General features: G+C 40.5%; 1 protein-coding gene and 1 long non-coding RNA gene across 7 annotated transcripts; one reads left to right on the top strand and one right to left on the bottom strand.

The window, feature by feature from the left end:
* Window positions 1–1,523: 1,523 nt before the first annotated feature.
* On the top strand, window positions 1,524–87,055 carry CCDC85A (coiled-coil domain containing 85A). 5 transcript variants are annotated; one of them, XM_064446870.1, is made up of 7 exons: window positions 1,603–1,956; window positions 4,633–5,548; window positions 67,440–67,516; window positions 77,816–77,935; window positions 80,940–81,036; window positions 84,353–84,354; window positions 85,003–87,055. In XM_064446870.1, exons 1-7 carry the CDS (start codon window positions 1,738–1,740, stop codon window positions 85,090–85,092), a joined length of 1,521 nt encoding a protein of 506 aa, XP_064302940.1. In that variant the 5' UTR covers window positions 1,603–1,737; the 3' UTR covers window positions 85,093–87,055. The 5 variants fall into 5 exon arrangements, with proteins under 5 accessions (XP_064302939.1, XP_064302940.1, XP_064302941.1 ...); XM_064446869.1 differs by lacking the exons at window positions 80,940–81,036; window positions 84,353–84,354 and having other exon boundaries at window positions 1,524–1,956; XM_064446871.1 differs by lacking the exons at window positions 77,816–77,935; window positions 84,353–84,354 and having other exon boundaries at window positions 67,440–67,520; window positions 80,950–81,049.
* An 82,405-nt stretch (window positions 87,056–169,460) lies between these two features.
* On the bottom strand, window positions 169,461–428,828 carry LOC135312548 (uncharacterized). Of its 2 annotated transcripts, XR_010372129.1 has the most exons (8): window positions 428,107–428,828; window positions 360,307–360,370; window positions 263,130–263,185; window positions 209,719–209,785; window positions 200,729–200,937; window positions 172,196–172,356; window positions 170,707–171,415; window positions 169,461–169,834 (listed from the first exon to the last, which is right to left on the bottom strand). It is a non-coding gene; the product is annotated as an uncharacterized LOC135312548 (long non-coding RNA). The 2 variants fall into 2 exon arrangements; XR_010372128.1 differs by having other exon boundaries at window positions 170,707–172,356.
* Window positions 428,829–433,776: the final 4,948 nt, after the last annotated feature.

Raw genomic sequence — 433,776 nt, 5'->3', positions numbered from 1 at the left:
ATGGGTCGGCTGAAAGAACATTTCTGAATGGTGTTTGGGAGCGGAAAACATGCAGGCTTTTTTGGCACTGTGAAAATTGAAACACTCTTACAGTGATGAAGTGACAGCTGGTGGTGCAAGGAGAAGATTAGGAATAAGAAAAAAGGAAGAGCGTTTGAGTTAACCATTCTTGTGGCAACTTTTAAATAGGACCAGAGCAGAAAACAGTTCTTGGCTAGTCTGCTCCTGTGGCATCGGCTCGTCTTCCAGCAGGCAGAGAGCTGCCAGAGGCAGCAAAATGCCACAGAGCCAGCTGGGGCAGCGACAGCCAGACGGGCCGGGCATGTGTTCTCCAGCTGCGGCTACCTTCTGCAGAGCCAGCCCCGCTTGGGGGCTACAGCCTCGTGATCTGCCAGTGCTGGTGTTAAGTACTTTAAATTTCCCCCTCAAGAATCAAAGATCTTCTTTGATGCCAAGTAATTATAAAATTGCTAACCAGGAGGTAGTAAGGGCCTAGTAAGTGAGGCACCTCCCCTGCCCACAGGGGATTGTCCAGGGGGAGCTGGGTGATTTAAAAATGGCAGTTCAACCAATATTCACCTAATGGTTTCAGTTCATCCCCTTTTGCCACAGAGATAGATTGTCTCATCTTGCTTTGTAAGCAGTGTGAACGATTTATCAAGTTTCATCCTCAAATAATCTCCAAGGCAGGTTTATGTTGAGGCTTTGGGAAGCAGAAGCCTCTCACAACACCGTGACTGGATCTTCTGAAGGAAGAAATGTGACTATCCCAATCCTAATTCCTGTGGGGAGCTCGTTTTGTTGCACACGACCGTTCAGCTCCCGTGAAGAGTCGCCATGAGGGGCCGTATCTGGTTCTGCCTGGCGACGGCCCCGTGAGGCTGACGCATTCTCGCTGTGAATGAGAGATGAGGTGAAAGCCGGGGTGACGTAACGCGACCCTCACACGCCGCCCCGGTGGAGGGATCCGTGCGGTGACACGAAGGTGTCCGTACCCTCTCTTCGCTCGGGTACCAGCCGGGCTGGCGGGCAGAGCGCTGCAGGTGGCGCCCGCGAGCCGCTCAGAGACACCGTCCCCCCAGTCCATCCCCCTGCCCCCGCCCCGCCGCCCGCGCGGGCCCGCACGTGGCGCGCGCCCCGCTGAAAAGCCGCGAGCCGCCCCGCGCCCGCCACTGGCGGTGGCAGCGTCTGTCCGCTCTGCTCCGCTCCGCTCCGGTCCTCCCGCCGCCATGGAGCGCCGGCTCGGGAGCTGGCACCCTCCCCGCTCGTCGCGCCCGCATCCCTCAGCCGCCGGGAGTCGGTTACCGTGAAAGGCACCCCTCCCAGCGCTGGGCGGCCGCGGCGCGGCGGGGAGGACAAGGCGCACGCTGCTCCCGCTGACCTGTTGAAAGAACCGGCGTGTTGGGGCTTCCTTTGTCTTGTTTTGGTTTTTTTTTCCCTTCCCGACGGGGGAAGTTTGCTCCCCAGACGGTGGCCTGGCTTCCTCCACACCCTTTCCTCCTCCTCTTCCTCCTTTTTCCCAGGATCCGCTGCCTGGAGCCAGAAGCGCTCTCCACCCCACCCCCTCACCCCCCCACCCCAAGCGCCGGCGGCAGCGCTGGAGCTGGGGGTACCCCCGCCGCCTCCCGGCTCGCCCCCGCTTTCCCCCGTGCACAGCGGGGCGGCTGCGGCGGGGCGGCCCCGGGAGGGCTGCGGCCCCTCGGCGGCGGGTTGCCGGCGGGCTGCCGCACCCCCATCATGGCCAAAGTGACGGCGGAAAGTTGCGGGGCGGCGCCGGCCGAGGACTTGTCCAAGGTGTCGGACGAGGAGCTGCTCAAGTGGAGCAAGGAGGAGCTGATCCGCAGCCTCCGCCGCGCCGAGGCCGAGAAGATGAGCGCGATGCTGGACCACAGCAACCTCATCCGGGAGGTGAACCGCCGCCTCCAGCTCCACCTCGGCGAGATCCGCGGCTTGAAGGTAGCGGGATGGGCAGGGTGGGAGCTCTGAAGTTTCCGCCGTGTCTCTGCGTCCCCCACTCGTCCCACCGGGAGCCATCCCATCAGGTGGATGGTCTGGGAGGCGCCGTTACCGAGAATCGCACAAAAAGTGATCAAGGACTGGAGTGCGTAGCGTTTGACCCTGCTTAAAAACCGAGTGTCCAGACAAGAGATGACCAGGCAGGCTGTGGAGCACAGCTGTTGGACGCTCTGCCCCAGTATGCTCTGGGTTGATGAAAACACTTAAGTCTTGACACTTTTCTGTTAGACCTCATCGGTTTTTAGTAAGGTTAAGTGATCCCGTCTGAAGTGCAACGTGAAAGAGCAGTGTACAGAGCTATAGGGGATCAAAAGGTTTTGTGTAGCTTATGCCATTTTCTGTCAGTATTTTAAGATAACTTACTCATCTGTCGGGCAGTCTGGTAGGCTGCTGGAGAGAGCCGGTTGATTCCAGGATGCGCTGAAGTGTATGGTAGGTGATGGCAAACCCTTGGGCTCGGTTTCAGGATGATCAGAACCAATCCCTGGTTTGTTGTCTAAAAAGATGTCTGATAACGCATCTCTGATCAAATAATTTTTGATTGTATACTTCTGCAGACTACAGGGAGAGGCAGACCAAGTCTGTAGTGACTTACCCTTTCTTAATTTAACTTTTTTGTTGGATGAGAGGCATAGTCCCTGTTTCCTTCCCAATTCTGAGGACTGGGAAGATAGTGTGACTACTTACAGATAATTATCCTGCTGTAGCATGTATGCATGTATTATGGACGTAGAACGCTATCTTAAAGTAGGCATAACTACAAAACATCTTCTGTCTAGTTGCTTTGAGAAAGGACATTGTTCTTAGGAAATCCCTTCAGGGAGGTGAGAGGTTAGTGGGAAGGAGAGAGGAGAGACAGATGCAATGTTGGCTTTTGAATTATTACATGAGAGTGCATTAGAAGAGAGTTCTGGACTTGTAGAATGGCTTTAAACAACTAAATTATTGTGACAGTGTCTTTAATGATAGTGTGACATAAAACAAATAGCATGTGGGGGAAGACTGTTCCTGTCCCCAAGTTCTCCTGTTCTTTAAAGTATGAGAGTGTGTGCGTGCCCCCTTCCTCTTTTTGACAATATATGGTGTCTGGAGGTAAAAAAAGACCCATCAATGATAGTACTTTCGTAAAAATAAAGCGTATATTTAAAATGTAAGCTAAATTACAACAATAGTATCTTCTGGTTATGTGCAAAGGTGTTGTGACATTGTGTGGGTTTATGCATCATCCAGATAAGTGATAAAACACCCCAAGATGTGTAGGAAGGAGTGACAAATTCCTCTCTCTTTATTCTGAACTCCTTAAGTGATGGTTAACTTCCACCTTTTGTTCAGATGGCTCAGCTGGAACTTTTAAAAGGAATTTGGGAGGAGTTTTTGAGCCCTGCATTGGTGTCTGGACATTGACCTTCTTTGTCCCATGTGAAACGGCTGGTCCATGAGTAGCAATGAGTAGCTGTGCCTGGTCTTGGTGGATGGGTGCCTCCTGCTTCTGACTGCTGAATTGTGGGCTTCTACTCAAACTTTTTTTGTTCCACCATGGAGTTATTTTAAATGTCTCTCAGCAGCACAGATTTTTAAGGATACCTTGTAGCCTATTGAGATTTCTCCTTTGTCAAATGTGGGTTGAAACTGGTCAAGCTCGAAGCTATTTTGAGGCAAAGATGAGACAAACATGCCTGCATGCATGCACACAAACCCAGTGGAGTTACAAAAGCTTCCTTTTCTTCAGAAACAGTGCTAAAGTGATCTTTCCATAAGGCTAAATTTTTAACAATTGTGGCTACTCTCTACTTCTAATGATACATAAGGAGTGAATATTTCAATGGGAGAAAGATGAACATGGTCGCAAGCCAGTTTAGTAAAACTAGGAGGCTAAAATACTGACAATGTTTTCTTTGACATATTCTGCTATAGTAACAGCTTGAACGGTTTTGCTTCAGACTGTTCCTCACTTAAAGAAGGGTATGGAATCGTGCACTTCATTTTTTAGGAGTGAAAAATCTATTCAAGCAGATTATTTCATTTCAGAGTGGTTGAAGCAATTCTGGTTAAGTGATGACAAGATTCTTGTTTGATTTTGTTTCAGATTTGCATACAAACGCCAAATATTTTAAATATCTTAAAAAGTTCATCTTTATATGTGAATATGCTTTAGGGAACAGAGAGTACAAAAGTTAATTATTCAAGTGAGATTACAATTTCTGATGTACGTTGCAGTTTTATTCAGCAATAACTTGCAGGTCATTATTTCTCAAGGGAGTGAGATCATCATGAGCATGCTTATGATCTTTGCCCAGTTTGGGAGCTAAATTATTCTGATATTTAGCATGAAAACTAATTAAGCACCTGAAACTTTTATGCTGTATCAGAAGTTAATCTTTGAACCCTTGAAGGTTAGCTTCACATTACAGTCACTTTTTACTGGACAGCAGCTTTGTTAGTTTGAAGCACGGTGCTGTTATAACATGCGGGATCTACACACATGATTATTTATGCCTCACCTGAGTGCCCAGATGATGGGTTTGTAGCAGTGCTGTTCACTGGCTTGTGTAATGGTTATGGTATAATGCTAATTCTTTTAGACCCTTCCCTGTCATGATTATCTTTCTTTTAAAGGATATCAACCAGAAGCTGCAAGAAGACAACCAAGAGCTGAGAGACCTTTGCTGTTTTCTGGATGATGACAGGCAGAAAGGCAAGAAGGTGTCCCGTGAGTGGCAGAGACTTGGCAGATACAGTGCTAGTGTTATGCACAAAGAGGTTGCCTTGTACTTACAGAAGCTGAAAGAATTGGAAGTGAGGCAAGAAGAAGTGGTTAAGGAAAACCTAGAGCTGAAAGAATTGTGTGTGTTGCTGGATGAGGAGAAAAGTGGTGGAGCAGGCAGCCGGAGCTCTATTGACAGCCAGATCAGCCTGTGCCAGCTAACCGCAACGAGTACTTACATAAGAGATGTTGGCGATGGGAGTAGTACTTCTAGTACAGGAAGTACAGACAGTCCAGACCATCATAAACATCATCCAAGTACTAGTCCAGAACATCTTCAAAAAAGTCGGGGTGAAGGAAGCCCTGAGCATCAGAAACACAGGAGTATCAGCCCGGAGCACCTCCAGAAGCCCAGGAGTTCTGGCAGTCCTGACCATCACCTGAAAGGACCGAGTCCAGAACATCACAAACCCATTGTCAAAGCACCTGAACAGCAAAAGCAGAGCAGCAGCAGTCCAGAAACTATCCCAAAGCATGTTTTGAGTAGTAGCCCTGAACACTTTCAGAAGCAGAGGCCTGGTAGTAGCCCTGAGCATCAAAAGCACAGCAGTAGCAGCCCAGATCATCTGCAAAAGCACACATCGAGTGGAAGTACAGAACATCTCCACAAAGTGAGGGGTACGAGCCCTGAGCACCTCAAACAACACTACGGAGGGAGCCCAGAGCATCTCAAACATCTCAGTGGAGGCAGCAGAGAAGGTACCCTCAGGAGACAATTAACAGATGACCTGTCATCTCACCACAGAAGTATATACAATGGAATGAATGGTGGGTCAATATATTTAGTGAAAACTCACTTTGAAAATTACTAAAGAAGTTTCAGTGCTATTTCAACTGTTTCTGGAAAAGGAATAATGTTTTATGTGACCTGAAAGGTAACAAGTCTGGCATAAGCGTTATTCCATTAGCAAATGAATTAACCACAATATACCTGTTTGTCCATCCAGCAGGTGCTGGGTGGATTGAAAGAGTAGAGGAAGAGTGCATTTTGAGTGTTGGTGTAAGGTATCAGGAAGCAGCTCTTGGCCTTGATCGTGCTCTGCAGTTGGTAGATGTAAACTGTCTGTCCTTAGGTAGATTTCTGTTTACATCAGAGAGGAATTGTGTGTGTTTATTCTCCTGCCTATATTTGCGTCAGCAGAATGGAGGTGAATGTCCCCAATTTAATTTCCACGTTCCTAACCCACCCTGTCAATAGCTTTAAATATTTTAAAATTTCCTGTTTATTGATGGAAGGCTGCTTATGTCCTTTTCCATAAACTTTATAAAAGACCCCAGATGGAGAGCTAGGCTCAATATAAATGAATCTGATAGCTCCTAAAGCTTTTCAAAGCCTTGAGTTTGCATGTGTTTAATTATAACAAATTAAAAATTAAGGAAGATCTTACGGGTTTTTTGTGTGTTGTTATTGCTGCAATTTAGAAAGATAACCAATAAACATGCCTAGCTTTTAAGAGCCGTGTATCCTCACTGATTGAAATTAATGACTTTTGTTTAAGATAGTCACAATTTAAGTCTTTTGTTATTTGGAAAGACAAGCGGCTACAACAATATCGAAATTAAGGAAATACAGCAAATGAAATTATTAAAACCAAAGTTCCAACATCGCACTGTGGTGTAGAAATAACTTCATATAGACTTCGCAGAATTTCTTGGTCGGCTCCATTTTGATTCTTCTATGTGTTTTGAGATGTTGTCATGAAGCAAATAGTTGAAAACCCATTTCTCAGCCCTTTACGCTTAGATTTGAAGTCACACATGGAAGACAGTGAGGATTTTACTTTAGCAAATTGTCTTGGATGGAGTTTATGTGTTTCCATTTTATAAGCAGCTGTGAGAAGTTGTGTTGACATCGGTGGAAGTGACCACTTGTTGTTGGATCTGCTTGTGAGATGGAGGAGATAGCGAGCTCTGTGCTGAGTGCTGTCCTTGTCATTTATCACATCACGTTCTCACATCGGTCCATTTACCTGTCGTGGTTAACTTACAGAATGCCTTCAGTTAAGATAAGCTGCTCTGTAGGGGTAAATCCAGATTACTTTCAGTGACATGGGTGTACGTGGCAGGGCTGATGAACCCCAAAGTGGTAAGTGTAGACACTTTTCTTTTTAATGGTTTTTTGAATTATTAATAAGGTGAGTGTATAGCAACTGTGTGAAGTTGTGTAATATTTAAGTTATAAAAGTTCGTCTTGCAAAACTTCCATTAAATACTGTATTTCATTCTCCATTCAGTTCTTTCTGTTCAAAATTGATCTGGCTTTAAGTAGCGTGAAGTACAGAACCAGACTTTTTAAAAGTGCCTTCTTACTTGCACTCGTGATGTTTATCAATCCAGTCACTGCCCGTGTAGAAAGGTGATCTAAGGTTTTCAGTATATATTTTTAAAACTCACACACAAAGGTATGGTTTTTCTGCTCCCAGCATGGTGGGCTTTCTGATATTTTTTTTTTTTTTGTCCAGATAGTCTTGTTACAAACTCAGCCATATTATTAACAGTACAGTGAAAGCAGTTGTTACTTTAAGCCTCGGTTGAGTGGATTTCTTTGTGCAGAGTGCTTCAACTATCTACAGTTTGGATTTTGGCCACCAGATGCTGGAAAGGGCAGCTGGTGGTTTGGGAGCCTGGTGACTTTAATCAGAGCTTTGCCTGTCCTACACTTTACATAATCATTTTTGCTGAGGACTTGCCTCACCAGTAAGTTTGCAAACCTCTCTTCCATGTTTATACGATTTGATGCAAGCATGAGGTTTAATTCTGACATTTGTCTGACCTTTGTCAGTGGTAAAACTCTTGCCAGCTTTGCTCTGAGGAAGTGCCCTTAAACATCAGGAAAATACTTGGTCTTCACAGCAAGGGTGAATTGTTTTGGATTCTTTGTGTTTTGATTTTGTCAGCTACTGTAAAGTTGTGGAGAAGAACAGTTAATATGGAAGTGGGAAAAGTGCTGACCGTTATCACTTGTTGCTGTTGTGAAAGTAATGTGTAAATCTTAATTTGCATGTTCTGTGTATACCTATATATGTGAACCTGCCAATCAAGCATAGATGGGGAGCTGTGCATTGAGCTGTAATGAAAATCCTGATCTTTTCCATCCGTTGTAAGGAACAGTGAAATTGTGAAACTGTGAGGTAGAATGTGGCATGGAAACCTCTCCCTAAACTCTGATGAGCGACATAAAAGGATGCTATTTTCAATTCTTATCCCAAAATCATGTAGTAAATATACTATATCTTGTGGGTGGAACCTAGTTAGTTTTAAAAGCTAGAGTATGTCTAGCTGGCAGATGTTGATTGCACATCTGCGTGATTATTTTGCAGGGCACTTCTAATCTTATTGCAGTAGTTGTGGACTGTCATTTGTGCAGCAAGAGTGAAGTGTTTGTGGTCCTAAATGGCGAATGGCAGAGACAAACATCTTTTGACTCCTTTGTAAATTAAGGAGTAAACCAATATATTTTAGCTATGTAATCAGAACTTACCAGACTCAGTACAGGCTTGTCCCATCTTCTTTGATCTTGACTCTGAATCTGGTCTCAGAGAAGAAAGTATTCCTCTGCGTGTCAAACCTCATTCTAAAAGGTACTATACTGTCTACCTGAAATTGTGTTTCCTAATTGGAAAGTGTGTTTGCAAACAGCCTAGCTATTCCCTGAGAGCTTCCATATGCTGCTAACAGCTCCCATTTACCCTCAGTTTGGGTCTTGTCAGCACTTGTGACCACAGGGACACAATGTATTCAGTAGGGTACCGTTATCTATACCAGAACTCTGGCTCTGTGTAAAGACACAGGGAGTGGAGTTAGAGCATTTGCAGGTTTCTGACAAACTCTTAACTCTTAAGCTAAAGTTAAAGCAGTTGCAATGTAATATTGCAATGCTGTGAGAAATATGATGTGTAGCTGTAGTCTGCTTTACAGGATATGGTATATGCATTAATCATTTGGGCTTCATGCATATTTTAAGCTGTCCTGAGGTATGTGGGAAGTTACCGCAGTCTGAAGCTGTCTTTAGTCCATAGGCATAGCTGAAGGAATAAATGATGAAGTGATAACATTTCCTTTTATAATTCTTATTTTCTATGCTCAAGGGTTTGATCTTGGTGTTTTTTTTTCTTGTATGACATGTCAGCTTTCATTTATAAGATTTATAAAGCTTTAAAAAAATTACTTCAGGGTTCTTCTACATATTTTTCTGAAATGGGTGTCCTCAGCCTTTGGAGTGACAGAAAATGGGATGTGAGAACTAAATTTGACTAGATGGCTGTTAATTGAAAACACATATATTTCATTTTAAAGGCTCTAACCAAATTTGACTCTAACCAGATTTGCTGTGATCACACCTAAACATTCTGGGTAATGAATACAGAGGTATTAGGGATAAAAAGATTGCTGAAATTAGAAGAGAAAATACCAGCAGTAAAAATATTTTAAATATTTTAAAGAGAACATCTGTGCAACCTAGAATAATACATGACTGTTGAACTCTGACAGAAATATGTGGGGTTTAAGTGCCTCTATATAAATTAATGTCCTTTCAGCATTTGCAGTCTAAGTGGTGTTTTTTATTCTAAGCGATTTATTGTAAACTTTCTATTTTAAGAAGTCCTTTGTTTTACTCTGGGCTTTGACTTTTGTGTGAAAGGAGAGTATCAGAAGGCTTTCATATGTGCTTTTCACTTCCTGCTGAGGTTATTAATGAAGAGAAGTAAAACTGCTGACTAGCACTACTACGTACTGCTGGAGGTGTGAGAATTTTTATAGAACAAATGCAACAGCACCTCTCCTTGGGCAAAGGTGTTTGTAGGCTACATGGAGACTCAGCATAAATTTTGAACAGTTTCTGCTATAAATATACTTCTTATAAGGAAAATAAAATCAGAAAATACTGCACTGAGTAAAAAGAAGAAACTGCAGTGTGCCTTCAGAGAGAAAAAACTTATAATAATGTTACTGCGCTAACTGATATCCTCAGTTATCCTCAGTGGAAATAGCTCACATCCTGCTGGCCAAACAGTGAAATGACGTCATGTTTTGGTGTAGGTTTGCTTATGTGTTATGTTTCTTAAAGTTGAAATGGAAATAATTTGCCTGCTGCTAATAGCAGCATACAATATTTTGTGTGTGACTTGAGCTTTCCTGATGGCACCTACCACTGTACACCTGCTGTTGGGAGCCTCATACAGCATTTCTTACTCTCGAGAGTAACCTGTCATAGAAATAAAAGCTACAGGATTCATAGAGTTTTTGCTTGCCAGTACGAAATAATCTACTGTGTATTTCAGAAGTTTATTATTTTAAGTGTAAAGCTCTGAAACTTTATGTCAATGTGAGTCTTTCAATTGAATTCCATAAGTTTGGTATCAAACTTGTAAATTGGTTTTAATTATTACAAACTGTAAAAGAACTGGGGCAGGATATGTGAGTGTGCATGTGGCTCAGGTATACCATGCTTATTACCAAACTCAGTTTTGTGGAGTAATTTATCAAGTTGAAAATGTGGCTTGTAATAGCAAAACAATTAACCTACTAGAAACTCATGTGGAATGACTTTTGGGAGAAGTTTACGCTTCAGTGACAAAACCAGTTTTGGTTTGAATGTTTTAGTATAAGGTGGATCATCCTTCCAGCAAAGCTATTGATATGTTAATGGTAAGACTGATGCCTCTTCTCATGAGGAAACTTGCCTAGTTTCAGGCAGTTACATGGATGTTCCAGCAGTCTGGTTACTGAGAAGTTCAGTGGATGACCAAAGTGGCAAACAGACTAGTGCTGACTGCAGAGGTTTGCTTCTATCCCTGTCTGTTTGTCACTAGATAGGCAGTAGCACTACATGTTATGGTGGGAACTAGGGGAAAGATTCAGCCGAACAACCTCTCTTGTTACAGGACTATGAATACACCACAACCACATGTGATACACAGTACTTTCTGTGAAGTTGCTACTTTCGAGTTTTGTACTTGTTCCTTTTTCCCTTAGGTTGCATATCCTTCTACGCAGATGACTTTTTGCAGTAAGGACTTGATGCTAAATCAGTTTTTCTTTGATGAAGCAATGGCACTTTCACTGCAAGAATCAGAGTAGGGAATATAGATATATTACCTTTAAACCATCATGAGTATACCATGTATCTTTTCAACCAAGCTCTGTGTTAGTCTTTGGGGGGTGTGTGTGTTAATAAGGTGGGAGGGAATTGGTGATGACTCTACAGCTTTGCCAGTGAATCAGTTACTCATTTCCCCCAGTTGATGTGGCGTACCACAGTTACCCAGAAGCGCTGATACGGCCCATGCAGTAGCTCTCTCTTGAGACCTGTGCATAGCGCCCTTATCTTCCAAGCATTTAACCAGTGCAAAGCAGAGGTTAGCAGCTATGGTGGCTGGCTGATTAATTTGAGATGTGTGGCCATATCTCTTGTTTTGAGTGTCTGTTGGAACTTTACTGACATTTGACCACAAACCTCCAGAAGTGAAAGGCTGACAATAAATCACAGTGCCATTATTGACTGTGTCTTGACAAACACTCTGCAAGCCAGTGCTTGTGCCCATCTCCTGACTTTACTAGTGTCACACCTAGGATGGATCTGACATACTGATTTTCTTTGTTCCGTTTATTTCAGTGTACGTTTTTAAAAAGAATGTATTTTCTGAGTAGTGAGTGGGAGTTTGTTTCGGTATGTACTGAACACAATAGAAAAGTGTATTTGTTTTTCGTGGTGATGGGGTCAAGGTGCAAGACATTTGCCTTTATCTCCGAGAGCTCATCAGGAGCTTGCACGGCTGTTAGTGTTGTCTGCCTGAAATATGTGGGCATCTTTTTATTTTACTTTTTTAGTGCCAGAATGGAGAGTCCTCACATTAAAGCCTTGTCCGAGTTCTTGCTTGGAGATAATATCTTTAACCTGAGGACAAGACCTGGTGTAACATAATCCTTTGCACAGCTTTCTGAGTTACAGTGTTATGATTTTATAATAGTAAAATATGTTTTTAGAAATATTATAGTGATTAAATTGTCAAATTCCCTGAACTCTGGCAGTTATAATGCAGAGTTAGAATATTATAACAACTCTTGGTAAGTGCTGCTTGCTTCAAAACTTCAGCCTTGTAGGGTATATTATGTGTGTTAATCAAAGGGTGTCCTGTCTTTTCTGTTCTATCTGTAAATGGATTTTTAAAAATTTTTTAAAATTTTATTAAGATGTTAATAATGGAGAGTTGCTGCAGGTTGTGCAGGGATTGGAGATGAATGGGCTAACAATTAGGGAAGAGCATAGCAGTAAGTATTGTGTGGGGTTAAAATTATGTACTCCCATTCACACATAAAGTGCATAGATGTTGATGGGTGTCAAGGACAGCGAGGCATCCAAATTATAGGGTGTTTGATGAGGTATAATAAAGCTTTGTGTACACAAGAAAATGACTCTAACAATGAAAATGCATTGGCTTATGAGCTAGTAGGTCATGTCTTAATTAGTAAACCAAAGCACAGCTTATCTTAGGTCTTATTGTCATATACACAGATATAGAGTTACTGAGAGAGCATTGAGAATTATTTTCAAGTCACGATCTTGATACAAATTTTATCTGCATATGCTTCTTGAATAGTTACAGGGTGGGCTCTGTAAAGAGAACCATCTAGGACTGACACACTGAGCTTTGGATTTTGCTTAACGCAGAAAGAAGTACATCTTAATATACCACATCCATACTCATGAAAAGATTAAAACCAAATTATACAGTGCTTGTGGTATGACTGGTTCTACCACAACTTTATACTTGAGTCTGTCGAAGAGTCCACTGTGTAACAATCAGCGTTCTTGTCTGTCTGAAGATAACTGCAGCATTAAGGCTAAGTAAAGAAAAAGGGAGAGAGCACTACCTTGGAATTTGGAGAAGTATTTTAATAGGCTGCTCAGTTGTAACTAAACTCTTAAGCCACACTAGCAGACTTAGCCAGACCCTCATTGCTGTGAAATGGCACAGAGCCCAACAATGGTTGAAGTCCTGAGAAGTATCATACATTCATTTGGATAATACAAATTAAAAAATAAAATGTGATTCCTTGGTGTTTGAGAGAAGAGATTGGATTCATTTGGTCTGATGTGACCATCAGCTTCTAAGTACAGAAACTGTGGGGGAATTTCACTCTGATGTGTTGTTCCTTCGCAGTTAATGACAAAAAGTTTTTTGTGCCTCTATCTAAAACAGCTGGTCCTGGTCCTTGTTGGGGAGTGGGGGAAAGGGTAGAATACTAATTGCACTGCTCTGATCCAGTGTGGCAATTTCTAATTTCTGTAAGGTGGTTCTTTTGGTTATGTGGGTTCAATTTTTCCATCCACTTGCTCTCCAGCTGTGGCTTGTAATTACCTCAGGGACTTAATGCAGCCTTCATCGTTAGGGCAAACTTGAAGTACTCTGAAGGGTTTCAGTAATGTTCTTTGGTTCCTTTATATACACGGATTAAGAATCTTCTATAATCTTTGGGGCATTCATAGTCAAGAAATCTCAAAGTAAATGAGGAGAAGAATCCACCCTTCTCTCTTTCCCCTCATTGTGCAATTTCTTCTTTTGAAATCTGATCGCTTCTGATGGGATTTTCAGACAGTATCAGAACAGAAGGATTCCAAACAAAATGAGAAAATGGAAGGATTAGCCTGAAGAGGCCTTGGACAGTGAGACTGAAAGACAGTGAGATATACTGGTAATAACAGTATCTGTTCCGGAGGAAATTAATTATACAAGTATAATGGGTTGGGGAAAGGATATCTACTAAAGTATTGTTTAAAAAATAAATGCACTTAATGACACTAGTCTGTGCTCTGGTCTGTTTTTTGTAATTTTTTTTGTTAAGTACTTTTAATTCTGAAGATACACAAAAAGGAGTCAGGATTGTGATTTGAGACCTGTCCATGAGCATTTAGTACAGAAGATGAAAATGTTTGCGAATTTATTGATTGTGAATAGGAAAGCTGCTGTCTTGAGCTAGGCTGTCTTAAAAGATGAACAGTTATGTGAAGGCTGTGAATATCAAATAGTCTTAGTTCAACTTGTCAGTTCTGCTGTAAAACTTCTGGCATGTTTGTGTTGTTTCTGTACGTTCCTGGGGAGAGGAAGGAACCAGCAGTTTTGTACCTGTATAGTTCTGCAAGTACATGTTTCTTCAACCCTTTATTTTTCAGTTGCATGACTTGTGTGGATTTTGTGCTGAATTATTACAAATATTATGTCAGATTACAGAGAGGGAAAAATGGTGGCAAGGTTTGTAATAGTGATTTGTGAAGGTCCATATAATAATTTAAGTGGTTATTTAGACTAATCAAACACAGTACCACAGTTCAAGCACTGTCAAGAGTAAGAGATCTGTTGTAGCTGGAAGAGCACAGTGAGCAATGTGATCATGTCGTGATTTAACCCCAGCCAGCAACAGGGCCCCACACAGCTGCTCACTCACTCCCCCCCAGTGGGATGGGGGAAAGAACCAGAAGGATAAAAGTGAGAACACACGTGAATTGAGATAAAGACAGTTTAACAGGTAAAGCAAAAGCCATGTGTGCAAGCGAAGCAAAACCAGGAATTCATTCACTCCTTCCCATGGGCAGGCAGGTGTGCAGCCATCCCCAGGAAAGCAGGGCTCCATCACACCTAATAGTTACTTGGGAAAACAAACACCATCACTCTCAATGTCCCCCCATTCCTGCTTCTCCCCCTGGCTCTAGCTGCTGAGTGTGATGCCATATGGTGTGGGACATCCCTGGGGTCAGTTGGGGTCAGCTGTCCCAGCCATGTCCCCTCCCAGCTCCTTGTGCCCCCCAGCCCCTTGCTGGTGAGGTGAGGAGCAGAAAGGGCCGTGACTTTTGTGCAAGCCCGGCTCAGCAGGGATGGAAACATCACTGTGTTATCAACACTGTTTCCAGCACAAATCCAAATGTAGCCCCATACTGGCTACTATGAAGAAAATTAACTCTATCCCAGCCAAAACCAGCACAGGTCAGCAACAATATTGAATGTCTTCTAAAGGTGTCCAGTTTGGTACTTCTTCAAAGTCACCCAAATTATTCCGGAGCTTTGTTGCCTGTAAATCACACTTTTCTGATTTGATCAATAGTGAGATACCTCCTTCAAATGTTTGGCCTCAAAACTCACTAGATTTCTTTCACTGCATCTTTTTAACTTCCTGTGAATTGTGAAAATTGCCTTGATCAATGTTTGCTATAGGCTTTTTGTACTTGTAACTTGTCTTCAAAGAAAAAAAAATGCTGCTTACGAAGGTTACAGGGCTGATTTATCACTAGGTAGCTCCTTTATGCAAAGTTCAGATAAGCCTGGAGAAAGGCATTGATTGGTGATCTACATCCCTTGGTTTCTGAGTCTATTTTTGTTTTACAAACAAATCTTAATGAAGTTAAAAATCAATCTTATGATTTTTGTGGTCTGAAAACACTACTGATGACATTAAGATGGGTCTCTAAAAATACTGTTGGATTATGAGAGAGAAAAAACATTTCACTAGAGACAGCTGGATACATCAAGCACAAGCATATGAATGCTATAGGGTAGAATCTGAGTATTGGCTTAGATCCCTCAAAGTAGTTGAGCAGTTCACTCCTCACTGGGCATCTGACTTGCACTCCAGTTGGATGCCCAGACAGAAGCAAGACGCTTAAATATCCATGCTCTTGCAGTGCTTGGATGAAGTCACTTGCCTGTTACTGTCATTCAACTTGCTTGCCTGCGTCTGTTCTAGGATTTTTTTGTAACCTGAGGTTAAATTTTGAATTTCAAGTTTTTGCAATATTATTAGGTCCATAAAGAAAACATGAAAGCAAAGCGTTCCAACAATGTTTTTTCCCTAACCAACTCTCCAACCACCGAGTCCAAAGGCTCTGCAGTCTTAGCTAAACAGCAGAAGATACCAGAACCTGTCTCCCCTCCAGGTACAGGTGCTAAGAAGTTTTTGATTTATTCCTTGTTTTTGGAACTTGACATCTGATCTACGCTCCAGCCAATAATGCTGAATGCTACATTTTTACACTTGGCATGTGCAAATATTTTTGGAGGACTAGTAGGACAAAAAGCATCCTGAGCATATTAAAAGAAACCCTAATTTCAGCATTAAGGCATTGGTATTTGTATATTTTGCCTTCTCTATGAAAGTAATGAAATGGAAAGATTTCTTAGTCTTCTAGAGTGTACTGAAAAGTTGTATTCAGGCTGATAAAAATGAATTGCTGGATTGCCTGACAGCATAGAAGTGGCTGATCAGACTATCTTGGAAGCTTGGATCTGAGTTTTATCCTCTTAAGTCACTCTATCATCCTGGTTTTGTCAAGAATGAGTTGGATAGTGCTAACTCCTGGTATTGATCACACTACTGCAATTACATCCAGTTGTAGACTCATGGAATACTGAAAGATACTAGGGGAAGTCCAAAAAAAGATGTAGCATAAAAGGACTTGCTTGACCCTCTTTCATTATAACTCTACAACAATCCAAATTACACAAAGTGTGTTGTACTTAAATGACAAGTCAAGGCTTATCAACTGCCACCTGGAAATGTGTACTTGAGGCACTGAAGCTGAGTCAGTTTCCTGGGCAACATATTCTGTCCCACCTCTGTTGCTTGATGGTGTTTTTATTTTATTTTATTTTATTTTAACTAACAAAATTGACAGAGTTGATTCTGCTACCAGTTTGGAAAATGGATTTTTGAAGAATTAGTGAAGAATGTTTGAATGAGAAATAATTTCTCTTGCCTGTGAAGAAAAATATCTGTTGTATTTATCAATATGAAAAGATCTATACTTTAAATGTAGCAAACCTTGGCATGCTCTACTTTGTGTTTGGTACAGGTGCACTTAGCTCTGTTAATTGGTTAGATACCAATCCTACATGTCACTTAAACCTGATGGGAGATTTTTGGATATTCATTGTCCTTGTTACAGTAGAAACAGGGTGTTGACTCTGAAGATGCAGTCAAATGACATTTGCTCTCAAATTTAACATTTTTAATAAGCACAAATTTTGTTAGACTTCAATTGATTTGTTCTTGCAATGCTGCTGCGAAATATATCATGATGCATAAGAAGCAAGAGGCTCTCGAAACTCATGGGGAAGGATCTGTAATGGAAGATGAAAGTGATTAGTAGATTTTCACTGCCCAGAGTGAGAAAAATCCAGACAATGTTTGTATTCTGTTTACTAAGAAATGCTGTTTCCCAGGGAAGCAGGAGAATCATCTTAATTCCAAACACTGAGCCTCACTGTGTCTTTGTTTTTACCCATCAGCATGGTATCCAAGTGCCTCAGAAGCGGGAATAGTTGTACTAGTTAGATGATAAATAAACCACCCAGTTGGTTTACTTATCTAGCTAGCATGACTGTTGATATAGTGCTTGCTAAGTACCACATTTGTGTCCCATTAGATCTGGTGGGACACAGTGGAAAATGTTCGAGAGAGAGTTTCTTCACTGCTCCAGAAGTCTGATCAAGACTCTGGAGAGGATAAAACTGAGAATGTTCTCAATTTTAGCCACTCCCAGAGACATTGGTTCCATATGTAAAGAAACATATTTCAACAAACATAGATTTCCATATTTTAATGGTATAAATCTGAGGTAGCTCTTTGACCTACAGATTGCAGGCCCAATTCTCCTCTGTCTGTAAATGCTGTCCCTTTAGCAATCCAAATGTGTTTCTAATTCAGGGCTCAAGCCAGCTGCAACTCTGTGGAGGTCTAGGGATGGATGAGATTGTAGGTCTTGGCTTGGCATGATGCTGACTCAGCTGTCATCTGTGGGCCTGTCTTCAGCTCCGTCAGTGCTTATCCTTCACACCGTGCAAGATGTGGCCTGGTAGCTGCAAAGCAGTGAGCTGGGCTACAGGCTGACTGTGTGGAGGTGTGATATTTTAGTGATAGCTACTCAGATAAGACTTGGTATCAATTTCATTGCACACAAGTTTGCTTATACCTGTTCCCATAGGGTGGGGAGTACTCTCAAAGAGATCTGAGCATGCTCTGCCCTCTTGAAAGCCAAGGTGTGCTCCACATTGCTCAGATGGCTCCCATCACCTTCTGGTATGGCATTGCTGCAGTGGGGTCATCTGATCTTATATCTTATCTTGCTCTGGTTTTGTGAACATTTGTTTTTAATCATGTATTGTGCAGGAAACTCAACCCTCAAAACCACAAAGCAGAACTCTGAAAACCCCAAATCCCAAGTACATATTACATCTGAAAGCCATCAGAATAAATGTTCAGTGATATCTATTTTACATGTGGTATGTTTAAATTTTGCTGAATTCATGAACATCTGCCAGTGGGAAAGACTGAAAATCTCTATCATGTTGATCATCAGACTAATGACTTTTATGAATTATGTGGAAATTGCCATTGCAGACTGTCCATTCTTTTCAGGCCCAATCTGTTGGGCCAAAACCTTTTGGTCTAGTTTGTGCTGCATTCAGCTTGCTTCTGTGTTTCAGTGAGTCCTGTGAGCTTCTGAAAGGTCCAAAGCAAGCCTATGATCTCAGAGATGGGGACTGTGGTACCAGCCAGGGGAGCTGGAGGAGGGAAGGGCATTGCTGTTTTTCTTTGCTCTCTTGGTTGCTGTGAAAAGCCATCAGAAAGTCCTCTCCTTGCCCCAGCTTCTAACTGCAGAGTTTGAGCCTGCAGAAGCTTGTGGACGAGCCTTGCTTGACTGTTAGGAGATAAAGCAGCTCTGACAAGAGAGCCTTCGCATTTCAGCTGGAGACAGATTAACTCATGGCAGTTCTAGCCCTGGAGAGGTCTCATGTGTTGACCGGGATAGCATCAATGTGTGGAATGTGTACATTGATTTACGTGTGTGAATGCAGCCGAGATATCAGTTGCACAAAATAAGAAAAAATGGCTTTGTGAAGTTGAGACCTTGATGTGCATAGTGAGGTTGGATGCGCTGTTAACCTGAGTAAACTCTTACACCTGTTAGTAGTGCCCAGTTATTGCTTAGAACTTTTTATCAGTAGTTCTCAAAACAATTTACCAAGGAAACAAATATTGTGATTGTCATCTGGTGCATGAAGAACAATGGGCTGAACAAATGACAAGACAGGATTAATCAGCCACCAACTAAACCTTAAATCCAGGTTTCCTGAGTCTTAGCTACTGATTATTCCATTGCATCACACCACTTCTCTAACAGCTTTTTTCTTAGATAAGCCTCTTTCAAGTGTGGTGTAGAAATTGGGCCTGAGGTTACTCACATGCCTAGAAAACACCTTTATGAACAATTCACTTGATACAAATATTTTCAATGTGTTTCCTTTCAAAATCAACTTTTAAGGCAATGTTTCCTTCCTTCCTGAATTTCCCGAATTATGCTAACCAAGCCAGTGGGGAACAAAGCTATTTTGGATTATATTTTGTGCGTGCATGCAGCAGGCATATTAGAAGTTGTTAATGTACCTTTTGCATTTACAGGGGTGCTTAGAAGTGTCTTTGCATGTAGAGAAAGTGATTTACAATTAATCCAAACTTTGAGTAAAAATTAAGTGCTGCAATAGCTTTACTAGAGGAAGCTATATTTTTCTGTCTTGTTTTTTGTGGCCCATTTTTTAACATTGCAGTATAGTTGTGTACCTGTAGTTGTCTTCATTTGGGAAATCAAGACAGCAATACAAATTGGAGGCATGGTTGGCTATCAGCTGGGGATTTCACGTTGCTAACTGGTACAGTCAAAAGGAGTATTCATCTTTCATTAGAATAAAATTTGAAAATGAAAGCTCTTATGCTAAAAACAAATGAGAACACGATATTTTGGCCAGATTGCCATTTGGCCCTCAGTATCGATCAAGAGTGTGGCATCTTGTGAATATGCCAGGGAACAGGGGACGTAGTGCTTAGCAGATATAAATCTCTGTGAGTCTCAGTCTGAACATCTGTGTGACTTGGCAGATATGGAAGGTAGGAACTTGGTGAGCTAGTGTATTTTGAGTTTTTTTGGCTAAATGCCAGTAGACTTACTTCTAGCAGGTAGGTGGCTGCTGCTGTTATCTAGTAAGTTCTGCAGTCTGAAAGGTTTACTTGAAGTCGTGGAAGCGGTGACTATGTTTGAGGGAAGACTGGGTAAAGGTTCTCGCTGTCTGCCAAAAGATGGAGGTTTCTTGTACAGAGTAACTGCAGCAGAGAAATGTCTATAAATGTTTATGAATGGCACTGATCAGAATCCAGTCCAGGATTTTAAAGCTTCATATAATGTACACGCAGTGGGGAGTTGGGCTTTGACATTCAAAAACGACAGCCTAAACATTTCCAGTCAGTGATATGTGATGGCAAGACTACAGTAACAATTCTTGTTGTGAGTAGAAAGTTACCTCAATTACAGCAGCTTCCCGCCATGCTAAATAGTGAGTTTTTAATGGCACTTCTTAAGATGAAATGTGGTCTGAGTGCAACTTAATGTTTCAAACCTGTGCAGAGATTAAAAAGATATTGGTACTGTTACTATTTTAGTCTTACTTAGAAACTAGAGCAAACACCAGGTTGTGTGTCCTGAGCATGATTTAGCAACCTGTTAGTCTTTTAATTATCTCCCTATAATTAGATTGGTGTGATTATTTGCACTTGAAATAAGTGGATAGTTTTAAGTTCTCAGGGCAGTAGCTTTTAGAAAGAATTCATTGCTTTTCATTTTGCAGGCATTTTGTCTTTCATGCTCAAGTATGGGAACATATGGTGCTACTTCTGATGTAGCACTAGTCTAAATATCTTTGCTTGTAAAATTTTCTGCAGAGCCATATAATTTTCTCCTGTTAAAACATTCCTAACATATCTAACCATTTTTATAACTACAGCATGGGATTATCATGTTTTTGTGGTTGTAAAATTTTACTGGATGTAGGTCAAGAAATCAAACTGCGAAACCCAAATAAGAAAAATGAACAGTAAGTAGTTAGAATTTCAAAGAGACTAGTAAGAAATATAATAGCGATACTTACATGAAAGTAAAATAGTTTATAAAAATGTTTCCCACATATTTTGAAAGGGTCAAAATAGTAAATTTATTTTTAAGCTGAACTCCTGCGATATCAGACAGTGACACGGAATCCTCTAATACAGCATCCAGAACACCCATGTGGTAACTGTTACATCTCATGTTCTGTGTTCAGTCTAGCAGACACACTTCCCAAGTGATGATGTTTCTTCTGCCTGAGCCATGTGAAGCTTGAGCCATGAAAGTGTATTAAAACTGTAAAATAGCAACATGTTCATCTATATACAGTGAAGGGAGACTGAAAATGTTTCTGAGACTGAAGACCTTGGCATAGCTGGAAAAGTTAGAGGAGTAGAATACTTCCGTACATTGCTAGGCTGTTACCCAGCATGAGAGATGATTAGCAGGAGGCTAACTGGCCTGTTAAATAAACTGATTTAGAAATGAGCAAAAATATTTCTCTCAGGGAATGATGCAGATCTAAAACTACTCTTCTTATGTAGCGGTGGGAAAGCAAGGATTCTGATTAATGTGGTCCTCCTGAGCTAAAGTTGCTAAGATATGGGTATGTGATAAGCATCACCCATATTACCTGCCACTCTAGGAAGTGCTCTAAGGTGTCTGACTGGTGCCAAACTGATGACAGGTTCTTGTGGTGCCCTGTTGCTTCCCAGCGGCTACGTTATCCGGGAGTGCACGTAAGGACTTGGCAGGCTTTGAAAGACAAGCTGCCAGAAAATATCCTAGCACGTCGTCTAGGAATATGGGCAGGTTGTATTAAACCAACACCTGAAGCACCTCTTGCCTGTTTTAATGATCGCTTGCCTGTTTTAGCCTCCTGTGTACTGTGCTATACAAATGCACATGTGTGCGGATATGTATGCTGTAATCTTGCTGCTTCTGAAAACAAAATGACTCGCTGCATTGTCATGTTGGAGCTGCTGATCTAGCTAATGAAATCATTTAGGGTTTGATACTGCTTTTGTTTATGCAGGTGGCTGACTTTATACACTTGTGTGTTCCCACCAAGTTCACAGGCTTTTAGAAGAAGGGTTGTTTTTTTTTTAAAGTGGTGTCATGGAAGTGTGGGGTTTTGAAATTTATTCCAGGGGAAGCAGGCAGCAGTCCCTTTTTGCCCATAATGTTCTGATCTGAAGGAAATCTTGCAACTTTTCTTTCAAGAAGTTCCATTCCTCCACTTTCTGCTTTCAATAAAGTTTGATATTTGACATGGAGACTCTCAGTCCAGGTTTGAAGACAATAAAAAATTTGCTATGGCCTTTCTCTCCCTGGGGTGCTGCCTTCATTGATCATCCCAGGACTGGGCTCCTGCTCTCACTGAAGGTGCGGCAGGAGCTACCTCTGCAGCTTTTATGAGCAGGGGAAGCATGTCAGGCTCCCTCTCTGCTTCACTGGAAACATTGAACGAAGTACAGGGCTCTTCAGTCTCCAGGAAAGGAGGGGGAGAGAGAGCCACTCTACCCAGCTTGGGGAGCTGGAGCACGAAGGCAGAGAGCTGTCTTCCCCAGAGGGGTTACAGATGGAGTAGCAAGTACAGATGGAGTAGCTGGAAGCAGAAAGGAAAGAGAAGGACAAACTGAACAGGATCTCCTTTCTCCTTGCTCCTGAAACTGGGTTCAGAAGCTGATTGCCATCTCTAGGGAAATGTCACTCAGATGTGAAGGTAGCGTTGTAGCTGTAATGGGGGCAGGCTGTGTCTGATCCTGAAGGTTGGAGTTGCACCCTGGTGAGCACAGACGGTAAAGGTGCTCAGAAGAGAATTTTTAGTTTCTGAGGTTTTTTTGAGAAAAAGAAACCAGATGAGGTTAGACAGTTTCAGAGTTTTATTAGGGAGGGCATAGGTTGTAAAATGAAGGACTCTGAAGATAGGAAAATGTCAAAGTGAAGGACTTTGAGAAAGGGAAAATGTCATAATCCAGTTACCCAAAACTGGATTATGGTGATTTTGCACTGTTTTCTAACAGTATCCTTGCTTCCAGAAAACAGAGGTGGATGAGAGCAGGATTAGATTATAGGGGCAATAGGGGCAGGGCCCCAGCATTTCCAAACTTGAAACAGCAGGAAATTATGTAGGTAGTGACCACTTATAGATCACTTTTTTTGTGGGTGATAAATATAATAATTGAAGGTTTTGTTAATGACTATGCAGTTTTTCAGTCAGTTGTAGATAATGTTTGATATCCTTCCCACCTCAATCGGCTGTCAGATGAAAAATAGGACCTTTATGACAGTGTCTGCCTGCCATGGTGTAGCTGCCATCATCGTAGTGCTGATCCTGACTGACTCATGGTGGGCACTTGGGATTTTTACTTCCGTAGCATCTCTGAGCTCCCCATGGCTTTTGGTGTCTTGAGCACTTGAAGGTGCTTGCTTACTGCAAGTCTTCTCTTGTGATTGAGAGTGGAGAAGTATGACTGCAGCTACTTCAGCAATCCTAGCAGTTAATAGTGTAGAAATGTAAATGTCTTTTTATATACTCTCTACTCTCCTAGCAAAGCTTTCTGTAAAGCAGGACTCTTCCCCTGTGTATTAGAAGGCAGAATTCTTTAATTATTAAATATTTAATTTTTCAAACTATTACTGCCATGGCATCAGTGAAAAGTCTGTTAGTTGACAAACTCTGCTACCAAATCTGAGCTTTCCGATTTAAAAAGGAGAAAGCAAAATATGTTTTCTACCCACTTTTTGCTAAATTAGTTTTAACGATTTGTGAAAGTCGTTACTGTGAGGCCTTTGATGATTATTGCTGTTGAAAAAGCAATTACATTGGAAGACCAACGAAAAGTCTAACGAGAGGTTAGAAACTTTACAGTGCTATTTCTCTATCAGTTATAAGGGGCAGAGATGGTCTCTTGCTGCCTTTCATAAAGGCAATTTAGACTATTTGCAGACAAGAACAGAGGTAATCCAATTATTTGGATTCTCAGTTTTTGCTATTAAATGGCTAAGTTCTTTTTTATAATTTGTTGCGGTAACAATGTATATTCTTAAAAAAAAAAATAGGGCAGCCATCTCTCTTCAAAGTGCAAAATCCATTTCACCTGCTTTAAGATGGTGGGATTTGACTGAAGATTCAGAGGCGAAATTGGATGGATTCAGCAATGTGGCAAAAGTGGCAAAAGAGGTTGAGCCCAGCAGTACAGAAGGACCTAATAAAGATTTCCAGTGGAAGATCCCCATGGCTTTCACTACATTGCTCTTTCAGCATTGTAGAGCTGCTTAAAAGCTTGGGGAAGTGCATGTAAGCATAATCAGAATGATCCATCAGGCCAGGGACAATGCACATTACTCTGAAACAAAAAAATAGTTTAGTAGATAGGTTATGTTGCAGTCTTAATGCATTGAAGGTGCAGTTTCAATGGTATAGCCTTGTACCTTTGGCCCTGAACTGTGGTCATTTACAAACAGCTCTAACCTAATGTGCTAAAGTGATGCTATTGTCTTCTGTAAGCTTAACTGTGTGTTCCCCATTTTAAGTACAAAAGCAGCATTTGCTGATTTGAGGGCTTGGTCTTTTAAAGGGCAAAGTATTCTTTGTTAAACTTGGCAGTACAAGAAATCACGTGGTTCAGGGAATCTGATGTACACTTGAAGTTCAGACCATGTTGATAAATAAACTTTAATTAAATCTGGGTTTGGAGACCATGCTTTGGGCACTGCAAAAGAAATGTTACATAGATAGAAGTGATAGATACTGTTGACCAGAAGAATCCTCAGAAAGGAGAATGGTCTTCCCTTGTTTTCTTACACAACACAAACCCAGCTGAGAGTTGGGTGCGAGAGTCCTATATGTCCTTGTAAAACAGTGTCGTCCTCTGCTGCTTTACTGCAGCACTTAATGTTTGCTGTTTCGGTTATATTTTGTTGCCTTTTATACATTGGGTGCAGTAAGAAATAGGCTTAATTTCTTTTCCTTATTGGTAAAAGGTTAGTGCATGTGTTTTCTACCCCTGTATAACACAGCTTGTCAGATAAACTTGGGATCATATCCAGACCTGACATGACTTCTGTAGTTTCAGCTGCACTGTGCCTGTTTCCATGAATGCTGACTTTTACCTCTATCAACGCTGAGATGTATCACTGCAAATCTGCCAGGGACTAAAAAGATGAGTCTCCTCGAAAATGTTTGGTTTTCCTTGATTTATTTTTGATAACAGGTGATGTATTATTCAGAATGAGGCAGGGATGTAGGTATTCTTCCTGGTTCCTCTTGTTAGTCCTTGCCTAGCAGCTATTTAAATGACAGAGTGCTGTCTGATTAATACGGCAGTATGAAGCTCCTATAGGTGCCTGTGCTTCAGCACTTGCAAAAAAATCTCAGATTAACTAAATGGGAAGAATCTGATGATTCATTTACATGGTAGGGTTTATCAATTTAGGGGGACACTCCTCTCATTTTAAATCAAATAGAAATTTTTCACTCAACTGCACAAATAGGACTATCCATCTGTATACCTATTATCTTATGAGATTAATTAAAATAAAAGCAGTGAATCAACTTCAGTTATGAAGGCTGCCATGCATTGCTTGATAATCACTTAATTATACGTTACATAGATATAAGGCACCGTATAACTGACACGTTAAACTACAAATTTTTGGTTGATCATTATGAGGTTTTTTGTTCGTTTGTTTTGCTTTCAAAATTATCAAGAAACTTAGCTAAATAGTCTTACAAAGGTAGTAGATTTGAAAGCTTTCTTGAATAATTTGTAATGCTTAGTTTTAGCCTTATGACTATTTCTAGCTGTAGCCTTAAGTACCTTTAATCTCTATTTGTCTAAATGGCAATTCTGATAAATTTAACCTGGACCAAAGGTACTGTGGGATTGAAAACTTTCCTGGAAGGTCACTGAGAAGAGAAACAGATTTTTTTTTTTAATTGTACAGAGCTAACATGAAATTGCCTTTCAGTTTCAAAAAAGTATAACCCCTGTCTGAGGCAGGGAGAGTGGAGAGTAATGTAGTAAAGGGGACTGCCATCCCACTGCCAGGGTATTTGGTGAAAAGCTAAAACATTTATCAGAGAGGAGTTTTATATTTCCCATTTCATTGTAAGGTAAAACGTTCTTCTCAGGAAAATATATAGATGTGGGCTACAATCACACACACCACACCCCCCTTCCTTCCATGCAGTAAACGTGTTTTTGTACAAATCTCCATGTAGGATGTGAACGTGTTTGTGGGAAATTCTAAATCTGTTTCAAAAGGATAGGTCAAGTGCAAGAAAGTACACAGTGTGGTAATGTACAGGTTATATTTCAGCTATACAAATAAGCTCAATATTCAAATGTACAGGCTGTCTGAGATGCAACAATAAGAGAGGAAGTGGAATTCATACAAGTGTTGCCAATCTATTGCTGTACCGAGGGTGGGAAATTAGACCTGCTCTCTGTAATAAATTAATATTATGAAAGTCTGAGACATCCTTGCTGTGTGCCAGGCTATATCTAATGCTTCAAAAGAAAAACTATATGTGAGTAGCACTCAAGCTGTTATGTAATGAACTGTGATTACATTTCTGGAGATTGGAATAATTTTTTGCCTGTTTCCTTTTGACATTGCCTTGGTGACAGATCAGGGCTGGCAGTGTTTGCTTGCTAAATAGATAATGGTAGACTGATAAGGCAACTGTTCTCCTTGAGGAAATGCAGATTTTAGTCACTCATATATTAAAAGTCACAATTATGGTGAATGTGATTTTGGCGCTGTGGTTTAGAACTTCTTGCTTGTAAGTCAAGGATTTGGATGAAGTATTTTACTGCTTTTCAGGAAAATAGAACTCGACAGGGAAATGTGATGGTGACGGTTGCTGTTGAAGCCTGTGGGGAGAAGTACAGGACTGTGCAGCCTTTAGATGAAGCTCTGCTGTGCTGCAGTTATTCCTGCCATCACTTTAGGTGAGGTTAAAGTCAGCGGAAAGACTCGTGTTGACTCCTCATTCTGAACAGTTGGCCTGTGGCTAGGCATATGAAGAATCATAGAATCACGGAATCATTAAGGTTGGAAAAGACCCTTAAGATTATCGAGTCCAACCGCTAACCTGTCACTGCCAAGTCCACCACTAAACCATAGCCTCAATACCACATCTACCCTTCTTTTAAATACCTCCAGGGATGGAGACTCAACCACTTCCCTGGGCAGCCTGTTCCAATGTTTGACAACCCTTTTGGTGAAGAAGTTTTTTCTAATGTCCAACCTAAAGTTCCCATGGCACAGCTTGAGGCCATTTCCTCTTGTCCTATTGCTTGTTACTAGGGAGAAGAGTCTGACCCCTACCTTGCTACAACCTCCTTTCAGGTAGTTGTAGAGAGCAGTAAGGTCTCCCCTCAGCCTCCTCCTCTCCAGACCAAACACCCCCAGCTCCCTCAGCCGCTCCTCGTAAGGCTTGTTCTCTAGACCCTTCACCAACTTTGTTGCCCTTCTTTGGACATGCTCCAGCACCTTGATGTCCTTCTTGTAGTGAGGGGCCCAAAACTGCACACAGTACTCGAGGTGCGGCCTCACCAGTGCCGTGTACAGGGGCACTATCACCTCCCTGTTCCTGCTGGTCACACTATTCCCGATACAAGCCAGGATGCCGTTGGCCTTCTTGGCTGCCTGAGCACACTGCTGGGTCGTGTTCAGGTGGCTGTCAACCAACACCCCTATGTCCTTTTCCGCCAGGCAGCTCTCCAGCCACTCCTCCCCAAGCCTGTAGCGTTGCATGGGGTTGTTGTGACCGAAGTGCAGGACCCAGCACTTAGCCTTGCTGAATCTCATACCATTAGCTCCGGCCCAACGATCCAGCCTGTCCAGGTCCCTCTGTAGGGCCTTCCTGCCCTCCAGCAGATTGACACTTCCACCCAGCTTGGTGTCATCTGCAAACTTACTGAGGGTGCACTCAATCCCCTCATCCAGATCATCAGTGAAGATATTGAACAGGACTGGCCCCAACACTGAGCCCTGGGGAACACCACTCGTGACCGGGCACCAACTGGATTTGACTCCATTCACCACCACTCTCTGGGCTCGGCCATCCAGCCAGCTTTTAACCCAGAACAGAGTGCGCTTGTCCAAGCCGTGAGCAGCCAGCTTCTCCAGGAGAATGCTGTGGTAGACGTATGAGCAAGACTTACCTAGCAGTGCAGTGTAAAAGGACAGGCAAACAGAAATTTGTGGTGGGTGCAAAGCTTTATAACTCCATATGGATGAAAAAGGTGTTTCTAAATTTATCAGATACTTTTCTTTTGAAAATGTTGTGATTTGTTTTTTTTTTTTAAATCTGAGATATTAAGGAAAAAAAAAACCCAGGAGAGTTGCTTTGGTAGCTTCTGCCTGTCAGTGTGATGAGTGTTTCAGATCCCAGTGCTGTGACCCTGTGTTCACCACAGTAACAGATGTGTTGAAACGATGAGTCCAGATTCTTAAGGGTAAATCAGCAGGACTCTGATTTTGTTGAACCTACCTTAACATTAGGTGTTCTGGTCCTTAAGTATCTTGAATGAACAAAACATAATACACTTATTTCGGTCACCCCTTTGCTAAAGATGTAAAAAAGAAGAGAAATCCATATACAAGTATATCCTATGTTATTTCTTATACATGCACAGGAGAGTAGAAGCAAGAAGATACTGAACCAGGATTGTTGGGCTTGTTTTCTTGCCAAATAGTGGGGTCCTTGAAGCAGGAATAAGAATTATGATTGCCAGGAGCAACAATTGACCTGGCAACACTCAGGGTACTGTAGGTTAGAAGATGACATGGGTAGTTCCAAAGTACTGTTTCCAGCCTGTTCAACCCTGTTTTGATTTTTGAGAAAAATGGAATGTCAGAAAGAGAGGGGGAATTTCTCCTGCTGCAAAGAACTGGTCACACGAGTATTCTCTTTTGATTTTTATTTTCAGGGGAGCATATGTTTCATATTTGATCATCAACTCTTTCCCTAAATCTTCGCTTCCCACAGTAGTTAAAGTATGAAAAATCAATAGGTATATAGTGAAGGAAACAGGTGAGTTTGGAATAAAACCTTGGCACAGTTGGCCACATGTAATACATCCTTTAGAACATAAACAGAGGAGAAAATTTCTTTTCATCCAGAAAAGAATGGCTAGTAAACCATGGGGAGAAGGGACAGAAGGATTTGGAATATCCTTAAATTACTTTAATTTCATTTTTGGTGGGAAGAAGAAATTTGAATGAGAAATTGATCATACACCGTTTGATCCTCTTGTAGAAATATTGCCATTGATCTCTAGAAGAACAGGGTATACTCACATTGTTTGCCTATGATTCTATGCTTTTCTGTTGGCATAGGCTCATTCACTGACACTCAAAAAATACCACAACCCAAACCAAAAATTTAATGAACAAAACCTACTTGATTGCATGGAGACTAATTAACTTTTTAACCTTTAATATGATTGCTATGCCAGAGCTATGGGGGTTGAGGGGTGGTTTTCCTTGAACTTCTAGTCCTCAGACTAACTGCACACTTGCTGAGCAGTTCAGTAGTTGAAATGGTTAAGTCCTTCTCTAAAAACCACGTAGATACATGAAGCTGAGACCTTTTGATTTATTTTAAGCTCTGAGGAATATAATGTGAAAACCTATTCTACTAGCTGGCCAGAGACTGCAGTCAGCTTAATAAGACACAGCTAAATTTACCATGATAAAGTGCTGCTTCATGCATGAAATAGATGCTGTGTCCTGGGCTGGTGACTGGTGATTTATTACCTTTAAAACTGTAGAACCAACATGCAGAATTAATTTTCAGTGGATTATTCATGTTATCACTTGTTTGTACCCCTGGAATCTTACGCGATTGATAAACATCGTTTAAAAAAAACCATGCTCAAAAATAAAATATGAAATATTTTTAAATTGTGCTTTTTCACAACAATACGCCCCTTTTCCTCATGAGGTGTTCTACAAACCTAATCTAACAGCAGCTTATGCTGCAAAAGATGTTTATGGTTCAATTTATTCTGGTTCCTTGTCTAATTACTGGTCTTATTCTTTAAAGCTCTCGGGGGATGGCCTTAAGCTTAAGTTTGTAGATCATCCCTCTCTGCATGGTTCTTTGTCACCTACGGCAGCTTCTGGGCTGATCTTGGCTGACAGGCCTCAGTTTGAAACCCCAGGCAGTGGGAGACCAGCCATTGTGACTTGCCCACAGTAGGGCTTGCTTAACTAGGGGGAATTTTCAGCTCTAAGTTACGTACCTGGAGTGACCCTTTAACTTCTGGGGAGAATAATAACCTTTTTAGGCATGGGATTAACAAAAACTCACAAACGGAGAGGAGAATCCACCCAGCAGAGGATGCAGAGGGGAGAGGTATGTTAGAGGCATCCCCTCTGAAATAAAATTTTCAGTTGCGATATGGATATTAACCCTGTGGAGGGAAAACATCCAATGCCACAGAGTTTAGGGGTTTCTCCTGGTGCAAACGAGACTTGGGTTTGACTCTGGCACCATGGGGATTAGGAAGCAGCATGGGTATTTTCAGAGTGGGTTCCTTAAACTCAGAGCTGCATAAATGTATACAGCTAGGCTGTACTGGAAGTCTCAGTTTGGTAATCTTGAATATATAAAATGATCTGATGATGTGCATTGGATCTTGTAGGTGAACAGTCCGTATTTGAGAGTCTTGCTGGAGTAAAGAGCAGCTCAGCAGCATCAGGCTTCAGGGTTGTACATGTCTGCTGGTGGAAGTGTCAGTGTTGACTGCATTTCATAAATCCGTGGAGTTAGGCAACTTAGGATATATGCTCTGGCAGTCTCAGTAACAGCTAGATGTTGGACTTAGGTGAAATTTTGCAGATGCTTAGTGGTTTTGGTGCTTAACCTACAGAGATCAGGTGAGTTGATGACTTTGTTTTGTTCAGAGGGTATTTCATAATCCTCCTTTATACATAGGCTCTTGTGCAGTTCCAGAGTGGCAAAAGAGCTCAGCAGTGTCTTATCTAACAAAAGCAAAGACTCGGTGTTCTATTTAATTCTTCAATTATTTAAAAGAAAGAAGCTGTACTTTCGCATGCATTTGTAAGCTGAGCAGGGTCAGTCTGGGTCATTACCTGGATTTTTAACCTCTGGAAAGAACACAGGTGTGTTAGACGGGTGGAAAAAACATTATCTTTTGAGTCAGTCATAAATACTGTGAGGGCGAAGGTTGAAAATATTAAGCTGGGATTCTTTCTACTTGTTATTTGAAGTTCCAAAGACCAAGAGCTTTAAAGTTTTTCCAAGGCTTTCTGCAAACATCGGTAGTGGAATGTATTATCATTCGCTTCTTGTCAGAAACTGCAGTACGATGCTGCGATGTGCTTCTAAGCAAACACAGCCCTGTGTGTGCGTCTGCTTCGAGTCCTGAAGCAGATTCACTTTCTCTTCTCTCATTGCAGCACCTATTTATTGTCTTTATCACAACTATCTTTTGTCTTATACCATCTCTTTGCCCCTTGTCCCTGCCACTCTTCAGTGTAATATTTTTGGAAGGTAAAATAGATTTAACTCTAAGCAAATATGTCTTTTGAGGATGGAAATGGTCCAGAACTCTGTCAAGAAGAGATCATCCCCATTGTGGGGAAAAACTCCCTTCTCTGACCTGTTTTCTATCTTGGGAATGCTGTTTCCCTTACGTTTCCATACACATCTTCAGAAAATTCAGTGCTAAAGAATTTTAAAATATCTATACCAGATTTCTGCCTTTCATGGCTGGTAAAGCAAATAACTGTCAGGTGACTCTGCAATCCCACATACTCTGATTACGTGAGAACAACTGCGGTGCCCCCTGACTCAGCTGCTCACAACTGATTGCTGTACATTACAGAACCAAGCCCTGCGGTGCAACAAACCAGTGAATATTCTGTGCGGTAAAAATCAATCATGGTTATTCTTTCTACAGCTCCCTGTTTTGTTATCTGTCATCTTGGATTTATCAGAATGACCAGTGTTTGGACTTCAATACTTATATCTGGCTTGACTGTCTGATGAACAACTGTAGATACGAAAGAGGCAGTTTCCTTAAAGGGCTGTTGGTGTCTTGGTCTTCGCCCTTGGAAAAACTGTAAAAAGTGAATGAATGTTGATGTTGCTGGAGACGTGGGTTTGTTTTCAAGGACTAAGCTTTATGGTCACTGTAGTCATAAAACAGCGATTTCAAATTATTGACCTGTGGAATGTGAAGTCATCAAACTTCTGTTATGGAAAAATCTTTTTATATTAGAGAAATGTATCTTAGGTCAAAAATAGTTTTATTTGTCTTCCACAGCAGCTAAACCTCTGCGGGCTCTTTACTAGCTCTCAGAAATGATCCTAACTTGGCTGTACTGGTACTGTCTGGACATAGAGGAACAAACCTGGCCAAATCTGAGATCTCTTCGCTGTTCCCCAGTATATACTTCCCACATCTCCTATAGGTCTTCTGCTTATCATTCAGGATTCTCACTTTCAGAACCACATAGCCTTGGCTTTGCTCTCAATGGTAGAATAAGGTTTACTGTTTTTCTTTCGCAAATACTACTTCAGTTTCTTTTCTGTCTCCATGGTGTACTCCTCACTTTCTTTACAACATAAGGAGTAATAATAATAATAATAGGTTTTCTTATTTATTATTATGAATAATAGGGGAAATTTTGCATAATTTTGAATCTAATCATAAGTTTAAAATACCTTATGGTTGCTTAGAGAAGAGACACTATCCTTTAGACAGGATCCTATGATCACTCTAGCAAAGTCTAGATGGGTGATGATCAAGCTAGCTCTCTTTTGCAGAAAGTGTTAGATGTGACATATTGAACAGATGGCAGGTTGGGCTTAAATTTTATAGAAGATAAGAAAGATGCTGTGTGTTTCAATGCTGGTAAAAGTGTCCCTTCTTTGGACATTTTAGCAAAACAAAAATGGTTCTGCAGGCCACGTGGGTGGAAAAGGGGTAAAAAAGCATTGGGCCAAGAACAGCATATGCGTCAAAATGTTACTTTTGGGAATATAAATAATGAGTAGAATTAAAACTTCTAAAAAGCAAAAAGTGTTGTCAGGCAGCAAGGAATGAGAGATGATTTTGAAAAAGGGTAAAACTGTGGAGTAGAAAACAATGAATGACCAATAGCCTGATCTTTCGATGCCTGTGAGAGCAGGGAAAGGAGGTTGACAGGAGCCGTGCCTTGGATTATATGAAGTGTTATATTTCCTGAAAGCACAGGCATCATTCCAGCTTCTGGTTCTGGCAATTCAGACAACTTGAGCATTACACTTCTACTTTGTGATCTTGATTAAATCTTGACAAAGTTCTCTCTCTCAGATACTTGCAGAAGCTTTAGGCTTGCATCCCACAGCAGAATTTGGATTTGATGCCTACCTGAGGATATATTGCACTTTGTATCACGTGCCCACTTTATGCTTCAATTTAGCTTTTCCTAGTTGAACAACAAAGGAATGGCAAAAATGTAGTAAAGAAGGAATCAATGGCTGTGTCATACTGGAAATCCAAACCAAATTTGGAACAACTCTGTTAGTGTGCATGAAGTCACACTCCCTCTGCACCCACTGAGGCTGACACGCTGTAGTGGAAGGTTTGGTTCTTAATCTGGAGAGAACAGAAATAGAGCTTCTATACATGAAGCACCCCAAAATATTTGCCTGACTAGCGAGTGAGGCAATTGATTTGATGGCGTTGGGGTTTTTTTCCCTGCATATTCTTTTCCTTAGAGAAACCAAAACAAAATCTTTTCCCAGAGCTGAGGTTTCCCAGGTATGCAGTGTTAGCAGGAATTGTAAAAGCCTCTGAAGGGCAGAAGGATAGTGAAGAAGTGCAAGATATAGTTTATAGGCAGTATTTCTTACACTTAATGCAATGAATAGTTAAAACCATGAAGCAATTTGGTGTCAAGATTTGAAGATACTGTACCAGAACCAAGAAAAGCGGACAATGCTAGGAAGCACTGAGATGTGCTGAGGGTGATTTTTGTCTAGATAGAGGACATAAATAGTAACTGTTTCGAAGGTAAATAGAGGTTGCACAACACCAGCAATTTAATCTGCTGGTTGAAATTCATATCAGTGCGGCTTTGAGTTATGCTGAATGTGCAGGACCTGGAAACACGTCCTGTGTCAGTGTAGAAGATCAGTGTTCTCTTCAAAAGTCAAATTCTCATGCGAGTACCAGTCTGTGGGGATTACTCGGGAAGAGACCTTCAATCACAGGAACTTGGTAATTGCTCCGGTATGCGACGCTGAATGCCACAGTCTGATACTAAGCTATAGTGATGTTCGGATGTCATGTCAGAAGGAATAGATCAGAAGGAAAGTGTCCAGGAATATGTTGTAGTGTGAGTAGTCTTGGTGCTGACGCTATTTTTGGAATCTTTTTCGCTTGCCTAGCAGTATCTTGACGAAATCAAGTAAGACTGAATATGCTTAAGGTTTTGGAGTGGAAAGGGAATAATGATGATGCTTTTCTTGAGGCTAATTCTTATCTCACAGCCATTTCTTCACTTCTCCTTTCTCTGATAAGAGGTGGGTCTGATTTACAGAAGCTAGTTTAATCTAATTCAGTAATAGCTGGAAAACAGGGATTTTCTTGTTTACTTCATTATGCATCTTAATACACCTTGCTGCTTTCACTTTCTTTCTCTTCTCTTCCCGAAAGAGTTTTAACAAATGGAAAGACATTGTAGTGAGGAGGGAAGAAAATTATTCCTGACTGAAGAGCTGCGAAAATAAAATCTCTCATTTCGTTTAGAAGTGGTAAGAGAAGGACCTTGTGAATGTCACTCCATCCAACCAGCCCCTGTAGCTGTAGGGAACAGGTACCAGTTTGTATTGGTGATCTAAATCACCAAATAAAAGTTTAAAATTTTAAGGGATGGGATGCCAAATTCTTAGCTAATGTGAGGTGGCAGAGTGCAACAGACTTCCGATTGATTGAAAATTTTGCTTAGATTTTCAGGTCTTCAAGCCATTTCATACATTATATCAAATAATGACAGCTCTTATGAAAGCTGCAAGGATTTGGATAGTGGCCATCCCAGTGATGCATAACTTTTTCTTTTGCATCTTCCTTCCATGCCCTGACTTACTATTTAATAAAATAAAAAAGTCAATTTTAACTAGTAAGCTCAGCCAGTATATTTTATGTAACTCATGATACTAAAGCTGTGTTATGCACAGTAGATCTGGTTGCAAGGTGAGGCATTATGTTTCTGTAACTCTTCTGTCACTGTAGTCGAAAGCATAACTGCCCTAACCTCCATCTGAAAGCAGACCAGTGCTGAACTTCTTTTCAAGGAATCCCTTGTACATAACATGGATGTTGCTAAATTTAAAAAAATATTTTTTTTAACCACTTCATTCCATTACCATGGCACCTGGTGTGCATAGCTGGCCCCAAGCTCTTGCTTTTCTGCCTCCTCTATAGAAGCCTATGCAAAAAAATACAGTTTTGTGTGTGTTTCAGTAGTTCTGTGGCTTTGAATGTGCTGTCTTTGATGAGCTGACAGCTTAAGCAGGGCCATGTGTGTATTTTATAATCTGATGTACAAGGAAGACATGACAGCAAATCCAAAGGTGATCGAAGCTACAGCAGAACTTTAAAAATAAGATGAATTAAACTGTGGATAGAGTGTTCTGGGTTTGACCATTCTGCTTTGGGGTTCAAGGCTAAGGAAATCAAGCTCTGTACCATACTTCATGGGTTCTTTTATTTATACATGAGTAGCTCAGCTGGGATCTTTTTAGTCTGACTTGGAATTCTAGCTTGATGGTTTTCTGATAAATAGCCTGTCTACTGGCCTTAGGAAGAAATGCAAGCTGCATGTAAAGTTGCAAGAAAAATCAGCTGTATTTAATTTTTAAAGGGATTTTTATGAGCTGCTATTTTTATTGCGCTTATACGTCAACAACATTAATTTTCAGTTTTGTTCCTAAAAGGTTTAAAACTAATGCTTACTAAAAGATGACATTTTTTTAGTATTTCCTGGCAATGATAAAAGAAAAAAATCAGTGCAGAAGCATCAGTACTGGTTAAAATACAATATCCAGCATTGCACAGCTACTAGGCTAGATGTGTTGCTTATATTAGAGCGTTTCTCTCAGCTGCAGCTCGGACTTCACAGGGGTGGATGGGAAGACCAGTTATCTTTTAACTCCAAAACAGGTAAGGGCATGATGCAGATGCCATAATGGGGGTAAACAGCAGGACCCATCTCTTATTTAAAACAGCATCTGTGTTACTCTGCATTTGGTTTTTACCTGGAAGTATGTCTAACAGGTGTGGGTACATGAACTTTTATATACCTTTGCTGGCAGAATGGTCCTTACTCTTATGTTGGAACATGTTAGGTTAAAGAAAAGGAGGCAAATGCCTTCATATGTATATAGATAATCTCCTTTCTTTTAATTTCATCGTTCTACATTTTGCTATCCACTAACATAAGGCTGGTCCATGAACTGCAAGAGCTGGTCTCCCAGCTGGCAACTGTGTGTGTTCCTTGGGGTCACTGACGCTTGCTATACTAGCACAGGAGCAGCCAGGGAAATAAATACCTACAAATTCACACAGAATGCTTTTTGCTGTCGACAAAGTATTGAACTTGCAGGTGAATGGGAGCTTCTGGCATACGTTCCTAGGGATCAGTTGCCTTTTGTGAACTTGACTGTGAAATTATTGCAAGCTCTGGCATTTGAACTGAGGAGAAATACTACTCCTCGCCTGGAACCTGACCGAAGTCTGTCACCTGAAAATCAGGTATTTACAGTGTATTCACCCATGCAGAAAGTGCTGCTGTTGTATTTGGGACACTTAGTACTATATTTAACACTGTTACCTCTAGTGAAAAACGTTACCTTTTGCTTGTTAATTTTTCTTAGCTTGATCTAAGCTCATGGCACGTGTCACTTCTTTCTGCCTCTAGATGACTACTGCCATATGTCTGTAGGTTCTTAAACAAGAAGAATAAAAGGACTTTCAGGCAAGTGATGATATTAAATTGACACAGTATAGGACTGGAACTGAAAATGTCAGGCTACTGCTATGCCTTCAAATGCCTTTTTACCAGCTAAGAAAAACTGCCTTTAAATGAATGGTTGGGACGTAAGAAGAGAGTGACATTTGAAAGAGAACAAAGGGAGCATCTGCAGAATTCACAACGAAGGTGTGAGTGAGTACAGGAAGAAAATACCTGTTAAAGTAGCAATTGAAAAAAGATTTTCCCTAGAGGAGGTCTCAAATATTTGTACTTCGTCACTTTTTTAGAAAAAGATTCAAATATTTTGGGGAGTAAAAACACATTGTGGATAGTGTTTGCCTAATTTGTGAGTCACACCTGGAAAACAAACTTATTCAAGATGCGTTCCATAGCAAAACAAACTTATTCAAGATCAGCTTACTTGAATATTGTAAATTTGCCCAGTACCACTAGAATTTGATGTAAAGTCATTGTATTGTATCAACCTAAATATATATATAAAAAAAAGATATTCTGTCTTGTCATCTGTCTTGCTAGTCTTCCATTTTTATATAATTCTTTCCTTGATGGTGTGAGTCATTTCCTGTTACTTAAAATCATGAGGCTAAAGAGCACACAGGCCACTGTTTGTGGCCGCAATACAACCACTGTACTGCCCAGCTAGGATAACTTTAATAGGGATGTGAAGTAAGGCACTTTACCCAGTGCTAAAATGATGGCATTTTCAGTACTGGTATTGAACCTGAGTGTTAGAGCTGAAAGGAGGTCCTGTGCTGCACGTGCAGTGTTGGTTAGCAAAAGCAAAGGTGGTGCTAGGTTACGTGGGGTTGTGAACGCTACAGAGAACGTGGTATTGCATGTATATATTGCATAAGCTTTATTGTAAATAATAAGTGAAGTGCTGGTCATCTCTATATTGGGGACAAAAAAGAATTAATTTGTGAAGGACAATTGGAAAAGACTTTTTAGTCTCTGGAGGAGCAGAGGAGGAGAAAAAAATTAAAAATACATAAACAATGAGTAACTGCAGAAGACAGACTGAAGCTTTGGTTTACTTCTAGAAAACATAGGAGATACTCTATGAAATACAATAGCAGGAAATGCAAAAGCAATGAAAGAAACAAACATGTTGAAATACATAAATCAAGTTTACAAACAAAAGAGGTGCTTCATACTTAGAAGGTATTTATAACTGAAAAAAGACCGAAATGTGGATATTGGGAACGTTCAGGGTGATCAGAATTGGCTGGAACAAACTGTGTTCCACAATAATTACATTTCAAGGTTCTGTTTATTCCCATCTACTAAAGAACTGGGTGTGTTCCCTACTAAGAGGGACAAATGAACCTGTGTCAGCCTATGGTGGGGGTGTTTGCCTGTTGCTCTGCAGCATCTTGAACTAATCACTGAGAGACTAGTCTGACTTCAGATCAACGTGATAATTCCTGTGTTGCTGAAACAGCAAGCTGATTTGTCCACTTAAAGGCTGTATTTGTCCTTTTATACTGAAATTTCACTTCAGATTTAAGTCCTATTCCATCAATTGTTTGCATTACTTCTTTTTTTAATAGATCATTTCAGTGCACGGAGACGTGCTTGTTTGGTGGGGATCCTTCCGTGAAGAGTCTGCTTGTATTTGCAGTGTAGATACGTCTAGTATGCATCATTTGGCTTATGCTTGAAGTGAGCTCATCCTGAGGATGCTGTGATTTTGAAGTCTGTGAGCATTAAATAGTGTAGCTTATTTTAGTGAGAGTGGATGGTTATAATTAAGGGAGTTTGTAAGTAGAAACTTTGTTTAGGCTATATGTGCAGAAATAACACCATACGGATTGAATTCTAAAGATATACACAAAGTTCTATATGAAAATGTGGTTGAACAGTTAGGAAAGAGGTTGAACAGGCACATGAAACAAGGGGGAAGCCCTCCAACGGTAGCTGCAACTGAGAGAAAAGGCATTACTTATGACATATCAAGCAGGGAAGAAGCCACAGGACCAAAAAGGAAGAGGTGCGCAGTGAAAGAGGCGTTTGGTTTCGGGTTTTACCTGCTCCCTCCCCTCGGTTCTGTACACCAGCAATGTGACGGGAAGCACTCTGTATTGTTGTGTGCCTGGCAGCTCCCCACTATAGCTTGTCTGCAACCCCATCTGTTCTTACAAAAGGCAGGTCTTTTTCTAGGATTCTGCCTGACATCAGGTGGGAGAAGGTCAAAATATCAATAGGGACTATTTTATCACCATTAGGAGTCAAAAGGTGTGATAACTTCAAGTTAAATCTTCTTGATCTGTGCTCTCTTGCTATCCTGGCCCTCTTTTTCTGATGTAGTCATGACGGCTTATTCTGGGTCAAGCCTTAAAAACAGTATCCAAATCTGCTCAAGAACAGAGAAGACTAAGTAAGTTGGTTTGTACTTTCATCTGCCGTTGGTTGCTGCCCTTCAGCTGCTTTCTGTCTTGGCCCTCCCTGCTCTAGCCTTGTATGCTCATGTGGGCTAGATTGGAGCAGCGACCCAAATGTGACAACGCAGAGGAATATTGTCCCTTCCACAAAGACTATATACACTAGAAAAAACAATGAAAGAAAAAAGGGGTGCAGAGAGCACTATACCAGGCAGCTATAATGATTGGTGTGGTGATAAATACATTGATTATTGTTTATATATTTTCATATGTTTTTGTGTACATTCTGCATGCATGACTAAACAGAGTAAATTCCCTTCCTTTTCCCATTAATTCATGCACTCATCTTCCACTCCCTAGCTGCTTACTGGCTTTGCTTTATTTTATTTACCTTAAAGTAAATAAATTTAAATGAAAAATTAAATAAAAAGGGACTAAGTAAATGATTTTGACTTGCAGTTTCCTGTAGGATACAGAATGGGGTCATTTGAAGGAATTTGAATTCTTGAATAGAAACAAGTGAAAGTTTGGTGCTTGCTTTCATTTGTCATTTTGCTAGAAGTGTAATAAACCCTAGGTAGCAAACTAGGATGTTATTGTTCTCAGGTTGATAAAGTCTGCATGGGAAGTACTGTTCAATTCTTTTAAATTACAGAACTGCCAAATTATAAACAAACTCAGTGGAACACAAGAAGTTCTTATGACTTTTATCTCTCTCATTTTATGATGCACAATATCCTGCCCTTTATTAAAACACCTAAGGGATGGACAGTGAGAATCAAGGAGTAGTCTGTTAGTGTTCCCAGGGGCCTCCTCCATCCCTCATTTATCTGCCTTCTCATTTTTAGCAAAACTAGTATCTCTCATCTAGAAATGATGTCATGCTGTCAGGCATACGCACACGCTCACAGAAAACTCATATGGAAGGCACTCTGTGGGGTCAGCTACTCACCTGCTTGCCCAATGCAGAGTCAGCTCCATCTCAGCCATCACTGACAAATGTTTCTCTAACTTTTTCTTCAAATCCCCAGTGACAAACACTTCACAGTCTCCCCAGGCTATTGATACTCTTGCTTCACGGTTACCCTTATGAAGCTCTGGGGAGCGGTAAACTATTCCTGCGCTTGCCTAAATGAGTAAGAAATTGTTTGTTCATTGAAAGGTAAAACCTACCTTTGCCCCAGTGCTGGAAAGTGACTGCAGTGAAGATTTTTTTTAATATAAACTTTACATTATCTCTTTTTTAAATACATATGCATTTTCTATATTTCTCTATTAACACACGCATTTATATACGCACACACGTGTGCACGTGCCATTAGCAAGCTTTATGTCAGGTCATATAACAGTGATTAACGCATGTAGCTTTTCACCAAGGTACACCTGCAGGTAGGTGAGGTGGTAGCTTCTCTGGGGTGACAGTGGGTATGCAGAGTGTGGCCCCTTTGCAGTCTTTCAAGGGGTATGGTGAAAACCATATCTCAGCATAGCATAACAGTTCTTTCCTGTTTTCTGCCTATTAGCGCATGTACGTGAGATAAATCTGATCTGGAGACTTCACTGCAGGAGAGTGCAGGGAGCCCATGAAAAGATGAGCAGTGCTTTGGAATAGATTCTAGGTCACAGGCGTTTTTTTAATTTTATTTTACTTCTTAAGATATAAATTTAGAAACTCATTAAAGCTTTGTCCTTATGGATTAGACATACTTAAAACAACTACAGGATTTTCTCTGAAGGATATGACAGAATTTGTTGACTAGATTAAGGACAGGCGAAGGGTGTCATCCAAAGCCCACAAAAGTCAGTTGAGGAGCTTTGCTGACTGTTAAGGGCTTTAGATCTGGCCTTCAGAATTTTACAGGGTGGGAAGGAGAGCTTATTTTACTTCTTGGATAAGTAATAATTCATTGCTACTTTCCATGGGCATTGATTTCCCACAGATTTATGTGTGGTAGTTTATAAGAATAATTTTTATAAATGGTTTCTGTTTGCAGATGTAAGCAATCTCTTACTGCAGTATCTGTACAACTACCATTAAGCAAATGGTTGCTATTAGCAGGTACCTTTTTTTTAAGCTTAATTTTGTTTAAACTTTTTTTTTGTAAATCCAAAGATCTGTAAAATTGCAAAATGGGAAAAAAATTCATATCTAGTTCAGACGGCTACGAAATCTTTGAGAAAATTGGTTTGGAAAGCATCTTAAAAAGATGGACACAGCTCTACCGTATTGACTATGTAATTCTAAATATAATTCTAAGCCCTATTAATTCAAAATATAATTGCATGAAAAGAAAAGGAAGATCATGGAGAAATATAACTGCATCGAATAAATGGGTCTATTAAATACATATACATTTTGCATTGAACTTACTTGCCCTGAAACCTTATTCTTAATCTTGCCTCAGGTAATAGATCTCTCTTTAGCAGTTTCTTTTTAGAGTAACACCTTAGCCAAGGGAATGTGAAAACTGTAATCCTGAAGTCCTATTTCTGGAGGTTTATAACTCAAACATTGAAACATTTACTCTTAGGTGGAATCTGCTGTGTGAGGTCTCTGGTGTCCTGGCAGGGGAGTTTTGCTGTTCCATTAACTGCTCTTTGGGTTGTATGAGTTCCTCGGAAGTGGCTTTTCTGAATTCACCTTTGTGTGGGACAACAGTAGGGGAGGACGGTTAAATGGCGTACCAGCAATCCTCTTGCTTTTCAGGCTTTTCACCATTAAGATCTCAGCTGAGTATGCAGTTACAGATGGAAAATGCTCTGACTGTTGAGGGATCAGTATTCTGGTCTGAAGAATGATTTCTGAAGCGCAGAGATGTCTGTCCACCGCATGTACTTGAAAGCTGTGGCTGGTTTCCAATGCCATCCCTTCCCCACTATATTTTCTAACATAGCCTGTTGTCATGATTTACAGCAGACCGCAGCTGCTGAGAGCTATTGGAGCCCAATAACTCTGAATGAGCAAGCATTTCACTGCATTTTTAGTGCCCCTCATTTACCTAGAGCCTTTGTAGAACCTCATGCAAGAAGTTATTTTAGCAATAATTATTTATTAGATTCTTATAACTGTTACCTTTGCCTCGAGGGCAAGGAAGTCCTGTTAGTTCTGTGTGAATTGCAGCTGTTGATTTTTGGTCTTTTAAGTGCTGGAAGGGTTCAGGAGCCTGACAGGAGCTGCTCTTCTCGCCAGCACTTCTTTTGGAAATACCTTTTTCATAACCCAGGTGTTATGGGATCTAGCTTCTTGGATGTACCTAAATACCTAGGTACCAAGGATAACATGTGCTAGCAATGCACGGGAGATACTTTTGAAATAAATTGAGATTTCTTGAGGAAATGGGCTTTGTCCTGGGAGCTGTGATATGTGGTTAAACCTTTGTACTCTTAATGCCAACTTTGAACGTATGCATACGATCCAGGTCCTGAGTAAAATGAGCTCAGCATGAGTAAAGGTAGTAGATTTGGTCCTTCTTTATATTTAATAAATAACAGCTACTTTAAGTTGCCCTTAAGAAAACCCTATATTGAAACTCCAGAGATATGGTAGCTACTGCTGTAAATGCATTAGAAACTGATAGACTGTTTTGTGAAAGTAAAAATCATTTTCTGCAAGTGCTTTACTGTTTACTACACTCTCAGTTAAGGGTTTTAAAACATGTATGTGATGCTATTTTCATGAAACTTATTATTTATTTAAGGTGACTATTAATCTCTTCTTAATTATTCATGTCATTTAAATTTTACATGGTAGTGCCACAAGATATAGTTACCTTTTCTGTAAGAAACATTGTACTGTCATGTATTATACTTCAGGGCAAGGTTAAGACTCAGTCATTATGCATTATATCTGGATTTAAGAAACAGAAGACTCATGAATCTCAATTAACACTCTCTCTCTCTTTTGTTTTGGCTTCCACATCTGTTACGGCTTTGATATAAAATACCTGCAAACTGCAAAATTTGGTCTGATGTACATTTAAAGAATTGTTTAAGCAGTATACATTTTTATATACTCGTTTTGTTTCAGTGAGATTTTACATCTCCATATAATTAAGAATTTTAAAAGCCTTGAGTTTTCATCTGACTCTACTGAAATCAAGATTTTTTTCCTAGTGACTTCAATGGGTACAGAGCTGGCACTCGGCTGCCTTTGAAAATCAGACCCATTTGTGATGGATTTACAGTGGATGTCAGCATTTTCAGCGGGTATATACAGCATTTATGCTATAAATATATCCATTAGATTAATCATTACAGAAGTGGAAGAGTTACTGTTAGCTTCAGCTGGGACACTCCTTGGCTGCCAGCCAAGGCCTGGTTCTTCAGTTTTGGCTGGTTGTGGTGGGCTCTTTCTCAGGGAATTCATCTTGATGGCATGCAGTTTGCTCAGCATCCGTGTATCAGACCAGACAGCACAGCAGCCCTGCTGGAATAGCCTGTATGCAAACACATAGTACGATGCACTGAAGTCGTTGCCTCTGAAAGAGGGAAAGAGAGAAATGAAGAAGTCCTGTGGCTTAGAAAGCAAGCCGTGTCTCAGGCTAGGATTAGCACCTGTGTTTCCTGATGCCAGCGGCACTTCAGGGTCTGTTCTTGGGGATGACTCCCCTTCAGTGGGGCTGTGCTTCTCGACACAAGCTAGAGTTCCTCTTATAGTGCCTGGAGCAATTATTAATACAGTAGTTGTATAGGAAAATGCAAATCCATGTACATATTTGTATGGTATCTACATAACTTTAAGTGAAAATCAAATTGTTTTGCTTTTACTGAGCTGAATGCATGTGCCATGATAGTGGAAAGAACCATTGAGAAAAGAAGTGGATGTGCTGCAGCTGGACTACACAAAACGTGCTGCTGTGTAAAACAGTTATTGTTCTGTGCTGGTGGAATTTACTTCTTAGCATTCTGTCTATTCGGGGAGCCCAAGTCAGTGCATTTAAAGAGATGAGTACAGTTTTGTATATAGTAGGCTGAGTTCCACTTAAATCCTGCTATAGGTGTCTAAATCTGTTTTAAATCTGACTTAAGACCATAGGCACGTGTAGGTGGTAGAGGCACCCTGTGGTAGGTGCACGTACATCTCTTACAAAGCATCACTTGGTGCTTCAAGGGCAGATATGTCAGGTCCAGCCCCTCAAGAAGAGCTGCAGCTCCACTGCGTTTCTGTTTGTCGGAGGCTCAGTGGTTGTGGGCAAAGACGTGTTTTCAGATTGTTGACAGCTTTGGTGCAGCTGCAACCAAATCCTTAACTGACAGCATGTCCTCTAGGATGGCTTCATGGACAGTCTGCCATCATTTCATTCACTGACTTCACATCTACTGCAATACAAAGAAGCTTTTATATTTTTTTTTCTAAAAGAGAAGCTGGAAAGCCTTTATGATTTTCTGATACAAAAGCCAGAGAGAGAATAAAGAATACGGAGCTTGTCCTGTATTTTTAGGGAAAATTGCTTCCCTTTACACCTGCTTGCCTTGAATAATTCAAATAAATAAATCGGGACCAAATTTTCACTCAGCCCCTGCACGTTAATCACCTTATCTCTACAGCTTCCCATTGTGGCTTTCTATGATGGAGACATTATTTGTTTGAACTGTTTTATTACAGGAAATATATGTCATGAACATACGTATCATAATGTTCATTACCTTTATGATACTTTCAGAATTAGAAGCCTTTAAAAGAAAATGCCATAAGTACTTTCTTCCCATGGAGGTATGTCAGTGAGTGAATAATCTTTGAAATGAGCAGACAAACTAGACATTTTTTCTCTGGAGGTGGGAAGAGGCTCTGCGGATAAATACAGGCAATTCCTGTTTTGAAAGGAGCATTTAAAAGAGAGGATCTGTTCTAGTCCCTGTGCCTACAGCTCAGCCAAACTACATGATGTGCGTTGGGACAGAGGGACTCGCGGTGGGGCTGGGCAGATCTTAACAACTCCTCAAACCATGGTAAAGGAGGCAGTTCATCACTTACTCTCCTATTCCTCCCACACTAACACCAAGTGCTACAAGTTCTCATAACTCCCATTTGGAAGGGTTATTACTTGCTGCTGTGACAAAAAAGGCATGGGAGGAGCAGATCCATATGAGGACAATCCCTGAAAATACCCCTGCAAAGCTCACAGACATTGGTGTTTCAGCGGTGCATGTGCCTGATGCTCAATGACACAGTTTTCAAGGTAAAACTTCTCAGTTTGGGCAGAACTTCAGTCTCTGAGAAACGACTCTTGGATCCGTGGCTGCCTGCAAAGGGGGATGCAGAGAAACAGTAAAGATGGCAAAAGTACAAGTGACAGGTCAGACAGGTAAAAGAAGTTACAAACCACATTACGGCCCAATACAGGCCCTTCTTACTGTAGTATTAATCTGCTGAAATAGCCGCAAAGTTAAGCCTTCAGAATGAAGAGGCATGCAAAGGTGATCTTTAAATCAATCTTGGCTCAGATTATGTTAGTTTTACTAAAATCATTCATCCACCCCGGAACGTCCTACATTTACAGCTATGTGGCAAGCTCTATGTGCGAGAGAAAACTGTTGGTTGAAAATGGAAGTGCTGTGAAAACATGGGGATGGAAATACTGGTGTGCAGATGGGTGTTACTTATCCATAAGCACTCTCGTCCGTGCTGCCCCTCTTGGTAAACTGTGTATTGTGGGACTGAGGTTGGCATAAAAGAACATCTTGTGCAGATCTTCAGAATACTCTGAAATCTCTGTTTGCATTCAGTGTCAAACATTTCATCCTGCAATACGTTTTGTAAAATGCTGAATTAATTAACGTGAATTGGCAGTAGAGCTATTCTCACAGCAAATACAAGATCTGCAGCATAATAATATTAAATGGTACCTGTTTTTTGGAGGTTCAATATAGCTATATAAGCAATCAGAAAGTTTCTGTGTGTATACTAGTGCTTTGAAAAAGGCCCTAAGTGGTACACTTGAAAATGGAATTTGTTCACTCTTTTGCAACAGGATCTAACTTAATTTGAATGTTATTTTGTTTTTTTTTTTATTATTATTATTATTTAAAACATTTCTTTTGTTTAAATAAATCTTAATCTTAAATCTTCGTTCATATGGCCTTGATCTTGCTGCCTTTTTCAAGGCATATTTGTCTCTACGGGTTCTCCAGCTGCAAAAATATACAATGTGAATATCTGCCCCAGGGTCAAAATGATGCTTCTGAGTGTGAAATTTGTCAATGTGCATATTTATTCAGCTGATAAACATGCCAAGTATAAGAGTTGTGTTTGACAAGAAGATAGGAAGCAAAATTTTGAGGACGTGGAGGCATATGTCCACTTCTACTGCTTTCCATGGGCTTTCAGATATTTTTGTTGGCATTTGTTTAAATGTTCAATAGTTATGTTGACGGATGATATGAAGATGTAAGGAAGTTGCAGTGTAAGGAAAATACTTATTAATTCTCAGTGTTAGAAATTGTCAGGTTATGACAGTAGTGAGAATGGGATAAAATCTGAAGACTTTGTTGTGATCCTTAGTTTCTTCAAGTAAACACAGAGCAAAAACTGAGAAAGGACTAAGGAGTTTGGTAATTATGATTGACTTCATGAAGAGAGAAATCATATTTAAAAATATGCATACATAATTTGTTCTAATGTAATAAGCAAAAACTATATAGAGGTAATTTTACTGGGGGGAAAACAGTAATTAACCTATCATGTTACCATGAAACAGATTTTTTTACTAGAGAGAGTTCTGCTGGGGATAGCAATCTTACCTTTGATTATGTGCTATTACACTATGAAAACTGCAGTTCAGTCAAAGTCGTCTTTCATTCAACAGATTTTCAATTTAATGTGGTATGAGCTTATTGAGCTTAAACTTGGTATGAAGATTGCTAAAGGTGACATTTCAAATAAACATAATTTTTCTGCAGTCTTTTCACAGAGAAGCTAGAACAAATGAATGACAGACATGAAATAGTCTTACAGTTAAGAAATACGCCTCGTAAAATCTGGGTGTTTTGAGTTACAACATCCCTAAATTTTTTTTATGCTTAATTAACTTTTATATTGTGGTTCACAGGGCCAGGAAGACGTGACTGTAGTGTGAAGTGATTCACCATGCTCTGTTAGACTGAGCTCTTGGTAAAAAGTGTTTGAGGTGTCTTAAAGCCTGTAGAAGCAAAAGCAGGAGGTGAAAGCCAGCTCCTGATGAAAATGTAAACTTAACAATTAGCAGGTAAAGACCAGTGTTTGGGAAATGGCCCTCAGCATGATGAAAATGTATACCAATCCAATACTATTGATTCCAGGTTGCTGCTGAAGGAAGGGAGGCTGTCCTGGGAGAGCTGACCCCAGCCCCGCTCTGAGGCTGCAACTTATGTTGTGAAGCTTTTTCTACAACTGGGCAGGGGGTGAGGGGGCATCCAAACTTGCCCTTAATTTTGGTCCCCACTTTGGGTATATAAATCGGCTAATATGTAAATGCTGCAAAGGAAGAGTCATGCCTCCCCTGGGTCTTATGCAGCCCATCAAGTTATGGGCAGCATTGCTGCAGAGGGCAGCGAGAGTGCAGCTGAACTTCTGCGAAGTTGCAGAGAGGGGGTGCAACAGCCTGCCTGAAGCATATGTACTGATATACATAAAAAATTAAAATATAAAAAATATATAAATATACTATTTATTCATGTATCTCTGTCCAGGAGTACGACTAAACTTTGAGTGGATGGCCAAGTTATGCTGTGTTCATCTGGTTGTGTGTTGCAACACAGGCTAGCTCCTTTCTTTCTGCCTTGGCATCAGCCGTGCCCGGCTGAGCAGCAGCCTTGGCCAGGCTCGTGGTTTGTTCCCAGTTACGCTATGTATTAGTTTGTGTCTGCTCCGGTATCAGTCATCTCCAAAGTTATATGACCCGTTTTACTGCGCTCTAAAAATGGAAGCGATTAGTAGCAATACACCCTCCCAGGGGTGGCAAAGGACCGATCACAAAGATACACATCAGCAAGGGGAAGTAGAATTTAAACTCCCTCTTAATTTGTGCTGAGACATTAACTGGGAATTATGAACCAGCACTATTTAATGAAATACGTGCTCTTTAATAGGTTGGAGATATGTGTGCTTAACACGTAGGACAAAGTAAGTGGTGTATCTGATTGGATTAGTGGCAAATTTAATCTAGTGTATGACACTGCTGATTCAAGTCTCTTTTTTTTTCCTTTTTTTTTTTTTTTTTTTTAGGATTGCAGTGACTTTGGCTTGACATGAAATCTGTTCAATGCACTAAGTGAACTGTGGGCTGTATGGGTTTGATCCATTATTTCAACAGGGAAAGGAATTTAATTTGAGAAGAGTTGCAATATATAGCATGGGAAATGATCTTTTTTTATGGTGTGGGAAAGCATTTCTGTAATGTGAAGTTTCTTCAAATATGATCCCCAAGCAGTAAATAATAACTTGCAAAGACATTTCCCCAGAATATCAGCACTTACTACAGAATTTGTGAAAACTTGTGTTTCCATGATATTTTCCAAATCTGAATCCAAAGGACAAATATCCTTTTCCCTGTAAAGACTTATCTGATTCAGCAGATTTGATTGAATGTTCTTACACCATGAAGCTACAAGGCTATGTAAATAGGTTAAGCATGGGCTGAATTTTAGTCTTTGTGGGGAAAAGCATCTTGTGACATCATGGGTATTTTTAAAATTGAAAATCAAATGGCAAGTGTCCTGCGTTAGTCCTATCTCAGTGTTAAACTTTTGAACAGTCATGTGTCTGTGATTAAAGATTAGGAAAGCTGATCTGGATCTTAAAGCAGTATGTGTCTACGATGGATTGTCATAGAATCACGGAATCATTAAGGTTGGAAAAGACCCTTAAGATCATCGAGTCCAACCGCTAACCTGTCACTGCCAAGTCCACCACTAAACCATAGCCTCAATACCACATCTACCCTTCTTTTAAATACCTCCAGGGATGGAGACTCAACCACTTCCCTGGGCAGCCTGTTCCAATGTTTGACAACCCTTTTGGTGAAGAAGTTTTTTCTAATGTCCAACCTAAACTTCCCATGGCACAGCTTGAGGCCATTTCCTCTTGTCCTATCGCTTGTTACTAGGGAGAAGAGTCTGACCCCCACCTTGCTACAACCTCCTTTCAGGTAGTTGTAGAGAGCAGTAAGGTCTCCCCTCAGCCTCCTCCTCTCCAGACCAAACACCCCCAGCTCCCTCAGCCGCTCCTCGTAAGGCTTGTTCTCTAGACCCTTCACCAACTTTGTTGCCCTTCTTTGGACACGCTCCAGCACCTTGATGTCCTTCTTGTAGTGAGGGGCCCAAAACTGCACACAGTACTCGAGGTGCAGCCTCACCAGTGCCGTGTACAGGGGCACTATCACCTCCCTGTTCCTGCTGGTCACACTATTCCCGATACAAGCCAGGATGCCGTTGGCCTTCTTGGCTGCCTGAGCACACTGCTGGGTCGTGTTCAGGTGGCTGTCAACCAACACCCCTATGTCCTTTTCCGCCAGGCAGCTCTCCAGCCACTCCTCCCCAAGCCTGTAGTGTGAGATAGGTATGATCTGATTGGTGATTATGGACTGAGGCACCTCTACAAAATTCATAGAAATGGATATTTCTACATGTCCAAATGTCAGCTCTAGGCACAGTCACTCCAGGTAGCCTTATGGCATGTTCACTTACTGTTACTGTAGTACTACAGAGTTAAGCAAGAGCATTTGCTGATGTGCTTTGGAGAGAAACAGAGCTTGTTTTCATTTAGAACAGTCAGTTCTGCGGGTAGTTTTACTTATATGTGTGAACATTTATATAGAAGTGGGGAAAAATGGTTTGCAGATAAAATTTCTGTATTGAACAAAATGCCAGAGATTAGATCTGGCTAATGCTTACTATAAGCACATTTTGCAGTTGCAGAGTATATACTTTGTTTTTTCAGGTGTCTATGTGTTATCTTGAGAACTCAGTTATGATAGAAGAGTCGCCGACTTCTGTTTTTGACACTGTTGACTAGAGTTGTTAAATATCTTATGTGCTAACACAAATATTTTTAATAAAACAGTAAAATGTCACTTTTGGCAGCACTGCAACTATTGTTGCAGTAAGGATGGTACTTAACAAATGTGCGGTCCTAAGAGCTTTCATCAAAAAACACTTTCAACTTTTTAAAATTTGTTTATTTTCCAGTTCTGAAATGTGCACAGCTGCCAGTTAGGAAAGACACTGGTTAGGTGGCACCAGCAGTGGATATTATTTGGGCTTTGACTAGAGGTAGTGGAGAAAAGTGGGAATTGACATTGCATAGTGGGCGTTTCTGAAACAAAATTGGCTATTGCCAACATTTAACATGTTCAGTGGCAAATGCTTTCATGCTGCTGAAGGGGTTGTAGTCTTTCTTTGGAGGGAATGGATGACTTGAAGAAAACTGCCTAGAAAAAAACCCCACTACTTTTTAAGTTTACAGGGAATTCTTTGCCATAACATAAGCAGCATTGTGTTCATGTTAAGAATAAGGCAGTAAAGATAAGGTGATTTTTTGAAAATAAGTTTAGTGATTATTACTTGCTTCCTCTGATTTTACTTTTCCAAACAGGTCTGCATTCCTCTGACTTCCACAATAAGAGATTTGTCTCACTGTTAGTTCAAATTGAGGTCAAGTTTCCTCTCTCTGACACTGCCTCCCCCTCTTTCTCTTTTCCATTCTGAAAGCTTCAAATCTAAGTGTGAGCCTATCCTGTAATCTTTAATCTTTTTCTAACCAAAAGATCCAGTCCTTTTGAGACCTGACCCTTTAATCTTGTAGTCTTCTAAGACAGAGCAATGGCTTGCATGTTTGTCCTTACACAAGTGTAAGCATTTTCATCAGAATATAGAAAGTCCTCGGTAAGGATGGTAATCAACAAGGAAATCTGGAAGTTGACAGAGGGTCTTTTCGTTACTGGTAATTCTTGAAAGGAAATCATAGAATTAGAATTCATAGAATCATAGAATTATTGTTAAGGTTGGAAAAGACCTCTAGGATCATTAAGTTCAACCATCAGCCCAACACCCCCAGGCCTCCTAAACCATGCCCTGAAGTGCCATGTCTACATGTTTTTGAACACCTCCAGGGATGATGACTGGCCAGACTGACCAGAAATCTGATGTCTGTGCAGTGACCAGTCTGAAATAAAAGGGTAGTGTTTGATCGTTTATTGCCCTGGAGCAGTGTCCTCGTCACAAGTTTGTCACTGTATTTGGTGGCCATGGTTGAAGCTTTTGTGTGAGGTCAAAGCTCAGGGGCAGATTGGTCTGACAGGAAACGGTGTTGCCGCATGTTGTGCCTCTTCTCTGTTCAGCTGAGAGTGGTGCCCTCAACTGCAACAGCACTCAGTCATGTTTAAATGACTTTTCAGTGACACTTTTGGTGTTTAGGTGACAATGATAAACGTTTCATTAAAATGCTGGCCAGGCAGCTTTAGTTCTTTTTTATTTATGGACTCCACCATGGTTACCAAAGTCATATGACTGGGTAAGCCTGGTATAACACTGTTGTTGAATCTTGGGCTTTTCCTTTTTCTCTGATCACAGGAAGCAGCCCTTGGAGTCAGGCTTCCTGGGAGCATGGGTATTACTGAGAAATACAGGCTTTGCCTGTTAGAGCAATTTGAGTTAGTTTATAGAAAAACAAAACTAAAACAGTGGTATCAAGAGCACTCTCTGCCTGTTGTAAGAGCAGGTAACAATTACCTTTGTGGGGAATACAGAAACCAAATCCCTCAGCCCATCTCCAGTATCAAATCCCAGCTTGGTGCTCTGTTTGGTCAAGTTAACCTTTCATAGTGTCCTTGTAATATTTACTAAAGGAAGTACTTAATTCAAACCAGAAAAAGCCCATGGCCTTTTAATAACCCACTTTAGTCTCCGCACGTATTCTGCAGCCATAGCACCTTTTCCTGCTGCCCCATACAGTGTAAATTGTTCCTGCATGCTGCCTGTGGAGCCAGGCCTCTGGTCATGATATAACAGATACTCTCAGCAAAACTCAGCCAACTATGTCAGCTGCCCCTGCAAGCATTCCCTTAATGAAGAGTGAAAATGAAACCTAGCAATATTGTGAGTCACTGAAGTGGAATGACTTTATCCATAGACCTGCTTGAAGCAAGCAGGTGTGGGAAAAGGAGGAGACTGAGCTGGAAAAAGTGTCAACTCGCTACCACTTCCCAGCTTATGAAGTGGTTTAGAGATGTGTTTAAATGCCTTTTTTTCTTCTGCCTGTTTGTAACAGCAGCACATAAAAAAACCCAAACAAACCCCAAAACCCCCCAAAAACAAAAACCCAAACCAAACACCAAACCCAGTAAACAGAGCAAATGAAGCAGGGAGTTCCCATTACTACTCTTGTAGCTCCATTTGCTGCCCAAGTGCTTTGGTCTACCAAATTCTGTTTGTCTGATGAGAGATGATGGAACTTGCCACTCTGCTGGAACAGTCCAGTTCCCGCCAGCATTGGATCCTGAGTGCTCTAGAAAAGGTTATCTCAGCTGTCTGAGAAAATGTCATTTTCCTTGGAAAGTACAGGCTGGCCCGGCTGTGCTGGTGGCTGTCAGCAGAGAGGCATGTAGTGTTCAGCAGCTGCTCTGCCTGATAATTCTGCTGCTGCTGTTGTTGTTGCGGAGCCTCACTGAAATGTGTTTATGCTACAGGAAAGGCAAGCTTATAATTTTCCTGAGCTCCTGGCGTATTTCCAGGAAGAAGTTGTTTTGTGTGTCAACTGTTTCTGGAGTCAGTAAGTCGTAATTGCTGCTATTAGAAGAATGGGAGGAAAGGAGATTCCTTGTACTCTCCAGTCCCATGATTTGAGATTTTTCTTTTCGTCTTCGTTAAGACTGAGAGTTCCTATTGAGTTAGTGAGCAACAATCTTTTGCAAAATCTTGCCTTCACCATAGCCAGTGGCACAAGCCCTGCACAAAGCCTGCCCCTGAACAGTAAGGCTCAGTTTCTGCCAGGATGGAGCTAGGGACAGTTCTCTGGTAAAGTCCGATGGAGGCCAGTTAGTTGTTACCATCTAGGAAATACCAGTGGCTTGCTGGGGATCATATTCTGAGTAAGATTTCTCACTGTATTTGGAGACTTTTGTCATGCTACAGTTAAATGTTACCAATCTTGGTGCTATGGTCCCTATTCCAGGACCGCTGTAGATGCAGGTGGATGGAGGAAGCATCGCAAGATGTCCTCCAGCCGGTGGTTTGCCACCTGGGGTGGACCGGTTTCCTTGTGCACAACATGATGCAAATGAAGTGACGGAGGGTAAACAATGTAGGTTTTCTCCTGCTGTTTCCATAGGTGAACATGAAAGCAGGGTTGTCCAATGACTGGCAGGAAGTAATGCAGACGGATTGGAACTGGTTTTCAGGCTTCACAAAAACCACTGAAATTGAGACTATAACCCTTTGGCAATAATTTATTACAACATATCTTATGGTTATGTCCTAAGTCACATGAAAAATGTTGATCATCAAAATTCTGGTCCAATTGTTTTTCCATTTCTGCCAAAATTCTCTGTAGAGGAAAAAGCCTGCAGACTTCTTTTGACCATATCCACTTCCAGCAGCGAAAAGGAAACCAGGCATTCCTGTAATTATTCTCAAAATTCCTTTGTTTCCGCAGGGCAGGAAGCCAGACTGCATTGTTTCAATGGCATTTTTTCTAGCCTTAAACCTCTGAGGCTGTCTATATTTCTCAATTTTATTCAGAAATTTCAGGATGCTGTCTGCATTTTGTTACAGCAGCTACCCTGACAGCTCATTTATACACGTACTTTACCTTCCTTGCCCTCAGCACGATAGTATCTGAGCTCATCCCTGTGTAATAAAATAGTAGGTAGTCTGGTTTTGTCTTTTTAACATGAATTGCAGTGGTCATATGTATGTAATATAATCTGATTTGTAATTCCCCCCCAACTGTTTTACTTGTAGTTTTCCTCAGTTTGTAGTTATAGTCACATATGTCTCTTATTGCCCAGAACTCTGGGAATAATTACGTCTCTTTGTCTTCATTCTAGAAAGTCTCAGGAGATACAGTCCTAGTCTGCAGCTGCTGTGAGAGTAAAATGTTGGTATTTTTCATTTTTTCTATAATTTATTATATTTCACAACTTTATTATATTTCAGTTTTAGTATTAATCAGATAGATATGATAACTATGACTGTACCATACCACCTGCTCAGGAAATGCTCAGCTAAGGAGCAAAAAAATATCTCTTCTGTCTTTTTACCTGCTGAAGAAAGCAAATTTTTAGTCCTTGTAATGCTATAAAAAAAGTCTTCAGAATGTGGCCAGAATGAAATCCTAATAACTTTAAGGCAGGTAGTGAATAAAAAGACTGTCACCTCACATGCACGTGTACACACAAACATGTGCAGCCTTGATTTTTGAGGTCTGTCTCATTATTTTGTGCACACCAGGCAGTGTAAGAGGGACCTGATGTTGAATGGGGCAAGAAAGGGGCCTCGGGAGGTCGTGCAGCCCCTCTCCTTGTGTGAGAGTAAGAGGACCAGTAACGAATTGCTCTGTGTAAATCTCAGCATGAAAGACATGACAGTTTCCAACAGCCTTTGTAACCAAAAGCCTTTCTCAATTATTTATATGTTTAGGGAAAGGAAATACGCAAATTGCTTTCCCATTAGTGAAGTAACCAGGAAATAAACAGAGGAGACCTTGTTTAAAATATTTGTTTTGTTCCGATGATGTAGATAAGCAGCTGTGAGAGCTCTCAAGTTTGACTGCTCTGTGAATCATTTTAAGCTTTGTCTGGATATCGAAGCCCTTTGTGCAACTGAACAAAGTACTATATGCCTGCAGATGAATGCAGATGATTTAAAAACTTGCAGAATTATTGCAACTGTTTATTTAGCATTTTCTGGTTCTAATGTACTTCCTATATCCGACTGATTCCACCCCTGTTGAATTAAATGGTACTTGAAACATAAAAGGAGAAGGTGCGGGGGCAGCCAACAGCAGCGTGGCATTGTTTCGTGTGTCTAAAAGACAGCTCAGAGCGAGAAGTGCAGATTCAGAAATGGCCTTGCTGGGTGGTTGATGACAATGCCAGCAGCAAAGGTGTGCGAGCAGTTCTGCGGAAGATGTACCGTCCTTTATTTAGGGCTGCTTGGAGATCTATTTGAATCTGTCTCCTAAATGTTTTGGAAGTGAAAGCACTTCATTAACTGCTTCGATTAGGAAGATGATCACATCATATTAAAGCACAAGGATTAGCTTCACTAATACTGGTAAAAAGCCACATCGATGCAGGGGCTGCCAGCAGGACAGGCAGTAGCATCCTAAGGGACCTGCCACATCTGCTGTCCTGGAACCTACTCAACCTATACGGGGATCACTAGAGAAATTGGTGGAATGACTAGGATGTGGGCAGCTGGTTATTGAACATGCTGACTTAGGAAAACTCAGCTGGTTTTGCTACAAAGGCGTTGCAGATACATGGCTACCAGAAAGGGAAAGAGCACAAGGGGCTCAGCCACCATGTGCTGGGTGTGGGACATATATTGTTATACAGTAAAGAAGTTGGTAGCTTTAAAGCAGATGAATGTGTATAGTGCAGCCTATCGGTAATGATACATGCTGTGCTTTGTTATCTGTGTTTGAGATTACTTTGAAATTATTAGTGCCTTAATCAGCATCATGTTAACGTAGTAGCAGCATATTATGATTGCAGTGAAATAACTGTGAAAAGGGACTGAGAAGCCAGAAAACTGTGTTTATGTGGTGCATTTGGTTTCCTCTGAAGCCCTGATAAAACATAGGTTCGCATGTTTTATGCCTCTCACAAATGTTATTATTCTGAATCGCTTAATGATGTGGTTTTGCATCTGTATACTTTTGCAACATAAAATGCAGTCTTTGATCAGTTCTGAGACCCAGAAGCAGTGTGAGATACAGCTGTAGAGATCTTGGGGAAGGCAGGAAAGGCAGAGGGGCAGTCAAAAACGTGGAGACAATCATATGTCTGATTCTGTGAATGGGGAAATGTCTAAAAGGTGCCTAAACCCCGTCCCTGGGAGAACTTGCATGCCTAAAAATGCAATGTGGCGGGGGTTTGGCATGAAGCACCTGAGTCCCCTCTGCCTGGCAGTCACTGCCCTGGCTGTGGTCCTGAAAAAGCAATGGCTGCTGAGAGTCTCACTGGAATAATTGCATAATCTCTGCATCATATCAGGCACGAAGGGATAGTGGGTCAGATCTCCAGAAATTAAGGAGATAAAGAGGTGAAGCTGGGGCAGGATCCTGCATTAGGTGGGTGCCCAGCTGCTCTGGTACAGGCATCTCTGTGCCCCTGAGGTCAGGTTTGTTTGAGGTATCTAGAAAATACAGGAGACATCCACAGAGATTTCCAAAGTGCTGAAATAGTTTAGTAAGGTGATGATTTCAGCTGCAGCTGGATGTTTAGACTGATTCCCGATCCCTGAGATCCCTCTTGGGGCTCTCCCCACCCAGGGCTTTTGTCTGGAGACATAGATGCTCTAGCTGAGGAGGAAGCAGCCCAGGCTCTCCTGTTACATGGCCTGACAGACAGACTATTGGAAATGAGTATCTACAGATGGTGACATACTTGCACTGAGAGATTTTGGCTTAGAAGCCATGTCAATACTTCTTTTTATTACTCCGTTCCACAATCAGCCCAAAAAAGTCTTACAGAAGAGATGGAGGATATACAGACAGCCTTCTCCTCTGCTATCATCTAGCTGCCAGCATGAAGTTAATTTTTTCCTCAGAATTAGGTTGTGTGTTGAGATTGCCGGTGGAGTAATTTTACAAAACAGTCATTTTTCCTGCTTCGAATGGGACCAGGCTCAACAGGGACAGGAAGGTGTTATTATATGATGGCTCTTTAATGGGCTGTGGAAAGCAAGAGGGTAGTTTTAGTCCAGAGGACATACTTAATCTTGCACCATCTTTTACTGCATTTAATAGCCTGTCCTACGTCTTAATCGCTCTGTGTATAGAAATGAATCCTAAAACCCTTTTCGTCTTGGTAATTTTGAATCTTCACTGTGTTTGCCCACATTATCCTGTCTTCCTCTGGCGGTTCCCCAGCTTCTGCTCTGTCAGATTGCGGGAATGCTCCTCATTGCTCATCCATAGAGGTGGATAGTTGTATAAATCTAGCTTCTCTTTCTGAGTCCTGCTGTTTCCATAGTTTTCCCTATTGTGTTTGCCAGTAAATATTCATCCTGCAGTAACACACTCAAGATTTCGGGGAGCACATTCTCCCGCTTCTTTTTGGGTGGGCAGAGTGCTGTGGTGGAGATCTGCTGGTGCTCTCCCTCTGGGAGGAGATGCTGCACTGCTGCCAAGTCCTCACTGCTGCGGGACCAGCTGCTCGGATGCCTGCCCTCGGCCAGAGGATGCCTGCAGCCATGTGGCAACACTGGATGTTTCGATGCCTTTGTTTCTAGAGGTGAGAGGTGTGGGAGTCCCCCTTTGCTCTCTCTTTCCACTTAGCGATGCGGTCCAGCCCTCCCGGCGGCAGACACTGCGTGTAGCTGCAGGCTCCGTGATGCCTTCCCTTCCACTGCTACCTGGCATGTCTCGTGCCTGAGGCAGGGGTGTGTAGCTTGGGGAAGACTGATGGGCAGGTCTGAAATTCAAGATTAGATCTTGTGCTTGTTTGAAAGTATGACTCATTATTCCAGTATGAAATTGTATATTGGCAGAGCTTTTAACACAGCTAGTAAGACATCCTTAGAAGCGTTTACAGCGCTGGCAATAAACCCAAATAATTTTTTCCTTTTTATTTTCCATTCTGTGGTTGAGAATTGAAGTAAGAAATTAAAGCATCACAAAGAAACATCTCTGCAGTTCATCACTATTTATCAAATACATACATCTTATATGTGTATTTGAATAATGATGTCCTTTATCAACTCCTCATAATTCATAAAATACTGGGATATGTTTATTTCATAACCACAATATTGTGAAAAGGCTCTGAGGTCTTCTATTACAAATAAAGTCAAAGCTTTCTATAAATGTATTATATTTCTTCTCTTGTTCATGGCATACAGGCCACGTGCTGACTTGGTTTTCTCAATGAAGGATCATAACGTCTCCTGTGGATATCTGCAAGATATGTGTGTGAGAGAGAAGGATGGATGTAGGAGAATGTCTGTTTTGTTGCTTGAGTAAGGATTGAGATCAAATGGCAGAACCATTTAAAATTTCTCATATTTTTACTTTCACATTTAGTTGGGAAGACAATGTAAGAGGTAAGGACATCTGGAATATTAGTCCCTTAATTTACCTGGCTAATTCACATAGCTGAATGTATTTTGGTGTGTTTATGCAGAAGTGATTGCAACTGTAACTTCCCTTAGTATTTGGGATGTGTTCTTTAATTCTGAGTTTTAGGTTGCGTGAGCTGCAGTGGCGCTCAACGTGAAGGTTCTTTGTCTGCAGATACTTCTGGAGTGGGAATAAGAGCAGATCTAAATTTAGTGTCTTGGCATTTGGCTTGCTTTTTCCTTCTTCCTTCTCCTTTCTGACATTGGTTAAGGAATTGATTTCTTCATTTGGTTGAGACAGTTGTTATCCCTCCTGTGTTTGCTAAATGTAAATGCTACTCTTTTTGTCCAGCATGCTGCATTCTGAAAGGCTTTCTGCCATCTGGATTGCTGTATTGCGGGAATGGTTTAGAGCACTTAGAAGTAAGGGAAACCACAAGAAGTTTGAAAAAATGGCTGTTTCAGGGCTGTATAATGCAGTTAAAAAGTTTTCCAAACTGTGTTTTTAAGTACTTGGTTGCCTTTTTCCTGATTTTGACAAAACAGGTGTCAATTTGCACATCTAAGTTTAAGAGTGAACGTAAAAGACTCCTGACCCTCTCAGCAGCTTTTTCGGTACCCCTGAGGCAGACAGAGTCTCATGGATAACAGTGGTATTAAATCCTACTGTTTTCTTGGGTTATTATTACATGATACTTTTCCCCTGAAGAGTGGGTATGCCGGCATTGTTCTGCACGTGGGAGATGCTGTTGCTGCGCTGGCTCTCAGGCAGGGCTTACGCAAGGCTTTGTGCCGTGATCTGCACACCGCAGTTCACGGCAGGATGCTTCTATTGCAGGAAACAGAGCTGCAGCAGGATCGGAGGTGAGCCAAGGAGCTAGAAACAGAGCCTGAGAGAGTGGCCTTACTGCCCTTCTTGCTTCTGTGGCACTCCCTCCTGCCCAAATACCTCTTGAAGCTGCGATCGGGTGGTTGTCCAGCTTCTCCCAGGTGAGACTACCTCACTGGAGACCTCTCTGAGCAGGGAGAGGTGTAAGGAGTCGGGAAAGGATTCCCTGACACAACTTGCTGTGTGTTGTGGTCTGCGGTCTGTGGTCTGTAGACAGTAGGATGCAGTCTGCTGCCATATACTTGCAGTCCGTGGTGACCAGTTCATTTAACGGCGTAGGCAGCTGTGGGATTCTTTCCAGCCTTATTCTCTCCATCCAAACTTGCCCCACACAAACCTAGAATTTCAACTGTTGGTTTCACTCGAACAAGGAGGTGCCTTACCAAGGAGGAAGAGTGTGGGTTGATTGTTCCTCCACGTATTCATGTGGCTATCGATCTTTATTTTGAGTTTTGGCATCTATGTTGTATTTGCAGCAAGAAAAAGTGTGTGTACTGTTTTTTAGCAGCTTAAATAATGCAAAAGCTTCTATTTCTGCTCTCTCAGGAGCATCATTTGAATTTGGCTTTGAGACACACAAATAGTAAGCCATGAAAAGAGGGTTTACAGGTTGAATAAGTGCCTCCTAATGAGGCAGTAGATGAGCAAAAAATGATTCATAGGCTTGATCTGATTCAGAATTCCTGGAGATGTAGTTTTCAGCTTTGTCCTGCATTGCAGACTTCCAAGTGGAAGTGAATGTAATTATTAACTAAAGCCTGCTATACCAATACTAAAATTCTCGAAGAAACTAACTTTTCTACGTTATGTTTCTTCAATATCTGATGATTTGAGCCTGAAAAATATAATTCTATGTGATAAGAAAGGTGGCCGTGAGTATCTATGGGGAGCTACGGGGTTGCTAAGGGACCTTTAGCGCATGCATTTGGCACCCTGGTCAGTTCGACTGTCTGGTCCTCTGCTTTTTGCCCTAATACTGCTGTTGGTGTGTTTCTGGGAAGCTTCATTTTTTCTTTTTAAGTTCATTGTACCACAGATGGTCATTTACCATGGGCACAGCAGAGCTGGGAGAAGCTGGAGGTGGCTACATGGATGCATGGCGCCATAAAGGCATGTGTGGTTTCACACTGGCCATGCATTTGCAGGGGACCCAGGGCCTTTTCAGCAAGGGACCACTTAACAGATGCAAATCAACATGCTCAGGAGGCACTGGTGTAAGGCCAAAATGTCTTTTTGTAGATTTCTTTCTATGTACCAGTAGTGAAATCCTCTCTTATTTATCTCTCTGAGCCAGTGCCCTCATATGCCTTCCCTAAGCAAAGCTGTTCTCAGGCTTGCCTTTTCCAGCCTTTCATTTGATTTTGCACAGGAGCCTGCTGAACACCCCTCCTCTCCTTCTGCTGTGCTTCAGTCTGGGGGGACATGCCTGCAGTGGGGAGATACTCCTAATGAGCAAATGAAAGTGCGGTGGCATAGGGACACACCCAAGGAGTTAAGTAAGTGGAAGATTTTACCAATCAGGAAACACACAAAAATCAATACCAGAACAAGCTAACAGCCAGTGGGCAAGGTTTTAGCAATAGCATAATGGATTTGATTTTCTCGGCTTTCATCGATAACGTGGCAAATGCATTTGGCGCAGGCTGAATGGAGCTAACAGGATATCAAGTAGGCCAGCAAGAAAAGCTTTGCTGTTGTCACCTCTAGCACCAAAAAAGCCCAAACAAACCAAGGTTAGTGTTACAGTGGCCCATTACTGTGACAGTGTTATTCAGCTGTTAGCAAGAGTGTTATGGATAGCTTCAGAGAAGTAGGAAACAAAAGCTTACTTCGTCTGATATCACTTTTAGGTACTGCTGTAGTTGAATCCTCTTTCTCTGTGACAGTTTTTTAAACTTTTTTTTAAAACTTTTTTCTAGATTAATTCAACCGGAAATTCTGTTGCACCCTAAAGCTAAACATGCAACAAAACCTCCAACAAATGCCAACCTAGATCATTAAAGTTCTTAAGTGGAAGCCAACCCTATATTTCCAGTATGTTGTGTCACAGGCAGGGTTTGGGTGACCTCAGGCGTTCCTTGGGCGACCTCAGCAAGAGTGAAACCCCTGGGTGCTGCCGCAGCAGAGCGATGCCTGCGCCTCACCACAGGGAAACATGTGCGTGGCACCTTTGTCAGCCCCGACCTGCTCGCTACAAATGCATAATCCACAGTGTCGAAGTGGTGCTTAAATCGAGACAAATGCAAACACGTTGTCAGTCTGAGTCAGTCAGCATCGATGAATCATTAAGGGCATGGCTAGGGTTGCCTCAAGACAATGAGAAGGGGTTTTTTTTGTAATAAATAGATAATTTGTGATTAAAAGCTGCTGCAACTGAGAAAACACTATTTTCATATGAAATCTGTGTAAAAATGCATGATTACAGAGAAAACAGTATTAGCACGTGTCTGTGTGTAAAGTGTGCTGAAAAGGGGAAACCTGGCACATGTTGTCTGAGAAATCAAACTGAGGGGCAGGGGGAACATTGCATTCTGGATGTTTGAATTAGCACATGTAAGCTTTTCCCTTTGTTAGGAGTCAGTTTTGAAATACTCAGTCAACTAGCTAAGCTTAGTTAATTGTATTTTTAATTATAGGGGGAAGTCAAGAAGTGCTGGATCCATAATCACAAGAAATCTCAACTCAGGGTGGGAGAATTTCAGACAACAGCAATATTGAGAAATGCAAACCCTATCTTAATGCTATGCTATGGTGTTTGCTGTCCCAAAACTTTCTAGGAATATGTGTCTTAGTGGGAAACAGCTCCTAAACATTCTGATGAGCTTAATAAAATACTGCCTTAGGCAAACATCTTTCTGTCTACATGATGGCACTAATCCTCATGTCACTGCATTACAGGGGAACTCGGCTGCACTTTAATAAGAAGTTCTTCAGCACTTACTCAATAGGAGCATTATGTAAGATGTGCAACCGTAACAGAAAATCATAGAAGACAGGGCTAAAAATGACCTTCAGAGGTCGTCTAATCCTGCCGCTGGGAGGCTGGACGCTGCCAGTGTAAAACACTGAGGAGCTTCACCAATTTAGAGATGCAGGTGGTGTGAATTTGCATAAGTGTAAATCCAACAGTGTGATTTTTTTTTAATTATTTTTTTCTCTTCTATTCAAACAAGGTACGTGAAAGGGGATGGATTGCAGTAATTACATGTTTTAGTCATGAATATTAATGTTGAAGTAATTAAATCAGATGACTGAGAATTAGAGGACAGGGAGATACTTTGCGTGTCATTGAATCTGCTCCCCCGTTAGCATAGAAACCCTTTCATAAATGTATGGAGCTGTCAGTTAATTACAGGAGGGTTTAAAGTAGCCCTTGCACAGCCTTGTTTTTCATCTTCCTTTTATTGAAAGATTATTTAGTTTTCATTGTGGGATGCTGGGTGTGGATTTCAATGACCAAACTCCAATTTGATATACAATTATTATATTCCTGCCAACACAGCGCAGGGAGAACAGCATAACAAATTACTTTCCCCGTTGAAGTTGAATATACCTTAACCAAACCTTCATTACCTTACATCAAAGTATCACTGCACATAACACACTAAATTCTTTGCTGAGATAAATTGTTGGCAGTTCCCTCATTTATACTGTAAGTGTTTAAAATACGCATATTGGGATATGACAGTACTCCAGCTTCTGGTGACCTCCTTTAGGGACGTGAATACCAAATAGAGCTGAGCCAGTGGAAGCAGAAAATGTTGAACATCACAGAACTGAGGTGATGCTTGCATTATGACGAAATCATGTTTTTCCGTTTTCTGGCCGTGAGGATTTAAGTACTGGCTGCAGCTGCTTCAGAGCAGCCTTCTGAACAGCGCAGCAGCATCTCTTTGTGCTGGCCCTAAGTTAATGGCTAGGCATCAAGGCAAACAGCATGACTCTCTTCTCCTCATACCTCCAGCTTCCTCTGTGATGTCTGCTTTGCTCATCCACTGTATTACCAGTTTTCTCCAAAGTTAAAAGATTCTAGATATCCTTTCTTTTTAACTTCCAAGAAGCAAGTTGTATCTTTTGCCTTGATGGTTTTATCCTTTAAAGTTGGTCAAAAGGAGGTCTGTGGAATCCCCGTGCTCAGGTTTTGCAGACAACTATTTTAATTTGTAATCAGTGTTTTTTAAAAATGCAGAGAAGTGGAATTTTAGTCATTAAGTTAAAGCACTACTTCTGCATTACTTTCTGAGTTTATATCAGTACTAGGGGTGTTGCATCTCCTACTCTTTCTTTACCTCAAATACTCCTCTGGTCATTAGATAAAATCCCTTCCACCTGCTGTATTGTGCTTGTTACTCAAGCTCATTTGAACAAGTAGAAGTGTAGGTCAAACCCTTCAGTTTTTGCTTTCTGTGGGGTTCTGATCTATTTGCTTTGCAGGGAGCTAATAGGCAGGTAGAGGATCTCAGTCTTTAAGAAGATCTCCAGTGCAATCCCACAGTTGCCTGTGAGTTGTAACCCTCCAGTCTCTACAAAAAACCAAACACAGAAAGAACAGTATCAGAATTTAATGTGATGTCCTCAACCATTCTAAAATAGCAGAGGGTAATCTAGCTTGAAGAACATTATAAATTACTTGATAGACTGAGATCAGGTGCAGTGAGACAAAAATGGATAAAGCTGAGGCACAAATATGCCTTTGGCAGCAACATAAGCATCTGATAAAGTTTGACATAACCCCAAAATACCTACTAGTTTGAAGAGTGTGGATGTCAAAGGAAAAACAGATCAGCTACATAAATATTGATGTTCTCTAGCAACATGTTAGAGTGACAGATATGGATTGTCCCTGAATTTCCCTAAAAGCAAGATATTACTGTGTCTCTAATAATTTGGAAAAGAATTTTGTTTTCAGACCTTGAATGAAGCATGGATTGTGTTTAGATGTGGGCCCAAATTAATTGTTTGTCTGTTTTTATTTGCATATGTGTTTGATCTCGGCATAGTTAACAGTTTCTAAGCTATTACCCAGAACATAGTAGATGAGCTTTTATGGTGTTAATACAGATGCTGTTTTTCCCTGATTGTGTTCCGGGCAGAGGAAGCTCGGCAGATTTGTGTTTGGAAGTTTAACTGTAAGCTGTCTGCAACTCCAGTTTAAGATTCTGCAAATAAGGGAGGGCTTTTCTGTGTACTTGTAGCTCTGTGAAAATGAGCAATGTTAGATAAATCTGTTTTGGGAAGGATAAACCAAAAAGGTTTTATGACTAATGACATCAGCTGAGGATCATGTTGTTTGCGCAGGTTATGTTTCAGAGCAGTGGTTGCCTGACACACTGTAGCATCTTATTAAATGCTTTATTATAAGGCAACAGTAACGTTATGGAAGTGATGATAAGTTTCTGTACTGCTTTCCCTGTGGGAGACATTTGTTTTCAGCTCAGATACTGAAGCTGAAGCACTACTATTGTAAGTTCATTCTGCTTCAGTTTTGAATTGCTTAACTGTCTTGTGAAAATTTGCCTGGAATGACAATGGGAGTGGTTTTGGTAACCATTTTCTGGGTGGCAATTCTGAGATTTGCTCTTTAGAGCTCTTTACTGGTCTCCAGGCTGATTAAGAATAGATAGATCATATAGTTCTTCTCAAAAATACATTTAAGATGCAACTTTTTTTTTTTTAAGTTTGCTATTGGTGTCCCTGGTGACAGTGTTTCACTTCGTGTATTTTCAATTCCTCCATCTCTTATGTCCTTGACTGACTTTTCTGCTCCTTTTTTCCTCTAAGCTCATAGAATCACAACATAAATTTATTAACAGATACTGAAATATATATGCATCTAGTCTATGTGTCAAGAAGACTCACATAAATAAGGATTTGCTAGATCAAGCCTTTGGTAGATGACCTAATTTTCTGTTTTAATCAGATTACAAAAGGAGATTTAAATAAATGTTTCATGCTTTAGAAGGGTTAACGGGCATGGAGATTTCAGACCGAATCCTCAGCTCGTCTGAGCTGGCATTGGAAAGTTGTGAACTGACAAGAGAGTCATGTGATTTGAAGCAGCAGAGATCTCAGCTCTGGACTCCCAACATACAAGTGAAGAAATAAAACTGAGAGGCAAACTTTGCTGAGACCTATAGACTGCATGAGGAGCTAATAAATGGTAAAACAGAAAATCAGAAGAGACCCAGAGTTGAAGAGAGTCCAGAAGGGAGCTGACATGAAGTGGGCTGGAGGGCACGCTGGGAAGTCAGACTTGAGCATGAAGTGTGAGCCCAGTCTAACATAGCAGTGGACTTAACCAGCGAATTTAGAGACAGCTAGTGCCAAAGGAAGTGCCTACTTCAGTCCATCCAAAAAGACAGCTCTACATAAACCACCCCTCTGTGTACAAAACAACAAAGAGATGAGATGAGGTGTGCTGGGAGCTATTGCCTAAGGTAATGGCCACAACGGTGAGGGAGCTTCTGCAGCTCCTCCCAAAAGTGCTGCTGCTGGGAAGGAAGCTGATTTGATGGGAGGACCCTGTCCTATATAGTTAATTGAATAAGCTGTTCATCTTCTATGTGCTCATTTGAGCTAGGCTTAGCGACTCTCCAGAGATGCACCCATCACTAGCTATGAAAATCCTTATGCAGCAGAGCGCACAGAACCTCAGATTACCTCTTTCTCTTTTATTGTAAAATGCTATTTTAATCCAGTGCCTTGCTGTGTATTAATCATTTTTGACAAATCACTTCATGTTGTGTAAATTCCCATGCACTATCTGTGTGTGCATATTTTAGCTTATTGTAGTCTCATAAGAGCAGTAAGTGACACCTCGTTTCCCATCACCTTTATTTTATGGGCAGGCAGGCATGGTGATTAGGCATCAGAGGAAACTGGTGCACAAATTCATCTGTCAGTTTAAACCAGAGAACAGCTCTGTTGCCAATGCAGCTTTGCAGGGTTACATAAACTGACAGTACTGCCCTGATACCCATGAATTCCATGCTATTAATCATCAGAGAGATAATTTTACTGGTTAGGTGGTAGTATGAGTACAAAAATGTTACTGGAATTGACATATCAGAGAAAGCTGAGTGGATCATTGAGTCAGCAGTGAGTATATGGTGGACTTCCATCTCCATACAAGGAGGTGCAAAAGTCACAGCAGTGTTTCTGGACCAAGAAGGTATCCTTCCTCTTACAGTCAAGTGGTACTTTCTCAGGCATGTATTTCTCTTAGACACAGCACTTTAATAGCAGAAATTCTGTGTGACCCAAGAAATGTGTGGTAAGAAACCTCTCGGATGCTTTTAGGGGTGGATCGTGGACCTACTTTTCTTATATAGAGTTCTCGGGAACAGAGCAGACTAGAGTGACTCATGTTCTCCATAATCAACCAAATTATCTTATGAAGGTCAATGAGGTTACTTGTGAATAGAGTGGGCAGGATTCTGCTCTTCAACCAAGCCCTCATAGCAAAGCAGCACTGTGAGAGCATATCCCAGTACAGTACTGCCCTGGCATCCATGGGGTAAGCAGCACTCGCTGTGAGCAGCCCAGGGCTGTCATGCTATCAGCCAGGCCCTGAACCCTCTCAGGGTCCTGGGGACACACATCTGGTTTTTAGCACAGGCTTAAGCTGTGACAACGTGTCTGACTCCTAGCGGAAGCTGAGGCTTGAGCCTCTATGCTGTCAAGCTGCTGTACTCTCCACAGGCGAGATCATGGCTTGTGGCAGGAGGCCGTGTATGTACCACCAAACCTCCATGGTGGAGGGGCTTCTTTAATTCTGTCCTCCTGAAGAAGACTATCTTATCTTTCTGGGCTTTTCAGTGGTGACTTGCTGGGATAATGCATTACCTTTGTGGAGTATTTCCAAAATACAGTACAAGCTCACAGAGCAGAGTTGGAGGAACTCAAGTCTGTGTTGCCTTTCTGTAAGATACCTTGTGTCTGAGTAGGGACCACCTTAAAGTGCAGAAGTTCAGAATCACAAGCATCAAGGAATTGGATTAATTGAGTATCAGCATTATTTCTCCTTGAGAGGAGCAGAGCTCAATGTTTGATGGTCATTTGAGAGAGGCAATCTGCTGTGAGTACAAGTCAGAATGTGGCACAGGCTCTGACACCAGTGTATACACAAGCAGATCTCTGTGGATAATACGAGTTTTTTTTCTTTTTGATTTTTAGAATCAACCTTGTCCTATGTTAGGCAGCTGGAGGCAAGAGTAAGACAGCTGGAGGAGGAAAATCGCATGCTGCCCCAGGTGGGTGACTTCTGTTGGTGGGAACAGTAGCCGGCAGCTAGACAGCAACGCTCAAGTCTTCACGCTTGAGATAAAATCAGTATTACTTGACATTTGATGTTACTGCATCTGAACACTCAGGCTGATCATTTGGATAATCAAAGGCACTCACATTTGTTTGTTCATCTTGCTCGGGATTGAGTGGGGTATTTATTTAAGACTATGACAATGCTTTCATTAATTTTTCTCCTTTGCAGGTGTTGATATGTTGCTAAGAAAAATTCACTGGAAGCTGCTACTTATAGTTAATTAATTTGAGCATTGAAAATCACGGTGAACTGACCCTTTACATTCTGGTTTTATTCCAAGAGCTTCTTGTTATTAAAATATTAAGTACTTTTTATAGTGAACCAAAATATTTTGTTTTAAAAGTGCAAATGTTTTAAGTAACAGTAATTGGGTTATATTATTTTGACTATTTTGAAGAGTATATTAGGTACATAAATGCAAGATTGAAATTAAATAGAATAAATAAGCAAATATGAAAGTGAAGGCTTTCACAAGATGTTTTTAAGAATTAAGAATTCTGAAGTTCCTTAAGAATGAATCAGAGACACTTGCATTTTTTAGATATATATATGTACAAAACAATGTATATTTCTATTATATTTTGTTAAGTAATCCTTAGGAGAATCCATAGTGTCTCCAAATGAAGTTGCCTGCTGTAAGAAAAAAGAAGCTGCATTTTGTTTAAATCAAACACTACTTTAAATGAAGACATTGGTCTGAAGAAGAGTGCTTTTTATTGAACATAGTACTGTTATTTGAATGTAAAATCCAAGACAGCAGTGAAATGTAGTAAGTTGTAAAATCTGCTGGCTCTGATTTATTCGTTTGTATAAGCCAAGATTAGCTAGAAGATCTCAGCCCCAGCTTAACAATTCCCTTTCATAAGGCAGGTTTTAAGTAAAGTGTGGTGATTTTTTTCCTCACCTATAATATGACAGTTGGAAGGGCCTCTATAGCTCTTGTTTAGCTCTTGATTTCTAGGTGACCATGAGCAGTTTTATGTAACTTCTCTGTACCCTAATTTGTTGATGTGGAAAAGGAGGGCAGCAAGAATGGTTAAATGTCTGTGCATTAACACGTATAGTTTTCAATACGAAAGACAAAGGTTGATCTTCAGTGATAAAGAATATTATTTTCTTGTCAAGAACGGTGTTCAGGGCAAATGCTAACAAATGTGCCTGACAAATACTGTTGTGGTTTGTCTTGGGTCTGGAACAACACTGGGGGATAAATTCTGCAGAACATTATTTGTGAGCAAAATCTTTAGAAGTGTCCATATGTTTTATTTGTCTGAGGTTTGAGGTGCTCAGGTGGAGACCCATGAAATGCATTATCAGACCTTGCCAAAGACTGGAACACCCACATTGTGGGCATTGAGTTGATTGAAAATATCTTAGATGGGGTGCCAAAACCAGAAAATAGTGCTTGTGAAAATAGCACCTAAGTCTGTAGCTGTTACAAAAGTAATTGTAACAAAATACACTGATTGTGGGATTTTGAAGGGGAAGAGCTAAGCGAGCAAGCCTGCAAACTGCTTTTTGTTTTTAAATACACAGGTCAGAGTTTGTCTTATGTTTGGTTTTGTTGGCACAAGGCTCTGTAGTAGAGTTCTGAATAATCTCCTAATATCTTTGGATACTTTATTATAAGAAATAATGACTGACAAGGGTTCACGTTTCCTGGCGTATCTTACTCACCTTTCTTCCTGAAGAAAGTCATTGCTTTGGGGTGAGGAAGGAAATGTAGACGCCAAGTTTATTCCGACTTTGCATTTGATTACCTCGGCATTACATTGCATGAGTTCATTTTGGGGGTTTGTTGTTCCTGTGAGTAGCACCCTGAACGTGCTATCAGCGGTGATCAGGCCCTGTCACAAAGACAAGGATGTGGGATGGAAATGCATAAGCTCCTGGCACTGGTTCGATTCCATTTAATGGGAGGAATGGGAGTTTGTTGGGCGCTAAGCCAAATCGAGTGCTTTTGACAAATCAGCTGAAAATATATGATGAGCTCCACAACTGATGAAGGTTTTTGGCACAGCTCTATCTCAGTTACAGTGTTGTGCCTTAAAATTTCACCAGTGCTTCAGTATGAGAGTGCCTTTTGCTTTTTGCATATCACCTCGTTGATGGCTTACTGGAGCACTGGGAGGGTTTGGGAGTTGTGGGACTGCACTTTGTATGAGAGGTGACAACTCGCACTGGTGAGTGTAACACCTTTGCAAGGTCTTTATCAAAGAGTCCTTGCCTTGCTTTTTGAGGCTTTTTTCTCTCCTCCTGCCACACTTTTCTTCTTCCTCTCTGCTTTCAACATCCTTTCTTTTCCCCCTTTTCTGCTTATGTGTCACTCATGAAAAGGCACCAGCACATTTGCTGACACCCTCCTTTCATCTACCACTTAGGTGTGGTGCTCTTCCAATTTCTTCTGCTTTGCTTGTCTCCCTCCATACATATTTGCTTTCTGTTCAAAAGCCCACAGATCTCTAATGTAAAGGTTTTATTAATATTTAGTGGTGAGAACATTTCCAGAGAAAATGGTTTTAAGTGCTGCCATCACTGTTTAAATGGAATCTGAATTTTAGTTCACTCTGCTGTACTGAAGAGCTGCTTTGTCAGGGGAAATGCAGTACCACCACTGAGTCAATATTTTAGTTTGATCAGTAATAGAAAAGGTATAAAAATGCACATATTCACTTAAGCCTGTTAATGTCTCTTCCTGTGCCGCACAGTTGTTCTGGTGGTGGTTTATAGCGTAGTAGTGGGTCTGAGAGTTACGAGAAGCCATAGATGGGTTGTAGGTTTGCTGTGTTTGTGGGAGCTGTAATTAGCTGTTGGGTTTTTTTTGTGTTGTTGCTGTTTGTTCTTTTTTCCTCCTCTCAGAAAGCACATAACAAAGTATGATCCAGACCCTTTCAGTTTCTGGCCACAAATAGGATTTTTGTGCAAGAAAGCAGATACCTTCTGAGATTTATGGTATGCACCTGGGTCTTCGGTTGAGAACGCCAAACTGTGCTGGCTGCACCCAAGGCAAGGGGTGTGCAGCTTGCGCTGGTGCTTCTCAAATGCTTGTGTAGGTAAGGGTGCATGACAGCAGTGTGTAGAGGCAAAAGGATTTGAGCAAGAACTTTTCTGTTTTGCTGGATGGATTTCAGGCCAGAGGATTTCCCCCGCGGGGCTGGGGCAGGAAAGCTCTCTGCAGCACTTGGGCTCTGGCAGTGCCGCTGCCTCCTGCTGCCTCAAAATGTACATGAAACCATAACATCACTGTGGACCGAGTTTTGCCACTAACATTAAAAAAAAAAAAACAAACACCAAAAACAAAAATACAAACCCCAAACATGATAGTATGGCCAGTGCTCTAGCCAGAACATAGTGTCTGTACATATTGTAATGAAGATACTCAGCAATAATAAAGAAAATATGTAGAGACCAAGCATTGGATTCAGATCCCAGTTATAGCTTCCTGGGCTGTGATGGATCTGTTATGTCAATGAGTAACTTCAGCTAACTGGAAACAGGAATGTCCTCCCAGGCTTGGTGTGGTACGTAACTGCTATCCGTGCCTTATGCAGGGGGGAGTGAGATTGGGATCTGGCATCCACATGTCAGTTAAGTGAAGATATCCCTGGATTTTCATAGGGGTAGTATTTCAGCTGATATGCTCAGCTGAAATGTTGTGGAAATGTGGACATCTGTCATATAATGACAGTGAATGCGTTTGCAAAAGATATACTTGGCAAGCCACCCAATTTAAATTGCTTCAGTTTTTATTTGTTTCATGGGAGAAGGGAGCAAGAGGCAGAGATGGAGAATTGGCAGACATTTCCCCATGATAACTCTTTGAAGGGGAGAGGAAGCATTGCCAGGATGCCGCTTTTGGAGTGAACAAACTGCATGGGTCAGTGGGGCCAGAGGCTGGATGCAGGGACAGGGAGCTGAGCTCCCAATCTCCACAGCATGCAGCACCAAAGCCACGAGGCAGGTGTGGTGAAGGGCTGAACCAGAGCCCTTCTGCCCCCTCTCACGTAGGGTTTTCTGCCTCAGTTTCCTCATTTGGTCCTTTATAAGTCTTTCGGTCCTTTTCCACCTCTTTCTGTTGTTTCTTTTTCAATTTCACTGTTGCTTCAGGCACTTTTTTTGGGCATTGCATCCTTGCTAGTCTTTTCCAGTCCTGGTACATTTAAGTGTGAAATGGCAGGCGTGACCCTTAGGCACACACTAGTTTATTTTTAAGCACTTCTAACACTTTCTATTTCCCTCTTTCTTCCCCTTTCCGTTAGATTATCACATTTTATTTCAACCCATTTCCAAATTCTTTGAAAGGCTTTTTGCTGTTGTATGTGGTTTTTATTTTCCCTCTGCATAGCATGGTTTTAGTTATAAATTTAATTAGAAGATGGGAACTATTTGGTTAGTGGTTTGGGGTTTGGTTTTTTTGTTTTGTTTTTTTTTTTTTAAAAAAAATCTGTGTCGCTTACAGTCCTCCCTTCCATAGCATGTAGGAGAATAGGGAATCCTTCAACGAAAATGTAATTAAAACCAATTCAACAAACTTATGTTACCTGATCATGTCATCAAATATTTGCTGACAGTAAATCAATGGCATCCACCCACCCTGTTCTTTCATGTGCTCTCATCCTCAGCTTAAATTAATAGGTTAATTAATGGAGTGACTTCAGTTTACAACAGCTGTGGTTCTGACCAAAGTCCTTGTCTTAAGGTGTCCTAAGCTTAGCACTGCCATCTTGGTGGGCATGGACAGGCTGAATGGCAAGAGCTTATAGGCTTGATGTTACAAAGATACAAATTTGAGAAAAACCTGGTGTACAAGAAGACTTGCAGAGAGAATGACAGATTATTATTTTTCCAGAGTAATTTTCAAAAGTTTGGAATTACTGTGTACTCATGATTTTCTAGTAGAGTTTCCTGAATCTTCCAGACTTTAAATAATGGTGGTCTTTATATGTGTGGCCTCCAAGATTTGGAGGTGCTACAGCCTAGAGCCTTTTCTCTTACAGGTTCATTAGCAAAAGAGGTTTATGAAGGGCCTGCTGGAAAGGGTTGTTTCTGAAGATGTGTAGCCAGCAATGGTTTTGGCCACTCAGAAATCTGAGTACAGTTCAAATATGCTATGATGATGTGTGGATTTCGGCAGCAATATGCAAAAGTAGAGGTTTCTATTGAGGTCTTTGAGAACAGGAATTATGGTGAATAAATGCAGCATTTTAAAATTGTGTATTTTAATTGACAGGAACGTTCCCTAAAAAAATTGTTGCTGTTTTGTTTAGTGCGTTATTAATCCAGCAGAGCAACATACTGCAGCTTATTGCTTTCTCTTTTTCATTTCTCCTGCCTGTTTGAAACAAGCTGACAAACACAGCCTGTGTTTTCTTTGAGCTAACGGGGAAATTGAGGGCTGGGGAAATAAGAAAAAAGCTTTGAAAATCAGATAGTGATTGAACTGGCATGGCAGCTACCCAGCAGGAAGGATATACTTCCCAGTAAACTGCTTGCCTCTGGGGTAAAAGGCAGCTGGAGAACGAGGTCTTTGGCCCGGTCAGTGCCCGGTGGACAGGAAAATCATGTTCTCTCAGAAGGTTTGGTGAGGTGACTGCAAGTGTCCTTGGGGCAGAGGTGGACTGTGGTTTTGGGGTTTGTTTGTTTGTTTGTTTGTTTGTTTTTTCTCCTCAGCTACCCCTGCATGCTGTGGGGAGGTTGCAAGTCAGGCTGCAAGCGACATGCTTCCTCTGGAGGGGCTGGCAGATAAACTGTCACTGACTTGAGCTATGTAGTGTGCTTTGCACGACAGTGATTTTCATTCATGACTGGTCTTATCAACAGTATGGATTCAAAAAATGATGTTTTCTACTGGCTCAAGTAGAAAGGCTCATGAGTAGTTCTCTCCATCAGAGTTTCCTGTTCCACACAAGGGTCTTTATTCTAACCGTGACCAGAGTATAGTGCAGGGTTTGCCTCTGGCACTATGGGAGAATGGCCTGAGTATCCGTAACATTTTGCAGTCAATGTGAGTGAGATGCTAAATTTCCATTCATCTAATTTTTTTTTAATTATGTAATATTATGGGGTAGAGTCAGGTTTCCTGTGCTTTCTATTGACAAGAGTCACATGTTGGCATTAGATATTTTGTAGATTTACTTGCAACAGAAAATGGATCTGCACGTTTAGTGATTGCAGTTCCCTCTATTACCTTTGTGGCAAAATGTACAGAAGATAATATGTGGTTTTTACCTGCTTCAGACAATGTGCTTTCTGCAGTGGTATGATCTGCACACGGTACACATTAGACTCAGAGGAGGCAACTTGCAAACCATGCACAAGGGCTGGACAGGGGCAATAGGGAAGTTTAGCGGTGTAGGGTAAGCAAAAAACCCCAATTCTTTCTCAGACATTGACACTGTGGAGCACTGTTCATTCAAAATGACTCAAGATCATAGAATCATAGAATGGTTTGGGTTGGAAGGGACCTTAAAGATCACCTAGTTCCAACCCCTCTGCCATGGGCAGGGGCACCGTCTACTAGACCAGGTGGCTCAAAGCCACTTCCAACCTGGCCTTGAACACTTCCAGGGTTGGGGCATCCACAGCTTCTCTGGGCAACCTGTTCCAGTGCCTCACCACACTCAGAGTGAACAATTTCTTACTTAGATCTAATCTAAATCTACCCTCTTTCAGTTTAAAGCCATTACCCCTTGTCCTGTCACAACATGCCCTTGTAAAAATTCCCTCTCCAGCTTTCTTGCAGGCCCCCTTCAGGTACTGGAAGGCTGCTATAAGGTCTCCCTGGAGCCTTCTCTTCAGGCTGAACAACCCCAACTCTCTCAGCCCGTCTTCATAGGAGAGGTGCTCCAGCCCTCTGACCATCTTCGTGGCCCTCCTCTGGACTCGCTCCAACAGGTCAACAGGTCCATGTCCTTCTTCTCTTGGGGGCCCCAGAGCTGGATGCAGGACTGCAGGTGGGGTCTCACGAGAGCAGAGTAGAGGGGGAGAATTACCTCCCTTGACCTGCTGGCCAAGCTGCTTTTGATGCGGCCCAGGATACAGTTGGCTTTCTGGGCTACAAGAGCACATTGCTGAGTCACGTTGAGCTTCTCATCAATGAACACCCCCAAGTCCCTCTCCTCAGGGCAGCTCTCAATCCATTCTCTGCCTAGCCTGTATTTGTGCTTGGGATTGCCCCGACCCATGTGAAAGACCTTGCACTTGGCCTTGTTGAACTTCAGGAGGTTTGCATGGGCCCACCTCTCAAGCCTGAAGATATTTAAAGTCAATACAGATTTCAGCACTATGGAGCCACAACTTCATCCCTCCTGTCTGATTTGGTTCCAATTCCACAACTTTGTTCCTGGATAATAAATGAAAAGATCTGTCCAAAACATGTGGACATGTGGGAAGCCTACTGAATGCAAGTGCTGTGCTGTGTGTGGAGCTAGAGAAGAGGAGGAAGGGATCAGGATTTCTCCTCCTATCCTCAGGATTCTGCTCAGGAGTCAGTTGTAACCTGGGTTGGAGAGTTTCAGAGAAGGGACTCAGTGTAAGGGAACTCAAGTCAAGTTTTGGTGGAAGGTTAAAAACATTGCCATGCTCCCCACTGGCAAGCAGCAGTTGTGATGATAGGTCTGAAAAGCACACTTTTCTAGTCTCCTAAGGCACCTTGTTTTCAGACACTGCCACTTTGGCAAAGTGCCTTTTCCTCTTGTTTTGCTTCTCTGCCTCAGAAACTTGTCATGCAGTCAGTAGTGCTGAAGTGTCTTCAGGCTTACAGGACTTGCCAAGGAACGGGAGATCATGTTCAGGATGGTCACGTCCCCATCATCTGCTGGAATACGCTTCCTCCAAAGAAGGCAGAAGCTGTACTGCCTCTGTGGGGTGGCCTCACCTGAGGTGACAAGACCCTGACCTGGAGGATGGGACTTCAGGGCTGCAAAACCTGCCTTATTTCTTAAGAAAAGCTTGTGTTTCTTGTCAAGGACACAGAGGGGAGGGAGAAGGATGTCCACAGCAGAAATACTAATTTTCAGTCTTCTACCAGCGTGTGTTGAGAACACTGTCTGCATAAAGCAGTGTGGTCACAAGTTTCTTATCCTCATGAAGGGAGACAAAAATGTGCTGCATATGGCACAGAAGAGACTGTGGAGGACAGCTGCCTGGAGGAAGGCCTGAACTCTGACAGGAGCACAATTCGCTGGACTTTTGGATTTTCCCATATTCAGGTGGCTTTAGATGTACAATCTCTACTAATTTTCCCAGCTTTTTAATAGCAATATTTATATTTTACCATTCAAAATTGACCAAAATCTTTGCTGGCTCTCGAGTCAGTAAAGAAACAGAATACTTTGATTTATAAAAAAACCCCAAAGCTGACTGAAGGAATTTATCCTAAACCACAATTGCTGCAATTTGCTTTATTACCCTTTTTCCTTCCTCTTTCATTTCCTTTTCCAAAGTATAGCATTAAGTCTGCCCAGTCACTAACAGATCTATAAAACCTTCTCAAAGAGAAAAAAGTCCTAAACCTCCCTCCGTACATCACAGCAAATTGATAATAGTCATTGCTGTGGAGAATTGTAGGATGATACACTGCATGCTGCCCTAAGTGTGTGCCAGTATTGTCAGCCTAGTTATGAGATCCATTAGTGCCCGCTTCTGCGGTTTACACTACATCCATTGCTTGGTGGGAGGGCGGCACTGGAAGACGAGTTCGTGTACCAAATGGGGTTTCATAATCAGACTCAAGGTATTTTTTCCATGGGCTGAGTATATGTAGCATTCTCTTCTTTTTCTAAATTGTTTTTAGTGGTTTTTTTTAATATACAAGGTTCAGTCCTGCAGACGACTGCTGTGATTGAGCCTAACATGTTCAGTAGTTGCGAGGGTTCTCTCTGTGAAGTGCCCCTTTGGCACTGCTGTGAGCCATGCAGCATTGGTTACAGAGGGCTGGGCATATCCTGACGGAGTCATGCACAGCATATAAACTTGCTTTGGACTGGGGTACTTTTCAATTAAACATTTTCAGGCAGACTGGATCTGTGAAGTTCAGCCTCATGTCATCTCTCTGTGCCCTTTTTCTCCCACACCCACCTTCATCTTTCCTATTGTTTAGGTTACAGACACCCCCAAAAAGACTGCAGTGTGCCATGTGCTTGCTCAGTGGGGCAACTTAATGCACATCGGGGCACTGATTTTGGTCAGAGGCTCTTTCCACTGTCATTATTTTTCCTTCAGAAATGCATTTCCCACACAATCTAGCAGGAATTACTGCTACATTATTTCTTAATGATTCCTACAGTGTTTCTTACTCTGTGAGAAAGGGACTTTTCATCTCTCAATCTTAGAAATGTTTTTCTTCTTTATATTTCTCATTTTTTTAAACAAAATTCTGCATGAAGAATGACAGTGAAAAGCAGGTCAGGTTGAAAGCACCTCAGAAGTGTCTACTCAGGCCGTCTGTGCTGCAGCTATCACATTGCTGTCCATGAATGCAGCAGGGGTATTTTTAGCACTCCTCTGGAGCAGGCTGTTTGCTCATGTTACCTCGGCACTGCAGTCACTCCAGGAAATGCTTTACATCCTGCAAAGTTTGAGGTGACTGAGCTGTAAGAGTTCAGGTAGCTTGCATTTTTTTGGCAGTGTCCTGAAGAACCCTTCCAGCTGTTCAATGGGAGGAAAAAGCCGCTGAGGTTGTCACTGTTGGGTATAAATTGACATCTCGCAGGCAGGCAGGGGGAGATGCCCTTGCACCAGAGCAGCCAGAGGCAGGGAAGGAGTGAGCTGGCAGCCCAGAGCTCCTAGCTCCTTCCCGGGTCAGCTGCAGCTGAGTTTGTGCTGTAAACCTTGCAGCAACTTTGAAAAAATGTGAGTTTTAGTGAAGGAACAACCTCCAGAATTATTGGGATAAATGTAGACAATCTCAAAACCTTCCTCTGGAGTTGAAATATCTCTCAGAACCTCGCAGGATTTTGTGAGGCAATGTACATACATAGGAAATTTTATTACTGTGTCCTGATTTTCCAGATAGACACCCTTGAGAACCAGAGTGTTTGGGTGGCACACAGCAGTAGCACTTGAGCTACCGCACATGGATCTCGGTTACCGTGGCTCAAAAAGAGGGGGACTTTGGAGGGAAACACGCCTTTAGTGCTTCTCAGCTTTTTAAAAAAAAAAAAAAAAGACATCTGTCTTAAGTAGTTACCAACCCTTTTCTTTATTAAATAGTTTTTAATTTTTTGTGAAGGATCGCATTAGGATGCCAGGAGGGGCGGAGGGGAGTTACTGCTCTGCAAACGAGCCAGCTAGCATCAGTGGACATGGCTCAGCCTCTCAGCAGTCTGACTCAGTGGTAAATGCTCTGAAGGTAACGCTCCTCTGGTACAGTCCATGCAAAATGTCATGTCTGTTGCTCAACACGTGTCATATTGTCCTGGCAACATTCCGGTGGACACCACTGGGATGTTACTGTCATGAGCAAGATTGTTTTTCTGTTTGTCACTCATCGCATCTGTGGACTGTGTGTTTGTCGGGGCAGGGATCCGGCCTTTGCAATGGGGGTGCTGCCAGCTGTAGCTGCTCTCCAAATTGCTTACACTTGTACAGATTTTCTTTGAAGCTAAAAGTGGTGTTTTTCTGAATAAGGAAGTCTTTCTACTTCATCTAGGATGCATATTTGTTCTCCAGCAGAATATAATGGATTCCCATAACCCATGTGGAGAGAAATACTTTAATGCAAAGCTAAAGCACATGGTATGTTCATAATAAAATAGCAGAACTTTGGGCTGAAGACCATGCATCATGATGCCAAGGTCAGTGTTGAAACTTCTTTGAGAGCAGATGTGATTTACTCTGAAGTCAAGGTTGGATTGCAAAGACCTGTGTTGCATTGATAAACAGCAATTGACACAAGCAATCAGAGGGGAAAATTAGCAAGGTCTTACCTATGTTGACAGTGAAACTGTTGCAATTCATGAAACTTAGAAAGCTGTTACAAGGTGGAACCGTTTATCAGGTGATCTGAATCAACAAGTGGCCGAGTTCACTGACCCCCTGCAGCATGGGTGTCAGCTGTGTCCACGCTCTTCTGGAGAAGCTTGAAAACTGATGGTGAGCTGAGGAGAGAGCAAGGACTCGGTATTCCTGTCTCCTAACTCTGGCATGATTGTTTTCTGGTGCTTTGTGCAGGTCTTCTCTCCTGTACTTTACTCGTTAGCTACACTGCTTTAATATTGATTTGGTTAAGTGGGTGTTATTCCCCACCTAGACAGATATTGCAGGAAACTGGTTACTTGAAGGGTAACCAGTCCTTCAGGGGACAACTGGAAGGGACTTTTGTAGGCATTTGCTCTGTTCTTGAGCTTCATGGAGATGCACGGTGCGCAGTAAGGGCTCAGTAGTGCTGGTGACTTGCCTGGACATCTGAGTTTATGCACAGGGTGATTATCTTCCACATGGCTGGATGACATTGACTTCTCCTCCATGAAGCCTGAGGAAATAGGTTTATGCAAGTGAACTGTGCACAAATTACTGCAATCAGATCCCTTCCTGTAACATAAAACCCAGGTGCAGGGCTTCACCACAGCCACCTTGCCTGTTTTTTCTGGTTTCTGAATGGGAAGGAAGTGGCAGCAGAGGGCTTGAGCCCTTTGCCACATGCACACAATTGCAGGTTCCCTCTCTAATGGCCACCCTGACCTCATCCCCATCAGGAGCACTCTGCCCATGAGTGTGCTGGTCTTGCCCTCCTACAGGGGAGGTATGATGAACCACCATTCCCAGCTGCAGAGGGGTGCCCAGATCAGCAGTGCTCGAGGTCCTGTGTACACCTTCCAGATATATCACCTGCTGTTGCCTAGAAAATAAAGCTATGCCAAGTAATTTTGTCAAGAGATCATGCATAATTATTGAAAAAAATCCTGCTGTAGTTCTCTTAAAACACCCATTGGTGAAGACGCTTCCCTGATTGGAACATTTAACAACATGCTTTTGACAACATGTAATAGCTGGTTGGTGTAAGTGAAATATTTGAACAATGGCTACCTTGGTTGTTGAAATGGGTTGGTAAGAAAAACACATAAATTAGTTCAATATGATGTGAAAGCTCAGCTTTTAGTTTGCTAGGAGGTATTGCGGCAGGCAGAAAGAGATACAAATGATACTGTTACATTTGAAATGGAAAGTGAGCTGTCAGCTAAACAGACTGCCCAACCTTCCCCGTCCCCAGCCAGGACCTAGACCCTGCTGTTTCTCAAAGTGAAGCATATGGGTTTGATCCTGCCTTTCTGGAGAATGCAGAGTTTGTGCATGCATCACTTAGCAGAATCAGACACAGGAGAAAGAGCAAGCCAAAACAAGGAGCCTGCTTTTCTTGACCAATTTTGAAATCTGGAATTCTTGCAAGAAAAAAGTAATAGTCTTTGTAACAAAACCCCATAGTGCAATCCTCTTCTGCATAGCAAGAAATCTAAAGAATGTATTTTAAAGGGACAGATCCTTAAGAAAACAGAGGGACATCATTGCTAAAAATAGTGCTGTTTTTCCTGAGTAATGAGGAGACTTTTAAAAAAAAAGTTGCCTGTGAATCTCCCACTGGTGGAGACAGTGGTGAAAGAAAGAGAAGAGCTTTGCCGTGCAGCTGATCTGAGAAAGGCTCTTCCATGACCTGATCCGTTATGTAGGGTGGTTGAAGGAAGAAATTGCCATGTGTGTCCCCCATGCTCGGGACCTGGCTATCTTCCTCCCCCTCCCAGTCGTTACGGGATTATTCCCTATGTGCAAGCGGTATCACTAGGGATATACAAAGAGTTATTTTATTTGGCAGGTTGTGTTTATTTTTTTTTGCAAGTTGTATATGACCAAACTGCATGCTTGTGCATGGAGATGTGCATATTCCACAAAGGTTTGCTCTGCAGAACAGGGTTTGTATTTACGGAATGATGATCGCTATCTAGGATGACTGCCTGGATAACCATTGGCACAGGCTTACCTGCAAAACTTGCATCAGGTTTTCCTATTCCAAGTTCAGTGTCACCTACTGGAAGCTCCACTATGCCATCTACAAATTAAAGCGAGGTATGCTTTAATCGAAGACAAGGTCTGAGGCTAAGTGTAAGAGTTGCTGCAGAAAAGTAAGTGTTCCGTGGTACCCAGGAGGTCAGGCAAGAAGATTTAATGATCCCTCCTGCCCTGAAATCCAGAATGCTGTAATCGGTCTAATTACTTTTACATGCACTTGGACAGTTATATATGCATGCCTATACTCAGGAAGGACCCATGAAAGCTTAAATATACCACTGCTGTTATTTGTGACTGCGAAACAAATTTGTAGAGTAAAATTCTGCCCCCACTTTTTTTTTTAATGTACCTTTGTCTTAGAAGCTCGGGAAAATATAAATCAGCAGGCTGTTAAAAATTCTTACCACTACCTTAGTGAGACAGAAAAAGCTGTGGCTGGAGAAATGTGCAGTTCAAGTTTAAGGTGTTTAATTTTATATTCCATATTGAGCCTGGAAACACCTGAAAATGCAAAGTATTTTTTGTTTAAACGCTGACAATATGCCCTTGAAGATTTTATATGGAAATTAAGTCAATTACTGTTTCCGTAATGCAATTACTGTTTTATTAGGAACACTATAATTTTAACATGTTGGTCAGAAAAATCTGTGTGTGATAATATAGCTGGGATAAAGTACTGTATGACTCAGCTGACTTGGATTTATCCTTCGTAAGATTAAATTTGGCAGGTATGATGAAGTCTGGAAGCCTCAGTTTCCCCATGGGTACAAGGGCACCTATGCATTTTCTTGCCTAGACTATTGCTTTGCAATTTATGGGTATCAAAGCAGTTTCTAACTAATAGGTATTTAACAGTAATCCATAAAAGTTGTCATGATGTAAGTAGTGTTACTTCTAAAATGCTAATTACTAAATTTGAAAGTATCAATTCATTTCTGTAAATCCCAAATATATACTTGTATAGTGCCTTGTCTCTTTGATCCCCAGCCATTCAGAGCTCTGCCACTGGCATTGAAATGTTATCTTTTCTTCTGACTGTTAACGATCTATGTCTGATTAAACTATTGATATATTATTATACTTTTAAAATAGTTGGTTATTTCCTTTCTGCTTTTACTTTTCCTTATATTCATATAGTCCATGTTAAAAGTACAGTGGATGTGTGATGAACTAATTATAATGTGTATTTTTTTCTTTTGCATTCTCATTGCAGTTCCTCCGGTTTATAGCTCACTGTTTTGCTGGAGCTTTATGTGCTGTGGGTTTTACATGGAACATTTGCCATGGCATCGTTTTGCCTTTGAAAACAGTAGAATGACAACAAGTGTCATTTTGGGCACTTTAATTTTGATGCATAGTCTTAATTGGTATCGAAATGCAATTTGGATGTATAGCTCGTGTTGTATGAACTTCATGGTGTCGTATGATCAGGTTGATACTTTATCAAGATAACGGATGTGCAGATTTTCTCCTCAGGATGTGCGGATGGTATTGGTACTGCCTCATCAACAACAGATTTGGGAATGTTTTTGCTTTGTATTTATAAACTTGCATTGTCTTAGGAGAATGTAGCAATATGTAGGAGCAGGTTTAGAGATAGTTTATCGTGTATTAGTGAGCATGGAGGTAATTTCAAAGCACAGGAATGTTTGGATTAAGTCTGGAGGTTTGTTTGTCATGATTTTCCTCAGGCTACAGGTAAGTTTTGTTCACAAGGCTGCAGCATGCTCCCTGGGGCTGGGAGCCAAAGGGAGGATGGGATATGCCATATGGGATTGGTGGGGTAGCTGGGCAAGAGGGGTCAGGGAGCCCAGAGATCTCCGTGAGTGCTTCATGCTGTGCATGAAGTACCACAGGCCTTGAATGCTGCCACAGCCAGCAGGTGATGTAGTTGCTGTCATCTGCGGTTAGGGTGCAGGTTTCTGCCTTCCAGGGAGAAGATTCCTCCATCCTTTCACTCTGGTGTGTTAGAAGTAAGCTAGAAACAAATTGCCATGACAGTATCATGAACCTTGTAGGTGTCCTTTATTCAGACAAGGTTTCTACTGAAATTTTGAGTGCAGTTTTTGGTACTGGGCTTTTTATGCTGTCATAACTATTTAAAACACATTCAGGAATGCATAAGTATCACATTTTCTCCTGAGTGCTTGTAAATGCAAAGTAATTCCATTAGTGCTGCTTATGACAAGTTAGTGTTGAACTAGTGAACAGAGAAGAAAACAACCCTATATGCAAATCCAAAAGGCACATACAGTGCAGAGGGCCAAACGCATATGTGCACAGGGCACAGCGATATGTACAGCTGTCATGACTGTGCAAAGAACCGCCAGCATGAAAGGAGAGTTTGGTGATAAATCTGCGTAAATTTAGCCTATATCATCCCACTTTTCTGAAAAGGAGGCAAATAAAATTACCATGATGCCTTTGAGACCCAGGCATCTGTTGCACTATATGCCCGAGCCGAAGTGGTTGCTGATAAAGATTGCTCCATCTCCCATCCATAAAAATGGCATGAGTGTTCCTTTTGACCCCACCTTGTCAGTTCTGCTTAGGGTGTTGGCTTTCCAGGGCTGTCTTGTATGCGTTTGTCCCTTCCTAGCATCAGGGCTCATTTGTTCACCTGGAAATAAAGGACTTTGGAAGCATCACCTTTTAGTTTATTATTGTGTCAACATTAACTGCTTGGTAAATATTGTCTAATGTTTATTGACCAGAAAAATTCTTGAAATTGTAGGTACAAAAGCTATCCAAGAGGTCTTACTTCTGATAATATGAAGTTAGGAATGTTGGAAAGAAACACCTGCATCCTTGCATCTAGCCCTCTGCCATTTCCAATGTCTTAGCCGTAGACAGCTGATTTGGAATGTTTCACTGAAACACCATTTTTCATGCTTTCACCATGGCACAGTGTTTTGCAATACAGCAAACATAGCTAAAAGACATGCATATTTTTATGACGGTAACATGATTCCACCTGTTTTCCTTCTGATTTCAGGCGACAAGATTCTGGTCATATGGAAAGTTTGCAGGGTTTGGGTTACGCCCACCCGTTAGTATTAAAGACAGCTCCCTTTAAAGGACTTTTATTTGTTTGGCCCTGTGTAGTAAGACCATAGTGTTATTGCTTCCAATCGTGTAGTGTTTCTGTTTTTCATGCTTATGCTCAGGTTTTCTTCAGCAAAGACTCAGAGGAACTGGATTATTTTCCCATTGCTTGCACAGAATAACAGTAGGACCTTGGGGTTGTTCTGCCTTTGCTCATCAGCTGTAGGAACTGGGGTTGGCGTTGTCTTTTCAGGGTGTTGACTTCCCAGGATCCAGCTGCTTTGTGTTTATTCAGTTCCAGCTAATGCAATCTCTGTTCACTCCTGGGCTTCAGGCACTGTTAAAATAAAAATAATAAAAAATGACAATGGAAAACAGTTTTTTGTCTTTCTTGACAGTCGTATTGTTATTGCTCCAGAGATTAATGAGTGGTTTAGTAGTAGTTATACTTCAGTTGGTTGCTAGTTGATTATTATTAAACAGAAATAATCTTAAATTGCAACACACAGTGTGGTAGTAGTCACCCCTCTTGTTTCTGATGGTCCTGGAAGAGATGCCTGACGATATGACAGAAGCTACCAATTCTCCTGCTTATAATTGGTCAACGTTTTTATGAATCACTATAAAGTAGTTTCCTAATTTTTTTTTTTTTGGTATAACTTATCTGCATTTTAATTCCGTAATTGTAACATGGATGTTATGCAATCATGAATGGGAGTAGATGTGAGTATGAGGAAGGAAACCTTTATAAACTATAGTCCGCATTAAAAAAAAAATTGCTAACTCCTACTAAATTCTGGGTTTCACTCTCATTCAACAAAGCACACAAGCATGTATAGAATAGTGACTACTTGCACAATTCCTCTGGTTGCAAGGAAGAACAAATGAAATAAACCAAACACTTAATTCCTTGCTTGATTTTAAGAGAAAAAGTAAATTTTTTGAAAAAAGGGGAGAACTGCTCTGTGTTTTTAAAACTAGAAATATTTAGAATCCTCTGGACTGAGCTTCATGCTTCTGAATTGTGTTCTGCAAGAGATGTGGTTTGGGAAATAGTTGACAAAGTTTCAGTTGAGGCCTGTAAATGTTATTAGTCTTGTATCAAAATATTCTGGTGATGCACGTGCTAGTTCATTTGTCTCTGTTTTTAATAATTTTTACCTAGAAGCATGTGCTCTTTGTGTTCAGAAGGAATGTTGTATCCCTTGAGAAATATTCTCTTCTCCTTTTGTGTGTCCCTCCCCTCTGTCCTTACCTGTGCTGTGCATGGTCTGCTTAATGAACGTGTGGCATTTCCAGATGCATGTCTATATGAACACCAGTCCCTCTTAACTGGTTGTAATGAGATCTCTTTCCATCCCTCCCTTTTAGGTTGTGTGGAGGAAACTTGGAGATGCTGCAGGGTCGTGCCCTGGAATTAGACAACATTTGTCAGGAAATCAATATAAAGGACCTATGTAAGAGGCCCTGAGCAAATCCGCTCTCTGAAGAGAAAGTTTAAACTGCCGATAGGAGAAAGAACTGACTGTGTCCACAGTGACTTCCCAGCTGACGACAGGGTCTGTATGCGCTACAAGAGACTTCGCTGGAAACTAGTAAGATTCTGACAGAGGTCTCTGGAGGAGCCGTGTTGTCAGTGTCCCCCAAATACTGCTGTTTTGGTATACTGGCTAGTGAAACGCTGCTGCTGCGTCGTCACTTCAACACACCACATTTAGAAGCATTGAGGTATTTCCATCTTAACTAACAGATAATTGGGATTCTGCAGGAGTTACATGAAATAAGTTGTATTTTGGTTGGTTACAGTGAATCTCTAGTAAGTCTGAATGAATTTTCCACTGGATTTAACAGAGGTTTTTCACGAGACTGGAGAGGCATGGATAAACTGTGCCTTTGGTCTCCACAGTTTTGAGAAAGTCACTTCTTACTAACTCACACATCAGTCTGTAAAATATTGGTTAATGGTGCTTAGGCAATTTCTAGATGATTTTTTTTGTTGTTTTGGTAGAATACCTGCCTTTGGAGGTGCTAAAAGACCATAAAGTCTCCTAACCAGCCAGTAGTGTAGCATAACTACAGAACTTGTAGTGAAACACAATTTCTTTCTAAATGAAAGTAAAGATAGCTTTCCTTTTGATTCTCTTTCATGCACATCTTCTGAAGATGTGTACGATGTTTGCAGCCCTTTAATGACCAGAATACTTAGGTATCACTATTACAGGTCTCAAATCAGAATTTCCATCCGAAATTTGTTTTTTGGGCTTGTTTGTTTTTTTTCCAGAAAGTATTTTCCAATTGTCAGAATGCTAATTTCTACTGTTTAATTTAGAGACATGCTGGTTTATTTAACAAGAGTCTATAAGGATCTAAAAGATTGCACTGCATTATAAAAAAAAAAAAAAGCTTTTCTTGCCACTGTAGTGTTCTCTCAATGAAAAAGGTTTTATTATACTCAGAGCATGTCTTTCATTATTATGAGGCAGAAGGCTCTTGTTCAGATTGCCTAAGATTTGACCAGACGGTGCCCTAGATGTGCTTAGTTTATTTTTATCTATATGTATGATACTAGTTGTGTGTATTGAACTGCAACGATAGGTATTTTGTGTATATCAAAAAGCAATGATAGTTTCATTTATGAATGTGCAACAGGCTTGTGACTGAATGCTGTTGCTTAACTTTTTACCATAGCCAAGTATCAAAAAGACTAATAAAAGTTTCTTAAAAAATAGGAATGCAACAATTCCTGGGTTTCTGGTTTGTTCTTGGTTACTAAGACGTGAGCCAAAGTCAGAACCTCTGTTTTCTCTGAGCTTGCAACGTGCTGTATTCGTGGGCTATTTGCAGTGGAATGTAGCTCAGTCGCTGTACGATCTTTTGTTATATAGGAGTATGATGTAAATCTGCTAACTGTCTTCAGAAGAAGTGTGTTAATTTGCGGTAGTAATTATATTGGTTTCTGTTGTTATTTTTACTTGGTACCATTTGGCATAAGGCCTCTGACCCATCATTGCTTTCTCAGGCAAAACTCCTGTTCGCTCTGTCTCCTTGAGTTGGAAATGCAGAGTCCGGCCTTCCATTTTGAAACACTGCACTCTTGCATATTTTCTTCTATATTACCCAGCTCAAACAGTCGTCTGTTATTGTTACATGTTTTTTTCTCCCATACGTATCGTTTGCATAGTTAAACTTCAATTGTTGTATTCCTATATATCTATATACATGTATGAAAAAAATGTAAAAAATGTACTTGTGCCTGCAGTACGTCGTGCAGGGGCTAATTTGAGGGACACTGGTCTTTTGACACTACACTTCTGTAAATTTTGATACTGTATTAAAACTATTTTTTTACAGTTCTGCATACGATTGGGTATCAAGTATCTGTGTTCATCTTAGCAACGGTAATAAATTATAGAATTGCACCATTGTTTGCTCTCCTTTAATGACCAAATCTGCAAGGTGCTTGGGCTTACATGCAGTTTGCTTTAAAAGAGCCATTTGAAACGTTTCCTGCTTGGTTGAGAAATTACCTGCATGTTGTGGATTTTTGTTCACTGTCTCTCCAGGAGTCTTAAAAAATCCCAGATATATGGAATTGCTTGTATCTTTTATGCTAACTGAGGTAGCTACTGCATGTATTATATATAGACAGCAGGCACTGTGGGGCAGCTCCAGGTTGCCACCAGCTGTATGCCCCAGGTGCAACACATTAAGTCCCTGGCTGTGCTGCAAGAGCAGCCTCAGGGCACCTGTGTGGGGCCCTTCCTCCCCTCTTCTTGCACAGTGTGCCTTTGAGGCCATGACAGGGCAATACAGAGCTGCTGGAGCTGTTTCGCTCAGGTAAGAGACACAGGTGTGCTTGTGGTACGGGGGAGGCTGGTTGTGTCTTACTGCATGTTGTTGGCCTCCTGTGCCTACTGCATCTCTGTCCTGGGACCGGGCTCCCTCGTCTCTCCGTGGGTTGCGGGTTTTGGGAGAAAATGCAGCAAAAAGGCTGCCTATTACTGCCTCTGCCAGTGAGCAGAAAACTTGCACTAAATTTTCTGGAAAAAAATACTTGGTACAATCACTATCTTGAAGCTAATAAGTCCTGTGGGGCCTCCTAAAAATACAGCTTACTAAGAGGAGAAAGTGTGCAGCGTGTGGAGAGGGAGGGTCAGTGCTCTTGAGAGGTCCTGTAGCCTGCTGATATGTCTCTGCGCTAATGAATAAAAATTGCTGTAGTAGTTACGGACCTTCATCTCATCTGTCTTGCTCTCTGCCCACATGCTTAGGCGTTTTTCAGTAAAATGTAATCGTGCCAAGCCTCATGGACTCCTCATTCAGTTGTTTTTAGCATAGGTCTGCTTTGGTCAAAAACTTGCATGTGTTGTTACAGGGCCATTCCCAGCTTCTAAGCTGAGCATGAATGAGCTATAAATTTTAGATAGTGCTCGTGTAGTGGAGGTAGTGAGTGGATTTTACATTCTGGAGTGGAGAAAAGCTGCTTTGCTGAAGGGTTATAAGGTAAAGCATGGCAGTTTATTTTTCAGTAAGTGAAGGGTTTCAGGACAGCCCATCCCCCAAAGGTTGCAGTTGATGGACATGTTTATGAAGGTGGCATAAAGCCAGTGTGCCCTTTTTAATGTTTTGAGCACAGCCAGCCCAAACAGCCTCTGCAGTGTGGAGACGGCACCCGGCTCCATGCTCCTTTGTGCTGCTCGAACCTCTCAAACACCAAATGCCCCACAGGCATTCCACGTTGCTGTCAGTACCTCCCCAACGAATACCAGGGCACTGGTTCATGTTATTCTTTATACATTTTTGAAGTAAGTCTGAGGGTGGTGTGACTTCTTTATACTGATCTCACCAATTTGATACAGAAGAAAGTGGCCCAGCCACTTTCTTCCCTGCTTTCAGGGGCAGAAAATATCCTGATGAGGCTGTCCTTTATTGTGAATTCCTGCAGAACAGAGTAGTAAATGCAGCTGCCAGGTATATAATGCCAGAACCTCCTTATATCTCCACACTTGTGTTTTCCAGGCTCGGGTGAACCATGCACACAGGGACCCCAGCCATAAATGTCCACGAGCCAGCAACTAGCTCTGTGACTCTGGTCATCCAAAAACCTGAAGGTAAGAACAGCTGACTCAATAGCAGCTCTGCCTGGATTTAATAGAGGTTCTGCATTATTTAATCAACCATTGAACGGGCATTTGCTGGGCTCCTTCATGGTGATGGTACTTTCTAGCACATGCAGTCAGGGTCAGGCCCAAAAGTGATTGCCAGAGCTGGCACCTCATGGCTGGTATATGCAGTATTGGGAGTGGGGGGGGAAGGAGAAACTGTGAAAGGAGGGAAGAGCAAATAATCTTGCTAGCAATGACTTTAAAAAAACAAAAACAAAACAAAACAAAACAAACCTCTCTCCTCTCCTCCTTGATGACTCTGGACTCTTCATTGTTGTTGTTTTGGGTTTGTTTTTTTTTAATCCGGAAATAGCATGATGCGGCTGAGACTTTCAGTATGTGGAAGAGAAACTTTAGTTATGAAAAGCCAAATACTGGGGCCACTTCCCAAAAAAGATCAGAGTGGAGGGGAAGGCTTAGTAACTCTGAAGGAGCATGAGACTACATGGGATGCTCCTGAGCGCTCCTGCTGACTTTGAGGGGTCAGAGAACCCAAAAATGGTAGTGTGAATGAAAATAAAGTTTTTAATAGTCTAACATTAAAAAAATATTTTCATGTTTTAAAAACTTAAGTGATAACAGGGACCAGAGACATAAATCTTGCTTGAATCTTTCTTAACTGAGATAGCTCAAACATTGGGAATAATTAGAAAACGGAGAAATATTCATGGGAAATTATGAAAAAATAAATTCAACCATAGCATTTTCTGATATTGATGTGAGGTCTTTGCTGGCTGTGCTAGAGCCAGGTTCTGGGTAGCTCCAGCCCTGTCCAAGCATTTGTGTTTCTTCTCATGATACTGGCTGGTGGGGAACGACCCCAGAGACTTCATTACATGCTTCCATCTGAAACAGCTTCCTAAACACTTGGTTCGCGAAGAAGTGCCAAAATAATAACAATGAATTATTTAATATGTTTGTTAGAACACAGTAATTACTCTCCACTTGAATAAGAATTTGTTATATCTTCAATGCAGTGGCCATGGCCCTGAAGTTCAAAGTTTCTTTGTTGGGCTTTTTCCCACTACAGTGAATAGGTTGAAGTAAATTTTTTAAATAATTTGTTTGTAAGTCTTCAGATGAACAAGTAAGGGAAAGAAATAATACTGTGAACCTGTCTCCAGACTCATGAAGGAATGAGGGGAAGGGGATGGGGACCTGTCCTGCCAGGATCCAGGCTGCAGGTGAATCTTCTATGGTACTTATCTGACTAGTGGTACAGCCCATTTGCTATGCAACTCACCTGTGTGTTTGGCAATCATAAAGGATTTGGAGGAAGGCTGTGTGAGAAATAAGGTGGTTGAATGTTTTCATGTGATTATTTTTATTGTATTGGTCTTGATAAATGCCAGGGGTCAGGGTTGGCCCACGAGCAGTAGTGTTCCCTGGGCCTGAACTCCTCGCCTGGAGAGCAGGAGGATGTTGATGGCATGTTTTTTTTCAAGATGCTTTGAAAGTTGATGGTGACACAAGGACATCATGGCTCGGGTGGGTGCGCTGAGCCCTGCTAAACTGTAGCATCACTTAAGGCTTAAGTGTAAAGGTCAGAGAGTGAAAGGAAAACACTTGAGTTTTGAGGTGGCCTTTCAAAATAGGATCTGATTTGTTGTCAGAGTGGTGGGAATTGGTCTGGACATCAATCTGTGGCACAAGGCTGCTGAGCTGCTGTGTTTTCACAGGCATTAAGACTTTGTAAGAGAGGAAATAGGCAGTCTAAAAATATGTTCTTTTTCTCCCCCTGCTGAAAAGGAAGTGTATGCAGGCTGCTGAGTGTGCCCATTTAGAAAGCCCCAGAGCACCCCAGAGCCCACCCCACACAACCTTGAAAATCCCAGGAAAAGCACACCATGAAACACGGAAATGTTTCCATGGGAACTGTTCCTCTAATCCTGTTAATAAAATGGACCTATAACACAAATGATAACAGGTCCCAATTTCTGCACCAAACTACAAACAGTGAATGCTACAAAGGGAACCCGTAAAGAGCAGAAGAGCAAATCAACAAAACTGTTAAATTAGGTGCATGTGTGCCTCACCACAAAAACCCAGAAGCATATAAACAAAGCCCTAGGGATAAAAAAAGAGAGATCATTTTAATTATAGCACATCCAGCCAACCTAAGCCCCATGGATTGTGTGAAATCAGGTTTGTTCTTCTGATACGCAGCAGGAAACTCTGTAGCAGATCAAATACGTTCAGGGAGGCTGTCTTGCTAATTGCTGCTCCTAGCTGAGCCAAAGCAAACTATTTAGACAAAGGAGAGAATTCACTTTTTATTTAGTATTAATTATGAAATAGCATGTCTGGATGGGCTTCATAATAACACTACATTTCCTGGGGAAAAAAGCTGCAGTTGTAATCCTGTGAAATAATTAGAGAATTAACCCCTTGCTTCAGGCTGGAACCCCAACATGTGCTTACAATTAAGTGCAAGATGACCGATGTCTTGAATAAGGCCTTTCCTTCAATCACAGCAGATTACGAAACTCATTTTAAAGCCTTCTTTACAAGCATTCTTGATGTTCCTGCCTTACACTGATGTTAAAGCAATGCATTCTTTTCTTTCTATCGTGACATTCGTGCTTCCCCTCATCTTTTATTTTTTAAGCCTGTCATTATGGCCATTTTGCAGCATCCCTTTGGCCTCTCACTAAAGATTATGGAGTTTTGCACCAGGTGTTCTGGGGCTTGGACACATCACTTGCGCACCCTCACTTTGTGTTGCCAATAGACTACCAAATGTTGACTGGAGGTTTTATTTTCCTCCTATGCTTTTCTCCTGTGGCATGCAAGCAGTGTCTCAGAGCAGCTAGTTGAACATCAGCATTTGTAGCCATGGGCGAATAAAAACCAAAGTGGCAGGGAAGAAGTTGCGATACTGAATGCCAGAAGTGAGTTGTTCTCAGACTTGGTTAACCATCTTCCATGCTTGAAAGCAGAACCGGAGTCACCAATGTTCTCATGGCCCAATAGAAAAGGGGAGCGATGATGAACTTACAAGCTTATAGGAAGTGGATGAAAACACGGAGTAGGTCTCAGATGGGGTTGAAGGCTGCTTTTTACTGGTGTGTAACAGGTACTAGGGATTGCTCTGGTTTTGCTTTCTTTTACATCAAGCTTTGAATATGTGTAACTGGAAAAACTGCTTTTTGGAAGCCTTCTGGGTGTTGCCATCAAGAAAGACAAATCCTCCGCAGCAGGGGAAGAACTCTTCTCTCTAAGAGAACAAGATGTCACAAATAGTGTGAGGACCTCTAAATCTCAGGCTTTGTGGTTCAGTTTCTGTCTCACTGAACCACGATCCCCTCTGCCCTTGCTTAGCTGCCTCCCAGCACCACCATCCATCAGCTCCCTACAGATGCAGTAGTGGTGCACACAGCGTCACCCTTCTGGACCAGGGCACTGCGCCTCACTGGCAGGACTGCTGGCAGCCTTAAATGGTGTTGCGTTAATAGTAGGAGTCTGAGGAGTGGTTAGGGGGAGACCCTACAGTTGAGTCACAGGTTCAGACAGGACGCCCCTTGCTTTCTAAGCTTCTCAGAGAGGAGTCTAGGTGTGGCTAAGTCCAGTCTTAGTCTCAGACTTGGTCAACGGTTTATTTTCTAAGGACTGTAGAGGTAACCATCCATCAGCAGCCCAGGCTGGTTGTGTTCAATGAGAATGATCACAGCTAGATTAACATATAATATGATTAATTAAAGCAACAGTTACACAGGTTCTTTGGATTACTGGTGATAGAATTGCTGGTTACAAGACACACACAAATACTAAGAGAATTAGTAATACTGCTAGGCTACAAGTGCGTTAAGCAAATATGAATCGACTCTAATGCATTGGAGATTTAAAGTGAAGCTATAGAGAGGTTTCTAAGTTTTCCCCAGGAAACACTTGGTATAACCAAGTGCTTAAATCTTACCGAAAGGTGTCCTAATGGGGGCAAAGAGAGGCTCAGCCCGTCAATTGGTCCCAGAAGTCAGAGTGGTATGCGATGGTATCTTCCATAACACCCTTGTTCTCTTAACCTATTGTATGCTATTTTTTTACCTTTCAGGTGGAGCTTTGGTGACTCTAGTCATACATACCTTTGTTACGATTGGTGTAAAATTTCCTTGCTTTGCCCAGTGAGGGGTGGTTGCACCTTACAGGCAGGTAGCTTTTGGGATGGAGGTGTGTTTTGGTATTATAATGATAAAAAGGACAGAATTTTGTCAAAAGCATGACAGACTGTTGGCTCAGGGTAGCAAATGTGCAGTGTACTAGCTCCATGGTCACAGAGCCTGGCCACAGTGTCTCCACACTGCTCCACCCTCAGGACAAATCTTAGTCAGTCCACCAAGTTCTCCTGGCATTGCCGACATCTAAGGTTACAAGCTTCGGGAACTTCCATGGAATGGAGTTCTTGCTTGTCAGCTGCACCCTACCCTGCAAGCTTCTTCCATGCTGTACCTTTGCTAAAAACATAAGTTTAACTTCTGAGTCACCTCCAGCGATTATTCCACAAATGGCCAACAGGTCTCTAGGGCTGTAAGGAGAGCATATGTTAGGTGCCTTTTAATGCTGGAAAGCACATCATAGACATTGAGCCTTTCATACTGTGTGAATTAAGAGCTGCTACTGAACTTATACACAGTATAGTAAGAAAATAGGATGTATTATTAGTCTCCTAGTTGTCAAGATCAATATGAAGCATGGTACAGCCTCCCTCTTGCTTGGGTGCTCACATGTGCTCTCTGGGTCTGCATGCAGGTATGCGCATGTGCATAGCAGGCTTTATTTCAAGGCCTCTGAAACAAACAGGATTTAGGCTAGCTTGTGGTCTGGTGCGCAGCACAGTTAGAGGGTGTTGCAGATGGGATGTTGCACTCTTCTGAGCAAAGTCTGTTCTCTGCTATAATGCCCAAAAGGCAGCATGTTTCTCCTGGTAAGGCTCCCAGCACAGTTTCTCAGCTTTCAGGGTACTGGTACCAAACAGTTAAAAGGAGAACCCAAAGTAAAATCGAAAGCAAAAAGGTTTGTAGCCAAACTGCTTATTTGTATCTTGGCATTTGGTGGTATCTGAATGAGTGATTTTGAAGTAAAACATGCTCCTTTGGCATGGTCTGCTCCCTGCAGACAAGGTAGAGCACCTCACATCTGGATGAGGTAACCTGTAGCTGAAAGGACTCCAAAGCTTCCTCATTTAATCACAGTAAATAAATTACATGTATGTGTTAAATGAAACAAAAGCTTTTTGCTAGTAACTATAAAAGGGCAGAGAAAAGGTAAAATAATGTTGTGTGAATAAACCTTGTCTCCATAAATCCTATTAAATAACATTCAGGAGAAAATTAAATGGATGTCAAAGGTGGAATACCCTGAGATGGCTTCACTAGAAGAGCAAAGCTACATAATTAGCACATTACTGTTTGTTTCTGTACAGGGAAAATACCTGCTTGTATCCAAAGGTGCCACAGACCATCAAGAAGGGCCAGCAGTCTCCATGCTTCAGGTGCATCCTTCCGGTGTCCCACGGGGACAGCCTGGCCAGCCTGTCCCCAGACTGAGAGCTTGATGTGGCAAAGCTGAGCTGCCACCATCCTTCACCTGCTTGGAAAGGGCTGGTTGGGCTTGATGCACCGCATGTGGTTTGCAGCCATGTGCATAACTGTGGCAGGCAGGGAGAAAGGCAGGAAGGCATCAGTATATTTCTTTAATCATAAATTATGCCGTAGGTTGTTACCTGGAGTTCAGTCTCTAAATTCTGTGTTGACCCCAATTAAGCTGTCTGGCAGAGCAAGTCTGCCCAGTATTTACACATCGGGACCTGACTGTGTGAGACAGTGGAGGAAAGGGGTCAGGCACCTGAGGACCTTGACAAGCCACTTGTGAACAGATGAGCTGTTACCACAGTTTAATCAGGAATTGGAAAACATGCTGAAACAATTCATAACAAACAGGATAAGAGCGGCCTGCAATCTTTTGCAGTGGAAGCTGTTGCTGTTGGCTGTGGCGTGGGCCAGTTGGGAGCTGTGTGGATCAGGTGCTTGGGCCAGACCATACCAGATGTGCAGGGCTCATCCCCCTGCGTTGGTCACTCCTTACCAACCACGACGTTGCTCTGCGTTTGATCCTCATCGTGAAAGTTTTCCTTATATCTGCCCAGAATTTCCTGTGTTCCCGTTCACTCTCGTTACCCTTTCACTGGGCACCTCAGGGGAATGGCACATGCCTTGTGGTCCAGCCCCCAGCCATCCTGATGGCCTCCATGGACTCATTCCATTATGTCCATATCCACCTGGGGAGTCTGAAACTGGACCCAGTGCTCCAGATGTCTCACCACTGTTACAGGGGATGGATCACCTCACTCAGCCCTCTTTTATAAGCCCTATAATACCATGGGGACAAAGGCTATGTTGGTACCCTGACAGAATGGAAACTACAAGGAATATTCAGACATAGCATCCATAATCCATATGTGCTTATGTTGAGCAATAACTTTACAAACAAACAAAATGTTTATGCAAGCGCTAATGGGAAATTGAGATTGATGTAAAGGCAGGTATGTGCCAGAAGTGTGCAATAAGCCTGCTGCTTTAAAATAATTTTGGAGAAATTTTCAGATTAATAAAAGATACAGCAGTTGCCTAAAAAAAAAAAAACACCAAAAAACACCAAAAAAGGGACTACTTCAGACTGAGTAGCTTCCCTTGGCCCTTTGAAGCTCTTCCTTTTCTCAGATGAAAGGTCCATGTGACCATATACTTGACTTTTTTCCTGCTAATATCCCTCCCTTAGCAGGAAGAAGGAACAATAGAGAGAAGACAGCTTTTGATAACATTCAGACAGTGATCTGATCTGCTACAGAGCGGTGCTGAGACTAGTGTAGATAAGGTTTTATCTTTGATCTTGATGAAATAATTGATGCTCAGCATCCTTCGGTGATACTCACGTTGAAAATTTCCTCGTCTGATTTGGTTCTATGCTGTTGACAAAGGGACTGAGGGGTTTGTTCCTGCTGGCATCTCTGTTCCCAGGGAGTCATTAGCAGACCCCAAGGACTTGCACTTCTCAGGGTCAGTGCTGTGGGGTGGGTGGTTTTGTGGGTTTGGGACCAGCTGGTTGTGTTGGGACATCTGCATGGCTGGTAACTGTGTCACCACGGGACATACCCAGATGTGCTGGCTCAGATCTATCTGGCCACGCTTGGATTTCTCTCTTGAACTTTCTATGTCAGAACTGGGAAGGACAGCAAGGCTGGGTAGGTGGGGTCTCATGGGGCTGTTTCTCACATTTTTTTTCCTCACTCCTCTCTGCTGGGTGGTGTTTTACCCATTTTTAAACCTGCTTCCCCTGAGGTGCCTCTGGCACTATTGAGTGGCTGGGCTGTGCCCTGGGCTGGTGTGGATGGAACCAGCCGGAACTGGCTGGAACCAGCTGTGCCTGGCGGGGGCAGCTCCTGCCTCTCCTCACAGCATGGCCGATGCTCAGGCAATCACACCCAATGCAGGTACTCCTCTTACAGATTAAAAAAAATCACATCTGAATTTTCAAACTAAGGGATAGATGGAATCTGCCAACAAGCTCTGCTTTTTCCAGGTGGGCTGAACTACCTCCCCTCCCCTCAAAGGTGGGCACGGAGGACATGGTGCCGGCCCTGCAGCACCCAACCTGTGCTGTGGGCAGAGGCAGCTTCTCCCTCCCCACACTGTCCCCCTTTAAGTATTTCCCCACGGTAAGATTTGGGAAATACTGTAACTCTGTGTGTGCAAGGGCACAACCCCATTCTGCCGCCACCCGAGCTCTGCGAGTCTGAAGGGGGAAAAAATTGGTTTGAGTTTGGAGATCTCCAGCCATTTTGTGTCATAGAGGGAAAATACTATTTCCACAGGCAGAACAGTGTATACATAAGTAATTTGTTCCTCTGCTTACTGCCCACAGTTAACTGCATGCTCAGCAGCTGTCATTATCAAAGACTGAGGAACTTTCTGAACGGACATTATAAAAAAAAAAAAAGTGTTCTAAGTCGTATTTGCTGCATTTTAGTTTTCTGTCATCACAAACTATATAAACAGCAAAATCCATAATCAGGGTGATTGCAAGAGGGAAAGACATTTAGTCTAATTGTCCCATGCTATTTGTTTGGATGGGGAGGAAATATTAGGCAGACTAGTGTTTTGGTTTTTTTTTCCTAGGAGTAATTAAATATGTTCCCTAAAAGATTTCTGACTAAACTGCATATTAACAACATTGGTAATTCCTATTTTACGCATTATTAGGCTGTGAATTCTGGTGGCCTGAACAAGAGGAGCTAAAATCATAGAAATTAAGGGATAGTATTAGAAGAGAGCTGTATAACTGATCCAAAATAACGCTCTGGCTTGGTTGATGTGTCATCTAATTTTTCATTCTTTACCGATAAATAAAGATGACCAAAGGGGAGGAAAAATATGACTGCAATGCTGGAGCCTTAGCTGAACTGTAACTGCACACAAAACCAGGTTTTTATTTTGTTTTCAATTACCTCAGTGATCAGCACAGTATTTAAACCCACCAGGAAAGGTAGTGCTGGTTTAGCTGGGCAGATATTCACTTAAAAGAAATGAGCCCTGCTTAGTGGATGAGGGAAAGGCTGTGGATGTTGTCTACCCAGACTTTAGTAAAGCTTTCCTACATCATTCTCCTGGAGAAAGTGGCTGCTTGTGGTTTGGATGGGTGTACTCTTTGCTGGGTAAAAAACTGGCTGGATGGCCAGGCCCAGAGAGTTGTGGTGAATCGAGTTAAAACCAGTCACTTGCTGGTCACAAGCAGTGTTGCCCTGGCTCAGTGTTGGGGATAGTTGTGTTTAATGTCTCTATCAATGATTTGGATGAGAGGATTGAGTGCACCCTCCGTAAGTTCACAGATAACACCAAGTTGGGCGGGAGTGTTGGTCTGCTTGAGGGTAGGAAGGTTCTGCAGAGGGACCTGGACAGGCTGGATTGATGGGCCAAGGTCAGTTGTATGAGGTTCATAAACTTGGGGTGGTTTAGCCTGGAGAAGAGGAGGCTGAGGGGAGACCTTATCGCTCTCTACAACTACCTGAAAGGAGGTTCTGGCGAGGTGGATGTTGGTCTCTTCTCCCAGGTCACTAGTGATAGGATGAGAGGAAACAGCCTCAATCTGCACCAGCGGAGGTTTAGATTGGATATTAGGGAAAATTTCTTTACTGAAAGTGCTGTCAAGCACTGGAACAGGCTGCCCAGGGCAGTGGTTGAGTCGCCATCAATGGAGGTATTTAAAAGACACAGATGTGGTGTAGATGATTCTATGACCTGATTCCCGTGACATTTCTATTGCTGCTTTATGGACGTAGTCCTGTTAACTGGGATTTCATGGATTACCCCAAACTGATGCATTTTCTATTCTTGTTTTGATGTGTCTTTTGTGATTTCTTGAGGAGTAGGGTAAATTATATGGAAATTGTCAAATTTAGTAATTAAAAAGGTTTAAAATTCAATTTAACCTTGCAAGTCCTTTCTTGTGGTGAAAAGACCTTAAATGGTTTTTATCTTGAGGCAATGGTTAAAACTGGTAGAAAGGACATGTCCATCACTTGTGACTATTGGTAAATCACCATGGTTAGCAGCTGCTGGGAATGGCCTAAAGCCCAGGAAGGGAACCAGGGATTGTAAACCTCTACCTATGGTAAAAGTGATAACGTGTGTTGAAAGGACGTGACAAAGCTATTCCAATAAAAGTTAAATACACAAGGTAAGCTCCTGAACTAATGCCATTTGATATACTTCAGCTGTAAGTGGATTTCCCCCCTCTGTACCTCCTAGGAAAATTTGGTCCCTAAACAATAAAAATCTAATTGTTGTGATCAAAAATGGTTGTACTTTGCAGGCACTCTTACTCTTGTAAATAACTGTCGTAGGGCTCTTGTAGAACAATTAGGTATTTATCAAAAGGACACGGCTATGGAACTTGACAAACTACAATTCCAGTCGAATTATGACAGAATATAGCCATGTTGTAACAAAAAAAAATATCTACTGGGTGAAGTGCAGTGATCTATACTTTGCAATTAAAAATCAGCTTAAAGGAGTTCTGAAAGCTGTTTTCCTCACTTTGAAGCTTAGATTTTCAAAGGGCTTCAGGGGATTTACAGAATCTATCAGATATCTCCCATTCCTGCCTGCTGCCGTGTAACTAATTTATGCAGCTCAGAACAACTTTATGAGGAAGTGGAGATATAGCAGGGATGGTTTGACATGAATAAGGCACCAGCATGGACAAGGTGTTCCTCCGCTCATGAGGACTTAAATTCATTTCATGTTGGTCTGTCATTCACTGCATACTTTGCTAAAGCTTCTTGTTAGAGGAGAATCTGCCAGATGGGATGTGTTAATGCCTTGAAGGATAACTCTGTGAACGTGCTCAGTGACAGCGCTCTGTAAACTGCTGGTAGAGATAGGTGAGCCTGGGGTTTACTCGGGGTTTGTGGAGCCTGGTGCTAAAACACATGCTTAGTTTACTTGGTCTTAGCTTAGTGTCTATCTCGGTGTGTGATGTGCCATCATTTTCTGTGGCACCACTGGGAGATATGTGCAAGTGCCTGGTGGCCTTTCCTTGGGGTCACTGCTCAGAAAGATACTGCTTTTCGAGCTCTTCTCCTGGAGGAAGGTCCCTCCAATTGCTTCTGACTTCATCCCTGTTCCTTCCAAATAATTTTAGAAAAGAAAGGCAGATCCTCAACAGCCTTATTAACACCATTATTATTAACACATTCTTCCTGTATTTTAAAAATTAGAACAAGCACCTGCTGGTTTTTTAAGGCAATGCAAAATATTTATTTACATTTTCTGTTTGAAAGACACGCTTGGTTTGCACATAGTACTGCTGTGCGCAGGAACATTTGCTGCTGAGTAGAGGGGCTGAGTTTGCTCAGTTTGCAAAGCAAAGCACTTGTGCAAACAGATTTCTCCCCTTGGCCTTCTGGTCTCTCTTCCTGACTGGAGTTTTCCAGGTGCAGAATGGTCTTCACTCAGAGAAAAGACCATCTGCGTTTTTGTTGATGCTCAGAGGAATAAAACTCTGCAGATGAGAGCTTCTCCTTTCCTGCCTTGAAGCTGGAGTTGCTTTAATGGCTGTGCCAAGCAAATTGGCAGAGACTGCTGGGCCTTGCAAAACCACGCTGATCTGTGACCAGAGCAGATCTCTACTCCTTTTATCCTGTAGGAGTATCTGTTTATTTTGTCTATGAATTTCAGTCTGTCACAGAAATACCACTTATCCTACAGAGGGTGACAATAAAAATGTTGCATTGCATGATGCTTTAGCTGTAAGTCAAAGGGACCACTTCCCAGGCTCTGCTGTCGGCAGGGCTTCTCTGCTCAAAGCAAAACTGGGGGATGGAGAGAAATAATGCACAAAGGAGGAGAATTTTCAGAAGGCCTTTGCTAATGCCACTTTAGTGGGTGCTGTGAAACTGCTTGTGGTGTAATTGCAGGGGTGGTTTTGATCACCGTGTGCAGCGCAGCTCTCCGAATCTGAACGCATATACATGTGTCCCCCTCCTGGCCATGGAGCTTGTAGCAGCCAAAAGAGGTTTCCCCCAAAATTTAGCAATGCCCATTTGTTGACAAGGGGGAATTAATAACGGCTGAAGTGTAACACCTCAGAAGTGGCATCTGGGGGGTTTTGGTATTGGGCAGCTCACAGCTCAGTAATACGGACTACCAATGTAAACCCAACACTCTTCTGTGGTTTTTTGCAGTATCTAATTACTTGCCTTGTGAATGGGAGAGCTGCTATTTCTGGGCTTACAACCTGGCCTAATTTTCTGACACCCCATTCTGAAACAGGAATGTTTCCTCCGTGGGTCACAGTGCTGCACTGAGAGGAGCAATGCACCTGGGTGTTGTCGTAGCTCTGGTTTGCTGGACTGGCACCTCGGCTCTCAGCACAATGGAAAGGTGAGTAGCAATTTCCAAAACACTTGAGCAGATTTCCATTTGTAAAAGCAGCTCCCAGCTGAGGGGGCAGCAAAGAGGCCCCTTCCTGGGGCTGACTGCCCTGGCGCATCTGCAAGTGGTGGATGGCAAAGTTCCTCAGCAACTGATACGCTTTAAAAATATACTCTTTTTAATTTTATTTTGAAGAATGTTGATTTCTTCTCTGATGGTTTGTGCGATATATCAATTGTTTGCATAAATAGATTTTTACCTTCTCCAAGACTTGCTATTAATTTCATTGTGGCAGAGGGTTTAATAAATTAAGGAAGACAAGAATAAAGAAGAAAGTCCAACCTTTAACTTGAGCACAAAGGAATCATGTTGATGTGGAACTTTTCCCTCTCTGTAATGAATGTACTGTATTTTTCTTCATTATTAGCTGTTGTCTGTGGAAGCTAAAATATAGAGGCTGGCGACCCAAGGCCATAGAAATGAGGAAATCCTAGTACGTAACCATTTGCACTAACACATTAAACTTGTCCAGAAGATAAATAACAGTGTTAGTGACCGTAGGAGAGTGATGGTTTGCTGTAAGTCCTCATACTTTATCCCATGCAGTGTGTTGCCTGTGGACTAAGGGCTTGATAGATGCTCTCAGCCGTCCTGGTGTAGTAGGAGTAGATTAAGATTTTGTGTGTTTCACACAAAATTCTGCCAAAAAGCAGAATTGATTATTAATTTGCTGAATGTGCACATTAATATTGCTGCAAATCCATATGGCTCAGTCCACTTCAGGATTGCGTGGTCTTCAAGGGACAAATGGCACGTGCCGCAACACTTGTGCCTGCCCACTTCAGAGGAGCTGGTATGTTTTTTTAAAATATTTATATTTAAAGTTTGAAGAATTTTAAAGAAAGTGCCTCCTTGGGGTATAATCAGTGTACTTGAGCTTAAAGTGAATATCGCTGAACACGTTACAAACCTTTAAAAGTGAGTTTGCCATATTGGTATTGTTGTAGAGCAAGAAATAAGTAACTAGTAGGTTTGCCTGCAGTCAGTCTTGCACGGCCATTTAGAGCTGATATGCAACCACAGGTTGTTAAACAATTTTGAGCAGACCTGTTCTGAACCTTGTAAAACTAACATTTAATGAAGTGAAACATGGATCAATGGTAAATTTTGTGCAGTGGCTCAGTTGTATTGATTGCAAAGTTCAAAGACTTTCAGTATGGACCTGTTAAACTTCTATAATGTCAGGGTTGAAATGATGCTTGGCAAGTGCTAACAAGGTTGGAAAGGCAGTGTGGGTGTGTTTGCTTCCTGCTTGCAAATAATCTGCTGCTTTTTAGTCAGTAACGAGGGGTGGGAATGGGTTGGTCATACAGGAGATGCTCCTGGATCAGTTTTATTGAGTTGCAAAGAAAGGGAGGGACTTTGGCACTGGTGCAGTGGCAAAGGCACCATGGTGGCAGTTGTGGCTGCTGAGTACGAAGGTTCCAGTGCTCTCACTCCGCACTTGCACTGTGCAACACTTGTCTTTTGCTTCCCGAGGTGATTGTGGCTGTTAAATGTGTGCATGCACTGGTACCAGGGCTAAACTTGTTCTGAGCATGACAGACCGCGAACAGGTTCTCCCTGCTGCAGCACAGCCCCCTCCATGCATGTGGCAGTGCGGATGGCTGCACACGGTGGCCCCAGCCACGGGGCAAGGACCTGCTGGAGACTGCGCATCTGCCACAGTGGCTGTTTGGTAAAGCAGATGAGGGTGTAATTTAGCTGTATTTGGCTTTGGTACACTAAAAGCTGGGTCCTGGCTCCAGTCTGGTCCCCTAGTGAGAGGCCTGTAATTTGTAACCACTCGAGGATGCTGGCGGCTTTTTCTCCACTATGCAGATATGTGCCGTGCTCTGCAGTCTCGGCCGAATCGTGCATCCCCTCCCATCTGGCAGCAGAGTGGAAATGGGAAGATATATGATCAGGCAGACAGTACTGCAAAAATAAAATCAGTGCAGATCAACCAAAGAGTTTTAATTGTCGCTTGTAATAACTATCTGTCCACCCCCCATGAGCATTACAAATGTTGCATCATTGAACACTGCTCCCTTGCAAAACAAAATATTGTGATGCAGTATATTATGTATAAGTATGTATACAGACATCAAAAACGTACCCCTTTCTGTGTGAACAGGTGTCTGCATGCACAGAAACAAACCCAACCAACTTGCATGGCAAGTATAGCAGAGCAGCACCTCAGGTCAGATAAGAGGGTTTGGGTGCTGTGTTTGACCCTGACAGTTCATGCTTCCGTTACTGATCAGATGACAGCCATGCACTTAACACCTGCGTGTAAAGGGTTCTTATTTCATAAAACAGCAGCTACCTCTCCTGCATACAGTCTGATAACAGCAATTAAAAACATAGCAGCACACCAGGGAACTGCTAAATATAGCATGGCCTGAAGTTACAAGCTTGTGTTTCCTGGATTTTTTTGTTGTGATTCCCCTCTCTGGCCCAGATATGGATGGTGCAGGAGAATTTAAAGGTCAGGTGAGCAAACTAGCTCAGGAGCAGGAGGAGGAAGAGGGATCCCTTCTTCTGCCACTGTAGCATAAAGAATAGAAATAAAGAAAGGCCATAAAGAAATAAAGGAACATTAATTCAAAATGAGGTTTTGCTAGCCTACAGTAGATAAAGGTCCTGCCAGTTCAGGGGTAAGGAGGAGAAAGCAATGCTGAACTAAGCAAGCATTGGGGCTTGAGTGCAGCAGGACATTGGCCCCACAGTGGGAACTCAGAGCTGGGTTGTTTCACTGAAGCTGAGCCCCAGCGAGTGCCCTTTGGCTGGGCCCACAGTGCATTGGGACATCGCAGCTCCTGCGCAAGAAATACTGCCTTTAGGAAATGCTTTCCCTTTAGGAAACGCACAAAGAGGGAGAGCTTTAATTCTTGAATGTCAATTCAGGATCACTTGTTGTCACTGCTGCAATAACACAAATATTGCTCGTGCATAATATATTATTTATTTTACAGAGGCTAGATGAAGGAGGGAGCACGCTCTCACTCTGTGGTATGCAAATATTTATGGATGGTTTGGCACTTGGTTTAACAGCTTATGCTTTTAAAGGCTTGACATCTTGTTTGTATTACCTAAATAGATATATACTATTTCTGTGAGCTGTTGCTACTGCTGGGCTTTTATGGCAGTCTTTATACACAGTTTCATTTTTAGTGTGGGAGAGGTCACAGCATTTCACTAACTCAAAATACCTGACACTGAGAAAACAAATTTCATTAAATAAAAAAGGGGTCAGCACTATACAGGCTGATTTATTTATAAATAGTGCCACCAGTCAATATCTGATGGTTTATTGAACTTAATGAAACTCCTGGTAGCCAAATGTGTATTTTAAGAAGGCATTTGACCTTGGGCATCAATCCTGCTGGGGGGATGCCGTCTGCTGCATCAGTGGTTCAAAATCAATAACCTCCAGCACTGTTCTGTTGAGGGCACTTGTATTTAAGGGTGATATTGTAAAATGTGACAATATTCTGCTGACGAATGACTCGATACTGATATCCCTGTGGGGAAGGGTGGGCAGGGTTATGTGGTGACTCTAAAAATGCACTGATAATGAATGAGGAAAAAAATCTGCTGGGGATGCCATTTTATCCATTTAGCGCTCAGGTCCGGTGCCCTTGCATCAACCTTTACCATCACAGTCCGTGGGTGCCTGAGTGAAACCTGTTTGTCTGCTGTATTACACAAGTTTCATAAGATTTTTAGGGCTGTGACATTCATAATCTGTTTTTCACTTGCTCTTAATAATGGTAGCAGAGTGAAGACCCCTGTGTGCGGGAGTGATTCTTGGCTGACTTTACACAAAACTGAAGCTGTAGCCCAAAAATCAGTGCCCAAGTCCCACCTTCAGGGCTGGCTAGGCGTTTTATGCTGTTGTCTATAAATAGGTTAAGGGTGAACACCAGAGAGGAAGAAGAGCAGGAGTAAATGGAGATAAACTAGCAGTGGCTGCATTTATTGTATCAATTGGAAGAGAGGGCTTCAAGCTGGCAAAAGCGTCTTCCTAGAAAGGGTGATGCAAAATGTTGAATTTCTTTTTAAGATTGCTGCTTAGTTCATGTGAGGGGATGTACATCATTAGGCAGATGGATAGGTTCATTGATTTGCAAAGGGATTTTTCTCTGCCTTAAATGTTTAAGGCTCCAGACTAACCGAGATACCACACAGAGAGGAGCTTCAGTGAACATGGATTTTCTGCATTCCTGATTTTGGAACTGGAATGCATATCAAGGTTGAGATGCTGTATCAACTTAGTATAAAGTAGTTTGACAAATGTACTTAAGTCAAACAGCTGCTCTGTAACTTGGGTTTTAAAATTTATAGCCTTTCAGAAGAATAATACTGTTGCTTTCTTGTAAGCATGCCTATAGTGACTCCAAACGTCCCTCTGTGTAAACGAACTCCTATGTCTTTAGCTAGATGCAGACTGACAGTAAGAGAAGCAATAAATGCAAGTGTACAAATAGATGTGTAATTGCAAATTTCCAAAACAACTTTTTTAATAACATCTTTTAAACACTTTACGTACTAAAGAGTTCAGCGGGTCTCTTCATAATCTACAGTGTGATTAATTCAAATGAGAAAAAACAGTCATGCAGACAGGCTTTACAGCTAATGAGTAGGATGCATGAAATATGCTCTGCCTGACTAAGGTATTATTGTCATCTGACATTTTTGCAAACTCCCATAGAATTTATTTTGCGTTAACTTCTGGTAGTGCCGAGGGAGTTGGTGAATTATTGCTTCTTTGTCTTGAGACTTGAACTAATTCTCTGTGTAGATTTTTGGAAGTTTCTTTTGTACAATTGAATTATGCATACGATCAAGAGCATTGAATGTAGGAAAGGTTTTGCACATATCCCAGCAGCATAGGCAGCAGAGTAAATGGCATTCCTACATCACTGTGGGTTAAGTTGTCAATCATAAGCAAAGGCAGCAGACCCCTGGAAAAGTGAATCCCACTTTTTCCACTAATAAGTCTTAGAAGTTTGTCACCTGTTTTAGTCCTTTGTACATTACCTGTGCAATGTGTATTTAAACATAAATCCTAGACTGTGACAAAGGGGGCTGGTTGCCTAACCTGAAGGAACCTCATTGAGGTGCTTTTGGATGGTGAGTGGTAGGGGCTTTCTGATGATCAAGAGACACCTGGTAGAGGCTGGGGTGGAGCCTCTGAAAAGAAGACATCCCAAAACAACACCTGTTTGTAGAAGCCTGGGTGCTTTGATCTTTTGAAGTAAAATCTTCACAGATGAAGAATCAAGTCTTCTTTGCTTTTGTATGTGCTTTAAGTAACCTCTTACTTAAAGCAAACCCATTTTGGTAAGCACATTTTTGGTAACTCTATGAATGGTTCTAGACCTGTCTGTGTATTTCCCAGGACTTGGGTATGTAATTGGAACCAGTGATCCTTCATCTATTTCAGACATTTGATATGAAGTAGTGCATTGCTGTGCCAAAATAATGAACCACACACTATACTTAGCATATGTAAAAACCAGACTGCCTCCCCACTCTGAACAATAAATGTTGCTGGGAAAATATCTTGAAGGGGAAGACCCTTAGTAAAGCCTTTGACATTGTTTGAATACGCATCTCTCTTGTAGCACGTGCAGAGCACCTTCTCGTATTCTCTACCTGAAACTTCAGTAACCTCATTTAGCGGGGAGCAATTCATTTCCCTAGCTCAATCAAAAAGCATTTTTTGCTCTCTAGCTTCTAAAGTCATCCTTTTACAGAAAAGGTTTTCTACCTTGAAAGAAAACAGGCGGAAGAAAACAGAAGAGGAGTTGCTGAGGAGATAAATGACAGACTCAGCCTTAAGCCCTGCACTTGCAATTTATTTGAAGAAAATGTTCAGGGAGTGCAAAGACAGGACATCTGTTTCATGTTATTCCCAAAGCAACCTGCTTATTCAGCTGCAGACATCCCCACCTGCTCCTCTAATGAGCTTGGATCTTACAGTAGTCCCCGTTCACCCCTTTGAACCTGGACAGAGAGATCTGGAGGAGAGGAGGGGGACTGCCTAAAATTTAGCAGAGGGTGAACTGTCTGCACACGTGCTGTTGGAGTCTCTTTTAACTCCCACACTACTTGTGTTGTGGAGATTAAATTAGGCATTACTGTACGTGGTCCTAGTGTAGGATGTTGTGTGTGAAATTAGAGTAGTCTTAGGGATGGCGAGGAGTTTGGGCTCTGGCCTTCAGGGGAGAATTTTTCAGTGTGATCCTTTTCTAATGCACCACTGGTGTTTGACATTTACAATCGACTGCTTACGCAAACTAAGGAATAGCAGAAGGAAACTGATCTTTTTTTCTCCCTGTGCTTTAATTTTGTAAAGTAAATATCACAAAGAAATGCTTTGCAGGTGCTTTTTAGCAGCGTGAGCATAACGCTTGGGGAATGCAGTTGAAATCCTTGGCCAAGGCTGCAGAGTCACTGTGTTTCAAAATTCATATGACTTTAGTGAAAACTCTGGACCAAGTACTCACAGCCTGCAGAGATGCCCGCAGTGGTGGAAAAAGTGCTCCAAAATGGTGCAGTCATCTGCTCGGGCAACCTTGTTTGTACCGTGCAGAGAGAGGAAGGGAACGCCCTTGAAACCTTGCAGAAGCGACAGATCCTGGTCCGAGCCCCCGGGTCTGAAGGTGTCCAAAGCAGCACGGTGCCTGTGCTCCTTCGGAGACTGGTGATTGAAAAATGTGTTCAATTGTATCTGAACACTCTGAGCTGACTTCTCTTGACCTGTACAGCAGCATAGTAAATGGGGCAGCAGGCGAAGCAAAAAATGGTTTTTTGTAGTCTCACAGGGAAAGATTCCTTCTTGGGCAAAAACATTCCTGAGAGCCTTTCAGTGTCCTTCCTTATACCATCATATTTTTTCTCTCTGTACAACCAGATACACGTTCTCGGATGCAGATCCTCTCATTCAAGAAGGAGGATCTTTGGTGTTTTTCTTATGCTAAACACGGCTAGTAATTTGCCGTTTACTTTGTGTGATGGCTTTTGCCTTTTACCAACCACTTTTTCCTGGGCTAGTCTTGACAGGACAGGGCGTATGTCTGATGGATGTCCAGGAGGGCTCAGTGCAGGACGTGAGCAATGACTAAGGAAAATAAGTGCAAAACTGAAATCCTTGTGTTGGCACCTTCCAGTAAACATTCTCAAATAAGAGCAGTGGGCAGCCCCAGTCTGAACCCAGGAGGCTCTGAAGCACATGGCTGGATTCAGGTACTGGGTGATGCAGCAGGCTAGAGTTGATGCAGCTGCTTTGCTGTCTTACGTACAGTGTTGGTAGCATCAATGTGAGTTGTGTAGGAACTTGAGATGGGATAGGTGAATCTAATAGCCCTGAAGGTGGTGTCTGTAGACACAGACTCTGGCAGAGTGAAAATGCTTCTCAGTTTCATCTAAAATATCACCAGCTGCAAAGGAGACAGATTTACTCTCCTGATCAAATAACCTTCCTGGTTTGTCATCCTGAGTAAGCAGAGACTCTTATTCCCTGTTGGTATTTCATTTCCTTTGCCCCTAATTTTTCAGAGGGTCAGGGCAAGTATCAACAGCACCTTTTGGTGCCAACGCAGTCCTGGCTGTGAGACCTAGATGAGCTGCAGTGGTGGTGGCAGGCCATCCTGGGCAATGGCTGGAGGTGCCAGAGCCTCTTAGCAGCTTTGCTTGTGCCTCTGCGTCTCATTAGTGGCCCCCTGCCACGTGCCAAAAGCGAGTTTTAGCGAGACCGTAAGCCGTATGATCAGCTATGATGTGAAATCCGATAGCTCTTGCAGATGATAGATGATTATCAGAAAGCTTTTATATAAACGCTGGGTTGAAGGAGTCTGTGGGATTCTCTATAACAGGCAATTTTCTGTCCGCGTGTTGGACCTGACTAGATGAAACTCAGCAGCGGTAACATTATTAAGGATGTGTGAAAATGTGATCTGCGAAAAGCAACCAGAAATTACATATAATGAAAGGGGATCTGCAGGAAAATGTTTCAATAAAGACCACTGCAAGAATCATCTTTTTTTGTAATGGTAGAAGGCAGATCCTCTCTGCTGCTGTCTCCCAGGAGCAGCAGATCCATATAACAGAGCTATGACCTTCTCTGTTAGAGTGAGCGGGATCAAATAGCCACTTTCTCCACAGGAAGAAAAAATAATTTAAAAAATGGCAGTAATTTGTTCACCTGATGCACAGTACTCAGTGTGGAGCACTCAGATTGTATCTAACTGCAGCATTTCCATTTGTGGGGGAAAAAAAAAAAAAACAAACAAAACCCCCATATATTCTGGTAATTAGTTTTATTAGATCTGGCCAAACACCAAGTAAAAGGCTGGATGCTAAGGCAGATAATACACAGCTATTGGCATGGTGCTCCACAGGCCCAGGTATGTCCCATTTCCAATAGCTTTTGGTATCTTTGGTGACCTGTATTACATAGTCATTGCATGTACTGAGTCAGTGTAGATAGTGTAGTACATAGCTACGTGTCTTTTCCAGTGTCCAGTATTAAAATTTATGGTATTTAAGTTAATATATCTGTAGAATTAAGTATAATGCTTTTCATTTTGTAAATGGGATGGCCAAGAAGGCCAATGGCATCCTGGCTTGTATCGGAAATAGTGTGACCAGCAGGAACAGGGAGGTGATAGTGCCCCTGTACACGGCACTGGTGAGGCCGCACCTCGAGTACTGTGTGCAGTTTTGGGCCCCTCACTACAAGAAGGACATCAAGGTCCTGGAGCGTGTCCAAAGAAGGGCAACGAAGTTGGTGAAGGGTCTAGAGAACAAGCCTTATGAGGAGCGGCTGAGGGAGCTGGGGGTGTTTGGTCTGGAGAGGAGGAGGCTGAGGGGAGACCTTACTGCTCTCTACAACTACCTGAAAGGAGGTTGTAGCAAGGTGGGGGTCAGACTCATCTCCCTAGTAACAAGCGATAGGACAAGAGGAACTGGCCTCAAGCTGTGCCATGGGAAGTTTAGGTTGGACATTAGAAAAAACTTCTTCACCAAAAGGGTTGTCAAACATTGGAACAGGCTGCCCAGGGAAGTGGTTGAGTCTCCATCCCTGGAGGTATTTAAAAGAAGGGTAGATGTGCTATTGAGGCTATGGTTTAGTGGTGGACTTGGCAGTGACAGGTTAGTGGTTGGACTCGATGATCTTAAGGGTCTTTTCCAAACTTAAAAATTCTGTGATTCTATGATTTCTTGTTGTTGGCAGTTAGATTTGTTGGGGCAGAAAAATAAATGAAAACAGGGAATTACAGAAGGTTGTAAGCTCAGTTGATCACCAACTATGTATAATTATACTTAAGAAATGGCAACAATAGCTGGGAACTTTGGCATGGCAGAAAAAATTTGAATCCTTGTGGGAAGAATGTCTTTGCTATCTGCAGCCAATTTCACATGCTTAGTAATTTAGTTATACGTTGGTTTCTCTAAATGATACTTTAGCTCACAACATGGCATTTAGCATGCTGAGTCAAGGAAAGAGGAATACTGGACGAGGGGCTGTTGGACCACACAGGGCAGTCAGGGCTCTGTTCTTGCTTAGGTATTACTGGCAGTGATCTGATAACTCTTTACTAGGACCATGAGAAATGAGAGGCTGTAAGAAAAAAACCTGCACACCATAAAACCCATCCTCTTTCTTAGCAGAAAAGCCTGAAGTACAAACACTTGTCTTGAACCTAGAGACAGTCCCTTCAGCCTGGGACTGAGACATGCTTACAGAGGAGGTTGTTAGGGTGGTATTTCTCACCGCTGTGTGTATTGCACTGCTTGCCTGAATAAGTAGGCATGTTCCAGACCCACTACTGTAGTTTTTACTCCGGTGAGGAAAAAAAGTGATATATACACAGCAGATGCTGAGGCCCATTGGCGCACTGATCCTAGTGGCTGGGAGTACTAAAGATAATTACTGGTGAACTAACAGAGAGTTAGAAATGGCTGAGGTTTTTTTCCTTCCTTCTTAATGACTGGACAGTTGATTCACTCCTAATTCAGAAATAAGGACAAAAAGGGAGCATCTTCAAAAAGATTCAGTTACCATTGAGGTTAACAGTGGCTTAGGATTTTGTTCCCTTGTGTTGCTCACTAACCTTGCCTGCAAATTTGACATTAACCATAGTATGTGGCTGCAGGATCTTGCACGATAATAGCTGCAGGTTCACAGCATATATAACAGGTCAGTACCCTGCACCACAAAGCTAATATCTGTCATGAACAAACCAAGTGTGGAAGATGCAAAAGATCAGTTTATGCCTGTTAACCACAGGACATGCTGTAAAGTAACTTCGTAATCCCACTTAAATTCTGTCCCATGTAATTCACTCTATTACTTTAAGTGAAACAATTCATTAACTGTTGATATCGTTATCATTATCTCTACCAGCCAATACATTTGTCTCAATCTAGTCTTTCTTTAGGGACAAGACAGTTTTTGATACTTCAGCAGATTATTTGCAGGTATCAGTTTTGTTTAAGCTTTGTGATTACTGGCCTTAATGGGCTGATTTCATTCCTGTAATAGTCATGCTAATAACAATAACTTTTGAGAAACCCATTAAAAGTGTGTGATGGTAATTTAAAAGAAAGGTCAGATGCACCATTCCCCATTCAGTTATGATTAAGTTAGTAACTTTTGATGGATACATTAAATGATGCTGTCATCCCTGGGCATATCGCAGAATCAAAATCAGGCTCCCATTTCATTCAGAGTGTAACACCTGCAAAGAAATGGTCTTCTAGCTAAAGCAGGGGTTTGCTGTTTTAGACTGCATTCGGCCAATGCTGCAGGTGTCTGCCAATAGACAGCAACCCATAATCTATATATAAATTAAACAAAAACCCTTCATGACAAGAATATTATTAAAGCTGCAGTGTCAGACACTTGGAGGTGAAGAAATGCCAGCATCAAAGTTTCCTGGGTGACCTCAGTTTGTCCTCTCCTTCTGTCGTGCACATGCATAATGATGCAGCTTATAATTACACAGCCAGAAGTTACTGGGTTTTTATACCATATCCCTGTATTCAGCACCTGAAATGCCCTTGCTCTTGGGGCTATGCAGTGCTGGGGGCTTAACTCTGGATGGTTATTACCTAAACAAATAAGGTGGTTTATGGAGTAACACCAGATTTCTGCTCTGGAGGGAAACATGGTGGGGGTGCTGGGTTTTTGCTTCCGCAGTAACTTAAACACCCTGTTAAAGTCAGACCTGCCACATTGCAGATAAGGACGTGAGAGTGGGGCTCGACAGTGCCATCGGAAATGGGATGTGGGTGTCGCATACAACACTGTGAGCAGAAATAGACTGGTAATCTTTCTGGAGTTTCCCCTGATGTTATGTGGCTTTGCGTCTGTGAGCATATGTGTGTCTGTTGAGCCCTGGTGGGATTTTAGCTCATTTGAAAATAACACTTGTTCTTTATAAGGAAATGTATTTCTTGGGGAATTTGGAGCGTTGTTCTGGCAAGAACAAATAGGACAAGTTTAACCGGTCATCTGCTTCTGCATTTTAAACTTCCTTCTATATGCTTCTGATCCTAGGTGGTAGAAAAGATTTATTATTTTTCGTATTTTAATGCATGTCAGGAGTGTATTGTTATGAATTTTACATAACACAGCAATATTTGCAACTTCCAGAAAAACATTATTGGGGTACGATTTTTTCAAATCTCCTTTAAACAAACTTAGCAGTAATGTGGCTATAGTGACTGATGGTGGTTGCATATCTCACTGGCCACTTCAACAGATCTGTTTTGCCATGGGGGATTTGGATACTGCCATGAGCACTCTCAGCATGGCTGGAGGCAGCTCAGTCTCCACATGTCAGTGTACGTAAGGGGACATCTCCATCACCCCGGGGTACTATGGCTCCCTTTATTATACTCCTAAGTTTTTTGCGCTGTATTAAGCCTCTGCTGCCAGTGGAACCAAAGAAAATGAAATTGGGACTGGTATGTGTATGTCTGCCATGCTCCAGTCAGAGCTTCCAGCAGTGTTGAGGGCATGAGGTCAGCTCTAGATGAAGGCTGTGCTGTGTCCTCATCTTATCTTTTCATTCTAAATCTTCTCATTATTGTTTTGAGTCTCTTTTCTCATTGTTAGTTCTGAAGGTTGACTTTATAATTGTTGTTGTATGGTTTGGGCCAGAGGGTGTCTCAGCATGTCACTCTCATCCAGGACCTGCCTACCTGCCACACAGGGACTTGTGTTTGCAAGTGCTTTTCTGATCTCAGTGAAATAATAATGCAGTCTAGATATATAACCATGAGAGAAGAACTCAGGCCTAGAAAATGAGGAGTAAATCAGCTTTTCAGTATTAACTCTCAGTTGCTATAACTCTAATACATTGTGTGCGCATAGTTCTCTTGAATTTATTCATTGTAAGGACAACAAATGGGGGAAACCCCCCAGCTTTATTCAGCATGATTTTTTGATAGGATTATTAGAGATGATAGATTAAGTTTAAATTTCTGGAACAAATGTGTACATTCACACACAATAAAATTTAATTGTTTTCTTTTTAAAGAGAAGTTTTTGTTTAATACTTGACTTTATTCTTGCTTCAGAAGGCAAAGGAAATCCTGGTAAAGAGCCAGAGATAGGGAGACATAACAGAAGTTAAACTGAAATTAGACATGAAAGGGTTTTTTAATCTTTTGTCTCTGAAGCTTGAGAGACTGCTCCCTCTCCAGTGAAAGCATCACGAAAAGGGAAATTCAACTCACTGAAAAATGTATAATTCCTCTGAGACAGAAAAGAAAGTTTGAGGGGAAATATTTTTTTTTAAAGCGTCAGTTTTTCTTTCTCTGGTTGGACTGTGCAAACCCACCACTTGTAGTTTGATTTGTGGGTTACTCTGCAGTTTTAAGCATCTGGCAACAGATGGCCCAAATATCAGCACAGACTGCATGAAACCCAGGAAAAATCACCCCTTGAAGACACAGGGAAGAATAGAAATTGTATATAACTTTATTCATTGAATAGTCTTCGTGAACATCTAGCAAAGGTCAGATACCTGGCATGAAAAGTCTGCAGAAATGGAGCAAAAATGTTAGGTTCCATTGGATCTCACCAGCAGACAAAGGATTTGTGGGTCAAAGATTGTGGTGCTCAGCTCCTGGGGCAGACTTGGCACAAGAGGGTCTGCTCTCTCTGACGGTTTTCTTTGGCATTCAGTGGCTCTGTGTGAATTATCTTTCAGACTGGTTTCTGGAAGGGAAATATCATTCCCGGAGGCAGGATCAAGCTGCTAAAGTTTGTTCAGAGAAAAAATACCACTGGTTTTATTTACAGAGACAAAACTTAACCTGTGAGGTTTGTAGAGTCAGCCTTGGTTTTCATTCATATGGTAACAGCTGGAACCAGGAGTGTGCAGGTAGAATGAAAATACCCTTGGGCTTGTGTTAGGGAGAACTGTGTGTTCACCATTTCTCTTATTTTCTTTGGTTGCATTTGCTCACGTAGGGCTGTCATCTGGTAAGCCTCTATTTCAGGTAGTAATCTAAAATATGGAAGGACATGCCTAAACTGCATAGATTGGAAAATTCACATGGAGGTTTGCTTCTCCAAAGTAGAATATCATTAAGCTCAGCAGAAAAGCGTTGCAAATGTAGTGTAAGTGAAAGCCACGTCAGACTCATGGTGTAAAGGCTGTGTTTATGAGACAGATGTCTCAAAGACAACAAATATGTGCAAGTCACGCTCTCTGCTAAGGAATGTCCTTATACCCTTGTAGGAAAGTTTATCACCTTCCTAGGCTCATGAAGTTGTTTGGTTTTGGGTTGGTTTTTTTTGTTTGGTTGCTGCCCCCCCACCCGCCCCCAGTTGGGCTGGTGACTGAAGCACACATGCTTGCAGTAGACTAGCTTGCTGTCATCTCGTTGGCATATTGGTTTGCTGCTTGCAGTTAAATCTAAATGTATTTGCATGTATTCCCCAAAAGACAAGAATCTGCTTGCAATGAGCTTCCTGGGTGACAGGAATCCAACTACCCAACTCATTAACTTTCTTTGACTTTTTGAGCATAGAAAGTTACACAATGCACAATCTGCAGGGACCTGGGTGCTGCCTCTTAATTGTGCACCATAATCTGCTGCTTTTTTGCAACCCTCTGCAATGACTTAGCTTTGTCCTCCACCTGAGGACATGATAGGAATTGACTCTGCAGGCAAAAGGCACAGAGGAAGCTGAAGTACTGCTGAAAGCCTCTGCTTCAATGCTGTGGGGCTGACTGGGGTTGTGTGAGCGTAACTTTTTGTAAACTTTGGCTCTGGGCATATACCTCAGCCTGTATTTTATAGTGTATTGATTAGTAAAGGAAGCATAAAATACTGCATAACCCCATATTCTCTTTTGCAGTTTCCATTACCCAAGGAAAAACTGGACCCAGAGGGCTGGGGTCCTAGAAAGCCTTAATTCCCCTATAAAGATATGTGTGACCCTGGATTAATTTGAAGTCAGGAGAGATAGGTACCACTCAGCATTTCACAGGAATTTACAGGCTCATGGAAACGAACCCATGATAAACACCACAATAAGCTTCTGCAGGGGTTAAGCTGGTCGAAGCAGGAGAAACATTCATTGCATCATCCGAGGTGAAGCAACTGCAAAGTTGTTATGCTTTTCCAAAAAAAAAGGAGAGTGAAGGACCTGCACTCTTGCCTTTGTTTTGCTTTGCATTAGTAAAAATCTGTTTATAAACTCTGTAGAGAGATGGGAGTACTCAGAGTTGTGAGAAAGCACATTTCACACAACCCGCGATAAAAGCGGGCTGTTGCAGAAATGAAATGCACTGGGGATGGTCCAAGAGAGAGGTGACTTTGCTTGCTCGAGGTGTCCATGATTCAGGTGCTCCTCTGCCTGGAGAACCAAAAATATAAGCGTAGAAATGGCAAAATAACCACAACGTTGGACCAAAGTGCAATGTGCTCAGAATTCAGTTGAACAAGATATTACATGTTTGTACTCTGTAACCATGAAAATATGCTTTTGGAAAGGCTGAAGCAGGTAAGCTGAGCCCTGAGGCTGCTTCAGCCTCATGGAGGAGACGAGCCTTCTGTGTAGGATGGCTCTTTGGGTCCTTCCTGGAATATTTAACTTCCAGAATTCTTTCTGGAGCTTTAGCCTTTCTCTTCTAAAACAATAATTTCCTGCCTTGATGAAATCTCATGGAATATAATCTGCATAAATGTAATTGCTGCAACCCTGTCTGGATTGAAACATATGCTATTATATCTTAGGACACTAAGAAATGGTTGTGTGTTTTTCTTCAAGGCAAAATTTCTTACATTTACAAAAAGTATGTGCAGTGCAAATCTCTGATGGGGAAGTGGAAGAGTGAAATAAATATGAATTATAGCTTAGTTGTTTTGCTTTTTAAAGGTGAGGTCTTAAATTTCTGAAGTGGCCATCTAGATGCTAAAAGGCATAACTTAAATTTATTACAGCACATTTTATCCTTTATGTCCAATAAAACAATATAGATGTTCTTGACAATACACCTCTGCCATATCATGTAACACATACCTCAAATATATTTGCTCGAACCATAGTACCATGGGGCTGTGTTTGCTTTAGCTTGTTTTACTGGCCCATGTGATGGGCAGTAGTTGAAATGAGCTTTAAAAACTTGATGGATAGTGATGCCGAATCAGCAAAATAGTAAAAAGGTCATGTAATGCATTTCTTCCTATGATGTTTAATTGGACTGAGGTCTAAACCAGATGTGGCTTCTTGTGGGTTGTGCTTGACCAGGAAAATAAATTTATGCTGCAAATGAAGTTTTGTAATTTTTTTCCTTTACTGTGGGGAAAACTGCATCTTGATATTGTGGAAAGAGTGAACCTGAAGAAACACAAGGAGGACAAATGCAAACAAATGCAAAAAAAAAAAGAAAATTCATGTGCAGTTCTCTGCCTGGCAAGAAGAGGAGGGTGAGCTGACAAACCAGACCGAGGAGCCGATTGTTCCTTCTGACACCATGCTAACTCCAAAAACCAGGTTTTAAAGCTGGGGACAATATTGCTTCTAGGAGTAATTTAAGCTGCAGCTAATAGGCACAGGGAAGGAGCTTGGCTGGTTATCCTAGACCTGTTTATTGTGTGCTGCTTACTCCTCGCTGCAGAGCAGATGGTATCTGCATGAGGTACTGACTTCAAAATCAAATATGTTTGCAACCCAGGCAGAGTTTTGCCAGCTGTCAATATGTTTGTTGTACATATGGTGAAAACCAGGCCAAATTATGAGAAGCCTGTATGTCTCCCAGTCAAACCAGGTGTATCACTCAGAATAATTTTAGTACTACTTTTAGTAGTAATTTGTATTTTTAATAATTTGTGGTACTTCTGTACAGCCTTATATTTCAGGGGGTTCAAATAAATCTGACTTAATTGCCTTCAAAGTGCTGCAGTAAATATTTGGTGGTTGGACAGAGCACAGCACAGGCTGCACTGGGTGCCCAGTGGTAGCACAGGGACTTCAGAAATACAGATTTCCAAGCTCAGAGCCTCAGCGCATTGGTTTTAGCCATATGATAAATCAGTAAGTAATTTCTTTACCGACCATAAGCATAAGGGAAAGCAATGGAACTTAGAAAGTACTGGTGTTAGTTGCATTTGCTTACATTTAAACAGATATCTATTATATGTATAGATACCTAACATATGTGGCTATTGAAAAGAAATATATTAAATATAGTGAATATGTAATAAATATAGACAATATAGTAAAATCCATAATAAACCTTTTCTTATGGTAAAATATTTGCTATATTTGGTTCACTACACTTTAGCTTACTAACATGAGTTTTAATTAAGTCTAGTGAAAATGTTATTTGTCTCCTGTAACAGTTCAGTAGAGAAGTAGGGCAAATTCCAGCAATAACTGTATTTAATCTTTTCAGGGAAAAGGGGGGAAAAAAAAATATGATACATTATGTTTTCTAGTGGTGAACATTAAAGTAAACATCTTCTGAGAAGATCTAATGTTGGAATGAAAAATGGACAATTACTTTATTCCTGAATGAAGATTAACTGATCCTGCATGTATGTGTTTAACTTTACATGAGACTGAATTATAGTGAGCTACTCCCATACTTAAAATCAAATATATAGACATTTTCATCGATATTTTGAAGCCTAGTGAAAAATGAGGGTAAAATGTAACAAAAATCAAATGCGTTTGTTGCTCTATCTCCCCTCCCACTGTCTTTTTAGTGTTTGAAGTGCTGATTTGGCCTTAACTAGCAACTAGCTTGTGAAATAAATTCCCTTTCGTAGATTGAAAATGAAGTTCTTCACAACTCTCTGCTTGAATTCCTACTTTGCAACCATCGTGTACATTTGGTACTGTTTCACTGTTGTCTCTCTCATTTGGAAGTATCTCGGTCTAGTCAGATTTAAAAATATGTTCTCCCAAGCCTCAAGACCTTGCTTATATTTACCAGTGCAAGACCAGCCTTTGCTCCTAGCCCCAGGTACGGTCCTAGGTGTACAAGCTGGCTACAGGGTGAACGGGTGGCTACGCTTTGGAGAGAAATACCAGTGAGGATGATGATTTCAACTGCTTGGTAATAAAATCAGGTCATCAAAAATTATGGGAACAACCAAAGGAGCCAGCTTTCATGGTTTTTGCATGGAGATAGTAGGGCTTATTTTTTGTTGGCTGTAATATCCTTGTTAGTAAACGTTAGGTGTGTGTATTTGGAATACTTGTAAAATAAACAACCAATTTATGAGCTGTGCCCTAGACGAGTGAATTACAGAATTATATTGGTTTCTGTTCAAAAGTCCAGGAGTGTATGTGGAAACTCAGGTGATAAAGTACTTGCTGGAGAATGAATTGCTTCATTGAGTAGATGAGGAGCTGATAAAAGAAGTTATTCCAGACTCCAGATGCCCTATTGATGGCATAACTTCCCTAAATGACTGCAATCTCAGTGACGTGTTTTGTGGTCAGTATGGGGTATTTCTAGAGTGTATCTGGGATAAGGTAACTGTATCACAGACACAAAAAGAGCATTTCCTAAATTTCAGGTATTTTTACTGGTGTAAATATTAATAGCTCTGCCAAGAGAGTACAGTAGATGACCCACATCTAAAGCCCTTTCAGTGTAACAGGTATTTTTCCGCTGCTTTTTCTGGCATTTGATTCAGTGTCCTCTTTCTTGGAATTTGGCTGAGAAGCCTCACTAAAGCTGTACAAAATCTGGGGTTAGTCAACTGTTTGTTTCCATTTCTGCTTAAGAAAATCAACATGTCAAGGAGTAGAATGTGCCTCTGGAGAAGATTTGGTGTTAAATTGTTTGGGGTTTTTTTGGCATGTTCAGAGACCACTCCATCCTAGCCTGTGGATTTAGGCCACACGACTTACTTATTGCTTTTGTCTAGAAATGAAGAGTTGGATGGCTATTTCTGTCTTCCTGTTGAAATGGTTTGTGACCAGCCCTGCTTCTGGGTGGTTCAGGTTAGCAGTGAATTCAGACACCCTTCACAACTACCTAGTACCTTTACTTACTAAAACAGTTATACCTTGTCTCGAATGGGATATTCATGTAGCATGAATATGTATAGGAACATATTTGGAAGGCACTGAAGAAAGCATGAAGAAGGCATGTCCATTTTTATTATTACTGCGATCTTTGCAGAAATGCAATGCACAGTCAAATGATGCGTGAGTACTTTTGAAAGGACTCTCTGTGTTCTCACATTTTCTACAAATCCTTTTTCTGTATTAGGTCAGAGCACAAAAGTGAATTATTGGTAAAATAGTGATTTTGCCAAGAAAAGTTCAACAGCAAAATGACAGAACATCTCTCCCATCTGTCTTCTAAGCAGTATGAACTCTGTCTTGAGATATCGTTTGTTGTTTTCATGCTTGGAGAGAATAGAGAGCCTGTGACTCTTTTTCCTAAGAAGGGTAATAGATTTTATTCTTTTAGCCTGGGTACAGACTAATCTGACACTTGGAAACGCTATTGTGGTACTTGCCTCCACTTATCTTCTGTTTCTTATCTCTTCAGCCTGCCAGTAAGTCACTGGAAGGTTTTTTTTGTGTGTGTGTGTGTGTGTTGTGAAGGGATTTTTTTCATTCCTTTCTGTGTTATATGATGTCTTTATCATTTACATTCAGAGGAAGAATGAGGCTCTCTAAGAGTGTAAGGCCATGTTTCTTGGGACTCTCAGCTCTGCACACCTTTGGGCCTTTGATTTGTAGGTAGTGAGTTTTACACCTGTGTTAAAGTGGGTTTTTTGTTGGGGCAGGTGTGTGTGTGTTTGGGTTTGTTTGTTTTTGTTTTGTTTTTTTTACAATAGCATAGAATAGCCCTCACCATGAAACACAACTCTCTTGTGCTAGGTTTTGTAGAAACGTAAACCAAGAATAAATATATTTTACTGCTTGTGGATAGGGCTCTCTTCCAGTTATCCGTGACACACTCTGATCAACTTTTGAAGGCAGCCTGGGTGTGAGTGTAGATGTACTAACACCCTTCCTAAATTATCATGTCCTCACTATTTCTGCAGCTGTCTAAGAGTTTTTGGGTTATGTATTGTGATTGTTTGTGATCTACGATTTTTTTGGTCAGTCACATTGGTGGAAGGTACTATGGTATCTCACTGGGGAAGGATCCAGGACCCTCCCCAACTCCACTGCATTACCTTGCAAAAAGAGATTAATTCCCTCTCCCTGAGCAAAAGGAGAGTTTCAGACAATTTTTGTACGTTAACAAGGCACTTCCAAAACCACAGTAAGGAGCATCCAGGTGGGCAGAAGAAGGACTGGGAGAAAACCTGGCTCACGGCCTGGGCTGACTGCACAGTGAGGACATACCCGAAATGCCCCTCTGTGGCTCTTCTGATGCTCTCCCATGTCTCATTGCGCTGCCAGGACAGCACTGCCTTCGGCTCTTCCCTCTTGCAGAAATCCGCATTGTCCTTTCTTGTCTTTCCCTTCCAACTCTTTATTGCTTTAGTAATACCAAAAGGATCTCCTGCTCAAGATGTAAGAGAGGCAGCTTGTAATAATAGAGGCAAGAAAGCAACACAAAAGATTTACTGGTTTGACTAGAGCTTTGTCTCCAGGAAATCTCCTGAGCCCCAGTGTGAGTGCAGAGAAACCTTGCAGCCTAATTAAAGCATAGAGCTAAACAAGAAATATCAGCCCCAACAGAAGAAAGTAAAAGCATCAGCCAAAGGTCTCCAATAACTATGTAATTTAAGACACCAACTTTTGGGTGATCACCCAGCCTCTTTGCTCTCTGCAAGCCTGTGGCACTGGCCTGTGCTGCCCTTGCTCCCATCTAGTGCGGTGGCCAACTGTGGGATCAGTGTCCCCTGACTTGCACCCTTTGAAAGTTGGTTTGTCATCTGCATTCAGCTGATTATCTGAGTGTGATTGCTGAGTGCGTAGCAGGTGGATCTGTGGATATTGCATTGCGAAGGGAAGCAATTGCATTAGGTGCTTTGGGAGAGGGCTGAAGAGCCTCTTGCATGGCCTTTCCAAACCAGTGTGCTCCAGAGCAGTTCCTGAGCTTATTAGCACTGAGCCCTATTAATTCAAAGAAGCTGCTCTAGGACCACTTGGGAGATAAGGGAAGATTAAATAAAAGAGCATAAGTGCTTGAAGATGAATCTATAATACCCCTGATGAAAGGAGGCCAGATAAAATGGGAGTTGCACCTCTGTCTCTGTTAGCTTCCTTTCAGTGCAGGGATAGCTGATCCTTCTCTCTGGATTCTTCCAGCTGCCACCAGAAATCAGCTGGATCCAGGCTGGAGGGAAGTTCAAGCCATTCTGGCATTAAGCTAGTATCTTTTCTGGAGGTCTACACTTCTTAAAAAAAAAAAAAAAGAGAGAGAGTCCCTTGTAAGGGACTGAGAGGAATTTTGACACTTTCAGGATCTGGTACAAAAGGATTGTTTAAAGGGTGGTATGAGTTTTATAAACCCACAGGCAGTGGTGAAAATGATGAATCAGAGGGAAGCTCTGCTTAAGAACAGTCTTTGTCAAAAGGAGATGCTTTGTAGAGGAAGGTGTATTTCACAGAGTGCTAAAAAATAGCAATAAATTGTGAACAGTAGGCCAAATTCTTCTATTGCATTTTGAAAAATAAGGATAGACCTTGCTGAAATACGTGGGATCCTACAGCTGGCAGGCATGGTGATCCTGTGCTGGGGGAATTCTCTCTCTGGGCTGGACTCCCGGCTTGGATGCAGACTTGTCAGTAGGGATCTCACCTCTCGGAGGCACACTGCAAGGATGGCTGGACACCAGCAGCTACTATAATGCTATGGTGGAGGGCTTATAAGAATGCCAAAAGGATGTTTGGTTTTTTTCCTGTTGGAAAACCCTCACAGAAACAAGAAAATAAATTCACAGGCTGCTCTAGGCTTACATGCCACAGCTTCCCCAGAGCATATAAACGGATACTGGGCGCCCTGGCTGTCCTGGAAGGCAGAAGATAATCTATGTATGAGGGAAGTGCACAGAAATTGTTAAGAGCCTACCATAAGTAAAAACTAATACTGAATAAAGTGGCCTCTTCCCTTCCCCCTTTTCGAGGATATTTGCTACTCGTTAGGTGGGATCTGATTCTGATCTCGCCTGTTTTGCACTACCGCAACTGATGAGTGCTTGAATGTCTGGCCAAAGGCTTCAACTGGCAGGTCTGGCGCTACTGGCAGGTGTGGAGCTTTGCCACTTTTTGCCTGCATTATTCGCAGACTACCTGTTAAGGTTATTAGGGAAGAGATTTGAAAAATGAACTGGCACAGCCCTTTTCAGCAAAATGATTTTGTGTTGGTCCTGGGAAGCTAATTTCTTTGGCTAAGCTTTTGGCAGGAAAGAGGAGCTGCAGCTCACCACTTCTAAGGGGCTGATCTCAATGTATTTATTTCTGGTATCCTTGTTGGAGCTCAAGCACTTTAGGGCAAGCAACATTATTTTTTTTTTTTTTTACTCAGAGGGATTTTACTTCATTCGCTGAGAGCTGTGAGGTTATTGAAACACCCTGAAATCTACCCTCAGCTGTCTCTTTGGGGACTGTTTCAATACATGCTTGTGCCTTAGTTGGAATCACTGCCCAGTCCTTTTGCATTGCCTTCCCCTGCAATCCTCACTGAAGTGCCATTAATAGGAACACTAAGCAGTGTGTTGGCTTTATCTGTGCTGGTTTTCTTGCATTGTGGTACTTTAGGCCTGGCAGCAACCAGTATATTAGCAACCATTGAAAGTCAATATATTCCAAAGAGAAGATGAATAGGTGGGGCACAGCCCACCTGAAGGAGATTAAATGAATTGTGCCACACTCCTAGAAGGTTCCCACAAGTTTTCAAGACCAGTAAGTGCATTAAGATAACACCAGCGGTCTAAACCCATAAAAGCTAGGGATTTTGGACTTCAGGGTGACACTCGGGTTTTTAAAATGCATGTGTGCACCTCGGTAGTGCAGATGCTCCTCCACAGGGAGCTCCCAGGGAAGTTTGAAGTTGCAGCAGATGGGCACAGCCGTATGCTGGGGATGGACTCTGCGCTGTACTGCTGAGTTGTCTTTGATGTCTTTCTGACTTGTGTTGTTATTATGACTACTGTTACTGTCAAGGCAAAATGTGCAGTGAGATGAAGACACTGATCTGAGTGTAATGACAGACTATGAAAACAAACCTTTCAAAGTAGAGTTTTGACAGTTGACTTTTTTTTTTAGTGCATTCTCAAAGCACAGGATATTATCTTTATTTTCTCACTGTTTGAAGCAAAAGGTTACGTGCATTAGGCACACACAGATATGCAAAATTAATACCTTTTAAAAACCTGCTGAGTTTCTAACTCAGAATTGTCTGTGGAAATCATCTTTATGTTGGAAACAAAAAACTCTGGGAGAATACTTTGAGAGAAAAAGGTTTTGACATTTCTGAAAGGCAAAAAAGAAAAACACTGTACAGTGGTTGTTTCCCCACAAACGTTGAATCTGCAGTGCCTGGGCTCCATATTTCTGTCAGCAATTTGCATTCCCCTCTTGTTTTGCAGGTGAATTTTACATGTGAATTCTGTCATTACCTGGGAGGCACAGGAATTGCCTTGTTTTGTCCCAGCCTGAATGTCCTTCTATTAACAGGCACTGGACAGACAGCACTTGTGTTTGGACAACTGCCCTCTATGTTGCCTGTTGAATGATGTATATTGCGAGCAATGCTGCTTGCAGCTTGGGTGCCTCTCCCAAACAAATGGGTGGCCTAAAGGATGGGCTGGTTTCTGAGCCTGGGTGAGAAGAAGGTGCTGCGATCCTGATGGCAGCCACTCTGGGATGCTTCCCACTTGCTCCTCTTCCTCCTCAGATCCCAGACTAGTGCGTCCATCCAGAACCATCCCTACCTAGTGCTTCAGAGAAAGCTCCATAAAAGTTGCCTGTACACACTCATGTTGCAACTCACCAGCGTGAGAAATGCTGACAGTGCAGACAGGTAGCAGCTGCCTGGCTCTGGTGTTTAATCCTTTTCTGTACCTTACATTGCATAATGGGACTGCATAATTCCCAAAAGGCAAAATAGGGCACCAAGCTGGATGTGCCTGTGTGAAACCTGAGGCTAATGCATGGCTTCACAGCAGCCATTTACGTGCATTATTTATCTCCAGGGGAGAAGTGCCATGCTGTAAGGCAGCAGCTTTGGTCCACGTGTGATGCCCCTGTCAGATGAAATGACTTCTTGTTTCTACCAACTGCTGACCTCTGCCATCTTGTGGACTTGATTTTCAGAGGTCAATGAGGTTCTGCAGTGAATGAAAAGTTTTCTTTTGGCTGGTTTGAATTCTCCATGAGTTGGTGTTTCATGCTGGCAAACCTGGATGGAATTTTGATTTGTTCAGTAAACCAGCACCAGGCATATTTGGGTCTGCTGTGGTTGTCAGTGGTGTGGCATTGGCTGGTGGGAGCAGGTCCGGGCTGGCTCCTGCCCTCCTGACAGCAGACACACAGTTATCAGCTTGAACAGCCATGAGATCTCATCCTTCGCTGAGGTGTCAGGTATGGTAAACTGTGCCTTGATTTATGAAGATTATCCCTGGAGTGGCTGTTATCTAACAGAAAATAAAGAACATTTATTTGTATTCATAGTTAATAACCATGAGGCAAACTATACACTGCATCAAATCAAACATGGATTTCCTGTTGGATAGTGTTAAATCAATGGTGATTTATAAATATTTTACCTCCTTCTTTGTATACTATAGGGTGCTTCTTAAGAAGAAGAGCAAAGGAAATTTGTATAGTATTCCACCAAATGGCTAAATAACATTTGCACTGAAGAACAGCAAATGGATGCTTTTAAAATTATGCATGTTCATTTGAATGCAATCATAAAATAGGTCTGTTTGCCTCGATCCCTCCTGTTGTTATGGATTGCTTGCTTGTTAAAATGTCAGGCACATTTTTGCCAATTAGAAGTTGCATTTTTAGAGCAAAGGTACGGTGGGGGGACTGGTTGAATTACACCAAGGTGTTACCTGCACGCCCTGCTTTAGAGAACCCAACATGCACTCAGGGAAGCAGAGATTTTCCCACACGTTTCTGTGGCTTTGCGTCATCTTCCGCTCCTGCTTTCTCACCACTTCCCCTGCTGTGACTCTTGCTGCCATCAGCGCATTTGCAGGATTTGGGCACGGCAAACAGCAGATATCAGGATAATGTATACATAAGGGGGGTCTCTGTACCAGGGTCACACACTGTGCTTGCTTTGCTGTGTCAAGGAAGTAGTCTTCGATGAAAGTGAATATCAACTTTCTGCTTGGGTCTGTGTCTGCAAGGGGCAGTGGGAGAGGGATGCTGCTTATTCCTTACCGGTTGGATTATATCACTCCTATTTCTCAGCAGAAATGTTCTCCCTTTGCAAGTGAAAAGACAATGTCTCAAGGAAATCTATTTGCAGTGCTCTGACCTGCACTGCTAGTGGATTTGGGGCTAGCAGCACACCCAGTTTCCAGCTGTGAGGAGTGCAAATCTGCTTTGCCAAGCTTTCCACATCTCTGCCAATTTTTTCTCACAGTTCAGATGGTCGGCTCTTGTGATTTGTTATAGCACTTCTTTTTTTCAAGGCAAACCAATGCCATCAGCCTTCCATTTAAATGAATGTGTGGGCTCAGGTAGATACAACCAATGTAACAGGAAAATAAAATTACATGTGATTTTGGGATTTTTCCAGTCTTCAGCTGGGGAGGGTCAACTCTCCCACATACAAGTCAGGAGAGTATCGCACCTGGTAAGTGCTTCAGGGTGCTACACACAAAAACCCCACATCTCGTAAATGGGTTTTAACCCTCTGGAGCTGCTGGCAGGCAGTGTGGTGGGTTCTAGGAAGTGATGGGTGCTTGCTTAAGATGTATGGCTTTGAAGTTACACTCTTGGAGGGGACTAGACACTTGCTGCCGTGAGGGAAGGGCGACACCGGGAAGAAAAGAGCATCACCTTTATGGCTGGAATCACTCACTATACCCATTGATACTTGTTCTTCCTGCAGATGATTGTATTTTAGGTGTAAGTGCTTTGCTTTTCCTGCTGCTTTGTCACTCCTGTGATTATGGAAACAGTACTACCAGAGAAGAGCACAGAAAGGTAGTGATTCCCAGGCCAGGGAATAGACCACTGTCTCTGAAAGCTGTGGCTGTTTTCAAGACAGAGATGATCAAATGCACCTGACAATGTAGCCAAATTTTACAGAGCATATCACAAAAACTATTTGATCTGCACACACTTGGCAACACACGTGTTGGAGGCAGCGCTCTGGCTGGATTCAGCCGCAGAGCAGACTCATGCCAGAAAATGCAAACCAGGAGGCTGGAGTGTGATATGAGACCTGCACTGCAGGGCTGTCTTGATGGGAGGAATGCTGGCCAGCTCATCATGTAGGTGACCAGCTCATCACATGGGGCTAGCAGCAGCCACAACCCCCACATGCAATCCCTGCACCTTTGGTTTATAGAAAGCCGCAATGGATCCTACACAAAGGCACTTTTGCAGAATTCAGTTGTGGCTGAATTCCATCTGTGCTGGTTTTTCTTAATGTGCACACCTAGTTTCCCAAAATGGAGACAAACCCATGTACATCCCATCTCTTGTCAAGGTTGTAATCGTGCATTGAAATACACCGGCAGAAACAAACTTGTCCACATCCGCTAACTGCAGGTCTGGCCCATGGATTTATTTTTACCATTGGTACTAAGTATTTTTTCCTTCTCATCCCTCTTGGATGCACTACACTTGTAGTGCCTCTTGCTCTCAGACAGACAAAATTCATGGCACTTTTCTGCTTTTATTAGCAGCCTTTTCTCCAAGGAGAAAGCTTGGAGATGTGGTGGTGTATCAGTAGTATCCAACTTTTTGCTACCATGCCATAGGGAAGCATCTTGTATGTAGCTGAATGGTTACAATGGACTTAGACTGCTCCTACTTTGATCTGGGGATCTGCAGATGACTGGGAACAGTGGCAGCAGTGCACAGGTGAGGGAGGAAGGGTTGGGCTTGGTTTGTCCACCAAGTGATGGTGATGCAGTTTTGTTTATGTGGTTGTGCACCTTGGTAATTGAGCTTAGTCTCAATGTGGTTATCAAGCACCACAAATTCATCTCCCAATGCCTCTTCTCAAAAGGAGAGCTTCTGCAGGCAGCAGACGATGTTACTCTGCACCAACAATCTGCTTGCCTTCATCCTTGTATTTTCAGACTAATTTTTAACAAGCCTTTCTGATGAAGGCTTTTGAAAACAGGGAGGTAAAATAAAAAATCACAAAATTGCAGAGGATGGATTCAGTGGTGCTCTGTGCAAGCTTGTCAGCTCACTGCTGGGGTCTGTCCTGGGCCAGGGAGGAGAACAGGACTTCGAAGTAGTTCAATTCATTCCCACTCTAAAGCCAGTGATGAGTTTCTGGGTGGAGCTGTACCTGTACAGGGCTATTTGCAAGTGCTTCTGCTTGCTGTCTGTCAGAAGCATTATGTCCATCCTTTATGCTGGATTTTTTTCCTTCCGTGATTGAGGAAAAAGATCTTCATTCCTTACCATTCCCAATTACTCCTCTCCCCAGTGTCCACCATGGACAAGAAGGGGAGGGATAAATTTGAAGGGGTAAAGAATCAGCCTGGCTTTTATATGTAAAAGCTGAAAATATGGTGTCTGTATGAAACTGTATTTAATGGGAGCTGATGCACTAAATTACACATAAGCAAAGCACCACCAGCTCTCCCCAGAACTCGTGCAAGGGCAGACCCCAGGCATGGGTCCCTAATCCTCCCCAACCATTGCCAATGCCACTTTTGAGGGACTTGCTGGAGTTGAGGAGCAAGCATGTTACTGAGGTTGATTACACAGAGCACTCTGAACTATCCCTGGCAAGGCAAAATCAGAGGGAGATATTAGAGCTTATATTAAGACATAGAGAGTGAAGGTATGATATTCTTTATCATATTTTAAGTCTGTAAAACTTAATTTTGTAAGCAGTGAGGGGTTGTTCTTATCTGGGTACTTCCAAACAAGATTTTAATCACACCTAGCAGGTTTCTATTCTAGCTGAGGGGGTAGGAATTATAAGATAAAACACTGAGATGAAATGACCCTCCCCTCTCTACCTATAGATGATTTACATTTAAGCCCAGAGGTAAACCTAGATTTCACAGCTGGTTTTTTAGCATAGACTAAACCAAAATCTTTGATCCAAAGATTGGTGGTGTTGAAAGTGCCGTAAATTATATCATAGCTTATTCTCCTTTCTGGCATAAACTGAGGTAAAGTGAGGTTCTCGGAACACAGCGTGAAGTGAAGAAATCTCCACAGAAATGCTGCAGTTCACTGGAATATATATTCCTTCCATTTCTGGAAGTCTAGATGAAAGTCAGGGAAGGCAGAAGGATTGTCCTAATGAAATTGGCAACAATAATTGTAATTAAAGCAGAACCATTTAGGTTTTAAACAAAACCATTTAGAGTTCGATCACAGTTTGCAGAGGTTAGTTTTCTTCCTTTTGTACATGGCAGATATATTTCTGCTAAAACATTATGTGTTTAGCATTGACTTCCATTAAAAAGACATTAAGACTACAGGAAGCTTCTTTTCACACCAATCAATCGCTAAGAAGAGTTGTATGTGAAATATCAGGACTAAAAAGTTTATTCCAGAGTTTGAGCAGTGCCAGGACTAGGCACACAACACCTTTTGAAATGGTGAAAATAATGGGATCGCTACAAGGCTGCTTCTTGTTTGCTTATTTACCCATTTGGTGCTGCTCAGTAAAGGGCTGTGCTGGGGCAAGGATTTTTCTGAAGACCTAGGGAATGGAGATGCTCCCTGCCAGGATGAGGAATGGTTGCAAAGATGGGACTGATGGCCATTGCATGAAAGAAATTGCATTAATTAGCCCCGCACAGGTTGTATAGAAGCATTGGTGTGCAACACGTCCTTAAACCAGAAATGTGACATCTTTAGTATTACGAAAGCTGTTGTCTTTATTGTGCTTCCCTTCTTGCAAAACTTGGGAGAAGTCGTAAGAGCTGCCTGTACAAAGGCAGAAAGGTGGGTATTTTCAGTGGAAAACCTTTGGCTTCAGATTTTATTTCCTCCACTACTCTTGAGGGTACATAATAAATCTTCCCTAGTTATTTTCACTAGAGGCAATGATGCACCACAGTGATATGTTATAGCTTCCCATGGCACAACAAATACCTTCAATTTACTTTTTTACAAGTCTACTAATTTTTATGGATTTCCAGAACTGTTATGAACTGAGGAACAGCTGTATGATGGAAAGGAAAATTAAAAAAGCCTCAAGCACAGTACCTTAAAGATATCTGCACTAAGCAAGCAAGCAGACCAATGGATTTTTATCTCAGAAGTGACTGAGGTATTTCACAACTGATCCTTCATTGGCTGCCACTAGTACCGGCCAGTATTGCTGTCTACACAAGCTTTCAGCTCCAGGAGCAAAGATGGGCCCTGGACATTCTCAAAATTCTACTTACAGTGGGCTTGATAGCAGCTAGGACAACAGACATGGGGGCTGTATAGCAAAGTTCATCTGCAGCATGAGGGGACGTATACACGGGGACTCCTCTCACTCCGGACTTGCTGCCATGTAATATGCTGCACTTTGGATTTTGACTATACTTTTGAGGAATGGGAGGTTTTCTGGACTTTGACTGACACCTCTGGCTCACTGAGTGACTGGAAAATTTACCATGGCCCAGCACAGCTGCAGAGGACAGTGAAACTGTCTGGGCGAGTAGCTTGTGCTGTCAAGATGGCCCAAACTTAGGCCACATCCAGAAGTTTTGTAGGTGACAGTCATCCCTGGGTCACACTTCGTATCCTCTAGTCCAGAGTTAGGATTTTTGTTCCAAGACCTTTGAGCAAAAAGGAGATGAAATACAGCATCTTTTTGCTCAAAGGGGCCCAATGGTCTCAGGGGAAAATCAATTTACCTGACAGACTTGGCCAGGAGAGCTCTCAGCTGGTGGCTGGCCTCTGTCCAAGCTCACTCCCTTACAGGGGCAGGCAGGATAATTTAACAGATATTGTTACAGAACAGTGGAATAACATATTCGTGAATGTCCAGGTGATGGAAGAGCTTAATGCGTAAGTACTTGGGAGCAATAATCTGTTTGGTACTTGCCTTTTCCTCCTTTTGACCAAAGGGATTGTATTTGACCCTATTTTGTGACAGGCATGGGTTCAAGGTTGCTTTGAGAAGGGGCAATGGAAAGCATCAAAATGGTCCATGACTGTTTGAACATTATGATTTCTCTCAAAAGTACACAAGATTTCTCTTCAGTCCATGGATATACTAAGACTGATTTGTTTTATCAACAGCTGGTTGAATTTTCCATTTTTCACCAGCTTTTTTCTTACTGCTTTAACTTTTTAACCTTCTTATTACCTCTGAGTGTGTTTTGAGTGATTTTTAAATGAAATTTCAACACTACCCTTTTGCAGGAAAAAGTAGTGCTGATATTTTAGCAGCCATGAAGACACATAGTTATTACTGCTATAACACAGCAATGGAAAAATATGACTTTACTTGAGCCCTTCTTTGTTTTTACTATCACTGTCTTAAGATTGAAGGATCTCTGAAAACCTTCCATGTGTGCAGCCACTGGTAGGAGCCGTTGCTCTGGTGTAGTGGAAAACTGAGTTTTTCAGTTCTTTCCAAATCACGTTTGTAGCTGTGTTAGGAAAACCAAGAAGTGGGAAAGGGGAGAGGTTGGAACATGCTCTTCTCGCTCTCCAGCTCCAGTGTGTCAGCCCCTGCCTTCAGCTTTGCAATGTGAACATATTTTGTTGAGGTGTGAAAGTGTTGCACGAAGCAAAGCCATTTGTTGGTATGAATATGCCTGGTGGTATTTTACATGAATCTTGTGGTTGATGTTGCATTTGTAAGATGGAGGTTGGTTTAAATTCATTAGCCTTTCATTAAGAGTATTCCATGGGAATTTATTCACTGTTGCCTTTAAGCTCTGAGCGACCAAAATAAATGAGAATCCTGGAATATCAAATGAGAGTTAACAACAAGGATTAAGCATTTCCTTGTTTAGCAGAGAAATGATAAAATCATTGTAAGAGTATGGAAAGAAAATGACAGAATGCAAATTGTAAGTCTTAAATGTCTCGCCTCTTTGGGAGCCTATATTTAGAGGAAGCATGTGGTTGTCCTCTTTGAAGTCTTAAACACCTGAAAGTACTGCTGCAAGGGGGTCCTCTGCTGTCCTGCTCAGCAAACATTAAGGCTGCTCACAGTGACTGGAAGGGGAGAGTGAGTTACTCACAGGAGAGGTATTAAAGGTCGGGCTCTGGCATTGCAAATTTAAGGTCTGCTGTTTGGTTTTTCACAACACTTTAGACAAATAATGTTGGGATTGATTCAGCAGAGCTGATCCTGCCTTGGGGAAGGAATAACCGACCTTATAGGATCTCTTCCTGCTCTGCTTTCTACGATGCTGTTATCATTCTGGTCCTCTGGGACCCACAATTGCGCAGCGTTTTGCATCTCAAAGTCAGCCTGAGAGAAGGTTACTGAAGGCAAAACAGGTTCAGCCAGGAGTATTAGAGGTGCATTTGCATAAATTATTGATGTATTATTATTTGGTATCATTAATTTGAGCTTTTAACCATAAGAAATGTACCTTAGAGACTTCATGGCCTCTTTCTCCTCCCGTGTCAACAATGGCTTCAGGATATATGAGAGTAATAACTCAGGAAAGCCCTTTGCTCCCCATCTCTGTAACAGGTGCCATAAGTACATGTCACGTTGTTAATCTGTTACCCTCACAGCCTCCCTTCACTTCCCACTGCCTGCCATGTGTTCCCCTGTCCCTGCATTACATGGAGAGGACAGCCCTTAGCTGCCATCTCTCCGAGTCTACCAGAGCTATGCCAATTAAATAGACTTTTCTGTATTTATTAAGGGACAGTTACTTACACCTAGTGACATTTCTGCTGACTGCTGTTAAAATCCCCTCTGCTTTAAAGTCAGCAGCTGCATCTTAGAGTGACAAACAAAACTGTTACTGAAGAAAATGTCTCCTGAAGTGTTGAATATAAAATTGTTTAATGGTAAATAATACAGGCTGCAAAGGTATACTGGGAAAATGGACTAAAAGGAGAAATCAGATTTAAGGTACTCTGGTTTTATTTTTTGCTTTTTGTAGTTAGAAGCATTGATAATGCAGAGTTAGTGAGAAGGGTAAGAAAACTTAGGGGAGCCACAAACACCAGCACATACACCTCGGGAACAAAAGAGCTGAAGGGTTTCAGAAAAATGTTTTTTTTACTTTCTAGTTCTTATGCTTATTGTTTGTTGGGTTTTTTTGAACAATACATCTCCTCCCCTTTCTTCTTTCTCATCTTTTTTTCTTAAATTTCTCATTAGTTTCCGCTATAGAGTTGTGCAAGATCAAATGTTGTCAGCCTGCAGTGATGAAAATCTATCCGCAAACGTTATGTAATTCATCCCAGCCCCAAATCAGGTTAGTGCAGAAATAGTGCTTTACACCTTTGAACTGCCAATCATGCAGCAAGCAGCAACCACTGGCATTGTGCCATGCCAGGGTTTTGCCAGCACAGTCAGGAAGACATAGCACTAAGTTTTGGGACATAGAAAGGAGGCAAAGATCATGCCTAAACGTGTTGTTGCAGCCATGCTTATCTTATATCCTGTTGAAAGTCCTATACCAATTTATTAACTTTGAATCCGTTGCACCTGGAACCTCCTTTTTCATGATGACAGAGGTGGAAAACATTGGTTTTGGGGTTGTGGGGTTTTTTTGTGTGTGTGTGTCTGAAACTCGTTAGAAAAAGGCAGAGAGTAAGCTTTGTAAGAAGATTGTGTTTCTGGGATGGGCTTGTGCTTGCAGGTGTCCTGTTCAGGCTTGCATTGTCCCTGCTTCAGTGGTGCTCTCAGCTAGAGGGACTGGCTCTGTAAGGGTCTTTATAAACAAAGAGCATGACGCTCCTTCCAAGCCCCATTCACTCAAGATATTGCTCAGCTCGCAAGCTGAGCCATGAACTTGCCATGACTTCAGCAGATTTACCCATGGGTCAGAAAGGGCTAAATTATGCCCCTTTTTGGCAGTCTGGTGCTAAACTGGGCAATTTTATTTGAGAGTTTCAAAGATCAGACCCAATAATTAGTCTTAATTTTTCTAGGTCTATGCTGAATCTGTAATTTTTCCTGGCTGGCACTGGGACATAGCAGGGAGACTTCTCAGACACAAATGCATAATCCCAATAAATACAATGGGCCCGATTTTCAGCTACAGCTGTCAGGTACGTTTGGTTCGGGGGACAAGTTGCATTTGCAGTAGTGTAAGGTGCAATTTAGGCTAACTCTGCGAGATGCTTATCCTATGCGTTACATGCAGGAGCAGCTATGGAAGCTAGCGTGTTCAAAACAGTCCACTTGAGTGAACGGGGAACCTGCCAACATTCAGATTTTTAAATAATTCATGGTTCTACTGATAATTGCTATTTCAGTATTTCTGTCTCATTTATTCTACAAGAAAGGCTGACAGGGCTGCAGTTTGATTTTTCTTGGTTAGACAGAAAGGCGTTTGCTGGTTATATAGCATCCCTAGGGATTCTCTCAAAACCAGACAGAGATGCTCATTATTTTCCACTGGCCATGACCACTGGTCTGTGTTAAGACAATTTATTGTTTCCATGTTTACTGTCAGAGAAGAGTTTGTTTTGTCTTATTTTAAACCTCCTTGAAGCCTGTGCATAAGCATTCATCTGTTGCTCTGCGGTACCAAAGAAGAATTGAGCCTTTTATATGCTATGAGGATAAGATGGAAACACTGCACTGAGGATGCAAACAAACAAAAATAGGATTACTGCTCTCTTGAAAAATGTATGTGTGTATCTACCAGACCTCCTACTGTGAAATGAGGAAATCTGAGCAACTAACGATAATTTGAGTCCTAATATGTTAGGGTAGCGGCAGCAAAATGCATTAGAAAACAAAAATACAAGTGAGAGCTGAAATGAATTAAAAACTCTTGTAGATGATATAATCTGCAGAGTGAGATGTGTAAGAGTAAATGGTCATCTCCCAAAATGGGAGTCTGGTTGCAACTGAGGAGTCGGAAAATAAGATGATCCTAGAGGGCTTTTCCAGCCTTAATCATTCTATGATTCTAAGTGTTTTACACAGCAGTAACCCAGGGAAATCATATGCTACCATTTTTTTGCAGGCCAAGCACTAGTTTAACCACAGGAGATGAAATTTCTCCTATTTCACTGCAGGGCATGGAAAGATTGCTGGCTTGTTTATGTTGAGGTTTAAGTATATGTGCACAGATCATATTCCTACAAGCAGGGTATTTGCACCTGCTGCATTGGTAGAAGCCTGAAGATGGTTCAGGAAAGCAGCCACCTCCAGTCTGAAACAAGAGGAGGCCTTGGTGGGGCTGGTTTGGTGAAGGTCTAGACTTCCAAATATTTCAGGTTTGCTTGCTCTGTTACCTACCAAGTGCAGAGCAAAGGGGCCTGCTTTTCTCTTTTCTATTTCCGTGTGTTTGATGCCTTTCACATGAGTCATTATTAGATAACAAATACATGTGTATATATACACACACACAGAGGTATATTCTCATTAAATGAAGAAGGACTAAGTAATCACACATTACTGATTTAAGTGGCTTCTAAGCGTACAGCTGTATTGCTTTAAGTTCTGGGAAACTCAGCTTTGGACATGTGCTTTGCCTGCTGGTCTTTTCCAACACGAAGGAGCCTTTCAGTTGGAGCTGCCTCTACTCTAGGGTTACAATTTGGTGCTTCTGCTCTGGTCAAAGCTAATTTATTGGAAGAAAAAACATGCACAAGTGCTATTTTATGAGGTACCCGTGAGCTCCTTAGTGCAGAAAATGGGAGGAAGCTGATGGACAACGTTGGTATACTCAGAGGTAAAAAACCAGTGTTGTCTATTTAAGGCTCAGGAGTGCTAAAGAGAGACAGGAAAAAAAGAGAGAGAAAGAGCGAACATGGCTGATTCCTCAAGGCTAATCTTCCTCAGAGTATAAATGAATTATAGGGGAATTAATCCACTTAAAAAGGAAGTTTCAGATAGGAGGATTACCAAAGGCTGTTCAGGAGGCAAATAAAAGTGAGAACCTGCAGAGCAACGCCCCAGTCCCACGCTCTAGTCAAGGGGATGCTAATGTGGCTCTCAGCTATTCAAAGCCAAAAACACAGTAGATGAGGAAGCTGTATTCCCTGGGGAGGGATCTTCATGAAGAAGGGAAAACGTGCCTATATTACCCATTAAACCAACCACTCTCTGCAATTTATTTAAGCAAAAGGCATAAAGGAAGGAAACTGCAAATTAGAATATGCAGTCATAAAGAGCAAAGAACAGGTCAAATCTATTTTTAGCTTCCATGAAATTATGTTTCTATTTAGTGGAAGAAAAAGTAGTAAATTCCTCCTCTCCATCATGCAGGGATGAAGGAAATCTCAAACCTTTCTCTCTTACTTCTCATTTTCTGACTAAAATTTATCTCTTCACCTCTGTTTTTTCCCATCCAGGTCTAAGAAATTAGTACCTGCTGGCTTTTTGTTATACGCTAATGGCGTTTTCTCTACTGTTTCTAAGAAAAGGTGGAAACGGCCCTTCTTGCAGACAGCTTACAGCTGCAGACAGCGTATGGGACAGGCAACACAAGACATGGCACCCAAATGGAATACCTAAGGAGCTCATTTCTTCTTTCTGTGCTTGTTATTGAGTGCTTGCGCTGGTTTATTGCAGGAAACAGGCCATTTTTAAGGTGGGATACAGTACAGATTGATATAAGAACCGTGATGAGGAGGACAAATAGCAGGAAACAGAATTGTGAGAAAAATGGGAATGTGACTCTGAAATATCCATAGGATGTTTAGCAGAGGGGATGGAAGGAGGAGCCTGCAAGACTCCTGTCTCACAGTGTTGCTGTACTGGACATGCACCCCTTGGGGAAGAGGCTTCCTGGGGATGGAATGAGCTGAGGTGGCTTCGGGACTCCTTACCTCTTCCTTGTGTGGAATCATCTCCCTTAGCAGTACACTGCTGTATTTGGCTTTTCAACACAGTGACTTTGTCATTTTTGTGAATTTTTGTATGAGAACCTCTCCTTATATGACTCAGATGCCTGTCTCCTAAAGATTGTGTCAAAATCTAATTAAGAATAATTACCCTATCAAATGTCTGCATCATTCATTCCTGTAATTTGGTTTGCAAGGCTCAAAGATTTCTGCTGAAAGACATGTAAAATGATCTAGGTTTTTTATATTTGCCTTCAAAGTCTTTACTGTGATGTTTGAATACAGAATCTCTGCAGTCAAAATCTATAACCATAACTGACTCTGAACAGCTGTACTATTAGTACCACTATCAGCATAACAGAAACATTTACATGCCCTACCTATGGGGACTAGTATGTTACACACTATAAATAAAATCTGGTGAGGAGATAGCTGCAGGAGCTGTGTGCATCCAGCACTGGTTGCAGCCCATGGCATCAGCAGCTCAGATGGGGCAAAACTCCTCTAGGTTTGGGCAAGGGAAGCAGGGAGCACAAAGCCCATGGCAACATGGTGTCCCTCCTTCGCTACTTCTCATTCCCATTTTTGCTTGAATTCCTGCCAAGCCCCTGGGTCTTTTTACTTGAACACATCTGGGTCAGCTTCTGCCCTCAATTAGACGTTGGTTCAATTCTTGTTTTAAGCAGGTTTTCATGAGAACAGCTGAGGGCAGAAACTGGCCCCAGAAAGCTGCTGGAAGTAAGAACATTTACTTGTGTATTGTATAAGCAGAGGGAGCAAAATGACAGTAATCACAAGAGCAGCTCTCTTCCCTGCCTTGTTGAAACAAACATCTTTTCTTCTAGGACAAAACCATTACTTTTTATATAGCAAATCAGGCTGTTTTGTTGTTTTAATGGATTTATAAATTGAATTTGTTATTAGCAGTGACTCCACTATTGTGATGTTAAACGGCAGGAAATTGGCCTGCTGTGTTGCAGTCACCTCTTATAATAAGTACCTTCCCCCCCCCCCCCCGCCCCCCCCACTTCTAAGAGGCTGGGTTTTGAAAACCCATGAACAAGGACAGCATAGAGAATCTGATTCAGTTCAGTTTAAAAGCTAAATTAGAGCAATTGATCATTTCATTCTGGTGATCAGAGACTCCCAGTGGAAAATTCTGAAACATCTGTAATAGCCAGACCTGCAGAATAACAATAAATGAATTGGAACTGTTTGGAAACTTATTTTTCAGCTCACTGGCAGTTATGAATGTCATAATAATAATTTTAAAAAAATTTCAAAAATAGCTTCAAGTCAAACTAAAATGGAAGGTCTCAGTTTGATTGCAAGAACATTTTTTAAAAAGAAAAGAAAATGGACATTTCTAAATGAAAAGCCACATGAAACTGAAAGACAAATCCAAGTCTTTAAGAACATCGGTAGAGGTGTTTAGACTACTCAAAAGAGTTTTTTGCTTTTATTTTCAGCATGGGACTTGGCACTATAGGCACACTTCCGTGACATGATTTGAAGTACCTTTATTCTTCACAAGCCAGACAATGTGCCAAAATATGTTGTTTCTCAAAGATAATGTTTCCCAAAATCCAGCAGAGATCACTGATTCACTTTTAGTTAGTCATTATTTCCTGAAAGGAAAGAGTTGCATTTGTCCGTGTACAGATGCTCTGCATAGGTTGAATCTTGAAGACTGTTTAGACAGAGTTTCCACGGAGTTGCCCCACTGCAAGACACGTGCGTTTGCTGAGCCAGGAGATCTGTTTACTGGCATCATCAGAGCAACGGCTCCTCTGTGAGAGACTTGTTACGGCAAGGACAGCAGTAAGGTCAGCCTAGAAAACTCTGAGCCAAAAGCTCCTTAGGCAAGGAGCATATTGCAGAAAAGTCAGGGGCAAACTTCAATGAAAATAATCAGCAGAACAGTTGGAAAAAAAAAAAACAAACACAAAAGAAATAATGAGGAAACCTTCCATAATGGATTCATCTGGAATTGTGACTAATGTATCATTCCGGTACTTAGTAAAAGAACCCCCCAACTTCATATTTCTTATATTTTCCTTTGCACATGTGGTTTTCATAGATGCTGGAATGAAAACATGAAGACAAACCTATTAAACCCTTCTATATTTAAAATGAATCACATGGAAATCTCAGTATCACTGGTTTACCAAGAAAAAAAAAAATCACGTCTTGCTCATCTTTACTTTTTCTCCTTTTTTTGAATTATTTTGGGGGGGGCAGTTTTTGTTTTAAACCAGTTCTGAATAAAAGAGTATTCATTGTATCAAACATGCACGTGGTTTCAGCCGACACTGACATTTGCAGTATCAGGCTCCACAGCACTAAGGCATGAACAAAAACAGAAACAAAACCTACCTCTTAGCTGAGCAAGCTTGTGGCTGCTCTGTTAGGTACGCACAAATGCTACCAACGTAACACCTATTTTAGTGTTAATGAGGAGCTCAAACATTTTGTGGGTTCTTGTGGTTGTCTTTTTGTTTTGTTGTTGGTTTTTTTTTTCCTCCTTTAAATCATGCTCCAGAGGCTTTTGAATGGCATTTTTGACAAGAAAAAAGATAACAAGTCTTCATGTTGAAAACAAATGGATAACATGACCTGACTGCGTTCTAATGACTCTGAAACTGGAGGACGAAGAAGTCATAGTGTACATTTATCTTAGTTACCTTTTCTCTAAAGAAAACTCTTTTTGCCTCTCTCCTGCTCCTCCATAGGTTTATGACTTTTAAACTCATTGGCCAGTTCCAACCAAAGTTTCCAAGGAAGAAGAGCAGAAGTCTCACAAGTGATTATGTTGGTACAAATTTCATGAAACTAAGCAGATGGAAGTAAGTGACCAGCTAGAAAAGTCCAACCCGAATACAAGACTCCAGTAAGGATTTTACTGGACACCAAAAATCCTATTTTGGCAACCTTGATCAATGTAGCTGGGGAAAAGACTCCACTGGATACCTCTGTCAATCCACCACAAGATACAAATCAATATGAAACAAAATTTTATTAGGTCTTGAAACAGTGTAGTCCAGACAACCGTATGTATTACCGTTTCGCAAGTCTTGGGGTTTTTTCTTTTCTTTTAAGTCAGGTATCTCATAATATCTCTGGGAATTGTCAATGTTCAGGTTTGGAATTTTTTTCTGATTAAAATCACAAAATTATTTCAATCTACCAAGTTCTTTCTCCAACAAGCTTTGCAGGAAACATGCCTGTAATTACAATTAATTTACCAAATGAAATCACCCCTGTAGCAAGCAGGGCTTTCGCAGCCATAAGCCATCCATCTCTGACACAAAAGGCAGCCATAGAGTCATACCATTATGGAGGTTTTGAGAGAAAAATATTTACTAAGGAGAAGGGAAATTATAGCATTTTTCTGAGTTAAAAGAAATGTATGCAAATAAAGATACCCTCTGCTTCCATAACCCAATTATAATATTGATGTTTGTGATCTGAAAATTATATGCTGTGAAAATAGCATACCATCACAGATAGGCATCTGACTGACTCTTCTTGATTTCAGACATATGTAGGATAATTACATGCTCCAACATAGATCTTAATTTGAATTTTTCCAGAAGAAAAACCTTTATTTCTATAAAGCTATTTTAATCCTGTGACACAAAATAAACAAAGCCTGTGAAGGGAGCAATAGCAGCAGCTCCACTGGACCTGCAGAAGGAGGACTGAGACCCGTTCTTGTGCCTCGAAGCACAGTCCAAGAGGTGGTGCCTGGCACGGTGGGGAGCAACAGTCTTCGCACTGGTAAAAGCCATATGGTACAAGTAAGATTTGGGGAAGAATGGCCTGTATCACGTTGTTCGCCGCCCACTTGCAAGGTGAAAACATAGCGATAGGAGGCATGAGTGTGGTTTCACCGGGCCATCTGTGAGATAACCTGCACAGCCACAGGGACAGCGCTAGGAAGAGTTTGTGGGTTTGAACACACTGATGGTCTGTGCACCCGTAGGTAAGCATCAGGCCCAGTTGCAACGGGTGAGTTTGCAGCAACAATAAGCACATTAACTCTAATTTTAACTAATTGCCATAATAATGGGTCAGTTTTCTATGCAATGTATTTATGTTAACATTATTTCTTTAGGGTAAGGGGCTCAAAATGAAGCGATGGTAATATACTGTCATTATCCCTTGTGTGCGTGCGTACTCAGACATACAGGCAATCGAGGAAGCAAGGATTAAACCAAAATAACCAAAATGATGGGGATATTCTGATTTTTGTCAAAACCCAGTGCTTGTATGAGAATTCAGTCTGTCAGGCTGTGTTTTGGTCTTAGTGGTTTCAGCTTGCTAAGGCTGAAGAGGTTTTTTTAAATGGAAGAATAAGAAAATTAGTTTGTGCTATTACTATCAGCCATCACAGTAAAGCTGAGAGGGTATCTTCTGTAGCTTATTCAATTTTTGTGGTAATTTTGCAGGCAGCTTCATATAAGCATATCTGAGCTATTGTTTTATTTGCAAAGCTGGGTAGGACTGATATGTTTTCTGACTATGGGAAAGAAAACCCTGAGAAATTAAATGTGTTAACCTGAGTTTTCTGAACATTATTGATATTGCCAAATTATACCTTTTGGTGAACAAGCTGAAAGTTCAGCGTGTCCCCTGAGTTTTTTTAGAGCTCTTTTAAAGCACCACCTTTCTGTTCCCCAGTGGAGACTGGCTGTGAAGTTAATGTATGACAAATTTGAGAACGTATGACTCATCAGCTGTTTGTTATTGTGCATATATTGTGTATTCATTACCCTCGCCATACAAGCAGTTTCCAGATCTAGTATGCAGTTGTGAGTCAAGATGATATTTTGAAACGAGGGAGTTTTGTGGGGAAAACGAGCATGCTGGTGGTACTGTGTACTGACAAAAGGCTGATTCTTCCAGCAGCTCAGGAGAGAAGCTGCTGCATAATAAGTTGCTGCTGTTTGAACTCGGGAGAAAAAAGCATCCCAAGAACCTAATAAGAATATTCAATTCACCGCTTTTATAGACAGGCCTGACTCAATATGAACTTTCAAGCCTTAAAGCACAGGTTGAGCTCAGTTATTTGAAAGATTCAATTGTAATTCAAATCAAAAGAATAATTTGAATAAATAACTCCAAAGTTGTCACCCAATCAAGCACTAAGGCAGGGCTTGCAGCTGCCTGAATATCTCTACATGGGGTGTATCTTTCCATCTCCTCTGAGCATTTTACTTCCTTCCTATGTGGAAAACCACTTGACAGTTAACGTAACTGTAGCAGAGTATCGGTTTGGTTTGTTTGCTCTACGTTAAAGCAGGGGTCAGGCAGGACCTTATGGCAGGAGGGGGAGACCTTCCCTTGGAGAGTTACGGGACTTGCTCAAGAGTGAGCAAGGAAATGGGAGACTGCTGTGAGGTGCACGTATCAGCTGGGTTGATTTCCTAAGGGATGGGGGAAATTTCCCATTGACAGGTGGGAATCATGTATATTTTGTTGCAACTCAGAATGTTATGGACGTGACTGGAAAGGACGAGGTGCCTGAGCAGCTGCAGTGGATGGAGAGCAGTGCTGTCCAGATGGTACAGGGAAGTAACACAAAGCTCTTGCACCAGGGTGCAGGATGAGGCCCGTGCTTTCTAATGTGTCACCTTATCTTGGAATGTAACTGATAATTTCCTACTTTCTGTTTCCCAAGAAAATGCGCTGTGATCAAGGTTGGACTCAAATATTGAAGTCCTTTTTGAACTCGATCTTCTTTGAACCATGTGACCTCTATTGAAAGCTGGGGAAGTTTAGAGATGAAAGCAGCTTATCTTTTCCTTCTCCTTGCTGGATGGATGCCCGTATTTTGTTTTGGATCATTCAGCTTTATTTTTGCTAGGCAAATGTTATTTATTCAGCTTTCAAATGTTTGGTCAGCTTATTAATTTTTCATATGCAGGAGCTTTGAATATTTCTCTGAAATGCCTTAACTAACCTCCTTTTTTTTCTTTTGGGTAATGTACTTGGCTCTCCAATTATGACCTTCTCCGAGACATTGCCTAGAAAGATAGCCATGGGCAGGTTCTCTGGCTTGTGGGGGTCAGGTGGGACTGCTATGATTTATGAAGAAGTTCCCATTACATAAAGTTTATGACCAGAAAATGAGTGACAGGTACTGAAAGGGATGGACACGTAATATTTAGTGAGTGAAGGATGTATGCCTGAGAGAATGCCTGAGGCCACAGTGGCCAGAGGGGAGACCCCAGTGGCCTCCTCTTCTGTAGCATCTTCCTTATTGTCCAGCCTTGCTGTCCTTGCAAATCCACCCCCATCAGTGCTGCTCTAAATTGAAAATAGTCCACCTGAACCCATGGAGCTGCAGAGATAAAGAACATAAGGGAAGCAGGTCTCCTTCTCCTTTGGCTGAGGATGAACTCTCTCTACTGTTGCTTTAATACAATCATCATTTTGTTTCCCACTGTTACTACTTGCTTTATCCTCTGGTGTTGCTTTAACATGCACAGGTGTTTTGCTCTGTGATGTTGAAATGGACTTAATGTGGAGTTTTGTGCTTTGTTTCTTGTATATAGTATTTCCCTTGCTTTGCTTCAGGCTTGCTTCCAGTTTTTTTCCTGGATGAAGAATGTAGAAACAGCACCAGCACGGACTTGCTCTCCTCGCTTTCCACCAGACCACATACTGCCCCTTCCTTACAAATATTTTTGACCAAACTTACCCTTTCCCACTTCTCTAGCCCTCATTTAATATTAATTCTTTAGTTGTTCTCTAACCGAGTAATTTTATTTCATGCAACACCCTCCATTACACTGCTGTTTTCTAAGTTTCATTATACTCCTTTTTGAGTTCAAATCTGTGGGCTGCAGGCTCCAGCTGCCTCGTATAGTGAATAAATGAAGGTTCTCTCTTGTTATATGGTATGAATTGCCATTTCCTCCACTCCCCATAACTTGCTCCTCCAGGCAATTCATTTCACACATCTTTACATTTGGAAGTTGGAAACTGCGTTACAGATCAGTGCTTATTTATTGACTTGTGTCCTGTTATTATTTTGATAGACGTGTTTTGGTGTATTGCACACCCACCTCAGGTATTTTCTCTTACTGGTTTATTACCTCTGTGAGCTTTCTCTTCAGTGTTTTACAACACTCCTCTCCAGGTGGTGGCTGAGCTGCAACTGCAGGGGAAACCATGCCTTGTGGAAGACAATAGCGTATTGGTTGTTGATGTTAAGGCACCAGAACACACCAAGGCCGTCTTTACACAAGAACAGGATGACTAATAAGCTTCTTAAAAGTGCCTCTGTGACTCAGTATACTAGCTCATTTCTGTGTTCAAAAGTATTTGGAAGCCTCAAGTCTCCTGACTTTCAACTGTTTATATCTTTTATGTGCTTTTGTTGCTTGTACTTCATTGTTCTTAAAAATTAGACAAGACCAAAGGCTCATGATCCACATTTGAAGGAGCTGATGTAAGCCTGAAAATGTTCCCTGATTTTACCATTAATGCGTTTTTCACATTGTCAGCATAGAAACTGCGGAAGTGGAGACAAAGCTGCAGCTCCAAGCACCCAGACAGACAGAGCAGGGGGTGTTCAAGCTGGCCAGCTTTTTTTGGTGTGACACATTGCAGTAGAGGTTGCCACCTCTAAAAATAAATCCCTTGATATTTTGTGGGTTTTGTTTGTTTGTTGTTTTTTTTTTTGTTGTTTAAATGCTGGTCCCGGAGCTCTCCTGCATCAGTGCAGCTCTGCGGAGCAGTGTGTGCTTTCCTTGCGCACAGTGAAGAAGAGAGTACGCGGACATCCTCCTCTGAGGCTCCAACACACTGCAAAAACATGCCTTTGTCACTGTGTCAGAATTTATAGTTAATAACTGCAAATTCTGGCAATATACCAGTAAATTTAATACTATCACACCACAACAGAAATTTTGTATGCAGACACAGACTGTACTAGGATATAATTGGTACCTTTTGCTCTACTTTCAAAATACTGCATTCAAATACATTCTCATGGAGAAAGAAACTGATGAATCTTCAATACCAGGAGAGTCTGAGACCATCAACAGACTTTTAATGAGTATCAGGCTGCATTTCTTCTCTTGCAGTGCACTAAAACAAGGTCTTGCCCAGGGGGGCACTCAGGAGCCAATACATCCATTTAGAAAAATGAGTTTGTGGTACTAGTGGAGCAAAGTATGGAAGAGAGAAAAAACTGGTGCTTAAAAACCTTGCTGTGTGTTCAGAAAGCAGACTGAAATAGCTAGGCAATGATACAGCACAGGAAAACTGGGTGTTCAAACCTGAGCACGGTGTGTGTGCTGGAGCTGGTGAGCTGGAGCCTCCTCCTTAGAGGGCCCTATAGTTTCAAAGCTTTGTGAAGGGATCATGAGGGCAGAGGTAGAAATATTAACTGATATCTGGTTCCAGAGGGGCTACATTATTCTTAAATGACATGTCAGTGGATGGCACTTTACTGTGCTTGGACAAATACATTATGTCTGGATTTATTAAAAATATTAAATCTGTGTTTATCACCTTGCAGCCAAAGATCTCAGGTGTTATGGCAATATAAACGAATTCAGTCCAACAGCAGCATATGTGACTATAGTACTTGTGGCCTAGCTTACTGCTTTACAACACTTCTCTAGTGAAATGTTTATCTCCTAGAAAAAAATGGGCTTAAAAATCGGGGAAGATATGGTTGACAAACTTGATTCTATGATTTTTAAGGCCCTATCTTTAATTTTAGTTTTTCTCATAATTTTAAATAGCTCTTATATTATATTTAAGCTTGCTGTATCTTGCTGTTTTGTGGGGCTTTGTGGTGGTGTTCAATTTGTATGTACGTTTGGAACCAAAGGAAGCGTTGGAAAAATTCCCCAGCACAGTAATGTTTTGGACACATTTCAAGGTTCTCTTTCTCTCCTGACTACCATACACACCTCACCATCTTCTCTGGGCTCTCCAGATACGGAGACGTTCTTGCAGATCATTTTGTACATCTGTTTACAGCCTAAAAAATATTCCAGGCATTCTTTTCTTGCAACCCAAACCGTACAGGTGGCTGGTAGCTGGTTAGACACTCTGGATCGACAAAGTCAGTCAGCTCACAAAAGGTGCTGCATTATCCATAGCTACAGACAGAGCTGTTCTCACAAAGTGTCCAGGTAAAGCTGGTCTGTCTAGACAGAAACCACACCTTGAATCTCAGTAAATTTTACCATCATTCAAAGAAAAAAAATCTTGAATAATTTTGCTGCTCTTTTATTAATTCAAATGTCATTCCTATTTTAATTCACATATTGCCAGCTAACGTTTAATTAAAACAGGTATTCTGGGGTAGCTGTTTTTAATTTTCTTCTAGCTGTGCTTCAATTTCTGTTGTTGCTTCACTGCTGATTTTACTTTCGCAATTGATTGGAAAGGTTTATTCTTCCTTTAATGTTAATCTTTAAATAGTTGCTCGCAATAGGGGCTCTCAAATGCTTATTATATTGGAGTACATGACGAGAAACAGTCTGCAGTGCTGGATCTGGCGGATGGTCTCCACACAGACGTATACGCTTTCAATATTTTTGCTAATTGTCTTACATTATCATTTTTGTAATTATTTCTTTCATTGCAAACCCACCAGATATCACAGGAGCCACACAAAGTAGCCATCAAGAAAAGACTGTTTCCGTGATAGCTGTATCAAACCGTAACATGTCTTTGGCACAGTAAGTTACTGAACAATGCCACCACTCAGAAGGCTCCTTTTCCTGCGAATATGGATTAGGAATGAATTTAGGCACATGAAAGCTGTATTATTAACCTGCCATGTCATCATAGTCCAGTGATTTCCTATTTCCTGTCAGCAAATTTAATGTGCATCATGTTGACTGAAACACAACTTGGAAAGTGCAACAGAAGCAACGCAAGAGAAGTTACCAGGAACTAGTTAAAAAACAAAGGGAAATAAGAATGGGTGCTGTGATTAAGACAACTGCAACATTGTTCACTCGTGATAATATGGCATATTTTTTCATTTTATCTTCATTAGAATGTCTACCATATTTCTTTATGAATACCCACAAGAAAGCTGGATGAAGAAGCACCAGAAATTCATTGAGATTTTTTTTCCTTTGAAACCACTTGGTTTAATAACACATGCATCTCAGCCACCCTCAGTTCAGGGCTGGAATTGCTCTGGTCCTTAAAAATCACAGTTGAGGGCATGTGCCCTTTCCACCAGGGAGGACGATGGGGCTTAACCAGTGCTGTGCACCAGTTAATGACGCTCCAGCTCAAGGCCAGGGGTTCGACCTGGTTTGCAGTGGCTCAGTGAGGGGAAGACCTATTAGGCCCTGAAACCGCAATACCTGGCAGTAAAACTAACAGCAACCACACACACACACCCCCACCCCACCACTGGTATAACACATTTTCAAAACTTAGTTATAACAACTTTATTTTTAACAGAACTTGGGGTACGGAAAACAAGACATTTGTTAAGAATTGTTGTCTTGGCATTTTTTTCAGCCTTTTGCCTTCATTGTGGTGTCTCAAATGGCAAATTCAAAGGCAAAAATGTCATTTTTATATTAAAACCTTGATCAGCCAACAGTCCAAACTCTTCCCTGGGGTGACTTTCATCGCATTATGCCAGGAACAGATTTGATTGGTCTCAAGAAAGTATAAAAACCCCCTAAAGTTCTGAGGTCTGTTACCTCAGTGTTATACTCATTTGCGAGTCCTTCAAGGTCTCCCCTTCCTTAACAGTTGGTGAGAAGTTCAAACGTGGGATGAAGGTGACAGCTCCTTGCTCTGAGAAGGTCTTTTTGTTTGTCTCTTCAATGGCCAGTTCATCTTTTTCGTTGGGTGTGAGATCACAGAGTGAAAGTTAAAAGCGCTGTTTCCCCTTTAGTCTCCGTAGCACTGTATATGTACAAGCTTTTCCCATTCTATAGTTTGAAAAATGGATAGCTTTGACATATGAGTCTGACTTATACTAACTGTGGTGATGATTCAGCAATCTCGTTACTAATGCTCAGATCATTCACAGAAATGTCAACAGTCTTTCCATAACTTCCCCTTCAGAAGGGCAAAAAAAAAAAAAAAGTCTGATTAAATAAAACCCCTGTGGCCCCACAACTAAACCTTTACACACTTTCACAGCAAATTTGGGAGCTGTCTTGGTGTGTTTCTTGCATGTGTTGTGTTCCCAAACCTGATTGCAAAAGAAACATGGCACATGACCTTTTGCGGTTTCATGCTTATATCTATAAAGCTGCTAGGTTGCCCGGAGAGGAACCCGGGAAGCTGTGTTTTTCAGAGATGGAGTGGCCAGAGGCATCCAGAATGGGAGCTGAAGAACTGAGGAATATTTACGAATACTTGAGAGTCTGAGCTCTTTTCCATTTCCATCATCAACTGAAAAAAGCCTGGAGATAGTGGTATGTTCGAGGGGGGTGGTTAGAAAGCAGAAAATAAAAGTAGTAGGGGAGAAATATAAAGCAAAATGTTATGTTTGGTGCTCATGAAATATTGGAATAAATTCTAATACATTGCGTCTATGTGCTAGGAAAATACAAACAGTGTAAAGTCAGACCGGGCAGCCCTCCTCCTTATTCTGATGGGGGGCACAAGGAACGGAGTGGGGGGTGAGATACTTTAGGCTTATCACCAAAGGCCTGCTCTACAAATAACTTTCCTATTAAAGCAAGCATCAGCCTGGATGCCAGATAACAATGGAGGTGGACTGCAGAACAGCTTCATTTCTCAAGCAAATTTTATCTCCTTCAGATTTTGCTAGCGGGTGGATTGCTCCAAAAGAAGCGTATTGGCTACCCTGCAACTGAACCAAACTAATGGAGCAAAGCACCAATGCAAAAGGGAAGGCACTTATCTCATAGCTGAGGCTTTACTAAACACCAAAGGCACCCAGGAACTTGCTCTTCAGGGCCATTAAAGAGTTTATCTACAACCAGGAATTAACCAAGTGGTTGCAAAATTCCTGTGCAAATTCCTGCATGGATGTAGTTTGAGTGAGCTTGACCTTTCTGACAAAAGCCATGGAACCATCCAGCGCAAACAGACCTCGGGATGTTACCAAGCCCCAGGGAAGCATTTATTTTACTTGTGTCATCGTGACAGACATCTTTCTAACCTGTTAAATACATGTAAAGGCTTTACAGCTCTCAGTCTCAGTGATGTGCTGTTCTTAGTTAGAAATTTTTTTCCTAGTATCTCCCCTGAATTTTCTTTTCTCCAGTTTCAGTCTGTCACTCTCCGGCCTCTGGCTGAGGGGTGCCAATGCCTACAGACCACTCCCTGGCAGGCTGGAGTGGCTGCCTCTTTGAATTTCGGTAGTCTCTCCTTTGCCTAGAGCATGTAATAAAGATAGTGAGGTTAGCATCTAAATTATAGAGTAAAATGCTTTAAACTTTTCTATGTGTGTGATGCACATAGGGAAAAGGCATTATTTAAAGCAAGATAAGATGTTGTCTGTTATTTAAACGATGCCAGGAAAATCCTTGTTTTCTGTAAAGAAGAATGAAAGCTCCGGTACTGTTAAATACAAGGGCTGGTGAACAGTGCATGAGCGAGCATGGCTTACTGTAAATATCATAGCTTCTTCTAACGGTATGAGATAGTTTGTCTCTTTCATCCCTGTAGATGTACTTTAACTTATTACACGTTAAAAGGTCAGATAAGCTTTTTTTTGTTTGTCATTATGTAGATCCTTGCAGTTCTTTTGTAAATGCAACAAGCTAAATAATTCATAGAAGTGGAGACGCCAGCTGTCAGTGCCACGACCAGGTAAGTCCTAATTCATGACAGCCTTCTCTTTCTTGAAGACCACAGAGGATGTAGCTGTGCACTAACTATGCTGAGTTGTGGTGTGTTGCTGGAGGCTTGTTTGAATTGCAGACTAAATCTGGCAGTTGAAGACAAGAATAAAATAGGCAGATTAAAAATATTGGTCAAAGGGAATTTTCCTCTTGACATAACCTGGAAAGTGCACTCTAGGTGCTTAATTAGGATCAAACCAGGCAGAAATTATACTGGAAAAAAATTATTGACGGTATATCTAAAAATAGGAAGACTGTGCCTTTTGTAGGAGCAAGTTTGGGGATGTCAGGTGTAGCAAAAATCAATGCTGTAATAAGATAGGCTGATGGCATATCAGAATAGCTGCTGTTATTCCCTGCCTCATGTGGAACCTGATAGTTAGCACATATTTGAGAGATGTCAACTGTTCCCAAAGTTACAAATGTTTTTATCTGAAATGGCTGCTGTTTTTGAGAAGGAGCTCCTCCTCAGCTAGGATGTTAAAGCAGCTGGGCTTCACTTCTAGCCTGTCCCTGGCATTGTATTATCTTTGGAGCAGCGGTTGTAGGCAGAGAGAGTGTTTCCTGGAAATCCATCTTGAAAGTCATGAGCTACCTGTTCAAGAGTTTTGGACCTGTCTCCTAGAGCACAAATGAGGAAAATCTACAAAATCATAAATTCTGGAGGTCAGTGGCTGTTGCTTAACCCCAGCCAGCAACTGGGCCCTACACAGCTACTCGCTCACTCTCCCGTGGTGGGATGGGGAAGGGAGTTGGAAGGGTAAAACTCGTGGGTTGAGATAAAGACAGTTTAATAACTAAAGCAAAAGCCACGCACACAAGCAAAGCAAACCCAGGAATTCCTTCACTCCTTCCCACGGGCAGGCAGGTGTGCAGCCGTCCCCAGGAAAGCAGGGCTCCATCACGCCTAACGGTGACTTGGGAAGACAAACGCCATCACTCCGAACATCCCTCCCTTCCTGCTTCTTACCCCAGCTCTAGCTGCTGAGCATGACGCCATGTGGTGTGGGACATCCCTGGGGTCAGCTGGGGTCAGCTGTCCCAGCCGTCTCCCCTCCCGGCTCCTTGTGCCTCCCCCAGCCCCTCTCTGGTGGGAGGAGCAGAAAGGGCAGCCTTGACTCTGGGTAAACATGGCTCAGCAAGAAGGAAACATTCCCGTTATCAACACTGTTTCCAGCACAAATTGAAAATGTAGCCCTATACTAGCTACTGTGAAGAAAATTAACCCTATCCCTGCCAGAACCAGCACCACAGCAGTCTTTCACTCTCTTTACAGGAAGGCCTATACCCTCTTCAGCTGGAAGATCTTAATCTTAACACGCTGAAAGAAATAATATTGCTGTATGAGCTAACTGACTGGGGCTTATCAGTCTCTGTTTTTTCCTGCTCTCTCAATCTGTGCAAGTCAAACTATAAAGGAATCTGGAATAGCAATAGGAACAATGTAAACTCTATTTTTTACCTCCTCTGAATAACAGGGAAAAAATTCCAACTGCCAGGACTGATTAGCACAGTTTGACTGCAAACTCACAGCAGCTGTTATATTATCCAGGTTTTGCGTACTTTGTGTCTATTTGCATACAGATTTGACAATGTAATTGCCTGCTGATAAAAAGCACATCGAAAGGAAAAACAGTGAGTAAATCCAGAGAAAAGACATCTTACAGTCTGCTTCTGTAAGTCAACCAAAAATCTACCGTTTTGCAGCAGAAGTTGATTTTTTTAATTCCATGGAGCATACTTGGCCAGCCAGAAGCCTTGGAGCCAAATTTATTCTCTTTCTTGTGATGTAGACCCGAAGTAAACCCATGGTACTGAGTTGCGTGAAGGTCATGTCACCTGTAATTCAGCATTTAACTATATGCTTTACATAATAAAAAATAATCTTCAAGTGAGGTAAATGTGAAGAAAATGAATGTAACCACATCTAGTGTCAGCGTGTTTAATTTAGAAGACTGTAACGACTTTTCACAATGCACAAGCTGACCCATTCTGCATTCAGACTCAAAACCAAGCAGGGCTTTGACTTTAAGATGGCAGCCTGTCTCTGCTAGCGCTGGAAGGAACGTACATTTTAATACTGACTGCAGTGGAATCAGGACTTATGGCAATCACGACGGCATTTGAAAAATTTCCTCTCCCTGTCTGCCCTACTTTTCTGTTTCATAATTTTAAAGCTTCAGCATCAGGCTGATTTTGGAGGCAGTTAGCAGCCAAAGAGCTGTATTTGATACAAAAATATGCTGGGGAGAAAAAAAGATGACTGTTTCTCTTGAAATTCTGTCCTAAGTTATGATTTCTGTTAGAAACATAGTATTAATCTGAGTCAAAGTGGAAAGAAATGGGTTAACAATCATCTTTTGGAAAGATTAACAAGTCTGGAAGGGAGCAAAATTTTTTTTCTGCTTCATTTAAGGCTACCTGATTTAGGATTTTAAAAATATACACCCACAAAAGATCATCATCGTCTCTGGTACATGTCTCGTTTCCCTTTTTTCCTTACGTAAACAGTTCAGTGCTGAAAATGTCTACCATTTCTTATGGTTAACGGCAAGGTTCATGCAAGCTGGTGAGCGCAGAAAGCAGATTTTGCAGGAATGCTGGTGCGGTCCCGTCCCTGCGGAGGTCGGTGAGAGCCGGCTGAGGCCAACTGTAACCACAGGGTCGGGGCCAGCCGCTGGGAGTGTGCTGCCCAGGGGGAGCTGAAGTAAATTAATTCATGAAATCGTGTCAAGTGCTGTTAACAACAGGTTTCCACGCATACAATTAAAGTAATGAGAACCAAATTTAAAGACAAATTAGAAGCTTTGAACCTGTCTCTTATTTAAAACTTACGACCCATCTGTTCCTCGGTTATCACCCTGACAAGCATTTTGACCAGTTAAATGCTAATATGAATCAGCAGAATTTCTTTAACCAGACAGAGCATTGGAAATGGTTTCTTTTTTTGTGTTTTTCATTTATTTTAAATATCACTCCTATCACACTAGAGATGTCAAACAACTGACAGGCAGGAGATTAAAAGAAAAAATGAAGCAAGACTAGGAACAAGTGTTAATTAAAACAGGATTTGGAATAATCGGAAAGTTCTCCTTTCATATCTGTTGCATATAAACCTTCATTTAAGGCCCATTTTGATTTGATTTATGTGGCTATTTGTAATGATTTCTGGCAGATATTTCACTGTGATAAAGCTTCTGAAATGTAATCTATCCGCGATAAAACTCTGTCACTTGTTGTAAGTCACTGACTGCACTGCTGCGCTGCCATTGATGGTCTGATCTCACAAACCTGACATTAACATGTGTATGCTGAAAATTATGGCTCATGACTTGGAAATAAGTGTGCTATACAGCACCTCTCTGTTGACAGTTACAGGAATGAAAGTAACCGATGCCCTAAAAACCACATTTATTTTTCTTTGACTCAGTTAGTGTTTTTAGAAGTGGTTGACAGTTTCAACTTTTAGGAAAAAGAAACCACATTAATATTTACAGCACTGCTCAGGAGAAAAATATCTAATGGGTTACTGAGTAGAATTTGATCCCAAACTAATATGACTTGTGTGTGGGTACAAACATGCACATGCATTTGTGTGCACATATAGGTATGTAGAGATATAGCTGTAGGTATTTTGGAGTGATGTATGTGTGTATGTATAGAGATCTCTATATGTGCGTGTTTGTGCATACGTATGCCTGTGTACACATACCTCCAGGATGCATTCCTATTTATCATCTAAATATTTAATAGAAAGAGTTATGCAATTTCACATCACTCTAGAAGCCTCCTTTGATCTGAGAGAGTTGCTGCTGGTTGTTGCAAATTATTCTGGAATATTTGCGAGCCATGCGTATCAAGCTATGATAACTCCAGCTTATTTTTATATCATTAAAATGTTTAAGCCCTCAAGATCTGTTAAGCTGGTGTTTTGTTTTGGTTTCCGCCAATTAAATCCCCCTTGAAAAGGCTAATTTAGCAACCGAAGCGGATCATCGTACACAGCATTAAGACCATAAGTGGTAATAGCTAACAATAATGTTTAAATTTAGTCACCAGTTTCCCTTGTGATTTTTTTTATGTTATAGCTCCTGCATGACTTCATCTCAGTGGACACACGGCCTTGTGAAGGACTGGATTTACTTCCTTTTTGGCATCTGCTGCGGCAGCAGCAACAGTGATGGGGAAGGCAAAATTATCATCGTCCACCAGTGACTCTTCAGTGGAAGGTGCTGGCTGGAGTCTTCTGGCAAGTGGCGCTGGTGAGATTAATTTCTTCCCTGACCCACCCTGCACCCCCCATCTGGGCTTCATGTTGAGATCCAAATCCAAGTTATAGCGACTATAAAGTACATTTTCTATAGTTCACCTTCAGTTTTATAGTTAGTGCTGTGGTTTAATGGCAAGTTAGGAGCTAGAATATAAATATTGGCTTTTTCTTCCTGGAGCACATGGGCTTTGATAGAGTAATTTATTCTTATAGGTTTATAGTTTGACATACTCTTTTAAAAAGGAGTGAACTAACTGACTGATTCCCATTCTGCCATGTCGGAAGGCCTCACAGTACCAATTCTGGATTGGACAATGTGCTCCAGTGAGCAGCATCCCACTGTGGGCATGCCTGGAGTGAAAAGCTTTCCCTAGGTAGGAAAAAGCCTAAAACCCTTAACAAGGTTAGGAGAGGAAGGGAAACATTAGTATGTCGTTCCCATTTTACCAGGAGTTTAGCCAGGACAGGAGCAGGAAGCAGCCAAACAAGTATGAAACACCATAAAAATTTTTCCTAATTAAAATATCTAGGATTTGGGAAAAAAATATTGCAAGTTTTCACCGAAAATTTTTACCAAGCAACTCTCTAAAGTGTTTGTTGGGTGGAGTGTTGGGAGGACTGAACTGAAAGCATGTGAGAATCTTGGCAGGGAAATTTCCTAGGGTATTTACAAACCCATCTCATTTTTCAGCATTTCTATTTATGTATTTTTTTGAAAATTGTCGGTGCTACCCAAAACGCTGCATTGGCTCTTAACTTGCAGAACAACAACATTGCACAAAATGAGGTAAGCCCAGAAAAAACGTATTAACAGTCTTAAAAATTGCAGATTTTCTCACTTGCTGTGATCGATCTATGTAAAATGGATGAACTGAAGAGTCAAGGTGGGAGGTTTTAGTAAATATTAGAAACAATAAAACACACAAATTACCTCTTCCTTAACACAAATTGGTACGCTGTGCCTGAATGATAGAAATCAGGTGAAGGAATCTAGTGGTTTTCTCTCTTATTTAAAATAGCCAGTCATCGGTGGTGGTGAATTCGTAACTCTCAGGCATAAATCATTAAAAAAATTAAGCTAGTCTTCTTTTAGATGCATTCTAACATCAAACACACTGGTTGCTTCCATCTTGATTTTGTCATTCTAAAAATTAGAAGGCTGTAGTGCTTCCAATGTATCTGGTATTATCTCAGTCGTCTTTGAGCTGGTGAAACTCTCAAGGAGAGGCTTGGCGCTGTTTTTCACCTACTCTGGGGTCCCGCTTTGGGGTATGGTGGAGGCAAGTTTTACTATCAAAGGAAAGGAAAATATATTTGTTTGGCAAACTATGACAGAGGAAAGACTCGCGGTTTCCTGAGCTCTGAAATGCAAATTTGAACAGGACAAACGTGTCCTTTCTCATTGCCTTTACCCAGGGATGAAGGGCAGTAAGGCAAATGCAAGGTAAGTGAAGGCAAACTTAACCAAACCCAAACATCAGCTGTCTGTTGTTTCTGCAGCACTTTGGAAATTAATTTCTATCTAGATTTATTTATATAAAACAGAAGTTGTGAACTCTGCCTCAACTCAACCTAATTCTAAAAATACTTGGGATTTTTCTTAGAAAGCCCTGCATGTAATTTTGAACTTAGGCTATTTTCCACTCCCTTTCCTGTCATCCTTCTTCTAAATGATGCCTGTTAAACTGATGAAGGTCCTTGATTGTAACGACTGCCTTGCTGAAAAGGAAAATTTTCTCCTATTACTTGCAATGGGGATTAAATTTTCACTCATGAGTGACCATCAGTGCCATCTGCCCTCTTTGTAGCCCCCTTACTGCAATGGGCCGAATCCAGCATCTCTTCATTACAGTTTATTATGTTTCATTGCACTCTGTGGAGCCTGCTTCAGGAGGTGTGGCCCTAGTTTCTTTAAAGGATCTAGATTTTCATTATATTGTAAAAAGTTGCAGACATTTCAATGCAGCCTTAAATGGATGTGCAAAATGCAAGTGTCATTACAATTGTGGAGAAAGCTTTACACAAATAGTTTGGCTATTTAAGGGCATGATTATCCAGATTGCGTTCACAAGAATAGTAATTATATATACAAATCAGTCCAAATGCTTTCTAAATAGCTTCTTCTAGTCCTCCTAACCTTTTTCATTATGGACCCACAACAAAAAATGTCTTGAATGGCATCCCGGATGCAGCTTGCCTTGCTGAGGCTTTGTGCAGGAAATGGAGAAGCATCTCACAGTCTTTTGAGACACACACAGAGACAAAAAAAGACTGAAAATGCACCAAAGCCTTTTGTGTGAAAAGGCTTGACCTTGGAGCCGGTCCTCTGTGACTGCAGGCGGCCCCCATTTGGATACTGGTGTGGGGAGGTGGCACAGCAGTCACCGAGCCAGTGTGGAGGGAGCTGTGGGATGGATGAGCCTAATGACGCAGGGCAATGAAGGTTTTTAGATCCATTCAATTGTCCCAAACTGACCGAAACAGCAATTTAAGGTTGAGGCATGTTCCCCTTATGTAAGTGAAATACATTTCTTTTCCCTAAGTCGTAATTATTTCTTCTTGTACAAGTATGCTAAAACACAAAAAGAAAATTAGACTATTTTCAAACTTATACCACAATATCTCTTTGAAAGCTCTAAACCAAAGAATATCCTACAAATACAATTTCTACTACAGGATGCAATTAAAAAATACATATAATTTACATGGCTTGACCAGCTCCTTTTTGTAAGGCAGCTCACCCAAAAAAGGATTATTTTATTTAAAGAAGAGAAAAAAAGCATCCAAGAAATTCCAGAATAAATAAAAACACAGACTGACAAGGCAGACTTGATCTTATCTATGGAACTCCACAGATGTCCTCCTGGTTCTGCTCAAACAAGCTTTCCCCTGGACATTTGTGGAACCAGCGCTTCACACGGGGTTTTATGGCAAAAAGATGAAACCTCCTCAAGGCTTTGGGATATTAAGTGGTTATATGACTGGTTTTTGTCAGTATTGTTATCAGGGGGAAGAGGGGCTGGACAGGACTTTGAGGAATGAATAAAATAAAGAAATGGGACGTTGAAGGCTGATACAAAATAAAAAAAAAAAAAGTCCTTATAGGAAAAAAATTGCTCAGAAGGGACCAGAGGGCTGTGGATGTATGGCTGTGGGTGGGAATGGACACACACCTGTGTGTTCTACTTGTCTTGTTAGTTAAATGACAGCCCAGCTTTTACGTTAAGACCACGAGCAGAAAAATTAATTCTGGAAGACAAAATTTTGGAGCAGTGGAAATTTCTTCCTTGGTAGTGTTTTACCTCCAAATATGTATAAAAATGGTGGTAAAGAAGTTAGAGTTGCCACATAATCTGTTGATATTCTGAAATCTCATTTCCAGTGATGGATTGGTTGTGCTCCTCTTGGGCTTTATGCAAGAGAGCGCATGTGATCATCGTTGCGTGAAGTATCTGTGTTTTCTGTTTGTGTAAGCCTCAGCTGTAACATTATCAAATGGTCCTAAAAACAGGAGGAAAAGAACATCCCTGACTAACACTCACCAGTTAAATCAGAGGATGTAGTGACTGCAAGTTTTAAGAACATTTTGAATGTGTCTATTTTTTAATGTTTATTTTCTGTGGTCCTTATTCTGATAGGGTGCTGATGTGAATTAATTGATTCTAACAGCCAGATTTATAAGAAGAATCGTGTGATTAGGCGAAGGCCTTCTGATAGCCAAAAAAGTGTTAAAACCTTCAGAGAATGACTAAATGATCCATTATGTTTTGGCAAGTACAAACTCATTTCCTACCTGCTGTTCCTTTTGTGGTCGCTATGAACCAATTATTTCAGATAATGTGGGAAACAGTCCATTTATGAGAATCCATCAAGAAATCATTATTCCACTAGAAGCAATGTACGGTGTTTTAAACAGAATTGGTATGGGTTCAAAAATATTTTCTTGCTTTCTTTGGCCTCTTTTTGGAGGGAGGGAGAGAGGGAGGGAAGGGGCTGGAGGGCTCTCACCACATTCTTCAGGATCTTTATTGACCGATTGTCTTGTCTAAGACATGGTAGCTGTAGTGTACAGTATAGAGCATTTTATACTACCCCCAGCCATAGGTTACAGCAGCGCGACTGAGACCGAAAACACTGACACTGGAGCAGATGTTCTGCTCCTCAACAGCAGCTTGGGCTGTTCCATATGATATATATATACACTTATCTGGCTAGCTAGCTATAATATCTGTATCTATCTCACCTATCTATTTATAAAATACGCCCCACTGCCTTGCATAAGGCAGATATTTGTTGTTACTGCTGCGTGCTGGGGAAAAAAACAAAACCCCTGGCTCTGAAAACAAGATATAGGAAACCTATCAAGTCTAAATTGCTAAGGAGGGCAAAACCACGCTGTGCTCCAGCCTGGGCACGATTCAGCTGGGTGAACTGGATTATCATCTAAATGACAAGGTCACCAAGGCGCTAACGCTGTAATAATTCTTTTGCTGTATTATGCTGAAGTAATTTTTTTGAATTGTTGGTTTATTGTAGTGGATATCTGACGATTTAATACCAGTGAGCCATGTGGCAGAAATAGCTGGTCGTGCGTATAGGGATGCATGGGACAGAATGTGGGCACCCCCTGCTTCCCAGCCAAACCACTGCTCTAATTTTGGATACCGCTTTTTAACATTGTTTGTTTATTTTACAAACAAGGTACAAACCAAAATATTCCAGGTGTGTTTTCTTTCTAGAAAGCTGTAAACCTTATTGCCCTTCGCCCTCCAGTGCAATTGATTTAAGTCAAAATATCTCCCCGGTAACGTGGATCACATGTCATTTGCTAGCGGAGTGTCTCCTGTGTGTGGAGTTGACCATTAAAACTTGCGGTTATAGGATGAGGTGATGGTACCTAAAAAGAAGTGGTAGTTATCTCTTCCTTCAACATAGCGGAAAAACAAGTAGGAAATTTTTGCCTCAAAACAAAATCAGACTGAAAAAAGAGCATTACAGAAAAAACTTCTATAGATTAAAGCTTCCACTCCCATTAGCTGCTACTTGAAGAAGTCTCAGCACATTGCTGTAGATATCTCAGAAGATCTCCTCATTATTGCTGTTTCTCATTTTTGTTGCTGTAGCTCTGAGAGGCCTCTGCCAGAAGTCGGTCGTGGCTCCTTCGCATTAAGCACTATAAGCGCAGCAAATGAATATTTTTTTCCCAGTTTCCTCATCGAGGAGAAAAACAAGTGAGGAAGCAAACCAACCCCAAACTTACACCTGGGGTTTATTTTACCCCTAAGAGGGTTCCTGTTCGAACTGTGCATCTATCCATTGGGTGTAAAATGGAGTTGTGGATGGGAGAAAGGTCAAAAGCCCGTGTGGGTGCAACTGGGTGCTAAAGGAGGAGAGGCGCTTACGAAAAACTAGTGAGAGTCAGCAGGTTTGTCCTCTCTGCTCTTGGATTTGTTCCTTTGTGCTGCTTCCTTTCTTTCTCTCAGGCTTTAAACTGAGGGAGCTGCATGCTGTCCATTGCTTGCTAGGCAAATTCTCCAAGCATCCCTCTCACACTTTCAGCAAAGACGGAGTTTGCCCCTAGGCTGAGTTTCTGGGGTGGATCTGCTACACTCCTGCTCTCAGATGAGTGCGTGGAGTGAATACTCAGTGACTGGGTTTTTCCCATACCTTGATACAGGGATGAATATAGGGTTTGCCTCCTGGAGGGACTCCTCAATAAACTACCCTAAAGCATGACCAGACTGGTTGGTTCCAGGCCTCCCTGTGTCACTGAGGGCTTTAATCAGTACAAAGTGGCACTGCTAGAAACCTTCCTGATGGTAAATCAAGGCAATGCAGCAACTCAGTCATTCACTGCCTCTGTTATTAACTGAAAGCTCACTGGGTTGTGGTGGTGGTGGATTTTTTTTGTTTGTTTGGGTTTGGCTTGGTGGTTTTTTTTCTTTTTAGGCTACTGCTTCATGATTCTGCTATTTCAACAGCCTGAGAAGTCAGCTGTGCCCTAGCACAGCGGTGAAGGGATTGTAGCAGCTGACCTCTGGATGTGTGCAAGGTATCAGGTACGGCTGAACAAAACACTGGTTTTGAGACCTTGGGATTTAACTTTGAACATGATTAGGGGTCTGCTTCATGCTAGTGCAAGCCCTGAATAAAAGCGAGTGCAGCATAAAGCCTCTGTAGAGGCACATGGGAAGCCAAATAATTAGACAGTAAGAAATGTGCTGGAATACTTTTTTTCTAGAGAAATCCGCTGCTCAGCATAAATAGCTCTCAGGACACTCAGAACAGGATTATGTTCTCTGTTGTCCTGGAAGAAGTGCAACAGCCAGGCGGAGACAAAAAAAGAAAGAAAAAGTCAGTGATAATGCACGTCTTCCCAACAGTGTCTTCTCAGAAAAGGCAGCACACTCAGGTACCTGCCACAGCACACAGGCCCTCAAGGGCAACGGAGACCCCCTGAGGGCTCCTTTTGCTCATGGAAACAGGATGCCTGTGAGCCCCCTGAAATCAGGGTTAATGTATTTATCCATGTGCTGACTCAGAAAGTACTAATCTTAGTACCTGGAATACATTTCCTTGTACATTTGTTTCTCCTTCCAGTAAATCGGTTAACAGAAGAAAAAAAAGGTGAGCCTACATCACCCACAGTTATACCATCCTTTCCTCAGAAATCAAACCCAATTCCTGTTAAGGTTTCCTCTCTGAATCCATAGTCTGCACTCACAGAGTCAGCTAGAACAGGAAATGCATACACAAATAAAGTAAGAAATTAATCCTTTTTTAGATGGTCCTCCTTCCCTTTTAATAAGTTTTATCTTTACTTTGATAAAAGAAATGGCTAGTGCCTTACCACTTTGTTTTCTCCAAGAAAACTTTGTTTTCCTGTGGATATGAATTACATGGGCTTGTAGAAAAGCTCCTTGATAAATGCCAGTTGTTTAAGGGACATAATTACTGCTGAAGAAATCCTGTAGAATCTAAATAATGGTTTTGTGCAGGTTAAGAGACAGTATATCCTGAAGAACTAGGCTATAGTTCCAAATGACACGGATTTTGGTGACTTTATTGTTATTATTTTAGAGTACCAGTAACTTCTCTCTGCAGGAGCAGGTAAGGAAACCACGCGTATGTCACCAGTGCACTGTGATATGTTCAGCACAATATTTATAGCACTTCCAAGCTGTGAATGCATTCCAGGTCAGTACCAAAAATTTCCCTACGCTCTTACCAAATCAAGGCACAGGCTGCCACCTGAGAGCAGACGTCAAAAAAATTCCTTTTGAGCCCCACACAGAACCGAATGAAGGTGTTGGCACCAACAATACCCACGAAACAAAAATGGTCCTCTCTGGTGCAAGTGTGCAGTCTCTTAGGGCATATGCGTGGTGCTGCCCCCTTTTTGGTGGTGTAAGCTGATTTTTCTGTCATTCTATAGAAGTGCTAAATTCAGTTGTTGGCCTGGCAAGGAGAGCGGCATAATTTCTCAGGGCATCTTGGCCCCAAACCACTTTCTGGAGAGCTGGGGAGGTAATGCTACATCTGGAGCAAAAAAAAAAGTGCATTAACCTCAGGCCTATCGCTGCATACAGACTGGAGGTGTCCTCACCAGCCGGTTCCTACCAGCTGGCTTCCCTGTCTGGCAGAAGCAACTGCCCTTATTGCTAAGAGGCAAACGCATGGATTTGGTATTGTGCAGTTGTATGCTAAAGCAAGGGAAGAAACAGTCCATAAATGCTTCAAGTTATCACTCAGGATGAGCAGAAGGGGGGGGGGGGGGGGGGGGGGGGAGGAAGAAAAATCTTTATTTCGAAAGCAGTCCAGAGAGGACAGTGTGGTGCTCACTGCTTCAGCTGTGAGGCACGTTACACTGGGCCCTACATCACCGCTGACTAGGCGATGGGTGCCCCGCTTGCCTGAATACTTCCATTTTGGGAGAAAATACTACTGTCGGTCTGCTGGGGCCTCTCAGTGGGGATACCAGGATCTCTAGCTTGCAGAGATGAACGCAATGACTTGTTTAGTCAGGGGTATTAAGCAGTCTCTGAATTTGGCCTTTGCTGTCAGGACTTCATATGCCAGCGTCTTTTTATTTCAGGAAGAACGCCCCTCATAAATCAGTTCTCTCCTAAAGGACTTAGGAAAAATACAATATTATCTCGATTAAACAAAAGTGTGTTTCTGCAGATCTATCACTCCAAATGGAACAGAATGACAGCCAGATCAATGTACGTCCTGTAATTCAGAAAAGGTATTAAAAAATGTTTCATCGAGATTAAAGCCCTATTCCTCCCACCAGTGTCATTTTCAATTTATGGCTGGGGAAAAAGGGGGGGGGGGGGGGGGAGGTGGGGTGTGTGTGTGCGCGTGTGTTTTGTAATTAACTAGTACTAATTAGTCACCCATGTGCTTTTCTCTTTGTTTATCTCACACGAACAATGTCGGGTATCTGATCCAAACAGCTCCATTCCAGAAACGCTGGAACGCTGCACAAAACGTCAGTGCGTTGATAAATGCCTGTTTTGTTTTCCTTCTTGGCAAGTCAGGCTCCTACGACAATGGGTGAAGGGAAGGATAAACATATATAACCTGATTTCAGTGAGCAGGTGGATGGATAATTCTCAACACAGATTGTAAACCCCGTGCCATTTTAATGTGTCATTATAGTAATGGGAGATTTATGCTAGCAGTACTTGCTGTTTTTTGCCAAAAGCACGTGTTGCCTAAATTGAGACTATTGATGTAGTGCTCTCATCATTTAAGGTGCATTAGAGACACTGCAAGAAGAGAAATGCGGAGAGGGACAGTGGGATGCTATTAGAGAGTTGCATGTGAAATTAAATGGGAAATGAGCAAAAGGCCATCTCATTGTAGCACAAAACTTCTGTCTCTTCATGAAAATAAAATCCTTCTTATTCCAGATACACTTTGTATGCTGGTAATTTGCACCGCACCGAGTGGTATTATTCATTCAGCGTGGCTAATATTATTTATAGTATTTTGAAAAAGGCTCTTTAATTGCCCATAGATATCATACTCTCTCTACTAAATAGCACCAAACACCATGAGCAGTGTAATATTCTGCTGATGGCCTCTGCTATCAGCTTTCACCGAATCACAGAATGGAAGCGGTTGGAAGGGACCTCTGGAGAGCATCTTGTTCAACCCCTCTGCTTGAGCAGGGACACCTACAACAGGGGGCACAGGAATGTGTCGAGGCAGGTTTTGAACGTCTCCAGGGAAGGAGACGCCACAGCCTCCCTGGGCAGCCTGTGCCACTGCTCTGTCACCCTCACAGGAACACTTGCTGCAGAAAAACTTCATTTTTATATAGTATAAACACATTTTTTAAATATATAACTTTTTATAAGGATGGATGGAGGGACAGAAGGAAGGTAGGATGGATGGAAAGAAGGACGTATAGAAGGTAAGACTTGGCCAGAGGGATGGAACCATGCAAAGAAAGGACAGACAGGAGGAAGGGGAGAAGGATGGACAGAAGAATGAATGGACAGAAGGATGGCCAAAAAAGAAGGAAGATGGATGGAAGGACAGATGGAAATAAGGAAGGCCAGAACAAAGTTTGACGGAAGAATGGACACAAGGTTGGATGGAAAGCAGATGGGAAGGAAGGATGGATGGAAGGGCAGACCTAGGCACAGAGGGGAAGAAGGAAGATTGAGAGAGGTGGAAAGAAGGACAGGCAACCAGAAGGAAGGCCAAATGGCTGGAAGGATGAATGGAAGGAACAAACACAGAATGGACAGGAAAAAAGGAAGGATGGCTGGAAGGCGTGCCAGATGCAGGATGGAAGCGGACATGGTAGGATGGAAGAAGGGCAGGGTCGAGGGAAAGGACACAGAAAGGCAGGCAGAAGACTGGAAGGATGGATGGTAGGAAGGGCGAAAGGATGGCTGGAAGGGTGGATGGCTAGAACAAAGGGTGGAGGAACAGAAGCAGGGCAGGACGGCCAGAGGTATGAAGTGATGGAAAGATGGCTACAAGGAACAAAAGATGGAAGAAAGGAAGGGATGATGGATGGAAGAGGGGAAGGAAGGCCTGAAGGTGAGGTGGGACAGAAGGAACGATGGCCATCAGGACAGAAGGAAGCAAGGAAAGGAGGACAGATGGAAGATTGGCTGTACAGAAGGAAGGACAAAAGGAAGGAAAGATGGCAAAATGGAAAGGAAGGATGGCCAGAAAGAAGGATGGATGGACAGAGAAACAGGACAGAAGCAAGGACAGATGTACAGAAGGAAGGAGCGATGCATGGAATGATGGAAGGATGGCTGCAAGGAAAGAAGGATGGACAGAAGAAAGGAAAGACTGATGAAAGGAAGGATGCACAGAGGGCTGGATGAAGGATGGCCGGAGGGAGATGAGCAGAAGGAAGAAAAGATAGATGGAAAGGACAGCCAGAAGGAAAGAAGGATGAATAGAAGGACACATAGAGGCATCAATGGATGGAAGGAAGAATGGATGGAAAGGAGGATGGAAGGGGAGAATGATTGACAGATAGAAGGAAAGAATGACAGACAGCAAGACAGATAGAAGCAAAGATGGATGGAAGGATGGGTGGAAGGATGGACAGAATGAAGGACAGAAGGAAAGAGGGAAGGATGGAGGAACAGAAGGAATGACTGAGGAACAGAAAAGGAAGGACAGCAGGATGGAAGTAAGAATGGCAAAATAGAGGGATGTAGAATAGAGGCATGTAAGGATGGGCAGAGAGTGGGAAGAATGGACAGATGAACAGAAGGAGGAAGGAAGGATAAAAGGATGGAAGGATAGAAGGAAGGACAGAAGGACGGAAGAAGAGACTGAAGGACATAAGTGGACAGAAAGATGGAAGGAAGGCAGACTGGATGGAAGGACAGATGGAAAGACAGACTGAAGGATGAATGGAATGATGGAAGGTGAGATGGAAGAACACAAGGAAGGGCAGATGTATGGATGGAAGAGGAAGGGAGGAAGGGAGGGAGGGAGGAAGAAGGAAGGAAGGAAGGAAGGAAGGAAGGAAGGAAGGAAGGAAGGAAGGAAGGAAGGAAGGAAGGAAGGAAGGAAGGAAGGAAGGAAGGAAGGAAGGAAGGAAGGAAGGAAGGAAGGAAGGAAGGAAGGAAGGAAGGAAGGAAGGAAGGAAGGAAGGAAGGAAGGAAGGAAAGGAAGGAAGGAAAGGAAGGAAGGAAAGGAAGGAAGGAAAGGAAGGAAGGAAAGGAAGGAAGGAAAGGAAGGATGGATGGTTGGAAACAGGGAAGGGGAAAAAAAGCCCCAGAAATAGGGGAAGATAAAGGAAGGAAGGGAAGCTGCAGACCTGTTGTTCAGCGGGTTTGTGAGCCCTGTAGGTGCTGCACCACTCCAGTCTGATGACCGCATGGGCGATGCGCTCATTCTTGATGTGATATGGTCAAATGACCCAAGAGAGGAGCATGTGCTGTGAGCTACGAGTAGACATGGGGAATAATTTGAACCTTTCTCATCTTTCTTCTGGGCTGTATTCACAAATATTCTCACAAATTAACAAGACCACAGCGATAGTGGGAAGGTTGTGCAAAGCATTCCAGCACTGAGTAGTTTCAGTACCGTATCTATCATATGAGAGGCATTTCCTCTTGTATGACACGACAGAAAATGGTTTCAGGAGAGAACAAGCCAGAAAAAAAATTTGCCATCTGTGCCACAAGCATTACTTTACCCCAACAAACCCAGAAATTTGGCACCCATTATAACAGGTCAAAGCCACCCATGAGAGCTGGTGTCAGATTCTGCAAAGTAAAACTTGGCTCCTGGCCTAAACAACCTGAATATGCTTTTAAAATGTACATTGTAATTTATCCGATGGATGGTCTAGTGAGAGGAAGGATGACCTTGGTGCTTCAGCACTGAACCTGGCTCTGGAGAGCTGGGTTTAGTTCACAGCTCAGCCGCAGGCTAAAGTATTGGACGTGACAGGTGCCCTCTTTTCCCTTCTGTAACAAGAGAGTATTGCTTCAGTATGTCACATGTGTGAGAAAAGACAGAATTCATTAACCTCCACGTGCTCTCAGGTACCCTGATCACGAAGGTCAGATACAAATTATCGTATAAAAGTAACTAGCTATTTTAGTGGGTTAGTCTAAGAGTTGACACACCATGAAATAGTCATATTAAAATTAGCAGCTGCCACTAGAGCTGGTATTAGTATCTTGGCAAAATTAAACAACTGCCCCACCCCACTCCCTTTCACAATCTCCTTCGTGTAACATTTGACATAACCAAACACAAACAAGCAAAGTTGCACTGTAGTTGCAAGTCCTGATCCATAGTTCTCTATAATCACAATTTATCATGCTTTTAATCACACCCAGTTCCTGTGGAGAGTTTGCTACTTGTCAGCAACAAACACAACAGCAAGGTGCTTTTTAAACTGTGTGCCAAGTTTGCAGTTGTTGGAAACCAGCCCACCTGCTGAAGGGAGAAGTGTGCCGCATTGTGTTAGAGAGGGCATTTATCCCCCTGGAAGTACACTGACCCCCCCCCCAAACACCTCCAGCAACAGTTTTGGGGTTGGTTTCCTCTAAAAAGGTGTTTAAGCAGATAAAACACATTGTCTTCTGGGAAAAGGCAGTACCGACTCAGGCTAAAGTTTATCCAATACAAAAAGGTCACCCAACTTTTTCCACCCCGGCACAGTGTCTCCCCAGTCTCCCTCCTCTTTAAATATAGGGTGTTGAAATTCAAAACTCTTAATCTAATTAAACCTTGAACTTTGGTTAGCTTGTTTCTATCTCTGCTTGACATTTTACAGTTAGGCAATTTCTGTGAATGGGTCAAATCAAAACGTGATGCAGTGTGTCCAAATATAAACCAGAATTATCTCAATTTTTATTTCAAGTACCACAGAGAAAATAGGCAAGGAAAGTGCTAGCATTAAATAATGGTTTTTTAAACATTTTAACTCATATAATAATATTTTAAATAGAAGTCACTGTATGTTTTGTTGAGTTTGGTTGGTTGGTTGGTTGGTTGGTTTTTTGTTTGGGATTTTTCTTTCCTCCCAGTAATGACCTTCCTCCCAGTTCTGCCTGTTATTTGGAAAGGTGCTCCAAATCCAAAATAAAACAAGAAAACACAACTATCCAGAGGGATGGTCCTCGACATGTTGCTGATGATTACTCTGCTTATGCCTAGAGAGCAGTGGGATCATGGGATTGCAGAGCAATTCCATTTTTATTAAAGAGAAAATCTTTGACTATATCATGCAAAGAATTAAATGATGAATGCAGAAATCTAGACATCTCAACACTTTTATTATTTTTAAAAACCTCATGAGGTTTTGATGCTTCAGTCATGATGATTTAATGCTTGGAAGTAGAGGGACTGATGAAGACATCAGCCCAGAGCTCAGTCCTAGGGATTGCTATATCCAAAACGCTGAAGAAAAGTACTTTTCTACCTGCTTTTTAAACAGGTTTTGGTCTGTGTTGGGGCAGGGAGATACTTTTAACAAAAAACTCCTCTGCTGTGATTAACTATTCAACCAAAATAATTTAACAATCATTGCATATACAGGAGTTTCCCAAGGGAAAAACCCCAACCACGCAGGAGACAAGGCAAGTTAATGATGTGTTCTGGCCATAGGTGCTGCATCACGAGCACCTGGGGCTGGATTTCCCTCTCCGTGTGTCCTGTACAGTTGCTCAGCCATCGGTCCTTCTGTCTTCCGCAAACCAGGAGGATTCAGAACGTGAAACGCAGCTGCTGCCAAAGGCACAGCCAGCAGCACCTCGTGGTTGTATAAAACGGTTATGGTTTACTTTAATAGCAGCAGCAAATGCATCATAGCACTTAACTGTGCAATACCCTCATGCCAGTGAAAACACTGATGCAGAAAGAGTTCAATGGGAAGAACAAAAAAAAATGCACATAAAAGAGATTTGCTCTAAAGTTTCTCGCTGGTCTCACGCAAAAGCACTGTTATATCAATTAAGTACCTACTGTCCCCTTGCTTACAATTCTCAGCGAAACACAGACTGCGCACTAAAAGTTGCCAAGGAAACTGGATTTGTTTATGATGCTACATGTTGATTATTGAAATCTGCTTTTTTTACTCCACCCACATATGCCTTAAAATTAGTGTTGTCCTTCATGGTCTAATTACCACTATGGCATTGCCATTCAGGACATGGAAGTGGATTTGCCAGCTGCATCAAAGCTGGAGCCACCCTCATTTTTAACGCAAGACATCAAAACATCTTCAAAATTACTTTGTCAGTGGGTTATGTCCAATTTCATTTTTCCACACTGATAGCCAAAATATTCGATCGCAGATCTAGTTAAAGTGCATAAGTACAGCATTCCCCAACTGTGTGCTCTCTGTAAAACTGAAAGTAACGAAGCAAAATTTTTGACAGTAATTCTCCTTGCTGTTCTCTTGATTTACAAGTCTCAACATATAGGGCTCTGGCTTCACAATCCCAGTCCCTTTAAGTTCAGTGGGAGTTTTTATTATTTATCTCAGTAAGGCTGAGATTTCAACTGCATTTTAGGGACATCACCAGCTCCCTATTTAAAGTCAACTGGAGCTGGATTACAGTGTCCCAGAGCGGTTGAACCACTGAGATGCCCTCAGTCTGTGCTAGCCAGAACAACAGCACACGTTTTTGGCTAGGCCCCCGGGCTACACAAATTACAACTGCTCCATAGTTTGTAAACAGAGAGCTTTTGAATCTTGGGTTTTGATGACTACTATGAAAAGAGTTCCAGATTTAAGTTTTATTCTGGTTCCCCTGGTTTGGTCATAGCTCTATGCATAATTTGCAGAGACACTCAAAGCAACGACCTTCAAATGAGATAGCCGAATGAGACAGCACAGCTGAGAGTGATTATTTTTCCCTTCAGTGTGGCTGTCAGAATGGTTTTGTTGATCTCTGGGCATGTTTTCATTTCTCCATTTGATTTCCAAGTGATACAAGAAATGCACCACATGACAGAACGATGAAGGAAATTAAATTAATAGAAAATGAAAAGCACGAGCTGGTTTACCACAAGGAGACCCACCTTGCATTTATCTTAACTACATCTTGTAGTGTTTTGAATATATGAAATGCTCCCCTGTGCCTCCCCTCCTCTGACATTTCTTTGGAAAATTTAAGTCTAGAAAATCTTGGATATCTGATCTACCTGTAAAACTTGAGTACATCCAGATAAATACCTTGGATCTCAGCAAACGTGAACCTTCTGATAAGTTTTGACAAACATCCTGTCCTGCACTCCACGATGTTTGTTGAAACGGAACTGTAGGCTGGTTCTTCTGAACTTTAAGAGAGTTTTACCTGACTGAACTTTACAGCAGGTTCTTTCCAAGCCACGTGATGTGTCTCGGTTGAGATGGATTGTGACCTCTTTGAGGGTCATCTTGTGGCTGGAGCTGATCTTAAAAAAGAACAATTAAATAGAATCTGGCAAAACACCAAAGACAACACTCTTCTCTTAGAGAAATGGGTGTGTAATCAGCTCAAATATTCAACAGAGGCTCAGAAATATTCCCAGGATAACCAGTCTGAAATGTACACTAAATATACTCAAAAGCTTAAGTACAGCGGGAGAGAGGACACAAAATGAAAGCCCATGGGAGCAGAGGCTGACGGAACTTTATTGTGTTTGTGGCCTGTTCTTCTTTGCATTTTAAAGCTGAAAAATACTGAGATACTGACAACGGTCCTTAAAAGCACAAGTCTGTATGTGGAACCTCACTAGAGCCAAAGGCAACAGTCCCCCCGGTTTTACTGGAATGGGACAAAATAGATACAAGGAAAGTATTTTTTCTGAATGAGCTGCTGGGGAGCAAAGGAACCGCTGCTGAAAATGGATTTTACATCTGATGATAACAATCAATAGCTAGTGAAAGCACTCAGATAAAGAAAGAGCTTCAAACAGGTGTCGTCTTGGCACAGCATGCAGCTAGACAAAAAGCATGCCTGTCTATGTGGAGCACAGACACCTCCAAAACAAGCACAGACACGCAGAGGTAGATCTGCAAAAGAAATTAAAGCAAAAAGATTTCTCCCCCCTCCCCCCCCCCCCCAATTCCTCCCAGGTTCAAAAATGGGTCCACCAAAAAGTGAAATTGTACGGCATAGCTCAAATTCTGCTGTCCCATGCGGGATCGCGAGAGATGAACCTGGAAAAAAAACCAGCACAATCATTTTGCCAACACAAGTGATGAAGCAAACGAACCATCCCTTTGCTTTGCATGCACAAATAAATACTGTTGGCAGAAAAAATCAAACGTAACTGAACGTGGTGGTACAGTCTGTCCTGGACGTGTATCTCCCATGGTCCCCTGAGCCTCTGAATGCATGGGAAGGAGCAGCAGCAGATGCGTGCAGGTCGTTTGGCCGGCTGTAACAATTCTGGCAGCTGGAGAGCTACACAAGGATTGAAAAAGTGAATTTTGTAACAGTAAGGCACAGTTGACTAAAGTGAATAGTTTTGTGGAACTGAGTTGTTTATCAGATTTTAAGTGGTTTTAAAAATTGAATATTAGCAGGTGATTGTTACAGAGTTAAAAGTTTAGTTATCTATGCTGGACAGCTGACAGTTTTTAGCACAGGTATTCTTATACTTCTATTTTTTCCCTACTGCTGCTTAAATCTAACTAAAATGGTGGAAGCCTACACCCACACAAGTAACTTTTTTCCCACAGAATTTGTAGAGCCACTTGTATCAAATTTCTTACTTCTATACACACTGATAACACTCTCAGGAGACTAATTAGCATGGGAAAAAAAAAAGCAGTGTCACTGTTCATACAGGGGATCCAAACTCTGAAGTCAGTGAGGTGCTGCCAGTGTTTTTGACAGAGGACTCCTATAAGATCTTATGTAAAGTTGCAGAGGTGAGAGGTGGAGAGGTGTCAGGTGGTGCAGCAGAGCCGACCTGCTCTCAGGAGGCCACGCTCATCCAGGGCACCCACCTGAGCAAGATAGTGGTAACTGCAAGTATGAAGTACCTAAATCACAGAATGAAGTATGGTGACAGGAGATTAATACGTGCTACCACTTAGATCTGTTTCCTGTCCCCTTTACACTAGTAAAAAGTACAGATTCATTGAAACCAGAACAATGGCACAGAGATCAATATTTTGAGGTGTTTTCAAGACTAAATATTCATTTCAGAGACCTTCCCCTCTTGAATGGGTGTTCTGGTTCCCTGGTCCTCTTATGAAATTGGATTACTTCCATCCTAAGCAAATAACTTACCCCGGAACCTTCATTTAATCTCATAGGGAAATACTAACCAATGTCTTCCACAAGCTTCTATGAGCTCACTCTGTCATCTCACTAGTAGCCTTCTAGAAAACACTGGGAAGCACATCCGCATATATCCTTCAAAACTCAAACCTCATGGTCGATTAAAAAAAGAAAAAAGAGGAGTTTGTAGAGAAAGAAAGAACGTCTTTGTTCACAGCAGTTGAATGTAACTTGTCACGAGAGTTGATATGTTGTCTTAATGGCTCTTCTGTGAAAACACGGAGCTGAATGCTATAAATATTGATGGAAGCACACTGTTTTTGGAAGCATGTGACTGATGAAACTTTTTATGGTGAATACAAAATTGCCTTCAGTGTTTCTCCAACTTGAAGTTCAAATGTCCCCTTTTAATTGGAAACCATTACATTTATCACCAGGAACAATTTTTGCTGCTGATGCAGTGGATAGAGCAGGGAAAAAAAATTCCTACCTACATGTGATAGCCACAGCTGCCAACATCCCTGAGGAACAAAATCGAGGGACAGATCTCCAGATGAGCTGGAGCATTAACGTATATTGCAGTCCATTTGGGGTTTTTTATTTTTTGGTATGTAAATGTCTTGATGCTCACAGTGACAGCTTGGTTGCCATAGTTACTCGTGAGCCAGCCTCTACCTCAATCTGAGGAGCCAGCATACCTTTTCTCTCTGTACCAGATGTGTCCACACGGGCGTTCCCGTAACAACTCAGCAGAGGCTGTGGGGTCAAGTGTCACCAATCAGCATCCAACACTCAGCACGTGTTTACAGGGAAAAGGACATAGCAGCATTCTTGGTACTTCTACAGAAACATGAAAATCTATCACCCCACCCTCACCAGCCTTTAAAAGTCACTCAAAATTCCCTTCTACATAGAAAATACCAAATTAATCCTTTTGAAGAAGGTGAGGATAGATAGACTCTCTTTGATGTAAACACTGAAGTCTCCCTTAAGAGCTCCCAAGCCTATGTGCTGCTTCTTCTGCCCAGCAAATGGCTGCTCCCCTATTCAAGGAGCTGAAATTGGTCCATTCCAGCACGTCCTCCAGGGTGACAGGTAAATAGGGCTTGCTGGAAAAATGGACATGCCAAAAAAGGGGAAGTCCATTTAAATCCAGGAGAGAAGGAGCTAAAAAGGTAATGCATGTCCACAAGTAACACCAGCTGCTGTCACAAAGGGGCTAAATTAAAAAAAAATAAATAATTAGTTTTAGGTAGGATATAAAGCAATGAGGGATTTACAACAACATGTTGTGCAGGGACTGCATTAGGGCAGGGTAAGGGAGTCCTCCTCCTACAGTCCTGTACGGGCATGAGCCTCTTTTAAGGGCAGTGAAACTCTCACAAGTAGGGAAAAAAAAAATTTAAAACAAACCCAAACCAAAAAAGCCACCCAAATTCAAACATCTGCAATACTGTCAAAGAATAGGGGGAAGAAACAATTTTCTACTCACTTTGCAGGTGGGAACTGTGGCACAAACAGCTGGTGACGACTCACCTTTCTTTCTGACGACACCACACACTGTTCAGCACAGCGCGAATGCTCTGAATTGAACGGTGGGGAACAGAGATGCACAGCACCGTCCAGCGAAGCTGCAGCATGGCGGCAGTGGCAGCAGTACTGATTCACAGAACACCCCTGTATGATTTGCATTTGTTCTATCGTTCATAAAAAACAAAGAAAAGCAAAATAAGCCAAGGAAGTGAATGAGAGACTTAGATTTACAGGAAATTCTACAAAACCAATGAGCAGTTTTGGCCTGTCCCACTACACTCTGTTACAGTAGAATCTGAAGGTCACAGGCAATTTTAGGCCATGATTACTGTTTTTAAGCAGATAAACCCTAGCTTATAATTTAGCACACTGTTTTGAAGAGGTAAAAAGCACAATGATAAAAAGGAGTCTTCCATTTGTCAGGTGCCATTTCACAGCTTGCAAGTGGGACACTGAAAGATGAAGTGATTTGGCTGAGTTCATAGAGGAATTTGGAAGAGAGCTGGAGCCTGAGACCACAGCATACAATTGCTTTGCTGATATTTGAGCTGCAAGAGCAGAAGTTCCACCTGAAGGGACTTGGAGAAGAGGATGAATAGCAGATCTGTAGTGGAACAAGCACGCAGGGAAAATAAATGGCAAAATAGCTTTAAAAAGTATTTATTACTCAAGAAAGAAGGGGAACACGTTTCAGGTGTTGGTGGGCATCAGATTTTTCCAGGGGATTGCTCAAGAATTTCGGAGCAGTCTATATTAGGAGTACAGCTAGCAGAAATAACAGATTGTACAGACTGAACAGGCTTGGTGGGTAAGGGGATTGAATGCCCAAACAAAAGGAAAAATGCAGAACCTAAGCCAAAAGTACTTGATACACAAGGAAAGATTGTGTATAAAAGGTTTTAGCTTTTTTACATTTAGGACAGAGGAACGTGAGGAAGTTAAAGACCAGCTACTCCTTCTCATGCTTCAGCTATTATAACTCACATAATTTAGGCTTAACACTAATATAATGCTATACATTATACAGCATATATATGGCATGGGAAAGACAAGAACAAATAAACACTCTTACATCACAGAAGAATTTGGAGGCTGTGACCAAGATTAGGAACCATGGTCTAGACTGTTCCAAGAAAAGAACAAGACAGACTATAAACTGGTGTCAAGCGGGTTTGAAAGAGCCAGTGTCATAATTGCACTGAAATCCAGAACACAGTCTCCCTCTGAGGAGAGGAGACTATATTTAGAATACTGGGAGGCAAAATCCAACCCTAGTATATTTGTGGCAAAATGCAGTTATTTTATCCTCTCTGTCGGTATTACAGAATGTTTGTTGGCTAAATTAGGTGAATTTGTCTAAGAATCCGCTATTTCTAGTATAAATGATAAGGTTTTCTTTAACTGCAAGACATAAGTGAAAAAACAGCATTTACAGAACAGCAGCAGTAAAGAAAAAGGCACTCCAGGTCCAGAAAAACATGAGTGTTCTGAACGTTGTCTTTAAGCGACATTATTGAAATACATAATCAGGACTTAATCCCAAAATCCTGTTTTCCAAACACTGATGTAGTATAAGAACAAAAGACCTGAATTTTTAACTGGCGCATACTTCAAAGAGTTCGACTGCAAAGATATAACGGATAGATACAGAGGGGAAACTGCCAGAAAACAAACTCCTTGCCCTGCTGCCTTAACAGAGAAAACAAGCACAACAAGGTATGTAAAAAATGCAGGAATATTCCAACAAGGACTTACTCCTACCTGCAACTATCCACAATCCAGCTATTGAACTAGGTGCCATAAATCTTGGCAGTGTTGTACAGGACTGAGATACAGACATCAATACACTTTATTCAGACAAAAGCCATGCCACACATCTATGGGACCGTTGCAGATTTGAGAATTGGACCTAGAGGTGAATAAATAACATAGCCCACAACATTACTTGTGCAGTGTAGCTCCACAGGCAGACCAACACATTTAGCCAGCGGCAGTGAGGACAGGGAGCCAGACAGATAAGCAAATCTTTATTTCACAGATTTCCCCTGCCTTGCAGATTGAAACAGCACCCAGGAGGTAGAGCTAACTTTACAGGGCAATCCCTATTGCCCCAGGACTTTATCACTTGGTTTATCAGAGTCCAGGGCATGGCTTTTAATCAGATTCATAATGGGCGAGGACCAAGCTTACTGAGTGGTAAAGTAAAACAGCAGCCTTCAGAGTCGGAACCACTAACTCAGCTGCGCCTAGTTATAAAACTCAGATGTTTGCTTCCCCCAGGTTTAACAGTCTGGGGGACAGGATGGTCCCTCTAAATGTTCATTAGGAGGCAGGAGGCTCAGTCCAGCAAGGTCCCCTCCCTTGTCCTGACTTTCAGTCCCTGACCGAAGGATTATTACTCGAAACCTCCCCACAATTCTTCTTTCAGCCATCATTTCCTTTGCTCTTCCTGATCCACAAAACTTGGATTTCTTTAACAGCCCTGCTTCCCAGCACTTTTCTGGGCACATGAATACAAACCACACAGGCTCAAGGGGAAGCCAAATCCTGCCGCCTTCTGCTTTGAGTGGTTGCTCTAACCACTGCTTGCTGCAGAGAAAGCTGGGCACCCATCAACCTCCTTCCACCATCCCACATTTAAAAAAATAAACCCCAAACAATTATACAAGATTTTGAAAAATGAGGCAGAATCCCTTTCATGTAACAGAGGAAGCTGGAAGAAGCGAGCGAGCGTGCGTGTGTGGTGAGGAGAGCTCAGACAGTTACTGGTTCAGCCTCTTCAGCTTTGAAATTTATGGCTATAGACCTCATAAAGATCCTCGTGGCCATCACTCTGCAAACTTCTTGTTCAGCTCTGATTTATCGTTGAGTAAATCCAAGCAAAACAGAGCAGTAAAAGGAATTTGTGGGATAATTTACTGCTTCAGTTTAGGTTAGGGGTTTTAATAGTTATTTATCTTTATACTTTAGATAAAGATTTGTGAGTAGCCAATTACCCAAGGCAGCATGAGCAGCTTTGACAGCTGAGTTCAATGCATGAGCTACCCTTAGAAAGTACTGCCTGATTTTCTGATAGAAAATGCTACAGTTAAATGTAGAGGCCAGAGCCTGTATCTTAAAATGGGAGGAAAATAATCAAGATATTCCACATGGAACATAACTTTTGAGGATAAAAGCTTCCCAACAGAAGAGGGAGAGATCATTACTGTACATTTATATAAAGCCTCGGATAGTTTTTTTGTGGGTTCCATTGAAGATATGCCAATTTACACCAGCTGAAACCCCCCCTCTAAAGAGTTCATTAAGCCTCCATCTCACTAGTGTCTTGCTCCAGGATCTGAACATTTGTTCATCGGAAAGATTCATTATTCCCTAGTCCAAAGCAGCACCTCGGATTTTAAACCTGAGTGTGAAATGTTGATGTTACCTGTCCCAGCTCTTTTCCCCGCATTTAAATACACCGCCGTATTCCCTGCAGAGCCTGGAAAATTGCAAATCTCTACCTAGCAGGAATGTGGCTAGAGCAAAGGAACCCGAGATGCAAACTGGAGGAGGCTGCACAGCAGTGCTTTGTACAGTCCCCTTTGTTTTATGGGCTCCTGAGCTGGGCTCTGCCACCCCTCAGAACAAAGGGCCTCTTACTGCTGCCAGGTTGGTTTTTTTGCTAAACTCATAGTAAAGTCAGATGAATAATTTACACTGAGTTTTGATTGATTTTGTGTCTTTTTCAGTTTGCCGGGGAGCAAGGAACCAATTGCAGTCCTCATTAGAAATGAATTCTGTGTAATTCCTGCAACTACTTCGAAAGCAATTCAAATTCAGGATGCTAAATCTCAAAACATAAACTTGTTGATCAAATGCTCCAGTCACAAGATATATATCCAGCCAGGTGAGCATAACTTTGTATTTTCCTTATGGCTGGTGCTTGAGCAGTTATGAACTAGGAAGCAATTGTCTAAATAATCTGCAATACTCAAACATGTGTTGCTTTTAGGTCACTGATGCAAAAGGGTTTGGCGTTACAGTTTAATAGCCCTCGTGAAGTATCCAGAAAAGGGACAAGAATCCTCAGCCCTAGAAAGGGCCATGAATTTCCTAGTCTTTAGTCATTTACCTTTCTCCACACCCTCTTCATCTCTTTAGACTAGTGCCTAACACTCTCCTGTTGCTGCCACAGTGTCTTTTGTCAGCCTGCAGCAGCTATAGAAAAGAAAAGCTTTAAAAACTTTTAGGATCAAAGCATTAGGCATTTCTATGTTAGCATATGTTAGCGTTAAGCATCGAGCATCTGTGGCTGATGACACGGAAACTCCCAGTTATACTGAAATGAGCCTCAATTATTTAGCAGATTATGGTCGTGACAATATATTTTTGCTGAGCAGACAGTTACAGTTTGTTGGGAACAGTATAGCCTAGCACTTATATGCGCACATCCTGCTTGAAGATCCACAGCCATGCAAATGCTTTATTGGTGGGTATTTAACATCACAGTCATAGCTAACGTTATTATCTGTCCACACCCATGGTCTGAGTTTTCGTCCACACTCTAAAGGAAATTTTCTACTTTTGATTTCACATATGGGCCAAAGCTAGAAATAATGTTATGATAAAGTTAGCAAGATCTGGGAGATCTGGGATGTGGTAAGACAGCACTGAAGCATTAGCCTGCATTTATAAAATACAGGTAACAGTAATCCCTTCTAGTCTTAAACTCTCCTATTCCTTCCTAGAGATTTAGAAATATATTTCAAGTCAGAGCAATTAAAGGTTGGATATTCTTTGTCATATTACAGTCTAACCTGCAAGCAAGTTGTATGAGATTTTTTGGCCATGCTTCTGTCCCCTCCTTGATCTCAGAGAGTGCTGCAGGAATTCCACATCTTTGTACAGTTTGAAATCTGGATTTACATTTTGTCTTCGATGTCGCTGGAAGTGGATCTCCCGCCCCTGTTGCAAAACCCAGTGTGATGATTCAAAAGCACGTCATCGCTTCAGAAGCTTCATCACAAAACAGTTCAGCCTGGGGATTAAAGGGGGCTGTATGTCTACTCTGTCCTGGAGGAAATTTCCTCCCAGGCACTTGAAGGTCACAGTTAAAGTTCAAGGTGATATGATATGATTTTTGTCTCTGTCAGGTAACGGTGGAAAGTACCTTCTGATCACCTGCTCTAGAGATTAACATGTTAATGACCAATTGTATTCCTCTGCAGATGCCAAAATGACTTTCAAGTATTTGTGGCGTTTTATATGCAACATTGCCTAGCCTCAAAAATCAAGAATTTGTGCTACCGGACAGTAATAAGCTATTGAATTCCACCTGGGAAAAGCTCTACTGTGCTGAAATAAAGGGAGGAAAAAGAGAAAGAAAAAATTCATGCTTTTCAAACAAAAAAGAGTTTGATAGATATCCACCAGAAAGCTTTTAGTCTTTTGTATATATTATGACTTGGTATTTTGCTTGGCTTTTCTCTCATTATCTACAATATGTTATTCAGGCAAAGGCTGTTCATTCTGGAAAAGTGAAATACAATATTGAAAAGGTTAGAGACTTCTAACTGTGCCATCGCCATTAGCTTACTATCTGAGTGCTGAGCATATGTTCTGATAATGCAGAACTTAATCCCTCTGCATTTTTTTGAAAAAACCCCAACATACTAAAAAATAACAGGAGGGAAGAGAAACATGTTTCCATAAATACATCCAACTAGTATAAACTACCTAATCAATAACTTTTGTAATACACCGAGCTGAACAAATGATGGTTAGTGAATAATTTAATGAGTTTTGGCAGTTTCTACTCCAGAACTGACTGTGAGGGGTTTAGATTTTCTCCAGCACATTCATTCTACAGAATTTCTTCTAAATAATTTGTATGAACTATTATTGGTCTTTAGAGCATTTGTGAGCACTTCGCTGTGTCTGTAATTAAATTTGAGCTCTTTCAGACAGTTTTAATTGGGTGCAACAATTGAATAGCCTAATTTCCTTTTCTTGACATAACCCTACTGACCAATATCTTTTCTTCTGATTTGTAATCCATCGCCTAATCCAGAGTGATGATGACTGATCTCTGATTTGTATACTCGGATTTGGAAGGACGTTTAGGGACGTGTTCATCTCTAAACTGGTTAATTGCTTTCCTAAATAAAGATAGGTATAACATTAGCTTTAATGAGTCTCTGAATTAGTTTTTTTAGGTCATGAGAAATTTACAGTGTTAGTTTAAAAAGTTACTACCCCATCTATTTTCTCCACTCTAATTAAAAAAGGAGTGACTTGGTGCAAATTGGCATTGATCATTGGTTTAATGTAATATACACCTAAGTGAAGCTGCCAATGTGTAAGCACATATCTGATTTTGCCATCCAAGTCCAGCACCTACAATAACAACTTTGTTATGATTCATGGAAGCATGGACAGTGGCGGGTGCATAGGTTTAACTCACTACAGCTAAACAGGTGAGGACTCTTTCATAAAAATACCCCCTCTGAAGTATTCAACCTGATTCAAAACCTCCCTCTTATTTCACTGTTATTCTAGTAAGGTCCCATTCATCAGGGACAACAACAGATCAACAGCTTTTCAACTGGGCAGGAAGTGCTCAAACCCCCTTAAATCAGGTTTTAGGAAAGTAATGGTTTTTGTGCCTGTCCATAGGGTACTAAATCTCTTTTAAATCTGATCAAAGTCTCTATGGCAGAGGCTCAGTAGCTGGGAAGCCAGCTGAGCATTGCTCTTTGCCATATTACTTTTTCATCAAGTTGCCATATAGATCTCTCCCAGAGGAACTACGACAATCTAGTCCAAAATGTGACAGTATGATAGGTTGAAAGACTGCAAGATAACACAGAACTCAGCTTTTATCAATACAAGTAACAGAAGATGTAAAAAGATTCCTTTCCTAATACAATGGAAATTCAATTTGATAAAGACAGCATTGGGTGACGGGTCAAGGAAGATGCTTCAGGAAAGGAAAGAATAAATCTTATATTACATATATAATCTGAAATTCTCTCGAGGTGAATATTCAGAAAATGTGGCATTGAATATCTGAAGATGATAATAGATACCGTAATAATGGCTTTTGAGAGGAGAAGTATTTTTTTATATTCTCAATGTGTGTTTCACAAAACTATCCTACACTCAAACTGGTGAATTCAAACTAAAGTTACATTTCTAAAACCAGGTGGTTTTTGGCCAGCTATTGCAGTGCTTCTAATCTTCCTTCCCCCAGATTAGCCATTAATAAATCAAGAGTATTTAGAGTACGTATAACGATAGTGATAGCTGGAAAGGAAAAGGATGTCGAGTTTTTGTTTGACTTTGGAAATCCTGTGCTCTTTAATTCAATAACTTTGTGAGTCAACGTTGAACATGCAAAATTTGGAACAGAGCTAAACAGTAGCAGGATACTGAATTTTCTCCTTTTATGTATGAATTCTGTTATGGTCAGCAATGATGAAAAATTCTTCAAAGTGCTGCTTAAGTGTGGTAGGCAGAGAGAAATGAGGCAGCAAATGGATACCCACATCAATACTGACTTCTTTGTTGGCAGCCTCAGTGATATGACGGCCCTTGAGACTGAACTAAGGCGGCAGAGACGTATAGGCACATGCACACATGCACGTTTGCATTACTTTGCAAGTCTCTTGAAGCCAAAGCCAACATCGACTGATGGGCCAGCACAGGTCAGCTTGCAATACCCCTCTCTGGTCTGTGAGTAGAATGAATATTTCTTGACCTGTGACCCCAGATATTTTACTGAACACAGTACTCACATTCACGGCATTTTCATCTAAATAGATTTACAGATCCTTTTCTCAGTTCTACAGAACATGAACAAGTCAAGTGATGTTAATGATGTTACATAGGTATAAAACAGTATAAACAGTGCAAAAAAAGGAATAAAGACTGTTTTGATAGAGGCCCATCTTGGAAAAATTCCATTATATTTAAATTTTAAAGTCTTAACAGTAATAGAAATTTATAGATGATTATTGCCCATTACCAACAGCTAAGAAAATTGCTCAGACATGTGCACATAAATAGGATCTCAATTTTAGTTGATTTTAGACAATTGTCTCATTGCTCCTTTCAGCTTACATTTTAGTGCATTAGTACATCAAGTGTTTCTTATCCGCTATAGGTTTGTTATTGTTTCCAATGATGTGTGAAATTGGAGACTGACTAAAATTTTCTTCAGTAAAAACTTGCATTGTTGGAGGATCAAAATATTGACAGCCTGATTTTATAATTGTAACTCAATCTTCTTTTTGTGCCTTAGGGCTGTCATTTAAATTTTACTTCAGGATTATGTTACACCATTTATGGCTTTCTGTCAGTAATACAGTGACTGAAGTTGTCTTTGGACACCATTCACTAGAGCTGGCTGAAACTTTTCAGATTTAATGTTTTCCAACTTAATGTTTTTCACTGAAAAACTGTCCCTGTCTCTAAATCTAAACTTTCCCCAGATTTATGCATTTTTTTCATGAACTATTGCAGAAGACAAAAATTACATTCAAGTGTTTTGTTTAGGAAAAAAAAATTCCTGTTTCTGTCTTACGGGAATGAAAATTAAATGGTTCAATTATTAATTTCAAAGCAGCCCTTCTTTCTAAGGCTTGTAAACTACATTGCAGTGGAGAAAAAGAAAAAAAATGGAATATATTTATTGAACTAAAGAAACTAAAAGAAATTAGTATCATAGGGAGGGGTTTTGTTTGTTATATGCCCATTTCAGAGCAGACACAGTTTTTCAACAAGCCTTGCTGTTCATGCACCAGATGGCTTTATTTATCCAATACTTTATTTTCCTCATACACATTTTCACTGCAAGTATTTTGCACATGGCAGCAGGATGTGTATGCTTTTTATTAATCTGCAAGATATTCAACTATACACTAACTCATCCTGGCATCTGACCAGAATTCGGTGAACCAGATGATTCAACGTATAATTCCTGGTAGGGAATAGCAGGAACAGCCAGATTATCCCTATTCAGCAGTTATCATAGCTACAGAAAGATCTGTTTGCCAAGTAAATACTTTAAAGCGAAGTAAGATCAATTAATAAATTAAAAATGGGTATCAGCATCTTACTGAATTCCTGGAGCATTTCCCCATTTAGCGGGCAGGTGATTTGCATGCTTCTAAGAACGCAGTACATTTGTAAGTTAGAGAGATCAGTTTGGCTGAATTAAGCATAGCAGAGAAACTACTCAGCTTTTGCAATGGAGACACACATGTGCTACTAAAGAGTATAATATCCCTGCGTGTTTACGTATTTAGTTAACATTTTCAGAACTCTCAGCTTGCTGGTTTTTGCTACCATCTACTTCAGTTGCAGCAGAGATAACCAACACAGAACTCTCAAAAATTCCTCTCGTTTTGTTCTTGTGCTTCACTTTCTAGATCCATTCAGGGCCAGCAGCAGAAATGTTGCAAGAGTTGGTACCCTTTGAGTCTTAATTTTCAACCTTTATATGGAGAAATTGTTTGCAAATAGCCACAGGAAAGCAAATGCTGTTAAGGTCTTGCAGAGATTCTTAGGATTTATAATATATAAAGTTATGAGAAACCATCATGTATACATGAAGCCTTTAAGGTATATTATGGTTATTTGAAATCTATTAAATCCTGTTTTAAATTAAAGGAGAGGGGGATGAAGTATATGTAGAGAAACTCATGGCACTCACCTAGAAAATTCTTTTCTGAGAGGTAGCCTAGCAGTTTTAAAATACTTTGCAGCCTTTATTTTGGTCTTCACAGCAAATTAAATGCTTAATTACTCCCGAAATACTTTTCTCTCCAGAACCTGTGCTCATTAAAAAAAAATCTAGTGACATTCAGTAGATTACTGAAGGTAATCTGAAGCTGGTTTGCTACAACACCCAACCCACTCCTGGCATAGCTCTTCTTTTTTTTACTCCATTGAAATTATCCTCAGGGAGCTTAAATAGGTTTCCTAGTTTCCAAAACAGGCTTTTATTCACCCCTACTCTCACAGGTACGCTTTGCTGTATAGCCTCACTTTAAGAGGAGTTTATCTTCTTCCAGTTTGCTTTAAAGAGAATATTTCCTTTCTCTCTCATGTTTCTTTCCTTCTCTTCTTTCTCTTCTGCACCTTCAAACTAAGATTTATCTGTGTGCAGACTACTTTTGTCCTGACAGGGAAGCTCTGATCCTCAGCCAGGAGGGCTGCCAATCTGTCAGATTAAAACCGATATTGGGGAAGTCAAGAGTCCCGCTCCCAAAAGAGTCAACAAAAAAAAAAAAAAGGATAAAAGCAGATCTAGCAAGAAAGATTGATATGACTTCATGCAATGGGAGAAAAATCAAAGGGAAGCAAAACCAAAATGCATATACGCCTGTCTGCTCCCTTTGGGGCATGATTTTGGGGCGAGGCAGGCTGAGCCGCAGCGTGGTGGCTCTTCAGGAATGTCACCACGTTGCTGTGAGGGTGGCTGAGTTGAAGGGATGGCAACAGCTGCCTCAAACACAGGCTGGATGGAGCAGCTGAGGGTGTCTCATACAATTCCAGTTTTAGGATTTCAAACTCCAAAGCAGGGAGACAGGACTGCTGACACCAGCAAATGTAGAAATATGAAGTATATCGTTCTGCAAACTCCCAGTGCCACTGAGATATTCTCTTTTCTGCACACGGTTTTAACAAAACCTACTTTAGCCAGTGTAGATTTTCAACAGTATTTGGGAAAAATTCCTAGCTCCAAAGTGAAAAATATCAGACACTTGTATGATTCTTTTTCCCCTATGAGGCTGAAGCTTTTAGAGATCCCATCCCTCTGACACTTCTACTATTTCACTCCATTCTGAGACTTTAATAGATGGTATCTTTTGATTTCAGTCACATTTCTAAGGGATTTTTTCTTTTGAAGATTTATTCCCTGAACCACTGGGGAGGGGAAACCAAGGAATTTTTTTGTTTTCTTCATTTTTCCAAGCTATGTTTATTACAGTCTGGCCAATAATTTTATGAGTCATAAGATATCCTCTTGACTAAGCCAAGATATTACTTACTCTCTACTTAAAATTGTTTCTACATCCTACTTGCTGGATCCATTTCACAAGAGATTTTTACAGGAGAAGTAACTATTAACACAATATATTAGAAGACCCAATTACGTTAATAAATGCAGATGTTAAGTAATGTTCTTCCTTTGAGGATTTTTCATTTAAATGTTTTGGAGGGAAGTTATAGCTCGGTCCATCTCCCATGAGAAGTTTTGATTTCCTCTAAATGTTTCTGTCTAAGTGGGAAAATTAAAAAAAAATACCAACCCACTCAAAATATTTCTGGTAAGCTTCAATAGAATCACTTCATTTTAATGTGTCAGATCCCCTTGACAAAGCTCTGGTCAGTCTGGTATGCCACAGCATGGTCAGGCCATGCACTGCCTCTGCTTTCTTTGATATAGTCTAGCAGTGGACCTTAAACTGTAAGAAGATTTTTTGACTGCTTTTAAAAAAAATATTTTTGCTCATTTTTCCATAACATGCCTTTAATATCCTTATTTCTTTAACATTTTAACCTTTCAAAAATAATCATGTTTGAGGAAAAAAAAAGGTTGGTGGCTTTTTTTCCTACTGGAATAAAAAAAAATAAATAGTCAAATGCTTGTACATTTCCAGATACAAATCCTAATTCTTGCTACGTGCTAACTACATAAAAACTAAATAACATCTAATTCCTTAGTAATGAAGACAAAGTCTTTAAACTGATTATGAGCTAGTTTTCTTCCTTTACATCTATTATCTTTGCAGCACTATAATTATGATTGCAAGTGTAAGGTCTTGCACCTGGGGAGGAACAACCCCACGCACCAGCACAGGCTGGAAGCTGCACTACTGGAGAGCAGCTCTGTTGAGAAGGACCTGGGAGAGCTGGTGAACAACAAGTTGACCATGAGCCAACAATGTGCCCTTGTGGCCAAGACGGCCAACAGTATCCTGGGCTGCATTAAAAGAAGTGTGGCCAGCCAGATGAGAGAGGTTATCCTCCCCCTCTACTCTGCCCTACTGAGACCACATTTGGAGTACTGTGTCCTGTTTTGGGCCCACCCAGTTTAAGAAGAACATGGAACTGCTTGAGCAAGTCCAGCGGAGAGCTACTAAGATGATCAGGGGGCTGGAGCATCTCCCATATGACAAAAGGCTGAGAGACTGGGGTTTGTTTAGCCTGAAGAAGAGAAGACTGAGGGAAGATTTAATCAACACCTATAAATATCTAAAGGGTGGGTGTCAGGATGATGGGACCAGGCTCTTTTCAATACTGTCCAATGACAGGACAAGGGGCAACGGGCACAGGTTGGAACACAGGAAGTTCCACCTCAATATGAAAAAAACCCTTCTTTCCTGTGAGGGTGCCAGAGCAGTGGCACAGGCTGCCCAGGGAGGCTGTGGAGTCTCCTTCTCTGGAGATATTCAAAACCCGCCTGGATGCGTTCCTGTGCCCCCTGCTCAAGCAGGGGGGCTGCACAAGATGATCTCCAGAGGTCCCTTCCAACCCCTACCATTCTGTGATTCTGTGATGATTGTGTGGAGCCCTAGTCCTAGACTGAGGGCCCACCATATTTCACATCAAAGAGCATGACATTTTTTTCACATCAAAGAGCAAAGAGTGTTTAGCAGAAGGAAATATTATAATCAATCATCTAATCCCAAAATCCACATCCCAGGATTTGCCTCTGGCTCTGCAGAAATGTTGCATACCACTATCGATCTTCTCTAGCATCTTTCTCAACTGACTATGGCAAAAGATCTCTCTCCTCACATTTTCATGGATATATAGAGTTTTAATATAAAGCCACAAACTATAAAGCTAGTCATAAACAAAGCCTCACGTCAGGGAGTCCAGTTAGAGTAACCCGCTGATAACTGATTTTCAGAAAAGCTTCAGGGTAGCAACACAATCTTGTGAAAAAAATCCCCAAGCTGCAGAAATTAAGACAGCTTTCCCAGAGATCTCTGTTAGTGTAGGCAAAAGTCACTGTGCCTCAGCTTTCTGCACCTAGAAAGGCTATTTTATCTTCCATCTATCCAACATGGTCTAAGCCATTTAAGGTGCAGTTTTTTCCTAGACAGAGGTAGTTCACTCCTGGTACAAACAAGCCCTGACCTTTGACAGAGCCTTTTGCGCAATACTTCAGCTCAAATTGAATTAAGATGAGACGTGACATCTTCCACCCCACTACTAGATAAGGGCTTGGTTTGAAGTCCTTACAGCATTACCACTTCATTTAAATACGGACCTGGGGAAGAGGGTGGTTTTGAAGGAGACTCAGACCTTGCTGCCTCAGCATTTCTAACACTACTTGCCACAAACAAGGGAGAAACTGACTTTAATGAGAACACTTTATGCCAGTTTTGCATAAGTGCTAATGTTTAACTATCTGATTACATTATTAAGAATTTACTCTATTTTAGAACCAGTTTGACATTCTCAGAAGATATATCACCTTCATTAAGAGGCAGAGAAAGGCAGAAACCAAGTTTGCAAATTAAATTTAATTTGTCACTGATATGTTAATATAGCAGCAAATACTTATATTGTGTCATTTGCCTCCTTGCTCTATGACTTCGAGGAGGTATAGCTTTTCAGTGCACGTGAACCATGTTTTGCTTCAGTCTTCCTTCAGCCTGTGGCACAGGAGTTTGTTGCTGTAGTAGCCGATTCATATCAGCATAAAAGAGCATTTATATAGTATGGTGAAATATAAGGATAGCTGCATTTAAAAAAAAAAAAAAAAAAAGAAATCACCAAAGCAGAACTGGCCTTGCAAATAATAAGGTGCTATATTAGCAAGGGTATTTACACACTGAGCATTAAAACCACCATTGTAAACTGAATACTTTTCTGTCTCTCTAATACCCAGTACAGAGGGATCCCTTTTGCTCTCATTTTTAAGTCCTCTGGTTTCTAGTTTCTTGTTTTGAACAGATACTGCACAAGACTACATCACAGGACAAAAATGTGCCTCAAATCTAATTTTAATTTTGTGGTCACTCTTGTTCGCTTTTTTCATATGTTCTCCATCTCACAGAACTCATTTCCCCAGCCTGGTGCTGGAGGTTGCCTGTCTGTAATGAGGCTCAGCCTTCAAAATGTCAAACATAATGAAAAAGAAGAAAGTCATAACGAAATCAGCCGTAGGGACTTGAGAGGGCCTTCTGGTTAAACTTCAGCGAGTCTGCCTGTTCTCCAGCTACAAAGACAAATAGGATCTCTGCCTACATCAGAAGGGCAATTCAACACTACTACAGGATGTGAATAAGCCAAGCTGACAGCACGTATGCAGCGGAGGGGGCCATATCTCCAGGTTACTGTCACTCACGCAAAATGAGCAATGCCAGCTTGTCAGACTTGGCACCAAAAACAGTAAGAGCCCAAACTATGAAAATCATGCTGCACAAGGGCACGCATTTGTGATTTGGGCGTTACAGACTACCTATATTAAAAAAAAGGAAGAAAAAACAGAGTTCTCATGAATAAGTTTGTGGAAAGTGTGTAAATTTTCTTCCTCCCTGTCCTATTTCTTTCTCTTCTCTCCACAGACACACACACCAAAGAGATGGTTCAAAAGAAACACATCCCCCCCATTGTCCTTTGCTGGTATAAGGCTTCACCCTCCTGTCGCAGAGCAGCCCAGGGAGTTCAGAGCTGGAGCCAGGAGGACACCAGGTGTCCCGTGCGCCCACAGCTTCAGGACTGACAGCCCACACCTGGGCTTCCTGAAGGATGGTGCTGCCATCCAGCTGGAAAGTAGGCTGTATAAAGCCCAATTTACAGGTTCATAAGGGTATTCAGAGCAGAGAATGAATAGGTAATAATGTCTTATGAGAGACATTAAGAACTTTACAATTAACACTGGCAGTATGTAGGCTGACTGCAGAACCTCCCACTTTCTCTACAGAAAAGTCTGGTGTACAGTCATACAGTTCTTAGCCTTAACAGGTGTTTTTGAAGAGGATTGAAACAAACAGCCCAGTATGGTTACTTTTCTTTCCATCATTTCCCTCATACCTGTGTGCCATGAACAAATACGCAAACTGAAAGTAAATGGCTAATTAATGAACAAGCTTATGTTTGAGGCAGAATACTGAAGATTATCCAGCAATACAATCAGCTTTAAGTACCCATGAGTATCTCTTCACCTCCAGTACAGAAAGTCCTTGTGTGAGTGCTGTGCTGTTTAATACATAAGGATTAATTTGCTAAGACATAAATGGGTACTGAGCGGAATGAAAAGCCTTTGGGAGAGAAGTTGATGCTGAGGAGCTGTGGAGTTGCAAGACACTTCAGGTGTGAGCATGGAAGTGGCTCTGGCTGGTGACTCTGGCTCAGAAGGATGAAAACACAGCGAACATGACAAAACACAGGCTGATGGAAGAGAAACCCAGTGATCTATAGGATGCAATGTACACTTGATTGATTTTAGTGCACTTTTCACTTAAGATTTATCTTAATTTTATATTAATCATCAATACATTCTGCTTGACTAGAAAAGTGTTATTTGTATTACTCATCACGAAGGAGGAATTTTTCCAAAGGAAAGCTAATTTTACATATAATCCATCATTTACAATTAGCCCAACATCCCCACATTTTGCAGATACAATTAGTGGTAAACTGCAAAGAAAGCCTCCTCTTTCACCCCCTAGCATCAGCTAGAAACGCTCAGCAACACCGACTTCCTTACTCTTTTGTGGCTACTGAACTGTTAACCGCTTGCTTATTGACAGTTAGCATGTGCTTATGCATTAGCAAATGAAAATAATGTCTTGAACTTAGTTTCAACTACCATGGATAGGATTTACAAGAAAAATAATTTAACTGGGAGTTGAGAAAGAATCCATTGATACAAAAACTCCTTTGAAAGCCAATATCTATTAGCACTGTGTAAAAGATCCCTGTTTCCCTCCTGATGTTCCTGTACTCAGCTGATCAACGATTTATAAGAAGCTGAACTGTCCTAACATTTCCTTCTCTATAATTAAAAAAAAAAAAAAGTTGTGTGGATCAGTAGGACTGGCATATGTAGTGAGTGCTAAAACTGCTCTAAGGAGAGGAAGAGAACTTACTGTTTGTCTAATTGTGAAAAGAGAAGAATTACAGAAGTGCAAAAAAGTTCTTGGAATGATTCACTTTAGCAAAAGCCAAAACCACCCCCACCTCCCTCAAAAAGAAGGGGGGGGGGGAGGGGGGGGGGAGGAGGGGCAGGAAAGAAAGAAAATGAAAGCTAGTATCACAGAAAATGGGGAAAAAAATCTGAATGAGTCAGTTTTACTGATGTTAAAATTATCAATTCACAATCACAACTGACACCTGATTTGGTCTAAACAAAAAATGAAAAGATGCTGTGGTGGAGAAACATGATTATTTTTAGCCACAGTGGTGTTCTGTAGCCTTACGTAAGCGTCTCACATCAGAGATTTGGATAGATGAGGACTGTACAATACAGCATGAATGGAAATGTCTGCACATCCAGGTGAAAGAATTGTTCTCTTGGACAGATCTGTGGCACGTACAAACACAACCAAAGTGCTGGCTGCCCTGCCAAGGAAGGACTGGACAGACAGACAAATGGGTGGTGAAGACGGGACATCCCCACCACCAAGCCCTGTGGGCCTGGTGCACTATGAGCCACTCAGAGGAGCTCAGGGCACTGCAAGATACCGGTTTCTGCTGAACTCTGCCATTTAAATGGAAAGAAAAAGTGCCAGTCTAATGCTAGCGAGCATGCAATTGAGTAATTTCTGGATTCAGCAGGGCCAAGATTCCATGACATTTTCCCCATTAGAGAATAAATGTGCTCAAAGCTCTAGCACTTTCTGGGTATGCTGACAATTTTCTGGGTACTCTGATATTTTAAACACCAGTTACAGCTGAGGTAATCCAGATGACAACAAAACCATACCTATTCATGCCAGCTGAAGAGTTAGTCCCATAAACAACAATGAGCTAGATTACTGCTTGCAGTGAATTATGTATTCAGTGGATATATTTAAATATTAAGAATAAAATGGTAATTTTTTCAATAATTAAAATTATGTAAAGGGTGTTTTTGCTGCCGTTGCTTACATTTGTTCCTGGAACAAGTAAACAGATAGCATTGGATCCTCCATTAAATAGCAAAACGAGAGACCAGAAAGCTTTTCATGCTGTATCACAAGAGTTTCCAGCCATTTTTTAATATTAAAAATTTTTCTGTTTAATATGGAAGGTTCCCCCCCAACACACAGAGTAATTAAGCCCACAGAGACTGCCGATAGCTTCTATTGCATATAAGTATTAGCAACTGTACAGCTGAAAGATAAAAGGTCATTTTACTCTTTGTGAGATATGCTGTGGTTTATTAATAATGTCAAAGGTGAGCATGTTCAGGCAACGTCACTCTCTGCTAATAGTCAAACATCTCCACATTATGGAGTTGGAAACCTTACTTTAAAATAACATGCCCCTGGAATATTTAACATGTTTATACTGTCAAACAATAACAGCTAACTCTTCAGGTGATTTGCCAGTATCTTCAACACCACCTCGTAGTAACTTTAAACATTAGCTAATCAAAGCCTTTCCTGAACAAAGTGTTGATCTCAGTGTGGTTTTACCGGAATCCAGTTCAGTGGCTTTAACTTTGATTAGCAGATTATGTTAATAGATGTTAGTATTCAGAAGTGAACAAACTTGTTTCTTCTAAGAAAATAAAAAAAATAATTGAAATCTTTAAAATGGAAGAAAATGTTAATCGGGAAAACAATTTTCTTATTTGGAAATAGTTATTTCCAGGTGGGGGAAAAGGCAACTAGATATGTCTGTATGCAAATTTCAAAAAGGCTCTCAGAGGAGAATGAGTTTCAGGTTAAGATTAAGTGAAAAACTTGGAGAAAGTTCCTATTTTCAGAATTTTTTTTATTTTTTTTTAACTTCTGTGAATCACCAGAACCATTACATGTCAAAATGGCCACTAATTTTTAGAATCCAACCTTTACATTCATAATTTCCCTGCTTTAAGGGGAATATCCCCTGATTCTCACTGGTTAAAGAGTACCACATTTCCTGATGATGATTATTATTGTGCAATGGCAGAAATTAAATGAGTAACTGTATTCATCCTATGAAACATAACATGATAAAGAACTTAGTTATTTGCAGCTTAGGAGTATTAAACAAATATGAATGACAGAGCGACAAGAAAATGAATGGAACAAAAGTTGAAGTGAAAAATGGCCAAGAAGAGGCTTTTCAAGGCTTAAGGTTTTCAAACTAAAGTTATTTTCTTTTTTTTTAACCTCTGAGACAACCTAGAAGTAACTCATGCTCAATAAAGACATCCCAAAGGACTTCACTGCTCTTGTGCATGGCAAAATACATTTTACCATACTTCCCAAGACCAAAACTAATTTCTTTCATGTCATATAATCACAATGAAGAAAGAAAATAGAAATAAGTTATTTTCTGTGTAACTGCATGTGTGACGCACATCCCGACAGTGACAATTTCACTGGCAACAGTGAAATTTCAGATTGAAGAAAATACAGAATTCTGACATCTACTTCAAATATGGATGGTGAAATTAAACCCTCAACTTCCAGTGACCGTGCCTCCATCTCAAATAACAGCCGTAGTATTCCTGTGGTAAACTTCTCCAATAGTCAGCTAGCTATCTTATAGCTATCTTATTATACCATGTACAGTTTCATCCTGGAAGTAGGTTTGCTGACTTCAACTTCTAGGCAGGCCTTTGTTAGACAAAGGAGCATTCTATTATGAGTTTTCTCTCACTCAGGAAGGTGCTCCCATATCCAAGTTAAGGTATCTTTTAATCCACTCTTTGATAATGTACTCTTGAGATTGTTTAGATATGTATTTGCTCTGTTAGCACGATATATCCTGACCACTGGTTTTAGTTTGCATTTTCCCCCTATATTTTTAAATGAAAATTCTTTCACCTACCATTATATTTATTGGAATTTGCTGTAGAGATTGTTGGTATCACAAAATCAACAACAACAAGAAGAATATTGAATACATTTATTTTGACTTGTGTTTTGAAGCACCCTGGAATAAAGACAAGAAATATTTGGGACTAATCTACAGCAGGTAGGGAACACCACACTGAAAAATGTAACAGATATTCAATTACATATAAAGATGGATGAGGGAAGGGATATGGTATTCTTATCACTAATGTTTTCACAAATTTCTGCATTACATTTCAAGATATGCAAGGGTTTTCCAAATAAAAGCTTCTTTTTTTTTTTTCTTTTCTGTCCTCTGGAATATATCTTTGTTACTGCTTAGTGAAAAAGAATGTCACCCCATGAAATTGCTTAGTCACAAATTTCTTAAACATTTGATTCTAATCTTTTGTCTATACCCATTGCACACAAACAGCAACCAAAAAGAGTATTTGATAGAGGGTTTTTTGGAAGAGATTTACTAAATCTGTAAATTACACTAATCTGTGAGCTGAATGATTCCCTTATTATTTTAAATGCAACACATGAGGCCTAGTTTTATGGAAAATACACCTGGTGTGTCACACAGCCTAACACACTGCTTGGAGGGATGCAGGATTTATAAATGCTGGAGGGAGCCGATGATATGTGATTGGACCTGCCTTGAAGATGCAATTCTGCTTTAAGTTTTGTAAAACCAAGGCAATGAAGTATGAAAGAAGTGTACTTAGAAAAGCTCAATGAAGAACAACTCTCTCAAAATTCAGCTCTGCAAGTAAACACCAGTGTTTTAAACTAAACATTTCCAAAACTAATTTAATCTACTTTTTAAGTTGTTCATTTCCTTGGTGCAATTTGATTAGGTCTTAAATGCACAGCAAAATCTGTGCATGGTATTTTTTTGAATATCTGCGTGACCTTTACCAGGAAAAGTGTATTTAAGAATACTTTCTTGTAGCTAGTCAAATACTGCTTACAAAGTAGGTTGATAAGAAAAGCTGGTCAGCATTCCTTAATGAAAAATCCTGCTTTAGTGTACTACTTTTTTTTGAACAGCAGCACTGTATTATATTTATAATGTGTGTGTATATATATATACACACACTATACGTACCAGCAGATATTTAGACCCCTGCAAGAGGAGTTTCAGTATGGACAGATAACTTCAGTAAATTGTCCTGCATATTGTCCTGCTTTGGGGTTTCAGTATTTGTTTGCAGGAAGAAAGGTGGGTTTATCCTATTTAATACTGAGGGAGGGAATTACTATTCAGGTAGGAAGTGAAACAATTTGCTCAGAAAATCTGAACAATTTTGTATCTTTCTTTCTCTTCAACTGTATCTGCATTTAAGTGCCTTTAGCCCATAATAACAGTAATTAATTTCCTGACCTGTTCAGCTGAATGGGGAAAGAGAAGAAACACTTTCCAAGAGAGTGAGAGTAGACAAGCTTAACAAAACAGAGGGGAAAATGCTATGAGAGTTTGAACTTCTGAGTAAAACATATTAATTAATATCTTTGTTGCCAATATAACAAAGAAACGTAATTCAAGAAAACATGCAACATGGAGGGGAAAACTAATTTTTGTATTTGGCAACTATAACATTTAAAATTTTTCTATTCCTCAGGTGGGGAGCAAGGCCTGCCTGGGTAGGTGCCTGCCACATATGGTATCCACAGCAACCCCAAATTCCTGTTTTCTCCATACATTTTTTACATTCCATCCTCAGTCAGGAACACCTTGGTGCTTTGGAGAGGCAATTAGGTTGCATTCCTGTTATTCCAAGTAAGGGAATCAATACTAATTCACTTAGCTTTATTGTATAAGTGGCTAAAGAGATGTAACATCAGCCTCCATAGAGGGAGAACACTTCCTGCATGCGTAAGAATACTAATAAGAATTGGCTCAAGGTAACCACCCAGCAAGATCTGTTTGCTAAAGCAAATTGATTAATAATCAGGAGCTTGCTCATTTTTAAATGTTTGACAGTTTTAAAATAAAAGAAAAATATAGCCTGGAGAGCTATATCAAACCCAGACCCAACTGCAATCACATGAGAAATAGAAGTATATGGCATAGATTTTGTAACATGAAAGAGACAGCGAAGAGATATTAATTCAAAACAGGACCTCCTCAAACTCTGGAGAAGTTTAAATCCACTTTGTAAACTGGGCTTTTCTCTGTTCAACACTTGAACTTAAACTTTGGGCTCAGATATACTGCTATGGAATATGCATGTTGCAGAGAGAAAAAACACAGAGGAAAATTCTAATGATGGTATGTGAGTTGCACTCTGATACAAGTACAAGTGGGTCAAGTCAGGCAAGTGAAAAATCAGTTGACTTGTGAAACACACCAGACAGGTTACACATTTCAGATCAAAGGGCCATGGCTGGAAGGAATAATACTCTGTGTTTGCAGAAATACGTACTTTACTTCCTTGGTTTCTTCTCTGAAGATCTCCAGGGCTATGCATTTAATACTGAAAAACCTTTCCTGGAAACTCCTTGTAGCTAGTACAAGAGTCACTGAGAGAGACAACCTGAATCACAGAAGAAGGTTACATCCTTTATCTCCAGTCTCTGAGTTAGGAATTACTTTATTTCTAAATCCATCAGAAATCCATCAGTTTGCTTATCTGTAGAGTAAATTCTTTTAGCACAAATATCCTCTAAAAGCAAACTCCTCTACTGCTGCAGCCAGTGACACCAGCATTTGGTCTCCAAAGAACTACAGAGCAATTCAAGCCATGATTTTCTTTCTGTTTCAGGCTTAGTATTAAGCAACACCTTGGCTGCAATAATGTCCGTTCCCTTTTTCTGTTCCTCCACCCCCCAAGCTACTCTACAATAATCTTTCTTCAAACCCCATCACTTTCAGTTTTGTCAAGAACTGAGTCTTTCATACAGAGGTTTCAGTTGGCTTAAACTATTGAGTTCCCCAGGATAAGAAATAAACAAACATTTAATATTTAAGCAGCTTACAAGCAACAATTGAGCTCTAGATGTGGCAGCAGCGTTCCAGCTACAGAGGATTTTTGAAAAATCAAAATACTAGGAACTAGCAAGGTTTTAGCATGTCTTATGCTTACCTCTATTTGAGGACCAAGTTGTCTCACTTATAGGATAAATACTGTTAATGATGCCTTCCAATGTTTAATTTTTTTCCCCACTGAGCACATCCTATTTTGGTCTGGATGAGGTAAATCTAATTTGGGGCAGATCGTCAACAATATTGCTTTAAAAGAAAGACAACTCAGAAGTCAAGCAAAGCCTAAGTGGCAAGGGCTTCAATTACCTCTTCCAGTAAAGCAGGTATTTTTGATCAATTAATCCCCAGGAAGTGATCCGTATCTGTTTTGTTCTCTCAGGACAGAACTTGCTGTGGGTCAGCTCCTGAGCATATCTTGCATGACTCTGGTGAAACAGAGCACTTAAAAGAGAGTTTATGTGCCAACCGTCTAAATGAAGCAAGATGTTATGGATAGGTTGGGAGTTCAGCAGTAAGAAATCACATGCTGCATGATAATGTAATCTATATATAGAGGGAGACTATACACAATACGCCTTCATACACAGATATATCCTTTGGTCTCAGAGGTATGGCTAGCAGAAAAAGACAGCTCAAAGTGCAGGTTAGGCATGAAAAAAGAGCTCAAGCAAACTCCTATACTGACCCCAACCTAAGGGCCTTCGTCTGCATCTGCATATATGCATTGACACACAGCAATATGAACAAGCAGTCTCCAAATACTTTTTCACTTCCAGCTAGTAGCTGGGAAGTAATCCCTGTAGGAACAAGTTAAATAAGTATAGATATTCCTGTCTGAAATCTGTAAGATCAGGGACAAATTTGGCAAGATAGATATCTTTTCACATTGATACGGGAAGGCTTAAAAACAAAATAATCCCTATTCTTTTATAGGCGATGTGAATGAATGCATTCTTAAGTTTTAAGGGAAATCAATATGTTATTTATTCCAAGCCTTTATGAAGAGGTAAGAAACACGAAACAAGGATCATCTGGAGATAGAGAGCGTGGGTCCTTGTAATCCTCAGCTTGCCTTTTTATCCTGAGAAAGAGTACTTAATTGTTGCATAGTTGGCTGCTTGACCGTGTGAATGATTTCCAAGCAATGCTGTTTCCCTGAAAACTCTCATTACAAATTATTTTTGTCATCTACCAGTGCAATGAAGATATTGCTGCAACACAATGTACTAATCAACTGGCATTGTCCTTTCCTGGGTGATAATTTATTGTTTATTTTCCTGTAGCCACCTCATGGCAAAACACAGTTCAATTGGAAATGAAGAAAACAGTCAGCTATGATTCCTTGATGATTTCTGCATGTCTCCCCAATTTGCTTTTTCTGTAATTTCTCACTACCTAGCTACTTGGGAGTGATCTGCTCGGAGCGTGCTCTTTCAGATGCACTGTTTGATATTTGCCTATAAAAAAAAACTTCAATTATTTTGAATTCTTGCTGTTTTAAAATTGCTTGATGACTTTGAGCAACTATTTGTCAGCATTGAGCAGCTCCAAAAGTGTTTAAAGTTGCTCATGATCTTCAGAGGACAGGGCACTCCCTACGGACTCTGTAACAGGATGGATTTTCCCAGCTGTAAAAGCGATCCCAGTGATACCTCTGGGGCTCTGAGGACATGGTATAATCTTCCAAGCAGGTTAAATGGCAGCTTTATTTAGCATTTACAGGAGTTGAACAAAAGGTAGGAATCAGCAGTCTTTTACATGACCAAATACACAGTGACAAGCAGTTCCTGGTAGTATCCAGCCTTTAACACATGTTCTTCAAGCAAGCCAAGGCTGACAGGTCATCTTTAACTTGGTATCAATCAATAGAACAGCAACAGCAGCTAATCACACATATTACTGAAAACATAAGGGAAGAAAATTTGGAGAGTCAGAGGAACCTAATAGCTAAGATGCTTGGTCAGGAATCAGAAGTCTTGCACTCATAGACACTGTTTGTCTGATACCCCTTCTATACATGCCAGCATGTGGTAGGAATAACACTGCTGTATGAAGAGCCTCCAGCAGTCTCTCCAAGAAGGAAAGCCCTGTGTGCAGCTGTTACATATCTTGAGTAATACCTTCCATTTTCCATCTATTCCAGATGTAGAAAACAGAGATCCAGAGCCAATTTTATGTTTCTTGTGGAGTAAAGTCACAATAAAAACAGATTAGACAAGAAATGCAAATAAAAATTTGTTTCCTTGATAACATTGCCTGCTCTTACTCAGGATTTAAGGGGCATTACTTCTGAGTGTGTGTCTGTATATTCCATCTGTACCGGCAGGAGATGGGGCTGACTGCTACTTGCACTATGTCTAAGCAGGGATGAGGATTTGAGCTCTAATGGGTTATCTGGAGTACGCTAAGCATCTTCCTCTGCTGCTGAACCATGTAGGCTGCCAGCTCGCAAAACTACATGTAAAGAGTAAAGCCCTGGATCTTTTTTTTTTTTTTTTTTTTAAAAAAAAGGACACTATGGCAGCTTAATGCTTATCTCTGCTTTGGACATATTTGTGTCTTTAAGCATTTAATATGTGCACTCATGTTATTATCAGCAGAAATATTTCCTCTAGGCACTTGATGACTCAAGAGGCACAGGTGAAAGGTATTTGCAAGCAGGATGATCCATGCTACTTTTTTTCAAATTTAGAGCAAGACTTACATAAATGAACAATCTCCAGGTGCTAGGGTGTTATAAAGATTTTTAAGCACAGCTTGGGGAGTGCATTTCTGAGCTAACACTTGGATCTCTGCAACCTACAGCATTAAGACACTGACCCACATGGACCTGCAGTTTAAAACTGCATAATGCATATGGATGCATTACGTTAAGGGTAGCTAATCTCAGGGATGATACACTCGAGATCCACTCCACATGGTATTTTTGGTCAGAGCTCTTAACACAGAAACTTACTAGTAGAGTTTTCTAAGAGAAAATAGGTTACTCATGTTTACTGGTCAATTACTGCTAATGAAAACAAATAACTTGCTTACTTAAAGTAATTATAAACCTGATGCTAAGAAACAAAAATTAAGTTAAGCAAGCACAACTAATTTCTTCACCATTACCCCCTTGGCAAAGTTATTAAATTACATTTTGCAATTTTTAGTTATGCTTAGCATAAGTTATTAATTTTATAATAAAGTGATTATTGAATGGTCTACAACTTTTTAGGAATCACAAAAGCTTTCACAGCTCCAGATTCTCACCACGCCTGATTTAAATGCAGATGAACATTTGAAAATGGTTTTACCTGAAACTTCCTTCATGAATCATTTTACTTGAAAACTCCTTCCTATCTCCACTAGCAACAGAAGAATTTTGCAGTTGTTTTCTTTTACACAGGTATTTGCCAGCTTTGTCAGGAACAAAATGACAATGAAGAATGCAAACCTACCTCATCATGGTGGACAATTTTATTTTTCTCTGACCATGACAGCCTTTCCAGAGGAACATGAAAGAGGAGATTTTTAACAGAGGGCTTCCTTTTTGCAAGTTATTATTTTCCTGTTACTATTAAAGGAACTTGATAACCAGACCTGTATCTTCTGAAATTCTAACCTTATTTCCTTTAATTTGATTCCTTTAAGATTTAAGAAAAATCTTTCAGATTTCTTTCTGAACTTTTCTCTTTGATGCCCACCTGGAACTTAATTCTTTTTATACTGTAACAACTCTCTTCAGAAGTTTCTGGGTCCTTAGGAAAGTACAAAGCTTTGTACATACAGGTTACATAAAACCCTGTCACCTGAACTCCCCACTCTCCAACAGGTTTGGGCTGATTCAGTGCTAAACTAATGATATAACTGCATATGTTTAACTTCTCTTTTCTTATCTTCCTCCTCCTCCTCTTCAAATGATTTAACTGCTGGGTCATCTAAATGATTAACTCCAGCTACATTCTTGATAACAAAGCCTAGGGCCATTTGCACTTGGGTTGGATTTACTGCTGTTTGGATTTCTATTGTTGTATTTAGCTTTTCCAAAATAACTGTGCTGTTCTATGTTTTTGACATAACACAGACACCAAGATGTCTTTTTTCATAATGTCTCAAGTATGTCAATTAATCAGCATTTCTATTTCATGGTTACAGTCTCCTAGCAACAAAACTTTATCTTAAACTGACCCTTGTTGTTTTGGAGACCCCGTGCCCAGAGCATGTTACATCCCTTCTTTTTCTCAAACACACTTAGTACGTTTCCTTGCTCTCATTTTGATTACCTATCAGGTTTATGTTCATCATCTTGCTTGAAATAAAGCATCAGGAATATGCTAGCATTTAGGCTCACACTACTACTACTTCTGGTTCTTCCCTTGCAAACGATCCATGAGCCTGTCACTTAGGAAATTCTTCCCTTAAAGAAAAAAAGCCAGACAAAACCAGAAAATTGCACTCACATGCCCCACTGTCCCAACCTTACAAGCCTGTGGGAAGAGGCTTATAAACTGCCATAATTGGAGTACTGGTTTCCTCAGGACGAGGGGTCCTTTGCTCCTCAGGAACTTGCAACCTCTCCTGCTTCCAGCAACCAGAAGACCAAGGGAGAGAGAAACACCCAAAGGCGAGCCTGACGATCACAGTGCAAGAAAACAGCAGCAGCTGAAACCTGCTTTGGGCACACTGCTCTAGACCACAGGACTCAAAGACCCCTGTACGCACACTCACAGCTCCTGCCTGAGTTGCACATGAAGGATCAACACAGCTAAAACTCTCTTCTGGTCAAGTTAAAGGTCCTTCTGGGCTACCCTGACATTGAAGTCAAACACTCAAGAACTCAGGGAGGTGGAAAGACATGGAAATGATTATTTAGGAAAATCTGTTTCCAGCAGTGAATACGGCATATATATGGCTTGATACTGGCTCAACATTTCCTTTCGATTTTAATGATGTGCATGGAAACTTTTACAGCATCCTGCCACAGAGATATCTCTGTCCCTCTGCCTCCTCTTTTCTAGCTGGGCAAAGAGAACGGCAGATCCACCTGCTTTGCATCCATCGAGAAAATCAGATGCTGAAGAGATGGGGAGACCTTGGAAATATGGTCATTAGTGCAAAAGAAAAATGGGCAGGAACAATAACAACCAAAAAAAAAAAATATACGTATAGATAAAAATTCAAACTTTAATGCTGACAGCTTCATGGAGGATACCTGCACCTCACCAGAAGTCAGAGCAGCCTACTTCACTTGATCATTTGTAACCCTGATTGCCAGGACTTCAGATCTTGTCAGTTCAGTCAAAAGTAGAGAATAGCTTTGACCTGCCTCTTTCACAGTTCAAGGCATATAACGCACACATGCTATTTAAGGGGGGGGCAAGGAAGAGCATTAGCTTCACCTGGGTGCTACACACTCACACCACACACATATTTAGGCATATAGATGTTTCTTGAGCCCTGTTTCTTCAGACTCTCATGCAAAAAAAATTTGTTTGTGTATAAGATAGACAGATAAAGCGAAAGACTTGTACAGTACCAGCAAAGTGGCTTAGGTAGTCATGACAACCACGTCAGTGCTTATAAAACTTCCCTTCTTCATAATCTTTTTTGCAGTTTAGATAACACACATGCGAGCTGTAAAATCAAGTATCTGATCTACAGCAATAAAATGAAAAGTAAAATGTTCATAGCATCCAAAATAGTGGAAGCTGAGGTACTGACAATTTTTTGGTGTCATTAACAACAATAGTTTTGCTCAGTTTCCATATGGGGTCCCAGATATGTCCAGACTTAAGAGAGACCAACAGCCTTACCCCAGATTTGGGGGTGAGCAGGGAAGGAAAGGAGGGAGAGGGTTAACACTGCTTTTAAGGGAAGAACATCAGACACTAAATACACATAAGCATATTACAAGTGTATTCAAATTCTCATGTACTTATTATTTCCTTCGGCACCTGATACCAGAAGGGTTCTGCTGTTTCAGTCCCAACACAGGGGACACCTTCTGCATGATTTGTGTGTTCCCGCAAACCATCCTTACTTTAGCAAGAATCAACATCCATAGTTTTCTTTCAATCTTCTATGCTCATTACTTTTTCACCCGGTTTTCAATGTGGAAATTTCAAATCCCTCTCAGTTATCATCCACAGGTGGAAACCAAAGCACACCAGAAAAAAATATGCCTCTCTACCCTACAGAGGAGTTAATGGATTTGTTTCCAGCAAGAAGGGAGTGACTGCTGTCAATAAGACAAATCACCATCTTTCAATCAAGTGATAAAATCAAGAAAATTGCAAAGCTTTATACACCCAAGTCTGCCAAGGAGTCATATATTACTTCAAAGGGGGAAATAAAAAAAAAGTTTGGCATCTGTACTCTTTAATAACTGAAATTACTTTCATGTACTACTATTATAGTTAAATATAATTTATATAATTATATAAATATAATTAAGGAAAAAAAAGACTTTTATAATAAAATATCTATGGTCAAAATGTTAATTTTCTCTCTTTCTCTTAGCTAAGAATAATAATTCACTGACATCCATTAGAATTCCCAAATTTTATATGATACTGAACTTACAAGATCTCCAGCACCAGTCTCAGGGAAAGAGCTCCATCTTCTGGGTAACAGCCCTTCAGTGGTCAGGGAGGGATGGGTTCTGATGAATCACCGTCTCTCTTCTCCAGGATCACACGGTGAACATCAGGGTGTTATGAGAGATGTTTATCAGTGCAGGATAGTTCATCTCAGAAATCAATCTCCTGTGAGCTGGTTTGTAGATGGCAGGACTGTTAATGTAAAGAAGAGGGGCTGAGTAAACAGAAACTTACCAGGTAATCCACTGTAATAAAAGCATCTCAAAAATCAGTGGGCACAGCAAAAGGAGCGTTTAATCCAGAAGCAAAATGTTGAGGCAGCTAAGTAATCCAAATCCACGATCAAGCTGCTATAAAATACAAACATCATCCTTAGGGTAATCTCTGTCACAAGCAAGTTCCATAGTTCATGCGATAGAAATGATGAGAAATTATTGAATTGGCTTACCTCTGAAATTGGTGATACCAAATATAAAAATATGTACCAAGTTTAATACAGCATAGCAAATACCTGAGAAGGCATCTTCTCCAACAGGCAGAGACTGCAAGGTAGCTACTAGTCCTGCATATTGGAAAAAATTGTCTCATGATTTGGGGTATTTAACAACGTATATAATTGGCAGTTTTGGACGGAAGCTTTGCATTTCTTTTCAACTTAAAAGCATCCACATAGTGAGTTTTCTTGTTCCCAGTAATTACAAACACTGTGTTACAAAAAGGCTGTGCAAATGTTCCGTATGCTAGCGATGCTAAGGAAACTTGTTAGGTAGAAATCAGTGACTTAAAGCAGTTGTAATTCTGCTTCTGCCACGTGAAATTTGACTAAAGTCAAATAAGCAAATAAATGGCTAAATCATCTTCCTATGAACGTTAATACCAATTTTTGAGAATTTTCTGTTAATTATATACAATATAGTTACTTCTAGTGTTAGACATTCAGTCATTTTTGTGTAGCTTTCAACAGCACTGGGATAACTAGCTTCATCTTTAGATTCCTGTCTACTTGCTCATTAGTTACAGAAGATCTTAAAATACCTTCAAGAGCAACCAATCTTATTAAATGTCTCCACCATTTTTTTTTTCCAGAAAATAATGAGCCTGGAACTAATATAATGAAAAGTAAGTTCCCTGGTTGATCCCAGGGAGCTGTACATCATGCTCCTGGACCAACGTGTAGGGAAGGGGACTCCTATCAGGCAACAAGTAAGGACAAATCATTATTCTTAGAGGATGCTTATGGTAAAAACCTGTCTGTACCACCACCTCGTATCATTTAGAGGTGGGAGTTCTGTAAGGACACCAATAAGAGTATATCTACCCTTACTTCTGGGGTTTTTGGGTGGGATTTTGGGGATGGGGGAGCCTTTTTTTTTTTCTTTAATGATACTGACTGTAAAGCTTTGATGTGTAGTTTCACTTTCAGCACATTGATTTACTTCACAGTGTAAAAAAAACCTCAAGTTGATTGTACAGCAAAGAACCTATCCGAAGATGTGAGCTTTTTTCCTGATAGCAGAATGTATGATGTTTCATGATTTTTCTTTTTCTACATGAATTGAATGAATTGTGTTGATCTCCTCAATCGCATACTTTCTTTTGGTTGAAGCCAGAAGACAAGTATCTCAAGAGCAACTATAAAAACCTAGTTGGTCCAAGACAGTCATGAAGAGAGGGTCTGCGATAGACATTGTCCAGAGTCCATACTCAAAGCAAGAAATGAACAACAGAACAGCTTCACTCTACAATGGAATTTCCAGTCTTCATAAAATACTTTCACCCTCTTTTTTGTCCCTCTCCTTGTCTGCCCCTCCGGCTAATAAACAAAACCAGTGTCAGAGATTTGTGTTTAGTTTAAATGTTTTGAGTAGGAGTTCAGAGGACAACATTATTCTCAACTTTTGCTGAATTTGGTACAATGCATCTGACTTGTGTGGCAGCTGGCACCAGCTTTAACACCTGCAAATTTCAGGCATATTCTGCCTTTCTACAAAAGCTCTCCAATTTCTCTTTTACCACAGCAACGACACTGTCCATGAAGTCTAATGAAGCCAAAGTTATTAAATCACAATTTTTTCCCTGCCATTTCTTTACCCAGGGCTTCAAAAAGAGGGAGAGCAAAAGGGAGATCTACTTAGGTGCCTGCAGAGACTTCCTTCCCAGTTTCTCCTCCTGATATTTGGTTATGGAAGGTCAGTCTCAATGACTGTTCAGGAAGGATATGGGAGCTGCTCCCTCTGTGCAGAGCTGTAGCAAGGACAAAAAGGAAAAGTGCATCAAATATCTGTAAGCCCCCCTGGAAACTGCAGCCCAGTGTGAACTGGCTGATCACTGTTGAGATGCGTGCCAAATCATGAGTTGCCCTGGAGAGAAGAGGAGAGGGAGGACAAGAGAGAAGGGTAAGGGAAGGAGACACCCAGACAGTACATGCTGCGAGTGCCAAAGAATGTCCCTTTAGCACTGCCTGAGGCATTGCCTCCCCCTGTGGGGTGCTGGGAGCCTGATGTTCCTGCAGACGACACTGAGGCGCATCCATCTTTGCTCCAGAAATAGTCACCCTGTATTTCCAACAAATGTGTTTTACCCAGTGTCCTCCCTGCCTGCCATCCTAGCCTTACCTGGGAGGCAAAACGACATCCTCCTCTGCCATTTTTTACAGAATCAAGTGCTGTGTCACACAAAAGTTTTAGGTTTCTTTAAGCTCTCTCTGCAAAGTCAGGGAGAGGTCAGAACTGCCTAGCTTGCCATCCAAAAATAACTTTTTGCCAAGCTTTAATCAATGAAATTGCAAAGATTTGCTGATCCAGACTATAAAATACAATTTTAGCTCCTCATCCATGGTGCAATCAGCTCTTTACAATACAGGTCAACAAGGAAATCCCCACTCCAAAAAACTGTACATAAAGAGCAGAACACACTAACAAGATTTTATCAGTACTCCATAGTAATGCTAAAGTGTTTTTGCTGTTTCTACAAGTCATATATTTGCACGTGGAGGCAACAGTTTGCTTTCTCTACGTTTATTATCCATGTGGGCAAAGAAGATAAAGAAGAAAAAAGAAAAATGTCCCTGTCATTACTAGAGCAGCTACATTACTGCATTATAGGCCGAGTTGCAATGTTTTCCTGTACCTTTTTATGACACAACTTCTTGAACTATGCAACTGCTGAGATGTCACATTTAATTTAACAGCCTGTGTAATGGCTGGGACAGTGTCACATAAATTGTGACTAGAAATAGAGCTTTTAAAATGACAAGTCACCCTATACTTAGGCATTTAGGGCAGAATTCCTCTCTCAAAGGCAAAAATCACTTTAATGAACTTTTTCTCCCTACCACTGAGTGGAATTTGTTCTTGGTTAAGTGTATTATGGTCAAAGATGGTGTTACCTCCCACCTACTGCCTTCACACACATACAATCACATCTACAACACTGGGTACCAGGCTGATTTTGAGTTTCCACTTTTCCAGGGATGTCCCATGGGAAACTTCCACCTGCCCTGTGCCTGTTGGAGCCTTGTCCATTCTGTGGCAAGAGAATTGCTCAGGGGCCTGTCAGGAAGTTTTGCTGCCTATTTCGTAGGTGGTGTAAATGACTTGGAGCATACCAAAGCACTTGGCAGCCATGGGCTTGGCGCCACCAGGGAGTAAGCGCCTGCCTGTTCAGCACCAAACATGTCAGGAGAAAACATTTGAGGACATCTGAGCCAATGCCCTAAGAACACCCTTACTTTTTTTTCTGTCAACTCCTGCATCTCTTGTATTCAACAGATGTTAAAGTCAGGTGATCAGCTATGAAAAATAAGAATTCAAATACTTACCCTGCAATTGCAAGCTCTGCAAGGGCCTGTGCATATAATTGTAAAATAAGAAATTAATGCTAAAATAAAAAAGACAGTACAGTATTGTTACTGTTGTGTCAGACACCCACCAAATGCCGGGGCTTTGCTGTGGGAAGTGCAAGGTGTCCTGTAATACCTCAGCAAAGTTACCACATGGAGAAAAACAAAGGCGGCCCTCCATTGGGTTTAAGGTGTAGCTGACATATGGCATATATTGCCTTGTCTGCGAGTAATTTCATTGCGTGTTTTTGCCTAGCTGTTCTTTTTCCGACGTGACTTCAGAAGAACGATAATTAATTTTAAAATAATCATGGGCTCCTTTTCAGCTTTTCCAGACTAACACAAAAGGCCCATGCTGAAGTAAATCCATTAGAGTCAAACGTAATTAGGCATATTTTACCACCTCCCTTTCCCAACCTCTAAAAAGGGTTTTCCTCAGAGTATGGAAAATTTAATGAAAGGTCCCACGTCACACATAGGTTATTATTTCTTCAATACCACCACCTCTGCATTTCACATCCCACAGTGACAAGCTAAAGGCACCCATGCTTCCCAGAGCTTCCTTTCTATAGAGACAGAGACATGCTGAAAGGGGAAATGGAGGCATGGAGAGGGGACTTGACCTGCCCAGAATAGCAACTAAACAGAACAAAGTACAGATCTTCTGGCCCCAGTGCCCTGCTAGCTTGCTTTCTCTGGATCTCTAAGCACCTGAAGAGAGGGTAATGAATTGTTTTCCATTTTACTGAGTAAACACTTGACTTTAAATCTCTGCTAGTATAAGATACATATCCCATGACATTGCTCCCATCAGGAAGATTTGCCTGACCAAAACCTGAAGTGCATGAAATACTAGGATTTATAATAGACGTCTGAAGGCCCAAATGCTCTGGGCCATGCCCTGACCATTAGGAAATACCAGATAATTCATACCTATGACACGTTCCAAAAAACGGCTATTTTATTGACAACTTTGCAAATCTAGGCTCACAAAATGTGCAGGAATGCACATTTGAAAGATTCTTAGAAAATTCACTCTCTAAGCTAATCTCCTCTAAAACCAGGCATTCTTTTTAAATCTTCTACGAATGGACAAGGGTTCCTCAGCAGGAGTTAAAATAGAGGCAAATGTGCACCACAGTCTGCAAACCCAACGTCAGGTATTTAAGCTTTGCAGGAGTTTGAGGCAGTGGTGCTTCCTATCCAAGAAGTCAAGGGGAAGAGAGACACTGAGCAGGGGCTTCTTCTGAAAGAGAACACCAGGTGAGCAAGGCACCGTACCGAATGACCCTGGCACCCAGGGCAGAGCGGCTGAATTGTCCGTGTCCAAGGAAATCTCAGCAACTGGGGAAGACGATGTGTCAGCCAGGCTGACCAAAACAGGGAAGACACTGCTGCTACCATGTAGGTAGCGAATTTTTAGGAATGCACATGGAAATATCATCCTGCTTTTCTCCCAATTCCTGCAATCCAGTAATCTGTTTGCATACATTCTCTTAAAATATTTCTGCTGACCTGTAAGCTACTTCTCACCTAAGACATTATGCGATGAATGTTAAAACCGAGAGGTGATCACACTGAAGTTCCTAAAAAAATCCCCCAGTGCCACCCTGCAAGAGCTAGATGTTAAACAACCCACCTTTCCTGCTCACCAAAAGACATACCACTCTGATTTAAAAATTTAGATCATGGTGTGATTTAAAGATAGAGCCACATACAAGGTACTAAATTTCCAGAAAGATCTATGGCAGGGGTCATCCACTGCTCAGCACCTGGAACAGGATCAGGCATTTCCAATGCCAACCCATGTGCAGTGGTCTGACAACTCTCACTGCAACACCAGTGACTCTGCTCTTCAGAGCAGAGGTTTCCCTTGCATGACCTAATGCTGTGATTTTAGATTGAGCATTATAGATTGAATCATGCACCTCCAAGATTTGTAAAAATGTTATTGTTTGACCCTGTAGCCCTCAGGGTCAAACCTTATATTCAGTATCACATATGGGTGGAACCTTATCTTGCAACGACAAGTTTTTCCCTTTCTCCTCTACCCCATTTCTCCATAAAAATAGATCGCTCTGGAACAATAGCTTTAGAATTCAAAATACAGGATCATCTTTGTTGTCAAATAGAGAATGAAAACAGAAAAATGAGAGAACCTATCACTTGAATTTATCAAAAGGCTTTTTATAATCATCAGACTTTGTTAGCAGGTTGGCCTGACTGGTTAATATAGGCTGCACTGCAGCCACCCCTCCATACTCATTAAAATTATCTCATTTTGACAGAATTTCAACAAACTCTGGCCCAAACAATTATATGATTTTCCACAGCAATTTTGAAATTATGAAAAACCTGGAGATAAGTGATAAAAGCTGTTAGCTGTCTATCAACAGAGCTCTTCTAGAGGTGGAATAACACCATCTTTCTTGCCATTTCTTTGAGATATACTATGGATGTACAATAGTAGAAAGTGCACAGTATTAGAAAGAGCAAAAGGACAGACTTCATACTGAATGACTGCTTTTGGGCTATTGAAGTTCTGCAGGCCACTCAGGCTCCATGAAGTTTATATACCCACCAATTTCTGCAGTTAAGAAATTAAGCATTGTGTTTCTGGGGAAAATGCTCTCAGTGGCTACAAGTGATGCACTGGAAGAAAAAATTAATCATGCACGGTTGAATGCATTTCTTTAAAGGAGAAGGATGGCCATTGTACAACCTGCACGCATCCCAGCTCTACAGCTGCTTTTGTGCTCCTCTAATGCAACAAAGAACAGAAATGCCATCAGCTTTCTGAGGGAGCACATCATTCCCTGCCTCACAGCAGCTCTCAGGAAAGGTTACCTGGGCACTGTCCCCTATATGTTATCCTTAGCATTTTCTCCCCTGCCTTTCCCATTTTTTGAATCTACAGAATGTTTAAGTAAAGCTTGGGGAGAGTTTGCTGCCAAGCTCCAGGTATTTATTTGCAAATATATTTGGGGCCCTTCCCATAAAATGTTGCTTTGGAGACTAACCAATAACAGATACCAAACCCTTCTTAAGAGGTAGCGGCCAAAGGATCTGAAAGCCACTGACACCACAATAATATTTGGAAAAGTGAAAGAAAAGAGGAAGAACATTGCTGTTTTGTCACATCCCCCTGCTTAATATTCCTACCTGCTTGCTAAGCCAAACTGAAGAGAAGCAGGAACCACTTCTTACAATAAGATGCCATAAATAAAGCACTTTCAGATATGGGTTGTTTCACTACCATTTTATTTGTGTAGAAAGTAAATAGCTTGTAAAAAGTACCTTCACTACCTTAATTCTGGATATATGTAAAATGAACTGTGGAGTGGCGTACTCTGAAGAATTCTGTAACTGGCATTACTGCTGCCCTATTTGACATTTTAAGGGAGAAGAGACTTTCACCTTTTTAAAGGTAGTACAATTCGAAGGCCACTAACCTCCCTGTGTAACCTTTATCTGTACATACATTTCTTCAGGGAAGTATAAATCAAAAATCTTTGCGTGTCAAATAGCTTTGTGTCAGAAGACCAATGAGTCATATACTATAAAATATATGGAATCCCAGGAGCTTTGTGGAATTGGAGCAGTAGCAGCACACAAACTATAAAGCATAAAAACACCCTGATTTTATGTGCTTTTCCTGCCCAACCAGTTCATTTTGATTACTAAAGGGCCACACTGCAGTTCTCATCTCCTTTTTGCATTCACTTCTTATAAGCGTTCTGACAGAGGAGCTTTGTCAGGCACACAAGGCCATTAAGTGAATATTGGAACAGATTTAGAAAAATTGCATTTTGCATGGTTGTAACGTACTGGCACCAGACTGGTAATTTTGAAGACTTCTATTTATGTGGTTCGTGTAGGAAACCTATCGAGTAACCTCTGTATTCAGGGAAATCAGCTGGACTGTTGAAATTCTTGACTGAACTACTACTGAGTGACGTACCCCTTCTAGATGATTCTTGGTCTGTGGTGAATAACTCTGAAAAACAGAACATTATAGAAGTGGTTAGCCACTTGCAAACAATTTATATTAGTGAAGCGTAGATCTCAAGTCAGTTTTCCCCTGTGCTTACTTATTTACCAAGTTCTGCTTAAAAGGAAGTACTTTGGATTTGCATGGTCTGTAGCGCTCACTGAAGAGTCAGCTTGGCTTTTAAGTTATTTGCACTCTTTCTAGTGTTTTGGGTAAAGATGAGGAGACCCTGTACTATTGCTTTGATTTGTCACAAGACAACAATAAAAACAGAAAGATTAGAATGGGAGATGTTTCTCAGGTTACTATCTATGCTTACCGAGTATGATTTTGACAAAGCATTTCCATCAGGAGAGCCTGTGTACCGTGAGCTCACTGCTGCAGGTTGTAGGATTTTGCAGGAATAAACCATAGGTGTTCAAAATAAGTAAACTAAAATTCTGGGAGCAGCTATACCAGTAATTCAAAAGTCACCCCGGGTTTATAAAGATGTAAAAGGATCCATAACTAATGCTAGATATAGCCTAGATAACCCTACAGCCTTATAGCTGCTGTTTCCAGGGAAATTCTAATCACAAGGGAGCTTTTCTGGGCAAAAGCACAGTTTGACTTCCATACGTGTGTATATAGTCTGCAAGAACATCACAAACAAATCCACCTCAACAACGATGAGGAGTTACCCACAGGATTAAATGCAGTTTCTAAACACTTCATTGAAAAAAACAAAGAAAACCCCAAACAACAAAAAAACAACCCCAAAACGAAACAAAAAAAATCATTCTATTCTGATATTGTGATGCTCTATGTATCTTTCATAATCATTTATGTTCTAAGAATAAATGGCACTGGAAATATGTAAAAGCTAAAAAAGTCTGTATATTAAATTTCCCCAGGCAGCCTGAAAGGCCTTTGTCTTTTGAAACTGCTTGATTAACAAAAAGTTTTGATAGATAGAACAGAGACTTTGCATGAAAGCAAATGGGGAAATAAATGAATGAGGATCATGGTGGAAGCAGATAGTTACAGCTTGTTTTCGAAAAGTTGAAACAATATTTAAAAAAAAAAGATTTCAAAATGTTGAATTCCCCCCCAGTTACTTGTATGACAAACACATATTAACTTGAGCAACATGGGGAAATACCTGTGATCGATAATACAGATCCTGTGGGCACAAAACCAGAAACTCAGCAACAACAGACTGGCTGTACCTGAAGGAAAGAGGAAAGTGTCACATATACTTTTCACAACTAGTAAAACATTCTCACCAATATGAAAGTAATATTACTTAACCCTTAATGTTGTCTTATGAAAAAGAAGTGGGCGGGGAAAAAAGCAGCCGTCCAACATTCTCATATTAGAGACCTAAAAACCATGAAGCACCAAATATGAGCTCTGTGATAACACCACATCAGAAACGCAGATGACTTATCCAAGTGAAAATTCAAAGTCAAATGCTAATTTGTCTTTAAATAAATCATGATTATATACTATTATGTCAATTTCAAACCAAGCTTAAAAGATGTATAATTAACAAGTTGTCTGTTCCACATTTATCTGTAAAAATATTTTTAGCTCTCCTGGGCATCACCTTTCCTATACCATGTATAACATGCACTCCTTAACATCACCTCAAAGTCCTCTGCTCTTATCCTACCTCCTGAGCTCCCTGAACTATAGAGTTGACTCATGCCATCTCCCAGCCAACAATACTACTCTTGAACACATACTACAACTACATATTGGTAAGCTTACATCTAATACCCTTTTGGATGGTAATGAGAAAAGCTGCTTTGGGTATCCTTCTGATGATTTCCCTAAAAGATTACTAAGAAAAATAAAAGACTTCTACATACAAGATGCCAAAGAAAGCTTTTTGCTCATAACCTGGCTGGGCGCTCTTTGCTCAGTATTTGCAGTTGTAAGCAAAGACAGTTCTTTGAGATGGACCATTATTAGAGGACACTGGAAATGGATTTACTTTGCACTAATCATTGAGTCAACTCCAGACGACAAGCTGCCATTGCTCAGCTAGAGAAGACTAAAAAGATGAGAAAGGCTGTTGGAGTAGTGATACCAGCTGTGCTAGGACATGCTTCCCCTCCTGCTCGCTGCTTTGGGAAACGCACTTTCACTTTTGCAAGCACCAACACCCCGATGCAATTCCATCCACTGAGGAAGAAACATGGATCCACTGAAAAGCTCAGGCCAGGCAGGACCTCAGCAGTCACTTGGTCCTACACCGTCCTCCTGAAAAATATCCTCATACCTTTATAGGCAAGGCCTGTGTTTGGAAAAGAGACAACGTTTAAAAATAAGATGTAGCAGTTCTTGTTCTGCAGGCTCTTAGTGTGGATGTAAATCCAGATTAATTTAATTCACTTCAGCGAAACCCTTGCAAAACATCACAGATATAAGTAAAAAGCCTAAAGATGGGTGGGACAGTACCATGCAGCAATGCCGGAAGGGGGAAAAAAAATAATCTAGCAATATAAATGGTTTTGATTTTTTCTAAAACCATGATATGGAAAAGTACTTCAAAGAATGAACTCTCTATAAAAGCTTCAAGTATGTAATTATGTCTCATGAAGACCAGTGCAACTAAGGATATGCCATATAATAGGCATGCTTTAAAGCACAAGAGTAAAGTTTTTTCCTGGAATTGGCTTTAATCCCTCTTACTTCTTTTTCCTATTACAATTATCTACAATTTTCCAGCTGTTGTCATTTTAGCCCCCTCCCTTCCAGGACTTGCTTTACGCATTCTCAGGAGCACTTTGTACAAGCGCACTGGACATGTATTTTTCCAGAAGGTTTCTTATGCCTAAAAACTTGCCTTTTTTTGTCTGCCAACAGCCAGAAAGACCCTGAAATCTCCCCTATATACTCACAGAAGTGACTTGTTAACCCCCTCCTTGCACACTCATATCTGCCAAATATACATGTGAGCTGCCAGCACAGGTGCTGGAGGGCTGGGGAGGTTCAGTTCATTGCATCAGGTGGCACATGAGGAGCAGAAGATGATGAAGGGAGAAAGCCCTGAATCTTGTGTGACTGTGAACACTGAGTGACTGCATGTGCCAGTCACTGGTTACCCCAAGTGTATCCCTTGCTCTGCAAGGGCTTTTGAAAACTGGAATGATTTTTACATTTGTGGGGGAAGACGAAAAGAAACCCTAGGAAATAAAGTGATGTTTGGTTGATGATAGGAAGAGTGGCATCCCTCCTCTTGTGAGCTAAATGTGTCATGTTTGAGCCTAATGCTCTTACCACAGTGATACTACACAGATGGTCAAGTCACCAATTACAGTCTGATTAACTGAGGGATATATCTTTACATCTTTTACTGGAAAATATAATTCTCCACAGATGCGAATTCAATTTTAACAGCAGCTTTTTGTCATCTCAGGCCAGTTATGCAATGCCCTCTCTCTGCAAGCACAGCTGCCAGCTTTGCATATGTGTAAGTTTCCTCTAATCCTTAACGGTCTTGAAAGTACAGTTTGTGACTAATAATTAAAAGCACAGTTGCCGAAGCTAATGTATGCCCTGCTCACAAACTAAACATTACCGCCATTCTCTCTGTTTTCATTCCTGTGAGGTCCATTAAAGAAATTAGACCCAATATCAGCAAATTTACTTGTGTTCCACCTTTTCTGGGATAAACAAGAGATGATGAATAAGATATGAAAAGTGCATTTATCAGATTAAAAAAAAATAGTACGTTTGCCAAGAAGTTGTCACCACTACTGTTGTTCTAAGCCCAAATGCTACAGAGTGTCTCCAAGAATCAAAATAATAAATTCCCCCAGTTTAAGTCCATTTAAAGTGTCACAGTTCCATCAAATTTGAATTGGGTCAAAATAGGTCAGCTGAGCTGTTCAGCAAGACACTAAAACACTGAGCTACTGAAACTGAAGAGCGAGCATGTTCTTCTCCCACTTAAAAACTCATTGACCCTTTAACACTCCCAGTTACTTTTCAAAACCTCTTTGAAAGGGCTGTGGCGCTTTGGAGAAGGATGCTCCAGGCCTGGTGTAGATGATCACATTGGCACAGTATCCCTGCCATTTCTGCAGCTTGGTGTAGCTTGTTGACTGGTTGAAAAAGCTACAGCAAGAGTATGTTTGCACCTTGCTCTTGGGCCTTCTCTACCATTTCCCTCAGTCTGTCCAAATAAATATATATTAGGACTATCAATAGGAAAAGTCCCAATTATTTCCTGCTGTTTCCCTTCCAGCCCTGGAAACCTGACAGTTGCTGGAGCTGTGCAAGGTTCTGAAGGCTTCTGTGGCCACACTATCATGTTTATGGTAATGTCACAACCGCCACTATTTTAGAGATTGGATTATGGTTTCTGCTACAGAAGTCCCACACTTCACCTGCTGGTAACTAGCTCCCCTGACATAACCACATGGTTTTCACATTCTTCAATTTATTCCTTACCATCTGCTAGTCAGATGCTCCAACCAACAAAAATTTCACTATTCCAGCTCTCTTTGAAATATGCTACTTTGCCCTTTTGTAGCTCCTCTGATCTGCTTCAGAGCATTTACTTTCCATGCAAACACCCAGCCTGTTATTTAGAGAGGTTGCTCTGATTTAAGCAAATGCTGCAGAAAAGTCAGTGCATCTTTGACCAGAGAAGGTGAAAGCCAGGTAGTGCTCACACAGGCTGTTGATCAAGTGTCAGACTAACACACTTCAAAACTGCTAATATAACTGGCATTTCCACCCCCACCCCTCTGCCTTCAATTGTTACTGAGCAAAGAAACAATCCTGAACGTTATCCTTTGTCCTTCAGATTTACTTTCTCAGTGCAAAGAGAAACCTAATTTACGTTTGGGAGAGAACTATCAACTGCTGCAGCATGAGAGTTATCACTGCAACATATATAACACTGACACATAAATTTAGCCCTGTGGAACACATCCTTATCTGGTGGATGCTGCTCTTTCTCCTTTGATTTCAGTGGCCTGTGCTGGTAAATCACATTCTTGCTAGAAGTATGTCCCAAAGAGCAGAACTGGCTCTCAACTGTGAGGACCACCTCTGAAGTCCTTTGTGGTTCATAGAGATTGCCCAGACACAAAGCAGCAGATTTTGTGGATGACTGCAAATAAGGAATGCGACAGTGTTTTCGTAAAATACAAGGCCAAATCATGCTTTCGCATAGACTTCTGTCACCTTTGTGCCATGAGAAGGTTCTAGACTCAGACCACTGCAGATAAAGGTCTAATTTAATAAATAGAGGAGCCCTTTAAAACCATCCACTGAGGATCTTAATAGTCAACATTTTTGAAAGGTGCCCATTCATGCCGCACTTCAGATGCTGCATGAACTGAGAGCAACCAAAACATTACCAACTGTCATAACTCCTCTGCCAGATCCGTAGGTTTCTCATGCAATTAATTTTCATGTACTCATTTCCATGCCATTGGCAAACTGAACTTAAAGACCACCTAGGAATATTTACATTTTGCATCTTTGCTTGTTGTATTCACTTCAAGTGACTCAAAATAGTACTTTGGAAAATGGCAGCTTATGCCATCCTTTAAGAATACTCTGCTAGGGCAAAGTTTTCTGACACAGGTTTGTCTAAATGCAATCACCTATCAATGTTCATCTGTCAAACCTGGCTGCTTGTGAACTTCTAGCTTAGTGCAGGTAGGACACATAGTAGAGCTCTGGGCTCCAGCCTTTCAGGGGGTTGGGAAATAAAACAAATGAGAAACCAAACCAAAACAAGGCAGTTAACCTCACTGGAACCAGGCAGGGAAACATTGCTTAAGCAAGAATATCTCACTGTTTCCTGAAGGGCCCTTGATATATTTTCCCCAAAAGCCTCTTTTATCACTAGTTGCTGCTTCATTTCCTGCTTGCTGTCCTGAACAGACTTTTTTTTTTGTGTGTAATTCAATAGTAAAAGACTAAAACCAAGCAGGTAAATCAAAGGCACATGACTTTCATTATAGTAATCTTTCCCTCATACCCTCACATAAAACAGATAACCTTTGCAAAGTTTGAAAGAAAAAAATCCACCCTGCAGTTGTTTAATCTCCATTTTTGTTTTGTTTTAAATAGTCTTAGTTAGGAAAAACCCTTTAAATACCATAATATTCCCAGGGTTTCAGGAGTGTAGCAGGTTTATGGGGAACTTGTTTTTTGGGCTCCAGATTAGCAAGCTGGATAAATACAGGAATGGCAGAATGGTGTCAGAACTGGAGCACTATATTAGTCTTGGATGAACTGGACAGCAACTTAGAAATACAAGACTGTAAAATTTTCAAATGTTTTTTTGATCAAAGAGTTTTTGCAGCACAGTTTTTAATCGCATCAAATCTGCATAAAGATGAGAGCCGGTACCTCTGAAAGAAGCTTGTTACATTCTGGCAACCCACCACGTCCTTTGCTATTTTCAAGAGATAGAATGCTGTATTTTAAAGAGGTTTTCATTTCTGAAAAATTAATTTTAAGAAGTTTTCACTGGCATTTTACAAGCTCTGAAGGACTGGCATCAAGTCTGGTGTAGTACAGACATATTCCTATACCGAGTGACCTTTGCCAGGTCTGTAAAACCACTGGTTTTTTCCAGAAATTAAGCAATTTCCAGCATACAGGGGAGAAGCAGACAAGTTTTAGATGCCAAACTAATTTACAGAGAAGTTCCTTTATGAGGTCCAATTTTTGTGACATCCCTGTGTCATGTCATTTGGGTTAAATCCATTCATCTAGAATTTCCCATGCGTGTCTCTATCTTGACTGAAAACATTTAAATCAAATTTGATATTTAGGCAAATCATCTGTTAAATGGCACTTGGAAACGCATCGAGTTTTCAATTTTAATGCCATTTTTAAAAGTTCATTGCAAGAGCAGCTTGTATTAGTCTCTCTAACACCTTGTAGGATGGAGATGAATTTATATAATTGAGATTAAGCACCTTTGGACAGCTGGGTCACTTGCTATGAAAAACTGTATTCGCTTCAACCAATACTTGTTAACGAATGTTCCTACTGTGAAGGTCTGGGATATGGGGGTCAGCATCCACTCACAGGCAGAGCTGAGGTGCTCCACCTCTTGCAGCTCCCCAAATTAAGATCCCACAAATGCAAAAGTTAATGTCCATGGAAATAGCTGTGTGAATACAGAGCTAAAGAGGGGTTACTTAGAAATGTAAATACATGGCTGAACTACATGAATTAGGGGCCCTATTAAGTAGGGGTTTCCAAGTCTCTCTCTCTCTACTGCAGTCATACAGTCTGTCATGACACCAGTTTGGGAACTTGGCCTCTCTGCAAGGGTATCATTCCTCCTTTGTATTAATCTGACCAGTTGGAAAATGGTTATGTATTTCCTGAGCCACAGAGCCGACCCTTTTGTAGGTCATGATTGTAATGAGCTTTGAGAATGCACAGTCACCATTGCTTTTACTATCATTATATTATTCCTCAAAGTGGATCATAATATGTATCAGCCTTCTCTTCTCATAAACTGATTATGTATGAGCAGAAATCTTACAGTCTAGCTAATTGGTTTGCACGGGCAAAGGTGGTTCTCAAGAAGAAAAGGCCATGAGAAATTCAGAGGGATGTCTGGGAAAACAAGGGTGCCTCATCCAAAATTTTGGTCTCAGAGACAGTGCTGTCGGCCAGTTAGGCACACGCATATGGAAAGCGGTCTCTGGGTGACGGATACCAGCAGGCAGGTGTGTGCAGCTTTGTTTAAAGATTTAATTAGCATCTGCAAAGCATCCAATTACTCGCTATTAATTTAAAGGTGGTTTGATTCTGGTATTAGTTCAATGGCCTTGAATGATTTTCAGAAGTATTTGTCTGGATATATATGCAACATGAAAATAATACAAAGCAAACTTAACCTACTGTTTTCAGAAAGACACATGGGTGTATCTGAACATACACCCTGGTTTGTACGTAATTCAATGGCAAAAGGTACAGTTCAAGAATTTGAGATAACGTACAGGCGGCACAGACTCATGCAGAGTTCAGACAGAAGGGAGAGGAAATGGTCTGGAGGTTTTACAAAAACACTTCAGGTAAAATTCAGTCAATTTATTTAATCTGAAATCACTTAAACTCAAAGAGCCATAAAATTCAGTCCTAAAAGTTAATCTAATATTTGCATTACTGTATGGGGGGCAGTAATTACCAGAACACATTTATTTGAAGTTAATTGGTCATCTAGACCATACCCTGCTGCATGTTAATCATCCTGCCTATGCTGAATATGGTAAAAATAAATCATTAGGAAGTATTAGTTTCTTCATGTTAATGCAACAAGTCTCTCTCTGCCAAGAAACAGGCAGCCGTTACAGAATATCAAGGGCACAATTTATGTGCTTCAGTATGAAGGAAGTGGGATGCATGACAAATTTGCTATATTAATGAAGCTGAATTATGCTTTAGGATTTACTGTTAGCACAAAGATATTAATTTGTCATTACAGTGAAATGTGTTATGCATACGTCTTGAAATAAGACTTTTCACACATCAGGAAAAGTCTTTGGCCGTAATAAATAAATAAATAAATCCTGCTTACAATAATTACACCAAAATAACTATTTTTCTAACCCCAGTTGAGGACCTGGCTCCTATTTTTGGTATTTTTTGTCTAAAAAGCTACAGCTTAGACTTAACATGTACTCGTGGATGCAAAGAGGACTTTCTCACCCAGAAAGTGCCATTGCAATTAACACAGAGCTCTCACTAAGAACTTGGCCTAAAGTAATCCAAAATTAATAACTGTTTATGATAATGGCAGGTCTTAAATTATACTGGGCTTTGTGATCTAGATACATGTTATTCGTAGCCAGCTAAGTAATAAGTCTTTGCAGCACCATCATCTATAAGGAACTCCTTAAAGGGGCTTTAGGTGTCACATACAACCAATTTTATTCAGAACTGTCATTTTAATCTCAATTGTCCTGTGGGGAAGCGTGGCTGGAGCCCATCTCTGATGGGCAGATGGCTACTCCTTAGTTCTGACCTTGTATCAGCAACCTCAGGGCCATGTTTTTTAACTCTGCCATTGCTCATGTCAGGAGTCAGGTACTGGTAAACTCCTGGCATGGAAAGGGGACAAGAAATGGAGAGGTGAAGAATAGAACAAGAGATTGCAGAGGAGGAAAATACAATGATATAACATCATATGTATCTTGTGGGAGACTTTTGGTATGAGTCCAGGAGATGGTGTTAGGGCGTACCTGCAAAAGTATTTCCCCAACCTCTCCAACAATTAGTTAAGAACCAATTTTAAATGCTGAAGTTTTTCAACAAATACTTTATTCCTTAAAAAATAAAGCTAGTAACCTCTAATATGAGTAGACAAAGCTTTGGAAGAGAAAGGATTTGCTGGTTCCCCCCACCCTTTTCCCCTGCCCTGCACAATGGAAACATACCCTGCTCCCCTTGCTTTTTTCCTTTTCTCTTTAAATAAAGCCACAATTTCAATTAAAAAGTACCCGTGACAGAAACAAATTCACACATAAAATACCTTTGAGACAGGGTCTCAGCTACTCTAAATAAGAATAGCCTACAGAAGTCAAAGTAATATCTGTTTATACCAACCAGAACCAAGGAGGAAATTTTTTTCCCTTCTGTATTCCTGAATCAGATAGTGCAAAAGGACTTTGCTAAAGTGCAAAGCTCTTGTTATCCCTTTTGCACTCTGTTGGTTGGACATATCTGTCCAGCATATCTGGAAATTAAGTTTTATCTCCTGCAACATCTATGCTCTGCAGAAAACAAAACAGGAGTACACAGTTTACTGCTATTTTATCTAAAGTTAATTTACGTTAACAGAACCTCAACTGCTGGATGATGTGATTAGTACAAACTCAGCTTCCTCCTATTAAATTCACCCACTTTTCTCAGCAGAATTACTTCTTCCAATATTAATTTTATTTTGCTGACATGCAAGAAGAATCAAGGTCTCAGCAGACATATCACAATCCGTATATTGTTTAAATAGCTTATAAATACCAGGATTTTCTTCTGCACTTACTCTTCTTACTCCCTTGCCTTCCTGACAAGAAATCAAGTTTGGAGATTATTTACTAATAAAAAAATAGTGGTCATTGTTTTTAATAAAGCCAAGTAGTTTTCTTGATATATGCCACAGTAAAAGTGTCTGATGTCTTCTCAGCAGCACCTGAGTTCAAGTATTTTTGCTTTAGGGACCTTGTCTGAGTTGTAGCAGTAACTACCAAATTGTGGATTTCAATCTGCAGGCTATGTTTTGGGATGAGTTCTATCTCAGAGTGAATTCCATGGGGAGCTCAGGTAAAGCTGGCAGAAAAGGGGCAAAGCCAATCCCTGAATGTGAAAAAACTCCAAACTTGCGAGGCAAATCTCAAAAGTATTACTTGATTAAGTGTAGTTACAGACTTCAGGGTTATCACTGAGGTTTTCAGATAATGCCTATGGGTTTTAACTATGTAGATAATTAAAGTCAAATACCAAATTTCAACCAAAGCGCTGAAGTGTAAGGAAATATTTTGGATTTATTTCGACCAACTCACAGGAAAAAGCCCAAACCAAAACCAACTAACCACAACAACAATGAAAAAAAAAAAAAAACCAACCAAAAAACCCCCAATCTCCCCCCAGAAACCCAAACCACACACCCCCAACAACAAAACAACCCAAAACAACAACAGAAAAACAACCACAAAACCAAAACCAACTCACCCCAAAGGAAAGAAAACCCACAAAACCACCCACAACACCCCAGCAATTCTCCCCTTGTTACACACCTTATGCAGTCCTAGCTAGAATAATTTATTTCATACCTCTCAATGTCTGAGCAAATAGCTGGTCCTAAAGAATCTATTCAAGGCAATAAATAACTGTATGCCAGATAATTGACTTCACTACTAGAGAAACTACTGGGACTTTACATTGTTTAAAGTTTAGTTGATTTGTGGGGTGAAAGCCAAACTGTTATTATTCCTAAATCAGTTTGGAAAGGTGTTATTTTTTTAATATATAATTAATGTAGTCCAGGAGCTTGTGGTTCTTCGCTCTCTTTCTGCCCTCCCCCCCCACTTTGTAGTAGAAAATAAATAGAAAATAATCACAGAAAATATTTTTCAAAATAAAATATAAAAATCTACTCTCAGATTTATCTGCTTTATCTCTTTTTGTTACCCTGAATTATTGAAAAAGTGGTCTTTTCTGAGCTGCTCTCAGCCTGCTTTTATTAGCAATATTTGTCAACTACAAATTTTCTTCATGCAAACCCAAGCCTATGAGTGATGAAGGAAATCTGAACAGGGTAGAACTCAGCAGCGCAAGGTGTGAACTCAGGCTCGGGTAGTAGAGAAGTTTCTGATGTAAGCTTGTCAAATGGAAAGCTAGTTGAAGAATAACCAAGGTCATCTCAGACTGACTTTAAGCTGCCATGCAGTGACAAAAGAATAAAAATTGAATCTATGAGAATTATTTTCAGCATTCAAGCTGCTGTACAAGCACCTAATTACCTCATTTGAAATGCTGAACAAAGGCTACCACAGCTATATAAAAGTCAGAAACTAAAACTGGTTTGAAAAAGACTGCCAGAGTAATTGGGGAGCAGAAGGAAATCGGGAACTGAGAGACTTTAGCTTGATTAGCCAAAAGAAAATGTGAATAGGATTGCTGCTGTAAGTGTGACTGAGGAAAGCTCCAAGGAGGGAAAACAGCTCCGTAAGCTAAAGCACGAGAGCTACAAAAATTCCCAGGAATGAATGATCCTAACCAAAATTACGGCAATCAGATTGTGAAATGGCCTCCCAGAGGAGTTATATAGGCAGAAAGAAAAAAAGTACGGGGGAACCCCCAAATGAACCCCAAACCCAAACCACCGCCTCCCAACCCCCCCCAACACAATCTCCTCATCAACTGCATTTCAAAAGCATTTATTTGAGCGGGGTCCTAGCTGCCGCAGCAGGAAATTGAACATGCTGATCCACCATGTCCCTCAAACACAGCAAATTGCTAACAGCACCCAGCTCATTCCCAGGAAGGAAAACTCAAACACACAAAGTTCCAGGTGACAGCATCAGACACTCAGCTTTACACCGTCAAAATGTCTTCAATGTCATTAATCAGAGATAGGAGTTTGTCATTTTTCCCCATAACCCGGCATATAATTGCAGAGTATTTAAAACTCCCCAGTTTCAATATTTCAGGATGACAAAGCCTAAGCTTGCAATAGGAAACTATTGCATGGTTGATTAATGCTCTGATAAATGATTCAGAAGTCAGCATCCTCCTGCCTGCTGTACAGTGTAGCTCTTCAGAAAACCCATTCTCAATATGTGCCCTCACAGTTCACATGGATTCACTCAGAAGAGGCTCTTTTTCAGTAGGATGAATATAAAAATAAGACTTCAAGATCAATGAAATGAATTCATGGGTTTTGAATTATCTGAAAGAGTAGATATGCTCCTGAAGCAGTAGCTAAGTTGATAATGATCAAGAAGGCGCACCACAGCATGCAAGTGGGGAGGCCACACAGGCGCCTGCATGCAGCAGTTGCTCATGAAGCAGGAGGGCGGTGTTGTACAAGATGTGTAGCATTTGTGGTTGATGTTAAGCATGTGCCCATGAGAAACCCCTTGCAGGCCACTACATGATTTTTTTTTACTGACACTAGAAAAGTCATGAAAAGTAGGTGAGGCTGAAGACCACACAATGCGTAAGTTTTATAAACGTATTTGCAGGCGCTTCTTTGTGCCCACCTTAGCAGTTACTATCTTCAACATCCCCTTGTCTATCTTTTTAAGGGTTTTAAGCATCATTTCCCATAAAACTACATTTCCCAAGGTCACTTCAGGCACTACCATCTCATGTCAGAGTGACTGACACCCAATTTGGCTGTCCTTTGTTTTGGCCTCAGGTGTTAGCTCACACAAAGTAAACATGCATCTTTGTACTTGCATACCAAAGAAGCATAACAAATTTTTCCCCTTAAAAAGTCTCTTCAATCAATTTTCCCATTATTAGCATGCTTGCAGGCAGAGGTTGAGCCCCTACCAGACTAGCACAGAAGTCTTTCTTCTGTTTGATAAAGCAATAGCAAACTTCAAGCAAAATACAGGCTAGAGACAGTTACTCCTAGCTAATGAATGTCAACAAATTATACAACTGCTACTAAAAAAAAATAAGACAGTAACAACAATACCAGCTACAAATGGCTGATAACATTCGCTGGCCTGTCACAGGCTTCCTTTCTGCTGTAATTTCCTCTCCTCTCTAGGGCTGGTTATGAACTAATCAAACCAAAGAGCACTTTTCCTTCTTTTCAGCCAAGAGACCCTCATCTCATGGCTAGTTAATTGGAAGTGTGGGATCCATTAGTACAAAAGATTACCATTATTAATTACCACAATAATTATGCTAACTCTAGTAACTACATTTCTCAGTCCTTTATAATGTAAATTGCTTGCTCACAATCCCACTGGATCATAGGAAAACCAACAAAACTAGCATTGTTTTGAGTTATCTAGGAACAAGTTCTATAGCTGTCTATATCAGTCCTTGAGGGATGCATGTAATTATTCATTACATTTACCATGCATTTATAACGCTCTGCATTCACTCCCCCCTCCCTGATGTATTGGGGTTCCACCAAGTGCCAACCCACTATACGCTCTAACGTAAATTCATATAGCTCTCATCACTGCTGTTCATAATGCTCACACCAGCCTGGTTCATGCCTAGAGGGAATGCCACTTGTTTTCAAGTGGTTAGGAGGGTGCAGTACTCCCTGATTGCTCCTGGTTGACATTTTTTTTAATCTCACTGAAGTTCCAGGAATGTATTTCATGCCTAACGTCAAAATGAGCACATTTGTTTTACCAGTTGAATGATCAGGGCCTACAGGGACACCATTACTGAAAACAATTACAAGATTACAGTAGCCTCAGACTAATACTAAAGTCTTAATTGATCATCTCCAAACTAATTTTAGTTCCAAAGTGACATAAAAATAATTCTGAGGGGGAGATAGACTACTTTCATAGAAAAATAATTGTTTAGTTTTGGCATAAAGAGCCTGTGGTTACATTAAGAACTCCTTTTTGACTAAAAAAACCCTTAAACTCATTAACAGGGTCTAGACTTTTATGTTTGGTTTGTTTTTTGGTTTTTGTTTCCTTTAATTTTGTTTTTAAACATCATTCAAAGGATTATATTGCGAATACCAAATTCTGTTTCCTCAGATAGGTGCCAAAAGTGTTTCTGTAATATTACACCATGAAGATTTACTCAGTAAACAACAAATAAAGCTTCATTTCTTTGTACTTATTTCAGAGTATGTAATCTAATTGTCACAGATTAAGACGCAACACAGAACACCTCTCTAAAGAATTTATTTCCAGCATTATCAAGCCAACAGGTTAAACAGAAAGAATTAAGTTAAAAAGATCTTTGACCTGTTGTCAGGCAAATCCCATTATTTTTCACTGTCCCATTTACAGAGACCAACTATAATTGGCAAGAACTTCTCGTTATATTCTGGAAGAATACATGGCTGGAAAGCAACAGAGTCTAACATGGGTCTTGGGACTCAACCTATACGCAATTAAGGAGGTCTGAAACCAGTCACTGGTGACATTACAGGAGTCTCAGTGGTGAATCCTTTGCTCAGTTTATGACAAGTACTATATAACAAATGTGTATCATACAGACTTGTGCAAAAAACTGAACTGAGGAAGGATGCAAACAAGATGGGAATTGGAGGAAAAACCCATGAATCATCTGAGAAACCTTTAGCATATTTAATGTCTTTATAAAAAAAGTAACTGCAGTTTTAAGATCCATAATATATTCTGTATTGAGGACTGTCAGTAACTTATTTTCTGCTCCTGTATCTGTAATTATATGTTGCCTGGTTAATGCTTATTAAAGTAAGAATTTCCTTCAAAAATAATCAGTTATTTTGGCAACAAAACCAGAGGAATGAACCAGAGAACAGGATGAAGGAATGGACACCAGGCCAACAATTCTGCTGTCAGCTCACATTTCCCTTTTTCAACTTTAATCAACTTGAGAAGTCTCTACCTGATCTCCAGGTTCAGTTTATCCTGAAGAGCAAGAGTGAAAACAAAAAATTAGATCAAGAGTTTAGTTTTTGACCAGATTAAAAAAATATATTATCTCCTACTAGGAATTATACACTGCCTAAAAATGAAAACAGTGCCTAATAGAAACAGTGAGACCCTGTACTCAGCACCAGATTCAAGAGGGACAGCAGACCTGAATTTGCAAACTCAAGTTTGAAATCGTATGCTGGCAAGCTCACTGCAGGAGGGTGTGCATCAAGAGGCACCTGGTAAGAGGTTAGATCTTTACAAATCAGCTGAGATGCCAAGTGCCTGAATAAAACTAGAGAGGAAAAAAATGTAAAAAAAAATTTTTTTTTTAAAAAATCGAACATTATCTTTTATATATCTCTTTTAGAAATTCAGGGAAGAATTACTTGAGGGCTGAATTATGAGAAGCATGTAGAACTGTTGAATCCTGCTTCCTTTTCATGTATTTGTCCATCTAATCCCATCTATGATATTCCTAACTGTGCATTGCTGTGAAGTCAAACTGCTTGACTGAATCAGGTGAGCAGGGTTTGGCTCCAGTCTTTTCTATGAATTGGCTCAGACGCAAGGGGGGGAATGCTGAAGGTTAATGAAAGCATTTAACACATCTGCTTTCAAAAAATAAAAAGAGCCAAATGAGAGGAAATGGAGCTAATGATGCAACTTGAGACAATAAAACCTTCAGGAAAAGCTGTCTTTTTTTTCCCTACAAAGGCAATATCAGGGTATTAGATCCATTATTTTACTACAAATTTTCAACAGTATCTGTCCTGTAAGGGGAACCTGTTGGATCTGCCAACAGTTTCCTTAGAGATTGGCCTTAAACACAGTTATGACTAAGTCTGCAAAGACAGGTTAGCCGACACCATTTTCTACCTCTGGTTGGAATGACTGAAGGATATCTTAACATGTGCAGTAAAGTTTGTTTCCATGGATACTTCTACCTCTAACACTTCTTCTGTGAACCTGTGTTCCAGTTAAAGTCCCTCTTGTGTTTGGCAGAAGCTGAACATTTTTATAAAAATAAATCAATAGCAGGAGATATTTGTGGAAGTATTTTGCAATGCTCGAGCCTGAGTAATATAAGTTCAAAGAGAAGCAATGGTGGTAACAACCCAAATAGCTTTATTTGGGGGTGGTGAGTGAGGAGCCAACAAGGAAAACATTGCTTGATAGGGCAGAGGGGAAAGAGGAAGGAGGAGAAAAATGCTCTTAATTTGACTGAAATTCAAGCAGCTGCTTATAACCATGAAATGTTAAGGCAAGAAATCTGGCAAGACAATACATGATCAACATATTAGTATGCTGTAGAAAAAAGTTTGGAAATCTTTGATTAAAAAGGAAGAAAAGGGTATAAACTTTAAGTGGGAAGAGTAGATACAATGTTTGTCATGTTGACTGATACAATTTAATAACTTTAATAATGAACTGGAGAATAAATAAAATTGTATATTGATGAAACATACAGATGATCCCAAGCTACAAAGCATAGAAAAAAATCATCAGAAAGTGGATAATCATTCTCAGACAAAAAAACCCAAAACCAACCATACAAAAAACGTGCATTAACTGGAGCTGAGACTACAGACACGAATTAGCATCTGAAGAGGAACAACTTGTAAGTCCTATTGCTAAAATACTGACCAAAATAGAGGTAACTGCCCTAAGGTAAGTTACACTTATAACTTACACAGATGCTAGAAACATGGGCAGGAGGGGCCAAAAAAGTAGTTTTACTGCACTATCAAGACAACTTTTCAATTGTACTCCCAAGACTCCCAGCTCACTACATTGTCATTGGCAAAGCAACAGACCTAATATTCAAGCACCTGCTGATTTTGTGTCAGGTGATGTCACATTTAATGGTGAGAAGAAAACAAAGATACCTGCTTCTAAATTTGTGCCAATTTGGTAGTCTGCCCAGCTGAGGAGCTTCCCAATGCACAGTGTAGCAGGAAAACACGCAGCATTTCAGCTCAGGGGAATAGCAGGGCAATGAGGGACAGAAAGGCAGTGACTGTGAAGAGAATGAGAGCTGTGAAACATTATTTGGGGCCACTCTAAAAGCTGGAGATCACTTTTACTAGAAATAAGTGCTCAAGGAGCCCTGCAGTATATGCACACATCATTATTCTTGATATTCAGACTTTGTATCTCACTATATGGCCTCTCAAGATACCTCCATCCCACATACTGTTTTCTCTGTGCATTAGACTGAGCACTGCAGTTTTGGTCACCTTTATGTGTTGGACGTTCCCAAGATATTTAAGTAATTGGATCTAAACTTTAAGGCAATATTTATTACAAAAATTAAGGGGTAAAGGAAACAAAGATTAGACATTAAGTATGCTTAAAATTTACGTAATGAAATAAAGCAAAAAGTTTTTGTGGTAGAGAGAGCACAGAACTTAGAGAAATGGTTGTTAGACATAAGAAATAACTTTTACTGACAGCAGTTAGACAATAAAATCACTGCATGGAAATTTAAGCAAAGAAGCAGAAAGACCAACCTACAGGAAAAGCTTCTTCCATAAAGGATGTGACTGTCTCTGGTCTTTTATTCCAGGGACATTCTAGTCTCATATCAACTATTTCAAATTTTAATTTTACTGTCTGTCTAGTTCAAGGATGCCATTTATGTATTTTTTTCCTTTTGATTCTCATGCAATGTATCTTTTTAACATTAAGTGGAAGAAACCTGCCAGAAACAGCTACAAGAGGAATCAGCTCTTCAGTCACTGTAATGAAAAGCATAAACCAACTATAATTAATTTCAGCCTACCACTGAAGTTATTCAGAAAGGCATCCCATCTCATTTGGTTAAAAAAAAAAAAGACAATTGGCCACCTTCATTTGCTCAAAACCCACTGGATCAGCTCTCAAAGCATGGAATATACAAGATTATATTGTTCTTCCTAGCTGTTAAAATAAAAAATTGCTATATGAGAATCTGAAATGCAGTGAGACCTTTAAACCCTCATCCTACTGGCAGGCTCCTCACTAACACAAAGCTGCCTTTCCACAGAAAGTTAACAACAGTAAATATATAGACAAGAAATGTAGTAAAAAGAAATTCATCCCCCGTAAAGTTTCTAAAAAGCAACCCCCCATCTTTCCATAGAGTGGGATGATAAATCCTATGAGAAGACAAATGTGCATCGCTTGCCTTGTCCTCGACACAATCCTCTCCAGCAAACACATGGTCAGATCCCATTATTTACTCTTTTGTACATACTCAGGTTCAGAAACAGGCTTTTTGAAAACACATGAAGCATGTGTCTAATTTATGCACTAATTTATACTGAATACAACCTGTGAGTTCACAGCAGCACGTCCATGTGTGCCCATAGTCCTGTTTTTGAATGTGTGAGAGAAATACACCATCAGAAAGAGCCAGAAATGTTTTAAGGGTTGTTGTCAAGAAAGGTTAATTCGCTGAAATGGAAACCTTCTAGGGAAAGATGAATGAAGAAAATTCCAGCCTTGTTTAAAAAAAAAAGCAAGCTTTGAAATTAGAAGGTTTTATTCTGACATCTAAAATTAATTTTGTTTAGAAATACTCCATGAAAAATTATGTTAAAGACACAAAATGCAAGCAATAAATGACTGATCCTGTCTGCATTTTTCATTTTTCTCTTCAGTTTATAACAGCATTGGAGATACCAGCTTTTTGTTGGAATTCAGGACAGAAGAAAGTGTGGGGAACCAGGGAAAACAAACCAAAACCAGCACCACAACCTCTCACTGGAAATCAAGATTGACTCCCATCCCAATCTATTAACTGCAGAGCTATTTTATTCTGCAGACACAGAGTTGAAGTTGGCAGGTGAACCTCAGCATGGGTACAGCCCTGCAGAGAGACTTTCCCACGTTGAGGCTGGAGGGGTATGTGGCTTTACCCTGGTGATGCAGGGAGAGGGTTCCAAGTCAATTAGACATCAGCAGGGAGGACAGACAAACAGTCCGAGGTTTTGTGGACAATGTGGCACTAAAGTAGAATGGTGAATGTCATGGAGATTCAAGCTTTTATCCCCATACCCACCCTGCAAGACTGATACAAACAAGACCCTACAGTACTCATTTGAGAAGTGCATATCCTCAATTTCCAGGTAAGCTCACAAGAAGTCAGCCTTGGGGACCCACAGGAAGAAAAGGAGGGGAAGATGTGGGGGGGTGATAACAACACCCTTTAAAGCTGATTATCACTTATTTTGAAATGTATTAAACTGCATCTAAGTGAACACTGATGCTGCCACCTCCAAAAATGGTCATTGAAAATACTGCTAACTGAACAGCTGAAATAAAAGGTGAAGAAACACTTCCTAAAAATAAAGTTTTATTAGCAACCTGGCAAAATGTTGGTACTTTGAATAGTTAGACCTGAGAGTAAAATAGGTAAAGCAGAAGTGCCTTCAGTGGTTCTGAGGAAATACGTACAGGAAGAGATCTTCCTTGTTATTGTGCAGTATTTTCAGAAAGAGAATCCCAAGTCCTGCTAAAGAATCTTAGTTTTCAGATATCTTCCTGTAGGTTGTATATAACTCTGAATTGCACAGTTATGTTTTTTTCAAGTTGCCATATTAATTTGGCCAGATCCTTTGGGATTTTTTTTTTTTGGTTTTCCATCTTAATTGCCTTAAATTTATTTGTTTTGCTTTATTATGTTGTTCTTCTCATTGCTATTTCCGAGACAAAAAAACACCAATTTTGTGCTTTTCCAGAGAATTTAGTGAGATGAAACACATGAGCTGGGAACATATTGAACAAAATTGCTAGTGAGATGATGGATATCCACTGAAGAGCCAAAAAGCAGATGGCTTTTGTTTCTGTTCCAAGTGTAACAGCAGATAAAACTCAGATTACAATATTGTACAATTCTAAAGTTATTCTAAAAAAGGTGATCTCCATTTGGATGATTAGCCTATAAAATCAGACCCATCTTAAAATTGGGTTCATCTAGCAATCAGACAACTAAACAAGATGACTCCTATCTAAAATTTAGCCAGTAAGAAAAAGGAGACTCAGTACTAACACCAGCCCTGGGCTACGCTGACAATTTGTTACAGTTTTACAGTCACAGGACCCACATGAACAAGCCGCAAAAATTCCTCCAATAGCCCCAGAATACAAATCTCATAACGCACCTTTGCAAATATACTATAGTTACTTTAATTGAAATGAATCAAAAGTATATACTAGCCACCTCTCCGCTTTTTCTTCTAAACCACAACAACAAAATTTATCAAGGAATCCTTAACTAAGAGCTGACCTCTCATCTCGTAAATCCCATCTATAAATAGAACGACTATGGTCTCAAACATTTTCTTAACAATTTCTTGCACTGAAGGCGGCTGTAAAGTTTTCAAATAATAAGGTGCTAGGAGTTTGAACAACAAATTACAACATGCTGTGAAAAACGGGGAAAAAATTACTGAAGTGCCTATTTTGTATACAAAGGTCAGCGCTTCTGATGTTTAGAGAATAAAAGACACTGTTGTACCCAAACAAATCAAGAAATTAATGAGGATTTCAAGGGAAAGGAATGTATCTGCTTATGTTAATGAGGATTTCAAGGGAAAGGAATGTATCTGCTTATGTGCAGTTAGAGTAGCAGGGAGCTACACTATTCACATTCTGTCTTTCTCTCAGCAACTACTGAATTAGTATACTGGCCCACTAATAGCTCTTGAAGATTTATATGCCTCAGATATGGAAGGAATGTGGTGGTGGTATCCAGAAAGCTAACAGTATGAATAAACTTCAGAAAAATCTCTGGAGCAGACTAAAATGCCTGCTTTTGTATATTTGAAGACAAATATTAAAAAAAGAAGTTCATGCCATTTTCTAAATAAAATGGTAAAGAACTTATTCCTGACACCATATGAATTCTCTCTCTCTACAACACACAGCTTCTGGAAGACACAATTTAGATGCCAGTCTGGGAGACACCCAAGTGTGGGTAACTCCCCTTCTGTAGATATGATTCCATCCAGTGCACCTCTGAGTCTGTCTCTGCACAGTGGTGTTTGTGGTACAGGAGGTCTATGCTGTTCCTATTCATGACAGAGGCAGAGAAAAAGTGGTGAAGAAAGATTAGTCTGGCAAGTTTTCAGTTGCTTTATGATTTAAGCTCCTTTTATTTTCTGCAGCACAATATTATTTATCTGATCTCTTTGCCCATCGAGCAGAGAGCATTTCGATCTGATTGCACGTCTGTTTCCTAATCAGTCTTTGTTCTCATTTGCTTGAATATTTAGAGCCCTTGTGCTCCAAATTCAACAGGTTCAAATTCAACTTGGCAAAAATTGATTATTTTTGTGTCGGACCAAAGACAACTGCTGGCAGGCAAGCAAATTATCACTTGTTTACAAAATGCCTCCAAAACCCCAAAGAAAGAGCAGCTGGAGGGTGCTTCTACAATACTACAAATAGTGAGAGATATCTTCCTGGATAGTTACGATTCAAGGAAAGCTGGAAATTGTGTGCTCCCTTGCAGCCACCCTCCCGCCCCAAGCTTTGCAACTCTGCCTTAATTCGCACATGACCTAATCCTGCAAGCTTTCAGAATGAAACTTTCAATACTCTTCGACTTACAAGTTCAACCTGAGTGAATTGCCTTCAGGATAAATTCGGCCATACCTCTGTACTGCAGCAGTGATACTGGCAGCCTGCAAAGACAGCTGAGAGCAGAGATTCCCCACCAGCAATGAGACCAGACAATAACCCAGTGCTTACTGGCTTGTGCAATGGGAGAACATTTTCATCTCCTTTCGAGCCTCAGCACTTGGCACCAAAGGAGGACAGGATTCTTCTGCCTTCACACTTGCAGAAAATTGGGTTTGCTCATGAAAAAAGAAAGAAGTGGCTTTACTAGCTGCAAAAGTTAATCTTATACAATATTTTGAACCCATCTATGATGGAAACCATTTTGTAGTATCTCCCATAAAAGCTACAAGTAGAAGTTGTGTCTTTATATATACAAATACAACGCTCTGGAAGAAATCTGAAAGCTGATTGGCTTTTTTCTTCTCTCTAGACAATCACACTTTTATCATAATACAAAAGCAACTGCAAAGCAGTTACATTACAATGTGCATATTCTTTGGTAGATACTTTCAAAAAAGAGGAAAAGAATGCTTACAAAGTAACACAAATAAAGTACTCAACACTTGTATACAGATGGGGCTGATGCAGAATAGAGACTGGCCTTTCTAATAACTCCAGATGCAAAATACATTTTTGATAATTTCTCAAAGTAATTAACAAGACCATTTCCTGTATAGTCTATACAATCTACATTATGGTTCTTTGATTTTACTTAAGAAAGTTCCACACAAACAAGATAACTGCTTTACATCATTTTTTTTCAATTGGCTTGAATAAATTGTGTAGAAATGTGTAGAAATAAACTGACTGTTTATGATGAGTGCACATCAATCAGGAAGTCACCTAGGGTTAGCAATCATAGTCCTAATGGCTCCCTAAGTCCTTGGCATTAACCACTCACACATGCTTAGCTCACATGTACCGACTGTTCTACTGATTTATTATTTGGGCAAAGCTGCATTTATTCCGTACATGAGTACATCTCCATCTTTATCAATATAGGAACCATTCAATAGCTGGCTAATTTTAATCCCCCTCAGAAGGGTAATAACAAGATGAACTAGATCAATCAAGAATAACAATAAATGAGATCTCTATAGCCAAATAATGGATCTACTTCATCAGTGCAATAGCATAATTGGCTGATTGGGGGGATTTCAGGGTAGCAGAAAGGAAAGAGGCTGCCTTTTTGAGAGCAACAGTTGTGCAGCACTGGGATATAAATAAAGAGGGGAACGAATTTACTGAACTCTGCTCAGAGAATTCAGCTGCCCTTACACAAAATACTGCATTTCACCATCACAACAGAAAGATGCTTATTCTGGCATATCAAAGTGAACTGCAGGAGGAGGATCAATCTAGTGGCATCATTCAACAGAAGATAGTGATGGGAACATGACCTCCTTAGAATGAGGGCTAAGTACACTGTAAGAAGAGGCACTCAGTGAAGCACCAGCCATTTCCCTTCTCTACTGGACCCCTGTCTACTCCCGGGTACCTTATCTAACATCGTACAGCTCAAAGGCATGTCCTAACTAGAAATGTATTGAAGGCTTGCAAGTCATAATTTATGAGCAGTGTTTCTCTTAGACACATTGAGATTAATTCCATCCTGTAGTTCTGATTACACCATATTTCTAGGCAAGAAATGTAACACAAATACCCTTTGAAGCTGTAAAATACCTGCTTCTAGTGTTTTGCTCACAGGCTTACTGTTCATTCTGTTAAGATTGTATAATCTCTATGAATTCCATGACTACATCTCTGTGATTTTCAAAAAAGTTTAGACCTTTGGAAAAAGTCACCCTTACTTTTTGTGCAGTGTCAGAACTGGCTCCTCTTTGGGAAAATTCAGCAAGTACACTTCCAGCTATCCTTCTTGAATTACTTCAGAGAAAGTAGAATACGACCCTTTGAGAGAAGGCTTGTGATTGCAGGATCTAGATAATGTTACCTCTCTTCTTCGTAAGTGGTAAAAAAATCAATTAGCTTGACTAAATTAATTTACTTCAACCTCAGTACTTGTCAATAGCAAACAAATTATTCTAGCCAGAGCTCTATTCAGTGAGGTATAGATACAGTCAATAACTCATCAGTAAATGCTAGCTCAAAAGCAAACCTTCTCAGTTGTCTGAATGACTGTCTCAGATTATGCATATTTTGCACGTAATGCAAATATCCCTTTTGGGTGGGTATTCGAGTTACTAGCATCTACATAACTTCATCTCCACCCTTATCATTCCAGTTTTAACACAGGTTTCTCTAAGTACGCTTAGGCGAATGCTAACTGTTATGAGTCCAGAAGCCAGGACTGCTTCCTTCCCGGCAGGTATCTTTGTCACTGGAATATAGAGTTATATTCCTGTATTCTTAGTCCAGCTCTCTTATTTGTCCTCTATTCTCTTGTACTCCTTGCAGCATGGTGGCAAGAGGTGATTTATCACAGTGCCTTAAGTCACACTTCTGGAGATGCAAAAAGAGCGATATCTTCAAGTCTCCCACTTTCTCAGTGCATCCTTTAGGTCATTATATCAAAGTAGACAATGCCATTGTCTGCTTTCAGAGAGCGTAATCCAATTGCCCATAACCAGAAAGACAAATGAGGTGTTAAGAAGCAATAGCTCTGCACTGTAATTCTCCAACACATCTAAGTCAAGCTGTAGGCAAATACTTCTACCTGGGAGAGAGGTAAGAATTCATACATCCTCTTTCTGCAGTACTTACTTTTAGATAAAGAAAAAAAACCTGCTGGTATTTGCATTGCCCTGCATGCTTAGGACACACCTCGTGCCTCTGGATTTCAAACACATTTATAAGTCTTATTGCCACCAAAACCAACTTTTCCAACTCAGGAAACATAGGTGCCCAAACTGGTATTGTGACTAAGATGCCAAGGGCTGAGTCAGTGGCATCGGTTGATATGGGAAGAAGTGGACTGCATATCTCCCAAGACCCTGCTTGGTTCTTGGACAACACCACCACCCTCCTACTCAATCCAGGGGCTGGGGCCTGTCCCGTCAGCAGGTCGTGGGCCTCTGCCTATGCCAGAGGCATAACTCAGCCTCTACTGTTCCCATTGGTTGCTCCAAGTAGCTTTTGGGGAAAATAAGATGTAAAGGGGCAGGGGAAAATTCAAAAGATTGTCTTGTCCTTCAGCAAATTGGCTTCAGCAAACCCATCGAAATCAATGAAACAAAGCTCATTTACAGCACCAAAGGCTCTCACCTACTGTTTGCTAAATGAATATTCATAACCTTCTAAGATATAAACTACAAAAATTCTCTTCCCTCCCAATAGTTCAGACTGTAGATACATCTCTCGATGTACATGCCAATTTATAACACAAAGTACACTTCCAATGCAATACATTTAGGCTACCATTTGGCGAGGAATGCTAGTGCATGCAATGGATGATATATTGCCTGTGCTGAAGGAACCAGAGCTCAATTATATTGACTTCTGTGGAGTAATTTTTTTGTCCAAGGTGTTTAAGGTTAGTCACGTGTGCATGCAGCTTGCTGAACCAAAGCATCAGAGATGAAAATCATCCATCATTTATGTGTCTCAGGCTTTCAGATCAGCTAATCTTTCTCTGCAGCTCATGTCCTGCAAACAAACTGACCTACATGCTAGTTGCCTTGTGCTACTTTCTTCATACGAAAGTGGCCGCAGAAGCAACGGTTTTGTTTGTTTTGCTGCCAATGACAGAGCTCTATTTCCTGAGATCTTCACCAAGTTTAACATTTTAGTAAACACTGAGGAATTGCTTTACAATAATGTGATGTAAAACCCAAGTCTCATAACCCAAACAAAACACAATCATTAAGTTATAAGTTTTGGCAAATTACACACTTTTTTTTTTTTAAGAAAAAAATCATTCCCTTCTAGTTGGCAAGAGAGAACAAAATGGAGGGCAGGAAAAGATGAGAAGAAAGTGTCCTTTATTTTCAGCATTAGAAGAGAATGAAAAGGGTGAATTGCTACCAAACTGCAGAGTCCAAATACTTCCATTTTCAGCCTGTCATGGTACAAGAATGGAAATTACTTCAATATTAGCCAGATTCAAATGACACTAAATATCACTGTCAGATGTTATTTTTTCCTTGCCAGAAATATGCCCAATTTACATAAAATTCAGACATTTAACATGTAGATTAATTAAATAATTAGCTAGCTAATGCAAATATCATCTTGACACTATTAACCCTGCAGCAACTACATACTGGTTTGTACCACAAAATTAAGACTCGCTCCCCCCCTTCAGATTAGGGCTCTCAGAGTTACATTTAATGGTGTTTATCACAAATTTCTGACCTGTTTTCCAAATACACTCTGCCACAATTAGTCTAAAAAACTATACCTTTTCCTGGAGTCTCTAGTCCCCACAGAATCTATGACTAAGCATCTCCTCAGCTGACTGCAGCTCTATAGCTATGTAGATCACAGGTGCAAAGTCAGGACCTCACTGGGATCAGAGACTCAGGATGGGATAATTTGCAAAGAAGATAATGAGAAGTTCAGCAAGAAGGAGACAGCAAGAGAGCTACCAGGAATAAACTCTTCTTGCATCTGAAAACTTGAAATTATACCTTATTCCAAGAGTGGCTTTCTTTTTACTGCCAGCTGAAACAACACTGCCTAGGCAGAAAGGGTCACATCCTATTAAAAGCTGTCCTGAGCACCCCGCAGATGCATCTGTAGTTGATAGCGTTCAAGCCTTGTTTGCTGTGAACAAACCACAGTAGATATTGGACCGAGCAATTACTATGTGATTTGCTAGGTCTGTGCTTAGGCTTTTGCTGATGGTAGTCTCTCTCCTAAATAATGAAGATGAAGAACGGGTCTCTGATATAGTTTCTCCATTGGCAATAACTTTTTAAAAATGGAAGATTTGGAAGTGTAGTTGTTAAAAGCATGCCTTCCTATTACTTGAGAAAAGATGACACAGGCTGGAGTCTGAAGCATAGTAAAATATTCTTCCTACAATTTCCTTAGAAAGATGCTACCTAAGGATTTTGAAAGTTACTTAGGAGCTGAAACATGGCTGAAATTGAACTTTTGTTTAAGGCAGCACAAATGTGGCCACATAAATTAGTACAAGACGGAAAATAAGTATTTCAAAATTGAACTGATTTCTTTGGGGGCTGTTTTGGTTTGGTTATCCTGACATGGAAAACCTAAATTCCATGCACTAAAGAGCTACTATATTTAGACAGAACCCTGCCAGTTATCATGCCTTTGGGCATGATAAAGTGCTGTATCAGATTTGCCTACATTTGCTATTCTCCACATTTAAGCCATTTGGGCTGAAAATTCTCACATGGAGTTTCTGCCTCAAGGTCAGTCAAAAATATTTAGGCAAGAGGGAAGCAGCTGTTGCCAACGAAAGACCTCAGTGACTATAAGCTCCTTCCAATCCCTGCCCCAGCTTCTCTCCCAAAAGAAATTTGATTTCTTTTCTCTGACTTCTCTTCTACCTATTTTGGGGAAAGAACTTCAAGTTTAGCATGGAGGATCAGTGGATATCCAGAATGATAGTCCTTTGATAAATCCATCCAAATTTTGCCTTTTATTTTGGTTCTTTTTAATTTTGCAAACGTAAGGGCAAATAATTAGCTTCATTCACCTGACCTTAATCTTACTAATACCAACAGAACAGGCTGCCATTCATTTCCATGGGAGAGAACTCTCACCTATACTCTCATCTCACATCCAGAATAGTCTTTTAATTGAAATAATTTACTGTAAAAATATGACAGCCACAGGTGTTTCATACTGAAGACATGGGAAATCATCTTCCTTTTGTTTCACCGCATTTTAACAAGCCGAGATTGTCCTGTTAGTTTCATAAGATGCAAGGACCAGAATTCTTAAGAGAACCTTGAGATCAACAATGCCTTCAAAGAAAGCTGCTATGACCTACCCACCCTTAACGTTGCTGACCCCCACTCTTCTGCAAAGGACCTTGAGTTCAATACTGCATATTCCCAGAAATCCCAAGCCAACAAGCTGCTTTCATTACATGCTTACAAGTAAGATTTTTCCCCATCTGCTGCATTTCCCCTGTTTTATAAAGCTGCAGGGTCGTTATGAAGGTTCATGCTTAGATTTTTTTTGCAGCTTCAAATGTGAAAGGGCGTTTATGACTTATGCGAGTTAAACTGTAAAATCCCAATCTACTAATGACTTTTAACGCCTCAAACCCCCTCAAGCTTTAGGATTAAAGCTGCCCCTTTACCCACTATGTCCTTCCAAGAGCAGTGAAGGAAATTGGCCTCTCTGCTGTTTCAGAGACATGTGAGGCCAAGTCCTCCTGCTAAAAAAGCATCTCCATGGAAACAAGTAGCCACTCTACCCCTCCAGCCTGAGGCAAGCAGGACTAGGAAAAATTGCTGTAGTCCTGCTGTTCCTCAATTAGAAATAAAATAAGCCACAGCTTACAATGCTTGATTACTCCCTGCATAGCTGTTGTTGTACCACAGACAGAAATTTTACCTATAATTTTGAGGAAGAGGCTGTGGAGATCGCAACACTCTTGGGTCCCTGTAACTTTTGAGTTGGTGTGGTTTTTGTTTTTTTTTTCCCCCTAATGGTTGCCAGGATGAGCTAAGCTGCTCCAGCCAGCCTTCTTGTTTCTCCCTGATGGCTCTGGCAGTTCAGTGGTAGGCAAGGTTGAATATTAAACATTAGCTGTTCCACACAGAAATTAACACCAACTATCTTCCTTTTAGTGGAAGCCACTCACAATTAAAAAGCACTTCTGAACGAAGGGACTTACAGCAAGGAATAAAAATTTCCATTATTGTTGTTATCAAGGGACACATACTCATTCAAATCTAGTTCTATATGAACAAAATGTGAGCAGCAGGAATTCAAAAACAGTTCACAAAGCAAATCAAAGTAATTTTTACTACCACACACAAAAAATTCCAACCAAAAAATCCCCTCCCCCCAAAATCAAACCTAAAACAAAACCAAGCAAAAAAAACCCTAAAAACCCCAAACCTGGCATTTCATATTAGAGCAACTGTCTGAAAATCAAAAACAAAAGCCAAATGTTTTTGGGTTAGGGGCAAAGGAGTCTCTGCTATAGTTAATCACAATCCCCTCCACTCCATGGAAAATTGCATTACATTTTTCTATTATTTAAGGAACATTAGAAGATATTGCTAGCTAGAGAAAACCAACCAAGAAGCTCTCAGCAGCTTCGGGTTTCCAGCTCAACAGATACTGGTTTTACATTGGCAGGGTTTCTACAGAAAAGCCAAAGGTTTGGGGGTTTTTACGGAGCCTCCCTGCAACCCACCTCAAAACTATATTTTTGGTGTAAACCATACTCCACTCAAGCACAGATCATATAGAAGTGTTTGGTTCAACTTTTATCTCTACCAACATCTGATAAGAGTTGGGGGCTAAATTATGGCTTGACTTTGTTCAACAATCTGTGTTGAAAGTTGTTGCAAGTTGTACGATGCCTTTCAGTATCCCTTACTGTATGTGGTCAATTAAACCCCCCCCCCCCCCGGGGACACTCATTAACTCCAGCTGAATGATTTTTATGAAGAATATTTGCATGTTCCTTGACCTGCTTCCTGTTTAGAGGAAAAAAGTTGTTCTTTTAAAAACATTCTTTGATCAACTCATTTCTCTATAGGCAATCAGATAGCTGCCTTTAAAAATAAAAAAATAAAGCATCTGTTCTCTATGGAAAGGCAGAAGGGTAGACAGAAAATTTATAACAAGATTTATAAAATTTATGGGGGGGGGGGGGGGGGGGGGAACCTCCTTGAAACTGGAAATGGGAGGTAAAGAAAATAGATACTTTAGCAGCACATCTTGTTTAACATATAAGACCAGGTATTGGTTTGTGGACATCTGTGGAGTCCTGGTGAAATAAATGTAGCTGAATCAAATGATACCAGTTGATGATAAAACTACAAGTTCCGATGCAGCACAACACCCTCTGAATGCTACAGCTCAGCTAAAATAACCCTGAAGGCCTTCAAGGCCTGGGGCATGGATGTCCAGGCTAATATTACAGCAGGTAGTTCATTAACATCTTTTATGTGGAAACAGAAGTGAATCAGTCTGCAATCACATTGAGGAGAGCTCAACAAGTAGTTGCCCCACTCTTACACAAAACTGTGTCCTGTGGTTTTTATTTTGGTTTTTTGTTGTTGTTACTGGTGTTTTGTGTGTTCTTTTTTTTAAAAAAAAAAAAAAAAGAAGAAAGAAGGCGACAAGCAGCATCATTCTTTCATTGGCTTTTGGTGGGACATGGGGAAAGGTGGCCTGCCTCTGACCAGGCGCTGAGTGACTGAGTGATGCAATGCTCATTGTGGTTCGTATTAATATCTTGGGAGGCAAATGTAACAGCTTGCAGGCACAGTGTAGTGCTGTTGTCAGGCAAGATGCTGCTTTGCGCTCATTTTGATTTTCAGTTATCATGTCTGGTGCATTCAAACAGAATATTAAAAGAGATAAGGAGCATTACAGATGTGTGTACAGCTGTGATGGTGCTGCTGTAATCCGATGCCAATAATCTTTTCCTTTCACATTCATGAGAGCTGCTTTTGCTAGAGTTAGTGCTATGCAGAGCTATGACATATCCCTTGCCTTGCAAAGCCTGAGATCTTTTTAGTGTTGGGGAAAAAGAAAAAAAAAAATCCAAAAAACCAAACAAAACCCCAAACCCCTTTTAAGATTTAGATATGACAGCCTTCAGACAAGCTTCACAAATCATTAGATGTCTACCTGTTCTTCACATGGTGTTCTGACTGGAGGTGTAGGGAAAATGCTTTTCTTTTAGGACCACATTCTGTCACATTGTATTGTGCAGCCCTCCTCAGGGAAAGAGCTGAGAAAGGAAAGCATGACTCAGAATGCAAAATGGCTTATCTGGATATGAATCCACATGTGCTGGACATGCCATATTAGAGTACAAGCTAGGAGAAATATGGGTTTGGGAGAAAAGATTGCTTGGCATCGATAATACTGCGTATGTATATAATACTAAATTTTAAAGCAAATGCAGGAGAAAATACTTTAAGTGGTTGAAAAAACTCTTCTAAGTAACTTTAGAATGAAAGAGTATATGCATTTTCTTCCCAAAAGTGGCTTTCTTCACACTCCACACCCGCACATGTATGGTAGAGTTCCTTCAAGCAAAGCTCTCTAATTGCAGCTTCTGCTGGAGTGAGGGGTCTCATTCAGTGAAAGAGATGGAAAAGCAAATCCTATGGCCCCAAGCTTTAAGGGGATTTATTACCATGCAAAATGGCTGATGAAGCAAGTCTTCAAAATGGCTTTCACTCCCAATAATACCTCATTAGTAGCACAAACTGTCATGATAAAGAATTCAAATGATTTCAAGCCAACCAACCCTCTTAATGGTGCCAGGCATAGTTTCTTATGTTAAATAATGTATCTTCTCAGCCACAGCAGAACATCTCACCTACTTTCAAGCTTTTATAAAAACCACAGTATTTGCGTAATCCCCATCATATCAAAGAACATTTTTAATATCAGCTGGAGGAAAGAGGTCACTCTCACTGCTGATAGTTTCCACCATAGAAGTGAATATAATCTGATTCTATATAAACCATGCAGTGCAACTTTTCTGAGAATATAGATCTCCAAATATGACACAAAATACTCAACAGAATCCACAAACACACTTGTGTGTTATTTTAAAGTTAATAACTTGAAGACACGTACCAACTGCTTTATCTCTAAAAATGCTATTTTACACACACTTTTACCTTGAACACAATCCTCAGGTTGATACCACTCACCCAAATAATCAATTTTAAGCTCATAGCCAAGAAATTCCCTGTAACGCAAAGTGTGCTACTAGCTGAAGATGACAAAGAGGATATTTCAAGATTTCAGACTGTAGCTGCTCTTACTTGATGGGACATGGGACAAAAGTAAACATCAGTAGAACGCAAGCACTGACACTGAACACACTGAAATGCAGGAATATGATTTATACCACAGAAGAAAAATGGACACGGTTCAATCGAGAAAAACATTCTTAGCCCTCATTCTGAAATATTTAACTCCTTTAGTTTGGAGATTTCAGGAATCTGACAGATTTCCGTATATCTCCTTCTACACTACTACATCTGGAAGTCTGTATTTGTATCACATGTAATTGGAAAAATGTCAGCAGGGTGCAATCTTGAAACATGTTGGCCGTAGCCTTGGAGCACAGTGAAAGAAAGCAATCCATACAAAGGACGGGCAGTATCAGTTTTGCTCTGCAGGGTTACAAGGAGGTCTTGAGAGAGCCGAAGACTAGCGTTCTTAACAATGGCACAACTCTGTGCAAGGCCCAAGGTATCTACTTTGTTTTTGGGACATCTGTTAAAACCCAAGGATAAACTCAAGCTGGCAGAACTCTCATTTATAAAGGTAACTTGCACTGCATACACAATTCTTGCTCCTTGGATAAGAGATACTACAGCTACTGTTAACAACAGACTGCAGTCTAGGAGCTAATACTTTGAGGATCCTGAAGAGATTTCACCTGAAGAGAACTGCCATACATAGAAAAATAAAGGCTAAATCAATCCACAGTCCCTGTGATGCATGAGGATAAGGGTGATGCCATGTACTGCATACCTGCCTCCACCTTTTTCAGTGGACGTACCATCATTTTGGGAGAGAAAGGCTTCCAGTCAGAAGGCCCATTCCTCCTCCCTCCAGGATTGTGAGGCCCTGTTCAGCCAGCTGGAGCCCCAGTCCTCTCTTCTCCCAGAGCTGTTACACACCAACGTGTCAGCTCAGCCAGAGCTGGCAACATTTCCCTCCCCAGAGAGAAGATGATGGAATAGACCTTGTGGTAACTGCTCTTTAGAAATCCTTAGACAACCTGGACAGCAATGCTCTACACAAAACTCTTCTGATCTAACAGAAAGATTTGAGGAAATAAACCCTACAAGGTCCCATGATACAATTATGGATCCAAGAGGAAATATTGCTATTATTGCAACAATGTTTATACTAACCTATATTCAATTATATGGCAAAGCAGCAATCAAACTCAACTAATTTTACAGAATATGAAGTATTTAAATCTAAACCTAGCTATTCAAACCATCAGATATAAACAGGGTAACAAAATCAAGCAATAAGCTGTGAGACTGGGCAAAGATGATCCAAGTGTTAGAGAAACTATGCTTTGATTAGCGGTTTTAAGTTACTGTCATGGTTATGTGAATCAGACATAAGTGCCACAAGGCCAGGGATTTACAAGCTGCTTGCTACTTCATTAATCCACTAACTGCCTACTAAAAAATAAATCAAACAGCTGAAAATCTGAGCTAATGATTCTGTAATTGTCTTTCCAAACTGCCATTGCATTTAGATCAAACAGCTTTTGCTGCCATGCCACAGAAGTGGATATTCTCTGAATTCCACATAACAGCTGGCTTCAGCAACATTGGTGCAAAAACTTCTCTTGTGATTTATTCTTTCCATCTGATAATAATTTCTGAGGGAAAGCAGAAATATTGGCCTTCCATCAAAGACAACTAACATAGCAGTAATGATTTCAGAAAGAAAAATTATGTAAATGACTAGCTACACTTGCAAGTCCATGTCTCATATCTGGCGTGACTGATCCTGAAGAGGCCTGGCCTCCTGTGTCTCAGCACAGAATATGGAAACTGCAATTTCAGGAAGCAGAAAGGCTGGTCTCAAGGATACTGGCTCTTACTCACTGACTTGCTTTTTGTCACAGGTAAAGAGCTTCAGTACAGCCCTCTTACTGGCTTTACATGAAGGACACTGCCCACAATTAACACAACTAGACAATCAGGCTAGTTAAGATTTTCCTACCCTGGAAGATAAGAGAATGTTAGCCAAGCTAATTATTCTGGATTTTAAAAAAGAAAGAAAGAAAGAAAATAACAGTGAGTACAACAGCCCAGAATTTGTGATAAAGAGCCTGGAAATGGCTAAACTTCAGCTACCATATCTAGTTAAAACAGAGCACATCAACACCAGATAGAAGCATGCTTTACCCTGCCTTAAGACAGGCATATTCCTGAGATCAAGTGCCAATTGCTTTTTAATTGCTGAGGTGGAGCTTCAAACCCAAGGTTGAGCCAAGCTCCTGTAGAACAGCATTTTACATTGGGTGAAGTGAGTCAAGTCCTCAAGCCTGGAGGGGGGGTAGTAGTGGAAATTAAGGCATACTGAGAACCAAACTTCCTTTTGGGAAATGCTGGGCTTGACTACCAGCAATGTCAGGAGTACTGAAGAAAAGAAAAAGTAAGCCTCTTGTGCACCTTAAATCTCTTGTGTAAGTAATAGGCAACACCAGACCAGATCCTGTCCAGTATGAATTCAAGTACTTCATTAACTCAGTCCCTGAAAGTCACTACTCACACCTGTGTACGAAGTTCTTTTTTGGGGGGGGAGAAAAAATGGCTGTATTATCATCTCCATATTCACAAATAATCTCTCTTATATTTCTAAGTATATAATTGATGCCTGGAATTTATTGTAAAAGTAAGGGCCACTATTATAACGGCTTTAGTAAGAGTCATGAAATATTGTGGATATGAAGAACTGCATAGTCCTCTGGCACATTTCTCACTCAGGCATAAGCACTGTATTTGCAAGTAAAATCTGTTTAAGATATTATATAATTGGATGAATAATCAAAAAATGCTCATTAAAGCATCAAAGAATGCTGATACAGCACAATTCTTTCCTCTGACCTTCATTGTTTTGCACTGTCCATTTTGACTGTTGTTTCCTACCCAACAGAATAAATTCAGCCTTTGAAATTATTCTTCAACAAACCCCTTTATCAGCTATTTCCACCATCCATTACAATGTTCTTTTATCCTTCAAGTGGTGCCTGCGCAGCAGCAGGATCTTGTGAGTTAACCCTGTCTCACTAGCATAAGAGGTCATCCAGGAAAGATGAAACTATTTTTGTGAGCAATTATGTAAAAGCAAGGAAAAAGTTAAACACATGCCTTATACTCAAGTATGCAAAATGACAACCAGATAAGTACATGTAACAGCTATTATTCTGTTAGTTATAATTTCAATCAGCAGGTGTCAAACATCATTAGCTGTGACAGGTTTAGGAGTTTGAGAATTTTTTAAATGAAATATAGTCTCAATGGAATACTGCGAGGTATATTTGTAATTATTTATCACAGAATCCCAGGTTGGAAGGGACCTCAGGGATCACCTAGTCCAACCTTTCTGGGAAGAGCAGAGTCTAAACAAGATGGCCCAGCACCCTGTCCAGAAGAATCTTAAAGGTGTCCAACGCGGCTGAGTCAACCACTTCCCTGGGGAGATTAATCCAATGGTCGACTGTCCTCACTGTGAAAAAATTTCCCTCTGGTGTCCAATCAGAATCTCCCCAAGAACAACTTGTGTCCATTCCCCCTTGTCCTCTACCTGTGACTCCTTGTAAAAAGGGAGTCTCCGTCTTCTTTGTAGCTACCCCTTAAGTACTGGTACATGGGGATGAGATCCCCTCTGAGCCTCCTTTTCTCAAGGCTGGCATTTGGCTTTTCCTCAGGGCAGGGCAGGGAGGGGAGGAAGGTGACAGATATTTATGTTAAGGAAAATGACAAAAAGGAAGTTCTACAATAATTCTCAACAGAAGTGAAAGAATAGGAAGCAACAGAACCACAGATCTTGAACTAGCACAAGATGCTAGGAGTATACTTTAAGTATGACCTTTGCTTATTTTTGTAGTTTATTTTTCAAAACAGAAGTAACTTAGATTTTTTATTTCTGTAATGTAGCAAAAGGTTAAAGTACCAATGAAGAATATTTTTATTATGACAAGAGATCTTTGTTATAAAGAAACCTCAGTTTATTATTTAAAAACAACTGTTTTATAGGTTAAAACTCAAATGTTACCTAACCATGCATCTACAAATTCCCTTTCATAACGTATTATTTTGGATAGGTGTCTTCAAATAAGCTTTTGATACAAATCCACATTAGCACTGGTTCTGTATCAAAGTTTTAGCTGTTCTGACTTAGATCCCCACAAGCCATTAAACACATATTCTGTTCATTCAAACAGCTTCACTAAAGCTATTAGTTTTCAGACTAGTAAAATGATTTTTATATTAAAAACAAATGCGAACAGAAACCAGTAATGGTCCATTTCATAAGGAACACATACAGAGGAAGAAAATATCAACAAGCACTTACATATATTTACAAGCAACATATGATAAACATTTTTGGAAAATTTAAAAAATTTTGCCAGGAATGCCATTAACACAATTCAAAAACTTCCTCTGGAGACCCATCCACCATCATACCTAGCTCACCTTGTTAGACTGTAACTGCCACCACCTAGGACTTCTGCAAAGTAAAGTATACAAGCAACAAATAGATACAAACTGTTATTATTTTGTTTTGATAGCAAGTTAAGCAACTTTAAATTCTGCTTGTTGTTACTATGCAGGAAAAAACCTTCAGATAGGAGCCAATAATAGTAAGGACAACTGGGTTTTGAGCCATAGTGCTTCCGTTCTCATGCTATTAGACAAAAGAAACCTTTCTAGCCAAACCACAGCCAACTCACACTGCAAACACATCTCTTTCCCTCGCTCCTCCGTTGTCAACATATGGGGGAAGAAAAACCCAAACACTACCACCACACCACCCCTACATTAAAGAGCCACCCTTCTCAGGCATACTCCAAGAGAAAGCAAATTTTTCATACAAGTTGTTCATTGGGGCATACTGATTTGGGTTTAAGACACCACCACTGCAGCTCAACTGAAAACAGTCTTTTGTAGCTACTCTAAAAAGATTTAAATATTTTAACAGACCTAACAGTTACAAGCCTGAAAGCATAGGTGTAACCTCCAGCACATCCAAACACACAGCATATTAAATTAAATCTCATAAAACATAAACATGTGCAGTCAACACAACTTTTCTCATATTTAAGTCAAAGAAACAGCACCATTTTCCTGCCCTGTCCCCAAACCCAGCCACATACACAAAAGCTGGCTCAGTCCACCAGCTCCTACCTGGATCCTGCCCTGACAGAGAAGCAGTTGCAATCCTGCAGCCATAAGAAAGGACAGCTCATAAGGGTCAAAACCACAAGTATCCCACAGACAAAGCAGGAGAAAAGCTCCCTTCAGCTGCTGAAGGGGGAGTGCAGCCAGGCAAGGGGAAGCCAGAGGTGGGCAGGACCCCCAGCTGCAGGTGATAACAACCTCATCAGCACACCCAGGTGATGTACACCTGTGTGGCTCCCCAGGGGCTGCCTTAGCCGTGCTCTTAGTGGGTTCCACAACAGCTGAGGTTATTTATTTGATTGGAAATGCTGAATGGCACTCAGAAAAAATATCAGCTCCTTGGTTTTTGTTCACCTGTTTTTACACTGCAGTTTTAGAAAGTCTTAGTACCATCTTCCATATGTTAGGTCTAATCCAGACTATGTGAGAATGTCCTGTTATGCTGAATATTTCCAATGCACATGAGGGAGATAATATCCTGTTTTCTATAGTATGATCCTTACACCAAAAGTCAGAGGAGTTAGACAGCATTAGTGAGCAGAAATGAAGGATTGTTTTATTCCTCATTTCCATTTCGATTCAGTTTGGCCTGGACTAATATCAGCTCTAACAGCGCACCCAGTGCTGCATCTTTTTAGACCCAATAGAGCTTTTTCATGTGTTATTTGTCTTTCACATCACTGTAGACAAAAGATTTGCCAACTGACTTCAGCAAATAGAGGACAAAATCCCTTGCCTGCAGCTGAAACACAGGCTGACAAAGGTACCCGTGAAAAACAGTGAGTAGAAAGATGAGAGTGCCCCAAAGACCACTCTATCCTCTTAGCCATATGCTCAAGGCTGATCAGACATTCAAATACTCTTGTAACAACTAATGGCAGGTAAGGAGCAATTTTCCATATCTGAGGATTGTCATCATGTAGATTAACAGAAGTGATTAAATGGAAATGCGAAAAAGATCAATGAAGCACTGCAACGATTTTATGGAGACCTTCATTCATTTATCCCAAATGGGCTGGGCAGGACTGTGGCCAAGTGAGACAACTAAGCTATAGGTTTATTAAATTCACATAGGGGCACATGTGCCAAATAACCATAAAAACATCTGAATTTTGGGGGTGGGAGGGGTTTATGGCTTCTCTGCATTTTCTGTTATTTTTAGTAGAAAACGACACAGAATAAAATCTACAGGCTTTGGTGGTTTCTGTCATTGCAAACCAGTCTCTGTGTAAGTCATTGTTTCCCTTTCATCCTTCAATACAGAAAGCTCATTCAGTGTACAGCTAATATTTCCTGTCCTTAGTTTGAAAATATTTCAACGACCAGCTCCCGAACACAGCACAAACCTTAGACCTTGACCTACTCTGCTTAAGTCAGTGGGAGTTTTTTCAGTACTTCAGCATGGCTCAGAAGAAATAAACTTGTCTTCACTGAGCCATCTCAGATGAGTTTTCTCTGCCCTTACTCATGTGTGGTATTGTGGCTGCTGCATTCTCAGTGATTTATGGGGAAAGCCACGTGAAGATATGGCTCAGTGAAAGCAAAAAAGATACAGGGTTTTGGAAATGGAATGCCAAGCATAATTTCTGAACTCTGTATTGTAGGCTTTTTTAATTCTGTCTTGGGGGAATAAAGTCCATCCGGTACCTTACCCATAAACCGTGATGGTATTGTGAACAGGAGAAAATTCTGTGCAGTGTTTTAAATACATATATGTAGCCACAGAACAAAATGAAAATGAAAAATAGGCCTTAAAAGTGAAATGAGTTCAAAAACAGTTTTTCTGGGCCAGAATTTATTATGAATAGATCTCTTCAGCCCTAATCTGTGCTAAGTAAATGCTTTACTGAAGCCAGGTTTCATCTAAAAAAAAAAGGTATTCCTTTATTTCTCCTTCTCTGGCATAAACTGTAACTCCTTTCTGTTGATACAGCTTCTTTCTTCCGATGTTAAGGAAAGTAAAAAAAGATGAGTAGAACTGGGCAAATTTAATAGTTGGCCTCAATTCCTACATTTGTAAACAGTTTCTTTATCTGAATGACGTCTGCAAATTGAGAAAACAAACCGGAAATCTAACCAAAACAAACTTTGTGGCATTATGTGACAGATTGAAAAAGGTGTGAAATTAGCCTGTCTCACTAACATCCCTTTCCCATGTGAAATCATGAAAAAAAAAAAATCCTTATATATTATACTAAATAAAGTTTACCTTATGGAATGTATTCTGAAGTAATTTTCTTATATTTAAAACAGATTTCCTTCTCCTGTGTCATGCTGAAGTCATGTCAAACACTGGTTTGACTTGAATCACATTAGAGAGCTGGGGGTGGTTTCAGTGCTTGCTCTGCCAAACTAGATTTATCTGGAATCAGAAATCCTTAATGGTACAATCTGAGAAAACCACTTCTGTTGCCCTGATGCTTACAGGCTAGAAAATCCACTCAGCAAATGAATACAATTATAATAGTCATAATAACAACAGTAACAACAGCCACCGAATGAAAATAAGTTAGTACTTCCCTAAAACACTAGGATCACTTTCTGCTAGATAGAGACTGAGCTAGAGAATTCTGCTCTGATTTCCATCCCTATTGATCGTGTCGAATGTTTCACTTAATCTTGAAGTAGCTGGCTGTACACTCAGTGTAACTTATGTAACCTATTAACCACTATGTTGTTTCTTATTAACAAAGACACCAATTTTTGTCAATATACTACTAATCAATATGTTACAGAAGTTGACTGCAGCTGCAACAATCCCAAACATTTATTAATACCATCAGAAGAAAGGTTGAGTATAAAAGCTGGAAACTCACCCAAAGCACCCAGAGGCTTATAGATTTTATCCAGTTTCATTTTGTATGCATGGGCATTACCACAGAACTAAGGATTTATACACTGGCTACTTGCTTTGAATGAATTACTGACAGAAGTTCAGTTTTGCTTAGAAAGTCAATGACATTCGCAGCCATGAAACTGATGTCCTGTTCTTAAAGACTCAAAGTATTGCATTTGTATATCAAGCTTTATTGACAAGAACTCCGCGCTCCAGCCCAGGGCTGAAATAATTGGTAAGGGTCTGTGAATGGGGATGCCAGTTCCCTTCAACAGGTTAGAGTGGTCTGTGAGGGTCCTTGATTTTACAAATGCAACTACATGATACACATCAGCAGAATTCCTAAGGGCCAGCAGCTCTGGTGTGCCATGGGGTTGGATGCATTCTCTATGGGGAGAAGGATCACAGCTGCTTCCACTTAGCTCTTTTTTATATTCTCTATACAGCTACTGAAAGAAAAAACTAGTATGTCAAGCACTTCATAGGATAACCAGAGAAGTCTTCGTCAGACAGACGCCTGTGAGCATGTTTGAGTGAAAGCCCACCTACAGAGCTGTAAAACATCACCTTTTAAAATTAAGGTGATTTCTCTCTGTCTGTAGGGGCTGCTTAACATAGCCACTGCCTTTAAAGACTGCAGAGTTCAGCCTCTGAAGACCTGCTCTTCCAGATATACGCTGGCAATCCAACCCTGGAACAAAATATGGAAAGTTGAGTGCAAAGATAGTAATGTCTCAGTGCCTCCTGTCCTTCAGGGGATTCTCCTAGGGATTATGTTCATGTGGGATTCAGAGGCTTTAGTACACCCCTCCTTGAACTTATGAGTACAGCCACAAAAGTAATCTGAAGACAGACTGCTTTTTATGTCATCAGAGTAAGCGTTAGTACTATTGTCCACTACGCTGAATAATGCTAATGTTTTTAGCCCCATAAATATAGCATCTCAGTATAACACCTCTTCAATAGAATCATTTAGGTTGGAAAAGACCATCGAGATCATTGAGGCCAACCCATGTATGCTTCCATTCTGTGCTGGTGTCCGCTGGCAGGATTTCTAGACATTAACTGCCAATAGTTCACTCTGGAGACAGAACTACTTGGTCATTCTAATGCCAGTCACTCACTGACATAATGGAAATTAATTTTGACCTGTGCTAGGATTTTTAATTCATTCAGAATTCTTTGCCCACCTGCTTCATTGACTTACAATATTCATAATAAGTGGACAACCTTTTACACTGTTAACTTGAAATCTTAGATGGAAAGAAATGGAGTGGAGTTAGCTGCTCACCATGAAAATGTTTCTGGTTTAGAAACATAAGGTAACTTCATAATTTAAAAACTGACAAAATTTTAGAAGGTATGGACTCAATTCCCAACTGTGATTTACCCTCCCTTCAATGCTTGCTCTGCCTCGCTCATCTTTGACGAGTTGACCATGAATGGACTATCTTTCCCTGGGAATATGGAGAGCATCTAATGCACTCTGGCTCTGAACTCCACCAAAGTTCCCTAAAAATAGTTCAATAGAAAGACACGGTTTCCTGAATATCACGTTTTCATTGCATTTTTTCAAAACTGTACAGCCTTATACATGCATGAGTTTGGTTTTCTTTTTTTCCTTTTTCATCAGGCTGCTGTTACCAACAAGAAAAGTTGACAACAACCACCAAACCACTGAAGAAAGGGGTCAATATTCCTATTACCATTTTACTGCTGTAGAATCTTAGTGACTTTGTTGGGAGAAACGGTATGAAACTGAGTTAAGCTAATTGGTCTGAGCATAGGGAAGGGTGAAAGGACTCCTCACATATGAAAGGCAACTCTGGTTTTGATGCAAACCACCAGGAACTGTACCACTACTTAAAAAACATAACCTGTGTTTGGAATTGTAAAAAACCATTAAAAGAGGCTGGGTAGACTGAACAGGAAGAAATAGATTAATAGATCTCCATGTAAGCCTAATTGATTTTGGGCATGTACTCCAAAAACCTTTCACCAATGATTTATCTTCATTTGGTGGTTATAACACTGAGTTCAATCAGATCCTCAGAGAGCCATCCATCAAAGGAATCATCAGCAAAAAGAAGTGCTGCTTTCTCTTTCTATTTTATCTTTCCTTTTTCTTTTGTATGTGACTTAAAACAAGAGATCATTTTTCTTTTAACAGTAAATAAATCACTGCTAGTTATTAAAGTATTTCTAAGTCAGATAATCCACGAGTATACATAACAATTTAATTTTCCCCTGACTGGTGAATTTTCCCCTTCTCTGGGTTTATAGCAACACACCAGCCAAGAAAGTTTGGAAAGGCATGAAGAAAAGAATGGTTTGGACAGCTGAGCAGAATTATTAATGACTTTGCCCCTTGTGCCCATGCACACACCCTGAACAAGTTACACACTGTATACAATGCATACAGAAAATCATCAGGCACTTCCAGGATGCCCACTCCTATCAGTCAGCAGTGAGACCCAGCATGATCACACATGGAGCTCTTACTGTCTAAGCCAACTCCAAAGCTGATAACGCATCTCCCACCTGCTGCAATTCCAGCTCTGCTCAGCCTCTGCATACCGAGAAGGGAGAGCTAATGCCATATTTAAACTGCCAATGATAAACCTTAACAAGCCTTTTCTGCTGTAGCTATTTTTGTGCAAGGAACATTTTCTTTACGGATTTATTCTTGGTGCTTTAACAGAGCTCATCATTCTGGTAATGAACAAAATACGAGAGACAACTATTAATAAAAGGAGAATGCCTGAATGCCTCCAGATTGCTCCTTCTTGCCTTTGAGTAAAAGTGCCATCGGAAGGATTCCCTAGGCCAGGCTATCTTCATTTTCCTCCAGGAAAAATTGCTGAGAACGACTCTAAAGAGCAGTTTCTGCAAGGGGTTCCCCGCAGATATTTTCCCCAGAATTGCCAGCATAGCGTGGTATTGGGCTTCACTTCTAGGACTACTGCCTTCAGCCTCCAGCTTAGCCCTGCTCAGAACCCACACCAATACACTCAGCTGCCCATTGCAACAGGCTGGACCTACATTTTGCCTCTAGTAGCACTCTGCTTCTTGCCTATGATTGATTTTCTTAGACAAAGAGAAGTTTGTATAACCTCTATGCCTTTCACTCAGGCTGCAGTAAAAGGCTTCAGCGGGGTATGGAAATGGTGGGGAGAAAGAATGTGCGTAACACATTAAAGAAAAAGAACAAGGGGAAATATCAATAAGCTGCAGCCAGGGTTAAATGATCTCAAACATTAAATGATGACAAAGGAGGATGGAATAAAAACATAATAGGCACGAAATTTTAAAAATAAATGTCATACTATGTCCCAACCATCCCCTTTTGAGATTATCTATTTTTTCTGCACTTACTTTATTGTAAATTCTGAGGAAGAGCAATACAGTTCTTTCAAATCACATTTAAGAAATGAATGGACAGCAGTATTTGCTTTTAGGTGTGTAAGCTCATTGAAATGGGGCACCTCTCACATTTATCATATTCTACACATTATTTTTTGTGACATATTTAAATAGCACTAAACTCCATCAGGGCAGAAAGCATATGGTAATTTTGTGAACACTTTCTCAACTTCTTCCCTGCTTTTTTATCATTTTTGGCTAATCAGGCCAGGATGCAGATGATACATGTGACAAACACACCATTTGGACATTTGCAGTCCCATACCTTCTTCCTGATGGTATTTTCACAGACGCGTGGAAAAGTTGAGGTAGGAAGGCATCTTTGGCGGTCATATAGTCCAACCACCACTAAGAGCGCTGCCAATTAGAGCAGGTTGCTCAGGACTATGTCCAGCTGGGTTTTGAATATGTCCAAGGATGAAGACTCCAAAACATCTCTGGGCAACCTGTTCCAATGTTTGATCATCCCCAAGGCAAAAAACAAGACCAAAACCAATCAACAACAACCCCTCTTCCCTCCCCACAATCCAACAAACTCTTAATCGGAATTCCCTGGAAATCAATTTATGTCCATTGCCTCTCGCCCTGTCAAGATTTTGCATTCAGAGCAACACAGGGCAGGAAAGGAAAAAATATTTTTCTCTTTTTTGCTCAAGACAATTTTATTTCAGAAACCCTTAGCTGCAGGTATAACTGTCAGTAGAGTCCAAAGTAATACTGCCAGTCCCTATGCTTAATCTACAAAACCGTAATGAAATGCGATTAGTTACAATGAAATACAGTCCCCAAGTAATTGAGACAGATTCATATTTAATTCATCCTTTGCAAAAAAAGTTCAAAAAGTTGATGGGAAGAAGGTAATTTTTCTTCTATAAAACAGCTCCCAGCACAAGAGACCCCATTTTTTCTGTAAAACAATCCCCACAAAACTAAACTGAAAATAAATACCTCCTACAATGGGAAACCTGATCCTTCGTTAAAATGTAAGTAGTATAGGAATTAAATCAGTACAATGTTTTCAGCTTTTTGCAGACTAGAAATTGGGAATCCTTCTGCAGTATTCTCATGGAAAGCTTAACCACACTAGTGAAGGGCAAGTATTTCCTGAAGTTTTGTTAAAGCATCCTCCATGAAACAATAGAATTTAAGCAGCTAACCTATTCCTGTATTGTGTTATTTGTTAGATTTGACCGATAAAAGTGCGTATTTCTTCTAGCTGAAGTGTGTCTGGAATAACAAAAGAAATGATGTGTCTTTGAATGTTACTGATCACAAAGAAACATCTGTGGAGGAGAATTTCCTCCTTCAAATACTGGATATATTTCTTTACTAATTCTGGGGCACATCTCTTAGAAGCTGATATCAATAGTCCAGCTCCTGTGAATATTATATACACAAGGCATGGATTTCGGTGCCAGTGTCGCACTGCTTTTTTTCTTCTCTCCTCGCCCACCCCGCTCCCATTTTTGGGGCCTAAAAGCAAAGGTCTCTTTAATCATCAGAATTAATTCTTTTGGAATAAAGCGGAAACCAATTTGATTTCTAAACCAGAAATACTCCTGTTTATGATCATCCAAACAGTTTGTTGCAGAAACCATGCTCTATGACTTAGATGACCAAATGTTTTGCTCTAACAGAGATTATCTGTGGAGAATAATTGCATTCAGCCTTCAACCTGCAATTTTGTACAGACCAATACCAAGACCAATTTCAAATTGACAATTTCAAAAGGCCAAATATCACCGTCAAAACCTGCAAACTATTAAGCTTAAAAAAACCCAAACCTATTTCTTCGAGGCAGTTACCATGAACTGATCACTTAACTGTCTCCTGTACATGTGGGGCCCCCCAGCTACACAGTGCCCTGTTAGTACTCTACAAAGAGGCAGTAAAATATAAGTTTTATTCATCATACAAATTGTCTATTAGAAATCATGGTTCCTACCTTCTATTTTATGAATTTTTAAAAACTGTAAGCATTTTTTATGTTCTTCATCATGAAATACTACAATTCCCTTAGTGTTCGAGGTGCTGATTTATCCTACTGAAACCAGTAATAGATAAGGGAAGAGACCCCACAGCATTATTAATTACCACAGGTGTTAATTAGATGTTACACTTAGGAACAAGACAGATGGCAAGACAAACAGCTGTAAGACAGACAGGTATGGCTGAGTACCTCACACTGTCCTAGAAAGACAGATGATGCATCACTATTTGTGTAAGGCAATAGGGAATGACCTTCTTTGTCATAGAAAACACACTGTGGTAAGAAATATTAATGATGAGGCAAGTATCAGAAATTAAAAATACAGTAGAAATGTAAAAACAAAGAAAGAAGAAAACACTTCCTCAGTTCAACTGAGTCCTTTAATTGAAATAAATGAAACATCCCAACTGAAGGAAGGAATGTCATATGCAATGTGTGACAATGATTGCCACTTTGAAAAATGGCTAGCTGGCTTCCCACAACTCCAGTTCACCTTGGTTAATTTTCTCCCAGCAGTAAAGAATTAAAACATGTCAAAGGTTTCTCATGCCTTTTTTTCCCGTCCCCCTTTAATTGCCTTAATTGCCTTTTTTTTTTTTTAATAATTGGCAGACATGGAGCCCAGTTATGCATTTTGTATTAACCAGTCAGCAGAGAAGAAAAAACAAAGTAGCTGTGGGAATGGGGAACAAAACCCAAGCCCTTCCACCCCAGACTGGATCCAAAGTCTCCTTTTCATGGACGTGTACCTTAGGGCAAAGGTCAGATGAACTGGAACTATTTCAAGAATTTGTTAACATACATATCAAACTTTAAGAGTTTTGAAGGAACTGAGTTTTCCTTTTGAATCTTTTTCTTAGGATTTAGCCAACTCCTAAGGAAACCAAGGAAGGAAACAGGAACAATGCCCATGATAGGGATTTTTCTGAATATTGCTAATGATGCCATTTTTGAAAACTTGCACTTATCTGAATGGTCTTTTTATGCCAGAGTTTGTAACCAAGACACCGTAAATTTCAACTGAAAAATATAATGAAGCAATTCAACTGGATCACCAAGTCATTTAATGTGGCTAAAATTTTCAAAGGAGATGACGACATGCTAACCAGAGAAATTATGTCAAACTTTAATGAAATTATTGGAAGGTTAACATGCTGTGATGAGAGTTAGGTGAAAAATATTTCAAATGAGAAAGGCAAGTATTTTGCTTCTTTGTGCAACTGCACACTTGGGTTTGCAGGAATAAAATGAGACAATTTAATGGAGTTCCAGAATGTCATAAGAGTTCCAAGATATCAAGTATCCAGAGAGCCTTTGTGCTAAGATAAACAAATCACTTCCAAAAAAAATAATACTTTCCGATATAGGAAAAGCCAAAAACAAATAAAAAAGAGAGGAAAAAAGGCAACTATTCATAAATTTAAAAAAACCCAAAGCTTTCATCTGGTGTGATTAAATTTATGTCCAGGTGTGTGTGCAGATGTCCCAGTTTCTGCTTTTATCATGTCTTTGGTTAGTCTCCTAACATATTTTACAGTTGAAGAGCATTTTATAAGAAAGCATATCGATACAGGGGAACTGCACTGACCCAGAACCCATTAAACTGCACCACTCGAGCAAGGGCTGAGCTGCAGTTGCTTCTGCTCCTCCTTCAAGAGTTTGCCTCGAATGCCCATGATGAAGTCAGTATTTCTTGTGCTTTGTCCTACAGACCACAGTAGAGTAACATGGCTCCTGGCACAAGGAGTAAATTGAAACAGATCTATCAAACACTTCACGTGACAGAATAAATCCCCAAAGCAGAGCTTGACTGCATCTCTTGGATGATAGCATTGTAATATACAGCCAGAAAACCCAGTATCATTTCACCCTGTTGCTGTCATTCTGGCACACCTCCTTGCAATCCTCTCACTAAGAAACAGGAGAAAAGCGGTTTTCTCTGCCAAACCTTTGAAGGGGAATTCTTATTTCCTATGGAAATAAACTGAGGGCTCAGTGCTCTTCCCTCCTGGCCATCCTATTACCATGACCTCAGCCCCTGCTACTGAAAAGAAAGAAGCAAGAAAGAACAAAGGAAGTAATTAGCTCAAACTCCTTCAAATAAAAATACATGTCCTAACCACAGACACAGGAGTTTCTTTATTTGATAGTCACATAATATAGTAGATACAACTCAAATTTTAGTTTCCCCAAGTGAAGATGCTGCCCCTTTCTAACATGAAGAGATGTGTAGTAATGAGCTGTGTAGCTACAGCTGCATCATATGATACTCACATCGTATCAACAGATGCTGTCCAAAGGATAGGAACAAACTAGTTTCCACAGGTGCCCCATCCTCCATCCATGCTCTTTCTCCCCTCAGATAAGCATGACTTAGCCCACCGGGTTTGGTAATCACATGTTTGCAAGAAACAAGTGTCCTTGGCTTTATGAGCCCCTTATTTATTGCCTGAATTGCCACTTACGATCTTAAATTTAAAACTGATACAAACTGTGTCAGACAGCAGAGAGCTCTGCAAGTTATAGCAAGAGTTTGTGATTTATTTTTTTTTTAACTCAGTGGTCCACTAAGTAGGAAAGGCCCATGCATACTGCACATACGACAGAGGTGCTGGCACAGCAATCAGTTGTGGCAATCAGTTTTAGGATTCCTATTATGGGACAAAGAAATCTTGTGGTGGGCTGTGTTACCTTCCAGTTAAGGCTGATAAGAGCCTATCTCTATTTGTCTGTCCATCTGTGCTATGCATGTAGTTGATGGAGTATATAATAAATCCCTAACTTCTGCCTCAGCTAAAAATACCATGTCAACTGGATATTACAAGCAAGCAGCTTACTCATGGCAGGGATTTCTTTTTTTCCTTTATAGCCTTTGCAGCCAGAGAAAAGTGATTGCAGCTTTTCCTTCTACCACAGAGGTATTTTAGCGCTCCATTTGTTAGGTATCAAGTACATGTTTAAGCAAAGTATGGCATGTTGCTTCCTACCTTAATTGTTCTCATAAGTAAGCACTGCATTTGACAGAGAACCAAAGACACAGTCAGTCTCGTGTTACAACACAGTTAACGCACATCTTTATTCCTACAATCATCTAGATTTGGCAGGGCTAATATGTAATTAAGCAACCAAACTTGGCAGTTATCAGTAAATAAATACTATTGTGCTCCAGCAACTTTCTCCATATTATAAAAATAAGGTTTTTCCACATTATCTCCAATGATTTGCTCTGAAGGTTTTCTGTGCAATTGATTTCCACTGGGCCAGAAAGCTGCTAATCAGCTGAAGACTCTACAGTGTGCATCTTGCCAGTTGTGTAACAGTTTTAAAAATATTTTTTCTATTACCTACCAATGTTATTTAAGTTTTCTTCAAGGTTTGTAATACAGCTCTAAGTGTTAATTTATTTAAATTATTTTCCAATATACCTTGAAAATCACAAAAAATAGAAATAAATGGATAAAGCATGGAGTGCAAGTTTGTGTTACTCCAGACTGTCTCCTTGGCTTCATCTTCACGTAAGCACAGAAAATGTGAGTCGAATGTAAAGAAATTGGAAAAACACCAGCTTAAGCAAGACAAATTACTGTATTGCTGAATAACATGAAGAACAAACAATCATGTGCAGTTCAGAGAGAAATCTGGAATTTTTAATAGATCTTATATAAATATGTGATCATTATCAACTCCACAACATTTTAAGATGTCTGCTATCATGTAAGGTCTAGCAAAAAATCTCACATTAATATCTCTAATTTCACTCTCTGAGTTTTGAGGGAAAACCCCCACCTCCTACCCAGTGAGGAAAGCTGAGGAAACTTCAACCGGAAATCTCCAGCTGTTATATTTGAGGGATAAAGCTTACCACTTAAATTGTTTCATGGATTCTTATACATTTATTGCAGCAATAATAAGATCTCTATGACAACAATTCTAACAAATGCTTTCTGAACACTGGTGTTGCACAATACATTTCCCATGCTTCAAATGATAAAACCATTACACTGATTCCCATCAATTGCCTTTGGAGTAAGAAATTACTTGTTAGGATGTTTTACTAAGATGAGGGAGTGGGGGGGGTAGCACTGAAACACACAAAAAGGTCTAAAATTTGGGATGTCTGAGTACAGAAACAAATGCAGGACTTCATGGTGATGTCAGTGGTTTTCCATCCCTCCCCCTTCAGGGTGACAGGCATCTTCTGGCCTTCTGGATAAGCCTAGCTACATCAGCCAAGACACCAGCTAGAGCACAATCAATTGGGACTCCGAATAATCCATTCTCTGGAAGTTTCTCAGTGCATTTTACCTATTCTTTAAATTAAGACATAATAATAATAATAGCACAAGACTTCCACTCAGATCTTCTAGCACACTACCAATCCTGTGCTCAGGGTTGTTGCATGTTAGCATTGTTAAAATGATGAGTTCTGCAGGAACACAACTAATCAGTGCCTATTGACATTCTCTCCTGCCTCCTCCTCATCTCCTGTGGAAGATCATTAGGAATTGACTGTTTTGGCCCAATATATGTAGGTCCAGGAAGCCCAAACTGCATTTCAAGCTGCATCATGGGGAAAGTACCAGGGGAGAATCAGAGAAAAGGCACCTCCCTTGCTTTTCACTCTGCACTAGCTGGGCTGCATAAACAGCTGTATAATTTAACAAGACTCCCCACAGCTGAAAATTTCAATGGAGAAGGTGAAGTATGTATGAACCACTCGTAATGTCTGCATTATGCCCTACCACTAATATGTATAGTTTTGTATGTGCCAGCATTGTGAAACAGGCTATGAAATAGGACTAAACACGCCACAAGATGCATTAAACCTGCTCAGTTTGTTCATACAGTGTGAATGGGAAGAGAATACATGAGAAGCATGAATAGGTGCTAAACCCCTCCCTCAGCGTGTTTGATTTGCCCATTTATTTTTGGTTAGTAATAATGGTGCTGTTATATAGCTATTACAGTTTTCTTTCATGAGCCTGAAAGCACTTCAGAGGTATCTGTCAGTATTTACATTATCACTTTGAAACCGGTTTTAAATATCGCTGTTTGCACATGCTGCATGCAATCACAGAGGACTGGCCACAGAGGAAGTCTGAAGGCTCGAAGCAGTAACCTCTGCATGACGTGGGTCACTTGCAGAGCAACGTGCCCTGTCAGCTGCAAACATGCCATGGCACCAGCAGCCTGGGGGAGCTGGGGTGGGTGAAAAGCCAGGCTAAGCAGTCTTGGCATAGCTCTCTGACAAATGAGGCATGTAAGTCAGATTTCCAGAACTCCAGTGCAATGTTTCAACCACAAAAGCATTCTCTGATGAGATTAGCACTTCATTTAAATATACTGTCTACTACTTGATACTTAACTCTCTCATAAATTAAGAGCCCAGAATTTCAAAAATCCCCCAGGAGAATACTGCTAGCATTCCACCTCTTGCAGATGCCCATCAGTCCTGTGACACCTCTGAGTCCCTCTGCCAGGGTGCTGGCCACATGCACTGCTAAAAGACAGGGGCAAAGTCCTTTCAACGAGTCATCCCACAAAAGCCTATTTTCTTTTTTTTTTTTTTTCTGAAATAGGAATGAGTTGAAAGCAGCCTCCCCTGTTTGCAGCAATGCCTGTTTCCATGGCACCCAGAGCAGCAGCTGAGGGCCTTGTTATCGCAAGAACTCTAATAAATTTCAGCAAATTGCTGGGAATTGCCTCCCCCCACCCCGTTAACCCAGACGACCCTCCAGTCCTCTAACCTCCAATATGGTCCAAAAGTCTATGGCGCAGTTAAAATCTTTATAGGGACAATAGTTTGGGTGGGAGGTTTTCTAATCAAGATATAAAACAGAACAGACATCTTCTTTCATAGAGAAACAGAGAGAAGGAAAAAACCCAAAACCTAGAAATTCTCCTACTTATCATGGACTTGACAGGGCTTTAAATATGATTGTCTGATGAATCCTACCTAAGCAGCATCTGTCTCGCACCCACCAAAGAGCAACCATGGATGGCCTCGGAGACAGAACATAGTCTCCCTTTAACTGTGTTCCCAAAAAGCTGATATGCTGACACTCTGCCCTGTGACTTTTTGAAAAGAGATTAATGAACATGGGCATTTTACACTCAAATATATTTTTCATCACTCTGATATTCATTTCTGTAAAACCTCATGAATATGTAGAAGAGTCTTCACTTCTCTTTAGGATCTTCCAGGCTCAGTGCTTTTTAGATGCCTTTTGTTTCTAAGGTATTGATTCTGTGGTTTCTACTTTGATTTTATGTACAATTATAACTGACTGAATAAGGTTTACGAAACTGTGAAAAGCAATGGAAGAAAACTAGAAACTAGCTTTTCATAGATTCAAAGGTAACTGAAAAAATCTGTACAGTATCCCTTGTGTCATGTTAATTATTCCAGTGTCAGCCCATATTACATTGGCCTGTAATTCAAAACGTGCATTTATCCCTGTGGTAACAATCAGATTTCAGAACTAAGGAGAAATCAGAAAGCAGTATTCAAATGCCTGGAAGAAAAAAAAAAAAAAAAAAAAGAAAGAAAAAAGAAGCATTACTAACAACTGCATTTGAGAACTCAGTATTAATACAAGATCTTGTGCTAAATTCTAAGTACCTGCTTGCCAGAGATATCCTTAATGTTGAATGTTACCAAGTGATTACATTAAAGGAAATCAATAAACATTGGGCCCAAGCTAGTACATTTTCAGGTTGCCATCAAATGCACAGTATTATGTAGAGAAGCTGTAGAGCAAAGCTGCCATCAAATTTCCTTCCTTTGCCACAGCAGAGGAAACAGCGGTTCTCCACGTCCTGTTCTTAGTTCAATACCTGTAACTGCATCTGCTCCACTCTGTGTCCCCACACTTGACAGACGTGCCTTGTGACCCAAACTCAGTAAATAACTGCTCAAAATATGCATCTTCTCCCAAACAACCTGTAATTCAGTTAATGAATAATAAAAATAGTAGATCCTATAGAACCATAGGACTACATATTCCTAAAAACATGGCTTCTTGGTATACTGTGAAAAATAAAACTAAAAAGCCTCAACTGAATTTCATAGAGAAAAACTGCTCTTTCCCACATTTAGATATTAACATTTCTGTATGTAAAAATCTTGCTAAAAGTAACTGTCCTGCAGCTAATTACAGGGAAAAATATACACAAGTAAAATCACATAAACTTAACGAAAGCATCAAAGCTCACCTTACAGGAAATGGTCTTTTTTGGGGGAGCCACAGGAAAGAATACATGGATATGCAAGAAAAGAATATGTGGACAGGGAATAACGATGGCAGAGTGAGGCTGCTGTTCTTTGGCAAAAATAACTTAATCACTAGAGCTACTGACAGGTTGTTTTAATATGAGAAACAATATACAATAAAACTATAGAAGATTTTCTCAGGGTTTTGGGAGACACTGCTGTAACATATCTATGTTATCTCAAAGAGATTAAAATTTCACCCTGGCATCCCAGGCTATACCATATGGTTTGCATACTCATTTCTTGAGGAGCTGCATGCATGCTCTGCAGAGGCACAGGGAGTATATTCAAAGAAAATACAGCACCAGCAATCTCCATTTCATTCACAAAGTGCTTAATAAAATGACTGAGATTACTCCAGTTTAGCACATCATTATAATTCATTTCACAGCCATAATATTCGCAGGTTCAGACACTAAAAGGACAATAAAAATGCTTAGGACGTATTCTCTCCAGTTAATAAGCACGACGCAATTCAGCAAACTTACTTCAACTTCTGGGGAAGCGCCAAGAACGTTAATAAACTAAAGCGGTTGAGGAGTCTATTAATTTGGGACAATGTCATTTATATTCAGATACTCTCTAGGAATAGTTGCCTGGACACAATCCTCACTGATTGGTATTTTGCACTGTTCCCAGCACTCCAGCAGTTTTCCTTTCACTCCCTGCCCTTGAATGGACTTTTTCCCTCGCAGATGCAAAGCCCTCTGCACACCGTTACAAGATTGTGTCCTGTCTGCAGCCACTGGAGGGGTCCAAACAAACATGCCATTTATGAAGCATTTTCCTCCAAATATGTGGAAGGGATGACCAAGCAGCTTCCTCCAAGGCCTTTTTGTTCAAATAATCCTAGTCAGACTGCTCGCAGCTGGTGTAGGCGTAAAAATCCTGCTTTTGAGCCATGTAAAAATTGCCCCCCTGCTGACTGAGCTTCAGCTCCATGTTACGCTTCAGCTCCATGTTATAGATATTTTTTTTCCTTTTGTGATCATTTGACAGACTGCAAGATTTAAACAACCAAGGGACCAGTATTTTTGTTTTAAAACATGGCAAAAAACATTTTGCTAGCAATGCACATCATTCACCCTCCAGTGAGTGACACCACACCGCTGCCACCACCCAGGACTTGCTGCCATTTTTGTTGCGACACCTTTACTACTGGCTGAGCAGGATCGCACTTAACACCTCCTTTCCCACATAGCACAGCCCTTATTCACCCCACTGAAAATATCACAGCCATCCCTGTCGATCTGTGCTTAGCTAAATGACAAAAAACTGTGGTGTCTGTCCCCTCCATCAGGTTGCTCACTGTTCACTTGTGCCATGAGGTCATTAGATGAAAACTACGCCATATAGTTTGCCCTGGTAATAGATGCTCTGAATATTTCAAATCGCACTGCTGTAGCAAAACGTATTAAATACCATTGAGGGAATATTAAGCAACTCCAGAAAAAAACTAGCATTCTACCCAATTTCTTTCTTTGTGTCTCAGGCAGGTAAATTATTAGGAACTTGTTATCAGAGAGCAAAACATTTCAATCTTCCACAAGATAATAGTAATAAGACGTGACAACAACCATAATTTGTGCATTAGAATAGATCAAAAGAGCTATTATAAAGGTTTGATAGTGGCTCATTTACAATGGCAGATGTGTGACATTTTGTAAGTTTGTGACATGGCTCTCATTGTTTTGCATTGTAATTGCTACAGCCAGGGCTCCATCAGCTGCTAATGCACCTGATCATTGACATTAGGAAAATATTTACTAAATGGGGCAAATAGTTACAGGCCTAAAATGATTATAGAAGAGCCTGTGTGATTTGAGGCAGGGAGAATGAGTAGAAAAAAAGCCAAATAGTGAGAGTATGAGAATTCGCCCACCAGCCTAAGTCTGATATGGCCAGTAGCTACACCATTGCCAACAGAACCACAAGCTTGGCTTTAAACATGGAGGAGATCTCAAAGATGGCACAGAGCAGAGGTTGCCTGACAATCTCAGCTGAGGTTAGGGACAAAGGCAAAAAGGGCTGGGAGCTAATTATAAACAACAATAAATCTTCCCCATCTCTTTTCCCTATACGACACCTTTGGTTCCCCCCCCCTTCCACCCCCACCTCCTTTTTTCTCTCTCACGAGGATTAGGGAAAGGCTGACTTATCTTTGCTGCATCCTGCAGGTGCATGAAATGTAACCTTGCTACCATGCTTCCTGTGCAATATCCAGTTAACTGAGCCTACATGGGTGGATCCTGTGCAGGTTAAGGAGGGTACCCGGTTCCTGTGGTGTATGTCCAGTTTCCTACCTGCACATGCTCCTTTCCTCAGTCTTGGTAGGGGAAAGTAGTTCCTACACCTACAACTATAAACCAAAATAAATGTTTGAAAGAGAGAAAATTAATTATTTGGTTTTGATGGGTTCTGCTTATCACTGCTATATAATTTAACCTAATAGTACTGCTCCACACAACTGATGGGATTTATCAAGATTCTTTAACAGCTAATGTTTGAAAGTGTTACCTTATTGATTAGATTTCATATGTTTACTTACTTGTATCTCCTCCAAAACACTTTCCACACTTTATTTTGTCTATAGTTCAGTTCTACTTACTTATATATTATAACACATAATTTTATATAATTATAATATACAACAAAATGAATGCAAGGTTCATGGTCAATTTGAAAGATCAAAAGCAAGACATGAATTCTTCTGGCTGAAAGTGACTTCTGAAAAGGTTAATTATTCCTCTTTATCTCTGATTTACTTCTTAAAGCTTTCTGCTAAGTTACAGGAGATCTGAAAGGATTTTGCTTTTCAGTCCTGACCACAGAATGGCACAGCAGAATATGAAAAGCTCAAATAGTGTGCAAAATGTGATGAGTTATTGCTACTATTTATGAAGTATCAGGAACAACTCCTGCTTTCAATTATTTCTGAAGTTACTCCACTGAGACTGATCCCCTATTGCCCTGCATAATATATACATTAAAACATATACGAAGTGAGTTAGAAAACACTCCTGGTCTGTTCTGCACATATTTCAACTTGACATGACACTGATAAAAAGCCACAAGAGAGCCACTTGTTTCTAAAAAAGATGCTTAAGGCTAACGGATACTATTATCTATAAACCTGATGTGTATTTGAGGAGGGCTGGAGGGGAAAAATAAGCTGTATTTCTAACACGTCCTGTCAAGGCACCTGGTTAAAATTTTCATTGAGTTTAATGGGACACACTTGGTTTCTGTTGAAAACAGAGCAGGAACATAACATCAGTTTCACAGAACAGATTATTAATATATCTTACAATACGGTTTCTAGAACAACATTAGCCCCAGAAAATCACATAAACACATAACAGCCCACTGCCTAAAGAGGTTAAACACAATTGCATTGCGGAGATAGCAAAGAGGAGAAAGTACCCGTTCGTGTGTGAGCCACTGCCTACGTGAGGGGAAGGAGAGATTCCCAAGAGCCACCCCTGGGGTGGGACGGGCTGGAGCAAGCCTGGCCATGGCCCATGTCTGCTGGGGGGGTCAGGGTGGAAAGAAGCAGTGGTGCTGTCTGCTGAGGCTCCTCCCCTCCAGGCCACCCAAGCAGCTCACCCACAGGACTGCGGAGGGTGCCAGTGCCCGGGCAGCAGGCGCAGGAACCTCTGAGGAGAGGCAGGGGCTGCCCACAGATTGGTCTGGCTGTTCTGGCCAGCTCCACGGGCCCCTGAGTGCCAGCAGAACTGAGCTCTTCTGGACGCCTGAGCTGGGGCATTTCCTCCTGCAGCACATCTCATCCTGTCACTAGAAGGGAGTGATGTGAACTCAAACATACAAGAAAGACCCTGTGTACCTCTACAGGAGTAAGCGGAAAGCTCTTGTGGGATGTATTGTGAGAACATCTGTTGGTCTTACGTGCAGTAAAAAATACTGGGTTGATTTTAGGTTTTACAGCATTCTTGTAAGAAAACTTTGAAGGGTGGTAAAGTGTCAGCTGTCCTCAGCAGCTTAATAATGTGACCTTTCGAGCGGCCAATGGGCTGATTAGCTCACAAGCCCATCAAAGATTCACTACTGTCACTGCCTTCTCCACATCTTTCCCCCAGGGCTCTGCTGCTTATTGCCACCGAGTTTTGCAGTAACTTGTGGCTTTCCACAAGTCATTCAGAATTACCAAATCCAAAGCCCCTTCTCTTTCCTTCTCTAGCTCTCAGCAAGCCTGCAGAACCTCAGCCACCCTCCACCACCACGCACCTCCCTCCTCCCTGCAGGGCTGGACCTGATGGCTGCAAGTGATTGCTGGCTGGGAGCCAGGGGTGTATAACCGGGCACCCAACAGCCTCCTGGAGCAGAGGCAGAGCTGAAATGGCAGGAGACCCTCCTGGCAGGAGGAAAGAGAGAGTGTGGTGGCCACTGAATGCTCACATCAGTCATCTCCTTGCCCTCACACCCAAGGCCGCAGCAGAACAAGTCTTCTGGCATGTTGCATAGAATTAGGCAACATGATAACATTTCCACCAGGCTGAAAGGTTTTGCATTATCTAATTTGGTGTGGCTTAATAAATAAGTTAGAGCAGTACAGAATGCTATAACACAATCATGTTGCATTAACATGCCGTAACTAATGATTTTTATTAACGCTATAGGAAAAGAGGCAGTGTTGAAAGTAAGTCGCATTCCCAGCATTGCCTGCTCATTCGTCCTCCCCACAAAAAACTGGAAAGCTGCCTCCTGCCAAGGGAAATGTAGTCAACTAATTCCAGACATCTCTGTGCCTAGTAACGGAGATTCGTTTCCCAGAAATAACACCATGGATTTCACAAAAAGTATTATGGCTTTTCATGTGATAGGATACCAACCACGTAAGGCTGAAATCATAAATACAAGAATAGGGGAACTGCTTGCAATGGGGAATTTAATGGATTCATCTGGCCTCTTTGGATTTTTTTGTTAATTCTTTATGAGCTTATTTGAACAAAACCTACTTATTTGACCACTAATTCATGCAAAGACATTTCTATCTATAGACCGCTTGCGAATTATACACTGCTACTGCTGTCTCACAGTGTAAACAGTCACATAAATTATATAGTATCGACTCTATTTCCTGATCAAAGACTACCCAAAAAAATGCCGAAAAAGCACACAAGAAGTGTCACATCACTTGTGACAAAACTACTGACCATCAATCACCATGAGAATCCTTATCTCAGTGCATTTTTGCTTTTGCATTTACACATTCTTGGTGCAAACATGCTTTCCCATCTATACAACAGCAGACCTGGAGAATGATACAGCTTTTCAGAGAACTCCTTTTAAATGACATGAAATCGCTGGCATAAGAAAGGGCTCCAAGATATGGGGTAGCTTCAACTTTATTAAAATAACAAGAGCATCTTAACATAATAACTTTACATTCTGTCAGGGTAAATAAAAGGAAAGACTGAGGAATTTTTAAATGCATGTCTCGACCTCTTTCCCTTTGGAATTGTTACTGATCAGTTTTTTGCATTAGCACCACGTGACCTATTGAATCTACCTGTTTTGAAGATATATTGCCCTACTTTACAGTGGGGATGGTTTTAGAATAAAAGAAAAGCAAGGCTGAATACCTTGTTGGAAATGGGGGGCACTGGTCCTTAACAGCAGTTTCCCTGTGTTCTGCCAAAGGCCAGCTGGAACAACTCCTGTTAACTTCCTGAATGGCAAGTTTTCAGAGCACCACTTTCAAATAATATTAAAATTGCAAATATAATGTGAAGTTTGTGGCTACAGAGTAAGTTCTACTTGATTAAAATAATAAACAAAACTGACAGGATATTAAACTGAGTTTCCATGAAAACAATTCTCTGTGGTCTCCTGTGCAGGTTCCTCATCTCAGAGCTTGATTAGCCATTGCCATCGAGAGCAACCCCCAGCTAAGAGCTAGCCCAGGGGGGACAGCAGGAAATCCAATACAATTTCACCCTGAAAAGATTTTTTGTTTGGGGTTTTTTTCCCCCCCAGCACTGCCAAACTCACATGACTTCAACACAAAATTGCCAGACACGTTTAATACCAAACAGTTTTTAATCTATGAGGGAGAAGTAGGAAAACTTAAAACAGTAAAAAGCCACAAAATCAAATACCAGAGGTCAAGTACAACACAAAAAGTACTGAAATGGCAACCAGTTGATCTTACGTGGATGACAAACTATTAGTAGCTCATCTACAATTATTTAAAAGCCCACCTCCTCTTGGTCCTTCCCAAGCTTGCGGTCGGTGGCTATTATGAATATTTGCTGGAGCAAACATTCCTTCTCTTAGACCCCACTGTTTGTGAATCCCATGGCTTGGCTGTTAAGGCACTTCCACATTCACTCACTGCATCTACTATGCTTCTCTGCCCCTGACAGTGAAAAGATGATTCAGACTAAAAAGGCAACCAAATGGTAAAGGAAGGCACAGGCCTTGTATAGTACTGCATACAGTCTTGTACCTGATGGCTGCTGATCTTTGTGAAACTCTTCCAAGTCTTAATGTCAGACAAGAAAGAAATAATAAGCATACTAACAAGGCAATGTTGTGAAGCTTAGGCAGTGCCTGTGTTAGTCAAGTTGCTTTTCAAGAGCTGGGATTATGTTTTTGACATTTTAGATATATTAGGCAGATAAACCTGGCACTGCTATTTCTTTGCAAGAAGTGGTGATGTATTAATGACAAGGGAGGAAAGAATTGAGCATATATAGAGAGGGGTGAAATCAGTTTGGTGGAATCTCATAATTAAAGTTGTGCCTCTTACACCATCACTCATCATGTTTTGTCCCACAGAGCTCTTGCAGTCAGAAGGAATACTTAGTGAAAAACATTCCCCATGTGTATTCTATGTGTGTCTCTGTGTGTGGATGTAATGCCGATGTCTCTTGCTGAATGAGAATAAATACTTATGTAGAAAAGAAATCAGGGCGGTTCATGAAAGAATAATGAAAGACTGTTCTTTATACTGACACTTATTGTTCATATTTAATATTAAATAGACTTCAAGGATATGTGGGGACTTTGACTAACTGTAACTGCAACATACAGTCTACATAAACCCTAAGCCTACCATTTGAAGACAAGACCAAACCTGGCAAACTGGGGTGCATGTAATTGTACGGCTGGGTGTAATTTATCCAACCTAATAATACAGTTACATCTATACTAATCCCTAAGCAATAACCTATGTTAGGCTAGCAGATAGCGTAGTCCCATATGCATAATTCAAGCAAATGATTAAGATGATTGTAGATTTCCTGTGGGTAATATTTAGATTTAGAGCTATTAAACTTTGCAACACATAGCCTGGTTTCTACAGACTTAAGAGTAACAGTGTATTTGGTACATATCATTCCTCGCTACTCAGTTGGTCCTTACGCTGTTTGGTGTCTCTGTTATTTTCCTTTTGCTCTTAGTAGAGGGGATTTTGAACAATAAAGTTAATTCGGAAACACATATTAAGTAACAAATTCCTGATTTATGGAGGGGGACATATTCATAGTAGTATGACAGTAAAGCATTTACTCCACAGCTGATTCAGTTCTTGACCCAGTAGAGAATGAGTCAAATTTAAAATTTGATCCAAAACAATTTTACTCTTCCTTAGCCCTTGTCGTGGTTTAGCCCCAGTCAGCAACTAAGCATCACACAGCCACTTGCTCGCTCACTCCCTCAACCCTTGTGGGAAGGGGGAGAGAATCAGAAAAGCAAAAGCAAGAAAATTTGTGGGTTGAGATAAGAACAGTTTAATAATGAAAATAAAATAGTAACAGTAACAATGCCAATTATAATAATAATGATGATGATTGTAATAATAATAATAATATAAAAAGGAAAATAACAAGAGAGAGAGATGAAACAAAAAAAAAAAAAAAAAGAAAGAAAAAACCACAAGCGATGCAACTGCTCACCACCTGCCAACCAATGCTGCCAGTCCCCGAGCCATGATCACTGCGTCCCCCGGCCAGCTCCTCCCAGTTAACATACTGGGCATGATGTCATATGCTATGGAATACCCCTTTGGCCAGTTTGGATCCACTCTCTTGGCTGTGTCCCCTCCCCTCCCAGCTTCTTGTGCAGCTGGCAGAGCATGGGAAGCTAAAGAAGTCCTTGACTAGTACAGGCACTACTCAGCAATAAATAAAACATCAGTGTGTTATCAACATCATTTCCATACTAAGTCCGAAACACAGCACTATGCCAGCTATGGTGAAGGAAAATTAACTCTATCCCAACTAAAACCATGAAAGCCCTTTATATCTTTTAAGCCTTTTATGAGCACAGAAATTTTCCACCTGTTTCCTGCTAGAGTTTTGATTATTTATCCTGTATTACAAAGAAAATGTCTGATCTCACCTTTGTATTTTAAAAAGACATTTTTTCATCTTTTGTCTAAAGTTATTACCTGTCCCATTTTCAATGGTTCTCTTTATTTTTCATGTAAATGTAACTAGAATTTCTTTTGAAATGTCCAAGAATTAAGTCAAATAGAAAGTCTGACCTGCCAGTAAATTCTTTAAGGATCTGACACAGAGAACATAGCAAACACTCAAACAGTTCTGAAACTTCCTTAAGAGGATATATACAAAAAGCCCGACACTTGCTGGTTAAGGCAACAGTGGATAGAGACTCTGATGGAGAATTTCACTAAAATGACATACTAAAAATTATTAGCCACCCTACCAGGGGAAGCACAAAGTAACTAGTATTTACTTTGCAAGAATAAATGTGTGAAATTACATATTCTGTCTGTGACTAGCCTTTATTTTTACCACCCACTATGGTGAAACAATACGGATTTCCCTCTCATAGAGCCTATAAGCCATAGTAGGAGCAATTTCACCATAATAAGAATTTTAAAATTATCCCAGATTCGGGCAAGGGCAGCACATTTGTTTAAGTATTTACTTGGGAAAGTCAAAATAATTTATTTTTAGGACCGTAAATGTCTGCTCAGTCATTCTTTTGGTGCACCGTTTCTGACTTCATCTTGAGGCATTCTTCTTTGGTCTCTAGGAAATGACAGAAGAGGACAGCCATGCTGCATAAGCTGTCGGGTGAAGCACTGCTGTAGCTTGAGGATGTCACATATACACTGCACTCCTGGCAGAAGCCATTTGGCCACCTTGGGGTCTGCAAGAGCTGAAATATCTACCTCTAGCTTATAAACTTTCATAACTTATAAACTCTGATTGATATTAGTGGTTCTCTACCTATGCAGGAATGTTGGATTGGGGATTTTTGGTTCATTTGTTGGTTTTAAGTACACATTGAACTAAATTTCCACAGCACAGTGACACACAGTTCTTCCTCTGATCCAAGTCAAATTTCAAAAATCCATTCCTAAGTCAAAGGAAAGCTCTGTTTGCACCATTCACATTTCAATAAACATGGCAATTCACTTGAAAATTTCCAAGGTGTTACACTAACCCAAATCAATCCCTTTGAAATTTTGTAAGCATTTTCAGGACCCTGATTTGCCAGCATTTTTGAGTTGCTTAATCAGGGGACAGCTGCGGGTAGATGCTTAGAGGATTAGGCTGTACCTTGCTAATAAGAACTGACTGCAACATCTCAGAAAAGAGTGAAAGTCATTCTATAAATAGTTAAGATTTCTGTTATAAAATGCATTTACATATATTAATTCAAGATGCCATAATTGAGGTAACTATTTCAGAGGAATGTATAACAAAGAAAAAGTCATTAATAATCTCTTACTGTGTGTGATTCTGGGAAGAGAACCTGATTGAGACAAGCTAACAATTTTTTGCATTTGGAAAGAAATAATTGTTATATTCTCATTGGTTTGATATAAATTGCTAGTAGTGAAAATGATAAGGGAAGCATACAAGTCTACTGATAGCATACACTGTCATGGGTCTTCTAAGGCTTTACTAAGTATATCACAGTGTTGTCATAATTGCAATCAGCTAAATAGCTGGTTAAGTGAGTGATGCAATTTAAATTACAAAATTAAAATGTTTGAACTATTTTCCTGCAGATTTGGAATGGCTCCTTAAAGGATTTAAAGTGCCAGTGGAGCACCAGGATTCTCTACAGTCAGTGATTGTCTGCTGTTTGCAATCAGCCTCCAATTTGTCATACTGCTTCCAACAAAATATTAATGTAATCAGATGAAATTACTTCCCTTCCAGCCCCACGTTTGGTTTGGAGTCATTGTCATGTTTGCTATTGTTTTAACTGAGTACATGGTGCTCCAAGGAAGTAAGAGACGGTGAGAGAACAAAAGGTGACAATTTAAAAATGATATTTCAAGTAACATTATAAAGTACTACACAGCATTAAAAAGCATGTTACTCTGGCCTAGGCCACAGTAGCCTAGAAACACCACCCCTGAGACCCCAGAAGCTTCCTAGTGGAGCGGAATATTTAGGCCCACTACCACACCATTGCTTTTGTCCAAATGTTAGCAGTGTTTTAATTAACAGCAGTAAAGCTATAAACTGTGAACATGAAAAATGTGTAAAGAAATTAAGTTACCCTAACAACACAGTAGCACAATTAGTCACAATTACTGGAGCTATAGATTATTAAGTGATTAAAAATGAGTCTTAGATAAAGAGGGTGAATTTGACTAAAAATGTTCCCATCAGAAAGATCTGACCTTCTTACCCATTAAAACTGAACATTAATCTGGAGATGAAAATCAAGTTACAATTGAACAGGGACAATTACATTTCAATTTTGGTTGACAGTAAGCCCAGGTTTCAAATCTAATACAGTTATTTTGTGACTTGGGGCACCTCATGTAAAGTTCTTTCCACCTCTAAATGAAGATAATACTTTCCTGCCTTCGTAAAGAGCTTTGAAACCCTTGCTGAATTGTTATTATTTATGTCAACACACTTGAAAGCATAACTCAACAAGATGGCTGTGTTTGCACATCTGAGCCTGGATGGAATTGTGAACAAAATATTTACTCTATCTGTACCCAAATAAATTTTGCTAGAAATATTGCACCAGATGACTTAATAACAGTTTGCTTGCTTGCTGCTTTTTCAAACAGAATTCTAAATAAGACTCTGGATCCTACCAAAATATATGCACTTGACTTTCTTCACTGAAACCTATCCACTGAAATCCATGAGACTGGTCACATGCCTTAGTTCAGGCTTAAGTACACATCTGTACAAGCAGAACTTAAGGGAACTTAAAATATGAAAACAGCCCTATTTAATCTACGCAAAGTCAACACATCCTACATCAACCTCACTTTTACGCCTTTGTCCTCATGTATCTGGTCTTGTCACAGTCCTGCTGAAGTCCTTGAATCAATGTCCTACTAATGTCAATGACAGATGAACTATAGACTTTTTTCACTTATTACAGATTCTGGCTGTCACCTAAAGAGTTGTCTGATCTCATTTTGTGTTTTTAAATTGTTCAACTTAATAAATAAGAAAAAGAACTAGAGTGTTAACTGATGGCTTGGTTTGATAGATTCAAATTAGTAGTAATGAGACTAGTGAATATACTGAAGAGGAGAAAAAAAAAAAGAGGAGAAGAGAAAAGAAGAGGAGGACGATTGGAAATGTATAAGCATGAAAGAAGTAGCTCTCTTTTAGCCTCTACCCTAACAAGTTATCTAATTATCTCCCCCGCAAGCTCTGTAAGCATTGCCCTGTTTCCAAGGGACAGCTATATTCTAATTACAGTACATGAGCGAGGAAAGAAGATGGCATTTAGCAGTAAAGAACAGGGCAAAAGAACACATCCAGTTTTTCGCTAAGCAGTATGACAGCACAGCCACTATTATCGAGTGTAGCTGCAGAAATGCCCTTAGAGGCCTCTCGACGAGGTGCGCTCCAGTGACAGGAGAAAGACAAATCAGTCACTCGTTTTCTCTCGTGCAGGAGATGGTGTGAATAACAGCTCTGACAATCCTGGGGCTGAACTGTGCTGAGCTTAAATATGGGGGTCCTTTCCTTTGATCCTCTGTTTGCACAGTCCAGGCACTGCTTTCCACTCCAATTGCAGACATGGCTCACACATAAAATAACCATTCAAAGTACCCTATCAGATAAACTGACTCAGCAAGCGTCAGAGAGACAAACTTCTAAAAGTCGTTAATTGCGTAAAGCTGCAAACAGCAGCAGAAGAAATCTTCACAAGTATCAAGCACCTAACTCCCACTGAAGCCAGAGAGCACAACTCTAGTACTGGAGTCCAGAAACATCTCTCTGGGTTTGTGTGCCAGGCCATACCTGCACCTGAGGGTGCTGCAGGCTGACCTCCACTGCAGAGGTCTGGAATGAGGATATAGTCCCATGCATTACCAGATTTCACAGTTGTGAAATATTTTCCTCCCTCCTAAACTGCCTATACAATTCTGAAAACAGGCGTGAGAAGGTATACCTACAATACATCCTTCATCATCACTGTTTGCTTGATGTGACATAAAGTAGTTGCAGTTGCATTGGCACACAAGTATCAATCATCTCTGGGAGTGAGGTATTTTTTCTCACATCACTAACTCCTGAGAATACGATGGCATATCCTCTCCTCGAAAGAAAGTAATTGTTCTTTCTTATTCTTAAGCCTTCTAGGTTTATTTCTTACCTAGTTCAGGAGTTTTCAGAGATCTAATGAAAGCCAATACGTACATGAAGGTCATGTGCATGGTCATCAGAAGCAACTGTATTTCTGCATTGCATCTGACATCAGTCATCATTAAGATCATGTTTTAGGTTTTCAGTGCAGGTCCCCAGGGAGAATATTGGCAACAGAGATGCAAAACCAGAAGTAAAAATACAACAGGGTTTTTTCATCTAGTATGAAGGCCACAAACAACATGACTGCACTTGCAGAAAATAGATACAAATGTTTTGATTTAACTATGACTCTGCTGTTAGCAAGGCGTACTTGCAAGATTCCCTCTTTTGCTCTGCTGTGAGCTAAAGGCAATGTAAAGCAAGTCAGTATCTAGCTGGACCTCATAATGAGAGCCAAGCACCATCTCTGACAGGACCTTGTATCGTTTACAAGGAGTGAATGACACATAGGCAAAATCAAAAGTATTACTTAGGGGAAAAAGTCCTAAGAAGTACCCCAGGGCCATAGATAAAGCTGTAACTGTGTCAAAGCAAAAAGCCTGAAATAAAAACCCTCTCTTAAATAAAAAAGAACAGACTAAAAACTGTATTAAAGCTGTTAAGGGCTTATTTTCTTATTCAGTGTCTTTTGTGGGTTTTTTTTCTTTGCTTAGCAACATTGGCCTTCTGTAGGAAAGCTAAAGATTGATTTGTTTTTATGATCCCTGATATAGTCAATGCACTGAGATATCTCATGGAAGTCAGAGCAAAGTTTAGAAGTCAACTCAAGAGAGGTTCAGAAAAGTTTGGGATATTTTTCCTTTATTTTTGGCTTCTGACCTAACATGCAAAAGAAGCCCAGCTCTAAACTTGAATTAGTCCCAGTTTTCTCAGCTTCTTAAAATTCTCTGAAAGTCAGAGAAGTGCTGATAGTGAAAGAATGACTTGATGCACCTCTAGCTCTCAATTTGAACTGCTTGAAACCATATCTCCTGCTGAATTGTCTGTGTTTATCTAAAACTGTGATTCTAAACTCATGACAAAGATTATTTGGATTATTATATCATGAACCACATGGAAAATCATCAGTCACGTTCCAGAAGAACAGGAACATATGTATATACACACATACATATATGTCTGTATATAGGCTAATACTTGAGAGCTTTTTGGTTGTATTTTTTTATTGTTGTTGTTGTTTCTGGGTTTTTCTTTTGTTTATTTGTCTGGTTTGTTTTTTAATACATATGTGTGTGCATGTGCCAACATGTGAGGAAATAAATGGTCTTACTTCAGAAGTAGTCCATTTCTCTCACAGCCATGGCAGAAATTCCTAAACAGCAACTGTTCAGCTTCTAACTTTGCTTATCTGGAATTTATAACCAGATATATTACACAATATTCAAAGTTCAGTAACCTGGGCCAGATTCCAGCTTTTCTTACAGTGATGTATTGGCAATCATAATTTTCAGAAACATCCTATTGTGCTATTTTAAACTTACTTTTTTTGGAAGTAACTGTACTGTAATTTTAAGTCTACAGGTTTGTTATGGGTTACACATCCTGTATTCATAAAAAAAAATCCATTATGATGGCAAAGGTAAAGTAGACTTAAGGTGAAGAAATATATACAATCAGTTAAAGGATGTGACGCAAACTTCTCTTTTTTGGTGCTATCTCTTCAGCAGGAAATATGATGAGAAGATGTAGGGAATATGGGTACAGAATGAGGCTGTTTTCTTTTTCACAGGAAAAATATATTGAGTAACAAATATGCAGTTTGAATTGTATGACTCAAATTATTTGGTAGCTAAAGACTCGTCCATTTTCTGTAGAGTCATTTAATTTAAAAACATCTCACCTGGGATCATTAACAGGTTGTCCAACTGTCTCATTTGGTCACACAAAAGAGCACTTAAGCAGGCAAAGTGACAATTATGTGAATTGTTATCAGACAAAGCATCCGAGTCCCTCATTTTGACATTCTGTTAAGATGACAGTATCTGAAAGTTAAACGCGTGGCGTTAAGTACTTTCCAGCCCCGGACAAGCAACGCTTTTGAGTCTGAAGGCGCTATAGGAAAATGACCTGATACTTTTCCCTTTCTATGAGTTTAAAGCATTGCTGCTTCCATGCTAGGTCTGTACACTATAAGAAGCAGAAATATTTTACTTCTGGGTATTTAGCAATGAACTAGATTTAATACTTTTGCTCTGTGTAAAGTAGATATTTACTTTGCAGTTGCTGAGTACACTACTGTATTTTCTACTTGTGCAGAATATGAATTGCCTATAAAACCAACTCAGACCTGCTCACTTCAACCAAAGTCATATGTCTACGCAAATAATATGCAGATATTTACCCCTTGTTTTTCTCCATAAAAACACAGAATGCTGCTCCTACTCTGTCTTCCATCTCAGTCATGGCCTTTTTACTTTATTTCTCTCAACAGCTTGCTTTTAGTCCAATTGCTCCTGCCTCTATCCCCATACTTTGCACAGGCCATTTGAAAACATATTTCCACTTTAATCAGGATAATAGTTATCCAAGGTGCACATTTCCTGAGTACATGTCATATGCTCCCTGTTGTTAACAGATTCCAGCTACTCTTTTGCAAGAAGAAAGTATCCCATACAGCTAACAATGAGGAGCTCTTGTGACTCCTCATTATTGACTTCTCACTAATGTAAGTGCTAGTCTTTAGTTATAACTAATCTCAAATAATATTAAATTAAACTACTGGAAAGACTTCTTAAATAATAGCTGTTCAAATTGTCCCACTTCATCCCTAAGGGGGGTGTTAAGAATCTGTACGGATTTAGGATCCCTAAGCTTAAGATCCCTAGGGAGAGAGTTAGGAATGTTAAAGAATAATAATAATAATAATAAAGATAAAACAGATATCTGCAAATTGTCAAAAAAAAGCTAAGGCTGGTTGGTACCACATACAAAAACTTTCTCTGATTTATTGTATAGCGAAGGAGATTTCTGGAATACTTCAAGAAGTAGCAATGTTATTTGGGAAGAATGAACATGAAACATTGTGTTTTCTCTGAAATCGCAGTTTGTCAAAGTAGCTGTGCATTTTGTCTTCAAAGGAACCTGTAATCCCCTCCATCTTTGATTCTGTGCATGCCATCAAAGGAATGGTGGTTTATGCAGGGTACTACTGATACTGGTCTGTTGTGAAGCCTCTGATAAAAATATAATACTGAAGTTAAGAGAGAAAGTGAAGCTGCACAGAGTCACGCACATATTTTAAAACCTCCCAACATCAATGTTCAGCTTCAAAGCAAACTCTGACATCAGGCCAGGCCCTCCCCTATGAAGCTGGTAAGGGAAAGGTAAACTTAGACTTCAGAAAACATTTCTGCAGAAGACTGCTTTGTGCTTCACAAGCATTAGGATTCACAAGGAATATCAGAATGGGGCCATATGCTTAAATATAAAGACATATGTTGGACACTTTACTAGACATGAAGTCAGAATCTCTTAGCTGTGCCTCACAAGGAGGGTTGCAATGGCCCAGGAAACGCAGTCTGAAGTACATTGAAGTTACGCATTTATCATGTCTTTCTGTTGTACCAAAAGCTCTCAGAAAGAAATAGCAAAAGGTAGTGAATGAAAAACCATATCACTATAAGCTGATTTTAAGACATTGGTTCATAGCCTCTGCTATTAAGGCTGCAGATGTAATCTCCATGGGGATTTCAAGAATTATTAGCAGGAGGGAGGGAAGATAAAGAGCTGATTCAGACTCAGAATTTGTTAGATACCACTAAATAGAAGTCTGGCCGAAAAGAAAATAAAATTAAATAAAACAAAACACTAAAATAACCAAGAGAGGCAACTCCTCCTGTTCAATACAGTTTCAGCATTTTACCACCACAGCAAATCTGACTTTCAGTTTCCCCAGCCCTGCTGTCCACAGCTGTTCCATTACACACAAATAAGAATCAGCCCAGGGTGCTTAAAACGACTGCACACAGCTGGCAAATCACTTCTTCTAGCATATTCTTTGCCAATTTTTGCCCTTGATGCATATTTGACCTGATGGTCAGACTACCCACTGACCCAGACTTGTCAGGGTAAGGGAAAACAGACCACTGTCAATCAAGGGCTAGGCTGGCTTGCTCCCTGAAAGTGTTTCTTGAATGAATGTCTAAATCTGTCTACAAGTATCTTTCTCCAAGAAATAACTGTCTGCTTGTTGTGCTCAAATAAATATCTTCTATTTCCTGTGTGCAGCTACTGGTTTTACAGAGAGTCAGGGAGAGAAAAGATTAATTACAGCATGCCTGGCATACACTTTGGAAAAACTAAGCCTCCCAAAATAAAAACAAACACTGTGGGCTTCATTCTCTGCTCTCTTCACCTTGCTCTCACATTTGCTCTTATGTTCCAAGAGGGCCAAGCAGAGCTGGTGTGCTCAGGACTTTACAGTTCCTATATCAGAGATATTGCAAATAATGAAGCACCCCCCCAGCTGTTTGCACACTGTGTATGACCCACACAGAAGCCCAAAGTATGGGAATACCACATGAACAGGTTAGCTGCTGATAATTGTCAGTCTGGATTTGTAGGCAGAAGAGGTTTAGATAAGGTTAGCAAAAGCACCAGTATTTTACATTGCACTGAAAATTGAATAGCTCTGACCAAGTAGACTTAAAAAGTATGGATATTCCAAAACAATAATTTCTCTCTGCATACATACAGGTCTAGTTTTCCTGTGTTTGATTTCATTGAAAAAAATTATCATATAATCTTCATAATAGGGCTTTATGGAATGACATGTTTACCAACACCACAATACTGTTAAACTCTGCTCCCCTGAATTCAAAGCGAGTTTTACCATTAATGTCAGTGTGACCATGATTTCACATTCAGGTCATTTTTCATCCTTAAAAAATTTAGAATTTACCAACAAAAATTCTGATTTTACTGCTCTCCATCATTTCAGTGCCAGTTCATTTTACATCTATGGTAAGCTGATCAAAGTCAAGCCATTAATTGTTTTTTTACAAAGCAATGCAAGACCCATTAATTTTGAAACTGAGCCTACATTATGAATGTTCTTGTGGTTTACACTCAAGATTGATCTGCTATCTATTTATTAGTGCAGTTCTATGTACTTTAACTAATAGCTCTTTAGGTCTTCAGACTAATGGTTTCTTCATATGTTTTCTTGGAGAAGTATTTGCCGCTAACTTCATAGAAAATTAGGTTAATTAAACAAATGTGTATTACACTGAAAGAGAAAAATCAATGAGGAAGAAAACCCAAATGTATAATTTAAAGCTTTCCACTGATACGGAAATGCATGCTTCATACAAATGGGCTTGATTTCAGAAAAAAAGCTGGATTTCTAATATTTTTGCCTGTTTTACAGATCAGAAATCTATTAAATATTTTGAGTTACACCTCATTTCTCTTTTATTTTCATTGCCAGATAATCCGGTATCAGTCAGACCCCTAACAATTGTTTCACCCTCATTCTCCCTGGCTGCCCAAGTGGGCAGATAGAAAACCGGCATTATTTGCAACATGCAGAAATATGGCCCTGAACATATAACCTATCATACATTAGTTAACTTAAACCCCTGTCACACCAGAATGGTGGTATTTTATTCCTGATTCATAGAGTTCAAGACTATCATATCCAAATGATGATGATGGATCACTATGAAGGAAGTGTGTGGACTAAGTGTTGTCACCTACAGTGGTGTTTAATAATATGCACTTTTTAAATTAGTTATGTTTAGCCATTTTAACTAAAAGCAGTCAGTATATTAAACTTTTAAATGTAGACACATTTAGGATGTGAACACCTATTAATTTTTAACTTGGTGTGCACAACAACTTAATAGCATCATTACACATTATAAATACTGTGGTACATAAGAAAATTGGATAGCACATTTACCCTAAGTATTTGATGAGACATCATTACACCAATTAACTATATTTTATTATTTTTCTTTCCACTGATCTGTGTTTTGCAATTGCAAAAACTTGTTATCATTACTATCTAAGCCTAACTTTCAACCAAGACAACAAAGACAATTCCAATGTTGTTTAGAAAAAGCACGCTTACCTAGAAGTCTTACAGAGAAAGGGGACTGGGATGACATTCAATTTTTCTATGTAAATCAGTCATGAAAAGTCATTCAGATGCTGGTGGAATCCCATCACTTGCTTTGACAACACTTTTATGTCCCTGGATTGTCCTTCTGTGAGCTCTGTGAGGGAGAAACCCATTCAGTTTCTCCCTTTTTTCTAACTCCATAGTCCCAAAATGGGCACGTTGAAAGCCAGTAGACATTCCCATTCATCCTCCACTAACACAGCCAGATTAAACTTCCTTGCCATAAAAACACTGTCCTGGCTCCCCTTGGACATGAAAACAATTTGCGTAGAAGCTCAGAGGAACTCCAGTGCAACACCAGCTCTGAAAGGAATGTGGCTGCATGTGCTAACACAGATGTGAAAAGTAGAACAAATGGCAGGCAAGCTGCTGGACAAAAAAATCTGTATTTCTGATGATTTTGGTATTGGGCAGCGCTCACGGGAACATCACCAACGCAATAATTTTTTTGGTTTTTTGATCTACAAAATTTACCTGAAGTGGAAATTGTAAATCTACCAAATGTGAAACCTTATACTACTATCTTTGAAAGCCATGTAGGCTCAAATCCTATCCATAAGCACAGGTAGAACCTGTGAAAACCCTGTATGTAAAGTAACATAGAGGTATCTCGGGTGGGGGTTCTGGATTTTTTAATTTTTTTTTTTTTTTATGGCTGAAGCACAAGGCAAGTCATCTAATGATTGAGAAACCTGTGATGTTGGTCTTACAGGCATCTTTATATGTTTCTTTAACATATTTAAATATCTTTTCTAATTTCCAGTGTAACTTCATTTCTTCTCTTTCCTAATTTTTCCATTCTTTGCTGATAATCATCCCTCTATTGCTAAGTGAAATCTTCACCTGCCTCAGCAAAATTCCCAAACAAAATGCCTTAAACTCAATCAATAAAAGGGAGTTTTATAGAACATTTGAATTAATGAGGCACTGATACAAATTCAGTGGTTTCACTTTATATGCAAATGGGCTCTAATATGCTGTATTCAAGATACAATCCTTATAGCACTAACAGGAAGTAGTGGGCTGAATGGTAAATGGTTACATTGTGCATTTGGGTGTTAGCTACCACCTTCGACAGCTGACCATCAAAATCATTCCAGCTAGCCAAGTGTGCCTTCCGAAAACTAGGTAAATATAGACATTCCCAGCAAAACTGACCTTCATGCCCTGTTTACTACTTACTGCTTAATAAACTTTAGTACTGGTAGCAACAAATAAATCTAGAAATGACCTCTGGTACTTATCACTGCAAGATATACATCTCTGCAAAGAATAAAGGACAGAGTTTTTGCTCCCCGAACTATGTTATCCTTTATTCATTATGCCTTGAAAATGTAACAGCATATAAAAGCAGTTACTTTACTCTACTTGACTACACCAGAGCAGCCCTGCAGAGTAAAATGGCCTTTCCCAAGGAACTACCATCTAATGGTTACTGGCTTCTCTAGCAGGGTTTGTGTATATGTTTTCACAGCCCATATTAATGCACTGGTTAATCCACAATGCATGCTTTTGCTTTGCTGCTTCATTTATCATTCGAGTATGGCCTTGACCCTGGATGCAGTGAAGTTGGTGCCCAGAAAGCAGTCAGACTTCCCCAAGTGTCTCTAAATATCTGAAGCACAAATCCAAATGCAGATCTCTGCCTACCTTTTGACACGTGCAGTGGAAAGTATTAATACAAGAGCAGTGTGATGTATTAATATTTATTGACATTAAAAAATAATTTAACTAGAGTAATTTGTTTTTAAAAACACCTGTTATTTTTAGAATCACCTGTGAGCCCTGCATATCAAGACCATTTACCCTACAGGTCACTTCCTATTAATAAGAGAGATACGTAATTGATACTTAATAGGAATCTTGGCAATGCTATTTGAAATGTGCTTTTGCGCCTAGTTGTTTTTGCATTTAGAAACACACTGCTGTCAAACTCTTCAGTTTGATAGTCATGGGTAGAATAAATATTTTGAAATTCTCTTTTTGTCCCCTGGTTACATGGAAATATAAGCAGGATGATGGCTGTGTGCTGCTCAGCTGTACTTGCAGTCTTTGAATCTCGCATTTTAGTTCAGATTTTTGATCTTTGATTCACATGTCTGTTTTCTTGCCTGACTGCTTGTTAACAGCAGTGCCTGGGACAGTTGTTCTCACTGGAGGAATTCACCAGGACCTAATGCTGCCTCTTCATTAGTGCTTTCCCTCCCTTGATCCTACCCTTTCACATCTCATGCTACACGGAGCATGTTGCCAGAATTGGCCTTCCAAAACCTGAAATGATTTAACATAGTGGACAAAACATCATCTATACAGTTATATGTAAAATGGGAAAAATATGCAAACACAGAGAATTATCCTTAGGAGACTTCCATGGAAAGATTCTTCTTTTAAAAATACAGGCTCTATTGTGCCCAGGGAAAGCACTAGGGGAGTTACTACTTCCAATTTCTTTACTCTTATGAGGCATGAGTTCTTCACATTGGGTCTCTTGAATTTCTACAAGGGACTTGACAAAGCAGCTGATGGAGAAAAAGAAAGAGAAGGTCTGAGGCTTCTGGGGTGAATTTTAGGCCAAAGACCATTGTACAAGTGGCTTTTTGCCTCCCCATTTTACTATGTGTGCCTGCAGCCTAATCTGTGATACCATGGTGCAGATACAGCCCGAATACCAACAAGAGGATTCATCTAGGGAAAAAAAAAAAAGCACAGGCATTAGACAGTTATAAGTAAAATCATATACATAAATTAGAGGCAGACATGTATATGATGTATGTATATATAGTCAAAATTTTTTTTTTTTTTAGCCTGTATCTATAATGCCTTGAGAAACAATAGCCTGCTAAGAAGAAACTGGATAAACCAGGCATTCATATACTTGGGAAAAGAAAAAAACATTATGGGTAGTTGCTGTTTCCTTCATAGCCATTTCATATTTGTGATTGGCTCAACAGGCAATACTAGAGGGAGAAAGGAAAAAACACACCAAAAATCACTGCCCTACACGTTTTTTAAAACATCTGCCAATCATCCACTTAGTGTTATGTTGTCATGTTGACTACAAGTTTGAATGACATCATGAAGCTGACTGGCTCCAGAGAAATGCAAAGATGAAGGCTCATCAGAATATTTGATAGTCTATGCAAAGTTCAGGCTAGTCAGCCCCAGAAGAACAAGAACCATTCCCAGTGCACTGAGAGAACAGTTCTCTCCAAACTGCCAGCAGCACTAAGACCCTGGCTAATCTCAATCTACTTTCATCTTCAGCCGCTACTACAAAAGGTAAAGTAATCCATTTGCTGAATAGATGAGAAAAGAAAGGTAATCATTAGACAAAAATTCAGTGTGACACTGCTTCTTTTTAGAGAAGAGCACGAAAAGGAGCGTTATAGGTGTTTAAACACCACAAGGATTCATAATACTGTAGAGGATTGCTTCTTCAAATACGAACAAACAAACAAATACTTTCAAAGGAATCAAAATAAGCTTGTGAGTCATTAAGCAGCTAAATTTTCAAAACATTCTGTTTTTTTTAATGGCCCTCAGCAAAAACTCACTCTCTTCTGTTTTAGTCTTACAAAGGAAAGGCATTCTGGCTTTATTCCAGGGATCCTTTTGCTTTCAGTGGCTGAAAGAGCAGGAAAAGAAAGAGGAATGGGAAGGATCACAAAAAGGAGGAATCCTGGACTTGGCATATCAGCCCTTGCCATCAACACAGCACCTGCCAGCACAGCCCTAATCCATGTGCCAGACCCTGTCCTGCCTCCTGCTCTTTCCTCTGAGTGACAAGCATCTTTATCTGCACAATTTTATAGCCATCTGTTAATTGGGTGAGCAACACCACCCTGCTCTCCCATTAAAGCCTCCGCCTGGGTATTTAAGGCCAAAGGGTAATTAAGATGCCATTTGAAAGACACAGCCAAAACAAGGTGGGTATGAGAAGGGTGAGCCATTCTGAGGTCAATTCCCACAAACAGCACTAATTTATCTTCTGAATAATGAATTAGAGAAGAGCAGCAGCTGGTGCAGGAGAACCAGGAGTTAGGGTGAATAGAGCCAGTCTGGCTGCCAAATTAAAAACAACAAAAACAAATTAACCAGTAGCTTAAAAGGGTATGTTCTTCTTAAACGGCAATGCTGATAGATCTTAATCTCAAAAGCTGTTTCAGTTGCATCTAACAATTGCCTTGTGTAAAATAAATCTTTAGTTTATTTAGTTTTTAATCTTCTTTCAGTTTTTAATGGCTGAAATATTATCATAAAGGTCTTGAAAATCTGAAAAAGCAATTAGTATTGGCTATTGCTAGGTTCTTGTTAACTCTGGTAAACAACTGATCGTATCCCACAAAGATCAGAGAATAATGGAACACCCAGACCAGCTTCTCCCAGATCTTGTAGCATGGATGAGGCAAATACAGAGTTGGATAAATCTGCCAGGAGACGGTGTGGGGGACAATCTTTTCCATCAAATGTCAATAAACTTGGGTCTGTTGCTGAGGAAGTTCTCTCTGGAACAAATCAGGAGCACTTTCACTATTTATTTCCCCAGTTAACATATCCTAAAAACTAAGCACTGGGAGGGGAGGTGGGTGGTGTTTGGTGTTTTTCTTAAAGCCTCAATTAGGGAAGGAATCTCTATGCAGGTTTAAACACGTTTAAATTTGTCACTTGCCTTAATGGTATTCTGGGATTAATGCCTATTGGGCTGCATGCTATCAGTACATACTGTGACTTTAAGTCATAAAACATGGAAAAGAGCAATGATAATAAGCACAACACTGCAGAAGCTCCCAGATTACTGGTGCTTTGCAGCCATATGCTCTTTTTTTGTTGTTGTTGCTGTCTGAGCAGAAGTATTACAGCAATTACAGGAAAGAGATTCACCTTTTTTACTCAGAGAGATGTTGTTTTTAAAAAAAAAAGCAGAAGGTGTCCTCTTGAGTCCAGTGCCTCTCTGAAGTGCTGTGAGGCCAGGAAAGGCAAGCAAGAGACCCCCTGCTTCTTCAGTGCTGGGTTCACTGAGAAGCCCAGAGCAGTGTCTAAACAAGTACTGACATACATGCTGTTCTTCAGTGGGCCATCCAGAGAATGGCAGGATGTTTTACAAGTAGAAAACCTTCTCTCAGTGAGGAAGTCCAGGCTTTTAGAAGCCAACAGAAAAAGATTAGAATTCATTAAGATTAGGTAAAAATCACTGCTTTGATGCATCTTTTCCAGTATCTCATAATATATCACTGGGAGTCTACATTGGCTGAGGGAGTATATTTAGCATGACATCTCCCTGGGACAAATTATTACCTCATAATTCGGGGGTACAGGATCTTTAACCAAAGTCCTTATAACCAGTGGGGTTGTGGCGAGATGTCCAAGGTGCCAGTTTGGATGTACTATTCTTCCAATTTTGCCAGCTTCCACCATATTTTGAATTACCTAGACTGCAAGTGTTTAATGTGAAGCCACACTGGTAAGCCAGGTGATGTTGTAAAGCAGTGACACATTTTACAGCATAGGAAAAAGTAATATATATGGCCGTTAGCAAAACCATCACTCAAAGATCTACTCCTTGTTGAAGGTATTCATGCCTTTACAAACTGAACTTCATAAGCATATGCAGGTAAAAGTTCAATTTGTGACTACAGCTCAAGAAAAAACGAAAAGCCAAACATAAATAAAACCCATATCATTTTACTTATCCCTCACTCCTGTATTGTAATAAGAAATAAGAGGGCAATACCTTATAGCAAAGCCTTATCTCCCCTCCTTTGTCAAAAGTTTGAAAACCTCAAAAGTTCAGATTTGCATTTTCTATTTCCAAAAGCAAAAATGTATTGGCTTAGTACCACCCCAACTCTGTGAGCTGAGTAAGAAGTTTCCTTAAAATAGGGAAGATGAACAGAGTTTTTGTTGTCCATTCATTTATACAGCTCTTATCCCTTGGGGCTAAACTACACCATCTCTCTTCTGTACACAGCTCTGTTTCCAATTTCAGCAATTTGCTTATCTTTAGGCATTAACTTCACTGCTGGGAATCTGGAATTTTAGAACTCAGAAGATACAATCATTCATTATCCATTATATCATCCACTAATCCAAATCATATCTCTCATCCGCTTACAGGCCTGTCTAATACCACACCTTATCTACATGAGTCTTACTTCTACTCTTACTGCAGTTAAAAGAACTGTACCTGTGCTGCAGATTCATTAAGAGGAATGAAAAATAAGATGAGGTAGAGGATGTAGATGCAGAGAATTAAATTAGGAAGAATAACTGTAAAGAGCTTGCTCTCTTCCTTTCTGTACCTTGGAGATTATGAGTGAGTTTTGAAGCCTCAGGAAATATATGTGGAAGTGTCAAACGTTTGACACTCTTCCCTTTTGGAAGCAAGATATGAAGCACATTTGTCATATCCCATTATGAAAAGCACCTAATTCAAGTGATGTGATAGAATGCAAATTGTTTAAGTTGCCACGGTCTCCCTGGGGTGTAGAAACGGCACTGTAGGGAGCTGATTACCAAGGCTTCTTGTACACAGTGTGAAGTGCCCAGGAGACCTCTGCTAAGGGAGGTTTTGCCTCCCTGTCAGGTGCTGTGTTGAGCTGACTTTTGAGTTAACATAAATTATTCATGTCCCTTTTATCAGTTGTTACCCTCACTTTGTCCTCTGCTTGATTTTGGTTCCAGCTGCCAAATTCCCTGGTGTCTTTCAAGTATAAATGATAAAGTGATATTCGAGGCACATTTGTAGTTATTTGACTTTTGCTAACAACTTCGTACGTTTCAGCACTTCAATGTTAAGATATCCTAGGGTTAAATTACAGGAATTTTGATGGTTGTTTTATCATCACAAAGAATACTCTGAGTTCTTTCTGCTCCACTGGAGTTCTGAAATTATTTCGACATTCATAAATCCCAAGAGTTATTTCTAAGATACAATGGAATTGTTCAGTGGCTTCCTTCTGCCTTTTCTTTAAATTTTCAGTTTGTAATAATATTCTTTACTAAGTAATTCCCATTAGCTACATATATATCCTACTGTAAAATGTCTAAAAGATAGTACAATCTACTGTTATAATCCCATCACAGAAAAAATGTTTGGGATATCCTTTGCAAAATGCCTTATAAAAATTGTGTACATAAGAATTTTCCATCAACAGCTGAGAAGTTTACGCAAAAAACCTCAAATCTTTCAACCCCTTTTTAAAAAGTATAAAATCATGCAAATTTATACTACTTAATTAGGTTTATAAGGGACAAAACCTAAGCACAAAGGAACCATTTTCCAGGTAACTAAAGAGACCAAAATCCATTCCTCTTTGGATTTGCCCTGCCATAAAGAAATTCATTCAACATCGAAGGAGCTGTGATACCCAAGGATCTGTCCCCACAACCTTACAGGTGAATGTTCAACCCATATAGTTGTGTGTCAGCTGTAGTTAAATATACCATGTTAACTGCTTCTTCTTCTAAAGACTTTAAGTACCCAGAGAAAATACCTGTGGTATCCATTCATCCCTCTGCTGTTTTCTAATCCCATTACAACAACATTGTAATGTTGGAGTGGTTATTTGGGCAGTTATGGAGCATGAAATACAGTGAAATGAATAGGTGATGAAGAGATATGGAAGTCCAGGAGTGCTACCAAAAAAAAAAAAAAGATTTAAAAAGATGCTCACAGCTGCTGTGGTTAAGATTCGTAAGTCTTTCAAATTTAGGTTGAGACTTCAGTTCTGAGGAAAGGGTAACCCCAAAATTAGGGACTGCTTATCCTGAGTATTCTACCCCACTGTCACATCCGGTTGAACGAGTGCATTAACCAAAAAGGTGAGGGGGCAAGCACCAGAACACAGAAAAATCAGTTACACAAGCCTTTGTTCCCTAAGACACTAAGCTTGAAATTGCCATCTCCAGTAAAACTGAATTAGACAGCTTTCTGTATGCTGTTTCAGAGCTCTTGACTGACAGGGTGGTGTTGGGAAAGCTTGACAAGGACAAACAGTTGAGAAGCACAGATTTCAAAGCAGAAGGTGGCGACTGGAGGTGTCGGGAGAGAAGAACAGAAGGCAGCAAGTGCCCAAGTCAGCTAAGCACTCTCAAGAGATAAGACCTTGGAGAAATTAGCCATGACTGATTTTTGGCAATGAAAGCAAATAAGATGTAAAAACAAAGCTGGAGACTGCTCCTTTTTGAGGGGCACCTGACCCTTTAGTTTGCATGTGCTTTGCTAGGCTGCACAGCAGCAATGATCCCACAGATCCCAGTGACTCTCCTGCTGGAGAACTGAATCTGTGGAGGAGCAGAAAGGTGGAAGAAAAAGCAGCTAAGACCTGGGAACTAAAAAGGTCCTGGCATCATCCATAGTAAACAGCTTTAGCAAACCAAATAAACAAGAACAAAATGAAAATGAAAGCCTTATTATAGAATTAAATGTAAGAGATTAAATTATCTCGTTTCTTCTGTTGGCTGCCTGCTGTATACATATCTCATATAACACTTGACACTTGAGTAATACTGAATTTAGTAACTAGATTTCTTTGTTTATAGCTATATCAGTCCAGTCTGGATTGGTAAATAATACATCATAATATTGAAATAGTTGCAGCATTTATTACAACAACATCATAAAACACAATGCAATTCTCTTCTGTGCAGTCAGTCAAGTGAAGACAGGTAGGTGTTCAACAGCTACTTGAAATAAGAATGTGTGATCACAGGCAGCACTACTGAAGTAAATGAGTCAAAAGTCATGTACCAGGGCCTGTTTCTGAAACAGTGCAGCTTCTTGTCCAGCACTTACTCTTCTGTGTTTGCCGGTGCGTACAGAATTGCCTTAGCAGACACACTTTCTTTCAGGGACATCACACCAGGATTCAGGAATTGGGTGTTTCTTCACCTTGGTCTCCCAGCAAGCCTGCTGTTAGAGACATACTCCTTACACATATCAGGACCTTCACGAAAGGCAGCATTTTCTTTTTAAGATGAAAATGTCAGAGCAAGGCTTAAGAAAACTATGCACATTTGTGCTCTTTGATCCTATGGAGATTTAGGCCTTGTATCTCTGCTGCTCAAGAGACTAGCAGGATCTGCCCCATAGGTTAAGGCATCTCCCACCTCTCATGATGAAGCTTAGCCAACGTGCAAGAAGGAATATGAGATTTATGTCTCCACAAGGAGCATGCACAAAAGAAAACACAGCTCTATAGCCTACAGAGATCATATAACTCTATAGGGCACGAGTACTCAACAGGAAGCAGGGGATGCGGTGGGTCTGATCTTTGCTCCATAGCATGTTCACGCAGCCACTTCTGAAAATGTTAGATAAAAATTGTTTGGAGAGCAAAGACTCTAGGACTTTGCTCTAAATCCTTGATTACCACCTATTCATCTCTTTTCTGTACCCAGGTGAGTAAACCTGTCACTGCTTTCCAAAGGGTGATCAGCTACAACAGGCCAATAGAAGTATCCACTTCTAAGAAGGAAAAGAAAAAAAACCCAAAACCCAAACCCCCCCAACCCCCCCCCCCCCAATCAAACAAATCCATAAATGAAAACCAAAAGCATGCACTTAATCCTTATAGTAGGTGTAAAATTCCAGCCTTGAAGACCAGATCTGAAAATACTCAAAAGGACAAACAAATCCTTGTAGCCATAGTTTTTTTTTTTATAATACGTTGCTCAAAATACTGCCTTTTCCAGCAACTTAAGGAATGAAAGCTAAGTGGAAAAAATGTCTCCTGAGTACATGTCAAAGTGTTTCTATCTGAACAGATGCCCTCCCTTTTCTATTATAAAGCAAACACACTCTTGCATGACTCAATTACTGCACAAACATGATAAACCTATTAGAAATAAAATAATTGTGGTTTTCCTTTCTTATGTTATTATATATGCCAGCTAGATGATCATTTTAGGTGCAATGCTTTATTAATCAAAGATGAGATAGTTGCCTTTCTCAAAGCCATTAAAATTTAATGTTTGCAGATGCTGATCACCTAGCACTGTATCTTTGATGTTTTGCATTTTTCCTTATATTTGACAATTCATTAGCTGTTTGCTAATGCTATTTCCCCAAGAAAGTTATGCATTAACTTTTAAAGTAATACAGATATGTAAGTGTGTACCTGAAAAGTTTCTTGACTCTGAGTGATTTTGCTTTGATGGAGGTACTAAATTACGACGTTTTTACATCTACAGAGCTGTGTATACCAGAATTTCTCACATCACAGATATACTCTTATCACTCTGGTAAACATTACCCACAAGATACACTATGTACTTCAAACTTAACATGATACAGGTACAAGAAGTGGTCACTAACATCCTCTTCTCAACTGATTGAACAACTCCAAAACATTCAAAACTGTTATCAAGGCTACAAAGCAAAAAGTTTTCCTAATGGAGAAATACTCCAATTTCTTTCACAAAATAAGGTATTTTCAAAGGGCAGGTTTTAAAGACATCTCAGGAATCTAAGTTCAAGTGCTCCAGTACCAAATACAGCTCTTATCTGCACTATTGTACAATTCTACCCATACACTCTTCAGTGGAAATTCCCGTCACTTCCACATCAGATACATTCTCAAACTTCCCTGCAAAACTAATCTGAATTCTAAGGCCAAAACTAAGTTTTTCACCTTTTATTACTTATTCTAAATTGACAGGGAGGAACAAGCTTTTATAAAGCTGCCATGTCTAAATAATGATCGCTGAAATCCCATTTACAACAAATTGTACAAGCAAAGGTGATTAGAATTTATGAAAAAAATTTTTTTGAACCTGCCTCTCGTGTCAGATCATCAGTAGCATGGTATTAGCACAGATTCATTGTGTAACACCTGCAGTACCAAAAGAAAGGAGAGCAATAATTACCTGCACAACACAAGCAGGCAGAGTTGCTTTTGCATATGCCCAAGAGGCAGGTGTGTTGAGGTGCTATTTCAACATAGCTGCCGTTCCAAGGAGTGCAGCGATTTAAATTCTTCCAAATGCTTGTTTTTTGAAAATAGTTATTGATTTTCCAACAGTGTTGAAGGCACCCTTACCCCTCTGTAATATATTTATGGAGCAAATATCTCTTCTTTGGCTTATACCAATATTCGAAGCTGCTCAACCAGAAGAGTTGTGTAGTTATAGAAAGTATAGGAGACCAGCAATGCCTCAGACACTGTGGTTAAAAAGTAATCTTTCTACATCAACTTTGGAGAAGCAGAGTTTTCAGAAGGACCATGCTGATGCAGAAACCCAGTTTTGAAAGCAAAATAGTCATTCTTTTCCCATCTGTGTGGCCCCAGAAAGTCTATCTTCCAGATTTTTTTCTTCCAAAAAGAACATATTTTCTTATTGCACCGCCTCACTTAGTCTCTGCCTTAAAACTTAACCACTTGTACATGTATGAATAGAGCAGGCTTTGCTCAAAGAGTTACAGCATCCTTCTAGAATGACAAGTTAACTCTGACCTCTAGGAAAAGTTATTTTACAAGAAAAGCCACTAAAACTGAAGCAACGTTAAATTTACCAAGCACAACCAATGAGCCCTGGGGGAAAGAAGCAGAACACTGGATAAAACAACCAAACATTAACCGGATGGCAGCCCTTGTTTTCTTCATGTGCCCTTCAAGACATTTGACAAAGCAACTATTATTCCTTCTGAAAGTTTGCTAAAGGTAGAGTTAAAAGCCAGGTAGGGCTATTTTCAAATGCCATTCAAGAATAATCCTATGTACATCTAGTACTTGCATATGTATAGACCTTAATTTAGTTTGCTGTCCATACAGTTAGGTGAGCCCTTATATTTTAGGAGGCTCACATGCTTCTGAATCACCTTATGAGGATATTGTGTCCCATTCAACATCAAGCACCGCCTACCAGGTGTTACACAGACCCTGTACACAAGATCCTTCTTTCTGGATGAAGTAAGAATTTCTTCTGGAACCGAACACCATAATGTAGAACTGAAAGGAATCTCCTGGGCCTGTGGGTTCAGTGTACTGCTATTGTAGACAACCTCACCAAGTCTTTTTTCTCTTAAGGCTATCACATTAAGAATTACAAGAAGTGTCTTTAAATACTAAAACATTTCCTGAATATTAAATAATTTTAATATAATTTAAATTGTTTCTGAGATCACTACAAATATATATATTTTTTCAAATCAGCTTGTTAGTATCTGAGTGTTAAAGGCCAGGAATTCACAAGCAATTTAAGCTCTTGAATAACTTGAAAAGTTCCCCTATTAAATATTGAAAATATTGGAAAAAAAACCTTCCAAAGTATAAAATTACAGACCTAGTTAATAAGGATGGTAGAAGTAACATCCTCTCTTCCCAAATTATCCTATTTCCCTTGTTCAGGTTGTGTAATTTATTATGGAGTGATTAATTCATAGGTCCTGCGAGACGTTGGCCAACACTGCACAAAATCAGCTAGGAACAACCCACTGAACTTTAAGCCACTTTGCTGTCATCAAATTCACTATCCCAGCATCTATGGTTTACCAGCTGGCACATTCTTCTCAAACCTGAAATCACCAATATTTGCCCAAGAACCTGCCTCCACACGTATCCAGCAAAATAAGAATATATAACACATGCTAAAATCTATGAATGTAACCACGTGCTCTGAACTTTCGGAAGGAATTATACCTATTTTGTCAAATATCATGAAGGCACAAGAAGAATCATTGTGTCACTGGAAATCAGTGAGATATAGATGTTCATTTGGAGGTTTTGTGCCTTTGTTTTTTAATGGGATGGTAGCAGACATCTTGCAAAAACACCTTCATTTCCAGAAAAATATTAAATATCTGAAAAAAAAAAACAAAACAAACCCAAACCACCCAAGCCCTAACCCTCATACTCTATTTTCAGGAATTCACACTACACTGAATTTAGCAGCTTAGGAGAAAACAGCCAACTCAAAGACAGTCAACATTCCCTGTACCTCAATCTTCCATGTAGGCCAGAAGAGAGACAGGGAAAAGGCAAAGAATTGTTGAAGAATTTAACACATTAATCATACTGGCAGCAACACCATGAGTTCTGCTCTAAGTCAAGAGAAATCTCAAATACACCACACGTTTCTGACTCCCGACTGTGTGAAGTAGGTTAGATATTGATAGAGGAACAAAAGGCATATCGCTAAAGGAATACAGATCCATTTCAGACAGTGGTCTGAGATATGTAAGGGAGCTAATCTATATACCCATCACTGCCTGTTTTTATTAATAACATTTAACAGTGAGTTTGGGACTAATTTTTCTCTTTTCACACTCTAAAGCCAAACAATGAAAAGCTGTAGCCATAGTAACCCTGATGCCATTATTAGGGAGAACCACTAGCATCTACTCAAAAAAAAGAAAAAGTGAATTTAAATGGAAACATCAGCACTGAAATAGCAAGAGCAGGGGCAAGTTATTTGCTACTGTGTCATAAAAGTAAATACATCCAAGGACCAACTGAGCGTCAGCTGCCAATAAAATGGGCAGGTTGTGTGCTACTGCTGCTGCTTTTTTTATTTTTTATTTTATTTTTTTAAACAATTCACAGTTATGTCAAAGACACCAAAAGACAAAGGACGTCCTGTGACATCCTATCCCCACTGACGTCAATGGTCCATCTCACAATTATTTTGGCAGGGACAGGATTTCGTCCACAGTTTACACCTGTGGAGATGAGAAGCAGATGTTTCTGAGCAGGATAAAGCCAGAAGTACACACACACACACACAAAAACCATCCACAGCAGCGCAAACTTCCTGTACCTCCATCCTGAATGTATCCTGAATGTAGGAGAGGCATTCATGCTGCAGTTATAAGCCCAAAGGTGAGATCATCCTAAAGTCATTGTAGCAGATCCAACGAGGAACCTTTCAAAATCACCTGGTAATAACAGCATAGGTGAAGATGAACAGCAAAATTTCCCCCCCTCCGTGCAATCCCTTTTAATAGCAAAATCTGTGTATTTGGCACATTAACTAACTGACTGCATCTTCTCACTTCATCACTGCAGTCTTAACAGCACTAGAACCCCAATTACATAGTGACAGCAGCATTAGGCATTTATTAGACATGACATCCTCTACCCTCCTTCAACATGACTGTGTCCTACAGAAAAGATGCAGAGGAGAGGCCCCAGATACGCAAGTAAGCTACTATTATTCACACAATTTCCCACTACAGTCTTATAACTCAGGTACTTCCTTAAACTGTGGAAAGATCCGAATTGGCAGCAACAGCTAAGCCCAAGGTCCAAGTGGTCCCACTGGGGAAAGCAGCTCAAGCTGCTGAGAGGTGAAGGTACAGAGTCTCCAGTGACACCAGTGACCTGACAAAGTGCTGATTTGGATGATGATCCACACCTGGCATACCCCAAACAGCCACAGTCTGAACCCTATTTGTCACCACTGCTGTAAAGACAGAACTGCTCGTGGATCCCATTCAAATTTAGCAAGGCTTTTTAATCAGCAAACCCAGAATCAAACAGCAAAGCCCAAGAACACCTGCAGTGATGCCCAGCATGGTACCGGCTTTTCCCTGCCTTTATTAAAGTGTTCCTGAGAATATGCCCTGATTTCTTTTAAAACAGTTCTTTTGCATATTCCCTGCTGGAGCAAATAGTAGCTCTATAAATGCCTCAAAACCCCATTTAATTCAGATTTAATAGGGCAGTAAAAAAATCTATGAGTTCTAAAAGAACACTTACAGCAGTTTAATGAGTACATGAGATAAATCTGGGCAAGAAGTATGCCGGCAAGGCAATGCAGTGCCTGGTTTGGAGTTCATTATCCTAGGATATATACTTGCTTAGTTTACATTTGTGATTAAATTTACAGTAAAAGTTGCAACCCAACTGAACCTCTAACCCCTGTTTTTCAATGTGATTTAGCAAACACAAAACCAGAAAGCCCACTTCTCATCATGGGCATTTACTGAAAATAAGCCCCTAGAAGCTCATGCACTTGTAACAGCCAAGATACTGCCTCTTGCTCACCAAATTAATTTACAGTAGTTGCCCCACTGAGGATGTGTTTTCATCATCAATCCAACCATGCAAAACCACCAGTGTCTCTACATCTCCCTCTCCATCTCTTTTTTTTTTTTTAAGCATTCTTCCTTTTCAACCTATCTGCAGTAATCATCGCTCTGTGTCAATTCCTGGCTTTTGTTCATGCTTTGAGCTCTCTTCAATCCCCATTTTTTGATCCTGGAGGCTACTTCTGGGCCTAATTCTGCCACTGCCTTGCATACAGGGCTGCAGCAAAGCCTGCCATCTTCTCTGCAACGGAATTGAGCAAACAAGCGCAATGAAAAAGTTCTTCCTTACCTGTGCAGACCAAAAAAAGCCAGAAAAAGTTCTCCTGTCTAAATGGCACACAGCCTCAACCACTCAGGGAAAGAAAATAGATGGAGCAGCACAAGATGATGTAGCAGCATCAGACAAACCTCTTCATAGTTAAATTGCAACACACTGGGTCTTGGGGCTGGCTGGTGTTATTCATTTAGAGGCAGTTGCTGCTACTTCTCCTACATAGATCAGATCCTGTTCTGCACATACCTCCACTGACTGCGACTCAGTGTGAGCAGTAGTTGGGCTTTAAGCATCTAATGGCCTCTTGTGGTGGAAGAGTCCATGGTGACTCTCCCAAGAACCATCCATGAGTGCTTCGCTTTGTTGGAGAGAGCATTTGAGATTGTGCCGTTTAAGGTGAGAGTCCTCAGTGGGGACAGGCTTGATTTTGCTGTCTTGGTTTTATCTGATACGAAAGACATTTGTCTCATGGCTCCTTCCATGAAGTGTAGCAATGCACTGCCATGGCAGTCACCCAGCGGCACACTTGTGCTTCAGGGCTATGTGGGAGACAAGTGGTGGCTCAGGGCTTGTTTTCTCTGTGCAATAGCTTAAAAAATCATGCTCAGGATTGACCACAAACATTTCTGTGAACCAGTTGTCTTCTTTCCGATCCCTTCAAGTGGGGAACTGATGGGCCTCCTCTTAAGACTGCACTTGAAAATTCTTGTATTAAATTGTGCTTGCCGATACAGCTAATAAATGCATTAAGGGACTTATTAGGGAAGATGGGTTTTGAAATATATACCTTTGCCATTCGGTTGCTTTCTCTATGAAGTTCAATTAACAGTGCCTACTTCAGAGGGACTGAGGAAGGTGCATTTATAATTAATTTATGTCCTGCATTTTAAGGTACTCAGAGGAAAGGTACCCTAAGTGCACAGCATTACTATTAATAGCATGCTTTTGCACTGGCTCATAAATATCTGCCCTGCTTCTTCTCTTTACTTTTCCCACATTTTCAGGGAAATTATCATATTTTAGGAAAAAAATGCTAATTGGATGAAACCTCAGGAAAGAAAATGCTCAAATAACCTTGGCAATTATGACTTTTTTATGATTGAGTATGTTTATTTCAGGCAGTAGTACATGTAAACTAGGAGAAAATGGGAATATAAAAACATATAGGACATCTACCACATAATGGTTCCTTGCAGGAGGAGGAACAATAAATATTTAATAAAAATGCAAATATAAAGCCATCTGAGAAGCAACTTCTGCTATAATTTCACAGGGAGACACCAAGTGCAGCTGGGTTAACACCCTGAACTTTCTTTCACGAGCTGGGCCTTCAGCAATTCATTCCCCTTCACCTAGAAAGGATTCAGCTGAATTATTTATGTTTTGGAAGTCTTTGGCTGTCCGTATTCATCACTCCAGCACAGAAGATACAGTTACTGCATATTGTTCCAGCTGGTGCTGCTTGACAAGCTCTCCTCACATGTAAAATACAACTGCAGAGTGGAGCCTGCTTTCAGCATGCTGAATTACCTCCTTGGCCCCATCTGGGAGCAGGCAGGTTACTGCACCTGCAGAAAGCAGATCCTGGTGCAGAGGAGGTGGCACAAGCGAGGACAGAAAATGGGGTTGTGGGCTCAGGCTCTGGGCAGCAAGTGTTGAGGAGCTGTGTCCAACAGCAGATGAAAGGACCTAGAGACTATTTATGGTATGTTGGTTTCTTTTCTTATCTCTTGGGTGTCTTTCAAGACATATGATCCAAATGAATCAGTTCTATAATAATTAAATACTGAAATCTATTTATCTGATCACATCATCAAGCAGCTAACAGGAAGCATAAATCATTGTACTACCTTCTTTCTTAGTATAATAAACCCCTCTTTTTTTAGACATCTTTTTTATATCAGTAGAGAAACTTCAGTTGCAGAAATCTTGCATGAAACACTGGTTATGATTTGTACTGCGCTTGCAGATGATGCCTAGTCTTACTGGGCTGCAGGCAGCACCTTTACTTTTTAGAAATGAAGATTAATAGAATGTAATTTGGTAGGCAAAGCTAGAGCCACTAGCTGTGGTCAGACCTTCTCATGAACGCAGATTTAAAATGAAAAGAATGATCTCAACGCACCTGGCTGGGTTCACTGCAAGGCTGCTTGTCAGCACTCTGACTGCTCAACTGAGCCAGTGCTGTGGGGAACAAAGGTGTGCAGGGTTCATTCACATACACAAAGCTACTACAGGGAGCACCTAGCATGTTACTTTGTTTTCTCCCCAGGAATGCCTGGGAAAAAAGCCAGGGATTAAGTTAAAACTCAAAAAATTTGTGGAACCACATCTTTGCCAAAGCACTGCAGCTCAGAGTACCGTGTGGTAGTCCAACACATTTACATCCATCTACAAAAACTCCTTCAGCAGTATTTGAAATGAGGTAGCCACAAAGCAAAAGAAGCTTGTATTGGGGCCTGATGTCCTGTTTGTCCTCAGTTCCTCTATCTGCCATGGAAACTGGAAGTGCCCAAACTCGTAAACAGGGTGATCTCACCAGAGAAAGGTGCTTGACAGTGACGCTGTGCCACAGCTCAAACCAGTGTCAGCTTGTAAGATTCCATAGGAGGCAGAGAACTTACCCTAGTTTTCACCGTTGAGAGCAGGGCTTTTGTAGTACAACTTTTTTTCTGAAAAGTAACACAAATGACAAAAGTATTTTTCTGTCTGTGCCTTTGAAAGAAAAGATGACTTCTCTAACAGTCAGCTCTGCAAACTCAGTCTGATACCTGAAAGCAAAGCTGTGATTTTTCTGACTGTTATACCATTGATAGCACCAAAAATGCAGCATCTTAGACTATGATAGATAGCCACAAAGTTGAAATGAGTCCTGAGGAGACTGGTGAATAGCATGCCTGACCATCAGCAGAGGGAGAAGGGCTTTTCAAAGGAGGAATTCAGGCTCTGTGTTCTCCCTTGCTCTGTGTCTCCTGCTGACAAAGAAGCCCACTCACACCAACTGCAGAGGGACAGTCCCACGTCTTGGCCTCTGCATGCCAAGTTCCCACTTGGGAGATGTACTCCTGGTGAATTGTTTAAATGTTGGAGCCTGAACAACCCCAGAGGCCACACTCCTTGCCCAAGACTGCCTTTTCCAGGGGAACAGCTAGAGTGCTCACCTAAGCAGAAGCTGCAAAATCATATATCTTATCCTTTCTGTTCATTTGTGTGGCTTTTGGTATTACCTCTGTGCCCAAACATCATGCTTTTTCCTTTTGAGCACACTCCCATTGGAGGCCAGGATAAAATCTCCCATCTGTTTACGAGGGCTCTGAGCAGCAGCAAAGAACCAACTCCTCTACATCAGGGACAAAACATATTGGGCCCTTCTGTAGCTTGTGGTGTTCTTGTTTGCCTGACACAAAAAGACTTAGTAAAACTCTGGATGCAAAGGAAAAATGACATCTTGCCACTTTTCTGATTCTCCTTTCTATGTCTGTTGGAGCAGCCCCGGGGAATGGCTTCGCTCATTTGTATAAGCTGGAAGAAAGTTGAGACTGATCCATTGGCCATAAATTTCTGCAGTGCAAAGGTACTCCAAGCCCACTATTTTCCTTCCTGGGCAAGCCGTAGCCTGGACACAGCGGTGAGACAGCAGCCAATAGAACAATGCCAGGCACTCCTGCCAGTAGCAGTTTCTTTATACCTCTGAAACAGTCCAAAGAAATAATAGTGCCACCAGAGGCGTATTTGCATTCAGCCTTCCTCTGTTAACATCCATGCTTTGATAGCACAACAGTACATTTTAACTGTCTGTCACTAAATGTCTGCATTTTGTTCCTTCTCTTGTTCACTGCTCAATACATAATCATATTTTGTTTTCATTTACTTTAAATTTAAACATTCTATCTGTGGTGCGTTCTGAAAACTTGTACCTGTGAGTAATTTCCCATACGGCCAAACTTTTCTTTTGAGAAGGATTTGGTAACAAGTTGAGTGGGCTGACTGATTCCCAACCAATTATTTATTCAGAGAAACTACTTCTGCTTGTGAGCAGACTGCAAAGTCCTCAGGTCTGTTTCTCACTCGGAATTATTCATGGGTTTTCTCAGTGACAGATAGTTGGTCTGCAAAAATGTGCGTTTCACAATTTTTCACCCAAAGAAAGCTCAGTCACTCAGGGATCTGGGAATGTGACAATCAATACAACAAGAAATACAACACTGTGCTGCACTTGGTATGCTGAAACAATGCAGTACACTGTCATGTAAAAATATCTAAAGATGCTCATATCCTATGAAAAATGTCCAGCCTCTACCTGGACAACTTCGCTCTGTATCTCTGTAAGGGGAATCCAAGCAGGACTACTTTAAAGCAGCTCATATAGCTTGACATGGAACTGAATTGTGCTTCACGGACATAACCTTTGTTACTAAAATTAAGAAAGCGCCAAAAGGCAAGAAAGCCAGCCAGAACTGATCAGTTGCCACCAGGCCCTCTGCAAGTGAACTGACAGGTAATGTGCCTCCAGAGTTACAGGCTGGGAAGAAGCAGAGACATTTATTACAATGAGCAATGGACCTCTACGTAGTACAAGATGCTACAGAGACCAGTTTTTCAACCATCTTGAGAGCTGAACAGTCCTCATCAGCCACTTTAAACTAAGAGCAGAGACAGAACTAGGCAAGGAACACCATGCTCTGATTTCCTGGGGGAAAAATGTCAAATAGCAGAAAATTGGACCGGAATACACATTTGGGTGACAGAAGTCTTGACTGGTGCCAATGACAATTTTGGAATCAATAATACGGTTTCATCGGGAGCTATAGGGATCAAAGACAGCTTCTGGGACTTCAAAAGAGGGACATGAAGAACAACATTTTCCAAATAAATCATGATATTTAAGGTCATTTTATCCCAAAGAATGTATGTTTAAAAGAGGTTAGTGCCTGACATTAGATATGACACATCCTGCTTTGCAGTTAATCTAAACACACAGGCAGAATCCTGAATGTACGTGCATCATCGTGCTTGCTGGAGAAACACATGAAGGTTTTGAACTAGCAGGTTAAGGCACAAAAAGTCAGGATGGAGATTTCCACTTAGTTAAGAAAAAGCAACCTGTACAGGCTGTAGTGCATTTTCTTGAGCCTTGCTAAATTAAAAGTGACTTTTTTTCAGGGAAAGCAATTCAGACAAAATAGTCAAAATACTGTAAGAAATAAGCAGAATTCTTCACTTAGAGTGAAGGGTTATCAACTATTCTAAACAGCCAATACCCAAATTATAATACGTGCAGGTAAGCAGCAAAGAACTGGCACAATATATGTTTTACATATGTTTAAAAACAAATGATGTGTTAAAAGATCCATCCTATATGTGGTGCACATATCCAAAGATCTGCGTGGATACTTTGTGCACCAGTAACATGAACAGATCCTCCAGGTAAGCCATGGGGATCTGAAACCCCACCTTGTGTTGGTATCTTCTCACCAATGCTCCTCAAGCTTGGGAGAAAAAGTACTGAACTTACTATATTTTTATTTATTAAAAAGGTTATGCTACAGCCTGATTGTTTAAATGCTGATATATGCTGCCCTAAATTTTTTGGTTTTGGTTTCCCCCTGCCCCCAAAAATCTGTATCTACTTGTTCTAAGAACTAGAGTCTTTAGATTTAGGTAGTTAATCCCAACACCTCAAAATAGAAGAGGGCGTCTGTGGAGGGTGATTAACTACCAAGGGGAAGACTGGATTTCTTCATTTCTTCTCCAGAGGAAATCCTTAATTCAAGACTTGAAGCTTTCTTCAAACACGTCACCTCATTAACAACAAACTCACATTACATTGTTCTTTTCCTTAAAAATATACAGCAAGATCCCTATTCCAGTGAAGTCCACTGGAAATCTGCCATATAATCCATCAAGGCAATGATATTTCTCTTATGCAACATCATAAGAGGAACAGAGTAGTGACCATAAGCAATATCATCCTTGATATATCTTTTATACAAATTTGTCCTGCAAATTTTTATTTCTCAGGAATAAACATTTTGGAGAGTTAGTTTCTATAAACTGTTATTTCACCAAGCTGTATATTTACACAGACATAATTTGCTGGTCCCTTTGTTCACTTGACAGCATCCAATTATCCCCTGAACTCCTTCACAGAACACTTAATTTCCCACTTTGTCAATTCCGACTGTATTTCAGCTAACCTTTCTGTTAAGACTCTCTCTCCAGTCTGTTAATAGCTCTGGCCTTTAGGAGCTGCAGACCCACTGACAATTCCCACCAAGTTCTTTTACCCTGGCACTACGGCCTTTCTCCCCAGCTGTGCACCTCTGTCTTCCTCACCTGGTCACCACTACACCCCCATCTTTCCAAACTCAAGAATTCGTATCCCTCTCTTTGACTAATGTTTTATCAAGCAGGCAAGATCTGATTGAGACATATTTATTGCTGCCCAGTGCACTTTGTAAACCTTTACATTTTCCTTCCCACAAATTATAAGCTATAGTAATATATACCCTGTAACCATACATTAACATTAGGGCTATTTTTATTTTGCATAAATGCTAGCACTGACTTGGAATCACTCTTGCTTCAGCACCAGGGGAGGAGGCAAGAAAAGAGGATGATTTTGCTATTAGTAATGCTCAACTATACTGCAGAATCAACGCTGAATGTTTTAAAAAACTCCGATTTTTCATCAGTATCCTTAAAGCAACTGTAACTAGACCCAGAATGATTTTCAAATATCTTAAATGTCTAAACCCTGAGAAAACAAGAAACATTTCAGACAGTGATCACTATTTTGAGAAAAAAAAAAAAACCTAAAAACATTAGGATGGGGGAGATTTCATTTATTTGAGGCAGCAAGAGGTTTTGAAATTGTCCTTAATAAATAGCTTCATCTTTAAGTACTAACCCACTTTAAAAAAAAAAATACACCTTGAGTGTTTTCAGTGTCTTTTGAAAATGCATGTCTCTGGCCTCCCTAATAGATAGAACTTGTTTCAAACTGGCTGTAACGGAAGTAATGTAAAGCAGCAGTCTATATGTTAAATGCGAGCATACCCTCTAGTGGTGAAAGTGCTGGATCTTCTCCATGGGACACAACCAGTCCATTAGAAAAGGACCCAGTAGGGCTATTCCCTGTATATTAGATGCCATCCCAAATGCAGGCATATGCCCTTTGTGCAACGTAATCATTTTCTTCTTGCACCTTCTAAATATAATTTCTTTCCTGCTTGCTTCTTCTTTACCTGCTGTGTAATCTGTTTTTCACTTCACAACATCCATACAGAAATTCAAACTACAACTTTCCCCAAACATGACAGTGGGTTTAGGAAATCAGTGGAGTCATTTGAAAGCATCAGGATGCTTAAAAAGTACTTTCAGAGCCAAATTGGAATAATGTGATTTCCAAATCAGATGTCAATTTTACCAAAACATTTTCATTTTGATTTTGACCAGTGCAAATTCACTAATTAATTAGTAGGATGAACAAACACAAATCTGGTGCACCAAGTGATCACTCCCCTGTAGCTGTGATCGCATACAACAAAAGCCTAACATCCCTTCTGCTACTGCTTTTACTAACCTCAACACCAAAGAAAACCAAGTAATGAGAAAATAGACCCAAAGAGCCAGCAGAATACAGAGCCTCACCATTGTGAAAACAAGAGCCCAGCAGCAACAGAGGATCTTCACTCAGAGTATGGCGGCTTCTGTGCAGCCAACAATGTTCAGTATCAAACTGCAAACTATGCAGCTTTCAGTCCTTCCCTTGAGTTAGGCTATAGGCCAGCAATGCAACACTGAGAGCTTATAATGCATGGAAAATACCATGCTCAAACTCCTTATCGGCATTTTAAAAAATGCCTAGGCTTTCCTGAAAATAATTTCACATGGCAGGTTGCAGTAGGTTGTTCCACTCATTACTTTTAGTTGATAATTCAATTATTATTTTTAATGATTAATTAAGCCTCAGTAGCATGGGTTTGGTTCTGTTCTCAATTTATCTTGTGAAAATCTTGCAAGCATTCCCATGAAGACTCATGCCTCTCTGTTTGTGTGTATGTATAGGAATATAAAAGGATTGTCAGCTGCTATTTTATGCTTTGGCATTTAATCAGAAGGATTAATATGTTCTAGCATAATTCTATATGTTGCTACAGAGTAGAAAGCGGTGGTACATGGTAATCAGACAAGACTGAACAGAGCAAAAGGGGAGAGAAATCAGTCTCTGTTCTTCACCTTGTTCTACTTTTCCTTCAAGTGAGAGAGTTAATGGAAAATTTGACATGGTTTCTTTTGGGCAATAAAGACTGGAAATGCTGCACACAAATCAGGATGGAAATTTGCTAGTCAATGTTGGTGTGGTCCCAGGAAAAGGTGCCGCAGGATGGAAAGGAAAGTGAAAGCATTTGAGTAACTGGGAGAACGAGAAGGACTACTGAGGGTAACCCTCACAGGCAACATGAGATCAGGTTCAGGCTGCCCACACACCCTCAAGCAAACACATCAAACCACATCATCTGGAAATTTTTGTTTTGTGAAGTTGGTCTGAAAATGTCCTGGGAACCATGAGAGTTTTGGAAATTTTAGATCCTGACAGATTTTTCCAAGCAGTTTAATGCTCTTGCTGCCAATCCAGGCTGTCAACAGAAAATATATTTGTTTTAACCTAAGGCTAGTTTTCAAACCACTGAGTGACTTCAGATCAACTGAATGAACTACGAGGTTTTGTGTGAAGTTTCAGTTTTCTTACTCAAAACTAACTGATAGAAAATGTGAAGATGGTTACAGCAGGCACAGGAATTGATGGACACCAGCCATTGTCCAATGAAAGCTCTGTAACGTGGGAACAAGAATGTGAAGAAACAAGTGTGAATAATGTGTTTGGGTGTCAGCTCGAGCAAATTGCAAAGTCCCATAGTGTGATTCCTTTCACTTCCAACAGCTTGGGGAAAACAAAGTTCAGAAGCTACTTGCTATTTTGGATACAAGACTAATTTGCCAGTAGAAAATCAGATATTGGTGATATTAGTATTTTAATCTTATTAAGTCTTCCACCTCTGCTAAGGAAGCATCTGCTGATATTGTGAAGTGTAACTTATTTTATTGGTCCGTGTCTCAGTTGTGGAACAGCATGAGGTTCCCACAGCCCTTTCTCAGGCTTGCAGGCTGTTTCAGAGGTAATGGCTCCAGCCCTGTGCTTTTGCTCCTAGTGAATGCTGCCAGCATGCCCAAGGCTGACACAAGCAGGTAACAACCCAACAGCGCTGTCTGATTCATGCTGGCTTTCTAACCTCTGCAAATTTTCATTTATGACTTAAGCCTTATTGGCACAATGACGCCTGCTTTGCTAGCACATCTAACTCACTCAGTCTACATGTTCAGACTTCCCTTCTCATTATTTCCAGGTTCTCTGGCCTCTCTGGGACTATTTTCAATTGACATAATTTTTAGCATTACATTAAATTGTGGAGTATTTAGAAGAAACACAGTCTGGACATTTATATTCTTCTATTTCAGGGCTCTTCTAGAAAATCTCCTTACTGCTAGTCTCTCATAGCCATATGCAGTGAGTGTAATACAGAATACTCTTCTAATATAACAGCAATAAATATTTTAGTGGTAACTCCCTATTGGAGGTCTTAATTATGTTTAAAAAATGAAGTTACCTCTGTCATATCAGTCTTTAGGTAAAGTCCATGAGTAAATGCTTTTAATAGCTAGGTTTTACAGTGCAAGCCAAGAAAATGTTATGTATAAACACAGATATGGAATTTATTTATTACTGTCACTAGAAAATGTTACATAAAACTTTCTGCATTCTTCGTACCATCTAAGAACAAGCACAGTTCTCCTTTGCCTCATACCAAGTGATCTCACATGGTAGACATGCTGAATTACGAGCCTAAAACAGACATCAATCACTGTGGAATTCCACAACTCAGCTTGAAGGTGGGTAAAATGTTAGGAGAAAAAAAGGGAGGAGGGGTGAGGAACAAAACAAGTAGCAAATGTGGTGTTATATAATTAACATCAAAATCGCTAACACATATCTTGTTATTGCTCAACGTCAGCAAGACTGGCAGAACCATCCTCTTTAAAAAAAAAAAAAAATTTATACTTAATAATTCTCATTCATTAATGCTAAGTAGCTTGAAACAGTTCCCAGTACCCAGCACAGCATTGTTGGCAAAGCAGCTTCCAATCCTGTGAAAGTGTTCTATTTCTGTAATGCAGCTTAATCAGTATTAATACACTTATTCACTGAAAGGCAGTAATGGCTATAGACACTTGGTATTTATACAGGAGCAACATGTGTAATTCCATCAGAAATGCACTGTACTATTCAGGATAACATGGCTAAAGGCTTCAAAAAATGTGTCCCATTACTTACAAATGTCTGTCTTCTAGAGCTTTGTAAGTAATCTATACATATCTGGTTTGAGCTTAAGGTAAAGCCTAAAGAAATAGTATTTTTATTATTAAATGATTAAAAGCTCACTTTTTTCAGTATAATACCATCGACCAATATAGTTATTTCTTTCTTGTTAAATGAAATCTTCAACTTAATTAAGGGAATTCTCAGGGAAGATCTGACTTCTGTCAGCCAATGGCAGGCACGCGGGATCAAATTAAATAGCTACTCTTTAACAAAAATTATGGCATTTCACAAGCATTAAACTGTAGCTTTAGACTTTATTTTGATCTAGCAATCTATATTTCATCAAAAAATCCAAGTAGATATGTATCCAGGCAATGAATCGAGGCACGAACTAAACTTGGGTAAAAACAGAGTAGGATTGAATACTTTCTTGTCTCAATACAATTCCTCAAAGGGCTCCTATGTGCTACACATTCATTTTGGTTTTGCTAAACCCACTGGCCTTTGTTCATTTGAAACCTGTTAAAGTTTTCAGTGAAAAACCTATCAGGTTTCAGTCTTCAAAAAAGGCCTTCTTTAGTCATCTATGAAAAATGTGGGCAATGTTTATTCCTGACAACAACCTACTTTCGGTTTAATTGTACTGAGGGAAGAGGACATCTCCACAGGAAAAGCAAGATTTACAACTAATCTTCATTCAAACTCTTCACTGAGAAATACAAAAGAAAACTTGCATCTGAACTTATAATTGGTTACTGCCACCTCCATCTCCACCCCCAACTTTCTTTCATTAATAATAAAGTTGCCCTCATTTTCATGCCACATTCTATTTTCAGGTGTGTGGACAACATAGCAAAACCCATAGCTCTCACCTCAATGCCAGCATCCCCCAAAAAAGCAACAGGAGAATTTTACACTGTGCCAGGATGGCTTGGAGGTGAACCATGTGATGCACAGGTTGTCACCCAAGGCCAAGCAGAGCAGGGCCCTGTGAACTAACTTGCAAAAGGAAACACAAGCAAGCATCTGAAATGCTGTCACTATTTAGCGGTTAGCACCTTGCTTGGGACGAGGCAGAGCTGTTTTGTCTTCCACACTATTACAGCTGGGTCTGTCAAAGCTGTCCCCCCCTCCTTTTGTTTTTTTTTTTCTTTTTACTTTTTTGAAGCTCAGCATTTCTTTCAAGGCATAGCTAACAGCACTTCCCTTTTTATCTGACAGCTCTGTCATAAAGCTACCATGAAGCTATGACGAATAAATGAAAGTTTTTGCAATTCCCTAGCCAGTTTAAGAGGTTTCAACTCTGTTTCTCCACTTCTAAAGAAGATGCCTGAATGGCACCTGCATGAGGAAAGTGGAAAGAGGAGACTCAAAGCTGAGAAATCCACTCCACCCTGTAAAAACAAAACCAAAACAAACCATCCTCAAAATGTATGGGGAACAGAGCATATGTGTGTAGAACTCTCTAACCTAGTGATTAGGACATTCTCCTGAGAGGACAATTTATGTGTCTTTTATAGAAAGCCATTGTTGGATAAAATAAACCAGTCCTTGGAGATGGCACTGAAAAGTCAATGTGTCCTGCCAGATGGCACAGCACGTGCAAGGGGCCTGCGGGACCTCCCCTAGCTTTCAGCAACCACTTAGTGCCCCAAGGAAACCCAAAGCACCAGAAGAGAGCACGCAAGCAACAGCAGGTACTTCTGTGTTGGACAGCACTTGAACTGATCGCAAAACAGCCACTGTCTCTATCACAAATGCGTCCTGATGCAAAACCAAAAGTCGAGATTGCTACACGTACCACACAACCTTCAGAAAAATGAAGATAAGGATCTGATTTTGGTTTTATTTTTATAGGCCAGCACAAAATAGAGTATGAGAAGCCTGATAAATGCAAAGAGCATGGTGCCATGGTTACCAGTGACATTAGATTCCTGACTGAGCAAACTAGCCGCTGGAATGATTTCTGTATAAACAGAATTACTCAATTATGTTAGCTGCGTGTCTATAAAACGTGATGCAATTGGATTTCACAGATGCAGGATGCGGTTTATGTTTGCTCTGTCTGCGTGTAGACTCTTCAATAAATACTCTTTTGCTCTGCTCAGCGGTCACACTGCTTTCATAACAACTCCACCTATTACACCAGCTCTGCACTGACCATCAAGAAATGGATTGACACGGAGCTGGCTGCAATAGTGATTTTGTTCTCAAGACCTCTCCCATATTGTTCCAAACAAAATAAAGTGTACAAAAGAAAAAAGATTAATTTTTCCCTCTCTAATGGAAAATACACATTTACCTCGCATGACATAGCAGAGACCAAACAAAGCACTGGGATTCTGGAAACCTGAGTGTCATTCCTTTCTCCGAAATTAAAAGCATAGCATGACACTGGTTGCAGCTTATCTGGTCTAACTGTGGGCCAAAAGCAGGGCTACCTTCAAAGTTAGAGCAAGTTGCTGAGGGTTGGTCCAGCCAAGTTTTGAATACATCCAAGGACAGAGATTTCACAGCTGCTCTGGGCCCTGTACAGTGTTTTACCAAGCTCACTGAAACATTTTTCCATTAGCTAGGTTTGTAAGATGAAGCAAGCCTCATCATCTCGCTTTGCCTTGATTTTCACAAGTGCAAAGTGGGAATAATTTTACAGTCGTCTTCCTTAAAGCATCCAGAGATCCGCTGATGAGAAGCATGGTGAAAGCTAGATACTGATTTCTACTTACAAAATTTGAACTTAAGTCTGAGAACAGCAACGGTGTTAAATGTAAGCACGCAAATGCTAACAGGTTTTCTTCTAGGAGTAAAAGGAAGAGAAGTTAACCATATTCCCAGATCAGCACTGCATGCAGCTGCTGCTTGCAGAGGTGAGATGTCACTGGTGCAAAACCCATAATATCCAAACTGACATGATCCCAGAAATGAGAATCCCAGAGACTGAACCATTCCCTCTCTTTCCTTCACCAAACATAGCAGCAATCACTGGGGTAACAGCTGAAACACAAAAACTACTGAGGATGTTTGATAACCCAGCAACAAAGCAAACCCTCTAGGACTCCAAGGAGGATGCAAGATCCTGATGTGAACTGGTCATGTATTCTCATCTGGAATACAGGATGACATGAAGTGAGACTGCAAACTAGTCACGGTTACTTGAACATTAAACAGCACAATAAACCATTGACTTCAGGCATGAATATAACTGAGACCAGCATAACTTCCAACATCAGGACAAAGCGCCGAGCCCTGACTCTGACTCTCAGCAAAGATTTCTAGAGGACGAGCTGTGCCCTTGGAAAATATTGACCTGAACAGGAAGCATTCATCTACTGTGTGCTTATCTTAAAACTAGACAAACACACACACCTGGCAATATCTAAGGGTCCACTTCCTTGGCATCCATAGGAAACGTGGGGCACTAAGTTACCTTGGGGGTGATAGAAGGTGCATTTGACAAGTTTATTCAGTTTGAATCACAAAAAAAATTATTATATATCACACCCGAACAGCAGCATTGCTGCGAGTGCTTATCGACGGTTGCTGTTACCTAGCACTGTAGTGACATGAATTTTATATTCATAAAATAAATTACTAAATTGGCCTTAATCCTTTTTTCTGCCAATGCAGCATCACAAATTGAAGGAGCTACACCCATTTATAGCTTGTCACCAGCAGACTCGAGTGGACAATTTCTCCCAGTCTCTGAGATGACAACAAAAATATTATTTAAATATGGGGTAAAACCCCAAACCTTTCGATATAATTGCAAGAGTTTTTTCTTCTAAGTTTCTGCCTTCGGAAAGTAATCCTTGATGGTCTCAGACTAATCCAAATGGAGTCTAATCCAACTATAGCTGATAAGCATCACTTGGTAGGTTTTTTATAAAAAGTACTCTTTCACATCTCACTTCACATCTCTTCATGATCCTTTATCCCTTAAAAGCCTTTGATTGATGCTATGAAAGAAACCCTCTGGAATCCTCACCGTCTCCTGTGCTTCTTTCAGCCACTTCACTGTCAAATAGCCACTGTGGACAACACTTTCTCAAGCTTCAGATGCTGATCACAAACTCTGGAAACAGGTTATGGTACTCCTCCCTCTGTCATCAGCAGGCAGAAATGATGAGTACTTCACTGTTGCCTTGGTACATATAAACACAACTTCTGCTTACTCCTTCCTTGCCCCACTGTCATAGCAAACCACCTCTGCATTCCCCATGTCCTGGGACAGCTGGATACAATGAACGTTAGATTTATCAGATTATTTTTTAGAAAACAATGTTTGTCATGTTTTTGAAATTTTCTTGTGGTCTTTTCATCACAGAGCTAAATGTGGCAGTACAAGAAAGAGGGTAAGTTAGACAGCTCAACAGTAACTGACGCTGCGGGATTTGGGTACACTTCTTACTGTAGACTTCTTACCGTTTTTGACAGGAATTCTAAGGAAGGTAGCAAGGGGAAGGTGTAAATTTGGAGTCCAGTAGTCTTCCAGAAAATTATGTCTATTTAAATTCAATTTAATGTCTGTAGAATGGGTATCAGGGAAGCATAACAGGGCTTACAGGAGTGCAGGTGGCCTGACTTGCACAATCTTGTACACCACTGGTAAATGAAGTTATACAGAGGCACTTTGGTTCATAGCCTGTTCACAATACTGAGGTGAGACTTTGAAACACAGAGACGATTGTTCCCTTCATGCTTTGATCATCCTTTTATACACCATTCCCACTCCGTCAAAGAGTAAATTAAGGAGAAGGGGATTAAAGATAGAAAAATAATAAATGATGAAAAAAGGCAAAACATGAAAGGATAATGGCACAAATACTCTAATTTCACCTCCTAGTAACAACAACTGCTTTTAATCCTTCACTGGCTAAGAAAGGACTATGTGGATCTACGAAAGTGATTCTTATATACGATTTGTGACTATACTAAATAAATTTTAAAAACCAACAATGAGGACTTTCTACCAAAATGATATTGAACATTCAAATGAAATGAAGAAAACAAAGTCCTACTGTGTATATTTCAATATCTTGATTTCCTTCTGAAAGGAAAAAAATTGCAATTCATCCGTCATTTTTCTTTTCCATTCTGTATCTACTACTGGCAACCCTAATATGACAGTAACAGTTTAGTTTTATTGCCATACACATGCTCTCTGCTATAAAAATGTTCCTGTCTGCTAAAACTGCAAGTTCCTTAGTAAGTACAATGCTTACTCCAACAAATGCTACCCCAAAAGATAAAACTCCTGGTAATGTTTGAGGCTGTTCTTGCAGAATACTGAGTTGAAAGTCAGCCCTGTCTGGATAGTGCATTCCCTCTGCTTTTAGACAGATTTTGCCTGGATATAAGACCATGACAAAATTAGCATCATACACTATGCTAAGGTCTCAAATTGCTGCCTAGGGAAAATGCTGACCTGGAGAGTTGCATTGGGTATATTTATGGATGACGATCTTTGGCTCAAAAACTATAGTATTATACTGAAAATGTGCAAAAAGACAGTTACGTTGTCAGCAGCACTGCATGATAATAACGAAAGAAGTGTCCAGAAGACATCCACCACACTATGCTGGCCTTTTTCTCAAGTGCCCTGCCCTGTATCCCTTCCTTTCAGAAATTCTTTCCTTTGCTGCTTCCTGCAGTACCAGCAAAGGTGTGCTTAAATTTACTGGTTAGGAAACCTGCACAGTAACTATCTCTCTCACAACCACCAAGACGTCCCCATCATTTGGGCTAAATCTTACACACTACAGGGCTGACCTGAGGACAAAACTGTGTAGGCTTTGGTATGGGTAACACAGACACAGGGGAGGGAATCCCTTCTGAGTTCTTACTAAGAGTTACCAACAACCAAAATCCATGACGACAGCATGCAGTACAATCATTTTCACCTTCCTGGAGTAGAGCACAGACAGAAAAGTCTGGAGCATGAGAAGGGTATGTGCCCACCCTGCAACTCCAAAATCAGAGTGCCAAGTTTTCAGTAGGTGACCTTAGTAACCCCTACAAATGATTTCTGAAGCAAACCGTAATGCAAATAGCTGATGAGCACTTGGCTTCTTCCTGGCAAGTCAGAAACATGCAAGGAAAGGGCTTACTAAGTGGGCCAAAAAGGATGGCTCAGTTGAAAAATTCTCCTCTGGTAGAGGAGGCTGCCCATCGTTGGGATTAGCTCCCTGACAACAATGACTTTCGGTGTTTCAAGACAAAAAGAACTTCTTCACCTCATTTTTAGAATGCATCTTCTGATTTAAGTAAGCCAAGTACCTATTAACGTGGACATATAAAGATGTGCATATGAAAATGTGTTTAGAAAAGTACATATAAACCTTTTACTTTCTGAAAGATAAAACATATTGTATGCATGTATACAAATCCATCTACATTCGCATACTTCTTGCTTTATACCTACCCATCTAGAGAGGGGGAGCTACATATAGTGCTTTAGCTTTCATTCAACACCTGAAGCAGTTCGTGCATTTTTCTAAATACCTTTATTTAAAACAAATACAGCCTATACTGGCATCAGTGTCTTTAAAAATATCCATTTTAGTGACCAACTTTAAGATGCTGTTCTTTGCTATTGATAAGAGCAGTAATAGCGGGATTTGATGTGTCAGGACTCCAGATAATCTCTTGGCAGAACACCAGGAGGCAGGTATATGAAACTACACTATAAATCTGGCTGAGAAATTAAGGCATTTTAAATAGTGAGTTTTCAGTGAGTACGAGTAAATCTACTTTATTGAAGTAACAATCGTGTCATCTCGTTTCACCTCTACTTATTTTGGGTATTTCTAATGTACTCACATATGTGGACTTAAGTGCTAGATAGTAATTACATGTAGGACTGACTGTGAAGAACAAAGTTTTCACAATCACTTTCAATGCATTATTTTTTTTTTTTACAGTTTTTCTGGGTGTTGTCCGTGTCCCCCCCCTCCATGTTTTTCTCTATGTTTTTAATATCCACTACCTTTTCATCTTTGCAGACAGATTTTTGAGGACTTGACAGAATATGTTAAAGACATCCACAATGTGACTTTAGATGGTTATTCTGGGAATCTCGAATGACTTCTTCTAGGTCATAATTTTTTCTGGAAATTGGAGTCTTGTTCCCATCTCTGCTGAGCTTCAGTGGAAGCTTCATGTTCCCCACCACACCTCACTCAGAATAACTATAATAGGAAAGCCCTGTTAGCTGCATACAATATTGCAACACACACACACAAAAAAAATCCCAATGCATTTGAAATTACTATTGATTTTCACCTGTTGCATAATGCACCATGTATAAGCTGCACATTAAAAAAAAAGCAGCAACATAAGTGTGTAAAGATTTTAGTATAGGTCAAGGAAGAAAAGAAAAAAAGGAAAAAAAACCAAGAGATGCTGTGAGACAACAGAAAATTAGAAATAAAAGCAGCCAACTAGGTGTTGCTTTGAAGGCATTGTGGAGGCACCAAAACATTGCACAGCATATGGTTAACACAACAAGGCACAGGGATTAGAAAAAGAGGAGGCATCTTCTCACTGATATTTTACCACTACAAGAAAATGAGAGCTCCCACTTGACCAAGCCATGTCTAAATAGGAACACCTACATAAACTAGAAACACACTTCTGCAAGAACAAAGAATGAATGAAAGTAGTAATTTTTTTTTTAGACTGATAAAAATCAGAGTTTGAATCCAGACACTTATTTATATGGTGACTCCTTAGTTCAGAATAACTTGGATAAATGGTGATGCCTTTAACGCTCCTCTCTCATCTCCCCGAGAGTAACATTTCAGAGCTCTCGCGTATCAATGTGGGAAGATGGTGGTTCATCACTACTCCCACTATTCCACAGACAGAACAGAGAAAGTTCCAGTAATGGAAAAATTAGGAATTCAATTTACCACTTGAGAAAAGCATTTAAGGTGTCATTTAATCTTCTCTGTCTTTTGGGAGAAAGAGAGGATTTATTTATGTAGGACTTGCTGTGTTTCTTTGTGGAAGTTGTTCATTGTCACACTTCACCACAAATCTAGCACACTTTGTCCCCCTCTCTCTCTGGACTGTTCTCCAGAACTGCATCTTGGCAGCTCACAAGGGAGGAAAACCATGGTGTGTTCTAGGGCTTGATAACTGGAGACATCCAAACTCCATCTCTGTTCTCGATTTCCTTTCTGTCCAAAATGTTACAATTCTCCACAAAAAAAAAAACCAACCCAGAAATAAACCACTAGTTTTCGAAAGCACAAAGTCAAGATTTATGCCTATAAAACTCACACACTGAGCAGAGATAACGTAGCTGTGATGCTTCAGAGACTTAGCATTGAGTTCTGCCATCTTGATGCATCTCCTGACTCTAACAGGTGTAAGATCTGTTAAATTGATCTTATCTACATCTCCAAAATGTCAACAGCCTGACCAAAGCCTCCCTTACAAGAGTGAGAGGAACTGTCAGGGACATACACACCATCACAGATCTGCTAATGGAAACTTATTTGCAGCTGGGGGGCGGGAAGACCACAGGAAAATCATGTGATGTCATGGGAATGTGTAGTTATGTTACACAGAGGCAAAATGAACTAATTAAAAAAAGCAGGTATGGGTTGCATAAAGAGCATATATTTCAAATCAAAGCTGATCCTCACATGAAAATTTACTCAGGAAGTTCCAACTCCAGGTTTTCATGTGTCTGATATCCAAATGGGGTTACCTATTCACAGCTTCACTGGAATAGAAGAGATCTGACAAAACAAGCTTCATTCTGTGGTCTGAGCCCATGGGGGGAAAAAAGATTTCTCTTTAAATGTCAAAATGTTTCTCAGATGGTGAAGATTTGTGAGAGCAGCTTTAGATTCCAGTTTGCATACAGTTTTTCTATAACACAGCCACAACGCAGGTAAACACGGTCCATTTTTACAGTCAGATAATCTGAAACTTGGAGGAGCTAAAGGGCTCGATAATAAAACAAATCCATTGCAAGAGAATGGAATAGAACACAGGTAATCTGCCTATTATTTTTACTATTGTAAGGAAGTTATTCGAGAAAATCATCACAACTTACTTTTTCACTGCTGTAGCTCAGGAGGAGCACCACTAAGTACACCACAACCTGCACCACTCAGAAGAATTTTCAAAGTTGATTATCATTGAGATTTTCCTCTAGCTTCAAATTGAACTCTTTGTGAAAAACAAGGATTAATTTTAATCAAGAGTGGTTAGGACCCTCATGGAAAACCTAATAAAAATCTTTCTGTGTTTATATTTCTATTAATTCTTTTCTTCCCAACAAAAATCTATTTTCCATAACTTTTTGGGCTTCTTGGTATAGTTTCCTCTGAAGTTTTGCAGTGGGAAAAAAACCAAACTAATGATGACCTCTAAGCTTCACGATCATGTTTCCTTGCACATGCACAATGAGAAAGATTGAATAAAGCCTGTAAGAAGCCTTTCATTGCTGGGTACTTAGCAAAATACAATCTGCTGCCCGGTGAGAAAATTTGATAATTCAGTATCCATTTTCATCCCAAATCAAGATGAAGAATTGAAATATTCATAGATTCTGTAGAACAAAATGCACTTAATTTTACCATAAAGAGAATTGACTTTTCAAAGTAATTTAAATGCTCTTTTTCCTTTCTTGGATATACCTTCTCTTGGAAGATAGTATGGGTACTTGTAGCCCTTATTTTCCCCAGGGAGATATTATACCTATTAAGGTGTGCTGCCCCTGCCCCTGCCCCTTCCCCCCCCGCCCCTTCCCCCCCCCCCCCCCGCCCAGTTCCTCTGCTATTTTTATCAAAAGAAAAAAAACACCAAAAGCCACAGTTACTTAAATCCAAAGCTTTTTCTATCAGCGTACTGCTACTTTTTAAAGTTAAGCCTTCAGGTACACAGTGGAATTTCAAGATGAAAACAAAGATTTACACCCCAAAGTAGCCAAGCAACCATTAATCATTACAGTAAAAAATCACTTCAAGACCCAGATTTAAGTTATTACACTAGAGACTTAAAGCTAAATCTTTTCTCTCTCTCACCATAACACAATTGCTTAGTGCAGGCAATTATCTTTAACAAATCTTTAATTTTTTCTAAGGGGAAAAGAACCCAAAGCAAACATAATTTTTGACCCAAAGCAAAACAGGAACAAATACAAGTCTCATGTAGTTCATGGAATGGGAAAAGCCTTTTATTTTTAAATCTATTTTTAAGCTAAGTCCATTGGGACAAGTTGCAAGCTCCAATAAATCTCAAAGTGCCTTCACGGTCCTTTATTTCCCACTACAACTCATGCACCCATATTGTCCAAAGGAAGCCAGCCCTGTGTACAATGGTATACTGTCCTCAGGTAACCAAAAAGACAGGAGAGAAGAAGGAACTGACTGACATTTCACATGAATCTGTGAGGTAATTAGAAAGCGTTATTTAGTATTAAACTTAATTGGAACACTTGGTGTGCTTAACAGAGTAAAATATCCTGGTTCCCCTGTCAGGGTGATATGCAAACAGTGTGCAGGTTTGGGACATACTGAAATTTCTCCTTTTTTTTTTTTCCACCACATTATCCCTAGGTATTCAGGGCACTCTGCCAAGAAGAGTTTAGTGAGATGTTATCGAGCAGCAGTTACAGACAAAGCATACCAATTTGTCACTGGCGATTGTTTGTCACTTTTCCGATAGCAGAAGTAACTCACAGAGACCGTGTTGCCACCAACAATTTCATGGGAGACGCTGCCGGAGCCACACAGGAGCGTCATCTCGTCCCTCTGACATTCTCCACATTAAGTTTTGAATATGCATATGTACATTAATTATAGCCAGTCAATGACTCACAAGCCCAAAGTGACTCTTTTCTCATGGCTACACAGAGCAAGCCATGCATGTCAAGATGAAGGCCATGTCCTTGCATGCACATCAACAGCCTTTAAACACTGCACACAAATTTGCATGTCTGGAATGCCAATTTCCATGAGTGAAAAAGAAGAAAGAGGATTTAAGGCTTTTCAGGGGGATTTTTTTTTCCTAAGGCAATATCAGAGAAGTTGGTGTACAATGAGCTCCAGTGCCTACAGGTGCACACCCTTAGCCAAGCAGAATTAATCACCATACTTAACAGTGCCAGGGTCAGCAATATAAAGCAGACATTTATATACATGGCAGAAACCAATTGTGCTAGAGGTTCTCCCTGTCAGAAAACAGGAGATTACCTGTGATAACCACACAGTAATAGCAAGTTGTCTTTAGAGATGTTTTATATTAACAGCAATTAATTCTTACAGTAGGGTCACTTTCAAAACTATCTGAAAATGCATTATGATTAAGAGCGCATTAACAGATTCAGCATAAGTGACTGTTAGGATATGCCTACGACAAACGAAATGGAAATCAGTCTCTCCAAATTGATTACCATCATATCTGGTCTCCATCAAGAGCCAGTAATTACCCACATTTGTCCCAGAGGCATTTGCATCATACATGTCTGTTACTGTATAAATAGAGATGAGTGTACAGTATCTTGTGCTTAAATACATCAGTGAGTCACCAAAGAGGGGGAAGACTAATTTTTTTTCTTGCCTCTATAGGCAAGATACTATTTATTAGCAAGTGAAAAGCAAGATTGGGGCACAGGAAGTTCCGATTAGAGAGAGAAAGCTTTTTCTTCCAAACACAGGTGTCCAGAGAAGCCTTGGGGTCTCCTTGAACTCTGCTGGACAAGGCCCTGAGCAACCTAACCAAACTTGAAGCTGACCCTGATTTAAACAATGGGTTGGTCTAAAGGTTTCCAGAGATCTTTCAAGTTTGAAGTATTTTGTGATTCTAAGAGCCAACATGGCTCAGAACAGAGGCATCTCTGGGAACCTGCAGTATCTGAGAAGCTACATGAAACTGTGCTCAGACTCTACTTGCTTTTCTTTGAGGCCAAGCAATCTTCATTTTCTTGCTGGTAGATTGTTTTAAAGTTGCTTTGAGCAATAACAGCACATAAATATAAATATCTTTCAGACTTCAGGGAAGTTGTACTGTACAGAGCCTGTAGAATACCGTACTAGAGGCATTATAGGGTGGTTTAGGGAATAGGAAGTTAGGGAAAAGGAAAAAGCATCATACTTGTAGCAACATCATTTAAAACCAATTCTGATGCTTACATTTATCTCCAGTGTTTTCTGACGGAAATCAGATATTATTTTCCTTTTGCACAACAATAAACAATAACAATCAGCAGCAACATCTGGGCTCTGCTCTTCCTAATAGCACTTTTGTGCAGTTATAATCTGAAGTGCAGGAACTGAAAATGGAAATAAAACAGAAATGTTCATTTGACGCTTGGAACTTTACTACAGCTGTGCAATTTTAACTCTTTTTAACTGTAGACTTCTGTGTCAGGTTATATTTTATAACAACACTATTCATCCGAAGACATTTTCTTAGTCATCATCACACGTATTTTGGGGGGGTTAAACTTATTTTTCCTATTATTTTTTTACAGAAGGCTATGGAACTGAGGACAGTTTGAATCAAGGCTTCCCTACATGCACTGAGTATCCCCACCCACTGTTCCCTGCCATGCCATCGGGATTAATAGAGGTACACAAGCTTCGTCCCAAATGTGGTACAGACTGACTTGAAGGGTTGCTGCTGTCTTTGCTCAATCTTTGGGCACCTGTAACAAGGCATTCCACCAGCCAGCACAACCAGGGATGGACTAGTTCAGGCACAGCACTGGCATTTTACCTAGCTTTACCTTCTACTTATCTGACTAAGTTTAGAAAGTGCACAGGCGGTGATTTAAAACAAACTTCCTAATGTTTCTGTCACTGGTGGTGGCATACCAAGTCTGTGCAACACCTTTCAAGTAACACAATTCAAGGAATTGCCCTTTAGTAATAAAAATGCAACAGCATCCAAAACTGTAAGGGGGAAAAAGTATAATCCTGCCCTGATGCCAATCTTGTCACAGAGTTCTTTGGAAAACCATAAAGCAGAACACACTGGTTAGGAGATGATTTACCTGATCTGTAACTTGTCTTCAAATGCATAATAGTGCTTAAAGTGTTCCTTGCAGAGTATGTTCTTCCTCTGCACATCAGTTTATACAACTGGTACCCTGGGAACATCAACAAGCCTCTTATTTCCTTTACCTCAACACGATATTGATCCACAAACACTTCTGGGATTGTTTCCCCCTTCTGCTTGTATTAACAAGGATTGGTTGGGTATTTTTTTCCCCCGGGGAGAGGGAAGGGTTCATAGTCTTAGATATTGATTGCCCCTTCAGATTGATTTTCCCTTCAAATACCACCGTAGCACATTACGAAAATACATTCAAAAATTAATGCAGTTGATGCTGCCAAAGCACAAAAGCCACTGTCCAGCATTTACTCAGGTGACATAAACGCTGGACATTGTCCAGCACTGTCCACTGTCTCATCATCTGTTTGTCACTCCTGCCTCTTCAGTCAGGCTTAGAGAAAAGCCTTAGGGTTTTTGTTCTTGTCTAATTTGCCAGCGTCCTCCAAGAAATGTTCTTTTGTGTTCCCTGGTAGCACCCTGAAACTCTAGTCCTGGTCTCACAGGGGCTACAATAATACAGTTCATAGTAATTCAGGAAGCAAGCTAACTAGCTACAAATGTATGCAATATTCATAAGCACTTACCACATAGCTGAGATTAGTAAAATGTTTGCATCGAGTCTCCTGTTTTGTTATCCCTTGTTCTGCCCGATTAACGCATGATGCATTTCCTTCTATCTTGTGGTTCAATGTCTGAAACTTTTCAGCAGGGAATTAAAAACAATTCAAATTTCTTGACTTAACATTTATTATTTCACCAGAAAATAAAAAATCCAAACAGTTGATAAATCTCAGGATTTTTATTTTCCATGAAATCAAATAATCACCAGTATAGGCTGATCCCAAAATCTCATTTACTTCCATGTGTTTGGAAAAATTATTAATAATTTGGGTCAAATTCTGCTTTAAGATTAATAAAAGATTTACTGTTGACTTTGGGTAACCAGAATTCTCCTTTGTATCTCCATTAGCTTAACAAATTTGAAACAATCCCCATCTGCCTTACACAAGATAATTATTCCTCTTTTTGCTAGCACCAGGCAATAGCAACTATAAATTGGACAGATGTCCATTTAGGTTTATTTACATAGCAACTTCATAGTAAAACCACATATATGACAAGTACATTGGGAAATCACTGGGAGAGGAAGATATCGTAAAATTACAGAGGCTATTTTTTGTAATTACAGAGTTCAGGCTGAAAGGACAAATTTCACCATGAGGTTTCAGATTTGGTAAATTACTAAATTGAAAACTATAGGAAATATAAAAAGCTGCCTGGAGTGCACCTCCAAAGTATAATTTGGAAAAATTATTTGTAGCAGAGAGATAAAAACAGAAAGGGACCAAAGAAACAAGGAGGTAATGGGAGGAATTCACTGCATGTCATCAATGGTTGGACCATTTCATTATACAACTGGCCACCTTCACAGTAGCAATCCAGATCCCAGCAACTATGTGGATGTAACGCGCTGCTTATGAATAAAGGTTGACAACACTTAGCATTTTATCAGGCATGAAGAGAATAGGTTTGCTATGTCCACATGTGCGTTGTACAGACTGATGAATCCATGAACACCACCACCCGGACTGCAGACAGAAATTCTGGGAGCACTGCTGTAACAAAATTAGACAGCTCCGCATGAAACCAAGCATGAGCATTCGCACCACAGTGTTCAGGCTTGTATCTAAACTCTGAATGTGAACCGTACGCAAGGTGTTGCCCATACGTTACTTATTTGCAAGGGGCTTTTAGTGAAAAGAGGTTAAGCTGTTTGGCAGAGCTTGCCTGAATACAATAGTGTGGAGCAGACACAAAATAAATAGCTGCAGTACATTAGGTTGGAGGCAAAGGGGAGAGAGCGAAATGGAAAGGAGGAAAGCAGGAGGTCTACAGCTGATTTGCCCCCAATCCCTCCCCCCCCTTTTTCTTTTTTTTTTTAAGGAATCCTTGGATGTAGGAAGAGTTTAATTTGACTGTTTACCATTAAATGACAACCTGTGCCAATAACTACTACACAGAGCGGGTGATTAACTTTCACTAATTCCCACAATAAAAGGAAAAATGTTAATGATACTACCTCATAGACCTCAGTTACATGATTTTTTGATACTTACTCTCCCCCCCACCCCCCCTCAAAAAAAAAAATCTAACTCAATCTTTAGAAAAATAGTAGCAAGCCATCCCAGACATATTATTTGACTGACTGACCCTATACCTCCAACTACTCATTCTCTGTCCCAGTCCATTATGGCACTCTTGAACAACACATGCAGGTGGGAAGCCATTGTGGCACTTAATCTGGAGTGGAATTGCACCAGTTTAAAACCACTGAGGATCATATTTATGACACTAATAAAAGGGGGGGGGGAGGGTGGAAGAACACACAAAACCTCTATGATTTCTATGAATAAGTGCCCAAAATTCAAATTCCACAGCTGGCAATTGCAGAGTAACTCCTCTGACTCCCTGCAGATTTCTTTTCAGCAGCAAGTTTAATTAAGGTGGGTTGTTTTTTTCTTTCCACACAGGAAATTCCCCCTGCATCTGACACACAGAGTGACTCTTTTATTTTCAGGAACAGGAATTCAAAGGAATCCCTAAAGCATATCAGAGTTAGGCTTGCGCTAAGTATCAACCATACTTATATTTTCAGAGATTTCGTTTACCTTGGCTAGCCTTGGATTAATGTTCAAGATTTAAACATCATTTTGCCTCTGCATTGCTAAGACAACCAGTAGTTAGTGGAATACATAAAATAATGCAATAAACCAAAATTTGTCCTATGGCACTTCAAGTTCCCTTTCTAAATTAGTTCAGGGAATCAACAATTGGGTCACACTTATTTTAGATCTTCCAACAACAAAAAGGTCAATTTTACTGAATTTGGTAAAGAAGCTAAATTGTTGGTTAATTAACACAGCCATTTACCTTGAGAAAATGAATCAAGTTCCAGAAGTGTCTCAAGGTTACCTTAAGTCAAGAGCATTGTAAATTAATAAAACAAGATTTTATCAATATCACTATGCCACATGGTACCATGAAAATAAAACATGTAGGAGAAGAATTTTATTCCCCCTAAAATCCAGTGCCCTACCATCACTCACCAGCAGTTTCGCAGGCAAGGAGTTTTCCTTGCAACTCTGAGGGGATCAAATGTAGGCCAGGCACCTCAACCCCTGCAAAGCCATGGAAGAAGCCTCACGGTCTGAGGACCAAGCTCAATTCCTAAAATATTTGTGGTATAAACTGCCACAAGTGCTTTGGCAAGTGACAGGCACTTGTATGGGGTGTGAGTGCCAGGTGTCAGCCACACTGTGAGGAGAGGCAGGAGCTGCCCCCGCCAGGCACGGCCAGTTCCTGCCAGTTCCAGGTGGTTCCGGACGGTTCCAGCAGCCCCAGCCCAGCCCCTCAGCCAGAAGGAGCAAAATGCCACCCAGCAGTGAGGAAAAGCCATTCTTCTTCAAAGCAATAAACACATATTGTCTTACTTTGTGGTAGCAGAGGAATATTATATAGGGTTTTGAATATATATATGTTTATATAGTGTATGCTACCACTCCACTGGGAGCACCATTCCCAGCAGCACAGTTGAAACTTCCAGTATCTCCCAGGAGTTCAGGCCTGAGCCACACTCTGTGTGTTTTATATATATAAATTAATATCTATAAATAACATCTTTAAAGAAAAAATTAGTACACTGAAACAAAGTACTGGGAGGGGAAAAGCTGTTCCAGTCAAGGCTTCCCCTGTAGCCTCTTTCTGCCGTTTCTCAGTTCTCATTTGCTTCTCTTGCTGATGAGGTCAGGAATATAGAAATAAAGTGAAAACGCAGGCTAAATAAACTCAGCCTGACCCCTGCCAGCATGTACAACTTATGGCAGTGCAGTTTATCTTTTGACTAAACTTGCAAAAGCCTAAAAAAAAATATCCCACTGCAGCTGATTTACTATTTAACTGCTCAAAACAAAGGCAGTGAGGAACTTAACATGGAAGCCAGAATGAAAAATGGAAGCCTCTCCTTTAAGTAATATTTAAACTATCTTATCTCAGATACAATTACTTTTTAGTTTGTTTGGTTTTTCCCTCCTTTCCCATTCTGCATTGTGAAAGTATGCCTGCCAGCCAAAACCCAAGTATTTTTAAAGAAAAAGGAAGGGTACGTATGATATTGTCCAAGGCGTAACTTCTTTGTTTTGGTCAGCCTCATGCCAGGGGCCCTCTTTCCTATTAACAACATTCATGAAGAGCTTTCAAGAAGGTTTAGCTGCAACCATTAAAATCAAGCCAATTATGTTAGATGAAATTGCACAGGACTAGAAAGTCTTGTGGGGGCCAAGAAAAATGAAAACATTCTTCAAGTTGATATGAAAGGAAAAATTTTTTGTGTTTTATTCAGTGAACCTGAAGAAAAGTCACCGATTTATAAAAAGTACTGTGTTATAGGGAAAACACATTTCCTAGGGATTTGACAGCAAAACCTAACTAGTTGATATCGTTTGGGGTGACAAGATATCTTGTCTGTTTTTGTCAACCTCACAGCAGTAAGGACTAGAGCCCACTCACCTCGAAGTCCATCCTTTCCAAAACAAGTCAACATGACTAAGGACAGCAGCTTAGAAAGCGGCAGAGCCAAAGTCAGTAACCAACAAATTCAGATATGTAAGGAATTTGGACAATTTTAAACAAGTAATGGGAGGGGGGAAAACTTTGCTACCATATTAACAAGCTCTCTTTGTTCTACAATTCCTTCTGATAAGATGGTCACATCTTCTTCAGCACTATCAGGATACCATTTAAAATGTTATTAAAATGTTAAATTGTTTATCCTTTCTCATGTATTATACATACAGCTCAGCTGTCTCATAATGCAGAAGCAATCCAACCACAATAGTTTCGATACATTTATTAGAAAACAGCCTCCCTGGTCTCAACCAAACCAGATCATTTTTCTTTCTTTCATAGCTTTCAGAAATAACTTTATGCAAAAAGGGATTATAGTTGTAATGATAAAAAATGAAGGGAAACGACAATAAATAATGTAGTATCTTTTCTGAGCACATCACGGGCTTTGAAGCTTCAACATGTGAATAAGGGTCTTTTTTACCTCAGTGAGCTGAGTAATATAAGGTGTCTAAATAAAAAGAAAAAGAAAACATCATCTGTCACTGCCATAACAGCAAGAAGATAAAATTATTTATATATGCTGCAAACAGAAGTGCTCCTGAAAGAAATCATCACTGGAAAAATATTTTTGGGTGCATAGTATTCTCATCAATATTTTAAAGGGGGAAAGAAAAAAAATGTGCATTGAGGAAAAGAAACACAGCAATTCAGATTAAATATTTCAAATGCCTACTGTAACATAATTTCTAAATTTGCTAGGTTGAACTTACAAATATTCCTCCCCCACCTTTTATTTGGATGTGCACAGCCCAAGGATGCTGCAGGAAGTGGGTCAGTACTCCAGACTTTAAAATCCAACCTGAGACAAAACCAGCCATACTAGCAGTTTCTACCTCTTACAGTTCTGTTTCCCATACAGTCACCAAAATACCTAAATTGCCATGTAGCGGGGACATTCCCCTTCACCTTCTCCAATCCATCTCTGTAATACGTAGCCAGTATGGACCTGGTAAGCCTGGGCACTACACCAGTTTAAGCTCAGAACAACCCAACTTCTTTAGAGCCTGCTGTGAACGGCCTGACCTATCCTATACAGCATAAATACCTGCACAACATCAACATTCCTGAAAGAGTCAAATCTTTATTCAGCAGTTCAGTGAAGCACCGATTCTGCAAACAGCATGTTAAAGAGGGAGTCTTATCACAGACCAAGGAAGAATAGCACAGGAAGTAATTTTAGGAAATCATACACAATTAAACTGCTGTATGTTTTGCCTTTTCCCTCGCGGATGGGCAACACATAAAGCATACAAACAATGTACAAGGACAGAGTCCTTATACAGACTGATAGATTCCTTTTTTTTTGAAGCCACATAAATCAAGACTTGAAAAATTGACACAGAAAACATAGGGCCAAAAGACATATTGATACAAACTGTAACAGTTACGATCCAGTAATACATGCAGACTTAATTGGATTTTTGCTTGTTTTGTGAACAGAAGCAAGGCTGCTATTTTGCCCCTTTGGCACCACTATGGGTGCACCTTCTTTCCCTTACTGCTCAGGACCACGATTTTGGGCACTTTAGAATAGAGAATCAGATTAAGGCATTCAGCAAAGCTCCAAGATGTCTCTATGATATCTGAAAGTGCATGAAAGATAGCACAGAGAATTTTATTCAGCTTTCTGAATGCACCCAAGAGCTCTGTCCTCTGGCCACGATTCTTTTTTCAGGTTTACAAAGTGATGCTGTGTTGTCTGATTAAACCTTAAGTTCTTAATCAGTTTGCTACAAGTGATTATATATATTATAAAGGAGAAACAGGGAGTTTATTACTGTTTTAGAAGTTACTTATATTTCTTTAAATTGGGGCTTGATAATTTTCATTTTTTACATGCCCAGACACCCCTTCTAAAACACTGCTAGTCTAAAGAAACCCAGTCAAAGGTAGGTAGTCTCCATTATTCAGCAGCTAGGAAACCTTTCTTGCTTTAAGTCCTTTCACTGGAGAAAGGACTGAATTGTTTAACATTTCCAAGAACATTCCATCAGGTTGAAGTCAAATAGGAGAGAGTTCAGCCCCAACAACGAACACTGAATGTGTAAATCATGTATTAATCATTAATGACTTTTAGTCAGGTCTGCCATGACAAAAAGGCACCTGCATGTGCCAGGATCTCAGAGCAGCCCCTTCTCTGCTAGTGCACCATACTGTGGTATAGAAAATAGCGTACCACATCTCAGAGAGGAAGAGAAACACTGGCTATCTTGAATGTCAACATGATCAAAAGGATGAGCTAAAATACTCATTGTATGTTCTTTCCACTTAAATATTTTTTCCTCAAGAGGCAATGTAAAACTCTCAGGCAGGATTTCATCTACATTTGCAGAGAACATTTGTATTTGTCTAGCTTGTTACTGCAGATATCATTAAAAGAAATGCAATAATACTTTGTCATCATCCTGACAAATCCTGAGGGAGTATAAATGCCTTGCAGACAAAATCCTTTCAGATCAAATCCAACGCAGGTCACTAAAGAAATCTGACTGAACTCTCAGGCTCATGACACCACCAAAACCTGTAGTAACTATGTGATGAATGGCAGCATGACACTCCTAGATAAACGTACAAAGACCTTAGCCTTATCCTGACAACTTATCTGTTCCATGAAAGCTGCCAAAACCAAAACATTGTCACTGGAGAAGATTTCTAGGATTTGGCTACAAGTCAGCAAGGATTCTGACTGTCTTGTTCTGCTGCTTAACACAAAACAGCAGAGAAGGACGGCAAGCATCAAAGTCTGTTGACTCACTGCTTTTCTGCCTTTCCAAGCACACCCTTTTGCTATAAAGCTGCTATAGCACTGGACATCAGAATGATTATACAAGGCTTGATGTGATGCTTGCAGTCCCCACAGACATCCTTAAGAGGACAAAATCATAGTGAAGGCAGAGAAATGCCTGTGCAGCAGCAGACATCACTCCATCACTACCTGCATTGCCTTCCAAGAATAAACAGTTGCCTCCTTTGACTCCATCCTAACAGGCTCCTGCAAGGCTCGCTAATCTAACATAGGATGGAAATATTTAAGATGTATCAAATTTTACCTGATACTGAGAACAAATTTTCTAAGATGGCATTAAATGCTTATCTAGACAACCTTCTAGAAGTTTAATGTGAGCGTCCAGAGGAAGGCGAGACAAAGGAAAGGAAAGAAAAAGAAACCCACCCCAAAAAAACATGCACTTCATATTCAGTTTCTTCTTCATCATTTCTATTTAAAAATCAGGCTGTGTGTTTGTATTAATAGCTGGGGTTAAAAAGTGTGAAGCAGGATTGGAGTAGAAAATCCAAGATCAGCAATGACTCTCCAAATCCAAGGCTTTGGTATGCTTTCCTGAAGCCATCCCTAAGAAAAGCCCTATCACCAGCACCAACCACTTCCCTCTAGCAACAGGAGGCAGATAAATAGATAAACAGATAAATAAATAAGCATTTTCTCTGGGTCCCTCCTTCTGCAGGAACACCTTTTGTGTTTCCTTGCCTCTACTTTTGAGTACTGAGTAGAATCATGACTGAACCTGCTTCAGAGTCCAAGGATGCAGAGGATCACTGCCATCTGCAACAAACTGTTCTGTGTCTTCCCATCCACAGAAAGGTTCAAGAAATTTAAAAACAATAATAAAAAACAAGTCCTGTTGTCTCATCAATAAATACAAAGGTTTTTCTTTCAGCAAAAGTGTTTTTACTAGCAACATCAAATCACTAAGGCTGCTACATTTAGCATCAGCACAGATCGAAACTGGCAACAGCAGGGTTTTACAGCACCTTCTTAAAGATAGACAGACACTGGAGACCAAAAAGGTTCTCATTTACTGTACCTACACAAATTATTTAATTCGTGTCAAGACTCTTTTCAATACAGGATCACTCAAATATTTCCCTCCTGATAACATTTACAGATAAGAGTAACCTACGCTTTCCCATGCTGTCCTGATCTCATACACTAGGCTATGCTTTAAGACATTGTGAACAAGTATTTTGCCATGACTGCCCTTTATTCTGCCTGTCTCTTCCCACATGTATTTCCCTGTTTATCCACAATGTTTTTTTAAAAAGTCAACCCAAAACACTTCAGCTTTCCCTTCTGTAAAAGTCTGCCACACCTGGAATTGCCATGTGTAAGTTGAAACATTACTTCGAGCAAGGAACTGTCACTGATTTTACCCATGCTCCAGGCGGATTTCAGACATTCTGTGATAAACCTGAGTTTAAAAAACGAGTAATACATTCCTAGAACAACCCAAAGTAGGAAGGAGAGAAAATAAGGCAAATTCTGTCTCATTCTACTTCTTTTAAAGGCTGCAATCCAACAGGAATCCTTGGATTTGAAGTCTCGGCTGTCTGCAACCTTTGACACAGTGTGTTTTTAGAAAGGAAAAATGTGCTCACCACTGCATTTGAACCCTCTGGAAAGGAGAGATCACTCTGGAAGCACTGAGACTCCAGGCTAGAGGGACGTGAGTAAGTGCCACTGTTGGCAGTTCTGTACACAGGGGTGTAAAAATAATCTTTCTCTGAGACAAAGGTCTAGATATTCAGCTCTAGAAGTGAATCTCTCAACGTAAACAACAATTACCACTTCAAGAGGTGTCTTACTCAATTAAAGTCTGTAGTATTAGCTTCAAGGGAAGAGGTCAGAGGTCCCCAAGTAATTACAGGAAAAAAAGTCACCCTTAGAGCAGCTTCTCTAATAAAACCAGAACTCTGTTTTATACTACTCTGTTCTCAGGAGAGATTTCCTAAATAGGTTTCAAAAGGAGTTCAAATTTTGCAATTCACAACCCCAGATTAAGAAATCTAGCCCATAGGTCAAAGATGCCCTTAGCTCCATTTCACATAAGCCTCCTTCTCTAGCACAAAAGTTGGCCTGCTTTTTCATTGAGATTAAGTGAAAAAAAAAAACCCAAACATCTAAGCCTCTTCAATTCTTCTTCCCCTCCCACCACTTCCATTCAAAGAAAGCTTTTATACCCCTTGCTATGGTCCTCTCTCATCATTTACACACATACTCACACCTACTACACCCAGAAAGATCCTTGGACTGTGGTTTTGCAAAGGCAAAGGGGTGGGCAGGAAACTTTCAGAGTTTCTTTCAGGTACTAGTGGCATCTGTGTTAGGAGCTCTGAAATAAGAGCCCAAAGGCACCTGTATCTTGCTTTTGACTATATAAAAACCTTTTATGCCTAATTTTGATCCCCTGAATTGCATCAAATTTATATAACTGAAGTATGAATACTTTCTCAGGGTCTGTGACTTCTCTCCTAATTTGCCTGAAGCTCCAGTTCTCAGCAACTTAATAATGTTACTTAGTAGAAAAACCTGTGAATAAGTTATTTGTATATAATTTGATGAAAGTGACAGATCCCAAAGTGCGGCTTTGAAGAAATATTTATTAAAACTCGTAAAAAAAAAAAGCAACACTTTTTTCCAGCCCTCCAATCAGAGAAGCAGTAGGAGAGTCACATCTTGTATGACTACTTATAAAACAAATATTGAGTTACAATCATATCAATAAACTGATATTTGCTTGATTTTCTTTCCATCAAAATGCTTGCCGGAATCACAGAATGGTAGGGGTTGGAAGGGACCTCTGGAGATCACCTTGTTCAACCCCACTGCTTGAGCAGGGACACCTACAGCAGGGGGCACAGGAACGCGTCCAGGCAGGTTTTGAATGCCTCCAGGGAAGGAGACTCCACACCCTCCCTGGGCAGCCTGTTCCACCGCTCTGGCACCCTCACAGGAAAGAAGTTTTTTCTCATGTTTAGCTGGAACTTCCTGTGTTCCAACTTGTGCCCATTGCACCTTGTCCTGTCATTGGGCACTATTGAAAAGAGCCTGGTCCCATCCTCCTGACACCCACCCTTTAGATATTTATACGTATTGATGAAATCCCCCCTCAGTCTTCTCCAGGCTGAACCAACCCAGGCCTCTCAGCCTTTCCTCATGAGGGAGATGCTCCAGCCCCCTGATCATCTTGGTAGCTCTCTGCTGGACTTGCTCAAGCAGTTCCACATCCTTCTTAAACTGGGGGGCCCAAAACTGGACGCAGTAGTCCAAATGTGGTCTCACAGGACAGAGTAGAGGGGGAGGATGACCTCTCTCGACCCGCTGGACACACTCCTTTTAATGTAGCCCAGGATACTGTTGGCCTTCTTGGCCAAAAGGGCACATTGCTGGCTCATAGTCAGCTGCTTGTCCACCAGCACTCCAAGGTCCTTCTCAACCGAGCCGATTTCCAGTAGTTCAGCCCCCAGCCTGTACTGGTGCACAGGGTTGTTCCTCCCCAGGTGCAAGACCTCGCACTTGCTTTTGTTGAATTTCTTCATGAGGTTCCCCTCAGCCCAGCTCTCCAGCCTGTCCAGGTCTCGTTGGATGGCAGCAGAGCCTCCTGGTGTATCAGCCACTCCTCCCAGATTGGTATCATCAGTGAACTTGCTGAGGTTACACTCTATCCCATCATCCAGGTCATTGATTAATATGTTGAACAGGACTGGACCCAGCACAGACCCCTGGGGAACACCACTAGTGACAGGCCTCCATCCAGACTCTGCCCCGCTGATCATGACCCTCTGAGCTCTGTTGTTGAGCCAGTTCTCTGTCCACCTCACTGCCCACTCATCCAACCCACACTTCCTTAGCTTCCCTGTGAGGATACTATGGGAGACAGTGTCAAATGCTTTACTGAAGTCAAGAGAGACAACATCCACTGCTCTCCCTTTGTTGACCCGGCCAGTCACACCATCATAGAAGGCTGTCAGGTTGGTCAAGCATGATCTTCCCTTGGTGAATCCATGTTGACTGTTTCTGACAACCTTCTTGGCCTCTAGATGCCTGGAGATGACCTCCAGGATGAACTGCTCCATCACCTTTCCAGGGACGGAGGTGAGGCTGGCTGGCCTATAGTTTCCCAGGTCCTCCTTCTTGCCCTTTTTGAAGATTGGAGTGACATTTGCTTTCCTCCAGTCCTCAGGCACCTCTCCTGTCCTCCACGACCTTTCAAAGATGATGGAGAGTGGCTCGGCAAGAACATCTGCCAGCTCCCTCAGCACTCACGGGTGCATCCCACCAGGGCCCATGGATTTGCAAGGATCCAGTTTACACAGGTGATCTCTGACCCAACCCTTCTCAACCGATGGTAAGTCTTCATTTCTCCAGATTTGTTCTTTCTTCTGGGGGCTGAGATGCCTGATGGTGAGCCTCAACAGTAAAGACCAAGGCAAAGAAGGCATCCAGTAACTCCGCCTTCTCTGCATCCTGCGCCACCAGGGCCCCTTCCTTGTTCAGCAGTGGGCCCGCTGTGTCCCCAGTCTTCCTTTTTCTGCTGATGTATTTAAAGAAGCCGATCCTGTTATCTTTGACAGGCCTTGCCAGATTTAATTCCAAGTGGGCCTTGGCCTTCCTCATTGCAGCTCTGCATACCCTGACAACATTCCTATATTCCTCCCAAGTGGCCAGTCCCTTTTTTCACATACTGTGAACCTCCCTCTTCCATTTGAGTTTCTCTAGAAGCTCTTTGCTCATCCATGTGGGTCTCCTGGCTCCTCTGCCTGACTTCTTCCTCTTGGGAATGCACTGGTCTTGAGCTCGGAGGAAGTGGTCCTTGAATACCATCCAGCTCTCTTGGATCCCCCTGCCTTCCAGAGCCCTAGCTCATGGGATTCCTCTAGCAGGTCTTGGAAGAGGCCAAAGTTGGCCCTCTTGAAGTCCAAGGTCGTAACCCGACTCGTTGCCCTGCTTCTACCTCGCAGCATCCTAAACTCGACGATCTCATGGTGACTGCAACCAAGGCTACCCCCAGCTCTCACATCCTCAACCAGCCCTTCCTTGTTTGTTACGGTAAGGTCGAGAAGCACATCTCGCCTTGTTGGCTCCTCCACCACTTGCATCAAAAAGTTGTCCTTGTCCTTGATGCTCTGCAGGAACCTTCTGGTCATTCATGGCTTGCTGTGTTGCTCTTCCAACAAATATCAGGGTGGTTCAAGTCCCCCATGAGGACTGGGGCCTGCGATTGTGAGGCTACTTCCAGCTGTCTGTAGAAGGCTTCATCAACTTCCTCTTCTTGATCAGGTGGCCTGTAGCAAACTCCCACAACAGTGTCACCCATATATGGCTGTCCCTGAAGTTTTACCCACAGGCTCTCAACTTGTTCTCCTTCCACTCCAAGGCTGAGCTCAATGCATTCCAGTTGCTCCCTCACATAAAGAGCAACTCCCCCACCTCGCCTTGCTGGTCCGTCTTTCCTGAAAAGCCTGTAGCCATCCATGACCACATTCCAGTCATGTGAGCTATCCCACCATGTCTCTGTGATTGCAATCAGAACATGGCCCTGTGACTGCACACGGACCTCTAGTTCCTCCTGTTTATTCCCCATGCTGCGTGCGTTGGTGTACAGGCATTTCAGAAAGGTGCTTGAGCACACGCGTTTCCCCAGTGTACGAGGACCCACTACAGCTATGCAAAATATTTAATATTAATATTAAATTAATATTATTAAAATTACTTACTTTAATATTAGATTAATATTGAGTATTAAGAATATTAAAACAGTCACAAAAGGAAAACTGGAGGACCTGAAGAAGCATAGATCAGAGATATGTGAAAGACCTACAGAATGATTTTACTTTCATTTCCAAATTATGCCACAGAGTTTCCTCCCTTCTAGGAAACTATTCTACGTAAGAAACTTTTCCTGCAATATAACACAAGCCAAAGGAATTATTATATTTTAACAGACAGCACACTGAAAAAGTTACCTCAGATGTGATTCAGGTAATCTTCATCAAAGATGTAGGCATGGAACGAAAAAAGTTTTTCCAAAGGCCTTCGGAAATGTTCATACAACTAGTGCTGAAAAATCAGGAATAACCCCCTGGATTTTTTTCTCTCAGTGGCATTTCCTGTCTTCTGCGGTGGTCTAATGAAGTCCTGCAGCAGCTTTACAGAGTAATATCCTGCAATGAATTTGGTCTGCTGCATGCGGTCTTTTACCTTATCCTCTGTAACAGATTTAAACAAAGCTTGTTGCCTTACCTGCAGCCATATTCTGTATTTTTTGCTGAATTTTACAGTCATCATCAACTTATCCATGCACTTAGTTTAAGCACTCATCCAGATATAAATCACAAATATACAAAACATTGCACTGTGAAGCTGGTGAATGTTTCTCTTAACACACACTTTAACTATTACCTAACTTGTTGCACATTGATGCAAAACTGGCATTTGTCCCTTTGCTGCAAAGGGAACAAGGGGATAAATCAAGCAACACACCCTTTGCAAGCTTGCGCTTTGGAGCTGACATGAGGAACAGCAGAGGAATTAGAGACAAAATTTCAGTTCTACTTAAAAGAAATGTAAAACTCCCCCGGCCATAAAAATCACCTCTTATAAACCAGAACAATAAGCAACAATAAAAAAGGCAAGCTCCTCATCCGACTTTATTACTGGAGTAACCACTGAAATACTGGTAAACCTCTAGTTCTTGCTGAGGCATACAGAAAATCCAAATGATACAATAGCTTAATATCAAAAACTATTTTGTCCTTCAACGATAATGAAATGAAAGGGCCTTTCTGTAGCCTTTTACACACAATTCACAGTACAGCAAACCCATGGCTAGTGACTGTGATATTAATCCAGAAAAATCTATCAAGCAGATTCAAAGCAAATACAACATTTCATCCAGAAATCAAAAGCTTGTGTGTACACTGGGGAAAGGCAAGGGACCTGTCCTGAAGTGGAAAACTAACATCTTTGTCCTGTGCTTATATGATAAGTGGCATATGGACCCAAACCACTATAAGTGAGCCTCTGAAGTGCTAATGTGCTAAATAATAATAATAATAATAAAAATAATCAAATGCTTCCAAAATCCACCACTGCATTTGAAGAATGTGTTTAAGAGCTATGGTTAAACTAGCAAGAAATAGATGAATAGCATGAACAGTCTGACTCACTCCTGGAGCTTAGGTTTTCAAAGCATCATACCTACTAGCTGATGGCATGGTGATAAAGGATGAGCACAAACACCCATAAGGCAAGGCTGAAAATTGGTCTAAACATACCAGGGGCAAATACAATTCCTAAATTAAAAGCAACTTAAATTATCTGCTATTTTATAAGCACAGTGTACAAAGGTGTAGTGTGGGCACGCTGCAATGATGGTTTAAAAACACAAAGCAAGTGCCCATTTTCTGGGTAAACTAAAGGGAAAGAGAGGAACTGAACCTGTTGAAGTAGAGGCATTTTTAATCAGTACTACTGCACTTGGTAGGGTTCAGCAACAATTTTATTAAGGCACGCTCTGAGTAGTGTCAATTGAATGCATCACTGCCTCACTAGTCACCTCTCCATAAAAAGGACTCCAGAGGAACATCTGAAGTCAAGAGCACGCATTCTGGCAAAGAGCTTGGCCCAGGTACTTCATGCTGCTGAGAACTTTCTTCTGCTAATGCAGACGCTTGGCACTGGCAACACAACCCTTTCCCCTGACAACACCCCCAGGGAAAGTCAGGGAATTGTTTAGCAACAAGTATGGTGTCTTAAAAGGAACACTAACAAATCCTCCTACTCTTTAAAACCACTGCAGTTATAACTTCTGAGGTGAAGCTCCAAGGAATTGTTTGGTACTTGGGTTCAACAAGAAAGTAATTTCTTCTGTGTGCTAATGATGAAGAAAGAGAGGAGCATGCTCACCTGCGGATCTAATCAATTACCTGCAGAAATCAACATCAAACATCTCTAAATGTCAAAAGCAAGTGCTGTCTGTTTGTATTCTATGTATAACCTTTCAACACCTATACAACACCTATAAAAACCCAACTGCTAAAGAGCAAATTGCATTTCAGATGGTATTTTTGGCTACAATGACTTCAGACTTCTCACTGCAAGCACAGCTCCTCATTATAGACAAGACAAGCTTGCTGTTGTCACCAAGGGTTGGCAATGGGAGCGCTGTCCTTTTTGCTCTGCAGATAATAACTTCATTTGCCTATTCTAGGCTTGCAACTACAACAGACTGACTTCTAATATATAACAACAGGGACTGCTGCAGTGTTCAGGCACTGTGCACCAAGTGACCGCCCAAGGGACTGTGCATGTAACCAACTCTTCTCCAGCCTCTGCAGCCCAGAAGCAAGGGCAGCTTTAGGAGGGGAATAGGACAAAATCCAATTCACCCAGCTTTGCCTGAGCTGAGACCTACCTGTCTTCTAGCACCACAGTTGTGGAACAGTGTGGATGTGCCCACGGAGCCCTCCGGGTCACTTATCACTTTGAGTCTGACAAAGTTCTAAATAAACCATTAAATCCCAAAATGCTTTAGATAATTTCCAACGTCATTTTTTACATTGTCAGGTTATATAACTATATGTTACACTGACAGATTATGAAAACATTTACTGTTACTTTTTTGAGCAGGCACAGTTCATTAATTAGCGATGCATCAGGATGAAAATAACTGACAGAAGCCTCCTGCCTCTTCCCAGTGTTGTGCCCTTTTCCTATAGATGTATCACTTCCACTTATAGGTAGTTCAGAAAACATGTGAAGAAGGAATGCAAGAAGAATTGTTATCCTAGTGACATATTCAGTACTAAATAAGGCAAGAGGTTGTGCAGATGTAACCAGAAGAGGTGGGCACTTTAACCCAGCCATTTCTAATAAGACGGGAACAGTCTAACAGTGGGAGTACTAGATTGTACACATGCTCTATGAGTACTAAATAAAAGCCTACTATGTTACAGGAAATGCTGAGATGTGCTTACACAATTAGGAGTAATTAAGCATATATCATTGATTGTAATTCGTTGTAATTTCTCCTCTTCAACTAGTCTGTATTTGCTGTGGTGCAATAACAAACAATATTTATGTAAGGCAGGGGAATGCTGCCTGCCACAGCACCTTCCCTACTGTTTTCTTCCAGCCCCCCCAATATAACCATCTATTTATCTCAGAAATTTCTGTAAGTTTTGCCTTTGTTTTAAAATGCAGAGGGAAAAACAATATCTGCACCAAACCCAGTCGTTTGCAGGAACAAAGGAAGGATTAGCCACCGAGAGAGTTGCAGTGAGTCTGCTTAACATGCTATTGCTTCCAGAGCTGATAGTTCTGCAGAAGCAGAGCTATCACTTAGGTGTCTGCATAAGAATATGATGTTAACACCAGGTGAAGCTATGCTCTCAGTTAGATCAGTATTCCCCAGCAAGCCACAATGGTCACATGAGCATAGGTAAGGCTACAGTTCAGGTCTTTCCAAATAAAGCAGGCCAAAAGAGCTGGAGCTGGTTAATTAAAAGAATATTTTCCAAGCATTTGGCATCAAAAGCGATGAAAAAGTGTAGTGTGCATTGCCAAAACCAGTCAAATCCACATGGGGAATATGGTGCTTATGCATTTAGTGCTAGAACAGACATTTTGTGGAATTACGAGTATCTCAGATGCATTTTTTTGTCCCTGACGTGGTTTGGTTCAATTGCAGGGCTTTTTCAGACACTATTCTTATTAATCTGCCTAATGATAAGAATAACTCTTGTAAAGCCTGAAATCATTCTTTATTTGGAGGTACAGAGAGTTCAACTGTCTTCATAAAATTAACATGTAAAAATCATTATCAAAAGTGAACCTTTTTAACACATTCAAAAATCCAAATGCTTTCATGTCAAGATAGCTGAACTTTGTATGTGCTGCAGGGATTCATAACTCAGTGTTTTATTAATGAGAACCCCCAGGGCTGGAGGGGGAGGAAGAAGGAGATTGTTTAATAGACTCATTTCCATCAAGACTTTTTCTTCTTCCCCAATATACAAATGCCACTTCTGAAAGCGTAGACAAGATTTTTTGACAGAAAGGACATGCTACCATGTTCACAAAAGCTTTTGCTGGCAGCAATCATGAGTGTCTTTTGTCTGCTGCTACATTGCCTGTTTTACCCATCCAGGGAGCAACAATTTGACCAAGGTAATCAAGCTTAAAAAACAGAAAAAAAAAAAAAAAAAGAGAGACACAGGGTAAAAACATTTTAAAAACTAGCACCAGCAAATTACAATTTGGCCTTCTGCAGGACACTAACAGTTCAGCAGTGGCTGACTGCCTAAATAGATTGGTTTATTTTAAAGGCAGTCAGCTTTCCAAATACCTCAGTATAAAACAAATCCTGATCCCACTTATCCATTACCAATTCCACTACCACATGCATTTAGAATAATTCACTATTTGTCATTACTGCTATCTGTATTTTAGATCAAATATTCTATCACCTGCTGTTATTTTGGTTAATTAAAATGACCTTGGGAAAGCAGACTAACCACAAATACTTAATGCTACCCTGCTGATTCCTGCACAAGGGAAGTAAAGGGACTGCTTGATCTATCAAAAGCAGGTAACAACTTCATTAACATCATCTTTCAACAATACCACCTGAAATTCTGTAACAGCTTCGAGTACCATGTTATGAATTGAAAGGTTTATATTTATTATTCTTTCTCAGCTTAGTCCTACAGACTTAATACTGTTAAGTTTAAACATACAAAAAGCATTTTGTGTTTAATCTCAAATGCTTTGATGCCTCCCTTAAAAACTCCTGAAGCCCAGAGAAGCATTATAACTCATGCAACTACTGAGTAGTTGGCTGGGCTTTTTTTTCTTTTTTAACTTTTACAGTAAACTTTGAAACTACTGCCACATGCTGACCACTTATCTGGACCACTACCCCATATGTGCTTAATGAGGTCACTAGCAAACCAGAAAACCAATGCTTGTCACAGCTTTTGCAACGAGGAGAAACATGGCAATTATGTATGCCAACAACATAATTGTTTGTTCTGAAACATATAATTTATCCTAAAATTCATTTGGAAAACCTGGAAATATTGCTGGGAGTATACACCACAAATCACACCACAATCAAATTATTACCAAGATTACCCAAACCCTAAAGGGCTACATCAAGAAGTAAGATTTTTGAGCAACTGTACTTCCAGTAGAGGTCCTGATCCTGCAGCGTGCTGCTTGGGAGAAGACTCAGGAGCCCAGCAACACCACACTTACTGCACAACACATACAAAAAAGCCAGATGCATCTCACAACAGAAAGTGAAAGATTACAGATCGCTGTTGAGTATCAAGAATTGTTATACATCTTGGATTAGGTTAGCAAGTACTCACCCCACATGGCAGAGGAAGGCAGGCATCCTGCAGGCCATTATGGAGAAAGCTGCTTTTTCCACTACTCCTTGTCTTTCCACTTCTACAAGTGAGGCCATCTCATGCTTCCATCCTCAGATTGATTTCTTTCTTCTTCCCCTTCCTTTCCCCTCCCATACTACCTTGTTAAAAGCAAGCGGGAATCAAGAAGCTAGGAAAAGCTTTCCACAGGCCAACCAGTCTGCCACATCTGAAAGTGGTGCAACAGAACAATGGAGAAGAAGTAGTTGACCCAACCACAGATTGGTTTCTTCTGGGCCTGGGGGTAGATAACAGAGTTTGCTTCCCAAAAAGGATAGTTGTTATAGCTACCACTTGTAAGCTAGTCTACCCACCATCAGAAAGTACTTCTCCTGCCTTGTGAGTTTCAAAGTTCTGCTCACCTTTCTCGCTTCTGGATTAAGGCAGAACATGTCCATTTTGTTGAAAGTGCTCTCTTCTTGAGGTTGCAGAATAATGTTTCATGAGTGACCGAAAGGCTTCTGACCTGAAGAACCTGGATTCACCAACTTGTCCTTAGGGAGACAGAAAAAGGATTTAAATCTGTATCTTTATCTGAAGCCAGCCTTCAGTGTTTCATTACTCAAATGGTCTTTTATGCCTCGGTAAATATTCAGTTTCCATCACAGAGGAAGGTGAGCACACAGCTTTCAACTCCCTTTTGTGGTGCACCTATGGCTAATTATACTATGTGTATTGGCACTGTGATAGCCTGGTGGTTGTTTCTAGGTCATTACATCATTATGTTATTAGTCCTTATCTAATGATGCAGTCTGTCCTGGTAATTGGAGCCTTATAATTTCTATGTAGAGATCACGTATCTGTAATATAATGGCAGATAGGTAATAATGTCCTGACTATTTAAATACAGCCTAAAAAGGGGCAATTATAAAAACGTGCCAACAAATAAATCAAAATGAAAGGAAGAAATACCAAATAATATTGTTTTTCCCCAAAAGTATATCTAATCTTTAAAAAGAAGCACAAGTAATTCCAGATTATGACAGAGCTATATGTTTTTATTCTGAGTACTGGAGCTGAAGCACTGGTATAGCTGTAGAAAAAGTAAATGAGAACACATAAGATATTTCACTACGGTTTTAGTGATTTTGGCACTGAATTTGAAAGTAATTTAAGGATGAGATTATTTTTCTTTCCCAGTGTGTTTTAATAGCAAATGGGAGATTATATGTCCTTTTGTAATTTGAAAAATGTTCTAAATTTTTTTTTCTGAAAATTCTTTTGGAAATTGATTGTATGCACAATATATTATTTCTTTATCAATAAGCATTTTCACCTCAGAAATGTGTTGAGGACTGTATGTATAAAATCTAATTTACTTTGGAACTGAAAATTTTAATAATTGTTTAGAAAAACTTATCACAGAAATTACCTTTACTTTCATTTTATTAAAATTGACTTGGTTAATTAATCATAAGGCTTTTAACAAATATTTATAGTTCTCCAATAGCAGAGACTGAACATGACAGGGTAGAGATCTGCCCAAAAAGGCAGAGCTAGTCAGCAAGATACCAAGCAAGCCTGAAGCCCCTGTTTGTAGGGGCTACTTCACTGTCTTTTAATAATAGAAATACTTCAGAACTTTCCTCAGGGGGGTACCCCTTGCATTAGGTACAAAGAATGACAGGATAACACACAAATGACAGAGAGATTGTCACATATCATCACACAGGGAAACTGAGTATCTGTATCATCAGGTTTTTAACTGGCCCCAGTTTTGGAATGGGAATCAAAGAAAAAGAAAAGTCTAAAGTATATGATATAGTATGGATGGCAGGGGCTTACTATAGTTCCTTACATATGAAAAAGCATTGGGAAAGCCTGGAAGGGAGGGATAAAGACAACACCATCAGCAACAGGAAAGCAGGAGATGACCTGATTATAAAATAATGATCAAAATTAACTACCTAGCTCCTACAGAACGTGCTCCATCTTGGGGTCTCAGCAGGGCGTTGGTGGTAAGAAACAGAGAGGAGCTGAAACAGCTCTTGAACAGTGTGAGAAAGCCTCTGTTGATGTGAGGGATAAAGAGAAGTCAGGGAAGAGATGCAGAATGGGGAAAGTACTTAGATTTATGAGTTAGGGATACAGGTCTGGAAGCAGCTTTGTGGATGGGTAAGAGTAGGTAAGGCCAGAGGAGAAAAGACATAGTGTGGACATGAGATGCTGGTGTCGCTTTCATGACAATCACCTCTTTTGCTCCACCTATTTGCTGTTATTAGTTTAAGTCGGCTAAAGCAAACAGTGAAGACAAATTTCTTATAGGGAAACCAATCAGCCAGCCATCCCGTGTACTGTGTGCAGCAAGAGCCATATAAAAATGCAGTACAGCGTCCAATTTTATAATGAAACTGTCTTCTCATTCATTTGCATGTGTGAGCTAATTTAAAATCACATAATCCATCAAATCTGGTATTTGATGTCTTGATGATGCAAGATATTCTTAGAATAGAAGCCTGTCTGGTATGTACATATGCTCCTTTTTTGTAAGGATCCCTCATTTTATTTCATCTTCCCTGAACTGCAGCAGGAAGACGGCCCCTTATGAATGGGAATCACAAAATGTCATTGACAAGCTGTAACGTCAGAAGGTCTGAGGCCAAACAAACTGCACGGTGAAACTAACAGATAACAGGTAGTTTGCATTTTTATGTACAGCTTGAAATATTACTGTGAGTTTGCCCTTTGAGCTGGGGAGGTCTCAGGCAGGTGGCAGAAGCACTCTGTGTGATCACCACTGTTAATGCATCCTCCAAGATGGAACTTCTTTTCTTGAAGAAAATTAAGTAAACAAGTAGGAAGCATGATTGTATCATGAGGAAGCAAAATTGCAACAGCAAATCTTGGGCATTTCTATTTCTGCATTAAGTAGAACAGAAGCTTTTGTTGGCTGGTGATTCTAGTTCCAAAAAATGAGACACCACTGCCCCCTTCTGTAACCCAAGAAATCTGTATCCTTCAGCTACCTAAAATGTCTACATGGAAAGGTAGGTAGTTACATACTAGCTGACACTGACACACCAAACCTGCCCAAAATACTAAACAAAAGGTATTAGTTCATTTGTCCATAATTATTTTCACGCCTATATTAGTCCCGAAGAGCCTGATAAAGATCAAGCCTCAAAGGGAACAAATAAGGAATAAATGCACTGGATTTTATTGATTAACAGTTTGTGTATGGAACAGAATCATGCCCTTTTCTGAATTTATTAAAAAGCTTCCAGTATTTTCCAACATAAATTGACATGTCATCCGGGGCTTTTGTCTAAAATGAACTAGCTCTTTCCCACAGTTTTCAAAGAAATTATAAACAAAGTTGCAATTAAATTACCCTACACTCCAGGGTAAGTAGAAAATGACTGGATAACATTTCTAGAAGGAACTTGGAGACACTCACCCTCCTTTTTATGTCAGCTGCAAATTTTACCATCCCAGCGCATGGTATTCTGATTTAGCCTCCCTTTTCAGAATGTTTAGAAATCCGATGCATATTCAGTCTGCTCTTGTCAACCTCCATCCAAACAAACAATTCCCTTGTTCTGCCCACATTATCATATCCTCCACCCAAGACCTTCCCACTTCTCATTGCTGTTCAACTTCAGTCTGCTTTGGGACCATGTCTGTAAACTTCCATGGTTGGACGCACCCTGGCCATGGTACATGAGGAGAGTGTGTCAGAGCACAGAGCGTGAGACTTAGCTAAATGGAGTTAAAAGCATTCATGGTTGAATTGCACTTGTAGCTTTTAAGCTCTCCTAGTGTCCAAACCCCTCTATTTTTTTCCAGTTCCTGCAACTTGCATCTACTGACTTTCCTATTATCTTTTCCAGAGCCTTTCCCAGGACCTTTTCCATATAGCGACATCTCCAGACATGCCCTCCCGCTATAAGCCTCCCCTTAAGTAATTTTTCAGCTACAAGCAACACACTTCAAGCCTCGCTTCTCCTGAAAGCAAAAAAGTGAGCTCAACAAACTGAAGACTCCCTCATGCAAGTTGTTTAAAATAGACTTGAAACCTAAAAATATTTTATTTGCTGAAAGCAGGCAGTGGTGGCAGCCTTTAACTATGGAGGCTGAAACTCTGGATTGTGGATTTCCCTGCAGTACAGGGGCTGATTATTTCTTGGGGAGTAAACTGACCTACTGCTGTATTCTAGAAGAATAGATCTTACAGAACTTTTTTCTTACAATGCTGTAAAAAGCTCACCTTCTTTCCCACCATTGCCTCCTATGCTTCTGCAAAGGGTATGTACAAGAGAAGCAGCAGCGTTGCACTAAATGATTAACAGAGAGTTGAATATGAAAAAGCAAAAGAAAGTAAACTTCATGTGCCCACAGCTGCCCAGAAAATGGAAAGGGTTCCTCCAAATCTCATTATTATCCCCGTGGGGAAAAAATACAAGCCAGCACTGTTGAATTGTACACAAATATAGACATCCTGTGTAACGTGGGCAAGTTTCTTAATCTGCTCACTTGCCCTTTCAAGGCAGAATATTCTTTATATGGCAGTAGTGCCACGAAGAGAAATCTCTATTCATGTTTATGAATTGCTGAGCCAAGGTAGGGAAACTGTGTGAATGATGAGATTCTTATACACAAAAATACAAGGAGTTATAGATTTCTTTTGCCATGTTAAATAAACACACCGGAACTGCAAGAGTCTCTGTTAAGAGATATTCCTCATCTAGTGCAGCCCTCCAAGCCAGAGCTGATTTATGCTGGCAGGAAGATAAACATATAGGTATGTTTTGAAAGCTGTGCCAGGGCCCTTACAATTTAATTGCTTTGAACTGCCCTATGATTTTTATTTCATTTCAGTCTACAGCACTGACATACAGAGACACTGAAAGTATAACGCAAATATAATTATCTTAGTGTCAGCTTGATTTAGCGGGTATGAGTAGCTAGCTAAGTTTCAATCATTACTGATGTCAAGGCCACAGATACTGTAATTTTTAAGAAAACAACTGTCTTCTGATTCTGGAAATACCGCCAACCGAGTGTGTGCATCTCAAACTAGCAGCACTGGTGAAATGATCAAAAGGCTGAGTGCTGTAGTGGGACTAGGAACAAAAGTGAAATATGAGATAAGTAATGGTCAGGAAAGTAAAACTGGAACAGGAGTGGAGTCTCAACAACACATAAATGGCTCCCACCATGTGGTGCCTGCAAAGACAAGGAATAGAGGTCGGTAACTCAAGAAGCTCTTGCTATCCCTACACAAGGTGATGGAGGATTAATAATAGTAATGTCTCTATCAGTTGGTGAAGTCAGGCACAAAAAGTCCTCTTCCACAGAACCATAGCAAAGGAGCACAGCACTGGCACACACAAGCCCACCCATTGAAGCATGGTGCCATGTCCAAGCTGATGAACCCCACTGAAATCATACCAACACTCAAAGAACAAAACATTCAGTATTGTAAAGCACTTGCCAACCCTGTTTGAAAATGAGAAAGACTACATATCTCCTGTAATGCATAAGAAAATATTTAATGTTTGGACATCGAGTGTAGATTTGTGAAGGTGGTCAGCTTGGATTAGCTGCGTGACTCCTACTGAAATCTGCAGTCTTCTGTGGCTAAGTTCCTCCTCACACTGACTTTGACAGCAGACTCCTAAAGAAGCCATTTTTTCCCAGCTATTAACATAATACTACAAGATGGGGACTACATAAGGATGCAGGAAACATTTTCTCTGCTACCAGTGCTGCTGTTGATTTCAAGTGATAACGCATGGCAGATGCTCACAGGCAGCTCAGAACTGCTTCACTTAGGGCAAAGAGTGAGCTCGTGGCACAGTCCGCAACTGATGGGTGGCAAGTTATGCATCTCAGATTCCCCCAATACAATCCGACAGCAGCTCTGTGACTCATTTCCCTCATCTTTTTATGAAATTGCCTCAGAAATTATTCCCTAGATATGCCATTGTATCATTAGGGACCAGCAAGGGCTGGACAACTTTCCTCCTGTGCAAAAATACAATCCCAGTAAAGTCAATTACTGCTCCATCTCTGTGCAAGCACCACAGCTCAAACGGGTTTACAGTAGTTTTTGCAGTGCCAGAATGGCACCAATCCACGGCTACATGAGCAGTTACGGTTGTCGGTGTGACAAGCCAACACGGTGGCTTGTCAAATGAGCATCTGATGGTAGGCACAAATCATGAATCTTCCCATTTAAAGCTGGGCCAGCACTTGCTGTAATCTCCAGTAACATAAACAGCCATAACGAGGAAGCTGGCAAACACACAGACCGTCATTCCTGTATACAGCACAGAGCATCTTTGAATTTCCCACCCGAAGGAGTGATGCATGTAAATTAAAATGAGCCCTTCTGCTGTGGTGCTGGACAATTTGTTAGCCAATCAAATAATATGCTGTTGGTCACATCTGCAGCATGTGCAAGTAGCTTTCACAGCGATTTCACCATGCTGTAATATACACATGATAAACCATTAAACAAATAAGTCCCACTCCCCAAGGAGGTTACAAAACAAGCAGAGACAAAGGCAAAATGATGAGCGGCAGACCAAGACCCAGAGGATGTCAAGAAGTGGCCCTTTAGAAAATAAGCCTGTTTAGACCATAATTAAACACATGCTTCACTTTAGCATAATATTTAAACCCCAGTTAAGTGTATTAAAAAAATGCTTATCAGCATGAGATGACTGGAATCACTTTAGCAGTGTGTTTCAGTGAAACAGTGTTTCATGAAAGCTGAGAGATTTTACAGGGAGTATAGCTGCTAACATTTTGATGGGTTCAGACCAAACTCTCTTCTGGATAGAGTAGACTTGATATTTTTGATTCAAAGAAACCCAGAAACCCACAAACAATTCCAAGGCAGTATTCACTGGGCCAGAGTTAATTTTCTCCACAGTAGCTACTGTAAGGCTACATTTTGGATTTGTGCTAGAAACAGTGTTAATAACACAGGGATGTTTCGCTCCTGCTGAGCAGGGCTGCCCTTTCTGCTCCTCACCCCACCCCACCAGAGAGGGGCTGGGGGAGGCACAAGGAGCCGGGAGGGGAGCTGGCTGGGACAGCTGACCCCAACTGACCCCAGGGATGTCCCACACCACATGGCATCATGCTCAGCAGATAAAGCTGGGGGAAGAAGCAGGAAGGGTGGGATGTTTGGAGTGATGGCGTTTGTCTTTGCAAGTCACCGTTAGGCGTGATGGAGCCCTGCTTTCCTGGGGATGGCTGCACACCTGCCTGCCCGTGGGAAGGAGTGAAGGAATTCCTGGGTTTGCTTTGCTTGTGTGTGTGGCTTTTGCTTTAGTTATTAAACTGTCTTTATCTCAACCCACTAGTTCTCTCACTTTTACCCTTCTGATTCTCTCCCCCATCCCACTGAGAGGGAGCAAACGAGCAGCTGTGTGGTGCCTAGTTGCCGGCCGGAGTTAAACCAGGACACACTATTTAAAAAATAATAGCCTTGTTTTTATTTTAGTCTGAAATAAAAATAAATCTGGAAATCATGAAAGATCTTGCAAAACAGAATTGTTATTTCTCCTGCCAACTATGATATCAAAGACAGACAGCCAAATGTCACGGATCACTGAGGAGTTTTCACATCTTCCATAAATCCTTATTACACTGATCTACTCACAAACATTGACTCTGATTCAGGAATGCACTTAAATGTGTTCTTTTGAAGTCAGCATCACAGAGCTGAACTCCATCAGGGAGGCATAAACAGCCGGTTGGAGAAGTGCAAAGGGTAGTCACCAGGGGCTGCCGATGCAGGGAAAGAAGACGGCAAAACGTGTTTGTCAGCCAGATGATCTAATTTTCCCCTCACAGAGGACTATATAGAAATAGCATGTCAGGAATCCACAGATTTAATATCAGTCATTGCACTTTTTTCTTGCACAGGACTAAGGTGCCTGCAACGGTTTCAAAGCATTAGACACATTGGCCTTGCCCCAGGAATCCTGCTTTCAGCTGGTTTCAAAATGTTCTTAAATCTCAGCACATGGTCAATAGTTTTCCTGATTTGAAGGCCTTTGCTTCACACGATTTCTGTCATAATGTAAACTTCTCACATATGTCCGCGTCCCTTAGGACTGATTCTGATCTGAAAGCTGCCTTGGCATGCTCTGACCGTGCCAATGTCGTCAAAGACATGCAGTCCAAATGCGAGCTATAAATGCTATATTTACAGATGGTTTATGGCAAATTACAGTCCTACAGTTCAAACGGAGAATGCAGGAAAAAGGATTTTTTAACTAGAATGATTAAGATGGACACTGTTCCAATTCAAACTCTGTAAATTTTAAGAGAGGATGAGCATGTAGAAACCAATGTTTAGGTTTTTAGATGAGTGGATCTTTTTAAAATTATGCTGGCACAATCTGACATAAAGTTGCACTGCCTGTGTCAAGAAATTTTCATTTTTAAAGCTCAGCATGAAATCCCCAAAATTATCAATTAATTTTTTTTCCTTGTAAGTTTCTGGAAATATTAAGTGTTGTTCTTTCTTTCTTTTAATAAGCTCCCACCCTCTTGAAATCCATGCGAAAGGGTGACCACCACAGCAGAAGAACATGAGATAGCACTACTCTACTAAGAGAGAGACATACAAATGTAGATATAGGTATTTGGAGATATGTTACACACTGACGAAATGGTGAAGTTTGATGCTCACTGTCAGCAGCTGCTAAAATTCTTGCCATAAACTCATGTTAGGAACACCGACAGTTTTGATGTATAATTCACACCTCATGAATCTGCTTGAATAATTCTTTATGGTCAGGCCTACTTACTGCAACATCATGTTTAAACTTTCTAAACATATTCCCAATACAAAACAAGCCTTTTGCTTTTTTTTGTAACAAGGAGAACTTCCAAAGCCTGCTGTCACTAAGGAAGAGGTACTTTGAGATAAAACGCTGCTCTCCTACAGCAGCCTCTGGCCTCCATCAGAGATCTTCAAATATTCCACAACCAGCATGAAGAGCTCTTCACTGGGGCATTGCTTTAGTTAACCAAATTCCTCCATACATACAATTTTACATGGCTGTATATATTTTATCCTATATTAATCTCTCACTAGGTATTCACAGCAGTCACAAACATACCTGACTGACAAACATAACTACACAGGAATATGATCCTTCTAACCCACATTGTGCCTTTTCTTTCACATAAGCAAAATGCATTCTCCAAAACCTACTTTTCAAAGTGCACATTCATCAGTGACGGACAGCCTTTGCCTGTGCCCTGCACCCACACCAAGTCAAGTCACTTGTGGTGTCAGATTTTAGCCACAGTCACATTCTTTATTTCAACTCTTCCCCAAACATCTTTCTAACAGCAGGTGGTGCATAAATCAGTCACCGCTTATGGTCACAAAATCCCAATCGAGGGGCTTTTCAAACTTCCCTGGAGCTTTGATTCTTATCTGGGACATCTATGCAAGCTGTATACAAATACTTCTGTTATACATTCTTCATATTGTGCTAAACAGAACAGGGATAAGAAATGTAAGAAAAGATCATTTTCTATTTCACTACAGACTTCAAAGGCGGTGGGGGCAATGTGTCCAGAAAAGTATAAAAATACCTTCTCAAATGGAATAAATTGGATAAACGCAAGTTATCAAGAAATGCCAATAGAAAATGACCTAGCATGGGCTGTAATAGCTGTATTCTATCTCTAAAACCAATGAAAGCATCAAATTCAGTGCTTTCAATACTCAGAATTGAATCTTGGTAGGTTTTTGTTTATTTGTTTGTTTTTCTTGTGCCATTCTTCTGTACAAAACCACAGCTAATCACAGAGTTCCAGTAAGTTTAGGAAAAGCTTATAAAAATTACTAAACATAAAGATCTAAGAAAAATGTTTCGAAGTTCACAATTTTTCCTTTTTTCAGAGACTACAGAACTTACTGATTTTATGAAAGACATCAAAACACTGCATCAATAGCTATCAAAATTGTACCTACTGAAATAATTTTTAAATTGCTTTCCAAAATTGTAGGCTACATGTGAAAGACTAAGCAAGCCCCAAGCAAACAAGCAAGCAAACAGTAGTGCATCACCTATAATCGAAGGAACTAAAGAACAGTTTCTCTACATGCTTCAGTTGTTCCTCCTAAGAGCAGCGGCTATTGCCATCCTATTCTCATTTTTTTTTTGTTTGGAGACAATCTCTACTTGCATGAAGCAGACAATGCTGAAATGTTCTTAAAATGCAAAGCATCTTCTTTTGAAAAAAAGAAAAAAAAAGGAAGTTCATGAGAGTACTACATTCCAATATGTTACTTGATTATAAAATAAAAGAAACCACCCATTAGCAGGAGGTTTTCTGTGAGCTTTCTTCTTGTGCTCACTTGAGCAAATTCTGAGCACTCCCTGTTAGACTCATGAACCCATGGGGCACTTCGGTTCTTTGCCATCCAGTTATCTTCATTCTTTTGCACTGATGATCTGCAAATCCTACATGAGTGCTTAAGTTGCTTTGGCTGTCTCTGATGGGCTTCGCTGCAACTGAAAAACAAACAGAGGGCCAGATATCCTCTGGCAGTTTTCACTTGACTGCAATTAGATAGACGTTTTTCATTGCTGGGTAGGCAGTAGCCAGCCAGCTGCTGCGTACACACTAACGGTGATTGACATAAGAATCCCTATTATCCTTGTAAAAAACATTTTGGAAAAAAGTAAATAATGGCTCTGAATTGCAATTATTTCTATTGTCTGCCTGAAGACAACACAGAGATATAATCTGCTTTATTTTTGCTCCTTTCCTTCAAAATTACAGAAAGGATCCCCTTATCTTGAAAAGCGATTAGGATCTCATCGGAAACGATCCAAATCCAATGCACCTTTCAAGATGGGAAAGCTTTCTGTAAGAGTCCAATGGGAAAAGATGGGAGAAAGGTTTTAAAAATCATTAAACCTTGAAAGCTTCTCAAACCTTCTTGTTTATATCGGCTGGGTATGTTGAAAGCCCACAACCAAACAAGCAATTGTGCAGGCCAGAACTGACAGAAGGATCCCAATATTACATCGAATATTCATACAGAGAGGTGGACAGATTTGCCTATACGTTATTTTTGTTTAAAAGGGAACAGACCTCAGACCACGTTTTCTGTAGGGACTTCATCATCATTTGGACTGTACTTCTGATTGCTGAATGACCAATGCCTACCTGGTTATTCTGTAAATTAGTATATTTGTGGAAATGAGTATATTTGTATATTCTGTAAAAATATATGCCTGAAAAATACAGAACAGCAAAAACCAATTACAGAGTATTAGTTAATATGCTGGAAAAGAGAGTCCTCTAGTGGTCTCTGATCGCCATAACATTAAAAGCCGCCAACAATTTAGGGAAGAAAGCAAATGATCTCAAACATGACCTCACAAAAAATAAATCTTAGTCCAAAGCTAATAATAATCAGGGGAAATTGCCCCCCTGGTTGTCTATGGCAGTCTCCAGAGTTTTCTACACTTAATCTGCAGAAAAATCTTCAAATGTTGCCAGTCATTACATGTATGTTAAAAAGATCTTAGGCAGCTCTTATGGAGAAAGCACTTCTCAACAATGCATGTGATGCTGTTGTATCATACATGAACTATGCTGATATAACAAGCACCTATTATATACATATACTATGAACTTTATAAACATATAATGAATTATGCTGATATAACAAGCACAATATATCCATATTCTCTTTGGAATAAGTAATGGGATGAAAAAAAGCATGAAGTATTTGAAAATTTGACTGGGTTTCACAGTGGCAGTGGCAGTCAATCTTTTAGTAATGAAGGACAGATTCAAAGAATGATAAGACTTGAGGCAAGGGCTTTATATTTGCATAAGAAAATAAGCTCGCAGAGGAAATATGTAAAATAGAATGAAATGGTCCAAGTGACGGGCTTGGAGACAAATTTCCAGGTGAGGATTATTATCAGCTGGGAGAAATTTCATGTGTTTGGGTCAGAGGGAAGAGAACTGCAGAACTGGGGGTATGAAATTGTAAGAAACAAATGTATTTTAGATGTGTGGCTAGAAACTGAAGGCTGTATGTGAGATGTATCGGCTCACACTTTGGAAAAGACTTGCCAGAGCAGGATAACAGATGCAGAAGAAGCTGAGGAGGGAAACAAGTGAAAAGAACCCAATTTTTGTAAACTTCCCGTGAAAACCAAGGGGGGGGATGAGGAAGCTTTGCCAAAGTGCATATTAAAGGAGCTACTGAAAACACACCAGGAGAGCAAGGAAAAAAATGGCATACTAGGGAGAGTAAACATGACACGGGGTACAGGTGTGCTGGCGGTGAGCCCTGCTTGCTGCCCACGCAAAGTTGACAGGACTATAGGTCTTTAGAAAAAAAAATGTAAATAATTTGGCCCAGTAGACAGGTGAAATAGGTATGTATCGCATTGGTGCCAGTTTTGCAGCTGTTTTTATTCAAACCAGGAATTCACCTTTATATATAGAAGTATAAAATGAGTATTCTTGCATTCCCCTTCTAATCCTGAATGATATCTCACGAATGCAATAAAATCATAAAATGAAGTTTTGTAAAATAATCAACTCATTCTCTGTAGATTTTAACATTTCTTAGTGGTATGAATAAATTCGCAAATGGCAACATAGCATTTCCTAAATTATACAATGTATATCCTGGCATCTGGTTTATACACTCCCAGATCTTAAGCAATCCTTTGGCAAAGGTACGCAACCAGCCGTAAAAATCTGGCAAACAGCAGTTTCTAAGAAAGATTTGTGTGGTCTTCGTACCAGACAGTTCCCAGCACTCTCATTAAAGGTTTATCTCAGGAAAGTACTTGGAAAAATCTGTTCTCCCTTTAAAGAACTTCATCATTCAGAGCTATAGGGGTCATCTGTCATGACCATCAGCTTCCCTCTCACTCTGGCATACGTCTGCAGAGTTAGAGCATAAAAAGATAAGTTCCATATGCAAAAATTCAAGGGTCAAACATTGCCTGGCTATATTTCTCAACAGCATTTTCAAATCCCTACGCCTACATCTGATTGTCCTTCTCAGCACTGGCATGGCTTTTATTAGCTTTACCACTTGTAGTTCATACACCTATCAAAAAAGAATTGCTGAACTTAGTGACAGACATTAAATAAAGTTTTCAAAAATTCCACCTTTCATAGAGCAGGGGAAAGCCTCAAACAGGGTAATGGATTAGCGCAGAGTGCTCAAACCAATATTTGTTTTCATATTTTGACATATGCAAAAAGATTCCAAAACACTGAAAGCTGCCCTGTGTGAATCAATGCAGACTGCAAACCCAGAAAGCCTGCAGAGATACAACTTGGGAGGTAATTTAAGATGGCAGTGTCAAACCGGCAAAGATGTACAGTGACCTGGGCCAAAAAATACTAGGAAAAAGATTAACCCGCCACCTAACAAATGCAGGAATGCAAACTATGTTTCATGAGGCAGATGTCTCTAACTGTTTCTGCATTAAACCAGCAGAGTGACAAAGACAGACTGCTTTTCCTTCTAAATGGGAAAGGAATTTGCGTTTGGAAGTACACAATTCTGAACGCTGTTGTGTTGTCATCACCACAAACTCCCAAAGGGACCACAGTAGTCTGAGTTGTGATTAGCCCTTCAGACTCAATAGGAGAATTATTTTTTGCAATGATAAGACACAGTTTTCAGTGCAGCTTTGATGAGGATAGCTCCTGCTTTTTAGGCAAGAGTGTCAATTCAGGGAGCAGATGATAAAGTCTTCATTGAGTAGTCTATTAGGATTTCATTCAAAGAGCAAGACATGCTTTTTATGGACTGTAAGTCCAGTGGATATGATGGAGATCACAGAATCACAGAATGACTGAGGTCAGAAGGGACTTCTGGAGGTCAATCTGTCCAACCCCCCTGCTCAAGCAGGGCCACTTAGAGCACTGTGGTGGGCTGACCCTGGATGGATGCCAGGTGCCCACCAAAGCCACCCTATCACTCCCCTCCTCAGCTGGACAGGGGAGAAAAAATAGAACGAAAGGCTTGTGGGTCAAGATAAGGGCAGGGAGAAATCACTCAGCAATTACCATCATGGGCAAAACAGACTTGACTTGGGAAAATTAGTTTAATTTATTACCAGTCAAAATGAGAGTAGGATAATGAGAAAACACAAACTAAATCTTAAAACACCTTCCCTGCAACCCTCCCTTCTTCCCAGGCTTAACTTGACTCCTGAGTCCTCTACCTCCTCCCCTCCAGTGTTGACGGGGAATGGGGACTGCTGTCAGTTCATCACACATTGTCTCTGCCACTCCTTCTTCCTCAGGGGGAGGACTCCCCACACTCTTCCCCTGCTCCAGTGTGGTGTCCCTCCCACAGAAGTTCTTCTTCTCACTCAGGTCCTAGACCCTTTCACCAGCTTCATTGCCCTTCTTTGGACAAAATCCAGAAGCTCAATGTCTTTCTTCCACTGTGGGGCCCAAAACTGAACACAGGATTCAAGGTGTGGCCTCACCAGTGCCGAGTACAGGGGCATGATCACTGCCCTACTCCTGCTGGCCACACTATTGTTTCTACAAGCCAGGATGCTGTTGGCCTTCTTGGCCACCTAGGCACACTGCTGGCTCATGTTCAGCCGGCTGTCAACCAACACTCCAAGGTCCTTCTCTGCCGGGCAGCTTTCCAGCTGCTCTTCCCCAAGCCTGAAGTGTTGCATGGGGTTGTTGTGACCCAGGTGCAGGACCCGGCACTGTGCCTTGTTGAACCTCATACAACTGACCTTGGCCCATTGATCCAGCCTGTCCAGATCCCTCTGAAGACCCTTCCTACCCTTGAGCAGACTAACACTCCCACCCAACTTGGTGTCATCTGCAGACTTACTCACGGTGCACTCGATCCCCTCATCCAGATCATTGATAAAAATAGTAAACAGAACTGGCCTCAACACTGAGCCCTGGGGAACACCATTTCATCATGGGATCCTGACCCAGTGAACATGCAAGTCTCCAAGGACAGCACTGGGCAGTGGTGCTCCACCTGAGGTCTTTCCTGTGGAGCCAGCACAGGGATCTCTTTTGCCTCCTCATTCTTCAAAAGGCATTTGACAAGGTGAGGTACTTGAGGATGGATCGATACATAACAATACAAAACAGTGCATTGATCAAACACAGCTCTTGACCTCCTCTCCACTGCACTAACATTGCTATTTTTCAAGTGACTGGCTGAAGCAAGGGCCTAGAAAAATAAACTGTTCTTGTGTTCTATTAAAGAACAAGTTTGTGAAAAGAAACTAGATTTGATGAATTATCTGTTTTGAACTAGTCAGAACTCTACACCAGACTGACAGTCACATTTCTACACACATTTCTAATGACAGGAGACAGTTAATGATGTTTAGTTCTGCTGCTGTTTTCTTACGGACAAGTCACACTACTCCTTCTAACCATTATCACATATTCCCATCTTCTGAGTGGAGTCAAGAAGGACAATAGGATCTTAGATAAAGCATATGGCCCTCTCAGAGTAAGAAAAGTAATGGATTTCTAGTTGTAACACTCTGAAGTGGCAAGCCTGGAAATGTCAAGTGCGTTTTACTCACTGATGGCTATGAAAAAACAAATACACTCAGGGCTCCGTGATATCCAATTGCTATTTGCATTATCCAAACGTGGTTATTTTCCATCAAAAGATTCTACAGCTTCAGCTCCTAGTTGTGTAATCTCCTGCCTAACACTTCAAGTGCAAAAAAGGGTTTTTTTTCTCTCACCCAGCAATTCAGACAATAACCTTTGTCTCACCTGGTTTTCCCTTTTGAACTTTTAGTTACTATCTCCCACATGTTCAGTCCACCTCTGCTCAAAATAGAGGCAGAAGGGGTGACATCTCTCTCAGTCTCTGGAGAAGCTGCCTCAGCCTCCTGGAGGCAACGCCATTAACATAAAAACAACAGGTGATTATTTTAGTATGAAGAACAGATTTATATGGGTTTAAAAGCTAACATCTGCCTGGCCAGAGCAGGATAGCAGCTGATAATAGTCACTTAAAGACATCAGTTTCTCAGTTACGGTGGATTCTTAAAACAGAGCTAGCAACAGTTTCCATTATATATTTAAAGATAATTCTTACAATTATAGACAAATGTTGGAACACAAGTGTCTAAAACTGGATGCTTAGATCTTCCTCGAGGCAGCCACACATCTTTTCACATTTACTGAGTAACCACAAGGCAACAGAAGGTGTTTGTGCTCAGCACTGTTTGGAAGAAACCAAATCAGCATGTTCTAATGAAATTCTCTTATCATTTAGACGTTTCTTTAAATATTTCTGAAGACACCAAAGTATCAATCTATGCATGCAGCTGGCCTGAACAGAGCACATTTTGTTCATGATACTGTTTACTTCACCCTTCCTACCTATCATTCCTTGTTGTAAATGAGACTATCATGTTTTACTTTATTCAGCACGGTCCCTGAAATATCCAGGACACTGGATCTGATGATCACACAGGTCCTTCCCAATCCCATATTCCTTATCACTTTGAGGAAGGCAATGCATCCTTCCATGTGATTACGAGGTCCTCTCATAGTGTTAACTGAGATTGTGGCATAATCCAAATGCAAGTCATAATCATAACAATTTAATTAGAATTATTAAATCCAAAGAGCCAGAAGTACTTAATTAAATAAGCAGCTTGGTTTCTAAGCACAAAAACATGCTTCGGATCACTGCAGTCATAACATTCTCACTGTGCAAAATTATGAGTTGTTGTTTGATAATAATCAATAGAACAGACTATTGAATAAACACCTTCTGACTTGTTTTCCAAGGCATCATATTGGTCCCAGTAATTCATGAGACAGATATAAATAACAATGCTATTGTGTTCCCACAGTCTTGCCATTATTGTTATCAAAATAACCAGTGACATGAGCAGGCAAAAGAGAAAGAAGGGTAGTTTTTCAAATCTTGCAAATAATTGTCACTACAACCTCTGTACCCGGCTGTAACTGCCAGGGTTACTGTCCGTGTCACTTGTGTTCATAGCACAGCTTTTTTGTTTGAAGTCCAGCTTCCAGGGCCAAGGACTGAAAATATTTAAAATAGGCATTTACAAATTAGTAATAGAGATGACAGAGGTCAGGAATCCAGACAAATATTATATATAAGGCATTGCAAATATCTTATGGATATGATTCAGATTACTGGCTTGGGTTTGGTTCCTGTGGGAATAGTCTCATGATCCTTTCTAATCTTAAAAATGTATTCCTCTGTCCAGTCCTACTGAAGTCAACAGCAAGCCTTTCCAATTCTGATGTGGATTTTGGATCACACATCTATAACTAATGTGCAACTAAAAATAAACAAATTTATAAAATAATGTATTCTTACTGTGAGCAGGTATCATACATGGCCGATTTCTACTAACATACCTGCAGAGACAATCTTTGACAGTTGTTTTGGAAGTTATTCCAGAGTATGTGTCTGTCGCAGCAGTGCCTGGCTCCCATGAGCTTCATGGGAGTCCCCTCTTGCTGCAGTGAGGGCCAAAGGGTAGCCCGCCTGCCCGAAGTCTTGGCAAGGCCATGGTGGGACCATGAGCTTGCGTTTTGGGCCTGCCAGATCTTGCCCATGAGTGCTCATGGCCCCTTGAGTGCCTACTGCGCTATGGGTGCATGCGGTCCTGTGATTCTTATTTAATGCACTTAGCAGTTTGTGCTTTAAATTAGGTGAGGGTGTCCCTCCCCTGAAGCAAAACTGCTCACATTCATCTCCAGTAAAACCAGAACTTGCTTCCTGTGGCTGGACTAATTTGAACCCTTCAGAAATGTGCAAATGACACGGAGCAAAACTGTTACCCAACCTCAGAGGAAGTTCTCCAAAAGATACATCTTTTTCCTTGGCTTCCTGACAGCAAAGATGGCCATAAGCAGCTGGCACTAGCCTTGCCCTGCCTGGAGCATAAGAACTGGAAAGAACAAAAGAAAAACCTCCTTGTACATCAGATGATGTAGGCCACAGTTTCAGGGATAAGCCTCTCCTGCCACAGGGCTGCAAATGCAGTGACACAGCCCTCGGCTCTGATGGCACTGGCAAGGCAAACGTGGATGTAAGCATGGCAGGCACATTCCCCACTCTGTGGCCTCCAATACAACCAGTAGACGAATCAGGAAAATATTTAAGGTGTGCATTAGAAGTTGAACATTTTCAGTACATTTGGGATGAGCAAATAGGGTCACACTGGCTTTCCGTTTGCTTTTCTCTTATTCCACATCTTCCTTTCTGCCTTTACCCATTTTGTGCCTCTGACTCTTTTGTGACACACACTGCCCCAGCTGCATCGTATACAATGTGATGTCCATGTATATACATACACACACACGTACAAAAGCCACGCAAAGCCAACAAAAACTCAGAAGGCAATATTCAAGCCTCATTCCCAGCTATTCAACCTGCGAGCAGCAGATGGCAGCCCTACTGCCATTCCTCATCTCCTCTCTTCCAGGCAGCACTTTCTCACGCTTCAGCCTGGCAGCCTGAGCAAATCCTGCTCTTTCCCACATCTCCTGGGTTTTGGTATTACCCATCACTGCAGGTAATTGTCAAGTAAAATCATTCTGCCCAGTGAAGCCTGCTGTGGTCTGACTGGAACTTTCCACCCTCTTCCCTAGCATAATGCCAGTGACAGTACCTGAGTTTTGTAAACACTCTGCTCACAATGAAAGCCTGAATGTAAATGCCTCATGGATGGACATGCAGTCACTGGCACGGCTGCTTCCTTGGCTGAAGAAAGAGTGGGCAGAGGAAGACAGTTTACACTGCCAGTAGAAAAGGCTATTTACAACAAGAATTAACCTAAACCCAGTGCTTTCAGTACTGCAGGGCTTTAGGCTCACTCACTTTGAATTTAACTGTATGATTTGTTAGTACTAGGCAGCCCTTGCCTTGTAGAGACTTCGAACTCTGGTCTTTGTTGTCAATCTGCGTTCTTTTCTTCCTTTGAAAGAAGAAATGTGTCCTGTATGATATGTCTTAGTCTGGTAATATTTTTTGAGTGATGTTTTTGTGTAAAATAAATAAGCAATTGTCTGCATATTCCATCCTCAGCCTTTCACAGTGTTTCTCCTTGTACACTCACTTACACAAGCACGGAATAAAAAAGGAATAAAAGGTTTTGCTGTTTCTTCTTACAAATATATATGAGAATACATAAATTGCACCTGGCAGGTAGAAGCACACCCTCTTCCTTGGGATTAGGACCCACATTTCGTTATCTGCATCATGCCCTGCTTCTGCCAGATGACAGTTCAGGTAAACTTTGTACAATTCATTTCAAATTCAGAAGGAAGCAAAAAAAAAAAAATCTTTTCCCTGCAGTTACTGTAATATTTTCCAGTATAATTATGATTTCTATGTGGGTTTAGAAAGAGGAAATACAGGCTTATTAGGAAAACTCAGTTGCAACTTCCTCTCCTGACTGGTTGCTTTGTGTTGTAAGACTTATGGCAAATAAAACATCCGTGCCAAAGCATGGGAAGTTTTCCTCTCTCCTTAGCACCATAACCAGAAAAAAAAGAAAAAAATATCCAAGATCAACAGTATCTATTTTCCACACTCCATTAGTAGCCCAGAAGCAATTCAAGCATGTTACTAGAAACTGAACCCAGCTAATTAAAAATAATGTTCCAAAGCTACACTGATGTCTTCTGCATCTGGAGCTGGCTTCTGCAAATAAACATACACAAAAACAAGGACAAATCACAATAAATCTAAGCAGACAGGTACAAGCAAATTGGTCTGTAGAATTGACATGTCTCTCTGCTTAAATGTCTACCGCAAATCCCAAGGAGACATGGTAGGATTTAATCTAATTGGGTTTGCCACTTCCCTGCAGCTTAATGCGAGAATAACTGCAATTATATATGACTGTACTTAGCTCAGTACCAAAAATCCATTTATTAGGCTATTAGAGTCTATAGAAACCAGGGGTTTGAGATCATTTGGATATGCTGGTTACATACTTGGCCTGCTAGTTGTTTTGTGGTTACAGTTTCCAAATTACTACTGATGAGGTGGTAGTAGAAAAGCAGATGCAGTTAAGCATTTGAATGGATGGCTTAGAAAGGTTTTCTTCTCGCTTCAGAATCCATAATGGCACCTTATATGTTGGCTCAGTGTTCTGCAAACCTCATAACATTCAGCAGGAGACTCAGAAACCAAGAGGTTGCTGAGGTTCAGAAATCTGTTCATCATAAAGCAAAGCACCTTTGCATGTGTGAGGCCCCACAGAGTTGGCACAGCACGGCATAGAGATGCAAAAAGAATTATATTTAAGGCCAGCCTTATGGGGCAACAGGGGGAAGAGGTCTAGTCTTCTAGTTTTGCAGCATTTGAGAGCATGCAATTAGCAAGAAACACAAGAAAAGCCATTGGGCCATTCCAAAGAAATGTGGTATCACCACTCTCCACCTGCTCAGTCTGCAAGTGGAGCAGATGACTGGTACCCTTAGCGTGGAGCACAGCACGAAGAAGCTGCAAAGCCCTGTCCTTTAAGTCTTTGTCAGCTTGTGCAATAAAACTCTTCTTGCCAAACAGATGTTTTCAGATGAGGCGGTAAACTCTCACAATTTAATTTTTTTCTACAACACGTCTATTGTTGAGATAAACATGGATTTTCTTGGGAGTCTGGAAAACTTTACCTATAGCCACAGTCCTCCAATGTACACACAGCACAGGCAAAAAAATTTACAAATGGTTCCTTCAAGCTCACACATGCTACAGTGAATGCTCTACTGCAGGGAAAGATTCAGGCTGTTTGTGACCTGTTATACAACACCATTCAAGAGGTATCGGGGCCATATTCAATGTGTAGGTTTTTTTTAGGAAACCAGACTTAAGTGATCCCTACATTCAGGACCTTGGATTGCGAAGGCTTGATTTTACTGCCAACAAACTGAGTGGCAATGTACCCATCGAGACAGCTGCTATGAATGCAGGCTTTATGTGCCCCATCCAATCTACCTTTCCTGGTATCTGAGATGTTGATAACCTTGCATAATAGTCTGGGTTACACATAATTCTAAAACGATTTCTCTCTCAGTGGCTCAACTCTGCTCCAAAAACACAGCTGCTGCAAATGAACAAAATTCCACCAAGCTCTGCCTGAATCAAACAACCCACCAACTACCTGCAAGCTGAAATTCAAAAGTCAAGGTCTCTGTCCAACTTCTGCAAAACACCACAGTGAAAATCTTCTCTGGGAAATGAATAAATTTAAACATAGTGATGAATAATTTTTTTTTTTAAATCCCACAAAACAGAGAGGATCGCTTGGCAAAATCGTTATCCTTATTGCTTGCGTTGCAGCACCACAAACATCAGTGACAACTGTTCAACCAAAGGTGGAGGCAGCCTGAACCAGTCTGGTTTTCTCCTGCCTAAATCCTTAGGATTGCTTCATGTTTAACCCCAGCTGGCAACCAAGCCCCAGACACCCGCTTATTTGCTCCCTCTCAGTGGGATGGGGGAGAGAATCAGAAGGGTAAAAGAGAGACAACTCGTGGGTTGAGACAAAGACAGTTTAATAACTAAAGCAAAAGCCACACACACAAGCAAAGCAAACCCAGGAATTCCTTCACTCCTTCCCACGGGCAGGCAGGTGTGCAGCCGTCCCCAGGAAAGCAGGGCTCCATCACGCCTAACAGTTACTTGCAAAGACAAACGCCATCACTCCAAACATCCCACCCTTCCTGCTTCTTCCCCCAGCTTTATCTGCTGAGCATGATGCCATGTGGTGTGGGACATCCCTGGGGTCAGTTGGGGTCAGCTGTCCCAGCCAGCTCCCCTCCCGGCTCCTTGTGCCTCCCCCAGCCCCTCTCTGGTGGGGTGGGGTGAGGAGCAGAAAGGGCAGCCCTGCTCAGCAGGAGCGAAACATCCCTGTGTTATTAACACTGTTTCTAGCACAAATCCAAAATGTAGCCTTACAGTAGCTACTGTGGAGAAAATTAACTCTGGCCCAGCGAAACCAGCGCAATTGCTTAAAAAAGTTGTAATTAACATTTTTATTCTAAATTATGTCTAAAATGGGTCAGCAGTTCAAGTTATCAGCTGTCAGGACTGGTTCCCAGTTTTGAAGTCACTTCTCTCCCCACACATACCCACCCCTATACTCACCCTTAAGCAGAGGTGGCAACAACATTAAGCAGCAACCTGCCAGCCTTTTGCAAGGCAGGCAAAGGCTGTGTTCCCTAACGAAGGTAACCGGTCCCTGTCTCCTCTGAGGAAAAGTCATCAGGCAAAGTAGAAACGCTCCCAAATTAGGCCAAGAGGCTGCTGAGGGCCAGGTGCCACCCAGCTCTGTGGATGGGTGGGCAATGCAGGAGGAAACACCCAGATCTTGCTCTGAGTTCCCACTCTCCTGTAGAAAAGCTAGTAAAATCCTACTGGGAAATAGAGTCTTTTCTTCTTTATGCTTCTGCAGGGACCAGAGTATGATGGTGAGGTCTTACCTCTCCTCCCCTGGCTCACAACTGAACAGTGAAGAGGTACACACAGAAGCCTTTCCTCTATGGTAGCACAGCCCCTGGGATTCCCTAAGAGAAATGCCAACTTCAAACAACCTAAATGTGGCAGGTACAGCTACCCTACCACTTTGCAAAAAGTATTTTTGAGCATAATCACCTTTATCAGCCTAAGCCAAAGGCCAGTAAAATACTAAGCCTTCTGAGGCACCTATTTAATCAGAAGTTATGTTTAACACACTCTTATCAGAGACACTTAAACTAGTAGGAGAGCGGTGATCAAGTATTTTCTCTGAAAACCTTTAAATTGTAACTCAAATGGGGATATACTAAAATACGTCTGACTTCTAGCAAGACACATCATGTACCATTACATTTAGAGACACAGAAATTATCAGGATGGGATCTCGAATGGCTGTAGTATATCACACTACAGTCAATTCACTGCACTACACAACCTGATGCCACATGACAAAGTGTGACAGCTGATCTGTATTACTTATGAGAGATTGTTGAGAAGTGCTGAATATTTTCTAAACTGCTATCAGAAAACATATGTTTCCAAGGGGTAATGATACAGTGGGTCTGAATAACTCATAAAAATTATGAATGAAGTGTTCTCACCTTCATTTGACCTTTGTTACTTCTCCAGCAGACAGAGCTAAATGTGTAGCACACCAGAATGCATCTGAAGAAGAGACAGATAATAATAATAAGCTGTTAAAAGATGCTCACTCCACTGGCTCTATTAGTTCAGCTTGCTTGCACAGAAAGAATTTTCCTGCACATGTGAACCTGAGTGTAGATCAATATAGGGAAGTATCCAGGTTGATCCTCTCTCATCCTCACCTCCTCCAAGCAAGATGCACACACAGTCCAATGCCTTGTTGAAGGCTGAAGACTGAGGTTATACACAAAAAGCCATGCAGAAACCGTGGTGCTGTTCTCTCTGCGCAGCACATCTCCAGCACCAGCTGGGAGTGCTCGCTCCACCTTTGGCTGAAGTCACAGAGGTGTTTGGATGCCTTCCCTCTCCACCTGCATTTTCCTGTCTTCCACACCTACAGCCAAGGTATGTTGGGCTGCTTATCTTTTGCAGAAAGGTCACAGATCATAAGATATCTTCCTTGCGTGTAAAAATATGACTGCTTGTCATATTTTTCAAACATTGAAAGGAGAGCAATATTTTTCAAATGTCAACAGGAGAGCAATACCTGTTCACCCTTAGACACATATATGGGGCATAAAATATAGAAAAAGAGAGTTTGGTCAACCAAAACAAAGAACCTTCTGTCCATAGGAAAGTAACACATAAATGGGACAAATACCTGGCAGGAATGGTTTAAATACCATTGGCCTGTCACAGGGTAGGAGGAGCGCCTCAGTTTAAGGCTTTATAACATGTCTACCCCGCTCCTCACTTCTGTCAATTCTTTATTTCCCATCATGACCTGTGGGTATAGAGTTTATACCACATCCTGTGTGCAAGATCTGGCAGTTGGGAATGCTTGGTGGTCTAAAAGCCTTCACCAGCTTTGGGAGCCACCTATCCCTTTCCCTTTGATGCTATCTCGGTCAGATACTCACCTGATTTAACTATCAGTTTATCCCAGATAAAGCTTTTGAAGGTATTTTCATTTCTGCAAATGTATGATCCAAGACCAAGCAGAGACCAGCTGGGAGTTACCTCCAGTGGTCACTCGGATTCACGGGTTTGATGTGCCCATGACTTTCTTTTATCTTTGACATTAAGGCCTAAGGCGCTTTTCAGGGCATAGATTTTCTGAGGCATTTAACAGTCTCCTTGTCTTATTCTGCATCACCTACCTCATTCTCATACTAAGCCCTCAGGCATGATAGGCATGAAGAATGTGCAGCATTTTGTCACCAAGAGAGCAGGTTTCTACACGCTCTGCTAAACAATCTCAACAGATGCTACTAAGAAGGCTGAAAAGTTATTTTCACAAAGCAATAAATTTCCTCACAGTCCAGAGCTGTGGACTCTGCAGACAGAGCCAGAGCTAAGTACAAACCCATGGAAAGGACTCGGGACCATATTGGGAGCTCTCAGAGGAACTCAGGTGGGAAATGTATTTGGGGAGCTGGGGGGTGCACACAAACCAGGTGCCCAGGCTGACTCTGGAAACAGGACTGAGTGTGGTGGCAGGGCTAAGTGGGCTGTGGGTACTACGGGGTACAAGCACTCTTCTTGAAGGGCACGGTCAGATGTATATCACGGCCACTTGGGGACACCCATCTCTCTGCTTTGTCCCACCAGTGGCTTGTTCTTTAACACCTTGAAGCAGCAGGGAGGGGGCAGGAAACAGCATTAATGACACCTATCATCTAATTGAAGCTATGCGTAGGAGTCTGAACAGCAAATATGCTGCACAGGTACTAAGCCACTACAGATGATAAAAAGGCACACGGTAAAAAGGCAGGCAATTGCAAATGGGTATGAGCAAGCATCAAACACAAAGGAAGTTGTAATGAGAGCAGGAGCGTGAAGAGTGACAATTCAGCATGGGAAAGATAAAGATGGAACAAGAATGGGATCAAGAGAGAGAGCAGAGAAAGGATGGGGAGGAAGAAAAATTTTAAATGGAAAGGATGAAAATGGAATATGATTTCCAGAGGGAAAGAATAAGGGTGAATGAGGGTCCTACTGGGTCAGCCCATGCATATTTAGTCAGTTATAATAAGGGAAAATTGCTTCCTCATTACAAGGAAGGGAATGATGTTGATATGTTTTTGCAGTCTTTTAAAAAACTGTACAGAACTTATAATTGGTGAGAGGAGGCATGGGCAGCACAGTTCAGACCTTGCTCAATGGGAAAACCCTAGAGGCCTATGCCAAGTTGGTTGATAATGACTGCCGTGACTATCAAATTGTGCAGGGAGCTTTTCTGAGAAGGTATGAGGTTGACCCCAGAGACCTGCAGGGTTACACTTAGGTCTCCAAGGAAAGGATCTGATAACTCCTTTCCTGAATTGGCTGTAGAAATGACAAGTTTATTTAACAGGTGGATAGAAGGTGAAAAGACGTCTGTATCTGTTTCTTTTTTCTTTTTTTTTTTCCTAAATGATGAAATTACCTTGAGGAACAGCTTCTAGAAGATGTTCTGAAGGATTTGGAAGCCTGCTAGACAGAAAATTCTTCTACTAAAATTTTCAGCCTATTAATGAGATACATTTTTATATGTATCCACAAAATAATGAGACAAGTAATAGGAATCCTACCTATTTTCACAAAGACTTGCCCTTTCTGTCAGAAACAGAAACAGACAACAAAGTACACAATTTCCAAAATCTTACAAGCCACATTCTATTACTTCAAGAGCATAATAACAAAAAGAAGAAAAAAACATGTCATTGAGCATATTATATATGCAAAAACCGCAGATACGGCATGGAGTGTGAAAAAGGAGATGAGTTATCACACTTCAGCACTGTACAAGCACACTGTAAAAAAGTTTTATAAAAGCAAGTTCAGGTACAGTTTCTTAAAAGACCCTTAGTGGAAGCACTGTCACCAGCCTGCGTTTCCAGAAGGTGGGCTGGTTTTGTTCCTCCTGGAAAGCATTACCCAAGATGCATCTATGTTCCAGCTTGGGTTACTGCTTCAAACAAAGCATGGAGTACTGAGAAGTGAGTGGCTGGATTATGAGACAGATGTTATCCTTTCTGAAATATTTATTAGTTGTAATAAGTCTGTAAAATGTAACGTTGACTCAGCTACTGCATTTCCAAATTCCTTCCAGACTCTTGACCAAATATCCCCTATGCCTGGGAATGTCATGCTGCTTCCTCTAACACTTCCCTCCAGCACCTTCCCCTGCAACGCCTCGGATAGCACCCCTCCCTGTTAACCAGCACAGCAGTCCTGAGGCAACTGCTTTGCACTACGCTCTGTAGCCAAAGCTGAAACAAAGAAATTTGCTATGTCTTCATTGTAATTTTCTTTAACTTCTGCTTTTTCACTACTGATTGTCTTCCTTTCCCTTTTTAACTCATCCATTTTCTCATTTACTTCCTATTTCTAACACTCTTAACAGAAGATCCATTTTACTTTTTACTTACTTCTGACTGTTCCATTTTGAAATTCTCTCTGAACCTGCCTAAATTTTATAGCCCCTTTACTGCTAGCATCGTTTGGGCTCTCATTTGATTGGCTTTTAATTTTTTTGATAGATTTTGGCATGGATAATTTACTGTGTTTTGAGGTGTGAGGATAATAGGATGTTTCTTTTCCCTTGCATTCCTGCTTCTCTTCCAATTCTTGTATAAAAGTCCTATATCCCCTATAAGGATTTCAGGGGAAGGTTTACCACCACTTAATCATATCTCATTTTCCTCCTTATACAAAGGTGCTTACATCCAGATACCTGCCACACCATAGATAAACCAGGGTTAAGCCAGTGGGGCTTTGCTGATGTGAAAGGGAGCAGATTTTGGTCTAATGGCACTTCTCAAACATTTCACTTCAATGCCCACACTTGTATATGTTATATGCCATTTCCCATATGTGCCACCAATGTAGCACAAGATCTGTTTCATGCATCTCCAGTGCCTTTTTTTGTAAAATGTTACTATGTTAAAAAAAAAATCTTTTCTAGCTAAGCATCCTTGGATGATGATATATAGTTGCCCATGAAACTACTAGACAGCCAAATGAAGTTAAAGGCACAGTGAAATCAGCAGGACTTTATACTGATGCAAGTACCAGTGCATGCAGCCTGGCCTTTCTATTGCTCATTAAGCTCTAGGATAAACAGGTTTTTAGCATCTGCTCTATTACCAATACTTAATTCTGTGCCTGTTGCATGTAAAAAAACCCAGAAGTCAACATTTAGAGAAAAACATCAGAAAGATCAAACAATTATCTCAGGCATCCTGGCAAAAGCTCAATGGTATTAGAAAGCTGTGTTTAAAGTGCAAGATAAAAATAACATTTCTTGAAGCAAAAAGGTCACATTTCCATTGCTCGTGAAAATGTACTGGCAGGACGATGTGATAGCCCATATTTGATGGTATACAAGTTAGTGGTATTGATTCTTTTCCCAGACTGTGTCCTGAAATAAAGCATAAGAGCCCAGCTGGCAGAAGGCTGAAAATAAAAAGAACTGGTCCTCTTTATGATAGCCATTGCCTTTTTATTTCTGTAACTTTTAATGGAGTTTTTGTCTCCAGATCTCAAAGTACTTCACAGAGAAGCCAATACCAATATCCACACTTGACGAATAGGGAAACAGAGGCAAAAAGTGACTTGCACAAAGCCACACAGCTTGGAAAAGTCCCAAAACTTTGTCGTGCAAAAGCTTTATCTTTGACACAGAACTTGTTCTTGAATATGCTCATCATATATCAGCTCCGACAGACAGAAAAATCCTTAAGAAAAAGAGCATAATATCTTGACCTGTCCAACAAAGCTGAGCTCTTCTAACTGGTATCAGCTCATGAGCTGGCTCCTAATCGATCATTTAGCCCTTGATGAACAACTATAAGCTTCACAACATGCCTTCACTGAAAGAAATTTGCTTATATACTTTGTTAAGCTTAAACCAGTTCACAGAACATGTGCAGGGAAAGCACGTGGTGTTTAAGATTTAAAGCTAGCTTCAGATGCTCTTGTGGTTTGGGTGTTAGCATTAGAGCTCAATGTAACAAATATGGGGTTATTTTAATCTTTTATAACTGCATGAGATTCAGATTTTAATTGACTTCTTCCCTCCTGCACTCATCTCATAAAGTGTGTTAGGTATATCTGCTGAGTAAATAGAAGACAATAATATGTTTAAATATCTGTCTAGAGAGTTTCTTCCACCCAGAGCTGAAAATCGATACAGCTCAAAGAGACATCTTTTGTTAATATAACTTTCTTTCAGCACGCTTCTAACATGTTTAATATTTTTGATTGTTATTTTGCTGGCACTGAAAGCCCAAGCTGTGTCGGCAGATCCCTGAACTGGGACTCCAGAGATATGAATTCTACTCTCGGAGCCATTTTTAACATCTTGGACAAGTAACTACAGCTCTCCAGGCCCTTATATCCATTCCCAGTCATTCCCTTTTGGGCCTTGTTTCTGTAAAGATGTATGCATGTATTTGGTTGTATAAACTATGAAAGTATTTAGTGAATTACATGACTGTGAGCAGTCCAGTGACTTAAAGTTACTATTAAATCCACAAATCAAGTCTTTGTGAGATACAGGCTTGGACTGTACACTCTTATATTGTACCAAATTGGGCTAATTTGTCTACAGAATTTGATGCTCCCAAAGCCAACTCAACCTCTACCTGTAGCACCCAAAAAAAGCCAGCAGGTTTTGCAGACTGGAATGCTGAAAGTGCCAGCAAAATGAGCCAACTGTGCCTCATTTTAGGAGCATTTTGGAGAGTTAGGGAGTCCCATGAGCCCTTAGCTGATGGCACGTGAGCACAAGCTTTCAAAGCCTCCATGGACGGCAGAGCCAGTTTTCTTTAGCATAGTGGGGACAGTGGCATTTGTGGCACTCTTGGCTAACCATAAAGTCAGATTTCAGGCTTGGGGTTGGGCAGGGGGGAAGCTTCAGGTGAATTGCATCTATCCCTAGGCTCTTACAAACAGCCTGAATTTGCCCCTCTGGACTGAAACTTGTCAGGCTGAAAATATACGTTGGGAAAACACTCTCCTTTTTCCCCCCAAATCAGCCTATAAATAACACATGCAGTCCAAAATGGCCCTGATCTTACATCAGGAATAGATGCTGCAGTGTAACACTGACAACAACAAAGAGAGGGGAATTGGTTAAGTACTTTGGGGGTTAAAATCTGTGCCCTGAACAGTAAATTTTATGGCCAAAAGTGAGTCTTCTATAGTCTCATTTATTATTGCAAAAATGATTGGAACTGGGGACTATGACACTATTACCTGTTACTGCAGATTTATTGAAAATTAGCAATTCCATTTATATCTATGAGTTTTCAGGGTTTCTTCTGTTATAGACTAGAAAACTGAGAGATTTATAACTCTGGTGAATCTAGTTGTACCAACTAATAGAGCAAGTGAGAAAATTTAGAGGTTTGTAGACCTAAAGGAGTTAACCTTTGGATAAAGAAACATTTTTCAAGTAGCATCTGAGAAATTATTGGATCCATAAATTCTGGCTGCCATAGCATGAAAAATATTCATTTCCTGGGTTTTATATTTTTGTTTGAGAAAGATACAAAAAGCAAAAATTAGTACAAAAAAATTTCACTCCTCTCAAAGTCCTGCTGTAACTGCTACCATACCTTTTGTTAACCCTTTGGCATATATTGGCGGAGTTTGCCTGGCTGGCCCTAAGGAAATTTTCAAGCTCTGCATCTTCTAAATTCATTGGTGTTGTATTGACTTGAGTGAATTTGATCTAACTTCAATTTTGATATCTGTGTACCCATTGGACTCCTTAAAAATTGAATCAAACCTGCAAAGGTATTAAATTCATGGCAGGAAGGGTTGTGGTTTTTTTGTGGTTTTTGGTTTTTATTTTGTTTTGTTTTGTTTTTTAATATGAGAGATCTCTGACTGTGGATGACACTTTTGTAAATCACTAAAATGATCTTAAAGCTTCTGGTAAGTCTGTAAAAGATTCTGATAAACCCAGGCCTCCACCTCCCAACAAAGATACAAAAGCAATACAAAGACTTCTGTATTCGCCTCTTAGGAGCATGAGGTTTGGCCAACCCTGCCACAGATGTTCCCTGTGACTCCTGCTGTAAGAGGTGCTCTCCTTATCTCCTGCGTAAACTGGCAAGGTAAGCACTGTATATACAAAACAAAGCAACATCCTCAGAAAGACACTCAACAGCACAAACTTGTGCTTACAGCATTGGAGCCTGGCTGAAAGCATTAAGCAATACCATGACACTAGATCAGGATGAGCTTTGCAGCTCCCTCTTTTCTCTGACACAAGCCTTTAGGACCAAGAAAACTTGATACTGTACCCTGTGGTTGCTGAGCCTCCTCTGTGTGTATCTAGGGCACACAGCTCTAATCCCTCCATCTTTTATCTGCTACAGATAGGAGGCCAGCACCAGTGCTGGCAGGACCAGACATGTCCACTGCCTCAGCTGCAAGAGATAATGAGATGAAATGAACATATGTATAAAATAGCCATTAGTTAAAAGAGTAGTTCATGATTTGCAGTCCAATACATCATATGCCTTACTGAACAGCACGTAGCTGCTACTTATGCATGGCTGCTTTGGTATTGACTGTTGCAGAAATGGAGAACTGGCAAACAAATATGCAATCTCTGAATATAAGTACATGAGAAATATCTAAGGGGTCCATATTTTCTTTCTTAGTAATGTGTGAATGGTGATCTTTGTATTCCTACACTGAAAGCATCAGCACAATTAAAATCTGTCACCTAGTGATACACGTCACCATTGTGCCATGTTCTTTCATTCAATACTGTACTCGTCGTTTAGCCATAATAAGGAGGTGGCTGGGCTTGCTTCTAAGCTCAGTTATGCTGAGTGAAAACATCGTGGCTTCCTTGGGACTACCCCAATTTCTCTTATGAGAACAGAGGAAAGAATTGGTTTCACTGATTTTAGCTAAAGAGTTGTAAGAATTCAAGCTTGGACACTGTACTCTGAAGAATCATTTTTGCTATTATTAACTTACTGCTATTTTTGTTCAAATTACATATACAGATAAACAGATATTTTAAATTGCTTTTTAAGATAATTCAATGTTTTATAAATCTTAAAAGCTTCAGGTGCTAAGGTCTGAAAATGAAAGAAATGTTGAATTTCAGTTAAAAGTAATCCAGAGTGCTCACACTTTAAAGGGGAAGAAGAATGGCAAGTATTCATAATACGGACCGCATCCCACCCCAGTGGTATCAACTGATTTTGGTTATTAACTTTGCAAAGAAAGAAAATCCTTTCTCTGACAATCTCTAAGGAAAAAAAGCCCCTGAAATTATCCCATCATTTCCCAATCAATAAGGCAAAAAGAGAGTGTGCAGAAGAGTTATTTGTGATTCCATCACATCATTATAATGCTAAACCTGTAACTTGAGAATAGAGCATTTCTAAGTGTCCAGTGTTTCATATAAGCCACCAACCAGGTTTAAAATGCCCAACAGAATTTTTATTTCTGTTTATTGTTTAATGTAAACTTATGTATGAGATATTTTCAGCTACAATTAAAAAAAAATAACTGAAAAAGAATATCTTCCTGTATTCTACCATAAAGACTGGATTTTTACCTAGGACAAATCAGCACAGCTCCATCAAAGGCTGAGCTATTCCCATTTACAACATCTCAGAATCCAGCCCAGCGTGCAGCACTTTTCTGATTACAGCTGCAAAATATGCTGAAAACTGCTGCAAAAATATGGCTAAATTCCTTAGTGCAGAACCAAATATAAGAACTAGTTATGGACTTACACATATGTATAAGACTTGGCCATAATATTGAATTTTCTCTCCTTAAAGTACAAAGAAATTAAGTTTCAAAGATTGTAGATCATTTTACAACGGTAGTAATGCCTGTTTAAGTGCAAGAAAATATCCTTCAGTGTACCTGAAAGAATATTTCTTGTATCTTTTTATACAAATCTGCAAATGTGACAGATTATAAATCCATTCTTGTATCACTCCTGTTCAAGGAACAAACACAAATTATTTGGTAGTGTTTATTCATTAATTTAGGCTAACTCACTTCAAATTTTGGTAATTTTTTTTTCTTTTTAATACAATACACTGCTTTATCATCAGCAGTAAGTAATCTGAGTTGAAAGACAGTGTTCTGTTCTTCACAGAAGGTAAATTCAGGGCCACAATGCAGACACAGCTCCTGCAAGAAGGGGCTCCTAAGCTCAAGAGAGTCACTGCTTTCCGAGACACAGATCAAAACAAGAACCTTCAACATAGACTTTAAGTCTGTCTACTCACAATTTTTTAGAATGAAAAAAAAAAAAATTAACTCTCAGATATAACAAGTTCCGCTCCTCTTGAACTCAAGGGTAAGCAAACAGACAACTTGGTCTGGAGAACCTATGAATTAATGATTTTCAGTAATCTTCTAATAAGACTTGGTGAATGTCAAGCATGAGGAAGCATGCAAGAATGACACAAGGCAGCCAGTGAGAAGTTGTTGAACTAGATAGAAAACATTTAATCCCCCAAACAGCTGCTGCATTCCCCCAGGAATATTTATCTCTATGTTGTTAAAGGAAGCTCAACAATATCATATGCCTTTGCTTTAACACATCAGTGCATCAGTACTTCAGTCTACTACGGAGGGAAATATTTTAGCTCAGAGCCAGGTAATAAAAAGGAAGTCTAACAAATAACGAGTAAGAGAGCAAGAAGACAGGTTACATTCTTCATGTAAATCAAAGTTGTTCCGAAAAGGCTTAGAAAAAGAGGTTGCTATTTTCAACTGAGAGTCAACTGAAAGTTAATGGGGACATCTCTAAAGATCACAGACAAACGGTTACTGTACTCTTAATGAATATTTTATTCATGTCACCTTTAAATTAGTTAAATTTGATAGGATGATAATGGAATGCAAAATGGCTTCCTCCCCAGACCGTTTTAGGTGGAGGGTAGATCAGAATTTAATTTTAGGGTAATGCCAGGTCAAAATTAAATTTAAAAAATTATGGTTTGAAAGCAATAAATCCAAAGTGACCAATGGAAAAAGTATTAAGTTAATGAGATGTGCAAGCCATTTAGAAGACCACAGGTATTTTATATGGCATATATTTTTCTTATCTGGAAACAAGCCATTTTAATACCTGCTGATAGGGATGAAAGCGGGGAAAGGAGAAGAAGGGGCATTCCTAAAGCTATTGCTATCAGGTCTTGATAAATTTATGAAGAGAAATGCAAAAAGTTCACGACAGGGATATTCATCATTTGTTCAGCAAGCTTGTTAAAAACTTAAGACCCCTAAATACTCTTTCAGGAATCTAAACACGTGTTCTGCTTTTCAGGGCGTTGTCACTCACATATGCCAAAGAAATTGTTCACAAATGAGGTTGATGCTGCTGCCCTGAAACCCTGAGGTATGGATCAGGTAGCCCACTTTCTCCCTGCATGTCTTCTTTCCTTTATCTATCACAAAGCTAGCACACATGAACAGACTGTATATGCAAGGGGTCTCACCTATCTACTTTTATACAGCCTCACCAGTCATGTGGATGCTGTGCTTCCCTGAGTCACTCTCCTTCCTCTAAGGAAGGTAGTCCTGGACAATGGCAAAGGAAGGGGCCAAGGGACAGCTAAAACAGCAGCCTTCAAAGAAGACACGGAAACAAGGTAGGAGGGCACAAAATAACCCCAAGGGATGCAGCTGAGGCAAGAAGGGAGGTGTGAGAAAGGAAACCTTTGTGTACCACTGGTAGAGCATCACATTTCCATTCAAATTCAGCAATAAAAAGATACTCCCAGATAGCGTGTCAAAAAAAGTAATGATGTCAGATATAAGTTTAGTTATGAGAAAGTTCATCATCATTTGCAGATTGCATCAGATCTAAGATAAGCGAAAATGTAGCCCCAGGTGTTGCCCTTGATGCTGGCTGCCTATCCATGAAGAGATGCTGCTGCAGTTGCTGGAGCTTGAGAAGGCACCAAGGCTGTAAGGGCATGTCAAACCCAGTGCAGAAGCTGTGAGTGGGGAACTCAGTAAGAAGAATGTGCTCCACTGAAATGAAGTCTGAGTGAAAAGAAGCATGGAAATTGAGCTCTTCAGAGAGGAGTAAACTGATTTCATGCAAAGACATTAAACTATGGTGTGATGCAAAACTACAGAGCATGATTGTTCCCTTGCAGTAAATCTTTGCTAATGTGACTGTTGTTAAAAAATAAGAAAAATACACTCAGGGAGTTTCAAAAATTCAGTAAGTCACCTGATTCTGAGTTATTTCTGGAGATTCGGGTGGCAGCACCGCAGCTGATTAAGCCGAGCATGTCTGCTGCTTTTAAGCACAAGTGTGCTACATTAGCCATGCCACAACAACACTGACACTGAACTAATGGACTATACCATCCCCGGGTTCTCCCTCCAGATCATTTGCAAACTGAAGCTAGAGAAAAAAGTGTCTTCCCACCCATTAAGAAGCACATCAGGCTATTGCAATGCTTCAGCATCTACAGTGACAACAAAAGGAATCTGGGCAGTATTTCAGGTGTAGGTGTTGTTTCGTAAAATCTAAAGTGACACCTGAGCACAGGAATGGACATCTCTTTCCCCTCCCCACAAAAAACAAATGAGAGAAGGTGTTAGACTCAGGCAGAGGCTAAGGGGTACCCCTGCTCGCTCTTAGCCTAAAATGAACAGTGCCCCCAGATCCGGCTCACTTCCAAACGCCTGAAGGAACGTCCTGGGTTTTAAAAACACTAGTGCTGCATATGGCCCAGCATTCAGGTTTCAGAAAGAGCCCTGGGTTGAGCATTTTAGACATTCCACTTCTTCACTGGAAGTCTGTACAAGAGATAAAACCCACTGAAATACACAGAGTATCAGCCCCACCACCTCATAAAGAGAAACAGTGAATACAGAGAACGCAGTGAATACAGAAACCTGAGCAACGCTGAGCAGTTCTGTTCTATGCTGGACCTCTCATCACAGTACATAAATTATTCTAATTTGTTGTCCTTACTAGACAGCTCACTGATAAGCTGGAATGGTCATCAGGACTATTGATTTCCTCCCCCCCCCCCCCAGCAGGGGGTGAATGCTGGCTTTAAGTAATCTCTTCTCAAGGCTCAGTTTGATAATCCTTTTAAAGCTTTTATTTAAACTGTCTAAGAGAAAAAAGCAAGAATGAATTAGAAACTGGAAGAACACAAAGAAGCTAGAAAGAGAAGATCAATAACTCACATACACAGCAGTAAACAAACTGGAACAATTACAGTGGAAGACGGTTATTGATCAATATCAGGAGCAGCTCATATGCTGGCACATCTGTTTATACCAGACCTCAATTATATTCTTTCTTTCACATAATATAACGACATTCTACAATTTTTATCACCAGGGAAATTTAAATTCCCTTTTATTAGTGAATAATAACCATATAATGTTTTTAGGCAGTGTTTGTTGTCAGTAGATTTACATATCAGCAAAATGTTGACTGCCCAGTGCCCTGCATTGTTACAACCTGTCTTACAGACTGGAAAGCTGAGCTGCAGAACGATGAACCGACCTCCCTAAGGCCAAGAGCAGGGGCAGAAGCTGAGAGAGACCTGGATCTCCTGAGTTTTGGGAACGTTGTTTTCTGGCAATACTAGTTCCTGAGACCTTCACAGCAATGGGAGAATTATTTTTTTAAAAGAAAAAAGGCAACTGTTCTGTTTCAGAGGCACCCGACCAAAACTGTTCAGACCTGCAGGTCACAGTATAGTGAGAGAAGCAAAGGACCTGCACTCTGTGTGCGTCCAAGTCATCCTGGAAGACTTAAACAGAGCTCTTCACATCTATGTCGACCTGCTCATTACACTGAAAGATGCACCAGTATTTACAATACCAGTAGGAGTCCTCAGGACAGAAGTCCTCCCCAGTTTTTCATTTCATGATTCCTTTAACAAACTTGTTTACAATACCACATGACAAAACTATGCCTTTCATTTCTCCCATCTCCAGTTCTTGCAGCACTTCTAGCATGAAGATGATCAGATATAATTACAACCAAGTGCAACATCATCACATGTAAGTCAATGCAATGAAATACCAAATAAACATCTACTCAGCAGGAGTATCCACCAAAGGGAGGAAACTGCCTGACTGTGGGACTAAAAATCAGAAATTCCAGCCCCTCCTGCCAGTCCCACCACTGCCTTGCGCAAAATAGCCGAGGTGTTTAATTTGCACTGCATCAGGGCATCTGCTTCCACTTCCCTCTCAGGTACTTGCCTGGTCTGTAAAAACTATCACGCACTTAAATTTTGTTCAATTACACGAGTCAGAGTAAAATTTAACTTTCAGTTGGTTGGAACTTTGTGGTTTTGACTTAATGAGATGTATCAGCACCAAGACAGCTTTCCCTTTCTTGGGAAATTGCTCCCTCATATACATCTGAGGTAACTGGGTTTTAATTTAAGGCATATGTATCAATCCGCAAGCCTGTCTCCATGAAATCTTACTTAAAAAGACAAGTTGCTGGAGAATAATGAGCTGAAGCCTGTCCTCTTTAAGAGCTTCCTTAGTAAAATAAGCTCACCTTAAAAAAAGTAGTAAAAAAATCCCAGAATCCTATTCACAAATCGTATTGGAGATTTAGGGGTGAGGAATTAAATCTGAATTAAGTCTGACTGAAAAAAAAGCAAAAATATTCAGTTAACACAAAGCAATATAATTTATTATAAACTTCAAAGTTTTTTCCCAGAGTTAGAGCTATACCATTTTACTAAAAACTGGCTTTTTAATAAACTAAACAGTTGGGTTTCAAGCCAGTGGTTCCAAACATCTACGGAAGTATTGATGAAAATATCTATGGCTGAGAGATTGTCCATAAAGTTTCATTTTGAAAAAATATACAGATTTTCAACCAGAAGACATTTACTGTCAACACCTTCAACAAAGTCTGTTTAAAAGGCAGAGGATCAAGAGTCTTGGTGAATATTAACAGGCGTAAACATAATCAGTATACAGAGGCTGTGGAGACATACTCTGGCTTTATGATCAAAGTCTGCCTTAATGATAACAATCCCAGTAAAACAGACCCCAGGTCAGGATTTTCACAGAGAGATCACAGAAAGTACAGAAACAACCCCGGCTTCTGATAGCCAGAGAGTAATTTTAGATTTTTCCAATCGTACTGGGTAATAATGCATGTCAGCATTAGTAATTGCTTTATGTGAGCTTTGAGTTGAATTCAGCAAAAAGGTTCAAGAGGCACATTTCTTCCATCATATGCCCTATCCCATTCCTCACCTCTTTTCCTTCCTTGCATCCTTCCTTTTAGGAAAGCTGAAGATGCCACATGAGGTTTCTGTTGGAAAAGTGACAGAACACACCACCTCATCCCTAGGGAGAAGGTGGCAGAAATACCTTATGATGTTTTCTGAGTTCAGGGCACACTTTGTGCTGCCTTTGCTGAAGATGTCACAAGCATGTCTACAACTTAAAGGGCGACCTTCAGAGCCAGGGCAGTATCGATATCAACTGATTCATACTGAGAAAATAAAAACCAGAACCGCACTCGCTGTTCTGCCCAAGAGCAGGTCTTTTAAGCAAATAAGTAGGGAGGCACTGAAACTAAGTTAGCAGTGAACTTCAGTTGGCGGATTTGTTTTTTCACCCTCTCATTGCCCCAAATATTATAGTGCTGTAACAGTTCTTGTGCTATGCACATCCCAAAAGACATGTTTCCCTGAGCAGCCTGAAAAGACCACTGGAGTTGGATCCACATTCTATTTCTGTTGGATTGTGTTACAAGCTTTACCTTTTTCCCCATCTTTTTTGGTTTGTTTTTTTTTTTTTTTTTTTTAAAACATCCACTGTGCCTTTCCACTCTAGTTTTTATTCTGATCCAGCTCTCTGCTGTCTTGACATTCAGGTGCTCTTCAAAAATCCATCACTGATTTCCTTGTAATCCTTACACAAAATGGACAGTATGCTAAGGAAAACTGCCTTGCAAAGTTGCCAAAAGAGCAATTCCAATCTAATTAGGAGTTCGTACTGCTTCAGTGAAAGCAGCACAAACACTGTTAATATTCACTGCAGCTGCTTTGTCAATAACTCCCAGTGAATCCTCCAATTTATAAGAAAAATCAGGAAACTATTGGATTCTATGACACTGATAGATCTATCAGTATTCATTGCCCCTATCCTCTGCAACACGAGGCACAAATGCCAATAACTCTAACAGTCCCTTAAATGCTGAAGGATCATTATTAAAGTGTGCTTGGCATCCCTGGTCATTAATTATAATCTTGTGCACATATGCAGTGTGATTGCAGGAAATAATCAGCTTTGTCTGCCAAATTGGCAACATTTAGAAACTAATTTGTTATGACATACCATCAAAGATATTTAAACAACAAACCCAAAGCTCTGCTGCACTGCGCACACTGTTAAAATATCAGATCACATCATTAAAAAATAGTTAACATATCCAAGGGGAGGTAATATTTATCCTTGAACCCTGGTTCAAGTGGAATTTCCAGAAAGAACAGTTATATCCTTTCTCCCTCGCAGTTTGCAGGAGAAGAAACTCTCTCCAGAGCGACGGATGGACGGGGGGGAGGGAATGACTTAGATTACACTACAGACTTGCTGTCAGTCAGGAGCTATTAAACGGCCATTGAATAAATGTTTGCCAAGAGCAAAGCTTACCTAGGATTACTGCACTGTTCGGGATGCCTGCAGATTCATTTAGAGACTTTACACTCATATTTATCTGTCTTATTTCTTTTATAGCCTCTGTTGCCACTCTCATCCACCTAGCCCCCCCTGCTTCGCCAGCAGAAGGATGTGAACACCTACAGCCACCTCCAGTCTTGCAGCTGGGATTGAAGCAAAGGTGTGCTGCGGGGAGGGGAATGTCTCTGCTCCCCATCTCTGCTAGAACCAGCAGAGTAGCTTCCCACCACCTCCCAGCCTGGAGGAAGCTGGGCTACCCAGCAAACTCCTGGCTGGTAAAACATTAACCTCCCCACACCCTTTCCCAATTTCAACTGGTTTAATTCCTGATCACTAGACAGAAATATTTTTTTTTCCTTGTTATGTGGTTTCTTCATATCAGCCAGGACAATGACAGTCCATGCAAACTATCTGAAGGAAAGAGGGGGACTCCCATAAAACCCCTTAGTGCTGCTGCCTCAGAAGACCAATCCCTGCTCACACAGGATGCACATCCTGCAGTTAGGACTCTTCCCTCTGGACAGCATTCAATGATCTCCGAGGAGAACCAGAGGGCAACACTGCAGATTTTTTGCCACAGATAGTGTCAAAGCTGTTGATATTTAAGCTTTGGACCAGCAGAAAAACCAACACTGATGCTGCAGGACTTAGGCTAGTCCTACGAAAGCGCTAGGCTGTGTAACAGGTTTACATCAGGGAGGTAACAGACTCTGGACATCCTGATGTCTGTTAGGGGTGAGCTCTGAATCTGTTGATTATTCTGTCATAAAACACAGAAAAGAAGGTGCCATTTAGAAAGTACTCAAATAAGGTGCATGAAATGATGGCAACCAAGTCAGCTTTAAAACTTCCACGACTCCAGAACAGGAACTTGCAATGGAGTGTATGAGGTTATGGAAAATTCAAGGGCTTGCCAGACTCACCTGTATATCAGAAGGAGCAAAACACTTCATCATATTATGTGCATACATAATATGATTTCTTTTCTCAGATCTGTGGTCAGAGTATTAAAATATGTATCAAAATAAAATCCAAAATTAAATATTGAGCTATGCTTGCATCCAGGAAACAAAACTCTCTCTTTTTTTTCCACATAAACGCACAGAATGATTTAAAAATGGCAAAGCACATCACTTGTGTAACATTTTTTAAAGACAAGAATTGTTTCTACTTTGAATTATGGCTATAGTTCTTATTAAGAGAGCCAAATATGAAGATTTTCCCTAAATTAAGGAGCTGAACTTGCATATTTTTCTGCAGTCTTTTCTGACACTTTTTCTCTACATGCTGTTTCCTTCAGTGCATTTTGTTACTTAAGTCCCCTCCCGTAGCAGGAGTCCATCAGCCCAGTTAAAGCTGGGGTTAGAAAATACAAGGAGAACTGACAAGTGCTAAACACTTAACCGGTGTGATTGCTTCTCCATTCTTACAGTAATGACTGTTTACTCCAGCAGACTGTACTTCAACAGAATATTTTGTTTAGTTTATGTGACAATTTCCTACTCTTTTCCCATGTTTTCTCAAAATCCAGCGTTCCATATTATTGAAACAGCAGTTAAGAAATCACAGTTTTGTGCAAATCCATTTCACCAGATTCTCAATTGCTGTCTTCAGCCACTGAACCAACAATAACATCTTCTCTTTTCTTTCTCATGGTATTTTGAAGCTTGTAACTAATTTAATAACCAAGTCTTTCAAAATGCTTGAAAAGAATTGAATTTTTTTTCCTGAAGTAATTAAAGTTACATACGTTTCTTTATCACACAGTTTTGAAATCTATGGGTCCCAAGGATACTTCCTGAAATAGGAGGTATTAAAATGATCTCAAATCCATTGTCATGGAAAGATAAGCTGTATCAAGAGGTACATCAGAGTATTAATACCTATTATATCAATATTCTTTAAATGTTTCCATATTTTCAAGGAAAAATAATAGATATGAACTTCTAATTAGCACCTTAAAAATAAAGCAGATATTTTCTCCATAACTGTACAGATTTCACTACAGTATTAGCCTTTAACCTTTCAAATGAGTAACTTGCATAGCCTCACCTTTTTTTTTTCTTTTTTACATTTCATATCTGATTGTATAGGAATAGATGTGAACAAACTATAGCCCAAACCACCCCAAAACAAGGACATCAGTAAAGCCTATTCTTTGAGTTGTTGCAACATCTCTAGAGATAAATTTTTGAGCTTCCCATTAGGATAAACATTTAGCTAAAGCTTTTCACATAAATGGTGTAAGATCACAAAAGTATCATGCTGTATGTAGGATTTAATACAGCGTTCTTAAAAAAAGCAGATGAAGAGTTCATAATACCTTTTAATCAGGACACATTTTACCTTGAAAAGTTCTATTACAGTGTATTCCATTAAGGCCAACATTTAAATTACATATAATAATATGGCTATAATTATTTTCTTCTTTTTCTTATTTTGATAAAAGTTATTCAGCCTTTACATAAAGGCCTAAAACACTGGCCTTGGAAACAATGTCCTTTCAAACAAACCATTTTAAATTAAATGTCCAACGAACAATGCCTTTACACTGAGAACCAAACCTAACATGGTGCAAATTAACAGAAGGCCAATACAGCGCAAAGCTGAGGTTCTGTCCCTGTAGCCACACAGATCATACATTGCAAGGACAGTAACCATTGTTTCCTAGTAGATTCAACTCCAAAAATGAAACGCCTTGAGAGAAAATACAGGAGTGATTTAATCCCAACTAACTCCAGCTCTACTGGGATCATTCTGACACTGCCTCGTGATGCGGAGGGAAGCTCTAAAGGCAGGGATTGCATTGACCTTTAGCAGAGAAACAGCAAGAGTTCCCTTTCTCAGTGCCAAGCCAAGACAATGCCCTGGTGGAACAGCCATTATCAGTGCCTGTAATTCCACTACCGAGTATGAGGTGAGAAGGAGGGTGCTCTGAAGAGGCGGAAAGACTATGTACAAGGACAAGCTCCTTAAGTCCCCGTCTCTCTCCTTGCTGAGGCATTATTTCCACTACTTTAATCACGCCTGTCATTATTCTCTAAACATCCTCCAGTTGTCAGTATCCTCTTGAATTATGGAGAGGAGAACTGCATACAAGGAGTACGCCAGCAGCAGTCATGCTAGCGTCACAACCAGAGTAGCACAACCTCTCTCTTTTGAAATTTCCCTTACATACATTCAAGAACCTCAGTGCTTTTGGCCATGGTGTCTCCTCAGAGCTCCCATCTGCCTGATCATCCACAACAAACCCAGAGATGCACATTATATCTTCCCAAGTCACACACAGAAACTCCTGATTAATATTCTCTTGAGTTATGGTTGGAAAGGGAAGTATTTCATTACTACCACTTGGTCGGACCACATGGCCGTTCTGCTGCCTAAATACCGAACAGAAAACCTTACTGGAAATGGCAGTCGTTTTATTCTACATTGAGAAGTTTTCCACTCAGAGTCTGTGATGAATCAGTGCCCCTTTTAAATTTTCTCTTCTCCTAATAATCTCATACCTGATTGCTCCAAGGTCCTTATTCTGTTCTCATTTCCCTTTTTCATTTTCTATAATTCCTACAGTTTATCCTAGCTGACTGATTTCCCTGTTCCATTTGTTTGCATCTGCTTTCTCTTGTCTAAGCCAGGCTGCTTTATAAATAGGAAAGACTCTTCTCCACTGTGCCTTTGTGGCTTTTGAGGGATCCTGCTGAAACATTTTAACTCTTTGTAAATGCCTTTTCTATTTTAATTCTTCTGCTTGGATGACTGGCTCAGAACTATTTTCAGCTCCTTTAATGGAGGCCCTTTTAAAACACAAGATAATATTACTGCTGAAACTTTGTCTACACGTGGCGTCTGTAGTCAAGTTATGATAACCTACACCAAATGAGTCAATTTTTAGTTCTGTAATCATTTTGTCTGTCATTATGAGGTCTGGTACAGAACTTCCCATGTTGGGTTCAGCTCTTTATGGCATTGCATTCTTCACTTCTTTTCTGCAGACTAAACTCCTCGTGATTTTGCTGTCTTCTTGTTCACCTATGCTAGATGTGAAAGGAGCTGGTGACCCATTGGTAGATTATAAACCCATATGGATCTGATCATCCTGGCCAATGTTCATTACGCCCATCCTTGACAGCACTTGCTTCCACTCAATTAACAGACCCGTCCCTTGTCATGACATGCAATTTCTGGTCTGGTTCATGCCAGTGAAAGTGCGAAACGATTTAATTACAGAAGTCAGAAAGGCTACTTTTGTGAGAAGTCTTTAGTTTAGCCTTCAAGATACAACAGTTCTTCCAATGAATACTGTTTCCTTAACCTACAGGCATATGATCCTTGTGCGCCACTGAATATTTTCTGATGGGAAGGTACTGCACCACTCCTAACGTTACTTCTTCTTGTGAATTTGAACTAGGGGCAAGTACGATGTGGTCAGCACATGGTGTGTCATTTGGCACAATAAACTTCTTGGACTGACATGAACAGTTATTCCATACATATCCCAACTTGCCCTGCCTAAATAAGGAAGAAGATCAGAAGTCAGCATCCCATTCTTTTAATACAGAAGCTGCCACTGACTTACCTTTGGAAAGATAATGCTTATCTAGCGAGCTCATAAGTCTGTTGGGAAAATTATTTACTTGCTAGGCTAAAATTAATTATCTGAAGTGCTGCATAATGGATCAGTAATGTTTTCCTCATTGTCATCATCATGAAATGTACTTCATGAATATGTTGAAAAACTAAGATGGGCATTATTTACAACCTGTACAACTTTCCAAATTCAGAAATAGAAGTCATTCTCCTCTACAAACAAAACATATTTCCAAAGAGACATGCAAAACGGAAATAGGTTTTTTTCCTTCCAAATGCTGAAGTGTAGCCTGAGGATGAAAATATAACACACTCTTCCTATAACTACCAGTACTTTTGTATGGGCTCCAGTAACTATTTAGTAGAAGTCACACAAAATTAGCTGCTTCATTTCTGTAACATATATAAAATACTTGTATATTAAAAATCTAGAATTTTAAAAGTCTTCGTCTCGCTCCAGGAATCCTAATGCCTATTTCTTAGATCCTTGGGGAAATTAGGAAGCTACTAGACAATTTAATGCTTTGAAGCTGTAATTTAAAAGGTTGGTTTTTTTTTTTAAGAAACTCTTTTTTCTCCTCTCCTAAAGAACTTGGCATATTTTAAATAGAAAATTGTAATAATAATTATGGATATATTGACCTCTCTGTACTCTTAGGCTGGCCACTCAAGTGAAGTGGATTTTAACCAGCTCCCTGTAGGATACTGTCAGCTTCATATATTTCTGTGCTGTGGTGCTTCTTGCATTCATCCCACAAGTTGCCTAATGCTGTCTTAAGATTTGACTCACTAAAGAAACACTTTCCCAGACCATTTTGTTACATGTTCTGAAGAACTTAATGGATATATGACACTCAGCTGACTGCAGGTCTGTCTGTGAAAACACTGCCCTTATCTTTGGGGCTATATGAGCAGACCTTCTAGCTGTAGCCTACCATGGTGACCGTGGGACCTCCAGTGCATGGAAGGTTTCAGAATTTTAACTGCATTGTTGAATTTGTCACTTGATAAAATGGACAGGCCCCACCGACAATATAATTGGCACTATCAGTCTCACTGGTGTAGCTCTATGATGCTGCTGAGGCTTTCAATGAGCCAGAAGTCCCTGTCCAAAACTCTTTTATATCAATGAAGAGCCTAGAATCAACTGTCAGGCTTTGGATCAGGCCCCAAAGGTGTGATTTTTCAGAAAACTGAAGCGCCATGGGTATACCAGAGCCTCACACAACACAGTGTATACTGCCCTACACTAAACTGTGGTGTTGCAAATAAAAAAGGAGCCCCCTTGCTGCAAAACAACTATACCTGAGACATAACTGAGCTGCACTCAGTGTAGCTTCATAGATACAGAAAATATCAAAATATCTGCGGCTTTGGCTCTATTACAATGAATAATTAGAGTAAGTTTGGGGGAAATACTTCAAATTTCTTATGCAGCTTTTCTTCATTTTGTTTTAGACAAGAAACATTACGTCTCAACCTGTAGCTGGAAATATAGGGAATGAGTTGAAATACAAAAACAAAGAACCAGTTTCTGTACTCTGGAACGAAACCCACTTGCTTATGCCTCACCTCTAGAGATCTGGCACATTTGTCCTGGATAAACCAAACCAAAAAAGAAAGATGCGTGTAAATGTGAGAATAGATCATGGATTTGACACTTGTGTCAGTCTAACTGATGCAATTGAGATGTTCTTCCACTGAAATCCTACACTAGGACTGTCAATGTCAGATAAAGAGCTCACATTACTTTCAAGTATAAGAACACAGTTCACAATAAAATACACTTTGGATTGAAAAACTGCACTTACGTCTAGGTTCAACCACACAGAAATCAGTTTCTCAACGCTCTATCTCTGATCTGAATGTCAGTTCTCTACACAAGTTATCCCGATTTAAGTCAATAGCTTTACCACAATAAAAGAGAAGAGTCATCCCAGAGGCTCTACTATGTTTACATACATAAAGACAGGGAAAGAGAAAAAGACTGAATGAGCGTACTTTTCTTATCCCCTTTATATCCACTCACTAATATGCAGAGGTATATAATATCTTTCAAATTCGTTTTTCAATCTTGGCAAACAAGGCAGTTGCCTTGACGCACAAAGATGTGGAGCTTGCTGCATGCCCTACACATCAAATGTAAAAGACGACCACAAAACGTCTGCAGACTTACGGGACGTTTGGAATCTTTTCTAAAATAAATATGCCTCCTAACTCAAAAGAAACAATTTACATATAAATATATTTCCCCAAATATGTCCCTGCTTCCTAAAAGCAGAGGATACAATTATTTAAATGGGTGCATTGCTGCATGCCTTATTCATCACAGAATTTACAAAAGTGAAGTTGGAATTTAAAAGCAATCTAGATACACTTGACTATCTACAGAGATAATGAAGATTATTTTTATTGTTAACACTGCTGCAAAAAATGAGATCTTTGGTGATACAGACTGTCTATACAAAAAGCCCATAGCTCAGTCATGTAAAACTAGTTCAATTTAAGTAGCACTGACATAACTATTTAGCTGCTTCGATGGTTTTAGTCCTCAAAACGCAGAGACATGGAACACCTTGAAATGAATCTTGGTATTTCTTTTTGTTCCTTAGCAGGATTGCTATCTTTTCATGTTCAATGTCAGACATAAAACTTCCTGTACCTCTATCGTTGATGAGAACAGTAACAAATGATGACAAGCTGATACGAAAGAAATTGTTTCTAGCACTTCAGGACAGCTCACTTGGCTTAATGTCACAACACACATATAGAAAATTCATGATTTACAGTAAGAAAGCAGGTTTTTGACTCTTCAGTGAATGGAAGAGAGCTATGCTTATGTTAGAAATAACAAGTTGTAATCATTATTATAATTAAAAGAATGAAAAGGCCCTACAAAGAAAATTTGAAGTGGTGAAAGGAAATTTTTAAATGGGAGCTCCTACAGTATCCCTAACTGTTTTGAAAACCCTTTCTACACCCACACCCCATGTACATACATATATATGTGTATACCTATATGTACATGCATGTTTATGACACTTGCTAGTAACAACTGTATAGGATCTCAATCCTCAGTCAAAACTTCATTACACTAGGTGTCACACAAACACAAAACACTTTCAAGAGTGCTTGTAACTGAAATGTAGGGCAAGGCACAGTATGTGATTTCATACAGACAAACAGGGAAGAGCTAAAAAAAATCCACGGTGATAATACTGGTCAACTTGATGGGCAGAAGTCTTTGCACACCGGCTGCCTAGCTGCTGTTAAGTTCATGCGTAATGTCACAACATTCACAATGTTCACAACAGAGTTTTAAGAGAAGAATTAAAGGAGGATAATAAAAGAGTCCTGCAAATGTCTAAGAAGAACTCTTCTCTAGCATGATATAAAATTAGCATGAAGTGCGTTCCATACACCAGCCCTTAATAAACCAGAAACTGTCTTCATCTACTTAAAATTCTCATAGAACATCACTGAACCTCAGAGAACAATTTTTAATAGAAGCAGTAAGATGCTGGACACTTAGAAAAATTGAACACTGAATACCAGCGAAGACAGCAAAATGGCAATGTATCACAGAACTGACAACTCGAGGTCCTTACTGGTGATAGTCTGATTTCTGATTACGTTGAACTTGCTGTTTGTAAATAAGTCATCATCTTTTCACTGACTTATGCCTTGATGATGTTGAATAAATTACTTTGGAAAGCTGTCATTGGTAATATTTGTGGGAGATCCTCACACAAGGGTAAAAGGAAACACCATTTCTGTTTGGAATGGTCTTGAGATACTGCCACAAAGATGCCACAGAAAAACATTGCTCTTCCCTTTCCAGAAACAGTACATTCCTCTGGGGAAGGATTTAGTAAGCAGCAACGAGAGGACTTGGTGAAGTGACTTCATGTGATAGTCTTTACTTAGAAAGAAAAACTTAAAAGTGGTGGTGAGTCTCTCAGTTCAGCTTATGTAGAGGGAAAGGAAGTGCCACATTCAGACTATGACCAACAAAGCAGCTCACAGCAGAAGTCAAATACAAGTATTAAGAAGGCAGAGAAAGGCTAGGACAAGCTTTTACTGCTGGCTGGGTCCATGAAGAAAGGGCACATCAGGTATGCTTTAATATTAAACACACACCCCTGGGAGCTCAAAAGCAGCTTCACTGCAGTGTGCCAGATGGTGAACAGCTGAGCTGGGATGCATCAGGCATTGAGTGAGCAACCAGACAGCAGGACACTAATTCACTGCATGATCTGCTGTCCTGCCACTCCTCTCTGCCCAGTAATCAAGAGTGCTTTAAAACACTTTTAACTTCATTCACTCTTCACTCAAACTGAGCTTCAAATATTTCCTTTGGCCAAGGTTGGTTCTCAGGGCAGACAAATCTAGAACTACTTGGCAGCATCCCCAATGCACAAACCACCTTTCCACCTCTACATAGGGGTGGCTTCCTGACGTATCCAATGAAAAGTTTGCCCTATATTTCTTCCTAGCCTCATATTTGGAAACAGCTGGATCACTTCAGCTGAAGCTTTCCAAAAGTTCGAGCTTAAGGGAGACAGCTGGAGCAGTCAACTTCTGCTCAAGCAGGTCTGGTTTGGCAAAGCTGTGAGCAACTGAAAACAGGTCACTTCTCCACTCACTTCTTTGGCACTGCTCCTGTTCCCAGCTCAAGCAGACATCATCCACACATGTCTGGTGCTCACAGCACTCATCCTTTCCTGCTCATTTGATAAAAAACAAGAGTAATGAATGACCTAAAAAGCAGCGGGCAGATGTGAACATCAGTTTGAAATGCAGCTCATAAGAAAACATGTTTTTATAAGTCAAATACCTTAAATAGAAGCACAAAAACTTTTGAGATCTGTTTAAGTATGGTGAGAAGATTTTGCTACACTGATCAGCTAACTTATGCCTGAACTTCCATATTGTAAGCCTTCTCTCTAATCCCATTCATTTCTATTTGTTCCTTTTACTAATATTGGCCTTTTTAATCTCTCTTCATTTGGAAGCACCAGCCCTCCCAATACCTTTAACCATCCTCATTGCACTTTCATTGAAATCAATGGGGCTTTGCAAATTACCATTGTACAGCTGACTCCATTATGCCCATTACAGATTTAAAAACATGATGACAAGAAGCTAATCTGTACGCACAACTCCGTCTCTTCTGCTGTAAATAACTCAGCCATATAATTTTTTAAACACTAAAGTGCCTAAATTATAGACTAACAATATGCAAAATTTCATCTTCAAATAAGTCTACGGGGGTTTTTTGTAGCTAAGATAATACAGCACTTTTCACAAACTCAGCTAAACTGTGATAGCTTTTGTTTGTTTTGTCTTGTTTCTTGTTTAAAAATGGATAAAGGCATGTCAGGCCAATTTAATTGAAATAGGATGTTCAGAGACTAAGAAGTGAAGTGGCAGATTTTCAGTGCTACATAACGTTAGTAGTAGAATTAACAACCCAGCGTCCCTGCGCAGCCCTTCAAAACAGGGTCTAACAAACTCCTAATTGCATTAAAAACTCAGTTTTCCCTCATTAGTACCATGACTGTGCCAGCAAGGAGGGAAACAGCAGAGCTGGCTGCTCCTTGGATGTCACCCAGCAGAGGCTGGTTCCACCACGTGATGCCTCCAAGGTGTCAGACTAACCTCCAGACCTTCTGGCTAGCACCTTCCTCCAGGCAATACTGCCCGGATGATGAAGGAAGAGCGCAGCACTGCGTGGCCATCTGACCCCACCTCACAAAGCCTCAGGGGCTCTGAATGCCTTAAGCTGATGCTATTCTTCCAGCTGTACTTTCCAAGCCCTTCAATGCTGAACCAGAGCAAGCAGATGCTGACACAACAGAGAGCAAATGAAACCCCACAGCTGCTGTGCCCTGTGCCCGTGATTTCAGGGACTTTCTGGTGCCAACAGTCTATAGGAGAGTTTTCATTTCTGCCCTGGACCTGGTGCAAGGAAGTGAAGAGGAGGACAAAATGCAAGTGAAACATGAGGACAGGGAAGGTGTGGGAGCACAGACAAGTTGCCGTTTCCTCTTTTGTGGTTATTCAGCAGAGAGCTGAAAGAAACACACTGGAGTCTGAAGCTGGGACAGCCAAATCCATCTGATACCAGAAAAATAGGAGGAATCCCAGAGATGGCTCCTCATGGCACAGCAAGCCTTGTGTTGCAACCTCTAAAGCCACACAAAGCAGCAGTGTGCTGGCAGGGGACAGCAGCACTGCCGACCCCCAAAGTGGCTCTTCTTCCCAGGGTCTGTGGGCACCAAGGACACATCCCACAGGTGCCAGGTCCAGTGAGGAGCCTCATGACGTGCCCCATGAGACCGCTCTCGCCTGGCCAGCAAAACACTCACATGAGCAGCAAGACAAGACTCCACAGAAGGAATGAAGTGGTTTTCCCCAAATAACTTTCCTCCTCCTGTGGGTGGGGATGATTTAGCCCATTGTGCAATCTCCATCCCTGTGTAATTTATATTCACTGGGGTGCCAGAACTGCAGAGTCTCCTCTAAATATAAGCAATTAACTCCCATTAGCATTAGCGGGAATCACTCAGGAGACTATCCCCCATTATTGATTATCTCAGTTTTGTACCAACTCAAAAAAATGTACAAAGAAAAGAAAATCACATAGTTAGTGGCTTTGGCTAAGTTAAGGCAGGCAAATTAGATTCATTATCATTCTTGAGCTAAACAGTGGGGCTTATTAGAATGTAGTTCATTTACATACTTTGATCTGATGGGTGTAGATACCTAATTATACAGCAGCCAGCAACTTATTTTTGATGTTTTTTATTAATTAATATTCAGCATTATAATTAAATGCACAGGCTGCTCTTCTGCAAATCTTTTTTTTGTTTGTTTGTTTCTAAAACAAAAATAACTTTAAAAACATACCTGTGAAGTACACGAGCAGCAACAGATTCCTACACAATGCAACGGAAATGTACACCCTCTCTTACAACAAACAGGCCCACAGCTTTGCCTGAGGCCCTGTTACTCCTCAACCCTTTCTTAGCAGCTAGCAATGCCCCTGATGTTAAACCTGATACCCTAAATATGCTCCTTTAGGAGTAGCTATATCCTTAAGTAATATAATGGTTTATATATATATTCATCCTCTCTTTAAGGTAAATACCTTATTTTGATAGAGTTATTTTTAACAAAACCAGTCATTGATGTGACTGACTTTGGCAGATCTCAATAGCTCATACAAAACAAAAAAAGTAGTGTATCTTAATGCAAAATTTTGAGATCTATTTTGAAGAGAGGGAAAACTAGGACCAGTTGTACTCTGTTCTCAACATTTTTTTATGACCATTTTACATAAACATGGTAAGAAAAAGAAGATAAATGTAGTAAGAAAATCTCCCATAGACACACGCATAGTTTATATAAATAACAAAGGCAGCCATATTGTGTGCTTTGTGTGGCCTCAAGAAATAGAAGGGCTAATTTCTGCTTTTACCTGCACAGCTCTGCTCCCACAAGAAGGTAAGCGCCGTGCTCCCAATCCAAGAGAGCACTCGCATGCATGCTTAATATGAAGCATACGCCTTCGGTGTCTCTTGTGACACACTGTTTTAAAGAGAAGCACAGGGTATACATTTTGATGAAAAGCAGAGTGCTCAGCAGATGACAAAGTTATGTCCTTCTCAGCAGTCAGTGTGATGTGACAGATTCATGCCAGTGAACATGAGAGCAGAATTCAGCCATATGAAAATATATGGACATACTGAAAATTAAAATTAGGTACCATATACCATACACATAAACAGAGGCAGGACTCGGCTCACAATTTCCACAGTAGATGCTGATATTATTTACCATGGTTGTGACAGCAAAGCTATATGTAGACATACACACAGGTATTTAGAGAGCCTCAACATGACCCAATGTGATAGAGTAGTGGCTACAGATACTAGAAGACATTCAAGTTATGCACTGATCTGCATCTATTGGAGGTCTCTTGGTCTGAGTAGCTCAGAAACCTCCTCTGCAAAGCAGGCATTTCTGCAGGAAAAGGCATACCCATCCTGTTAAAACTCCAGGAACTGCCTGCTGATTAGGTGATTAAATAATCCAGCCATGAGGGGTGGCATTATGTACAGATCACTGTAAAGGAAATAATAGAATAAATATAACAAGCAATGCTCACTAAGCCTTCAAATACAATGAAGTTTTTTTTGCTGAGCAGACAGTGCCAAGCAAGCTGAAAAATTAATTTACTATTTGTTACCGGTTTTGTTATGATTGGTATCTTTACAAGTCTGGGTTATTAGCATATGAGTTTACAATTATTCTCTGAGCCTTGTAATGTCCTGTCATTTACCTCCAGGGATTTATGTCAGAATCCAGCTCGGTTTGTAAGTGATCTTCCAGTAGGACAGAATGACAGCACCATTATAGCTCCCTCCAGCAGATGATAGTAATGATATTATTATTCCCCTGATCAGCTTGGTGATGATTGTTTGAACTTTATCAGTATTAATAGAGAAAATAATAAAGGTATTAATATTTGAAAGCTCTCTGTATTGTGTTTAGTATCATATTATTGCTACATTTTATGGCAAGTACTTTGACATTTCAGTGAATTTCCATTTACAGTATTACCACTATAATCTACTCATTTTATAATTGCTTCTGGATACTTGTAAGGTTTAATTTCTAATATTTCCTCTCAATAAAGGAAGCCACATATGAAATTGATATACAATTATCCTCACAAATTCGCATTGTTAGCCTAGAGTTGGGGGGGGGAGCTTAAAACTGCCAGAATTATTCCATATGGCTACTAGACCAACTAAGGCCTTATTGGCTTCTTCGGTTTCACAGTCACCAAGATTGCTTCTAGTTCTACAGCAGAAGTATCCTCTCTGTTGCAATTATTTAAAATATCTGTGCTATCCACATAAAATGACAAAAGCTGCTGAGCGACCCAGACTGACAATTTCAGAAGGCACCTCAAGATGGAGAAGAAGAACATGTCAAATAATCTCCTTACCCTAGAAAAGAGTCAGGAAGGCAAAAGACTACGCAGGCCTTCCATCCAGGAAAAGGTAGCATGCATAATGATTGGGTTGGGGTGGGGCTATCCCACATGGACATAACCTGAAATTAATTGAATGGGAGAAACAAGCCAGCTCATAAAGAGTTGTGAAATGAGTTTTCTGAATTTGGTCTTTGCAAGGGACTGGGTCAGGAAGAAATGCAGAAAGGGGTACTAGAGGTGGACTTACTAAAGCTGTAGCTCATGGGTTTGTGTGGAAGACAGAAAAGGTACAGAGCATACGAACCAGAATTTGTATTTAATTCCTGGCTTGACATTATTTTTTGAAAGCGTTCTAGCAAACACTTACCCTGTGCCACAGTAACTTCTTCAGATCCGTGCAGATGTTCCTGCAGAAGTAGAGATTTCATTCCAATATCTGCAGAGAACTCTGAGTTTCCTAAATTCTACTTGTAACAATTTGCACTAAGTTAATAAAACTTCAATTTTGTAGAGTTACGAACCATATGTTCTGGCTGCTCAAAACCCATTTTTCTAAAGGGAAACACATAAAAAAGAACTCTGACATTAAGGAAAAATGCAAACAGTAGTCTGCCACCTCCTTAGTTTTGTGAGTGAGGCATCAAAAAGGCAACGAAGTTGGTAACAGTAGAGGCAACAACGGTTTCTCATTTTGAGGCTTAGCTTAAGCTAGATTATTTTCTTTGCTCTCTCCAGTTCCAGAGCAACAATATATGAATAGATTGTAAATCAATGTCAGGCACATTATGTGATAGATTCTATATGAGATATTTATAGTACTATGTGATACTGAGTGAGGTGCACTCTTAAAAACTACCTCTGATATTTCATAGAATCATATTCTCGGCAGCTCTCATCAGAGCTCCTCCCCAGACTTCATAGCCGAAAATGAAGTATTAGGAAGGATGGAAGGACTGAAGGGGAAGGCGTTTAAACAATAGCCAGTTCACTAGATGATTCATGGCATAGTATTATGGTAGCTCTTGGGAGCCCTGATCACCCATGACTCCCTGTAGAGATGCTTTTAAACAGAAAAGACAAATGGTGTTTATAAGAAGACCAAGGTTATTAAATAGTGCCTGGATCCAGACATCTATTTCAGATGAAAGGCTAAGTCCCAACACTCAAAGATATTTTCAGTTTTAAGCTTTGCTATTAAAATTCTGACTGTGTAAGACATGAGATTAAGGGATCTGGTCTAAGGATCTGCTGTCCAAACAGACAAAATACACTTGCATTATGAAGATACCAGGTATGGTATAGAAAGTCAAAGCTGCAGTAGTTTTAAGAAAAGATACTACTTCTTTTCCATAATTGTACTTACTCACCTACCAGCACATAAAAATGCCGAAGCCCAAGATCACAGCATTCCCTGTTTTCAGCACAGACCTTGTCTGAACACCATTCGTTCAAGTTTCATCCAAGCCTTCAACTTGGCCAGAGATTTGCATCTTTCTTTGCAACCTCCTAGGGCAGGAAGCATTGACATTCCCCATGACCTTAGAGAGCAGTGCTAAGACCAGTGTCATTAGCCCAGGATCTCATGTAGTTCTCAAGAGCTCCTGCCTGGACCAGGTCTGTATTTGTGCTAATGTCTGACAGCAGTAGAAGTAACATTAAAGGACACCCCTAGGCTAGTCGGCTGTCTTACAATTGTATTAGCCTCACTGTCTTTGTCAGGCTTGTTCTCCATGGAATTGCATATCCACTTAAGGTTATGAATTTGATTTATCTTCAAGATTTGAGGTGAGTTTCGATCCTTGTGGAAGCAAAAGAACAATAGCATGGAACAGAAGAAGATACAGGGAAGATATAGCTGTGCGCAAATTTACCACACACAGCTCTGTCAAGGCACTCCAGTCCTGATTTACAGACCTTTGCAAAACAAATTTCTTGTGTAGGGACTACTAAATTAGTTCTGATTTACATCATTGTGGAGAGCATAAAAAAATACTCATCTGAGCCGACAAAACAAACACATATTTGAACTGAGGTGTCAGGAGGCACAGATGTATTGTGCCACCTGCACTACTTGTGGGATGCTCCTTCCAGTCAATTCTACAGCTCATTCACTTTGAGCTAACTTCTGTGGCGTTAAATTACAATTGCATTGATTTTTCACAGCATTAATTTCATGGCGACGCTTTAAAATGCTTAAGGCTCTATCCAGAATAGTGCTGAACTTGGGACAAAAAAAGAATGGAGGCATTTTTAGTGAGTCAGAAGAGGTCACCATGAGATACCATGTAAGCTCCTTCCATTCAGTACAGCATACCACAGGCTGCATTTTTCCATGGGTCCCATGGAAGCAACTGACCCAGAACTGGAGAACTGCCTTTTACAGCAGATTTCAATATGCTGTTTATTGTAAACCTGTTGTTTCCAACTGACATTCTCAAGTACAGCTGTGAAGACACTTTAGATCTTATTGATGTCCTCAGACCACTTGGCAAAGAGTCATGAAGTCTTCCAGTTGCAGGTTGCACTGGGTTACTTACAGGTGCAATATACAATCCTTACCTGATTTCTAGATAACACTGAAATACTGTATCCAGCTAGAATGTAGTTCAAATGGATGTTCCACTTTGCTGTGTTAGACCTAAATCTTGAGTTCTCCAAATCAGTGGGAGTTTTGCTTGAGGAAGAAATGAAATATTAAGGCCACAGAAAACACAAAGTCAGTAATTTGGCAGCCTGATTTTATAATAATCTTTGTCTAATGATTATTTAATATTGTACTAGGCTATTTAAAAGACTATTCTACAAAGTGCTGGAGCTTCCTTTTCAAAGCTTGTGTAAAATGTGATTTGTAATTAGTAGCTTTAGATATGTAATGTGTGTGAGAGAATATTAGTATTCCATAAAAGCTGCTGTCAGTATAAGTTATATGGAGAACCACAAAATAATATGAATACTTAATAGCTAAAATACTTTGTTTAAAATAGATTTTGTAGAAGCTCCACCTGGGAAACTTAATTTCTTTTTTTTTCTCCTTTAAATTCTGTTATAAATAAATGCGTTAGGAACTATGACCATGAATGACCTGAGCGCTATGGGAATATATTAAAATTTACTTTTAAGTACTTCAAAGCATTTCACTTTATTCACGTATAGATACTGGAATTATTCACTGAGCTTGTTACTACAGCTCTGGAAATTACTCACCCCTGTAAATGCTCATAAAAATATTATGATATTTACAGTAGGTGTCAGTTCAGTAAATTCCACTGACTGCTGACACCACTAACTCTAACCGAGCTTAGAATACGGCCCATTCCTTAAAAAAATCTGGTGCAACCAGTACTCGTTCACTGCACATCACAAGGGTAATCACCTTTTATACAAGGTTTTACCTTTGTTAAAAATAATAAAACAAAAGCAAGCTTTCCCAGCATGTACAGTGTGTTCAGGAGCAGCAGAGGGCACTCACACTCTATGCTACACAACCCTGGCTGCTCTGCAGCATGTTTGCATTTTCTGCAGCACTGTCAAGAGCTGTCAAGCCCTGTGCAAGCACAACTGTCCCCTCTACTTCAAGAAAATTCCACAGAAATTTTATTCTAATTCCCTCTGAATTCTTGGTGTACTTAGGAAGAAAGCTAAAGAAAAAAAAACATCACAATTTACTTGCTCAGACCTAGGAATTCTTCACACACCTATCCTAAGATTCTCAGGGCCAGATCCTGTAGATCTTAATCATGCAGCAAAAGGTACCAATTTTTGAAGAGCTTCCCAACAGACACAGGGAGCAGAATTTGGTCATTAGGTATCAGAGAAGCAAGGAACCAAAAATGCTTCTTAAATTGCCTAAAGCTGAGGCAAGATTTTTTTTAAGCCATCAATAACATCAGCGTCGGTTGATACATGATCCTGATATGCTGCTACTAAAATCATTCATATTAAAAGAATATTTAAGTTATTGTCTTATGTTCCCTAATATGCAATGGCTTGGTTTCTTCCTTCACAAAGGAGTTTTCTCAGCATATTCCCTTTCTGACCTAGATAAAATAACTTTTTATTCTTCATCTACTTCTATAAGGTAATGGCATGGTGAAGAATGTGGTGTGCGCACTACAGATGGCACTGAAAGAATCCAAGAGTTTAAAAATACAGTAAGTTTTACAGGAGAGGTTTCATAAGGTGGCTGTCTCCTCCTTGACATCACTATTCAGCTGGCTATTGGAACGGGACTAATTTAATTAAGAGAACAGCTCAGATAAAACACTTTTGTCAGATTCTCCAAGTCCTATTCACCTTGCTTGAGAACTCAAGCAAGTCTTCTCTTAAGCAGTCCAGTAATACACCTCCTGGCACGCCAGTTTAGCTGAGCATAGTAACAATAGGAGCAATTGGCACAAAGAAAACTACTGAAGTTAATGTAAAGATTATCATATTATTTTTCCAGTGGTGACCCAATGGTCAAGGCAATTGCTGGCAAGAAATTGTTCGCTGCAGTCTTGATCTTTCACTCAAAAGCTCCAGGTGACTTTTATTTGCAGCATTTGGTCCTGAAACCCTCACAGCTTGCCACTAGCTCATTTCACTCCTCTGCTTTCCAAAGCATCTAAAACAAAAGCGGCTATTTCTAAGCAATAAACGTCAGTTGGGAGGGGTGGTGGTACTGGTTTTGCAGTGATCACTGCTATTGGTTTTGGGGTTTTTGTGAGAAATATAAGCAGAATGGCAAGACCATAATACAGTTAAAATACAAGCCAGGTTGTTAATTTGAGCTCCAATCTCTCCTAGCATGAAACTTGATTTCCTAATAATAAATTTCTGTATCTGGTTTCAGAAAGTAATCGAATACTGCAAATCCACTTTACTTTTCAAAAAGAATAGTGTACTTTTAAGGAAAGAGAAAAAGCTGGAGAAGATGGTTTTGAGGCTAAACAATACAGTTCTTCAGATCCCAAACAGAACTGCCCTATTCAGTAAATGCTGGGGAAGTGGTAACAGGGAAAGACGGGGGAATAAAGGGAGCCAAGAAGAAGAGGGTTAATAGAAGTTTTCCAATCTATGATTCTCAAAGTAAACACATAAACAACAACAAAAAAAGCTCCTATCTGACCAAGGAAGAAGAGTGTTAGAAGGATGTAATGCAGTCCCTGCAGCATTTCAAACTCTACTTCAAATCTAGGTCTCTTTCCACATAGCATGTTCATTGCTTGCAGCAAAAATGGGTTCTTTTAAAGAGCATGTCCCTTTATCATCATAGAACCAGCAGTTTCAGATTTCATACTTGTGATCTCAATAGCTTGCAGGAATTTATATTCAGAACACAATTTTGGTGTATAAAACTGGGGAAAAATATCAGACAATGTATTTGTGTATCACCCAGCAATCTGAGAGGGGACTGGTGCATTTTAGCTGTCCCAACATTGTTTTTCAGACTTTAGGAAAAAGGCGAAAGACTCAGAAAAACAAAACAAAAAAGAAAAAAAAAAAGAAAAAAAGGCTTTGTATACTGTTTGAGAAGTGGAAAGGATGGGTCACCGTTAAATGACTGTTTACTGCTTTATTGTGGAGTAACTGTTTCCTAAGGAAATGTGCTGCCTGCAATCTTTCACATTTACCTGCTAAAGCCTTCAGCAAAGAAATCACTGGTTTAGTATACCTAGTTGTGTGTAAGTACAAACACTTGCACTACTCATTTACCCTGGTTAACCCTCCTAATTAGACTTTTACCTGAGATCTGGATTTCCTCAGTTTGATAAATTATAAGGTGGTCTGCTCAAACGTCAGTCTTCCTCAGCCACCAACTTTTGTGCAGTCATGTATACAGAGGGATAGTGACACACTAAAACACACACCATGTTCTTAGTACTTTGCAGGATTAAGCTCAAAATGTTTTTCTCATTCAAGACTCTCTAAAAGTTGTGACGCCACCTTTTGCCTTCTTTTCCATACAATGTATTTCAAAAAGAGACACATGATGGAGCATTCAAGCCTTAGTGTTCCTCTTCTAGTGGTTCAGAAAGAGCACAATGTCAGCTTACAGCAAGTCATCTTCGTATCCCCTAAGCAGATCTGAAAATTCCTCCAGCGCCTTGGCAAATGCATATTAATAAAAGCAAATATGAACCCAGTTTTCCATTATGTTTTTTTTTCTTCCCCTAGTCAGGCCTATAGCCAAACTAGTATAAAAATCTTTAGGGAAAATGCACGAGTGTAAACAAAGGCAGACACTGGGCACACCATTCCCCTGAACCCTCAATGTAATCCTGAAGAGAAGCCCTGAGTCTCCAGTCCTAATGGCCAGAGGAGACACTTTGGATGACTGAGACCTCCAGGAAAGCAATGAGATCTCCTTCAACGAAAATACTTCCACCCACATGAATCCTGCTTTTGGATATTACTCATTGGTATATTGACTTTTTCAAGATGGCTCAGGAACTAACTTAACTTAAATTTCCTGGCTTTTGAGAGATTATAGGCATTATTTACTCTTTCGTTTTTTACCTACCACATTTTTAATTAAATTATATTCCCCATGCATGGTTAGCTATAAAGTGCATATTACTTACCTGCATCTTCAGATCTTTTACAGTCCCGTGGGTAAATCCATAATTAGTTGGTTTTGTAAAATGCATATTATTTACTTGACAGGCCAGAATGGCTCTAGAGGAACTGTCCTCATGTCTTGGTTAAGAGTATAATTAGGCAGGTTTTTAAAACCTGTATTATGTTCTCCACACTGAAGCCATTGCACTCCATTTGTTAAATATTCATTTAAAAAAAATATTATTTACTCAATCGGCCAAGACAGCACATATTATGTATTTAGGATGTGTGCAATTAATAATAAAAATAGTCATAAAAATGTATGGAAAAAATTACTGTGCACTATTAGGGCCTTTTTAAGCCACCACGTCCTCACCACTTCACCATTTCCTCTCAAAATACTAAGTATGTTCAGAAGGACAACTATTTCATGAAAAAAAGTGTTCAACCAAGCACTACTTAACAGGATACTTATCCACTGACCTACACTTTCAGATTCATTTCATATATAAAGGGAGTATTTGTGCTCTTTTCCAAGGACAGAGCTATTTAATAACATTAGACTAGAACTTTATTTTACATTCCTACTTCCTTAGTCCTTTGGGACAGATTCTCACCAGCATAAATGTGTGTTGTTCCACTGAAGAAGGTAATGGCAAGTTAATCAGCAAAGCAGAGGGTCTGAATCACTGTGTCCTAGAAATCATGCACTATCACTTTCCAGTGGATGTTTCAAAGCGTAAAGATTAGGACACTGACAAGTGCCTGTGAGTACATTCATATCATTGCAATGGAGACCTTTCAGGGTGACCATTCCTCATGAAAAAAAAAACCTGGAGAAATCCAATGTATCGTTTTCATGCAACTCTGAGGTCTTCCGGGGGATACAGGTAATTACAGACTTTGAGGACTCTGAACAGGGATGTACATCGCACAACTTCATTAGTAACAGACCAAAAAGCATGAAGTTGTAATTCACACAGCAGTAATTCCAGACAACTGACAAGTACCATTCACCTCTGAGTCTACTAAGCACCTGGTCACTTACTGTGCATTGCTACATATTATGAACCAGATTCATATAGGTACTGAAACGCTGGTTTCTATTGATTTTACTAAGTGAAATACCCAGGTAACTGGACAGCTGTGCCCTTGTGCATTTGGAGACTCAGTCTACCAACAGAGCTTTTATGAAGCTGAAGTTATTGGACATCAAGTTATCAGCAGCATGATGAAATCTGGAGAAGGTTTGAAACTATCAACAAAGGTTTAATGTTACACAATAAGAGCTGATTTTGACCTGCCTGATCTTATATCATGCTTAGTGCTGCTAAACTGATTGAGAATGATGTAATGTTTAGTAACTTGCAATATGACAGCTGTTCAGAAAGGGTGATTCACATTGGCTTCTTCTTGAGTAGAAGGGGCATCCTCCTAAGTACCTGGTATTTATTTACTGAGGGCAGTTAAATAGAAATTAATCACACACACACCCCCATTCACTCTAATCTCCCAGCCTTTCCCCAGAGCACTGCTGTTCCACCCATTTCAGACAACACACCAAGACATCTCTGTAGCTCCTCAGCCCCATGTACAGCTGTAAGTGAGACGAGCTAGAAAGCTGTGCCTTGAGGGGTGGGTCCTCCTCCAAATCACAGCCCAAAACTAAAAGCAACCAAAACAACAGCATGTCCTGCTCCATAGCTCAGGTCAGGCAAGAAAGCACCAGCTCCTCTCAAAACCTCATTCAGGCTCATTTGAGTTCACTGCTTGCCCTGAATACTGCACCACAGCCAAGCTACACATAAAAAGCATGACGTATTGCATAAGGAACTTGCCATAAGTAGAATATGACTCCTCTCTGGAATCTGCTCAGGTTATGGGCACACAATCAAATGCAATAAAGGAACAGCAGCTAAACAAGTTAGCACCTGTCAGCTGGTCCTCTAAACCTACCTCTGGAAGCACCTTTATGTTCCACCCAGAAGCATATTATAGAAAGGGCCGTGCAGTGAAAGATGCTGCCTTCACCCCTGGTTTGTTTGGCTGTTCACCATCCCTCTGCTGCACAGACTGATTGAGTGGGATTTTTTCTCCTCAGACAGCTGGTTAAGTTAGTTAGGGTGATAACCTCTAGGACATCAGTAGTAACAAACAGTTGGGGAGAAATTAAGCCATTTTGCAGCACTCCTCTGGAATTGTGCCAGCCTACCCTGGCTGCAAAGGAAAACATGCTACCTTAAATCCCAGTGGAAAGGGTCTCAATTTCAGTCAGTATTCTCAACAAATACGAAAAAGAACGTGCAAGGCAAAACCAGACAGGTTCCTTAAACAAAGACTATGATTAATTTTAAACTATGTTGTCCAATCATATTGATCATTATAGCCACTTACATTTACTATAAATCTACTAGAGTTTTCCAGTTTTGTTTCTTTACTTCAATACAAAAACCAAGAACTCTCCCCCACAGTCGGCTAGATATTTCCTGAAATAACACATGAGTGGTGGCTATTTTACCCAGCAGGTTCCTTTATCACCACAGAGCAGGAAAGTTGACAGGCTTTGTGTCTGAAATGTAATTAGCTTGTGGGAGTATGGTCATAATGAAAGTAAAATTTACATTATTGCAGGCATGTGATTGTTTGCTCTTTCAAACAGGAGTAAAAAGTGAATTCCGAGGCATGTATTTGGGGGGCTTATTCAATCAATATCCTCAGACTTCCTATATGTCTGTTGAGGGGAACGGAAGCAACTGGAGGTTTAGATCAGGTTTCTCTGTGAAAGCTTTTAAGACCTCAAAAGAAGAAATGAACAATGAAAAATTACTGACACCATTGCACCTGAGTCCCATTTCAGTCCCATTCAGGATTCACCCAGATTAACAGAAGAGAAGCTCTCCCTTAGAAGCAGATGTAGAGGTTTACAAACCCTTTCAAAGCACAAAAAGTAGATACCCTTCTTCATTAAAAAACAAAAGGTTTAATTTTCTAAGCTAAACTCTCTCAGCGAAGACATTTGTAGAGCAAGCCTCAAACACACAAATGCAACACACTTTGACCCTCTTCTATTCATTTCTGAAAGGCTGAAACACAAGAAAAGAGAGCATTTAGGACACAATTAGGCCATGATGTCCTGTTGGTCCAGGGGAGGGGGAAAAAAAGCAGGGGGGGGGGGGGGGAAATATTTTTTTAAAAAGGGAAGGAAAAAGAAAAAAGAAAGAACAGTTTGTTCCAGGAAACTGTAGTTTGCTCTGTAAACACTAATAGCCCTGTGTGACAGATACTACACCTACCAATCCGTGTTGGGGCATGATACATATTAATAGCAGTCAAGTCCGGCCTCCCAGATCCCTGGGATCTTTCTTTTCTAGATGCTTTTGAACTTGTTGGCCTCTACAAAATTCCCAGGAAAAAAATAGCTTTTGCTCAAAGCAAGTATTTTGTAATTAAGTTCTCCATATATTGATAGCACCTCTCCAGAAAAAGGAGCTGAAGTAGTAAATCCTCCTTTTTTCATATAACCTGTTAGCAGAAATGAAATAGTACACTGTAACAACAGGAGTTTTAGGAACTGCATGGAGATAGACAGAATCATATGGTGGGAAGGGACCCTGAGACGTAAAGGTCATTTTCCCTTTGAAAACAAATTACACCCTTTCTACCAGATGTTTGCCTACCCAGTTCCAAGCAAGACACGGTAAAAGAGACTCCAGCAACCTACTCCAGTGATGCTATAACCTCCCTGACCAGGAAGGCTTTTTTAAAATCCAGCCTGAATCATGCTAGTTTGAGTTCAGTCCCATTGCTTTATCCACTACAGACAGGGAGAGCAGACTTTTACATATATGAAAAGAACAATAATAGTCCCTTCCAGACATCAGTGTCTTAGGCTCAGTAACCTATGCCTTTTAATCTTTGTGGGCCACATTTTCTGGGGTTCTGATTATCCTCCTTGTTCTCCTCTAAACTGTGTCAAACTGATCCAAATATTTCCCAAATTACATTGCCCCAAATGGGATGAAAGGCTCCAGCTGGAACCTTGTAAGAAATGAGAAATCAATGCAACTTCTTGCAAACGTTCCCCAAGAGCTCTTACCTAGGCACTAAAACTGAAGAGGCAGATAAACAAGGTGCTTTCTACAAAATACTGTGTTCAACAACTGACTGTGTTGTCCCAAAAACGAACAGTGGAGTGAAGAGTTGTCCTTACTAGAGTGACACAGTTGGCACTGACACGACTCCCATCATGTTCTCATATTCCCTGCTCCCTGTTTCCTACCACCAGCAGCAATATAACCAGCACAAAGGGAAAAGGAATGCACCTTTTCATTTCTGTGTATCTAGATGTCCTGACTTTGTCCAGTAAGAACTGAGTCAAAGCAACAGAGTCTACCTGTATGCAAGAGAGGTCTAAGTCAAGCAGAGGCAAATCTGTCTTTAATAGTGCTCAGCAAATAAACAAACAAACAAAAACCAGAACAATCTGCAACAAATTTAGGAAAAGTTAATAGCTACAATTTAGCCAAGAAGATACAAATGCTGAATCTGCATCCCAGTTCTCTGCATTGATGCTCATTTTATTTTAATATCATGTTATCGGCTGGGAATGATGTCATCATTGGGCCAGTTGATTTTAAATACAAAAAGCAATCAAGAGGGAACACATTTTCTTTCCATCTCTCTTTGCAGAAAATATTAGGAATAATTTCAAAATTGTTTGAAAAGTCTGAATGTTTTAACAGTTTTGGCAGCTGCCAATTATGCCGACGTACCTCTCCCCGCCCTGTCACGTACAGGAATTGACTATATGGGCAATTGGCTGCTGCAACCATTAACTATGGGAAGACTATGGCCGTCCCTTGAAGAGTCATCAGTGACCTTTATGTAACCCATTTGAAGCTATTTTTCCAGGCTGTCTGCAGACTCAGGCAGTTGCTTTGCAATCATTCGCATGTGGCTTGTAGGCAAAGAGCCTGTTCTTTGAAAAGTTTTCTTTGTGATCACGGAGATGGTGAATAAGCATTGATATACAGATGTGTGAGACATACTGGATTCTGAGGATGTTCGTGAACTGCACTATAGAACAGTCAGCACAGATCCAAAAAGACCTGAATTTCCAGACAATGGACTAGACAATCCAAAAGACATGCTGGCGGTAATAACACCAGTGAAAGGTTTTTTACTGCTAAACGGCGAAATTGGTGCATGTTCTGCTGAAAAGTACAGTGAATTAGCATCACGCTCTAATCTAACGTAGCAAACTGTGATCACACACAGTTAATGTCACAGGACCATCCCTTATTTCTGACAGAACAATATGTGTTTCGCAGATGAAAGGTTCCTCTACTGATCCACAAGCACTGCATAAGCCTCTGGATACAACTCATGTTGAATGTACAATCAACAATTAAGATAACCGGTGACCAAAAGATCACCGATCACTGCTGCGGTCTAGACAGCAACTATAGAAATCAAATGCAGTGGTCATCATATTGGTGTTTGATATTTTCTTGTTGCTGCCCTATCCAATTAATTTAGAACTATTTCTTAATGAGTGGACTTACAAACTGGTATTATGATAACCTTTGAAGTAAAAGTAGGTCTCAATCCACCTATTTTATTTTTATTTTTTTCCTTTTCCTTAAATCAGCAAATTCGCTACATAGCCTCTTGCTGATTTTAAGAGGCATATGGTTCTTAATCCAGCGGTGTATGAATTATGGCAGTAAATGGCTTTGAAAGTGCCTCGAAAGCAAAAATATGGAAATTTCCGCCCCCAAGAGACTAGGATGAGCAGTCATTATTTTTGCGATTGCAGAGAACACTGCCCAAGTGTTCCAAGACTGCGTGTGTATAATTGTTTGTCTCTTTCTCACTTTGAAGTTTGTTTTTTTTTTTTTAACTGTAAAACCTCAGACACACTCAAGGACAGCTTCCACAGCTTGGTCAAGAACACTAGCATATCTACATATTCACTAAGTCATAAATCTTCTATACCTTGGCTATGCATATATGACACATGACCCTTATTTCTCCCTTGTGGTTGCACTCTGAGAGGCAATAGAGGTCCACTAAAGCACACAGCTTCCCTCTTAGGTAATATTTCATATGTATCTCTTTACAACTACCAACACATCAAGGTAACTGAGCTGCAGTCTGGGAGGGGAGTTTAACCATAATTGTCTTAAATTGTCTAATTTGGATAAAATGAGCAAGAAAATTCCCTCAGCTATTTGTTAGTATAATAATGTCATCTATATGTTTCTTGCCTTGTGGTATTTTGTTTTGTAAAGGGGAATGAACTATACTCTGAATCCTTTGGATATTTGGTTCGATCTGTCTGTCAGACATTAATTAGTTTCATAGCAATCTCTCACTGCTGTCTTGTGGAAAGACAGCAAGACTGAAAAATAAGCCAGGATGACAAAGGAAGAGCTTGACTTGCTTCTGACCAAAGAAATCTGTCATTAAGAAAAGGTTCAGAACTCAGATCTGAAGCTCCTTTGCCTGCCTTGTGGGAGTACAGATGACTGGATTAAAACATTAACACGTTATTATACACAAAATCATCTTTTCAAGGAACGGTCTATTTGCTCATTTATTTCTATGTACATAAACAACTGTACAGAGGGAGATTTTCAGAGCAGAGCGCTGGAACTCAACCATGCGACTCTCACTAATGACAGTGGCTGTTAGGCAGCCAAAACGCCGAACGAGGTTTCCAAATTAACCTTAAAATAACATTATGGAGGCCTCAATAGCAGCTCTGCAGTTAAATCCATATTAAAATTTGCACTTGGAGCATCGCTAATGTCCCAGGATTTCCTACTCAAATTACTCTGCATCATCTCCCTACTTTACATACTGAGGTCTAATTCTCTGCTTCGTAACAGCATTTTTTAACACTGGTACAAAGCATATTTGCAGCACCAGCAGAAAAGTGCTACACCAGAGCAGAGAGTCATGTCCTAACTCTCCAGGAGACAAGGGAATTTGTTCATGTATATTTAAATAAATTAACTTTGGCTCAAAAAGAAATTTTAACCTGGCCTATTCAGAAATTTGGAGCTCAGACTCTCATCTTGTCTCAGGTAATAGCAGTAAAGAATCACATGCCCTAAGTCACACATGTGCATTTTTGTAGATATTTAAAGATGGGCCTTTTGATATATTTTTTAAAATAAATTGATCTGTCTTGCATCATTCATTTTCTCCAGCTCCAGCAGACAACATCAACATTTAGTTCAAGCCAGTGCATTCCACTTGCAGCAGCACCCAGCTTTCTCCTCACTGGCCCCTCTGAATTTCAGCACTGAAGTGGAAAGTAGCTTCCCACACCTGTGCCTCTGTACACAAGGATCACTTCAAATATGGTAAAAAAAATGGGATTTTTCCAAACCTATACTGTCTTCCTGACACTTTCCTCCTATACCAAACCCTCCTCCATAAAGCTCTACCCTAACTCTCTCCCACTCACCACCACGAACATTCTGGTCCCAACAGCTCGTGTCTGTCCACAGATGTGACCCACCAAACTATCCATATCTGTTTCTTTTGGGCACCAGCCCATACTTGCCTCCCAACGTCATCACCACTTCAGCTGTCCTGGCACTCCACATCTGTGGGAAGTTCAACTTCCACCTATGCCACATGCTGCTACGCTATTTCTTCAATCACCTGGTGATCCCTTCCTTCTATACATTATCCCTCATAGGTTTCTGAATCTCTGAAAATAAAGCAATTTTATTTAGATTGCTAAATACAATGGAGTTTAAAAATGCCAATTGATAGATTGTGTTTTCATATGAAAAAAATACATATCAGGCTTACATTACAACATTAGTTTGTAGAAGTAGGCGTGATGACAAATTCCTGCTTTTTCAAATAATTTTAAAAAAGGAGGGGAGGGGAGGAGAGGGACTAAACTAATCAAGTTTTCTCTGAGGCCTTTCATCCCCAGGGTGTTTTAAAGAACAAGCAGCAAGACTGGGGCTTTCTCAGTCTACTGCAGAAAAAAAAAGTTAGAGTGTCCTGGCAGTACGAAGCATGAAATACATCCCTCCAAAGGAGGACTCAGCAGGGAACAGCTCTATCCCCTTATTGCCCCTCCAAAAAAAAGAAACACCAGAAAAATTGGTTTGCTTAAAACATGGGAGCAGAGACAAGATCACCGATTCTTTCATTTTGTTTAAAACAATTCAAGAAAGGGTTGTGCAGAGATCTAAGGTTGTTTGGAGTCAAGGGTGGCAGCTCCCAAAAGGAATGAGCTGGCACGAGGATTGGAGAGCAGTGCCTTTCAGCTGTATGGACCTCACCAACTGTCCATTGACATGCTGATGCCCAGAGGAAGACTGCTCAATAGCCCATCAGCCTTATGAAACAACTTATGAATTCACAGTTTTTAAAAAGTTAATCAAATTCCAAACCTTTTTAAATTTAGCACATTACTGGTGCCTACCTACTGAGAAGACAGAAATGAAAGCGACACCAGATTGAATTTTCCATCTACTCTCTTATCTTAGTATCTGCTGCTAAAGTCACAACAGGCAAACCAACACACTTACCAGCAAACTACAGGTTAAATCAGCAAATGATTTGTAAGGTGTACAGTGTGTCAGTACAGCTTATTCCAGGCATCCAGAGTGAAATACACTGTCCTGGTAGGGATGCAAATCTTGATATGAAAATAGCCAAACTTGAAACATCATAGTAAATACATGGGCATTTGTGCAGAAAGGACACTTCATGCTTAAGGGCTCCAATCCTAACCGGATGAAAAGTTGGACAAGAGTGGACAAAAGCAGCAAGATTCTTCCTGCTAAATGGTTTGGTTAGAAGACCTTCCTTATGTCTCACCAAAGAGATCTGATAAATATCTACAGGAGTTTTGGAATGCTCATTAAAGGCTGCTTGCTATCCTACAAATTCCTTGTATAAGCATCCCTCGTTCTCCAACATAATCCTGCAATGAATCCCATAAGCTTTTCGTTTTAACCTTAACTGCAGAATGATGGTAAAATCATTACAAGTAAGACTTCACTAAAGTACGGAGAACATGGCAGATTCCTTACTCACTTTTCATAGTGTCTTATTCAGGTTCCAACAATTTCAACATTAGTTCCTCTGACCTCTGTTAGGTTCGAATGAGACATTTTAAGGCAGCTTGCAGTAATGCAGCCACAGCAACAACTTTGAGTGCTTCCTGCGATTTACACACACACACGAACATTTTAGCTTACAACAAAACAGAGGTGAATCAACTGAGGAAGACCTTCCTTGATGGGAGAAGGACCCTAGCCCTTCCTTCAAAATATTTTAGACCCTTTGCCACCCTGAACCCTAATCTAAATCAGGTTTGGGGGACGGGACGGTGGATGTTTCTGAGAATGCCTCGTTTCATTCTAGTTAAATATGCCATGGAAAAAAAATCCCTTTATTTGATTTATTCCCACTGCCTCTTCCTCAAATGAAATTTAAATCTCGTGTATTTGGGAAAAAAAAAAATCAGACAACTCCAGTGCAGCTACAATTTGTTAAAGGGAATGCTTAAAGAGAGTTCCTAAATCCATACATTTCTGCTGAGCCTAGCACTCACACCTGAGCATCTTCTGGGCCAAAACACATCAGACCACATTTCAGAGGGTCACCTTCTGATACTGCCAATCCATGAGGCACAGTAGGAATACCAGAACTGTAGGAAAGGCAAGTTACATTAGTCTTTTCAAATCTCCAGCAGATTGTTTCATGGTCTGGGTAAAGATATATTCGGTTTCATCCAACCCAGTTCACACATTTTCTTAATAAGTTCTTGTGTCAAAATGTTTCAGTTGTCAGAATATTCACCTCTGAGCCTGAGCATGTAAGTACAAGTCCGCACATTAGTTTATCCATCAATATACTGTCTGTATTTTTGTCTATGCATTCCTAAAGTGCCCATCACCCTGATGCATAGGTGCCAGTTCGAATTCTCACCCCATGTTAGTTTGACAGTGCTGTCATCAGGAAGGAAATGCTGTACTGTGCTTCAGCTAAAATACAAAACCGTGGCTACTTCTGTCCATCTCTGGTAGCTACTCAGGTGGAAGCTGGTGGTTCCACTTCAAGAGGAGTAGCAGGTATAATCCTGTGTTCGGGTCAGTGTTCCCTTCTCCAATAAAACAGGTTATAAATCCCAAGCCTGGACAAAAATATTCATCATTGCAGATTGGCAGAAGCTTCACGTGGCGAGCTCACTATCAAGGCCTTAGGTAGACTGTTTAGTATGAGAAAAACAACATGTATAGACAAAGTCTATTCCATTCTTTATCCTACACAAATCCCAAGCAAGGAGCACACTTTCTTTACAGAAAAGTCTATCCTCATGTTCAGACAGCACCTAGAAGAGATATAAAATAGCAGCTTCTACAGCACCAGCACTATTTTAACAGCTGAATGCAGAATTAAAAAACAGGCTTTGCTTCCAGGTGCAGACAGATGTCTGGTGTGAAGATATTGGCTGTCTCTTACCAAAAATGACAGGCATTTTTGGTAAGGCTTTTCTTAACAGATGGCAAAACTTGGGTCCTCCTCATTGTAGCAGGATCTGAGGGCATTCAGAGCACAGCAGGATCAGGCCCAAAGAATGGGTCTGAACACCAGGTTTCATCCACATTGTTAAGAAAAGGTATTGGTGTGAAAAGGATGTTCAGACACTAAGCATCAGATTCAGAAAAAAAAGACCAACAAGCCTTTACGGTATATTGTGATGTTTTCTTTTGTATACTGTATCAATGACTGTGTGGTATGCTCACTGAAAAACCAGCCCTTGGTAATTGTCAGGGAACTTCATTCCAAGTGCAGGCTCTACTGGAAATTAATTGCTTCAGTGCAATCTGAACCACATCATAAATGTCATGTAGAAGTTGCAGGGAGTGAGGAGGCAATGACAGCTCTATCCGCACTGTTTCATTTAAAGGTGGGTAAAACACACTGCGACAGAAGTGCTCTTCATCAATAATTTAGTCCGCAGTGTAAAGCCAAGCCTTGCCAAAGATGCCAGGGGAGCAGCTACCTCCCTGGTTTTAATGACACCAGCAGGGAGGGGTTGAGGGGCCAGCTCAAATCAACATTCATTGCACATCTGGGCATGTCAGCAGATGAAGATATCTAGGACTGAGCTGACAGGACAAAGGGTTGAAAAAAGAAGTGTAACCTAGAAAACCTTTACTTTGAATTCTTTGTATAAATTCAAGGGGGATGACAGTTCCTAAGGTCATCTTACATAATAAAACTACAGTGATCTACGTAGAGAATTTTAACTCTTTCCAACACGTAATCAAAGAAACCACAACTTAAGTTTATATTATTCACTTTATGAATGTAAAATGCAGAATCCTTAATTCTCTGAAAAGAACTATTTTAATGAGCAGAATGTTAACATTTATATGCCTGACTTCATCGTAATAATCCTAATTATAGTACCACGGAAGCCCCACTGTACTGGAGGGTCACTGGAGTTCCTATTATATCCCTTATCTTAGGGGAGTTTAATATCTCTGCCATTTTGCAGTGTGTCAGCTGAAAGTTGCCATGCAGGTTAGCACTGTTTTCCTCCTCCCTAAAATAATTGTTTTTAGCAGTTTAGTTTGGTTCTTAAACAGTGTCTGCTTGCCAAAAATAAGAGGTTTTACTGCTTTTATGACAGTCTCTACACAAAAGCCCATCTAATTGCTCTGAAGAGAATACGACGTTCAGGTGCAACGAGACTGATACATCATCATCCCAAACGACCGTATTCTCACCCTAGGAGGTTACAAAGCCTTGTAGTTACAGCACAGTTGAAGCTATCCCGGTTTGCAGCATCACTGCGATTCTGGCAGAGCTTTTAGGCAGTAATCTTACATTCTAGGTTATACATTGGCCGCCTGTGTTTTGGCTGAGTGGGTGATGACTCATGTAATCTTTACATGGTGGGATGTAATACCAAAGCAGCGGAAAACAAATGGGAGCAGACAGCCTCGATCTTAGGGATGCATTAGGTACAGGTTATAAAACATCAAAGTGTTCAGCTCCCATCTAAATCTGTAAAGCAAACACCTTTTGTCCAGACAAAAGCAGCGTCAAAACCCAGCAACTTCTACCTCCAATGTAGCCAGAGACCTTTTTCCATCAAATTTTGCCTCTGCAATAATAATAACAATCCCCACCTCTGGCAAGTTAAGATTAAATTATTTAACATCACGGTACCTAGAGCTATACCTGAAGGCTATTAAAAGGTTATAATTGGTTTTCCCTTGAGCAATAAAACTAGATAATTAATTTGCTTATTTTTTACTCACAGACCCTTTTGATGAAATGTTAGATGCTTTCCATGATCTTCAAAAGCCCTAGGTAATCTAGACCACACCAGAGCTGTGCTCACAACATAAGCTTCATCCATGATAACTTCATTGAGGACTACTACAGGTTTTACCCCAAATGGGGATCATATGGGAAGGCGACAAACAAAGGAGTCGGGGGAATACAGTAGGTGGCACCTCTCCTAATTGCATCTGACATTTCACTTTCACTCTCCTAGCCATCAGAAGGTACAAAATGAGTAATCCAGCTCTTAATAATAATGTTAAAATGCTAATGGCACCAGAAGAGCCCTCTGAAAGTATTGCAGAAGAGGTATAACACAACACTTCTGGAAAAGTTAACCAGTAGACTTAGACAGATCATCACTGAGTCAGGTAATGGTTTCCAAGAGTGGACTTGAACAAGAGTAGGTCATAATAATTACATTTGTTGTCTGTGAATAGAAAAAAAATTTAATCCTTCCTACACCCATCCTCAGAAAGGAAGATGCTTGTGCTTATTCCACCCTGCTGTGGCCTCCTCTGGAGGCATGGCTTTTCCTTAGGGAAGATGCAGTGATGCTAGCTAGATGCCCTAGAAAGAGCATCCCAAGAGAGAATTCTTCTAGACAACTGATATATTTTTCTCTCCACACAGCATCATAGGCTCTGGCCCACTGCAAGCTGCCAAACCAAATCCCATATTGTCACAGCATGCCCTGTACCAAGTGCCTCCAAGAGGAACCTGTCCTGCCACACTCTTGTTACTTCTCCCCAACACCAGGAAAACAGATGATGCTACATGGTCAGTGGTTCTTCTCGGTGTTACTGTTTATGCTGATGGATTAAAAGGAAAGAGGATAATTATCTGAAAAACAGGTCAGGAGTTTGGCTAGCTCTCTAAAAGCTTTCAAATTACATTGTTCACTGTAAATGTGAGATTTACTAGAAAGGTCATTTAAAAGCCTATTCTAGTGTTGTTTCTTTGCTTGGTACCTCACTTTTGGGAAGCCGCCTGAATTTTAAAGTAATAGAAAACTGAAGCTGCACTTCTTTCCCTGCAGAACTGCAGAAAACCAGGAGCCCTAATTATAATAAACTCAGATAACAATAGAAGCCTGCACTACTAATGTACATGCAGACAGATTAAAATAAGGGTGTCCATGTGCACTAAAAAGGATAAGCATAAAGCCATATGTGGCAGACTTTTCTTCCAAAGTGCCAGGCCAAGCAGAGTCATTTAACAAACACAGGGAACAGAACAGTATCATTCCAAAAAAGCAAAAAAAGTGATCCACGCCTGTAATCACAGCTTTTAGGTGTGTTTTTATGGTCCAACTCTCTCCTACTGTGCCCTACCATAAACATTTACACCTCATGCAAAGCAATTCTGTGTAATTGGGATGTAAGGACAGTGAGTCGTCTAAGCAGGCATAAGCAACTTCTCAATAGGCAAAGCAACAGAGGTTCAGGACCTCTTAACTGTGGCAGTCAAGTGCATTAACTTGTTTAATTTTAAACGGCTATTGCCAGACTCCCAGCTGGTACAGTCTGGCACAGCTCCACAGATTTCAGTAGAGCTACTACAACTGACACTAGCTGGGGATCTGGCCCAGTTTCTCAATTTGTCAAAAAGACGGCAGTTCTTAGGGCACACTCCTGTCCTATGCAAATTGTCATAATACCATGGGCTTCAGAAGTTACAGAGGTGCAACAGTTCACACGAGACACACTTCTGCATCTTTACACTCCTTATGTCCAGTGCAGGACTCCTCCAGAAGTAACATCACTATGTACCCTGAGCACCAAACCACATAATGCGACACCTCTTGGGGCAACAAAACAATTAGGCTAACTTTAGAAATTCTAACTTTAGAAAAAGAATAGATAATTTCTCCAATGCTCTGTGCACAAAAAAAAGAACTGCAAAAGCAGAACAAAAAGTCTAGAGGACAAGACATCAGAAAGAGCAGGAGAGTTGAATACCTACAGTTTTCACACACAAACCACTTCAGCTCTGCTCCTGTCTCCTCCACCTGTGAAATGGGTCTAGGAACACTCACCTCCTAGGATTGCTGCAAGCACCAAACAGCACTCTGAATGCACCATCTTCTTATTAATGCAATTTTGAAAGGTCAAAGAAGAGTGAATATCTAACAAAAGACGCTATCCTGGTAAAAGTGACACTGTAAGCACTTAAAGCACTGAAAACAGTTATTTTATACGACATGAAAATTGGCAATTTCATGAAGAAATCAGTGTGAAATAGCAGAAATACATAATAGTGGTACTTCTAACAAAAAAAAAGGGGGGGAAAATGGGTGTCTGAATCCTCCCCCCCAGCCAAATGCCCATAATGCAGCCCAATAGGTTTAATCTGCCATAAAGCCAAATACTTCCCAGAGGAGGTGATCATTAGTTTGAACATTAATTTCCCTTCCCCTCTTCTTGTGTATCCATTAAGTGGAATAACAAGAAATGTTCATGGCCATAAGGTGTGTTTGATGGCAAGGAGCAAAAGAAAACGTGCAATTAAAAGATGTAAATGATAAACTGCAAAACTTCTCAGCTGGCTTGACCAATATGTGGGACTTAGGGGACATGCATGTTTTCTTCTCCCATGTTGAGGTAAGTGAACTGCAGAGACCCAAAGATGGAGAAAGTTGGAGGGGAAGAGAGAAATTATTAATGCTCCATCTTGTTCTTGTTCGCTTAGATTTGCAAAACGTGTTTCTTGAATGAGTTTGAAGCCCAGCATATAAAAAGCTGACTATTTATATATTTGATTCTTTAAAAGCAATTAGGAATACAAAGCAGATGGTACAGCATTGTAGATTTCCCTTTTCATATTGCTTAAACACTAGAGATCAATAAGTCTAATATAAACAGATGATTTCCATAGCAGGGTTTATAATTAGCTGGCACTGAATGTGTCCAAACTCTAAAATAATTAGCAGAAGCATGTGGCACACCATTAAAACCTTGTGGCTTGTCTGCATTTACATTTATAATTATTAAAGTTAATTATGATGCTTGTGGTGTGGTTCCAAGCTCCTTTACAACTTAGATTAAATATCTTTTCAGTCCTACTTTTTCTTTCAGACCACCAAATGCCAGTACTTTCAACAAACTTCATTTCATCAAAAAGAAAAACTGGGGGTTCTTTTTATAGGAATGACCTGAATATTTTCCTAACTAACAGTTTTATTTTTCTAAAGGGATGTGACACAGAAATTGAGTAACTCATCATTTGGGGGAAGAAAAATATCCCAATTAGAGATAATAATTTTAAAGTTGTCTAAGAAAACCATTACACTTAAGGCTGATGTACTGTTTTAACTAAAATTCAAAGCTAAACCATTTTGTTAAGCAGAACATCTCAATGACATTCAAGACCTTACACCAAAGTAAATGTTACTTTTATGTGCTCCGATCCTGGACAAATCACAGTGAAAAAGGCAGCACGATTGGATACAGACATCACATATTGGGCAAGGACTTTTGGACATCTGTCTTGGGTTTACACGTCTCTTCCTACAGCCTGAGCTGCAGTCCATCCCTCTGGTCAGTTATGAAAATTATTTTCATAAACATTCACCATTAAGACATTCTGTGACACATCCAGAACCCCAAAGAAGTTGCACTGTTTGCTTAATGTCTTTTTTCAATTATGCATTTCTCTGGAATTTTCTTTTATTTGGAATAAACAAAGCTAAATTCAATGCTGCCCTCCAAATGTCACTGAGTCAAATAGGACGGGTGTCCTACAGAATGGCAACCCTCTGGAAGATGATGCTTTCGGAGTACAGATCCTGTGATTCAGGATCACCATATTTTCACCCAGACACAAGCAGCACCCTACTGGGTAGGCAAGTAAAAACAAATTTACTCTACCAGTTTGCCTTCTGATGCAAATAATCTCATACTGTAAGATTACAGGAGCAGAGCTGCTGAGCACAGCTTCGATGAGAATACCGACTCTTCTATCATGCATCAATTAGCCCATACGAAATCCCCCATCACAGTGCTTATTCTTCTGTTCTGCAAAATGTTTGACATAGTTCAGCTGCCCAGCTGAGTGATTATATCATAGGCTTTCTTGCTGTAATGTGTGGTATGAGATGTCTGTTCTTGACATGGTTGAACTCGAGTTGCCTGGCGAGAACTTATAATTTTTCCAGCTGGTTTTCCCCTGAAAACCGTGCAGTGAAAGGCATGCCTTCTCTACTCTACCTTCAAGTTTAACCACCATGGAGGAAGTCACACTGATAAGCTTTTGTGTAGCAGAAAATGCCACAAGCACCAAATACCAGCAGTGGGAATCATTCCGACACACCATTCCCAGAGAGAGCAAAACCTAATCTTTTGCATACAAGTTACATGACTTTCATCAGCTGCTGGAGCTTACTTGATATAGCAGGCTACCTGAGAACCCTATACCTTGACAGTGTAAGTTGGGGGTGGTTTCAATAAAAAGAAATAAAGTATTTCACGTAAGTCAGAGAGAATTATGGTTAACTTTTACAGGAACCGAGCCTTCCACCTCCCAGGTGCGAAGTATTTCATACGTGCAAGCATTCCCATTTCTGAAATCACCAGGAATACCTGGTTTTGACTACAGAGAAGCCTCCCTCCTTTTTTAATGCATTTCTGTTCTTTATGTAACATGTCCATCATGAACTTCTTGGCCCTCATTCTTGTTTCCTCTGGCTCAGGCCAGACCTGGAGATGTCTGGAATGTGACAAGGCAGTATTAGCCTGCCAACTATATTCTGTTAGCAAATTTATTTTCTTCTCCTAGACTGATGATAAAAATGTCATGGTGTGATGCTTTAGCAGGCCCAAGAGCTGCCCACCTACAGCTGCAGGGCTTGAAGAGAGCTCGGAGCCAAGAACACCATAAGGAGAGCAGACAGCAACTCCACCAACTTTGCTCCTTCTGCATTGCTTATTCTCCTGCTAAATGATGCAATGTGACCCCCTCAGGGATTCCAAGTCTGATCATGTTTTTCTCACTATTTTTTCTTTCCTACTTCCTCCTTCTCCTTGACTAAAGCAGCCCAAACTGCTGAATTTTTCATGAAAGAGATAATATCATTGTACATAAGATAATGGCATTCAAATACATCCATCTGCTTGTTAGCTCTGACTACTTCGATTGTGTTTCTTCTCAAAGAATATTTACCAAAAAGGGGAGGGGAAAAAAAAAAAAAAAAAAAAAAAGGTTCTCTTTTGTGGTATAAAATATGCACATTTTCATAACTGAAATACAGAATCCCTTTTACATACTTCAGATAAGAGAGTAAAATGAACTGAGAAATTAAGAAAAGCACCCTTGAGGTCTTTCCAGGACAAAAGTATTTCCTTCTTCCAATATTTCATTAAAAATCTAGACAGGTTTCACACTGTTAATTTTTTCTTTCTTTCAGTAAACAATATCTTGTTTCAGAGCTGAAACACTGCATGCCAATGACTGGGCTTTTTAATAGCCCAAAAGTTTTCTAACATGGTGTAGAGGATTACTCCTAAGGCACCCAGCCTACCTTACTTTCCTATAAAAACTGCCCAACTTAAAGTAATTCAATTTATCATTTTAATTCTTTTATGGCTATTCCAACAACACAGAGTAAGACCATAAAATACATGATATCCAATTACTGAAAATCTGATGAAAAATTACTCTCAGAAGTAGGGCAAGTGAATATATTTACTGAATTTCAGATGCTCTAGATAAAAAGGATAGCAAGATTAAAACTGCCTATCAATTTTACACACACTGAACTGCCTTCACTTCATTTCCTATAGGTTGTGTACAACAATCCCTGGTTTTGAAGTTTCAGTTCAGCTAACAATATATTCTAATTGGCTTGTTTACATTCATTACAGACACGTCCTAAAATCTGAGATGTGCTTTGTGCTCTTCTTTTGACCTGTTTAGCACAGTAACTACTCTGGAGCACCTGCCATCTTAGGTTGTTATTTGAATAACTCTTGTTTAAAGAACAACTATAGGACCAAATGCTGTGATTCTCAGACATCTTGAGCATATTGCAATGCTGAGTGCTGAAATGGCAAACACAGCAATTAAATGTAAATTACAACAGTTGATTTGATTATTTCCTTCTCTCCAATCTCCTTTTTATTATAAGCTTGCATATTAAAGAAGCAGGAGGGAACAACACCCCTGAACATTTGTCCCTTTGTTTGCTAGGGGGGAGGCCTGTGTGCAAATGTGTCTCTTGCAGTGATCACTGAAACGGGAGATGAGAAGAAATCCTGATCGGCAAGGAACTTCCATGTCACCAAGCCTCCAGCCCACTCCCCTGTGTGCTTAACTCCAGGATCGCAGGAGCCACCGCCTGCAGCTCTCCATTCCCTGTGAACCCATGCCTTCTCAGAGATGTGCAGGAAGGAAAATGTGTTTTCCTGGAGCCAGGCTTAGTCACTTGCAGCGTTTCCAGATAGGAAGCTGAGCTCGTGCCTTCTCTTTTCAGCTGCTGCAGAGCTTGTTTAGCACCGTGTGAGGATTTCTTCTCTTTCAGCCCTACTCACTCTCAACCAATTTCCACACCATTAGCAGAGCTACGCCTGCCTGAAACCTAGAGCTTATGTAATCCCATGGGCCAGAGAGTGAGTAGCATCACCAGGAACTAGTGCTGTCTCTAACATCACTGTCTGTGACAGTTTCCTAAAGTAGAACTTCATCATCCATTGGACACGGAGAGAATGATGACTAAATTGTTCCTCAGCTATGATTTGGTTTCTTTCAAAACTGAATTTAGTACAACCGCATACAAAGATACTGTAATTTAATCACAGATGTTCAACAAGGGCAAAATTTTTCACAAGTTTTCAGTTGTGAATTATTTTTCGGCTCCATTGACCAACATGTCTCACTTTACACTGTAGTGCTCTATATTAATAGCTGATGCTGAGTTTCCCAAATGATGGCATCTGTGTAGCAACCAGGGAGCAATTTTTTCTGGACAAATGCCTCTCCTTTTCTCTGACTTCTGATCTGCTGCCTGTTGTAAGCTCCCTATGCAACACATACTGTGGGAGCTTTATGTCCTAAATACAGAGGACATGTCCGGTCCAGTAAAATAATGTTTTTATAATGATTGCTTCAGTACTGTTTGTGCAATCTCTTTGCAAAATCTTCTTACTTGTGATTCTCATCCTACAATTTGATATGCATAATAGCTTGAAGGTGCTGGTGATGGAATTTTTCCAGCTCTTTGATGTGCCAGCAATGACTTGTCCATGTTTCACAGCCACAGACTAATGTGGAAATTACTACAGCAAAATAAACACTAACTCTGGTATTCTGTGGGATACCATGCAGGTGTCAATTTATGATGCAATCTCACATGCAAAACATGTATTTTTTATTCAGCATATGATTTCTTAGACATCTTATAGTCTCTTAAAAAATATATTAAATCCATACCCACACTAATACATTGATTCTGCACATGCTTTTCCAGCTATGGACTAGTGCATAACCTTGCTTTTCTTCTGACTGACGATAAATCTGTAGACTTTAGCTGCCACAGCAAATTTGTTGGTCGTGAACTAGAGGTCTTCTATTGTGTGTGCAACGAAAGCACAACCACCTGCGCAAAGAAGTTCACATATAACCTTCTCCTTCAGTGTTGTGGAGGCCTTCAATCTGCTCAGGTTAAAGAGCTTGCCAGATGTTCAAAATTTAATAAATATTCCTGGCATCATGTCTCTAGTGGCATCATCAATCATCACTACAAAGAACAGTCCAAAGAACAGTCTGTGCCAAAATATACCTTTGCTTGACTCCTTTTGCTGTTACAAATGGATCCAACAGCGTGCCAGCCACAGCCTCTATCCAGCACACCATTGTGCAGATGACGGATAATTTCACAAACTTTTCTGGACATCCAGGAGTTCGGAAATATTGCCAACAATTTTCACAGAGCTAGAAGTCTAATAGCATCAAAAGCATTGTAAGGTCAATGAAGACTTGTTACATGGGGCTGTTTTTACCTCTGTATATTTTTTATTGAAAAGCTAGGGAGAAAACAGCTAAATACTACATCCTAGCACCCTCTTAGATAATGTGCATCACCTGAAGATCTGTGACACTCTGATCATATTCAGTTAGCATTTTGTCTTTTTCCTGAAATTAGAATTGCTATACAACCATCTTTATTTGTATACAGACTACTGGAAGAATAAGGTGTATTTGAAATCAATAGCCTAAGGGTGCATAATTTAGGCAGGCAAAGATGATGATAGGCATCTATTCCCAGAAGAATTAGGGTTCCCAAATTCTTACAAATTATTTTTAAAATTCCAATTTAAAATATTATTTCTCTATGCTCTTCCCTAAATTGATGTAAGGTCAAAGTTACTATGTTATAAAAGGGCTGAATTAAACTGTAAGGAAGTTAGAAGAGAACAGCCAAGTGAAGCCTTGCTGAGGTACACTTTGGGTTTTTTTCAGAGAATTTAGGATACCTGATTTTCCAGAGTACATGGAGTAACTATTAACATGGCCTTACAGTGGCTGACACCTTAATTGCCTGTATTTTTTCCTCCTCAATTTGATAATCTCCCTCCTACTGAGATCGTTATATGGACTATTTTCAGCTTCCTAAGAATTCTTGCCCATACTTTCGATGCGAGCACATAACAAACATAATCAACAAGAATTTTGTTTAGCAAATATAAAAAGAGAAAGGAAATTGCCTTATACCGCTCCATTACAAAGAATATCCAACAGAAGTACCAGTTTAGTGGAAGCAGAGGTGAAAAGAGCACTTTAACCTGTTCAGAATCTGACACGCCTCTTCATCTGTTATCTATTCTCAGCTTCAGTCACGAATTGCTTAAAAAGGAGGAAAAAAATCCCCTGAATTACTTGCATACTTGATTGCTTTTGCCTGACATTGCTCTGCTTTAGCAAGTATCCACTAAAGTTAAAAAGCTAACCTTTAAGTTACACTTTTGGTTACTGTGCAAGACCAGAAGTGCCGCACCTTATCTACAGGTAACAGTTTTACCAAAAGCAAAAAGTATATGGAGTTTCTCATCCTGCTGCCAAATCGAAGCCTCAAAAGTCCTAAAAACCTCCGTTGGGAAGTATTGGGCCATTCTTCCCGTTTTCAAAGGTCTTCAACTGGGTATTAGCTGCATCTCTCCAGGGCTGATTAAGGAGTTCCATGAGAAAAACCAGCATGCCTAGGGCTCCAACAAAGCTTGCAGTACAAGGCTGCTTTAGATTTAATTGGGGGTGCTGAAACATTGCCTGTAGAGCTGAACCCTTACTAACAAAATGAAAATATTCTCTTAGTTATTTAGATGCATTCAAAGTACATAAAGGCAAGCTGTGTAATAAAGAAAGAGTTTGGTACTTTTTTGCAATGGAAGGAGGACAGGCACATGTCTGAAGGTAGTTATCTCCTAACAGTTGATGGTTTTTCCCTTCTCTGTTATGTCACAAAATTAGGTTAGATAATTTTAACTTGTTCATCCATCCATTCATCCAGTTCAAAGTAGAATTTGTATTTGGTCATTACTGATTGTAGAGACACAACTGGTCTACACAGATAAAAACTTTCCAAAAGCTGTTATCCCAGTTGGTAACAGTGCGTACAGCTGCAAGATATTTTGTTGACGGGATTTGGCTTTCTTGGATGCCAGCCAGGTTTCTAACATCTTATTTGAGTAAGAGGCAACTTGCTGATCAAGGGTTAAATTGTGTTTGGAAGATTTTGGCACAGGCAGCCAGGCTTGGGAGACAAAGGGAGGTTCTGTGCCTTTGTATGTGCAGGGCCAGCAGAGGTGCATAACCGCACACAGTCAGAAAAGTTTTTCTTTCTCACCATTTTAGTTAGTAAAAAAAAAAAAAAAAAGAGTTGGCAACCCTTTGACAACCTTTAGTTTGTATTGTACCCCATGGGATACAAATATTTGGTAAGTCCATACATTCTTGCAAATGCAGGCTCCCACTTGCAGCTTCCACTCATCCAGACCAGGGAGCCTGCTCATAGCATCTTCTGCTGTGCATGCTCTTGGAGTCACAGACTTTAGAGGCAGAAGGACCCACTGACTGCCCAGTGTAACCTCTTCTACAACTTAAGTCAGCAATTTTGCACAAATACTATTCTATCAAACCGGGTAGTTTTGGGATTAGTTAGAGCGTCACTTTCAGAAAGGCGTTCAGTACTGATTTAAGGACTCGAAGTGATGAAGAAGAATTCACACCCCTTGGGTAATCTATTCTGATATCATTTTCAGTATTAAACTAAAGATCAGTCTGGCCCACATAATGCTACAGATTTCAAGAGAGCAAGTTTTAGACAATTTTAACTTGAGCTGATGTATCTTGCCATATTTGCCCAGCAGAATCTCAGATGGCTGCACAAGATAGATACTGGGTTTCAGTACACTAATCTGATCTTTGAGAGTCCACAGGTCCAGATATCATGTTGACTCAGAAATATAGACCCCCTAAGCTGATACTTCTATTGGATATTCTTTGTAATGAAACTATAGAATGCAATTTCTTTTTTCCTTATTGTATTTCTGAAACCTCATTATTGCTAAGCATTGAGTTTATTATATGCTTACACCAAAAGTAGGAGCAAGATTTCTTAGGAAGCTAAAAATGTTTCATCTTTTAGTGTTTAAGTAAAAATTAGACATACTTTAAGGAAATGTAACTGAGAGCTTTGGGATCATTTGGCACAGAACAGGCAGGGAGCTGAATTAGCACTGTAAGTGGGACAGGCCCATTGCTTAAGACGCAGACTCGTTAGAACACAGCATTGCAGAACGTAATGCACGAAGCAAACTCACCTTTACAGGGGAATGGACCAGAGCCAAAATTACAAAACTTGCGTCTCTAACATTATATCCATTTTTACATAAGTGACCTAATTATAAGAGGTGTTATAAGGTAGGTGACTGAAAACACAGCCTCCTGAAAAATCAAGCATGAATTCAATGCAATAGTTCTACCTTACCTTCTCTTTACTCTCCATAATCACCAAACACAGAAGCATTTACCCTAAAACTTACTCCATGGGACAAACTACAGCAGCAAATCCCAAACTTTTTGCCTGGTGTGCAAAACTAAATGTTATACTTGCCATGTGGCTGCCAGAGAGGAAAGAATTCAGGGAGGAGAAGGGAGAGAAAATAGGAAGGACATGGGGGAATATTAGCAAGTCTTCCTTTAAAAGCTAAGTTCATAAAAGCTAACCACTGCTTTAAGGAAAGCTGGTACTTTGCCTCATAAGAGAACTTTGGTGAACTAGACTGTATAAAATTATAGAGGTTATTATGTTTGTAGCCTCCTTGCTGTGCATTCTTCCACAGAAGTACTCACACCCGCTGTGCGTGGCCAAATAACATGAATTAAAAATGCTGCACAGTGACGAAGTTTGGTTTCAGAAGAAAATACCTCAGAACTGGTTGGCTATTAACACCTCGGTATTTCCAGTGGTCCCAATCTCAGGCTGCTGATAATATAATGTAATCAGAAAAAATATTTTTAACTCCAAAGTGCACCTGAAATCTAGTTAGAACAACCAGCCTCCACAGGCTAAGAACAGGACTGTCCAGGTCCAGCGTTTGGAGGACTAACCAGCCTCAGGCTGTAATTTCTTGACACCAGCCCCCAAACTATGGTGTGTACTCCCATCTGCCTTATACATATAAAGCACATGGTACAAGCCTATGTTTGCCATGACAGCCATGAAATCCTAAGCCATTTTTCAGGAGCCATTATCCTTAGCGATAATAAAATTTGGTAAGACAACAAACACAGGAGCTACCAATGCCAGGTCAGAAAAGAACTGTTTTATGGGTAGCTGTATATTAGTTTTAGGACAGGGCTACTGGCAGCTAGTGCCCTAAATTATGTCCGGGAGACACGTGAAGTGAGACAAGTGGAACAGACAATAAATGCCAACTGCTGCAGGCAAGGTTTATGGAGCCAACAGTGGTTTAACATTTGGGCAAATCTCTTAGACATGTTAATTTTCTACTTCTCCCTCTGACTGAAATGACCAATTAGCTGTAACCAACCCAGCTCAAGTATTTAAAACATCAGGTATTGAATCCTTATAGAGCCCTGTTGTGATCAATTCTGCAGGTAAACATGTTCACAAAAATGCCAAATAACACTGAATAATGAGTAAATACAAGGAAATTGCAAACTGCTCACAGACATTCTGTCAAGTAAATTAATTGCTCCGTTCTACTTTATTAGGAGATCTTTACGGTTGTGGGCAAGCCTGCCTCGCTAAAATCCTTTGATCACTCTTAATACTGGAAGTCCTCTTTTGTGAGGCTAACTTACTACTGTTGTATTCATGCAGCCTAATCTGAGTAGGTGCTAAGTGCTTTGCCAGCAGAGCTGTTGCAGAGCGTGGAGGAGAGATCATTCTATTTATTCAATTTTATTCCATTCAATAGGTTGGACTTCTTTGTTTACATGATACATTTCTTAGCTGTCATTTTTTTCCTCTCTCAGTTTTATGTTTTATGCTATGTTCTGTCATTTTGTTTTTCTGTTTCTCTGTATCAAAAATTGAAGTCGCTTCAGAAAACCTGATTTTAAATCTTTTCTGCTTCAGAATTAACTGTTGCCTAAGCAATCACACATGGAGGTCAAAGTTTAAAGGCTGATCCTACATCCAGAGAATTTAATACTAAAAGTCCACTTGAGACCAAAGAGAAAGAAACGCAGATCCAAGACTGTACGTTGCCTTTTCAAATTTATCCACTGCAACAGAAATTGCAAATGAAGTAGTGTATACAATTAGAAAAAGGGAAAAAGGGAAAAAGGGAAAAAGGGAAAAAGGGAAAAAGGGAAAAAGGGAAAAAGGGAAAAAGGGAAAAAGGGAAAAAGGGAAAAGAAAGGCAAAAGTAAGCCTTGGTCTTGCCACAAGACACCATCTAATCCCAGCGGCCACAGAAAGGCAGTCAAAGTCTTCAAGTGAAATCCTGGACCTGGTAAAGTCGATTTAAATAAAGCCAAGTTTTCACTAAGTGACCTCTCTCACTGATTTCAGCCTCTATCACTTCAAAATGAATTGGAAAGACACTGTAGGAACAACAACAGAAGAAGCAAAACAGGGAAGGAAACCAAACATTTCCTCCATCTAGAATGCTAGCAAAAGCTTGTAATCAGGAAAATTGGAGGGTCAGTCCTGCAGCTTTGCTCTAATTGGGCTCCTCTTCAGATAAGAATCTCTTACAGGTGTAAATTGCCTTGCACTCCCTGCGTATATAATGTCCAACAGAGTTCATGGAAGGGCTTGCACTCCTAATGGAGGAAGAAAACATGCAGAAGTTAATTTTTATCCACATTATAAACTTTCTCTGTGCCTTCCATGAATTAGGATATACAAGCAGAAAGTGAAGTAGAAATTAAAACATCAGTGTGAATATTTTAACCAGAACCAAGAGAACTCATATATCCCAAACAGGGAGGTTTCACCTTTGTTCAGATAAAATCTGAAATACTCTTTGTTATGCTCAGAAATACGATCAAATGAACCACAACTGCCATATGTGGGTGGTGAAGAGGGGCAGTCTCTTAACTAAGGGGATTGCTGAGCTCATACAAATGATGTGAGCACTTTAAGTGCTTCTTTCTCAGGAGTCACAGTGACATTCCATGCTTTTTTTAATTTTATCTTACCGGATTTGCTATTTTCCCTTCCTTATACTAGCCCTAATCAATGCTGCAGGTCAGGTTGAAAGAATGGACAGCCCTAGAGCCACATACATTTAAACCACTTTGATACAAATATTGATCCAAAGAGCATAGACATGTGGAGGTGCTGCTTTTTTAATGGACAAGCTTCCCTCCTCCCTCCCTTCCAGGTTTGCACTTCATGAGATAAAATAGAACTGTCTGCCCAAGAGCAGGAATGAATACATGAATTAACAGATCCAAAGATAGAGCAGCCTCAACGATAAATTCTGTTAAATCCAGAAAGCAAGATGCCATCTGCATGAAGTGCAAGTGCATTTCATGGCCTTGCTTTCTTAAGCATTTCCATTTCTTCATTCACACTTTCTAGTAAGGGTACTTTGGCAGACAACATATACAGTGGTGGGAGAGAAGTAGTGCTTCATGTCAGCATGAACGGTGCTGCTGACACAATGTCCACTACAGCCCGATGCTTAATTCCCATGTACACAAGATTATCAAAGCATTTTATTAGAAAGCCACTGTCCACGGCTTATATTTAGAAACAGAGAGTGAGTCCAAGCTGCAATCCAAAGACGAGATCAAGGGAAGGAAAGAATTCTAAGGACCGCTTTGAAATTCAACACTAAAAAGATCTGACATTCTTCTATCTGTAGGCATTTTTAGGCTGGACTGAAAATAAAAAGAAAACCTGTTTGTACAGAGAAAGCTTGCCTGGCCCTGTGCCAAGACAGGAAGTCTATCAAAGCTGGGCAGTGTTTGAAAGCAACAGAATACTAGAACCAAAAAAAGAAAAGGGGGGTGTGGGGGTGAGAGAAACTAGAATGAAAAGCCTTACTTCTACATTGACTTTTTTGTTGGTTTTTCCGATGGCTGCGCAAGGTTGTTGACAGCCATTCCACTCCGTGTTTATTCAGGTTGAGCCACAAGTCCCCAGCGCGCGTGGCCTGACTTCGGGTGACTGTTGCAGAACCACGGCAGCATCACTTGTGAGGGGGATGTGGACATGAGCGCCTATAGCCAAACATTAGGATGAATCAATCCATTTCTAAGCAAAACTACCTGATTGTCGTGGGATAAATCAGGTTGGGTGTTCAACAGCATATGTCAAGTTGTCTCCCTGAGGGTTTATCAGGGTGTTAAGGCCTAAAGTTAGCTCCAATGGGTCAGAGGAGGATTTGTTTTGTGGTGGAGAGCCGTTCGCTAGACATAATCACAACACACATAGGCACAGAATTATAGCAACACTGGGAATGTTGTCTTCCAGCCTTTGACCTTGGAAGAACATTAATTCTTAACAGACATCATCTGGTTTTTTAACTTCTTTAATTTTTTTTTTCTTTTTTGAATTTCTGGCTGTAATATATTCAGGTACAAATGGTGCTGTCATCTTGAGCTACAAGTTAGAAAGTTATTACTTTTAATATGCCACTACCTTAGGCCTCTACTGTTATGTAAAAGAAAAATAACCTTGTGTGACAGTTTAACATTGATCGATGTGCCTGCCAAATGCAAAGAGATAAATAAGCAGGTGATGAATAAACAGCACTTCAAGTAAAGACATTACGCTGCATGCATAAAACGACGCCAGGCACCTAGGAGCTGTGGGTGGCCGAAGGTTAGCCATTTCATGCCCACTCAGTAAAGCAGACTTAATCGCTTCCAATATTTTCTGTTAAAAAGCACGCTTAATGAGCCAATTTCACAAGCCCAGAGAAACTGATTATTATCTCCGAGTTCCAACTGAGTTGGTTGTTTTCCAAGAGCCAGTTTTTCCTTGACGGGATAAAAACCTTTTTAGAAAAAAAAAAAAAAAAAAAAAAAAAAAAAGAGGAGAGAAAGAAAGGAGGGGAATAAAAGGCGAGCGGGGCGGGTGCGGGTGGCACTAGATGGCAGCCTTGCTCTGCCGGCTGGGGATGCGGCACGGTGGCGGCGGGGCTGCGGGAGGGAGGCTCTGCCTTCCCAGCGGGGCAGAAGGGCTCACCGGAGGGCTGGGGCTCCCCTCCCTGCCCTCTGCCTTCCAAACGGAGGAGTGCCCGGTGGGACAGGTGGTCTCGCTGCCCTTTTCGTGAAGGGAGCAGGTGCGCCACCCCTAAAGTCTAAAACTGGCTTTGCCACCCGCCTGTTTTCACCTCCAGGAGGCAAGAGCAGAGCCAGTTGCCTCATCCAGGCTTTGGTAGGATGAGCAGCCACCTTGGTCCTCCTGTAACAGCCAGCACGTTACTTTGGGGCAGCAGGGATTTCACTGCAGCGCAAATTTTTGTTTAAGTCCTGCGGGAACCTGTCTCTCACTGGATCAGAGCAATCCTCATTTCCAAGGGCGCTCCTGCTTTTGCGGAAGAAAATAAGCTGGAGAGGGTCCACCCATGCAACAGGGAAGGGACTTTGCATCAGGGCACCCATGTTCCTTGCAGGGGGATGGCGGTGAGCCACCCTCCAGCTGCAGAGCAACATTGTGAAAGACACACACACACACAAAAAAACCCCACCAAAATTCCCAACAACCCAAACCCAAAGCAAAAATACAAAAAAAGCCCTCCAAACCAGGATTATTGTCACCAGCAGCAGTTAGTCAATCACCACTTAGGAAAGAAACCTCAGCAACTAGACCTCAGCATATAATTAACTCATCTATCAAAAAAAAAAAACCAACCACCAAATTGAAGTGAACTGTTGTTGGGTTCTAAATCAGAAGCCAAGTTAATTATTTTTTATGAATATTCATAGGAAACTTGTACAATTTCCAAACTAGGCCTTCAATTACTAATCAGTTAACTGAATAACTGGTATGACTACTTCTTCTCAGGAAAACCTGATTTTTAAATGAAACAGACAAGCACATAGAAATATTTGAAAAATTAGAAGACATTGTTGGAAGCTGGATGGTGGAAATCCACCATTTAGATTGTGGATGCAAAGAAAGTGAGAGCAGACCATTTCCAATGATGCAACGCTCCCAAGCCCAGACACACTGTAAGCCAGACACAGAACCTGCTGCACACGCAGAAGCAAAGGCTGTTGCGCGGGACCAGGCTCCGTGTCCATCCTGTCCAGCAGTCCGGCTAAGGGCACACACAGAAGCGAGCGTGGGGACAGCTCTTCCCATGCGCATGCCCCTCTCACAACATGCTACTCAGTTACATAGTTGTATTTCTTGGGGGCAATTCATGTTGTGTAGTCCTCACAAGTTATCCGTAAGCTAAAGCACAACTGAGAAACTCCGTAATTATATTGTATGTATGCTCTCTTAGGACATTCTGATCAGGAATACAACAAATATTTAGGAAGCAGGGGTGCAATTAGACACAAGTCACCATGTTTCTAGAAAAATAGATCTTTGAGATGTTGCTATCGGGAGCTAAAGGTGGAAGCAGAAGGTGTTCGAGCAGCCTCTGCCACTCCTGCACAACGTGGGCCTGCCACACAAAACTCAAAATCTCAACACCAATTCACAGGCAAGGCTCACTGCATAAAGGCAATTTTGCATGTCCTCCCTCACGTAGTGATAAGGGATAGAGAAATCTCAGGCAATGGAAGTGCTTTAAAGCATTAATCAAAAGAACAAAATTATGCAAGACCATATTGTGTATTTCCCAAATGTACAGAACTGGATGTTCTTGCTGACGAAGTACCAGCTCTTACCGAGAACATTTGGGCTTAAATCCTCAGAAGATATTTAGATATCTAATATCTTCTGAAAATGGTTACTCCATTGGTAGTCAAGCACCTAAACACCTTTGAGGATCCAGGCCTTAGCAAGAAGGAATATTCTGCTAAAGAGGACAGGCTAAGAGAGTATTTGTGTGGTCTATGTTAGCCCTATGAATTTAAGAGGTCTCCCATGTGTTTTGCCAATTTAAATCAGATTGTGATTGGTTTCTGACCCAACCAAGAGATAGATTTCATGAAATAAGACTGGTAAAACTCACTTTAGGACAAAGGTTGGTTTGATAATCATAATTGCATTTCTACTATATCTATTTTCTTAAGTGTTAGTAGATTTATTAGACTTTTCCTGTATAACCTATGGCTGATTTGCAGCTTCCTTGGTAATTTCTTAGTAGGCAATAGCAATTTCTTATATCTTCAGTAATGTCTTGAATGTACATTTTTTATATTAATGATCTCACCAGGAGAAAAAGTGTACTGTGAATGCATGATGGCCATATGGAAAAGACAATGAAGTTTAGTAATTAAAACTGAAAAGGGAAAGAACTATGCAGTAATTAGAACACTGATTAATCAGCTGATAATTTTATCTTGATTAATGCTGCTGATTTTCCTCTTCTTATTGACCTAGGAAAGGTAGGTTTAGACCAATTAAATATAAATTATTCCCTTTTTTCACATTCCAGGCAGATTCCAGTGTTCTAAGTCATACTAGGTTTAAGATGTAGCACTGAATTGCTCTTACTAAATTGGGCAGCTCAACAAAAGGTAAAACAAGGTTTATGTTCCAAACATGCTGGTGCTTTTATGTAAGGCAGAATTGGACAGAACTGGTTATTTCACTATTATCTGGGGAATATTAAAATTAGATTAAATTGCAGTGGAAAAAAAAAGAAAAGACTTCGCTGGTTTTAAAGCCATAACAGTAGGAAAACTAAAAGGATTCGTTCATTTTATTGGGCCCAAGATATGGATGCATAATGTAGTCCTGAAACTTAAAGAAAAGGTTATATATTAAAGCTCTGATTTCCTTTCACGTGCAGAACTTTATTATTCATGGGGGAAAAGTGTTGTCAGTACCAATCTCACTCCCGTGTCTGTTCACGGATCATAAACAACAACACCTATTCTTGCTTTCCCATGCACAGTTAAGGGATTAAAGCTACTTAAAGTCCTGCAACAATGGAAGGAATTTTATGTGTAGTCTCATGCGATTGCATGCATATGTGAATCAGGGTATTTCCTGACAGAAACACCAACACTGCACAATCACAGAACCCATCCTTCTGCAGCTGCAAAATACAGATCTTAAAGATACTACCCCTTCTCAAGAGCTAAATATCTGGCAAGTACAGAAAAGCTCGCAAGCAAAATGCAGGTATCTTCGTCCTGGAAATTCAGATGGAAAACGCTTCTTGCTAGTGTGTGCTTTAACTCGCTGTGGTAGGAAAACACTGCAATCCATGGAAAACAAAATCCTGGACGTTGCTTTATGGGTCACCTTCAACCCTAGTGTGCTGTGCGATTCCACACATGCGGCTTCTTCAGTTATATATAGAGAAGTAGACTTTAAGATTAGCAAAAGTGTGGAAAGGTAAATCTAAAACCCCACACCTCAACTACATTGCTTCTTGACTATTTTCTCTTTGCTGTATTTTCAGGCGGCAAAAACACACCTGTGTATGATGCCAAAAAAAGCTGCTGTTTAGCCAACATTTCAGAGAGCAAGGGGAATTCCACAGACCCCAAGTTAAGGATTTCAGCTGAGAAAAGATTCCTCTTTATGCATCATCTGCGCTACTCAGTTCTGTCCTTACAGTATAACAAAAGAGCAGGTAGAATTATGTATTGCAAATAAATTATCCAATTGATTAACATTCTTGCTTTTCCTGCACTTTTCATAAAGCAAACCTTTTCCACTATCTGTGTGACATGAATCTAATTCTGCAAGTTAGTTTTCAAGTATATTTGACGACACATAAAAATCACATGGCATTGTTTTCTCTCTTGGATGGAATTACTCAGCAGGGCATAATGAATTATTAAAAAAAAAATAATAAAAAAGACCACACAGTAGAAAAGATGTTGTTTGAATATAACCAACTTGTTAACAAACACATACAGGTCTGCATAAGAGAAATATAGCTTTCTGAAGCAGAAGTAGCCAAGCAAAGAACATGAAGAAACCAAAACAGAACTGGAGAGTTTTCACATTATTAGATCAACTCTGTTCATTAATTTCTCTTACCATGTCACCAGAAATGGCGCTTCTGTGTTCTCTGGCAAGGGAACAAAATAAATGATCCCCAAGTTTGGATCAGATCAAGTGAGTGAAAACGGATGGATCAACCACAGGATAGCAAACACTTCATCACTGTGTCACTAGCCCAAACCCAAAGTACGCTGATTATGAAAAAAAAAAAAAGCAGTTACTGTTGTAACTGATTGTTTTTATGTTAGCAATAATCCAAAACCCACTACTTTGCAACTTTTTAGATATGTTACTATGGCTAAGTAGGCCAAAGGTTTGCCTCAATCTTTAGATCAGGCACAGTAACAGAAAAACCCTGCATCAAGAGAAATCTTGTTCTGCAACTACATGTATTTGCTCTGTGGCTAAACAACAAACTCTCCATTTCCCTTTCCAGTGATCCAAATTTTATAGTCACAAAATTAAGAAATGAGGTATGGATGGACATATGCCTGGTATGAATTTCCATAGCTAAACAAACAAAAAAAAGAAAAAGAAATCCCCTGTTAATTCAATTCCCACATGTCACACTATAACCTAGCTACCCTTTGACTGGTTTGCTCTAGTTATAAGCTCTTTGCGGGGAAGGAATGTGCAATGCCAAACATAGTCTGTGCTTATTTAGAGAGAGACAAAGGTTAATGTTTTCATATTGAGGTGCCTAAAATTAAAAAAAAAAAAACTTTATTCAAAATGTTACATGCATGGTGTCACTTAGAAGTACTAATCATCCACCAATTCTTGGGCATCTCAAAGTTCAGCATTTTTAAAATCAGGTCACTCCATCTAAGTATGGATTTTCCAGCTAAATTTTAGGCATCACAGTTTGAAACAGAGCTGGACTGTGTTTAAGTAGCTGGAAGCCCATCTAGCTGGGAACATGGTGTTTGTTCAACCACAGAAGTTCCAGAACCAAAAGGAAGCCAAGAATCTGAGAAATAGTAACATAAATAATTTTCAGCTACAGCCATGCAACTGCTGCCCACTGACAATTTTCTTTAAAAAAACCTATTCGATCAAGAGATGTAAAACACTAATTTAGCTAAAAGTAAGGCAGAATACATGAGAAGCAAACACCACATCACCATTCCTTGTAATCCCATTTGTGCATTAACCATACAATAGAGTAGAAAAAAACAACAAGCTAAACCCTTCACATATTCTTACTTGTCGGTAAGCTTTCATGTGACTGAGAGCAGAACATAATTATATATAATTAAGTATAACTAGTATAGTAGTTATTAAGTACAACTACATACTAGTAATAAAACAAATTGCTAAAAGTCCATGAGGAAAATGGAAAAAATACAGTGACTATGCAGACTATTTCTAACAGTTTGAAAAAATGCATAGCATTGTGCTCAGTGAAGTGTTAGTTTTCATAGAGCTATTTCAATAAATATTTTCAACAAAATGACTAAATATTGTAGAATTTTAATATAAAATGAGATTTTTAAAGACTGATCATCAGTGCTGTTTTATAAACCAGCATAGTATCACCAACTTCATTTAACAGAAGCATGTTTCAGGATCACAAATGAAATTAAAAGAAAACCAAAACTTTCCAGTTTCAAATAGCTTTAGATGCCTCAAAACCTAATCATAGATAAAATGGCAAAGGGATAAAAAAAATACCAACTTTCAGAAACAGGGGAGATGTAAATTACCAGGGCTTATGTTGTTCATTTTGTTAAATAGTTGAACACTTGCCTGAAATTTTCACACCTTTGTTTTAGAAAATTCAAGACATTTTAACTAAAGCTTATGCAACAGACTTGCTTTGGATAACTTTTCTGATTTATTTAGATCAGTAGCAAGCTCTTAGGTAAAGAAGCTACTCAGATTTTCCAGCACTATCACCATCAGTAATAATTTTGCTGTGTAAAGGGCAAGACTGTTAAACTGAACTCAATGGCAGGATCCATTGATACACAAGTTAACGGTAGATTCATTTTAAATTAACAAGGACCACAGTAAAACAAAAGAAATTCTACAGATTGGAAAGGACTGAACAAGAAACCTACAGAAGAAAAACCCAAAATGCTAACAAGAAAGGTTTTTAAAGTTTAGAATGAATGCCAATAAATTTTCTAGTAACAAGACTATATAAAAAGTGAACAACCATCTGATTTACCAAACCTGGAAGACAAACAGAAATAGGGCAGCAACCACACTGAAGTGTAATACAAAATTATTTTTTAAATTGTCAGAACATCTGGTGTTAAGGTTGATGGTACTCACTAAAAACTTCATTAACAGTAAAATGAAAGAAAGGAGATTACTCAAGATCAAGAATTACATTATATCTGATATGGTAGTTAAGATCACAACATGCCATATATATGACTGAAATTATGAGGGGAAGCTTATGCATTGAGTCAGGGCAAAACATTGCTCCAAATCCATGTTAAAGCTGACAACTGGGGCCAGGTTCTAGGACTGGCAATCCAGCTGAGTTCTGCTGAAATTTTACCAGGTGGGGCACAGAGACTACTCTGGCTTAGCTAAAAAAATGCTTCAAAGTAATGAAAAGTCTGTGTAATCTGAAAAAAACCAAAACACTGAGGTTAACTTCACAAGGTTGATAAACTAAAGAAAGCAAAAGCAACAGTGTAAGTCAAAAGAACATAACAAATATTCTAAAATAGGAAAGAGAAATGCCTGGAGGAAAAAAAAAAAGTACAACACTAGTAATTTATCACAAACAGTGTCAATCAGATCCGTTTGGCGCCTGTTAAAGTACAGAAATTAAAAATCCTTAAGTGCAAACCTTCACTGGGAAGCCAAGTCATGGAGAGTTACCCAACTCTTTGTAATGTACCACACAATTTTTTCATCATTTCATCACTTGTGTAATTCCATACAAAAGAATGTTTTAGTGTTACCAGCTCAGGTGATAAAACAAAGCACATCTGAACAAAGAATCACCAGAACAGAGGAGTCAGGTCTAGAAAAATTAAAAGGTGATGATTCAGTCTGAGGGAGATTCAAGAGTATAAACAAAATAATCTGTGATCTCAACATCCTGTTGCAGATTAACTGAGGTACAGACTCACTGATCTCAATCTTGTGCCAAGAATTCAATCTGACAAATGACAGATGGATATGGTTAAAAAGCACACACATTAACATAGCAGATACCAGATTTACCTTCTAATGCTTAAAAGATGACCAGAGCTGATGGGATTTCCAGAGGGTCTCCAAGACAGTGAACAAACCTCATCAGTAACGGATGCTCCAGGTCTGGATGAGAATGACAGGGACGAGACCTCCAGAGACCCAGAACTACAAAACAGTTCCTCCCAAATCACAATTAAATGATGAACAATAGTAGAAGTCATCCGCCTTTGGTTCACCAATAGCTAACTGGTTACATTTGGAGGACATCCAGTTAGTTACATTGTATGAACCTCTTCCAACCAATATACACCTTCACATGTATAGCAAGATACTGCTTGTCCATGCAAAAACCACCATTCAGATAACCTAAAAACACCCCTCTCTCTCTCACCCAACAACTCTTGACTTTCCAGTCCCATATCAAGTCTTGGGCAGTTTTTAGACTTCAAAAATTGCATTCCTAAATAATATAACATTACAGAACATTTCTCCTCCAGAACAAACAAACTACACCTTACATCTCTCAACAAATACATTTGGTATTTGCTTTCTAACATTTTCAGTAGTTCATAGCTTTCAACAAATGGCACCATTTACACTTTTCCCCTACTGTCCAAACAGCTTAAGTTCTTCACTCAGCATCATTGAAGGCTCTTCTACAGTCCCATCAGACTTTTTGTTTAAACTCTCAGCTCCCGCCTAATTGAACACACTGCCAATTCCCTACAAAACTCCAATCTCTCTTTCCAGCAATTTTTTTTTCCTCCCAGTCCCAGTAACTCACAAATTCAACACCCGGGCATACTCGTATTTCTTCTAAAAGCAGCCATGACTGCCCTTGGTCAAAATTATTCTGTACTTTTCTGCAGCCCCAACAGCACTTTTCACAGTCGGGATTATTCTCCACATTGTTGTCTGCAGTCAAAGTCACTCAAAAATTCCTATGGTCCCAGCAGCACTAAAAATACATAACAGCCTCCTTACAATAATGGCTGTGAATCACAGCATTCCTCAGCTGACATAAGTAGTTAAAATAGTTTAAAAAAAAGTTAAAATAAAACTTTTTAAAAGTTCAAGTGAAAAATGAAAAAAGGTTGAAAAGGACTCCCCTACCGTCTAACAATATTAAAGTCTGCCTCAAATTTACAAACGTACTCAGCAACATCAAACACGCCGGCTTCAAACACACGCGGCAGCTTCAAACCTGGCAGCTTCAAATGCGGCAGCTTCAAACACACGCGGCAGCTTCAAACGCGGCAGCTTCAAACACTTTTGTGGCAGCCATCTTGCACACGCTCAAAAGAGCACAACCTTAGAAACCTTAGGCAGGCACCTTATCCACTAGGCTACACAGAGGCTTTGTTACAAAAAAGAATTATTGGAATTTGCAGACGTTAAATTAGCCCGTAGAGGGAGCTCACACCGTCCCATAAATGTACAATAATTGGAACATACTGTAATTTAAAACATTTCTCTATTAAGCTCTCTGTAGAGAGGCTACAGAGGTCAAAGTAGAGCCTTCCTTACTTCACACCAACCTCTGTGTGCCCATAAAATTTCATTCAAATTAGACTCCATTGGCCATGTATTTTGTAGCTCCAACAAACAGAAGAAGAGGTGTTCGGCCATGCATTCTCCACAACAAGCATGGGTTCTCATAATCATCATTTGCACCTGATGTTGGAACAAGAAAGTCTATGTCAGAACACATCAAGAACAAAGATCCGTCAGTTGGAATTGTCATGGCAATGCCCTCGATCTCCCCACACGTTCCTTCTGTTCAGGCAGCAATGGTAGTGCTCTTTTTATAACTTGACTAGAGCTGCTCTGGCGTCTCTCAGGTTTCTGTGCTACATGCAGTGCTTTCAAAGAGTATTATAATAGCATGCTTGATATTCAAAGGTTGACGATGGAAATTGTTAGCTACTGGACATTCTTTAATGAAGCCACAAGTAAACAATGACCCAAATTCTTCTGGAAATGTGGAACAGAATGACCACTCTACAAAAGAATACATCCAATAAATGTGAAGGGAAAAAGAATTTTCTAATTCCGTATTGCGAAAAGTACACAAGAAAGAAAGGCATACCCTTAGCTGGAAAGGTTCTGAACACATGTATTGATTTACATCATGCAAACTGAAACAGCAGAGCACACTTAGCCTGTAAAAAGGAGGTTACCTTCCCTCAGCCTGAATGCACAATAGAGCAAACTGGTGTGAAAGGAAGTAAGAAAAAATGTTAGCAAAGAGGGATTTTATTTGGCTTAATGTAACTTGGGACATTCTAATCATTGCACAGATTGATCAGAATTCAATATTAAGTTGTATTTTCTATACCATAATACCACCAGCAAACATTTCATTCTGATGTTGGCTTTGGAAACACAAGTGCCTACATCTTTTAGATATTTGGTGCCTCCCATTTTGCAACAATAAATAGTAATGTTATTTTAATTTTCTTAGGGAAAAGATGATTGTCCTGAGAGCCACATACTCAAATCATCAAGAACCACAAAGGAAAAGACTATTAGTATGACACATCAGAG

The sequence above is a fragment of the Phalacrocorax carbo genome, chromosome 3, assembly GCF_963921805.1.
Source record: "Phalacrocorax carbo chromosome 3, bPhaCar2.1, whole genome shotgun sequence".
Taxonomy (NCBI): Eukaryota; Metazoa; Chordata; class Aves; order Suliformes; family Phalacrocoracidae; genus Phalacrocorax; species Phalacrocorax carbo.
Note: the sequence above shows the minus strand (reverse complement) of the source record. Positions and strands in the feature narration are given on the sequence as shown.

Coding starts and splice junctions, on each gene's coding strand:
- CCDC85A (XM_064446870.1), top strand. CDS start 1,738: ATGGCCAAAGTGACGGCGGAAAGTTGCGGGGCGGCGCCGGCCGAGGAC. Junction 5,549..67,439: donor TATATACAATGGAATGAATG/GTGGGTCAATAT, acceptor TTTGATTTTTAG/AATCAACCTTGTCCTATGTT. Junction 77,936..80,939: donor CAGTGGTAAATGCTCTGAAG/GTAACGCTCCTC, acceptor TAATGTACCTTT/GTCTTAGAAGCTCGGGAAAA.